We start from the raw sequence: 542,673 nt of genomic DNA, 5'->3' as shown, positions 1-542,673 counted from the left end.
CTGTACTACATGGGAACCCTTTTCTCCTGTCTGGGCTGTGGCCCACAGAAATCTGCTATATGTGTCAATTGTGACGTGCACATACTTAAGGAGTCCAAACTGTGGCACATGTGTGACATCCATCTGCCATACTTCACAAGGGCCCAAACCCTGAGGGTTCACCCCGATTCCCAGCCCTGGTCCATGATGGCTACAGCTGGGGCAGGCCCTGACAATGCCTCTCGCTTCCTCCATTGTAATCTTAAATTGACAGAATAGTCCCTTAGCATTCTGGTGAAAAGTGTTGTGGGCCTCCCCGGCCTTTACGAAGTCACTCAGGGGTGCAGCAATGGAAACTAACTGATCTGCTCTATCATTGCCTTCCCCCAACCCCTGTGACCGTTTATGACTCCGTATGTGGATGATGGCGTAAGCACACTCCCGCTGATGAATGGCTGCCTGCAGCTGACGCAGCAGGTCAAACAACCACCGGTTTCGACACTCTCTGAGCCGAGCATCCTCAATGCACTGAACCACACCTGTGACGTACATAGAATCAGAGATTACATTTATTTCTGTGTGATGCCAGTTCAAAAAGGTCCAGACGACCGCCGCTAGCTCTAAAGTCTGCAGTGCGTCCTCTGCTTCCACGGCCAATATCTGCTGGTGCCATGTCTCATCCTGCATCCAGGTCGCCGCAGCACGCCGAGACTTCTTTCCAGCATCTGTAAAAACCGTTACTGCACTAAAAGCTGCACTTGCTCTAGACTTTCCTTTTTCAGCGGCCACTGCTTGACCCACACCGAAGTGTTAGTAGTCCATGTGAGCTGGATCAGGAAAGTCCATTGTGCAGCTACCACTCCTAAAAATGCTGGTTAGTCAGCACCAGTCCCAGCTGGTCTAGCACATCTCGGCCGATTAGGGCATCCACCCCAGTGGGCAACGGCATAATGGTTTCATAGATAGAAGCAACCTGACCATCGACGGCCACCTGTATTAAACCACAGCTGCATTGCACAGAAGCAGTGCCACCAACGCCTTCAACCCCGCCAAGGGTGGGGTGGCACAGCCACCAGTGTGGCCACTTGTCAGTGTTTATTATGGTGATATCGGCTCCAGTGTCCAGTAATGCTGGTAAATTTAGATGCTGGTTCCCTCGAGACCATGTGGAGTCCACTACGAGTCTGGTGGTCATTGGGACAGTTAGCATAACAAGGCCTCCCGTGAAGCCAAATCCTTGGGACCCACGCTTGGCCAATGAACCAGTATCTTGCATTGCAGCAGTTAATTGTGGCAAGGGGACTAGCTGGGCAATCTTGCTCCCTACAGGGATATGAATCGGAGTAAATGATGTTTGAGCTACAATGCAAATTTCTCCAGTAAAGTCTGCATCAATCAGTCCAGGTAATATAAACAGACCCTTCAGTCCACTGGAGGATCGCCCAAGCAGCAATGCTCCATGGGCTTGTCCATTTATCATTAGTGGTCCCCGGACTGCTGTGGGGATCTTACACGGCCATTGATCAATGAGGGTCGCATCTACTGCGGTTGCCAGGTCCAGGACGAGGCTCCCTCTAGTGGCGGGCTGCAGGTCGGCTGCGGGCCGCAGCTCCCGGCTGATGGTGTCGCACTTGGTGCTGGCCACTGGGCGGCAGCTGATGGTGTCGCACTTGGCGCTGGCCACTGGGTGGTGGCCTGAGCAGGGGCCGCAATTGTTATCTGCGCGCGGCGGCCATTCGCGCTCATCTGTCCGTTTCCCGAACAGCTGCAGGCTTCTGTGCTATGGCTGTTTCGGTGACAATTAGAACACCAAACAGTCCTTCTGCAGTTTCGTTTCAAATGTCTTCCGCCACATCTGAAACAACGAAGCTGAGGCTTGCATTCACGTCTTGGTTGTGCCGGCACTACGTTGTTGGACTGTAGAGCACCCAGTGCTGCAAAAGCCTGTACCTGAGCCTGCGCTGCCTCCCTCTGTGCCTGAGCTATCTCTTTTCCCATTTCTCTAGCAGTTTCTACAAGTAGTGCCTGAGCTCCTACTGGCACCCTGCTCATGCGTCCTAGCATAAGTTCTGTGGTGGCATCTGCGGGTAGGGTGACTAAAATACCTTTTGTATAGGTGTTGCTATTTTCCATGACACACTGGCGCAGCAGCGGACCCCTCATATAATCTGGAGTATCCGCTAAACTGATGGCTGTGGTTAGTCTATCCACAAAATCAGCAAATGTTTCATCTTTCCCCTGTTTAATGGACATGTACGAGGGGGTGGGGGGCGCCGTGCGCACTCTCTGCATGGCTTCCCGGGCAGTACGCATGGATTCCAGACAGACGTCTGGCCCCATTTGCACTTGAATGTCTGCACTAGCAAATCGCCCAGTTCCCATCAATTGTTCTGTTGTAACACCAAACAGCGGGTCGTTTTGGCCTCTGGGCAGGTTTGATGATCTATCACAGAGCTGTTGCCAATGCGCCTGCCACAATAGCTGCTGCGCTTGTGTCATGATCATTCTAATTATTCCCTTAATATCTTCAGGGCATAAAACTGTACCGCTCCAAATATAACCTAACATCTGTTTAGTGGGCTCACCGTGCAATCCTGATTCGTTCACCGTACTTCGTAACTGAGTTAAAAATTTCCAATCTAGGTCATAATGGGTTCCCTGTGTTCCTCCCAGTCCATCTGGTTCGTACCGGACTGGGAAGGCTCGCAGGTCTAGATCTCCCGCTAGGGCGTAGTCTCTATTTTCTACTGCGTGTTTCAAAATGGCGCCCCAATAAATCCGGCGCCGAGGCACCGCCCTCTTTCTTTCGGATTCCTCGACATTTATCATGCGTATGGCTTCTAACACACTCTCTCTAACCTTTTCAAAGTCCCTACTGTCGGAATCCCTCTGCTTTTCAGAACTCGACTGGGGTGGTGGGGGAGCAGGGAGTTGCGCATCCTCCGCTGCACCTTCTGATGAGGAGGGAGGGGGAGAAAGGGAGGGGGAAAAACCCTGCGCTCTGAGCACAGGGAGCGCCCCGCAAGTTGGGGGAAGTTGGGAGTTATAATCTTCCCCCGGCCTTAACCGACCGGGGACGTCTGTTCCTAGATTCTCTGTTGCTACAGCAGCGATTTTCTTTTCTGCCTTGTATTTTTTTTATGCAATTTATTACTTCTCTCCAAGGCTTACCAAATTTCCTTGCCGTTTTATGATCATCAAGCATCGAGTCAAATAACTCATCACCAAACTTTCGCCACTCACTCTCCTCAAATACTATATTAGGATCTACAAAAAATCCCTTAGCCTCCCCTACAGCCACTAGACCGGCTAGATGCTTTAGAGTTTCAGGCTTAATTCCCCGCTTTTCTAAAAAGCGCTGTAATAAGTCCAGGGCTACCTCTCGGTCCATTTTCATGGCGGCCTTTTCTGGATCGTCTTCTTCTGGATCGTCCTGTAACCTCGGTCTCCAGATTGGCCTCCTGACGCAGCAGTGTCTGGTTCGCCCCAGCGGCGGACTCCTTTCGGTTAGTCCAAGCACCCAGGTCCGTCACGCCACTGCAGCAGCATTGCCCGCGCTCCCCGGCCGTTCCGGGTCCTCGCTAACCGGGGCCCTGTAGTCCATGGTCCCTGTTCGGGCGCCATTTGTAAGCGGCGAGGAGAAGCAAGACGCCAACCCAATATGGGTGATAAGCAAACTTGTACTTTATTTGTGATGCAGTTCACTTATATAGGCGTGGTATTGATACAGAGGGTTGACCAATGTACAGGGGGGTAGTACAGGAATATTGTACAAGGGAGTTGTACAGGGGGGGTTGTACAAGGGGGTTAGAGGAATTTGCTTGCTTAAACAAAAGTATTGTCTGTTGTAAATGCCTGCTAAGCAGAACAAAGGCACCTGGTCCTATTGATAAGCAAAAGCAGACACCTGGTCCTATTGGTAAGCAGCTATTGATAAGGAAAAGAAGACACTTGGTCCTATTGATAAGCAGCTATTGATAAGGAAAAGCAGACACTTGGTCCTTTTGATAAGCAGCTATTGATAAGGAAAAGCAGACGCCTGAATCTACTAACAAGGGGGAGAAGCAGATGGTTTACGGCTGGGATACCGGCCAAACCCTAAGGCCATATGTGAAGACTGAAAGGTGAAAAGTGCAAGGAGAGGAAGACTCATTTACTTCATCTTGAAGACCCCTACCCACAGGAGGAAGACTCAGTTACTTCATCTTGAGACCCCTGCCCATGACCAGAGGGGGTGATGCGCAGGCGCAGAGGACCTTCTGGCTCATTATAATACGAAGCAGGGATAGGCCATGAATATGTATAGGCGTGTTGTGCAACCTTATGAATATATATAACTTTAGAGGATAAATGTAGAGGGAAACAACACTGAGGTACGCATGACTTTGAGGAATTATCCCTATGCGTCTCAGCGCTGAATAAAAGCATACCTACTTTACAACTTTTAACGAGTTGTGGAGTTTATCCGCGCATCAGTATTTAGCCATGCCTCCTAGGCACAACAGTATTGGTTAGATCCACACAGCTTCCTCCACATTCTCCTCCCACATCCGGTATCTGGTTACCTGTGAGGCCTACCCCTTGCCTTGCTCGCACAAGGCCTCTAAGGCTCCATGGCCTTGCTCTTAGAGCCATTCTGCAACAATGATTCTATGATTCTAAAAGGATCTAGCAGGTAGAAATAAAAACATCAACTTGAGCTACCATTTCCTTAGCTGGAACATGATACCTAGTGCTTGAACCTAGACTACAGTTACAACACTTGGGTTTTAATACTATGGCAGCAAGATGCGTAGCAGTTATAGCTGCATAATTCCTGCTATTGCTTTTTAGCTCAGAGTGCCAGGAGACTTGATTACTGTCTTAATAGTACATGTATCCATAGACAATCAGGAATGTTTTGCAAAGGCCTGCCCCTGCTGAAACTGACAACAAGCCTTCCAGTGAGAAGAGAGGAGCCAAGATTTCACACACCTTTTCAGCCAGTGTAGTCTATACTTTGTCCCATGCTATGTCATGGCTGTAGATTCAACTGGACAGGGTGCTGGGTCATCTAGTCTAGATCATGCTTTATCAAGAAAGGTTGGACCAGATTATCCTTGAGGTCCCTTCCAAGCTGGGATTCTACAATATGCAACCAACTAAGACATACTTACTCTATATGAAGGAAAAAAAAACCAAAACAACCCAACAAACATACCCCACAAAAACCCCACAAAAAAAATCTACACAGCATACTGATCCCTATCAATACAAGTTTTTAGTCTATTTCTTTCCTAATGTTAGCTTGCAAATTCACGTGTACTTCTGCCCTACTCATTACACTGAGAATAAACTTATATCTACAGTTGAATGAAACCTTTTCTCCCCTTCTTTTGCAAAGCCATGTTCTTCTTAAACTTTTGACTGGACTGGGTATTACTTTATAAAAAGTTACTATTACACAATATAATAGAAATTGAAATCTGAAATCATTAAAAGAATGAAATTCAGTGAAGAAACATGCTTTTCCTGAAGCAGGCACAAATTAGACCTGGACGTGTTTCCACCTACAAAACTTAAAATTCTTAAGCAGTTAACTGCAAATTAGGTTGGATGATACATTAAAATTGGGCTTGTTAAAATATTTGTGTAGAAGGCTTTTGCCCTAGCCATGCTAGTATACTCATTAAATTTTGTCCTAGAGCAAGACCTGAAAAAACTTGCTCACAGATGCTGCTGCATCAGCTCTGAGAATTTACTTCTACTCTGCAAGAATTACATACCTTACAATTCCTACAAGTTCTCTCCTAATACTTAATTGATCAACTCTCCAGCCTCCATAGGACAACAGGCCACATCACTGATCTGCCTCCAGAACCGTGGCTGCAGTTTCAAGAACTGAAAAACAACTATATTACATACATTACATAAAATACATAATTATAATTTAGGTATTTTCAACCCTATTGTGAAAGTTCACAGAGCATGTGTAGAGTTTCAAAGAGGCATTTAGAAATCTTGTACACTACAATACTGAGTAAGCTTCAGCACCTTCAGCCACAGTAATATGGGTGCCCTGACAAAGAACTTATTACCTTGTGATGCAAGCCATTTCTGACTGGATGCTGGGTCTGGACTGGGATCAGAAAGTCAGAAGGAATCATGTGAGTTCCTGTAAGAAAAGGCACATTAATAGCCCTGCAACAAGAACACCTTAGAGAAAACTTCAACTCTCAACTCTTCCAGCTACTGGAAGATTCAGCCACTTAAAAAAAAAACTTTTAAATAAAAAAATAATAATAAAAGCTTTTTATTAAAAGCAGGGGGAAGTGACAATACAGGTCAGTAGTTTCAGCTTTAGTTGACCCTCCTTATTGTAAGGTTAAAACCTGCCTCTTGTACCCTTTAAAAGCCACTAAAATTGATAGCACCATAGCAATGTGATGCTAGGCAAGCTAAGAGTCCAACCTTTAAACCAGTGTCAAATCTGCAGACACTCTTACAGCTTTGTAGCCATTCAGAATTGAATTCCAAACTAAAGTACTGAATAGTTTCATTTTACCTTGATGAATGAGCTGGTAAAAAGCATGCTGCCCATCGGTGCCAGGCTTACCCCACACAATAGGGCCAGTACTGTAGCCCACTCGAGAGCCTTTCTTGGTAATGTATTTGCCATTAGATTCCATATCACCCTAAAAGGAAAGAAGGGATGTATCACTGTCCTTGCAGATCCACACAGTATCAGTACAAGTTTCCATATATAATTCAACTATCACGAGTGTTACCTATTGGTAGAGGCTTCATAAAAATCGGGGATACACCTGCTTAATTTACAGACATAGAGATAATGGAGGTCTGAGGGGGGGGGAATCTAACTTAACTGAGCAAATAAGTAGATATACATCATGGCACCAGTCTCTTTAGGCCCTTGATAACGTAAGTAACTGCAATTTTAACCTAGAAACATGCATTCAGGTTCTAGAACCAGGATGGAAGCTTATCTACATACTTGCTTCTATGAAACCTTTACTCTGAGGCTTACCTGCTGGAAGTAGGTAGCAAAGCGGTGCATGTGTTGGTCATAGGGCAGAAGGGCATGGGTTTCACATCCATAGCAGTTTATATACCAGACCCCCAGCACGGCCAAAAGAACAGGCATGTTCTTCTCCAGTGGGGCAGTGTGGAAGTGATTATCCTATGTGACACAAAGGAAAACACTTCTGATACAGCAGAAGTCATTCCTCCCAGCTCCCAATAATTGTTTTTATTGTTGTTTTGATCCAGAGAGCTTCCCAAGCACAGCTGTTTTAGAAGCACTGATAGGACATAAGATGCTGAACTTCAGGGACCAACCTGCCTTCAGTTATCTTACTAACAGCTCTTAAGAGGAACATCCAAAATAAGCATCCAATTACCATCCAGTGGGCTCCTGCAAGCAGGCTCTCAAAGTTGTCAAACCCTAAATGGAAAAAGTCATTTTGAAGTTATTACAACTCAAACTTTATTTTCCTTGTAGAGACAACTGTAAACCAGTTAAAATTACTTGTATGGCACAAGGCTCCCAACTGGTAATGGAGTTTAAAGTTGCACTTTGACTTCTCCCAAAATTTGCATCCCATAATTCCATAATAGAGGCTTGGACTTTAGAGAAAGTCCAACTTCATGAAGCATACAAAAACCACACACACCCCACACACCCCAGGGCAAGGCTAGTATAGCAGGCATTTGTGTTTGTCTGAGGAGAAACAACTGTAGTATGGTTTTCTCAAAAAAGGTTCCCCTTCATAATTTGTGTATTTTAATTGCTATTCATTTCCACTAATGAGTAGTTTAACACCATCCCATCCTGCAAAGCCAGGTATTCCAATTTTTATATGGAAAAATTGAGTTGAAGTGTTTCACAATTAGAGCAGCAGCTCTACCTATGGTCAAAAGCCAGCTTCAGGAGGTGAAGGATTTAAGAGCTAGAAGCCCTGATAGACTGGCATGTCAGCAGTCAGATCTGACAGCAGAGATGAACAGTTAATTACAGACAAAACAGCAAGTGCCTGAATAAAGTTTGCTGTTCACATAGGTTTTTCTACACATGAAAACTCCTATTCATATCATTCCAAAATCACCAATGTTTTTCTTCTAGCCTCAGTTTAAGGGAATTCTAGCTTCAGACTTTAAATACCTGAAAGAAGCCATGAGGGAACAAATGCAAGGCTGCTGAACAGCCTGCTTACCAGGAAACAGCAGTTCTTTGAGCTCGTTCACATTAACTGTACTCTCCACCTGTATTTGAGATCTGCAAAAGAAATGCCCATGCTACAGTAACAAGTAGGTGAGAATTTGCTTCAAGGGTCTAATGTTTGTTCTACAGTCAACTGCAGATAGAAGCAGCATTCCTGTATCATCAAGCCCTATACCCTAGAAAAATAAGTACTGGGGACAAAAAGTAGTAATAAGAAGAGACCATTAACAACACTAAATGGAGCTCACATGCAGAACTGGAGACATAGAGTTTTGATGTTTAGCATGTATATACTCACAGAAGACACTCAAATAGTTAAGGAATATCAATTTCAAGGTCCAATTTTCAACGCTGACATAGCTTTATATAACAGGCACTTTTGGCAAGTGACTCGAGATTAAATTTGACTATTTCTACTTAAGTATGGGTAATCTCCAAAACTGTATTTACAGTACTAAAAACCTCAACACTACCATTGTGTTAGATTTTTTTTTTTTAGCACAGCCAACCACTCAGTAGGTTGGGTCAAATATTTCCCCCCAAACACACTATCATTGATGCATTCCATAGTTACATTCCTGAAGCAAACAGACATCATATGTAAGCGGCGAGGAGAAGCAGACAGGCCAACCCAATACAGGTGATAAGCAAACTTCTACTTTATTTGTGACGCAGTTCACACATATATAGGAGTGGTATTCAGCCACTCCTCCTTGGCACAACAGTATTGGTTAGCCCCACACAGCTTCCTGCACATTCTCCTCCCATGTCCGGTTTCCGGTTACCTGTGGGGGCCACCCCCTGCCTTGCTCGCACAGTCCTCCAGGGCTCTATGGTCCTGCTCTTAGAGTCATTCTGCAACAATTCCCCCTTTTCCTTTGTGCGAGCAAGGCATTGTGGGTTATTCTGTTCACCTGTTTTATCACACAACTATAAGCAAGTCTAATAGCTACGATGATTAACCTAACAATGATACATAAGTGCAATACTTTAAACAGCAGTGTTTGACTCAACCTGTAATGCCCCGTGAAGACAACCATCTAGTTATTCTTAGGATATTGCTCATTTACTATTGCTGGGTAAGCTGAGCCAGGGTTCTCAGCTGTGCATGCATCGAATTAGCATAATCAGAGAGACTCATACAAGACATTCCAACAAACTCCTCAGATCCATGTCCCTGTTCCAACAACAAAAGGTTCTGCAGTGTTGCATGTCTTACAGAGTCAACATGAAAACAAATCAGAAATCGCCTTCGATGTAGTATTGTCTGCTTAGCAACTCAGCAACCAAGTCTGCTTAGTTGAGCCAAGGCCCTGGCTGAAGCACTTACAGTGATTTGGCATATTATGATTGGATACATGTTTTGAAGACCCTTAGTGACTAACATATAATTGGTTAAACACAGGTGTGAGAACTCAACCTTGAAAGCTTGCCAACAGTTCACAGTTCTCATTAACTTGGTGAATTCCAGCCTCTTATCTTGCTTGCTTAAGCTTCTTCAGGCCTCTCATGGCCTTGCTGTATCCTTCAGGACTATTCAAAGTTTATGTACCAATTATGCATTCTCCTGTGAGAACACTGTCTCCAAATCTTCCCCCTTTATGTTTTATATATGGTTTGGGTGACCCTACTTGAGCAGGGGATCTGGGCTAGATTATATCTCCAACATATGCCAACTAGAGGCTGCCTGGGCCTGCCCCTTTTTTCTGCTGTATGGCTCTCTGATAACAGGCTGTATAGCTCTCTGATCCTTCACATCAAGGTCTGGCAATGTCGTGTGTCCCCACCTCTCCACGCCTGCTGGGTTGCAGCCAACAGCGGAGCTAAAGGTCCTTCTTGGTGGCTGTCCTGGGTTCAGCAGTAGCAGTCATGTTTTTTCCTTTGTGTTAACTGGTGCAGTGCTGTGTTTTGACTTCTAGTTTGAGAACGGTGTTGGTGAAGCCGATGTTTTCGGCTGTTGCTAAGTGATGTTTACCCTGACCAAGGACTCTGTGAGGCTCATGCTCTGCCAGGGAGGAGGGGAAGCTGTGAGGAGGCAGAGACGGGGCGCCTGACCCGGGCTGGCCGGGGAGGTATTCCATACCACAGCACGTCATGCCCGGGGTGGGGGGTAACTGGGAGTGACCCGGAAGGACAGGGGCTACCGGGTGGAACTCGCTTTCTTGGCCGGTGGTATCGTATTCTCTTCTCTTGTTATTTTCCCTTATCATTGTTTTAGCTGATAGTAGCGGTGGTGATTTGTTGCTGGACTGTTCTTGTCTCAACCCGTAGGAGTTGCACTCTCTCGATCCTCCTCCCCGTTCCTCCGGGAGCGGGGAAGGGGAGAGCCCCGGTGCGGGGGGGGGGGGGGGGGGGAGACGGACACGGACCTCGATTGTTGTCAGCTCAGCACCACTCACTGGGAGTGAGTGAACAAGTTACCTGACTGGGTTCAAACCACGACAGTTCTTTTTGGCGCCCAACGTGGGGCACGAGGGGTTGAGATAAGAACAGATCTGACTGGATTGATAGTCACTCGTCACAATGCTGATTTATTGGCTCTCAAGGTTTTTCCTCATGATCTCACAGTTTCAGTATACCATATCTTACGTCCATCCGGTATTTGCTGTATTAGTGTTTTTCAAGTGTGGGGCTTGGGCTAAGGTTTTTATCCCATTGTACTTTATGGTAATGACTTGTAATACAATAGAATCATTGATCATGAAACTGATCTGGCTTATGTTCCCAGTGTGGTCACCACCTTTATACTTTGGGAGGTATATGATGGAGGTGCTTAGCAATTACACATCTTTTTTCTCCTTCTCAGGTGCTCAACCTGTGAAGGAGACATCCTTTTACCCTCCTAGTCGTCCCCCCAGACCATTTACATTTGAGAGTTTTGAATTTTTTGAATGGCCTTTTAATGCTGTTGAGACTTGTTTGCTGATGGTGATGGGAATCACCATGCTAACACGCATACAGAGTGTGTTTTGCCCACTACTGATTTCAAGAGTTAAGCAGATTCAGGTTTGGGTCTTGTCTGGGGTCAAACGACGATGTAGGAGGACCGAGAGATTTTCCCTGAGGCTGGACAGCCATGAGTGGCAGGGTGTGTGGGATAGTATGGGCAAGTATCTAGGTCAGTGGGCCCCTCCAGTACTTTGGAATTTCACTACCGAACAACTGCAAAATCCAGAAGAATTAGTAAAACACTTAAATGAGGTGTGTGGTCATTCTGGCCATAGCAGAGATGGACAAATCACGGCAACGTGCTGGGGCTTGGCCTATGCTTACAGGGCCTTGTTCAACACTATCCAGCACCTTCAAAAGGAAAAGAATGTCGGCGGATTTGAGGGCAAAGTGACAGTCGCTACTCAAACTTTGGCTGCAATGAACTGCGCAGCTACCCCAGTGGCAAGTACAGCAGCTGCTCAAACTTCAACTGCAACAGACAGCGCGGTTACCCCAGCTCCAAGCACGGTAGCTACACCACCCCCAGCAACAAGTACAGTCGCTAATCAAACCACAGTGATAATCACTGCAGCCAAACCAGAGGACCAATTCGTACCAATATCGGTTGCCCCTGTACGCAAGAGAACAAGCAAAAAGGAGGCAAAAAGGGTGAAGCGAGATGAAGAACCAATGAATTCACCACCCGGCCCAGAATCTGATCAGGAGTCATCATCACATGACGAAGAAGAAGAAGAAGAGGTAACTTCTCGACCTCGTACCTCAACCGAGCTGCGGAATATGCGAAAAGATTTTACCCGTCAACCAGGGGAGCACATCATCACCTGGTTACTCCGATGCTGGGACAATGGGGCCGATGGTCACGAACTAGAAGGTACAGAAGCCAAGCAGCTGGGATCACTTGCTAGAGAAGGGGGAATTGACAAAGCAATTGCAAGAGAGAAAAAGTCCCTCAGCCTTTGGAGGAGGCTCTTGGCAGCTGTGAAAGAAAGGTTTCCGTACAAGGACGATGTTACAAGTCGTTCGGCCAAGTGGACTACTATAGACAAAGGCATCCAGTCTCTGAGGGAATCGGCCATCGTAGAGATGATCTATCACATCAAGCCGAATAACGGGGATACACCTATAGATCCAGATGAAGTTGAATGTACACGACCCATGTGGCGAAAACTTACACGGAATGCACTGTCATCATATGCCCATTCATTGGCAACAGTGACCTGGAATGACATAGTACCACTAACAGTGGATGAAATTGTTCATAAACTCCGAGAGTTCGAAGACAATCTCACTCCTTCCATCATCTCAGCTGTGAAAAAACTGTCCCAGGACCTCGACAAATTGAGGGACGATGTATCTGATTTATCCAGCTCCTCACGTGTACCAACACACGTCTCAGCTATTAACAAAAGGCGTCCTGTTGTTCAAGAGAGGAGATACAGAAGGTATACGCCACGGGGTACCCTATGGTTTTACCTGCTGGATCCCGGAGAAGACATGACAAAGTGGGATGGAAAACCTACTTCAGCTTTGGAGGAACGGGTGAGTGAACTGAAGAGGGGAGCAAGGGCCAAGACTGATCGTCCCATGAGAGCTACGGCTTCAGTCTCTGGTGAGCAGTTTCCCAGATGGAGTGGAAGAGCTGATTTTACTCCAGCTCCTGTGATAATGAAGAATAATCCCTTTCAACACGACTTAAGTGTCCAATGCTGTGACGACCATTAGAGGGGCCCTGCCTCCAGCCAGGTGGAGGTAGGGGACAATCGGATTTACTGGACTGTGTGGATCAGATGGCCTGGCACATCAGTCCCACAGAAGTATAAGGCTCTAGTAGATACCGGTGCACAGTGTACCCTGATGCCATCAAGCTGTCAAGGGGTGGAACCCATCTATATTTCTGGAGTAACAGGAGGATCCCAAGAGTTGACTGTGATGGAGGCTGAAATCAGCCTGACTGGGAGGGAATGGCAAAAGCACCTCATTGTGACTGGTCCAGAGGCTCCATGCATCCTCGGCATAGACTACCTCAAGAGAGGGTACTTCAAAGACCCAAAAGGGTACCGGTGGGCTTTTGGTATTGCTGCTTTGGAGACTGAGGAAATTGAGCAGCTGTCCACCTTGCCTGGTCTCTCAGAAGATCCCTCTGCTGTGGGGTTGCTGAAAGTTGAAGAACAACAAGTGCCAATTGCGACCACAACAGTGCACCGGCGGCAATATCGCACCAACCGAGACTCCCTGATTCCCATCCATCAGCTGATCCGTAGACTGGAGAGTCAGGGGGTGATCAGCAGGACCCGCTCACCCTTCGATAGCCCCATATGGCCAGTGCGAAAGTCTAATGGAGAATGGAGACTAACAGTAGACTATCGTGGCCTGAATGAAGTCACACCACCATTGAGTGCTGCCGTACCGGACATGCTAGAACTTCAGTATGAACTAGAGTCAAAGGCAGCCAAGTGGTATGCCACGATTGATATTGCCAATGCATTTTTCTCAATTCCTTTGGCAGCAGAGTGCAGGCCACAGTTTGCTTTTACTTGGAGGGGTGTCCAGTTCACTTGGAACCGACTGCCCCAGGGGTGGAAACACAGCCCTACCATTTGCCATGGACTGATCCAGACTGCACTGGAACAGGGGCAAGCTCCAGAACACCTGCAATACATTGATGACATTATTGTGTGGGGCGATACAGCGGAAGAAGTCTTTGAGAAAGGGAGGAAAATAATCCAAATCCTGCTGAAAGCCGGTTTTGCCATAAAACGGAGTAAGGTCAAGGGACCTGCACAGGAGATTCAATTTTTGGGAATAAAATGGCAAGATGGACGTAGACAGATCCCCACAGATGTGATCAACAAGATAACAGCAATGTCTCCACCAACTAATAAGAAAGAAACGCAAGCTTTCTTGGGTGCAGTGGCGTTCTGGAGAATGCACATCCCAAATTACAGTTCGATTGTAAGCCCTCTCTATCATGTGACCCGGAAGAAGAATGATTTTAAATGGGGCCCTGAGCAGCAACAAGCCTTTGAGCAAATTAAACGCGAGATAGTTCATGCAGTAGCCCTTGGACCAGTCCGGACCGGGCCAGATGTAAAAAATATGCTGTACACTGCAGCTGGGGAGAACGGTCCTACCTGGAGCCTCTGGCAGAAAGGTCCAGGGGAGACTCGAGGTTGACCCCTCGGCTTTTGGAGTTGGGGATACAAAGGATCTGAGGCCAGCTATACCCCAACTGAGAAAGAGATACTGGCAGCCTATGAAGGGGTTCGAGCTGCTTCGGAAGTGATTGGCACTGAAGCACAGCTACTCCTGGCACCCCGGCTGCCCGTGCTGGGCTGGATTTTCAAAGGCAGGGTCTCCTCTACACATCATGCAACTGATGCTACATGGAGTAAATGGGCTGCACTAATTACACAACGAACTCGAATAGGAAATCCCAGTCGTCCAGGCATTCTAGAAGTCATCATGGACTGGCCAGAGGGCAAAGATTTCGGAATGTCACCAGAGGAGGAGGTGGTGCGTGCTGAGGAGGCTCCACCATATAATAAACTGTCAGAAAGTGAAAAGCAGTATGCCTTGTTTACTGATGGCTCTTGCCGTATTGTGGGAAAGCATCGGAGATGGAAGGCAGCTGTATGGAGTCCTGGACGACAAGTTGCAGAAACTGCTGAAGGAGAGGGTGAATCGAGTCAATTTGCCGAGGTGAAAGCCATCCAGCTGGCCCTGGACATTGCTGAACGAGAAAAGTGGCCAGTACTTTATCTCTATACTGACTCATGGATGGTGGCAAATGCCCTGTGGGGGTGGTTGAAGCAATGGAAGCAGAGCAACTGGCAACGCAGAGGTAAACCCATCTGGGCTGCTGCACTGTGGAAAGATATTGCTGCCAGGGTGCAGAACCTGGTGGTGAAGGTACGTCATGTAGATGCCCATGTCCCCAAGAGTCGGGCCACTGAGGAACACCAGAACAACCAACAAGTGGATAAAGCGGCTAAGATTGAAGTGGCTCAGATGGACTTAGATTGGCAACATAAAGGTGAATTATTTTTGGCCCGGTGGGCCCATGACACTTCAGGCCATCAGGGCAGAGATGCAACATATAGATGGGCCCGTGACCGAGGGGTGGACTTAACAATGGACACTATTGCCCAGGTTATTCATGAGTGTGAAACATGTGCTGCAATTAAACAAGCCAAGCGGTTAAAGCCTCTTTGGTATGGAGGACGATGGTTGAAGTATAAATATGGGGAGGCCTGGCAGATTGACTATATCACACTGCCACCAACCCGCCAAGGCAAGCGCCATGTGCTTACCATGGTGGAAGCAACCACCGGGTGGCTGGAAACATACGCTGTGCCCCATGCCACTGCCCGGAACACCATCCTGGGCCTTGAGAAACAGATTTTGTGGCGACACGGCACCCCAGAGAGAATTGAGTCAGACAATGGGACTCATTTCCGGAATAACCTTATAGATATTTGGGCCAAAGAGCATGGCATTGAGTGGGTATATCACATCCCCTACCATGCACCAGCCTCTGGGAAAATCGAACGGTACAATGGGCTGTTAAAAACTACACTGAGAGCGATGGGTGGGGGAACTTTCAAGCATTGGGATACACATTTACCAAAGGCCACCTGGTTGGTCAACACCAGAGGATCTGCCAACAGGGCTGGCCCAGCCCAGTCAGAACTTTTACATATTGTAGAGGGGGACAAAGTTCCCGTGGTGCATATGAAGAATTTGCTGGGGAAGACAGTCTGGGTTATTCCTGCTTCAGGTAAAGGCAAACCCACTCGTGGGATTGCTTTTGCTCAGGGACCTGGATATACTTGGTGGGTAATGCGGGAAGATGGGGAAGTCCGATGTATACCTCAAGGGGATTTGATTTTAGGGGAAAACAGCCAGTGAACTCAATTGTATGCTGTTGCCTGCTGTGTAATGCTTTTATAGCCCATCAACTAGATGTCTCCAGGTCACCAGGGACTGGCCCTGACTTCCCTCCAGCCATCATCCCAACAGAGAATGAACTTGGAACATCATGGACCGAATGGACTCGGCAGCATTATAGGGATTGGTCCATGCACTAAGAAAATGATTTTTTCGTCTTGGTCTGTATGTATATGGATGTATATATGTGGGAGAGCGATGGTGTATTGAAAATGTGGGATGTGAGCACGACGTGAATGGTATGGAATAAGGGGTGGATAATGTCGTGGGTTCAGCAGTGGCAGTCATGTTTTTTCCTTTGTGTTAACTGGTGCAGTGCTGTGTTTTGACTTCTAGTTTGAGAACGGTGTTGGTGAAGCCGATGTTTTCGGTTGTTGCTAAGTGATGTTTACCCTGACCAAGGACTCTGTGAGGCTCATGCTCTGCCAGGGAGGAGGGGAAGCTGTGAGGAGGCAGAGACGGGGCGCCTGACCCGGGCTGGCCGGGGAGGTATTCCATACCACAGCACGTCATGCCCGGGGTGGGGGGTAACTGGGAGTGACCCGGAAGGACAGGGGCTTCCGGGTGGAACTCGCTTTCTTGGCCGGTGGTATCGTATTCTCTTCTCTTGTTATTTTCCCTTATCGTTGTTTTAGCTGATAGTAGCGGTGGTGATTTGTTGCTGGACTGTTCTTGTCTCAACCCGTAGGAGTTGCACTCTCTCGATCCTCCTCCCCGTTCCTCCGGGAGCGGGGAAGGGGAGAGCCCCGGTGCGGGGGGGGGGGGGGGGGGGGGACGGACACGGACCTCGATTGTTGTCAGCTCGGCACCACTCACTGGGAGTGAGTGAACAAGTTACCTGACTGGGTTTAAACCACGACAGTGGCAAACACAGAAGCCAACCCAGTCTTGTGGTAGCAGGCATTTGTTCAGCCTCAGTCCTTGCACCTTATTGTCAATGCACAGTTTTACCTGCTTCATCCAGTAACAAGTCGCTACTACAGCAAGGCACACACAAATTTACATTAGCAGAGTAACTATTACAGGGTGAAGCAGCATGTTGAAGATGCTGATGGCAGTGAGGGACAAGCCAAAGAAATTTCTTACCAGTGGAATTCTCCCACCCTCTTAATTTGTTCTATCACCTGCTTTATAAGACTACCATTGCATTAAAATCTTTCTAGCTTTTGATTTAGCATTTTCTAGCAGCTGCTGCAAATTTCCATACTCTAACATCTCTTTTACAAGTGACAAATCTATACAATACAAGGTGCAGTTTCTTATTAGAAACTAGCTAGTAAATACAGGTGGTTTTATACACAAAATCACAACCTCTAATAATAGCTACTATACAAGCACACATATTCAGGATGTTACTTTTCAGTTGTCCCCAAGTGATGTTTTGCAGTTAATCGTTCTTTCTCTTCCTCTATCTCATTCTGCTTGGGATATTCACGATCAGCTCCTGTAGCTGAGGCATTAGATTTATCCATTTGTCTGTCCAGCTCATGGCAAGGCTTCACAAACTTTGCAGGCAGTTGCCATGGACCTGTAGGCAGGAGGACACAAATATACCCCCTCCCCCAGGTTATCAGTTCTTGAGAAGTAGACAGGTTAAATGTAACATCATTACTCTCTTCCCCCCCCCCCTTTTTTTTTTTTTTTTTTTAGTTCCTGCAAAAGCCATCCTGCTGGGCAGCAACTATAGCGGCCTGCCTGCTTCAGCAGCAACCATAACCGGCAACCGCACCTTTACGTTAACCCTTTCATGCCCGAAATGTTAAACAGCTACCCGTTGAAAGTTTTTACATGAACTCAACAACAAGAAAAATACACAGAACACCGTCTGCCCTCAGCACACACATACAAACACACGCATATGGGATCCCACAAGCACACGCCACACAACTACAATATTTGAAGCACAAAATCCAGACAATCATTACTCCCACTACAGTCCCACGTACAGAATGTGGCATAAGGACCCTGTGGAGACTAACAGCAAACCAGCTCCGAGAAGCATCATTGCAGTGCGAGGTGGCAGGCTCATCCTTAGCGGGTGTCCCCGCAGAGGCTCTGCCTCCCCCACATCGTATGAGGCTTGGGCTTTTATACTGACCAAAATGCACACTCATTCTGACACAGGTGTCCAGCCTGTGCTGGAAGAAGTGGCCAGCAGTATCTACAAAGGTCTCCAAGGGTTGATAGAAACCTGGACATACTTATATTTACCAACTTCTAGTACATGAGTATCACAGAGAAACTGTATGGGCTCCCCCTGTCAATTGCAAGAAAAAATCATCACATATACAGCTTGAGTATAAGAGGATTTTAACCCATACGTGGTCACTGTTTGTCAGGCCTCCTTAACTATTTTGAGATCAAGAGCTTCCCACTCTTTAGCCCCCTGCTGTGTAGTAAACACAGGATATGCAGAGATGCCCATTGCAGAAAATTCCCCGGTAATGATCGCATCCTTGGTTACCCCTTGTTACAGCTGAGCGTCTCCAGGGCCAGTGAGTCTGAGCAGACCGACCCGGGAGACGAAGAGTCAGAGTCTGGAAGCAGGGGATAGAAATCTGGCTCAGATTCAGGGGATTCGGGGGCTGATCCTGGGCTGAACTCAGGGTCTCCGTTGCTCGCATCTGTGTCTTTCTTATCGGATGTCTCTCGTTCGGTATGTAGCCATCTGCAGACCTGGCTCCTCCGTAACTGAGTTAAAAATTTTTTTCACTCTAGGGGATAGTGGGTTGGAGAGGCTCGCAGTTCCTTTAAATCTCCAGCTAGCGCATGATCTCTATTTTCTACTGCGTGCTTCACAGTGGCGCCGCAATCGATCCGGCGCCGAGGCACCGTCCTCTTTCTTTTGGATTCCTCGACATTTATCATGCGGATACCTTCTAATATACTTTCTCTGTCCTTTTTAAAGTCCCTACTTTCAGAACTGGGGTGGTGGGGGAGCAGGGGGTTACACCTCCTCCGCGGCACCTTCTGATGGAGGGGGAGAAAAGGAAGGGGGGGGGAAACCCTGTGCTCCCTCGAGTTGGGGGAAACGAGTTGTAATCTTCCCCCGGTTTCAACCGACCGGGGACGTCTGTTCCTAGTTTCTCCGTTGCTACTGTGGCAGTTTTCTTTTCCGCCTTGCAACTTTTTATACAGTTTATTACTTCTCTCCATGGTTTATCGAGTTTCTTTGCCGTTTTATCATCATTAAGCATTGAGTCAAATAGTTCTTCACCAAGCTTTCACCACTCACTCTCGTCAAAAACTGTATTAGGATCTACAAAAAATCCCTTAGCCTTCCGTACAGCCACTAGACCTGCTAGCTGCTTTAGAGTCTCAGGCTCAATTCCCCGCTTTTATAAAAAGCACTGTAATAAGTTCAGGGCTCAATTCCCCGCTTTTATAAGAAGCACTGTAATAAGTCCAGGGCTACCTCTCGGTCCATTTTCATGGCAGCTTTTTCCCGATCGTTTTCTCCTGGATCCTCCTGTAACCTCGGTCTCCGGATCGGCCTTCCGACGCAGCAGTGTCTGGTTCGCCCCAGCGGCGGACTCCTTTCGGTTAGTCCAAGCACCCGGGTCCATCACGCCACCGCAGCAGCACCCAGGCCGCTGCCGCCGGCGCCGCTCACTCTCCGTTCCGGGTCCCCGTTAACCAGGGCCCTGTAATCCGGGTCCCCGCTAGTCGGGGCCCTGTATTCCGGGTCCCCGTTAACTGGGGCCCTGTAATCCGGGTCCCCGTTAACCGGGGCCCTGTAATCCGGGTCCCCTCTAGTCGGGGCCCTGTAATCCGGGTCCCCGCTAGTCGGGGCCCTGTAATCCGGGTCTCCGTTAACCGGGGCCCTGTAATCCGGGTCCCCTCTAGTCGGGGCCCTGTATTCCGGGTCTCCGCTAGTCAGGGCCCTGTAATCTGGGTCCCCTCTAGTCGGGGCCCTGTAATCCGGGTCCCCGCTAGTCAGGGCCCTGTAATCCGGGTCCCCGTTAACCGGGGCCCTGTAATCCGGGTCCCCTCTAGTCGGGGCCCTGTATTCCGGGTCTCCGCTAGTCAGGGCCCTGTAATCCGGGTCCCTGTTAACCGGGGCCCTGTAATCCGGGTCCCCTCTAGTCGGGGCCCTGTATTCTGGGTCCCCGCTAGTCGGGGCCCTGTAGTCCGCGTCCCTGTTCGGGCGCCATTTGTAAGCAGCGAGGAGAAGCAGACAGGCCAACCCAATATGGGTGATAAGCAAACTTCTACTTTATTTGTGACGCAGTTCACATATATATAGGAGTGGTATTCAGCCACTCCTCCTTGGCACAACAGTATTGGGTAGCCCCACACAGCTTCTTCCACATTCTCCTCCCATGTCCGGTTTCCGGTTACCTGTGGGGGCCACCCCCTGCCTTGCTCGCACAGTCCTCCAGGGCTCTATGGTCCTGCTCTTAGAGTCATTCTGCAACAATCATAAGAATACCTACCAATATGCAGGGCAATGGAGAGACCAAGAGCAGACCACAGAGAATAGTGGCCACCAACCCACTGAAAAGAAGAGACCAGTTTAGACAGAAGTGCAAGGCTTTTAAATCTACACTTATTCAAACTCTAAGGAAATAGCACCATGTGCTTAGACTATTTTCAGCAAACCCAATATTGTTTCTGATGATAATTCACTGTGTATTATAAGGCATGGTCAAGGGAACCTGCACCTTACAGCAGCTCCCTCATGATTCCTTAACTATGCATTTTTTGACACTTCAAAGTTAACCTACTCATCCAATTTATGTCACATCTATAGAAGATCTCCTGATGATTCCAATTCATTTCCTAATACTAAAATTGCACCTTGTATTAACTGCTTTCCTAATGTCACTCCTCTAAATAAAGTCTGCTTCAGCAAGATTATGACACTAGCTAGGGAAGGATAAGTCTCTACATACATTTCTAAACAGCAGCTTTAAAAATCTAGTTTGTAAAAGCACATAGTCAATGAAGCATAAAACAAGCTGTTTCTAGTTAAGTATAAGGGCCAAGACAAAGGCAATATATTTAAAATATGCAACTCCTACAAAATACCAAATTCTCTCCCATTTCTGACACTTGACCTTTACAAGCCTAGATTATACACAGTAGACCCCCAGTCAAATGCCACAGCTTAGAGTAACTACTTACACAGAGGAATAAGCTAAGGCTTACCTCCTGTTACCCAACAGCTGATTAGACAGCCAAAAATACAGAAAACTCCTCTTTAGGCCTTTGACTGCAGGATTTTAATGGAATGACCAAGAGAAGAGTGTTTCACTTGCTAATGCATTCTCAATTTCATAATGTTTTCAGATATTTCAGTACAGAATACAACTACTATAATTTCAGTAGTTTTGGCAGTTTCCTGACATCTAGTTAGCATTTTCTAAAGCAAGTTAGATTATTCTAACAGTTAACATCTACCACACATTGGACATTTACTTACATCCCAAAACTCAAACATGTTCTCTGGGTCAACTCCAAAGTCTTTAAATTTAGGCTAGAATGAAAAAAAATATATATTTACATATATATATAAATAAAAAGTAAGGACACCATAAGTAAAACCAGCAATCTTTAAAAGCTTTGACTAGCAAATAAAACACACAAATTGGATACCTATTAGGGTTAGGGTTTTAAAATGAGGCCATCCTAAAGGTACATAGGAAAAAAAAAATATTTGTTATACTTACAGCATTGGTAGACAAGGCAACAAAATGCTTGGCCACATCTGAAGGCTTAATAAAAGCAAACAGTGTTTGTTCTAGAATGCCAATTATTGAGTTCTGTTCATAAAGCTGATCTGCTACCATTTAAACAAACTACTGATCACTATCCAGTTATTTTTGCATTATCAACTTGAAATTACTTAATTCACATTAAGTGTGGGACTCAGAAGCATATCAGCCTGAAGATAGCATTCCATAGCCCTATGGAAGCAGTTGCTACTTAGAACAGCACACCATTTCCTTAAGAGCGTTACTGGTTCGGAACATCACTACTACCACTTTGGAGCAGATGGAGTTTGTTGTACATGTACTACCCTTCCAGCTATGGTCAAAAGAACAAGACAACTGGTATTACTGATAAATCCCAAGCTCCATATTTAGACTTCGGTCTTTCAGCAAGTGTTCTGGTGGACAAAGATGAGGTGTCTGCAACAGTAGTGTAATAAGCAATTTCAAAGCCCAGCTTTCAAAGTACAGCTACCCTGACTGGAACATGTTAAAGACCATCTTAATAACCTGAGCAGACAGTATCTGCTTTTTATTCCTCTTAAAGGTTAAAAATGAGAGAATGAACAAAATACAGGGTTTCTATTCATAGCACATCCATCTGCCATGGAATCGTCAGTATATCACTTCAACCATAACTTCTACTTTTTAAATATTTGCCAATTGGAAGGTAATGCCACATAGACACCATATTCTTGGCTTTTTATATCAGTTGCTCCACTAAATTACTAGCCAGCTGTCCTGGGTTCAGCAGTAGCAGTCATTTTTCTCCTTCTTGGTAGCTGGTGCAGTGCTGTGTTTTGACTTTTGGCTTGGGAACAGAGCTGATAACAATGTTATGGTTTGGCCAAGGACTTTGTGAGCCTCATGCTCTGCCAGGGAGGAGGGGAAGCTGAGAGGAAGCAGAGACAGGACACCTGACCCAAACTGACCAAAGAGGTATTCCATACCACAGCACGTCATGCCCAGGAGGTAACTGAGAGTTACTCGGAAGGGCTAGGACTGTGGGGTTGGAGGAGGTATCGGTCGGTGCTTGGTTGGGCTGGGGGGGAGTTATCGGTCGGCTGGTGGTGAGATGTTGTATTGTCTTCCCTTGTTATTTTCTTTATCATTATTATTATTGGTGGCAGCAGTAGTGATTTGTGCTATACCTTAGTTACTAAACTGTTCTTATCTCAACGCGTGGGAGTTGCATTCTTTTTGATTCTCCTCTCTGTCCCTCCAGGAGTAGGGAGAGGACAAGAAGGGGGGGAGTGAGTGAACGAGTTGTCTGGCTGGGTTTAAACCACAACACTAATATAACACTATTACTTAACAGGCAGGATTTTGGGGAACAATGCATTACAATCATTTATATTGAAAAAATAATGTCTTCACTTTGATCAGACATAAGAACCTGTCTAACCATGAAGCACTGAAGTGATATACATACAGCATCTGCTGAGCTATACATCTTATGTCTGGGCAGCTATTGACTGTTCCAAAGCACACAAAATGACCAGGGAAATGCTACACAAAAAGGCTGCTGCATTCTATAACACAACATAAACATATTAGACTTACATCATAAGCAGCATGCAAGAACCACTCTTAGGCCATCTCTGCATTGGTGATAGTTTCTTGGGTAGTGAAAGTCTGCACATCAGAAAACAAGGAAGTATGTAAAAGTGTACTTAAAATTAAAAACAGTTCAGGCTGCTAAAATATCTTACGTCCCAAAGTAATCAGAGCAGAGGAACTGTAGGTATTCATAAGACAGCTTCTGCCAGATTTCACAAAAAAAAAACCACAAAAAATCCTTATCAATCCAATGGATTAGTGCTGTGATCATATATGAAATTGGAATATTTACTCCCAGTTACTTCCTTCTCCCAAATTTTAATGCAAAACCTTGAGACTAAGTTTCCTACCATAGTCTTTCACTAAAAGTTTTACCATTCACCTAAAAAGGAACTAATAGAGCATCAAAATAGGGTAACCTAGTGTCCTGGGTTCAGCAGTAGCAGTCATTTTTCTCCTTCTTAGATCATGAATCATTGATCATAAAACTGATCTGGATTTCGTTCCCAGTGTGGTCACCACCTCTACACTTTGAGAGGTATATAATAGAAGTGTTTAGCAATTACACATCTTTTTTCCCCTCCTCAAGTGGTCAACCTGTGAAAGAGACATTCCCTTACCTTCCCAGACCCCTCACCAGACCATTTACAGCAGCATTTGAGAGTTCTGAAGGTTTGGATGGCCTTTGAGTACCCTTGAGACCTGCCTGCTGATTGTGATGGAGATTACCATGTTGGCACACATACAGAGTGTGTTTTACCCACAATCATTTCATCTGATCTCGAAAGTTAAGCAGAGTCAGGTTTGGGCCTTGACTACAGTTAGATGATGATATAGGAGGACCAAGAGATTTTCCCCGAGGCTGGACAGTCATGAGTGGCAAGGTTTGCAGGATAGTATGGGCAAGTATCTAGGCCAGTGGGCCCCTCCAGTGCTTTGGAACTTAACCACTGAACAAGTGCAAAACCCAGAAAAATTAGTAAAACATTTAAATGAGGTGTGTGGTCATTCTGGTCATACCAGAGAGAGACAAATCATGGCAAAGTGCTGGGGCTTGGCCTTTGCTTACAGAAGCCTGTTCAACACTATCCAGCACCTTCAAAGGGAAAAAAATGTCTCTGGATCTGATGGCAAAGCAACTGACAATGCAGCTACTCTATTCCAAACACAGCATCTACACCAACCCTAGTGACAAGTACAGCAGCTACTCAAACTCCAACTGCAACAGATAACACAGCTACTCCAAGTACAGCAGATACACCAGCCCCAGTGACAAGTACAGCAGTTACCCAAACCCCGAGAACAGATACTGCAGCCACTCCAACCACAGTGATAATCATTGTAGGTAAACCAGAGGACCAATTCGTGCCAGTATCAGTTGCCCCTGTATGCAAGGGGAAAAGCAAAAAAAGAGGCAAGAAAGATGAAGCAAGATGAAGAAACAATGTACTCGCCACCTGGGATAGCATCTGACCAGAAGTTATTATTATGTGAATCAGAGAAAGAAGAAAAAGAAGTGACTTCTCGACCCCAGACCTCAACCAAGCTATGGAAAATGCAGAAGATTTTACCCGTCAACTAGGGGAGCACATCATCACCTGGCTGCTCTGATGCTGGGACAATGGGGCTGACGGTCATGAAGGTAGAGAAGCCAAACAGCTGGGATCTCTTGCTAGAGAAGGGGGAATTGACAAAAGAATTGCAAAAGAGAAATGATCCCTCAGGCTTTGGAGGCGGCTCTTGGCAGCTGTGAAAGAAATATTTCCAAACAAGGACGATGTTATGAGTCATTTGGCCAAGTGGACTACTCTAGAGAAAGGCATCCACACTCTGAGGGAATCAGCCATTGTAGAGATGATCTACCATAAACAGGATGCCTGGAAAGGACCCATAGATCCAGATTAAATCAAATGTACACAACCCATATAGCGGAAATTTACATGGAATGCACCATCATCATATCCCCACACATTGGCAGCAGTAACCTGGAATGATATACCACCACCAACAGTGCATGAAATAATTCATCAACTCCAAGAGTTTGAAAACAATCTCACCCTTTCCATCATTTCAGCTGTGAAAAACAGTCTCAGGAGTTCAAAAAATTGAGAGATGATCTATCCGATTTATCCAGTCCCCCCGTGCAACAACCCACATCTCAGCCATCAACAAGAGGCATCCTACTGCTCGAGAGAGAAGATATAGGAGGTATATGTCATGCGGGATACCTGCGGGATCATGGAGAAAACATGAGGAAGTGGGATGTAAAACCTACCTCAGTGAAGAGAAGAACAAAGGTCAAGGATGATCATCCCATTAAAGCTGTGGCTTCAGTTTCTGGTGAGCAGGTTCCCACATGGAGTAGAAGAGCTGATTTTACTCCAGCTCCTGTGATAAAGACTATCCACAGCCAGGTGGAGACAGGGGACAATCAGATTTACTGGACTGTGTGGATCAGATGGCCTGGCAAATCAGTCCCACAGAAGTATAAGGCTCTAGTAGATAACAGTGCACAGGGTACTCTGATACAATCAAACTGTCAAGGGGTGGAACCCAATTATATATTTCTGGAGTGACAGGAGGATCCCAAGAGTTGACTGCACTGGAGGCTGAAATCAGCCTGACTGAGAGGAAGTGGCAAAAGCACTCCATTGTGACTGGTCCAGAAACTCCATGCATCCTTGGCATACATTACCTCAGAAGAGGGTACTTCAAAGACCCAAAAGGGTAACAATGAACTTTTAGTGTTGCTGCTTTGGAAACTGAGGAAATTGAGCAGCTGTCCCCCTTCCCTGGTCTCTCAGAGGATTCTTCTCTTGTGGGGTTGCTGAAGGTCGAAGAACGAGAAGTTCCAATCACAACAACAGTGCACCAGCAGCAATATCGCACCATCCGAGACTCCCTGATTCCCAACCATACGCTGACCTGCTGTAGACTGGAGTGTGGAGGACTGATCAGCAAAACCCACTCACCCTTTAATAGCCCCATATGGCCAGTGCAAAAGTCTATCAGAGATCGGAGACTAACAGCAGACTATCGTGGCCTTAATGAAGTCACACCACCATTGAGTGCTGCTGTACAGGACATGCTAGAACTTCAATATGAACTGAAGTCAAATGCAGCCAACTGGTATGCCACAAATGATATTGCCAATGCATTTTTCTCAATTCCTTCAGCAGCAGAGGGCAGGCCACAGTTTGTTTTTACTTGGAGGTGTATCCAGTACACTTGGAACCTATTGCCCAGGGGTGGAAACACAGCCCTACCATCTGCCATGGACTGATCCAGACTGCCCTGGAACAGGGGCAAGCTCCAGAACACCTTCAGGACATTGATGACATTATCATGTGAGGTGATACAGTGGAAGAAATCTTTGAGAAAGGGAGGAAAATAATCCAAATCCTGCTGAAAGCCAGTTTTGCCATGAAACAGAGTAAGGTCAACGAACCTGCACAGGAAATTCAATTTTGGGGATTAAAATGGCAAGATGGACATCGCCAGATCCCCACAGATGTGATCAACAAGATAACTGCAATGTCTCCAACAACTAGTAAGAAACAAAAGCGTTCTTGGGTGTTGTGGGGTTCTGGAGAATGCACATCCCAAATTACAGTTTGATTGCAAGCCTTCACTCTCATGTGATCGGGAAGACGAATGATATTAAATGGGGCCCTGAGCAACAACAAGCCTTTGACCAAATCAAATGAGAGATAGTTCATGCAGTAGCCCTTGGACCAGTCCAGACTGGGCCAGATGTGAAAACTTTGCTTTATACAGCAGCTGGGGAGAATGATCATACCTGGAGCCTCTGGCAGAAAGCTCCAGGGGAGACTCAAGGTTGACCCCTTGGCTTTTGGAGGCAGGGATACAGAGGATCTGAGGACAGCTATACCCCAACTGAAAAAGACATACTGGAAGCCTATGACGGGGTCTGAGCTGCTTCAGAAGTGATTGTCACTGAAGCATAGCTCCTCCTGGCACCCCGGCTGCCTGTGCTGGGCTGGATGTTTAAAGGCAGGGTCTCCTTTACACATCATGCTACTGATGCTACATGGAATAAGTAGGCTGCACTAATTACAAAATGAGCTGAATTGGAAAACCCAGTCATCCAGGAATTCTAGAAGTCATCATGGTCTGGCCAGAGGGCAAAGATTTTGGAATGTCACCAGAGGAGGAGGTGATGCATGCTGAAGAGGGCCCACCATACAATAAACTGTCAGAAAGTGAAAAGCAATATGCCTTGTTTACTGATGGGTCTTGCCGTATTGTGGGAAAGCATCGGAGATGGAAGGCAGCTGCATGGAGACCGCAACAATAAGTTTCAGAAACAGCTGAAGGAGAGGGTGGATTGAGTCAGTTTGCCAACGTGAAAGCCATCCAGCTGGCCTTGGACATTGCTGAATGAGAAAAGCAGCCAGTACTTTATCTCTATACTGAGTCATGGATGGTGGCAAATGCCTTGTGGGGGTGGTTGCAGCAATGGAAGCAGAGCAACTGGCAATGCAGAGGGAAACCCATCTGGGCTGCTGCAATGTGGCAAGATATTGCTACCCAGGTGCAGAACCTGGGGGTGAAAGTACACCATGTAGATGCTCATGAACCCAAGACTTCTCCCCCTGAGGAACATCAGAACAACCAACAGGTGGATAAAGCGGCTAAGATTGAAGTGGCTCAGATGGACTTAGATTGGCAACATAAGGGTGAACTATTTTTGGCCCTGTGGTCCCATGACACCTCAGTCCATCAAGGCAGAGATGCAACATACAGATGGGCTCGTGATCGAGGAGTGGACTTAAAAATGGACACTACTGACCAGGTTATTCGTGACTGTGAAACATGTGCTGCAATTAAGAAATTTAAACAGTTAAAGCCTCTTTGGTATGGAGGACAATGGCTGAAGTACAAATATGGGGAGGACTGGGAGATTGATTATATCATATTCCCACCAACCCACCAAGGCAAGCGCCACGTGCTTACTATGGTGGAGGCAACCACCAGATGGCTGGAAACATATGCTGTGCCTCACGCCACTGCCCAGAACACTCTCCTGGGCCTTGAGAAACAGATTTTGTGGCAACATGGCACCCCAGAAACAACTGAGTCAGACAATGGGACACATTTCTAGAACAAGCTTATAGACACTTTTGCCAAAGAGCATGGCATTAAGTGGGTATATCACATTCCCTACAATGCACCAGCCTCTGGGAAACTGTACAGTGGCCTATTAAAAACTACACTGAGAGCAATGGGTGGGGGAACTTTCAAACATTGGGATACACACTTACCAAAGGCCACCTGGTTGATCAAAACCAGAAGGTCTGCCAACAGGGCTGGCCCAGACCAGTCAGAAATTGTACGTACTGTAGAGGGGGATAAAGTTCCCGTGGTGCACATAAAGATATTGCTGGGGAAGACAGTCTGGGCTATTCCTGTTTCATGTAAAAGCAAACCCACTCGTTGGATTCATTTTGCTCAGGGGCCCTCACATACATGGTAGGTAATGCGGGAAAATGGGGAAGTCTGATGTATACCTCAAGGGGATTTGATTTTAGGGGAAAGCAGCAAATGAACTTAATTGTATGCTGTTGCCTGCTATGTAGCACTTCTATAGCCTACCAACTGGATGTCTTCAGATGACCAACGACTGGCCCTGACTTCCCTCCAACCATCATCCCAACAAAGAATGAACTTTGATGAAACCAAATGAGTTCTGCAGTATCATTAGCAGTGAACGACCTAACACTGCACACCTGCACACAGCCTCTCCTGCTTTGAAAGACTGTTACAAGAGTTGGAGCCCAACATCATGGACCAGATAAACTCAGCAGCTCTATATGTACTGGTCAATGCACTAAGGCATGATATGCACCTGTGTGATAACACCCATGTTGTTAGTTGCTGATAAGTATTGTTTACTCTAACCAAGGACTTTGTGAGCCTCTTGCTCTCCCATGGAGGAGGGGAAGCCGGGAGCAAGCAGAGACAGGACATCTGACCCAAACTAGCCAAAGAGGTATTCCATACCACAGCATGTTATGCCCAGTACATAAACTGGAGGCAGTTAGCCAAAAGGGGTAGATCACTGCTTGGGTTGGGCTGGGTATCAGTCGGCAGGTGGTGAGCAGTTGTATTCTAGTCCCTTGTTATTTCCCTTATCATTATTATTGGTGGTAGCAGCAGTGGTTTCTGTTATACCTTAGTTACTGAACTGTTCCTATCTCAGACCATGGGAGTTACATTCTTTCAATTCTCCTCCCCATCCCTCCAGGAGCAGGGGGAGGAAGTGGGGGAGTGAGCAAGCAGCTACTTGGTTCTGGAGTGCCAGCTGTATTAGTTTGTGAAGTTTATTATTCCATAAGTTCTTGCTTGGCTGCAGTATAGCAAAAAAGATAATGAGCACCAACATTACACACACATTCATTTGTTGCAGTTTTCCTTCAACAGAAGAAAACAACAAAAAACCCAAACCACCACCCCCCCAACTATATTCTGTAAACAAAAGACAAGACTTAAAGGCAGCTATTAAGTCTGCATTCAGAAATAAGTGGCATCTCCACCACTTTAAGAAAGCTTAGTATTTGTAGTGCTCAACTAACTCATTTAAGTTTTTTAGGTGAAAACACTGTTACTACCCTAAAAGAGAACGAAGATTCCCAAACTACATGCAATTAATGCAGATGCAAAATATTGTTAACAAGTAACACTACTTTTAAAGGACCAGAAGTACCCTCAAATAAAAGTAAGGAACGAAATAATAATATCAAGAACTTAACATCTACATAGGATCTGATGCTAAACCAATTTGGTTTAGGTTAAGTGATTTTCAGCACTTTACTTTGTCCTGGGTTTAGCAGTAGCAGTCAATTTTTCTCCTTCTTGGTAGCTGGTGCAGCGCTGTTTTGACATCATGGACCCAATGGACTCGGCAGCATTATAGGGATTGGTCCATGCACTAAGAAAATGATCTCTTTCTCTTGGTCTGTGTGTGTATATGGATGTATACATGTGGGAGAGCGATGGTATATTGAAAATGTGGGATCTGAGCATGACATGAATGGTATGGAATAAGGGGTGGATACTGTCCTGGGTTTAGCAGTAGCAGTCAAATTTTCTCTTTCCTGGTAGCTGGTGCAGCACTGTGTTTTGTCTTCAGGCTGGGAAAAGTGCTGACAATACCGATATTTTCAGTTGTTGCTAAGTAATGTTTACCCTAACCAAGGACTTTGTGAGGCTCATGCTCTGCCAGGGAGGAGGGGAAGCCAGGAGGAAGCAGAGACAGGACACCTGACCCAAGCTAGTCAAAGAGGTACTCCATACCACAGCACGTCATGCCCGGGGTGGGCGGTAACTGGGAGTTACCCGGAAGGACACAGGCTTCGGGGTCGAACTCGTTTCTCTGCGGGTGGTATTGTATTCTCTTCCCTTGTTATTTTCTCTTATCATTGTTGTCATTGGTAGTAGCAGTGGTGATTTGTGTTGTACATTGGTTGCTGGATTGTTCTTGTCTCAACCTGTGAGAGTTGCACTTCTTCGATTCTCCTCCCCTGCTTCCAGCCCGGCACCACTCACTGGGAGTGAGGGAACAAGCTGTACAGCTAGGGTTTAAACTACGACAGTTCTTTTTGGCACCCAATGTGGGGCCCAAAGGGTTGAAATAACGACAGATCTGTCCGGATTAATAGTTAGTCATCACAATGCTGATTTATTGGCTCTCAAGGTTGTTGTTCCTGATCTCACAATTTCAGTATATCATACCTTACTTCTATCCGGTATTTGCTGTGTTAGTGTTTATCACTAACTTGGGCTAAGGTTTTTGTCGCATTGTACTTTATGGCAATGACTTGTAATACAATAGAATCATTGATCATGAAACTGATCTGGCTTATGTTCCCAGTGTGATCACCACCTTTATACTTTGGGAGGTATATAACAGAAGTGCTTAGCAATTACAAATCTTTTTTCTCCTTCTCGGGTGCTCAACCTGTGAAGGAGACATTCTTTTACCCTCCCAGTCCTCCCCCAGACCATTTACAGCATCATTTGAGAGTTTTGAAGTTTTTGAATGGCCTTTTAATGCTGTTGAGACTTGTTTGCTGATCGTGACGGGAATCACCATGCTAGCACGCATACAGAGTGTGTTTTGCCCACTACTGATTTCAAGAGTTAAGCAGAGTCAGGTTTGGGTCTTGTCTGGGGTCAAACGACAATGTAGGAGGACCAAGGGATTTTCCCTGAGGCTGGACAGTCATGAGTGGCAGGGTGTGTGGGATAGTATGGGCAAGTATCTAGGTCAGTGGGCCCCTCCAGTACTTTGGAATTTCACCACCGAACAACTGCAAAATCCAGAAGAATTAGTAAAACACTTAAATGAGGTGTGTGGTCATTCTGGCCATACCAGAGACGGACAAATCATGGCAATGTGCTGGGGCTTGGCCTATGCTTACAGGGCCTTGTTCAACACTATCCAGCACCTTCAAAAGCAAAAAAACATCGGTGGATCTGAGGGCCAAGCAACAGTCAGCACAGCTACTCCAGCTCCAAGCACAGCAGTTCACCACCCCCAGTGACAAGTACAGTCACTACTCAAACTCTGGCTGCAATGAACAGCGCAGCTACCCCAGTGGCAAGTACAGCAGCTACTCAAACTTTGACTGCAACAGACAGCGTGGCTACCCCAGCTCCAAGCACAGCAGCTACACCACCCCAGCAACAAGTACAGTTGCTACTCAAACCACAGTGATAATCACTGCAGCCAAACCATAGGATCAATTCGTACCAATATCGGTTGCCCCTGTACGCAAGAGAACAAGCAAAAAAGAGGCAAGAAGGGTGAAGCAAGATGAAGAAACAATGTATTCACCACCTGGTCTAGCATCTGATCAGGAGTCATCATCACATGACGAAGAAGAGGAAGAGGTAACTTCGACCTCGGACCTCAACCGAGCTACGGAATATGCGAAAAGATTTTACCCGTCAACCAGGGGAGCACATCATCACCTGGTTACTTCGATGCTGGGACAATCGGGCTGATGGTCAGGAACTAGAAGGTCCAGAAGCCAAGCAGCTGGGATCACTTCCTAGAGAAGGGGGAATTGACAAAGCAATTGCAAGAGAGAAAAAGTCCCTCAGTCTTTGGAGGCGGCTCTTGGCAGCTGTGAAAAAAAGGTTTCCATACAAGGACAATGTTATGAGTCGTTCGGCCAAGTGGACCACTATAGACAAAAGGCATCCAGTCTTTGCGGGAATCAGCCATCATAGAAATGATCTATCACATCAAGCCGAATAATGGGGATATACCCATAGATCCAGATGAAGTTGAATGTACACGACTCATGTGGCGAAAACTTACACGGAATGCACTGTCATCATATGCCCATTCATTGGCAACAGTAACCTGGAATGACATAGCACTCTTTTGATTTTCCTCCCCATCCCTTCAAGAGTGGGGAAGGGGAAAGCCCCTGGGGGGGGGGGGGGGGGGGGGGGGGACGACGACACTCTATTGCTTCCAGCCCGGCACCACTCACTGGGAGTGAGTGAACAAGCTGTACAGCTAGGGTTTAAACTATGACAGACTTCTGAATCCCCCAGTACTTCAGCAGCAACACAAGCTTATGCTGCAAGTTTGTGATTAATCACACCAGGAATTGTAGAGAGCTTAACAACAGAATGGCTAAGTAACAGAGGTCATGATACTGTGCAGCTGGTGGAAATATAGGCCTCAAGGCTACGGTAATCTTGTGGTTAATGTTCACCCTGAGTTGCTCAAGAAACAGGATGTACATCTTGCTGAAGATGGCGCCACGGTATCTTGCTGAGATAGCGCCGCGGTATCTTGCTGAGATAGCGCAACGGTAATGCTTGGGCAAGCTGGGACAAGCCGGGACATGTCGAGGCATGTTGAAGCAGGAGGCGGTCACGGTTGCTTGGGAGGCCCCTGCGTCAGCACGGGCTGACCAATGATTTTGCTGTATCCTAGCAGGAAATGTATCTAACACTGCAGGCTATAAAAGGGGTTGTATCTTGCTAAATAAACGAGACTTGCTGACCATGAGAGCATGAGGCTTGTCTCCCGCGACTCCAACAAGGAATGTTTAGTAGTCATCCCTGATTCAGATCTTCCTGTGGACAGGTCTCCATTCTGACTGAATCGTTTACAGTTAAAGTCACACTCCAGTGGTTGTAGTAGACATACCTTAGATGCAATGATGAAGAGCATAGCATCCGGTTTAAGGTCAGCCAGGGTTTTGGCTATATGAGTACCATCATGAAGAAAGTTTTGTTATACCACAAGTAATCAATATTAAAACAATTATTATTAATATTCCTGCAACCAGTTGCCTTAACCAGGAGAGATCAGGTAACCATGAAGGTAACTTTTTCTACATTGCTTCAAACCCCCAGGAGGTATCATCCTTGGCCATTTCATGAAATATTTTAGTTCGTTTCCAGATTTCCTCCAGATCTGTTTCAGGAGCAGCAATTTCCATTGATTCTTGTTCCACTTGGATTATATCAATGGTTTTACTTTCTATTTCCTCTATGGTTGCTGAGATACTCCCAAAGATGGAATTAGCCATCTCACAAAATTATGAAATGCAGTATTCTGTTCAGCAATAGGGTTAAACCCTCGCTTAACCAATACCATCCTTTCCTTTCAGGAACAGGCCACCACTGAACCACAATACCATCTATATTTTAATAGTGTGAGTACAATTTGAATAGTGACCTACACCTGTGGCATTTAAACAAACATAGTATCCTATTCTGGTTAACTATTCCAAACCTTAAAATTGTAGTGTTAGAAACTGGAACACAAATTAATGGAAGGCCTTGATCTTCTCCTGATTCAGGCAACTGTGCACACACCCAACAGTCACTACAATTAACAACTTAAGTCATTCTGCATTAATTTCAGGTATTAGTCCCAAGCTGGTATGTAGGTTATCACATAAATCCAAATTACAACTGATATAATTTCATATGCGAGGGTCCTGAAGGTTCGATCCGCCATGTCTTCTCTGGTTCTGGTGCTTTCTTTATTCTTGAACAATGTATCAAGCAGGTTGTTTCTTTATCTTCACTGCTGTAAAGGTGGTCAATATTATCTGATACAGTCCGCTCCACTTCTCCTGTAGAGGATCTCCTGAAAAATTCTTAACATAAACCCAGTCTCTGGATCTAAAAGGGCGAGTTGGATAATCCCTTCTATTCAACTGAGGTTTAGTTTGAATTCTTAAAAGAGCCAGTGGTAAGGCTTGGTACTAATATCTTGACATACTTTACTAATCTGTTGTTTGATTTTTTTTTTCCTACTTGCCCACTGGCCTGAGGCCTGTACAGAAAATATAGTTGCCAATCAGTTTCTAATTTTTGCTAATTTCTTGTAGCCATTTTGCAATAAAGGGTGAGCCTCAGTCGGAAGAAATTGTCTCTGGTACTCTAAAACAACGTATTACACTGTTTAACAATGTTCCAATTACTTGTCTTGTATTATTTATTCTACAAGGAATGCTTCTGGCCACCCTGAAAAAATATTCATTAACACCAACAAATATTGGTAACCTCCTGTTCTCAGTAATTGAGAAAAATTTATTTGCCAGTGGTGTTCCGGATAACTTCCTCCCTGGTTGTACCAATTTGATTTCTATTTTCAATTTTAGGATTATTCTTGAGACAGAGCTGATTGTCAGTAATAGAACTATGGTATATAGGTTCCTTCCTGCAATTTGTTCATCTAAGTATTTATACAAAGACTTGCTACCCCAATGAGTTTTATTATGTTCCTCCTGAACTAGCTTCCAGAGTTGGTTATAGGGGATTACAATTTGCCCATCAGGTATCTGAACCCATCCTCTTTGTTTTCCCCTCCTTTGAGATCTCCAATCAATTTTCTATCCTCCTTTGAATATCTAGGTTTAGATTTCTCAATTGTTAGTTTGCCATCAGGAATTAAGGGAATGAGTACTTCCAATTTCAGAGTCACCTTGTTGATGCCCTCAACAATACATAATAGCTACTTCCTCAGGTAGCTGAAGAGCTTTCAGTAGTCATAGAATTTCTGGAGTATGTTTAATCTGTTTCTCCTGGGTGTTCAAAGGTCCTCGTTCTTTCCAGATGGCACCATGTGCACGGACCACACCGAATGCATATTTAGAATCAGTCCAAATATTTATCCTTTTGTCTTTAGCCAATTCCAGGGCACGTTCCAGGTTTCTTTCAAATCTGGTTGACTTGAATATACAGTTTCATGTAGTGGCCAAGCAGTCGTGTGTTAATAGCTCTGTTGGTTGTTCCTGCAAAAGGATGCTGGATTCACAACATTAGTGACCACAATTTCTCTATCATCGTGTTGCACAAGGGTGGCCTGCTATTTTAAAAAACATTAAGGAGATAACCAGTGGGCTTCTTTCTGTTCCAGGAATGCTGATACAACATGGGACGTTAGTACAGTTATCTTTTGTCCCAAGGTAAATATGCGAGCCTCTTCAATATTCATGACAACTGCTGCCACAGCTCTTAGGCATCCAGGCCATCCTTTGCTCGCTTCATTCAGCTGTTTTGAAAAATACACCACTGCCCTCTTACAGGGTCCTAGTTTCTGAGTAAGGACCACCAAAGCTATTCCCTGTTCTTCATAGGAATATAGCCAAGAGGATTTAGTCACATCCAGAAGTCGAAGCTGCAGCTCTCATTAGCTCTACTTTTAAATTTCTAAAGCCCTCCTCTGCTGAATCAGTCCATTCCAAAGAGAGAGGGGTTTCTTTTAACCGTTCATATAGGGGTCTTACCAGAACAACATAACCATGCATCCCAAAGTCTGCATCATCCAGTCATTCCCAGGAACGTCTGGAGCTCCTTGATGGTCGACAGTCATGGAGTTTGACAAATGGCTTCTTTTCTAGCAGTTCCAAGTTCTCTCTGTCCTGTTATTTCATGTCCTAAGTAGGAGTCTTGGGCTTGGATTAGATGGGCCTTTTGTCTGGTTACCCAATAACCATTCAGTCCCAGAAAATTCAATAATCCCACCATTCACTGGACACATGCTTCCTTTGTTTCTGTGGCAATTAATAGGTCATCCACATATTGTAACAGAGTCCCCATCTGAGTGGGTGGTTTCCATGATCCTAGTTCCAGTGTTAACTGATTTCCAAAAATCATTGGACTGTTTTAAACCCTTTAGGTAATACTGTCCAAGTTAATTGGGTTTTCCTTACTGTGTCAGGATGTTCCCATTCAAAAGCAAATAAATTCTGGTTTTCTTTGGCCAATGGTAAGCAAAAGAAAGAGTCCTTTAAATCCAAGATGGCAAACCATTTCTGATTCAATTTAGTCAATAAGGTATACGAATTAGCTACTACTGAATATCCTCTACAAATTTGTTGATTCCCGAGATCTTGAATCAATCTGCAACTTTTCTTTACTGGCAAGATAGGAGTATTATATTCCAATTCACATTCAATTAAGAATTGTTTTTTTTTTTTCCTTTTCCTTGGTGGCCAGTAGCTCCCACATCTGTAACAAATTCTTTTCCCTCTAATTCAACACTGAATAAGTTGCTCCTGTATCCACTAAAATTCCACTTTATTTTCTCTAGTCCATAGATTTAATTTAACCAGTGGATCTGCTAGGGTAGATAACCTAGGTCCCTTGTCAGTCTAGTTCCAATTTAGCCACCGGAGCCACCCCATGGCACTCCCCCCCAGGGCAGTCTCACTTCCAACATCCAAAACTCCCCACAGCACACAAACACCAATCCCATCCCATGGGAGAAGAATCCACTTACCCCACCTTGGCCCGACATTCCTCCTCCACCAGTTTCTAAGCAACCACCACAGCCGTGGCTATAGCACGACCTAGTTCACTCCTGTCCACATTTATTCAACAAGCCCTCAGTCCCGTATGTTCCCACTGGTTTGCCTGCCCCAGCACTCATCCCATGCTCAAACACAGGAGCCGAGCAAGCTCCCCTCCTTTCCCCCTTGGTTTTCCTTTTTTTTTTTTTCTCTCACAGCTGCTCACCCTGCTCTGCAGGGGTTACAGATGCCTGTCTGTGCAACAGCACTTCTGGTTTAATGTGAATGTGCTGCTTGTTGCCAGTGACAGCAGTCTCCTCCTCCTTATCAATATCTGATAAGACAGATATAGAGGGTGCTCCTCTCAGAGGTACCTGTGATATATAATTTTCCTATTTATTTCATTACCCCAATATCACAGGCTGAACAACATCTCTCCAGCTTAGCTTTCTGTTTTTCCCTGTCCTTTTCCAAAGCCCAAATTAGGGATCTGGCAGAGCTATATTAATTTCACATTATGTCTGCCACTCCAGGTGGTTTCTGAAAGTGAATCCATATATCTTAGTTCATCCCATTTTCCTGGCCACCTCAAAACCAACATTAATTGTAACAATGTATTATAATTCAGAGTTCCATTTTTAGGCCATTTCTCCTGATCACAGAATTGTAGAATTAACCAGGTTGGAAAAGACCTTTAAGATCATCAAGTCCAACCATTACCCCAGGACTGCCAAAACCACCACTAAGCCATGTCATTAAAGGCCTCATCTCAATGTTTTTTGAACACTTCCAGGGACACTGATTCCATCACTTCCCTGGGCCGCCTGGTCCAATGCCTGATCACCTTTTGGTGAAGAAATTTTTCCTAATACCCAGACTAAACCTCCCCATGCCCAGCTTGAGACATGTCATTATGAGATTAAGATGTGTTTTTTTTAATCTCCTCCTACAATTCAACCATTTTCATTGCTTTATATAATTAAATTCACTAAGAATTACCAGACAATGGGAGCTGTAGCCCCATTTTCTGATCTGACAAATTTAAAATAAATAAATTATACATGTACACACTGCCATAAAGGATCCTCTGTCTTAGGCATCAAACATCCTTAAAGAACTGCTATCAAACCCTGACACATGACAAACAGAAGGGGGAATCCAAGCAAGGGAAAATTCCATATCAAATTGGAAAAATGCTTAGCAGTCTCCAGAGCAATCCAAGTCTGGCAAGGCAAATCAAACACATTTAATTAATATCACTGTTTCTTTATAGATGAAATGGAAGTTCAAGTATTGACCATGGGAAAGAGCTATTTCATTGACACACTGTTCTCTTTCCATATCATTCCTGAATGTATGATCATATAATAAATAGGGGGCTAATACCTGTCCTCTGCTACTTAACTTCAGAGACTTCACACCAAAATCCCAATTAAAACTTTCCCCAATCTAATAAACAATCACAAGCTTGGCAATTAACTTTTCAAATGCAAGCTTTTTACACTCACAATGTTTTTACAGATACAATTCATACACAGATAGGAACATCACAGACTTTATAAAAAGATACACCTGCACACAGGACCTGATATTCCATACGTACGCATCAAGTACTCAACTTTATCCAGAGAAGTTTCATATCAAATTTTAAAAATTAAAAATAACAGGGGTGTACATCATGCAAAATTACAGGAGTGGAGAATTGTAACTTTTAAGTTAGCAACAGTCTAACTAAAAACAGACATTGGTTACAATATTTTATCAATGTTTTCTTGTTTACTGAGCCCCCAGAAGACCCTCCCAGTTCTTTCCAATGTGCCAAAATGTAACCCAATGGGCTTTTCTTCAGAATTCCCTTGTTTTGACCAGCTCCCATTTGAAACAATCTTTTGCAAATCTCTATAGCTTCTCTTTCCCAGTGCTCTGCAAATGCACTTCAAAATATGAGAGCACCTACACACAAGTTTTATGATATTCTCAGGGGGTTCAGTAAAATAGTATCTCTGGGTTCTGCAGATCAACTCCCCTGTTGTTAGATCATAGTTTCGGTTCCAGCAAAATTTACACTGTCCTAATATCCACAGCAGGTTCCACTGTTCAAAAGTTATTATGCACCCATATGTGAGGCTACAAGCCTCTGGTGCTGAGTGTAAAGTCCAGGTCTCAAGAGTAGGACTACAGATATTAGAGGTTATACTTCTCTTATACAGCCACCAGGGCGCAGAGAGGGAACTCTTCTTAACCCCCCCATTAGCCACAGTTTACTTTTGTCTACTCCTCCCCCACCGCTTAAACACCATAATCTTTAACACTAAAGACAGACACAACACAAAACAAAGCCGCTCTCCTCGTAGAGAACATGGAACCGCAGATCAGGACTCCACACTCGCTTCACAGCTATGCTATGTCTCAGCCACACAGAAACACAAACACTTACACATGGGATCCCACACACTCACACTATGGTTCCGCCTTACCCTTCTCCTGCTTCTTATGGTAGCAGGTCCATCCTGGTTCCCAGAGTTTGAGATGCAGTGGAGACCTGGTGGGTTTGCCTACCCTAAATTTCAAGCATACCGGCACAGGTTGTTGTCTGTCCTCACAGTGAGCGGATGAGGAGCAGAGCTCCTCCAGGCAAGCGGCCTGGGGCGCCTAGGATGTCCACCCCTCAGCCGATCCAGCAGCCCAACAGAGATCTCCTGGCTGGCTCGCCAAACTGATACGCGGATTGACTCAACAATTCGTTAAAGTTGTAAAGTAGGTATACTTTTTATTCAGTGCTGAGACGCACAGGGATAATTCCTCAAAGTCATGTGTACCTCAGTGTTGTTTCCCTCTACATTTATTAAGGTTGCACAATACGCCTATACATATTCATGTCCTATCCCTGCTACGTATTATAATGAGCTAGAGGGTCCTTTGCGCCTGCACAGTGCCCCTCTGGTCAGGGGCAGGGGTCTCAAGATGAAGTAAATGAGTCTTCCTCCTGTGAGTAGGGGTCTTCAAGATTAAATAAATGAGTCTTCCTTTTCTTGAACTTTTCACCTTTTAGTCTTCATGTACAGCTTTAGGGTTTGGTCAGTGTCCCAGCCATAAACCATCTGCTTCTCCCCCTTCAGGCATCTGCTTTTCCTTATCAATAGCTGCTTATCAGTAGAATCAGGCATCTGCTTTTCCTTGTCAATAGAACCAGGTGTCTGCTTTTCCTTATCAATAGTTAGTGCCTTTGTTCTGCTTAGTAGGCGTGATAGGTACAGACAATACTTTAATTTAAGCAAGTGAATTCCTCTAACCCCCTTGTACAACCCCCCTTGTACATTGGTTAACCCTGTATCAAGGACCTGCCTTGGAATATGGTTTCAGAGCTTCAGTTACTGTCAGAGGGTCCTGTATAGAAGCAACAAAATTTTATCTTCATTGCAAGCATATATACACACAAAAAGATGTGGAAGATATATAGAAGTCAGCTTACCAAGTCAGAGCCACCAATACCAATATTGACCACATCAGTGATTGCCTTTCCAGGGTAGCCTTTCCATTCACTGCTACGGACTCGCTGTAAGAATATTGCCATGACTATTTTATACTTAAGTTAATGATTCTAACACTGGAAATGCTGTATTTTCAGGTACTGTTATAGTAAGTCTCTGAAGAGACCTTTCAAGCTTCCAGACTTTAAAGCCTACACGCAAAGCTACCTTCTTAGCTCAGTTATATCCAAGATAACCCTTTATTAAGGGTTAGAAGTCTAATGCACATATTTAAAAATACTGCAGTATCTAACTGTGTGAACTGCTATAGCATTCACAACAGTGTTAGCAAAGGCAAAAGAAATCAGACTAAAAAAATGAATAAAATATTGGGCACTGAGCTATTTGTAACAAATATCAGAACCTGAGGGGGTTAAGTGTCTTTAATTAGAAAGAAAAAACCTTCGCTAACTGGAAGACATTAAAATATGAATAAAGCAATGGAGATAGAGATTTATTGGCAAACCAAACATTCAAAAGGCTTCTCTTGTGCATATATGCTTGCATTAAGGTGTATTTCTGGGCAGGTTTCTGCTCTATTCTTGTAACTTTAACAGTCACTGAGAGTTTTAACAAACAAAATTACAATCATTAAATAATATCAAAACACTGCATTGGATTTTGCCCATCAGGTAACACCCTATGCATTAAATTTGTCCAATCCAAATTAATCTTTCTAGTATCATGCACTCTTCATAACTTCCCCAATTCTAAATTGATTCTTCAACAAATCACCTGGTTACACTGATGCTGCTCTCCTTCTCCACAGATGTTTAAGTTAAATCTTACAGAGAATGCACTCTTAGTATATACCATTTCTGTAACCTGAAGATGTTTTAAAATACCACCTGCTTACGCAAGTTGACCGAAACAAGCATCTTCATTAATCTTTCCAAGCAAACTGCTTAATGTGACTTATTTTGCAGAGAAGATACAGCTGCATGGGAAGTGATAATCACAGGCTCTGATAACTGAAACTATCTAGCAACAAATGAGGGTGGCACCAGTGAAAACTTGGTTTGCACTATCAAAAAAACCTTAATCAGTTAAAAGCTCTACAGTGGAAAACACACCACTGAATTAGTGGCCAATTCAGTTCTAGCATTACCTGAAGAAACTACCAAATTCAAACTAATTGGCATCAGTTATTGTTGTTTTGGCATTTATCCATTAGGAACTGGACATAGTACAGGCTCATTTTGTATAGGTTAACAAATATGAGTTAGCAGTGATATAGGCCATTACCACCAGGATAACAATCAACTTCACACCTCAGAGCCATGTTTAATGCACCAAAACTATTATTTGGTGAACTTTTACTGATTAGTTTTATGACACAAATTTGACTTTGGTACAGTACTAAGTTCTTCAGAGCATTTCCTCCATTGATTTGACAATATACCTACATTTTAAAGATATACAGAATCAAAAAAACTCCCAAAATAATGAATGATATTTGACAATAATGCTCAACTGCTGTATTTAACTAGGAAACAACAAAAATTTTACACCACTAAAGCTGCAAAGAATAGACTCATAAAGGAATTTTGCAAAAAAATAGAGTTTCTACTTGATAGAGGCAAGTAATTGAAAAATTAGCAAGAAATAAAGCAATATTTGAATGGTACTTAATGCTTTACAAAACTTCTGAACTAAGTGCAAGATTACTGTGAAAAGAACAAAATCTGGAGAGCACAACAATAAAAAACAAAAAACAAAAATCACACAAAACACCCACAAAAATACATAAAGGAGTAAATCATACCAAAACCAGCTCCAATCCCATTTTTGAGCCAGACCTATTATTAACGTCAAACAAGAGCACAATTCATGTGACCTAGCCCACAATCGGTGCTTCACAATACACATAAGAACTTGGCTGGGTATAGTATAATTACATTAAAAAAAAAAACAAACCCAACAGAACATGGCAGTACTTTATACCTGGCAGAAGCGCTTCATTTTGTCCAACACTTTGTTTACTTCTGGAACAACATCCTTCCCATCTACAACTATTGGCACATTGGAACGATTTCCCAGAGTAACATGAAGCACAGCTCAGTTCTGAAGAAAGGGGAAAAAAATTATGAATTTACTCCCAAATTAGACCCAGAAGCCTCAGATGTCTGACCGAGGAGATAGTATGATCTTCAAGTCTTTGAAATTCTTTAATTAACTGGAATTGGTAGACCAGTAGTTTGTGAGTATATGGGTATAACACACACTCATCACTAGCATCATGGTTTAAGCCCAGCCAGCAACCCAGAACCACACAGCCGTTCACTCACTTCCCCCCACCTTCCTCCCCCAACTCCCAGAGGGATGGGGAAGAGAATCAAAAATAACGTAACTCCCACGGATTGAGATAAGAACAGTCTAGTAACTAAGGTATAACACAAAACTACTACTGCTACCACCAATAATAATAATAAGGGAAATAACAAGGGAAGACAATACAATTGCTTATCATCCACCAACCAATACCCTGCCTGAACCAAGCAATGATCTAGCCCTTCTGGATACCTGCCCCCAGTTCATATACTGGGCATGACATGCTGTGGTATGGAATACCTCTTTGGTTATTTTGGGTCAGGTGTCCTGTCTCTGCTTCTTCCCAGCTTCCCCTTGTGAAAAACTAGGGACTATGGTATTGTTTATTAAGATTTATGCTAAGCCTGATGTAAAGATTAGACAACAAAAGAAAAGATAACCGTGGTCGCTTGTGCAGATTAAACCAGACACCGCTTGCGCAAGTTTTGAGGAAACATCTGCAAGTTTTGAGGAAATATCTGCAAGTTTTGAGGAAATATCTGCAAGATGTTCTAAAAAACTGGCAGACATATGGGTGGGGGCAACTATTGCTTTGCTTAAGTGCTTTACTTGCATAAATTGACACCAAAATTACTTACAAACCGCAAGACGCTTACTAAGGGCTTTTGCAAAATAATTCTAAAAATTATTGCACAGCAAGTTGAAGACCATATATGGAAAAGGATATCTAAAGGTAACCGAGGAGGACTTCAAGCCTTCAGCCTCAAGCAACTGGGGCATGCGCAGAGTACTCCGTTGAAGATACGAATGCGGAACTGGAGGACTGATAAAAAGGGACTGTTAGAACTGTTCAGCACGGCAGTTGTCGGAGCACAGACTCCCCTGTCGTCCAGCGCTGTCTTTGCTCATATTCTACTTGCTATAATTAATAAAATTCAATTGGATTATGATCCGTTGTGGTCCCAATTTATAACAATTACTTGGTGCCGTGACTCGGATAAGGAACGGTGGGCTTTGGTCCTCCGGGGAGGCGCCCCGCGACATTTCGCGGCCCCGCGACCAACAGCTCACCCCAACCTTACCGACGAACCTAAATTCTAGAATAATGAGCAAAGGAGAAACCGGTAAAATCCCATAAAATTCTGTGCACAGGAGTCCGGACGAAGACGCAGGACGCGTAAGTATATTGCGAAATTTTTCGTGGGTTTGCCGTTCGGGCGGGATTGGGTTTCCTGGAATATAACAAATGAGAGGTTCGATATACTGAACCAAGCGAGTGTGGACCCTTAAGTACTGCGTTTTCCATCTCCCGCGAGGGACTGGGCCAGGAACAAGGGGAGTGACTGAGTGTGTGTTTGTGGATATTCCAGAAGATGGGGGCGAAGGGCAGCAAGCCTTCGGCTCCCATGGGAAGGGTACCTACTGTACCTAAGAATACCCCTCTGGCGTATATCTTAGATAATTGGAAATATTTCCCTGGAACCCAAGGGAAAGATAAGCAGAAGATGATAGAATATTGTACTAAGATATGGGGAGGGAAGAAGATTTTTAAAAATGTCTTTTGGCCAGTCTATGGGTCAGAAGAAGATTGGGTAAGACAGCTATTAAACCTCTGGGTTAATAGTAAAAAAACCCTTAACCCAGAGGAGAGTCAATATGCAGAAGTCTGGCTGGAAAAACCAGGAACTAGACTTTATCCATTGAATGAACTGAAAACTAAATTAAAGAAAAAGAAGGAAGAATTGGATGAAACCCTTCTGACCCCCCCTCCTTATATTCCTCCTCCTGCTCCCACAGCCCCTCCAGAGGCCCCCAGAGCATCCACTCCCCCACCAGAGTCGGAACAAGAGTCTCCCCCTCTTCCTAGACGCGTAACTAGAAGTCAAAAAGGGGCAGCTCAGATGTACCCTCTAAGGGAAATACCCATGGGGGGACCTCAACCTGTGATCGGATATATTTCCGTACCTTTAAATTCGGCTGACCTACGAGATTTTAAAAGAACCGAGATGGGAAACTTAATTGAGGACCCACTCGGAGTGGCAGAAAGATTAGATCAATTTTTGGGACCAAACCTTTATACTTGGGATGAGATGCAATCTATCCTTGGTCAATTATTTACTACTGAGGAAAGAGATATGATCAGACGAGCAGGAATGAGACTGTGGGATGCTCAACATGTCCAGGGACCCCAAGCAGATATTAAATGGCCACTCCAAAGACCTAATTGGGATAATCAAGATCCGGTACACAGAACTCATATGCAGGATCTGAGAACTATAGTAATTCAGGGAATTAGAGAAGCAGTACCCCGTGGCCAGAATATCAATAAAGCATTTAATGAAATGCAAAAGAAAGATGAAAGCCCTACTGAGTGGCTAGAACGACTGAGGAAAGCCCTTCAGCTGTACTCTGGGGTAAATCCAGACGACCCTTTAGGGCAAGCGCTCCTCAAAACTCAGTTTGTGGCAAAATCATGGGAAGATATCAGAAAGAAGATTGAAAAGTTAGAAGACTGGCAGAATAGAGGGCTGGATGAATTACTGAGAGAAGCTCAGAAAGTTTATGTAAGGCGGGAAGAAGAGAGCAGCAAGCGACAAGTAAAAATGATGGTAGCAGTGGTCAGAGAGGATCGCAAAGGGCGAACTGGTGAACACAGATCTGCTGGAACGAAACAAGGGAATGTAGTAGTAGAGAAGGAACAGAGATATTGTTTTTACTGTGGAAAGAAGGGACATATAAAGAAGAATTGCAGACAAAGGATCAGGGATGAGGAAATGTTGAAAACAGAATAGGGGAGTCAGGGGCTCTATATCTTAGGGGACCGGAGTCATCATGAGCCCTTGATAAAATTAAGAATAGGTCCCCATAAACAAGAGTTCACCTTTTTAGTAGACACTGGGGCTGAAAAATCAACTATTAAGCAAATACCTGAGGGATGTAAAGTTTCCCCTGAAAAAGTACAAGTAATTGGGGCAAAAGGAGAACCCTTTAAAGTAAGCAAAATCAAAAATGTAGTATTCGAAACTGAAAATAAATTTGGAATAGGTGAACTCTTGCTCGTCCCTGAAGCAGAATTTAATCTGTTAGGACGAGATTTAATTGTTGAATTGCAATTAGAAATTAAAGTAAAAAATAATGAACTAACAGTGTCTACTTATCCTTTGACCGTGGATGATCAAAAACAAATTAACCCCGATGTCTGGTACTCTCCGGATACAATAAGTAGACTGGAAATCCCACCAATTAAGATCCAGATTTCCGAACCCCACATACCTGTGAGGGTGAAACAATATCCCATCTCCCTAGAAGGACGGAGAGGATTAAAACCAGAAATCGATCGATTGTTGGCAAAAGGAGTCTTAGAGCCTTGTATGTCACCCTTTAATACTCCCATTCTGCCTGTAAAGAAACCAAATGGGAAGTATCGGCTCGTACATGATTTAAGAGAAATAAACAAAAGAACTATTACCCGGTTCCCTGTAGTAGCAAACCCATACACATTGTTAAGTAAACTAGGACCCCATAATTCCTGGTATAGTGTAATTGATTTAAAGGATGCTTTTTGGGCCTGTCCACTGGCAGAGGAATGTCGTGATTATTTTGCTTTTGAATGGGAGGACATAGAGACAGGCCGTAGACAACAATTGAGATGGACCGTGCTTCCTCAAGGGTTTACGGAGTCCCCTAATTTGTTTGGACAAGCCCTGGAAGAGCTCTTAAAGGAATACCAGGTCCAAATGGGAAACGTGTTGTTACAATATGTAGATGATCTACTCATAGCAGGGAATAATAAGGAGGATGTAAGAAAAGAAAGCATTCGACTCCTAAACTTTCTTGCACAAAAAGGACTACAGGTATCACAGGAAAAGTTACAATTTGTGGAGGAAAAGGTGAAGTATTTGGGACATTATTTGTTTAATGGCAAGAAGATATTGGATCCAGAACGCATTAAAGGAATTCTGGAATTACCTATGCCTGTCACTAAGAGGCAAATTAGGCAGGCATTAGGGCTATTTGGGTATTGTAGGCAGTGGATAGAGAACTACAGCTTTAAAGTTAAATTCTTATATGAACAACTGTCTAAAGACAAATTACCCAAATGGACCCCACAAGATCAAGAGCAGTTTGCCAATCTCAAAAGGGAACTAAGCCAAGCACCGGTTTTAAGCTTACCAGATTTAAAGCGGCCATTCCATTTATTTGTTAACATACATGAAGGTACGGCATTCGGAGTATTAACTCAGGAATGGGCCGGACAAAAGAAACCGGTGGCATATCTATCAAAGCTGTTGGATCCTGTGAGCAGGGGTTGGCCAAGTTGTTTACAAATCATTGTGGCCGCTGCCTTATTACTTGAGGAAACAAATCGCATTACCTTTAATGGAGAGGTTGTCTTATATGCGCCTCATAACATCCGGGGAGTGTTACAACAAAAAGCAGAAAAATGGCTTACAGATAGCCGATTATTAAAATATGAGGGAATACTTATAGAGTCCCCTAAACTATCTTTGAAAACTATTGGAGCAGTTAACCCCGCTGAATTTTTGTACCCAGGAGAAGGTAATGAATTATTGCACAATTGTTTTCAAACAATTGAACAACAGACACGCATTAGGCCAGATTTAGAAGAAGAAGAACTACAATGTGGAGAAGTATTATTTATAGACGGGTCATCACGAATAGTGACAGGTAAACGATTATCTGGATATGCCATTGTTAAGTTGGAAAAAGGGGAATTTAGGACAATAGAATCAGGCCCCCTGAGTGCTAGCTGGTCGGCTCAAGCCTGTGAGCTGTATGCATTGTGGAAAGCATTAGTGTCACTAAAAGGAAAGGATGGAACTATATATACAGACTCACGCTATGCGTTCGGAGTAGTGCACACTTTTGGAAAAATATGGGAGGAAAGAGGTTTTGTTAACTCACAGGGAAAAGAACTAATACACCCGAAATTAATTCGGAGAGTTCTGGGGGCATTGAAAATGCCAAATAAAATAGCAGTTGTACATATAAAGGGACACCAGCGAGGTACAAGTTATCAAGTTAGGGGAAATAATGCAGCTGATACAGAAGCAAAACGAGTGGCAGGCAATTATAGTATGATTTTGACTATGCAACAAGTACCTGTTAATAAGAATTTGAGTTTTGAGTCTGCAGAAAAGGAAAAACTAGAACAAATGGGAGCTAAGGAACAAGATGGGAAGTACATATTGCCAGATGGGAGAGAAGTCTTGCCGAAAGGCATAGCACTCGAAATATTTTCAAAAATACACAGTAAAACACACTGGGGAACACAGGCGTTAGTTGATCATTTCAATCAACAGTTTGCCTGTATAGGCGTATATAATATAGCAAAGACAGTTATGGCAGCCTGCGAGACCTGTCAAAAGGTTAATCGAAACAACATGAGACAAAGACCTCTTGGAGGACGTTCCCCAGCATACAGACCTTTCTCACACATACAAGTAGATTTTACTGAACTACCTAGGGCAGGGCGTTATAAATATTTATTAGTTATGGTGGATCATTTAACACATTATGTTGAGGCTTTTCCTACCTCCAGGGCTACTGCTAACCAAGTTACTAAAGTGTTACTTGAACACATTATACCTCGATATGGAGTACCTGAAGTAATCGACTCGGACAGAGGAACACACTTTGTGTCAAAAATTGTTAGAGATCTAACAGAAAGCTTGGGTATTAAGTGGGAATACCATACACCATGGCATCCACAGAGTTCGGGAAAAGTTGAAAGGATGAATGGGGAAATCAAAACTATCCTAACTAAATTAATGATAGAAACCAAATTATCATGGATTAAGTGCCTACCCATGGCTCTATTGATTCTCAGAACTCGACCCCGAGCAGATGTGGGAATATCAGCATTTGAAATGGTGTATGGAATGCCCTATAGAATTGAAAGCCCACAGACAAATATTTTAATTCGAGACCGTGCGATTAATGACTATATTTTACAATTAGCAGAACACCGTAATAAGCTTTGGGAACGGGGACTGATTGTACAACGACCGCCGTTGGACTTAAAAATTCACAATCTTGAACCTGGAGATTGGGTATTGGTTAAAACGTGGAAAGAAGAAACCCTAAAACCTAACTGGGAGGGACCCTATCTTGTTTTACTTACAACAGAAACAGCTGTCCGGACTGCTGAGCGCGGATGGACTCATGCCAGTCGCATTAAAGGCCCAGTGACGAAACCCCACTGGAAAGTAATCAGTGCACCAGGTGATACCAAGATAATATTAAGAAGATAAAGTTATGATAGAGACTTGGTTTGATTATTTTAAAGCTTTACCCTTTGGAGTTAAGTGTGTGATTTGTTTTGCAATTGCTGTTATAATGTCTTTAATAGTGTATTACCTGTGGAAACATACCAAGTGCGGTCGTAAGAATTGTTAAATACCCATGCAACCTGATATAGACTATAGAGACCCCACGGGAATAAGGAACAATTATATACAAAACCTACGATTAAGGTGTAGCAACCCACAGTGTGATTGTTATCCATTTGTATGTTTTAAATGCAAGGTATGCCAGGACAAATGGTGGGTGCACTGTTATGAGGGGTACCCTCCGAACGGAGTCTGTGAACAGTGCTATAAATTTGAAAGATCATTAACCGATTGGAAATTAAAACAATTTGAACAAAGACGAGAAATTGTAAAAGGATCCCCCCAATGGTGGGATATTTTTGCTAAGGGAATACACCCCCAATATTATTGTTACCACTCAAATCAACCAGTCCCTTTTGTGACTGAAATCGTGGCTGTCCAGTGCCGGAGGGAAGTACTAACCGTGTCTTGCTTGGCCCCATTAATTAAGGCTGTAAAGTGGGAAGCCTATGTAAGCAGGCAAAAAGCCCGAAACAGCTATTCTCCTGAAGAATTCCCTTGCTGCCGAGAAGATGGTACACCCCGTGGCTCGAAGCAACCGAGTCGACGGGCGAGGCAGAAGAGAAACAAACCGTGGAGAAAAGAGCCAGAAAAATGGGATGCAGAAGCAGCCATGGCCGAACTTCCCCAGGACTGGTAAGAATATATTTAAATTGGCAAAATTGACAAACACCCTTTTTCCTGGTATACCATTAGTCTTGATATTGATAATAACCCAGGCAAAAGGGGAAAACCCACATGAACCATTTAAGTGGGAACTAGTATCTTGGGAAGGAACGAGAACAATAGCCACTTTTAGCGACCCAGGGCCACCTGAATTCATAGTGGAACTTTGTGAATTAATACCAATACCTTGTGAAAAGGGGCCTCCATTTTATATATGCCCGGCCTCTGGACCAACTTACTGTAATTATCCCGGACATTACTATTGTGGGTATTGGGGATGTGAGACAATAGCCTCAGGCTGGTCAGTAAATACTCCTGATAAATATCTAAAAGCAACCTGGACTCCTAACGGATGTGTACCTGAAGGCATAGGTGTAGATCTTACAGGTCTACGTGACGAATATGTATCTTCACGTGACAGGGAAATCTGTACCTACATCAAATTTCAAGTATTAAATCCCCAAGATGACAAGTGGTTAATAGGACGAACATGGGGAATACGTATCTATGCAGGAATTCCCAAAGACAGGGGAGGGCACTTTCTCATAAGAAAAGTTAAAATACCACATGATCCACTCCCTGTTGGGCCGAATAAAGTATTGAATCCACCCACTTTTCCTAAGGAAAAGTTTGTCTCCACAAGTGTTAACTCCCTATCAGTAACAGACGCGGTGACTGAGTCTTCTGTAGTTAGGGATTCAGGAAAGTCAAAATTCAAAGACCCTTTATGGGATTTAATGCAAGCCTCTTATCGTGCCCTTAATGAAAGCAAACCAGATCTAACTAAGGAATGCTGGTTATGTTACAATGTTGGACCACCATATTTTGAGGCAATTGGGAAAGTAGGGAAGATTCAATGGTCTAGTGGTTCAAACCCACAAGAATGCCCATGGGATGACCAGAGAAACCATACGCAAGGCATTACTATTCAATTAGTAACAGGCCAAGGAAAATGTATAGGTACAGTGCCCAAAAAGTATCAGCCTTTGTGCAACCAAACAGTCACTATAGAAAAACACACTATAGAGAAACACAAGAATAAAAATGACAAATGGGCTATCCCGACACCAGGAGCTAAATGGGTTTGTTCAGACATCGGAGTAACGCCTTGCCTATCCCTAAAGGTGTTTGATAAATCTCAGTTTTGCGTACAGGTGATTATTGTTCCTCGTCTGATCTATCACACCTCTGAGGAGGTGTTACACCATTTTGAAGGAGACCTGAATAGACAAAAACGAGAGCCAATTACAGTGGTAACCTTAGCTACACTGCTGATAGCGGGCGGAGTTGGAGCAGGCACAGGCATAGCCTCCCTAGTAAAAGGTAAGGAATTACAAAGTTTACAGATGGCTGTAGATGAGGATTTAGCAAAAATAGAACAATCTATCCAAAATTTAGCCACTTCAGTAAAGTCTTTATCAGAAGTAGTACTGCAAAATAGAAGAGGATTAGATCTGTTGTTCTTAAAGGAGGGAGGGTTATGTGTAGCTCTCAATGAAGAATGTTGTTCTTTTGCTGACCATACGGGAGTAGTCCAGGACACCATGTCTGAACTCCGGAAAAGGTTAGATCAACGTAAAAAAGATCGTGAGACGGGCAGGTCATGGTATGAGAACTGGTTTAATGTTTCACCCTGGCTAACCACTTTGTTATCTACTTTAGCAGGACCGCTTATTATGCTAATCTTAGGACTTGTATTTGGACCTTGTATATTGCGTTATATTTTACATTTTATTAAGGAAAGGCTTGACATAGCCAAATTGCTTATTCTAACTACAAAATTCGAAACAAAGTATAAGAAGGTATCTATCAATGAAGAGGAAGAATACTGTGAATGTACTATGCCACGAAAATGCTATGAATGTAACTGCGAGGTATTACCTTGTGAATGTTATGATAAGTGTTGGGAGTGTGGGAACAAATTAGCTTACAGTACTGAGAATGAAAATGAAAGTAACATCTAATAAACAATAATAGGATAAAAAGAAAAAGGGGGGATTGTGAAAAACTAGGGACTATGGTATTGTTTATTAAGATTTATGCTAAGCCTGATGTAAAGATTAGACAACAAAAGAAAAGATAACCGTGGTCGCTTGTGCAGATTAAACCAGACACCGCTTGCGCAAGTTTTGAGGAAACATCTGCAAGTTTTGAGGAAATATCTGCAAGTTTTGAGGAAATATCTGCAAGATGTTCTAAAAAACTGGCAGACATATGGGTGGGGGCAACTATTGCTTTGCTTAAGTGCTTTACTTGCATAAATTGACACCAAAATTACTTACAAACCGCAAGACGCTTACTAAGGGCTTTTGCAAAATAATTCTAAAAATTATTGCACAGCAAGTTGAAGACCATATATGGAAAAGGATATCTAAAGGTAACCGAGGAGGACTTCAAGCCTTCAGCCTCAAGCAACTGGGGCATGCGCAGAGTACTCCGTTGAAGATACGAATGCGGAACTGGAGGACTGATAAAAAGGGACTGTTAGAACTGTTCAGCACGGCAGTTGTCGGAGCACAGACTCCCCTGTCGTCCAGCGCTGTCTTTGCTCATATTCTACTTGCTATAATTAATAAAATTCAATTGGATTATGATCCGTTGTGGTCCCAATTTATAACACCCTCCTCCCTGGCAGAGCATGAGACTCACAAAGTCCTTGGTCAGAGTAAACATTACTGAGCAGCAACCAAAAACATGGGTGTTATCAGCCTTGTTCCCAGACTGAAAAAATCAAAAGCACAGCACTGCACCAGCTACTAAGAAGGAGAAAAATGACTGCTACTACTGAACCCAGGACAACCAGCTATCTAAAAAACACACTCTCGCTTCACAGTCACTGCAGAGGGCTTACCAAAGCACAATATGCAAAGTAAACAAATAGCTTATTTGTTTACACTGATAATAAAGCTCAAAATGCCTTGGAAAGCATTTAACAACTGAGGGTTAAAATTATTAATTATTCTATGATTCATATATTAAAAATAATTATTATTTATTAATGTATTGATTATTTTAGCATGCTTGCTTAATTATTTTGGCAAGCTTCAGGTATACAAGGATAAAGTTTCCCCATTAATGACAATACTGGAAATCAATTATAACAAGCAGCCAAAGTTATTTTCTCTGGCATTTTCTCAATTATCCCAAGTAGTCTATTGCATATGGGAAGAGACAAATACATTCTTACGGATTTGACAAAACAGAATACAATAGCTATATTATTCTATCCACTGCTCTCAATTAAATGTTCCCTGAATACTAACTGCCGTGGTTTAAACCCAGTCAGCCATAAATTACACAGTCGCTCGCTCGCTCACTCCCCCCTCCTTTCTTGCCCTCCCCCTGCTCCCTGGAGGGATGGGGAGGAGAATCAAAAGAATGCAACTCCCACAGGTTAAGAACAGTTTAGTAACTAAGGTATGACACAAATCACTACTGCTACCACCAATAATAATGATAAAGGAAATAAGGGAAAAGAATACAACACCCCACCACCTGCCAACCAATAACTTGCCCCCACCCAACCAAGCACCAACCAATACCTAGTCCAACCCCGCAGTGAACTAGCCCTTCCGGGTAACTCTGTTACATCCTGGGCATGATGTGCTGTGGTACAGAATACTTCTTTGGTCAGTTTGGGGCAGGTGTCCTGTCTCTGCTTCCTCTCAGCTGCCCCTCCGCCCTGGCAGAGCATGAGACTCAGAAAGTCCTTGGCCAGACTAAACATTTGAGCAGTAACCAAAAACATCGGTGTTATCAGCACTGTTCCCAGCCCGTAAGTCAAAAACACAGCACTTTACCAGCTACTAAGGAGAAAAAGAAATGACTGCTACTGCTAAACCCAGGACACTGACACATCAAATATATAGGCAGTAGTTGTGCTGAGAAAAAAGTTGTTAGCATGCACCACATTATATTAATTCTCCAGTTACACACAAATCAAAGCAATGAAATCTGGCCTGTTCAAGAGCTGAACAGCTTGAATCTAGAATGAAGGAGCTAGTCAATACTAACAAATAAAAAATTTGTCTGTTCTACCCCAGTGTTCCCTGCTATAATGAGATGCATTGAGAGACAGACAAGTTATGATTTAAATACCAAATGCTAATTCAAAAGTCACTGAGTCTGTAGTTACCAACTTAGAATATGAAAAAGCTTTCAGTTGCTAATTAGCAACGCATACCCACTTAAACTTGGGGTGAACCAAGACAGTTCTGCAACTCAGCCATGGAATGGTATTTGACAAATACTGCTCACTATCCAGCTTGAAGGAAGCTTTGTCTTGGTGAAGAGAAGCAGTCATAGTTGACCTGATGTCTACTGTTAAATGGAAATATTTTCTATAAATCAGGTGGACTAAGAAGACTGTCCCCATGATGAGTGGTCAGATATTAGTTACTTTGTAATGCACTGCATCTTTGTGCCTTATCAAGCTACAAGTTAACTCATCTGAGACAAAAACCTGGCAATGACACACTTGGATGCACTATAAAGAATTTCCACATAACCGCACACCATGCAGCCAATGCCTGCAGCATCAAATACAGTCGAATCAAATATTTGAGAGAAATAGCTAAAAACATTCTAAACCAGAATAGTAGACAAGTCAGCTCTTGCCATTAAGAGGCTCCCTTCTGTCTTATTGCTTTAAGTTTATTTAGTCATGCTGCTTGACAACATCCTGTTTTTAAGGTCTCATGACAATTTTACATTCTCCACATGCTCTTATTCAGGAGTCAAGCCAATTTGATTTGACATTCTAGACAAAAAAATTTAAGCAAAGCAAATCCAATTCTAAGTCAACTTCTGACTGTAAATAAGAAACAGCCCGATAATGAAAAAGATACTTCTGAACTCCTCACACAGGTAATTGCTACATGAAATTGCCATATCAAGATAGTAGCAAAGCAGGGAGTTAGCAGAAGCCAAATACATAATTTAATATCGTGTTTAAGTGGTTTCTGTGCAAATTACATCCTTCTGAGAAAACTTCAACTACTGCTACATTTGCTCTCATGTAGACAATGAAGTATAACTCCATAATATATGGACAGTGATGGGCTAGCCCTGTAACAATGTTACATGAGGCTAGCAAGAGGCAGTACCCAAGGAGGCAATCCTCTAGGTAGGTTTAAGACATCACCTTCTCCACTTTCATTTTTCACTAAGCTAGAATTGCATGTGAATTGAAGGCATTAATACAGAACCATCTCTCCTGTAAAGCTTTCTGTCCATGCATTTTTACAGACATGTAGCATTCACAAATAATACGGTGTCCAACCGCTGAGTTATCTTAAGCAAACAGCTTGTGCAACCAGCTACATCAGTCAATAACCAAATCAAAGGAAACACTGATTTATGTGAATTTACCTCAAACATACTAAATAGCCTTAATTTTTAAGATAGATAGACTAACAAATCACACTAAAGACTATCTAGTTTATCTATTTTCATTTCAGAGAAAAAGTACATTTAGTTTTCTGTATGTTTTGGTGAAGATTTAACCTTAATTACAACCTTCATATCTACATGAGGATATTCCATCCTCCTACTGAAATAGGTGGCTATTGTCCCCAAAACTGTTTAGTAGTCTCCACAGTTAAACACAGCCAAAGATAAGTGGCATTGACAGCCCAAAGCAGAAAGCCTTCCACAATCCTCACTAAAACTCTACAGGCAATTCACTAAGGTTTATGATCACCAACATCAGGCAAAAGCATGTAAGGGATACCTGGAAAGCAATATTCTGCTCCATGCACTTTGAAAGATCTAACCCATCCTCCTCTCTACAAGAGAGAAGAGAAAGGAAAAAAATACCACTAAAAATGTCTAAAAAAAATAAAATAAATTAAGATGCACGTGGAAGGGATGATGGAATAGTTTTAGTCATACACATTTTCTTCTGTCTTGGTTAGAGCTGTGAAAATCTCATAAGTAGTGCAGCAAATACTACTATCATTAAGCATTTCAAAGTACCAATTAGTAAGTTGTTTTCAAGACTTCTTACATAGATGCATGAACACCTATAACACATAAGTGTAACTGAAGGTAAAGACCCATGGACAGAAATAGCCTTACCTCAGTGAAGTTGATCTTCACTGCACTGAACATATGATCTCTGGCACTTTCCACACCCCTTGACTTTGTCTGAAAAATGTAAAAATAAAATCCTCTTAAAAACAGCAGGAAGTCAACATGCACTACAGAGGTCCAGCTGCATCAATGAGCATGAACATTTACCATAAGACAGTGAAACAAATTATGGTATTGAAGACCCATCTGATTCTACCTTAAAAATCCTCATATTTTAAAGCAAGTATTATGCAGGCTGCTTATTCCCTTGAGAGGTTACACAATAACATGTGCTGAATGACAAAGATACAGTAAATCTATCTTACTCAGTTTCATGCTGTCATACTGGTATAGGATTAATCAGTGATCCCTTGTACTAGCTTAAGGTGGTGGGTTTTTTGTGATTTTTTTTTCCTGTTTGTTTTGTTTGGTGGGTTGTTTGTTTGTTGTTTTTTTTTTGTTTGAGTGAAGAGTAGGAAAAGTAACTTTGCTATGGCTATTTTTGATAAGACAAATATTTAAAACAGGAAGCACTACCTGATCTAAGCCTTCAGCTGAACCAGTAGCCAGGGAAGGATTGTAAATACAGGCACTACACTAAACAGTAGTTCAACGGTTTAAAGAGAGTTACCAGTTCCATCAGCATTGTCATCACTTCTTCTGTAACAAGGTTCTTTGAATAATCCAGTAAGATATCCCCATGATCAGTATTCAGAGTCAAGCTGTCAAAACAAAGCAGGTTGTTTAATTACAAATTCCTGGAGAACTGTTTTAAGCAAGACAATGCTAACTCCTCCATAGACTACAAAATACTTGGAAATCTAATTATACCAAGTTCTCAAAGATGACCCAAGAAAGTGATTTCCCCACAAGTCTCATAAAATGACTTACTAGAGTAGTGCTTTAATTGAAGACCATGGCTTTCAACAAGCTAAATTATAGCGTCCACTTTCTGCTTGTGGAAGTCCAAACACAATAAAGTACATTTAATGCATAACTGGACATTCCCATTCTATTTTCACTAAGCCACTAGCATTCTCTAACAATAATTAGCTTTTACCCAATAGATCTTAGGTAAAAAGCTTACCACATTCTCTTACTGCTAAAAAATTAAACTGCCTTCCTACAGGTCCTTTCAACACATAATCATTATTTAAATGGAAACTTGAGCAAGCACAACTTAAAAATCTATACAACTTCATGTACAGAAACACCATGTCAACTACTATGAACAATTAAACTCCTACTGAGTCAGCAAAACTACACCATGCACAAATGGAAGTCTCCAAATTATTTTACTAATTATCTGAAAACTATAGCCTAACATTTCAAAAAGACAAGTATTTTTGGGTTTACAGCTGAAATGAAACTTGGAAATGGCAGTCCAATAAAGCAAGCCCATTTGTATTTTTATTAGCTTTGTATTTATGTGAGAACCTACAAGTCCTTTACAGCAGTTTCCTACCCATTTCTTCTTTTCACTAATTGACAGCAAAAATAAACATTCACTCTAAACTGGACAACTTAAGTTCCTGAAATAACTCAGTAGGCCTCCTATACAATCACAGGCAGCCTTCTATATCTTATTCTTTTGCTCCACTTGCACAAGCCACAAGAAATCCCATGCTTCTAAGTTTTCCATGCTTCTACATTCCACTACCTCCCCTGCTTTCTCCTTCTCAATACCAAAAACAAAGTACATTTCTGTGATTTTAGTGACCATGAATACCAGAGACTTCACAGGGACAAAACATGGTGTAATTGCTATTCCAAACAGATATGACAAAGCAGACAGAATTCTGCCAAAGAAGAACAAAGCTGAACTTCTAATAACAGCAATAATCAAAGCCAAATAAATTGGGTGGCTTCACTAACTTGAATAAAAATCACAGTAACACACCCTTTTTCAAGTCCTAAAAAAAAAAAGACAAAATAAGGAAAGGAAGATGTCTTGAATCACAATCTCTGAAGAATGTTTCTTTTATAGGCAAGAACACAAGGCGAGGAAGGAAAAATAGTATCATAGCTGCTAATCACCATTCTCTTCACTGGGCTGCAAGCACTAATCCTGAAACCCTGACCATCCAGCACAAAGGTACCTGGAATACAGCTAGCTAAGATAAGGACTGCCATCTCTCACCAGCCAAATTAGCTATTTATTGCTACAGTACAGAAAAAAAAATCCGAGAACAAGAAATCCAGCAAGTCGACAACTGGAAAAAGGGAAATATAACTCCCATATTCAAGAAGGGGAAAAAGGATGACCCGGGGAATTACAGACCAGTCTCACCTCTGTGCCTGGCAAAATCTTGGAGCAGATTCTCCTAGAAGGCTTGCTAAGGTACATGAAAAACAAGAGGGTGCTTGGTGACAGCCAGCATGGCTTCACTAAGGGGAAATCCTGTCTGACCAACTTGGTGGCCTTCTATGATGGGGCTACAGAACTGATGGACAGGGGTAGAGCAGTTGATGTCATCTACCTGGACTTGTGCAAAGCGTTCGACACTGTCCCACATGACATCCTTGTCTCTAAATTGGAGAGACATCAATTTGATGGATGGACCACTCGGTGGATAAAGAACTGGCTGGATGGCCGCACACAAAGAGCTGTGGTAAATGGCTCAATGTCCAGCTGGAGACGAGTAACGAGTGGTGTTCCTCAGGGATTGGTGTTGGGACCAGTCTTGTTTAACATCTTCATCCCTGACATGGACGGGGGATTGAGTGCACCCTCAGCAAGTTTGCCGATGACACCAAGCTGTGGGATTCAGTTGATATGCTGGAGGGAAGAAATGCCATCCAGAGGGACCTCGACACGCTTGTTAGGTGGGCTGATGCTACCTCATGAAGTTTAATCATGCCAAGTGCAAGGTCCTATACCTGGGTTGGAGCAATCCCAGGCACAGCTACAAGTTGGGCAAAGAAGAGATTCAGAGCAGCCCTGCAGAGAAGGACTTGGGGGTGCTGGTTGATGAGAAAATGAACATGGGCCAGCAGTGTGCGCTTGCAGCCCAGAAAGCCAACCTTATCCTGGGCTGCATCAAGAGGAGCGTGACCAGCCGGTTGAAGGAGGTGATCCTGCCCCCCTCTACTCTGCTCCTGTGAGACCTCACCCGGAGTACTGTGTGCAGTTCTGGTGTGCTCAACATAAAAAGGACATGGAACTGTTGGAACAAGTCCAGAGAAGGGCCACGAGGATGGTCAGGGGACTGGAGCACCTCCTGTATGAAGACAGGCTGAGGAAGTTGGGGCTGTTCAGCCTGGAGAAGAGAAGGCTGTGTGGAGACCTCATAGCAGCCTTCCAGTATCTGAAGGGGGCCTATAGGGATGCTGGGGAGGGACTCTTCACTAGGGACTGTAGTGATAGGACAAGGGGTAACGGGTTAAAATTTAAACAGGGGAAGTTTAGATTGGATATAAGGAGGAAATTCTTTCCTGTTAGGGTGGTGAGGCACTGGAATAGGCTGCCCAGGGAGGTTGTGAATGCTCCATCCCTGGCAGTGTTCAAGACCAGGTTGGACAAGGCCTTGAGTGATATGGTTTTGTGTGAGGTGTCCCTGCCCATGGCAGGGGGGTTGGAACTTGATGATCTTAAGGTCCTTTCCAACCCTAACTATTCTATGATTCTATATGTCTGATACAATTGCTTTACAGAAAGGTCTCAGATTTGAACACATTTCACTAATGATACATTGAGGCCATTAGTATAGTAATACTACTTCAGTTTAAAGTAGATATATTAAAATTATTATAGTTTAATATAGAAAGATACTCTTTCCCAGTCTTCTACTCCATGAACATGAATCCTCATAGTCTTATCTTTATATTCACCTGATATACACCTTACTTTTACAATCCATTGTTATTTTACTTGTATGAATAAAAATCAATTCCACTAGACCTAGAAGACTAAGTATCCCATGAAGCTCTGTCTGGATTCAAATCAGTGCTCATTTGAAGAAACTTCAGAAAGATGGCATACCAAGACATTTCACACACACAAAAAAAAAACAACAAACAAGCAGTGGTTATCAGATCTAACTTCTCACACAGTGGAACATGCAGCATTCAACATAATCTCATCTTAAACCTTTACACAAGGGGACTTACCCTTTGTTTAAATAGAAGCTCCAAACCCTGCAGCTCAGCTGCATTCTGCAATGCAGCAGCTAATGGTGGCACTACACAGGTAGAACAAGAGCTTTGTCACATAATCCACATTTAAGTGATGCAGCCCTTAGTTGAAAGATCACCTGCAGCATCTCTATGATTTTCTCTCTCAGCTAAACACAAAGTAAAGAAACAGTATGCGACCCCTAAATGTATTATTACACATGGATTCCCTGGCAGTATATATTTACCATTTAGATTAGAGGCTCCTTCTAATCCTTCATAATGGACAAGCCAGCTAGCAGGAGTGCTTTATATCCTGCACTACCTATTTGCATTGAGTACCTTAATCATCATCCAGGTATCTATTATCTGCCAAGTTCTACAATAGCTACATCAGATCAGTTCTAACCCCTTTGAAATAGTGGGATTTTTCATGTTGTTAAGACCCACTGTTCCTACCAGACCTTATATTTGGGTGGCAAAAAGAGCCAAAGGTATACCTCATAGGGTTGACTACACTCCTCATTAGGAAAACAGGAGATACAAATTCTGAGACACTCATTTCTCAGATTTGCAAGTTACCCATACCAGTCAAGTTTCTCTAGAATCAGTATCAGGAAGTACTTTTACATAGGTGGGTATAAGTTCCTCTTTTCCTTCTAAAGGAAGATAGTTATTTTATGACAAAACCTAGCAGAAGGAACTGAAACATATTAACAAAGATTAATTTCACATGGAGAGCTGCAAACTACAGAGGACCCTGTGGCCAGCCCTCCAGACTGCTTAGGCTTTCAACACATGTTAATCACCATCGTCCTGCTGATCTGGCTCAAAGTTGCAATCAGTGACATTTATACAAGCAGATCTGTCAAACTAACCCAGGCTGTCAGTTCTGCAATTGTATTTTGCACCATTTCATGGTTAAGGTGGCAGCCAGTTAGATTAAAATGCATTGCTATCCCCAATAGGAATATTTAAGCCATTTAGGAAGGAACCGTGTAAGAAACCTCTTGATTGATTTAGGTAGCTTGCTTGTTACAAGAATGTTACCAAATTCAGTCTCTTCAAATATGGTAGAGAAGGAAATCTTGCAACCAGTACTAGCTCCATTAGAGAAAAGCTAGTAGATATGTATAAGATAATATCAATAAAGTTCTTTAACAGGATAGAAAATACTCTTAGAAGAGCCAGACAAAGTCAATGCTCCAAAAATTTAGCATACCTTTTCCATCAATAAAAGTGGCATTCTAAGTCTTGTCTACTAATGTGCAGGACTTCATATGCAATGTTTAACTACAATTTAAGTACCTAATGATCTCAAAAAGAAAAGTCACTTTATCTAGGGCAGTAACAAAAAGCTTGATACCGCTGTAACCTTAAATCTTAAGCTCACAATAGTGTGTGTGCCTTTAACACAGTAGAAGAAACCAAACTGTTCTAACTTACTAAGACATAGAGAGAAAGAAATGTTTGGCTGATGGGGGAAGGAACATCATGGAACTGATAACAACTAGAAAGACAGTAAGTAAGACCAAGGATGCTAGCCTTCAAGACAGAGTGGCACTCAGCATGGAGCGAGACTGGAACAGAACAGAAACAAGGACACACCAACTGCTAACTCAGCACTAGGACCTTACAAGCATACACAAGCACTGAGGTCATTCAGTAAACACAGTGAGGAAGACTACTGACAACCACCAAAGACCCCCACTCAGCAAGAAAGCACATACATAATTAGGATGTGCATATTATAATTAATTCAAGGAAAACTATTAATATGCATGAGTATGCTAAATATATAGCCACTGTCAGAAAGTATCAAGCACATTCACCTTCGTGAAATGATTTGTGTGTGTGCCCAGCACTTCACTAAAGAATGCCTACTTCCTGAAACCCCAAATTGAGCCTTAGAGAGCTTCTCCAAGCAACTTTTATGGTAACACCACAAGTCTTATCTGAAAGCTTGAGAACATAAACTCACTGTATCTGTATTACTCAGGCTCACTTTAAAACTAAGTCAGGGACACATATGCATACTATTACTTTCAAGATTGCTAGTATACTCAAACAGCGAAGCCACACACAACTGAGCACAGTCTGGTGCACATGATGGAACCGCTTTCACTTCTTACTCCCTCCTCTGGCTAAGGAGTGTTGCAATGCATTTATGGCAACGTGGATAGCATGAAGCAAAGGAGGACTAAGCCTACTAAACATTTCCTATTTCCCCATCTCAGGGCAGTGGCAAATACCGTCGCACTCCTGACAGGTAGAGACACATGGACGGATGGCTCCGCATGATTTTATCGCGGATCTCATCATGGCTACGCACACGGGTGCAAGAGACTAAGAAACGGAGGATCCACAATGCCACTATGTGAGTTGTAGCCCACCGCTGTGCTTCCCAGCACGTACCCTACTGCAAGGATAAGTCAAGGACAAGTGGGCTCTGCCGCCCTCCTCGAGGGATGCCAGGGATCGCATCCCCGTCCGCAACCATTCGGCTGCCCACGTAGCGCTCCTGGCAGGGCGCTGCAGGCCCCGGGCGCATGTGCCCAGCCTGTAATGAGCCTGCAGCCAGCCCGGCTTCAGTCACCATCACGCGGCCCCTCCGTACGCTGGCGGGAGCAGCAGCTAGCAGAGCGGCTGCGTGTGCATGCGGCGATTCCTCCCTTCTCCCATCCCAGGACCGCATGGGCAAGAGAGAGCGAAGTGGAGCTCCACTCAGCCCCTGAAGAACTGAATCGAGAGGGCGCATTCCGCCCCCGGGGAATGTCCCGGCTCCCCAGCAGCGTCTGAGACAGCGCTACGCAGCAACAGACCTCGTACACTGAAGTAATCAGTGTGCCGGCAGCCTGAGGGGTGGGCGGGGCGCGGTGCAAGGGAATTAGGACGGCTACTGCCCCACTGAGCCGCAGAGAATGACTGGCACGGTCTACCTAGCCTCACTTGAACTTCTGGAAGCGATTCTTGTCAGCTTCGAACAGCTACCGCAGGACAAGCTTGGAAGAATTTGCCTTGTGCCATTGCACTAGCTTCTTGAAAGTGGGGTCACCTAAAAAAAACATACTAGGAACCAAATAGAACTACACCAAACAACAGTTAACACACAACCCCAAGCCTCCGCCTTTATAGCGGCGAGCTCGGCTTCCTGCCGTCGGCCCCGCCCCTTTACGGCTACCCCGCCAGGCCAAGCCGTGGGATGTCCTCAGTTCATCTGCGCGGTTTTGTGAGTGTGCGCGTTTGCTATGTGGCTTCCGGCCGTCGTGGACAGGTCGCTAGGTCTCGGGGCTGATATAAGGAAAGCAAGTGCCTGGAAAACATAGGGTTAAAATACTTTTAGCCTAACTCAGGTTTAAAATAGAGAACAATGTTTGTGTTGTAAGTCTATGGTGAGGTAACAGAATTTAGTGGCCTTACTAATATGAGTGAATTATTTCACCCCGTCCTTCTACTTATCAGTTAGTTTAGAGACAGTGTCTCCCGAACATCTGCTAGCTTCGGATACTCCTTGTGATAAACACATAAATGTATTGGCTTTTGCAAATAGGTGTTGCTATGTGGATATAACTGTATGAGTTCGCAATAACAGAAACAAAGCTCGCTAAAGACACAAGATCAGACAACAAGTTGAAAATGGCCAGAACTCTTGAGCAAAATGGAGTCACATAGCAAAATAACTTGTATAGGTAAAATAAAAGGGGGGGGGGGGGGCTTGATATGAGAAAAGCTAGTGCCTAGAAAACCTAGGGTTAAAGTACTTTTAGCTTAACTTAGGTCAAAGATAAAGAAGAATGTTTGTATCACAGTATCACAGTATGCTAGAGATTGGAAGGGACCTCGAAAGATCGTCTAGTCCAATCCCCCTGCCGGAGCAGGAACACCTAGATAATGTTACACAGGAATGTGTCCAGGAAGGGTTTTGAATGTCTCCAGGGAAGGAGACTCCACAACCTCCCTGGGCAGCCTGTTCCAGTGTTCTGTCACCCTCACTGAGAAGAAGTTTCTTCTCAAGTTTAAGTGGAACCTCTTGTGTTCCAGTTTGTACCCATTACCCCTTGTCCTATCATTGTTTGCCACTGAGTAGAGACTGGCTCCATCCTCGTGACACTCCCCCTTTATATATTTATAGACACTTATAACGTCACCCCTCAGTCTCCTCTTCTCTAAACTATAGAGACCCAGCTCCCTCAGTCTTTCCTCATAAGGGAGATGCTCCACTCCCCTAATCATCTTTGTTGCCCTTCGCTGGACTCTCTCCAGCAGGTCCCTGTCCTTCTTGAACTGAGGGGCCCAGAACTGGACACAATATTCCAGATGGGGTCTCACCAGGGCAGAGTAGAGGGGAAGGAGGACCTCTCTCGGTAGGGGGACCTACTCGGTTAGTAGGGACCTACTAACCACCCCCCTTCTAATACACCCCAGGATGCCATTGGCCTTCTTGGCCACAAGGGCACAGTGTTGGCTCATGGTCATCCTGTCGTCCACTAGGACCCCCAGGTCCCTCTCCCCTACACTGCTCTCTAACAGGTCGTTTCCCAACTTATACTGGAACCTGGGGTTGTTCCTGCCCAGATGCAGGACTCTACACTTTCCCTTGTTATATTTCATCAAGTTATTCCCTGCCCAACTCTCCAGCCTGTCCAGGTCTCGCTGGATGGCAGCACAGCCTTCTGGCGTGTCAGCCACTCCTCCCAGCTTAGTGTCATCAGCAAACTTGCTGATAGTACACTCAATTCCCTCATCTAAATCGTTGATGAATATATTAAATAATACCGGTCCCAGTACTGACCCTTGAGGCACTCCACTAGTTACAGGCCTCCAACTAGACTCAGCCCCATAGACTACAACTCTCTGGCTTCTCTCCTTCAGCCAGTTCACAGTCCACCTCACTACCTGATCATCCAGTCCACACTTCCTCAATTTAGCTGTGAGGATGCTGTGGGAGACTGTGTCAAATGCTTTGCTGAAGTCAAGGTAGACCACATCCACCGCTCTGCCATCATCCATCCACCGTATTATTTCCTCATAAAAGGCTAAGAGATTGGTCAAACATGATTTCCCCCTGGTGAAGCCATGTTGACTGCCCCTCATAACCCTCTTATCCTTGATATGCCTTAAGATGGCACCAAGGATAAGGTGTTCCATCACTTTCCCAGGGATGGAAGTGAGGCTGACTGGTCTATAGTTACCCGGGTCCTCCTTCTTGCCCTTTTTGAAGGCTGGAGTGACATTTGCTTTCCTCCAGTCCTCAGGCACCTCTCCCGTTTCCCAAGACTTGGTAAAGATGATGGAGAGCGGTCTAGCAATGACTTCCGCCAGTTCCCTCAGCACCCACGGGTGCATCCCATCTGGACCCATGGATTTATGGATGTCCAGATTGCTCAACTGGTCTCTAACCCATTCCTCATCGACTAAGGCAAACCGCTCTGTCGACCTGACTTCATCTAAGGTCTCAGGGGTACAGGGCTCTTCAGGACTGCCTGCAGAGGGTAGGCAGAGAAAAAGAAGGCATTCAGTAACTCTGCCATCTCTGTATCTTCTGTCACCAGGGCACCCATCCCGTTCATCAGTGGGCCTACATTGCCTCTGGTGTTAGTTTTGTCTGCCATGTATTTGAAAAAGCTCTTTTTGCTGTCCTTGACCCTTCTTGCCAGGTTTAATTCTAAGGAGGCCTTAGTCCTCCTAGCTGTCTTCCTACATCCTCTAGCAGCAGCCTTATATTCCTCCCAAGTGGCCAGCCCCTCCTTCCATGACCTGTAAACTCTCCTCTTCCACCTGAGCATACCCAGCAATTCCCTATTTAGCCACGCAGGTCACTTGGCCCTCTTCCTTGACTTCCTACGTGTCGGGATGCTCCGATCTTGAGCACGGAAAAAGCAGTCCTTGAATGTCAACCAACTATCTTGGGCCCCTTTACCTTCAAGCAGCCTTGCCCATGGGATTTCCCCTAGCAATTGCTTGAAAAGGCCAAAGTTTGCCCTGCTAAAGTCCAGGGTTGCAATTCTACTTGCTATTCTACTAGTCCTACCACACAAGATCCTGAACTCCACCATCTCGTGGTCGCTGCAACCAAGGCAGCCCTCAACCCTTACTGCTTCAACCAGACCCTCCTTGTTAGTGAGGATGAGATCCAGCAGCGCTCCTCTCCTGGTTGGCTCATCCACCATTTGCAGGAGGAAGTTATCATCCATACACTGGAGGAACCTCCTGGACTGTGGCTGGGTTGCTGAGTGGTCCTTCCAGCAAACGTCAGGGAAGTTAAAATCCCCCACGACGACCACAGCCTGTGACTGTGAGGCCGCTCTCAGCTGTCTGTAGAAGGCCTCGTCAACCCTGATCAGGTGGTCTGTAACAGACACCCACAACAGTATCCCCCCTGCCAGCCTGCCCCTTAATTCTCACCCACAGACTCTCAACTCGCTCATCATCTGTCCCTGGACAGAACTCGGTGCATTGTAGTTGCTCCCGTACATAAAGAGCAACCCCACCACCCCTCCTGGCTGGCCTGTCTTTCCTGAAAAGGACATAGCCCTCCATGACTATATTCCAGTCATGTGAGCTGTCCCACCACGTCTCTGTAATTGCCACCAGATCATAGTCTCCTGACTTAACACAGGTTTCCAACTCCTCCTGCTTATTTCCCATGCTGCGCGCATTGGTGTACAGACATTTCAGGGAGAGAGCTGAGCACACCGATTTCACCCTAGGATTATAGGGGGCCTCCCAGTCTTCATTAATTCTGGAGCGCTGCCCCACTGGGGCAAGCCCAGCTACAACCCCATCCCCCTTCGAATCTAGTTTAAAGCTCTCCAAATGAGCCCTGCTAATTCGTGCCCCAGCATCCTTTTGCCTCTGTGAGACAAACCTTTTTCACTTGTCATTGTCCAGACTGGTGCCCTATAAAACCAGCTGTTATCAAAGAATCCAAAGCCCTGCCTGTAGCACCAGTCTCAAAGGCAATTGTTCATGAACTGAATCTTCCCATTCCTTCCCACATCATCAGTGGAAGATGGAAGGAGTGAGGAGAAGATCACTTGAGCCCCAGACTCTTTCACCATCCACCCCAAGGCCCTGTAGTCTTTCTTCATCCCCCTCAGACTGCGGGAAGCAGCTTCCTCCCCACCTGTCTGGAAGACCAGCAGTCTGTCGGGTGCACCAGGTTGGGGAGCTCCCTGTTGATATCCCTGATCCGGGCTCCAGGCAGACTACACACTTCCCTATGATGAGGGTCAACTCTGCATATCGGGCCCTCTGTTCCTCTCAGAAGGGAATCCCCTACTACAATGACCCTTCTTTCTTTCTTAACAGAGGCAGTCTTGAGGTGCAAAGTTGAGCCCCTTTTCCTATGTGGCCTTGTCCCACATTCTCACCTACCTCTCCTTCAAGATCCAGGGCCTCGAACCTATTACAGAGGGACACCTGGGGAAACAGGGCAGGAAGGGGGGAGGGTTTCCCTCGACATCGAACTGGAACTCGGTTCCAACCCTCGTCATCTTTTTGGTCCCCTACCTCTGCGCAACAGCTACAGGGCAGGGGCTGTCTCGGGCCATCCCCCTCTGTGTGAGAAGGCAGGGGGTCCTTCCCCTTTTGGGGGGTATCTCCCTGGCATGCCAGGGAGTTACTCCACCAGTCGATGGCCCTTTCACACTCCCTGATAGTCCTCAGTGTCTCAACCTCCTCCTTAAGTCTTGCCACCAGGCTAAGCAGATCTTCTACCTGCTCACACCTCATGCAGGTGGAATGATGTCCTCCCTCCCCCGGCAGCAGCAGGCTCTGGCACTCCCTGCACCCAGAGACCTGAACAGCCACGGTCTGGGACAGGGTCTCTGTCTGAGTTGCTGTAGTCACCTTACTGCAAACTCTCTTTTTGGAGACAACCATATTGGTCCGGAGCCTGGGACACCAGCAACACGACCTGCTCGTTTCTCCCAGGGCCTGGTAGGCAGCGACTGGTCGCTGCCCTCTCTGAGGCTTTTTCAAGGCAAGCAGCAGGGGAGTGGTCACCGTCACCGTGGGAACGCCCCCCGCCACGTCAGCCTCTCTCTCGCAAGGGCTGCTGGGGCTTCGGGGATCGGGAGATGTCGGGAATCGCGATGTCTCTGCGCAATCCCCTTTGATTTTCCTAATCTCCGTTGACCCTCGCAGGCCAAAGTTTGCGCTGCTAAAGTCCAGGGTTGCAATTCTACTTGATATTCTACTAGTCCTACCACACAAGATCCTGAACTCCACCATCTCGTGGTCGCTGCAACCAAGGCAGCCCTCAACCCTTACTGCTTCAACCAGACCCTCCTTGTTAGTGAGGATGAGATCCAGCAGCGCTCCTCTCCTGGTTGGCTCATCCACCATTTGCAGGAGGAAGTTATCATCCATACACTGGAGGAACTCAGAACTCAGGGACACTGTGCCAGTCTAAATCCATCTGTTGCCAGTCTAAATCCATCTGAGCCACTTCAATCTTAGCAGCTTTATGCACCTCTTCTGGTGTTTCTCAGTGGCCTGACTCTTGGGTACATGGGCATCTACATGACGTACCTACACCACCAGGTTCTGCACTCGGGCAGTGATATCTTTCCACAGTGCAGCAGCCCAGATGGGTTTACCTCTGCGTTGCCAGTTGCTCTGCTTCCATTGCTGCAACCACCCCCACAGGGCATTCGCCACCATCCATGGGTCAGTATAAAATAGTGGTCATTTTTCTTGTTCAGCAATGTTCAAGGCCAGCTGGATGGCTTTCACCTTGGCAAACTGACTCGATTCACCCTCTCCTTCAGCTGTTTCTGCAACTTGTCATTAGGGACTCCATGCAGCTGCCTTCCATCTCTGATGCTTTCCCACAATAGGGCAGGACCCATCAGTAAACAAGGCATACTGCTTTTCACTTTCTGACAGTTTATTATATGGTGGGACCTCTTCAGCACGCATCACCTCCTCCTCTAGTGACATTCAAAAACCTTTGCCCTCTGGCCAGACCATGATGACTTCTAGAATTCCTGGATGACTGGGATTTCCAATTCAGCTCATTTTGTAATTAGTGAGGCCCACTTATTCCATGTAGCATCGGTTGCATGATGTGTAGAGGATCTATGCTTCAGTGCCAATCACTTCTGAAGCAGCTTGAACTCCCTCATAGGCTGCCAGTGTTTCTTTTTGTCCTGGGTTCAGCAGTAGCAGTCATGTTTTTCCTTTGTGTTAACTGGTGCAGTGCTGTGTTTTGACTTCTAGCTTGAGAACAGTGTTGGTGAAGCTGATGTTTTCGGTTGTTGCTTAGTGATGTTTACCCTGACCAAGGACTCTGTGAGGCTCATGCTCTGCCAGGGAGGAGGGGAAGCTGTGAGGAAGTAGAGACGGGGCGCCTGACCCGGGCTAGCCGGGGAGGTATTCCATACCACAGCACGTCATGCCCGGGGTGGGGGGTAACTAGGAGTTACCTGGAAGGACAGGGGCTTCCGGGTGGAACTCGCTTTCTTGGCCGGTGGTATCGTATTCTCTTCCCTTGTTATTTTCCCTTATCATTGTTTTAGCTGATAGTAGCGGTGGTGATTTGTTGCTGGACTGTTCTTGTCTCAACCCGTAGGAGTTGCACTCTCTCGATCCTCCTCCCCGTTCCTCCGGGAGCGGGGAAGGGGAGAGCCCCGGTGCGGGGGGGGGGGGGGGGGGGAGATGGACACGGACCTCGATTGTTGTCAGCTCAGCACCACTCACTGGGAGTGAGTGAACAAGTTACCTGACTGGGTTTAAACCACGACAGTTCTTTTTGGCGCCCAACATGGGGCTCGAGGGGTTGAGATAAGAACAGATCTGACTGGATTGATAGTCACTCGTCACAATGCTGATTTATTGGCTCTCAAGGTTGTTCCTCTTGATCTCACAGTTTCAGTATATCATATCTTACGTCCATCCGGTATTTGCTGTATTAGTGTTTTTCAAGTGTGGGGCTTGGGCTAAGGTTTTTGTCCCATTGTACTTTATGGTAATGACTTGTAATACAATAGAATCATTGATCATGAAACTGATCTGGCTTATGTTCCCAGTGTGGTCACCACCTTTATACTTTGGGAGGTATATGATGGAGGTGCTTAGCAATTACACATCTTTTTTCTCCTTCTCAGGTGCTCAACTTGTGAAGGAGACATTCTTTTACCCTCCCAGTCGTCCCCCCAGACCATTTACATTTGAGAGTTTTGAATTTTTTGAATGGCATTTTAATGCTGTTGAGACTTGTTTGCTGATGCTGATGGGAATCACCATGCTAACACGCATACAGAGTGTGTTTTGCCCACTACTGATTTCAAGAGTTAAGCAGAGTCAGGTTTGGGTCTTGTCTGGGGTGAAACGACAATGTAGGAGGACCGAGAGATTTTCCCTGAGGCTGGACAGCCATGAGTGGCAGGGTGTGTGGGATAGTATGGGCAAGTATCTAGGTCAGTGGGCCCCTCCAGTACTTTGGAATTTCACTACCGAACAACTGCAAAATCCAGAAGAATTAGTAAAACACTTAAATGAGGTGTGTGGTCATTCTGGCCATATCAGAGATGGACAAATCACGGCAACGTGCTGGGGCTTGGCCTATGCTTACAGGGCCTTGTTCAACACTATCCAGCACCTTCAAAAGGAAAAGAATGTCGGCGGATCTGAGGGCAAAGCGACAGTCGCTACTCAAACTTTGGCTGCAATGAACAGCACAGCTACCCCAGCGGAAAGTACAGCAGCTACTCAAACTTCAACTGCAACAGACAGCGCTGTTACCCCAGCTCCAAGCACAGCAGCTGCACCAACCCCAGCGACAAGCACAGTCGCTACTCAAACTTTGGCACCAATGAACTGTGCAGCTACCCCAGTGGCAAGTACAGCAGCTGCTCAAACTTCAACTGCAACAGACAGCACGGTTACCCCAGCTCCAAGCACAGTAGCTACACCACCCCCAGCAACAAGTACAGTTGATACTCAAACCACAGTGATAATCACTGCAGCCAAACCAGAGGACCAATTCGTACCAATATCGGTTGCCCCTGTACGCAAGAGAACAAGCAAAAAGGAGGCAAAAAGGGTGAAGGGAGATGAAGAACCAATGAATTCACCACCCGGCCCAGAATCTGATCAGGAGTCATCATCACATGACAAAGAAGAAGAAGAAGAGGTAACTTCTCGACCTCGGACCTCAACCGAGCTGCGGAATATGCGAAAAGATTTTACCCGTCAACCAGGGGAGCACATCATCACCTGGTTACTCCGATGCTGGGACAATGGGGCCGATGGTCACGAATTAGAAGGTCCAGAAGCCAAGCAGCTGGGATCACTTGCTAGAGAAGGGGGAATTGACAAAGCAATTGCAAGAGAGAAAATGTCCCTCAGTCTTTGGAGGAGGCTCTTGGCAGCTGTGAAAAAAAGGTTTCCGTACAAGGACGATGTTACGAGTCGTTCGGCCAAGTGGACTACTATAGACAAAGGCATCCAGTCTCTGAGGGAATCAACCATTGTAGAGATGATCTATCACATCAAGCCGAATAACGGGGATACACCTATAGATCCAGATGAAGTTGAATGTACACGACCCATGTGGCGAAAACTTACATGGAATGCACCGTCATCATATGCCCATTCATTGGCAACAGTGACCTGGAATGACATAGTACCACTAACAGTGGATGAAATGGTTCATAAACTCCGAGAGTTCGAAGACAATCTCACCCCTTCCATCGTCTCAGCTGTGAAAAAACTGTCCCAGGACCTCGAAAAATTGAGGGACAATCTATCTGATTTATCCAGTTCCTCACGTGTACCAACACACGTCTCAGCTATTAACAAAAGGCGTCCTATTGTTCGAGAGAGTAGATACAGGAGGTATACGCCATGGGCTGCCCTATGGTTTTACCTGCTGGATCACGGAGAAGACATGACAAAGTGGGATGGAAAACCTACTTCAGCTTTGGAGGAACGGGTGAGTGAACTGAAGAGGGGAGCAAGGGCCAAGACTGATCATCCCATGAGAGCTACGGCTTCAGTCTCTGGTGATCAGTTTCCCAGATGGGGTGGAAGAGCTGATTTTACTCCAGCTCCTGTGATAATGAAGAATAATCCCTTTCAACACGACTTAAGTGTCCAATGCTGTGACGACCATTAGAGGGGCTCTGCCTCCAGCCAGGTGGAGGTAGGGGACAATCGGATTTACTGGACTGTGTGGATCAGATGGCCTGGCACATCAGTCCCACAGAAGTATAAGGCTCTAGTAGATACCGGTGCACAGTGTACCCTGATGCCATCAAGCTGTCAAGGGGTGGAACCCATCTATATTTCTGGAGTAACAGGAGGATCCCAAGAGTTGACTGTGCTGGAGGCTGAAATCAGCCTGACTGGGAGGGAATGGCAAAAGCACCCTATTGTGACTGGTCCAGAGGCTCCATGCATTCTCGGCATAGACTACCTCAAGAGAGGGTACTTCAAAGACCCAAAAGGGTACCGGTGGGCTTTTGGTATTGCTGCTTTGGAGAGTGAGGAAATTGAGCAGCTGTCCACCTTGCCTGGTCTCTCAGAAGATCCCTCTGCTGTGGGGTTGCTGAAAGTTGAAGAACAACAAGTGCCAATTGCGACCACAACAGTGCACCGGCGGCAATATCGCACCAACCGAGACTCCCTGATTCCCATCCATCAGTTGATCCGTAGACTGGAGTGTCAGGGGGTGATCAGCAGGACCCGCTCACCCTTCAATAGCCCCATATGGCCAGTGCGAAAGTCTAATGGACAATGGAGACTAACAGTAGACTATCGTGGCCTGAATGAAGTCACACCACCATTGAGTGCTGCCGTACCGGACATGCTAGAACTTCAGTATGAACTAGAGTCAAAGGCAGCCAAGTGGTATGCCACGATTGATATTGCCAATGCATTTTTCTCAATTCCTTTGGCAGCAGAGTGCAGGCCACAATTTGCTTTTACTTGGAGGGGTGTTCAGTTCACTTGGAACCGACTGCCCCAGGGGTGGAAACACAGCCCTACCATTTGCCATGGACTGATCCAGACTGCACTGGAACAGGGGCAAGCTCCAGAACACCTGCAATACATTGATGACATTATATATGTGGGAGAGCGATGGTGTATTGAAAATGTGGGATCTGAGCACGACGTGAATGGTATGGAATAAGGGGTGGATAATGTCCTGGGTTCAGCAGTAGCAGTCATGTTTTTCCTTTGTGTTAACTGGTGCAGTGCTGTGTTTTGACTTCTAGCTTGAGAACAGTGTTGGTGAAGCTGATGTTTTCGGTTGTTGCTAAGTGATGTTTACCCTGACCAAGGACTCTGTGAGGCTCATGCTCTGCCAGGGAGGAGGGGAAGCTGTGAGGAAGTAGAGACGGGGCGCCTGACCCGGGCTAGCCGGGGAGGTATTCCATACCACAGCACGTCATGCCCGGGGTGGGGGGTAACTGGGAGTTACCCGGAAGGACAGGGGCTTCCGGGTGGAACTCTCTTTCTTGGCCGGTGGTATCGTATTCTCTTCCCTTGTTATTTTCCCTTATCATTGTTTTAGCTGATAGTAGCGGTGGTGATTTGTTGCTGGACTGTTCTTGTCTCAACCCGTAGGAGTTGCACTCTCTCGATCCTCCTCCCCGTTCCTCCGGGAGCGGGGAAGGGGAGAGCCCCAGTGCGGGGGGGGGGGGGAGACGGACATGGACCTCGATTGTTGTCAGCTCGGCACCACTCACTGGGAGTGAGTGAACAAGTTACCTGACTGGGTTTAAACCACGGCAGTTTTTCAGTTGAGGTATAGCTGGCCTCGTATCCTCTGTATCCACACCTCCAAAAGCAGAGGGGTCGACCTCGAGTCTCCCCTGGAGCTTTCTGCCAGAGGCTCCAGGTAAGACCATTCTCCCCGACTACAGTATAAAGTATATTGTTTACATCTTGCCCAGTCTGGATGCGTCCAAGGGCTACCGCATGAACTATCTCTCATTTGATTTGCTCAAAGGCTTGCTGTTGCTCAGGGCCCCATTCAAAATCATTCTTCTTCTGGGTCACATGATAGAGAGGGCTTACAATCACACTGTAATTTGGGATGTGCATTCTCCAGAACCCCACAAAACTTAAGAAAGCTTGTGTTTCTTTGTTATTATTGGTGGAGACATTGCTGTTATCTTGCTTATCACATATATGGGTTCAAGGCCAGGTTGGACAAAGCCTTGAGTGACATGGTTTAGTGTGAGTTGTCCCGGCCCATACCAGGGGGGTTGGAACTACATGATCTTAAGGTCATTTCCAACCCTAACTATTCTATAATTCTATGATCTGGCAACGTCTATCTTGCCATTTTTTTCCCCAAAATTTAATCTCCTTTGGACGCCCTTGGCCTTACTCTGTTTTATGGGAAAAACGGCCTTCAAAAAGATTTGGATTGTTTTCCTCCCGTTCTCAAAAACTTCTTCTGCTGTATCGCCACACATGATAATGTCATCAATGCAATGCAGGTGTTCTAGAGCTTGCCCCTGTTCCAGTGCAGTCTGGATCACTCCCTGGCAGATGGTGGGGCTGTTTCTCCACCCCTGGGAAAGTCGGTTAGAAGTGTACTGGACGCCCATCCAAGTAAAAGCGAACTGTGGCCTGCACTCTGCTGCCAAAGGAATTGAGAAAAATGCATTGGCAATATCATTTGTGGCATATCATTTGGCTGCCTTTGACTCCTGTTCATACTAAAGTTCTAACATATTTGGTACAGCATCACTCAGGGGTGGTGTGACTTCAGTCAGGCCACAAGAGTCTACTGTTAGACTCCACTCCCTGATAGAGTTTTGCACTGACAATATGGGGCTATTAAAAGGTGAGTGGGACTTGCTGATCACTCCTTGGCACTCCAGTCTACGGATCAGCTTATGAATGGGAATCAGAGAGTCTCGGTTCCTGCAATATTGCTGCCGGTGCACTGTTGTTGTGATTGGCACTTGTTGTTCTTCAACATTCAGCAACCCCACAAGAGAAGGATGATCTGTGAGAACAGGCAAGGTGGACAGATGCTTAATTTCCTCTGTCTCCAAAGCAGCAACACCAAAAGTCCACTGCTACCCTTTTTGGTATCTGCAGTACCATCTCCCGAGTCTATGCCAAGGATGAATGTAACCTCTAAACCAGTCACAGTGGGGTGCTTTTGCCACTTCCTCCCAGTCAGGCTGATTTCAGCCTCCAGTGTAGTCAACTCTTGGGATAATAGAATCATAGAATAGTTAGGGTTGGAAAGGACCTTAAGATCATCTAGTTCCAACCCCCCTGCCATGGGCAGGGACACTAAACCATGCCACCCAAACCTCTGTCCAACCTGGCCTTGAACACCACCAGGGATGGAGCATTCACAACTTCCCTGTGCAACCCATTCCATTGCCTTACCACCCTAACAGGAAAGAACTTCCTCCTTATATCCAATCTAAACTTCCCCAGTTTAAGTTTTAACCCATTACCCCTTGTCCTATCACTACAGTCCCTAGTGAAGAGTCCTTCTCCAGCATCCCTGTAGGCCCCCTTCAGATACTGGAAGGCTGCTATGAGGTCTCCACACAGCCTTCTCTTCTCCAGGCCAACTTTCTCAGCCTATCTTCATACAGGAGGGGCTCCAATCCCTTGATCATACTTGTGGCCCTCCTCTGGACTTGTTCCAACAGTTCCATGTCCTTTTTATGTTGAGGACACCAGAACTGCACACAATACTCTAAGTGAGGTCTCACAAGAGCAGAGGGGCAGGATCACCTCCTTTGACCTGCTGGTCACGCTCCTCTTGATGCAGGCCAGGATACGGTTGGCTTTCTGGGCTGCAAGTGCACACCCAACACCCCCAAGTCCTTCTCCACAGGGCTGCTCTGAGTTTCTTCTCTGCCCAACCTGTAGCTGTGCCTGGGATTGCTCTGACCCAGGTGTAGGACCTTGCACTTGTCATGGTTAAACTTCATGAGGTTAGCATCAGCCCGCCTCACAAGCGTGTCGAGATCCCTCTGGATGGCATTCCTTCCCTCCAGCGTATCAACCGAAACACACAGCTTGGTGTCATCAGCAATCTTGCTGAGTGCACACTCAATCTCACTGTTCATGTTGCTGACAAAGATGTTGAACAAGACCGGTCCCAACACCGATCCCTGAGGGACACCACTCGTTACTCATCTCCAGCTGGACACTGAGCTGTTGCAGAATGACTCTAAGAGCAGAACCATAGAGTTCTGGAGGACTGTGCAAGCAAGGCAGGGGGTGGCCCCCACAGGTGGCCGGAGACCGGACCTGGGAGGAGAATGTGGAGGAAGCTGTGGGGGCTAATCAATACTGTTATGCCAAGAAGGAGTGGCTGAATACCACTCCTATATATGTGTGAACTGCGTCACAAATAAGGTAGAAGTTGCTTATCACCCATATTGGGTTGGCCTGTCTGCTTCTCCTCGCCGCTTACAAATGGCGCCCGAACAGGGACGCGGACTACAGGGCCCCGGTCGCTGGGGACCCGGATTACAGGGCCCCGGTCGCTGGGGACCCGGATTACAGGGCCCCGACTAGCGGGGACCCGGGATACAGGGCCCCGACTAGTGGGGACCCGGGATAAAGGGCCCCGGTCGACGGGGACCCGGATTACAGGGCCCCGACTAGCGGGGACCCGGGATACAGGGCCCCGGTCGACGGGGACCCGGATTACAGGGCCCCGACTAGCGGGGACCCGGATTACAGGGCCCCGGCCGACGGGGACCCGGGATACAGGGCCCCGACTAGCGGGGACCCGGATACAGGGCCCCGGCCGACGGGGACTCGGGATACAGGGCCCCGGCCGACGGGGACCCGGGATACAGGGCCCCGACTAGCGGGGACCCGGATACAGGGCCCCGGCCGACGGGGACCCGGAATACAGGGCCCCGGTTTAACGGGGACCCGGATACAGGGCCCCGGTCGATGGGGACCCGGGATACAGGGCCCCGGTCGACGGGGACCCGGATACAGGGCCCCGACTAGCGGGGACCCGGGATACAGGGCCCCGGTCGACGGGGACCCGGAACGGCGAGTGAGCGGCGCCGGCGGCAGCGGCCGGGAAGCGCGGGCAATGCTGCTGCGGTGGCGTGACGGACCCGGGTGCTTCGACTAACCGAAAGAATCCGCCGCTGGGGCTAACCAGACACTGCTGCGTCGGGAGGCCGATCCGGAGACCGAGGGTTACAGGACGATCCAGGAGAAGACGATCCGGAAAAGGCTGGCCATGAAAATGGACCGAGAGGTAGCCCTGGACTTATTACAGTGCTTCTTATAAAAGCGGGGAACTGAGCCCTGAACTTTTTACAGTGCTTTTTATAAAAGCGGGGAATTGAGCCTGAGACTCTAAAGCAGCTAGCAGGTCTAGTGGCTAGGGAAGGCTAAGAGATTTTTTTTGCAGATCCTAATACAACATTTGAGGAGAGTGAGTGGCGAAAGTTTGGTGGTGAACTATTTGACTCAGTGCTTAATGATTATAAAAAGGCAAAGAAACTCGGTAAACCACGGAGGGAAGTAATGAACTGTATAAAAAGATACAAGGCAGAAAAGAAAACTGCCGCGGTAGCAACGGAGAAACTAGGAACAGACGTCCCCGGTCGGTTGAAACCGGGGGAAGATTACAACTCGTTTCCCCCAACTCGCGGGAGCACAAGGTTTCCCCCCACCCCCGCACCCCCACCCCCCCCCCCCTTCCTTTTCTCCCCCCCATCAGAAGGTGCCGCGGAGGAGGTGTAACCCCCTGCTCCCCCACCACCCCAGTTCCGAAAGTAGGGACTTTGAAAAGGACAGAGAAAGTATATTAGAAGGTATATGCATGATAAATGTCGAGAAATCCGAAAGAAAGAGGGCGGGTGCCTCGGCGCCGGATCGATTGCGGCGCCACTGTGAAGCACGCAGTAGGAAATAGGGATCATGCGCGAGCGGGAGATTTAAAGGAACCGCGAGCCTTTCCAACCCACTATGCCCTAGAGTGAAAAAAAAATTTTAACTCAGTCACGGAGGAGCCAGGTCTGCAGATGGCTACATACCGAACGAGATACACCTGATAAGAAAGACACAGCTGCGAGCAACGGAGACCCCGAGTTCGGCTCAGGATCAGCCCCCGAATCCTCTGAATCCGAGCCAGATTTGTATCGTCTGCTTCCAGACCCCTGACTCTTTGTCTCCCGGGTCGGTCTGCTCAGACTTACTGGCCCTGGAGACGCTCAGTTGTAACCAATGGGTAACCAAATATGTGATCATTATTGGGGAATTTTCTGCAATGGGCATCTTTGCATATCCTGTGTTTACTACACAGCAGGGGGCTAAAGAGTGGGAAGCTCTTGATCTCAAAATAGTCAAGGAGGCCTGACAAACAGTGACCACGTATGGGTTAAAAATCCTCTTATACTCAAGCTGTATATGTGATGATTTTTTCTTGCAATTGACAGGGGGAGCCCATACAATTTCTCTGTGATACTCGTGTATTAGAAGTTGGTAAAAATAAGTATGTCCAGGTTTCTATCAACCCTTGGAGACCTCTGTAGATACTGCTGGCCACTTCTTCCAGCACAGGCTGGCCACCTGTGTCGGAATGAGTGTGCATTTTGGTCAGTATAAAAGCCCAAGCCTCATGCGATGTGGGGGAGGCAGAGCCTCTGCGGGGATGCCCGCTAAGGTTGAGACTGCCACCTCGCACTGCAATGATGCTTCTCGGAGCTGGTTTGCTGTTAGTCTCCACAGGGTCCTTCTGCCACGTTCTGTACATGGGACTGTAGGGGGAGAAATGATGGCTTTTGCAGGGACTTAAAAAAAAAAAAAAAAGGGGGGGGGGGAAGAGAGAGTAATGATGTTAAATTTAACCTGTCTAGTTCTCAAGAACTGATAACCTGGGGGAGGGGGTATATTTGTGTCCTCCTTCCTACAGGTCCATGGTGACTGTCTGCAAAGTTTGTGAAGCCCTGCCATGAGCTGGACAGACGAATGGATAAACCTGATGCCTCAGCTACAGGAGCTGACCGTGATTACCCCAAGCAGAATGAGATAGAGGAAGAGAAAGAACAAATAACTGCAAAACATCACTTGGGGACAACTGAAAAGTAACATCCTGAATATGTGTGCTTGTAAAGTAGCTATTATTAGAGGTTGTGATTTTGTGTATAAAACCACCTGTATTTACTAGCTAGTTTCTAATAAGAAACTGCACCTTGTATTGTATAGATTTGTCACTTGTAAAAGAGATGTTAGAGTATGGAAATTTGCAGTAGCTGCTAGAAAATGCTAAGGCAAAAGCTAGAAAAATTTTAATACAATGGTAGTGTTATAAAGCAGGTGATGGAACAAATTAAGAGGGGGGAGAATTCCACTGGTAAGAAATTTCTTTGGCTAGTCCTTCACTGCCATCAGCATCTTCAACATGCTGCTGCACTCTGTAATAGTTACTCTGCTAATGTAAATGTGTGTGTGCCTTGCTGTAGTAGTGACTTGTTACTGGATAAAACAAAAGGGGGAAGGTGTGGAGACAGTGTTCTCACAGGAGAATGCATAATTGGTACATAAAGTTTGAATAGTCCTGAAGGATACAGCAAGGCTATGAGAGGCCTGAAGAAGCTTAAGCAAGCAAGATAAGAGGCTGGAATTCACCAAGTTAATGAGAACTGTGGACTGTTGGCAAGCTTTCAAGGTTGAGTTCTCACACCTGTGTTTAACCAATTATATTTTAGTCACTAAGGGTCTTCAAGGCATGTATCCAATCATAATATGCCAAATCCCTGTAAGTGCTTCAGCTGGGGCCTTGGCTCAACTAAGCAGACTGGGTTGCTGAGTTGCTAAGCAGACAATTCTACATCGAAGGCAATTCCTGATTTGTTTTAATGTTGACTCTGTAAGACATGCAACACTGCAGAACCTTTTGTTGTTGGAACAGGGACATGGATGTGAAGAGTTTGATGGAATGTGTTGTATGAGTCTCTCTGATAATGCTAATTCGATGCACGCACAGCTGAGAACCCTGGCTCAGCTTACCCAGCAATAGTAAATGAGCAATATCCTAATAACTAGATGGTTGTCTTCATGGGGCATTACAGGTTGAGTCAAACACTGTTGTTTGAAGTATTGCACTTATGTATCATTGTTAGATTAATCATCGTAGCTATTAGACTTGTTTATAGTTGTGTGATAAAACAGGTGAACAGAATAACCCATAATGCCTTGCTTGCACAAAGAAAAAGGGGGGAATTGTTGCAGAATGACTCCAAGAGCAGAACCATAGAGTTCTGGAGGACTGTGCAAGCAAGGCAGGGGGTGGCCCCCACAGGTGGCCGGAGACCGGACCTGGGAGGAGAATGTGGAGGAAGCTGTGGGGGCTAACCAATACTCTTATGCCAAGAAGGAGTGGCTGAATACCACTCCTATATATGTGTGAACTGCGTCACAAATAAGGTAGAAGTTGCTTATCACCCATATTGGGTTGGCTTGTCTGCTTCTCCTCGCCGCTTACACTGAGCCATTGACCACAACTCTGTGTGTGGCCATCCAGCCAGTTCTTTATCCACCGAGTGGTCCACCTATCAAATTGATGTCTCACCGATTTAGAGACAAGGAAGTCGTGTGGGTCAGTGTCTGTGGAAGCAGTGTTCTCACAGGGGAATGGATAATTGGTACATAAACTCTGAATAATTTTGAAAAATACAGCAAGGCCATGAGAGGCCCGAGGAAGGTTAAGCAAGCAAGATAAGAAGCTGGAATTCACTGAGTTATGAGAACTGTGGACTGTTGGCAAGCTTTTGAGGTCAAGTTCTCACACCTGTGCTTAACCAATTATATGTTAGTCATTAAGGGTCTTCAAGACATGTATCCTATCATAATATGCCAAATCACTGTAACTGCATGTAAGAAATAGTATATAAGGAGTTGAGGCTTTGCAATAAATTTGGCAATCGCTTGATCACATTGATCGTCTCTGCGTTGTCCGTGACTCCCGAGCCAACAAGTGTCGAACGCTTTGCACAAGTCCAGGTAGATGACCTCAACTGCTCTACCCCTGTCCATCAGTTCTGTAGCCCCATCATAGAAGGCCACCAAATTGGTCAGGCAGGATTTCCCCTTAGTGAAGCCATGCTGGCTGTCACCATTCACCCTCTTGTTTTTCATGTGCCTTAGCATGCCTTCCAGGAGAATCTGCTCCAAGATTTTGCCAGGGATAGAGGTGAGACTGACTGGTCTGTAATTCCCCGGGACATCCATTTTCCCCTTCTTGAAAATGGGTGTTATATTACCCTTTTTCCAGTCATCGGGAACTTCACCTGACTGCCATGATTTTTCAAATATGATGAACAGTAGGTTAGCAACTTCATTTGCCAGCTAAATTCTGTCTCTCCAGAAATATAAATGGGTTCCACCCTTTGATAGGTTGATGGCATCAGGGTACACTGTGCACCAGTATCTACTAGAGCCTTGTACATCTTTTGGAGTGATGTGCCAGGCCTTCTGATCCACATAGTCCAGTAAACTCTATTGTTCCTCTCCTCCACCTGGCTGGAGGCAGGTCCCCTCTAATAGCGATCATATGATTCTCCACTTATGACTTGTACAAAGGGATTAGTATTCCTTATCATGGGAGATGGAGTAAAATCAGCTCTTCCACTCCATCTGGTAAACTGCTCACCAGACTGGAGCAGCAACTTTCATGGGAGGATCATCCTTGACCGTTGCTCTCCAATTCATGCACCCATTCCTCCAGAACTGAGGTTGGTTTTCCATCCCACTTTCTCATGTTTTCACCATGATCCTGCAGGTAAAACCATAGTGTGGCCCGTGGCATATACCTCTTTTATGTTCTCTCTCAAGTAGCAGGGTGCCTTCTGTTAATAGCTGAGACAGGGGTTGGTGGAGCTGGATAGATCGAATAAATCATCTCTCAACTGTTTGAGTTCCTGGGACAGTTTTCCCACAGCTGAAATGATGGAAGGGGTGAGATTGTCTTCAAACTCTCGGAGTTGACGAATCACTTCATCTACTGTTGGTGGCGCTGCCCCACTCCAGCTCATTTATGCCGACAAGTGGGCATATTAGGATGGTGCAGTCTATGTGAGTTTCTGCCATATGGGTCGTGTACATTCGACTTCATCTGGATCTATGGAAGCATTCCCAGCATCTGGCCTACAACAGATAATGTCTACAATGGCTGATTCCCTCAGAGACTTGATGCCTCTCTCTATCATGGTCCAGTTGTCTGAGTGACTTATAACATCATCCTTGTATGGAAACCTTTCCTTCACAGCTGCCAAGAGCTGCCTCCACAGGCTGAGGGACGGTTTCTCTTTTGCAAATGCTTTGTCAATTTGCCCTTCCCTAGCAAGTGATCCCAGCTGCTTGGCTTTCCCTACCTTCTAAGCTCGTGACCTTCAGCCCCATTGTCCCAGCATTGGAGCAACCAGGTGACAATGTGCTCCCCTGGATGATGGGTGAAACCTTTTTGCCTATTCCGCAGCTTGGTCGAGGTCCGGGGTTGAGAAGTTACCTCTTCTTCTTCTTCATCTGATTCATGTAATAATAACTCCTGTTCAGATGCTGTCCCCTGTAGTAAGTGCACTGGGTCTTTTTCTTCACTGCACGGGTTGCTCTTTGTGGCTCACGTTTGATTTTTCCCTTGCTTATAGTGGCAAATGATATTGGCAAGGACTGCTCCTTTGGTTTAGCTGCAGTGACTTTCACTGGGGTTGGAGTGGCTGCAGTATCTGTTATCAGGCTTGGTGCAGCTGCTGTGCTTGGGGGTTGAGTAGCACCAGCAGCTGCATTGTCTGTTGCTGTCCGGGTTTGAGTAGCTGCTGTACTTGTCACTGAGGTTGGTGTATCTGCTGTGCCTTTGTCTGTTGTTTTGCCATCAGATCCAGAGACATCTTCTTCCCTTTGAAGGTGCTTGTGTCAGTGACAATAGATAACGGTCTGTGGTGAAACACAAAAAAATAAATGTACTGTTTGGCACGGGTTGTGGAAATGTAGCCTTGAAAATAGGGAAGTTAACACCACTGTTAGGAATAGGGAGTCTGTCCTGGGTTCAGCAGTAGCAGTCATTATACGGGTAAACAAGTGTTCACACGCTGGCCATGTGTGCACTGATGTTGCAACTGGTAATTTTCCACTCCAGCCTGAGGGGAGATATAAGTACCTGTGCAGGGATGGACGGGTGAGAAGGCCAGATGTGCATCTTGATTCAGGGGGACGCCCTGACAACTCTCTGACCAGGCAACATGTTCCTTCTTCTCCTGCTCGGTGGTAACCCATTCAACTAGGGTTTGGTATATATGTAACCTGCTTTGCATTAATATATATATATATATATTTGCTTTGCATTAATACTTTGATAAATAGACTAGAATATTTAATTATTTACATTGTCTTTGGTGTCCAGTCTTTGTGCATGGGAATCCTATGAACCTGGAACAGTGCTGAGTAGTGTTGAGCAGAGCTCTGTAGGCGTAGGCCAAGCTCCAGCATGTTGCCATGATTTGTCCCTCTCTGGTATTAGCAAGATAACAACTGATTCGGAGAAAACTCCAGGAACAAACTTGCCAACAAAGTTTTCAAGCTGACAAGCAGGTATTCTTTATTGCAGCGCTGGGAGACATGGGGGATAGCTCCTCCCAACTTGTGTCTCCCCATTGCCACACAAGCCGTCCTTTTATAGCCACTGGGCATATATACATATTCATGAGGCTACGTATGGATTACAACATTTTCCAGAAAGTTCCCCACATGTGTACAAAATTGTGGTGGTGGTCTCTGAGGGTCATTTACTTCTTCCAACAATCTTCATCACTTCTGGCAGCCTTTGAAGCATGCGCAGTAGATGCTCATACCAGTTTAATTGGTTCGTTAGCACCAGAGACATAATAATCCTCCTATCCTCCTACTTATCAGTTAGTTTAACTGTAGCCCATCCTGGACACCTGCGGTTCCCAGATACTACTTATCCCTGTGTCCTGTTCTTCTAGACTGTTTTTCTTAGACTATATCACAACTATAACAATTTATCTTGTGAGAATTCTCAGTATGTTCTCTAGCTGTACTCTATTTTTTTTTTCTCTATGTATCATGCACCTCACTAATTTTCCATTGCTACTGTTACAAAGCCATCAAACTTAACATTACTGTCCTGGGTTCAGCAGTAGCAGTCATGTTTCTCCTTCTTGGTAGCTGGTGCGGTGCAGTGCAGTGTTTTGACTTTTGGCTTGGGAACAGAGCTGATAGAGATGTTTTGGTTTGGTCAAGGACTTTGTGAGCCTCATGCTCTGCCAGGGAGGAGGGGAAGCCAGGAGGAAGCAGAGACAGGACACCTGACCCAAGCTAGCCAAAGAGGTATTCCATACCACAGCACGTCATGCCCAGAATGTAACTGGGAGTTAGCCAGAAGGGCTGGTAGACTGCGGGATTGGAGGAGGCATCGGTCAGAGCTTGGTCGGGCTGGGGGGGGTGAGTTATCGCTCAGCTGGTGGTGAAATGTTTTATTCTCTTCCCATGTTATTTCCTTTATCATTGTTATTATTGGTGGTAGCAGTAGTGATTTGTGTTATACCTTAGTTACTAAACTGTTCTTATCTCAACCCGTGGGAGTTGCATTCTTTTCGATTCTCCTCTCCGTCCCTCCGGGAGTAGGGGGAGAGAAAGAAGGGGGGGAGTGAGTGAACGAGTTACCCGACTGGGTTTAAACCACGACAGTTCTTTTCGGCGCCCAATATGGGGCACGAGGGGTTGAGATAATGACAGATCTGACTGGATTAATAGTCATTCGTCACAATGCTGATTTATTGGCTCTCAGAGTTGTTCTTGTTGATCTCACAGTTTCAGAATGTTGTAACTTACTTAGACCCGGTATTTGCTGTGTTAGTGTTTATCAAGTGTGGGGCTTGGGCTAAGGTTCTTGTTTACTGCACTTTATGGCAATGACTTGTAATACGGGCGGGCTCCAGCAGCACGGCGGGCGGGACGGACGTGGCCGTGGACTTGTACCTGGCCGTCCGGCTGCTCTTCACCGTCCTGGCCCTCGTCCTCGCCTCCGTCTTCGTAAGGCTGCTGGGAGCCGAGGGGCAGCGGCCCCTGGAGCCGCCGGCTGCTGAAGCGGCCCAGGAGAGCGACCCCGGGGACCAAGCAGCGGCGGGAGCGGGGCCGGAGGCCGCGAGGGGACGGCTGCCTGCAGAGGAGGTCGGGGCGGTCGAGGAGAGGAAGGAGGCGGCTGCCGAGCAAAAGGAGAAGGCGGCGGAGGAGCCGAGCCCCGCAGAGGAGCCGAGCCCAGCCCAGCCCTGCGACGGCCGAGAGCATTCCCCGGAAGCCGCCTGCCGAGCCCCAGGAGGATGCAGGAGACCACGCAGCATTTCCCAGCAAGGCAGAGGAGGAAGAGCTGGACTCAGGAAAAGAGAAGCTGGTGGTGGGAGAGCCGGCAAGCACAGCAGCTACACCAGCCCCAGTGACAAGTACAGCAGCATCGTTAGAGAGTTCTGAAGGTTTTGAATGGCCTTTGGGTATCCTTGGGACCTGCCTGCTGATTGTGATGGGGATCACCATGTTGGCACACATACAGAGTGTGTTTTACCCACAACCATTTTGTCTTATCTCAAAAGTTAAGCAGAGTCGGTTTTGGGTCTTGTCTGGGGTTAGACGAAGATATAGGGGGACCAAGAGGTTTTCTCCAAGGCTGGAGAGTCATGAGTGGCAGGGTGTGTGGGACAGTATGGGCAAGTATCTAGTCCACTGGGCCCCTCCAGTGCTTTGGAAGCATCAGAGATGGAAGGCAGCTGTATGGAGTCCCCAGCAACAAGCTGCAGAAACTGCTCAAGGGGACAGTGAATTATTTTGAGCTTGGTGGGCCCATGGCACTGCAGGCCATCAGGGCAGAAATGCAACATAGAGATGGACTCATGATTGAGGGGTGGACTTAGCAATGGACATTATTGCCCAGGTTATTCATGAGTGTGAACACTGGACACAGTCTCTCCTACTCTGGAACACTGTTACAAGAGATGGAGCCTGACATCATGGACCAGATGAACACAGCAGCTTTATAGCTACTGGTCCATGCACTTAGATAAGAGTGATGGTATATTCAAAATGTGGGATCTGAGCATGACGTGAATGGTATGGAATAAGGGGTGGATAATGTCCTGGGTTCAGCAGTAGCAGTCATGTTTCTCCTTCTTGGTAGCTGGCGCAGTGCAGTGTTTTGACTTTTGGCTTGGGAACAGAGCTGATAGAGATGTTTTGGTTTGGCCAAGGACTTTGTGAGCCTCATGCTCTGCCAGGGAGGAGGGGAAGCCAGGAGGAAGCAGAGACAGGACACCTGACCCAAGCTAGCCAAAGAGGTATTCCATACCACAGCACGTCATGCCCAGAATGTAACTGGGAGTTAGCTGGAAGGGCTGGTAGACTGCAGGGTTGGAGGAGGCATCGGTCAGAGCTTGGTCGGGTTGGGGGAGGCGAGTTATCGCTCAGCTGGTGGCGAGATGTTTTATTCTCTTCCCTTGTTATTTCCTTTATCATTGTTATTACTGGTGGTAGCAGTAGTGATTTGTGTTATACCTTAGTTACTAAACTGTTCTTATCTCAACCTGTGGGAGTTGCATTCTTTTCGATTCTCCTCTCCTTCCCTCAGGAGTAGGGGGAGGGAAAGAAGGGGGGGAGTGAGTGAATGAGTTACCTGACTGGGTTTAAATCACAACAATTACTTAAAACTAAGTCTAAAGGTTTCTATATTCCATTTTGTGATTTTGTGCCCCCTTGTTTCACAACACACCTCATTTAAGTGTTTTACTAGTTTTTCCAGATTTTGCACTTATTCAGTGGTGAAGTTCCAAAGCACTGGAGGGGCCCACTGGCCAAAATACTATCCCACACACCCTGCCACTCATGACTGTCCAGACAGAAAATCTGTTGGTGGTCCTCCTATATCATCATCTAACCCTAGACCAGACCCAAATCCGACACTGCTTAACTTTCAAGATCAGCCAAAACAGGGCGTTCTCAGGGAGTGATGTCTGTGGGTAAAACACACTTTGTATGTGTGCCAACATGGTGATCCCCATCACAATCAGCAGGCAGGTCTCAAGGGTATTCAAAGGCCATCCAAAATCTTCAGAACTCTCAAATGCTGCTGTAAATAGTCTGGTGTGCGAGCAAGGGGTGTAAGGGAATGTCTCCTTCATAGGTTGACAACCTGAGGAGGAAAAAAAAGCTGTCTATTTGCTAAACACTTCCATTATACATCTCCCAAAGTATAGAGGTGATGACCACACTGGGAACACAAGCCAGACCAGTTTCGTGATCAATGAGTCTATTGTATTACAAGTCATTACCATAAAGTACAGTGAAACAAGAACCTTAGCTCAGGCCCCCAGGCCAATAAACACTAAAACAGCAAATACTGGCTCTAAGTAAGGTATGATATGCTGAAACTCTGAGATCAAACACAATAACTCTGAGAGCAAATAAACCAACATTGCAATGAGTGACTATTAAACCAAAACAATGAATGCTTATCACAAACATGATTAGACACACTCTGGTCAGATCTGTCATTATCTCAACCCTTCGTGCCCCACAATGGGCACCACAGAAGACTGTCGTAGTTTATGCCCAGCCGGTAACTCAGAACCATGCACCTGCTCACTCCCCCCCTTCTTCCTCCCCCTGATCCCAGAGGGACTGGGAGGAGAATCGAAAGAATGTAACTCCCACGTGTTGAGGTAAAAACAGTACAGTAACTAAAGTATAATACAAAACTACTTCTGCTACCACCAATAATAATAAGGGAAATAACAAGGGAAGAGAATACAACCGCTCACCACCCACTGACTGACACCCAGCCCAACTGAGCAGTGATCTAGCCCTTCCGGGTAACTCCCCCCACTTTATATACTGGGCATTATGTGCTGTGGTATGGAATGCCCTTTGGTTAGTTTGGGTCAGGTGTCCCGTCTCTGCTTCCTCCAGGCTTCCCCTCCTCCCTGGCAGAGCATGAGACTCAGAAAGTCCTTGGTCAGAGTAAAAATTACTTAGCAACAACTGAAAACATCAGTGTTATAAGCATTGTTCCCAGGCTGAAAGTCAAAAACACAGCACTGCACCAGCTACTAAGGAGAAAAATGACTGCTATAGCTGAATCCAGGATAAAGGGATACTATTTTTCTATCCCTGTTTATTTTCTAGAATTAATTCTAAATTTTGTTTAACTTCTTAGTGTTTAGATGCTATTATATTAGAAGCCCTAAATACCCTATTAATATGTTGGGTCAATTATACAGAATTATGTTTTAGTCACAACCTTACAATGGAATTGTAAACCTTAAATGCCATATTCATTTCTAAGAGAGAAAAAAAAAAAACAAAACAGAACAAAACCAACAGAAACCAGCCTGGTTCCCATTTACACATTTTCAGCATATCTGTTTTATAACAATCTTCTCAGATCTAGTATTACAAAATGTCAACAACAGTTCTTTGTGTCTCAAATATTCTCTCAACACCTCCATGTGTGCTGCATACTTGAACAGTTTTAAGCCAACAACTAATAATGAATTCATAATCATTTGCTACTCATCTGTCATGGTTTAAACCCAGCCAGACAGCTCGTTCATTCACTCCCCCCCTTTCCTCCCTCTTTCTTTCCTTCCCTCCCCCCTTTTCCCGCTCCCAGAGGGATGGGGAGGAGAATCGAAAGAATGTTAACTCCCATGGGTTGAGATAAGAACAGTCCAGTAACTAATGTATAACACAAATCGCTACTGCTATCACCAATGATAATAACGATAAGAGAAAATAACAAGGGAAGAGAATATGATACCACCCACCAAAACGAGCCCGACCCAGAAGCCCCCATGCCCTTCAGGGTAACTCCCATTTACCTCCCCGGTCATGACGTGCTGTGGTATGGAATACCTCTTTGGCTAGCCTGAGTCAGGTGTCCTGTCTCTGCTTCTTCCTTGTTTCCCCTCCTCCCTGACAGAGCATGAGACTCACAAAATCCTTGGTCAGAGTAAATGTTACAGAGCATCAACTAAAAACATCGGTGTTATCAGCACTGTTCCCAGGCTGAAAGTCAAAACACAACGCTGCACCAGCTACCGAGAAGGAGAAAAACTGACTGCTACTGCTAAACCCAGGACATCATCTGACTATTTCTAGCTTGTGGCTAGAATGTGTCCAATAAACTGTCAATTTCACCTCTTCCCACAGAATTTTCTGATTAGCAGAACTGAAACTGGTGGAAATTAGTGTTATTTTCACTCTATTAGTATCATATCTAAGTGGATAAGGGAGGAGGAGAAGCTGGGAGGAAGCAGAGACAAGACACCTGACCCAAACTAGCCAAAGGGGTATTCCATACCACAGCACATCATGCCCAGTATATAAACTGGGGGGAGTTACTCAGAAGGCCCAGATTGCTGATGGGGTAGGGCTGAGTATCTGTCAGCAGGTGGTGAGCAATTGTATTCTCTCCCCTTGTTATTTCCCTTATTATTATTATTGGTGGTAGCAGTAGTAGTTTTGTGTTATACTTTAGTTACTGGACTGTTCTTATCTCAACCCATAAGAGTTACATTCTTTTGATTCTCCTCCCCATCCCTATGGGAATGGGGGGAGGAAGGGGGTGGGGGAAGTGAGAGAGCAGCTACAAGGTTCTGAGTTACTGGCTGGGCTTAAACCACGACACCTGCTATTACACATTACTTTATTTTCTGACTTCTACCAGATGTTTCTGTTATTAAATGCTTGTTCCATTTAAAACATGAGATTATATTGCAGCCTTGGAAATAAAAAATAATCACTTTCTCCTAAGAAAAACAATATTAACAGAAGTCTATTTCAATAGAAATATAACTTGAAAAAACATCCTATTGTGCAGCAAACTTAGAATAATTTAGGCATAAAATAAGTTTGAGAAATAATAACAAACCACTGTAAACTCACACAACAAAGCCATCATAGACTAGGCCTGTTTCTGAAGAATTCCCAAAGCTGGTAGCACCATGACAATCATGTCCAAGGAATCAATCTGAGATAATTGTTGTGCATTTTACCCAGTTCTCACATAAATCCATTTAACAACAGTGTTGAATTCTGCAGTTTCTCCAGCCACTGATTTTAAGCAGATATAAAATATTCACTGATTATTCCCCCCCCCCGCTTGGCCGTCCCTCACCCTCGCTCCCCTACGCCCTTCACAGCCGGGGCCCATTGCGGGCGGTTCCCGTCATTCCCTCAACGGGGCAACACCACCAGCCACCTCCCCTTCCTTCATCCTCTCATGCCACTAATGTCCCCAGCGGCCCACCCCAGGGGCCTGGTGACCCTGGTACCCCCGTTTCTTCTCCCTCCGCCCCCAGTCCTTCCCTCATCCCTACGCATGCAGCTGCTCGCTCTCTCCCGCCTTCTCTTTCCTGCTGTCATTCGCGGTTCTGTCTGCTCCCTCGTCCGGCCCCTCCCTAGCGGAGGAGCCGCTGTTTCCGGAGTACACAGAGCGAGGCTGGCTGTCTGATGGGGGCTGTCGTGGGTAGGTGAGCGAGCGCTGTCGGCTAGCCTCCACCCGGCCCCGTGGACAGGGCTTGTTTTCAGCCGTAGTCCAGCCGGCAGGGCCTTGGCAGTGTGAGGCACCGGGCTGACATGGATGGGGTTACCGGCACTCCATCCTCCTCGGGTGTCAAGGGGGACGGTGCGCGAAGGAGAGCAGCCAGCACCCCCTGAGTCGCCGCGGGGGGCACTGGCAGGGGCTGGGTGGAGTTCGCCGGAGGCGCCTGCGAAGAGCCTCGGCTGGGGGAAGGGCGGCGGCAGTATCCCAGGGCGCGGCCTGGTGGTTCTCGCTGCGCTCCCTCAGCGGTGCCGGGGCGGCCCTGTGGCGGAGGGAACAAATGCAGAGCGGACGTGCAGCGCCGGAAGGGTGGTGAGGCTGCAGCCGTCCCCATCCTCCTTCCCGCTGTGACCCGAGTATGGACAGGCCGGGGAGAGTGACTGGGACTGCACCTGCGGAAATTCTTGCGCACCTTCCTACTAGATAGTAACCCGCGGCTGTCCGAAGCACCACCAGACCTCGGCCAGCTGCGACAAACCCCGCCGCGGGGGCCTGAGCCCGCGCGGTGAGACAGCCTCGCTGTCCGTGCGGGCTTTCGGGGTGTTGTCGGCGGGATCTGCTACTCGGGAGGGCTGTAACGTCGGCCTCCCGAAAGCACAGCTTGTCACAGCGCCCGCGGTGGGGTTTCTTCGCGCCTCCCCGCCCGAAGGCCTGTGAGCAGGAGTGCCTCCTTGGCGGCCACTGCAGTGGGCTGTGTTTGTACGGGTGTTTCACCTGATCTTGATTGGAACTGTTGTTTGTTGTTATTTAGTCTTATGTTTATTATGTTGTATCCTTATGGTAACTGCAAGCAGAAGAGGATAGTTCAATTTGGGCTGTAGCTGAAAGCTTTACTAATGTGCCTTCTTTTCTATCTGCTTGAGGGATTTTATTGTTTGAGTGGTGCAGGTACGTATTTGTCAGGTGGATGTTGGCTTGGAAACTTGAAAGGAGTTGAAAGATCCTGTTTGTTTGTTTTATGTGAGAGTCTAAACTTTGTTGCAGGTATAAATTGGCCACTGTTATTATTGGTTTTAGAGATGAACAGATGTATGCTGCTGTTCAAGACACCCAGACATCAGGTGTGTGTAGTTGCAGTTCACTGTTTGGCTTTTCAGAGTCCCTCAGCCTGTGGTGCTGGAGGCAAATGCAGCTGTCAAAAAGTTGAGGCTTGGTTCCCAAAATGATACTGCATCATGTAACTGCTAGTGTGGCTGTTGGATAATCTCAAATTGAGAGGCTGGAGAAAAGGTTGCTGTGGGTTTTAAGGTTTGATGTTTCTGTTTTCTCAGCCTAGTGCTGTCTTGCAAAGGGGCAGTGGGTCCTCTTGAGGAACTTTTGTTTTCTGTGGGTGATGGGTGGCTGAAGCTCCTGCAGAATGCTTCCCCTCCCTCACCTCTCTAAGGTGAGATTTCTGGCCACATTAAGGTTTTGGTATGAAGCACACGGGATCAGAAGTGTTGGCCAGTCTTGGTATGTTCACAGGTGCTATTTTTTTATTATGGGTATTGACACAATTTTGTGCTTGGCTGGAGTCTTCTAGGAAACACTTCTACATAAGATAAGATGGTCCCTTCTTTTGGAAAGCATTGCTGTTTTTCCAAGTTCAACATTTCTACAAGGTTTTGTTTTCTTCCTTTATTTTCTTTTCTGTACTTTACCTCCTAGAAGGAAATACTTTCTAAGTATTTAATCTATGGTCATGAAGGTGTGTTTCAGGTCAACATATGTGTTTCTGGAGCTTTGTGGAACCTTTGGGGTTTGAGGAACTGTTTTAGGAAACTAGAAATTATGTATACAGGGAATATTTCTCTAGTCAAAAGTCTCTTCTTGTTACCATAAAAGACTCTCAGAAATAAATAGTTGCTACAGATGTTTAAAAGACAAGTCTAGGTTTCTTCCACTTCTTGAGCATCAACTTCCTCACTTCTTTTTATTTATTACTTTTCAACACCTCTTCCCCAGCATAAAAATGATGGCCAGTTTTATTTTGCAGCAAAACGGCTGTATTTTTGCTGTGCTATAAGGTATAAGTAAGCTTCCCTTTATATCCTGAATTAACTATAGGTTTAAGTGCTGCCACTTGTTTCTTTTTACTAAAAATGGATTGTGTCAAGAGAAATTGTGCTGCTGCTTTTCTTTATATAGTAGTACTGTAATGGGAAAAGACTTAGTTCCTGTAACAATGAATGCTGATACAGGAGAAATCCTGCTAATGATAGTGATTAATGGGTGCTGCTCAAAATAGCCATCACTGCTGATATGACTAATTGTGCTTTATGAAAAGAGCTCCTTTATTCTCAGTAATCTCAAGGTGTTGCTACAGTTTTGGAGAAATGCCTCATCTGTGCAGACAGATAAATGCACAGTGAAATGTGGAACTTGCAGTGAAGTATGGCAGTTCAAGGACTTGCTGCTGTGCTGCAGAACCACTTGGGGCTGAAAATGAAGAAAACCATCTTGTGGTTACTGTAGGTAGATAGAATATTATTACTGGAATTGGATGTTAGCCAGAGCAACACCCTATGTGTTGTAAACAATGCCAGGGTATTGTTAGTAGCTACAGAAGGGGTTTTATATCATACATGAAAGGTGACATTTTGAGCAGCATCAGAACAGATTGTGCTGGGGCTGTCTCAACTAGCTCTGCTAGGCTCAATTAAAATCTACATTATTATCACGCTGGTCCTCTTAGAGTTTGGTGATATGTCTGGATTAGCGTTTCTTAACCTTTGTTGGCCTTTGGGTAGCAACAATTTATTAATAACATGCCATAGGCAGTCTTGTTCTGCCTAGGCAATTTTGTATTCTGGGTTCTGTTTAGATTTTGTATGTACTGTGGCTGAAAGTAACACTAGAAGCTTATATGGGAACTGCAGATTTAAGCCATAGGAGGTGCTGTTTCTTGATATCTGTAAAGATCTGAAGTTCTGCCTGGTAGAATGAAAAAATATTTTTAAAGTTAAGCAGAATTTGTTAAAGATGGGTTCAAAACTCACTGAGAAGGAGCTAGTAGTTCTGTTTTGTTGTGCCTTTGGCTTTGCCATGAGTTTCTTCTTTTCTGCTGTTTGTGTACCTCAAGATAATTTTATGGCAGGAGGGGTGTAAATGTTCATCCCTTCTGCTCCCAAATAGACTATTCAGGGGTGTGTGTGGGGAGTAGGAGGCATTCCTTTCACAAATACTGTTTTGCAGGTTAATTGCTGATTTGGTCTGATAGGATCCCAGTCTCCTAGTGTTCTGTGAATAAATGATTTTGGTTCAGTCCTCAAATTTTGCCAAAATAGTAATAATAAAAAAAAAAAACCTATGAAACTTCAAAAAAAAAATATGTTAACGAGGTATGTGATAAGACAAATTATTTCAAGAACTGTGGTTTTGAAATAACAGTCTTTTTACTCTGCTGTAATTAATGAAGATTAGTGTGTTATAAGATAAATTTGGAGGATTCTGTGTGGTTCTGTTAAGGTCATAAACTTTGCATCAGATCCAGGGACCTGGGTTGGAGTAGCTTTGGAGTACAAGAGAAAGGGGGGGGGGTGTGGGAAACAGCAGAATAGAGGGTCTAGAAATGCTGGTGAACTTTGAATAATGAAGGAAAACAGATGAAAAAGGAAATGTGAAGTACTCCAGGTGTGGCTGGGGGAATCCTGAGATGTCTATGAGTGAAGGTCAATAGGGGTGTGTCTGAGGTGGGAGTAACTGTGGCTCTGGGAGGCTTTTGGGCATGTTCAAGAGCCTTTATAGCAAGTCAGACATTTTTCCAGCTGTTGTATTGCATACCATTGGTGGTACATTGGCTTCAATCTAATAATAACATATGGCAGCTTATCAGGGCAAGAACCTACTACAACTTATTAAAACCAAGTTTGATGTGGGATGTTCCAGGGCTTTGTTTTGAAGAACTGCTTTCAAAGGAAATAAATATTCTCCCTTTTAAGGAAAGCTCTCATAGGAGAACATGGTAGCACTATGTCCTGGGTTCAGCAGTAGCAGTCATGTTTCTCCTTTGTGGTAGCTGGTGCAGTGCTGTGTTTTGACTTCCAGCCTGGGAACAGTGCTGGTGATACCGATGTTTTCGGTTGTTGCTAAGTGATGTTTACCCTGACCAAGGACTTTGTGAGGCTCATGCTGTGCCAGGGAGGAGGGGAAGCCGTGAGGAAGCAGAGATGGGGCGCCTGATCTAGGCTAGCCAAAGAGGTATTCCATACCACAGCACGTCATGCCCGGGGTGGGGGGTAACTGGGAGTTACTGGGAAGGACACGGGCTTCCGGGTGGGACTTGTTTCTTGGCCGGTGGTATTGTATTCTCTTCCCTTGTTATTTTCTCTTATCATTGTTGTCCTTGGTGGTAGCGGTGGTGATTTGTGTTGTACATTGGTTGCTGGACTGTTCTTGTCTCAACCCGTGGGAGTTGCACTCTTTCGATCCTCCTCCCTGTTCCTCTGGGAGCGGGGAAGGGGAGAGCCCCGGGGGGGCTCGATTGGTCTCAGCCCGGCACCACTCACTGGGAGTGAGTGAACAAGCTATCTGGTTAGGGTTTAAACCACGACAGTTCTTGTGGCGCCCAACGTGGGGCAGATTGTTGGCTCTTTTGGGACTAGGATGAGTAACATCGAAAGGGGAAAAGACTCTGTCATGGTGCAGGAAGAACAGAGCCTCTATCAAGCTAGAGACAAGTAAGAAGTAACAGCAAACCTGGATCCATCCTGTCCAGCATTCTGTCTTATGTCAAGGTAATAAAAGATTCTGTTTACAGAAAGCATGCTAACTTGGACACTTCAGAGGTCCATTCCCCTCACACACCTCGCAGCAGCCACAGCTGTTGTACTAGGGATATTAGAGGGGACATCCCTGTCTAGACCATTTAGTATCCATTGCTAGGCTTTTTTTTTTTGTGTTTTGTCTAATCCCCTCGACTCTGACAATTCTGTCTGATTCACAGCCTCCTGTGGCAGTCAGTTGCAGAAGTTCACTCCCCGTGGTATAAAAAAGTACTTTCTTTAATCTGTTAAAAGCAATCCCCTACTAGTTTAAGCAAATGCCCTCTGGTTTCAGTACTGTGGTACTTGCTGAACAGCAGCTGAACCTGTGCTTGCCCCGTGCCTTCTTCATTTTGTAAAGCTTGATGCTGTCCTACTTCTCCAGCTTTTCCCTCTCTTAGCTCAAGTCATGTCTTCTCCTAAGACATCTTCTTCATCCCTAACCACCCTATATGCTCTTCTGTGAATTTCCTCTAGTTCCACAAATATCACAGTGGACTGAATTTTGCCCATAATTCCTGTGGAGGAGTGTGATCTATCAGCTTTGTTCCAGCATTGCTTGAGATCAACCATATGAGAGCTTTTACATATGTGTAGGGGAAGGAGACCTCTTGATGAAATACCAGGCTGCCTCTCCCTGGCTGCAGCACTGCTCTATTCCTAATGAAATCCCATTGCACTGGTCACCAGCCCAGTTCAGTGGATCATGAAATGCATCCCCAGTTTTGTTTTTGAAAACAAGAGCCACAAGGACAGTCAGATCCCTTCCTCACCTTGAACTCTGTATCTCATAGATTTATCCAGGGACAATACTGGAGTCCAAATGATCCTGATTCTGGACTAGTGTCCTAAATCACAGCTTCATCTGTCCATTCTAAAAACCAGAAAAATGAGAAGTTGTACATTTCAGGAAAAGAGTGATGAGTTTTTGTTACTTAGCAACTGTCGCTCCCACATATCTTGGAAGAATCAGAGAACATCCTGCACCTCAGAGAAATCCACCAACTTAGGTGAGGAGGAAGGGAACTGACAGCAGATCCCTAAAATTTGAGCTGGGAAGATCTCTTGGGGCTCATGGAAGCAAAAAGTGCTTTATGTCTGCATGCTCCTCAGCTTGTCTCCTCAACGTGACTCTCTGCATCAGTTGCTGGGCTCTTCATGGTGAAATAATCTGTTCTGCCATTTCTGTCTCGCAGTAGCATTTCACAGCTATCTGAATGTGCTCTAATCCACTGGCCAAACTTTGGTTGCAATGAACAGCGCAGCTACCCCAGTGGCAAGTACAGCAGCTGCTCAAACTCCGACTGCAACAGACAGCGCAGTTACCCCAGCTCCAAGCACAGCAGCTACACCACCCGCAGCAACAAGTACAGTCGCTACTCAAACCACAGTGATAATTACTGCAGTCAAACCAGAGGACCAATTCATACCAATATCGGTTGCCCCTGTACGCAAGAGAACAAGCAAAAAAGAGGCAAGAAAAAGCAAGATGAAGAAACAATGTATTCACCACCCGGTCTAGCATCTGATCAGGAGTCATGATCACATGACGAAGAAGAAGAAGAAGAGGTAACTTCTCGACCTCGGACCTCAACCGAGCTGTGGAATATGCGAAAAGATTTTACCCGTCAACCAGGGGAGCACATCATCACCTGGTTACTCCGATACTGGGACAACGGGGCCGATGGTCACGAACTAGAAGGTCCAGAAGCCAAGCAGCTGGGATCACTTGCTAGAGAAGGGGGAATTGACAAAGCAATTGCAAGAGAGAAAAAGTCCCTCAGTCTTTGGAGGCGGCTCATGGCAGCTGTGAAAAAAAGGTTTCCATATAAGGACGATGTTACGAGTCGTTCGGCCAAGTGGACTACTATAGACAAAGGCATCCAGTCTCTGAGGGAATCAGCCATCGTAGAGATGATCTATCACATCAAGCCGAATAATGGGGATACACCTATAGATCCAGATGAAGTTGAATGTACACGACCCATGTGGCGAAAACTTACATGGAATGCACTGTCATCATATGCCCATTCATTGGCGACAGTAACCTGGAATGACATAGTACCACTAACAGTGGATGAAATGGTTCATAAACTCCGACAGTTCGAAGACAATCTCACCCCTTCCATCATCTCAGCTGTGGAAAAACTGTCCCAGGACCTCTAACAATTGAGGGACGATCTATCTGATTTATCCAGCTCCTCACGTGTACCAACACAAGTCTCAGCTATTAACAAAAGGCGTCCTATTGTTCGAGAGAGTAGATACAGGAGGTATACGCCATGGGCTGCCCTATGGTTTTACCTGCGGGATCCCGGAGAAGACATGACCAAGTGGGATGGAAAACCTACTTCAGCTTTGGAGGAACGGGTGAGTGAACTGAAAAGGGGAGCAAGGGCCAAGACTGATCATCCCATGAGAGCTATGGCTTCAGTCTCTGGTGATCAGTTTCCCAGATGGGGTGGAAGAGCTGATTTTACTCCAGCTCCTGTGATAATGAAGAATAATCCCTTTCACGACGACTTAAGTGTCCAGCGCTGTGATGACCATTAGAGGGGCCCTGCCTCCAGCCAGGTGGAGGTAGGGGACAATTGGATTTACTGGACTGTGTGGATCAGATGGCCTGGCACATCCTTCCCACAGAAGTATAAGGCTCTAGTAGATACCGGTGCACAGTGTACCCTGATGCCATCAAGCTGTCAAGGGGTGGAACCCATCTGTATTTCTGGAGAGACAGGAGGATCCCAAGAGTTGACTGTGCTGGAGGCTGAAATCAGCCTGACTGGGAGGGAATGGCAAAAGCACCTCATTGTGACTGGTCCAGAGGCTCCATGCATCTTCGGCATAGACTACCTCAAGAGAGGGTATTTCAAAGTGCCAGTTGTGACCACAACAGTGCACCGGTGGCAATATCGCACCAACCGAGACTTCCTGTTTCCCATCCATCAGCTGATCCGTATACTGGTGAATCAGGGGGTGATCAGCAGGACCCGTTCGCCCTTTAATAACCCCATATGGCCAGTGCGGAAGTCTAATGGAGAATGGAGACTAACAGTAGACTATCGTGGCCTGAATGAAGTCACACCACCATTGAGTGCTGCTGTACCGGACATGCTTGAACTTCAGTATGAACTGGAGTCAAAGGCAGCCAAGTGGTATGCCACTATTGATATTGCCAATGCATTTTTCTCAATTCCTTCAGCAGCAGAATGCAGGCCACAGTTTGCTTTTACTTGGAGGGGTGTCCAGTTCACTTGGAACCGACTGCCCCAGGGGTGGAAACACAGCCCTACCAGTTGCCATGGACTGATCCAGACTGCACTGGAACAGGGGCAAGCACCAGAACACCTGCAATACATTGATGACATTATTGTGTGGGGCGATACAGCGGAAGAAGCCTTTGAGAAAGGGAGGATAATAATCCAAATCCTACTGAAAGCTGGTTTTGCCATAAAACGGAGTAAGGTCAAGGGACCTGCGCAGCAGTTTCAATTATTGGGAATAAAATGGCAAGATGGATGTAGACAGATCCCCACAGATGTGATCAACAAGATAACTGCAATGTCTCCACCAACTAATAAGAAAGAAACGCAAGCTTTCTTGGGTGCAGTGGGGTTCTGGAGAATGCACATCCCAAATTACAGTTTGATTGTAAGCCCTCTCTATCATGTGACCCAGAAGAAGAATGATTTTAAATGGGCCCCTGAGCAACAACAAGCCTTTGAGCAAATTAAACCTGAGATAGTTCATGCAGTAGCCCTTGGACCAGTCTGGACCGGGCCAGATGTAAAAAATGTACTGTACACTGCAGCTGGGGAGAACGGTCCTACCTGGAGCCTCTGGCAGAAAGCTCCAGGGGAGACTCGAGGTTGACCCCTCGGCTTTTGGAGTTGGGGATACAAAGGATGTGATGCCAGCTATACCCCAACTGAGAAAGAGATACTGGCAGCCTATGAAGGGGTTCAAGCTGCTTCGGAAGTGATTGGCATTGAAGCACAGCTCCTCCTGGCACCCTGGTTGCCCGTGCTGGGTTGGATGTTCAAAGGCAGGGTCTTCTCTACACATCATGCAAATGATACTACATGGAGTAAGTGGGCTGCACTAATTATACAAGCTCAAATAGTAAATCCCAGTTGTCCAGGCATTCTAGAAGTCATCATGGGCTGGCCAGAGGGCAAATATTTTGGAATGTCACCAGAGGAGGAGGTGATGTATGCTCTTAAGGCCCCACCATATAATAAACTGTCAGAAAGTGAAAAGCAGTATGCCTTGTTTACTGATGGGTCCTGCCCTATTGTGGGAAAGCATTGGAGATGGAAGGCAGCTGTATGGAGTCCTCGATGACAAGTTGCAGAAGCTGCTGAAGGAGAGGGTGAATCGAGTCAGTCTGCCAAGGTGAAAGCCATCCAGCTGGCCCTGGACATTGCTGAACGAGAAAAGTGGCCAGTAGTTGATACTGACTCATGGATGGTGGCAAATGCCCTGTGGGGGTGGTTGAAGCAATGGAAGCAGAGCAACTGGCAAAGCAGAGGTAAACCCATCTAGGCTGTTGCACTGTGGAAAGATATCGCTGCCTGGGTGCAGAACCTGCTGGTGAAGTTATGTCATGTAGATGCCCATGTACCCAAGAGTCGGGCTACTGAGGAGTACCAGAAGAACCAACAAGTGGATAAAGCGGCTAAGATTGAAGTGGCTCAGATGGACTTAGATTGGCAACATAAAGGTGAATTATTTTTGGCCCGTTGGGCCCATGACACTTCAGGCCATCAGGGCAGAGATGCAACATATAGATGGGCTTGTGTCGTGGTTTAAACCCAGTCAGGTAACTCGTTCACTCACTCCCCCCCTTCTTTCCCTCCCCCTGCTCCCAGAGGGATGGAGAGGAGAATCGAAAAGAATGCAACTCCCACGGGTTGAGATAAGAACAGTTTAGTAACTAAGGTATAACACAGATCACTACTGCTACCACCAATGATAATAATGATAAAGGAAATAACAAGGGAAGAGAATACAAGACCTCAGCACCAGCAGACCGATAACTTGCCCCCCCTCAGCCCGACCAAGCACCAACCGATACCTCCTCCAACCCTGCAGTCTCCCAGCCCTTCCGGCTAACTCCCAGTTACATCCTGGGCATGACGTGCTGTGGTATGGAATACCTCTTTGGTCAGTTTGGGTCAGGTGTCCTGTCTCTGCTTCCTCCTGGTTTCCCCTCCCCCCGGCAGAGCATGAGGCTCACAAAGTCCTTGGCCAAACCAAAACATCTCTATCAGCTCTGTTCCCGAGCCGAAAGTCAAAACACTGCACTGCACCAGCTACCAAGGAGGAGAAACATGACTGCTACTGCTGAACCCAGGACAGCTTGTGATCGAGGGGTGGACTTAACAATGGACACTATATCCCAGGTTTTTCATGAGTGTGAAACATGTGCTGCATTTAAACAAGCCAAGCGGTTAAAGCCTCTTTGGTATGGAGGACGATGGTTGAAGTATAAATATGGGGAGGCATGGTAGATTGACTATATCGAACTGCTGACAACCTGCCAAGGCAAGCGCCATGTGCTTACGATGGTGGAAGCAACCACCGAGTGGCTGGAAACATACGCTGTGCCCCATGCCACTGCCCAGAACACTCTCCTGGGCTTTGAGAAACAGATTTTGTGGTGACACGGCACCCCAGAGAGAATTGAGTCAGACAATGGGACTCATTTCCAGAATAACCTTACAGATATTTGGGCCAAAGAGCATGGCATTGAGTGGGTATATCACATCCCCTACCATGCACCAGCCTCTGGGAAAATCGAACGGTACAATGGGCTGTTAAAAACTACACTGAGAGCAGTGGGTGGGGGAACTTTCAAGCATTGGGATACACACTTCCCAAAGGCCACCTGATTGGTCAACACCAGAGGATCTGCCAACAGGGCTGGCCCAGCCCAGTCAGAACTTTTACATATTGTAGAGGGGGACAAAGTTCCCGTGGTGCATATGAAGAATTTGCTGGGGAAGACAGTCTGGGTTATTCCTGCTTCAGGTAAAGGCAAACCCACTCGTGGGATTGCTTTTGCTGAGGGACCTGGATATACTTGGTGGGTAATGCAGGAAGATTGGTGTAAGCGGCGAGGAGAAGCAAGACACGCCAACCCAGTATGGGTGATAAGCAAACTTCTACTTTATTTCTGGCGCACTTCGCTTCTATCCGCGTGGTGTTTAGCCATGCCTACTATTCAGAACAGTATTGGTTAGTTCTACACAGCTTCCTTCACATTCTCCTCCCACATCCGGTATCCGGTTACCTGTGCGAGCAAAGCAAGGTATAGGCCTCACAAGGCCTCTAAGGATCCATGGCCTTGCTCTTGGAACCATTCTGTATCACAGAGAAACTGTATGGGATCCCCCTGTCAATTGCAAGAAAAAATCATCACATATACAGCTTGAGTGTAAGAGGTTTTTAACCCATTCGTGGTCACTGCTTGTCAGGCCTCCTTAACGATTTTGAGATCAAGAGCTTCCCACTCTTTAGCCCCCTGCTGTGTAGTAAACCCAGGATATGCAGAGATGCCCATTGCAGAAAATTCACCAGTAATGATCACATCTTTGGTGAGCTGAGCGTTTCCAGGGCCAGTGAGGCTGATCAGACCGACCTGGGAGACGAAGAGTCAGGGTCTGGAAGCAGACGATACAAATCTGGTTCGGATTCAGGGGATTCGGGGTCTCATCCTGGGCCAAACTCAGGGTCTCCGTTGCTCGCAGCTATGTCTTTCTTGTCAGATGTTTCTCGTTCGGTGTGTGGCCATCTGCTGACCTGGCTCCTCTGTAACTGAGTTAAAAATTTCCACTCTAGGGCATAATGGGTTGGAAAGGCTCGCGGTTCCTTTAAATCTCCCTCTAGAGCATGATCTCTATTTTCTACTGCGTGCTTCAAAATGGCGCCCCAATCGATCTGTTGCCGAGGCACAACCCTCTTCCTTTCAGCTTCCTCGACATTCATCATGCGTATCCCTTCTAATATACTTTCTCTGTCCTTTTCAAAGTCCCTACTTTCGGAACTGGGGTGGTGGGGGAGCAGGGGGTTACACCTCCTCCGCGGCACCTTCTGATGAAAAAGGAGGGGGAGAAAAGGAAGGGGGGGGGGAACCCTGTGCTCCCGTGAGTTGGGGGAAACGAGTTGTAATCTTTCCCCAGCTTCAACTGACCGGGGACGTCTGTTCCTAGTTTCTCCGTTGCTACCGCAGCAGTTTTCTTTACTGCCTTGTATCTTTTTATACAGTTTATTACTTCTCTCCATGGTTTACTGAGTTTCTTTGCCGTTTTATCATCATTAAGCATTGAGTCAAATAGTTCATCACCATACTTTCGCCACTCACTCTCGTCAAAAACTGTATTAGGATCTACAAAAAATCCCTTAGTCTTCCGTACAGCCACTAGACCTGCTAGCTGCTTTAGAGTCTCAGGCTCAATTCCCCGCTTTTATAAAAAGCACTGTAATAAGTCCAGGGCTACCTCTCGGTCCATTTTCATGGCCAGCCTTTTCCGGATCGTCTTCTTCTGGATCGTCCTGTAACCTCGGTCTCCGGATTGGCCTCCCGACGCAGCAGTGTCTGGTTCGCCCCAGCGGCGGATTCTTTCACTTAGTCCAAGCACCCGGGTCCGTCACGCCACCGCAGCAGCATTGCCCGTGCTCTCTGGCCGCTGCCGCCGGCACCGCTCACTCGCCGTTCCGGGTCCCCGTCATCTGGGGCCCTGTATTGCGGGTCCCCGTCAACCGGGGCCCTGTAATCCGGGTCCCCGTCAACCGGGGCCCTGTAATCCGGGTCCCCAGTTGCCGGGGCCCTGTATTCTGGGTCCCCGCTTACCAGAGCCCTGTATTCCGGGTCCCCGTTAACCGGGGCCCTGTAATCTGGGTCCCCGGTAGCTGGGGCCCTGTAGTCCATGGTCCCTGTTTGGGTGCCATTTGTAAGCGGCGAGGAGAAGCAAGACAAGCCAACCCAGTATGGGTGATAAGCAAACTTCTACTTTATTTGTGGCGCACTTCACTTATATCCACGTGGTGTTTAGCCACGCCTACTAGTCAGAACAGTATTGGTTAGTTCTACACAGCTTCCTTCACATTCTCCTCCCACATCTGGTATCCGGTTACCTGTAATGCCTACACCTTGCTTTGCTCGCACAAGGCCTCTAAGGATCCATGGCCTTGCTCTTGAAGCCATTCTGCAACAGATGGGGAAGTCTGATGTATACCTCAAGGGGATTTGATTTTAGGGGAAAACAGCCAGTGAACTTAATTGTATGCTCTTGCCTGCTGTGTAATACTTTTATAGCCCATCAACTAGATGTCTCCAGATCACCCGTGACTAGCCCTGACTTCCCTCCAACCATCATCCTAACAGAGAATGTACTTTGATAGAACCAGATGAGTTTCGCAGTAAAGGAACGACTAGCATCAGCAGGCAATGATCCAATACTCCACACAGCCTTTCCTGCCCTGAAAGATTGTTACAAGAGATGGAACCTGACGTCATGGACCGAATGGACTCTGCAGCATTATAGGGATTGGTCCATGCACTAAGAAAATGATTTTTTTTCTCTTGGTCTGTGTGTATATGGATGTATATATGTAGGAGAGCGATGGTGTATTGAAAATGTGATATCTGAGTGTCCTGGGTTCAGCAGTAGCAGTCATGTTTCTCCTCCTTGGTAGCTGGTGCAGTGCAGTGTTTTGACTTTCGGCTCGGGAACAGAGCTGATAGAGATGTTTTGGTTTGGCTAAGGACTTTGTGAGCCTCATGCTCTGCCAGGGGGGAGGGGAAGCTGGGAGGAAGCAGAGACAGGACACCTGACCCAAACTGACCAAAGAGCTATTCCATACCACAGCACGTCATGCCCAGGATGTAACTGGGAGTTAGCCGGAAGGGCTGGGAGACTGCAGGGTTGGAGGAGGTATTGGTCGGAGCTTGGTCGGGCTTGGGGGGCGAGTTATCGGTCAGCGGGTGGTGAGGTGTTGTATTCTGTTCCCTTGTTATTTCCTTTATCATTATTATCATTGGTGGTAGCAGTAGTGATTTGTGTTATACCTTAGTTACTAAACTGTTCTTATCTCAACCCGTGGGAGTTGCATTCTTTTGATTCTCCTCTCCGTCCCTCCGAGAGCAGGGGGAGGGCAAGAAAGGGGGGGAAGTGAGCGAACGAATTACCTGACTGGGTTTAAACCACGACACTGAGCACGATGTGAATGGTATGGAATAAGGGGTGGATAATGTCCTGGGTTCAGCAGTAGCAGTCATGTTTCTCCGTGGTAGCTGGTGTAGTGCTGTGTTTTGATTTCCAGCCTGGGAACAATGTTGGTGAAACCGATGTTTTCGGTTGTTGCTAAGTGATGTTTACCCTGACCAAGGACTTTGTGAGGCTCATGCTCTGCCAGGGAGGAGGGGAAGCTGTGAGGAAGCAGAGATGGGGTGCCTGACCCAGGCTAGCCAAAGAGGTATTCCATACCACAGCACGTCATGCGGGGGGTGGGGGATAACTGGGAGTTACCTGGAAGGGTAGAATCATAGAATAGTTAGGGTGGGAAAGGACCTTAAGATCATCTATTTCCAACCCCCCTGCATGGGCAGGGACGCCTCACACAAAATCGCATCACCCAAGGCCTCTTCCAACCTGGTCTTGAACACTGCCAGGGATGGAGCATTCACAACCTCTCTGGGCAACCTATTCCAGTGCCTCACCACCCTCACAGGAAAGAACTTCCTCCTTATATCCAATCTAAACTTCCCCCAATTAAGTTTTAACCCGTTACCCCTTGTCCTATCACTACAGTCTCTAATGAAAAGGGAAATATAAACCCCATTTTCAGGAAGGGGAAAATGGGTGACCCAGGGAATTAAAGACAAGTCAGCCTCACCTCTGTGCCTGGCAAAATCTTGGAGCAGATTCTCCTGGAAGGCTTGCTAAGGCACATGAAAAACAACAAGGTGGTTGGTGACAGCCAGCATGGCTTCACTAAGGGGAAATCCTGCCTGACCAATTTGGTGGCCTTCTATGATGGGGCTACAGAACTGATGAACAGGGGTAGAGCAGTTGATGTCTTCTACCTGGACTTGTGCAAAGCGTTCGACACTGTCCCACACGACTTCCTTGTCTCTTAATTGGAGAGACATCAATTTAATAGGTGGACCACTCGGTGGATAGAGAACTGGCTAGATGGCTGCATGCAAAGAGTTGTGACCACAATGATGTCCAGCTGGAGCCCCGTAATGAGTGGTGTCCCTCAGGGATTGGTGTTGGGACCTGTCTTGTTCAACATCTTTGTTGCTGACATGGACAGTGGGATTGAGTGTGCCTGCAGCAAGTTTGCCAATGACACCAAGCTGTGGGATTCAGTTGATATGCTGGAGGGAAGGAATGCCATCCAGAGGGACCTTGACATGCTTCTAAGTTGTGGCAGTGCCAGTCTCATGAACTTCAACCAAGCCAAGTGCAAGTGTCTACACCTGGGTTGGAGCAATGCCAGGCACAGCTACAGGTTTGGCAAAGAAGAGATTCAGAGCAGCCCTGTGGAGAAGGATTTAGGGGTGTTGGTTGTTGAGACAATGAACATGAGCAGGTAGTGTACGCTTGCAGCCCAGAAAGCCAACCTTATCCTGGGCTGCATCAAGAGGAGCGTGACCAGCAGGTCCCAGGAGGTGATTCTGCCCCTTTACTCTGCTCTCATGAGACGTCCCTTAGAGTATTGCGTACAGTTCTGGTGTCCTCAACATAAAATGGACATGGAACTGTTGGAACAAGTCCAGAGGTGGGCCACGAGGATGATCAGGGGACTGGAGCACCTCCTGTATGAAGATAGGCTGAGAAAGGTGGGGCTCTTCAGCCTGGAGAAGAGGAGGCTGTGTGGAGACCTCATAGCAGTCTTCCAGTATCTGAAGGGGGCCTATAGGGATGCCTGGGAGGGACTCTTCATTAGGGACTGTAGTGACAGGACAAGGGGTAACGGGTTAAACCTTAAACAGGGGAAGTTTAGATTGGATATAAGGAAGAAACCCTTTCCTGTTAGGGTGGTGAGGCACTGGAATGGGTTGTCCAAGAAAGTTGTGAATGCTTCATCCCTGGCGGTGTTCAAGGCCAAGTTGGGCAGAGCCTTGGGTGGCATGGTTTAGTGTGTGGTGTCCTTGTCCATGGCAGGGGGTTGGACCTAGAAGATCTTAAGGTCCTTTCCAACCCTAACTTTTCTATGAATGTTGAGCTTTCTGCTCTTCTGTACAGATTACAGAACTTGGCTCATTGTGCCTTAGAAGCTGATGGTATTTGCTAGAACTGCTTGTGCAGATGAGCTGTATTTATTGTAAAACATGTTCATAAGATATACATAAATTCAACAAAACATATTCTAACACTGTCGTGGTTTAAGCCCAGCTGGTAACTCAGAACCACAGAGCTGCTTGCTCACTCCCCTCTTCCCCCCCTTCTTCCCCCCTGCTCCTGGAGGGATGGGGAGGAGAATCAAAATAATATAACTCCCATGGGTTGAGATAAGAAGAGTCCAATAACTAAAGTATAATACAAAACCACTACTAATACCAGTAATAATAATGATGATAAGGGAAATAAGGGGAGAAAATGTAAAACTTAAAGGAGAAAGGAAAATGCAATAAACACAATCCAATTGCTCACCACCTGCTGTCCAATACCCAGCCCGATGCTAGCAGTGATCTAGGCCTTCTGGGTAACTCCCCCCAGTTTATATATTGGGCATGATGGGCTGTGGTATGGAATACCCCTTTGGCTAGTTTGGGCCAGGTGTCCTCTCTCTACTTCCTCCCGGCTTCCTGTGCCCCTCCTCACTGGCAGAGCATGAGACTGAGAAAGTCCTTGATCCAGGTAAGCATTACTTAGCAACAACTAAAACATTGGTGTGTTATTGGCATTGTTCTTAGACTAAAGTTGAAAAATGCAACACTGCACCAGCTACTAAGAAGGAGAAAAATAACTGTTGTAGCTGAACCCAAGGCACACTTAATGTCTTAGTTCAAGGATTGTTCCTCCTTTCCTAATTTTGCTGGTGGGGTCCAATTGATTATATCCAAAATGTAGTTCAGAAAGTAATTTTGTGAAGTACTAGTGGCCATTTCTTTGATGTTAGCATCCTAGCCTGGCTAATTTTCTGAATAATCAACAGAAAGTCATATCATATTATTTTTTTATAAACGTTGTAAGTGAACGCATTCACTAATACACAGTGACCAAATCAGTTTCTCTCTGCAGGGTAAGCACACAGCTAGTGAACAGTGACAGATGTTCCTCCACCCTCTGTGGGGATTGAAATAGCTTATTTTGGGGTAGGCAGATGAGTGTGGCTGATGACACGGCAGACATGTGCTTGTAACTCTGCGCAGCTCTGGCTGTCTGGCTGCAACCTCCAGGCTTGGAACACAACCTGGAAACTTCTCGTTTTTCAGCATTTTGGAGACAGAATTTTTTTTTTTTTTTCATTCTTCAGGAGCTGTTCTGTATCAAAGTGCTTTTGTGGGAGAATTTGTGCACAGAGGAATGTTTTGCTGTAGCAATTGTACAAATTAGATATAATTGATAAAAATATGAAAGAAGGCTATGGATAGTGCTAATTAATGAAAAGTATAAATTTTGTCATTGTGGCCTAGATGGACATTTGAGTAGGCCACTTCTATTTTAATTTGTTTTGTGTAAGAAACATTACAGAAACAACGGCAAAGAAACAACATATTTTGTTGTTGCAAAAAAAAACAAAACCCAACAAAACCCTAACAAACCAACAAGTTTAAGCAAAGTCCTTCTCATAAATAGGTGGTTTCAGATGAGAAGACTTCTTTTGTAGTAACCTCGTGTAATCTGTAAGACTTTGGCCTAATGTCCACAGATGTTCTCAAGGTATCAATAATCACTAGAAGTTAATACTTTGCTTTTCAAACTGCCCTGAAGTACAGATCTGTTGTAAAATGTCAGAACATTGTTGTAAAATGGGACAGAACAGAACAAGGTTACTTCAAGGTTTGGAGCCTGGTTGAGGGATGGGGAGAAGAGAAGAAATCCAACAAGTGGCTAAAAATGGTGCCTGGGAGGGTTTGTAGTAATATATCAAGTAGAAATTGCCAAGCATAGCCTTGATCCTTAGTGTTGTGTATTGTAGCCTTACCCTTACCATCACTTGCTGGTGCCAGATTAGTCATAGGCAGTGCTTGTACCAGTGGGGTGGTCCTGGCTGTCAGCATGCCCTCTGCACAAACAGTCCTGGTGGCAAAAAGTTCACTTTTTCTAAATCTAATACTTAGGAAATATATTTGAGGGGGGTCTGGCCAGGTCTGTAATAGATGCATCAGCTGGTACTGAAACATTGCTTAAATGTATTTGGCATCTTTGCAGTGTCTTACTGCTGGCAGAACTTCACTGTGTCACAATTTCTGCAGCAGAAAGCCCTTTGTCAACATAAGTTACTGGGAAGGAATGTCAGCATGGCTTAAATCACCTAAGTGTCATTTAATGTAAGCTGTCTTTCATGTTGATAATAATTTTTAAGAGTAATTGACACATCAGAAGATAACACTTAAAATTTTAAATGTTTCTTTCTAGTCTTCATTTGTGAACAAAATTCAGCTCTGTTAATGAATATTGAGAGATACCATTTCATAAGCTTAATTAGGTATGAAGTTAGGATCTTCCACAGATGCATGTGTGCACATGGACTGTTGGTACTAGGTGCTTTGGAGGGGAACACACATAAGTTTTCAGAAAGATCTAGCAAATAATAAAAGTTTAAACTTAAGTCTTCAGGTTTGCTTATCGATGTTTGATTTCTACTGAATAGCTCAATCACATCATGTTAATTTTTTTAATGGATTAAAACATTACATCTGTTTATCTTTCAAGATGTATTTTACCAGCATAAATATCCCATTGTATCCTTTGCAAATTTCTTGCACAACTCGGTGACCTGGTGACAAATCATGCTTATGACTGGGGGCTTAGTTGTTTACATAAAACTATAAGTACTTCTACTTTCAGGATGTGGTAAGGTGGTCTGACTGTGCTTTGTATGTTGTAAATTAGGATTGATAATTATTTAACAATTAATAATTTTATTGGGAAATATTTTGAGAGGTTTTGGTGAAAATTTTTTAACCAAAGAGCAATGCACTTTTTAAAAAGGAAAAGTCACATTACACCCGTCAAATCACATCAGTATTTATCTGAATGTCAGTTTGATTCTTGTATGCCTTTCCATGCCTTCTACGTAATGTAGCAGCTTAAAGCTGGAAGCTAGAAAAGCTGTGTGTGTTGCTGAGACATGCTGGCAGAATTCAATCTATGCATTTGTTAGCAAGTAGCTCTTCTGTGAAGTTATTTATATTCCTTGGTAGCATCTACACTAGATATAAAAATTATTTTCTGAGTGTGTAAATCTATTTGTATTGAAAGAAATTGAATTTCATTATTAAGAATGTTAAGTCTGTTTTTTAAGCAAGCAGGAAAACAATAGTCTAAAATATGAAAGTCTTTGGTTTTCTTAATAAAAGGAAAATAATCAAGCTAGCTTTCCTAGGAAGAACGTTTAAAATGCAAAACCCAAGTAACTAATTGACTTTTAAACCCAGAAATTTCTTAGAGCTGTGTTTAGTGTTAAGGAGTGGATGGAGAAGACCTAGAATTGCTCTGGTGTTCTTCAGCCTTCAGCTTTTTGATTTTAAGTTGACCTGTGGCCTATTTTGACATTTACATTGTGTGGATAAAAGGCAACAAATTATTCCGTTGACTGAAATAGAAAGCAGGATTACTGAAGCAGCTAATAAAGGTACTAGATATTGGAGTCTCAAAGATGCAAGTTGTTGCCATTGTGGTGAAGGTGGGGTGACACTTGCTGGCACATAGGGGCTTGCTGAAGTAGGGTAAGAGGAAAATCCTTTTGTCTCTGGTACTTGTGTTTACAGCAGTTGTTAATAGTATTTGCAGAAGACTGAGTAACTTGGGGAAGGATTTTTTTTTTTTTAGCTGTCTCCTGTGTAAAGCAGGCAGAACAACTAAAGTGCTAAGCTCCAAGGGGGAAATGTTAACAGTTGTTGATATTGGGCTATATTTGGGGGTTGGAACTAGGTGATCTTTAGGGTCTTTTCTGACCCAAGCTATTATAACTTTTTCCCCTTTTGATTTATATTAGAGATTTATAAATTGGAAGGGTGCTACATTTGATCTTATAACTAATCATGTCATGACCCCAACTATACAGGATGAGTTAGTACTGTTTTAAAAATCTCATCTTTCTTTAAGACTTATAAGTTCTGGTCATAATGAGGAGTGGAACACTGTGCTCAAGGCACGCAAACGGCTTTTTTGATTTGAAAAAAATGAGGAAAGGTAATCAAGTATACATGCTACTGTATCTACTTTTTTAATCTTTATGATCTAAAATTAATTGTCACCACTGTTCATCAGCTACAGAAATTACTTCTAACAAATCTGTTTTCTAATAGATTAGAAATGAAATGTTTTGACAGTTCCAAGAGTCTCCTGTTGCAAAGATTGACTTCAAGAATGATTTTTAGAATTAAATTTAAAACTATTCAGCTACTATTATTTATGAAAATGTTATTTACAATAGTATTATATGATGCTTTTGGAGTATTATGTGCACGCTAATTTTTGGTTTTGTTTTGTTATAGGAAGGAGAGTGTTATTCACGCTAGATTGCTCTGGTTTGTTCATATCCTGTGACAGTGAATCAGATATTGTTGCTATATGCAGCCTGAATTGCCAGCCAACTTTGGTCCCAAATATGGTAGACATAATTCCATTCATTTGCTGTAAAAATACATTCTCCTTAGTTTAACATTTTCATGATTACAGTTTTCTGATAATTCCATAGTTTTTAACATGGGAGGGATATGAAAGTCCTAATCATCATGTCCCTCTTCAGATTAGAATATAGTTTTTCCTTGGCAAAATTCCAGCTGTTCAGTGCTGTTCAAATACAGTAAGCCCATAAACCATTTGGAAAGTCTGTTTTCAGAATGCAGGAATTGTGGTACAAGGACATGAATCTCTATTACCTAGATGACAAAAAAGCTCATGACTGTACTGTCATGAGAGAGTAAGTGTATGTGCTGATGTCAGTTTTCCTGACAGGTACTCCTTTTTTCCTATTTTTTGAAATGAAATTTGTGTGATTTCAGAATACTTAATACTTTTCAAGTAGGAGATTTTCAGTGAATGAGTTGGGGGGGAAGGCAAACATTAAGATAGCCAAAGCTTTTACCATATACTCAAGAGAATAAACATTACTAAGTGCTGGATTAGGTTTTAACTTCAGTCCCAAAGAAATAGTATGGTAATATACTTGTAAATAACTCACTTTTTTGTATTTAAATGTCGAAATACATGCTAATAGTAGAGACTTCATTTATATGAGTGGGTTAGGACTAGTATATTTAATGCAATGAAGACATATTTGCAGGGCTTGCTCTTTTTTTTTTTGTTGTTGTTTTTTTGTGGTTTTTTGTTTGTTTGTTTGCTTTTTGTTTGTTTTGTGTGTGTAGTCTAATATCAAGCACGTGGCTGGCTTTCAGTGTTTCAGTGTGAGCAGGCGGCTCTTCCCAAGCAGTCTGTCAGGTAATGGCCACAGTCAAAGAATTCTGTAGGTGATCTGTTCTGAGGGGCAGAGCTATGCATTTACTGCAGAAAGTTTGTGCTGTTCATGCTCACTCTTGCTGTGGTCCCATGAGCCTTTTATTCATCTTAGCATGCTTTACAGCTTGGATGAGCATAAATGAGTGTGCTAGTGGCTGATGTTAAGTGTACCTTTTTGGGAGATGAGATATGGAGTCTTGGGTGCCCTCTGGCTGACAGTCACGTTGCATGGGAATTCCTAAAGCTGCATGCAAATGCTTTGTTAAGCTACTGTATCAAAAGAGTAGACGTTTATTTTCTTTTCCTTCAGCTCCCTTTCAAAAGGGCACTGGCCCTGCTTTCACAATAGATAACATAAGCACCTATTCCCTGGGGGAGGATTGAAACAGTGATCCTGATCTGACACAGGCATATGGTTTTGACGTTCAGGGAGGCACGCAAGTCTGAAAGAAGGTCTGGTTTAATGCATTTCTTTCACCAGCTTTTCCTTTTGCTGTCATGTCTTACTGCTGAGACTTGAGTTAGTGCTATTCGGTGTGTTGCATGTTTTACTTCAAACAAGATATAAGAAGACTCCTGATGCACTGTAGGCTCTGCCATGGAAAAATCCAGCTCAGTACACTGACAACTGAATCTGATTCAGAGATACTTAGCTTCCATGTGTGCTTTAGAGGGAGTGTAGTTAGACAGTTCAGGACTGTGGACTCTTCACAAGTGTTAAGGGTTGGAAGTGAGGTAGTGTAGTGCTGAGCAGCCAAGACTCAGTCCTTACCTAGCTTCAGAAATTTGGTGTTCTTCAGCCTTTTCCAATTCTCTGTTTCAAATTGGTTTTCACAACAGAGTCTTTGGCGATTTGTTTTTTTGGGGCAGGGCATGCTTGTCACTTAGGGCATCTAGCCTAGGTGTGTCTCAAGTATTTGTGCAAAAGACACAAATTGGCACAAATAAATTTTAAGGCAGGTCACTTTGAAGGGAAGGAAACTGTAGACAAAGGCATAATAAATTAGTTAAGAGACTGTCTTAGGTAAATGTCATCAATGAAATTGGTCTTTGAGTTAAAAAAGAACCAAAGTTGTCGAAGCCTTCCACTTAGGTTTAACAAATTTCCGTGCTTCTGTTTATAATTTCTTCACTGGTGAATGAGATCAGTTTCTATATTAATAAGTTGGTCTGTTTAGAATCAAAAGAATGTAAATCCCATGGATTGAGGTAAAAAGAGTCCAATAACTAAAGTATAATACAAAACCACTACTAATACCGCTAATAATAATAGTGATAAGGGAAATAACAAGGGGAGAGAATATAAAACTAAAACAGGAAGGGGAAAAAAAACCCACCACAGTAATAAACACAAGTGATGCACAATACGATTGTTCACCACCCACCAACTGATACCAAGCCTGACATGAGCAGTGATCTGGGCTTTCTGGGTAACTCCCCCCAGTTTATATATTGGGCATGACATGCTGTGGTGTGGAATGCCACTTTGGCTAGTTTGGGTCAGGTGTCTTGTCTCTGCTTCCTTCTGTCTTCTCCTGCCCCTCCTCACTGGCAGAGCATGAGACTGAGAAAGTCCTTGATCCAGATAAGCATTACTTAGCAACAACTAAAACATTGGTGTGTTATTGCCGTTGTTCTTAGACTAAAGTTGAAAAAACCAGCACTGCATCAGCTACTAAGAAGGAGAAAAATAACTGTTACAGCTGAACCTAGTTAAACTATGTGAGCTACATAGTCTCTGTAGAGGATGTGCTATGAGCTGTGGTCTCCAACTAGTGGGGGGAAAGACACTGAATCAGTTTTAACGCTGTGACTATTGACATGCACTTAATGCTGTGTGCCCCTCACACCCTCTGCTCCCTCACCAGGCTATTTACAATAGAAGTAGATTCTGAAAATGTTAAAGATCTTCAGTATCCTTTCAATGCCATTGAAAGCAACCTATGCCTTTTGCTGGGAACCAGCTTGTTGCTGAATATGCTCTCTGTGTTTTGCCTATGGTATGACCACCCTGAGAATGACTGGTGTTGTCAGATCTTGGAAGCTAAGCAGGGTCCAGCTTGGGTCTTGTCTGTTATATGACTATTTAAGAATGCTACCAAGAGATTCTCCCTGAGGCTGGACAGTCATGAGTGGCAGGATATGTGGGATGGTATGAGCAGGCACTTAAGCCAGTTGGCCCCTCCTGGCAATACCAGAGAAGGACAACTTGCTGCAACATGCTGGGGCTTGGCCTATGCCTGTAGAGCCTTGTTCTGTAAGGAGCAGGAAAAAGATGTCCCTGGATCTGATAGCAAAGCAACAGACAACGCAGCTACTCAAACCCCAAGCACAGCAGCTCCCTCAGCTCCAGCAACAAGCACAGCAGCTACTCAAACCCCGACAGCAGCAGACAACGCAGCTACTCACACCCCAAGCACAGCAGCTCCCTCAGCTCCAGTGACAAGCACGGCAGCTACTCAAACCCCGAAAACAGACACTGCAGCCACTCCAGCTCCAGTGATGGACACTGCAGCAACTCCAGTTCCAATGAAAGACACTGCAGCTGAACCAAAGGATCAGTCCATGTCAGTATCAGTTGTCACTGATACTTGCAAGAAGAAAAGCAAACGAAAGGCACAAATAGTTTGTGCAGTGAGTGAAGATTAAGACTCAGAGTGCGAACTAGAGGGGGTGCCATCTGAACGAGAGGAATTACTACAGGAATCTGAGGATGTACATGATGCATGTGGTGGAAGTTTACACGGAGCGTGCCATCATCATATTCCCAGTTATTGGCATCAATGACATTGAGTGAGGAAGCACCACCAACAGTGGATGAAGTGAATCATCGGCTCTGGGAGTTTGAAAACAGTCTCACCCCTTCCATCATTTGAGCTGTGGAAAAAATCCTGACCCAGGAGTTCAAGCAATTGAGAGGCGATCTGTCCAGCTCCCCACAGGTACCAATCCACATCTCCACTGTTAACAGAAGGCGCCCTACTGCTTGAGAGAGAAGATAGAGGAGGTACATGCCACAGGGGCATCCTATGGTTTTCTCTGCGGGATCACGGAAAAGACATGAGAAAATGGGAATAAAAACTGACCTCACTTCTGGGTGAATGTGTGCATGAATTGAAAAGGAAAACAACTGTCAATGATGATTCTTCCAAGAAAACTGCTGCTTCAGTCTTGAGTGAGCAGCTTCTCAGATGGAGTGGAAGAGCTGATTTCACTCCCACTCCTGTGATAAGGAATACTAATCTCTTTATACAATAAGTAAATAGAGAATCTTATGATCACTAGTAGAGGGGCCCTGCCTTCAGCCAGGTGGAGGAGAGGGACAATTGGGTTTACTGGAGTGTGGATCAGATGGCCTGGCACATCGGTCCCACAGGAGTATAAGGATCTAGTAGATACCGGTGCACAGTGTACCCTGATGCCATCAAACTATTGAGGGGTAGAACCCATTTCTATTTCTGGAGAGACAGGAGGATCCCAAGAGTTGACTGTACTGGAGGCTGAAATCGGCCTAATAGGGAAGGAATGGCAAAAGCACCCCATTGTGACTGGTCCAGAGACTCCAGTCATCCTTGGCATAGATTATCTCAGGAGATGGTACTTCAAAGACCAAAAAGGGTACCAGTGGACTTTTGGTATAGCTGCCTTGGAGATGGAGGAAATTAAATAGCTGTCCACCTTGCCTGGTCTCTCAGAGGATCCTTCTGTTGTGGGGTTGCTGAAGGTTAAAGAAAAACAAGTGCCAATCACAACCACAACAGTGCACCGGCAGCAATATCGCACCAACTGAGACTCCCTGATTCCCATTCATAAGCTGATCCGTAGACTTGAGAGCCCAGGAGTGATCAGCAGGACTTGCTCACCCTTTAATAGCCCCATATGGCCAGTGTGAAAGTCTAATGGAGAGTGGAGACTAACTGTAGGCTCTTGTGGCCTGAATGAAGTCACACCACCATTGAGTGCTGCCATACCAGGTATGCTAGAACTTCAATATGAACAGGAGGTAAAGGCAGCCAAGTGGTATGCCACAATTGATATTGCCAATGCATTTTTCTCAATTCCTTTGGCAGCAGAGTGCAGGCCATAGTTTGCTTTTATTTGGAGGGGTGTCCAGTACACTTAAGAACCGACTGCCCCAGGGGTGGAAGCACAGCCCTACCATCTGCCATGGAGTGATCCAGACTGCCCTGGAACAGGGGCAAGCTCCAGAACACCTGCAGTGTATTGATGACACTATTGTGTGGGAAGATACAGCAAGAGAAAGTTTTGAGAAACAGAGGAACATAAACCAAATCCTTCTGAAGGCCTTTTTTGCCATAAAACAGAGGAAGTTGGAAGGACCTGCACAGGCGATTCAATTTTTGGGAATAAAATGACAAGATGGATGTCACCAGATCCCCGCAGATGTGATCAACATGATAACAGCAGTGTCTCTACCAACTAATAAGAAAGAAACACAATCTTTCTTAGGTGTTGTAGGGTTCTGCAGAATGCACATCCCAAATTAGTCTGATTGTCAGCCTTCTCTATTGTGTGACCTGGAAGAAGAATGATTTCAAATGGTGCCTGGAGTGACAAGCCTTTAAACAAATTAAAAGAGAGATAGTTCAGTTCAGTAGCACTTGGGCCAGTCAGGACTGAGCAAGATGTGAACCATGTGCTGTGGAGAATAGTTATTCCTGGAGCCTGTGGCAGAAAGGTCCAGGGGAGACTTGACATCAGCACTTCAGGTTTTGGAGTTGGGGATATAGAGGATCCGAGGTTGGCTATACCCCAACTGAAAAAGAGATGCTGTCAGCCTCTGAAGGGGTTTGAGCTGCTTCGGAAGTGATTGGCACTGAAGCACAGCTCCTCCTGGCACCCCGGTTGCCTGTGCTGGGCTGGATGTTCAAAGGCAGGGTCTCCTCTACACATCTTGCAACCAATGCTACATGGAGTAAGTGAGCTGCACTAATTACACATTGAGCTTGAATAGGAAATCCCAATTGTCCAGGAATTCTAGAAGTCAGAGCCAGAGGGCAAAGGTTGTGTAACCATGGAATCATAGAATAGTTAGGGTTGGGAAGGATCTTAAGATCATTTAGTGTGAGGGACACCTAACACTAAACCGTGTCACCCAAGGCTCTGTCAACTCTGGGACACTCTGGGCTGGGCAAACATGTGTGTCTGGGCACTCATGTGCTGTCATGATCATCAGAGAATGAAGTCCTGGGGAAAGCCAGCAGCATCAGTGGCAGTCTTCACTACTGTCTTCACATCACCATTGACTGACCCTGACTTCCCTTCCATCATCCCCCCAACAATGGATGAGCTTTGATGAAACCAGGTGAGTTCAGCGGAGTTGTCAGTAGGCAACAATCCAACACTGCACACTGTCTCTGAGAGACTGTTAGAAGAGATGGAGTCTGACATCATGGACTGAATAATTCATCGGACTGAATAATTCATCAGACTTCATAGGGATGGTCCATGGATTGAGGAATCATATCTGTGTGTGTGTGTCTGCGTGTGTGTTTATATATGAGACAAAAAGAGATGATATATTGAAAGATGTAGGATTTGAGCATGACATGAATGGTATTTAATAAGGGGTGGGTACTGTCCTGGCCTTGGCTCTAACAGTTGTTTTTCTCCTTCTTAGTGGCTGGTGCAGTGCTGTTTTTTTCAGCTTTAGTCTAAGAACAATGGCAATAACACACCAATGTTTTAGTTGTTGCTAAGTAATGCTTATCTGGATCAAGGACTTTCTCAGTCTCCTGCTCTGCCAATGAGGAGGGGCATGGGAAACTGGGAGGAAGTTGATATAGGACACCTGACCCAAACTAGCCAAAGGGGCATTCCATACCACAACATGTCATGCCCAATATGTAAACTGGGGGGAATTACCCGGAAGGCCCAGACTGCTGCTCAGGTCAGGCTTGGTATCGGTCAGTTGGTGGTGAGCAATTATATTTTCTCCTTTTGTTATTTCCCTCATCATTACTAATGGTAGTAGTAGTGGTTTTGTGTTATACTTTAGTTATTGACTGTTCTTATCTCAACCCGTGGGATTTGATTTCTTTCGATTTTCTTCCCCATCCCTCCATGGTTGAGGGGGTAGTGAGCAAGTGGCTGCGTGGTTTTTAGTGACTGGCTGGGCTTTAACCATGACAACTTGGACTATCCAGGATAACAGGCTAGAGCATGTGGAGAGTTGGTGTTCAGAAGGAGAGACCCTGGCAGGAGGATGTTTCCAACAGGGACTTCATAGCTTCAGGAAGGTTTGGCTTGCCTACTTGTTGTTTTCTTTCTTTCCTCTAGCATTTAAGGTAGGCGGTCAAAAAGGAATCCCAAGAAGCAATTCATGAGCTGAAAAGAACTAAAATGGTATTGGTATAAAAGGCTATTTCTGTCTCTCTTTTCTCCCCGTCCTCCATTAATAGGAGCTTTTATGGCTTGGAGGACTAAAAACCAAATCACACACACGCACACACACACACATAAACACCAACCCCCCAAAACTGTACAGGAGATACCCAAGTCTTCTAGTGGCTGCAGCCTATCCTAGAGTCATAGAATAGTTATGATTGGAAAGGACCTTAAGATCATCTAGTTCCAACCCCCCTGCCATGGGCAGGGACACCACACATGAAACCATGTCACACAAGGCTCTGTCCAGCCTGGCCTTGAACACTGCCAGGGATGGAGCATTCACAACTTCCCTGGGCAACCCATTCCAGTGCCTCACCACACTTACAATAAAGAACTTCTTCCTTATATCCAATCTAAACTTCCCCTGTTTAAGTTTTAACCTGTTATCCCTTGTCCTGTCACTACAGTCCCTAATGAAGAGTCCCTCCTGAGTATCCTTATAGGCCCCCTTCAGATACTGGAAGGCTGCTATGATGTCTCCAGGCAGCCTTCTCTTCTCCAGGCTGAACAGCCCCACCTTTCTCAGCCTATCTTCATATGGTAGGTGTTCCAGCCCCCTGATCATCCTTGTGGCCCTCCTCTGGACTTGTTCCAACAGTTCCATGTTCTTTTTATGCTGAGGACACCAGAACTGCGCACAGTACTCCAGGTGAGGTCTCACCAGAGCAGAGTAGAGGGGCAGGATCACCTCCTTCAACCTGCTGGTCACGCTACTTTTGATGCAGCCCAGGATAACAGTTGGCTTTCTGGGCTGCAAGCGCACACTGCTAACTCATGTTCATTTTCTCATCAGTCCTTCTCTGCAGGGCTGCTCTGAATCTCATCTTTGCCCAACCTCTAGCTGTGCCTGGAATTGCTCCAACCCAGGTGTAGGACCTTGACCTTGTCATGGTTAAACATCATAAGGTTGGCATCAGCCCACCTCACAAGCGTGTCAAGGTCCCTCTGAATGGCATTCCTTCCCTCCAGCATATCAACCGAACCACACAGCTTGGTGTCATTGGCAAACTTGCTGAGGGCACACTGAGACAAGGGGGGGGGGGCACAAAATTACAAAATGGAATATATAAAGCTTTAGAATCAGTTTTAAGTAATGTTAAGTCTCATGGCTTTGTAACAGTAGCAATGGAAAATTAGTGAGGTGCATGATACATAGAGAAAAAAAAAATAGAGTACAGCTAGAGAACATACTGAGAATTCTTGTACAAGATAAATCGTTACAATTGACATAGTTTTAAGAAAAACAGTCTAGAAGAACAGGACACAGGGATAAGGAGTATCTGGGAATTGCAGGTGTCCAGGATGGGCTACAGTTAAACTAACTGATAAGTAGGAGGACAGGAGGATTATTATGTCTCTGGTGCTAACGAACCAGTTAAGCTGGTATAAGCATCTACTGCGCATGCTCCAAAGGCAGAAGTGATGAAGATTGTTAGAAGAAGTAAATGACCCTCAGAAACCACCACCACAATTTTGTACACATGTGGGGAACTTTCTGGAAAATGATGTAATCCATACGTAGCCTCATGAATATGTATGTATGCCCAGTAACTATATAAGGATGACTTGTGTAGCAATTGGGGGACACACGTTAGGAGGAGCTATGCCCCGTGTCTCCTGGCGCCGCAATAAAGAATACCTGCTTGTCATCTTGAAAACCTTGTTGGCAAGTTTGTTCCTGGAGTTTTCTCCTAATCAACACTCAATCCCACTGTCCACGTTGCTGACAAAGATGTTGAACAAGACCGGTCCCAACACCGATCCTTGAGGGACACCACTCGTTACTCATCTCCAGCTGGACATCATTGTGGTCACAACTCTTTGCGTGCAGCCATCCAGCCAGTTCTTTATCCACCGAGTGGTCCACCTATCAAATTGATGTCTCTCCAATTAGGGACAAGGATGTTGTGTGGGACAGTGTCAAATCCTTTGCACAAGTCCAGGTAGATGACGTCAATTGCTCTACCCCTGTTCATCAGTTCTGTCACCCCATCATAGAAGGCCACCAAACTGGTCAGGCAGGATTTCCCCTTAGTGAAGCCATGCTGGCTGTCACCAAGCACCCTCTTGTTTTTCATGTGCCTTAGCATGCCTTCCAGGAGAATCTGCTCCAAGATTTTGCCAGGCACAGAGGTGAGACTGACTGGTCTATAGTTCCCTGGATCATCCATTTTCCCCTTCTTGAAAATGGGGGTTATATTTCCCTTTTTCCAGTCATCGGGAACTTTGCCTGACTGCCATAATTTTTTAAATATGATGAACAGCTGAGGCTGGCTATACCCCAACTGAAAAAGAGATACTGTCAGCTTTTGAAGGGGTTTGAGCTGCTTTGGAAGTGATTGGCACTGATGCACAGCTCCTGGCACCCCGGTTGCCTGTGCTGGATGCTCAAAGGCAGGGTCTCCTCTACGTATCATGCATCCGATTTTCAAATACGATGGACATGTCCCTCAAGAGTCCATCCAAGTTGGCCTTGAACACTGTCAGGGATCGGGCATTCACTACTTCTTTGGAAAGTTAGAAAGGCTATGAGTCTTGAAAAACAAGGCTAGTTTTCTTTTCTTGCTCTGGGGCTGACTACAGTCACCTGACCAAAAGCCATTGGGGTTTAGGGTGTTGTCTGCCAATTGGTTGAGTTCCCAGGATTTGTGTCCTTTCCTTCCCGGTGCTTATGGACTGACAGAGTTTTTGCTGTGTGCCTGCATCCTGGTAGCTGTGTGCAGTGATCCCTGGGAAACCGTAAACCTTGTTTGCCCTGATCGTGAAGGTAATGATATTTGTCAACTCCTATAAAAGCATTTCCATGCTTTACGTGTTTCTCGTGTTGGTAAGAAATTACAGGTAGAAAATAACTTAGTTGATGTCAGAGATTAATGTATGTTTTCTGCCAGTCAGGGTTACTTGAGATGGTAGTTCTTGTCGACTAAGAAGTTTAATTTTTCAGAATATAATTTTGGCTCTTGTATTATTCTGAAGAGTTTTATGTCGAAGATAAAAATGAAACCATATTTTAAAAGACCTCACACTTTATTTTATGCATTTTCTCTTTATGGATGGATTTGAATATGTTATCCAGTTATCATTCTCACAGCAATTTTAATAGATGTGGTATATTAATTGAGAGTGCTGGAGATATAGTGGAAGTCAGAATTTAATTTCTCAGGTTGAGATTTGTTACTGAAATTCTAGTAGTCTTTATATTGAATCTCTGGTATGTGGAGTCCAATTTTTAGTGTTTTTGAATGGATATGTTTTGTAAATGCTAAACATACTCTAGTGTTGTAGGTATAATCCATCTTTGGTTTGGGATATTGTAAAATGAATCAATTCCCAGTTAAAAGTCCATAGACTACTATATTGATGCCTGTCTTAAAATGCCCTTCAAAAAGTAGTTGGGACTACTTGAATATTTTTTCTTAACCTGTTTGTTTATGGGGATCCCAAAAAGTTTATTTGGGGGAGTTTCCCCCATCTTCTTAGTTCACTTACATTTTTACCTACCATTAGTAGCCTAGAGGATAAGCAAGAAATAACCTCTTATACCACACAGCCTGTGGCTCTTCCCTCCAGATGAAGATATTTTTTTGTTTTAATGACTCATTGGTGCCCTGAGCACACTGGAGCAGTCTATAAGGCCCCTATCTGGGATGAACTTTCATTTTTTCCTGTTTACTTACTGTGTGCTTTCATGTAGACTGTTGGTTTGAAACCTCTTTATAATTGGGCCTCTCAGTACTGCCTTCTCTGCAGTCCCTTGCTGTTGTCTCTTCTGTCCTTGCTATCATCATCTTGCCTCCGCTCTTGCCAGTGTGAGGCTCAAGGTGAGCACAACAGCAGAGCCTGTCGTGATAAACTGCAAGCTCAGCTTTGGGGCTGAGCTGGATAGTCTAGAATCCTAGAATGGTTAGGGTTGGAAAAGACCTTAAGATCATCTGGTTCCAACCCCCCTGCCATAGGCAGGGATGCCTCACCCTAGACCATGTCACCCAAGGCTTTATCCAACATGGCCTTGAACACTGCCAGGGATGGAACATTTACCACTTCTTTGGGCAACTTATTCCAGTGCCTCACCACCCTCACAGTAAAGAACTTCTTCCTTATATCTAACCTGAACTTCCCCTGTTTTAGTTTGAACCCATTACCCCTTGTCCTATTGCTACAGTCCATAATGAAGAGTCCTTCTCCAACATCCTTGTAGCCTCCCTTCAGATATTGGAAGGCTGCTATCAGGTCTCTATGCAGCCTTCTTTTCTTCAGGCTGAACAGCCCAAACTTTCTCAGCCTATCTTCATATGGGAGGTGCTCCAGTCCCCTTATCGTCCTTGTGGCACTCCTCTAGACTTGGTCCAACAGTTCCATGTCCTTCTTACGTGGAGGACACCAGAACTGCACAGAGTACTCCATGTGGGGTCTCACAAGAGGAGAGTAGAGGGGCAGGATCACCACTGTTCGCAGCCAGGGGTCCCTGCTTTAGGCTGCTGGGTTTCTTTGGCCAGGACATTGGTAATTGCATTGTGAGTTGACGATACAGACATTGGTAGTTGCATTGGGAGTTGATGATGCAGAAATTGATGTTGCTTGGCTGGTAACTATTTTTTTTAGTTCTGAGCCAGCTTGTGGTGTGGACAATAGGTGACTGGTCTTCAGGAAACACTGTATGGGCTTCCCCATCTGTTCTGCTCCCAGTTTCTATTCAGATGCCATGGACCATTAGGGGTGATTTTGTTTTTTTAAGGTATCCATGTTTGTACTTTGGCTGGCCTGGCCAGATGATGGATGCAATTTTGTGACAGCAGAACTTGAAGGTGGAATGATGCCTTTCATAGTGGAGTAACTTTTGGATTTGCACAAGATCTGTGTAACTATTGAATTGGTGTGTTCTTCACAGGAGGTCCTTGACTCTAGCAGCCTGCTGGCCTTTTGGCCTTGCAGTAGGCTTTCTTTGTTCAGGTTTTTCCCTGGTAAGCAATCTGGTTGTTCTGGGTTGTTTCTTTTGGATTTACTTTTTTTTGGATATTAATTGAATTTAGTTGCTTTCATAGAATCATAGAATAGTTAGGGTTGGAAAGGACCTTAAGATCATCTAGTTCCAAACCCCCTGCCATGGGCAGGGACACCTCACACTAAACCATGTCACCCAAGGCTCTGTGCAACCTGGCCTTGAACACCACCAGGGATGAAGCATTCACAACTTCCCTGGCAGCCTATTCCAGTGCCTCACCACCCTTACAGTAAACAACTTCCTCCTTATATCCAATCTAAACTTCCCCTGTTTAAGTTTTAACCCGTTACCCCTTTCCTATGTTTGATTGTTTTACACAAATGGTGCTTGCAGTGCTAAGTTCATCCTGAGATTTGAAATCTGTATCTCATAAATCTTTTGGAAGTAATCCAGATATTGTATGTTGGTTTTGATTTTATCTCGGGTATTTTGGATCATCTTGCTCATTTGTATTATATTGCATATTCACTGAAAAGAGAACAGAATACACAAAGGACACCTTTGCAAGCAGTTTTTTAAATTGGGAATTGGGATCAGAATCATTTTTAAAGCATGAGATATATACATTTTATATATATATTTTTTTTTAATCAAAACTATTTTAGCTGATATGGCCTGTAAAGCATTCATGTAGATGATAAATGAAGTTGGCTGAAAGGAAGTTGACAGGTATGGGTAACTGTGTAACTAAACTAACTAGTGATAGACATACATTTTACTTACTACTTCCTCTGCTCAGTTTCCTGTGTTCATTCAGGGTAAAAAGTTGTCTCCTCTGCTACCAGAGTAATCCCAAATGGGACAGATGGGGATTAGACCCCTTTTTGCTGGTCCAAAACAGAAACTGGGAGGTGCCAAATTCCATTTGTCTGAAAGTCTTCCCTGTTAATTTATGTCTCTTGCAATCAGTGAAGTTGGAGAAAATGTTTTTGATTTTCTGGGAAGTTTCCAAGGAAAAAATTTTGGATGTTACATTTAAAAACCAGTAGCGAACTTTATTTGCATATGTACTCATTTTTGTGCAATTTCTGTTTCCTCTATGCAAATGTAGCCATTTTTAGAGCAACTCATTTAGAGCCTTCTTGATCCTCTGGAAGTTCAAATAATTCAAACTAGTAGCAGTTCTTTAACTATAGCACTAACTCCTTAAAGCAAGAACATAATCAATGTGGTGAGCTTTTTCCAGTTTTACAGCTTTCAACAGGATGGTGTTCAGTGTGAAGTTTGTTTTTATACTATATATTCTATTTATAACATTTAATAGTACATGAACAAGGCTGCTTTGGTCTTGATTACATAAAGGAATAAAATTGTTAGTGGCATGCTAACTTTTTTTATACTTTCTACACTTGATTTCTGTGAATATTTCTGTTTTCTGCAAGTAAGTACAAGCTTAAGGTTTACATTTTGGACTGATGCCATGCTCTTGTATCACTAGAATGAAGCTTTTTTTTTTCCTAATATGATGAGTTACGTTAGCATGAAGTTCATGTAGTTACAAAAAAAAAAAAAAAAGGAGTTCCTGCTTTAAATCCGTGCACCATGAGCAGCAGGGGAACCGTAGCACTGGGGAAGGGAGGGGAAAGCATGGGAGCATTCTCTGTCACTGTGAGGAAATGATGCAAAAGGAAGAATATTTATTTTGTACATAGCATGTTGGAGATCTCATTATAGAAAGTTTAAGACATGTAGCATTACCCACATGCCTAGTGTTGAGAACTGTAGCTTTTCTTTCTCTAAACAAGTATCTCAAGAATTGAATCAATACCTTCAGGTTTGACTATGAAATTGTCTAGAAGTAAAGTACAATGATTTATCACATTTGTTTTTAGCTGTAGAAAATACAAAGCCACCATTTCTTTTCTATTCATTGCATTCATTTTCTTCTAGGATGTAGCAGTTCTGTGTATTGCCTAAATACCAGACCATTTCAGATGATCAGTGTCTTAGTTTGATCTTGAAAGGCTTAGTATGTAATAAGAAGCACCAAATTGTAGTGTATCTCTAATATGCTTGTCTAATTCAGTGCTGTGTAACTTGAAAACCCCTTCTTAGCTTTTTCTACTTTTGTCACTAATTAACATTTAGGTGTTTTGTGATAATTTCTCAAGTTCTTCTGCAATATGAAGTTCATGTCTACTTAGAGAAAATAATCGCCAATTTACTTATACAGTGCATATAAATTAACCAACTCTTTTGTTCTGTCTATACTTATATGCAGTCAAGAAACCAATTTATTCATGTTTTTCCCTGTAAGGCACCATAGCTTGTAAGCAAGGAGAAAAATATTTTCAGCTGTGCATATGATATCAAGACCTCCAAGAAAATTCTGTTTTTAATAGGGTTATTGCATTTTGACACATACAGTGTGAAACTGAGAGAAGTATAAAGTAGTTTAGATGCAAAGTTATCAGCTTAGAGTACTTTAATAAGGGATGCTGAAACATGTATGGAAATTTCTGCTGGGGTTTGTATGTTTATCATGTTTTAAAAAGTGGGAATAATAAAGAATATTTGTTCTAGATCTCAGAAGCAGAACCATCTGCAGCAATGACTTCCTGAAAAACTTGTCTTTTGTTTTAGTGGGTGTGAGACCATGATCTCTATAGAATCATAGAATGGTTAGGGTTGCAAAGGACCTTAAGATCATCTAATTCCAACCCCCCTGCCATGGGCAGGGATGCCTCACCCTAGACCATGTCTATATGTTGTTTTGTCCTGCTGTGTCTTGCCTGCTTCTTTATCTGTGGAATTTTTGTGTTATACGTATGTGTCAAAACACATTATGAGAATGAATTGATATCTTGTTTGTTCAGACAGATGGAAATAATAAATTTTGTCAGAAAATATTTATTCCCCTAATATTTTGACAATATAAATACAGGTTTTGTATCTAAAATATAATAGCTAAATTAACATTTTTTTGGTTGAATTAAAGGGCTCCTTCCTGTTATATCTAGTTTCTTTTAAGTGTTATGGGGGAAAAAATGTTATGAATTACTGTTTGATATTAGCCTTGTGTGTTGCAGTTGCTGCAGTAAGGAGAAGATGTCCTTATTTGATCAGATCAAGTTATGTGTATGTGTAGGAGAAGGAGAGAGTGGTCTAATGTGTGACTTGCAGCTAGGACTAGATACACTGATTGAACAAATTGTGTTTCTTTACATTATACTTCTGGTAAATCCTGACATTGTTAATCAGTGTCTTTTGCAGTCTGAAGAAATAGAATGTTCCTCAAAGCAAGTAATGCTGTAGGAAGCTACTTGTTCAGGACACTAGTATGGGGTTTCCCACCCAAACCTAGCTGATGGGTTAAGAGGTAACGAGGTCAATGCAGTTCTAAGTCTGTCACAGAAGAAAGGAAGATGATGGTGATGGGATTGAATAACAAGGTATATATTCGTAGTACATTTAAAAAAAGAAGTCACATGTCTTTATATAAACACACACATATATTTATACACGTGTAGATAAGCCCCTAGGATAACTGTGACCACTGTATGGATATCTGTCTTCAACCTGTAAAGATGATTATGAGATGTCAAGCCCTGTCCAGTTAAGAGCTGTTTTTGGCAAAGGGGAAGGGCTTAAACATATTTATGCCCTTTTCTAGAAGCTCCAGTTCTCCAGCCTGGCCCTGAATGTCTTCTGCTGCAAACTGACCCTTTCTCACTGCTAAGGCTCTGTTCGCCTTCCTACAAATGCCTTCAGGAAAGCACTGTTGGCTCTTAAGCTGCACCTTCGGTTTGCTAGTAGGAGCAGGGCAGTATTTCCTTCCTACTTTTATGTCTGAGTGAGAGTGTTATTTAGACCAATCTGTTAGGCAGGTCTGCCTCATGTAATACCTTGCATATATGATAGATGCAAAAAAAATTGAGGATCTGTCTCTGTTGATTTATTAAATTATTTAAATGGATGCAAGCATTGGATTTATGTGGTAAATTATGGTGCATGAAAAAGGTTTAATTGACTTTATTCTTAAATTATTTAAAAAGGATGAGTTTAGAAAATGTGATTAGCTCCCTCTGCGCTCTGCATTAATAGCCTTCCACTGTTCTGAACTGTATAAGGGTTGCAATGGGGCTTAGCGTCAAGTTTGACAGTCTAGAATGGGAAGATTAATAAAATATTCAGCAGGTTGAGTTTAATAGGATGACACTAACTTGTAACTGCCTTTTCGACTGTCAGCACAGCTCTCCCTCCCTTTTGGTCTTGTGTGTTGTTGACATTGTATTCCTTGAAGTATACCAGGAAACCACAGGAGTTAGTCTTAAACCTTCTCATTGTTCCATAACATCTTAAACTCCCCCCCCCCCCCCCCCCCGGAAATGACCTAGAGGCCTTACAAATACATTTGTGCATTTTTGTTCTGAATTCCCAATTTGAGGGCAAATGCAGTCTGGAAGCACCACTTCTTAATGTTACAATGGAAACAACTACCTCAACAAACAAGGATAGGGGAAGAAGGCTTGCAATAATACTCTTAATTTTTAATAGGTTACACTTGCAAAGTCTTCTGTAAAGAGTCCAGATATTTTTTTTTTTTCCCCTCCAGTATTAAGAAGAGACACTACAACTAATTTGGCAGACTGGATCTGTCAAGACATTTGAAGATATTTGATCTGCTGACATAAGGATTTGCTTTTTCAAGGAAGGAGCCTCTGCACTTCTTTTAGAATTGTTGTTGATCGGTGGTTTGCTCCACTTTTCCTGATATTACTAATGGGAAAATTGTATTAAGTTATTGCTTCTGAAACTATTATTTACATTGACAAAAATAACTTTGTAGACTTAACAGCAAGTGATGACAATATGAAGAAATTGTAGGTGGTGACTTCTCTGCTCCAACATCACTTTTCTGTGCACAGAATGGAATACTAAACAAGAGACAGTGCATTATTAAGATACTTTGGCTTGCTTTTTGACTACAGTTTATAACTGCAACAGGGCTGCACTGAACATTGAAAATATGAAGTCAGCAAATCTGCTGCCTTTCTCACTGCTGATAGAGATTATACAGATGCTTGCCTTTTTGAAATGCCTTTTGTGAAACTGATGTACACAGCCCTCCACTGTTACTGTACATAACTATATAGTTGAGGAAGGAATTTGACAAGTGGTTGTTAATTTAAGAAATTTTTGGACAAGCACTCACTTATGTATTGCTGTAGTACACAAGAAAGCAAAATGGACTATAAGCGGCGCTTCTTGCTTGTCGGGTCCAAGCAAAAAGTACAGCAACAGCAGCAGTATCAAATGCCTGAGCTAGGCAGGACCCTGAGTGCACCACTGGCATCTACATCCCCAGCATCCCCTTTGGTGTCCTCAGCTGCTGCAGGCAGCTGCAGCCACACTGTGTCCCATATGACTCCGATTGCAGACATCCAGCAGGGAATCTCCAAATATCTGGATGCACTCAATGTGTTTTGCCACACAAGCACTTTCCTCACAGACCTTTTCAGCAGTGTATTTAAGAACTCACAGTATTCTAAGGCAGCTATGAAACTGAAAGATGTGCAGGAACATGTCATGGAAGCAGCGAGTCAACTCACGGCAACAATAAAACCAGAAATAGCAAAAATGCTGATGGAACTGAGTGCAGGAGCTGCAAACTTTAAAGATCAGAAAGAGTTCAGCCTACAGGACATTGAGGTAAGTTACCTTGGGGGATACTGTTTTGCATGTGAATTTGTATCATTCCTTCTTAGTTGGACATCTCTTTGAAATCACTTCTACACCAAAAGTTCCTTCTGCTTTGCTTTGTATTTGTGGACTTTGCTGGTAAAAAGAGAAGCTCTACTACTTTCAAGAAAACATAAGAAATTAAAGTCATTTGCAGTGCCTGACTTCTGGCTATGCTGAATTAAGTATTTAATAGGTATTTCTGTATAAGAACTTGTACTCAAAGATTTCATGAAATAAGAAAGATGAGGTACAATTAGATTGTGCCATCTATAAAATTCTAAATGGTAATCTTCTATATTATTTAAACTTAAAACCAGCAATGCAACAACCTCTTTCTTCTTGGGAAAAACCATGCTTAGTTTAAAAATAATAATGCAAAACAAGAATAATAAACCCCAAACAACTAACCCAGCACCCTGCCCCTCCAAACCAGCTAGATAGAAGTTTTAAACAGTTTTCTGTTTTGTTAGCTAATATTTCTAACTATTAAGCCATCATATTCTAAATTAATCTATATATTCTTATAGTATTATCCGTTCTGAGAGGAAACCTGAACACTGGGGAGTGGCGTATTGTCATCAGTGTTTGTGTAAAACCACGTATTACTTAATGATTGAAATTGGTGTGAAATAATATTTTATCCCTCTTTGAAGCATTTTTGTCTTTGAGCTGTTGTGCTTAAAAGGGAAATACCATGCTAGACTGAGAAATTTGTATTGTAAAAATTTGTTGTGACTTTGCTATAATTTCCATATGCTGGCAGCGAGTGCCCAACAGCCAGAATTCAGAGGGTTTGAAGTTAAAAGAGAATCTCATTATGCTTGGCTGGGTATTTCTCCTGTAGTAAATGTCTTAATTATGTAATAAGCAATGTTAAATAACAGCCACAGATGAATCCCTGGTGTTTTCAGTAGTTCTTTGTGTTTTGAGGTATTTCTTTACAGCAGTCTTTGCAGAGTTATTCCTACAGAAATTCATCCTGGGTGGAAAACTGATTTTTGAGTTCTCTTATTTTTGATGTAGACTTCAGGTAACTTCGTAAGGATAAATGTTATACACACAGCATATATCTGCTTTCTATAACTGCATAACTTATAGATGAAGTAGTGTCATGGTTTAAGCCCAGCCGGTAACTCAAAACCATGCAGCTGCTCACTCCCCCCCCCCCCCCCCCCTTTTCCTCCCCCCCACTCCTGGAGGGATGGGGAGGAGAATCAAAAGAATGTAACTCCCATGGGTTGAGATAAGAACAGTCCAGTAACTAAGGTATAATACAAAACCACTACTACTACCACCAATAATAATAATGATAAGGTAAATAACAAGGGGAGAGAATACAATTGCCAGCCCAACCCGAGCAGTGATCTGGGCCTTCCAGGTAACTGCCCCCAGTTTAAATACTGGTCATGACGTGCTGTGGTGTGGAATATCCCTTTGGCTAGTTTGGGTCAGGTGTCCTGTCTCTGCTTCCTCCTGTCTTCCCATGCCCCTCCTCACTGGCAGAGCATGAGACTGAAAAGTCCTTGATCAGTGTAAACATTACTTAGCAACAACTAAAAACATCGGTGTGTTATCCACATTGTTCTTGGACTATAGTTGAAAACACAGCACTGCACCAGCTACCAAGAAGGCAGAAAATTACTGTTACAGCTGAACCCAGGACAAGTAGTTAACTAGAATGCCATTTGTAGTACATAATTGTAGTGAGAAATATGACTGACAGTTTAAAGTGTTGTATACTTAGCCAGTCTTAATTCACTCTATACTATACATTTGTTATAAATGTCTTCTGCAGACTGGTATTTTTGAAGACAATCTAAGAACATCACTATGTTTAGCTATACTATGTATGTACTGCTTTTCTAACAGTCAAGCAATTCTAGGTGTTAATTCAGACCCTGCCCCACACGCTGTGTGGAGAGAGTGCTTCTTCAGCAGGGAGTGGAGTTCACCAGCAAAAGCAAAGCATTTGTCGTGGTTTAAACCCAGTCAGGCAACTTGTTCACTCACTCCCAGTGAGTGGTGCTGGGCTGACAACAATCGCGGGCCCCCCCCCCCCCCCCCCCACCGGGGTTCTCCCCTTCCCCGCTTCCGGAGGAACAGGGAGGAGGATCAAAAGGGTGCAACTCCTACAGGTTGAGACAAGAACAGTCCAGCAACCAATGTACAACACAAATCACCACCGCTACTACCAACGACAACAATGATAAGAGAAAATAACAAGGGAAGAGAATACGATACCACCGGCCAAGAAACGAGTCCCACCCGGAAGCCCGTGTCCTTCCGGGTAACTCACAGTTACCCCCCACCCCGGGCATGACGTGCTGTGGTATGGAATACCTCCTTGGCTAGCCTGGGTCAGGCGCCCTGTCTCTGCTTCCTCACAGCTTCCCCTCCTCCCTGGCAGAGCATGAGCCTCACAAAGTCCTTGGTCAGGGTAAACATCACATAGCAACAACCGAAAACATCGGTTTCACCAACATTGTTCCCAGGCTGGAAGTCAAAACACAGCACTGCGTCAGCTACTACAAAGGAGAAACATGACTGCTACTGCTGAACCCAGGTTGCGTGTCCTCCCAGCTTAAAGCAAAGGTGGAGAAATTTGTTTTGGTCTCTGCTTTGCCTGTATAGATCCAACCCATGTTCCTGAGCTCCATGTGTGTCTGATATGCTCTCCTCAACAGGTGGCTCTGTGGTAGGAACAGATGTAAAAAGAATACAGGCAAAACCATCTAGATTCCTTGGTTTTGGTTTTAGGCATATCTTGTGGAAATTGATCATTTGTCATTGTACTTTTACCATGGAATCACAGAGTGATTTGGGTTGGAAGGGACCTTAAAGCTCATCTAATTCCAATCCCCTGCTACAGGCGGGACACCTTCCACTAGACCAGGTTGCTCAAAGCCCTGTCCAAGCTGGCCTTGAACACTGCCAGGGATGGGGCAGACACAGCTTCTCTGGGCAACCTGTGCCAGTGTCTCACCACCCGCACAGGAAAGAACTTCCTGATATCTAATGTAAATCTCCCCTCTGTCAGCTTAAAGCCACTGCCCCTTGAACTATCCCTATGTGCCCTTGTTAAAAAGTTCCTCTCCAGCATTCTTGTAAGCCTCCTTTAGGTATTGGAGAGCTCTGCATCTTGCATATAGCTTTTTTTTTAGAAAAAAAAGTTAATATTTATGGGAACTTTTGTGTAATGAGACAAACATTGTGTTCTGCTTTTGCTTGAGAACCAGCAAAATTTAAGGTTTTGATACTTACTCAAATGTTTGTTTTGTAAATCATCCAGGGAGAATGGTTTTGATGACTTAAGTATATGGGCAAGCTAGTTGGTTGATTGTGCCTAGGAAGCAGTTATCACTTGCTCACTGTCAAAATGGACCTTGGCAGGTCAGTATAGAGAATATATTTAAGTTTGTAGGTGACATGGAAAGTATATGATACAAGTATGCTGGAAGATCTGCTGAATTAAAAATTATCTTGAATTGAATAAACAAGTTTTTTGTTTGGGATAGAACTCAGAGGGGAAAACATAATGTTACAATGTTTAAATAGACATTTTCAGCCTCAGAAGTGGAGCTTGCTGGGCAACAGATCTGAAGAACTGTTCTATGGCTTATGGTAGTCATATGTTGAGTAGGAGTCAGTGTTGTATGATTGCAAATAATAAATCAGTGTTGTTGTGTTGTGGTTTAAGCCCAGTCAGCCATGCAGCCACTCGCTCACTCCCCTTCCTACCCCCCGCTTCCGGAAGGTTGGGGAGGAGAATTGAAAGAATGTAACTCCCATGGGTTGAGATAAGAACAGTCCAGTAACTAAGGTATAACACAATACCACTACTGCTACCACCAATAATAATAATAATGATAAGGGAGAAAACAAGGGAAGAGAATACAACCACTCACCACCTGCAACTGATACCCAGCCCGACCCGAGCAGTGATCTAACCCTTCCGGGTAACTGTCCCCAGTTTATATACTGGTGTCGTGGTTTAAACCCTAGCCAGACAGCTTGTTCACTCACTCCCAGTGAGTGGTGCTGGGCTGAGAGCAATTGAGGCACACCCTGGTGGTGTTCAAGGCCAGGTTGCACAGAGCCTTGGGTGACATGGTTTAGTGTGAGGTGTCCCTGCCCATAGCAGGAGGTTGGAACTAGATGATCTTAAGGTCCTTTCCAACCCTAACTATTCTATGATTCTATGTCCACGTAAGGTGGAGCAAGAAGTAAGGAATTTAAATTTCCGAAGGCAAGATTAATATTAGATGCAGTAGAAATATTTGTAGTGTTAGTGAAGTGCTGATGTGGATTGGTACAAAGGGTAGGGAGCCTACATAGTGCAGAACTTACAGAACAGGTTAAACCTGCATCTAGCAAAACTAGCCCAGATGAAATTGCTCCTTGCTTGGGACAGTAGGGTGACCTTTGAGAGGCTCTCCTACTTTGCATTTCTGTGATTTGAAGACTGAGCTATTCATGCTGAAATTCTTAATAAAGGCACAGTTGTTTTTTGTTGTTTTTTTTTTTCCATATCTATAGAAAAGTTAACATTTCTTAAAACTGTCACCAGGATTAAAAAATTCACAGTGGAAACAGGAAAAATATGAAGGGCTTCCATGACTTTATCAGAGATCACTGACCAGGGAAACCGAGGGGAAAAGAGTGTGAGAAGCAGTGTAATTGTCCCCTTATAAAATATATGGGGAAAATACAGTAGCTTTGGTAGTGATGACTGAAAGAACTTATAACTCTGAGAAAGAATTGAGTGAGGGCTGAATGTCTGAGTGGCAGCTCACCATTATCCTATGAAGAGGTGTGGTTTAAAACCAGTCAGGCAGCTCGTTCATTCACTCCCCCCCTTCTTGTCCTCCCCCTACTCCCAGAGGGGAGAATCAAAAAGAATGCAACTCCCACACGTTGAGATAAGAACAGTTTAGTAACTAAGGTATAGCACAAATCACTACTGCTGCCACCAATAATAATAATGATCAAGGAAATAACAAGGGAAGAAAATACAACATCTCACCACCCGCCGACTGATAACTCACCCCTCCCAGCCCGACCAAGCACTGACCGATACCTCATCCAACCATGCAGTCCTAGCTCTTCCGGGTAACTCTCCGTTACATCCTGGGCATGCCGTGTTGTGGTATGGAATATCTCTTTGGTCAGTTTGGGTCAGGTGTCCTGTCTCTGCTTCCTCTCAGCTTCCCCTCCTCCCTGGCAGAGCATGAGGCTCAGAAAGTCCTTGGCCAGACCAAATATTTGAGCAGTAACTAAAAACATCGGTGCTATCAGCACTGTTCCCAGGCTGAAAGTCAAAAACACAGTGCTGCACCAGCTGCCAAGAAGGAGAAAAAATGACTGCTACTGCTGAACCCAGGACAAGAGGTACTCCAGAGCCTCTTGTTTGAGGGGTAGACTCTGGTATTACAGAAACATTGAGAAGTAAGTTGTACTTCATGGTGGGGTGGGAGGACAGAACCCGAAATTCATGAGGACGTGAGAACGAGGCTTTTTCTATGCATGAGCCCAGCTAAGGAAGACACGCTTTTCTTAAGCCTACCTCAACAAAGGCTGTATGTCTTGAGGAAGAACGAGAAATATAAGCAAAGCAGGTTTGGTTTTAGAAATTTAGCAGAGAGCTTTTCTTAAGTGCCACACGTTTTTATCTAGTGTAGTAGTCTCTAGCCACCAGGGCAGGCAGTATTAAGAAAATGTCAAGTTTTGATGAACGGAGACTGACTTAGATTTGGACTAAAAGAACGTGGTGCAACCTGGACTGTAGCCACAGTGGGTGAGGGTTTTAATTCATTGACTGTTTTCTAGCAGAACAAAGCTTGCTAGTTCCGAGCTGTCTGCCAGGATGTGTAAGAAGGTGACTTCTGATCAAAATGGTGGTGACAGATTGAGTTTCCCAAGATTTTTTATTTTCAGAAATGCAAATGCTGATTTTTGTTTTCTGCCTTTCATTTTCCCCTTTCAAAAAAACTTTGAATTCTCAGGTGTTTTGTGCCCGTATGGGTGAGAAACAGTTTGCAACTCAAGGGGAACAAGAGTGTGTTTTGTGTTAAGTTTTCCAGATCTGTTGTAAGCTGGAAGACTGCAGTAAAACTGTACTTCTATTAATAAAAGTGTTAAAGGAAATCGGGGGGGGGGGGGGGGGGGAATTAAAACTGGAAAAAAGTTTTTGTATTTTCTCATCTGTGAAGGTTTGTAGCAGCCTCAGTACTGCAAATTGTGAACAATGAGTCTTGGTTTAGGTACATGGTGTTTGTGTATTGTCTTAAAAGTGGTAGTAATGACAGAGATTGTACGTGTTGCCTTCCTAAACAAAAGGGAAACATGAATGGGCACAGGATATTTACATGGACATTTGGTTTTGCACTAAATGGAGACATTTTTTTGGTTTTGATCTGTATAAAGTAAACTAAGATTTTTGATAAAGAAGCTTGTGGGACAAAAATGTCTGAGTAAACATAAAATGTAGACTATCCTTAACAAACATTTTAAAGCCTAATTTTAAATATATTTTTGAAAATTATTATCTTTCCTGTGATGTACAGGGTTTGGATTCAGACTTTTCCAAGTTGAAGAACTGTCAGTAGCAAAAAGCTGATTAAAATCAGTAGAAAATGCGATGGCTTGCTGGGATGCCATTGTATTCATCTTGGTCTAAAGTCTCATGGTCTGCTCTCAGATCTGCTAGCATTGTTTTTAGAAATACTTTGTATTACATTTTAATTGCCTTTTTTAATGTTTAATACTTAAATACTTTTTTTGCTAAATCATAGTTAGCATTTTAATAGCTGTCAATATCAAATTATGACTACTAGTTGACTGTTAACAGAAATAAGTCTGTCAGGTTACCCATGTCTTCTAATAATGTAGCTGAAATTCTGCTGGAATCTAGTTGGTCTTTTAGGTAATACTTCTTCAATGAGCAGGATTGTGTCTTCCCTTGGAGGTGTTTTGGTCATGAGATTGTAAGCTTAAATTTTAAACTAACAATAGTGTGTGTGCCTTTAACATAGTAGAATAAACCAAACTGTTCTAATTTCTAATGCATAGAGAGAAAGGAATGTTCAGCTGATGGGGGAAGGAATGTCACAGGATTTATAACAACTAAGGAGACAGTAAATAAGACCAAGGATGTCAGCCTTCAAGATAACAGAGTGGTGCCCAACATGCAGCGAGACTGGAACAGAAGCAAGGACATATCAATTGCTAACTAAGTACTAGGACCTTGTGAGTGTGCACAAACACTGAGGTTATTCAGTAAACACAGTGAGGAGGACTATCAATGACCACCAGGGACCCCCACTTAGCAAGGAAGCACATGAGTAATTAGGATGCCGATACTATAATTAGTTCCTGGAAATGCTGTGCATATGCATGAGTATGCTAAATATATAGCTGCTGCCAGCAAGTAATGGGTGCGCTCACCTTTGCAGAATGATTTGCGTGTGCGCCCAGCACTGAAATAAAGAATGCCTGCTTTCTATAACTCTGAATTGAGTCAGAGAGTTTCTCTGACTGACTTTTATGGTAACCAAGATCATTCTTTCAAACTGCAGGGCACTGCTGCATAGTAAAAATGAATAATATTCTGCCTACTTTGAGTAATATGTGGGAAAGAGTGCTATCTCATCATCTGGTACACCAGTTTGAGTCATGCCTCATTGTTAGCTTCATTATATTACTATATTAAGCTGATTCTTCGGTGGGTAGATGGGTTGTACACAGGACTTACTGTTACGAAATCCATTAAGAACTCTGCTCAGGGAAAAGGGGGTAGTAGGAAACCACTGAAAAGTGTGTTGTGATGTTTTGTTTTGTTGAGTATTCTGTTTGCTTAGGGAAATAGCAAAAAAAAAGTCTACTACGGAAAATTGAAATTGGAACTGCAGGTCAGTGTTTGTATCAAGTGTGGAAGACTGACACTGGTTGTTTGCTAACTTTATTAGTGGTAGTGTTCTTTTTTAAAGAATCTGTTGTGTAAGATTTGTTTGCCAGGGAATTTGCATGGTATCACTGTTCAGAAATGAAATCTGTCAATTTTATGTGTGTGCTTTGCCCAGCAAAATATTCCAAAGTTGACTGTGTACCTCCATTAGGAGGATGATATGGACAGATTAACCTAACACTGCATCTTTACCCGATGTTCCTGTCTGTAAGTAACTGGTTTGATTAAACTCATCACCTGTTTCAGAGACAAGGAATTCTGAAGTGAGACCTCCTGTCCTGGGTTCAGCAGTAGCAGTCATGTTTCTCGTTCTTGGTAGCTGGTGCAGTGCAGTGTTTTGACTTTTGGCTCGGGAACAGAGCTGATAACAAGGATGTTTTGGTTTGGCCAAGGACTTTGTGAGCCTCATGCTCTGCCAAGGAGGAGGGGAAGCCGAGAGGAAGCAGAGACAGGACACCTGACCCAAGCCTAGCCATTCCATACCACAGCATGTCATGCCCAGGATGTAACTGGGAGTTAGCTGGAAGGGCTGGGAGACTGCAGGGTTGGAGGAGGTATGGGTCGGTGCTTGGTCAGGTCTGGGGGGTGAGTTATCGGTTGGCTGGTGGTGAGGTGTTGTATTTTCTTCCCTTGTTATTTCCTTTATCATTATTATCATTGGTGGTAGCAGTAGTGATTTGTGTTATACCTTAGTTACTAAACTGTTCTTATCTCAACCCATGGGAGTTGCATTCTTTTTGACTCTCCTCTCCGTCTCTCCGGGAGCAGGGGGCGGGCAGAAAGGGGGGGAAGTGAGTGAACGAATTGCCTGACTGGGTTTAAACCACAACACCTCCCAAAACAGTATCATTGCCTCTAACTGCCTAAACAGGAAGACAGATTCCTTTAGGTAAGGTTATTCCCTGCTGAGATAGATAGCTGTCCTACATGGTAACATATTAAGGAAGTCGAGGTGCTAGAGCTGTATTTCTTGGGACAAAAAGCTTGCAAGCTGGAGACCTCATTCTATATGCAATAAAATTATTCTAAGAAATGGTTTAAGAAAACACATCACTACCAAGAAAAAGTTAATAGTTGACACCTGTGATGATTCCACTTTGTCTTTGATTACTACATGGTCTCTAGATTTTAGGCTGTTCTTAGTATAGTGTCCTGGGTTCAGCAGTAGCAGTATTTTCTCATTCTTAGTAGCTGGGTGCAGTGCTGTGTTTTCTACTTGAGTCTGGGAACAGTGCTGATATCACACCAATGCTTTTAGATGTTGCTAAGTAATGTTTACTCTGATCAAGGACTTTTTCAGTCGTGTGAATGTCTGTCGTGGTATAAACCCAGTCAGCCACGCAATCTCTCTCACCACCCCCTTCTTGCCTCCCCCCTCTCCCAGAGGGATGGGGAGGAGAATCGAAAGAATGTAACTCCCACGGGTTGAGATAAGAACAGTCCAGTAACTAAGGTATAACACAAATCACTACTGCTACCACCAGGAATAATAATGATAAGGGAAATCGCAAGGGAAGAGAATATGATACCACCTGCTGACAGAGCCCGACCAAGCAGCGAGTGCCCTTCCAGGTAACTCCCAGTTATATCCCGGGCATGACATACTGTGGTATGGAATACCTCTTTGGCTAGTTTGGGTCAGGTGTCCTATCTCTGCTTCCTCTCGGCTTCCCCTCCTCCCTGGCAGACTCACAAAGTCCTTGGTCAGACTAAACATTTGAGCAGTAACTAAAAACATCAGTGTTATCAGCGCTCTTCCCAGGCCGAAAGTCAAAAACACAACGCTGCACCAATTACTAAGAAGGAGAAAAAATGCTACTGCTAAACCCATGACAATGTGGGAAAGCGTTGGAGATGGAAGGCAGCTGCATGGAGTCCCCAACGACAAGTTGCAGAAACTGCTGAAGGAGAAGGTGAATCGAGTAAGTTTGCCAAGGTAAAAGCCATCCAGTTGGCCTTGGACATTGCTGAACAAGACAAATGGCCACTAATTTATACTGACTCATGGATGTTGGCAAATGCCTTGTGGGGGTGGTTGCAGCAATGGAAGCAGAGCAACTGGCAACATAGAGGTAAACTCATCTGGGCTGCTGCACTGTGGCAGGATATCGCTGCCTGGGTACAGAACCTACTGGTGAAGGTATGCCACTTGGATGCTTGTGTACCAAGGAGTTGGGCCACTGAGGAACATAAGAACAACCAACAGGTAGATAAAGCTGCCAAGGTTGAAGTGGCTTAGATGGATTTCTATGGCAACATAAGAGTGTATTTTTAGCCTGGTGGGCCCATGACACCTGAGGCCGTCAGGGCAGAGATGCAACATATAAATGGGCTTGTGATCGAGGGGTGGACTTAACAATGGACACTATTGCCCAGGTTATTCACAAATGTGAAACGTGCTGCAATTAAGAAGGCCAAGCGGTTAAAGCCTCTTTGGTATGGAGGACGTACGCTGTGCCTTGCCGCTGTTCGGAACACTATCCTGGGCCTTGAGAAACAAGTCTTGTGGCCACACGGCACCCCAGAAATAATTGAGTCAGACAATGGGACTCATTTCCAGAACAATGTTCTGGACACTTGGGCCATCAAGTGGGTATATCACTTCCCCTATCATGCACCAGCCTCTGGGAAAAACTGAACAGTACAATGGGCTGTTAAAAACTACATTGAGAGCAAGGGGTAGTGGGACTTTCAAGCATTGGGATACACAAAGGCCACCTGGTTGGTCAACACTAAGGGATCTGCCAACAGGGCTGGCCCAGCCCAATCATAACTTTTACCTACTGTAGAATGGGATAAATTTCCTGTGGTGCACATAAAGAATTTGCTGGCGAAGACAGTCTGGGTTATTCCTGCTTCAGGTAAAGGCAAACACACTTGTGGGATTGCTTTTGCTCAGGGGCCTGGATATACTTGGTCATGCTGGACATGCCCCGTATCTATATTGGGGGGAGTTACCTGGAAGGCCCGGATCATTGCTCACGTCTGGCTGGGTGTCAGTTGGCAGGTGGTGAGTAATTGTATTCTTTCCCCTTGTTATTTCCCTTATTACTGGTGGTACTAGTAGTGGTTTTGTATTATACCTTTGTTACTGCACTGTTCTTATCTCAGCCCGTGGGAGTTACATTCTTTTGATTCTCCTCCTCATCTCTCCTAGAGCGGGGGGGAGGAAGAAGAGGGGGAGTGAATGAGTGGCTGTATGTTTCTGAGTTACTAGCTGGGCTTAAACCTTGAAATATGGTCTAAAGTAGGAGAGCCAAACAGTTCTGCTTGGGAAAGTAGGAAAAAACAAGCTTGCAAAAAGAGATGATGGTGTGTCTATACATGGAATAAAATGCATCCATATGCTAATATTGTTCTGCAGACTTGGCCACAGAGATTTAGTATATTGCTTTATACACTTTGGTACCTGCGGGCCAACCCTGCCTGTATTTGTTAAACTGTGGTGGTCATACTTCTTTCTCACAGTTAAGGCAGTTTCACCTCTTTGGAAGAAAATCTTCAGTTAGTAAACTTTAAAGCAAAGTGAGTTTGACATCTGCCGTGAGCATTTGACAGTGCAAAAATCCTCCACCACTTGAATTTTATTTAAGCAGTTAAAGCCATCCTTAGCCATTTCTGAGGAAGACTGAAATAGATTATTTTTTGAACAAAATAGGAGTTCTTACTGTTTAACATTATTAATTATGCTAGGAATGTTGTGTGCCGCTACTTAAAAAAACCCTAAATCATTTGTTTATTTTGAGCATTATTCCCAGGCAGGGGAAACTTCAGTGTCTGTACCCTAAATATTCTTTGAAACTTAATTGGCTTGAAATTCCTCATGAGTCTTAATTTCTTCTTCCCGTAAGAATTGCATTCTTCATACACAGAAATATTCAGATCACCATTTTTTTTAGAAATCTTTCTAATCTTGTAGCCAGGAAAGTTGGAGGTTTTTTCATTTTATCAAACTCCACTTTCAGAGGTCAGTCAAAGTACCAAAAATAATTAATTTCATGCCTTGTACAAAGAAAGGAAGTGATTGAACCAGAATGGAATGTCAAAAGGAGTTTCGGATGCAATGGAAAAAAGCACTGCTACCACTGTTTTTTCTGAAGTAGATAGTTAATGCATATAACTGTTCGTGTGACTACTGAATCTTATCAGGAAGATCATTGTGTTTGAATGTTTTTATTCCAGAAGAATGTAGCTGAAAATAAGCCTGATGATTTATTTACCTCAAGGCATAATGGCTTTGTACATCTATGTATTTTATGATTTATTTCTAAAATGGAATTCAAGTCTTTTTTTAATAAATCAAAGTCAAATATACATTTTAAACCACTTTGTGTGAAAAACGCCATAAAAGCAACAAAACACTCTGAATAGTTTTTAAGTACTTTCTCCAGTAATTTGGAAAATACTTGCTGCTTTGCTGTGTTGTAACTGTGCTTTGTGGTAAGCTTTCATCTGCTTAGGAGAGTGTGGCCCTGAAGGTAGACAGAGCGTTCCTGTTTGTGCTGCATTGCTCTTCAGCTTGTCCTGAATGCTTGTACTCCTGTCTGTTCTTCCGTGTGTTGTGGCTGTGCCTAAATACTCAAGTTGTGTGATCTGTTTGTAGTAAATGAGGCATATGCCTGTCTTAATTCATAATTCTCATTAGCACTAGTATGACAGAGGGGGATGGAAACGTGCAAGGGGTGGAGGTGGGGCCCCCTTCCCCAGCATGATGCTGGCGCTGCCTTCAGCTTAGCGAGTACAGGGAGGCACAAGCAGCCCTTCGCTTCCCTGCCTTTCCTCGGGCTTTCCAAATGAATGTTCAGTGACCTGTTTCAGTGCAATATTCTGAAGAGGTGATTTGTGACAGTGTTAGCAGTTCCTGTCAGACAATGCAAATGACAGGGCTGCAACTTTGTGCATGCATTCTGCAGTCACTGTTATTTTCTAAAAATGTCATTGTGTGTCTACTGCATTATGTGGCAAAATGGTTTTCATGCTTATTGCTGATTATTGCTCTGCTTAGAAGATAAACTGCTGGATTAAACTTTTCTGATTTTAATTATAATGTTTTAAAATTATTCAGATTTTTGTTTTGGGCTTTTTAGCATAAATTCAGCAAGGTCTGTGTTCAAGTGGGTTTTGCTATTGACTTTGTCCTTGTGATAATATGCTACTCCCATTTTTTTATTGTTTCATGTGCTCAGTATTCCTAAGTAACTGAACAAGCTTTGCATTCTTCAAATAACCATAACTTGAGTGCAGAAGTAAAAAATACATGGGATCAGTATGATCTCCCTTTAATTTGTAGAAAATAATGTTTGCTCACTGTTTGCCTTATTCTAAGTAAATGGCTAAATATCAAATGTTGCTTAGAATCATAGGGTTGGAAAGGACCTTAAGATCATCTAGTTCCAACCTCCTGCCATGGGCAGGGACACCTCACACTAAACCATGTCACCCAAGGCTCTGTGCAACCTGGCCTTGAACACCACCAGGGGTGGAGCACTCACAGCCTCCCTGGGCAACCCATTCCAGTGCCTCACCACCCTTACAGTAAAGAATTTCTTCCTTATATCCAATCTAAACTTCCCCTGTTTAAGTTTTAACCCGTTACCCCTTGTCCTATCTCTACAGTCCCTAATGATCTGAAGTGTTATTTTAATAGAAAAAGAATCTGAGTACCCCAAACACTGAACAAAGGAAAAAGAGAAACTTCCATGAAATCCTCTATTTGCTTGAAATGGGTTTGTTCCTTCTCCTGCAGGTACTTGGGCGATGTTTCTTGACGGTGATGCAGGTCCACTTTCAATTCCTGTCACAAGCTGTGCAGAAAGTCCAGCCAGTGGCACACTCTTGCTTTGCTGAAGCTGTAGCCCAGGAGAAAAAGAATGTTAGTGGAGCCAGAACCTCAAGTTTAAGCCCCACAAATGAGCTAGAAGATGCAATAAGATCATGGAGAGGAGCAGCAGAGGTACGGAGGTCTTGCTGTAGTTATGTTTAGTGAAATGGCAGTTATGTTTAGTGAAATCTAAATTCAGGCTGGATGCCCTAATAAAGGAAGGAAATCTCTGATTTTTCAAGAAATGTTACATTTCAAGTGGGGATCATGGTGCAGTTAGTTTCAGATGCTAAAACTAGTTTTACCTATATGCTGATTATACCATCTCTGTGCTGTGTAAAGTTTTCTTTGTGATATGATTGTATATAAGGAGTACACAAACAGTGGAAACAGCTTTTTGTTAGTGATGAATTAACAGCATTCAAATGTAGTTTGGCAAAAGTGGAATTTAGAATAAAATATGAAAGTTGTCTTTGCAAAAACAGCAAAAAATCTTGTTGAAAAATAATTTAGATAATTTTTTCTCTAATTTTGAGCACAAATTATATTTTATACTTAAATCTTTACATTCACTTTTAACACTTTCGTCTTATGCTGCTAAGCTTGCTGTTGCTTGCTCCATCAGTTGTTGGAATGTGAATTGTATCACTTACATGTACCACTCTCTGGACTTCTATTTTCATAAACACTTGTCATCTGTGCAATCCTTTCTTTTACTGCTGAAAAAAAGAAAATCAGTTTTAGGAGCTTTTCTGCTTTCCCTTGTACTATTGAAGTCCGCAGGCTTATAGATCGAAATGACTTCAGACACTGCATGCACAGTTTCCTTAAATTCAAGTAACTTGGAGCATGTGCTTTTGAAGTCCAATTTGGCAGCACACACAAGCTTGTTTATCATCTTGACTGGAAATCTTGTCAAGGTTTCCATTTATCAACCTGGGATGTGAAAGGTATACGAAAGCAAGCAAGTTTCCTTTAGAACTATGAATGCAGAAGAATTGTTTGTAATTTTTACTGCAGCATAAGTTTATTTCACTGGATAAAATAAGGATTTGGGAGTGCTTTACGTGTATTACAGATAATTGTAACAGGTCTAATCCTGGTATAGCTGTACTCCTTTTGCATTAAAAATAGTTAATTTTACATTTAATACACTTAGTTCCTTAAAACTGTTACAATTTCTAGAAAGGCCCTGCATTGCAATCTAGTTTATTTAAAATGTGGTTAAAATTAAACTTGGGTTTGCAGAATCTGGGACCTTAACTTTCTTTATACCTCCTTAACAGCCCACCTAAGCTATTTCTGTTATTAGAACCTGTATTTTGAAATAGAGTTTAATACAAATATTACACTAATCATATCCTTCATTAAACATGCATGGGGAGGAGACCAGAAAAATATAGGTTCTTCCTAGTTCCAGAATAAAAATAGAAGAAACTTCTCAGTTTTTATGATTGACTAAAATTACTCTGAAGTATTTGTGTGGGATTTTAGGATAGCATAAGAAAAAATCTGTGCTCTCTAGATAAATAAAATCTCTCAAAATTTAGATAGACTAATATGCAAGTCATTTTGATAGAAGGGAGATTTGAAATACTGAAATCTTTCAAAATTTTGACTTTGTGGAGGAAGGCAATCCATTATTTCCATATAAACCCAGCCTCCTTGACAGAGAATACACTGCTATTTCAGAATAAAGTTTAAGGCAATATTTTGTCAGTAACTCAAAACTATTTTCCCTTTTTTTTTTTCCACTTGGAATATGCTGTAGTTTTGTATATGTCAATGAGGTAAGTAATGACCATTGCCTGTAGTACCAAAAATCCCCAATTTCAACATCCTGCTTTAGAGCAAGACTCCTTTCTAGACTGAAAAATAAGCTCTTTCCAAGACCTTAAATGCAGTTGAGAGCAGGTTTTTTATTTGTTTTACCCTGCTCAGTCATGTAATTTTTTACAGTTAAAACTAGATATGTGGCTTTTCATATTTCTTATTTTTCTAAATCATATTACATAAAGCTATTCTCTTGCTGTGCTAAGTTGATCTTAGTCTTGTGTGGGTCTTCTAAAATTGCACCATGGTAATCAACCTTAATTTTATAAAATATATCTTGTATACAAAGGAGTGTTTGTCCAAGTGATTAAATGTATTTTTTTTTGTGGCAAGTAATATCCTTTATGTTGAAGTTGTAAGACCCTCCTCTGGGAATGAGAGTCATCATGTGGCCTGTGTAACAGGATCCTTAGTCCTGAGAGGGAGATGAAATAGTAACAGCAAACAATGTTGAATTAAGTTGCTAGCCAACACCTATATGCCATACAAATTACGTGAGATTTGTACTTGCAAAGTAGCAGTAGAGATTTAATAAATTATAACAAATAAGCTCCTCCAGATCCTTCCCGCCAGGTGCTGCTTTTAATCTCCTTTATAATGTTTTAAACTCCGTGGGGTGTTTTTGGCTGCTCTTTAAAATGTAATTAATCTTGAACTGGTTTAATGTTAAAACTCTTTACCCTGGATTTTTATTTTGCATTACAGGCAACATCTCAATTACGAGAAAGAGGCTGTGATGGATGTTTGGCAGGAATTGAAGTTCAGCAACTTTTCTGCTCACAGAGTGTGGCAGTCCCTGAACATCAGCTCAAATTGCTAAACATGAAAATTGACAGTGCTTTGCAGGTAAGTTTTAAAGTCTACTTTCATGTGCATGTATGTCCTGGGTTCAGCTGTAACAGTTATATTTCTCCTTCCTAGTAGCTGGTGCAGTGCTGTGTTTTTTTATTTTAGTCTAATAACAATGCTGATAACACACCAATGTTCTTAGTTGTTGCTAAGTAATGTTTACCCCGATGATGGACTCTTCAGTCTCATGCTCTGCCAGCGAGGAGGGGCAGGAGAAGACAGAAGGAAGCAGAAAGGACACGTGACCCAAACTAACCAAAGGGGCGTTCCATACCACAGCACATCATGCTTGGTATATAAACTGGGGGGGATTACCTGGAAGTCCCAGATCACTGCTCGGGTCAGGCTGAGTATCAGTCACTGGGTGGTGAGTAATTGTATTCTCTCCCCTTGTTATTTCCCTTATCCTAGTTACTGGACTGTTCTTAACCTGTGGGATTTACGTTATTTCAATTCTTCTTCCCATCCCTCTGGGAGCACGGGGGGAGGGAGGAAGGGGGGAGCGATCAAGAGGCTGTGTGGTTCTGAGTTACTGGATGAGCTTAAACCACGACAGTTCTTTGTGGCACCCAGCGTGAGGCACATAGGGTTGAGATAACGGCAGATCTGACCAGAGTGTCAATTTGTATTTGTGTCTAATTGTATTTGTCTAATTGTACAAATTGTGTAAGTGTCTAATTGTATTTGTGATAAGCATGCATTGTTTCAGATTAATAGTCGCTTGTCACAATGTTGATTTATTTGCTCTCAGAGTTGTTGCACTTGGTCTTGGAGTTTCAGCGTGTCATACCTTACTTGCAGCCAGTATTTGCTGTTTTAGTGTTTATCAGCTTTGAGGCCTGGGCTAAGTTTCTTGTTTCGCTGTACTTTACAGTAATGACTTGTGGTACAATAGTCATTGATCATGAAACTGGTCTGGCTTGCACTCTCAGTGTGGCCATCATCTCTATACTATGGGAGGCATGTAATGGGAATTTTTAGGAACTACACATCGTTTTTTTCATCTTTGGGTGGTAAACCTATGAAGGGGCTGTTCCCTCACACCCTCTGCTCCCCCATTAGACAATTTACAGCAGCATTTGAGAATTCTAAAGTTTTTTGATGGCCTTTGGATACCCTTGAAACCAGCCTGCTGCTTTTCCTGGGAATCAGCATATTGCCACAAATACAGCATGTGTTTTACCCACAGTAATCCCACCTTGAGAATGCTTGATTTTGTTTGATCTCGAAAGCTAAGCAGGGTCTGGCTCAGTGATAGGCACTATAGCTAAACAAAAGGACCAATCCATGCCAATATCAGTTGCCCCTATAAGCAAGGGGAAAAGCAAACGAGAGGCACAAAGAGCAACCCGTGCAGTGAAGAAAGATGAAGACCCAAAGCGTGTACTAGAGGGGACAGCATCTGAATGAGAGTTATTGATTTAGGAATCAGAGAAAGAGATAACTTCTCGATCCCATACCTCAACCGAGCTGCGGAATATATGAAAAGTTTTCAGCCATCTTCCGGGTGAGCATATCGTCACCTGGTTGCTCCAATGCTGGGACAATGGAGCTGAGAGTCACGAACTAGAAGGTAGGGAAGCCAAGCAGCTGGGATGAGTTGCTAGGGAAGGGGGAATTGACAAAGCAATTGCAAAAGAGAAATGAGCCCTCAGCCTTTGGAGGCGGCTCTTGGCAGCTGTGAAGGAAAGGTATACTAGCAAGGACAATGTTATGTATCACTCAGCCAAGTGGACCACGATAGAGAGGCTTCCAGTACCTGAGGGAATCAGCCATTCTAGAGATCTGTCATAGGCTGGATGCCAGGAATGCACCGATCAATCCAGATGAAGTCGAATGTACGCAACCCATGTGACGGTAACTTACACAGAGTGCACCATCATCATACGCCCACTCATTGGCATCAATGACCTGGCATGACATAGCACCAACAGTGGATGAAGTGACTCATCAACTCCAAGAGTTCAAAGACAATCTCACCCATTCCATCATTTCAGCAGTGGAAAAACTCCTGACCCAGGTGTTCAAACAATTGAGAGACGATCTATCCAGCTCTCCACGTGTACCAACCCACATCTCAGCTATTAACAGAAGGCACCCTACTGCTTGAGAGAGAAGATATAGGAGGTACGCACCATGGGGCACCCTATGGTTTTACCTGTGGGATCACAGAGAAGACGTGAAAAAGTGGGATGGAAAATCTACCTCAGTTCTGGAGCAACGGGTGTGTGAATTGGGTAACAACTGTCAAGGATGATCCTCCCATGAAAGTTGCTGCTCCAGTCTTGGGTGAACAGCTTCCTAGATGGACTGGAAGAGCTGCTTCTACTCAAACACCTGTGATAAGGAATACTAATCCCCTTGTACAAGATATAAGTGGAGAATCTTATGATCACTAGTAGAGGGGCCCTGCCTCCAGCCACATGGAGGAGAGGGACAATCAGGTTTACTGGACAGTGTGTATCAGATGGCCGGGCACATCAGTCCCACAGAACTAATAAGGTGTTAGGACATAGCGGTACACAATGTACCTTGATGCCATCAAGCTATGAAGGGGTGGAGCACATTTCTATTTCTGGAGTGACAGGAGGATCCCAAGAGTTGACTGTACTGGAGGCTGAAATGGGCCTAAATGGGAAGGAATGGCAAAAGCACCCCATTGTGACTGGTCCAGAGACTCCAGTCATCCTTGGCATAGACTACCTCAGGAGAGGGTACTTCAAAGACCCAAAAGGGTACCGATGGGCTTTTGGTGTTGCTTCATTGGAGATGGAGGAAATGAAAAAGCTGTCCACCTTGCCTGGTCTCTCAGAGGATCCTTCTGTTCTGGGGTTGCTGAAGGTCGAAGAACGAGTGCCAATCGCGACCACAACAGTGCACCGGCAGCAATATTGCACCAACCGAGACTCCCTGATTCCCATCCATAAGCTGATCTGTAGACTGGAGAGCCAAGGAGTGATCAGCAGGACCTGCTCACCCTTTAATAGGCCCATATGGCCAGTGCGAAAGTCTAACAGACAGCGGAGACTAACAGTAGACTTTCATGGCCTGACTGAAGGCATACCACCCTTGAGTGCTGAGGTACCAGACATGCTAGGACTTCAATATGAACAGGAGGCAAAGGCAGCCAAGTGGTAGGCCACAATTGATATTGCCAATACATTCTTCTCAATTCCTTTGGCAGCAGAGTGCAGGCCATAGTTTGCTTTTATTTGGAGGGGTGTCCAGTACACTTAAGAACCGACTGCCCCAGGGGTGGAAGCACAGCCCTACCATCTGCCATGGAGTGATCCAGACTGCACTGGAACAGGGGCAAGCTCCAGAACACCTGCAGTGTATTGATGACATTATTGTGTGGGGCAATACAGTCGGAGAACTTTTTGAGAAAGGGAGGAAAATAATCAAAATCCCGCTGAAAGCAATAAAAACGGAGTAAGGTCAAGGATCCTGCACAGGAGATTCAGTTTTTGGGAATAAAATGGCAAGATGGACATCGCCAGATGTGATCAACAATATAACGGCAGTGTTTCCACCAAGTAATAAGAAAGAAATACAAGCTTTCTTAGGCGTTGTGGGGTTCTGGGGATTGCACATCCTCAGTTACAGTAAGATTGTAAGCCCTCTCTATCACGTGATTCTGAAAAAGAATGATTTTAAATGGGGCCCTGAAAACCAGCAAGGCTTTGAATAAATTAAAAGAGAGATAGTTCAATGCAGTATCACTCGGGCCAGTCAGGACAGGGCAAGATGTGAACCATGTGCTTTATACTGTAGCTGGGGAGAATGGTCCTACCAGGAGCCTCTGTCAGAGAGCTCCAAGGGAAATTCAAGGTCAAATCCTCACCTTTTGGAGTCGGGGATACAGAGGATCTGAGGCCAGCTATACCCCAAGTGAAAAACAGATACTGGCAGCCTCTGAAGGGGTTTGAGCTGCTTCAGAAGTGATGATTGGCACTGAAGCACAGCTCCTCTTGGCACCCAGGTTGTCCGTGCTGGGCTGGATGTTCACAGGCAGAGTCTCCTCTACACATCATGCAACCAATGCTACATGGAGTAAGTGGGCTGCACTAATTACACAACAAGCTTGAGTAGGACATTCCAGTCATCAAGGAATTTTTGTAGTCATCATGGACTGCCCAGAGGGCAAAGATTTTGGAATGTCACCAGAGGAGGAGGTGATGCGTGCTGAAGAGGGCCCACCATACAATAAACTGTCAGAAAGAGAAAAGCAATATGCCTTGTTTACTGATGGGTCCTGCTGTATTGTGGAAAAGCATCAGAGATGGGAGGCAGCTGTATGGAGTCCTTGACGACAAGTTGCAGAAACACTGGTGAAGGAGAGGGTGAATCAAGTCAGTTTGCAGAGGTGAAAGCCATCCAGCTGGCCCTGGACATTGCTGAACGAGAAAAGTGGCTAGTACTTTATCTCTATACTGACTCATGGATGGTGGCAAATGCCCTGTGAGGGTGATTGCAGCAGTGGAAGCAGAGCAACTGGAAAGGCAGAGGGAAACCCATGTGGGCTGCTGCCCTGGGGCAAGATATCACTGCCTGGGTGCAGAACCTGGTGGTGAAGGTACGCCACTTGGATGGTTGTGTACCAAGGAGTTGGGCCTCTGCGGGACACTAGAACAACCAACAGGTAGATAAAGCTGCTAATATTGAAGTGCCTCAGATGGATTTTTATGGCAACAGAAGGGTGTATTATTTTTAGCCCATTACACCTGATGCCATCAGGGCAGAGATGCAACATATAAATGGGCTCGAGATCGAGGGGTGGACTTAACAATGGACACTATTGCCCAGGTTATGCACGAATGTGAAACATGTGCTGCAGTTAAGAAAGCCAAGCAGTTAGTCTCTCTGGTATGGAGGACAATGGCTGAAGTACAAATACAGGGAAGCCTGGCAGGCTGACTACATCACAGTCCCACCAACCTTCCAAGGCAAGTGCCATGTGCTTACCATGGTGGAAGCAACCCCCTGGTGGCTGGAAACATACACTGTGCCTCGCTGCTGCCCAGAACACTATCCTCGGCCTTGAGAAACAAGTCTTGTGGCCACACGGCACCCCAGAAATAACTGAGTCAGACAATGGGACTCATTTCTGTAACAACCTTATAGACACTTGTGCCAAAGAGCATGGCACTGAGTGGGTATATCACATCCCCTACCATTCACCAGCCTCTGGGAAAATCAAGTGGTACACTGGGCTGTAAAAAGCTACACTGAGAGCAATGGGTGGTGAAACTTTCAAACATTGGGATACACGTTTCCCAAAAGCCACCTGATTAGTCAGTTGTCGTGGTTTAAACCCAGTCAGGTAACTTGTTCACTCACTCCCAGTGAGTGGTGCCGAGCTGACAACAATCGAGGTCCGTCCCCCCCCCCCCCCCACCGGGGCTCTCCCCTTCCCCACTCCCGGAGGAACGGGGAGGAGGATCGAAAGAGTGCAACTCCTACAGGTTGAGACAAGAACAGTCCAGCAACCAATGTACAACACAAATCACCACCGCTACTATCAACTACAACAATGATAAGGGAAAATAACAAGGGAAGAGAATACGATACCACCGGCCAAGAAAACGAGTCCCCACCCGGAAGCCCATGTCCTTCCGGGTAACTCCCAGTTACCTCCTGGGCATGACATGCTGTGGTATGGAGTACCTCTTTGGTCAGTTTGGGTCAGGTGTCCTGTCTCTGCTTCCTCCTGGCTTCCCCTCCTCCCTGTCAGAGCATGAGGCTCACGAAGTCCTTGGCCAAACCAAAACATCGCTATCAGCTCTGTTCACAGGCCGAAAGTCAAAACACAGCACTGCACCAGCTACCAAGAAGGAGAAAAATGACTGCTACTGCTGAACCCAGGACATCAGTACTGGGGGTCTGCCAACAGGGCTGGCCCCATCTATTCATAACTTTTATGTACTGTAGAGGCAGATAAATTTCCTGTGGTGCACATAAAAAAATTTGCTGGGAAGACAGTCTGGGTTATTCCTTCTTCAGGTAAAGGCAAACCCATTTGTGGGATTGCTTTCACTCACAGACCTGGATTTGCTTTGTGGGTAATGTGGGAAGATAGTTAGGTCAGGTGTGTATCTCAAGGGGATTTAATTTTGGGGGAAACAGCCAATGAACTCAATTGTATGCTATTGCCTGCTATATAACGCTTCAAAACCCATCAGCTAGATGGCCATCTCCACCTCTCCTGGTTTTGAAAAGAATATATATGCTGTCATGATAATCAGCAGAGAAGCATAGAATTTTAGATCATTTAGGGTTGGAAAGGACCTTAAGATCATCTAGTTCCAACCCCTCTGCAAGTCACAGGAACAGCCAGCAGCAGAACTGTCTTGAGGTCACTGTCGACTGACCTGGACTTCCCTCCGGTCATCAACTCAAGAAAGAATTAACTTTTTTGAAGCCAGATGAGCTCAGCAGTTACTAGACGTGTTTGGCGGTGTCGTCAGCAGGCAACAATGCAGCACTACACACTGTCTCTCCTGCCCTGAAAGACTGTTACAAGAGATGGAGCATGACTTAATGGACTGGATGTGTTCAGCAGCTTTACAGGGATTGGTCCATGCACTAGGGAATGATGTTTCTGTGTGTGTGTGTGTGTATATATATGTGTATATATATATATGTGAGACAAAAAACATGAGCATGACGTGAATGGTGTGTAATAAGGGGTGGATACTGTCCTTGGTTCAGCTGTAAGTTTTTCTCCTTAGTAACTGGTGCAGTGCTGTGTTTTTGACTTCAGTCTGAGAACACTACTGGTAACACACCGATATTTTTAGTTGTTGCTAAGTAATGCTTACCCCATCAAGGACTTTTCAGTCTCATGCTCTGCCAATGAGGATGGGCATAGGAAGCCAGGAGGAAATAAAGACAGGACGCCTGACCCAAACTATCCAAAGGGGTATACTGTACCACAGTACATCATGCCCACTATATAAACTGGGGGGAGTTTCCCCGAAGGCCCAGATCACTGCTCAGGTGGGGCTGGGTATCGGTCAGTTGGTGGTGAATAATTGCATTGTGCATCACTTGTGTTTTTTGTTGTCTTTTCCTTGTCCCCTTTTAGTTTCATATTCTCTCCTCATATTGTTTCCCTTATCATTATTATTATGGTGGTAATAGTAGTAGTAGTTTTGTATGGTACCTAAGTTATTGGTCTGTTCTTATCTTTTCCTGTGGGATTTACATTCTTCCGATTATCCTCCCCATCCCTCCAGGAGCAGGGTGGAAGAAGAGGAGGAGTGAGTGAGCGGCTGCATGGTTTTGAGTTACCGGCTGAATTTAAACCATGACAATGTAGTACAGTCAGTGGGCAAAGGAATGAAATAGGGAAGGAGTATATTACTGTAGAAATATGTACCACAGGCAGCCATGAGGTATTTGAGAATTATAGTATTGGAATCTTATATGACAAATGTGTATGCTGTAGAACTGAGTAGGGTAAATCCATGTAGCAATTCTTATATATGTATCCAAACATGGTGACTGCTTGCTTACTTGCTGATATGCCTCTGCTATCTCAAGTTTTTTGTTTAATATCAGGCTTACAAAGTGGCTTTGGAGAGTTTAGGCCATTGTGAATATGCGCTGAAGGCTGGCTTCCACTTGAACCCAAAAGCTATTGAAGCAAGCCTTCAGGTAGGATCTGCTATACTTTTTCTCTCTTTCATCCATCCTCACCTTGAAAATAACTTGTTAAAACAAATAAATTGGACTCATATTAGGATATTATAATTTCTTCATTTCTTATAATGGATCTGTGTTATGTCCCAGGGTTGTTGCAGTGAAGCTGAAGCCCAGCAAACAGGAAGGAGACAGACGACTCCTCAGCCCATTCAGTCTGAACTGCCCACTGTTCCTGTTCAAATAGGATCACATTTTCTGAAAGGAATATCCTTTAATGAGTCTGCAGCAGAAAACCTAAAGCTGAAAATGGTAATAACCTGTATCTAACCACAGGAGTGAACTGTAAAAAAAACGACACAAACAAAAACCCAAACTTGAATTCCTTAAAATCCAGAGAACAACTGCAGTAGAATTTCAGTGCCAAACTTGTATTTAAAAGTGCATAGTTTTAGCCTGACTTCCTGTGGAAGCAAGATCTTGATAACATTGTAGGTTCACACCTGCTTCTGATAATGTTTTAACCACCTGGGCAAGTTCAGTTCTATATGACAGATGCATAGAAATCTAGAAGTGGAGGGGAAGGTGAGCCCTTGCTAATGGTCGTCAGATGGTGCCAAAATAAGTCTGGCCCAGCCTAGTGCTGGGAGGTGGGAGGTATGTTTAAAAAAAAAAAAAATTGTAACAAAGCTCTTGTTGATGTCTTTTTGCAAATTTTAATCAATTGTTAAAAATTGCGGAGAAAACTGTATTTTCAGTATGAAGGAATGGAAAATATGTCCATGCATTCAGAAGTGATTTGGGCAATTTGAATCATCATCTTCATTTTATTTATTTATTTATTTATTTAATTTACAAGCCCAATTCCTTGTTCCTGGAAGAGTTGAAACAATCCACAGCTCAAAATGCTTCTGTTCTGCTGTCTTTGCAGTGCTTTTTGTAGTTTTGATTAAACTGTTCTGCAAGTTAAGCAAAAATACTGTTTTATGACTTTGGAGGAGTATTGTGTTCCAAATAGCAGAGATGTTCTTCTATATTTCTGTTCTGCAGTTGAGCTATTCTAGTTATACAAGACTGTTCAGAGGTAACAGATGCTGCAGTTGTCAGAAAAGCATGTAGAACAATGCTAAATACGTGTGGAAGCACTGGTGTTAAAATTTCTGAATTGTGTGTTTAATATGACAAAGTGTTTATATTTTCAGCACACGATGCTGCAGTTGATTAAGGAAGCCGGATGCCATAATGGACTTACACCATGGGATGATTCTCCTGTTACTGAAGTACTAAATCAGGTTTGCCCTTCCACTTGGCGAGGAGCCTGCAAAACTGCTGTACAATTGTTGTTTGGCCAAGCTGGACTGGTAAGTGACTATGAACTAGATTTGTTGGGGGAGAGGGGCACTGATCCATTCCAAAACTACCAGTTAGATGCCAGCACCTGTAATGAATGCTCAGAGAGATGCAGAGCTATGTCAGCCACTCTCGTCAATGAGACAGCTTTATTTGGAGCTCTGCTCAGATGCCTCTGTACAAATGCCCATCGTGTGGAGAATAAACAAGAGGAATTAGAGATGTTTGCGCATCTACGGGGTTATGACGTTGTTGGAATCACAGAAACATGGTGGGATGGCTCCTATGACTGAGTGTTGGATTGGAAAAGTTATAGGCTCTTGAGGAAAGACAGACCAGGCAGATGGCAAGGGGAGTAGGTATTTATGGCAATGATAGCCTGGAGAGTATGGAACTCAGTATGGGGACAGGTGATGAGTAAAGAGAGAGCTTGTGGGTCAGGGTCAAAGGCAAAACTGCAATGGGGGACGTGACTGTGGGGATCTGCTACAGGCCACCTGATCAAGAGGACTCTGTGGATGAAGCTCTCTATAGGCAGATAGGAGCAGCCTCCCATTCGCAGGCCCTTGTCCTCATGGGGGACTTCAACCACCCTGATATCGGTTGGAGGAATGGTACTGCCTGGCACAAGCAACCCAGGAAGTTACTTGATTGCATGGAAGACAACTTTCTCTTGCAAGTAATAGAGGAGCTGACAAGGAGAAGTGCCATGCTCAACCTTGTGCTCACCAAAAGGGAGAGGCTGGTGGGGAATGTGATGCTCAGAGGCATCACTGGTTGCAGTGATCACGGGACGGTGGAGTTTGGGATCCTCAGGGCACTGAGAAGAGCAGGGATCAATCTCACTGTCCTGGACTTGAAGGGAGCAGACTTTGTCCTCTTCAGGAGCCTGCTTAGTAAGGTTCTATGAGATAAAGCTCTAGAGGGCGGGGGGGGCTAGAATATTGGTTCATATTCAGTGATCACCTGCTTCAAGCATAGAAGTGTTGTGTCCCAACAAGAAGGAAATGGGGCAAGAAGCCCAGGAGACCTCCTTGGATGGATAAGGAGCTGCTGAGGAAATTTCGAGGGGAAAAAAAGAAGCTTGTGGACGGTGGAAATGACAACAGGTGGCCTGGGAAGAAAACAGGGAAGCTAGGGATCAGCTAAGAAAAGCTAAGGCCCAGATAGAACTGAGTCTGGCCAGGGGTGTCAGAGATAAGAGGAAAGGCTTCTATAGTGTCATGGTTTAAGTCCAGCCAGTAACTCAAAACCATGCAGCTGCTTGCTCATTCCCTCCTTCTTTCGCTCTGCTACCTGAGGGATGGGGAGAAGAATCAAAAGACTGTAAATCTCACAGGTTCAGATAAGAACAGTCCAGTAACTAAGGTATAATACAAAATCACTACTGCTACCACCAATAATAATAATGATGATGAGGGAAATAACAAGGGGAGAGAATCCGGTTGTTCACCACCATCCAGCAGATACCCAGCCAGATCTGAGCAGTGATCTGTGCCTTCTGGGTAACTGCCTCCAGTTTATATACTGAGCATGATTTGCTGTGGTATGGAATACCCCTTTGGCTAGTTTAGGTCAGGTGTCCTGTCTCTGCTTCCTCCCAGCTTCCCGTGCCCCTCCTCAGTAGCACAGCATGTGAGACTGAGAAGTCCATCATTGGGGTAAGCATTGCTTAGTAATAACTAAAAACATTGGTGTGTTATCAGTGTTGTTTCTAGACTGAAGTCGAAAACACAGCACTGCACCAGCTACTAGGAAGGAGGAAAAAAGCCTGCTACTGCTGAACCCAGGACATACAGATATGTTTCTAACAAAAGACAGACTGGGGATAATGTTAGCTCTGTCTGGAAGGAAATCAAAGAACTGGCTTCCCTGGATTTGGAAAAGGCTGAGGTTCTCAATTACTTCTTGCCTTAATCTTCACCAGCAAGTGCTCTGACCATGCTGCCCAAGTCTTGTAAGGGAGATGCAGGGACTGTGAGAATGAAGACCTTGGGCCCACTGTAGGAGAGGATCAGGTCTGAGATCATCTTAAGGACCATGGGACCTGACGAAATCCATCCGCGCGTCCTGAAGGACCTGGCGAATGAAGTTGCTAAGCCACTGTCTGTCATATTTGAAAAATCATGGCAGTCTGATATATGTAATATTACTTGTGTTGAATCATGAATGTCTCCAAAGCTTTTTGCATGAACCTCAGGTTCTGAAAGTAGCAGGATTCCATCTTCAAAGACACAGTGATGAACTATCCACATGACAAAATACTTGCCAGCCTTCTTCCCTTCGTTCATTCTCACTTTCATTTGTTGCATTCTGGAAGGGTGTGACGGTTGAGTTTTTTCTTTATTAACTATGTGCCATAATTTTTTACGAGATTCAATTATGCTTCTACGTAGCCTCATGCAACGATGAGAAATTGTAATTTGCTTCTTTAAAGTATTTTTTGGGTGGAAATTAGAGAGGAAGCACTTATAAAACAAGAATGATAGATGTCTGATGCACAGGAACCTATCCTCTAAGCACCCACCAGGCAGGGAGAGAGAATGTGTGTATTTTATTTTGTGTATAACTCAGATAAATGAATCATGGGACAGTGTTATGTAGCATTTGCTTTACAGCTTTTAGAAACTAAGCTGTATTAGTTCAGAATTGTGTGTAAATTTGTCATTCAAATGCCCAATTTAAAAAAGAACATGACTTGACAGTCTTGCTATCTTTAGCCTATCTTGTGCGCCTTTTAAGAACAAACTCATTAAGAGTGGAAATCACAATGAGATGACTTAGTTTGCTTGGTTATTTTAGGCCCCTGTTTTTTTTTTTAACATAAGAAATATTTTTTGAAGCGCAGGTTTTCAGTTTTTACTTTAGAGCATACATATATATATATATATATTAAGAACTGTGTTTTCATATTTGGGTCAGCTGAAGAAATCTCCATGTTTGAATAAGCAATGTATATTAAAATAGTTGAATTCAGAGGATGAGTACAACTAAAACTTTGAATTGGCGTCATGAAGAGAAGGTTTAATTGAGTCTCTAGCCATGCTTTTTTGTGCTAGTAGATCTTTCTGTGTAAAAAACATGCATTGCAAAGCCCTGAATCTTGTAGTAATGTTTATATCCAGATGTCATAACTGACCAAATGTTGAGAGATGTTGAAAATGTTTTTAAGACAGAGAAAGGAAGGGGGGGGGGGGGAAGATAGAGATGGGATGGGACAGATGATGACAACCCCAGCAAAGCCCAGACCATGAGCACTGCCATGCACCAGAAGCTGCTGTACATCTGCACAAATCAGAATTTTAGTTCTGATTTGCATGTCTGAGATGCAGACAGGATTTTTTTTTTTCTTGGGAGCTAAGAACAATCATTCCTAAGATAATATCTCCTTACCCCAATTATAATTGCAATACATCTGAATTGCAGATTACCAAATTACCTAAAATTAAAATGGTACAAATACAAGGAAAAAGAGTAATGGAGTTGCCCTGTGTTCTGGGTTCAGCTGTAATAGTTATTTTTCTCTTTCTTAGTAGCTGATGCAGTGCTGTGTTTTTGACTTTAGTCTGAGAACACCACTGGTAACACACCGATGTTTTTAGTTGTTGCTAAGTAATGCTTACTCCGATCAAGGACTTTTCAGTCTCATGCTCTGCCAGTGAGGAGGGGCAGGAGAAGACAGAAGGAAGCAGAGAAAGGACACCTGGCCCAAACTAGCCAAAGGGGTATTCCATACCACAGCAAATCATGCCCAGTTTATAAACTGGGGGAGTCACCTGGAAGGCCCAGATCGCTGCTCAGGTCAGGCTGGTTATTGGTCGGTGGGTGGTGAGCAGTTACATTGTGCATCACTTGTGTTTATTGTTTTCTTTTCCTTTCCCCTTTTAGTTTTATATTCTCTCCCCTTGTTATTTCCCTTGTCATGTTTATTATTATTGGTGGTGGTACTAGTGGTTTTGTATTATACCTTAGTTACTGGACTGTTCTTATCTGAACCCATGGGATTTACATTCTTTCGATTCTCCTCCCCATCCCTCTGGGAGCAGGGGGGAAGAAGGGGTGGAGTGAGCGAGCAGCTACATGGTTCTGAGTTACCAGCTGGGCTTAAACCATGACACCCCGTTATTAAGTATTTTCATGAGTGGATAATAGCATGATGCTTTGTTGGCATGTTTAGACATATTTTACAAGTTTGAATAAACTTACATAAATGCTTAGAGTCAACTGGAGGAAAACTAAGGCTTTATGGTAAAATACCTAAAAGGTAGGAAGTAATTATGTTTGAGTGTCATTGGATGGTTTTGTTAAAGCAAGAGAGAGAAAAGACTCTCGGCATTATTAATATTTCATATATCTTCATAACCAGCAGTAGACAACCAGTTAGAAGTAGAACCCGTGTAGGATGATCAGAAAAGACCCAGTAATATCCCTTGAGACTTATTTATACCAGAGAACTTTAGCCATTTCAAGAATAAATGGTACAGCTAATCTGCTAGTCACTGAAGCAAGAACTGCTGACAGCTGCCAAAAAGCTCCTGGTTCAGCATGACCAAAATAGGAGATTATGGAAGCGATCAGAAAGGCTGACCTGTGCAGACTGGGCAACAACAGAAAGCATGAAACAAATATGGAACTGGTATTAAAGTTTAAATGAAGCTGAAGTGAACCCATTCCTCCGCCATTCCATAAAAAGAAAGACTGATTTTTCAAGACTTTTATCTTCCATGTATCTTCATGTTGTCTTACAGAAGGCTCAGAATTCCACAAATTGAACAGTCACTTTTATATAATAGGGAAATAATATTGTTCTGTTAGATAGAATAGATAAATTGTTGGTGTGGGATTTTATAACCTTAAAAGGAAAGGGGGGCTGTTAAGAATTGTGAGCAATGTGAAGAGTTTCAGAGTCTATACTATTTGTCTATATCATACCATGCACTGCAGTTAAATTATTTAAAATATTTTGATAAATAGGTGTTTGGGAGCTATTAATGTAGTAATAGTGCCCAACCTCTCAAATGTAGGGGCTGTCACATGAAGCCACTGATGACTACCAGATATTTAGGTAAAGCAGTTGGTAACTATGTTGTGATGCATAACTATAGTATGTAATTGAGAATAATTAAGTCTTTGAAATATAAGTTACTGTATCAAGCTAATTTTTTTTAATTTACTTTTTAAAATATGAATAAGCTTACAATGACTTTGTGAGTTGATTTGGTTTTATCTGGTTATGTTTTATACCTGTGGCGTGGCAGGTAGGTGAGGCTATTGCATCTTGACAACAGTGGTGATAATATAACTTGAACTGATTCTTAAAATCATTTGTTTTATTTTCATTTTCTTTGTTAGGTGGTTGTGGACACAGCACAGATTGAAAATAAAGAAACTTATGCTCCTCAGATAAGTTTAGAAGGATCCAGAATTGTGGTGCAAGTTCCATCAACTTGGTAAATAAAAATACTGTATTGCAGATTATACTATTAATGATGACTGAAATATATAGGGGAAAATATTGCAGTACAAGTGGAAGAGAGAATACTAGACAATTAGGGCATATCTTAAGTTATTTTATCTGGAATTGAGTACAGTTCCTGACAGACTGACAGTTGTGCTTTAGCAGCTGTCTCTGTACTTGTGCTGCCTCTGGAGGCAGCACAAGAGGGGCAGTGATGGGGCACTTAAGACGTACTTATAAAGAAAAAGCTTGATGATGAAAGAGAAGGTTTAAAAAATAAAAAATAATAATCCAATAATGTTCCTGTTATGCTTCTTCCCAGCAGGTCCTCACAGTTCTTGCCTCAGGAAGGCCAGGAATTAGATGAGTTTAATGAGAGCTTTAGCTCTCTTCACTGAGCTGTTCCTTAAGCATTGTCATGAACCTCAGAACTCTATGGTCCGAGAGACTCTGTCCCTGTCAGTTTAGTTGACTGCCTAGGGAAGAACGGTAGAATTAATCTGCAGTTTAGGTGCGGCTTTGTTCCCTTCTGAAACAATTATTTGGAATTAGAACACTTCCTTTCTCTTACTTCAGAGTACCCAGTGTTAGGAATTTCATTACAACACAGTGCATTTATTTGAATCCTTGGTGAGAGCCTGTTACAAGTGGTACCAGTGGTATGCCCAGAAGTGCGAGTCAACTGATAGTCTCTTTACACAAATACATCTTTAATTCTTCTATAGAGTATAAACTGGCACTTCTTTGTTCTCTTCTTGTAAATTGCTGTATTATGAAAGAACTAAAATCATGTGGAGTGCTTGAGCCAGGTGTTATGCACTCTGGAAGAGCTCTGCCTGCTGACACACAGTGAGAGTGGCTCTTCACCCCTCTCTGCCCAAATTATGCCTACTCAGCTAAAGAGCTAATCATTAATCGTGATTTTTAAAATGAATATACAGCTAATCTAACTGTAAGAGTTATAGAATTTAACAATAGAAAGAAACTGAGGCTGAAGACATAGTCTTTAGGAACCCTCCGTCATCCATACATTATGCTGCCTTTACTAGTTGCACCTCTTTAGGAGCAGTAGTACTGCAGCCTTTTATTAACTGAATAGTATGGTAAAATTGTCTAATGTAAAAAACCAAACCAAACCAACCAACCAACCAACCGAACAAAACAACCAAACACACAAACCAAAACACAGCAAGAAAATTTTTATTTTTAAGTTAAACTTAATGATTACAGGTGTCTGAAAGAAGATCCAGCAACAATGTCTCTGCTACAGAGGAGTCTGGATCCAGAGAAGACTTTGGGGCTAGTAGATGTGCTCTACACTGCTGTGTTCGACATACACAGGTGGAAGGAAGGAAGGTACATCTCCTTCTGAACCTTATGCTCTCATGTTCTGGTGTCCTAGTTTAAACAAAGTCATCATTGTTGAAAGATTTATACTGAAGAATTTCATAGTACCGATTCATCAGGAGGGGAAAACAGGGCAGGAAATTGGTATTCTACATAGGTACCTTGTGGGTATGTACAGAGATACAGCAGTCTTCTTGAAACCAAACCAGCATCTTATCAAAATGTACAAAAATATTTGTTTCTCTCTTACAAAAATACTTGATTTTTATTTAATTAGTTACCATTTAAATCTTAAAGCACAATTAAAATGTCTTAATTATTGTAGTTAATGCTATTGCAAATGCTAGTAATAATTTGCATTGTTACCATAAGAAGTAATTGATAAACTCAGCAATTTTTGGTTTTGTTTCTTCCAGTAGCTACTACCCAAATCCACATTTTCCTCTGAAGTACAAGCTCAGATATGTATTAGGTGGTTTGATATACGTATTTTTGTTGATGCAGGGAGCAAGCTTTGCCTTGTATTCAGATCCAGTTACAGCGTGAAATCTTAGGCTTTGGGAATCAAGTTGACACGCCTTCTGGAAATGGAAGCAAATCTTCAGGTGGTCTGCAAAAGACGTTCTCAAAACTGACTTCACGGTTTACAAAAAAAACTTCCTGCACCAGTACAAGTAATACTGGAAGTTACTCAATCCCCAGTACACCTTCCAAAAATGTCTTCATAAGTTTCAACATGGAGGAGAAAGCTAAAATGCTCACTAACATAGACGCACGGTTACAAAGCATCTTGAATATTGGTAATTTCCCTAGGACTGCAGATCCACTGCAGTCAGTTCAGAACACAAATAACCAGCTAGTGAATGGGTGTCTAGTTCAAAGACAGGACAACTTCTTCAAACTGGATAACAGCAAGGATGACAAAGTTATGAATTTACCAACTGACCAAGAAATGCAGGATGTTATAGATTTCTTGTCTGGTTTTAACATGGGCAAATCCCAGCAGACTTCTCCAATGGTGAAAAGAAGGAACTCTGCATCCTCTACAGCAACAGAACAAAAATCAGGAACAGTACAACAGCAACCGCAGTCTGTTTCTCACGCACCACTGCATCCTTCCCAGCAAGGCTTGTCACAGCAACAACAATCACAAAAGCAGCAGCAGCAAATGCAGTATTACCAACACTTGCTTCAACCTATTGGACCACAGCAACATGTACCTGCCAAATGGCTAACTAATTCCTTGCAGCAGCCAGCCCAAGCTGTTGGAGCTGGACTGCCTCATATACACCAGTGGAACAATCCTGGTTTTTCAGATTTAAGCTCTGATTTGTACAGCTTGGGTCTTGTGAGCAGCTATATGGACAATATGATGTCAGAGATGTTAGGACAGAAACCACAAGGACCTAGAAATAACACATGGCCAAATCGTGACCAAACTGATGGAGTGTTTGGGATGTTGGGAGAAATCCTGCCTTTTGACACTGCAGGTGTGTTCCTTTTCCTTCATTGTGATTTTTTTTTATTTTTTTTTCTGGGGGCAGGGGGGAAATGTGTTGATTTTGTTTGGTGGGGGTTGTTTTGGTTGTTTTTGTGGTGGTGGTGTGTTCTTTTTTTTCTGTTGTTTTTTTTTTTAATAAGTCTCTGTCATGGTTTAATCCCAGCTGCTAACTCAGAACCACAGAACCACACCTCCAAGCAGGATGGGGAGGAGAATCAAAAGAATGTAAACCCCACAGATTGAGATAAGAACAGTCCAGTAACTAAATTATAATACAAAACGTAGTACTACTATTACCACTAATAATAATAATGATAAGGGAAATAACAAGGGGAGAGAATATAAAACTAAAAGGGGGAAAAGAAACCAGTAAACCCAAGTGATTCACAATGCAGTTGCTCACTACCCACCAATGGATACTCAGCCCGACCTGAGCAGTGATCTGGGCCTTCCGGGTGACTCCCCCCAGTTGATATACTGGGCATGATGTACTGTGGTATGGAATACCCCTTTGGCTAGTTTGGGTCAAGTGTCCTGTCTCTCCTTCCTCCTATCTTCTTGTGCCCTTCCTCACTGGCTAAATTGACTGTAGAGCCTAAGAGGAGGATATTAGTGAATTCTTCTGATAGTAGTACTAAGAACAACTTACAAATCCACTGTCTTGTAAATGTAATTTCTGTTGACCAGGAACATTGCTACAGAAACTTTGTAGCATGCATGTAGGAAAATTGCCTGGAGGGAGTCAGTGCTCACACCAACAGGAAAACCTGTTATCAAGCCAGAGTCAGCTTCCCACACTCTTTTGTATGTGCATGTGTGTGAGGACTGTGGAGGCATCTCGGAAACCAGCTCATTTGACTCAATTTTGATAATTATTTAGTCAACTTAGTGGAGTTTTTAAAGCAAAAATAGGCAGTGTAGTTATGTTATCAAAAGCTTCTTAACAATTTTGTGTCTGAATTAGTGTCATCTTATTTAAATGTACTTATGCTATATACTTAAGGAGGATCACAACCTTTAAGGGTAAAATTATTTTCACTGAGCGCCAAATACATGTATGTGTAGGGAAAAAAAATACATGTATAGAGAGGACTGGCATTTTTAGCATTTTGAATTTCTGTAGGATTTTCCTTTTGATATTCATAAAACTACTTGTTCCATTGGTTATGTATGATGAATACCAAGGACTTTGAAAGTGATAATTTGAAGAGGTGACTTACTCAAGTTGATAAATAGTGCTGTCGATTAAGACATATGTTTCTACAGTACAAGTGATAAGTAGACAGTGTTTTCCACAGGGTTTAAAAAAACCCCAAAACCCTAACTTCCAATCAAGTAGATTCTTCCATTGGAAAGATAACTTTTCATCATGTAACCTGCCAGGTTGAGCTGTGATGTAGGAGTTTTCAATTTAAGCTCTAGTTAGTGTAGCACAGAAAGCTTTAAAACACAAAACACTTGTTCATTTCCAGACTTTCTTGGGACTTTATACATTTGTCATTTGAAATAAATGGCAATACTTTATTGATAAATATTTTAGAGCCTGAAAATGATGTCTCTTTTCAGATGAAAATCTGCTAATTAAGAATTTAAAAAATTGATGGCTTTTCATTTTGAAGGCTTAACTAATGACCAAAAATGTGTTTTGCAGTACTTTTATCATCTGTAAGAACTTGAGGAAGGAATGTTACAGTGAGAACTAGTAGAAGGAATGTTGAATTACTTTCACAGATGTGAAAGAATGAAGGCAAAAACCTCTTATAAAAAGCTGTTTACCTGATATGTTTTTATCAAGGTAAAAATTAACACAAGTTACTATTCTGAATATAAAAGTAATTTAAGACTTAATGCTATCCAGAGGAAAAAAATGTGGACACCATTCAGAATCTGTCTAGAATCTATCCTCAGATCTGAGGATCTGTCTATTTTCCAGTCTCATTTTAAACTGACATAAAGATATTTCTCAAAGAGAACAAGTATTAGTGGGAATATTTTGTTTCCGACAGCTGTCAGATAGCTCTGTCCCTTGCTTACATAATAAAGAATGTATAGAAACAAATTATTTTCTTTATTGTCATTTGAATTTGCAGCCAACAAAACACTGTGGAGCTGTTTTCTGAATGTGCCAAATGAAAATGAGGAAACTTTTCTTCTGAATGCTGAATTGAGTGTAGGGAAGCCATCACATGAAAAACTGGTTTCTGCTTTGAGCTGTGCATGCTTGTTGGATGTTCTTCAGTCTCCACTCTTAATTTAAAACTGAGACCAGCAAGCCAACAGCTCTGTACTTCCTGCTGCAATTACTAGGGTGGTGAGGCACTGGAATGGGTTGCCCAGGGAGGCTGTGAGTGCTCCACCCCTGGTGGTGTTCAAGGCCAGGTTGGACAAAGCCTTGGGTGGCATGGTTTAGTGTGAGGTGTCCTTGCCCATGGCAGGGGGGTTGGAACTAGATGGATGATCTTAATGTCCTTTCCAACCCTAACTATTCTATGATTCTATGCATGTAGTCTAGACATTTTCCATAAATCCAGTCAGATTGCAAAGTTTTCCTTCAGGGGAGGAGAGGGGGGACAGGCAAAATGAAAAAGAAGCTATGGAAACTCAATTACACTGACTCACAGCAGCATTCTTTTTAATACAGGAATTACTGGCTCTGATCAGTTGAGCATTTAAACCAATTTGGGATTATTAAGGCTTTTGCTGTCTGTTCAAGATCATTCTTATCACTTATCAGATGCTTGGGACACATCAAGCCCTTTAAGTATGGAAAGATTTTTAAGAATTGCTGGGTTTGGGTTTTTTTTTCCCTGTATATATCAATCTTACTCTGAAATATTTTTCAGTTCAGGATCAGAATAGTTTTCAAATTGCTGTCTAGTCCTTTTAGGAAGTAAGGCAGTTTCTGGTCTATATGTTCTAATATGTTCAATCCGAGATTCTAATTTCTCAGAGTAAGCAGGATCACAGCATAGCGGGAAATCATGTTGCAGTCTGGAATCAACTACAATAATTAGTATGTTCCTTCTCTCTGAACTTAAATAAATGTACAGGCTTTAATTACATCAGCATCTGCTGATGGGATGTTGGACTTTTCAGTGTATGGACATGATCATAGTGACAAATACTATTTCCCGGATGGAAGGCAAGGGGCAGGTGTACTTCCATGTGAGATTATTCACTATGTATGGATGTGCTCTTCACTGTTTCATAAAGAGTTATCAACAGTTGTATGGCATTTATTATCTGTGAGGGAATTACTTTCTGTTGGTGGGGTATGGTCAAGCCTAAAGGATTAAAAGAGGGAGATAACTGCAGTAGAAATAGCTTAATGTCAGCAACTGACTTTTTGGTTTCTTTTGTTCAGTTGGCTCTGACCCAGAATTTGCCAGCTATGTTGCTGGGGTCAACCAGGCTATGCAACAGAAAAGGCAAGCACAGCATGCCCATCGCCCAAGCAACACACATAACAACTGGCCTTTCCTTGATGATCCTCATAAAACCTGCCCCTTTCCAGAGCATTTCACAGAAGGGTAAGATTTGGAAGACTGCACATTTTTATTGTATGTGAGTCTGCTTTACTCACAAACTTGACAGAATGTGGGAATATTGAGTGTTTTTTCCAATTGCTAATGCATCTGTGGAAGCTGTATTTCATTATGTTGAGTGAGAATTCTGAGCCCTTCCTGCTTTGCTGATACTGAGGCACTGACATTTGTTTGATGTCTCCTTTACAATAGAATGTATATTGACTTCAACTTGAACAGAGGAAATAAGGAATTTATAGCACAGATTTATTCAGAATTGGTTTTTTTCCAGCAATTTGAAAACCTTTAAGACCTAGTTTTGATGAAAAGTGTTGCTACTGAAGTTGCAGTACCTGACTGAATTCAGCTTTCCAGATTTTAGCTACTCAGTCTTGCTATACTATAAGGCAGGTACTTTACAACAAGTACATTAGTAATTCTTAATCTCTTCCAAATCATAACTATTTATCACAAAAGAAGTGTTTCAAGATCCTCTGTTCATTTGTCCATGACGTAAAGCTGTGACTCTCAAGCTAGATTAAAATCAGTAGGACCAAGTATGTGTTCCAGCTCAGTTCTGCAATGAAAAAGTCAAGTGCTTAGCGATTCCGAAACCAAACATCACTTGTTTCTCCTTCCTGACCAAGAGAGGCACTTTAAATTTTTATAATTATTTTAGTAAAATATACATAAAGTGACTGTAACAGACAAAGCAGTTGATGCTCTCATTTCTAAGTGATCACTTTTTGTATTACAAATTTAAGTTCACAAATTTTACATTTTACAAAGTATCGAAATGTCTTTGTGCTGTGAGGTATCACCAGTGACTAAGATTCAGCATAACTTCCTAGGGCATACAGTCTAGACCAGGCACTAAAAATATAACAGCAAATACAACTCTTTGTCTTACAGTGATGTGACAAATAGCTGGTCTGGTACTCAAGGAGACTCTGCCAGCTCAAGCGATGAGGCCTCCTCAGCTAATGGAGACAGTTTATTCTCCATGTTCTCAGGACCAGACCTTGTTGCTGCTGTGAAGCAGAGAAGGTAAGCAAAATGCATTGCTCCATAAGAATTCTTTTTTTGATAATTTAATTTCAGTAGCCACACAAAGGGAATCCCTGCTAATTAGATGAAGTTATAAAAATGTCTGTGTGTACTACACTGATGATATGGATCACTGTACAGTGTATCTGACTTTAATGCTCCCAAATTGCATTATATTAGTAGCTGTCTCCTTATACAAACTAGCACTTGTACAAGTAACCAGTTGTTAGCTGAAATTCAGCATGTTTAGAAAAGATCTGACGCTTTCCCTTTTCCAAGAGAATCTACTTCAGATGGATGCCACTTCTTTCTAAACTACTGAGGTGTTACAGATCATCTTTGAACTGGCTATCTAAACTGAGTACAGTTTATAACAACAAACGTACACACACACCCCAACACAAAACAACCAAAAGCCAAAACAGAGAAAAAAAAACCTTCCAGAATGCACATGTCAAGGACTTCTATTTGATATTAGGTCAGAAATTTAAACCAAAGGTAGAACATTTTTCCTCAGTAAATTCACTGAGCTTCAACAGATGTTTCACTTCCTCAATTGCTTCTGTTGTCTTGTGTCCTGGGTTCAGCAGTAGCAGTCATTTCTCCTTAGTAGCTGGTGCAGTGCTGTGTTTCTGACTTTCAGCGTGGGAACAACGCTGATAACACCAGTGTTTTTACTTGTTGCTAAGTAATGTTTATTCTGACCAAGGACTTTCTGAGTCTCATGCTCTGCCAGGGAGGAGGGGAAGCCGGGAGGAAGCAGAGACAGGACACATGACACAAACTAACCAAAGGGGTATTCCATACCACAGCACATCATGCCCACTATATAAACTGGGGGCAGTTACCCAGAAGGGCTTGATCACTGCTCGGGTCGGGCTGGGTATCAGTCGGTGGGTGGTAAGGGGTTGTGTTCTCTTCCCTTATCATTATTGTTATTGGTGGTAGCAGTAGTGGTTATGCATTATACTTAGTTAATGGAATGTACTTATCTCAACCCGTGGGAGTTACATTCTTTTGATTCTCCTCCCCGTCCCTCTGGGAGTGGGGGAAGGAAGGGGGGTTAGTTAGCGAGCAGCTGCATGGTACTGAGTTACCGGCTGGGCTTAAACCAGAACAGTTCTTTGTGGCACCCAACATGGGGAACGAAAGATTGAGATAACGACAGATCTGACCAGTGTGTCTGATTGTATTTGTGATAAGCATTAATTGTTTTGGATTAATAGTCACTCATCACAATGCTGATTTATTGGCTCTCAAAGTTGCTGCTCTTGATCTCAGAGTGTCAGCATGTCATACCTTACTTACAGCCGGTATTTGCTGTTTTAGTGTTTATTGGCTAGGGTGCTTGGGTAAGGTTCTTATTTTGCTGTATTTTATGGTAATGACTTGTAATACAATAGAATCATTGATCATGGAACTGATCTGGCTTGTGTTCCCAGTGTGGTCATCACCTCTATACTTTGGGAGGTATATAATAGAAGTGTTTAGCAATTACATGTCTTTTGTTTCCTCCTCGGGTGGTCAACCTTTGAAAGAGACATTCCCTTACCTTCCCAGCCCCCTCACAAGACTGTTTACAGCAGCATTTGAGAGTTCTGAAGGTTTTGGATGGCCTTTGGGTACCCTTGAGACCTGCCTGCTGATTGTGATGGGGATCAGCATGTTGGCACGTATACAGAGTGTGTTTTACCCACGACCATTTTGTCTGACCTCCAAAGTTAAGCAGGGTCGGGTTTGGGTCCTGTCTAGGGTTGGACAACGATATAGGAGGACCAAGAGATTTTCCCCGAGGCTGGACAGTCATGAGTGCAGGGTGTGTGGGATAGTATGGACAAGTATCCAGGCCAGTGGGCCCCTCCAGTGCTTTGGAACTTCACCACTGAACAAGTGCAAAATCTGGAAAAATTACTAAAACACTCAAATGAGGTGTGTTGTCATTCTGGTTATACCAGAGAGGGACAAATCATGGCAACGTGCTGGGGCTTGGCCTATGCTTACAGAGCCCTGTTCAACAATATCCAGCACTTTCAAAGGGAAAAAATGGTCTCTGGATCTGATGTCATAGGAACAGACAACGCAGGTACTCCAAATACAGCAACTACACCAACCCCAAGTGACAAGTACAGCAGCTACTCAAACTCTGACTACAACACATAATGCAGCTACTCCAACTCCAAGTACAGTAACTACAACAACCCCAGCGACAAGTACAACAGCTGCCCAAGCCCCAACAGCAAAAGACAGCTCAGCTGCTGGTGCTACTCAAACCCCAAGCACAGTGGCTGCACCAACCCCTACAACAGATACTGCAACCACTCCAACCACAGTGATAATCACTTCAGCTAAACCAGAGGACTCGTGCCAGTATTAGTTGCTCCTGTACACAAGGGAAAAAGCAAACATGAGGCACAAAAAGCAACCCGTACAGTGGAGAAACATGAAGAGCCAGTGCACTTACTACACGGGACAGCATCTGAACCACATGAATCTCAACCAGTGGGATTTACGTTATTTCTCCTTCCTAGTAGCTGGTGCAGTGCTGTGTTTTTTTATTTTAGTCTAATAACAATGCTGATAACACACCAATGTTCTTAGTTGTTGCTAAGTAATGTTTACCCCGATGATGGACTCTTCAGTCTCATGCTCTGCCAGCGAGGAGGGGCAGGAGAAGACAGAAGGAAGCAGAAAGGACACGTGACCCAAACTAACCAAAGGGGCGTTCCATACCACAGCACATCATGCTTGGTATATAAACTGGGGGGGATTACCTGGAAGTCCCAGATCACTGCTCGGGTCAGGCTGAGTATCAGTCACTGGGTGGTGAGTAATTGTATTCTCTCCCCTTGTTATTTCCCTTATCCTAGTTACTGGACTGTTCTTAACCTGTGGGATTTACGTTATTTCAATTCTTCTTCCCATCCCTCTGGGAGCACGGGGGGAGGGAGGAAGGGGGGAGCGATCAAGAGGCTGTGTGGTTCTGAGTTACTGGATGAGCTTAAACCACGACAGTTCTTTGTGGCGCCCAGCATGAGGCACATAGGGTTGAGATAACGGCAGATCTGACCAGAGTGTCAATTTGTATTTGTGTCTAATTGTATTTGTCTAATTGTACAAATTGTGTAAGTGTCTAATTGTATTTGTGATAAGCATGCATTGTTTCAGATTAATAGTCGCTTGTCACAATGTTGATTTATTTGCTCTCAGAGTTGTTGCACTTGGTCTTGGAGTTTCAGCATGTCATACCTTACTTGCAGCCAGTATTTGCTGTTTTAGTGTTTATCAGCTTTGAGGCCTGGGCTAAGTTTCTTGTTTCGCTGTACTTTACAGTAATGACTTGTGGTACAATAGTCATTGATCATGAAACTGGTCTGGCTTGCATTCTCAGTGTGGCCATCATCTCTATACTATGGGAGGCATGTAATGGGAATTTTTAGGAACTACACATCGTTTTTTTCATCTTTGGGTGGTAAACCTATGAAGGGGCTGTTCCCTCACACCCTCTGCTCCCCCATTAGACAATTTACAGCAGCATTTGAGAATTCTAAAGTTTTTTGATGGCCTTTGGATACCCTTGAAACCAGCCTGCTGCTTTTCCTGGGAATCAGCATATTGCCACAAATACAGCATGTGTTTTACCCACAGTAATCCCACCTTGAGAATGCTTGATTTTGTTTGATCTCGAAAGCTAAGCAGGGTCTGGCTCAGTGATAGGCACTATAGCTAAACAAAAGGACCAATCCATGCCAATATCAGTTGCCCCTATAAGCAAGGGGAAAAGCAAACGAGAGGCACAAAGAGCAACCCGTGCAGTGAAGAAAGATGAAGACCCAAAGCGTGTACTAGAGGGGACAGCATCTGAATGAGAGTTATTGATTTAGGAATCAGAGAAAGAGATAACTTCTCGATCCCATACCTCAACCGAGCTGCGGAATATATGAAAAGTTTTCAGCCATCTTCCGGGTGAGCATATCGTCACCTGGTTGCTCCAATGCTGGGACAATGGAGCTGAGAGTCACGAACTAGAAGGTAGGGAAGCCAAGCAGCTGGGATGAGTTGCTAGGGAAGGGGGAATTGACAAAGCAATTGCAAAAGAGAAATGAGCCCTCAGCCTTTGGAGGCGGCTCTTGGCAGCTGTGAAGGAAAGGTATACTAGCAAGGACAATGTTATGTATCACTCAGCCAAGTGGACCACGATAGAGAGGCTTCCAGTACCTGAGGGAATCAGCCATTCTAGAGATCTGTCATAGGCTGGATGCCAGGAATGCACCGATCAATCCAGATGAAGTCGAATGTACGCAACCCATGTGACGGTAACTTACACAGAGTGCACCATCATCATACGCCCACTCATTGGCATCAATGACCTGGCATGACATAGCACCAACAGTGGATGAAGTGACTCATCAACTCCAAGAGTTCAAAGACAATCTCACCCATTCCATCATTTCAGCAGTGGAAAAACTCCTGACCCAGGTGTTCAAACAATTGAGAGACGATCTATCCAGCTCTCCACGTGTACCAACCCACATCTCAGCTATTAACAGAAGGCACCCTACTGCTTGAGAGAGAAGATATAGGAGGTACGCACCATGGGGCACCCTATGGTTTTACCTGTGGGATCACAGAGAAGACGTGAAAAAGTGGGATGGAAAATCTACCTCAGTTCTGGAGCAACGGGTGTGTGAATTGGGTAACAACTGTCAAGGATGATCCTCCCATGAAAGTTGCTGCTCCAGTCTTGGGTGAACAGCTTCCTAGATGGACTGGAAGAGCTGCTTCTACTCAAACACCTGTGATAAGGAATACTAATCCCCTTGTACAAGATATAAGTGGAGAATCTTATGATCACTAGTAGAGGGGCCCTGCCTCCAGCCACATGGAGGAGAGGGACAATCAGGTTTACTGGACAGTGTGTATCAGATGGCCGGGCACATCAGTCCCACAGAACTAATAAGGTGTTAGGACATAGCGGTACACAATGTACCTTGATGCCATCAAGCTATGAAGGGGTGGAGCACATTTCTATTTCTGGAGTGACAGGAGGATCCCAAGAGTTGACTGTACTGGAGGCTGAAATGGGCCTAAATGGGAAGGAATGGCAAAAGCACCCCATTGTGACTGGTCCAGAGACTCCAGTCATCCTTGGCATAGACTACCTCAGGAGAGGGTACTTCAAAGACCCAAAAGGGTACCGATGGGCTTTTGGTGTTGCTTCATTGGAGATGGAGGAAATGAAAAAGCTGTCCACCTTGCCTGGTCTCTCAGAGGATCCTTCTGTTCTGGGGTTGCTGAAGGTCGAAGAACGAGTGCCAATCGCGACCACAACAGTGCACCGGCAGCAATATTGCACCAACCGAGACTCCCTGATTCCCATCCATAAGCTGATCTGTAGACTGGAGAGCCAAGGAGTGATCAGCAGGACCTGCTCACCCTTTAATAGGCCCATATGGCCAGTGCGAAAGTCTAACAGACAGCGGAGACTAACAGTAGACTTTCATGGCCTGACTGAAGGCATACCACCCTTGAGTGCTGAGGTACCAGACATGCTAGGACTTCAATATGAACAGGAGGCAAAGGCAGCCAAGTGGTAGGCCACAATTGATATTGCCAATACATTCTTCTCAATTCCTTTGGCAGCAGAGTGCAGGCCATAGTTTGCTTTTATTTGGAGGGGTGTCCAGTACACTTAAGAACCGACTGCCCCAGGGGTGGAAGCACAGCCCTACCATCTGCCATGGAGTGATCCAGACTGCACTGGAACAGGGGCAAGCTCCAGAACACCTGCAGTGTATTGATGACATTATTGTGTGGGGCAATACAGTCGGAGAACTTTTTGAGAAAGGGAGGAAAATAATCAAAATCCCGCTGAAAGCAATAAAAACGGAGTAAGGTCAAGGATCCTGCACAGGAGATTCAGTTTTTGGGAATAAAATGGCAAGATGGACATCGCCAGATGTGATCAACAATATAACGGCAGTGTTTCCACCAAGTAATAAGAAAGAAATACAAGCTTTCTTAGGCGTTGTGGGGTTCTGGGGATTGCACATCCTCAGTTACAGTAAGATTGTAAGCCCTCTCTATCACGTGATTCTGAAAAAGAATGATTTTAAATGGGGCCCTGAAAACCAGCAAGGCTTTGAATAAATTAAAAGAGAGATAGTTCAATGCAGTATCACTCGGGCCAGTCAGGACAGGGCAAGATGTGAACCATGTGCTTTATACTGTAGCTGGGGAGAATGGTCCTACCAGGAGCCTCTGTCAGAGAGCTCCAAGGGAAATTCAAGGTCAAATCCTCACCTTTTGGAGTCGGGGATACAGAGGATCTGAGGCCAGCTATACCCCAAGTGAAAAACAGATACTGGCAGCCTCTGAAGGGGTTTGAGCTGCTTCAGAAGTGATGATTGGCACTGAAGCACAGCTCCTCTTGGCACCCAGGTTGTCCGTGCTGGGCTGGATGTTCACAGGCAGAGTCTCCTCTACACATCATGCAACCAATGCTACATGGAGTAAGTGGGCTGCACTAATTACACAACAAGCTTGAGTAGGACATTCCAGTCATCAAGGAATTTTTGTAGTCATCATGGACTGCCCAGAGGGCAAAGATTTTGGAATGTCACCAGAGGAGGAGGTGATGCGTGCTGAAGAGGGCCCACCATACAATAAACTGTCAGAAAGAGAAAAGCAATATGCCTTGTTTACTGATGGGTCCTGCTGTATTGTGGAAAAGCATCAGAGATGGGAGGCAGCTGTATGGAGTCCTTGACGACAAGTTGCAGAAACACTGGTGAAGGAGAGGGTGAATCAAGTCAGTTTGCAGAGGTGAAAGCCATCCAGCTGGCCCTGGACATTGCTGAACGAGAAAAGTGGCTAGTACTTTATCTCTATACTGACTCATGGATGGTGGCAAATGCCCTGTGAGGGTGATTGCAGCAGTGGAAGCAGAGCAACTGGAAAGGCAGAGGGAAACCCATGTGGGCTGCTGCCCTGGGGCAAGATATCACTGCCTGGGTGCAGAACCTGGTGGTGAAGGTACGCCACTTGGATGGTTGTGTACCAAGGAGTTGGGCCTCTGCGGGACACTAGAACAACCAACAGGTAGATAAAGCTGCTAATATTGAAGTGCCTCAGATGGATTTTTATGGCAACAGAAGGGTGTATTATTTTTAGCCCATTACACCTGATGCCATCAGGGCAGAGATGCAACATATAAATGGGCTCGAGATCGAGGGGTGGACTTAACAATGGACACTATTGCCCAGGTTATGCACGAATGTGAAACATGTGCTGCAGTTAAGAAAGCCAAGCAGTTAGTCTCTCTGGTATGGAGGACAATGGCTGAAGTACAAATACAGGGAAGCCTGGCAGGCTGACTACATCACAGTCCCACCAACCTTCCAAGGCAAGTGCCATGTGCTTACCATGGTGGAAGCAACCCCCTGGTGGCTGGAAACATACACTGTGCCTCGCTGCTGCCCAGAACACTATCCTCGGCCTTGAGAAACAAGTCTTGTGGCCACACGGCACCCCAGAAATAACTGAGTCAGACAATGGGACTCATTTCTGTAACAACCTTATAGACACTTGTGCCAAAGAGCATGGCACTGAGTGGGTATATCACATCCCCTACCATTCACCAGCCTCTGGGAAAATCAAGTGGTACACTGGGCTGTAAAAAGCTACACTGAGAGCAATGGGTGGTGAAACTTTCAAACATTGGGATACACGTTTCCCAAAAGCCACCTGATTAGTCAGTTGTCGTGGTTTAAACCCAGTCAGGTAACTTGTTCACTCACTCCCAGTGAGTGGTGCCGAGCTGACAACAATCGAGGTCCGTCCCCCCCCCCCCCCCACCGGGGCTCTCCCCTTCCCCACTCCCGGAGGAACGGGGAGGAGGATCGAAAGAGTGCAACTCCTACAGGTTGAGACAAGAACAGTCCAGCAACCAATGTACAACACAAATCACCACCGCTACTATCAACTACAACAATGATAAGGGAAAATAACAAGGGAAGAGAATACGATACCACCGGCCAAGAAAACGAGTCCCCACCCGGAAGCCCATGTCCTTCCGGGTAACTCCCAGTTACCTCCTGGGCATGACATGCTGTGGTATGGAGTACCTCTTTGGTCAGTTTGGGTCAGGTGTCCTGTCTCTGCTTCCTCCTGGCTTCCCCTCCTCCCTGTCAGAGCATGAGGCTCACGAAGTCCTTGGCCAAACCAAAACATCGCTATCAGCTCTGTTCACAGGCCGAAAGTCAAAACACAGCACTGCACCAGCTACCAAGAAGGAGAAAAATGACTGCTACTGCTGAACCCAGGACATCAGTACTGGGGGTCTGCCAACAGGGCTGGCCCCATCTATTCATAACTTTTATGTACTGTAGAGGCAGATAAATTTCCTGTGGTGCACATAAAAAAATTTGCTGGGAAGACAGTCTGGGTTATTCCTTCTTCAGGTAAAGGCAAACCCATTTGTGGGATTGCTTTCACTCACAGACCTGGATTTGCTTTGTGGGTAATGTGGGAAGATAGTTAGGTCAGGTGTGTATCTCAAGGGGATTTAATTTTGGGGGAAACAGCCAATGAACTCAATTGTATGCTATTGCCTGCTATATAACGCTTCAAAACCCATCAGCTAGATGGCCATCTCCACCTCTCCTGGTTTTGAAAAGAATATATATGCTGTCATGATAATCAGCAGAGAAGCATAGAATTTTAGATCATTTAGGGTTGGAAAGGACCTTAAGATCATCTAGTTCCAACCCCTCTGCAAGTCACAGGAACAGCCAGCAGCAGAACTGTCTTGAGGTCACTGTCGACTGACCTGGACTTCCCTCCGGTCATCAACTCAAGAAAGAATTAACTTTTTTGAAGCCAGATGAGCTCAGCAGTTACTAGACGTGTTTGGCGGTGTCGTCAGCAGGCAACAATGCAGCACTACACACTGTCTCTCCTGCCCTGAAAGACTGTTACAAGAGATGGAGCATGACTTAATGGACTGATGGGTCCTGCTGTATTGTGGAAAAGCATCAGAGATGGGAGGCAGCTGTATGGAGTCCTTGACGACAAGTTGCAGAAACACTGGTGAAGGAGAGGGTGAATCAAGTCAGTTTGCAGAGGTGAAAGCCATCCAGCTGGCCCTGGACATTGCTGAACGAGAAAAGTGGCTAGTACTTTATCTCTATACTGACTCATGGATGGTGGCAAATGCCCTGTGAGGGTGATTGCAGCAATAGAAGCAGAGCAACTGGAAAGGCAGAGGGAAACCCATGTGGGCTGCTGCCCTGGAGCAAGATATCACTGCCTGGGTGCAGAACCTGGTGGTGAAGGTATTCCATGTAGATGCTCATGTACGCAAGAGTGGGGTCACCTAAGAACACTAGAACAACCAACAGTTGGATAAAGCTGCTAAGACTGAAGTCGCTCAGATGGACTTAGATTAGCAACATAAGAGTGCATGGCATTGAGTGAATATATCACATTGTACCAGCCTCTGGTACAGTGGGCTGTTCAAAACTACACTGAGAGCAATGGGTGTTGGGACTTTCAAACATTGGGATACACATTTACCAAAAGACTCCTGATTGGTCAATGCCAGAGAATGTGCCAACAGGGCTGACCCAGCCCAGTCAGAACTTCTACATACTGTAGAAGGAGATAAATTTCCTGTGGTGCACATAAAGAATTTGCTGGGAAGACAGTCTGGGTTATTCCTGCTTCAGGTAAAGGCAAACCTGCTTGTGGGATTGCTTTTGCTCAGTGACCTAGATATACTTAGTGGGTAATGCGGGAAGATGGGGAAGTCCGGTTTGTACCTCAAGGGGGTTCGATTTTAAGGGAAAACAGCCAATGAACTCAGTTGTATACTGTTGCCTGCTATGTAGTCCTTTTATAGTCCACCAACTAGATGTCTTCAGGTCACCAGCAACTGGCCCTGACTTCCCTCTGACCATCATCCCAACAAAAAAAATGCACTTTGACGAAAGCAGACAAGCTCAGCAGTGACCAGATGAGTTCCACAGAGTCATCAGCAGGCAACAATCCAACACTGCACACCACCTCTCCTGCTCTGAAAGACTGTTACAAGAGATGGAGCCTGACATCATGGACTGGATGAACTCAGCAGCTTTATAGGGATTGGGACATGCACTAAGGAATGATCTCTCTCTTTGTGTCTGTGTGTATGTGTATGTATATGTGTATATATATATATATATATATATAAAAGGTTCAGCAGTAGCAATCATTTTTCTCCTTCTTAGTAGCTGGTGCAGTGCTGTGATTTTGACTTTCAGCATGGGAACAATGCTGATAACACCAATGTTTTTACTTGTTGCTAGGTAATGTTTACTCTTACCAAGGACTTTCTGAGTCTCATGCTCTGCCAGGGAGAAGGGGAAGCCAGAAGGAAGCAGAGACAGGACACCTGACCCAAACTAACCAAAGGGGTATTCCATACCACATCATGTCATGCCCACTATATAAACTGGGGGCAGTTACCTGGAAGGGCTAGATTGCTGCTTGGGTTGGGCTGGGTGTCGGTCGGTGAGTGGTGAGCAGTTGTATTCTCTTCCCTTGTTATTTCCCTTATCCTTATTATTGGTGGTAGCAGTAGTGGTTACGTGTTATACCTTAGTTATTGGACTGTTCTTATCTCAGCCTGTGGGAGTTACATTTTTTTGATTCTCCTCCCCATCCCTCCCGGACCAGGGGGAAGAAGGTGGGGGGGGAGTGAGTGATCAGCTGCCTGGTTCTGAGTTACCAGCTGGGCTTAAATCAGGACGTTTTGTCTGTAAAGTTATTTCAGAAAAGATACTTAAAAATCCCAAAACAAAACAAAAAAAAACCACAAAAGATCCAACAAGACAAATAACCCAAACACACAAGAAATGAGAGTACATAGAAAAAAGGCAATTTATTTCTTTCTGTTAAATTTCTTCAAAGTGGGCAAAAGCCTAGCCCATCTTCCTTTCACCTCTTTAAATGTGTGTGTGTTGCTGAAGCTGTAGCTTGAAGTACTGCATCTGTCCAGCCTCTGACAGTATTCAGTAATGAATTTCTTTCTGCTTTGCTTCGCCTACCTGTACTGAGCAGATATGAAACAAGACTAAATATCATTACACATACTAGGCTGTGAAGTATGACAGAATGAAGCTGCAGAATGGTATGTGCCAGTGGCAGATTAATGGGTTTACTCATTTAAAAAAATAAATAATATAATTAATGTTACTGTCTTTCTGGGCAGAAAACACAGTAGTGGCGAGCAGGTACCTAGTGCACTACCATCACCAACTCTTCTTTCTGCAGCAGATGACCGTAATGAGGTAAGCTAAGAATGGGTTTGCTTAGTCATTTTTCCTATTTGCATTTTGGGGTGGTTTACACTAGCAGGACAACTAGAGTAGCATCTGTATCTCCAGATAGCTTAGCTAAAACCTAAACCACCAGCAGACAAGTAGTACTAGATGCTTTTATCAAAGTTAACAGGTTTAAATATTAAAATTCAAGTTAAGCTAAGAGGCAACAGTCAATTTTAATTGTTTCTGCAGAGAAAACTGAAATACCAGTAGATTTATTACATGTCTTGTTAGAAATCTTGACTTTGAACAGGGCTACTATGTGTCAAATAAGTAAAAAGTTTTTTCATTAGGCAGGTATTTTAAGAATTTGTAGTGCTATATCTATGTATCAATTCTGCTTTCAAACATAAATTTATCTTCTAAAAATGTCTTAAGGAGGGAATAGGGTGATGTGTTAAGTATTGTCACAAAGAAGAAGTGTTTTATTATTGGAACAAACAAACAAACCCCAAACCAAAACCCCACGAATCTCAAGCATAACATGTTTTCTCAGGATAAGAAGACCAAGACCTGGCCTCCCAAGGCACCCTGGCAACATCCATCCTCTGTCATGAGCACCCTACCCAGTCAGAATACACCTTTGTATCCCATGAGCAGCCCTATCAGCCAGTGGAGCGATACCATGCAGATCCTGCAGTCACCCATGTGGGCAGCAGCCAATGACTGTGCTCCAGCAGCAGGGCTTTCCTCTAACTTTGCTTATGTGCCGAAGCAATCACAGCAGGCTTCCCAGCAAAAACAGATGAATAAGGACTTTAAAACTTTCCCAGGGAAGCATGAATGCAGACCATCTTACCTGCATCAGTACTGACTACTTCTCATGTTGGGAAATGGGGCCAAAAACATAAATTACCTGTACTTTGTTTCACAATTGTGTATTGGTTATATCCTGTTTATCTCATTAAATATGGAACTGAGGGGGTTTGGGTGAGATATGCAAAGTCTTGAATTCTGATTTACAGTGCTGAGCAAATATGACCAATATGTTTGTTTGGTATACAGGAAGCAGCCCAAAACTGTAATGTAGAAATGCTTTTAAAAACATGTATATTGCCTTTACTTTCAAAAGTTGGTGGTTTGTTTGTTTGTTTGTTTGGTTGGTTGGTTTTGTTTGTTTGGTTTTTTTGTTTGTTTGGGGGTTTTTGTTTGTTTTGTTTTTTTAAGAAGTGCTGAAGGACTACCGTACAGGAAAGACTATATTTTATAACTATTTTTCATATAGATTTATAATTAAACATCTTACTGAAACACATTGAATATGTTGAAGCAAATATATAATGGTATCTTTGCTCAACACTGTTTAAATTTATAATGGCCAAGCTGTAAAGCCTTTGTATTCTCCATAAATGGTTGTGGGCAGCTCTTTTTAAATGAAGTGCAGCAGCAGCTTTCTGTGTGCCACACAAGCGTGTCCATGGTAAGCCTGCTGCAGAAAGAGTTGCAAAATTGAGTTTTGTGGTAGTTTCCTTACTCTAAGTAAAGATCAGCAACAGAACCACTCAGCTTGTGTCACAAATGTTACCTGAGCTTAAAGCAGATAGCATCTGTGTGGATAATAAGACACTGGTTTTCGAACAAATACAGTTTCTTACTGCTTTGTTTGGCCAAAGGCATATCCACACAGTGCTTGTTAAGTGTGTGAAAGTATAGCCAAAAAGACTACCTGCATATGTTTAAAGTCTTATTTCAGGTGCTATAGTCGATTAAAAATTGTGAGCTGGCTCAGATTAAGTACTGAAATGTGGGGTAGCAGTTAGTTAAAAGAAATTTTTTTTTTTAATTTTTTTTAATTTTTTTTTAAGAATAAAGCAATTATTTGCAGTCAGTGTGTGCCATTAAGTGAATCTGTGGAATTAGGAATAATCTTCCAACCAAAATGGATCTGGAAGAGTGGTACTTAAAAATTGAAGGACAATGGTAAATGTATGTATAGCTATCCCACTGTATATTAATTGAGATTACAGAAGACTTTATATAGTTAGATCTTATTTAAATTTTCAAATTTCATTTTTGAAAGAGTCTAAAACCCACACTATTTTCTGGTATAAGAGTTTTGACAGTATTAATCTTATTTTTGTATTTTTCTGAAGTCATATTCTAATATGTTAACTACCAGTACAATAGGTTATTAGTTCTAACAACATAATTTTTCAACGAACATAAAGAACATTTGTTGGTTTTGGTTTTACAAACTAAGTACATCTATATCTAAAGATACCAAAAATCTAAATACATTTTATATATATATATATATGTGTAAAAAGCGTACACAACACTAAGGCTAGTAAACAAACGTGGGTATTTAAAACCCATCCATCTTTTTTGTTTGTTTGGTGACGGGCTGTATTTGCAGGCCCAGATTGTTACCTTTTGTGCTGTTTGAGGATGCCAATGTTGCCTGTATTTATACTGTCACCATGTTTTCTGAAACTTCATACTTACTATGTTTAAAAAGATTCATTTGCTGTACATAGACTTTTTACTGCAATGTGCTTGCACAATCAGTGTGGCTTCTGTCTGTAAATTGTTTATGGTCTGTACTACTATGATTTTGAAAACCCTGCTGAAAATGTTAGTGGTTATTTAACTTGATGAATGGTTTTGAGTTTCCTAAACTTTGTCATTTACAGCTAATATTAAAGCCTAAATTTGGTTGTACTTACTGGTTATTCATACTAAGATCAAAATGGAAATTAATAAAAACACTTAATTTTGAACTTTTCTAACAAGTGCCAAAATTATTGCTATATTTTTTGCAGTTTGTTCATAATGACAAATGCTGGCAAGTTTCCAGACCTACAGAAGCAAATTGTGAAAAAAGAGCAAGTCTGCCTGCAGTTTGACCACGTTGGTTCTACTCTGTCCTTTGCTTCCATCATTCTGAACACTGGTAATTTTAAGAATTGTTGCACTTGGCAAATTATTTTTGCCATTAAACTTCATTTACACTGCCAAGTGCAAGGGTTTGGTGCTCAGTTAACTTACCCTTATTGCAGTACTTCTTGTGAATAGCTAATGCTTCTGAACTAAGACTGTGCATTTTGTATTTTAAGGCTTCTGTAAAAGCAAACTATTTGCTTTAATAAAGATATACATTTAATAGGTCATACTGTTTAAAATATGCACCTTGCTGAAAATGAACCTTAAAGTATAACTTTGGTTTGTAAACACAGATCTTATTTCATTAACATGGGATTATTTAACAGTTTGAAAATTGTCAACTGCGTACTTACTGACTCATTGTATAAAGCTGAACTTTATGCACTGTACAATTTAAAGCATCTTTAAGGCTACTTTTCCAAGTAGAATGCACTGAAGAACATGATACAGAAAATACCTTAGCAGCGTCTCTGAACATGCAGTGCTGATGAACATTAGCATACCAACTTGAATTTTTTAGGAATCAATGTAAATAACTGATGGTAGTGAGCAAATTGTAAACTTCCCCCAACTCCTAATAAGGCTATATCAATCATGCCACTGAAATACAGTATCTGAGGTGTGTAGGCTGTGCTCTTTCTGGGTCAGAGTACCCAAGTGTACAGCAGACTGTAATTGCTGACAAACACCCAGGAAGTGTATGAGTCTACTGCAAGAGTTTACTTGTTTACAGAGTCTGCAGTACAGAGCATTTCAAGCAAAAAGGAAAAGTCGTGACACAAGTAGGGCAAACACACAGCCTTCTCTCACTGGAATAAAAGCTCTGTTTCTCCTTTGTGCCTGATTGCCACATTATGCAGCAGTCTCACCCTTCCTAGAGATGTTAACATTTCTGCTTCACAAAAACACTGAGTTGCTCCTTTTTTAATGTGTTACATGAATCCAGAATATATTATAATTTACAAAGAACATCTTTAATTTATTAAGTTCCTATGATACAAGGTACAAAACAGTCTTCTGCTTCCATCTATGGCAACAATTGACTGACTTTGTTGTGTTGGAGGTAAAAGTTACCCAGCTAAATGCTTCCCTACTATTGTACAGTCTTAGTCATGAAAGTCTGCTTCATGAGACTGCACAGGGCCTCCAAACGCACCTTTGGTAGCACTGTCCTGACCACCAGGCTATGTTCAGAATTACACTACATGGGAGTTTTTCGGGGGGGGGGGGGGGGGGGGGGGAAGGGGGACTATGATAATATCACCCTTAAGTTCTGCTTACAGCAAGAGGAAAGAAGCTAGCCTAATATTACATGAAAAGTTACATTCACATTTTCAACATAAACGCATAGATGACTTTTTACCTGTCTGTCAAAACCACACCTCAGCTCACAAAGCAAGACTCTTAAGTAGTTCTAGAGATGGTTAAAGCATTGCTGCTCGTGTCCAGGTATGTGCAGTCAGTCTATGGTCTTCTGATGGGTGGTGCTGCATCAGCAATTGTAGCTAAGTAAATGAGGTTTCTGTGCAGGATATGCTGGTACCTATGAGAGGAAGAAACAGAGTACATGGGAAATGAAATAATGTATTCTTTTCTAGCAAACTAGTCACTTTTGTAACCTGATCAATAGTTGCTGTTAGGGAAAAAAATAGCAAACTATGAAAATAACAATAATAAATCAGAGCAAATGCCTCTCTATCCAGTTCTTGTTCTAGAGCACAGAATGCTGCACTGAACTGCACTCTGTAACCAGGTATGTGCTACAAACCGACTGACAGCAAACACATTAAGCTCTTTCTCTGGTCAGTACGAAAAAGATGCAGAGCTTCAGGGAGCAGCCCAGAGGTAGGAGATAACACAGCTCCACTGCTGGGCTGGCCTAAGGGTGCAGCCAGCACGAACGCAGGCTCGGGGGCTGCTGCCAAACTGCCTGTCGTGCAGGTCCCTTGCAAGTTCAGCAAGAGCCGAGCTGCTGCAGAGACACAAGTTGACACTCGCTCTCTGCAAATACCACCGTTTTACACACACACCGGGGGCAGGGAGAAGCTTGACCAACAGCATTGGTTTTCATGCTAACACAGAACAAAAACCTTAGCAGAAAGGCGCGGGCATCAGATTCAGTCTATGCAGTGGTATTTTCGCTTTACAGATTCGTGAAAGTAATTTTTGGGAAGCCTTTTAAGCAGCGCAACCGCACTTTCTTTTTAACGTAGGAAAGCTCTAGAGAGCAGGAACCGCCTTTCACTCTCATCAAGAATGTGGGGCTCAGGAAGCTCTCGGGGCTCGGGCTGGCCCGAAGGAGGCAGGAGGCCGGGGGCGGGGGGATCAGCGCCTGCTCGGCGCCCGCGGGGTCTCGACCCACTGCACGCATTCGGTGGCCCGGCCCTTGCTCTGGTACTCCACGATGCACCGGATCAGCTGGTCGTTCTCCTCCAGCAGCTAGGGCACAGAAATGCGCTGTCACCGCCCGCCGCGACCAGCTATCGCTCCACAGCCAGGGCCAGCTCTACCTCAGACAAACTGGGAGGGGCCGTGCCGCCACCAGTGCCACTACTGCCGCGGCCCCTACGGCCAGCGCTCACCCACTGCAACGTCTGCTGGTTCACCTCCACCTTCCCGCGCAGACGCTCCGGCACGAACGCCACCGACATGTCTCTGCCGCCACCGCCCCGCGCAAGGGCTGACGGGAACCGACGACCCGGTCCCAGGCTGGGAACCACCCCGAGCCGGGGCTTCAGCGAACTCTTTATTCGGGTTTTACATAAAATAAAAACAAAAGAACAAAAGAAAGAAGGCCTCAGTGCAGCGGCGCAGGGCAGCTGCAGGCAATCCCGCCGGAAGGGCTAGATTCTCCTCCCCCCCCTCCCAGGGCCGAGCGCCTGTATTTACAACACATGGTGTTTAAATAAGTCCGGGCCATGTCTTACAGCATACAATTATTGCTGCACTGGCTCTGCCGTCCAGCACCCCCCACGGCTGTTCCCATTCATGATCTGTGGATCGCAAAAGCCAGTGCTGTTAACATGCAAAAAACATTACTAAACACTATTATCTAACTTCTACTTGACCTTACTAAGGAAGCCAATTACAAAATACTTCCCTATAGTGGTATACAAAAGTTATAAAATTAAGATTCTATCACCATTTTTAAATATTCCAATTTTCCAACAGTGCAGTTTTCTACATTTTATCACCACTGAGCATTTTGGGGAAAAAAAAATAAATCAGCAAATTAGTTTTAATCTTTGTATCCCTTTATTCCTGTAGGCTTCATACACATAGACACAAATGACCAGGTTTCTATTCCAGTGCATCAAAACATCATAACTAGTCATTCATAATTGGCAGAGTCCATCTTACATCAGCTGTGACTTCAGTCTTAGAATTATAAACTTAGAGTCATAATGTCTCCAAGCTATGGCCTAGCAGAAAGCAAACAACTTCAAACACTAAGAATTCTTTAAACTGCTTATGTCTACAGGTATTACAACAAAGTTAAGGGCTCACTGTTGACAAATGGAGACATACTTCAGTCCCAGCCACTCCAGAAGAATCACAAACTCATGTGCCTGGTCCATCATTAAAAAAGTTAATATTTATCACTGAGTAAAAGTAACTGCAAATTTGACATATGAAAATTTCTGTTCTCCTTATTTCAAAATATTTCCTTTAATTTGGTCAAATCCTGCAACATGCCAGAAACTACAAAATCAAATCTTTACAAGAGAAGCTGGATACACTCTTCCCTTCATGTGATAGAAGAACATTTTCACATCTTTATTAGAGTCCAAACATAAAAATCAAAACACTGAAGCCTGAAAAGCTGCTAACAAACCAAGCAAAAAGAAGCCACAAAACAAACAAAAAAACCCACCCACAAAAACCAACCAATGGATTCAGTGTTCTTCAGCATATCAACTTTTGCAATAACACAGTAGTAGGTTTGCCAACTTAATATTTATTCTTTAAAAATTAGTTGCTTTTTATGAAGCTATACAAAGGTTGTGATGGCAATGGGATATAATGGTATTTTACAACTATATAAAAATGTTCCTTTGCCTAAGAAACAGTATTTACTTTGTGTACATATTTGACTGACAAAGCAAGTTTTCTACTGTTCAGCCCCTAGTTGATAAAAGTACAACTACCTCAAAAGGGATATTACAGGATTTCCAAAAAACAACCTTCAGTGGGCCAAAACACTCACAGTATCAACGGCCTTCTGCATACAACTGTCCTTACAACTTGATAATTGCTTCAGATACAGTTTAGTAATAAGAAAAATCCTTTTAAGGATGAAAAAATAAACCCCATCAAAGTACTGCTTTATAAGATAAGAAATTACTCATCCTTTTGTCTCAAATATATTTAATGCTCACTGTTTTCAAAGATGGCCATTTTTCAAAAGTAACTGCATTATACCCCTTTGAAATTAAATAGTTAAATCCCAGTGCTGGTGACAAGTATACAGCAAGTTAACTCCATTCTTTGTGGAGACTGAAGCTAATTCTCTGGATCAAGAAGATCTAGACGTTCACCCAGTTTCAGCTTTTGTGTAGATTATGCAGCAACTTTGTTGTCTTTCTAGAGGGAACAACAGTAGAAGGTTAATCTTAAATTTGGGGAAAAAAAATTAAAAAAATAAATAAAAAAAAAAATCACAAAATAATCCGGACAACAGCATTAGGCCAAGATGCAACTGTGATGGCTCCTTCTCGTCTTCCGCAATGGAAAAGGAGACCTCCCTGTGCAACCAGGTTAGCATCTGGTCTATGCTCCCTCGCCTGGCATATGCTGAAGCAGCTTGTGACTTGGACTAAACCATGTGGCACAAATCCTTGGTCTTTACACCACCTCCCACTTGTCTGGAAGGCTGTGAAATCCTTTCATGCAGAAATTCAGATCTTTGATCTTCCACCCTTCACTTCAATTCATGCTCAGCTACCAAAAATGTCTTTGAATCACAGGACTAATTGTTGCAAACTAACAAAGGAATAACTGAGGGAGAGTCAGAAATCTTCAGCCATGAAAAAAAGGCTCCCCCTTTTTTGTTTTTGTTAAAAATATTTAAATCTTCAGACATAAATTAACTGCTCATGCAGTAAACTACCAGAGAAATTTCTTCTACCCCAGTCAGAGTTGTAAAAATCTACATTTCCTTGCACCAATATGGTTAATTACATTTGCTATCAATTCTGAACAGGGTGCCAGTATTACTGCTGTTGCTTCACAAGCCAATGTTCCAGTTGAACATATGCACTTGATGCCAAGAAAAATGGCTTGCACTGAAATTGTTAAACAATTTTGGCTTTCCAAGCAACTGAGCTCTGCTGACTGAGATCATATGTATGATCCATGAGCTTTTGTATAGAGAAGAATTTACGTTGTTTCCAATATAAACTGGAAAAATTACTTGCAAGATACTATTCAAGAAATTCTAGTTCAATATAAAATTTAAGAGCAGGAGTTTGTTTGTTTTGTTGTTTTTTTTTTTTGTTTTACTACCAGTTTCCAAGAACAGTGGATTAGGTCATAGTAACATTAAATGTATTTTACCCTATATTCAAAGTCAGCAAACTCCCTGCCTCCACGACCTCCTCTGAATCCACCACGGAATCCTCGAGGGGCAGTGAAGCCACCTCTTCCACCTCCTCGTCCTCTTCCACCTCGGAAGCCAATCCCCCCTCTGCTTCTGTACCCTCCACGGCCACGATTGGGACGTAGTGGTATCCCAAAAGTCTCTGCATTTAGCCTTCTTTCCTCAACCCAGGTGGGTTGCCGTTCTCTGCCACACAAAAGGAACAAGGATCATTTTAAAACACACTTCAGAAGGAGGACTGCCTGGCTTAGAATCACCAGAAAGCCCATGACATAAAAAATGATACATCAATCCCACTGTAAATCTTCATTATTCCCTTCTGCAAGAATCTAGGTATCTGCTGAAATTAATTTCATTCAATGAAAAGGGATGTTACAGTACCACTATTTATATATTAATCATGCTGTAAGTTTCCCATATAGAAGGACACAATCTGTATCCTCTGCATACATCATCATATAATTAAATTTTAAAAATCTGCCTGCAATTTAAAAGAAGAAACAGAAAATAAGAGTTTGAAGTTACAGATGTTATTTTATCTAAATGTCAGCACAACACCCCCCACCCCATAATTCACAACAGGTCAACAATCCACATCATCTTGTCTAATAATAAGGAAGACAACAGCAAAAGATAATCTTTAATTTTCCTGAAATGCTATCTTCCCATTCAAACACCACAACTGGCCAAGACAGTTGTGTGATCTACTTAGAAACCATTACCAAAGCAGAGTCATAACTGATTTAACTAAAGTGGTAATTTAGTAGCAAAATAAAACACAACACCTATTTCAGCAAATCTGTAAAGAAGATTCTAGAGCATGGGCACTAAGTTCCAGAAGCATGGCTCTAAAACAACATGCCCTGGGTTCAGCAGTAGCAGTCATTTTTCTCCTTCTTAGTAGCTGCTGCAGTGCTGTGTTTTGACTTTCAGCCTGAGAACAGCGCTGATAACACCTATGTTTTCAGTTGTTGCTCAGTAATGTTTACTCTGACCAAGGACTTTCTGAGTCTCATGCTTTGACAGGGAGGAGGGGAAGCCAGGAGGAAGCAGAGACAGGACACCTGACTCAAACTTGCCAAAGAGGTATTCCATACCACAGCACGTCATGCCCAGGATGTAAAACTGGGGGCAGTTACCCAGAAGGGCTAGATCACTGCTCAGTCAGGCTGGGTATCGGTCAACGGGTGGCGAGCGGTTGTATTCTCTTCCCTTGTTATAGCCCTTATCATTATTATTATTATTACTGGTGGCAGCAGCAGTGGTTTGTGTTATACCTTAGTTACTGGACTGTTCTTATCTCAACCCGTGGGAGTTACATTCTTTCGATTCTCTTCCCCATCCCTCCAGGAGCGAGGGGTGTGTGTGTGTGTGTGTGTGTGTGTGTGTATGTAGAGAGAGCAAGCTTTGTGGCTAGGCTTAAACCATGACAAATATTTTTCTATTTTTTAAATATTTTTTCCTATATTTTAAAATATTTTCCTATTATTGCACTGCACTTGGCTACAAAGAAATTTTGTGCTTGGTATTCCTATTTCAGTTTTTGCCCACTGCATGTGGAAATAGGTTTTACTCACTTTCGAATCAGAGCCGATTGTAACAAGTAGTGCTGACACTACCTTGCAACATAAACATGCATTAAGTAGACTAACAAGCTTCCCCTTACCTATTAATAGGCCATACCTATTGTCATCACAGGAGATGTTATCAAAGAAGGATTTGGTTTTGTCATAGTAGCAGTTGGGGCCAAGTGGATCTTCCTCATCTGCATTCCCTTCACTCTTTTGGTTATTAACACCTGAGTCACCTTTGTCTTCTCCATTTACAGGCTTCTCTGGTTTCTCAAGTTTATCTTCTGGAAAATTCAAGTAAACAGAAGCTTTCCAGACCATCATACTAAACAAAACAGCACTAATTTATTCACAGACAGACAGAAACTATACTGAACGCTCAAAACTACAAAACCCCCTCCAAAATTTAATGGGAAAGTCATAATTTGACACAAATTAGGATTTTTGCTGCTGCTGTCTGGAGGTTTGATACCCTCTATATTTGATGCGGGTTTAATTAAAACAAACCAAACAAGAACAGTCAAACAAAAACCAAACACAAAAAAAAAAAAAAAAGCAAACAACCAGAAAACACAAAAAAACCCAAACAAAAACCAGCAACAAAACACACACACCTCCCCCAAAACCACCAACAACAAAAAAATACCCTGTGGTAGAATGGATTTGATAGCCATCTATTTTCTATCATCCCAGCTACCTCCTTTCCAGATTTAAAAGCCTCAGTCATTCCTCATAAAAGCCATTAATGTTTTTGCTCATCCCTGTTGCCCTTCTCTTTTGTTTTCTGCCTTTACCATTACCTCATTTGAGACACAGGGCAAGCATTCAAGCTATGCCATAAACTGACTTTATGATATATTTGTTTCCTAATAATGTCTGAAGTTCAGCTTACTGTTTTGACTGGCACTGAAAAGGAAGATGGTGGTTCAGCAGAACTAGCTATTGCAATCTTAAAGTCTCATTCCTAAATGCTTACAAATTTACACCTCATAATGCTATGCATAAAATTCAGATAGCCATCTTAACCTTTCCACAACACGCACACACACAATTACCACTCTGCCTCATAAAATATTTCAATAGCTCTTTATGGTTTGCTTTCCCTTTCCTCTTTATTATTCTGCATAAGAAAAAAATATATAGTACCGACAGCAAACTGTCAACTTTTCAAAATGATCCAGAAAGAAGCAAGCACCAGAGAACAAATCCTAGGGACTCCACTGGTGTTTTTTTTCTATACTGAAATCTGACCATTTATTCCTACCTTTTGTTTACTTTTTTTTAGAAGTCATTTACTGAAACAGGGAATTCCCTATTTTAACCTATAAGAATTTTGTCCAAAAATAGTAACAGCAGTGTAACAAACAGGTGGCTGGTTACAAGAGAATGAAGTAATTAAAACAGAAGCCCACTAGGAAAAATAAAGACAAACATGCTGGTAAGTATGTTTCTCAAACTATTCCTGTTTCTCCTTAGAAAAGGGTAAACGCAAAATAAATGGTAGAAACTTCCTTACATTGAAACTCTTGTGCATCCTCCAGCAAAGTTTTGATCCCAAACTCATGTTTTTGTGACTGCTTTTGGTCTATTAATAATTGAAAACATAAACACAAGTTTTCTTTTATTGCATCTTTTTCAGAACTCAAAAGTAAACACTGCTGGGACTTCGGCTCCAGTAATCTGAATTTTTAACCAACAGACTTGTTAGAACATGATGTATATTTGCTAGTTACAATTCCCTCAAAACCCAAATATTGATGCAAATATTTAATTAAACAGATGATCCCGGTTTACTTTTTTTTTGTTGTTGTTGTTAAGAACTGCATAGAAGACTTAATAGGATATGTCTTTTACAAGTTGTTCTTCAAGATAGGATTAAAACAGCAAGACAGTTTTTCCATGGTCAAATATAAAGCAAAAATTGGTTTACCTTTTAGTTTAAGTTTATTATGAAATTCTCTATCAATTTCCTCCTTGTTGAATTGTGCATTTGCACTTTCGAAGTCAAAGTCCTTCTCAAACTTCATTAGACCATCCCTCCTAATACCAAATCTTCCTCGACCCCCTCTGTGACCTCCACGGCCTCTCCGTGCTGCAAGTCCACCTGGAACTGAAAAGAGGGAAACTGTTTAGTTTTTGTGGATTGGTTTTTCTTTGAGGGTGGTGGGGGTGGTTGTTTTCTTTGGTTTGCTTTTTAAATTCCTGGGGTAACAGGCTGGGACTTCATGCATCCTTTCCTGCACTTCTGTTGTTAAAAGTCCTGCTGAAGCAGCTTGTAATTTGCAAATTCACTTACAGTAATTATGGCAGTAACACACAAAGCATAATGGTACTAAAGTTGGGTACTAAAAGACTTTCTAGAAATCATAAAGCTTTTGAAGAAGAGTTAAAATGTTAGTGGTTTTTCTGTCCAGTATTTTTGTAGAAAAGTTACAGGTTTTATTTCATGCTATTGTGTTTATAAATCCATGAATACTGCTTGGTTTTGCATTTTTATTCAAATTGCTTAATATGGAGCAATCAGAAGAGATTTTTCTCTTTAATGTTGACTTTTTGTGCTTGTAAGATTCTGACTCAATGCAAAGTTACTGTCACCTGCTAGAAACAATTATGTGAAATAATTCTAAATACATGAATTCTTTACTACTGTAATCCGAACTGCAAGTTCTCTAGCTGTTAGAAACAAAGTCCTAACACTTGGCAAACTACACAGTGATGTATGTTAGCAGACTTTTACAAAACTTAATGAAGTCTGGAAACAATGATTTCTATTTCTCAAAACAAGATTTACCAATTTGTCATTTGTTTTCATTTCTGAGTTCACTTTCTGATACTGAAACCTTGTGTGCTTCAGCTAAAGCTGGAAATAAAAATATTATTTGTTTATCCAATTCGGTATTTCTGACCATACTTTTGTATATAGGTATATAGTTCAGATTTAAAAAAAAAAAAAAAAAAAATCAAACCTATAGAAAGTAAAAATACAAGTTTAACTTGCAAGAAAAAAAAATATTTAGAATATATGCTTGACTTCAGAAAGAAAAATATATAATTCAGGTCTCTGCCTGCCAGTCAACCAGTAATGGACAGCAAGAAAATTCCTACACATTACCCTTAAAAAGAGCACTTCATACGCATATGTTAAAAAATAAGCCAAATTATTCAAAGCTACCTCGTCTGTGCTCCTGATTCTCTAATGATTTTTGGCTAACAGACATCAAAGGCCTGGCTGGTACAGGACTCCTCCTCCCAGCTGGCGCTGGAGTAGGCAAGTGGGCTGAAGCTGTTTGTACTGCTTGTTCCATGGTGGGGCTCCTTCTCAAATGATCTATCTGAGGGCTTGAATGACCTGGGACAAAGACAAAACAAAACCAAAACCCAAAGAGTTATTTCTCATCTACAAATTTGAGGACACCAGAACTGCACACAATACTCCAGGTGAGGTCTCACAGGAGCAGAGTAGAGGGGCAGGATCACCTCCTTCAACCTGCTGGTCATGCTCCTTTTGATGCAGCCCAGGATAACGTTGGCTTTCTGGGCTGCAAGCGCACACTGCCAGCCCATGTTCATTTTCTCATCAACCAGCACCCCCAAGTCCTTCTCCACAGGGCTGCCCTGAATCTCTTCTCTGCCCAACCTTAGCTGTGCCTGGGATTGCTCCGACCCAGGTGTAGGACCTTGCACTTGGCATGGTTAAACTTCATGAGGTTGGCATCAGCCCACCTCACAAGCGTGTCAAGGTCCCTCTGGATAGCATTCCTTCCCTCCAGGGTATCAACCAAACCACACAGCTTGGTGTCATCAGCAAACTTGCTGAGGGCGCACTCAATCCCCCTGTCCATGTTAGCGACGAAGATGTTAAACAAGACCGGTCCCAACACCTATCCCTGAGGGACGCCACTCATTACTGGTCTCCAGCCGGACACTGAGCCATTGACCACAACTCTTTGTGTGCGGCCATCCAGCCAGTTCTTTATCCACCGAGTGGTCCATCCATCAAATTGATGTCGCTCCAATTTAGAGACAAGGAAGGTGCTCAACATTTAGTTTCTTTTTTCTTTGCCCCTCAAAAAGCATAAAGAATTTCCTTTCTGTTTCTACTTTCTTTTTCCAGTATTACACAAACTACCCATACATTCTATTACTATTAAGCTGACTTAACTACCATGTCACTTTCTCTACGGACAATCAGGTCTGTTGTTAATATTTATATAAATATACATTAATAAAGAATTTAAAATTGTAGGCTGAAGGACTTCACAATTCAGTCAGCATGAAGTATCTTGACTTTTGTCATGTCAGCAATAAAACCAGATATTGAATTTCCATATGCACTTATTTGGTAACAGTATTCAATGGAACTAAGTCCTACTCTTCAATATAGATGCTTTAAGAAGAAAATCAAATGTGTTGCTAAGTTTCCTATATAGCACACCAAGATGGGAAAACACTTTTAAAGAGGAAGTGCAAAGCCTCTCAGTGCTTTCTGATTTCAATATCAGGTGTTTCATAACAGGCTTTAACTGTTTAGTTAGCATTTCTGGCAACCACCTAAGTCACAGGAACACAATTGGTCAAAAATGATCAAAGAGTTATTAAAAAAGATTTACCTTGAGACATTTGTGGTTTTAGTGATCTTACATCTGTTGTAAATGCAGAACCAACTGCAGTGCTTTGGGACATGCTACTGCTGGCTGAAGAATCTGTTCCAAAAGATGTTAAAGAATCTCCTGCTTTGAAAGAAATAATATAGTTGTAAAACTTGGTTTAGACTTTTTTTCTGGGGTTTTGTTTGCTTTTTCTTTTAATAAGCACTAAATGATTAGCAGTTATTATAGAATATCATATTAGGCAGTTATTATAGAATACACATAAAATCTGCCCTTCCCATACAATTTAAGAATAACGTGATATATGTATTCATAGAAAGTTGGTAAGACTAATATTTTGATACTTTAAAAAAAACAAACAACAAAACCTGCACCACACACACACAAAACACCAAAAAAACCACCAAACAAACAAACAAAAACAACACACAAAAAAAAACACTGCTAACTTTTATGTCACAAGTATTAACATAGCATAATCATGATAGCATCTTGCAGAGTAATAAATAAACAGTATTGGTATATATTTCCATTTAATGTATTTTAAACAGAAATATGACTGTCACATCTTGTTAACTGATATCAAGTTATGGCCAGTTCTACAGCCTTCCTTTCACCTGGCTAACATTTTCAGTACTAGGAGTAATGCTGATGCCACAAGAATTACAGGAATGTAAGTTTCCATGAAAGACACTCTATTTTTGAGCTAAGTTGTGGGACTGATACAGACTGAAGACTTTTGATCTGCCTTTAGGGCAAGACAGATGAAATTGTAACAGTGATTACTGTCTATGCACACACATGAAACTTGACTTATAGTAAAACACCAAATAATAAAAAGCAACATACCAACTCCAACAGCACTGAACTGCTGCCCCACCAGCGGGCTTGGACTAAACTGACTGTAAGCAGGCATTCTCCCAAAAGAACCATAGGATCCCACATTCTGGAATGAAGATGCAGTCGAAGATCCTAATGAAGACTAAAGACAAAACACTTGCAGAAATTCATGTTTACAGAAAAAGTAAGAAATAATTCTGCAGGGCAAGAAATGCAGAAATTAACACTTATTTAAATTTACCCTACCACTGTGGCTAATACGTGTACAAGACCTCAACATTCATAAAGTTGCTTCTTTAAATATCAAGAACATAGCCACTTTAACACAAGTGAAAATAGAACAAAAAAAAAATTTGAATTACACACATTACTCTGTATGAAAACTTGTAACAGACAACAGTTAGCAGAAAGCATTTTCACAAGCATTACACAGTTTAGAAAGTACTTTTACCTTTCCAAGATCACAAACTTGTGAAAACAGTACCATAAAATTCTGCAATTTTTTCCCTAAAACCTCAGATACTAACTCTTTTGTCAGACACGTATAAGCTTTTGTCAGCAAATTTGGAAAATGCCTTATCTTTTTCCTTGAAGTTTCAAATATCACATGAATAACAAAAGACCCAAGCATACTGGAGAAAGTCAGGGTTATTACTGTTATTGGGGTTAGCAGTAATGCTATTTCACAGCTCTTAACCCCCACTGACAGAAGAAGTTGCATCACATTTAGCAAAAGTCCTCGGAGGACTGCAAGGGTACTCTGTAAGGAAGTACCAAGAATTTTATCTTATGGAATAGTTGAACATTAGAAATGTAAGCACTTAAACAGAATTACCAAGTTGCATTTAAACCAAAAACTTCCATCTTGCTCTCGGGTGATTTTTAAGAGACCCCACAAACAATCAATAAGCCAACAAATTTCAGTAATCAAAAATAACTAGCCCTGTCAGTCCATTTACTACAAAATAACAGATTAACCTTGAAGGCTTCAAGTTGCAAGTCGCTTTCTCTTCAAGCAACCAAGTATTCCTTTTTCAGGTAACTGCCCTTTAGTATGAAGCCTTTTTAAAAACACATAGCAAGATGAAACACTTTTTAGAGTCACAATCACCAAAAACAGACAAACAAAAAAAATCACTAATGATTTGGAGAGGTCTCAGCTTTTATTCCATTTGACTTATACCAAGCCTGATCTTTCCACCAAATCTCACACACATGTCCTCCTAAGCCCAGTATCTTTTAGAAAAGGCATCAGGGTCTACCAAAAGTCATTAGCTGTTTTAGAAAAACTGACAGCTTTGGTATCCAGTGCTTTGTGCTATAATTAGATTTCAATCTTAATTTTCATAGTTAAAAGAAATGATTCAAAAGAACAAAGTCTTTCCACAGTTCTTTACATTGAGTCGTGAACTTCACCGCAACAAACATTTTATTTTTTAAACACTCAGCTAGAGAGCACTTAAAGCTACCAAGTTATAACAGCAAAAAACATCTAAAAATATGCTTTTACTTACCTGAACAATAGCAGGGTCCTGTGGCAAAGAACACTGGGGCTTTGGTGGCTCACAGACAGTCAGATCTTTAATGTCACTGCCACGGAATATAATATACTCAAAGACTTCATCACGAGGTGGTATAGGTCTATCAGTTGGTCTATCCTCTGTACCAAAGGAGCGAACTGCAAAATTGGGAAGGCAGAAAAAAAAAATAAAAAAAAATCCTACATTCAACAAAAAAGGCTTCAAATATACTTCAGAGACCAACAGCTTTAAATGAAAAATAAAATTTTGTGCAACCATAAAAAAAACAACAAAAAACCCCACCACAAAAAACAAAAGAAAAAAAAAAAAACAACAAACCAAACGCAAATAGGCAGCATATCCTCTGTTATTATCAACTGCTCAGACATAAACAAGTCATTTCATCTTAGAAATGCCAGTTGAAAAAAATCATGCAGAAAGACACCTATTTCTCACCGAGACATCACTTACACATTGATTATTTTGACTGTTTTGTGGTAAGGGGAAGCAACAAAGCAGATTTTGTGCAAACACTTTCTGGAGATTATAGCAATATGAACACCAACAAAGTCTGGTCCATAATTCCTGTGAATCAAGGACTACATGAGTTTCATAGAATCAATTAGGTTGGAAAAGACCTTTAAGATCATCAAGTCCAACCATTACCCTAGGACTGCCAAGACCACCACTAAACCTTATTACTGAGGGCCTTATCTACACCCTTTCTGAACACCTCCAGGTACAGTGACTCTACTACTTCCCTGGGCAGCCTGTTCCAATGCCTGATCACCCTCTCTGTGAAAAAATTATTCCTAATATCCAATCTAAACCTCCCCTGGCACAGCTTGAGGCCGTTATCTCTTATCCTATCACTAATTACTTGGGACAAGAGATGGACCCTCACCTCACTACAACCTCATTTAAGGTAGTTGTAGAGAACAATAAGGTACACCCTGGGCCTTCTCCAGATTCAACACCACCACTTACCTCAACCTTTCCTCATCAAATTTGTGCTTTAGACCCTTCACCAGCTTTGTTGCCCTTCTCTGGACCCACTCCAGCACCTCAATGTCTCTCTTTTAGTGAGGGGCCCGGAACTGAACACAGGATTCAAGGTGCAGCCTCATCAGTGCAGTACAGGGGGATGATTGCTGATACAGGCTAGGATGCTGCTAACCTTCTTGGCTGCCTGGACACAACCTAGCTCACGCTCAGCTTCATCAATCAGCACCCCCAAGTTCTTTTCCATGATCAGCTTTCTAGCCACTCTTCCCCAAGCCTGTGCTGTTGCATGAGGTTCTTGTGGCCCAAGTTCAAGACCTGGCACTTTGCCTTAGAATCATAGAATAGTTAGGGTTGGAAAGGACCTTAAGATCATCATGTTCAGGCTGAGAGAAAGCAGGACTTCTTGCAGGCCCAAAACTGTGCAGGGGCCTCAAGCGCACATTGTAGCTCATGCAGGAAAGAAGGAGGTCATTAACTCAGGAAGCTGGGAACTAGTAAAAACAACAAAACAAAAAAAAAAAAAAGAAAAAAGAGGAGGAAGAGAACAATTAAAAGCAAGGGGCTTCCTCCTAAATCTGATGTCCCCACCCAGAAATGCTTTGCAGTTCTGCAGGGGGCTAACAAGGAAACACACCTCACCACATGAACAACCAGCTGATGCACCAGTAAAGAGGATCACTACTGGTGCCACCAAGAAAAAGCAGCAGGTCATAATAATAGGGAACTCTACTTTGAAAGGGACAGAGGCACCCATCTGTCACCCTGACCCACTCTCAAGGGACGTGTGTTGCCTATCAGGGGCTCAGATCAGGGATGTTGCTGAGAGGCTGCCTGGTCTAGTGAGTCTCAATGAGTATTACCCACTTCTAGTCACCCACATGGGTGCTAATGATATAAATAGCAGCAGCCCAGAAAACATTCTGAAGGACTACAGAGCCCTGGGAGAGGTGGTTAGGGGCTCTGGAGTTCAGATAGTCTTCTCATCAATTCTCCAGTATAAAAGGGAGGACCTTAAAAAGGCTAGGCGGATGTGGCAGGTTAATAAATGGTTAGAAGACTGGTACCATAGTCAAGGGTTTGGATATTTAGAACATGGGACTCAATTTGAGAGACCAGGTCCACTGGTGGTTGGGAGAGCTAATCTGACAATGAAGGGGAAGGGCTGCCTTGGTAGTATGCTTTAAACTCGACATGCTGGGGGAGGTGAGTATCATTCCATCTTAACACACACAGTCAGTTGCTAGCACCTATAATAAATGCTCAGAGCAATGTAGTATGAAGGGCAAACAAGAGAAATTAGAGATATGTGCACATCTATGGGGATATGGTATCATCAGTATTACAGAAACATGGTGGGACAGCTCCTATGACTGGAGAGTTGGAATGGAAGGTTATAGGCTCTTTAGAAAAGACAGGACCTGCAGGCAGGGAGGGGGAATTGCCCTTTATGTCAGGGATAGGCTGGAGAGCATGGAACTGGGCATGACCTGATGTGGTATGGAATACGTCTTTGGTTAGTTTGGGTCAGGTGTCCTGTCTCTGCTTCGCCTGACTTCCCCTCCTCCCTGGCAGAGCATGAGACTCAAAAAGTCCTTGGTCAGAGTAAACATTACTCAGCAACAACTAAACGCAGCTGTGTTATCAGCCTTGTTCCCAGGCTGAAAGTCAAACGGACAGAACTGGACCAACTACTAAAAAGGAGAAAAACAACTGCTATGGCAGAACCCAAGACAGTATCCACCCCTTATTCCATACCATTCATGCCAGGCTCAGAGTCCACATTTTTCAATATACCATCAATCTTGTCTCACATATATATACACACACAAATGCATCCACACAAACACAAAGAGAGAGATCATTCCTTAGTGCAAGGAACAGTCCCTATAAAGCTGCTGAGCTCATCCGGTCCAAGACGTCAGGCTCCATCTCATGTGATGGTCTTTCAGAGCAGGAGAGACAGTGTGCAGTGTTGGAGTGTTGTCTGCTGATGACATCGTGGAAGTCGTCTGGTTTCCACAAAGTTCATTCTTCGTTGGGATGATGGCCAGAGGGAAGTCAGGGCCAGTCGCTGGTGACCTGAAGACAACTAGTTGAGGGGCTATAAAAGTGCTACATAGCAGACAATAGCATACAATTGAGTTCATTGGCTGTTTCCCCCTTAAATCACCTTGAGGTAGACATTGGACTTCCCCAGCTTCTGGCATTACCCACCAAGTATATCCAGGTCCCTAATGAAGTTAATACCACAAGTGAGTTTGCCTTTCCCTGAAGCAGGAATAACCCAGACTGTCTTCCCGAGCAAATTCCTTATGTGCACCACAGGAATTTTATCCCCTTCTACAATATATAAAAGTTCTGACTGGGCTGGGCCATCCCTGTTGGCAGATCCTCTGGTGTTGACCAACCAGGTGGCCTTCAGTAAATGTGTATCCCAATATTTTAAAGTCCCACCACCCATGGCTCTCAGTGTAGTTTTTAAATAGCCCATTGTACAGTTCAATTTTCCCAGAAGCTGGTGCATGGTAGGGGATGTGATAGATCCAATCAATGCCATGCTCTTTGGCCCAAGTGTCTAGAATGTTGCTCCAGGAATGAGTCCCATTATCTAACTCTATTCTCCCTGGGGTGCCGTGTCGCCACAAAAAAATCTGTTTCCCAAGGCCCAGGACAGTGTTCTGGGCAGTGGAGTGGGGCACAGCATATGTTTCCAGCCATCCGGTAGTTGGTTCTAACATGGTAACCACATGGTACTTGCCTTGGCAGGTTGGTGGGAGTGTGATATAATCAATCTGGAGGCCTCCCCATATTTGTACTTCTGCCATCGTCCTCCATACCAAAGAGGCTTTAACCGCTTGGCTTGCTTAATTGTAGCAATTGCAGTTTATAATGTGGTGGGGCCTCTTCAGCATGCATCACCTCCTCCTCTGGTGACATTCCAAAATCTTTGCCCTCTGGGCAGTCCATGATGACTTCCAGAACTCCTGGATGAGTGAGATTTCTTATTTGAGCTTTTTGTGTAATTAGTGCAGCCCATTACTCCATGTAGCATCGGTTGCATTATGTGTAGAAGAGACCCTGCCTTTGAACATCCAAGCCCAGCATGGGCAACCTGCCAGAGGCTCCAGGAAGGACCATTCTCCCCAGATGCAGTGTAGAGTATATTTTTCACATCTGGCCCAGGGGCTACTGCATGCACTATCTCTCATTTAATTTGTTCAAAGGCTTGTTGCTGCTCAGGGCCCCATTTGAAATCATTCTTCTTCCAGGTCACATGATAGAAAGGGCTTACAGTCAAACTGTAATTCAGGATGTGCATTCTCCAGAACCCCACAACACCCAAGAAAGCTTGTGTTTCTTATTAGTTGGTGGAAACATTGCTGTTATCTTGTTGATCACACCTGTGGGGATCTAGCAACATGCATCTTGCCATTTTATTCCCAAAAATTGAATGGTCCTTGTACAGAAACCTTTCTTTCACAACTGCCAAGAGCCACCACCAAAGACTGAATGATTGTTTCTCTTTTGCAATTTCGTTTATTTCCTCCTTCCCTAGCAAGTGATCCCAGCTGCTTGGCTTCCCATCCTTCTAGTTCATGACCATAGGCCTCATTACCCCAGTATCAAAGCAACCAGGTTATGATGTGCTCCCATGGTCGACAGGGAAAACCTACTTGCATAATCTGCAGCTCAGTTGAGGTCTGGGATTGAGAACTCGCCTCTTCTTCCTCTGATTAATGTAACAATAACTCCTGACCAAATGCTGTTCCTGGTAATAATTGTTTCTTTATATTGCTTCTTCATCCTTTTGTCTTTTACTTGCTTTTCCCTTTACATACAGGGGCAACCAATATTTGCACAAACCGATCCTGTGGTTTAGCTGAAGTGATTACCACTGCGGCTGGAGTGCCTGCAGTACCTGTTGTTGCGGTTAGGGTAGTTGCTGTACTTGTCACTGGTGTTGGTGTAGCTGCTGTGCTTGGAGCTGGAACAGCAGCATTGACTGTTGCGTTTCTGGTTTGAGTAGTGGCAGTACTTGTCACTGGGGTTGGTGTAGCTGCTGTACTTGGCAGAGGGGTTGGCGGAGCTGCTGTATTTGGCACTGCAGGTGGTACAGCTGCTGTATTTGGAGTTAGAGTAGCTACTTTGCCTGTTGCTTTGCCATCAGATCCCAAGACATTTTTTTCCCTTTGAAGGTGATGGATAGTGTAGAACAAGACTCTGTAAGTATAGACCAAGGCCCAGCACACTGCCATGACTTCTCCCTCTCCAGTATGACCGGGATGACAAAAAAATGCATTTACATGCTTTACTAAAATTTCCAGATTTTGCACTTGTTCGGTGGTGAAGTTCCAAAACACTGGAGGGGCTCACTGGCCTAGGTACTTACCCATACTAGCTCACACAACCTGCCACTCATGATTGTCCAGCCTCAGGGAAAATCTCTTGGTCCTCCTATATCATCATTTAACCCTAGACAAGACCCAAAGGAGACCCTGCTTAACTTTGGAGGTCAGACTGGGAACACAAGCCAGATCAGTTTCATAATCAATGAGTCTATTGAATTATAAGTCATTACCATAAAGTACAGTGAAACAAGAACATTAGCCCAGGCCCCCCAGCTGATAAACACTAAAACAGCAAATACTGGCTGTTAGTAAGGTACAACATGCTGAAACTCCAAGGTAAAGAGCAACAACTTTGAGAGCCAATAAATCAGCACTGTGATGAGTGACTCTCTCCTTCAGCAGGACTCCATACAGCTGTCTTCCATCTCCAACGCTTTCCCACAATATGGCAGGACCCATCAGTAAACAAGGCATACTGCTTTTCACTTTCTGACAGTTTATTATATGGTAAGGCCTCTTTAGCCCGCATTAACTCCTCCTCTGGTGACGTTCCAAAATCTTTGCCCTCTGGCCAGTCCATGATGACTACTAGAATTCCTGGACGACTGGGATTTCCTATTTGAGCTCATTGTGTAATTAGTGCAGCCCACTTTCTCCATGTAGCATCGGTTGCATGATGTGTAGAGGAAACCCTGCCTTTGAGCATCCAGCCCAGCATGGGCAACCGGCCTACCAGGAGGAGCTGTGCTTCAGCACCAATCACTTCAGAAGCAGCTTGAACCCCCTCATAGGCTGCCAGTATCTCTTTCTCAGTTGGGGTATAGCTGGCATCAGATCCTTTGTATCCTTGACTCCAAAAGCCAAGGGGTCAATCTCAATTTAAAAGCGGTTTAAACTCGCTACTAGCATTTAGTCAGCTGATCGGAGCTAGCCTAGCTAGAGCCACAGCCGGCACGCTTCAGCGACCGCGAGGATCAACGGGGATTAAGAAAATCAGAGGGAATAGCGCAGAGACATCGCAATTCCCGACATCTCCCGATCCCCAAAGCCCCAGCAGGCCTTGCGAGAGAGCGGCTGACGTGGCGAGGGGCGTTCCCACAGTGACGGTGACCACTCCCCTGCCGCTTGCCTTGAAAGAGCCTTTGAGAGGGAAGGGACCGGTCGCTGCCTACCAGGCGCAGGGAGGAACAAGCAGGTCGTGTTGCTGACCCTGTTGATGGTGTCCGACTGCGGACCAATATGGTCGCCTCCAGAAAGAGAGTTTGCAGTAAGAAGACTGCAGCAACACAGACAGAGACCCCGTCCCAAACCGTGGCTGTTCAGGTCTCTGGATGCAGGGAGTGCCAGAGCCTGCTGCTGCCGGGGGAGGGAGGACAGCATTCCACCTGTGTGAGGTGTGAGCAGGTAGAAGATCTACTTAGCCTGGTGGCAAGACTTAAGGAGGAGGTTGAGACGCTGAGAACCATCAGGGAATATGAAAGGGAGATCTATTGGTGGAGTAACTCCCTGGCTTGCCAGTCGGAATGGTTCCAGGGAGATACCCCCTAAAAGGCAAAGGACCCCCTGCCCTCTCAGACAGAGGGGGATGGCCCGAGACAGCCCCTGCCCTGTAGCTGTTGCGCAGAGGTAGGGGACCAAAAAGATGACGAGGGTTGGAAGCAAGTTCCAGTTGGGCCTCGTGGGACCCCCCCCCCCCCCTTCCTGCCCTGCTTCCCCAGGTGTCCCTCTGTAATAGGTTCGAGGCCCTGGATCTTGAAGGAGAGGTAGGTGAGAATGTGGGGCCAGGCGAGCCTACAAGGCCACATAGGAAAAGGGAGTCGACTTTGCACCTCAAGACTGCCTCTGATAAGAAAGAAAGAAGGGTCACTGTAGTAGGCTATTCCCTTCTGAGAGGGACAGAGGGCCTGATATGCAGAGTTGACCCTCATCATAGGGAAGTGTATAGTCTGCCTGGAGCCCAGATCAGGGATATCACCAGGGAGCTCCCCAACCTGGTGCACCCAACAGAATACTACCTGCTGCTGGTCTTCCAGACAGGTGGGGGGGAAGCTGCTTCCCACAGTCTGAGGGGGATGAAGAAAGACTACAGGGCTTTGGGGCGGATGGTTGAAAGAGTCTGGGGCTCAAGGGATCTTCTCCTCACTCCTTCCATCTTCCACTGATGATGTGGGATGGAATGGGAAAATTCAGTCCATAAACGATTGGCTTTGAGACTGGTGCTGCAGGCATGGATTTGGATTCTTTGATAACAGCTGGTTTTATAGGGCACCAGTCTGGACAATGGCATGTGGGAAACGTTTATCTCACAGAGGCAAAAGGATGCTGGGGCACAAATTAGCAGGGCTCATTTGGAGAGCTTTAAACTAGATTCGAAGGGGGATGGGGTTGTAGCTGGGCTTGCCCCAGTGGGGCAGCACTCCAGAATTGATGAAGACTGGGAGGCCTCCTATAATCCTAGGGTGAAATCGGTGTGCTCAGCTCCCTCCCTGAAATGCTTTTTCTGAGCTCAAGATCAGAGCAACCCGACACGTAGGAAATCAAGGAAGAGGGCCAGGAGACCTGCGTGGCTAAATAGGGAATTGCTGGGTATGCTCAAGTGGAAGAGGAGAGTTTACAGGTCATGGAAGGAGGGGCTGGCCACTTGGGAGGAATATAAGGCTGCTGCTAGAGGATGTAGGAAGGCAGCTAGGATGACTAAGGCCTCCTTAGAATTAAACCTGGCGAGAAGGGTCAAGGACAGCAGAAAGAGCTTTTTCAAATACATGGCAGATAAAACTAACACCAGAGGCAATGTAGGCCCACTGATGAACGGGATGGGTGCCCTGGTGACAGAAGATACAGAGATGGCAGTTACTGTATGCCTTTTTTTTTTCTCTGCCTACCCTCTGCAGGCAGTCCTGAAGAGCCCTGTACCCCTGAGACCTTAGATGAAGTCAGGTCAACGGAGCGGTTTGCCTTAGTCAATGAGGAATGGGTTAGAGATCAGTTGAGCAATCTGGACATCCATAAATCCATGGGTCCAGATGGGATGCACCCGCGGGTGCTGAGGGAACTGGCGGAAGTCATTGCTAGACCACTCTCCATCATATTTACCAAGTCTTGGGAAATGGGAGAGGTGCCTGAGGACTGGAGGAAAGCAAATGTCACTCCAGTCTTCAAAAAGGGCAAGAAGAAGGAGGACCCAGGTAACTATAGACTGGTCAGCCTCACCTCCATCCCTGGGAAAGTGATGGAACACCTTATCCTTGCTGCCATCTTAAGGCATATCAAGTCTAAGAGGGTTATGAGGGGCAGTCAACATGGCTTCACCAAGGGGAAATCATGCTTGACTAATCTCTTAGCCTTTTATGAGGAAATAACACAGTGGATGGATGATGGCAGAGTGCTGGATGTGGTCTACCTTGACTTCAGCAAAGCATGACACAGTCTCCCACAGCATCCTCACAGATAAATTGAGGAAGTGTGGTCTGGATGATCAGGTAGTGAGGTGGACTGTGAACTGGCTGAAGGAGAGAAGCCAAAGAGTTGTAGTCTATGGGGTGGAGTCTAGTTGGAGGCCTGTAACTAGTGGAGTGCCTCAAGGGTCAGTACTGGGACCAGTATTATTTAATATGTTCATCAATGATTTAGATGAGAAAACTGATTGTACTATCAGCAAGTTTGCTGATGACACTAAGCTGGGAGGAGTGGCTGACATGCCAGAAGGCTGTGCTGCCATCCAGCGAGACCTGGACAGGCTGGAGAGTTGGGCAGGGAATAACTTGATGAAATATAACAAGGGAAAGTGTAGAGTCTTGCATCTGGGCAGGAACAACCCCAGGTTCCAGTATAGGTTGGGGAACGACCTGTTAGAGAGCAGTGTAGGGGAGAGGGACCTGGGGGTCCTAGTGGATGACAGGATGACCATGAGCCAACACTGTGCCCTTGTGGCCAAGAAGCCAATGGCATCCTGGGGTGTATTAGAAGGGGGGTGGTTAGTAGGTCGAGAGAGGTCCTCCTTCCCCTCTACTCTGCCCTGGTGAGACTGCATCTGGAATATTGTGTCCAGTTCTGGGCCCTTCAGTTCAAGAAGGACAGGGACCTGCTGGAGAGAGTCCAGCGCAGGGCAACGAAGATGATTAAGGGAGTGGAGCATCTCCCTTATGAGGAAAGACTGAGGGAGCTGGGTCTCTATAGTTTGGAGGAGACTGAGGGGTGACCTTATTAGTGTCTATAAATATATAAAGGGGGAGTGTCACGAGGATGGAGCCTGGCTCTACTCAGTGGCAAACAATGATAGGACAAGGGGTAATGGGTACAAACCGCAACACAAGAGGTTCCACTTAAACTTGAGAAGAAACTTCTTCTCAGTGAGGGTGACAGAACACTGGAACAGGCTGCCCAGGGAGGTTGTGGAGTCTCCTTCTCTGGAGACATTCCTGTGTAACATTATCTAGGTGTTCCTGCTCCAGCAGGGGGATTGGACTAGATGATCTTTTGAGGTCCCTTCCAATCTCTAGCATACTGTGATAATGTGATATATAGTGTAACAGTGAAGAGAGGAAATTAAAATAAGCATGTGAAAGATATAGTCTTGTAACACTTACCAGAACTATGATAAACACATTTAATCTTACCTTGTCAATTTAAGTGTGGTGGGTTTTTGTTGGTTGGTTTGTTGTTTTTTGTTTTGTTTTTTTTTTTGTTTGTTTTTGTTTTTTTTTTTCCTGTGTGTGCATTTTCTTTGTGCGCTTTGAGGGTGGGGTTGGTTTGTTTGGGGGATTGGTTGGTTGGTTTTAAATGAGCTAAACTGGCTTAGGGACTTACAAACAAAACACATGTTAAAAGCCAACTCATTAACTTACTTTTTTGTCAGTTTAGATACACACAATTAAGTGCCTACCTAGACAGAAACTAACACCTATGAGCCTAACAGGATTCACATACGTGACATTATGCCTAAGTAGAATCATAGAATCAGCTAGGTTGGAAAAGACCTTTAAGATCATCAAGTCCAGCCCCAGGACAGCCAAGACCACCACTAAACCATATTATCTAGGGCCTCATCTACACAGTTTGTGAACACTTCCAGGTACAGTGACACCACCACTGCCCTGGGCAGCCTGTTCCAATACCTGATCACTTTCTGTGAAGAAATTTTTCCTAATATCCAATCTAAACCTGTTAACCATCCCTTCTTCCCAAGGTGATAAATTTAATCCTTCCCCTTCCTGCTCCCACCCCTGAACTATAAGAAACACTTCAAGTCTCTACAAGAATTTAGCTTTCTTTGCCTACATTTCCAAGCCCTTTAGCCAATTAATTTTGCATAAAAGTCTAAAAGAAAGGGAAGTTTTCTCTCATGTGTCCTTTAAACTATGGAAAACACTATCATGGATGGTTAAAAATGCCAGAAATTTAACTACTAAAGTTACTGAAAGTGATTTCGTTAATATCTATTATTAACGACAATGGTTCCAAATGTAAGTCTCAATGGTGGTAAGTGAAAACTGATGCATTATACCAAAGAGACAGGAAATAATTTTGTTTCTTATACCCACATGCCTACAGATTCCCTGCTGGTGTCAGAGAACAAAGCCTTTTCTGACCCAATACACCAATAAAATATAAAAACCTCAAATACTTGTGTAACTTGCTTAACATTTGTAATCTGATAGAGATAGGAGTTCTCCCTGTTATTTAAGTAACACACTTTAACACTTTGTGAAAGACTGTGCTGCTTTCCCTTATCAGACTCCAGCTTAGGACAAAAATGCTGTTATTTAAACAGTTGCTGTCTTCCTCTAATTTGCAAGAGAGGCCATAACTTCTGCTAGTAAAAGGATCACAGCTTCATAAATAAAATGCTGATTAGAGAACTATAGGAGATTGCCCCTCAGTAGGCAAAGACTACAATCAGTACCCTGTTAGCAACCAAAAAAATATTTTTGTCTAAAACCCCTGAAGATTTAAGCTAAATGAAGCAATTCCATATGTACAACTTTGAGATTAAACTCAGACTTCAGTTTAGCCCACACAAGTCCTATTGTTAGGCAAATCTGTAGTTATTCAAGAACAGATTCTACCTCTACTTTTGAACTTTACGTCAAAAAATTTAAGTTAGGAAATAAATAATGATAAAACACCCTGCACTCAAGCCAGCTACCTAGCAGAGCAAATGAAAAAGCCGAGTCATCTTTTGGGGCTTTTTCTTGTCTCTTTCTGGCAGTTTGACATTTGTGGTAAAAATCCATGGTAAACAGTTCTGGTATGACTTCTGGACTCACCACAGGAAGAGATAACTTATCTCATCAATATATTCACAGCTACAGACAGTTCAAAAGGAAGATCTGTTTTTTTCACATAAGGACCTGACCATAATGAACCACACTTGCCATCTTACATATAAGCTATCATACTACACTCATGTGATCTAAACCTTCATTTATTCAGAACCTTCAATACCCTAGTGTTGAGCATTTTGTTCATGAGCACAGTGAACTGTTTTACAGTCTGATCTGGTCGTTATCAGCTTCCAGATTAATCTCAATATTTTTGGTTCCAGGTGACCCAGAAATACTGGTTCATTCTCTTCTGGATCATGACACTATATTACAAAACTTTCTTCAGCTAACTCAGCCAAGTTTTATTAAAGCAGATTTAATGGTTAAGACTTACATTTCTGATGAGAGCTATAGGAAGAGAGATGATCAGATTTGGAACTGCAGTTTGATCTATCTTACATATGTACACTTCAGTAGATATGCCATAATATGACTTAACCACTCTTGAGAAGTCATGCAAAATCAGCTTGGTCAGCAGAAAAACTGTCCAATTTAAGGCAAGGCTATTGCAAGTTCCTTGAGGATGAGATTCTTCTAAGTGCTTTTGTAAAAAGCTTCACAATCACAGGATTCAACTGGAATTTCTAACAGTGCTCTGTTTTTTTTCTCATATAAATACTAGCTGTGGTTTTTAAACAGATAATACCAGCAAGATAATTTAACCAAAAGGCAACTTTAGAAGTAAGAAACATATCACAAAAGCTAAATGTCCCACAAATTAACTATGCAAGCCTAGGACCAAGCCAACTATAAGGTGTTTCAGAGCATTTTGAATGTAAGAATTTACAGACCAAAGCAATTGATTTCTTAAATAATACTTGTTGGTAGGGAGAAGGGGAAAAAGAGAGCCTTACGGTGACAAGGCACACAAACAAGAACTACCACAAAGGCCAAAGCAAGATGAAAGCTAACAAACTGCCTGACAGTATCAACTCCACAGCCCAACTATTATAAACACCTATTATGTAAAATACATTATCATTATGGTGAACTGCTAAATTTATCATACCAAACAGGAACTGAGGTTCAGAATACTCTCAGTCCCAAATATTTAGTATACACAATGAGCAATTTTCCCCTTTTCCTAATGGCTAGATAAACTCTCTGCTTACATATATGCATTTAGATTACTTAGAGAGACTTTACAGAGTCAAGTGTAAAGTAAAATACCATTGAGTTATGCAAAATCTATTATTAAAGTTATTAAAAGTTCTGACTTAATTTTTTACTTCAATATTACACAATCACTGCCATGGCTAATACACTTGCACTGAGTGCACATTATCATGCACAAGAAACAGCAAAGTTCTTCAATGCCCTGTTTCAAAGATCCTCTTCTCTTTTCTTACTTGCCAGTCTGAATCTCTTTTCTGTAGACATATCTTCCTAACTTTCTTATACATACTGTCCTGGGTCCAACTGTAGCAGTTATTTTCCTCCTTCCTAGTAACTGGTGCAGTGCTGAGTTTTTTACTTCAGTCTGGTAACAGTGCTGATAGCACACCGATGTTTTTAGTTGTTGCCAAGTAATGTTTACTCCGATCAAGGACTTTTTCAATCTCATGCTCTGCCAGGAAGGAAGGGAAGCTGAGAGGAAGCAGACAGGACAACTGACCCAAACTAGCCAAAGGGGTATTCCATACCACAGCACGTCATGCCCAGTACATAAACTAGGGGGAGCCACCCAGAAGGCCCAGATCGCTGCTCGGGTAGGGCTGAGTATCGGTTGGCAGGTGGTGAGCAATTTTATTGGGCATCACTTGTGTTTGTTTCTTTTCCTTTTCCCCTTTTACTTTTATATTCTCTCCCCTTGTTGTTTCCCTTATTATTATTATTGGTGGTAGTAGCAGTACTTTTGTATTACACCTTAGTTACTGAGCTGTTCTTACCTCAACCTATGGGAGTTAGATTATTTCTCCTCCCCATCCCTCCAGGAGTGGGGGGAGGAAGAGGGGGGGAGTGAGCGAGCAGCTTACACACACATATTCTCTGGACAATACATTCTCATGCCAGCATCTGTACCCAACTTCGATTTATACAATGCCATACAGCTACCTCCGAAATTAAGAGCTCACAATCAGCCTTCTTTGTTGATACCCTAGCACTTACAGGAACCCCTTTAGACCCCAGTTATCTCCTAGCCCAGGATGCATGAGTTCAGTCATATGCGGCCCCGTATCCTGCAGGTCTAAAACTCTTACGATACAAATGACTCCTATTTCCAGCTTCCCCCTACTCCCGCTCACACACTAACTCTGGACCACTTCCACCGCGAAGGGCATCATTCTTACTCTACGCAAACATCCTATGAGCAGCCCCTAACTAGGTAATGCTCTTGGCTCCCTTTCGCGACTGTACCACGGCGGCCACTCTAAGCCTTTTATACCACACACGCACCCCACCCCCAAAACCAGGGGAGCAGCCCGCGCCGCAGGAGTATGGGCCTCCGCAGCACTGTCTCGCCACCACTCCTAACCCTTCACTCACTTCCACCTCTGCCGGGAAGCGTGGCAGGTCGCCTCAACCCCACGGCAGACACTCCTTCGGGGAAAGATGGCGGGAAGACGCGCCTCCGGCTGAAAGTACGTGGGCTCTTACCAAAGATCTGCCAAGACTCGCAGCTATTGGTAGGCCCTCGCAACCTACAGGACCCCCATGAGCACAACACCACGGACTACTTCACCGCAATTTCAAGTTCTTGCTCGATCTCCGACGGGCCCCCAGCGGTCCCACTTCCCTCCCTGAGACATTGCTGGTCCGCCAGGTCCTTACCCTTAGCCAACGCCACAGTGGAGTTTTCGGTGTCGATAGTGTACAAGATCCCTTCGTAGCGGATCTCAGCCTTAGAAATAAGGCTTATTTTGCTCCCGATGTAGGGCGCCCCCCCGCTCATGGTACTGGCTTCTCGGTTAGGAACAGGATCTCTTCCTTTTGAAACCCAGCACAAACAACTAAGCAAGCCCGCCTCAGAATCGTAGTAGGCGTTCTACTCCTCCCGCTTAGAATCCAACCTTCCTTCCGCCGAACTCCCAGCGACGACTTTCTCTGCGCAGACTCCTTCAACATACCTCGCAACGAAAGTACCCTAAAATCCCAACATGGCAACCACTCTCATGTTCTTTCAAAGCCACCCCCTCCACTCCAGCCGTGAAATGGATGCCGGGAGCGGAAATGATCTCGCGAGAGCAGCCGGCCGGGGCGGGGCCACGCCGCGCCACGGCACGGCACTGAGGGGAAGGCGTGGTCATTTGGGCTTCACAGTCGTGAGTTTCTGGCGTGTTTTCTTTCTGCGTTTAGGGTATGATTTTCATGGTGATTGGGTTTGGCTGTGCTTTATCGTGTTTTATATGCCTGGTTGGTGACTGGTGTATTGGACTAGGGCCGTGTCCCTGCGGCTCTTTCTCCCCGGGCCGGTGTGTCAGGTATTATAGCTCGCACCTTGGAAACCTCACCCTGGTCCGTAATCTGTGAGCACCCGGGGATGTGGAAGTAGGTTGGGAGACTTGGCTTTTTTTTTTTCTTTTTTTTTCACAGAGGCCTAAGCCGCCTATCTAAGGCCCAGTTAGAATTAAACTTAGCTAGAGGTATTAAAGATAACAGGAAGGGATTCTACAAGTACATAGCAAATAAAAAACAGACTAGGGAGAATGTAGGCACCCTCAGGAAGCTCTCAGGAGAACTGGCTACACAGGATTTGGAGAAGGCTGAGGTTCTGAATGAATTCTTTGCCTTGGTCTTCAATGGCAAAGGCTCTGACCAAACTACCCAAGTCCTGGAAGGCAGACGCAGGGACTGTGAGAATGAAGACCTTGCGCCCCCTGTAGGAGAGGAACTGGTTCAAGACCATCTTAAAAATCTGAACGTGCACAAGTCCGTGGGTCCTGAAGGAGCTGGCGAATGAAGTTGTGAAGCCGTTGGCCATCATATTCGAGCGATCATGGCAGTCAGGTGAAGTTCCCGATGACTGGAAAAAGGGAAATATAACCCCCATTTTCAAGAAGGGGAAAATGGATGACCCGGGGAATTACAGACCAGTCAGTCTCACCTCTGTACCTGGCAAAATCCTGGAGCAGATTCTCCTGGAACGCATGCTAAGGCACATGAAAAACAACAAGGTTCTTGGTGACAGCCAGCATGGCTTCACTAAGGGGAAATCCTACCTGACCAATTTGGTGGCCTTCTATGATGGGGCTACAGAACTGATGGACAGGGGTAGAGCAGTTGATGTCATCTACCTGGACTTGTGTAAAGCATTCGACACTGTCCCACACGACATCCTTGTCTCTAAATTGGAGCGACATCAATTTGATGGATGGACCACTCGGTGGATAAAGAACTGGCTGGATGGCTGCACACAAAGATTTCTGGTCAATGGCTCAATGTCCTGCTGGAGATCAGTAATGAGTGGTGTCCCTCAGGGATTGGTGTTGGGACCAGTCTTGTTTAACATCTTCATCGCTAACATGGACAGGGGGATTGAGTGTGCCCTCAGCAAGTTTGCTGATGACACCAAGCTGTGTGGTTCGGTTGATACCCTGGGGGGAAGGAATGCCATCCAGAGGGACCTCGACACACTTGTGAGGTGGGCTGATGCAAACCTCATGAAGTTTAACCGTAACAAGTGCAAGGTCATACACCTGGGTCGGAGCAATCCCAGGCACAGCTACAGGTTGGGCAGAGAAGAGATTCAGGGCAGCCCTGTGGAGAAGGACTTGGGGGTGTTGGTTGATGAGAAAATGAACATGGGCCAGCAGTGTGCGCTTGCAGCCCAGAAAGCCAACCTTATCCTGGGCTGCATCAAAAGGAGTGTGACCAGTAGGTCGAAGGAGGTGATCCTGCCCCTCTACTCTGCTCTTGTGAGACCTCACCTGGAGTATTGTGTGCAGTTCTGGTGTCCTCAACATAAAAAGGACATGGAACTGTTGGAACAAGTCCAGAGAAGGGCCATGAGGATGGTCAGGGGACTGGAGCACCTCCTGTATGAAGACAGGCTGAGGAAGTTGGGGTTGTTCAGCCTGGAGAAGAGAAGGCTGCGTGGAGACCTCATAGCAGCCTTCCAGTATCTGAAGGGGGCCTATAGGGATGCTGGGGAGGGACTCTTCATTAGAGACTGTAGTGATAGGACAAGGGGTAACAGTTTAAAACTTAAACAGGGGAAGTTTAGATTGGATATAAGGAGGAAATTCTTTCCTGTTAGGGTTGTGAGGCACTGGAATGGGTTGGCCAGGGAGGTTGTGAATGCTCCATCCCTGGCAGTGTTCAAGGCCAGGTTGGACGAGGCCTTGGGTGATATGATTTAGTGTAATTTGTCCCTGCCCATGGCAGGGGGGTTGGAACTAGATGATCTTAAGGTTCTTTCCAACCCTAACTATTCTATGATTCTATGAATGCTATATTCTTCTGATCATTGATAAGCCATTTAGAATCCAGTTATGTGAAGAGATGCAAAAGTTTTGATGTCGGTAACTATTTAGTTTGCATTTCAGGGGGGATTCTGTTTTACTTGGTTGGCAGTTTTGAGATAGTGGGATCTTGCCAAGCAGCACTAAGCAATGCAACTGTTGATGGAATCTTGACTAAAGTGTGGAATTAATCCTGAAAAAATATTGTTTTAGTACAAGTAAACACACAGAAAATAATGATTTTGAGATTATTTTTAGGTCATTCACCTTAAATAAAAATCACAAATGGGGCCTCCTGTTGGAGGCTTTGCCTGTTAAAGCGTACTGCCTTGGGTGCCCTTTGTATATTTACAGCCTAGAAAATTGCATGCAACAAGCTTAACTTCTGGAAAAGGGCACTTAATAGTTTTTGTTACAGCAACTGGGCACTCATGTTGCAAAGATTCAGCAAGTATTTTGCTCAGAATAGGGCTTTGAAGCACAATAACAAGCCAGATTTTTCTGGAAGAGCCTGCAGGTTTCTAAATAGGAGCTGTATTAGATTTACAGAGACTTTATGCCCAAGATCAACTGACTGTAAAGTCATGGAGAAATTGTGTACTCGGGGAGCTTTGCTGTGATGTGCTTCTAGCATGTCCTGGACGAACTGAAAGATTTTTTGAACAAAGTTGTGCAGTTAATTACTGGATATACATGACCATGTCAAGTCTGTGGGAGTCCACTGTTGAAAATCAATATTTGTAACTCAGCAGAAAATAAAGCTTTACATCAAGTCCTGTCTAGGTGAGTGCAGTCAAATATTTGCAATGATGATTAACTTCAAAACAAAAGCTCCTAAATTTCTATAAGATATGTATATATATATATAAAAGTTACTTGCAACTGAAGTACATGAAACTAAATTTAGACACGTTTCTAGAATACCCTTTGGATACTTTAGCCTTCTTGGTGCTCTCCAGTTTGTGGAACTTACGGTTTTTAATTCATGCTTAAAATCAGCAGTTGAAAGAATATTTTTATAGCATAAAGTGAATTTCAATTTTATATGTAAAGACTTCCTTGAATTCATTTTAAGAAGTTACCTCAAAGCCTTATCTAAACCTGGTAGGTACCATTTTAATATTAAATGTAAACTTAAGTGTCCTGGGTTCAGCAGTTGCAGTCATTTTTCTCCTTCTTGGTAGCTGGTGCAGTGCTGTGCTTTTGACTTTCAGCCAGGGAACAGCACTGATAACACCCATGTTTTTAGTTGCTGCTCAGTAATGTTTACTCTGACCAAGGACTTTCTGAGTCTCATGCTCTGCCAGGGAGGAGGGGAAGCCAGGAGGAAGCAGAGACAGGACACCTGACCCAAACTAGCCAAAGAGGTATTCCATACCACAGCACATCATGCCTGGTATATAAACTGGGGGCAGTTACCCGGAAGGGTGAGATCACTGCTTGGGTCTGGTTGGGTATCTGTTGGCGGGTGATGAGCATTTGTATTCTCTTCCCTTGTTATTTCCCTTATCATTATTATTATTGGTGGTAGCAGTAGTGGTTTTGTGTTATACCTTAGTTACTGGACTGTTCTTATCTCAACCCGTGGTAGTTACATTCTTTCTATTCTCCTCCCCGTCCCTCTGGGGGAGGGAGGGAGTGAGCGAGCGAGCGGTTGCGTGGTTCTGGGTTGCCGGCTGGACTTAAACCATGACATTAAGATACTTAAATTGTATATTTGAAGCCACTGAAAGTGTGTATTTGAAAGAAACCCATGTAGTTTAACTAGGCAAATAATGCTCCTTCTTAAGTTCTTTCACTCCTTTAGAGGTGTCCTGTTTTTTTCTGGGATAGAGTTAATGTTTTTCACAGGAGCTGGTATGGGGCTGTGTTTTGGATTTGGTGAAATGGCATTGGTAATACAGAGATGTTTTAGTTACTGCTGAGCAACTTACACAGAGTCAAGGTCTTTTCTGCTCCCCACCCCACCAGTGAGCAGGCTGGGTGTGAATAAGGAGTTGGGAGGGGATGCAGCTGGGACAGTTGACTGCAACTGACCCAAGGGATATTCTATGCCATGTGATGTCATGCTCAGTATATAAAGCTGGGGGAAAAAGAAGGAAGGGGGTGTGTATGTCAGTGTCAGTCATTTGCAGTGATGGTATTTTGTTTTTCTCAGTAACCCTTAACATGTGATGGAGCCCTGCTTTCCTGGAGATGGATGAACACTTGCCTGCAGATGGGAAATGCTGAATGAATTCCTTGCTTCACTTTGTTTACATGTTCAGCTTTTGCTTTACCTATTAAACTGTCTTTATCTCAACCCATCAGTTTTCTCACTTCTACCCTACCAATCCTCTCCCCCATCCTACTGGGGGGTGGGAGGGTGAGTGAGTGGCTATGTGGTGCTTAGTGCTTAGTTGCCAGGTGGGATTACACCATGACAGTCCTTTTTTGGTGCCCAACATAATGCACGAAGGGTTTGAGATAATGACAGATATGATGGGGATGTGCTAGATGGAATTTATAGCTGTGTTTGTTGTTTAGCTGTTAATTGACAGGGTGCTGTGTTTGCCATGGGGCTTGCTTGCCTTACTGTATATTAGTGTCATGCTCATTAGTTACTGGTTTTTGCTTTCACTGCTTGCTGTCCTGCTTATCATCTGACTGCTGTGCCTGGGAGCATTTTGATAACAGCAGTGGCAGTACCCTGGGCTGGCAGATGGCCAGGGCATTGCTGCTGTTTCTGTGCTGCTGTACTACTGGACAGGCTGGAACTCCAGTGTGAACTCTAGTCAAAGGGACTGCATGACCTATGGATGAGTCCACATGGGAGCAGGATACCCTGAAACACCTGTGGCTGTAGATGAGTCCATGCCAGAGCAAGTACACATCTCAAAGCATCTATGGCCATTGTTATGTCTGAGCTGCAGCAGGTATACCTCTGAAGGGATGTGGCTCAAGGATGGAGTCCATGCTGGAGAAGGTACACCTTGAAGCATCAGTAGCTCTGCATGAGGTCATGCTGGAGCACCACTTGGAGCAGGTGCACACCTAGGGGCAAGGGGAGGAATTCATTGCAGTGTTAAACCATATGGAGACCAGGTGTGGAGATTGTAATGGACATACCTTTAAACTTTTGTAAGCCATGATTTGAGTTACATGTTATAGGAATTACTATGAGCATGTAAATATTTAAAAATATTTTTATAATAAAGGAATGGATACAAAAGTTCATCAAGATTCTATACTAAAAGTCTCATTCCCTACACAGAAGCACAAGCCCAAAGCCAGCTTCAGCAACAAGTTTACATACATTATGTATGTCATAATTTCTTGACTTAGAGTCCAATGTGAATCAGTATAAATGTTTTATTAAATTATTCTATTATACTTCATTATTCTGTGTGTTTATATACACAAAATGGCTCAATTAAGAGGAGGTGAGTGGGAAGAAATATGAATTAATGTTTTAGAAATGACCCACCCACAAGTATAATTTAAAACTAATTAAAGTAGGTAATTTTTTTAGGTTTTGCAATATGTTGTAGAAATTGTGACTTCCCATTTTCTCCCTCTGGTGGGAAAATTACTTTTTATCTTCTAAAGTCACATAGCAATAAAATTTCCTTCTGTGTGTGTGTGTTTTTTTTTTTTTGGGGGGGGTGTGTTGCTTTTTGTTTTTGTTTTTTTTTGTTTATTGGGGTTTTATCCCCTTCTTTTTTTAGTTTTGTATTATCTTTACTTGTTATTTCCCTTAGCAGCGCTTGTCATGGTTTAAGCCCAGCTGGTAACTCGGAACCATACACCCGCTTGCTCACTCACCCCTTCTTCCTCCCCCCACTCCCAGAGGGATGGGGAGGAGAACCGAAAGAATGTAACTCCCACAGGTTGAAATCAGAACACTCCAGTAACTAAGGTATAATACAAAACCAGTACTGCTACCACCAATAATAATAATGATAAGGGAAATAACAACGGAAGAGAATACAATTGCTTACCACCCACCAATCGATACTCAGCCTGACCCAAGCAGCAGTCTCCACCTTCTGGGTAACTCCCCCCAGTTTATATACCAGGCATGATGTGCTGTGGTATGGAATACCCCTTTGGCTAGTTTGGGTCAGGTGTCCCATCTCTGCTTCCTCCTGGCTTCCCCTCCTCCCTGGCAGAGCATGAGACTTAAAAAGTCCTTGGTCAGAGTAAACATTACTTAGCAACAACTAAAAACATTGGTGTGTTATTAGCATTGTTCTCAGACTAAAGCTTAAAACACAGCACTGCACCAGTTACTAAGGAGAAAAGCGACTGCTACTGCTGAACCCAGGAGAGTAGTAGTAGTTTTGTATTACTGTAACAGGATTGATATGTAAAATGGGTATTTGTCTCAATCATTTTGTCCTAACAAAGAAACTGATTCGTCATTAGTCAAAGTAATTATGATTTAGTACCACCATCTTTCTCTCAAATGGTTTTTCTGAACGCATGAGGCAAACTGATGGGAAAAGGGTATATAGGAGTGCAGTAGCAAAAGTGCTAGTATCAAAATTACCTCAAATTTCTTGTGGGGATGCTGAGGGAATACAGTAGACCAGAACAACTGCTGTGATGATGTAAAGAATCTTTTTTTTTGGTTTACAAGTCTTCTGTTAATAGCATCTGCATTAGAAATTGTATGCAACCATTCTTGTCTAGGTGAAATTAGCATTGAACGTACTCTGTGTGCTCTTAAGGATTTCAAACAGCTTCAACAGCCCATGCAGTTACCGCTTTTGAAGGAGCTTGTTTCAGGCACCTGAGCCCCTACAGCTGACTACATGCATGCTTTTAGTTCTTCCTAAGCGTGAAGAAAATTATCCTTGCTGCAACCATCCTCACAAGGTATGAAGTGAAGGCAAAGAACATAATTATGACAGCTTCTCTACCAAAAGATTATACGAGTGCGTGACATTTCAATTTCTAACGTACAAACTCACACCCCTCTCCACCAGGGCGGCAGGTCTCCTCCAAGCCTCAAACCTTCCTGCCAGAAGTTCCTACAGATACACACCACCCATCCGCGTCGCTGAGGCACTTGCCCAGACATACTGTCGCTTCCCACAGCGACCAAGGTAAAGCCGACTATACTTTCGCTGACGCCCATCGGCTCTTTTCCTCCCATAGCCACTCCTTAGGAAATATACAGATTTCATCGTGCCGCGAAAAGGGGAGAGAGGAGGGGCGGGAAGAAGAGGAAGCTGCCTCCCCCCAGTATGCCTCGCGTGCGGTAGAGGTTAGTGCGCTTGCGTGGTGTGTGGCCGGTTTTCAGCTCTACGCAAGATGGCGACGGGCTCCTCGGATCCCCTGGAAGAGATGCTGCTCTTCACTGAGGAGGTGGATGAGAAGGTGGTCAGTGATCTGGTGGGCTCTTTAGAATCGCAGCTGATAGGAGGAAAAAATTCCGTCGAGGCGCCCCAGCCCAGGACCTTCGCCCCGTCCCAACAGCAGCAGCACCAGGGGAGCCTAGTAGGGAGCAGCAGCCCCGTTCAGCAGCAGCAAGGACATCCCGTGCCTCCTTCCACTCCCGGAGCGGAGGAGGAGGAGGAGGAGGAGGCGGCGGTGGGATGCCCCGGAGTCGCGGAGAGCCGAGCCCCTGTTCAGGGACAGCTCCCATTCCCCCCGGCGGCGGCAGTGGCGGTGGCAGGGAGGGGAGCGAGTGTAAACAGTAGTAGTGTGCAGCAATCACATGGAGCGACTCTCGGCAGCGGCGGCGACAACCCCGGCGCGCTCGCCGCCCTTGCACCGCCACAGCCCGCTGCTCCCCCGCCTGCCAGCGTCCCTGCTCAGTCTGTGAACAACCACGTGGCTGTTGGCGCTGCTGCCCGGGACACGGGGAGCCCCAGCGGCAATCCGCCCGGCGCCAACAGCGCGGTACTGCCCCTGCAGCGCAATGAGGCCGCGGAGGGTAGCGGGACCTCGGCAGAGGGCGGCGGGCCGGAGGGAGCTGCGGAGAATGCTTCTGCCGCCGCCACCACGTCACTCCCCGTCAAGGCGGCGCTCAACGGGGAGGGCGCCTGGGGCCAGCTGGCGGCAGTCCCATTAGCCAGCATTCACGGCAGAGCCGATGCCGCTACGGCACAGACCAAGCCTGCGCACGGCCCGCTCTCCGCTGTAAACGCACTCGGTACCTCCGCTAGCCCTGCGCCTGCCACCCCACCGGGGCAGGGCTCGACTGCCAACTGCACCCCGCCGGGCCCCGCCGCTCCCAAGCTAGCGGTTAGCGCTGCCAAGGTGAGCGCTGCCCCTTCAACCGCCCCCCAGGCCCTATCACCCCGTCTGGCGCTGGGCGCTGCCTCCAGGATCGTGGCCCCGCAGCTGATCGTGAGGTCGCCACAGCAGACCACCATCCAGCTGCCCCCCGGTTTCACCATACCGCCCGGTAAGTGAATCGCATCGGGAATCGGGATAATCTTTTCTCTTTCTCTCTCTCTTTTTTTTTTTTTTTCCCGAGGTTGATTTTACGTTTTTATCCCCCAGAGTTGTTTGCTCGACGCGATGGAAACAAAAGAAGAGGCACCTGTTTGAGGCACTATGTGTGACAAACAGGCTGCCGTTAATGAGGGTGTAATTGGTAGGGGACGGGCGGTTGCTAATGCAATGTAATTGCGACTGTTGTGTGGCGAGTTACTTGTTCTGTCCTAGGGTGAGAGCAGCAGCCACGGTAAGTTATTTTGGCTGGCTTCGTGGAGAGGGAGGCAAAAGAAAGCATCCTTCAAATCTAGAACGGTAAACCAAGTTAGCTCTGGTGTTAAGCATGTTAGCAAAGTCTATGGACTTGCTACTATAGGATAAAGGTCCTCGGTTATTTTGTTAACAGCCCGTAAATCCTGTACCACCCGGTATGACCCATCAGGTTTACAAACAGGTAAAATAGGGGTGTTAAAATCGGATTGGCACTCTTTTAGCAGTCCTAGCTGTAGGAAATTTTCAATTATTGGGCAAGTTCCTTCCCTATCTTCCTTTTTCAGGGGGTATTGTTTAATCCTGACTGGCTGTTTTCCCTCCTTGAGCTTAATCTGTATTGGGGGTGCATTTTTGGCTTTTCCAGGTACATTTGTGGCCCATACTCCTGGGAATACCTGATCCAGTATATCTTCCTGGACTTCTTCCTCAACGTGATTAGTGATCAAAACTAAATGTCTCTATGTACTGTTGGTCATTTACTTCTAAAGCGATCTTGCCTCCTTGGAAAGTAATAGTTGCTCCCAAATGTTCCAGTAAGTCTCTCCCTAGGAGAGCTTTTGAGGAGTTAGGCATACATAAGAATTTATGAATGCCCCATTGCTTTTCCAATTGATATTTCAATGGTTTACAAAAATAAGCCTTTTCATTTTGGCCAGTCACCCCTTTTACCATAATATAATCATCCCCCAAAGGCATTAAAGCTTTGTTTAAAACTGAATACGTTGTGCCCGTATCAACTAAAAATTTCACTTCCTTTTCTTTGTCCCCTAGCTTCATTATAACCAGTGGATCTGCTAGGGAAGATTCCCCTGGTCCCTGTCAGTCTAGTTCCAGTTCAGTCACTGGAGCCACCCCATGGCACTCCCCCCCAGGGCAGTCTCACTTCCAGTGTCCAAACTCCCCATAGCATGCACACTGATCTGGTGCCACAGAAGAGCCCACTCCCCCACCTCTGCCTGACATTCTTCCTTCCACCAGTTTCAAAGCAACCACCGTAGTCGTGGCTATAGCATGGCCCAGCTTTTTCTTTGCTACCTGTCCCCGATTCCTATATGCTCTCCATGCTTCCTCCTTCACTCCAATCCACATTTATTCAATGACACCTCGGTCCCATCTGTCAACACAGAATCATAGAATAGTTAGGGTTGGAAAGGACCTTAAGATCATCTAGTTCCAACCCCCCTGCCATGGGCAGGGACACCTCACACTAAACCATATCACCCAAGGCCTTGTCCAACCTGGTCTTGAACACTGCCAGGGATGGAGCATTCACAACCTCCCTGGGCAACCCATTCCAGTGCTTCACCACCCTAACAGGAAAGAATTTCCTCCTTATATCCAATCTAAACTTCCCCTGTTTAAGTTTTAACCCGTTACCCCTTGTCCTGTCACTACAGTCCCTAATGAAAAGTCCTTCCCCAGGATCCCTGTAGGCCCCCTTCAGATACTGGAAGGCTGCTATGAGGTCTCCACACAGCCTTCTCTTCTCCAGGCTGAACAGCCCCAACTTCCTCAGCCTGTCTTCATATGGGAGGTGCTCCAGTCCCCTGACCATCCTTGTGGCTCTTCTCTGGACTTGTTCCAACAGTTCCATGTTCTTTTTATGTTGAGGACACCAGAACTGCACACAATACTCCAGGTGAGGTCTCACAAGAGCAGAGTAGAGGGGCAGGATCACCTCCTTCGACCTGCTGGCCACACTCCTTTTGATGCAGCCCAAGATAACGTTGGCTTTCTGGGCTGCAAGTGCACACTGCTGGCCCATGTTCATTTTCTCATCAACCAGCACCCCCAAGTCCTTCTCTGCAGGGCTGCCCTGAATCTCTTCTTTGCCCAACCTGTAGCTGTGCCTGGGATTGCTCCGACCCAGGTGTATGACCTTGCACTTGTTACGGTTAAACTTCATGAGGTTTGCATCAGCCCACCTCACAAGTGTGTCGAGGTCCCTCTGGATGGCATTCCTTCCCCCCAGGGTATCAACCGAACCACACAGCTTGGTGTCATCAGCAAACTTGCTGAGGGCACACTCAATCCCCCTGTCCATGTCAGCGATGAAGATGTTAAACAAGACCGGTCCCAACACCAATCCCTGAGGGACACCGCTCATTACTGGTCTCCAGCCGGACACTGAGCCATTGACCAGAACTCTTTGTGTGCAGCCATCCAGCCATTTCTTTATCCACCGAGTGGTCCATCCATCAAATTGATGTCGCTCCAATTTAGAGACAAGGATGTCGTGTGGGACAGTGTCGAATGCTTTACACAAGTCCAGGTAGATGACATCAACTGCTCTACCCCTGTCCATCAGTTCTGTAACCCCGTCATAGAAGGCCACCAAATTGGTCAGGCAGGATTTCCCCTTAGTGAAGCCATGCTGGCTGTCACCAAGAACCTTGTTGTTTTTCATGTGCCTTAGCATGCCTTCCAGGGGTATCTGCTCCAAGATTTTGCCAGGCACAGAGGTGAGACTGACTGGTCTGTAATTCCCCGGGTCATCCATTTTCCCCTTCTTGAAAATGGGGGTTATATTTCCCTTTTTCCAGTCATCGGGAACTTCACCTGACTGCCATGATTTCTCAACTATTATGGCCAGCGGCTTCACAACTGCATTTGCCAGCTCCTTCAGGACCCGCTGATGGATTTCATCAGGTCCCATGGACTTGTGCACATTCAGATTTTTAAGATGGTCTCGAACCAGATCTTCTCCTACAGTGGGCTCAAGGTCTTCATTCTCACAGTCCCTGCGTCTGCCTTCCAGGACTTGGGTGGTGTGGTCAGAGCATTTGCCTGTGAAGACAGAGGCAAAGACTTCATTCAGAACCTCAGCCTTTTCCAAATCCTGTGTAGCCAGTTCTCCTGAGAGCTTCCTGAGGGTGCCTACATTCTCCCTAGTCTGTTTTTTATTTGCTATGTACCTGTAGAATCCCTTCCTGTTATCCTTAATACCCCTAGCCAAGTTCAATTCTAACTGGGCCTTAGCTTTCCTAACCTGGTCCCTGGCTTCTCGGACAACATCCCTGTACTCTTCCCGTGCCACCTGTCCTTGCTTCCACTTATTATAAGCCTCTTTTTTCAAATGAATTTTCCTCAGGAGCTCCTTATCCATCCAAGGAGGTCTCCTGGCCCTCCTGCTGAATTTCTTTCTAGTTTGGATGCAACACTCCTGAGCTTGCAGCAGGTGATCCTTGAATATCAACCATGAGGCTTGGGCCCCCCTGCCCTCTAGGGTTATGTCCCATGGAACCTTCCTAAGCAGGTTCCTGAAGAGGCCAAAGTCTGCTCTTTTGAAGTCCAGGGCAGTGAGCTTGCTGCACGCTCTTCTCTGTCCTGAGGATCTCAAATTTGACCATCTCGTGATGTCTGCATCCAAGGCTGCCCTAGAGCGTCACATTTCCAACTAGCCCTTCCCTGTTGGTGAGCAAGAGGTCAATCATGGCACCTCTCCTTGTCAGCTCCTCTATTACTTGCAGAAGGAAGTTGTCTTCCACACAATCGAGGAACTTCCTGGATTGCTTGTGCCGGGCTGTACCATCCTTCCAACAGATGTCAGGGTGGTTGAACTCCCCCATGAGAACAAGGGCCTGTGAGTGTGAGGCTTTTCCTGTCTATAGAATGCTTCCCACTTGTTTGCCTGCCCCAGCACCCATCCCATGCTCAAACACAGGAGTTGAGTAAGCTCCCCTCCTTTCCCCCTTCTTTTTCCTTTTTTTTTTCTCTCTCACAGCTGCTCACCCTGCTCTGCAGGGGCTGCAGATGCCTGCCTCTGCAGCAGCACTTCTGGTTTAACCCTTTCTTAACTCTGTGAGTCTGCTGCTTGTTGCCAGTGACAGCAATCTACTTCTTATCAGCATCTGATAAGACAGATATAGGGTGTGCTCCTCTCGGAGGTAATTGTGATACATGATTTTCCTACCCATCTTCCTGATTACTGTTTGTTTTGTTGTTTGTTTTTTTTTTTTTTAACTTTAAATATCATTCTCCATCTTAACTTTCAGTTTTTCCCTGTCCTTTTCCAAAGCCAAAATTAAGGGATCTGGTGGAGCTATATTAATTTTACATTCAGTCTGTCACTCTGGGTGGTTTCTTAAAGTGAAAAACGTATCTGCATACATTATTTCATCCCATTTTCCTTGCTGCCTCAAAACAACATGAATTGTAACAATGTGTTATAGTTCAGAGTTCCATTTTTAGGCCTTCTCTTATACAGCCACTGGGGCGCAGAGAGGGAAGTCTTCTTAACCCCCCAGTTAGCCACAGTTTACTTTCGTCTACTCCTCCCCCACCGCTTAAACACTGTAATCTTTAACACTAAGGAGAGACATATACAGAAAAACAAATAGATACAATACAAGACAAATACGCTTTGTAGCTATGCCACGTCTTGGTCTCACAAAACACTTAGACGAAACGTATTTGTTTTGTGTTGTGTTTGTCTCCAGCCACTCTTGTCGCAGAGAACACGGAACCGCGGATCAGGACTCCACACTCACTTCATAGCTATGCCATGTCTCAGCCACACAAAACACTTTCACCTCCACATGGGATCCCACAGACACACTCCACACAGTGGTTCCGCTTACCCTTCTCCTGCTTCTTACACAGTCATTAGCAGGTCCATCCTGGCTCCCAAAACCTGGAATGCAGCAGAAACCCTGGACTTGCTTGGTCTATGGCCGCTCTATTGGCCGACGGGTCCTTGGACTTACCTGATCCACCCTCAGGATCGCTAGCGGGTGCTCTATCGGTCGACGAGTCCCCAACCTACTGCTTGCAAGCCCTACCTGCCAAGGGGAACTATGCTGTGCACCAGACATCTCTGCGTGGCTTACCAGCAGCCCCAGCCAAGTGTATGACTTATAGGCCCCTCTAAATTACAAGCATACCTTTTCCGCAGCCAGCACAGGTTGTTGTCTGCCCCCGCAGTGAGCGGACGAGAAGTAGAGGTCCTCCAGGCATACAGCCTGGGGCGCCCAGGATGTCCACCCCCCAGCTGATCCTGCAGCCGAACAGACATCTTCTGGATGGCTTGCCAAATTGATACATGGATAGACTCTACAACTAGTTAAAGTTGTAAAGTAGGTATGTTTTATTCAGCGCTGAGGTGCATGGGGGATTGCTCCTGCAAAGGCATGCGCACCTCAACGTTGTTCTCCTTCATATTTATCCTCTAAACTATTACATATTCATGAGGTTATGTAACACACCCATATCACAGTATCACAGTATGCTAGAGATTGGAAGGGACCTCAAAAGATCATCTAGTCCAATCCCCCTGCCGGAGCAGGAACACCTAGATAATGTTACACAGGAATGTCTCCAGAGAAGGAGACTCCACAACCTCCCTGGGCAGCCTGTTCCAGTGTTCTGTCACCCTCACTGAGAAGAAGTTTCTTCTCAAGTTTAAGTGGAACCTCTTGTGTTGCAGTCTGTATCCATTACCCCTTGTCCTATCATTGTTTGCCACTGAGTAGAGCCTGGCTCCATCCTCGTGACACTCCCCCTTTATATATTTATATACACTAATAAGGTCACCCCTCAGTCTCCTCTTCTCCAAACTATAGAGACCCAGCTCCCTCAGTCTTTCCTCATAAGGGAGATGCTCCACTCCCCTAATCATCTTCGTTGCCCTGCGCTGGACTCTCTCCAGCAGCTCCCTGTCCTTCTTGAACTGAGGGGCCCAGAACTGGACACAATATTCCAGATGCAGTCTCACCAGGGCAGAGTAGAGGGGAAGGTGGACCTCTCTCGACCTACTAACCACCCCCCTTCTAATACACCCCAGGATGCCATTGGCCTTCTTGGCCACAAGGGCACAGTGTTGGCTCATGGTCATCCTGTCATCCACTAGGACCCCCAGGTCCCTCTCCCCTACACTGCTCTCTAACAGGTCGTTTCCCAACCTATACTGGAACCTGGGGTTGTTCCTGCCCAGATGCAGGACTCTACACTTTCCCTTGTTATATTTCATCAAGTTATTCCCTGCCCAACTCTCCAGCCTGTCCAGGTCTCGCTGGATGGCAGCACAGCCTTCTGGCGTGTCAGCCACTCCTCCCAGCTTAGTGTCATCAGCAAACTTGCTGATAGTACACTCAGTTCCCTCATCTAAATCATTGATGAATATATTAAATAATACTGGTCCCAGTACTGACCCTTGAGGCACTCCTAGTTACAGGCCTCCAACTAGACTCCGCCCCATAGACTACAACTCTCTGGCTTCTCTCCTTCAGCCAGTTCACAGTCCACCTCACTACCTGATCATCCAGACCACACTTCCTCAATTTATCTGTGAGGATGCTGTGGGAGACTGTGTCATGCTTTGCTGAAGTCAAGGTAGACCACATCCACCGCTCTGCCATCATCCATCCACCGTGTTATTTCCTCATAAAAGGCCAAGAGATTGGTCAAACATGATTTCCCCTTGGTGAAGCCATGTTGACTGCCCCTCATAACCCTCTTAGACTTGATATGCCTTAAGATGGCAGCAAGGATAAGGTGTTCCAACAGTTTCCCAGGGATGGAGGTGAGGCTGACCGGTCTATAGTTACCTGGGTCCTCCTTCTTCTTGCCCTTTTTGAAGACTGGAGTGACATTTGCTTTCCTCCAGTCCTCAGGCACCTCTCCCATTTCCCAAGACTTGGTAAATATGATGGAGAGTGGTCTAGCAATGACTTCCGCCAGTTCCCTCAGCACCCGCGGGTGCATCCCATCTGGACCCATGGATTTATGGATGTCCAGATTGCTCAACTGATCTCTAACCCATTCCTCATTGACTAAGGCAAACCGCTCCGTTGACCTGACTTCATCTAAGGTCTCAGGGGTACAGGGCTCTTCAGGACTGCCTGCAGAGGGTAGGCAGAGAAAAAAAAAAGGCATACAGTAACTGCCATCTCTGTATCTTCTGTCACCAGGGCACCCATCCCGTTCATCAGTGGGCTTTCTTCATCCCCCTCAGACTGTGGGAAGCAGCTTCCCCCTCACCTGTCTGGAAGACCAGCAGCAGGTAGTAGTCTGTTGGGTGCACCCGGTTGGGGAGCGTCTTGGTGATATCCCTGATCTGGGCTCCAGGCGGACTACACACTTCCCTATGATGAGGGTCAACTCTGCATATCAGGCCCTCTGTTCCTCTCAGAAGGGAATCGCCTACTACAGTGACCCTTCTTTCTTTCTTATCAGAGGCAGTCTTGAGGTGCAAAGTCGACTGCCTTTTCCTATGTGGCCTTGTAGGCTGGCCTTGCACCACATCCTCACCTACCTCTCCTTCAAGATCCAGGGACTCAAACCTATTACGGAGGGACACCTGGGGAAGCAGGGCAAGAAGGGAGGAGGTTTTCCCACGACACCGAACCAGAACTCGGTTCCAACCCTCGTCATCTTTTTGGTCCCCTACCTCTGCGCAACAGCTACAGGGCAGGGGCTGTCTCGGGCCATCCCCCTCTGTCTGAGAGGGCAGGGGGTCCATCCCCTTTTGGGGGGTATCTCCCTGGAACCATTCCGACTGGCAAGCCAGGGAGTTACTCCACCAGTCGATCTCCCTTTCACACTCCCTGATGGTCCTCAGCGTCTCAACCTCCTCCTTAAGTTTTGCCACCAAGGTAAGCAGATCTTTTACCTGCTCACACTTCATGCAGGTGGAATGCTGTCCTCCCTCCCCCGGCAGCAGCAGGCTCTGGCACTCCCTGCATCCAGAGACCTGAACAGCCACGGTTTGGGATGGGGTCTCTGTCCGAGTTGCTGCAGTCTTCTTACTGCAAGCTCTCTTTCTGGAGGCGACCATATTGGTCAGCAGTCTGGGACAACAGGGTCAGCAACAAGACCTGCTTGTTTCTCCCTGCACCTGGTAGGCAGCGACATGTCGCTGATCCTTTCAGAGGCTCTTTCAAGGCAAGAGGCAGGGCGGTGGTCGCCGTCACTGTGGGAACGCCCCTCGCCACATCAGCCGCTCTCTCGCATGGGCTGTTTGCGCTTTGGGGATCGGGAGATGTCGGGATTCGCGATGTCTCTGCGCTATTCCCTCTGATTTTCCTAATCTCTGTTGAACCTCGAGGTCGCTGAAGCGTGCTTACTGCGGCTGTAGCTGGGCTAGTTCCGATCAGTTGACTGAATATCCTTCCACTCTGTTCCGGCTAGCATGATAAGTGTTGAGCACGCATTTGTTGAGTAAGCATGAGTAAGTAGTAAGCAGCCGGCTTAACCCTAACCCTCCTGTGCATCGGTTAACCCTTCCCATCAGTAGTGAGCAGTCGTGATCCAGACAAAAATCTGGGGTGTTAGCAAAGAGTAACTTTATATGTGCCTTGTAGGATTCTATTTCCTGCTCTACTTCTGATAGACTTGAAAAGCTTTTCTTCTTCAGAGAGTGTCTTTTGTTATGAATCAGGTGGCAAGATATAGGCTGATGTGTATAATTTAATCTAAAACTTTTAATTTTTAAAGTTTTTAACTTTGCTGAAGCTACAGGCTGGGCAGAGAAAAGATTCAGAGCAGCCCTGTGGAGAAGGACTTGGGGGTGTTGGTCGATGAGAAAATGAACGTGAGCCAGCAGTGTGTGCTCGCAGCCCAGAAAGCCAGCCGTATCCTGGGCTGCATCAAAAGGAGTGTGGCCAGCAGGTCGAAGGAGGTGATCCTGCCCCTCTGCTCTCATGAGACCTCACTTGGAGTACTGTGTACAATTCTGGTGTCCTCAACATAAAAAGGGCATGGAACTGTTGGAACAAGTCCAGAGAAGGGCCACGAGGACAGTCAGGGGACTGGAGCACCTCCCATATGAAGACAGTCTGAGAAAGTTGGGGCTGTTCAGCCTGGAGAAGAGAAGGCTGTGTGGAGACCTCATAGCAGCCTTCCAGTATCTGAAGGGGGCCTACAGGGATCTTGGGGAGGGACTTTTCATTAGGGACTGTAGTGATAGGACAAGGGGTAACGGGTTAAAACTTAAACAGGGGAAGTTTAGATTGGATATAAGGAGGAAATTCTTTCCTGTTAGGGTGGTGAAGCACTGGAATGGGTTGCCCAAAGAAGTTGTGAATGCTCCATCCCTGGCAGTGTTCAAGGCCAGGTTGGACAGAGCCTTGGGTGACATAGTTTAGTGTGAGGTGTCCCTGCCCATGGCAGGGGGGTTGGAACTAGATGATCTTAAGGTTCTTTCCAACCCTAACTATTCTATGATTCTAAGTGTGATGGTGTCATTCTCTGCTGCATCTGGGCAGTCTTTACATCACTAATTATATTTTTATATTTATATTATATTTTTATATTTATTTCCAATTCTGAAGTAACAGTTGCATCCTGTTTATTCTTCTCTTAATATCTTAACTTTTATTACTAAAAATGTAAGTTCAGAAAGGTTGTTAACTAACCAAAACAGCATCCCTTCATCCTGGTAATTCCTGATTATGTATTATTTCAGCTGAAATTCTGAAGGGTTCTGTGGCCCTGTACTAAATTTTCATGTTTCAAAAATCTGGTAACTTTCTGCCTTCTTGATTTAGGAGATGATTTAACATTTGAACTGGTTTTGGTATATTTTTGCTATTAATATGAATAGCATGATAATATGTGGAACCATTGATGTAGTCTGAAACACCTTCTTCCATCATGTTTCTTAAAATATTTGATATTTATTAGTGAAGTGTAGCAAAAACGTGATGGTGTAGAAGCTAACTTCTAAGCAAAGTACATTTGGCCATAGTTTCTGGAAGTCCTGCTCCAGATTCTAATGCTCCAAACGTAAAAAGCTCAGTGGTTTCAAAGAGATAAGAGGTTGCTATTCAGACTACGTTAATGCCTTTGATTTCCCATTGTTAATCTGTTTATCATAATTGCATATGATAATGTGTATCATAACTTTGCATACAGTTGTGGCAGTTTCTTGTGTTGATACTTTGTTCTGCTACTTAATTTTCAAACAGAAGAGAGACAGTAGGCCTTGAAAGCCATCTGGTCCAAGATTTAAATGTTATGGAAATAATACTGTTAAAAGTTATAATTTGAATTTGATTCTATTACAAGTCAGCTTGAAATCAATTATATTTTTTGTAAACATTAAGATAGTATGTTCTAAAATGAAGTTATTCAGAAAATACAATGTTATTTTTGAGTTTTCACTCTTAAAATTGGTGGATCATTTATAATTAATTATGGAACTCCCACAATGTAAACTTCTATCTAAAGCAGAAATTTAGAATCACCTTTTGACAATAAGTTATTTTAGCATATAATAATCATAAGTTGTGTGTCTTGTCTTTATGTGGCTGACAGGAAAAAATAATCTCATAATTTAAGTGGATTCTAATTTGCGTGTATTGCTCAGTAAAAGAAATTTCAAGTCCTCCAAACTAAATTAAAACATAACATTAATACATGAATATTTATGCATCTATAGTAGTAATTATGTCTACAACTTTTATTGAAACTGTGGCATGTGTTGCAATTAATTTGTCCTTTCCATTAATTTTTGTTTTAGAAAATTGGAAGATAAATTAACACGCTTGTGAATCTGTGTAATGGAAATAGAACGTGTAGTTTTTAATGTGGGGTAGGCATTATCCTATGAGGATTTCTATATAAGTTTTACAATGTAATGAGAGGAGGGATATCTGTTTGGCCAGTTGTCAGTGTACTGGTATTTTTGTGTCTGGATGGTTTAGGAATGGCATATACCAAGTATATCATCTGCTTACAGAGTTTTTCTGCAAATATAAAAGATGAGGTTTGGTGCTTAAATGGCTAATGGACCTTAAAAGTTATATTTTAAAAGATGTTTTATGGGTTTCTTTCAACTTTTCTTTTAAAAGTTGCTCTCTGAGCTTAGAGAGTTATGAACATGGCTTTTGGATGTGGTCCTTCCTGTAGCACTCTATGCCTTTAACCTTAAAGCTTGGTTTCCAAAATTCTTTAGTTTGTAGTGGCAGAAATTTGCCTCCTGTTTGTGTTTTTAGTAGGGAGGGTTGCCTGGGAGCACCTAAGACTATGCGAGTGAGGGCTTTTATTGGTGCTGCAGTTCACTCGTGTGTTCATCCCATGATTTGTATTTGTATTTCTATGTTAGAGACTGAAAGACTTGGTATAGGGTACATTTGAGGTTTTTTTTCTTGTTATGATAGTGTCGGATTTCTTTATCCTGGTGGTATGTTGCAAGCCATGTCTCTTTACTGAGGTGTGGTGGTGGTGGTTTTTTTTTTTGTGGGGTGTTTTGTGGTGGTGGTTGTTTTTTGTTGTTTGTTTGTTTTTTGTTTTTTCTTTGCAATGTTAATTAGAAGTGAATGTATACTTTTACCTTTTTTCCCTTGAAAACTTAAAAAATATATATGAAGCATTTTGCACATGGAGATAAGTTGTAGAAGCAGTGTCTACTGATTGTTACCAGCAGAATAAATGTGACTTCTTACACTCTTATATTTTTTGTTCTCCTGTAGTTGCAGGCAAGATGTTTTCCTGTTTATAGACCTGTTGTACCATATCTAGGTTAAATTATTAAAGTGTGTTCTGGAATGAACTTGGAAATTCTTTTTAAATAATCTGTCTGGGGAATTGTTTCTTAATAAGGGACATGCTTTGCAGTGATCTTGAGTAAGTGTGAAGCTCCAGGTAATCTAGGGACCAAGTTAGCTATTGTCTTCCTTTTTTCTGGAAAGCTTAAGACAAAACTTGATGGCACTGGCTGTGTTGTGTAAAAGGCCTCTATTTGTGAAATGTGTTACCAGAAAATAATATGAAAAAAAAATATCATTTACTTCCAAAAAGTGTTAGAAAACACTTGCCAAGTACTCTGCTAATTTTAAACAATTTCTTTGGTGTTTTCCTAAAATACCTGCACTTGTATCATTTTGTGCTGAGGAGTGGCAGTGTTGGTTCTCTGAGTTTGGTGATATTTTTTTCTTGATGTCTAAACCACAGGTAGTGCCTCCCAATATGTTGATGATGGGTACTACAAAAATTCATCTGTTAATGCTCAACGATTAACTAGATCTCAAATACTGTATGCTCAGAAATGTGGTTGGCCTGATGTTTCTGTGTACACATCCTCTAAAGCTGTTGTTTTAGTAAAGCTGTTGTGTCACTGTCCCTGGTATGTTCATACTAAATTTTATTCTTGGCTACTGGATTGTCGCTATAGTTTACTTCTAATGAATATTCCTTTTCAATTTTATTCTGCTGACCCTGAGTAGACTGCTAAAAGTATGCCTATACACTCAAGTGACCTTTTTTTAGTCACTGTTATCCATAAACTACAGTTATTTGAATTCCAAACTGAATTATTATTTTGTCTGCTGGTGGGGGCTACTTTTCTTCCTTGAAATAACACCTCATGCTACACCAGAATAAAAAAAGAATATACAGTATAAATAAAAATGTACAGTGCTATATATAAGCTTTATATTCTGTAGTTATAGTTCTTTATATATTATTCTTTATTGTATAGTTATTGTTACTTTGTTCTCATTAGATATGGTCTTGGTGCGCATGGATGTTGGACAGCTTGTAATGATGCCTCAGCAGGCTCTAGCACAGGCTCAAATGCAGGCTCAAGTACACATGCAGGGACAGGGTCCTGTCAGCATGTCTCAGAGACTTTCTGTGCCCACAACTGGCCCTGTTTTTCGCCTATCAACAACTCAGGTATGTCTGGCTTAATTTCACTTTACTCTTGTGCATTGTGTTTTCCTCCGTCTTACATATTGTTAGTTCATGTGTGTTTGCAAATGTGCTTTCCTCACCTTTTTTTTGTTGTGAAAACACTAAATACTTATTCAAATGCAGTTTCTTTTCCGAGGCCTAATTTTTTTTTCATATTTCAGAAAAAAAAAAAAAAATTAAAAAAAAACCCTACTTTATAAAGTCTCTCAAGACCTTGTTCAGACTATAAGATCATTGGAGGCTAGAAGGCTCATTCTTAGCCTGAACTTAATTTGGACTCTGTACCACTGGTTCAGTAAGTGCTTCTTGTTCCTCTGAATCAGAAGCACTGTGATCCCAACATGCTGAATGGATGCACGGGATAGCTAGATTCTAATAGAAAAGAAAAAGCCAACCACATTCAATACAAGGATTTTCAAGAATTAACTTTTCAGATACACTTTATTAAAAAAAAAAACAACCAAAGGTTTGATTCCTTTGCTTCACCTCTAAGTGTAATAGGTCTACACTTAGTTTTGTCTGTGTCATGACTACATTTCCTTTTTTATTTGGATTGACAGAGTAGTGTACTTCCCTACCCCAAAATCTTCAGTGGAGTGGGCTTATTTCAAATCAGAAGTGATGTATATTCAAGGATGAAGGGGTATTGTTTTTTAGATTACTTGGTAGGCTGCATTGGTTTAAAATTGCTTAGGGAGGCTGTTCAGCTTCAGGCCATTAGGGGTTAGAGCTGAACTATCTTACTAAAATGTAGAGGCAAGTATCTTTGGATGTTAGTGCAGGGCAGCTGTGCCATAATAATAGGCAGAATTTAAAGTAGTTTTTCCTACAGTCTGTGTTTGCAGAAGTGGTAAATAATTCTGAATGGAAAGAGATGAAGAGATGCCTTTATATTTTTTAACTGATGGTTGCGTAGGTTGCTTGAAATAACTTCGATGTGTGTTTCCCGATGTTTAACGTTTGATTACTGTTGTGGTTTAAGCCAAGGTGGTAACTCAGAACCACACAGCTGCTTGCTCGTTCCCCTGCACCCCTTCCTTCCCCTGCTCCCAGAGGAATAGGGAGGAGAATCAAAAGAATGTAACTCCCACGGTCTGAGATAAGAACAGTCCAGTAACTAAGGTATAACACAAAACCACTACTGCTACCACCAATAATAATAATAATGATAAGGGAAATAATAAGGGAAGAGAATACAACTGCTCACCACTTGCTGACCGACACCCAGCCCGACCCAAGCAGCGATCTAGCCATTCTGGGTAAATGCCCCCAGTTTATCTACTGGGCATAACTTGTTGTGGTATGGAATACCCCTTTGGCTAGTTTGGGTCAGGTGTCCTGTCTCTGCTTCCTTCTGGCTTCCCCTCCTCCCTGGCAGAGCATGAGACTCAAAGTCCTTGGTCAGAGTAAATATTACTTAGCAACAACTCAAAACATCGGTCTGATCAGCATTGTTCCCAGGCTGAAAGTCAAAAGCACAGCACTGCATCAGCTACTAAGAAGGAGAAAAATGACTGCTACTGCTGAACCCAAGACAGTATCCACCCCTTATTCCATACCATTCACATCATGCTCAGATCCGTTATTTTTCAATATCTCATTATTCTTATCTCATACATATATATATTTATATATACATACACACGCACAAAGAGAGAGATATCATTCCTTAGTGCATGGACCAGTCCGTATAAAGCTGCTGAGTTCATCCAGTCCATGATGTCGGGCTCCATCTCTTGTAACAGTCTTTCAGAGCAGGAGAGGTGGTGTGCAGTGTTGGATTGTTGCCTGCTGATGACTGTGGAACTCGTCTGGTCACTGCTGAGATTGTCTGTTTTCGTCAAAGTGCATTTTTTTTGTTGGGATGATGGTCAGAGGGAAGTCAGGGCCAGTCGCTGGTGACCTAAAGACATCTAGTTGTTGGGCTATAAAAGTGCTCCATAGCAGGCAACAGCATATACCTGAGTTCATTGGATGATTGAGGTTCACATAGAACTGCGTAAAGGTTCTGACTGGCCTGGGCCAGTCCTGTTGGCAGATACTCTGGTGTTGAACAACCAGGTGGCCTTTGGTAATTGTGTATCCCAATGTTTGAAAGTCCCACCACCCATTGCTCTCAGTGTAGTTTTTAACAGCCCATTGTACCATTCGATTTTCCCAGAGGCTGGTGCATGGTAGGGGATGTGATATACCCACTCAGTGCCATGCTCTTTGGCCCAAGTGTCTAGAAGGTTGTTCCAGAAATGAGTACCATTATCTGACTCATTTCTCTCTGGGGTGCCGTGTCGCCACAAAATTTATTTCTCAAGGCCCAGGATAGTTTTCCGGGCAGTGGCGTCGGGCACAGCATATGTTTCCAGCCATCTGGTGGTTGCTTCCACCATGGTAAGCACATGGCGCTTGCCTTGGTGGGTTGGTGGGAGTGTGATATAGTCAATCTGCCAGGCCTCCCCATATTTATGCTTCAGCTATCGTCCTCCATACCAAAGAGGCTTTAACTGTTTGGCTTGTTTAATTGCAGCACATATTTCACACTCATGAATAACCTGGGCAATAGTGTCCATTGTTAAGTCCACCCCTTGATCACGGGCCCATCTATATGTTGCATCTCTGCCCTGATGGCCTGAAGTGTCATGGGCCCACCGGGCCAAAAATAATTCACCTTTATGTTGCCAATCTAAGTCCATCTGAGCCACTTCAATCTTATCAGCTTTATCTACCAGGTTGTTCTGGTGTTCCTCAGTGGCCCGACTCTTGGGTACGTGTGCATCTACATGATGTACCTTCACCACCAGGTTCAGCACCCGGGCAGTGATATCTTTCCACAGTGCAGCAGCCCAGATGGGTTTCCTTCTGCTTTGCCAGTTGCTCTGCTTCCATTGCTGCAACCACCCTCACAGGACATTTGCCGCCATCCATGAGTTGGTATAGAGATAAAGTACTGGCCATTTTTCTCGTTCAGCAATGTCCAGGGCCAGCTGGATGGCTTTCACCTCGGCAAACTGACTAAATTCGCCTTCTCCTTCAGCAGTTTCTGCAACTTTTCATTGGGGACTCTGTGCAGCTGCCTCCCCTCTCCAATGCTTTCCCACAATATAGGAGGACCCCTCAGTAAACAAGGCATACTGCTTTTCACTTTCTGACAATTTATTATATGGTGGGGCCTCTTCAGCATGCATCACTTCCTCCTCTGGTGACATTCCAAAATCTTTGCCCTCTGGCCAGTCCATGATGACTTCTAGAATGCCTGGAGGACTGGGGTTTCCTATTCGAGCTCATTGTATAATTAGTGCAGCCCACTTATTCCATGTAGCATCAGTTGCATGATGTGTAGAGTAAACCCTGCCTTTGAACATCCATCCCAGCACGGGCAACCAGCCTGCCCAGGAGGACCTGTGCTTCAGTGCCAGTCACTTCTGAAGCAGCTTGAACCCCTTCATAGACTGCCTGTACCTCTTTTTCAGTTGGGGTATAGCTGGCCTCAGATCCTTTGTATCCCCGAGTCCAAAAGCCGAGGGGTCTATCTCAAATCTCTCCTGGAGCTCTCTGCCAGAGCAGAGGCTCCAGGTAGAACCATTCTCCCTGGCTGCGGTGTAGAGTACGTTTTTCACATCTGGCCCAGTCTGGACTGGTCCAAGGGCTACTGCGTGAACTGTCTCTCATTTGATTTGCTCAAAGGCTTGTTGTTGCTCAGGGCCCCATTTGAAATCATTCTTCTTCCAGGTCACATGATAGAGAGGGCTTACAATCAAGCTAATTTGGGATGTGCATTCTTCAGAACCCCACTGCACCCAAGAAAGCTTATATTTCTTTCTTATGAGATGGTGGAGACTTTGCTGTTATCTTGTTGATCACGTCTATGGGCATCCTGCGATGCCTCTCTTTCCATTTTATTCCCAAACATTGAATCTCCTGTGCAGGTCCCTTGACATCACTCCGTTTTATGGCAAAACTGGCTTTCAGCAGGATTTGGATTATTTTCCTCCCTTTCTCAAAAACTTCTTCCCCTGTATCACCCCACCCAATAATGTCATCAACGTATTGCAAGTGTTCTGGAGCTTGCCCCTGTTCCAGTGCAGTCTGGATCACTCCATGGCAGATGGTAGGGCTGTTTCCACCCCGGGCCAATCAGTTCCAAGTGCACTGGATGCCCCTCTAAGTAAAAGCAAACTGTTGCTTCACTCTGCTGCCAAAGGAATTGAGAGAAATACATTTGCAATGTCAGCTGTAGCATACCGCTTGGCTGCCTTTGACTCCAGTCCTTATTGAAGTTCTATCATGTCTGGTATGGCAGCACTCAATGGTGGTGTGACTTCATTCAGGCCACAATAGTCTACTGTTAGTCTCCACTCTCTGTTAGACTTTTACACTGGTCATATGGGGCCAATAAAGGGTGAGAGGGTCGTAATGATCACTCCTTCGCTCTCCAGTCTATGGATCAGCTTATGGATGGGAATCAGGGAGTGTCAGTTGGTATAATATTGCTGCTGGTGCACTGTTGTGGTCACGATTGGCACTTGTTGTTCTTCGACCTTCAGCAACCCCAGAACAGAAGGATCCTCTGAGAGACCAGGCAAGGTGGACAGCTGCTCAATTTCCTCTGTCTCCAAAGCAGCTTTTGGGTCTTTGAAGTAACTTCTCCTGTGGTGGTGTATGCTAAGGATGCATGGAGCCTCTGGACCAGTCACAGTGGGGTGCTTTTGCCACTTCCTCCCAGTCAGGCTGATTGAAGCCTCCAGTACAGTCAACTCTTGGGATCCTCCTTTCACTCCAGAAATATAAATGGGTTCCACCCCTTGACAGCTTGATGGCATCAGGGTACACTGTGCACCGGTATCTACTAGAGCCTTATACTTCTGTGGGACTGATATGCCAGGCCATCTGTTCCACACAGTCCAGTAAATCCAATTGTCCCTCTCTTCCACCTGGCTGGAGGTAGGGCCTCTCTAATAATATCACAAAATTGTTCTCTTATATCTTGTAGAAAGGCATTAGTCGTCTTTATGACAAGAGCTGTAGTGAAATCAGCTCTTCCACTCCATCCTTGGAACTGCTTACCAGAAACTTGAGCCACAGCTTTCATGGGATTATCATCCTTGGCCTTTGTTCTCCAATTCATGCACCCATTCCTCCAGAGCTGAGGTAGGTTTCTCTCAGTTGTAGGTAGGATTGTTTCTCAGTTGTTTGAGTTCCTGGGACAGTTTTTCCACAGCTGAAGTGATGGAAGGGGTGAGATTGTTTTTGAACTCTCAGAGCTGACAAATCACTTCATTCACTGTTGGTGGTGCTATGTCATGTCAGGTTATTCCTGCCAATGAGTGTACAGTGCATTCCGTGTAAATTTCTGCCACATGTCGTGTACTTTTGACTTCATCTGGATCTACAGATATGTCCCTGGCACCCACCTTGCTATAGATCATCTCTACAATGGCTCATTCCCTCAGAGACTGGATGTCTTTCTCTAGCGTGGTCCATTTCGCTGAACGACTCATAACATCACCCTTGTAGGGTGTTATGATGTTATGTTCTTCACAGCTGCCAAGAACCGTCTCCAAAGGCTGAGGGACTGTTTCTCTTTTGCAATTGCTTTGTCAGTTCCCCCTTCTCTAGCAAGTGATCCCAGCTACTTGGGTTCCCTACCTCCTAGTTCATGACTGTCAGCCCCGTTGTCCCAGCATCGGAGCAACTAGGTGATGATGTGCTCTCCTGGTTGACGGGTAAAATCTTTCTGCATATTCCATAGCTCAGTTGAGGCCCAGGGTCAAGAAGTCACCTCTTCTTCTTCCTCTTCCTCTGATTCTCATAATAATATCTCTTTTTCAGATGCTGTCCTGTGTTGTAATTACATTGTTAATTCATCTTTCTTCATTGTGTGTGTTTCTCTTTGTTCCTCTTTTTTGCTTTTTCCTTGTGTATGGGGACAACTGATATTGGCACAAATTGGTCCTCTAGTTTAGCTGCAGTGATTATTTCTGTGGTTTGAGTGGCTGCAGTATCAGTTGTTGGGATTGGTGCAGGCACTGTGCTTGGGGTTTGAGTAGCACCAGGAGCTCGTCATTACCATAAAGTACAGTGAAAGAAGAACCTTAGCACAGGCCCCCCAGCCAATAAACACTAAACCAGCAAATACCGTCTGTAAGTATGGTATGACATGCTGAAGCTCTGAGATCAAGAGCAGGAACTTTGAGAGCCAGTAAATCAGCATTGTGAGGAGTGACTATTAATTCAGAACAATGAATGCTTATCACAAATACAGTTGGACGCTCTGCGGTCAGATCTGCCGTTATCTCAAGCCTTCGTGCCCCATGTTGGTCGCCAGAGAGAACTGTCATGGTTTTAGCCCAGCCGGCAACCCAGAACCACGGACCTGTTCGCTCAGTCCCCTCCTTTCCTCTCCCCTCTCCTGGAGGAATGGGGAGGAGAATATAACTAATTTAACTCTCACAGGTTGAGATAAGAACAGTCCAGTAACTAAGGTATAACACAAAACCACTACTGCTAACACCAATAGTAATAATGATAAGGGAAATAACAAGGAAAGAGAATACAACTGCTTACCACCTGTGACCGATACCCAGCCTGACCCAAGCAGAGATGTAGCCCTTCCGGGTAACTGCCCCCAGTTTATATACTGGGCATGATGTGCTGTGTTATGGAATACCTCTTTGGTTAGTTTGGGTCAGGTGTCCTGTCTCTGCTTCCTCCTGGCTTCCCCTCCTCCCTGGCAGAGCATGAGCCTCAGAAAGTCCTTGGTCAGACTAAACATCACTGAGCACCAACTAAAAACATTGGTGTTATCAGCGCTGTTCCCAGACTGAAAGTCAAAAACATGGCACTGCACCAGCTACCAAGAAGGAGAAAAATGACTGCTACTGCTGAACCCAGGACAGTGTTCAGTCATTATTAGAAGACTGTAGTTTGGATCCCAAAGTCAACCTTAAGATGTGTGCACAGCAAATACTGGGAGTTGATTATCTTGGCCTCAGGCAGTTATGCAAAGCAGCTGAAGTTGCAGGAAGAATATAATCTAACTTGCTGTATTTATATAATACTACATCTGTGAGGATACTGTGCATTCATGTGTTTGTAGAGATACCTAAAATCTGAAGGAGTTCATGTATTATAAAGATGCAATTGTTTTTGTGTGGGGTTCTGCCTCCATAGATACCCCACTGCATTACAGATACTGCTTTACATTTGTTAGTGCTAATAAGGTGGTTGAGAATAGAGGAAACCTGCAAGATCTCATGAATGATAAATGTCTTACAGGATGCGAAAGTTTGATTATTTCAGTGTAGTGTGATTAGAATCATGGTATTTCAGCTTGTCAGGATTCATTTCCTTTGACATATCTTTGTAGTAGCTGCCCAGACTGTACTGTATCATTTCTTTCTTTGTTGTTATTACCAAGGATAAGAAATAATTTTGTCCTTCAAAAATTTGCATTGAACTTCCATGGCTCTGCATGTGATCTGCAGACTCTCTTTCATTTTGACAGTGCTTATGTTTTATAAATGTTTGACCTTACTGAAGCACGTAATCAGACTCTACAACTCAGAGAGAGTTATAAAGCATCTATGTTTTTACAGGCCTAGGTGCAAGGGGGATCGCTCCTCCTAACTTGCACACCGAGGGGTTAAGCAAGCAGATATTTATTACACACAAACATGCATATTCATTAGGTTCCTGAGAGAGCGGTGGGGATATTACAGTTAGTTTAGGTACTTATTATCATAAGTTTCCTCCCTTTTGGCGCTTGCGCACTGCCCTCCGATGGTCGTAGCCAGAGGTCTTCAAGAGGAAGTAAGTAGTCTTCCTCATGTGGGCAGGGTTCTTCAAGATGAAGTATGCAGTCTTCCTCACAGTGCACTTTTCACCTTTGGCACAGTTGGATGCTCCAGTAATCACAAAGCTAGCTGAAACCAGCTGTATCTGCAGGTTTCTGATAGCTGGCAAAGATTTAGAACAGTGTGACCTTCATACAAAATTTATTGCAAGCAGAACAGGCTGGGCAGACAATGAATATCCAAAGCTATGTTCGGGAGTCGCTGTCTCCAAACTAACTGGTAAGTAGAAGGATGGTAAGAAATAATTCACTCATTAGAAGGATGGAAAGAAATAATTCACTCTTGTTAGTAAGACTGCTAAATTATGTTATCACACCACAGACTTACAACACAAACATTGTTCTCTATCTTAGACCTAAGTTAAAAGTATCTTAATCCTATGTTTTCCAGGCACTTGCTTTCCTTATATCAAATATCTTAACCCTATGTTTTCTAGGCAGTTGCTTTCTTTATATCATTACAGTGCTCTTTAATAATGATGGTTGATGGTCTTTTAAAACCAGGTTGTAAAGTTTTCAAGTCTAAAGGTTTATCATATCAGAATTAGACACTAGACTGATTAGGCGGATGGTTTATAACTAGAGACTATTCCTTGGTTTTCTGGAGGAAATGTCCAATGACAATTATTATGCTAAGTTTTTAGAAGTGTCAGTTATTTGAGTAGTCATGATTAATCAAGAAAAGTGTTCAAGTTCTAAAACACAGGCAATCATATGTCCTGAAAAGTAAGCTTTTTCAGTAAGTTTATAATTAAGCTTTTTTCTTTCAGAATCAAATTTTGATGTATCAGCTAAATTCTGTGAATTATTTTTTCAGTAGGAATTTAGTATGTATTGAAAATAGTGTCTTACAGTTTTATGTCCTTGAAGTATAATATTCAGGAATCCTAGTCTCCACTGTGACTGAGACAGAAAAATTGTGTGTACCATTAAGTCAAGACAGGCAGAATATAAACATTACTTCTGCGAGTCCTGCAAAATATTTTGCAAGATTGAGGAACATTGCAGGCTATGCAGTTTTTAACCTCTAGAACATCAAATGCCTGTTTCTTCAGTATGTTAGTGGGATGACTGTTATTTTACTGTGCAGAGTTCAGATTTACTATTATGTTTTTATTCAGTTATTTTAAGGTAGTTTTATTTGAATTAAATTGGAGGGTGCTTTAAATGTGTAAAATTTAGTAATATACTTCAGTCACTGACTTTATGTTTTACTCTTTTACTTATGTAGAAAGTCTACGCAGGTGGAAATTTACAGTCTGCTGTGAGTATTGTAGGAAATAGTATCTTACTATGAAGAACATATCAGAAAAAGTCATAGGTTTCATGCTTCATAGGTAGTATGGTTGCTTTTTCTCACCTTGTCTTAATTCCTAGCCACTGTCAGAAGTTACTCAGCTAAGTGATTGCTTTCAGTGTTAATTTTATAGGCACTTTAAATAATTATTGTGTTTTAAAATGTGTGTTATGAGCTATGTAGTTAGATGTAAACCCCAGGTTATTAAATAACATGCTAAAGAAATTGCAAAAGCTCGGCTAATTTGGCAACTCATTAAGAAGTGTTTAGAGTGATAACTGGAGAATATAAAATGAATTATGAATTACTTTCTTTAAAAAATATAAGAAAGATTGTCTGAAAAGTTATCAAATTTGACAGCTCTATAAATTGCTCCTCTTGACAACTAATTCCTCCTTCACTTGCAAAAACAGAGGAGGGGAAAATAAGGCAATGTTTAAATGCTCTTGAATGAGATTGACTTGGTTGATATGTGCAGAGCTGTCCAGGTTCTAAACTGCTTCTGCAGCCTGGTAATACAGGTTTTTCTTCACATATCCCAGGGCCATCATTTGCCAGATCTTCTCCCAGCTGTTTGGGAGGAAAAGGAATTGGGTTTCTCATGAAAATTCCTCTAGTTTCATCAGCTAGGCCTGTATTCAGGACAGAATGTGAGGAAGGAGCCACCTTTCTCTAGGAACAGCGGAAGCTCCTGAAATAGAGGTGTAGTCTGCTTTCCCTTAGGATTTTAGTATATGGGCTTAGGATAATACTTAGGATATAGTATACTTTACTATATCCTTTACTATATAGTATATAGATATACTTGAGTATATGGGTTTAGGATAAAGTCAGTGGTTTTATCCTTATATGTTGCATTGCTGAAGGTTCAGAATTCATACCTCTATACAGTAGTACTTACCTTTGTAGGGAATTGATACAGCCATCCTCTTCCCAAGTTTAAGAAAAGATACTTTGATTGCAGTGCCAAACACAGAAGTTCAGAAAGATTAAGATATATAACTTCCCATTCATCCTACACTAATCTCATCTGTACATATGCAGTGAATTCCTTGCAGTCTGTGTGTGATAAATGCACAAAGATAAAAGCTTCAGCTATGTAATCAAGGCACACAGAAGGCAATTATAAACTCAAATATTGAGGAGTACTGACAAGTAAATGTTATAACCGAACTAATGAATCAAATGTAATATCAGTTTTTTTCAAAGTCACATTGTGTTTTTCCTGATCTTTTCCAAATAACTGTATGGCAAATAGCTTTTAGGAGAAATATTGCTAACATATCATTGAACATAAGAAAGCTCATTTTTGTATTATTTGTGAATATATATTTGAGAACATATTAATGGTTTGGTTTTGTTTTTTTCAGCATTAATAATGATTACTCATGTAATTGCTATTATTAAAAAGTCTTGGAGATCAAGTTACTAAGGAGGAATATAAATAAAATGCTTATTTTTCCTTTATTAGCAACCAACTTCTGTAGCCACATCTACTGTTCACCTGGGATTTCCAGTGCAAGCCAAATTTGTTCAATCAGCTGTTACACCTGTCAGTGGTACATCTGCTGAGACTCTGCCAGGAGGCTCTATTCTCTCCCATACCACAGTAAGTAATAACAATATAAAAAACAAAAGATGTGTGAAGAAAAGGATGTTTGTAATTACATGTTTTTTCAGAAGTGAATTTTAATGTTATGTTCGTGTAGGACATGCAGCAAGAGGACAAGGGGGAATGGGTTTAAGCTGGAAGAGGGGATATTTAGATTAGGTATTGGGAAGAGATTCTTCCCTGTGAGGGTGGCGAGGCACTATCACAGCTTGCCCAGAGAAGCTGTGTCTGCCCTGTCCCTGGCAGTGTTCAAGGCTGGGTTGGATGGGGCTTTGAGCAACCTGGTCTAGCGGAAGGTGTTCCTGCCCATGACAGGGGATTGGAACTAGATGAGCTTTAAAGTCCCTTCCAACCCAAACCATTATATGATTCTATGTTTGCTTTTATCAGGAATATAATCCCAGAAATTGATAATAAATGTATAGTCACGCTGTTACACAGGTGTTGAGCGATTGTGGTGTCTGTAAAGAAAGAGGCTAAACATACACACACACAAACACGCTGCTTTCACAACTAGTTCTACTTTATTTACTCAAGCGTGGTAATATATAGTATACAGATATGGGTCTGAGCCATGAAACCAAACAGCAACTACATCTTTCCCAGTAACTGTTTTCAGTCGCTATAAATTCCATTCTATGAACAGTCACTCCCCAGGCTGTTTCCCAGCTCAACCTTGCACCCAAATTCTCCTTGGCTTACTCAAGACCCAGGTGCACTATCAGTAATTCTTCTTCTTCTTCTTTAATTATCCATGTAGTGGGAACAGGATGGCTTTGCAGTTCCTACATCTCCCCCTTTTTTGTTTTGCATGATACTTTGACTTCAATTCTTCACAAGTTGGCAACAAATCTCTAGGTGCTATCTCTGGCAGTGTTCAAGGACAGTTTGGACAGAGCCCTGGGGGACATGGTCTAGTGTGAGGTGTCCCTGCCCATGGCAGGGGGGTTGGAACTAGATAATCTTAAGGTCCTTTCCGACCCTAACCATTCTATGATTCTATGACAGGGAGGAAAAGCAAAGCAAAGCGGTGATGTCCAGGCTCCAAAGACAAGATCTCACCGATTTGTTGGCCAAATGGACTGGGAGTCTTGGGAACCTGGAGAATAGACGCTGTTACTTCCAAAAGCACAGTCCTTGGCTTTCCTTATCCCCTTCCTTGCTTGAGGAGTCTTAAATCACACAAGATCAGTTTCTTGACATTAGCATTTAAAGATGGAAAGTTCAAATACAATAGTTACTTATTATATTATTATTACTTATAATAGTTATTTATGCTAACTTTTGCTTTCTTACTGTGAGAATGATGAAACCTACTTTAGGTGACTCTGCTTGAGCAGGGGATTTGGACTAAATCATCTCTCATGCCAACCGCAGGCTACCTGGCCTGCCCTTCCCTCCTGGATGGCCCTCTTATAACAGAGGAGGCCATCCCTTACATCAAGGTTTGGCATGGCATGTGTTCCCACTGCTCAATGCCTGCTGGGTTGTAGCCAACAGCGGAGCTAAAGGTTCTTCTTGGTGGCAAACAGAGGCCAACCCAGTCTTGCCCTTAAATATGGTGGGAGGCATTCGGCCAACCTTAGCCCTTGCACCTCGTTGTCAGTGCAGTTTCACCTGCCTCATCCAGTAGCAACTCGCTACTATGGCAAAGCACACACAGATTTACATTAGCAGTATAACTACTCCAGGGTACAGCAGTGCTTTGAAGATGCTTGTGGCAGTGAAGGACCAGCCAAAGAAGTTTCCAACCAGTGGTGTTCTCCCACCCTCTTAATTTGTTCCATTACCTGTTTTATAACACTATCATTGTGATGTACAGTTACTAGGATTTTTCTAGCTTCTGCCTTAGCATTTTCTAGCAGCTGCTGTAAATTTGCATGCTCTAACATCTCTTCTACAAGTGACAAATCCAAATGCCACAAGGTGTAGTTTCTTATTAGCAACTGGCTAGTAAATACAGGTGGTTTATGCACAAAATCACAGCCTCTAATAATAGCTATGTTGCAAGCACACATATTTGAATTGTTAACCACAGTCTGGTTACAGAGACTTTTCAATTGCCCCCAAGTGATGTTTTACAAATCATGCCTTTTTCTCTTCCTCTCTCTCATTCTGCTTGGGGTCTTCAAGGTCAGCTCCTGCATCTGAGGCACTGGGTTCTTTAACTTGTCTGTTCAGCTCATGGTACGGCTTGGCAAACTTTGCAGGCAGCTGCTGCGGACCTGTAGGTAGGAGGACACAAGCATACCCCCTCCCCCAGGTTATCAGTTCCACTGGCCCTTCCCATTTCTGCAGGCCCAAAGGATCACGGTACCACACTTTAGCACGTTCTGAAGGTGGACTATCAGAGCCAAAATGTCATTACAGTGCAGTGACAGGAGTATTCATGGAATATTGAGTGCAATTTAAAAAATTCAATGTATAGATGGCATTGTCTAATTGTTCTTGAGGGACTATATTCCCCCTTTTTTGTTTTTGTAGCATGGATTTCAGAACAGAGTGAGTTCATTCCATAATCCCCTGGCTTGTAGGGGAGTGGGGAATACCAGTGACATGTGTGACACCCCACTGCTGTAAAAATTGTGATAAAGCTAATGAATTATATGCAGGGCCATTATCTGTTTTCAATTGGGAAGGAACTCCTAAGGTACAAAGGCATGCGTTAAATGTTGGATAACATCACGAGCCTTCTTTCTTTTATGGGCAGAGGCTGAAATCATATGTGAAAATGTGTCAACGGATACATGAACATATTTTAAGGCACCCAAGGAAGAAATGTGTGTAACATCTTTTTGCCAAATCTCATTCGCCTTTAAGCCACGAAGATCTACACCCATGGCAAATGAGGATTGAGCTGTTGACTGACAGTCAGGGCAAGACCTGACAACTTGCTTTGCTTGAAAAGAAGACAGGTTAAAATGTTTCTTTAAAGCAGAAGCATTCTGATGAAAAAAGGAATGTGAAGCAGCTGCAGAAGTAAACTGCACAGTGTTAACAGTCAAGGAGTCTGCTATGTCATTACCCGCAGTTAAAGGGCCAGGCAGGTTGGAATGCGATCTAATATGACCAATAACAACAGAATAATTCCTGGTTTCCAAACAATGTTTTAGCTTCAGCAAAATGTCAAAAAGTGCATGGTTATTGATTTCTTTTAACACACTAAAAGAGAGGTGTGGTAACAATCAAACAACATATTCTGAGTCACAAACAATATTTAAGGATTCTGCAGGGAACAACTGTAGCCCATGTAAGACTGCAGCAATTTCAACAAGCTGCATAGAGCCGTCCACATGTATAACAGAGGATTGCCAGGAATCATTTTCAAACCAGACCACAGCAGCTTTACCAGTTTTCCAGAACCATCAACAAAAATGGTTTTAGTATCCTGAATGGGTTGTGTTTAAATTACAAATCGCTCCTGTAGGTCAAAATCTGAAAAAGCTTTTAGCAATTTATGTTTCAGAGTACCATAACTTTTTTTTCCTGTGAAGTCTGCTAACACTATTTGGAAAGAAACAGACTGAGCAAAAAGGAACTAAAAGTCTGTTACAGTTAATGGTAGATACAATTCTGCAGGGTTGTTGCCTGTTAAATGTTGAACCCTCGTAGGGCCTTTGACGATTAAGTCAACAATCATATCACAGTATCACAGTATCACAGTATGCTAGAGATTGGAAGGGACCTCAAAAGATCATCTAGTCCAATCCCCCTGCTGGAGCAGGAACACCTAGATAATGTTACACAGGAAAGTGCCCAGGTGGGTTTTGAATGTCTCCAGGGAAGGAGACTCCACAACCTCCCTGGGCAGCCTGTTCCAGTGTTCCGTCAACTTCACTGAGAAGAAGTTTCTTCTCAAGTTTAAGTGGAACCTCTTGTGTTCCAGTTTGTACCCATTACCCCTTGTCCTATCATTGTTTGCCACTGAGTAGAGCCTGGCTCCATCCTCGTGACACTCCCCCTTTATATATTTATATACACTAATAAGGTCACCCCTCAGTCTCCTCTTCTCCAAACTATAGAGACCCAGCTCCCTTAGTCTTTCCTCGTAAGGGAGATGCTCTTCTGGCGTGTCAGCCACTCCTCCCAGCTTAGTGTCATCAGCAAACTTGCTGATAGTACACTTAATTCCCTCATCTAAATCATTGATGAATATATTATCACTTGGATGTGTCTGCAGTCTTGGAAGCTTGACTACCCTACGTTCTCCTACAACTGGACCTTGAGCTTGTTTGGAGGTCATGGCAGGGGAGTGCAGCTACCGTATACCCGTGACCGATGAATGGTACTGCCTGTATCGGGGAAGGTCGTCCTCTTCGACCGAGCGCAAAGCTTCGGGAGGGACGCGCGTGGAGTGGTGAGGGAGGAAGGGGACACCCGCCTAGCCGGCCAGATCAGCCTAATCAACCCTGGCGATCAATGGGGTGACAGATTGTCGCAGCCAGATCGCCCTCACATCCTAATGGCCTTTGTTGCATATTAACAATGAGCAGAGAAATCGCCAAGTGTAAACGCACTCTATCTGCCTCTAGCCTCTCAATTTTTTGAGTCACTATATTCAAAGCCTGAATAGCTTTAGGGGCAAGCTAATGAGGAGAATTCAAGTCTGAGTCCCCTCATAATAAATCAAAGAGTGATTCAAGGTCGGCATAAGTAATACGCAGCATAGGATGTGCCCAATTAATAGTATCTAAGAGCTTCTGTAAATCATTCAAATTTGTGATTTTGTTTGCCAATTTTAGCTTCTGAGGCTTTACTTTTCTTTCAGTTAGCACCCACCCCAAATATTTCCAGGGTGGCATTCTTTGTATTTTTTCATTGGCAATTTGTATTCAAAAACAACAGAAATTTTCTGTTAAATGATTAACAGTAGTTTCTAAATATTGTTCCATTTCTGCACAGACCAAAATGTCATCCATATAATGATAAGTTATCGATTCAGGAAATGCACTCCTAGTTGGTGATATAGTTGTGGAAACTACTAGCTGACAGACTGCTGGACTGTTCATCATTCCTTGTGGCAAAACAGTCCATTGATATCTTTGCATAGGAGCAGCACAGTTGTCCTGGGTTCAGCAGTAGCAGTCATTTTTCTCCTTCTTGGTAGCTGGTGCAGTGCTGTGTTTTGACTTTTGGCCTGATGTTTTGGTTTGGCCAAGGACTTTGTGAGCCTCATGCTCTGCCAGGGAGGAGAGGAAGCCGAGACAGGGCACCTGACCTAAACTGACCAAAGAGGTATTCCATACCACAGCACATCATGCCCAGGATGTAACTGGGAGTTACCCAGAAGGGCTGGGAGGAGGTATCGGTCAGTGTGTGCTAGGTCTGGTGGGGTGGGGCTGGTGGTGAGATGTTGTATTCTCTTCCCTTGTTATTTCCTTTATCGTTGTTATTATTGGTGGTAGCAGTAGTGATTTGTGTTATACCTTAGTTACTAAACTGTTCTTAACCCATGGGAGTTGCATTCTTTTCGATTCTCCTCTCCATCCCTCTGGGAGTAGGGGGAGGAAAAGAAGGGGGGGGGGGGGGAAGTGAGTGAATGAGTTGCCTGACTGGGTTTAGACCATGACAACAGTTGACAGTGGTTGTTGCCAAATCCAACCCAGCGCTGCCTGTTGTGGCAGCTGCAAGGTCGGAGATGGAGTGTTTGTTGCAAAAACCCTGTTGTTTTGAGGGGCACTGGGTTTCGCCGTGCTCCCCCTGGAGTTTCCCAACAAAGAATTTCCATCCTTATCAAATTTAGATTTACACTGTTTGCTCTAGTGATATCCTTTCTTGCATCTGGGACAGAGTTGAGATGGTGTTTTTTCTTTCTGCTTTTATTTCTTTTTGGGACACATTTTACTAATATATCCTTCCTGTCCACAGTTAAAACATTTTTGCTGACTCATATTAAGTTTCAGTAATGCAGCAGCCAGTACAGAAGCCTTATGAGTCTCTATAATGATATCCTGACATGTTTTAATAAACTCAGCAGTGCCTGTAAATTTTTCCCTGACTGGGGCTAAAGCAGCTTTGCAGTCTCCATTTGCATTTTCATATGCTTGCTGAAATAAAAGTGCATGAGCAGCCTCAGGATTATCAATCTGCCTTTGTATAGCATTGCTTAATTGGTCTATAAAAGACACATAGGGTTCCTGAGACCCTTGGCAAACAGTTGCAAAATAAGTAGTTTTCTTCCCTGATTCAGGTACTCGCCTCCAGGCTTGTACAGCCATATGGGTGGCTTGCTGGAATACCAGAGGCTTTAAATTAATTTGATCATAAGGTTGCAACCATCGCCCAGAGCCTGTTAACGTGTCAGCATATACTGGTATTCCTCTTTGAACATTATCTAATACCTGTAAATCCGCTAAGTTATTATATTCCAGTCTCCACACCGAGTATTGAGCAGGTGTCAAAATCGTTCGCATTAAAGTGTTCCAGTCCCATGGCACCATAGATCCTGAACTAGCCATCATTTCTAGCAGACCTAAAGTATAAGGACTTTGAATTCCTTTTTCCATCACTGATTTTTTCAATTCCTTAAATACTGCATACGGAATATTTTCATGTACCGGTTTTTGTTGTCCCTGCCCATCTGTTCAATAAAATAAAGGAAAAGCAAAAGCCATGTCTCCAGTAAAATCACCATCCTCTATCACTTTCCCCATACATTTTTGTATGCCTTCTGGTTAACTAACAGCTGGTCAAATTGTTCTTTATCGAGATCAGTCAAGGGAGGTGCGTTAGGTTGAGGAGCATGAGGAATATTTGATGTGAATGCCTTTAATGGCGTCAAAGATAGGTATAAATTTTTCTTTTCTGAATCTACAGAGCCAGGATCAAAGGGGTCATCAGGATTCTCAGAAAAGATATTTTCATTGTTCTGTCTTTGCTCTTTCAAATTGTCAGTATTTTGATCATTTGTTTTATCATGTTTCTGAATTATATCCTCAGGAGGTTGTAAATTAGGTAACGCAGAATAGACTATTAAATCAACAGGAACCTCCATACCAAGGTGACTTTGAGTCTGTAAATGTTCTCCCACTCTCTCCCATATCCGAGTATGAAATGACCCTGTTGCTGGAAACCAGTTGCAATTAATTTTTACCCATAACAAAAGATTCATTACTTGCTTCTCAGACAAATTATATTCAGAGGATATTAAAATTTGCTGTAAAACTTTCAAAGAAAATTTCAGCTGATTCTACTTGTCCCATTTTTCTAACGAAATCCAGTAATTCCCCATTCAACGAATATTACTGACCTTTCACAGGTGAATGTCGGTACCAGAAATTCCCTGTCGGATTGTGCAGGCATCACAATGTTGAGCAGTTTAGTTACCACACACGGAGGGCACCATTTGTCGCATCTGTAAAGAAAAAGGCTAAACACACACAAACACAAACACTGCTTTCACAACTAGTTCTACTTTATTCAGTCAAGCATGGCAATGTATAGCATACAGATACGGGTCTGAGCCATGAAACCAAACAGCAACTACATCATTCCCAGTGACTGTTTTCATTCACTATAAATTCCATTCTATGAACAGTCACTCCCCAGGCTGTTACCCAGCTCGACCTTGCACCCAAATTCTCCTGGTTTACTCAAGACCCAGGTGCACTATTAGCAATTCTTCTTCTTTAATTATCCATGTAGTGGGGACAGGACAGCTTGCAGTTCCCACAAGTGATAACTTAAATTTTATTTTCTACTGTTTCCTAAAATAGTGGGTAGTACAGATTCAGTTTTAAGCTTCTTTTAAAAGAAAAAACTTAAATCAGCTGGACTCAAATACTGTTTCAGTAGTGGGCATGCTGCACTGTGTTTGCCTCTGTTGAGAGTGGTGGTATCTGCTGTGTGGCCACTGGTACTGCAGGATCCATGGCATCACCTGTGGCATCACAGTGCAGGTGAATGAGTTAGCTTGTAACTGTGTACAGTGACAGCTCAGATCCAGATGACACAACATTGTGGTATAGATAATTGTAAACCTGATGACATGACCACAGACCTTTGGGAATTGACTTGTTTGTATTAAGATACAAATTTACAGAAAGTTGTATTACAGAAGTCACATCATCATGGTGATCTTAAAGGGCTGGGTAATAGCAACTCATTTTTAGTGGTATATTCATTTCTGTAATAAAAAGAACTTTAAATGAAGACTTTCACTGTTCACTAAAGGGTGATAAAATTAGATTTAAAAGCAAGTAAAGTCAATGGTTTAATTTTGTCAGTAAGGCTGTATTTGAAAAGAAACAAGTTTTTCTTGTCAGGCTTTCAAGAACTTTATGGTTGAGTAAAAGAATTAAAGGAAGATAATTACCTGGGTGTGTGGTTTGTTTGGTTTTGTTTATTTTTATTTTTTAAATATAAAATATTAACAGGTATCAGTAGCTACATCAAGTGCTCAGAATTTATTCAAGACAACAGTAGCAATTGGAACATCAGCTTCTCAACAACTTGCAGTAATCGCTGCTGGACAAACTAAAGCTTCAGCACAAACACAGTGTCAGCCTCAGCTGTCACTTCAACCTCATACAACAGCACAAGTACCAGCACAGCCCCAGGTCATACCAAGCGCTCCTGTACCTGGAATTACAGTTGTATCACAGGTAAGTTATAACATATTAGAAGCTTAGTTTTCTTAGTACTTTATAATCTTCTCAGGTCTATTCAGAAGCAGGAAGAACTTTTCTTCATGCAAGCACACTTTCTGTGATGGAACAAATATTTTACAAACAAGAAACCTTTCCCTTCATTTCAGCTAAATGGGATATGTATTCTGAGATGAACACTTGTGGTCAGCTTTCCCCATCCTACCATGTATGTGTCAGTAAGAACTATTCTCTTTCTGCTGACAGACCAATTAGGCCTTCAGTCTATGAACTTATTATCATGTTGCTGGGCCTCAAAACTGTGGTTGCGCTGAACTGTAACGTCTCTGTTTCTAGGAGTAATTAATTTTTTCAAGCCTTTATTTTTATGTGGTGTAAAGCATCTCTTTTCCTACTGATGAAGAAAAGATTAGATATTTTAAGACTATTTCTAATTTGATTTTACTGCTGTAGCTGCATTATATAGAAACATACTGAATCAATATAACAAATTAAGATAGCTTGGGGAATATTGTACATTGTGTTTTGGGCATCTCAAAGGAGAATGCATCTCCAACAGATTGTTGTGTTACTTCTCATATTTAAGGTTATTTTTATCAAAACAGACTGAAAAATATTAAATATATTTCTCTGATTTTTTCTTTGTTGTTTGTTTGTTGTTAATATTTGTGAGGTATGATGTTCCATTACATAAAAATTGAAGAAAATGTCAGGTAACTAGCAGCAATAGTAAAATAGCTGCAGATGTATTTCAGTGTCCTGCCTCAATTAGAACAATTTCATCATTTTTCATATTTATAGTGATCAGAGCATGCATTGATCCTGATTGCAAAATATCATAGATATGATATTTCTTTTCTTTGGCTTTTGCAGGAAATGGAAGAGAATGTGAAAAAATGCAAAAACTTCTTAGCTACCCTTATAAAACTTGCTTCTCATAATTCACCATCTCCAGAAACATCCCGTAATGTGAAAGCTCTGGTTCAAGATTTGTTGGTAAATAATTTGGTTCTTTCATTTTGTCATTTATCTATTAAGCTTCCTATTTACATATGCTATGGACTATTGCTTTGATCTAATTTTTTTTTTTTATGTAATGGAAGCTAAGGGAGTTGGGCTACATCAAAATGCAATTATTCTGTATGTTACATATCTTCAAAAATCTTTTAAAGGTAGGCTGTCTCTTCAATTTCTGAAAGGGGAAATGCAACAAAGCAGTTTGTATGCATTTGTCAAGAACACTCTTGTTTTGATGGATAATATTGTGGTTGTTTATTCAGAAAAAGATAGTAAAATACAGGATTTTTCCTTGAGGACTCACTAAGTTTCTTTTCCTCCAAACCATAGTCTTTTCTTAAACACTAAGAAGCTATTTAATATTTTAACCACAGATTGAATGTAGATGCATGCCTCCACAATGTGATTTAGAGTTTCTAGGGCTGAAGGAAAAGTGTTTTCCTAAGCTGTTGTGTCCAGGCAGTTCTGCAGACAGGTGCCCCTGCATGGAGCCTTAACTGTAAGTAGATTTCAAGAGGCAAAGTTGTGTTTCAGCTAGAGAGAGTCCTTGGGCCCAGAAAAAATCTGACTTACAGTAGTCTCCAGTGCAGTATGTGGATCAGTGAATTGTATAAATGAGTTGCACACAGATGTTACTGTAGAGTGGAACAAAATGGTCAAGCTTCTTAAAAAGATTAAATATAGTCTATGAAGAACTTAGATTTAAAAGCAGTTGATACATATTTCTTTGAATTGATTGACAAAGAAACCTGTGTATTTAGACAAGCCTAAGACTTTTTTCAAGTTGGTGCCACATTACAGTATCACACAGTATCACAGTATGCTAGAGATTGGAAGGGATCTCGAAAGATCATCTAGTCCAATCCCCCTGCCGGAGCAGGAACACCTAGATAATGTTACACAGGAATGTGTCCAGGCGGGTTTTGAATGTCTCCAGGGAAGGAGACTCCACAACCTCCCTGGGCAGCCTGTTCCAGTGTTCCGTCACCCTCACTGAGAAGAAGTTTCTTCTCAAGTTTAAGTGGAACCTCTTGTGTTCCAGTTTGTACCCATTATCCCTTGTCCTATCATTGTTTGCCACTGAGTAGAGCCTGGCTCCATCCTCGTGACACTCCCCCTTTATATATTTATAGACACTTATAAGGTCACCCCTCAGTCTCCTCTTCTCCAAACTATAGAGACCCAGCTCCCTCAGTCTTTCATCATAAGGGAGATGCTCCACTCCCTTAATCATCTTCGTTGCCCTTCGCTGGACTCTCTCCAGCAGCTCCCTGTCCTTCTTGAACTGAGGGGCCCAGAACTGGACACAATATTCCAGATGCAGTCTCACCAGGGCAGAGTAGAGGGGAAGGAGGACCTCTCTCGACCTACTAACCACTGCCCTTCTAATACACCCCAGGATGCCATTGGCCTTGGGGCAGATGGTGAAAGAGTCTGGGGCTCAAGTGATCTTCTCCTCTCTCCTTCCATCTTCCACTGATGTGGGAAGGAATGGGAAGATTCAGTTCATGAACAATTGGCTTCGAGACTGGTGCTACAGGCAGGGCTTTGGATTCTTTGATAACGGCTGGTTTTATAGGGCACCAGTCTGGACAATGACAAGTGAGAAAGGTTTGTCTCACAGAGGCAAAAGGATGCTGGGGCACGAATTAGCAGGGCTCATTTGGAGAGCTTTAAACTAGATTCGAAGGGGTATGGGGTTGTAGCTGGACTTGCCCTAGTGGGGCAGCGCTCCAGAATTAATGAAGACTGGGAGGCCTCCTATAATCCTAGGGTGAAATCGGTGTGGTCAGCTCGCTCCCTGAAATGCCTGTACACCAATGCGCGCAGCATGGGAAATAAGCAGGAGGAGTTGGAAACCTGTGTTAAGTCAGGAGACTATGATCTGGTGGCAATTACAGAGACGTGGTGGGACAGCTCACATGACTGGAATATAGTCATGGAGGGCTATGTCCTTTTCAGGAAAGACAGGCCAGCCAGGAGGGGTGGTGGGGTTGCTCTTTATGTGCGGGAGGAACTACAATGCACCGAGTTCTGTCCAGGGACAGATGATGAGCGAGTTGAGAGTCTGTGGGTGAGAATTAAGGGGCAGGCTGGCAGGGGAGATACTGTTGTGGGTGTCTGTTACAGACCACCAGATCAGGGTGAGGAAGTTGACGAGGCCTTCTACAGGCAGCTGAGAGGGGCCTCACAATCACAGGCTGTGGTCGTTGTGGGGGATTTTAACTTCCCTGATGTTTGCTGGAAGGACCACTCAGCAACCCAGCCACAGTCCAGGAGGTTCCTCCAGTGTATGGATGATAACTTCCTCCTGCAAATGGTGGATGAGCCGACCAGGAGAGGAGCGCTGCTGGATCTCATCCTCACTAACAAGGAGGATCTGGTCGAAGCAGTAAGGGTTGAGGGCTGCCTTGGTTGCAGCGACCACGAGATGGTGGAGTTCAGGATCTTGTGTGGTAGGACTAGTAGAATACCAAGTAGAATTGCAACCCTGGACTTTAGCAGGGCAAACTTTGGCCTTTTCAAGCAATTGCTAGGGGAAATCCCATGGGCAAGGCTGCTTGAAGGTAAAGGGGCCCAAGATAGTTGGTTGACATTCAAGGACTGCTTTTTCCGTGCTCAAGATCGGAGCATCCCGATACGTAGGAAGTCAAGGAAGAGGGCCAAGAGACCTGCGTGGCTAAATAGGGAATTGCTGGGTATGCTCAGGTGGAAGAGGAGAGTTTACAGGTCATGGAAGGAGGGGCTGGCCACTTGGGAGGAATATAAGGCTGCTGCTAGAGGATGTAGGAAGGCAGCTAGGAGGACTAAGGCCTCCTTAGAATTAAATCTGGTGAGAGGGGTCAAGGACAGCAGAAAGAGCTTTTTCAAATACATGGCAGACAAAACTAACACCAGAGGCAATGTAGGCCCACTGATGAACAGGATGGGTGCCCTGGTGACAGAAGATACAGAGATGGCAGAGTTACTGAATGCCTTCTTTGTCTCTGTCTACTCTGCTGCAGGCAGTCCTGAAGAGCCCTGTACCCCTGAGACCTTAGATGAAGTCAGGTTGACGGAGCGGTTTGCCTTAGTCGATGAGGAATCGGTTAGAGACCAGTTGAGCAATCTGGACATCCATAAATCCATGGGTCCAGATGGGATGCACCCGTGGGTGCTGAGGGAACTGGTGGAAGTCATTGCTAGACCACTCTCCATCATCTTTACCAAGTCTTGGGAAACGGGAGAGGTGCCTGAGGACTGGAGGAAAGCAAATGTCACTCCAGTCTTCAAAAAGGGCAAGAAGTAGGACCCGGGTAACTATAGACCGGTCAGCCTCACCTCCATCCCTGGGAAAGTGATGGAACACCTTATCCTTGGTACCATCTTAAGGCATATCAAGGATAAGAAGCTTATGAGGGGCAGTCAACATGGCTTCACCAGGGGGAAATCATGTTTGACCAATCTCTTAGCCTTTTATGAGGAAATAACACGGTGGATGGATGATGGCAGAGCGGTGGATGTAGTCTACCTTGACTTCAGCAAAGCATTTGACACAGTCTCCCACAGCATCCTCACGGCTAAAATGAGGAAGTGTGGACTGGATGATCGGGTAGTGAGGTGGACTGTGAACTGGCTGAAGGAGAGAAGCCAGAGAGTTGTAGTCTATGGGGCTGAGTCTAGTTGGAGGCCTGTAACTAGTGGAGTGCCTCAAGGGTCAGTACTGGGACCGGTATTATTTAATATATTCATCAATGATTTAGATAAGGGAATTGAGTGTACTATCAGCAAGTTTGCTGATGACACTAAGCTGGGAGGAGTGGCTGACACGCCAGAAGGCTGTGCTGCCATCCAGCGAGACCTGGACAGGCTGGAGAGTTGGGCAGGGAATAACTTGATGAAATATAACAAGGGAAAGTGTAGAGTCCTGCATCTGGGCAGGAACAACCCCAGGTTCCAGTATAGGTTGGGAAACGACCTGTTAGAGAGCAGTGTAGGGGAGAGGGACCTGGGGGTCCTAGTGGACGACAGGATGACCATGAGCCAACACTGTGCCCTTGTGGCTAAGAAGGCCAATGGCATCCTGGGGTGTATTAGAAGGGGGGTGGTTAGTAGGTCGAGAGAGGTCCTCCTTCCCCTCTACTCTGCCCTGGTGAGACCCCATCTGGAATATTGTGTCCAGTTCTGGGCCCCTCAGTTCAAGAAGGACAGGGACCTGCTGGAGAGAGTCCAGCGCAGGGCAACAAAGATGATTAAGGGAGTGGAACATCTCCCTTATGAGGAAAGACTGAGGGAGCTGGGTCTCTATAGTTTGGAGAAGAGGAGACTGAGGGGTGACCTTATTAGTGTATATAAATATATAAAGGGGGAGTGTCACGAGGATGGAGCCAGGCTCTACTCAGTGGCAAACAATGATAGGACAAGGGGTAATGGGTACAAACTGGAACACAAGAGGTTCCACTTAAACTTGAGAAGAAACTTCTTCTCAGTGAGGGTGACAGAACACTGGAACAGGCTGCCCAGGGAGGTTGCGGAGTCTCCTTCCCTGGAGACATTCAAAACCCGCCTGGACACATTCCTGTGTAACATTATCTAGGTGTTCCTGCTCCGGCAGGGGGATTGGACTAGATGATCTTTCGAGGTCCCTTCCAATCTCTAGCATACTGTGATACTGTGATATATATGCATACATTTATGCAGGTGTAAATTATATATACTTATATGTATACTTTTATATATGCATATGCTTTACATATATAGCTTTATGTATATGTATACACATATTCTACTAAGTTAAACTGAACCTTCAAAATTGGTTTTGGAATTAAGTAAAGATAATTTTTGTATTACAAGGTCTGTTGAATTTTATAATGGATTGTAAGCTTACTTCAACAGCCTTTTTTTTAATCAATTTTTTAATTTTTTAAAAAGAAAGCACTATGTAAATGTTAGCATGAGAATGGAATCCTGAAAAAAGACTTAAGTGTGTGTGGGATCTCATTGTGTCTTGAATTGTGCATGCCTGAGGGAACTCCCTGAATTCTGAGGGGCTTCTTACATGTACATATTAGCTCTTGACAGAAGGATTTTATAGATACAGAGGAGTTGAGGGACTTCAGCTTTGAAAGTTTTTCTTGATATGGTAGCCTATTTAGCTAGAGATATATACATATACATTATCTAGAAAAAAAACCAACAAAACAACTCATCTGAGTTGTTGATGCTTTTTCTTCTTCCCCCTGAAGGATGCAAAGATTGATCCAGAAGAATTTACAGGCCGCCTTCAATCAGAACTCAGGTCATCTCCTCAGCCGTATCTCGTACCTTTCCTTAAGGTAATGCAAATATTGCTTATATAAATGTATTTCAATGCAAATGTCAATGCATTAAGTTTTAGAATATACTTTTAAAAATATGTTTAAAATAATTGATTAGCTGATCCTGCTTGTAATCTGGAACTAATCTAATATAGAAATTCTGATGTAATACCAAATGGATTTATTGTTGGGTCCTAAATTAGTATATGTGGGGGTAAATTTAACTTTTAATTGGTTCTTGTACATAAGCTACAATAGCATCCGTATGCAAGATTATATGCAAACATACAGAGTGTGTTTAATTATGCCCCAACAAAACCACAACTGTAATTCTAAAAGCATTTTTCTTCTAGTCCAAAACTTCTCAATTTGGGGCAGATGTCCTCTCTTCTCTCCCTGCAGCTTTTCTTCAGAACTCTCTCCCCCTGCTTCTGTTTTTTTATGTTATCATTAACCCTTATTTGTGCCTTTTCCTGCTCTTATGCTGCAGTCACTTACAGAATCATGATAAGTTTTAACTTGTTTCCTTTCTTTCAAGTCCTTTCTTGGCAACAGGCATTAAGTTTTTAAATAAATATTAGAAGTTTAGAAAGAACTGTAGCTTGGCTTAAATGCACTTGCATTCTACAGCTGCCTGGGGAGAGCAATTCGAAAGAACTCTACTACCACTTAAAATAGTAAAAAGTTTGTGAAGGTACAGTATAGCCTTTTAGAACTGTTTTTTTGTTGAACTAGTCTGAACATGAAACATACAATAGTACATTTTTTCTAATCCAGTCAGAATACATTAGATCAGTAAAAATGCAGTAAACAGCTATTGCTGTAAGGCACCAGCAGTTGAATCATCTTGTTCTAGGTACTGGAGGCATGTCAGAAGTAAATTGGTGCAGCTTACTACTTCCAGCATGCAATGGGAATAGAGCTGTTCTATGGTTCTGCCTTTTCTATTTTCAGTTGTTACCCTTCCAAAGACCTAAGCTACAAGCTCTAGATAGTTTTGAGGAGGGGAGTGTTCTATTTTATGGCTATGGTGGAGTTAGGCCACATCAAAATCTACAGGGTTGCTAAATCCAAATTGAAAGCTTATTAAAAAATAAATGGATTCTTGCCTCTTACAAAATATGTTCAATCTTATTTCTTTTTATTGAATAGGCTGATAGAAAAATGGGAAAGCAAGCTGCATTCTTTTAATTATGTTTACAGCAAATTTAAAAGTGTTTTTTTGTCAACCTGCTAAATTTTGTTATTACATAAACTTTCTTCTGTTTTTAGAAAAGTCTACCTGCATTGAGACAATCTTTACTGAATAGTCAACATTCAGTTTTGCAAGGACAGCCATCTCAGCAGTCACTTCAACAAACCAGGATATCACAAGTTATACCTCAGTCTGCCTCTGGAAGCATTTCCTCTGTTGTCACCAAACAGACAATAGGAATAAGGCAATCAAACAACATTTGCACAGTCTCTGTATCAAATACAGTGCAGCCTCCTCAGGTTAAGTTGGTACAATCCAATCAGAGTTCTCAACTGGTAGGTACTGTAGTATAAAAGAATTTCTTAAACTGAATAGCAGTTTTCAATGTTATTGCAGCTTGTTTGGGAAAATACTTTTTTGTTTGTGTCATATTGTCGTGGCTTAAGCCCAGCTGGTAACTCAGAACCATGCAGCTGCTTGCTCACTCCCCCCACTTCTTCCTTCCCTTGCTCCTGGAGGGATGGGGAGGAGAACTGAAAGAATGTATCTCCCATGGGTTGAGATAAGAACAGTCCCATAACTAAGGTATAATACAAAACTACTACTACTACCATCAGTAATAATAAAGGTAAGGGAAATAACAAAGGGAGAGAATACTCACCACCTGCTGACCAATACTCAGCCTGACCCAAGCAGCGATCTGTGCTTTCTGGGTAACTCCCCCCAGTTTATATACTGGGCATGATGTGCTGTGGTATGGAAGACCCCTTTGGCTAGTTTGGGTCAGGTGTCCTGTCTGCTTCCTCCCAGCTTCCTGTGCCTTTTCTCCCTGGCAGAGCATGAGACTGAAAAAGTCCTTGATTGGGGTAAGAATTACTTAGCAACAACTAAAAGCATCGGTGTGTTATCAGCACTGTTCCCACACTAAAGTCAAAAACACAGCACTGCCCCAGCTACTAAGAAGGAGAAAATGTCTGCTACTGCTGAACCCAGGACACATATTCTGTGACATATAGTAGTACCTCATTTTATGGCAGTTAACATGTATGTTCAACCATTAGTTTAGGCAACATTATTGACATAGCTTAAATTTAAGAAACTACACTCTTGGCCTTTTTGACTGGAATACAGTGATTGTTATGAGCACAGTGGAATGTGAGTTAATTACAAATGTAGAACAGAAAGCTTTTCAATATTTAGACAAGGGTATAATTTTTAGTATATCATTAGATATGCTGTTTTGCTCAGATTCATCTGTATAAAAATTAGTTCTTATTTTAAACTCTTCTACATATATTTAGAAAATCTTGTAGAAGAATAGTTGTACTGTACCAGCATGTTTTGTTTGGAAAAAGTGCCATACTTTGTTATTTACTGAAATATCATTGCTGTGTATACTGGAGAATTATGCACTTAGACTCCTTAATTTCAAAGGCACTATCAATAAGTCAACTTTACAGCCAGTTACTCATTGAGTAATACACACAGACATTTGGATATTTTGCACCTTAACTTGGCTGCTTTCTGTTCAGCCACTTGCAGTCTTTCTTTTCCTAAGGTGGGTTCTCCCCATTCCTTCTGGACTGTTGCATTAATTAGAATAGTGTTCCTCAGGTTTTCTATGGCTTGTTTTTGATTTATCTATGTTAGTTTGTGTTCATGTCTTATCTATGTAAGACTGAATTGACTTTGGTAATAACTTTGGTTCTTCAAGATAGGGAGCAGGAAATGGTTGCAATTACAGGCAGCAAGTGTAAAAATTACTTCATTTCCTGGGGAAGGCAAATTTCTGACAGCTGCTGACAGGTCTCTTAAAAGTATAAATGTTCATGGCCAATAAGTGTAGCCTTATCTCATGCAACAGTCTTGGGACTAACCTACTTCCAGGTAGCACAGCTTTTTCCAGTGTTCTGCAACCCACTTGAAACACTCCTCTGCCTACTAGCCAGCTAGCACCCCACCTTTCGACAAACACTGACGTATAATAAAAATGTCTTAGTAAGTCTGCAAGAATTCTTATTCTTATGATTATAGTTTTTGTGGAATATTTTCTGAATGGGATAAAGCCAAATTTTTGGGGGAGAGAATTTTGGTGTCTGTCTCTCTCACATGTTGGTGCTTACTCAAAGCAAGCAATTATGATGTTAACCTCAGTAGAGATTAGCAATATCAAGAGTTGCTCTGTAATTTTGACATACCTGTGTGTCATGGTTTAAGCCCAGCTGGTAACTCAGAACTACACAGCTGCTCACTCACTCCCCCCTTTTCCCCCCACCCACTCTGGGGAGGAGAATCGAAAGAATATAAATCCCATGGGTTAAGACGAGAACAGTCCAATAACTAAAGTATAATATAAAACTACTGCTACTAATAATAATAATGGAAGTAACAAGGCAAGAGAATATAAAACTAAAAGGGAAGGGAAAAAATACCCAATAAACACAAGTGATGCATAATACAACTGCTCACCACCTGCTGACTGATACCCAGCCCGACCCAAGCAGTGATCTGCCCTTCTGGGTAACTCCCTCTAGTTTATATACTGGGCATGATGTGGTGTGGTATGGAAAACCCCTATAGCTAGTTTGGGTCAGGTGTCCGGTCTCTGCTTCCTCCTGTCTTCTTGTGCCCCTCCTCACTGGCAGAGCGTGAAAGACTGAAAAGTCCTTGATTAGAGTAAGCATTACTTGCAAACAACTAAGCGTTGTTCTCAGACTAAAGCTGAAACACAGCACTGCACCAGCTACTAAGAAGGAGGAAAATAACTGTTACAGCTGAACCCAGGTCAGTATCCACCCCTTATTCCATACCATACATGTCATGCTCATATCCCACATTTTACAATATACCATCACTTTTTGGCTTTTTGTCTCTTGGTACATATATATATACACACACATATATGCAAACACACATAGAGACAGATATCGCTCCTTAATTCACGGGGCAGGAGAGGCTGTGTGTAGTGTTGGATTGTTGCCTGCTCATGACACTACTGAACTCATCTGGTCACTGCTGAGCTTGTTTGATTTCATCAAAGTTCACTCTTTGTTGGGGTAATGATTGGAAGGAACTCAGGGTCAGTTGATGGTGGCCTGAGGACAGTTCTAGGAGAATCCTGCTGCTGCTGCTGGCTTTTCCCATGACTGTTCTCTAGTGATGATCATGATGTCACATATAGAAGTGTTATATAGCAGGCAACAGCGTATAATTGAGTTCATTGGCTGTTTTCCTCTAAAATCAAATCCCCTTGAGGTCCACAAAAGACTTTCCCATCTTTCCACATTACCCACCAAGTATGTCCAGGTCACTGAGCAAAAGGAATCATACAAGTGGGTTTGACTTTACCTGAAGCAGGAATAACCCAGACTGTCTTCCCCAGAAGATTATTTATGTTCACCACAGGAACTTTATCCCCCTCTACTGTACATAGAAGTACATTGGGCTGGGTCAACCCTGTTGGCAGATCCCCTAGTGTTGACCAAACAGGTGGCTTTTGGTAAATGCGTATCCCAATGTTTTAAAGTCCCACCACCCATTGCTCTCAGTGTAGTTTTGAACAGCCCATTGTACTGTTCGATTTTCCCAGAGGCTGGTGCATGATAGGGGATGTGATATACCCACTCAATGCCATGCTCTTTGACCCAGGTGTCTATGAGGTTATTCTGGAAGTGAGTCCCATTGCCTGACTCAGTTCTTTCTGGGGTGCCATGACGCCACAAGACTTGTTTCTTAAGGCCCAGGATAGTGTTCTGAGCAGTGACGTGGGGCACAGCCTATGTTTCCAGCCATCCGGTGGTTGCTTCCACCATGGTAAGCACATGGCGCTTGCCTTGGCAGGTTGGTGGGAATGTGATATAGTTAATCTGCCAGGCCTCCCCATATTTGTACTTCAGCCATCGTCCTCCCTACCAGAGAAGCTTTAACTGCTTGGCTTGCTTAATTGCAGCACATGTTTCACATTCATGAATAACCTGGACAATAGTGTCCATTGTTAAGTCCACCCCTCGATCATGAGCCCATCTATATGTTGCATCTCTGTCCTGATGTCCTGAGGTATCATGGGCCATTGGGCATTTGCCAGCATCCATGAGTCAGTGTAAAGTACTGGCCTTTTTTCTTGTTTAGCATTGTCCAAGGACAGCTGGATGGCTTTCACCTCTGAAAACTGACTCAATTCACCCTCTCCTTCATAAGTTTCTGAAACTTGGACCGCAGCTACTTGGAGTCCCCTAAATCTCCGATGCATTGCTACAATACGACAGGATCCATCAGTAAACAAGACATATTGCTTCTCACTTTCTGGCAGCTCATTTTATGGTGGGGACTCTTCAGCAGGCATCAGCTCCTCCTCTGGTGACATTCCAAAATCTTTGGCCTCTGGCCAGTCCATGATAACTCCTAGAATTCCTGGATGACAGGGATTTCCTATTCGATCTCATTGTGTAATTAGTGCAGCCCACTCCATGTAGCATCAGTTGCATGATGTGTAGAGGAGACAGTGCCTTTGAACACCCAGCCCAGCCCAGGCAACCAGGGTGCCAGGAGGTGCTGTGCTTCAGTGCCAATCACTTCTGTAGCAGCTCGAACCCCTTCATAGGCTTCCACTGTCTCTTTTCAGTTGGCGTATAGTTGGCCTTGGATCCTCTGTATCCCCAACTCCAAAAGATGGGGGGTTGACTTTGAGTCTCCCCTGGAGCTTTCTGCCAGAGGCTCCATGTAGGACCCGTCTCCCTGGCTGCTGTTTAAAGCACATGGCTCACATCTTGCTGGGTTTGGTCTGGCCTGAGGGCTTACTCCATGAACTCTCTCGTTTAATTTGTTCCAAGGCTTGTTGCTTCAGGGCCACATTTGAAATCGTTCTTCTTACAGAAGGCTTACAGTTAGACTGTAATTTGGGGTGTGCATTTTCCAGAACCCCACGACACCTAAGAAAGCTTGTGTTTATTATTAGTTGTTCTTTGACCTTCAGCAACCCCACAACGGAAGGATCCTCTGAGAGACCAGGCAGGGTGGACAGCTGTTTCATTTTCTCCAGTATCCTTTTGGGTCTTTGAAGTCCTCTCTCCTGATACAGTATGCCAAGGATGTATGGAGCCTCTGGACCAGTCATGATGGGATGCTTTTGCCACTCATTCCAAATTAGGCTGATTTCAGCCTCCAGTACAATTAACTTGGGATCCTCCTGTCACTCCACAAATAGAAATGGGTTCTACCTCTTGACAGCTTGATGGCATCAGGGTACACTGTGTATTGGTGTCTACTAGAGCCTTATAGTCCTGTGGGAGTGATGTGCCAGGCCATCTGATCCACACAGTCCAATAAACGCAATTGTCCCTCTCCTCCACCTGGCTGGAGGCAGGGCTCCTCTAATAGCAGTCATAAGATTCTCCATTTACTTCTTGTAGAAAGAAATTAGCATTCCTATTCATAGGAGTTGTAGTGAAATCAGCTCTTCCACTCCATCTGGGAAAGTGCTCACCAGAGACTGGCACAGCAACTTTCTTGGGAAGATCCCCAGTGACCAATTCAATCCAGGCACCCATTCCTCCAGAAATGAGGTAGGTTTTCCATCCCACTTTCTCATGTCTTCTCCATGATCCCGCTGGTAAAACCATAGGGTGACCTGTTGTGTGTACCTCCTATATCTTCTCCTTCTGGCAATTGGGTACTTTCTGATAATAGCTGAGATGCGGGTCTGTACATGTGTGGAGCTGGATAGATCGTCTCTCAACTGCTTGAACTTCTGGGACAGGAGTTTTTCCACAGCTGAAATGATGGAAGGGGTGAGATTGTCTTCGAACTCTTGGAGTTGACGATTCACTTTATCAACTGTTTGTGCCACTGCCTCACTCCAGGTCAGTGTTGCCAATGAGTTGGCATATGATGATGGCACGCTGCATGTAAATTTACGTCACATGGATTGTGTACTTTCGATTTCATCTGATTCTGTGGGTTCATCAGATCCAGGGACATCTTTTTTCACTTGAGGGTACTGGATAGTGTTGAGCAGGGCTCTGTAGGCCAAGCCCCAGGACACTGGTGAGTTGTTCCTCTCTGGTATTGCCAGGATGGCAGCACACCTTGTCTAAGGGTTTTACTGTTTTTTCTGAATTTTGAGCTGGTTCAGGGGTGAAGTTCCAAAGCACTGGAGGGGCCCATTGGCCTAGGGACTTGCCCATACGATCCCATGCACCCTGCCACTCATGTCTGTCCAGCCTTAGGGAAGATCTCTTGGTGGTCCTCTTAGATAGTAGTTTAACTTTAGACAAGATCTGAGCCTGACCCTGCTTAGCTTGAGATTAGATGAGATTGGGCATCTTTGAAGTGCCCTTTCCTGAGATAGTCTATGCCAACGATGCCTGGAGCCTCTGGATCAGTCATGATGGGATGCTTTGCCACTCCTTCGCAGGTAGGCTATTTTCAGCTTCCAGTACAGTCAACTCTTGGGATTCTCCTGTCACTCCAGAAATAGAAATGGGTTCTACCTCTTGACAGCTTGACGGCATCAGGGTACACCTTGCACTCGTGTCTACTACAGTCACATACTACTGTGGGACTTATGAGCCAGGCCATCTGATCCACACAGTCAAGTAAACCTGATTGTCTCACACTAAAACAGCAAATACTGGCTGCAATAGTGTGACAAAAAAAAAAGCTTCTATTTCCTATCCTTTTGGGTTTTTTGCTGTATTTGATGTGCTTAAGTTTTTGGATCAAGTGTTTTTTTTTTCAGGGTGTGATTTGTTGAGTTAGCCTGATATTGCAGCCCTTGTTAAGTAAGGGGAAACATATCGTTGGGGCCCCATGCATCTGCATTGGTAAAGGAGCATCTAGATTCTTGAAGGCTTGCAAAAGACTTCTCCTCAAAAACTTTATTAGTGAGTTCTAATGTATTTGTCCTAAAGAATTTTTATTTTCAGTGGTTTGTAGGTAGTAGCTTTCATTTTCAATTGGTATCTCCTGTTTGCATAAAAGAAAGAGAACAGAAGTTATCAGTCTTTCTGCTTTTATACATTTTCTGTGCTTTGGCTGAATTCTTTCTTAGCCTGAATTTGTTCGTCATTTGTGCTGTTAATTAGTGGTCTGTGTTCTTTTTGTTGTAATAGCACATATGGTAGAAGATTCACACTTGTCATAGTGTGATCATCACCTTTTGGCTTGAGACTCTGACCAGAAAGCACTGTTACTTTGTTGTCATATGGTTATTGAATCCTTTTTCAAGAAGGGCCTTAAGAAAAATGAGTATTTCAGCTGTCACCTCTTTGTTTTTCTGGTTATCAGTAACGTGACTATTAAATACCCTTTTTAAATGCCCTTTTTAAATCTTTGTAAGTCTGCTTGATTTGTGGAAACAGCCTTGTATAAACAACCTTTACCAGATGTGCAAATAAAGTTAACTTTAGCAGTGGGCAGTTTGAAGCATTCAGAAAGTTAGAAAAGGAACTTGCTTCAGTGTGTTCCTTGAAGAGCTCCGAAGTGTAGCAGTCTAGGAGATGATTCTTCACCTTTTGATTGGTAAATTAAGAAGAATGAAAGGAAGAAGTATATGACGGTACTTGCTGTCTCACCACTGTTGATCACTGTTGATCCTGTTGCTGTCTCAACACTGTGTATGATCATATGTTGATCTGACTCAGCACTTTTATAAGATCATTGATAATATGGTTATGGATGTAGTGGTAAAAGGCTGGAAAGGACTTCTGGAGGTGTCTGGTCAAACCTCCTCCTTACAGGTTAGCATGTTGCCCAGCACCTTGACCAGCCATGTTTTGAACATCTTCAATATGAGATTACACAACTTCTCTGGGCAACCTGTTCCAGTGCTTGCCCACCCTTGTGGTAAATTTTCTTTTCCTTACATTAAACTGAAATTTCCTATATTCCAACTTGTGCCCATTGTGTCACATCCTTCTGGTCTGCACCTCTGAGAGAGTCTGGCTCTATCTTCTCTGCATCTTCCCATGAGGTGGTTGCAAACAGCAATAAGATTTCCCCTTTTCTGAAGGCTCAAGTTATGTCTCTCATAACCTCAGCATACTAAAACATCTACTTCTGAATCTTCTAGATCAGTCTGGGTTAGTAAATTGGTTCTTATGAACAGATCATTTGGGATTCAGCATTGGTTCAGCATATGAATAGATAGCATTAGATGGGGTACACTCATTGTGTGTGTTTTTAGGCTGTGAGAAATATGAACTAATTTAATCATATCCCAGAATAGCTTGCTAGTACCTTGTTGATTGTCTACACTTTTCATGCTGAGTTAAGGACATAATAATATTGTGTTTGCTGTTAGGAAAATAGGCAAGAGGGTTAGAACAGTTTGAATTATTTTAATGCACAGTCAAGTAACTTTGATTCATCAGTTTTTACTATGTTCCTTGTTTGCTGCCAGAGGTTACACATTCTGTTTCAGAAACAAATTGCTAACGTTCATTCCTTAATCACTTCTTGTTCTGAAGGTTATGTCTGTGTTGAAAGGTATCTTAAAACTGTATAGAAACTGGAATTTAAGTTACTGTAAAATATTGCTCTGAGTTCAGGTGCATTTGTTCCTTTTAGAGAGTACGTGCTTGTTGATGATTGGTTTCTATATGGAATTTAAGGTGATGATTTTGATCTGTGCCCCTTTATTTCTCTAGTTTTCTTCTCTTTCAGCACTTCTCCATATGTTGAAGTCCTTGTACAGTAATTATTAAAGGACATTTTTTGAATGTATTTGATAGCAAAGAAAACATTGCCGTTGTTTATGTAACCATAAATGGTTAAATACTATTGTACCTTTTATGGTGTTAGTGGTTAATATTTTAGGGCATTCACGTGGAAATATTAAACAGGTGAAACAGAACTTGACTCCGAACTGTAGAAGCTGCTTGCTTCACAGAGGAAAAAAAATGGAATTGCAGATGATTACTGTAATACCAGGCAGTAATTCTATCCACCGGTCACACACATCTCCTTTTTGGCCTGGCTTCTGGCCAGTTAAGGTATGGCTGCTTTTCTTCACTATTCTCTAAAAATTTATCAAATAAATTATTGTAAAAGTGGTAGCATTCTCCTTGTTTTCCCATACCAATGCAGTCTCTCCTCCCTTTCCCTCTCCTTTCCCACCCTTCCCCTATAGGCTATTCCATCTCCTTACTTATTAAAAGATACTTGTACATGTTTCCTGTGCATCAAAATGCAGTCAAATTCCACTTCCCCCCCCCCCTCATTTTCACTTACCACCTATATTTCTTTCCTGTTTTAAGCATGGTAGCTACTTTATTCTTTCCCCTCAGTGTCACTATTTGCTCACTGCTTGACTTGACCAAGTAAATTTATGTTCATTTGTTCAATTTTTGTGCTTAGTACATTTTCCTTTATTGTCCGTAGTTGAAGCTGAATCCTTAATCTTTTTTATCCCGTTTCTCTTTCTGCAAGGTAGCTATTGCTAATACTTACACATCCACAGGTTTATTATGGCTTTTAAACTTACAGTATTTTACGATATACAGAATGCAATCTTGTAACTTCAAAATGGCCCTGTTTCTTTTGGGTTGGTTGTTTGTTGGTGTTTTTTTTTTCTCCAGACTACATCACAGGTCATATTCCCTCATTACTCTTTTCTTCTTTGTAGTTTTCGCCTCTTCCTTACGGAAGCCCTGGCTCCTGCTGATTTTTACATATCATTTGAAAATAGAATCATAGAATCATTAGAGTTGGAATACTGTTTCTCTTTTCCTTTCTCCAAAGCATCCTTGGAAGTCAGAGATGTGGCCATTCATTATTCAGCTAAATCATAGAATCATAGAATCATATATAGTTACAGTTGGAAAGGACCTTAAGATCATCTAGTTCCAACCCTCCTGCCATGAGCAGGGACACCTCACACTAAACCATGTCACCCAAGGCCTCGTCAAACCTGGCCTTGAACACTGCCAGGGATGGAGCATTCACAACCTCCCTGGGCAACCCATTCCAGTGCCTCACCACCCTTACAGTCAAGAACTTCTTCCAATCTAAACTTCCCCTGTTTAACCCATTACCCCTTGACCTATCAGTACAGTCCCTAATGAAGAGTCCCTCTCCAGCATCCTTATAGGCCAACTTCAGAAATTAGAAGGCTGCTATGAGGTCTCCACACAGCCTTCTCTTCTCCAGGCTGAAGAGCCCCACCTTTCAAAGCCTGTCTTCATACGGGAGGTGCTCCAGTCCCCTGATCATCCTCGTGGCCCTCCTCTGGACTTGTTCCAACAGCTCCATGTCCTTTTTATGTTGAGGACACCAGAACTGCACACAATACTCCAGGTGAGGTCTCACAAGAGCAGAGTAGAGGGGCAGGATCACCTCCTTTGACCTGCTGGTCATGCTCTTTTGGATGCAGCACAGGATACGGTTGGCTTTCTGAGCTGCAAGCGCATACTGCCTGCTCATGTTCAGTTTCTCATCAACCAACACCCCCAAGTCCTTCTACTCTACAGGTCTTCTCTGAATCTCATCTCTGCCCAATCTGTAGCTGTGCCTGGGGTTGTTCAGACCCAGGTGTAGGACCTTGTACTTGTCATGGTTAAACTTCATAAGGTTGGCATCAGCCCACCTGACAAGCATGTCAGGGTCCGTTTGTATGTCATTCCTTCCCTCCAGGGTATCAACTGAACCACACAGCTTGGTGTCATCAGCAAACTTGCTGAGGGTGCACTCAATCCCCCTGTCCATGTCACTGACAAAGATGTTGAACAATACCGAACCCAGCACCGATACCTGAGGGACACCACTTGTTACTGGTTTCCAGCCGGACATTGAGCCATTGACCACAACTCTTTGCATGCAGCCATCCAGCCAGTGAGTTATCTGCAAAATGGTCCACCTATCAAATTGATATCTCTCTTATTTATAGACAAGGATGTCATGTGGGATAGTGTCAAACACTTTGCACAAGTCCAGGTAGGTGACCTCAACTGCTCTACCCCTGTCCATCAGTTCCGTATCCCCGTCATAGAAGACCACCAAATTGGTCAGGCAGGATTTCCCCTCGGTGAAGCCATGCTGGCTGTCACCAAGCACCTTGTTTTTCATGTGCCTTAGCATGCCTTCCAGGAGAATCTGCTCCAAGATTTTGCCAGGCACAGAGGTGAGACTGGTCTGTAATTCCCCGGGTCATCCATTTTCCCCTTCTTGAAAATGGGGGTTATATTTCCCTTTTTCCAGTCATAGGGAACTTCACCTGACTGCCATGATCTTTCAAATATGATGGACAGTGGCTTAGCAACTTCATTTGCCAGCTCCTTCAGAACCTGCGGATGGATTTCATCAGGTCCCATGTACTTGTGCTTTTTCAAGTTCTTAAGATGCTCTCGACCCAGGTAGTCTCCTGCAGTGGGCCTAAGGTCTTCATTCTCAGAGTCCCTGCATCTGCTTTCCAAGACTTGGGTGGTGTGGTCAGAGTATTTGCCAATTTAGACCGAGGCAAATAAGTCATTAAGAACCTCAGCCTTCTTTGAATCCTGTGTAGTCAGTTCTCCTGATAGCTTCCAGAGAGGGTCTATGTTTTCCCTTGTCTGTCTTTTATTCGCTACATACCTATAGAATTCCTTCCTGTTATCCTTAACATCCCTCACCAAGTTTAATTCTAACTGGGCCTTAGCTTTTCTAACCTGGTCCCTAGCTTCCCAGAGAACATTCCTGTATTCTTCCCTTGCCTCCTGTCCTTGCTTCCACCTTTTTTAAGCCTCTTTTTTCCTTCAAAGTTTCCTCAACAGCTCCTTATCCATCCAAGGAGGTTTCCTTGCCCTCCTGCTGCACTTCCTTCTAGTTGGGATGCAACACTCCTGAGCTTGTAGCAGGTGATCCTTGAATATCAACCATGAGGCTTGGGCCCTCATCGACTAAGGCAAACCGCTCCGTTGACCTGACTTCATCTAAGGTCTCAGGGGTACAGGGCTCTTCAGGACTGCCTGCAGCAGAGTAGACAGAGACAAAGAAGGCATTCAGTAACTCTGCCATCTCTGTATCTTCTGTCACCAGGGCACCCATCCCGTTCATCAGTGGGCCTACATTGCCTCTGGTGTTAGTTTTATCTGCCATGTATTTGAAAAAGCTCTTTCTGCTGTCCTTGACCCTTCTCGCCAGGTTTAATTCTAAGGAGGCCTTAGTCATCCTAGCTGCCTTCCTACATCCTCTAGCAGCAGCCTTATATTCCTCCCAAGTGGCCAGCCCCTCCTTCCATGACCTGTAAACTCTCCTCTTCCACTTGAGCATACCCAGCAATTCCCTATTTAGCCACGCAGGTCTCCTGGCCCTCTTCCTTGACTGTGTCGGGATGCTCCGATCTTGAGCTCAGAAAAAGCAATCCTTGAATGCCAACCAACTATCTTGAGCCCCTTTACCTTCAAACAGCCTTGCCCATGGGATTTCCCCTAGCAATTGCTTGAAAAGGCCAAAGTTTGCCCTGCTAAAGTCCAGGGTTGCAATTCTACTTGCTATTCTACTGGTCCTACCACACAAGATCCTGAATTCCACCATCTCGTGGTTGCTGCAACCAAGGCAGCCCTCAACCCTTACTGCTTCGACTAGACCCTCCTTGTTAGTGAGGATGAGATCCAGCAGCGCTCCTCTCCTGGTCGGCTCATCCACCATTTGCAGGAGGAAGTTATCATCCATACACTGGAGGAACCTCCTGGACTGTGGCTGGGTTGCTGAGTGGTCCTTCCAGCAAACATCAGGGAAGTTAAAATCCCCCACGACGACCATGGCCTGTGACTGTGAGGCCCCTCTCAGCTGCCTGTAGAAGGCCTCGTCAACTTCCTCACCCTGATCAGGTGGTCTGTAACAGACACCCACAACAGTATCGCCCCTGCCAGCCTGCCCCTTAATTCTCACCCACAGACTCTCAACTCGCTTGTCATCTGTCCCTGGACAGAACTCGGTGCATTGTAGTTGCTCCCGTACATAAAGAGCAACCCCACCACCCCTCCTGGCTGGCCTGTCTTTCCTGAAAAAGACATAGCCCTCCATGACTATATTCCAGTCATGTGAGCTGTCCCACCACGTCTCTGTAATTGCCACCAGATCATAGTCTCCTGACTTAACACAGGTTTCCAACTCCTCCTGCTTATTTCCCATGCTGCGCGCATTGGTGTACAGACATTCCAGGGAGAGAGCTGAGCACACCAATTTCACCATAGGATTATAGGAGGCCTCCCAGTCTTCATCAGTTCTGGAGTGCTGCCCCACTGGGGCAAGTCCAGCTACAACCCCATCCCCCTTCGAATCTAGTTTAAAGCTCTCCAAATGAGCCCTGCTAATTTGTGCCCCAGCATCCTTTTGCCTCTGTGACATAAGCCTTTCCCACTTGTCATTGTCCGGAATGGTGCCCTATAAAACCAGCTGTTATCAAAGAATCCAAAGCCCTGCCTGTAGCACCAGTCTCGAAGCCAGTCGTTTATGAACTGAATCTTCCCATTCCTTCCCACATCATCAGTGGAAGATGGAAGGAGTGAGGAGAAGATCCCTTGAGCCCCAGACTCTTTCACCATCCACCCCAGGGTCCTGTAGTCTTTCTTCATCCCCCTCAGACTGCGGGAAGCAGCTTCCCCCTCACCTGTCTGGAAGACCAGCAGCGGGTAGTAGTCTGTTGGGTGCACCCGGTTGGGGAGCGCCCTAGTGATATCCCTGATCCGGGCTCCAGGCAGACTACACACTTCCCTATGATGAGGGTCAACTCTGCATATCAGGCCCTCTGTTCCTCTCAGAAGGGGCTCTCCAGTCATAGGAGCCATCCCACCATGTTTCTGTGATGCCTATTATATTATATCCCTGTAGACGTGCACACATCTCTAATTCCTCTTGTTTGTTCCTCATACTACTGGCTTTTATATAGAGGCATCTGTGCCAAGCTCCGAATGAAGCCAGCTCATTGGTTGGAGCTGCTGAAATATCTCTACATTGCTCTGAGCATTTATTATAGGTGCTGGCAACTGGGAGTGCTGGGATGGAATGATGCCCCCCTCCCCCAGCACATCTAGTTTAAAGCTTTCTTGACCAGCATGGCAGTCTTCCTTCCAAAACCACAGTTTTAGTACAGTTTTAGATGCACTTTGTAAGAATAATGCTAACTGGTACTGAACAAAGTTGCAGTGGTTCCCGTTTGCTTCAAGTAGCTGCGTAGCGTGGCATGTTGCCCTCTAGGAGGGAATACTGCATCCTGTGGGTGTGAGATCGATATGTATAATTTGGGAACAGCAGACACATTATGCAATGGGAATACGGTAGTTGTGACTGTGAAGAGCACAAGGCTTCTGAAGTTGTAATGCCAGAGCTGTGGTTGTAATCTTATTTGCAGCTGTTTGCTTGTGTTTTGTTTTCAAAGTTTATTTACGGACTTCGTTCCAGCTGTGCAGCATCCACACATCTTTTACTCTTCTGTTCATTACGTCTGTGCCTACCTTGTCCTTGATTTCATGAGTATGCATTTTGCTGTTGATTACACGTGACCCTTGCAGTTTTTTGCTTTCTGATTTAATTTGCCTATGGATCAAATTCTAAGTTTCTAACCCAGTTTCAGTTTTGGGTAACGACTTCAGAAATTAGCTTAGTAGTAGAGTGAAACCATGAGAATATCCAGTTAACAGTTAAAAGATGAATAGTATATGATTGCTACAAAACATTGTTTTCTATCTTGTGTATATCTGACTTTAGAACCTGTAATATTTTAGAATTTACTTCAAGTATTTTTTAATTTTTTTTTAAAGCATAGCTATATAGTGAAAGGCCTCATGGTTGTAGGTGGATACCACTGAAGTTATTTGTCCTGGGTTCAGCAGTAGCAGTCATTTTTCTCCTTCTGGGAACAGCGCTGATAACACTGATGATTTTAGTTGCTGCTCAATAATGTTTACTCTGACCAAGGACTTTCTGAGTCTCATGCTCTGCCAGGGAGGAGGGGAAGCTGGGAGGAAGCAGAGACAGGACACCTGACCCAAACTAGCCAAAAAGGTATTCCATACCACAGCACGTCATGCCCATTATATAAACTGGGGGGCAGTTACCTGGCTCCTTGGGTCGGGCTGGGTATCTGTTGGCAGGTGGTGTGCTGTTGTATTCTCTTCCCTTGTTATTTCCCTTATCATTATTATTATCGGTCGCTATGTACAGGCGGGATTCTGACTTAGAGGCATTCAGTCATAAGCCCACAGATGGTACCCTCATGCCAGTGGCTCTTCGGCCGAGCACATGCACCAGGGGTCTGAACATGTGGTTCCTCTCCTACTGAGCAGGATTATTATTGCAACAAAACATCATCAGTCGGGTAAAACTAGCCTGTGTCAAGACATTACAACTGGATTTGCCTATCCCACATTTCCCTTTCAGTCCTCATCACGCTTGTAGTAATTGTGGGTAAAGCCCTGCCCAAATCTTTGTTCGCGTAGCCAAGCCATCAATCAATTATTATTGGTGGTAGCAGTAGTGGTTTGTGTTATACCTTAGTTACTGGACTGTTCTTATCTCAGCCCGTGGGAGTTACATTCTTTCAATTTTCCTCCTCATCTCTCTGGGACTGGGGGGAGGAATGGGGGGGGGGGGTTGAGCGAACGGCTGCATGGTTCTAGATTACTGGCTGGGCTTAAGCCACAGTTCTTTGTGGCACCCAAGGTGGGGCACGAAGGGTTGAGATAACAACAGATCTGACCGCAGAGTGTCTAATCATATTTGTGTTAAGCAGTCATTGTTTAGGACTAATAGTCACTCCTCACAATGCTGATTTATTTGCCCTCAAAGTTGTTGCTCTTGATCTTGCAGTTTTAGCATGTCGTACCTTATTTACAGCCGGTATTTGCTGTCTTAGTGTTTATTGGTTGGGGGCCTTGGGCTAAGGTTGTTGTTTCATTATACTTTATGGTTATGACTGGTAATACAATAGAATCATTGATCATGAAACCGATCTGGCTTGCGTTCCCAGTGTGGTTACCACCTCTGTACTTTGGAAGGTATATAACAGAAGTGTTTAGAAAATGCACATCTTTTTTCCCCTCCTCAGGTGGTCAAACTGTGAAGGAGACATTCCCTTACCTTCCCATCCCCCTCATGAGACCATTTACAGCATCATTTGAGAGTTCTGAAGGTTTTGATTGGCCTTTGGGTACCCTTGAGACCTGCCTGCTGATTGTGATGGGGATCACCCTCTTGGCATGCTTACAGAGTGCATTTTGTCCACGACCATTTTGTCTGATTTTGAAAGTTAAGCAGAGTCGGGTTTGGATCTTGTCTTGGATTAGACGACAATATAGGAGGACCAAGAGATTTTCCCTGGGGCTGGACAGTCATGAGTGGCAAGGTTTGTGGGATAGTATGGGAAGTATCCAGGCCAGTGGGCCCCTCCAGTGCTTTGGAACTTCACCACTGCACAAGTGCAAAATCCAGAAAAATTAGTAAAACATTTAAATGAGGTTTTTTGTCATCCTGGTCAAATCAGAGAGGGACAAATCATGGCAACATGCTGGGGCTTGGCCTATGCTTACAGTGCCCTGTTCAACACTATCCAGCAATTTCAAAGGGAAATAAATGTCTCTGGATCTCAAGGGAAAGCAACCGACAATGAAGCTACTCTAACACCAAATACAGCAGCTACTCCAACTCCAAATACAGCAGCTACACCAGCCTCAGTGAAAAGTACACAGCTACTCAAAGTCTGACTGCAACAGACAGCACAGCTACTCCAGCTCCAAGCACAGTAGCTACACCAACCCCAGCAACAACTAGAGCATCTACTCAAACTCTGACTGCAACAGACAGTGCAGCTACTCCAGCTTCAAGTGCAGCAGATATACCAGGCCCAGTGACAAGCACAGCAGCTACCCAAACTTCATTAACAGATACTGCAGCCACTCCAACCACAGTGTTAATCACTGCAGCTAAACTAGAGTAAGTGGGCTGCACTAATTACACAACGAGTTCTAACAGGAAATCCCAGTCATCCAGGAATTCTGAAAATCATCATGGACTGGCCAGAGGGCAAAGATTTTGAAATGTCACCAGAGGAGGAGGTGATGCATGCTGAGGAGACCCTACCATAAAATAAAGTGTCGGAAAGTGAAAAGCAATATGCCTTGTTTACTGATAGATCCTGCCATATTGTGGGAAAGCATCGGAGATGGAAGGCAGGTGCATGGCGTCTCTGACGACAAGTTGCAGAAAGTGCTGAAGGACAGGGTGAATCAAGTCAGTTTGCAGAGGTGAAAGCCATCCAGCTGGCCTTGGACATTGTTGAACTAGAAAAGTGGTCGGTACTTTATACATTGTCCTGGGTTTAGCAGTAGCAGTCATTTTTCTCCTTAGTAGCTGGTGCAGCACTGTGTTTTGACTTCCGGCCTGGGAACAGAGCTGATAACACTGATGTTTTAGTCTGACCAAGGACTTTGTGAGCCTCATGCTCTGCCAGGGAGGAGGGGAAGCTGGGAGGAAGCAGAGACAGGACACCTGACCCAAACTGACCAAAGAAGTATTCCATACCACAGCACGTCATGCCCAGGATGTAACTGAGAGTTGCCCGGAAGGGCTAGGACTGCGCGGTTGGAAGAGGTATCGGTTGCTGCTTGGTCAGGCTGGGGGGGGGGTGAGTTATCGGTTGGCTGGTGGTGAGGTGTTGTAGTCTCTTCCATTGTTATTTCCTTTTTTCATTATTATTTTTGGTCGCAGCAGTAATGATTTGTGTTATACCTTAGTTACTAAACTGTTCTCATCTCATCCCATGGGAGTTGCATTCTTTTCAATTCTCCTCTCTGTCCCTCTGGGAGTAGGGGCAAGAAGGGGGGGAGTGAGTGAACGAGCTGCCTGACTGGTTTTAAACCACGACAGTTCTTTTAGGTGCCCAACGTGGGGCACAAAGGGTTGAGATAACAGATCTGACCGGATTAATAGTCACTCCTCACAATGCTGATTTATTGACTCTCAGAGTTGTGTTTTCTTGATTTCACGGTTTCAGAATGTTGTAACTTACTTAGAGCCAGTGTTTGCTGTGTTAGTGTTTATCATGTGTGGGGCTTGGGCTAAGGTTCTTGTCTCGCTGTACTTCATGGCAATGACTTGTAATACGGGCGGGCTCCAGCAAGCAGGGCGGGATGGACGTGGCTGTGGACTTGTACCTGGCCGTCCCGCTGCTCTTCACCATCCTGGCCCTCGTCCTCGCCTCTGTCTTTGGGAGGCCGTGGGGAGCTTAGGGGGAGCGGCCCCTGGAGCCGGCAGCTGCTGAAGCGGCCCAGGAGAGCGGCCCCTGGGACCAAGCGGCGGCAGGAGCGGTGCCGGAGGCCAGCAAGGAGCGGCTGCCTGTGGAGGAGGTCAGGGCAGTCGAGGAGTGGAAGGAGGAGGCTGCTGAGCAGAGGGAGAAGGGGGCGGAGTAGCCGAGCCCCGTGGAGGAGCTGAGACCTGCGGCTGATCCCAGCCCCGCGACGGCCAAGAGCAATCCCCAGAAGCCGCCTGCCGAGCCCCAGGAGGATGCAGGAGACCAGGCAGCATTTCCCAGCAAGGCAGAGGAGGAAGATCTGGACTCAGAAAAAGGGAAGCTGGTGGTGGGAGAGCTGGCAAGTACAGGAGATACACCAGCCCCAGTGACAAGTACAGCAGCATCGTTTGAGAGTTCTGAAGGTTTTGAATGGCCTTTGGGTATCCTTGGGACCTGCCTGCTGATTGTGATGGGGATCACCATGCTGGCGCAAGCACAGAATGAGTTTTACCCACAACCATTTTGTCTGATCTCAAAAGTTAAGCAGAGTCGGGTTTGGGTCTTGTCTTGGATTAGACGACAATATAGGAGGACCAAGAGATATTCCCTGGGGCTGGACAGTCATGAGTGGCAAGGTTTGTGGGATAGTATGGGAAGTATCCAGGCCAGTGGGCCCCTCCAGTGCTTTGGAAGCATCAGAGATGGAAGGCAGCTCTATGGAGTCCCCAGCAACAAGCTCCAGAAACTGCTGGAGGGGACAGTGAGTTATTTTGAGCCTGGTGGGCCCATGGCACTTCAGGCCAACAGAGCAGAGATGCAACATAGAGATGGACTCATGATCGAGGGGTGGACTTAGCAATGGACACTATTGCCTAGATTATTCAGGAGTGTGAACACTGCACACAGCTTCTCCTGCTCTGGAAGACTGTTACAAGAGATGGAGCCTGACATCATGGACCAGATGGACTCAGCAGCTTTATAGGGACTGGTCCATGCACTAAGATGAGAGTGCACTGAGATCAGAGTGATGGTATATTGAAAATGTGGGATCTGAGCATGACATGAATGGTATGGAATAAGGGGTGGATAATGTCCTGGGTTCAGCAGTAGCAGTCATTTTTCTCCTTCTTAGTAGCTGGTGCAGTGCTGTGTTTCGACTTTCAGCCTGGGAACAGTGCTGATAACAATGATGTTTTAGTCTGACCAAGGACTTTGTGAGCCTCATGCTCTGCCAGGGAGGAGGGGAAGCCAGGAAGAAGCAGAGACAGGACACCTGACCCAAGCTAGCCAAAGAGGTATTCCATACCATAGCACATCATGCCCAGGATGTTACTGAGAGTTGTCTGGAAGGTCTAGGACTTGTGGGGTTGGACTAGGTATCCGTCGGTGCTTGGTCTGGCTTGGGGAGGGTGAGTTATCAGTTGGCTGGTGGTGAGATGCTGTATTCTCTTCCCTTGTTATTTCCTTTTTTCATTATTATTATTATTTGTGGCAGCAGTAGTGATTTTTGTTATACTGTAGTTACTAAACTGTTCTTATCTCAACCCGTGGGAGTTGCATTCTTTTCAATTCTCCTCTGTCTCTCCGGGTGTAGGAAGAGGGCAAGAAGGGGGGGAGTGAGTGAACGTGCTCCCTGACTGGTTTTAAACCACGACATACCTTCTCATAGATGGTGGCAAGTGCCCTGTGGGGGTGGCTGCAGCAATGAAGCAGAGCAACTGGCAGTGCAGAGGTAAACCCATGTGGGCTGCTGCACTGTGGAAAGATATCGCTGCCAGGGTGCAGAACCTGGTGGTGAAGGTACACCATGTAGATTGTCATGTACGCAAGAGTTGGGCCTCTGAGGAATACCAGAGCAACCAACAAATGGATAAAGCTGCTAAGATTGAAGTGACTCAGATGGACTTAGATTGGCAGCATGGGGGTGAATTATTTTTGGCCCCGTGGCATGTGACACTTCAGGCCATCAGGGCAGAGATGCAACATATAGATGGGCTCGTGATCGAGGGGTGGACTTAACAATGGACACTATTGCCCAGGTTATTCACGAGTGTGAAACATGCTGCAATTACGCAAGCTAAATGGTAAAGCCTCTTTGGTATGGAGGACGATGGCTGAAGTAATTTATGGGGAGGCCTGGCAGATTGATCACACTGCCACCGACCCGCCAAGGCAAGCGCCATGTGCTTACCATGGTGGAGGCAACCACCAGATGACTGGAAACATATGCTGTTCCCCACACCACTGCCCGGAACACTATCCAGGCCCTTGAGAAACAGATTTTGTGTTGACAAGGCACCCCAGAGAGAACTGAGTCAGACAGTGGGACAGCTTTATAAACACTTGGGCCAAAGAGCATGGCATTGAACGGGTATATCACATCCCCTACCATGCTCCAGCCTCTGGGAAAATCATACGCTACAATGGGCTGTTAAAAACTACGCTGAGAGCAATGGGTGGTGGGAGTTACAAACATTGGGATACACGTTTACCAAAAGCCACCTGGTTGGTCAACACCAGAGGATCTGCCAACAGGGATGGCCCAGTCCAGTCAGAACTAGAAGGGGACACCATTCCTGTGGTGCACCTAAAGAATTTGCTGGGGATGACAGTCTGAGTTATTTCCTGCTTCAGGTGAAGGCAAACTCACTCGTGGGATTGCTTTTGCTCAGGAACCCAGATGTACTTGGTGGGTAATGCGGGAAGATGGGGAAGTCCAGTGTGTACCTCAAGGGGATTTGATTTTAGGGGAAAACAGCCAATGAACTCAATTGTATACTGTTGTCTGCTACGTAGCACTTTTATAGCTCACCAACTAGATATCTTCAGGTCACCAGCGAGTGTCCCTGACTTCCCTCTGACCATCATCCCAACAAAGAATGAACTTTGATTAAACCAGAGGAGTTCTGTGGTATCATCATCAGGCAATGATCCAACACTGCACACTATCTCTCCTGCTCTTAGTGACTGTTAGATGAGATGGAGCCTGACATCATGGGCTGGATGGACTCAGCAGCTTTATAGGGACTGGTCCATGCACTAAGGAATGATATCTCTGTGTGTGTGTATGTGTATATATATATATATGTATGAGATAAGAGTGATGGTATATTGAAAATGTGGGATCATAGCATGATGTGAATGGTATGGAATAAGGGGTGGATACTGTCCTGGATTCAGCAGTAGCAGTCATTTTTCTCCTTCTTAGTAGGTGGTGCAGTGCTGTGTTTTTGACTTTCAGCCTGGGAACAACGCTGATAACACCTATGTTTTTAGTTGTTGCTCCGTAATGTTTAGTCTGACCAAGTACTTTCTGAGTCTCATGCTCTGCCAGGGAGGAGGGGAAACCAGGTGGAAGCAGAGACAGGACACCTGACCCAAACTAGCCAAAGGGGTATTCCATACCATAGCACGTCATGCTTAGTATATAAACTGTGGGGCAATTACCCCGAAGGGCTGGATCGCTGCTGGGGTCAGGCTGGGTATCAGTCGGTGGGTGGTAAGCGGTTGTATTCTCTTCCCTTGTTATTTCCCTTATCATTATTATCGGTGGCAGCAGTAGTGGTTTTGTGTTATACCTTAGTTACTGGACTGTTCTTATCTCAACCTGCGGGAGTTACATTCTTTAGATTCTCCTCCCCGTCCCTCAGGGTGTGGGGGGAGGAAGAGGGGTGGTGTGCGAACGTCTGCGTGATTCTTTTTGCTGGGTGGGCTTAAACCATGACATTATTGCAGCATTTTCTTCTTCAAAAATGCTTTTCTTCCTAGAAAAATTTCCGAAGACAGAAGTCTGTACTTAAATGCTAACCTTAGTACTTTGAAATAGATTTTTGATGAAGGTTGTGACATAACATTTGTGTCAAATATGGGTTTTTGTTGGTTTTTTTAATGCATAATGACAAAATAGGTATGTACACACTCACAGAACAATATGCATTACATGAATATGACTTTTTTCAGTAGCTGGTTGTGCTTTTGGAGTTCTAGATTCTTATATTAGTAATTACAGGTATTAGTATGTTTATGTTGTGTTTGTTTATAAAGAATATAATATACTTTTTTTTAATAATAGCATATTATCCAGTCAACATCTGCTCAAACTGTGAAACGAACCCCTGCTTGCCAGACTACCCAGATTAGGATGCCAGTGGTAGTAACTCAGACCATTAGACCACAAGGTACGGGTTTAAATGTTTTAGTGAGATTGTTGCCTTTGTATGAATTTCATTGTAATTTCAAGCTAGTTGCATGGGAAAAACTTACAGTGTTGACATTGGAAAGCTTGACATTTATTTTCTACTTCATAATGTCTGTGGAATGCATGTTTTTACTATGTCGTTGCAAGGTATTTCAGACCAATACAGCAAAGTGTTTCGGAACTCACTTGCTTAGCTCCTTACTCAGCAGTTTTTCATGGAAGCTTCTGATACAAGTCAGAATCTTGACTCTTGCTGTCCTACACTCTTAAGTCTGGGCCAAAAAAGCCTAGAGGATGCCTCAGTGTGATCACCCTACTTCTAACTCTTACTGCTGAAGCAGAACATGATAGTCACTGTCTCTGCAACTACAGAGGTCAAGGTAGGAACCCTAAGGAAATTTCTTAAACCCCAACTGCAGCAAGCTGACATGCCATGATTAGCTAGGGGAGCAAGAAGTGTGGTTTGAACACAACTTCCTCATCTCTCTTTGCACAGTTGGATTGATGCCTGGCTGATACATCCTACTTTCTAAGAGGGTTCTTGAAGCATTCTTACTTTCTAATACACATTTGTTTCTTTCCACCACTAGACCTGTTAGGCTTCTTTTTTATTTTTTGTGATTATGTGTGAGTATCTTTTTGGATTTGGGCATTTAGATGCTTGAGGGTTTGTAATGGAATACAGAGCTTGTCATCTTTAGGTATTTAATCAGAAAACTAACTAGTTTAAATGCGCATAAAATCATTCCTGCCTATTTGATCTTTTGGTCCTACTGCTTGGTATTTTCTGTCCTCCTTGGGAAAAGACAGCATCAAAACCAGTTAACAGCAGTTGATGTTCTGCTGGCTCTGTTCTCTTCAGAGAATCCAAAGGTTGAATGGACATGGAGACCAAGCTGTCATTGTCTTCCTGTAGGCTGTTTTTCCAAGGTAGGGGAAGAAATGCCATAAAAGGTATGTATTTGATAGCACTGATACATCCTGAGTTTATTAACAAGGAAGGTATTCAACATCTTACGGAATGAACTTCCACTTCTGACTAATGTTTCTCAGAATGAAGGCTGATTTAATTTCTTTGTTCAGTCTCATAAGTTGTGAAAGTCAACAGCGTGCCGAGAATTTGCATGATACTGGCATGTGCTTTTTAAACACTGGTTTCACAATACAAATTTATTAATGATAACCATTGATCAGCCAATGAAATGCAACTTAACTGGCAGTTTGGCTTAAGGAAGACTGTGGTTCATAAAGGTAAATTCATGCAAAGCCCTGCTTTCAGGTGTGCTTATTCCTAATTACAAGCTTGTTTAAGCCCACCACTGTATTCTTATAATTACACAGAAATTTACAAAACATCCCATTGTAAAACTGCTCATCCTGCACCCCATGTCTGGCAAAATGTCTGCCTTTGTGCTTGCAGCTTTAAGAAATGGCACTATGGCATACTCTCAGATACCAGATTATTTTGATCTTGATGTATTGTTCAAACTTTCTATGGTAAACACCAGTATAATGATATTTTATAGTGGCCTAGGTATTCCTCTAGAAGGTAGTAAAATGCTGTAATAGGATGTGGTCTGTATAGAAAACTGAAGTAGTGTAATTTGGTGGAGTTTGGGGTGGTTTTTTGTTGGGTGTTCTGGTTGTGGTTTTTGTTTTGTTTTGTTTTTTATTTTTGGTTTTTTTTTAAGACTAGGTACATCAGAACTCAGCTAACTTCCACTGAGCGATGCATTTTCCTTCTCAAATTGGAGTGAATCTGCTAGTGTATTGTATATTAATGCATCCATGTGAACAGACTATAATGCTTTTTAAAACAGTACTATAGATAAAGTAGGCAGGATTTAAGGACTTTGATATTAATAAAATTATTTCCACACCAGGGAAAGTAACACTATAGTGATGGCATAAAAAATTCACACTCCTTTATCAAACTACTTTTCAGTATAATAATTAGGTGAATTGCATCTTATGGATGGGGGAATTAAGCCATATTCATTGCAGCTATTTAACCTGCGCAGAAATACAACTAAGCTCCTAAATTTGGGCTTATTTCTCTGGATCATGCTACTTAAAGTTTGAAACAAGGACGCAGTGGTGAAAGACTCTGTATGTCATTACCAATCACATGAAATATCTAAGCCCACAGGTGATTTGTGATTTAAACCGGAAAACTTCTATGTCATCCTAAAACTTATATTTACTTTGCCAGATCCATTTGAGTAGAATTACATATACATGGGGTGAAAGAAAGTGGGACTTTTATTTTTCCATATCCAGTGTAGACATACTCTTTTTCTGAGACCAAGAATGGAATTTATCTGTTGTGGAACTTTTTGGCACTTTTTAGCAAAATTTATCATATCATCTGTAGAAAACAAACTGTTGATACTAGTTCTAAAGGAATATAATATTAATTCTGGAGGAGTGCCACTGTTACCTTAATCTTCTAGATGTTAACTGTGGAAAGCAGAGATTTGCTAATTTTTAATATTCTGTTGATTCTTTCCTTCCAGTTCACTTAGTACTTTTCACATGCCTTTCAATTAGTTCATCTTAGTAGATAAATGAACTGTCTGGTCTGTGAACTAATGTTATCTGTGACATCTCATGGACCCTGAATATTTTGATGACAAAATATTTTTGTTCCCCAGGCTTGGAGCCTGAAAGTCCTAAATTGGGTTTTGTATTTGCTCATGTTGAGAGTCCACGCAACAGTTAATTTATCCAGATTGAAGAACTGAACAAACACTTAAATCAGTTTTGCTTTATGATCATATGTTAAAGTTGATGAAGACTTCAAAATAAAAAAAGTAATGCTGGATTCATTCAAAGCTAACATTTTTGTTTTAGCAAAGAAGTGTTTTCACAAGGATTTGTTTGGATAATTACATTCCAGGGTTTTATAATTCATGAAAGAAAAATAATGTAATTACTAAGGTTCATAAAATGTCATTTATATGCAGTTGAGTCACAGATGTGTAGGAATAACCTCATGCTTCTCAAAGTCTTAAGCACTATGTGTATGTAAGCTCAATAAAATTGAGTGAAAAGGAGATTTTTTAAGTCAAGTAAACATTAATTAATTATTTTCACATGCCAAATCACAGGTGGGATTAAAGAAAACACAAAATATAACCCAAGTAAACATGTGTTGAAGCAGTAAAGGAGAGCTTACTCCAGAAGTTTCATTTGTTAGTGCTTTTTCAGTTGTATACTGATGAAATATTTTTAATAGTAATAATGCAGGTCTGTTAATTTTTCTAATTAGCAACATAAATTTGCAATTATTTTTGTTAGGTATTGCCAAATGTCAGAGGAGGAATTAATATATATTTTTTAATTTACTGTCACAAGGAGCTGAATGGTCCACCACACTGGCTCATTTAGAAAGCCCAGTTTTACTTCTACACATAGACCTGTAAAGTCTGGATAGAGATATGAACAACTTTAAAATCATTGTTTTCAAAATAAGAAAGTAAAAGATGACCTTTATGATGGGGATTATGTCAAATTTTACAATAGTGTTTTTTCTTTTGCATACAATATAAAGCACTAAAATATTTACAATAATGTTTTCAGCTCTGAAAATACATTTTTTTCACTGCAACAAAGAACAATGACTGTATAAAAAATATAAAAGACATAGTTAATACCCTGAGTGACTGTGACTTAGTGTCTGTATCAAGACCATTTCAAATTTTGTTTCTTCATTCTGTGCAGATTATCTAGAAAAGTGGTTTACTGGCAATTGCAAACACACTTGTAGCCATTATGTGTGTTATAACCAGTTATTGCAAATAGTTTTCAGTTTTGGAATCTTCAGTATCCTGTAAATATTGAACAAAATTTTGTATTTTTAATTGTTCTTCTTCAGCAGTGTAATCTTTAAAAATAATAACTTCCTTTGTTTGCAATTTACAGTTAAATTTAGTTTCTGGACTGGAGGTTCTTTGATGTAAACTGTCTAAGACTTCTCATAATAACATTGCTTGGTGTTTTTCAGGAACACTAGGGAAGGCACCAACAATACAAGCCAGCAAAAGTCCTGGAGGCTTTGGTATTCAGGTCTGTGCAAATCAGACAAACAAGCTGAATGACCCTGGAGGTGGTTCTTTCAGGTAAAAAAAAAAAGAAAAAAAAAGAAGAAAAAAACATGCAGGGGGGTGCTTGGGGGGTGGGTGGGTGGGTATTTTAAATACAAAATAGAATTTAGAATTGTCTTAACACCAGAGCGCAATGTTTGACAATAATTCCTACCTTATCTTATGGTGATTGGGTGACAATTTTCTTTCTTAGTTCTATTTTAAAAATAGGGAGGAGTGGGTCATGACATGTCTGGAGGATTTTTCCCTAAATATACTTTTAAATGTTTAGTAAAGCCTTCAATTCTGTGGGTTATAATAAAACTTCTGGTAAATGGAATCATGTGTATGAAGTTTTTAAAAATACATGGTTGGTTTCATGTTATCAGATTCTAACATTCATGTGGATCGTATCTTGCTGAGAAGGTACTGAGTGTGATGAGAAGGCATCCTGTCGATAGGCTTCTTCAGCTAAGCTGCAGCATCAGCATAGAGAAAATGCTGTATGGTTTTGGTAATGGGTTTTGGGGTTGGTTTTTTGTGTGTGTTTGTCTGTATATAGGATTGTTCTTGGTTTTAAAGAGAAGACATCTCTGTATATATTTTTCGCATGCTTATCCTTTAGTAGCAGAGATTGGAGCATTCTGTGGGTCCCTGTACTAACTAGCTGATGCAAAGGTTCAACACAGTAGCATTGATGCTACACCAGTTCTTTTGTACTTCAAACATTTTTTTTAATATGTATTTTGGTATTTTTAATTTTTGTAGTGAAAAACGAATCTTGTTTACTGCATTTTGCTTACACTACCATAATTTTAATTTTTTTTCCATTGATGAAAGTACATTTTATTTGTGTTTAAAAGTTTTTGCCTTTGTTAAATGACAAAATATTCCTAGATTTTCATATTCCGGATGTCTTATATTGCTCCGAAATCATCAAACTAGTAATTAAGTTTCAGGCTTATGCTTTTGCAGGTAAAGTAGAAGAGAATTTGGAGCTCTTTGGAATATCTCTGCTTTGAGACATGTCAGTATTGCAACTAATAGTGGTAGTACTTAGTATTAATCTAGACGCAAAATCATTATTTTTTTTTATTTTCCAATGCTTTTGCCTTCCAGTGAGTATTTAAATGATTTAAAATGTCTGTTGGGTTCAGTTGTACTGTCTTAATAAGTATTTTTTATGTTTGTAAGCAACATGAACATTTATTCTTTGTTAGTATAGCTTTCAAATTTACATACACCAAAAGGGACAGCATTTTTTTAACTGGATGTTGTAAACTGTGCCAGGACTGATTCTTGCATTCACTTAATTTATACATAGAATATATTAGGTTAGCTGGAATTGCTAATTTTCCCTTGGGGAGAAGCAAATGCTTAAGGCACTGATTCATAAATCAATAAATCTTTAGTGAGTTGGGTAAATAAGCTGTCAAGGGTGTATGTCATTTTTCCTCTAGAGAACAAATTTTAGTCAGAATGAATGTTCTTGTTTCCTTTCATCATTTTCTCCTTCAAAATAGTAAGACACAAAGCTGAATTTAAATAAGTCCATAAAATTACAAGGATTTATTAAAAAACAGCAAAGATAAAGCTTTTCCTTGTTTTCCTAACAAAGAATTCAGTTGTTTGCGTATTTACATTTCAACCCCTAACCTCTCCCGAGGACAAATAGATGTCTGAGGGCACAGAGCTGGAAATCTGTATTAATCCTCTGAATGCTGACTAATTTTCCTCAACATTCCCAGTGTGTGTGAAGAATGTGTTTTTTAGCCAGAAGGCAAACTGGCATCTGAGGCAAAGCAAGATTTTTGAAAAATAGTTACGTATAAATTTTTTTGCCCCTAGTGTTTTATTATTTGTTTCATTATTTTATATTCTGCTTTTTTAAAAATAGCTTACTTGTGCTTTTCATTTTTGTGAGTAAAATGTTGGTCACTAGAAATGGAAATGTAAACTTGATTTCCAGTTTCCTCTGTTCTGGACTGTGGAAAATAGAAGAAATAATTAAATAAAAGATGTAGCAATGAGGAATTTTGCAAATTACAGCTTAGTCTTTAATGTCAGCATTTATTAATGAACTCTTATATGGATATTATAGTAGCTATTCTATAATTCAAAGTTTTCAACTCGGAACTTCTGTAAGAAAGTTGTATTGATGAAATTTTGTTACCTTTTCAGTATTAAACTTTATTGCTGCTAATTTTTTCAGAGAGCTACAGACAACTCCATCTAGTTGACTTTTCAACTGTGTTAATACCTAAGGATAGAAATTTGAATTCTGTTTTTTATAATTGTTTGTTTTACAGTAGACATCCAGACTTGCACTTTCACCATAATAGTCAGCTAGAGATTTCTGTAGTCAAGAGAGATGAACATACTAACATAATCTACCATTGATGACAGTGAAAGTATCAAACTGTCAAAGTACTTATTAGCCATAGTTCAGACTGTGGCAAATATAAAGAACTAGTGGAAACATTTGTTCCCCTTGATACTGAGTCAAAATAATTTCATCTGGAAGGGACCTTGGGAGGTCAACAAGATGAACTTCTGACTCAGAGCAGGTTTGGTTAGATCAGGGACTGGTCCAATCTACATATCTCCAAGGATGGAGATACATGTTTGCACTCCTGTATTATCCTACTACTTCCTAACTGTATTGAGTAAGGCTCAGTGGCATTGCATGTACAAGGCAAGAAGTGGACAGAACAATTCTTAATGTGTTATGGACAACTGTGCAAATACTTTGATTTTTCTTTCTTATTTTCAGATAAGATTATTTTTTGTAATTGCACAAATCTTTTTAATGAAGAAGAGAGGGGAGGTGTTACAAGAGGTTGAATGTAGGAGAGAGCTAAACTCTTAGACTATTTTAAGATGTAGCTTGCATTTCGAAAGAATTTGAGAAACCATGCTATCTTCTTAAAAATAGCATGTATGTTGGAATGTTAGATTTATCCCATAAGACTTGGAATTTAATCCAGTAAAAAACAGAAATAATTACTGAAACAATATAATTAATATGAGAACAGTAATATACACCAAGAAATATGAAATAGTTAAATACTGTTCTGGGATGAAAAAGGAAAGATAGACAGTGATTATCAATCTAGATGACCACTGGATGGCCTCTTTGTTCCACAGAATGAATTCTGAAAACTCACTCTGGACTTAAAAGTTGACTTTCCTAGGAAATAATAGTTTTGTGAGAATGCCAGCCCTCTTAATATGTAAATGTGTGTGTTTCAGTATCCAAATCCAAGCTTTAATTCATGAAGTTCCTCAAGGTCAAAAAAACCTATTTTGATAGTTTTCCCCTTTAGACTGAAAAAAATTGTAGTCCCAACTATGATTAAGATATCTTATATCTATCTTCCATGTAACATTTAAAACAAAAACAGAAGAAGATGTACTCACATTAGATTGTTAATGTAAGATGGAAGAAAATTATTCTCTCCAGAAATTAGTGATGATCATTATAGGTGCAGTTGCATTGATTTTGGTAATTTCATTGGAATCCTGGTTTGTGCCCAAATCAATTGTGTGGTCTTATTTAAAACAATATTTGTTTATTTATAATGTGGTCTCAGATCTGTACTCTGAATTAAAATTGTAATAGCTAAAATGCTAAGCAAAAGGAAGGTACAAGATAGATCGTACTTCTCAGCTATTAAGTAAAAGTAGAGATCAGTATAAACTTCTCTTAAAAATTGTTTTCTTGAAGTCAAGAATGCTATCTTGGTTTTTGTATGGATCTTTGCTTGAAGAAGATGAAGTTCTGGGCTCAAATCTGGTTTCCAGTAGCTTTTACTATCTTACATAGTTTTGAGTTTGTGTTATGAGAACTTCCTTTTAACTGAATTTGATTTTGCCATTGTTTAAAAGACCTGATGGATTTAGGCCTTGTGAGTCCTGGGTAGATTACCTTGGGTGATGTTCATTCTGTTTCAAGTGCTGAGGTTTTTAAGCCCCCAAAATCTTAGTTTCCCCCATTTTTTCAGCTTTAGTTCCTGTTTTTCAAATTTTAGTTAGAATCTTTTGAATTTGTCACTGAAATATTTAAGTCATTGTTAACTGTTATATGGCCAAGTACATTTATCAGCTGTGATATTTGGGGGCAGTATCACAGCTGGTTGGACAAGGCCAAAGACTACTTTGGTCATCCATGCACTGAATGCATAGGAGGCCAGTTTCTTCATGGCAGGTCTTGTGGCCCTCCTATGAGTATCACATACATACCATGTGAAATGTGAAAATTAAAATCCTTTAGACTCAGCATGAAAACTATCAAGGTGGGAGATCAGTTTTGTGACATTGTCCTCAGGAATTTCATTCTTAGAGATCAAGTGCTTAGCACTCATGGGAAATAATAAAAGCTCATTTGTGTAGCATTTTTCTGATGATCATTGTAAAATTTTACATTTTCTGCCTCAAGTGTTCAGCACATTTATCTAGGTTTATACCAGCAAAAATCCCTTCTTGAAAAAAAGCAGTATCTAACAAACCATAGAAGTCTTCCACCAAAATTGGCTGTTGTAGTGCAGATATCAAGGAGAGTATAGGAGGATAGGGAGGACTTAGATAATGAATTTCTAGATTTATCTCCTTTTGTCCTCAGACCTTACTTGTAGCTTTTGTTTTTTACTGTAGGCATTAAACTTGTTACAAGTGACAAAAAGTATTTTAGGATGACATCTATGTAATTTTTTTTTTCTTAAATCTTTCAAATTAAGCTTTTATTTGCTTGCTTCATGCAGTAGTTGGAGTCTGGACTTGGATGTACGTGAATCTTTTCCATATATATATCTCAAAAGTTGTGTAATGACTCCTAGAATATGCTGAAATACAGTGTTCTTGTCAGTAACAGCTCCTAAACAGAATGTACCAAAAACAGATAGTTTTTTCCACAGTTATGACTCATACCTCATAGATGTAAAAGATGCTTGGGAGATACAGGTGTGGTAACTCAGATTTGTTAGTCAGTACTTCCTCAAGCTGTTAGGAATGGTATTGAAGAGCAAATAAGTGAAGTGCTGCTATCATCTTATCATAGAATAGTTAGGGTTGGAAAGGACCTTAAGATCTTCTCAAATGCAGCTCATTTTTCTAAAACTACTTGACATATTCAGCTGATTTTTGTATGTTGCCATAGAAAAATACCCGTGCATATTCAAACCACACTTGGAACCTAAACTTACCTATGACTTACATGGTCAAAGAATCTTTCCTGACAATTGCTGAAAATACTTTGGTGCCCATTTTGATAGGAACTTGTGAAACAGTGCAGGATTCCAAATTCATGTTTTTGCTTTTAATGTCTATGGTCTTTTTATTTATTTTATAATTTTACTCCTAGTTTTCAGCATAAAGAGAATAGCCAAATGCTCTCTGTCTTTAGTGGTGATCATTGCCTGACCATCCCGGTTTCATTAATATCATTGACTCTCAGATGAAGAAAGGACACCTCTGTCACACCTTCTGGTACAGACAAATTGTCCTGCTTCTAAAGTTTTCCTAATGTGTTCAAAGAAATATTTAGTTATTTCTGAATTTAGAATATATTCTATGAAAATTGTGAACTTGGTGGTTGTGCCTCAAGTTGGCCCAGCCACCGGGTATGTTGCAATGACGATGACTTCTTGAGAAGCAGATAATATACAAAATGAATATACCACATGCAGAATTATTGTTTTGCTTTTGTTATTATAGAGATGATGATGATGTCAATGATGTTGTCTCTGTGGCTGGTGTTAATGAAGAAAGTGCCTGCATTATGGCTACCAACTCTGACTTGGTTGGAACCCAGATACAGTCCTGTAAAGATGAACCCTTTCTTGCTGCTGTACCTCTACATAAACGCATACTTGAAATGGGTGAGAACCATGTCCTTTCCTTTTGATAGTGTTTCCTTTGGAGTAACAGATTATGCTTAGCACTTAAGATTGTTTTTTAAGCATTTTATTACATGATCTTGTATTACTAAATTTTCAAGGTTTTTGTGATAAAAGTCACTTAGTCTGGTTACGTCCCTCACATCTTCTGTATTCCCACAGTTTAGTTATATCAAGTTGCAAAAAAATAGTATACTGGTGCTTTTAAACTTCATGCTTTCCCTGTGTTTTTTGTGTCCAAGGATCTCAAAGCTCTTTGCAAACATTATTTCTCACAATCCTACTTCATGTTTTACACATGAGAAGATTGAAAGAGAGAGGTAAAGTAAGTAGTATAGGTCACAGAGTGACCTGTGAATAGCATTTAACAGAATGTTGAATTTATCTGTCAAGATTTGCTTTTCCCATGCAAACCAGTTACTCAGTTCCTAACACCTGCATCTATTTAAGTTCATAGTGATTTTCTCATAGCATTTTTTCCAAAATGGTGTATTTATTTGTCCTGGTGATAAAGTATATTTATTTATTCTGCCATTTGAAAACAGAAGTTTAAAACTTTAGCGGAAAAATAACTCATCAGTATTAGTGATGTTTTAGGGTTTGTAAGTATCCTCAGAATGTATTTTATGACATTCTTAATATTCTATATATGTTCTAGTACCTAAATGTATCTTTTTCAACATAATTTTGGTAATATTTTCAGAACTATCAGTGTCTTAAGATATTAAACTCAAATTATTTAGGGGTGTGAATCATGTTCTTTTAGAACTATACTTATATCACTAGTGAAATCTGTCAAATTTTTAGGGATCTAGTTCTGTAATTTTAGAGATTGAACAAAAATCCTGTTACAAATTGGTACAGTTGGGTTTTTAAGTCATGTGGTTACTTCTGAAATGTTATTTGTGTTCATTGAACTAATGGAAGCCTTTTTTATATTGCAGTTGCAGGTAAAGTTCTTCATTGACTTATTGTCAAGCTTCACTCTTGTATTTTAACTAGTGCCCTTTTAAGCTCTCAGTCAGAGAAATGAATTATTTTGCATGCTGTAGTTCTCACATTGTGATGATGGCATTATGTGATGCTGTCTAGGAAAGCATATGTGCAGCATTTTGTGAGATGGTTCACCACCACCTGAGATAGGAAGCCAGCAAGGTTTCAGTTAAATCTGAGTAACTGTTGTGGGGAATGTTCACACAATAGATAATGCAAGTGTAAGGAAACATAAAAGGAAGCACACATGAAACTGTTAAAAAGAACAGGAAATCAGTAAAAAAATTGCCATATAAGCCTTAATGAACAACCTGGGTGTAACAATTGCTGTACAACATGAAGTTCTAATTACAAGTGCAGGATTTACAGGAACCTTTAAGAGCCACAGAACCCATCATAGAATCATAGAATAGTTAGGGTTGGAAAGGACCTTAAGATCACAGTATCACAGTATGCTAGAGATCGGAAGGGACCTCGAAAGATCATCTAGTACAATCCCCCTGCCGGAGCAGGAACACCTACATAATGTTACACAGGAAAGTGCCCAGGCGGGTTTTGAATGTCTCCAGGGAAGGAGACTCCACAACCTCCCTGGGCAGCCTGTTCCAGTATTCCATCACCCTCACTGAGAAGAAGTTTCAAGTTTAAGTGGAACCTCTTGTGTTCCAGTTTGTACCCATTATCCCTTGTCCTATCATTGTTTGCCACTGAGTAGAGCCTGGCTCCATCCTCGTGACACTCCCCCTTTATATATTTATAGACACTTATAAGGTCACCCCTCAGTCTCCTCTTCTCCAAACTATAGAGACCCAGCTCCCTCAGTCTTTCCTCATAAGGGAGATGCTCCACTCCCTTAATCATCTTCGTTGCCCTTCGCTGGACTCTCTCCAGCAGCTCCCTGTCCTTCTTGAACTGAGGGGCCCAGAACTGGACACAATATTCCAGATGCAGTCTCACCAGGGCAGAGTAGAGGGGAAGGTGGACCTCTCTCGACCTACTAACCACCACCCTTCTAATACACCCCAGGATGCCATTGGCCTTCTTGGCCACAAGGGCACAGTGTTAGCTCATGGTCATCCTGTCGTCCACTAGGACCCCCAGGTCCCTCTCCCCTACACTGCTCTCTAACAGGTCGTTCCCCAACCTATACTGGAACCTGGGGTTGTTCCTGCCCAGATGCAGGACTCTACAATTTCCCTTGTTATATTTCATCAAGTTATTCCCTGCCCAACTCTCCAGCCTGTCCAGGTCTCGCTGGATAGCAGCACAGCCTTCTGGCGTGTCAGCCACTCCTCCCAGCTTAGTGTCATCAGCAAACTTGCTGATAGTACACTCAATTCCCTCATCTAAATCGTTGATGAATATATTAAATAATACCGGTCCCAGTACTGACCCTTGAGGCACTCCACTAGTTACAGGCCTCCAACTAGACTCTGCCCCATAGACTACAACTCTCTGGCTTCTCTCCTTCAGCCAGTTCACAGTACACCTCACTACCCGATCATCCAGACCACACTTCCTCAATTTATCTGTGAGGATGCTGTGGGAGACTGTGTCAAATGCTTTGCTGAAGTTAAGGTAGACCACATCCACCACTCTGCCATCATCCATCCACCGTGTTATTTCCTCATAAAAGGCTAAGAGATTGGTCAAACATGATTTCCCCTTGGTGAAGCCATGTTGACTGCCCCTCATAACCCTCTTATCCTTGATATGCCTTAAGATGGCACCAAGGATAAGGTGTTCCATCACTTTCCCAGGGATGGAGGTGAGGCTGACCGGTCTATAGTTACCTGGGTCCTCCTTCTTCTTGCCCTTTTTGAAGACTGGAGTGACATTTGCTTTCCTCCAGTCCTCAGGCACCTCTCCCGTTTCCCAAGACTTGGTAAAGATGATGGAGAGCGGTCTAGCAATGACTTCCGCCAGTTCCCTCAGCACCCGCGGGTGCATCCCATCTGGACCCATGGATTTATGGATGTCCAGATTGCTCAACTGGTCTCTAACCCATTCCTCATCGACTAAGGCAAACCGCTCCGTTGACCTGACTTCATCTAAGGTCTTAGGGGTACAGGGCTCTTCAGGACTGCCTGCAGCAGAGCAGACAGAGACAAAGAAGGCTTCAGTAACTCTGCCATCTCTGTATCTTCTGTCACCAGGGCACCCATCCCGTTCATCAGTGGGCCTACATTGCCTCTGGTGTTAGTTTTATCTGCCATGTATTTGAAAAAGTTCTTTTTGCTGTCCTTGACCCTTCTCGCCAGGTTTAATTCTAAGGAGGCCTTAGTCATCCTAGCTGCCTTCCTACATCCTCTAGCAGCAGCCTTATATTCCTCCCAAGTGGCCAGCCCCTCCTTCCATGACCTCTAAACTCTCCTCTTCCACTTGAGCATACCCAGCAGTTCCCTATTTAGCCACGCAGGTCTCCTGGCCCTCTTCCTTGACTGTGTCGGGATGCTCCGATCTTGAGCTCGGAAAAAGCAATCCTTGAATGCCAACCAACTATCTTGGGCCCCTTTACCTTCAAACAGCCTTGCCCATGGGATTTCCCCTAGCAATTGCTTGAAAAGGCCAAAGTTTGCCCTGCTAAAGTCCAGGGTTGCAATTCTACTTGCTATTCTACTAGTCCTACCACACCTGAACTCCACCATCTCGTGGTTGCTGCAACCAAGGCAGCCCTCAACCCTTACTGCTTCGACCAGACCCTCCTTGTTAGTGAGGATGAGATCCAGCAGCACTCCTCTCCTGGTCGGCTCATCCACCATTTGCAGGAGGAAGTTATCATCCATACACTGGAGGAACCTCCTGGACTGTGGCTGGGTTGCTGAGTGGTCCTTCCACCAAACATCAGGGAAGTTAAAATCCCCCACGACGACCACGGCCTGTGACTGTGAGGCCGCTCTCAGCTGCCTGTAGAAGGCCTTGTCAACTTCCTCACCCTGATCTGGTGGTCTGTAACAGACACCCACAACAGTATCCCCCCTGCCAGCCTGCCCCTTAATTCTCACCCACAGACTCTCAACTCGCTCGTCATCTGTCCCTGGACAGAACTCGGTGCATTGTAGTTGCTCCCGTACATAAAGAGCAACCCCACCACCCCTCCTGGCTGGCCTGTCTTTCCTGAAAAGGACATAGCCCTCCATGACTATATTCCAGTCATGTGAGCTCTCCCACCACGTCTCTGTAATTGCCACTAGAACCTCTCAGAGGCTCTTTCAAGGCAAGCGGCAGGGGAGTGGTCACCGTCACCGTGGGAACGCCCCCCGCCACGTCAGCCGCTCTCTCGCAAGGGCTTCTGGGATCGGGAGATGTCGGGAATCGTGATGTCTCTGCACTATCCCCTCTGATTTTCCTAATTTCCCTTGATCCTCGCGGTCGCTGAAGCGTGCCGGCTGTGGCTCTAGCTAGGCTAGCTCTGATCAGCTGACTGAATGCTAGTAGCGAGTTTAAGCCGCTTTTAAATTGAGATTGACCCCTTGGCTTTTGGAGTCAAGGATACAAAGGATCTGATGCCAGCTATACCCCAACTGAGAAAGAGATACTGGCAGCCTATGAGGGGGTTCAAGCTGCTTCTGAAGTGATTGGTGCTGAAGCACAGCTCCTCCTGGTAGGCCGGTTGCCCATGCTGGGCTGGATGCTCAAAGGCAGGGTTTCCTCTACACATCATGCAACCGATGCTACATGGAGAAAGTGGGCTGCACTAATTACACAATGAGCTCAAATAGGAAATCCCAGTCGTCCAGGAATTCTAGTAGTCATCATGGACTGGCCAGAGGGCAAAGATTTTGGAACGTCACCAGAGGAGGAGTTAATGCGGGCTAAAGAGGCCTTACCATATAATAAGCTGTCAGAAAGTGAAAAGCAGTATGCCTTGTTTACTGATGGGTCCTGCCATATTGTGGGAAAGCGTTGGAGATGGAAGACAGCTGTATGGAGTCCTGCTGAAGGAGAGAGTCACTCATCACAGTGCTGATTTATTGGCTCTCAAAGTTGTTGCTCTTTACCTTGGAGTTTCAGCATGTTGTACCTTACTAACAGCCAGTATTTGCTGTTTTAGTGTTTATCAGCTGGGGGGCCTGGGCTAATGTTCTTGTTTCACTGTACTTTATGGTAATGACTTATAATTCAATAGACTCATTGATTATGAAACTGATCTGGCTTGTGTTCCCAGTCTGACCTCCAAAGTTAAGCAGGGTCTCCTTTGGGTCTTGTCTAGGGTTAAATGATGATATAGGAGGACCAAGAGATGTTCCCTGAGGCTGGACAATCATGAGTGGCAGGTTGTGTGAGCTAGTATGGGTAAGTACCTAGGCCAGTGAGCCCCTCCAGTGTTTTGGAACTTCACCACCGAACAAGTGCAAAATCTGGAAATTTTAGTAAAGCATGTAAATGCATTTTTTTGTCATCCCGGTCATACTGGAGAGGGAGAAGTCATGGCAGTGTGCTGGGCCTTGGTCTATACTTACAGAGTCTTGTTCTACACTATCCATCACCTTCAAAGGGAAAAAAATGTCTTGGGATCTGATGGCAAAGCAACAGGCAAAGTAGCTACTCTAACTCCAAATACAGCAGCTGTACCACCTGCAGTGCCAAATACAGCAGCTCCGCCAACCCCTCTGCCAAGTACAGCAGCTACACCAACCCCAGTGACAAGTACTGCCACTACTCAAACCAGAAACGCAACAGTCAATGCTGCTGTTCCAGCTCCAAGCACAGCAGCTACACCAACACCAGTGACAAGTACAGCAACTACCCTAACCGCAACAACAGGTACTGCAGGCACTCCAGCCGCAGTGGTAATCACTTCAGCTAAACCACAGGATCGGTTTGTGCAAATATTGGTTGCCCCTGTATGTAAAGGGAAAAGCAAGTAAAAGACAAAAGGATGAAGAAGCAATATAAAGAAACAATTATTACCAGGAACAGCATTTGGTCAGGAGTTATTGTTACATTAATCAGAGGAAGAAGAGGCGAGTTCTCAATCCCAGACCTCAACTGAGCTGCAGATTATGCAAGTAGGTTTTCCCCGTCGACCATGGGAGCACATCATAACCTGGTTGCTTTGATACTGGGGTAATGAGGCCTATGGTCATGAACTAGAAGGATGGGAAGCCAAGCAGCTGGGATCACTTGCTAGGGAAGGAGGAAATAAACGAAATTGCAAAAGAGAAACAATCATTCAGTCTTTGGTGGTGGCTCTTGGCAGTTGTGAAAGAAAGGTTTCTGTACAAGGACCATTCAATTTTTGGGAATAAAATGGCAAGATGCATGTTGCTAGATCCCCACAGGTGTGATCAACAAGATAACAGCAATGTTTCCACCAACTAATAAGAAACACAAGCTTTCTTGGGTGTTGTGGGGTTCTGGAGAATGCACATCCTGAATTACAGTTTGACTGTAAGCCCTTTCTATCATGTGACCTGGAAGAAGAATGATTTCAAATGGGGCCCTGAGCAGCAACAAGCCTTTGAACAAATTAAATGAGAGATAGTGCATGCAGTAGCCCCTGGGCCAGATGTGAAAAATATACTCTACACTGCATCTGGGGAGAATGGTCCTTCCTGGAGCCTCTGGCAGGTTGCCCATGCTGGGCTTGGATGTTCAAAGGCAGGGTCTCTTCTACACATAATGCAACCGATGCTACATGGAGTAATGGGCTGCACTAATTACACAAAAAGCTCAAATAAGAAATCTCACTCATCCAGGAGTTCTGGAAGTCATCATGGACTGCCCAGAGGGCAAAGATTTTGGAATGTCACCAGAGGAGGAGGTGATGCATGCTGAAGAGGCCCCACCACGTTATAAACTGCAATTGCTACAATTAAGCAAGCCAAGCGGTTAAAGCCTCTTTGGTATGGAGGACGATGGCAGAAGTACAAATATGGGGAGGCCTCCAGATTGATTATATCACACTCCCACCAACCTGCCAAGGCAAGTACCATGTGGTTACCATGTTAGAACCAACTACCGGATGGCTGGAAACATATGCTGTGCCCCACTCCACTGCCCAGAACACTGTCCTGGGCCTTGGGAAACAGATTTTTTTGTGGTGACACGGCACCCCAGGGAGAATAGAGTTAGATAATGGGACTCATTCCTGGAGCAACATTCTAGACACTTGGGCCAAAGAGCATGGCATTGATTGGATCTATCACATCCCCTACCATGCACCAGCTTCTGGGAAAATTGAACTGTACAATGGGCTATTTAAAAACTACACTGAGAGCCATGGGTGGTGGGACTTTAAAATATTGGGATACACATTTACTGAAGGCCACCTGGTTGGTCAACACCAGAGGATCTGCCAACAGGGATGGCCCAGCCCAGTCAGAACTTTTATATATTGTAGAAGGGGATAAAATTCCTGTGGTGCACATAAGGAATTTGCTCGGGAAGACAGTCTGGGTTATTCCTGCTTCAGGGAAAGGCAAACTCACTTGTGGTATTAACTTCATTAGGGACCTGGATATACTTGGTGGGTAATGCCAGAAGATGCTGTCCTCCCTCCCCCAGCAGCAGCAGGCTCTGGCACTCCCTGCATCCAGAGACCTGAACAGCCACGGTTTGGGACGGGGTCTCTGTCTGAGTTGCTGCAGTCTTCTTACTGCAAACTCTCTTTCTGGAGGCGACCATATTGGTCCGCAGTCGGACACCAGCAACAGGGTCAGCAACACGACCTGCTTGTTCCTCCCTGCGCCTGGTAGGCAGCGACCGGTCCCTTCCCTCTCAAAGGCTCTTTCAAGGCAAGCGGCAGGGGAGTGGTCACCGTCATCGTGGGAACGCCCCCCGCCACGTCAGCCGCTCTCTCGCAAGGGCTGCTGGGGTTTCGGGGATCGGGAGATGTCGGGAATCGCGATGTCTCTGCGCTATTCCCTCTGATTTTCCTAATCTCCGTTGATCCTCGCGGTCGCTGAAGCGTGCCGGTTGTGGCTCTAGCTAGGCTAGCTCCGATCAGCTGACTGTTCATCTATTTCCAACCCCCCTGCCATGGGCAGGGACACCTTACACTAAATCATATCACCCAAGGCCTCGTCCAACCTGGTCTTGAACGCTGCCAGGGATGGAGCATTCACAACCTCCCTGGGCAACCTGTTCCAGTGCCTCACCACCCTAACAGGAAAGAATTTCCTTCTTATATCCTTTTGGGGTTTGCTCCTCTGAGGAACAAATCCCTATGGCTGATTTTGAAGCTTTGTTGGTTTTGATAATTGAAATGAAACTTTCAAAGCTTTTAAAAGCAACTGTAGGGATTTATTTCTCAAAAGCAGTGAATCCAGAAGAGCAGCCACTCCTAGTGATCTCCTGCAGCCACTTTTACAGCTTTATTTTGTCTTTACATGAAGCCTTTTATAGTTTTGAAAGTGGTTGTGGGGTCCACTAGTGGCTACTGTCTGGGATCTGTGGCTCTTGAGGAGAGAATTCCCTCAGCTGATTTTGAAGTTTTAGAAGCTTGGTTTTCACTGTGTGTGGCCAGATTTGTTGTTTGCATAGGTCCACACACAAATTTAGTCATTTGTGCTACTGGGCACTTAAAATAATGACATTGTAAGTTCATGACAAAACTCAGTCTTACCATATGTTGCTGTGCCTAGACACACCCGAACTAAGCAAAGGAGGCTGTGACCTTCTCAAGCACATTAGGAAAAAGAATGTTATGTGAGTCCTCATTCTTCTCTTTTTGTTATGCCTGTTGACAAATGAGATAAAATGCATTATTTCTTCTTACTTTTACCTGAACAGGACTTAAACAGACCTTATTTTCTACCTTTAGGTCTATTCATATTTAATCACTTTAGTTTTAGGGCATGCTTTTAATGTTTTAGCAAAAGAGAGATTTGTAGTATGTACAGTATTAGGAAACTGCTCTTCTTTCCTTTCTCAGAAGCTAGGTCTTTCGAGTTTTCTGTAATATTAATCTCCTTCTCTCTTTTCTGAGTAAGAGTTCTGTCAAGCAACTCAGTAGTGTTCCCCAAAGGCTGTTTCAGAAATTGTGCTTCCATTCACCAGTCAGAATATAAACTGCTAAAGTAAGAGCAGATGCTATTCAGTCAGATGCCTCAAAGTTATAGCGAAAGAGGTTTCTTAATATTTTGTACATTCTTATCTCTACTGTAACTTGGCAGTGTTATTATCCAAACTTTATTTTAAATCTAAATTACTAATATTATTACTGATCCTTTTATATGTGAGAAGTAACTGAATGTTAATTCATTACAAAGATATTGATCCACTTCCCACTTGCTTCCTTATCCAATTCTGTATCTTGTCATCTTTAGCTGGTTATCGTTGTCACTTGTTCATGTAGGAAGACAGGGCTGTGACTGTTTCAAATGCTTTTGATGCAAAATCAAGAGTGGCTATTTCTTAGCATTTAATGTATTTCTTTCGCTATTCCATTCAGGATCGTAAAACTTTAAACCCTGATATTTCTACATGACAGCACAGCACAATGAAATGTATGCAAAGAGTTGTAAGTCTTCTATTTTTGGGAAGCTGGGAGACAGGTTGATGTTCTTCATGCATGTGCATGCTGATGTGCATACAAACTCTTAAAACTTTCAAGGTCTTTAACCCTGTTAGTAAAATGGGTAGTATTTCTTTAAAGGGCAAGATAAGCCAATTAGACCCTCACAAATAATGCTGAAAAATCCTAGCTTTTTCATGTGGTTTTATGGGAAAGAAAAAAGAAAAATAACCTCCGTGATTGTTTCACCTTCATTCATAAGGTTTTTTTTTGTGGGTAAGAATGCTGTATTAGTGAGGTTTTAGAAGCTGGTTTGTGACATGCTACATTTCCACTGTTTACCAAAAGGGGTGACACTTTAATGAATAAAACAATATGACTTACCAGGTTATTTTAAGCATAATAGTTTTCTCTGGTTTGTAACCATCTTGTGAAAATAGAAACTGTTTGGCTTGGGAATTACTTTGTTACAGCATTGTTTCTGAGAGCGGATAAGAATTAGGATGCACTGTATTTTATATTTAGTATTTAATATTAGTGAAAGATAGCAGGACATAGTGAAGGATGGGATAAAAGCTGATTGTTTTTATATTGCCTGCTAACTAAATCCATGGGAAAGGGAACAGCTATGTTGTGTGCTTTCCTGAGAAGTCTTTTGACTGGGAGTGGGTGGTCTCTAGAACATCTAGTTGTTCTAAAAAGTTTGCTTTATATTTTGTGGTCAACCAAGCATGATATCCTCACAAGCTCAGAATCTGCAGCAGTTTATTAATTCCCACAGCTTTTGTTTTAATTCTGATTTCTTCTGCAGCCAGGTGATGCCATTTTATTTTTATTGGCTATCCCTAAAATGTCACAACTTGTGGAGAATCTTAACCGTAAATTAATTGTCTTAATGCAATAACACTGAAACTCAAGTTAGGCATACTGTATTCTTTGACTTACATTGTTTCTTTCACTTTCAGTGTTCTTCACCCTATTTTTCTACTTCATTTGTTATTGTTACAGAGCACTGGCTAAATGGAATATTTACAAATGTGAAATTCTAAGGAATGTGAGACTGGTTTGGCCATACTGAGTACATTTTAATTGCCCATCTTGTATTTTCCAAATTATCTTTACTTAAATATGTATAAAAGATGTATTTGAGGATCATCATATATATTTTTCTTTTACATTCATTTGGAATTATTTTTACACCTGCACTAAGAAATATTTTTTTCTGTTGCATGATTTTATAAAATACTGTATTTGTGTCTGTTTTCTAGTCTTCTTATAAATTTCCTTTGGAAAAAGGTTATTGCATTGACACCACAGCATACACCTACAACATTGCCTATCACAAAATTAGTACTGGATTCTCTTGCTTCATCCAAATAAAGGTAGGCTAGAACATGCATAGTGGTGCAGGCCAGTTATTATGAAGCTTGAAAATGTGCTGATGAATCCAAATTCCACTAGTCCAGTAGTTAAAAGGCCTGCAGTCTTTCTTAAAACAGCTTCAGAGAAGCTTGGCTTGATAGAATTAAGCCATTGTCTCTGTTAATGCAACAGTTGTAGGGTTAAGCTCAACATAATTTACAGCTTTACCTTTTTGTTATTTTACATGTGATATATTCTTTTAATCCTGTCTGATTGAGATTTGAGACCTCACTTGGAGTATTGTGTGCAGTTCTGGTGTCCTCAACATAAAAAGGACATGGAGCTGTTGGAACAAGTCCAGAGGAGGGCCACGAGGATGATCAGGCGACCGGAGCACCTCCCGTATGAAGATAGGCTGAGAAAGTTGGGGCTGTTCAGCCTGGAGAAGAGAAGGCAGCGTGGAAACCTCATAGCAGCCTTCCAGTATCTGAAGGGGGCATGCAAGGATGCTGGGGAGGGACTCTTCACTAGGGACTGTAGTGATAGGAGAAGGGGTAATGGGTTAAAACTTAAACAGATGAAGTTTAGATTGGATATAAGGAAGAAGTTCTTGACTGTAAGGGTGGTGAGGCACTGGAATGGGTTGCCCAGGGAGGTTGTGAATGCTCCATCCCTGGTGGTGTTCAAGGCCAGGTTGGGCAGAGACTTGGGTGACATGGTTTAGTGTGAGGTGACTCTGCCCATGGCAGGGGGGTTGGAACTAGATGATCTTAAGGTCCTTCCCAACCCTAGTCTATGATTCTATTCTATGATTCTATGATTTATAATTGTTCTGCCTTGATTCTTTCTTTGTTCAGTCACACTCAAATTGCATGTCTGCTGTAAAAATGCATGTTAAAACATAAGGAAATAGCTTATATGTTTTTTTCTGTGTTCTGGAGTGTATTAAATCTACTCTGTATGTTGCATCACAGTGGTAGCCCAGTTGTATGCATATGTATGTATTTTAAATTTGGATACTCTAAATGACATTTTATGTTGCTAAATCATCTAAAAATTGATTGGGATATCCTTCATGAAACCAGGCCAGTAGATTTCAGAGCCTCTATTTAAAGCATTTGTTACTAGTTTAATAAGAGAGTCATTCTGTCATCCTCTTTCATCTGTTTGTCAACAGTTGTGCTCATGTTTGAATGAGATAAACTGTACTACTGATGATTGCTCTTTCATATACAGAGCAGTTCTAACATAAAAGTACACTTATTTCTCTAGTTGGTTTACTTTTGAGGGGTTTTATAGCTGCTTAGATTACAGTTGTGGGTTCTGAAATTCTGAGCTATTGGATTGACTGTGAATGTAATTTTTTGTTTTCTCTGCACTTTTTGTTGATGTGACTTGGTTGTTTTCATTGTTAACTTTTAACTTTTTACCCATGAGTTGATTTGTCTTCAAACTGAAATATTCTTTTTAATATCAGTTTTTCTACCAGCATCTTTCTATCAGGGTGACCTCATTAAATACTTCTGGACATAACTTTTGATTGTGTTTGGAAATAGTTCTAACATGTACTTGTTGTTAAGCATAGCATTTTGAAGTCGTGCATTGTCCTAATGACATGTTTAGGTCCACTTGAAATGTACCTAGAGGGGTGTTTACTGTGATTCTAGTTGCTTTTTCTCAGGAAAAAAAGCTGTTGGGTATTGTATAGTCCAAATCACAAGTTATTGAGCATGCCAAATACATTGACTTTCTCTAGTTCCTATAAACTTCAGTATGTCACCTGCAGAGATGTGGCAGGTGAGGAGATGTATTTACATTATGACATCTGGAATACTTCTGTAACGTAGTGTAGAGTTAGGGTTGGATTGTGGGTTTTTTCATTAGTAAAATTTCTAACAAATTGCATTGTTTATATTTAGATTAGGTGTGAACTGCTCCCAGTCTTCTTATCGATGTCTATAGTTGTAATAATTTAGTTTCTTATGTTGAGATTGGAGCTTACTGTACATGTTCATTAGAGAATCTGGTTTTATATACCAACTTAATTGATTGCTAATGTTACAACATTATAAGACAGTTACATTATAACTTATAATGGGAGGGGGCTGGAGCACCTCCCATATGAAGACAGGCTGAGAAAGTTGGGGCTGTTCAGCCTGGAGAAGAGAAGGCTAAGTGGTGACCTCATATCAGCCTTCCAATATCTGAAGGGGGCCTACAAGAATGTCGGAGAGGGACTCTTCATCAGGGACTGTAATGATAGGACAAGGGGTAAGGGGTTCAGACTTAAGCAGGGGATGTTCAGGTTAGATATAAGGAAGAAGTTTTTTACTGTGAGGGTGGAGAGGCACTGGAACAGGTTGCCCAAAGAAGTAGTAAATGCTCCATCTCTGGCGGTATTCAAGGACAGTTTGGACAGAGCCTTGGGTGACATGGTCTAGTGTGATGTGTTGTCATGGTTTAAGTCCAGTCAGTAATTCAGAAAAACTACGTAGCTGTTTGCTCACTCCCCTCCCATTCCTCTCCCCTGTTCCCGGAGGGATGGGGAGGAGAATCGAAAGAAAGTAACTCCCACGGGTTGAGATAAGAACAGTCCAGTAACTAAGGTATAACACAAAACCACTACTGCTGCTACCAATAATAATGATAAGGGAAATAACAAGGGAAGAGAATACAACTGCTCAACACCCACCGACTGATACCCAGCCCGACCCCAGCAGTGATCTGACCCTTCCGGGTAAATGCTCCCAGTTCTACATCGTGGGCATGATGTGCTGTGGTATGGAGTACCCCTTTGGTTAGGAAGAAAAGCATTTTTGTAGAAGAAAATGCTGCAATAATGTCATGGTTTAAGCCCAGCCGGCAAAAAGAATCACACAGACGTTCGCACACCACCCCTCTTCCTCCCCCCACACCCTGAGGGATGGGGAGGAGAATCTAAAGAATGTAACTCCCACGGGTTGAGATAAGAACAGTCCAGTAACTAAGGTATAACACAAAACCACTACTGCTGCCACCGATAATAATGATAAGGGAAATAACAAGGGAAGAGAATACAACCGCTTACCACCCACCGACTGATACCCAGCCTGACCCCAGCAGCGATCCAGCCCTTCGGGGTAATTGCCCCACAGTTTATATACTAAGCATGACGTGCTATGGTATGGAATACCCCTTTGGCTAGTTTGGGTCAGGTGTCCTGTCTCTGCTTCCACCTGGTTTCCCCTCCTCCCTGGCAGAGCACGAGACTCAGAAAGTCCTTGGTCAGACTAAACATTACGGAGCAACAACTAAAAACATAGGTGTTATCAGCGTTGTTCCCAGGCTGAAAGTCAAAAACACAGCACTGCACCAGGTACTAAGAAGGAGAAAAATGACTGCTACTGCTGAATCCAGGACAGTATCCACCCCTTATTCCATACCATTCACATCATGCTATGATCCCACATTTTCAATATACCATCACTCTTATCTCATACATATATATATATATACACATACACACACACAGAGATATCATTCCTTAGTGCATGGACCAGTCCCTATAAAGCTGCTGAGTCCATCCAGCCCATGATGTCAGGCTCCATCTCATATAACAGTCACTAAGAGAAAGAGAGATGGTGTGCAGTGTTGGATCGTTGCCTGATGATGATACCACAGAACTCCTCTGGTTTAATCAAAGTTCATTCTTTGTTGGGATGATGGTCAGAGGGAAGTCAGGGACACTCGCTGGTGACCTGAAGATATCTAGTTGGTGAGCTATAAAAGTGCTACGTAGCAGACAACAGCATACAATTGAGTTCATTGGCTGTTTTCCCCTAAAATCAAATCCCCTTGAGGTACACACTGGACTTCCCCATCTTCCCGCATTACCCACCAAGTACATCTGGGTTCCTGAGCAAAAGCAATCCCATGAGTGGGTTTGCTTTTACCTGAAGCAGGAATAACTCAGACTGTCATCCCCAGCAAATTCTTTAGGTGCACCACAGGAATGGTGTCCCCTTCTAGTTCTGACTGGACTGGGCCATCCCTGTTGGCAGATCCTCTGGTGTTGACCAACCAGGTGGCTTTTGGTAAACGTGTATCCCAATGTTTGAAACTCCCACCACCTATTGCTCTCAGTGTACTACATGATCTTAAGGTCCTTTCCAACCTTAACCATTCTATGATTCTATGTTTCTCATGTAGGATAGTGTGACTCAAATGAATGCTTTAGATGCATTTGATGCCGCTGACAATGTGTTGAAACTCAGTCATTCCACAAAGAATTGTAGTGTTCATGCAATCAGTCATTAATTCTTGATGATCTTGTACAGCTCTGGTGTAGTAGAGTTCTGGCAAGAACATATGAATGAAGAATGTGACCTTAGTTGTCTTTAAAAATATGAAAACTCAAATTCAAGTGGAGAGAGTGGTTAAAATTATAACTTGGAGCATTGCTTTGCTCTGGATCCATTTCTGTTGTTATCCTTGATGATGTTTTTATCATAGCTCTAGGAAAATTTCAGAATTGCATTGCTAAAGTAATTTTAAAGACTTGAAGCATATACTTGTTATCAAAAATGTCTAAATTTAATAAATTTATTATTTAAAAGCAAGCAACCTTTTTCAAATTACACATATCTTTGTGTTTTACTTTCAAGGGTATGTCTCCTTACTGCTTTAAATGCAGAATTTCGGTTATAAAACTACAAATTAAGGCAGCCACGTTATTGAACTTTAAGAACACATTAAGTTGATCACCTAAAAGTCAGAAACAAGTTAAACTTTTTTTAACTAAAGATAGATTATAGCAGTCTGTTGATAGAACTAAGGTGGTTTTGGTTTGGTTTTTTTGGTTGGTTGGTTGGTTTTTTGGAGTTTTTTTGGGGGTGGGGTTGTTTGTTTGTTTGTTTAATCCTAATTTTCTCTTTGGTTTTTATGTTTCTGTATGTATGTAAGTGTATATATTATGACTGACTATTGCAGTGTTCAAATGGTGCAGTTAAGACTGGAATCCAGAATGCTAGGACCTAAATAAAAATACCTGTAGATGAACCACTGACCTGGTTAGAATGATGAATAATATATTGGGGGTATTTGTGGTTTGTGATACAATTAAGTATATGTAGTATTATATAGGTGTATACACACATTCCTGAAAACTATAATTTATATTTCTTTTTATCATCATCAGTCTAGGGAAACTTGCAAAGGGAAGAGAAGCCTCTCTTCCATCTCTCTTGATGATATTAAAACTGTTAAAAGTAATTATGCAGACTAGAAAAATATCTCAGGAATTTCTTATTTAGAGGTCATCATTATTTTCCTTTGATGTAAGACAGAATTCCAGTATGCTTTTTATAAATGAGAGTGGATAAAACTCAGGAGGAAAGGTAGCAGCTTAGACAAAGAAACAAACAACCTAAGACTCCAATACAGAAACATGAAAAATAGCAGTTACAGCCCTTTGCAGAGATTCAGTTTCTACTTGGCATTTTCTCTGTGTCGTGGAAAGCAAAAGGTGATGATCTCTAAATGATGGTATGAGAACTTTTCTTAGGTCAGCAGATCAATAAAAGGGGTATGCATGACTGTTTATGAAAATATAACTAGGCCAGCCTTTCCAAGTGTAGATGAGATTGGTAATTTTCCCATCCTTGCCCCAAATACAATACAACAATTTAAGTAGTGTGCCAAATCATCATGTAGTATACAGCTTTGGAATGCACCTTGCTTCTGATACTCAGGGAGCAGGGAAGACATGCTGATGCTTCCACATGTAATGAATGTTGTGCATGACAACTTGACTTTTAAAAAATTTATCTTTTTGTATTTTTGTAGTCTGGTTTCTTGACACTATTTCATTTTTGGGGAAAATTTGTTTTGAATTCTTTCTTCCTTAGCCTGTTTTCCAAAGAAAGATAGCCTTAAGTGATTGATCAGTCTATTTGTCTGCCTTCTCTCTCCCTTTAGGTAACTTTTGAATCCATTGATAAATCAGCAGGTGAGGGGGAAATCAACCTTAATCTTTGCTTTTCTGTCTGGTTGGCTGCCAATCAGCACTCTTGTACAGACTAGCCAGGGTGTCCTCAGGCTGAACAGACTATGCCCAACTAGCAAGCTATGGACTAGGAGACATGCCAGGGGGTGATCCTAGATGTATGAGGGAACTAAGGGTATTGTTCAATAAGGAACATGGGAGGAAGTTGGAGCTATGCAGGAGGACAGGGATCATTGAATCACTCAGGTTGGAAGAGAACTTGATTGGTCATTTAGCCCAACCTTTTGTTCAAAGCTGGGTCAACATTAAATTCAACCAAGGTTGTTTAGGGTGTTGTTTGGCTGAGTCTTAAAAGCCTGGAAGGTGGGATAGTCTTTTTTGTGCAATGTGTACCAGTACTTAATTATCTTCACAATGAGGAATTCTTTTCTATATGCAGTTAGAACCTCTGCTTTTTTAGTTTATGAATTTATTTCTCATTCTTCTTCCAAGCATCCTCAATAAAGAGTCTGGCTCAGTTGCCTCAATAACCTCTCCCTTAAGCCTTCTCTAGGCTAAAGAACCCTCAGGTTGTCCTCATATAGGTTATATGCTCTAACCCCATGGAATCATAGCTCCATAACTGTCTTGGTGACTTTTCCCATGACTCAAGTGTTTCCAAGTCTTGTACCAGGTGACCCAAAACTGATTGCAATATTCTAGATGCGGGATGATTGAAAAGGAATAATTTCTGCCCTTGATGTATTGATTACTGTTGATCTACCATTTTGCTGTTGATAAAACCACTATGCTGTTAGTCTTCATTGTTGCCAGGATGAACTGCTGAATCCTGATTAGCTTCCTGACCACCAGAGTCTCATGTGCTTTCCATCAGTGCTACTGCCCCGGTAGGCAGTTGTCGTGGTTCAAGCCCAGCCGATAACTCAGGACCATGCAGCCACTTGCTCACTCCTCCCTCTTTTTCCTCCCCCCCCACTCTCAGAGGGATGGGGAGGAGAATCAAAAGAATGTAACTCCCATGGGTTGAGATAAGAACAGTCCAGTAACTAAGGTATAACACAAAACCACTGCTGCTACCACCAATAATAATAACAATATGGGAAATAACAAGGGAAGAGAATACAACTGCTCACCACCTACTGACCGATACCCAGCCCGACCCCAGCAGTGATCTAGCCTTTCTGGGTAACTGCCTCCAGTTTATATACTGGGCATGACGTGCTGTGTTATGGAATACCTCTTTGGTCAGTTTGGGTCAGGTGTCCTGTCTCTGCTCTGTGATGGAAAAGTCCCATCACAGATTCCTGAGGGACTACATTTATAACTGGCCTCCAGCTAGTTTTCTGAACTTTAAAATACTGTGTTGAGGGATTTCAGGAATAGAATGTTACTGGGATATTGCAGAGGCTGATGGTGAGGATATAGGACAAGAATCTTTAGGAACCAAGTGTCTCAGGGAATAGTTCTTTGATTATTGAATTTCTGATGAGCTGAATAGATGACAAACCCCATAATGGTTGAATTTACTTAGAACAAAAGTCTTTAAAATTAGGAAAACCTTTATTGTGGAAAAACCAAGATGGTGATAGTTCTTTATTATGAAAGGATTGTGTGTGTTCCAGGAAGTTGGGTAGCTGTAGTTACACTGCTGAAATTCAAAGAATTATTATTTTACCAGTTATTCATTCATACCCTTACCTGGAATACTCAGCAGAATATTCCATCTCACACCTCTTTTCTGGACACTAGTTAATTAAATTTCCTTTCTTACTTACATTTTACCTTTCATACTAGAGTTTTTTGTTTGATAGCTTTGCTTGCACATTTGCATAATAAAATGGTGCATGCTCAAGTAGGTCTTGATATTGCAAGTCTGACTTGCACAAATAGCTCGTACCAATATGAATAGTCCTTCTGACTTGAAGGACTTAATTTGCATGAGTAACAGTTGCAGCATGGGGATCTGAATACGTATGTCTGCTTTCCATTACATGCGTTCAGCTCTCAGCAACCCCAGCAGAGTTCCTTCTCTATTACAGGAGGCAAATTGGGCACCAAGAAAGATGTAACTTCTTTCTGCAATAAAGCAGAAATCAGTTTAAAAAAAAAAAAGCATACGTGCATATTGCTAAAATCCCTGAGGTAACGCATGCAGTGTGGAGTCGGTGGTGGCTTAAGTTAGCTGAAGAGATAACAACTTCAAAGAGTCATTAAAAATATATATATGGCATAGGGAATTGGGCGCTGGGAAGTGCCGGAATGGTGTGCTGTAGTGATGCAATAAAACAGACATTGAAATGGACACTGCGGATCAGAAGATGGAGACGGGCGACCGAGGGCTGCGGTAGCCATGGCCGTGCAGCGTGTCGGCCTTACCTCAGTGGAGCTGCCGCAGGGCACCCTGTCAGCGGCGTTGGTGTCCGCCGCCCTGCCCTGTTGATGGAGCAGTGCTGACCCAAGGCCGGAGTTATGGTGAACGCTGCCAGCTCGCCTCAGATCGTATCATGGAAATAACACACATGTACATTCCCCTAAGACCTCTGCTCACTTGTTCGTCCTCATTTTTTAGACGTGTGATGGTTTCTTGCTCTTGAATTTGGCCAGGTAAAGCTAGGAATGCCTCACAAAACAAATACTTGTAATTAAGCCTCTCATGTTGTATCTGCTTGGGGACCCCTCCCACACATGAAGATTACTTTTGTAATTAGCCATTCAGGAAGCACTTTCCACTATATTCTCAAACAAATTTCCTGTGCTGTTTTGTGTATGCATTAACATATCAGAAACATATTCACAAACGTTTTTAAAAGTCTTGTGTTCATTGTGTGGAAAACTGATAGTGTCATCAGAGTATTAACTCTTCTGTGGTGGGTCCGTCCAATAATCCATACAAAATGCAACTGCTGATTTTTTATATGTAAAAAATATATATATATTTGTGTGTGGACGCACAGAGTTTTCTATCCAGAAAGCTGTCCCACTGGCACTACTCATATATGTGTCTTTGTAGGATTATAGCTTAGATGAATATCTACAAATTTATATCCAGTATTCAGGAATTATTATGAATTTAGGAATTTTTAAGTGTTACCTATATTCTTGTTTCTGTAGCTCAGGTGTTTTTTTTAATATATTAATACATTAGACTGTAGAGAGTTTGCTTTTCATATAATCTTAACACAAAGTACCAAATGTCCAAATAACTACAAATATGTATTTTAGCAGTGTTTGGGGGACAACTGGTGTTTCTAAATAACTGTTGTTAATATGACAGTATTTCTTTAATAGTTTTTTTCCCTAAACAATTTATATTATCACTAGTATGCCAATAGTGTAGGCTAAAGTATGCAAGCAACAGTATCTTTTGGGCTGCAGCCTCATCTCATTGATACCAAAATTAACCTTCACTAGTTCTTCTGAAAATAAAGGAATTGCTTTTTCTTGTGTAGGTCAACTGAGAATTCAAATTGTTTATACTTTGTTTTAATATACGAGGATAAATTTCAATAAAATTTCTTAAATGCTTAAATTTCTAAGTGATAAAAAAAGCTCTGATAGCTTTTTCAAACTTTTTGAAATGTAATCGCACGTCTTTTCAGGGGGTCGTGAATGTATCACCAAAGCCATATAAATACACTGCTGCAGATTTTTCTGTTCGAGAATATGAAGTTCTGACTTCATGTTCTTTAGAGGGTGTCAGGTTTGTTTGTTTGTTTGCTTGTGTTTGGGGGGTAAGCTAATTCTATTTCATTTTGTTTTTTGATTTAGCTAAAAAAATAGGAATTACTGATGTGCCAGCTGAGGTGGTTACTTTTATTTCCCATGCAACACAAAACAGATTAAGAACAATGATAGAAAAATTAAGAGTGATAACCCAGCACCGCATGGAATCATACAAAGTAAGTGCGCAAAGGAAGGTATTTTGTTACCATGTTATAATTACAGAATGATGCAGTGTGATGCTGTTTTTGCATAGCACACAGTAGGTGTTCTGTGTCATTCTCTGTGCAAAGCATGCCTAAGCAAATAGATGGTGGTAGGGTGATAGTACTGCTTGCCGGATCTGTCTTCCTTCTCTATGATAGAGTTGTTTTCATCCTTCTCTGCTAAAGTGTCTAGCATGGAGCATCTGTTTAGCTATTTCTGCTCATCAATTGTGACTAAGACCGTTGATTCTTGATCTCCTTTTTCAACCAAGACATCCACCGATTGGATCAAAATTGTTTCAATATAAAGGAATCTATGGTAAAATTACATGTTGTTGTCTGTGACAAATATTAATATTTTACAAAAGCTACCAATTTGTTTTAAACCAGCAAATAAAGAATTCAGCTGCAAATTCTTCACTGTAATTAAACATTTATGTTCTCTTTAAAAAGAACATTTCAAGATAAAATGCTACTCTGATTCTATTGTTAGTGATTGAATTATTGAGGAAAATTAGAACTATTTAGATATCATAAATCAGGGAGGAACTTTAAATAAGAATCTGCAAATCAGTTTGAAATTCAAATAAAGCAAACATCTTTATTGATAAATTTGAAATAATCTACGATGCTAACAGCTGTTAAACTGGTGTAAAAGCAAGATGATATTGACCATTTCTCATGGTTTAAGTCCAGCTGGTAATTCAGAAACACGCAGCTGCTCGCTAACTCCCCCCTCCCTTCCTACCCCTGCTCCCAGAGGGACGGAGAGGAGAATAGAAAGAATATAACCCCACGGATTTAGGTAAGAACAGTTCAGTAGCTAAGGTATAACACAAACCCACTACTGCTGCCACCAATAATAATGATGATAAGGGAAGTAACAAGGTGTCCTAGGTTCAGCAGTAGCAGTCATTTTTTCTCCTTCTTACTAGCTGGTACAGCGCTGTGGCTTTGATTTTTGGCCTGGTAAAAGCGCTGATAACAACAATGTTTTTAGTTGGTGCTCACTAATGTTTAGTCTGACCAAGGACTTTCTGAGTCTCACTCTCTGCCAGGAAGGAGGGGAAGCCAGGAGGAAGCAGAGACAGGACACCTGACCCAAACTAACCAAAGAGGTATTCCATACCACAGCACGTCATGCCCATGATATAAAATGGGGGGCAGTTACCCGAAAGGCACACATCACTGCTTGGGTCGGGCTGGGTATCAGTCAGTGGGTGGTGAGCGGTTGCATTCTCTTCCCTTGTTATTTCCCTTATCATTATTATTATTGGTGATAGCAGTAGTGATTTTGTGTTATACCTTAATTACTGGATTGTTCTTATCTCAACCCGTGGGAGTTACGTTATTTCGATTCTGCTCCACATCCCTCCAGGAGCTGGGGGAGGAAGAGGGGGGGAGTGAGAGAGAAACTGCGTGGTACTGAATTACTGACTAGGCTTAAACCACGACAGTTCTTTTTGGCCCCCAACGTGGGGCATGAAAGCTTGAGATAACAACAGATCTGACAGGAGTGTGTCTAATCGTATTTGTGATAAGCATTTTTTGTTTTGGGTTAATAGTCACTTGTCACAATGCTGATTTATTGGTCCTCAAAGTTGTTGCTCTTGATCTCAGAGTTTCAGCATGCCGTACCTTACTTACAGCCGGTATTTTTTGTCTCAGTGTTTATTGGCTGGGGGTCTTGGGCTAAGGTTCTTGTTCCTTGTACTTTATGGTAAAGACTTGTAATACAATAGAATCACTGATCGTGAAACTGATCTGGTTTGCGTTCCCAGTGTTGTCACCACATCTATACTTTAGAAGGTATATAATAGAAGTGTTTAGCAATTACACATTTATTTTCCCCTCCTTGAGTGGTCAGCCTATGAGGGAAACATTCCCACACACCCCAGTGACAAGTACAGCAGCTACACCAACTCCAAGCACAGCAGCTACACCAACCCCAGTGACAAGTACAGCAGTGTCATTTGAGAGTTCTGAAAGTTTTCAATGGCCTTTGGGTACCCTTGAGACCTGCCTGCTGACTGTGATGGGGATCAGCATGTTGGCACAAAGAGTGTGTATTCTCCATGGCCATTTTGTCTGATCTCAAAAGTTAAGCGGAGTCGGGTTTGGGTCTTGTCTAGGGTTAGACGACAATATAGGGGGTCCAAGAGATTTCCCCAAGGCTAGACAGTCATGAGTGGCAAGGGTGTGTGGGACATTATGGGCAAGTGCCTAATCCACTGGGCCCCTCCAGTGCTTTGGAATGGCAGCTGTATGGAGTCCCTAAGGACAAATTTCAGAAACTGCTGAAGGGGAGGATGAATTATTTTGAGCCTGGTGGGCCCATGACACTTCAGGCCATCAGGACAGAGATGCAACATAGAGATGGACTCATGATCGAGGGGTGGACTTAGCAATGGACACTATTACCCAGGTTATTCAAGAGCATGAGCACTGCACACAGCCTCTCCTGCTCTGAAAGACTGTTACAAGAGATGGAGCCTGACATCATGGACCAGATGGACTCAGCAGCGTCATAGGGATTGGTCCATGTACTAAGGAATGATCCCTCTCTCTCCTGCTCTTTGCGTTGATGTATATATATAAGAGTGGTAGTATACTGAAAATGTGGGATGTGAGCATGTCGTGGGTGGTATGGAATAAGGGGTGGATACTGTCCTGGGTTCAGCATTAGCAGTCATTTTTCTCCTTCTTGGTAGCTGGTGCAGTGCCATGTTTTTGACTTTCAGTCTGGGAACAGCGCTGATAACACCAATGTTTTTAGTTGGTGCTCAGTGATGTTTAGTCTGACCAAGGACTTTCTGAGTCTCATGCTCTGCCAGGAAGGAGGGGAAGCCAGGAGGAAGCAGAGACAGGACACCTGACCCAAACTAACCAAAGAGGTATTCCATACCACAGCACGTCATGCCCATGATATAAAATGGGGGGCAGTTACCCGGAAGGGCTAAATCACTGCTGGGGTCAGGCTGGGTATCAGTGGGCAGGGGGTGAGCAGTTGTATTCTCTTCCCTTGTTATTTCCCTTATCATCATTATTATTGGTGGTAGCAGTAGTGGTTTTGTGTTATACCTTAGTTACTGGACCGTTCTTATCTCGACCCGTGGGAGTTACGTTCTTTCATTTCTCTTCCCCATCTCTCTGACAGCGGGGGGGGGGGGAGGAAGAGGGGGGGAGTGAGAGAGAGACTGTGTGGTACTTAATTACTGGATGGGCTTAAAACATGACACAAGGGAAGAGAATTTTAACTGCTCACCACCTGCTGCCCTATACCCAGCCCAACCCGAGCAAGGATCTGGCCATTTTGGGGAACTGCCCCCAGTTTATATACTGGGAATGATGTGCTGTGGTATGGAATACGTCTTTGGCTTGTTTGGGCCAAGTTTACACCCGACTTCCCCTCCTCTCTGGCAGAGCATGAGACTCGGGAAGTCTGGTCAGAGTAAACATTGCTTAGCAACAAGAACATCAGTGTTATCAGCGTTGATCCCAGACTGAAAGTCAAAAACACAGCACTGCACCAGGTACTAAGAAGGAGAAAAATGACTGCTACAGCTGAACCCAGGACAGTATCCACCCCTTATTCCATACCATTCAAATCATGCTCAGATCCCACATTTTTCAGTATACCATCACTCTTCTATCATAGAATCATAGAATCGTTAGGGTTGGAAAGGACCTTAAGATCATCTAGTTCCAACCCCCTGCCGTCATATATATATATGTATTAACACACACACAAAGAGAGAGAGATCATTTCTTACTGCATGGACCGATCCCTATAAAGCTCCTGAGTTCATCCGGTCCGTAATGTCAGGCTCCATCTCTTGTAACTGTCTTTCAGAGCAGGAGAGACTGCAGTGCTGGATTGTTGCCTGCTGATGACACTGTGGAACTTTCTGGTCAGTACTGACGTCGTCAGAATCATCTACATGGTGTACCTTCACCACCAAGTTCTGCACCCAAGCAGCGATATCTTTCCATAGTGCAGCAGCCCAGATGGTTGCAACCTCTGTGTTGCCAGTTGCTCTGCTTCAGTTGCTGCAACCACCCCCACAGGGCATTTACCACCATCCATGAGTCAGTATAAAGTCCTGGCCACTCTTCTTGTTCAGCAATGTCCAAGGCCAGCTGGATGGCTTTCACCTCTGCAAACTGTCTCAATTCACCCTCTCCTTCAGTAGTTTCTGCAACTTGTCATTGGGGACTCCATGCAGCTGCCTTCCATCTCCGATGCTTTCCCACCATATGGCAGGACCCATCAGTAAACAAGGTATATTGCTTTTCACTTTCTGACAGTTCATTATACGGTGATCTTGTTCTTCTTCCTGGTGCCCTTGTCCTGAGCTGTGACATGGAGGATTCTGTTCACATTTGTTTCAATGGTATTTTCAATCTGGAGGACACCACGAAGGGCAGGAGGGATTCCAGTGAGATCAGAAGTTCCCAAACGATTATCCTTTACCTTTGTTCTCTTCAATTCACGCATCCCCTCCTCCAGAGCTGAGTTAGCTTTTCCATCCCACTTTCTCATGTGTTTTCCTTGATCCCACAGGTAAAACCATAGGGTGGCCCGTGGTGTATACCTTCTATGTGTTCTCTCTTAAGCAGTAGAACACCTTTCGTTAATAGCTGAGACACGGATTGGTACACATTGGGAGCTGGATAGATCATTTCTCAATTGTTTGAACTCCTGGGGCATTTTTTCCACAGCTGAAATAATGGAAGGGGTGAGATTGTCTTCGAACTGTCAGAGCTGACGAATCGTTTCATCCAGTGTTGGTGGTACTATGTCATTCCAGGTTATTGCTGCCAGTGAGTGGGCATATGATGATGGTGCACTCCTTGTTAATTTCCACCACATGGGTTGTGTACATTCAACTTCATCTGGATCTATTGATGCATTCCCGGCATCTGGCCTGTGATAGATTGTCTCTACAGTGGCTGATTTTTTCAGAGACTGCATGCCTTTCTCTGTCATGGTCCAGTTGGCCAAACAACTCATAACATCGTCCTTGTATAGAAGCCTTTCTTTCACAGGTGCCAAGAGCTGCCTCCAAAGGCTGAGGTACCATTTCTCTTTCACAATTACTTTGTCAGTTCCCCCTCCCCTATCAAGTGGTCCCAGCTGCTTAGCTTCCCTACCTTCTAGTTCATGACCATTGGCCCCATTGGCCCAGCATTGGAGCAACTAGGTGATGATGTGCTCTCCTGGTTGATGGGTAAAATCTTTCTGCATATTCCGTAGCTCAGTTGAGGTCCAAGGTCAAGAAGTCACCTCTTCTTCTTCCTCTTCCTCTGATTCTCATAATAATAACTCTTTTTCAGTTGCTGTCCTGTGTAGTAAGTGCATTATTAATTCATCTTTCTTCACTGTGCGGCTTCCTCTTTGTGCCTCTTTTGCTTTTCCCCTTGCGTACAGGGGCAACCAATATTGGCACAAATTAGTCCTCTGGTTTAGCTGCAGTGATTATCACTGTGGTTGGAGTCGCTGCAGTATCAGTTGTTGGGATTGGTGCAGGCACTGTGCTTGGGTTTGAGTAGCACCAGAATCTGCACTGTCTGTTGGTGGCAGGGTTTGGATTTCTGCTGTACTTGTCACAGGGATTTGTGTAGTTGCTGTGCTTGGAATTGGATTAGCTGCATACTGTGTTGCATTCGGAGTTTGAGTAGCTGCTATACTTGTCCCTGGGGTTGGTGTAGTTGCTGTATTTGAGTTGTAGAAGCTGTGTTGTCTGTTGCTTTGACATCAGATCCAGAGACATTTTTTTCCCCTTTGATGTTGCTGGATAGTGTTCATCAGGGCTCTGTAAGCATAGGACAAGCCCCAGCATGTTGCCATGATTTGTCCCTCTCTGATTTGACCAGGATAACAAAACACCTCATTAAAGCGTTTTACTATTTTTTCTGTATTTTGTACTTGTTCAGTGGTGAAGTTCCGAAGCACTGGAGGGGCCCACTGGCCTAGATTCTTGCCCTTACTATCCCACACACCCTGCCACTCATGACTGTCCAGCCTCGGGGAAAATCTCTTGGTCCTCCTATATCATTGTCTAACCCTAGAGCAGACCCAAATTCAAACCTTCTTAACTTTCAAGACCAGACAAAATGGTTGTGAAAGCACACACACTCTGTATGCGTGCCAACATGCTGATCCCATCACAATCAGCAGGCAGGTCTCAAGGGTACCCAAAGGCCATTCAAAACCTTCAGAACTCTCAAATGATGCTGTAAATAGTCTTGTGAGGGGGCTGGGAAGGTAAGGGAATGTCTCCTTCACAGGTTGACCACCCGAGGAGGGGAAAAAAGATGTGCATTTTCTAAACACTTCTATTATATACCTCCCAAAGTACAGAGGTGGTGACCACACTGGGAACGCAAGCCAGATCAGTTTCATGATCAGTGAGTCTATTGTATTACAAGTCTTTACCATAAAGTACAATGAAACAAGAAGTTTAGCCCAGGCCCCCCAGCCGATAAACACTGAGACAGCAAATACCAGCTGTAAGTAAGGTATGACATGCTGAAACTCTGAGATCAAGAGCAAAAACTTTGAAAGCCAGTAAATCAGCATTGTGAAGAGTGACTATTAATCCAAAACAATGAATGCTTATCACAAATATGATTAGACACACTCCAGTCAGATCTGTCATTATGTCAACCCTTTGTGCATCACATTGGGTGCCAGAAAGAACTGTTGTGGTTTAAGCCCAGCCGGTAATTCAGAACCATGTGGCTGCTTGCTCACTGCCACCCCCCCCCCCCCTTCCTCCCCCAGCTCCTGGAGGGATGGGGAGGAGAATCAAAAGAATATAACTCCCACAGGTTGTGATAAGAACAGTCCAGTAACTAAGGTATAACACAAACCCACTACTGCTACCACCAATAATAATAATGATAAGGGAAATAACAATGGAAGAGAATACAACTGCTTACCACCCGCCAATCGATACCCAGCCTGACCCGAGCAGCGATCTAGCCCTTCCGGATAACTGCCCCCATTTTATATCGTGGGCATGACGTGCTGTGGTATGGAATACCCCTTTGGTTAGTTTGGGTCAGATTTCCTCCCGTCTTCCCATCTTTCCTGGCAGAGTATGAGACTCACAAAGTCCTTGGTCAGCATAAACATTACTGAGCAAGAACTGAAAACATCGGTGTTATCAACGTTGTTCTCAGACTGAAAGTCAAAAACACAGCACTGCAGCAGCTACTAAGAAGGAGAAAAATGACTGCTACTGCTGAACCCAGGACGCCATTGGTGTGTGTTGTGTCTAAACTGTGTTTAGATTTCTTTATTGTATATATGCATTGAGTAGCTCTGGTTTGGTGTTCTTATGCTTGTTTTGGGCTTTGTTTGTTTTCCCCCTTGAATGAAAGCCTGGGCAAACAGCTTTGGACTGTACCTTTGCCCACCTCTTTCCCTAACCTGAGTCAAAGTTGAACTGATTATATCTGGCATTTTCAAGAAAAAATAACTGGGATATGTGACTAGTATCAGCATTGATGTGTTAGAAAAATAGATTTAAAAGAAAAAATGCACTATGCCTGTGCGCTGCCTACACTTACATCTTTCCTTGCAATCGATAGATATATTCTGCTATGTTAGATAAAAAGTAAATCTGTTTGTTTCTTTCCAAAATTCTTCATCAGCTTCAACAGTGATAAAACCCTCCTTCCTTCACTCTAGGATGGCATCTGAGAATATAACACTTTACTTAGTCCATGCTAAGCTAAAGATGCATTTAAAATAAAGTTTTAACAGGTTCTTCGAAAAAAACAGTGCTGTCTCGGATTGAACTGTAGCATTTTTATTTTCTTTTGTAAATTTCTTGGCTAATGGTTTTATTTGATTTCATAGCATTGCAGCCAGAAAGGAAAATATTAAGCAGATAAATTAGATGGAAGTAATATGAATAACTTATTGTTCTGACTGACATTCTGAGTGTTCCCCCTGTTACTTGTGTCATAAGTTCTTTTTATTGGGTACTAGGAAAGCTTGCATGCTCTTAGTTGTCATAAAGTTCCTCTATTTTAATAGTAATTAAAGGCTTGTATTCAACCCAATTTTTAGCTTTAATTCTTTTATCTTTTAATGCTGCATCTTGACTATGTCTGTTAATAGTTCAAGATGAGTAGAAATACAGGTATTGCAGTTTATAACCAAGCTTATATGCTGTGTCTAGGATTGTTCAGTAATAAAGTTAAGCATCTTAGGGATTTTTAACCATTAAGTGTGTTTGCTTTGTTTTTAACTCCTTGATGTCTCTGGTGCTGATAAATCAATCTTTGTCTTTTCACTTATCTTAGATATTAAATTTAGCTACATTATTAACCATAGACTGGTTGCATTCCCCTGAGCTTAAAAAAAAATTCTATTTTTTTTTTTACTGTTAGTACAATGGAAAGATATTAAGGTATAGTCTTTAAATGTGTAGTCTTGATGAAAATGTATTGTAAGACGCTGTTGTTGTTTTACAGGATGATGAGTGGTATGAACAAGCTACAGATGTCCGATCACAGTTAAAGTTTTTTGAACAGTTGGAGCGTTTAGAAAAGCAAAGGAAAGATGAACAAGAGAGGGAAATCTTGCTGAAGGCTGCCAAGGTATCTGTTTTGCTCTATTTTTTTTAAACTATTTAACACTTCATAATCTTAAAACAGTTATTTAATTTCATGAAATCTGTTTCATAAATAGATTTTTTTTTTAATAACAAAAAGATACTGTTGTTGTGACTTCAAAACTGAAATTCATTAAGTCATACTATCTTATCTGTGATGACTTCAGACCTACCTGACTGGAACGGTCCTGCATTTTCAAGATACAGATCTGAATGTGATGAATTCTTGGTTGTATAGGAGACAATGGTTAACATAGTCAAAATAACTTCCTGAAATAATTTTCACAATTGCCTTTAAAATTTAATAGATGCCAGGGTTTCCATGCCATTTGAAAATCCTAGGCTGCACTTCCAGTATTTAAACACAATTCAGTAAATTCTTATGATGGTTTTTTTTTGAGGCTTTATAGTTACTGAGTTTCTAGACTTCTCTTTTTTTCCTTTAAAATTTTGTTCATTTTTTTTAGTTTAAATAGTGTGTGTCACTCTTGCTGTTCCTCCTCTATATAACTGCATTATTTTATTGATCCATGTCTGTGTTTAATTCCAAAGACTGAAATTTCATACATGTCATAGAACAAACTAAGATAATATTCTTTCAAGAGTATTTCAATGGTCAGGAGTCTTGTATCTTCTTCCTCCTAGCTCCTTGTTCCCCTCCTTCTGGCAGAGCATGAGAGACTGAAAAGTCTTTGATCAGAGTAAGCATTATGTCGCAACAACTAAAACACTGGTGTTTTATCAGCATTGTTTTCAGACTGAAGTTGAAAACACAGCACTCCAACAGCTACTAAGAAGGAGACAAACAGCTGTTACAGCTGAAACCAGGACAGTATCCACCCCTTATTCGATACCATTGAGATCATGCTCATGTCCCAAATTTTTCAATATATCATCCCTTTTTCTCTCTTTATATATTTATACACAGACACACATAGACAGATATCATTCTTTAGTCCATGGATCATCCCTATAAAGTTCGCTGAGTTCATTCAGTCCACGTCATGTTTCACCTGTCCTAACAGTCTTTCAGGACAGCAGAAAAAGAGACAGTGCGTAGTGTTGGACTGTTGCCTGCTGACGGCACCACTGAACTCATCTGGTCACTGCTGAGCTCATCTGGTTTCATTAAAGTTCATTCTTTCTTGGGGTGACAATTGGAAGGAAGTCCGGTTCAGTCGATGGTGACGTGAGGACAGTTCTAGGAGACTCCTGCTGCTGCTCCCGGCTTTTCCCGGGATTATTTTCCTCCCTTTCTTAAAAACTTCTTCCCCTCTATCACCCCACCCGATAATGTCATTAGTGTATTGCAGGTGTTCCGGATCTTGCCTCTGTTCCAGTGCAGTCTGGATTAGTCCATGGCAGATAGTAGGGCTTTGTTTCCACCCCTGGGGCAGTCAATCCCAAGTGTACTGGATGCCCCTCTGCCGCAGAAAATATATGGACTCAGTCAGAGATTAATATGATCAGACAAAAGCCATTTATTACAAAGCCTTAACCCCTTAAAGACTGTTTTTTACATGCAGTTACAGTGATTTGGCATATTATGATTGGATACATGTCTTGAAGACCCTTTACAACTAGCATATAATTGGTTAAGCACAGGTGTGGGAACTTGACCTCGAAAGCTTGCCAACAGTCCACAGTTCTCATTAACTCGGTGAAATCCAACTTGTTCTTGTCTTGATTGTTTAGGCTTCCTCAGGCCTCTCATGGCCTTGCTGTATCTTTCAGGATTTTCAGAGTTTATGTACCAATTATCTATTCCCCTGTGAGAACACTGCCTCCACACCCCTCCAAGTAAAAGTGAAATGTGGCCTGCACTCTGCTGCCAAAGGAATTGAGAAGAATGCATTGGCAATATCATTTGTGGCATTCCACTTGGCTGCCTTTGACTCCAGTTCATACTGAAGTTCTAGCATGTCCAGTACGGCAGCACTCAATGGTGGTGTGACTTCATTCAGGCCACAATAGTCTACTGTTAGTTTCCCCTCTCCGTTAGAGTTTCACACTAGGCATATGGGTCTATTAAAGGGTGAGCGGTTCCTGCTGATCAGTCCTTGGCTCTCCTGTCTGCACATCAGCTGATGGATGGGAATGAGGGAGTCTCGGTTGGCACGGTATTGCCGCCGGTGCGCTGCTGTGGTTGCGATTGATGCTTACTGTTCTTCAAACTTCAGCAACCCCACAACAGAAGGATCCTCTGCAGCTCTGCATCAGTCACAACAGGGTGCATTTGCCACGCCTTCCCAGTTAGGCTGATTTCAGCCTCCAGTACAATTAACTTTTGGGATCCTCCTGTCACTCCAGAAATACAAACGGGTTCCACCCCTTGGTAACTTGATGGCATCAGGGTACACTGTGCACCAGTGTCTACTAGAGCCTTATACTTCTGTGGGACTGATGTGCCAGGCCATGTGGTCCACACAGTCCATTAAACCTGATTGTCCCTCTCCTCCACCTGGCTGGAGGCAGGGCTCCTCTAATAGCAACCATAAGGCTCTCCTTTTACTTCTTTTACAAAGAGATTATCATTCCTTCTCATAGGAATTGGGGTAAAATTACGTCTTTTACTCCATCTGGGAAACTACTCACTGGAGACTGGAGCAGCAACTTTCTTGGTAGGATCATCCTTGACTTGTTCTCTAATTCAGCACCCATTCATCCAGAAGTGAGGTAGGTTTTCCACCCCACTTTCTCATGTCTTTTCTGTGATCCCAAAGATAAAACCATAGGGTGGCCCATGGCGTGTCCTTCCTATATCTTCCTTCTTGGGCAATAGGGTGCCTTCTGGTAATAGCTGAGATGCAGGTCTGTACACATGGGGAGCTGGATAGATCATTTCTCAATTGTTTGTCCTTCTGGGACAGTTTTTCCACCGTTGAAATGATGGAAGGGGTGACATTGTCTTTGAACTCTCGGAGTTGACGAGTCGCTTCATCCACTGTTGGTGGTGCTGCCTCACTCCAGGTGTCATGGTTTAAACCCAGTCAGGTAACTTGTTCACTCACTCCCAGTGAGTGGTGCCGAGCTGACAACAATCGAGGTCCCTGTCCCCCCCCCCCCCCCCCCTGGGGTTCTCCCCCACTCCCGGAGGAACGGGGAGGAGGATCGAAAAAATGCAACTCCCACGGGTTGAGACAAGAACAGTCCAGCAACCAATGTACACAAATCACCACCGTTACTATCAACTATAACAATGATAAGGGAAAATAACAAGGGAAGAGAATACGATACCACCGGCCAAGAAAACGAGTTCCACCCGGAAGCCCGTGTCCTTCCGGGTAACTCCCAGTCACCCCCCACCCCGGCCATGACGTGCTGTGGTATGGAATACCTCCCTGGCTAGCCCGGGTCAGGCGCCCCGTCTCTGCTTCCTCCCGGCTTCCCCTCCTCCCTGGCAGAGCATGAGCCTCACAAAGTCCTTGGTCAGGGTAAACATCACTTAGCAACAACTGAAAACATCGACTTCACCAACACTGTTCTCAGGCTGGAAGTCAAAACACAGCACTGTACCAGCTACCACAAAGGAAAAAACATGACTGCTACTGCTGAACCCAGGACACCACGTCAATGTTGCCAATGAGTTGGCATACGATGATGGCACGCTGCATGTAAATTTCCATGACATGGGTTGTGTACATTGGATTTCATCTGTATCTGTGGGTTCATTCCCGGCATCTGGCCTATGATAGATCATCTCTAGAATGGCTAATTCCCTCAGGTACTGGAGGCCTTGCTCTGTCATGGTCCACTTGCCTGGGCGACATATAACATCATCCTTGTAGGGATACCTTTCCTTCACAGCTGCCAAAAGCCACCTCAAGAGTTTGAGGACTCATTTCTCTTTCGCAATCCCTTTGTCAGTTTCCCCTGCCCTAGAAAGTGATCCCAGCTGCTTGGCTTCCTTACCCTCTAGTTCATGTCTGTCGGCCCCACTGTCCCAGCATCAGAGCATCCAGGTGACGATGTGCTCATTTGGAATGCGGCTGAAATCTTTTGGCATATTCCACATCTCAGTCAAGGTATGGGATAGTGAAGTTACCTCTTGTTCTGCCTCTTCCTCTGTTTGTTGTGCTGTGTCCTCTCGTTATTCCTGTTCAGATGTCACACCTCTAGTTCTGGCATTGAGTCTTCATCTTCCTTCTCTGCACGAGTTGCTTTTTGTGCTTTTTGTTTGCTTTCCCCCTTGCTTGTATGGGCAAGTAATATTTGCACAGATTGGTCCTTTGGTACTGTTGCAGTGCCTGCAACTGGGCTTGGAGTGGCTGCCGTGTCTGTCACTGGGGTTGGAGTGGCTGCAGTGCCTGTTGTTGGAGATGGAGTAGCTGTTGTGGTTGTCACTGGGGCTGGGGTAGGTGCTGTGCTTGTTGCTTGGGATGGAGCAGCTGTGTCATCTGTTGTTTTGCCATCAGATTGAGAGAGATCTTTTTACCCTTGAGGGCACCGGATAGTGTTGAGCAGGGCTCTGTAGGCCAAGCCCCAGAACGCTGTGGTGAGTTGTTCCTCTCTGGTATTGCCAGGTTGACAGCACACCTTGTCTAAGGGGTTTACTAGTTTTTCCAAATTTTGCACTAGTTCAGGGGTGAAGTTCCAAAGCACTGGAGGGGCTCACTGGCCCAGGTGCTTGCCTATACGATCCCATGCACCCTGCCACTCATGACTGTCCAGCCTCAGGGAAGATCTCTTAGTGGTCCTCCTATGTCGTCATCCACCCCCAGACAACCCTGCTTAAGTTACGAGATCAGGTGAGATTGGGCATTCTCAGGGTGGTATGGCCATGGGAGAGCACATGCAGCATATTCAGCAACGTGCTGGCTCCCAGCAAAAGGAGCAGGCTGGTTTCAGGGGCTTTGAAAGGATATTCAAAACCTTTAAAATTCTCAAATGCTTCTGTAAATAGCCTGGTGGGGGAGCAGAGGGTGTGAGGGCATGCACCTTCATAGGTTGACCCTCCGAGGTGGGGGAAAAAGAATTGTAATTGTTAGAAATTCCCATTACATGCCTCCCAAAGTATAGAGGTGATGGCCGTGCTGAGAATGCATGCTAGACCAAGTTTCATGATCAAGGATTCTATTGTGTCACAAGTCATTACCGTAAAGTACAGCGAAATGAGAACCTTACCCTAGGCCCCAAAGCCGATAAACATTAAGGCAGCAAATACTGGCTGCAAGTAAGACCTGACATAAGGAAACTCTGAGATCAAGCGCAACAGCTCTGAGAGCAAATAAATGAACATTGCAACGAGTGACTATTTATCTGAAACAATGAATGCTCATCACAAATATGATTTGACACACTCTGCTCAGATCTGTCGCTATCTCAAGCCTTTGTGCCCCACATTGGGCACCAGAAAGAACTGTCATTGTTTAAGCCTAGCCAGCAACCCATAACCACGCAGTTTCTCGCTCACTCCCCCCCTCTTCCTCCTCCCGCTCCCAGAGGTGTGGGGAGGAGAATTCAAAGAATGTAACTCCCATGGGTTGAGATAAGAACAGTCCAGTAACTAAGGTATAACACCAAACCACTAATGCTACCACCAATAATAATAATGAAAAGGGAAATAACAAAGGGAGAGAATACAACTGCTCATGACCTGCCGACCGATACCCAGCCCGACTCGAACAGCGATCTAGCCCTTCTGGGTAACTGCCCCCACGGTTTATATACTAAGCATGATGTGCTGTGGTATGGAATACCTCTTTGGCTAGTTTAGGTCAGGTGTCCTGTCTCTGCTTCCTCCCGGCTTCCCCTCCTCCCTGGCAGAGCATGAGACTCAGAAAGTCCTTGGTCAGAGTAAACATTACTGAGCAGCAACTAAAAACATTAGCGTTATCAGCGCTGTTCCCAGGCTGAAAGTCAAAAACACAGCACTGCACCAGCTACTAAGAAGAAGGAGAAAAATGACTGCTATAGCTGAACCCAGGACATAAGAACAGTCCAGTAACTAAGGTAGAATACAAAACTGCTACTGCTACCACTAATAATAGTAATGATGATAAGGGAAATAACAAGGGGAGAGAGTATCAAACCAAAAAGGGAAGGGAAAAAAAAAACACAATAAACCCACCTGATGCACAATACAATTGCTTGCCACCTGTCAACCGATACCCAGCCCGACACGAGCAGCTATCTGCCCTTTTTGGGTGACTCCCCCCTGTAAGCGGCGAGGAGAAGCAGACAGGCCAACCCAATATGGGTGATAAGCAACTTCTACTTTATTTGTGACGCAGTTCACACATATATAGGAGTGGTATTCAGCCACTCCTTCTTGGCATAACAGTATTGGTTAGCCCCCACAGCTTCCTCCACATTCTCCTCCCAGGTCCGGTCTCCAGCCACCTGTGGGGGCCACCCCCTGCCTTGCTTGCACAGTCCTCCAGAACTCTATGGTTCTGCTCTTGGAGTCATTCTGCAACAATTCCCCCCTTTTTCTTTGTGCAAGCAAGGCATTATGGGTTATTCTGTTCACCTGTTTTATCACACAACTATAAACAAGTCTAATAGCTACGATGATTAATCTAACAATGATACATAAGTGCAATACTTCAAACAACAGTGTTTGACTCAACCTGTAATGCCCCATGAAGACAACCATCTAGTTATTAGGATATTGCTCATTTACTATTGCTGGGTAAGCTGAGCCAGGGTTCTCAGCTGTGCGTGCATCGAATTAGCATTATCAGAGAGACTCATACAACACATTCCATCAAACTCTTCACATCCATGTCCCTGTTCCAACAACAAAAGGTTCTGCAGTGTTGCATGTCTTACAGAGTCAACATTAAAACAAATCAGGAATTGCCTTCGATGTAGAATTGTCTGCTTAGCAACTCAGCAACCCAGTCTGCTTAGTTGAGCCAAGGCCCCAGCTGAAGCACTTACAGTGATTTGGCATATTATGATTGGATACATGTTTTGAAGACCCTTAGTGACTAACATATAATTGGTTAAACACAGGTGTGAGAACTCAACCTTGAAAGCTTGCCAACAGTCCACAGTTCTCATTAACTTGGTGAATTCCAGCCTCTTATCTTGCTTGCTTAAGCTTCTTCAGGCCTCTCATGGCCTTGCTGTATCTTTCAGGACTATTCAAAGTTTATGTACCAATTATGCATTCTCCTGTGAGAACACTGTCTCCACACCTTCCCCCTTTTGTTTTATCCAGTAACAAGTCACTACTACAGCAAGGCACACACACATTTACATTAGCAGAGTAACTATTACAGGGTGCAGCAGCATGTTGAAGATGCTGATGGCAGTGAAGGACTAGCCAAAGAAATTTCTTACCAGTGGAATTCTCCCCCCTCTTAATTTGTTCCATCACCTGCTTTATAACACTACCATTGTATTAAAATTTTTCTAGCTTTTGCCTTAGCATTTTCTAGCAGCTACTGCAAATTTCCATACTCTAACATCTCTTTTACAAGTGACAAATCTATACAATACAAGGTGCAGTTTCTTATTAGCAACTAGCTAGTAAATACAGGTGGTTTTATACACAAAATCACAACCTCTAATAATAGCTACTTTACAAGCACACATATTCAGGATGTTACTTTTCAGTTGTCCCCAAGTGATGTTTTGCAGTTATTTGTTCTTTCTCTTCCTCTATCTCATTCTGCTTGGGGTAATCACGGTCAGCTCCTGTAGCTGAGGCATCAGGTTTATCCATTTGTCTGTCCAGCTCATGGCAGGGCTTCACAAACTTTGCAGACAGTCACCATGGACCTGTAGGCAGGAGGACACAAATATACCCCCTCCCCCAGGTTATCAGTTCTTGAGAAGTAGACAGGTTAAAGTTAAATGTAACATCATTACTCTCTCTCTCCCCCCCCCCCCCCCTTTTTTTTTTTTTTTTTAGTCCCTGCAAAAGCCATCATTTCTCCCCCTACAGTCCCATGTACAGAACGTGGCAGAAGGACCCTGTGGAGACTAACAGCAAACCAGCTCCGAGAAGCATCATTGCAGTGCGAGGTGGCAGTCTCAACCTTAGCGGGCATCCCCGCAGAGGCTCTGCCTCCCCCACATCGCATGAGGCTTGGGCTTTTATACTGACCAAAATGCACACTCATTCCGACACAGGTGGCCAGCCTGTGCTGGAAGAAGTGGCCAGCAGTATCTACAGAGGTCTCCAAGGGTTGATAGAAACCTGGACATACTTATTTTTACCAACTTCTAATACACGAGTATCACAGAGAAACTGTATGGGCTCCCCCTGTCAATTGCAAGAAAAAATCATAACATATACAGCTTGAGTATAAGAGGATTTTAACCCATACGTGGTCACTGTTTGTCAGGCCTCCTTGACTATTTTGAGATCAAGAGCTTCCCACTCTTTAGCCCCCTGCTGTGTAGTAAACACAGGATATGCAAAGATGCCCATTGCAGAAAATTCCCCAATAATGATCACATATTTGGTTACCCATTGTTACAACTGAGCGTCTCCAGGGCCAGTAAATCTGAGCAGACCGACCCGGGAGACAAAGAGTCAGGGTCTGGAAGCAGACGATACAAATCTGGCTCGGATTCAGGGAATTCGGGGGCTGATCCTGCGCCGAACTCGGGACTCGGGGTCTCCGTTGCTCGCAGCTGTGTCTTTCTTATCAGGTGTATCTCGTTCGGTATGTAGCCATCTGCAGACCTGGCTCCTCCGTGACTGAGTTAAAATTTTTTTTTTCACTCTAGGGCATAGTGGGTTGGAAAGGCTCGCAGTTCCTTTAAATCTCCCGCTCGCGCATGATCCCTATTTTCTACTGCGTGCTTCACAGTGGCGCCGCAATCGATCCGGCGCCGAGGCACCGCCCTCTTTCTTTCGGATTTCTCGACATTTATCATGCATATACCTTCTAATATACTTTCTCTGTCCTTTTCAAAGTCCCTACTTTCGGAACTGGGGTGGTGGGGGAGCAGGGGGTTACACCTCCTCCGCGGCACCTTCTGATGAAGGAGGGGGAGAAAAGGAAGGGGGGGGTGCGGGGTAAACCTTGTGCTCCCGCGAGTTGGGGGAAACGAGTTGTAATCTTCCCCCGGTTTCAACCGACCGGGGACGTCTGTTCCTAGTTTCTCCGTTGCTACCGCGGCAGTTTTCTTTTCTGCCTTGTATCTTTTTATACAGTTCATTACTTCCCTCCGTGGTTTACCGAGTTTCTTTGCCTTTTTATAATCATTAAGCACTGAGTCAAATAGTTCACCACCAAACTTTCGCCACTCACTCTCCTCAAATATTGTATTAGGATCTGCAAAAAAATCTCTTAGCCTTCCCTAGCCACTAGACCTGCTAGCTGCTTTAGAGTCTCAGGTTCAATTCCCCGCTTTTATAAAAAGCACTGTAAAAAGTTCAGGGCTCAGTTCCCCGCTTTTATAAGAAGCACTGTAATAAGTCCAGGGCTACCTCTCGGTCCATTTTCATGGCCAGCCTTTTCCGGATCGTCTTCTTCTGGGTCGTCCTGTAACCTCGGTCTCCGGATCGGCCTCCCGACGCAGCAGCGTCTGGTTCGCCCCAGCGGCGGATTCTTTCGGTTAGCCGAAGCACCCGGGTCCGTCACGCCACCGCAGCAGCATTGCCCGCGCTTCGCGGCCGCTGCCGCCGGCGCCGCTCACTCGCCGTTCCGGGTCCCCGTCGACCGGGGCCCTGTATCCGGGTCCCCGTTAAACCGGGGCCCTGTATTCCGGGTCCCCGTCGGCCGGGGCCCTGTATCCGGGTCCCCGCTAACCGGGGCCCCGTCGGCCGGGGCCCTGTAATCCGGGTCCCCGTCGACCGGGGCCCTGTATCCCGGGTCCCCGCTAGTCGGGGTCCTGTAATCCGGGTCCCCGTCGACCGGGGCCCTGTATCCCGGGTCCCCACTAGTCGGAGCACTGTATCCCGGGTCCCCGCTAGTCGGGGCCCTGTAATCCGGGTCCCCAGCGACCGGGGCCCTGTAATCCGGGTCCCCAGCGACCGGGGCCCTGTAATCCGGGTCCCCAGCGACCAGGGCCCTGTAGTCCGGTCCCTGTTCGGGCGCCACTTGTAAGCGGCGAGGAGAAGCAGACAGGCCAACCCAATATGGGTGATAAGCAACTTCTACTTTATTTGTGACGCAGTTCACACATATATAGGAGTGGTATTCAGCCACTCCTTCTTGGCATAACAGTATTGGTTAGCCCCCACAGCTTCCTCCACATTCTCCTCCCAGGTCCGGTCTCCGGCCACCTGTGGGGGCCACCCCCTGCCTTGCTTGCACAGTCCTCCAGAACTCTATGGTTCTGCTCTTAGAGTCATTCTGCAACACCCCCCAGTTTATATACTGGGCGTGATGTGCTGTGGTATGGAATACCCCTTTGGCTAGTTTGGGTCAAGTGTCCTGTCTCTGCTTCTTCCCGGCTTCCTGTGCCCCTCCTCACTGGCAGAGCATGAGAGACGGTAAAATCTTTGACTGGGATAAGCATTACTTAGCAACAACTAAACCACTGGTGTGTTATCAGCATTGTTCTCAGAATAAAGCTGACACACAGCACTGCACCAGCTACTAAGAAGGAGAAAAACAATTTACAGCTGAACCCAGGACAGTATCTGAATTTCTGTTGCATTTTCATTCTTTATTGGTATTCTGAAGAGTTTATACTCAGCAAGTTAATGCTCAGTGGTAACATTTAGCATCCTGATTTTGTGCCATTGATGCTCAGAAATTGAGATTATTTTTTTTTTAATAAAAATAACCAAAAAACTACCCTTGTTTATCTCAGAAATTTGTTTCTCAATTTGGCTGCTTTAATCTGTTCCTTTTTCACTCTTAATTTATAAATGTTCACATTTTTAAATATTCCACAAGCTTCCACATAATGTATATACTCTTTAAGTGTTTAGATGAAAAGAGATGAGCAATGCTTTTTTTTTTTTTTTCACCCCGTTTCCTTCATTCAATGAATACATCTTGTTGAATCATGTTTTCTTTTCAGTGTATCCTGCTGCTTGTTTGTTATTTTGGTTGTTTTTTTTTTAATGGACACTGAAGAAAATGCAGTAGCTTGTAGTCCTTCCTTCAAAACAGTTTCCCTGACTTCAAAAAGCCTTACACAGGCTGATCTGAGATTGGGTTAGATGACCTCTCCTGTTGTCCCTTCCAACCTGAATGACTTCATGATTTGATAATCTTTGTGGGTTTTTTTTGTTTCTTGTAGTCTTGAATACTATAAACTCCTGTGAAGTCAAAATTTAGGAAATAAATACATGATCAACATGTTTGATTCCTAGAGATGACAGAAAGAGCAAATTAAAGAATTCTACAAGAAAAATATAAAAATGTCCTCTACTTGATTTGAGGAAATTATATTAATGAACTCATAAATCATCTTCATAACCAGAAAGTGTTAGGAGACAGCTTGACGTAACTACATGGCATACTAGAAAAATATCTGAAGGTATTAAATAACCAAAACCAAACTACAAAGCATCCATGGAAGAGCAATGCTAATTGATCGGTATGACTGTTTAGAAAGAGAAGTTGAAGACATCGTGAACCTTTTCGGAGGTGCTTCTGCAATGTTGTGATATAAGTGAAAATGCTGATTTGGAACTGAACTTACATTGATAGCATCTTTTCTTTATGGAGTGTTCAGCTGGCTCTCAGCCATTCTGTTCTGAAGTATTGACAACCTATTGCAGGACTTGCATAGTAGGGCATAGTTTGGCAAAATATGGTCAGGTTACAACTTTTTATTCAAAATAATAGATTTTTCATTATTTCCGTAGAATTTAGGTTGCTGCTCAAATGCAAGACCACCTGTACAATAATATCAGTAACTGTTGAGATCTTTATTCTGAATTTCTACATACTAATTCCTTACTCAGGACTTAGGTTCTTCTGTCTTTTATGAACTTGCCTTGTGGTCTAAGGAGATCGAAGTCTTTGTGGAAACAATGCAGTAATTGTGATGACAGTTATCAAACATACACAGTTAAAATCTGCCCCATCTGCCCTGATAAGTCATGATAAAGATCAGTAACCATTTCATGTCTGTTTGTAGCCTGGTGGTTGATATTTGTGTCTGCAAAGGGGGTAATGATTAAACTGGCTCTGGGGACTGAAATACCCACTATGCAAAGATGTTTTTTCCCTGGTCATGGCACCTTTCTCATCTTGACAGTGTTGTGTGTTTAAACGTTAGAAAACTTTGGATTTTAAAATGAAATTTCTGTTTTGGATTTTTTTTTTTCTATAGATGCTTAAATCTAAAAGTCAGATTTTTTTTTTTCAATTTATAACTGTAAATTCTTAATGTGCCTTTTAGATGAACAGAGTGATCTTTTCTCTTGTACACATTTTGATAAGTTATTTTGCAACATGTTTCTAAAGTTACTCAGGAGAATAATTTTAGGAAAAGTTTCAAAATTGCCTGCTAGTGGTACCTCATCTATTGTCTAGTATGGAAAAGCATAAACAGGTTTAACTTGCACAGTGAAAATTCTGTTTTAATTATTTACACTTTGGAGCCTTGTTAACAGACAAAGTCCAGGTTTTGACAAAGAATAAGACAATGAAGGAAATATTTTGGCCATTGGAGTGGATGGTATTAAATAATCAAACTTAACAAAATCATCAACTGAAAAGATACAGAATAGATTGAAATGAACGGGGAATTGGCATGAGTCTTTGGGAAGCCTTGAAACCAATTTGGTAATTTTGCATTGGAATTCAGCAAGGGGTAAGAAAGCATTGGGTTTGCAGTTTTTTGTTGTTGTTTTGGGTAGTGGATTGGTTTCTTTAAGAGGAGAAAAGGAAATTTGACACTAGTCTTCTGACTGATCTTCGACCATAATTTCAGCTGTTATAGTAGGATGCGATTGCAGAATTTGTAAGCACCCAGATGGGGTTGGTTTTGCTTCAGAAAATGTTTTTGGGAGAGTGAGAGATAAATTTGGATGGGAGATGGCAGAGCATGAGAGACTGAAAAGCATTACTTAGCAACAACTAAACCATTGGTGTGTTATCAGCATTGTTCTCAGACTAAAGCCAAAACCATAGCACTGCACCAGCTACTGGGAAGGAGAGGAAAAAACCCAAACAGTTACAGCTGAAACCAGGGCATAATTACCTTACCCAGAAGGTAAGGTCTTTTTGTTATTTTACCTGCTGTAAATTGTAGTACCAAACGTTTTTCCCAGTTTCCTTTGTCTGTCATGCCCCTGTCCTGCCCCCCATTCCCTCCATCTCAAAAGAACAGTATCTAAACTCTGCTTCTGTTAAGTCTTGACTGTTTCAAAGAACCTCTTTGTAGGGGGTAATTAAATATTTCTGGGAGCTTCTTTTACATTGACTGATGTGAGACACAGAGTAAACAGTTTGGAATAATTAGACAAGCTCCTCTCTTTTGAAAATGTGAAGTTATATGTATGAGCTTTATTAAATGGATCCTTAAATATATCTTGCCACCACTATGCATCATGCTACAGTTGGATGTTGGCTTGCAAAACTTTGTTGATAAGAAAAGGAGTGGTTCTTGAATTAAATATAAAAAAAAAAAAAAGCCTGTCATAACAAGTTCATTCAGGACTTGCTGTCTTATTATGTGTAGTAAAAAAAAATCCCTTCATTTTAAGTAGTTCAAATTGAAGTAAAGCTCAGTGTGTAATAAAGATTAATGAAGACAGGCCCTTCATGGTTTCCTTTTACCATACACGAATCTTCCAAGATTGTACTGTGAGTTTGAATGCTTTCAATTCGGGAATATTTCATGTATGCATATTATGTGTTTATGTGCACAAATTTTAGAGCCAGGTCCCTTCTACAGTTTTCTTAAGTGATGTCATTATGAAATGACAAAATATCAGCAGTTTGGGGTGCAAGCAAATTTATTGTGATGAACTTTGCTGTTCATTGAATATGATGGCTTTTTAGTCCCTATAATCTAGTCTGTATTGTAAGAGTATTTTGAGCAAACATTTGTTAAATTTGGAAATTAAACTTCTTCCGCATATGTTGACCAGTCTTCTACTGTCCAGTCCTCTTCAGAATTTGGCTGAAATTTGCCAATGATAAAATTAAAAATTGTGGCTCAAATATATTGAAACTTTGAGCTGAAAGTAGCCTTTCACCTTTGTTAAGAACTGTTTACAAGTTTACATGAACAGTGTGTATTGTGCATCCTTTCTTTGTAAGACAGATAGTAAAATGGGTCCTGTTTGGCCGCATTCACGAGAAGTTAAGGGTTTGAGCTCCAGACCTGCAGGGACATGTGCACATGCTTAACTTTAGCACAGCGGTTAGTTTGTTTGAAGTTAGTAACGTGCCTTGCGTAGAACATTAATTGCATGCAATAAGCTTTTGTTGGATCACTGTTTGTCAGTGTTCCTGTCAATCTCCTTGTGTTTCCTGCTGCATGAACTTGGGTTTACTAATCCCTAACTGATTCTGATGTAGGAAGGACTTTATTTCTCTTTTGGTTTTTTTTCAGTGGTAAAGACAGGTGTTTCTTTCTAGAAATTGGCATATTCATGCTTTTGAAAAGTCTTACGTTATTTGACCACAAGTCTTTGGGACTATCAGTGTGTGTTAAATGCAGGTTTATGAAGTTTTCCAATGTGTCTTGGATATTACGGGCTCTATTTTGCTTTCAAAGAAATAATATAGTAAAAATGTCTGATAGTGGTGTCTTTGTCTCGATGTTCCTTTTGTTACATACTCTGTTCTAGTGAGTGACTAGGAAAAAAGGGGATTTTGGTTTTGTTTTGCCTGGAGTCAAACAGGAGCATGCTGGTTAAAGGGATTCTGGGGGGGAGTTGGGCTGGAGAAGGCCTGAGGGAACTTGGAGAGCCATCTACCACCAGCAGCTTGTCTGTGCTAGCTAATTGTAGATAGGGTACTGTTTACTTTAGTGGTATACTCCTTATTTATTAGCTACTTAGTTACTGCTTGTCTTCAAGTTACAGGCTTGCAGGCAGTTCCTGCAGGGGAGGTGCAATAGGAACAGCAGGCCATCATGCAGGACTGCAAATCGTAGCTAGTTTTGCTAACTGGTTAGTTTTGTATTGTCGCTTTTCCAATCATGAGTGTATCCACACACATATTTCACATAGTTGACTAAAATTAATTTAAACTATTAGAAAGACTGTGTATGGAAACTGGCTACCCTGGATTTGGAGAAGGCTGAGGTTCTTAATGACTTTGTTTCAGTCTTCACTGGCAAATGCTCTGACCACAACACCCAGGTCTTGGAAGGCAGATTCAGGGATTGTGAGAATGAAAACCTTAGGCCCACTGTAGGAGAGGATCCGGTATGAGACCATTTTAAGAACCTGAACGTGCACATGTCCATGGGACCTGATGAAATCCATCCGCGAGTGGATTCCTTAAAATAAGCAAGGGGAAAAAGCTGAGGTTTGGAGCACTAGGGAGTTTGGTAACATGTAAACAGACCCCCATATTTCTAATGTGTTTTGAATACACACGTTTAACATACGTTGCTTTTCATACTTTGAAAGTCTAATATTTCCATAGACCTAATGTGATCTATGCAGCTTTCAGGTAAGTAAGATAACAAGTTCTCTAACAGAAAGCACTTTCATTCTTCACGATTAATATATCAGGCTGTCTGGTCTAATAAAAATAGCTTGTGCTTGGAAGAAATTTTAACAAACCTGGTTTGGTCAATAATTTCTTAGTAGGAGACAGCATTTAATATATTTAAACGTATGTTATCTGGTCAGGATCAGTCCTAGGTTTCTCTAAAATGACAGTGGGAAGCTAGCTTGCTTCTAAAGGTGTTTATTCATCAACATGAATATATATTACACAAACCCAGCTTTATTTAGAGATCTAGACATGAAGAATAGAGAGGGGAAATGAAAGGAGTTGTGATAAAGTCCTTGAACCTATTTGAGTTGGGGGGATTTAGTAACTGGTGCGTGTTTCCAAAGCTTTAGAGGAAGGAAGCGCTGGTGTACTGAAAGATTTTGGAAAAATATATTTCACAAAGCAGGTGAGTTGCAGCATGGTAAGTTGTGGATGTTAGAGGGAAAGGAGAAAACAAGACAAACCCAAAAATACTAGACGACATTGAAGAAAAATTTTAAACTGGAATTAGAAGAAAATGAATGATTAGTCAGTAGCTTGTTGGAAGTAAGTGTAAGATATTAACATAATTGGCGAGTGAAAATGGTGACACAAAAACGAGCACTTCAAGAGCCGAGGGGCAGCAAAATTGTTCAGTTTTCTCAGAGGAAGGGAAAGATGCTCGTATGTGGAATGGAGCGTAAAGAGAAGCCAGTGACATTTTTAAAGCTTATCTAGGCACTTCTGTTAAGCTTGATATTTTTGTTTGCTTATATTTGCTTTAATCTGTGTTGCATTGGTATTAACGAAGCCTTTTATAATTTACATTAGATCGTAAAGAATTAGTAAAGTAGTCTTTGCTTATACTTTACACATTTTGGGTTCCATATGTTGATGATTTTATTTCTGAACCTTACTGCTTTGCAAACTGACATGCTAGTCAGTAGGAAGGTATTTTAGTCTTAGTCTGTTTTAAAAAAAAACTATTAAAATTTATCTGAACACAAAAAGAACCAGAAAATGACAGTTAAATTCCTTTTTTTTTTTTTAGTGTTACTTATACCAGTAATGACTCATCCGTTGTAAAGCTGTATTTCTACTTGTTTGAAACAGCTCTTTGAAAAGGCCATTTGGTGTGGATTCAAGCAATAACTAGAAACCCATTGCATTATTCTGAATGTAAAAGTAGCTCTACCTTCACCTTCAATCTGGCTTTGTATATCTAAGCATCACCTGGTATTTTAAATCTTCATTACTGAAAATTTCCTGTATTTAATATCAGTCAGGTGCTGAGGACCTGTTTTCACCTCGGCAATAATTTTGATTATTTATTTATTATGAATGAACTGGAGGTTACACAGAGTAGATCGTATGGGTTTTTTGGTCTGCTTTTGGGTTCTGTTTTTCCAGATTATTTTGAATTCCAGATTTACTTTTATTGGGTCAGTTTCGGGGGGGGGGGGGGGGAGAAGCCCAACTTTTAAATGTGTTATAATCTGTAGCACTTTCAGAATTGTTCCTTCACTTATGGAGTCCAGGAAACTGCAATGTTACTTTCATCTATTGCTTTAATTTTTCCTACAGTGTTGTCCTGGGTTCAGCAGTAGCAGTCATTTTTCTCCTTCTTGGTAGCTGGTACAGTGCTGTGTTTTGACTTTCGGCTCGGGAACAGAGCTGATAGCGATGTTTTGGTTTGACCAAGGACTTTGTGAGCCTCATGCTCTGCCAGGGAGGAGGGGAAGCCAGGAGGAAGCAGAGCCTCTACAATGAGATGGGACGAATTTTATGCTGCTGTTGACTTAGCTTTTATATTACAAAGTAACAGAACAAATCTCTAATGAAGAGCTGCAGATACTGTTTCTACCCTTGTTATCAGCTATGCAGGTAGTCAAAGTAATAATAATTGCCAGTGATGTTAGGGAAAAAAATTCAAGATTCTAAGTACTCTTTTCATTTCATAATATACTTTAAATAACTTAGAACCAATATGGAAGGGCTTCCAGAACAAGAAAATTAAAATGGAATGTAGGTTTGCTGTTTGAAGAAATTATAAATAAAAATTGCATCTTTTGAAATACTTGACATTACACTCTCATTTCTTGACTGAGAGTCTAGAAGAAGAATTATTTACTTCAGGAAGTACTTTGAGTCTGAATCTTCAATTTGTTTCTTCTTAGTACTGCAAAATGTTCATTTGTTTGATCTGTAATGGGACATGTTCTGTGGCTTTTCTCGGTTAAAAGGCAAAAAGAATTACAACAGGTGATCTCATTCCATCTCAGATCATAATTTTCAGGTTTGAGCATTTGTCAGTGTCCAAATCACTCAGATGATAATACATTATTTTAGAAAACTCTTAATGAAGAACATCCAGAGTAAAGTCTTAAAGGGACAGGCCAGACTCAGCTCTGGTTTGTTGACTCTGTTTTCTACATAATCACATCTATGGACTGTGTACATGATGCATTTCAGTTCAACATCTGATCAGTTTGCAACAATTAATGAAAATTAAGAATGCTTAATGAACATTTTAATGTTTTTTAGTTGACATTCTCGATATGTGCTGGAGACTTCAATGTTCCAAGTTTTAGTTTCTCATTACTTTACTCCATCCTGTCAAGCTGCTTTTTATGCTAACAGGCACAAAATCATTAGTAGGTGGTGGTGGAAGATGAAACTAATGTGCGTAGTTGAAGAGTCAAGCACATCTAAAAATCTCATTATTAATTTGGGTATGTTTTATCATCACCGTGTTTTATATGAGTGGTTGTCCTGGGTTCAGCAGTAGCAGTCATTTTTCTCCTTCTTGGTAGCTGGTGCAGTGCAGTGTTTTGACTTTTGGCTTGGGAACAGAGCTGATAGTGATGTTTTGGTTTGACCAAGGACTTTGTGAGCCTCATGCTCTGCCAGGGAGGAGGGGAAGCCAGGAGGAAGCAGAGACAGGACACCTGACCCAAACTGACAAAAGAGGTATTCCATACCACAGCACGTCATGCCCGGGATGTAACTGGGAGTTAGCCGGAAGGGCTGGGAGACTGCCGGGTTGGAGGAGGTATGGGTCGGTGCTTGGTCGGGCTTGGGGGGCTAATTATCGGTCGGCTGGTGCTGAGATGTTGTATTCTCTTCCCTTGTTATTTCCTTTATCATTGTTATCATTGGTGGTAGCAGTAGTGATTTGTGTTATACCTTAGTTACTAAACTGTTCTTATCTCAACCCATGGGAGTTTTATTCTTTTTGACTCTCCTCTCTGTCCCTCCGGGAGTAGGGGGAGGGCAAGAAGGAGGGGGGGGAAGTGAGTGAACGAGTTGTCTGGTTTGGTTTAAACCACAACAGTGGTATATTAGCTGAAAAAATAATCCCAGTTTAAGAAAACCCCAAACAAACAAGCAAAGATGATAGAGAATTCAGTGTCATTGGTGTCCTGTTTGGCCTATCATAGTCTAGGCTCTCTCCAGATATATCAATAATATTATACGTCTTCTTACCCTTAAAACCTGTCTCCCTTTGATTTTCTTCACGGATTTTTTTAGCTTCTGATCAGAATATATTATGAAAAAACTAAACAGCAGGAAAAAAGTTTACAAGCTAATATTCTTTCAAGTTTCCAATTTGTCTTCAGCTTAGAAAGAGGCAGAGAAAGATAGATAGGAAAGGGCATAGAGATTCTTATTCCTTTAGGAGTTGTGTCAATGATCACTTTAAATCCTAAAGAAATACCAAAACAAAGCAATTACATGTTTCAGGTATTGGGAGCAACAGTTTTCCATAGATGTCACAAGTTTCACTGTGTCGCCTTACAAGTTTTCATGCAACCTTTTCTGAATACTGACCAATCATGCCATTGAAAAGTATAATGAATATATTATCTACATCTTGAGCTTTGAATTCCATCTATTTGAGTATTCCTAGTGAGCATAAATAAGAATTTAATAGTTTTAACATATGGTTGTAAAGCAGTCTGTATCCCAGGATATGTCCTGTTAATGATTGTTCTTATAATTAAGTAGTTATTCTGAATGGCATTTTAGAGCTATTGTTCTTGGTTTTGAAGGAAAATATTAAAGTTGCCATTTGATAATATTTCTTCAATTTAAAAAATTATAACATTAATATCATTAGTAGTGCATGAATGAGTTTAAGCGTATTTGTATGCTGTACTCAAAGTAAGCTCATATGGATAGTAACATCTTTAATATGAGTTTTTAATGACTTATATTAAGGGTGACTTTACAACTGTTCTCTCCACATTCTCTACCAACAGCTGAATAAAAGCTTAGTTGAAAACAGTAGATCATTTTAAAATAAGTGACTGTAAGGAGTTTAAATTAAAAAGTTCAGATAATGGAAAGGGTGTCACTTCTGCTCTTGAATTTGTTTGTATTAAATTATTGAAATCTAAACCTGTATGGAAACTTTAGCATTGACAAAAACATATTGCTTTTTTGGTGTTTGCTTGGGTTTTCTGTTTTGTTTTTCTTTAATTTAAATCTAGGGTAGTGTTGTGGTTTAAACCCAGTCAGGTAACTTGTTCACTCACTCCCAGTGAGTGGTGCCGAGCTGACAACAATTGAGGTCCGTGTCCCCCCCCCCACCGGGGCTCTCCCCTTCCCTGCTCCCGGAGGAACGGGGAGGAGGATCGAGAGAGTGCAACTCCTACGGGTTGAGACAAGAACAGTCCAGCAACCAATGTACAACACAAATCACCACCGCTACTATCAACTACAACAATGATAAGGGAAAATCTAAGTCCATCTGAGCCACTTCAATCTTAGCCGCTTTATCCACTTGTTGGTTGCCATTTTATTCCCAATAATTGAATCTCCTGTGCAGGTCCCTTGACCTCACTCTGTTTTATGGCAAAACCAGCTTTCAGCAGGATTTGGATTATTTTCCTCCCTTTCTCAAAGACTTCTTCCGTTGTATCGTCCAACACAATAATGTCATCAATGTATTGCAGGTGTTCTGGTGCTTGCCCCTGTTCCAGTGCAGTCTGGATCAGTCCATGGCAAATGGTAGGGCTGTGTTTCCACCGCTGGGGCAGTCAGTTCCAAGTGAACTGGACACCCCTCCAAGTAAAAGCAAACTGTGGCCTGCACTCTGCTGCCAGAGGAATTGAGAAAAATGCATTGGCAATATCAGTTGTGTCATACCACTTGGCTGCCTTTGACTCCAGTTCATACTGAAGTTCTAGCATGTCCGGTACGGCAGCACTCAATGGTGGTGTGACTTCATTCAGGCCACGATAGTCTACTGTTAGTCTCCATTCTCCATTAGACTTTTGCACTGGCCATATGGGGCTATTAAAGGGTGAGCGGGTCCTGCTGATCACCCCCTGACTCTCCAGTCTACGGATCAACTGATGGATGGGAATCAGGGAGTCTCGGTTGGTGCGATATTGCCGCCGGTGCACTGTTGTGGTCGCAATTGGCACTTGTTGTTCTTCAACTTTCAGCAACCCCACAGCAGAGGGATCTTCTGAGAGACCAGGCAAAGTGGACAGCTGCTCAATTTCCTCAGTCTCCAAAGCGGCAATACCAAAAGCCCACCGGTACTGTTTTGGGTCTTTGAAGTACCCTCTCTTGAGGTAGTCTATGCCGAGGATGCATGGAGCCTCTGGACCAGTCACAATAGGGTGCTTTTGCCATTTCCTCCCAGTCAGGCTGATTTCAGCCTCCAGCACAGTCAACTCTTGGGATCCTCCTGTTACTCCAGAAATATAGATGGGTTCCACCCCTTGACAGCTTGATGGCATCAGGGTACACTGTGCACCGGTATCTACTAGAGCCTTATACTTCTGTGGGACTGATGTGCCAGGCCATCTGATCCACACAGTCCAGTAAATCTGATTGTCCCCTACTGTTGTGGTTTAAACCCAGTCAGGTAATTCGTTCGCTCACTTCCCCCCCCCCCGCTCTTGGAGGGATGGAGAGGAGAATTGAAAAGAATGCAACTCCCACGGGTTGAGATAAGAACAGTTTAGTAACTAAGGTATAACACAAATCACTACTGCTACCACCAATGATAATAATGATAAAGGAAATAACAAGGGAAGAGAATACAACACCTCAGCACCAGCTGACCGATAACTCGGCCCCCAAGCCCGACCAAGCTCCGACCGATACCTCCTCCAACCCTGCAGTCTCCCAGCCCTTCCGGCTAACTCCCAGTTACCTCCCGGGCATGACGTGCTGTGGTATGGAATACCTCTTTGGTCCGTTTGGGTCAGGTGTCCTGTCTCTGCTTCCTCCTGGCTTCCCCTCCCCCCTGGCAGAGCATGAGGCTCACAAAGTCCTTGGCCAAACGAAAACATCCTTGTTACCAGCTCTGTTCCCGAGCTGAAATTCAAAACACTGCACTACACCAGCTACCAAGAAGGGGAAAAATGACTGCTACTGCTGAACCCAGGACATTATCCACCCCTTATTCCATACCATTCACGTCATGCTCAGATCCCACATTTTCAATATACCATCACTCTTATCTCAGTGCACTCTTATCTTAGTGCATGGACCAGTCCCTATAAAGCTGCTGAGTCCATCTGGTCCATGATGTCAGGCTCCACCTCTTGTAACAGTCTTCCAGAGCAGGAGACACTGTGTGCAGTGTTCACACTTGTGAATAACCTGGGCAATAGTGTCCATTGCTAAGTCCACCCCTCGATCATGAGTCCATCTCTTTTGCATCTCTGCTCTGATGGCCTGAAGTGCCATGGGCCCACCAGGCTTAAAATAATTCACTGTCCCCTTAAGCAGTTTCTGCAGCTTGTTGCTGGGGACTCCATACAGCTGCCTTCCATCTCCGATGCTTCCAAAGCACTGGAGGGTCCCAGTGGACTAGATACTTGCCCATACTGTCCCACACACCCTGCCACTCATGACTCTCCAGCCTTGGGGAAAACCTCTTGGTCCCCCTATATTGTCGTCTAACCCCAGACAAGACCCAAACCTGACTCTGCTTAACTTTTGAGATCAGACAAAATGGTTGTGGGTAAAACACAGTCTGTATGTGTGCCAATATGCTGATCCCCATCACAATCAGCAGGCAGGTCCCAAGGATACCCAAAGGCCATTCAAAACCTTCAGAACTCTCAGTTGATGCTGCTGTACTTGTCACTGGGGCTGGTGTAGCTGCTGTGCTTGCCGGCTCTCCCACCACCAGCTTCTCTGAGTCCAGCTCTTCCTCCTCTGCCTTGCTGGGAAATGCTGCGTGGTCTCCTGCATCCTCCTGGGGCTCGGCAGGCGGCTTCCGGGGGATGCTCTCGGCCGTCGCGGGGCTGGGCTCGGCCGCGGGTCTCAGCTCCCCCGCGGGGCTCGGCTCCTCCGCCGCCTTCTCCCGCTGCTCGGCAGCCGCCTCCTTCCTCTCCTCGACCGCCCCGACCTCCTCCACCGGCAGCCGTCCCCTCGCGGCCTCCGGCCCCGCTCCCGCCGCCGCTCGGTCCCCGGGGCCGCTCTCCCGGGCCGGTTCGGCTGCCGCCGGCTCCCGGGTCCGCTCCCCCTCGGCTCCCCGCAGCCTCACGAAGATGGAGAGTAGGGTGAGGCCAGGCCGGTGAAGAGCAGCCGGACGGCCAGGTACAAGTCCACGGCCACGTCCGTCCCACCCTGCTGCTGGAGCCCACCCGTATTACAAGCCATTGCCATAAAGCACAGTGAGACAAGAACCTTAGCCCAAGCCCCACACTTGATAAACACTAACACAGCAAATACTGGCTCTACGTAAGTTACAACATTCTGAAGCTGTGAGATCAAGAGAAACAACTCTGAGAGCCAATAAATCGTCATTGTGATGAGTGACTATTAATCTGGTCAGATCTGTCGTTATCTCAACCCTTCGTGCCCCACGTTGGGCGCCAAAAAGAACTGTTGTGGTTTAAACCCAGTCAGGTAATTCGTTCGCTCACTTCCCCCCCCCCCTGCTCTTGGAGGGATGGAGAGGAGAATTGAAAAGAATGCAACTCCCACGGGTTGAGATAAGAACAGTTTAGTAACTAAGGTATAACACAAATCACTACTGCTACCACCAATGATAATAATGATAAAGGAAATAACAAGGGAAGAGAATACAACACCTCAGCACCAGCTGACCGATAACTCGGCCCCCAAGCCCGACCAAGCTCCGACCGATACCTCCTCCAACCCTGCAGTCTCCCAGCCCTTCCGGCTAACTCCCAGTTACCTCCCGGGCATGACGTGCTGTGGTATGGAATACCTCTTTGGTCAGTTTGGGTCAGGTGTCCTGTCTCTGCTTCCTCCTGGCTTCCCCTCCCCCCTGGCAGAGCATGAGGCTCACAAAGTCCTTGGCCAAACGAAAACATCCTTGTTACCAGCTCTGTTCCCGAGCTGAAATTCAAAACACTGCACTACGCCAGCTACCAAGAAGGGGAAAAATGACTGCTACTGCTGAACCCAGGACACCTACCTCCACCTGGCTGGAGGCAGGGCCCCTCTAATGGTCGTCACAGCATTGGACACTTAAGTCGTGGTGAAAGGGATTATTCTTCATTATCACAGGAGCTGGACTGAAATCAGCTCTTCCATTCCATGTGGGAAACTGCTCACCAGAGAATGAAGCCGTAGCTCTCATGGGACGATCAGTCTTGGCCCTTGCTCCCCTCTTCAGTTCACTCACCTTTTCCTCCAAAGCTGAAGTAGATTTTCCATCCCACTTTGTCATGTCTTCTCCATGATCCAGCAGGTAAAACCATAGGGTACCCCGTGGCGTATACCTCCTGTATCTCCTCTCTTGAACAATAGGACGCCTTTTGTTAATAGCTGAGACGTGTGTTGGTACACGTGAGGAGCTGGATAAATCAGATAGATCGTCCCTCAATTTGTCGAGGTCCTGGGACAGTTTTTTCACAGCTGAGATGATGGAAGGGGTGAGATTGTCTTCGAACTCTCGGAGTTTATGAACCATTTCATCCACTGTTAGTGGTACTATGTCATTCCAGGTTACTGTTGCCAATGAATGGGCATATGATGACGGTGCATTCCGTGTAAGTTTTCGCCACATGGGTCGTGTACATTCAACTTCATCTGGATCTATAGGTGTATCCCCGTTATTCGGCTTGATGTGATAGATCATCTCTACGATGGCCGATTCCCTCAGAGACTGGATGCCTTTGTCTATAGTAGTCCACTTGGCCGAATGACTTGTAACATCGTCCTTGTACGGAACCCTTTCTTTCACAGCTGCCAAGAGCCGCCTCCAAAGGCTGAGGGACTTTTTCTCTCTTGCAATTGCTTTGTCAATTCCCCCTTCTCTAGGAAGTGATCCCAGCTGCTTAGCTTCTGTACCTTCTAGCTCGTGACCATCGGCCCCATTGTCCCAGCATCAGAGTAACCAGGTGATGATGTGCTCCCCTGGTTGACGGGTAAAATCTTTTCGCATATTCTGCAGCTCGGTTGAGGTCCGAGGTCGAGAAGTCACCTCTTCTTCTTCTTCTTCGTCATGTGATGATGACTCCTGATCAGATTCTGGACCGGGTGGTGAATTCATTGGTTCTTCATCTCACTTCACCCTTTTTGCCTCCTTTTTGCTTGTTCTCTTGCGTACAGGGGCAACCGATATTGGTACGAATTGGTCCTCTGGTGTGGCTGCAGTGATTATCACTGTGGTTTGAGTAGCAACTGTACTTGTTGCTGGGGGTGGTGTAGCTGCTGTGCTTGGAGCTGGGGTAACCACGCTGTCTGTTGCAGTTGAAGTTTGAGCAGCTGCTGTACTTGCCACTGGGGTAGCTGCTCTGTTCATTGAGGCCAAAGTTTGGGTAGCGACTGTACTTGTCGCTGGGGTTGGTGCAGCTGCTGTGCTTGGAGCTGGGGTAACTGCGCTGTCTGTTGCAGTTGAATTTTGAGCAGCTGCTGTACTTGCCGCTGGGGTAGCTGTGCTGTTCATTGCAGCCAAAGTTTGAGTAGCGACTGTTGCTTTGCCCTCAGATCCGCCGACATTCTTTTCCTTTTGAAGGTGCTGGATAGTGTTGAACAAGGCCCTGTAAGCATAGGCCAAGCCCCAGCACGTTGCCATGATTTGTCCATCTCTGGTATGGCCAGAATGACCACACACCTCATTTAAGTGTTTTACTAATTCTTCTGGATTTTGCAGTTGTTCGGTAGTGAAATTCCAAAGTACTGGAGGGGCCCACTGACCTAGATACTTGCCCATACTATCCCACACACCCTGCCACTCATGGCTGTCCAGCCTCAGGGAAAATCTCTTGGTCCTCCTACATCGTCGTTTGACCCCAGACAAGACCCAAACCTGACTCTGCTTAACTCTTGAAATCAGTAGTGGGCAAAACACACTCTGTATGCTTGTTAGCGTGGTGATTCCCATCGCCATCAGCAAACAAGTCTCAACAGCATTAAAAGGCCATTCAAAAAATTCAAAACTCTCAAATGTAAATGGTCTGGGGGGACGACTAGGAGGGTAAAAGGATGTCTCCTTCACAGGTTGAGCACCTGAGAAGGAGAAAAAAGATGTGTAATTGCTAAGCACCTCCATCATATACCTCCCAAAGTATAAAGGTGGTGACCACACTGGGAACATAAGCCAGATCAGTTTCATGATCAATGATTCTATTGTATTACAAGTCATTACCATAAAGTACAATGGGACAAAAACCTTAGCCCAAGCCTCACACTTGAGAACCACTAATACAGCAAATACCGGATGGACGTAAGATACGATATACTGAAACTGTGAGATCAAGAGGAACAACCTTGAGAGCCAATAAATCAGCATTGTGACGAGTGACTATCAATCCAGTCAGATCTGTTCTTATCTCAACCCCTCGTGCCCCACGTTGGGCGCCAAAAAGAACTGTCGTGGTTTAAACCCAGTCAGGTAACTTGTTCACTCACTCCCAGTGAGTGGTGCCGAGCTGACAACAGTCGAGGTCCGTGTCCATCCCCCACGGGGTCTCTCCCCTTCCCTGCTCCCGGAGGAACAGGGAGGAGGATCGAGAGAGTGCAACTCCTACGGGTTGAGACAAGAACAGTCCAGCAACCAATGTACAACACAAATCACCACCGCTACTATCAACTACAACAATGATAAGGGAAAATAACAAGGGAAGAGAATACGATACCACCGGCCAAGAAAACGAGTTCCACCCGGAAGCCTGTGTCCTTCCGGGTAACTCCCAGTTACCCCTCACCCCGGGCATGACGTGCTGTGGTATGGAATACCTCCTTGGCTAGCCCGGGTCAGGCGCCCTGTCCCTGCTTCCTCACAGCTTCCCCTCCTCCCTGGCAGAGCATGAGCCTCACAAAGTCCTTGGTCAGGGTAAACATCACTTAGCAACAACTGAAAACATCGGCTTCACCAACACTGTTCTCAGGCTGGAAGTCAAAACACAGCACTGCACCAGCTACCACAAAGGAAAAAACATGACTGCTACTGCTGAACCCAGGACAGGTTGATCTTATTTGCAACTGAATATTTAACAGTCTTTAGGTTAATTCCTACAGGTTTGAAATTGCACTTCTATGAGTTTAAGCATCCCATCTTTGATACCTTGTATCCTGTACCCCTTTCTTTGCTATGTTTTAACTTACTGCAACAGAGGAAGGGTTCTTAAACTATCTCTTAATGTTTTTTCCCCATTTTTTAAAACATGTAGAGTCGCTCAAGGCAAGAAGACCCAGAGCAAGCCAGACTGAAACAGAAAGCAAAGGAGGTAAGCAGAGCTAGAGATCATTACACTTGATATTTCAAGGCTTAAACATATTAATTTTTTATTCCTTGCTACTTGTATATTGCTAATAAAAGTCTGACTAAAAAACTTTTTAGGATGTATTTATTCCTTTGACTTTGATCTTCATGTTTGCAAACTAATACATTAATACATGTGAAGCCTAAGGAGATTTTTTTAAGAGAATATTTCCATACATTATATTTACATTTCCATTTTAGGTAGATGTAGCTTTTGTTGGGTTGTTGATGACAGCAACACTAGGTTTTGGTGGAAAAATATATGTCTTTGTCTTTTTGTAAAATGTCACTTTCTTAGAAATGTGCTACTTAACAATTTTGTTCTGTTAATAGTCTTTCAAGTAATATAATCACCAGATATTTTCTCTACAGTGTGATTCACTGGACTATTTACTCATCGGTCTAAATTACAATAATCTAAAAATTATCAAATAATTTCAGATGTAGTTTCAATATGTTATTTTAAGAATAACAGTTTGTGAACTACTGAGTACCTTAATTTGCTGTAGATGAGAGTGATTGTCCTTTGCTTATGGCATCTCATGTTTTAGGATTGGGTTGTAACTTAAATCAATTAGAGTAAAATATCTATCAGTTGAAAGCCATTCCTATTTTAAAAAGAAATTGCAGCATCATTTGAAGCAAACTAATGATTTATTTTTAGCCAACTTCTTTAGATATATGCACTAGGACGTAATAATCATACATTAGAAGGTAATATATACAGAAAAATGCATATAACGAGTTCTTTTGTATTCACCTGTTCTTCTTGTCTTGTTTCCCTGTTGGCAGTATTCTACAGTTCCGTTAGCTATACAGATCTTATATCTATATCAGTCAAAAAAAATTCGAAGTACATGGTGAGATTTGCCTTTTTTTTTTTCATTATGCAATTATTTAGTAAGATTTGCTGAAATGAGTTCTTGTAAAATTAGACCATACCTTAGTGTTTACAGAGTTGGGTTTGTCAAGCAAGTATTCAAATGAAATAAATTCTTTGGCAGGAAAAGACAAAGTGTTTTTAATACTACTTGAGTTTAGCATGTAGCCACTGTATGCAAAGGAAGAATCAGATTTGTGAAAATAATTGTTGGCAGGCAAAACTTGCTGTTGAGTTGAGAACTAAAGCTACCACGCTGCTTGGAAGTGAAAGCAAGGTAAAAATTAATGCATTTCTTGCTGCCACAATATTTGCATTTATGGTAGTTCCTTTTCAGCCATTGGAAACTTGAGGAAATCAAATTAAACAATAGGGCTACTAAACCCACATTTTCTAGTCAGAGTAGTTCTCTTTGTAGCTGTGATGGAAGTCTGTCACTCCAGCCAGTGTAGTTGATTTTGGTGTAGCTGCAGGAGTGCTTCTCCCTTGTATGAAAATTCAGATTGTCCATATGAGCTATGTTTCTTGCACACTAGAGGGAGTGACGGTGTGCTGACGTGAATGAAAGAAAGCGTATGAAGTGTATTCTGAGTAATGGTAATAGTGGTATTAGTGAAGAGGTAGAAAATATTTTGGTGGTAACCTAATTAAAAATGCTTAGATCAAACAGGGGTTATTTTAAAGTAGCAGTTTTCCTGGGTATGATAACATGTTTGAGTAAATGCAGAATGAATACAAGGTTTTCTGTGTGAGTGCTGCACCCCATTGTTTTATATAGTAGCCCTACCTTTTTCCCACCCTTCTAATAAAAGTGTATAATTTGCTAGCACCATGCCTCTCTCTGAAGTTGAAATTCATTCTACCTGTTTGAAACCATAAGAAATATAAGCATGTCTCTGGTTTTAGTAATTAGTGTTCTAAAGCTATTTTTTCAACTAGTTTAAAGACTTTCACATGAAATATTCAAATATATTTAATAAAAACATTATTTTGCATTAACTTTTGCAAAGGGGAGTGGGGATGTGGGACTGGCAAGATTTTCATTTAATATTTTTAATACTTTTTTCTGTATTTGAATAATAATGTTGTGGTTTAAGCCCAGCCGGCAACCCAGAGCCATGCAGCCGCTCGCTTACTCCCCCCCTTCCTCCCCCTGCTCCCAGTGTCCTGTCTCTTCTTCCTCCTGGCTTCCCCTCCTTCTTGGCAGAGCATGAGACTCAGAAAGTCCTTGGTCAGAGTAAACATTACTGAGCAGCAACTAAAAACATCAGTGTTATCAGCGTTGTTCCCAGGCTGAAAGTCAAAACCACAGCACTGCACCAGCTACTAAGACTGAGAAAAATGGCTGCTACAGCTGAACCCAGGACAAATGATTATATGCTGATGTCTCAAATTGTACTGGCACTGCCAAAATAAAAAATAAATTTAAAATAAAAACAAACACACAAACCAAAGGAAAAAAAAAAACAACACCCCAGCTTTATAATATAAAAGTCAATTGGAGTGTCTTTGTCATGGCTTTTTTATTTAAAATTCAAAGTTTTAAATCAACTCCTACAAAAATGTAAAAATTTCAAAACTTCACTGCCAGCTGGGCTATTCTTAAATGTGCATATGACCCATAGCTCAGAAACGGGGCTTCTTCCAAGTTTTGTTTAAGCTGATGAATGTAACACTGTCAGATTTGATAATGAGCTGGATTTGAAGGTGTGTTTCTGTGATTTCTGTTTCTTGAAGGTTTGAAGACCTTTGTTGCTCAGATATTCTTCTGGCCCATATTAAAGTGGCTATTAGGGAGTATTTTAAAAAGCCTGAAGAGGGAGGCATCCAAAAAACCTGCAGGTTTTAGCTTTTGTTACTTGTTTAATGATATGATTCTCAGATAGGGTTTTTTTTTTCATATCAGTAAAGCAGTTGATAATTTCATTATTACAATTATTTCATTACTACATTCTGACAGTAAATAATGTTTCAGACTTTGCAGCATGCCTGTGTTTGAACAGCGACACTACTGCATTCCTTCTGCTAACCAAGCAGCCTGTAAACGTCCTCTTCAAAACTGGTTCTGTGCCAGGTAGAAATGGATGAACATCTATGTTGTGGTTAAACAGATGTAACCAGTCTGATAAGGAGAATATAGTCCAGGATACTTAATGAAAAAGAAAGTCAGAGGGAGAAAGTGAAATACCAAAATAAGTAATTTAAAATAGTTAAGAAAGTCTTTTAAATATTTAAGAAAAAAAACTTGTCACAACATTGAAAGAACTCTAGAAAGCATTGTCTTAGAATGCAAAATAAAGGAATTAGTACAAGTATGAAGAGGAAAGAAAGACTAGCTTTGTTCCAAAACATTCTCCTTTATGGATATTTTGGGGTCTTCCATTCTGTAGCACTTTGGTTTTCTTCCTAATTTATAAAAAAAAAAGGTTAAAATTCTGTCACAGAACTTACACCATTAAGAAGTGCCCTTCTTGCTTATTGGTGTGATCAAGAAAATGTAAAGGGAGATTACTGTGTCCTTTGAACATATTTAAATATTAATTTGGTAAGATGAATATTATTTTATGTTTTGTTCTGTAACTTAATTTTACTTCATTTATTAGCCAGTCTTCCAACCACTCTGCATACTGTTTAAACCAAACTGCCATAAATCCACTTTAAATTGTGTTTAAATACTTCCGAAAACAACATTTGGGCAATAATGATTCCTCAGAACCGAGTTATTCCATAGATAGTTTTCCTCATCAGGTTACCAAAGCTATAACTGTGATGCAGAAGGAATGAAAGCATTTTTGTCAATGCATGTAGAAGGTTAGATAACAGAGTCACTTTGTTTTCACTCTCCCTTTACCGCAGGTCTGTTGTTTGTACCCAGAAAAATACTTCAGAAAAGTGCTTAGACTGTTCTGGTACTGTCTAAAGCCCATGCAACACTGACATGGATTTGGTTTTAGAGTACAAGTTTTTCCTGAAGTTATGAAGTTGTTGCAGTGACTTCAAATGCCAGCATTAAACTTGCATTTCAGAGAGAAGTGGTCCTGTCTGTTATCAGTCAGAATACTTTCATGGAAATCCTGCTGATGGCAGTTGTTTGGCTGAAGATGAAGTTGTGGTGTTACCCTTGCAGTAGAGGGAGTCAGAAAACCGGGTAATTGATGGGAAAATGCCATGGGATCAAAGGAATGGCCATAATATTTTCCAACTAAGTCAAATTGGTTTATTCCTGCTTGGGTGAAATGTATATTAATTAGAGTTGAGTCAATGGCTAGATTTTGGTTTTGGTCTTTTCTCTAACCCAAGCTTAACCCAAAATTACTTCATTAGTCTAGGAGAAATCTAAATTAAATCCAATCCTGTCCAACGTAATAATTTCCTTCTGCAAAATCATGTTCAAAGAGCAATACCTGTTACAAATTCTGCTCTACTTAATGGATTTTTATTTTTAAAGATTACAAGGGATTAGGGGAGGATAAATCCATCCCTGTGGTTTACATTGAATTCCATGATACTCATGATAGAGTCCTGCCTAATAAAAGATCGTTCTAACAAGTATTCTCTCATTATAAAGCAACAGGACTAAAATATGAATTTCCAGAACTTGGGTTTAGAACGGTATAAGCTCTTTGTAAAGAATTTCTGAAGCTGAAGGTGACTTCGCTTTTCTGAATCTCACCAAAATACTCCAGCAGGAACTTTCTGTTGTAAAATGAATTCTCTGAAAGTGGTATCTTGACTTCCACTGCAGGAAAGTGTCATGGTTTAAGCCATTCAGATCTCCTGTATTTTTCCTTCCATGTCTGTAGGAATAAGCAGTGCTACTGCTTTTGGATTTTGATGCGCTGCCAAACAAGTGGAGAGTGGCAGCCCTCTTTTTCTAATTGCTTTTAGGTGCCCAGACAACAGAGCTCAGTGAAGAGATAAAGGAAGTGTTTTCTTCTACCTTTGTGGTGTGAGATTTGTGATAAGGATGGTTTGGCTTTGCTTCTCCTAAGTACTGACAAATGTATCCAGAGGTTCCAGGAGAGGCAGTGAGAAATGCATGCAATGGTACTTCCTTTTTTAAAAATTTCTTTTTATGTATCTAAATATATACATATATATAATACATATATATACATATGTATGTGTATATATATCAGATCAATTTGCGCAAGGAAGATGTCAAGACTGAATTCCCAGTTCCTCTTCTGCCTCAGTGGTATGTTGTCTAAATATCTGTGTTCCTTAGGTAGAAACAACCTTGTGCTTAGTTTGTCATGTTGGCACAGCCAGAAAAGAGGAAAGGGTGAGGGAGGAAAGGAAAGGGGAAGGTGTGTGCCAGAGAAGAGATATTTTCATTTGGAGCAAGCTGTAAATGTGGAAAAATCACATAACTCTTGTATCTGAACACTGCAACAGATTTCCTTTGCTGCTGATCTGGCAAAATAATAGTGCTTTAGAAATCAGAATATGATTGCCTATTTAATAAGTAGAGGGCAGCAAATGTCAGCTGTATCAGCTTGTCAGAAATGGAGGAGGTTGCTTGGACAACATTCTAAATTATTATTTAGCAGTTTTGTCCCTTAGTCAAGCCTGCTCTACTCTATAGAAGCTTGCAAGGAAAGGTCAAGGTGTACTTAGGTTTCAGCCTGCAGGGCAAATTTTCCGCCATCCTCTGTATGCACATTGGTTTCTTACCCTGTCCTGGGTTCAGCAGTAGCAGTCATTTTTCTCCTTCTTAGTAGCTGGAGCAGTGCTGCATTTTTTACTTTAGTCTGGGAACAGTGCTGATAACACTGATGTTTTTAGTTGTTGCCAAGTAATGTTTACTTCGATCAAGGACTTTCTCAGTCTCGTGCTCTGCCAGGGAGGAGAGGAAGCCGGGAGGAAGCAGAGACAGGACACCTGACCCAAACTAGCCAAAGGGGTATTCCATACCACAGCACATAATGCCCAGTATGTAAAATGGGGGGATTCAATGGGAAGGCCCAGATCACTGCTTGGGTTGGGCTGGGTACTGGTCAGCGAGTGGTGAGCAATTGTATTCTCTCCCTTTGTTATTTCCCTTATCATTATTATTAGTGGTAGTTGTAGTAGTTTTGTATTCTACCTTAGTTACTGGACTGTTCTTATCTCAACCCATGGGAGTTACATTCTTTTGATTCTCTTTCCCATTCCTCTGGGAACAGGGGGAGGAAGAAGGGGGGGGAGGGGAGTGAGCGAGCAGCTGTGTGGTTCTGAGTTACCTTCTGGGCTTAAACCATGACATACCCCAAAATAAACCTGAATGAGGGCTTTAATTCTGCCACTGAGCTAACATGTTTGTAATCACTGTTTGGCAGCCTTGGAGCACTCCAGGCAGCACACAGCTGCCAGCTTTCATCTGCCCCCAGTTCCTCCAGGTGCTCCTGTCACATGAGATAACCTTAGGGGATCAAGACGCACCTACTAAATCTTGTCTTCCTCTGCCCGCTCAGTCTGGGTGCTGCCCATTGCACCAGCAGCAGGCAGCTGGCCATCAGCAATCAGCTGCATACTTCCTGCTGACAAATCTTCAGTGTCTTCTTTGTGCAAGCTCCACATACAAAGGTCTACCTGTTGTCCCCACATCTACTTCCTGGCTGTAGTCTGGAAGGGTATTTGCATGTTCTGTCATCTTACAGTGGCAGGATCTTGTTTGAAATGTATATGTTTTGTAGAACACACTGCATTTCATAAAATCTGTGATCTGTTTATGGCCTGTTAGTAGAAGATGAAAGATTTCATGGGAGCAGAGTTAAAGCTGAAGTTGGAGCCATAGTAGTAAAATTTTAAAGACAGTAATTTAAAACTTCCTTGCCAGCACATATTTGAGATAGTTGAAATACATGCATGCATACTTCTGTGTATCTCGAAGTAACTTTGAAGATACACAAGATATCAGTTCTCACAGATCTCTTCAAGAGTATTTTATTGAACTGATTGTAAAATCAAATACAAAGAAATAATCTAATTCTGTAAATATGCTTTGTAAAAGTCTCATGATTTTTGTACAAGACTCGTCAGCATTTCCTGTCTGTGCTGGGACGTGAGGATTTATGTTTATGTACTTGCATATGTATTTATTGTGGAGTAATGGGAGCATTAGCTGTGTTATCATTTTCAGGTAGTTTATTGTGGTATAGTTTTAAGGAATATTTAATACAGTCAACAGTGGAGTAAAAAGTATTAGTTTTGACATAGTAAATGCTAAACATTTCTGTCTGTAACTTGGTTACCTGCATACTCTTCTCCTAAACTACAAGCCTAGTGGCTAGTCAGTAATGTGTAGAGGTCATGACAGCTGTGTTAGCATCTATTTCCTAATTTTAGTTTAGTTCTGTCATTAAAAAATGTCTTTCTGTCAACCTGTGAGTCTCCCAATCACCTTAGATGTAACATACTGCTCAACATACCCTGAAAAAGTAGTTTCCCCTTAGTAATAGTATTTTGTTAAATAAAATGTATTCTTGCCTTTCACAATGTAAACAGGATAGGTTTTCCCTCAAGTATGTATTACTAAAGGTGGATACAACTATCTCTAAAATGTACATTTGAAAAATATGTTTAACCTTATTCGGCAGATGTGTAATGATTTGTAAGGCTTTTATTTTCATTTAGTGTTGAAATTTTTTGCTGAATTGGTGGTTAACTTCTAGTTTTTCATAGAAATGGTTAGAAGGATGTGAATGGTATTTTCTGGAACGGGAAAGTACGTTGCATATTTGTGATGACATGTGTCTGTACACTGAGGTGTTACAGCTTCCTTAAAACTGATATCTCACTGTAGGTCTGAAGGGAAGGGAATTGAAAACCAGTATGATGCAATTAGAGTTCATGGGTTTATTGACTCTGCACAACCATAGGGAAACCTAAATAACCCATCTGAGTAGGCTTCCTTACACTTCTGTGTCCTTTCACTTTGCAACTAGTAAATCTATTTATATTCAGAACAGGCATTTATATTCTTTAAAAAGAACACCATGTAGATTTCTGAATCATAGAATCATAGAATAGTTAGGGTTGGAAAGGACCTTAAAATCATCTAGTTCCAACCCCCCTGCCATGGGCAGGGACACCTCACACTAAACCATGTCACCCAAGGCTCTATCCAACCTGGCCTTCAACACTGCCAGGGATGGAGCATTCACAACTTCCTTGGGCAACCCATTCCAGTTCCTCACCACCCTTACAGTTCTCTTAATCTTGTGTTTTTTTTGACATACTATCAGGTTTTTAAAGTGATTTTCACCCTCTATGGCCAAAAGCCATATTCACATGTTAAGGTGTATGAAAATTTATACATTTCCTCAAAAGTAAGCATAATTAAAAAAAAAAATCTGTCCTGGCAGAAGTGCTCATACCTGGCAAGCATGTCAGACAAGTCAAGTAAGTTTTAGGAAGGTGTCACATATACAAAATGGGAAATTAGAAACATGAAAACTTAACTCAGGTATTAATTGTGTACAGGAAGACAGGAGAGAGGGAGAATATTCACTTCACTACAAATATAATAGAAGTGAGATTGATGAGAACAGAGAACATTTTAATGAGAAATAGTGTCATTTTATCTACTTATTTTCAAAATCTATGTTTAAATTTTGGAGAAGTTTATGTTTTCATAAGGAGCCCATAGCTTTAAGGCAGCCCAGCACTTTGTGGCTCTAATGGGCATTTGCCAGTTCTGGAGAAGTAAGATGGGCTCCTATAGGGTACCTGTAGAATACATAGGAGTATCTGCTGTTTTTTACTATGACAGGTAATAATTAAGAAGGTTATTCAATATACATTATTACTTTACTGTATATGCTGCTATTTAATTAAGTAAAACATTTTCTACTTCCCATTTTGAGTCAGAATAAATTCAATATTCAACAAAATTGTTCACTATTTTAATCATGGTCTGTCATTAGCAGCTGCCAGTTTTTCCTTCTTAGGCAATATGTTGAGGGAATCCACTGTTTACTATGGTGTGTCAGAAAACATAAATATAGGATAATTTAAAAAAAAAAAAATAAAAAAAATATTCTATATATTTTACCATTTTAGCAATCTAGGTGACTGCAAGATAAAGACCTCCAGCTTAGAGATGTCACTTCTCAGAGGAGAAAGGTAACTTGAGGTCACGAGAGACTGACATAGTTTTCAGAGAACAGTTGTTAATCCCAGTTTTGTCAAGGTTTAATCTCAGTAATTTATAACAAGATAAAATACACTTCACGTGTTGCATGCAGTCATGGTGCTCAGTAAAAGGTGCTGGGTTTCAGTAATGTGTGACAGCATTCTGCTCTGTTTTTTTGATGTTCTGGATACGGAGTGATTATAACGCATCTTTAAATATCTTGTACATTGTTATGCTATCTAAAATGCCTATATCTCTTCAATTTGTCAACTGATTCTTCTGTGAACGTTGCAGTATGTGATGATTTCTGTGATCTGCTCAGCTATAAAAAACAAAAAATATCATAAATGTACATTTCATGAATATCTATGAGCTGTTGACCACAACTCTTTGCGTGTTGCCATCCAGCCAGTTCTTTATCCACTGAGTGGTCCACCTATCAAATCGATGTCTCTCCAATTTAGAGACAAGGATGTCATGTGGGACAGTGTCGAATGCTTTGCACAAGCCCAGGTAGATGACGTCAACTGCTCTACCCCTGTCCATCAGTTCTGTAGCCCCATCGTAGAAGGCCACCAAATTGGTCGGGCAGGATTTCCCTTTAGTGAGGGCATGTTGCCTGTCACCAACCACCTCGTTGTTTTTCATTAAAAGTAATTACTGAGTAAAACACGCTTATCTGGCCATCTGTGTATGTGGAGACATTATTTGTTGTTAAGTACTGAAATTTGAAAAATAACCCCCCTAAATCTGATGGAGAAGGAAATGTCTGCCTGAACAGGCATGCCAACATCAAGAATGCTAAGAACTTGTGGTAGACTATGTGGCAAATATGAGAATAATCTAACTGTTCTGTCTCGGGGATTTTTATTTTTGCCCTGTTTGCTTTGTCATGCATTTTTGCTCCTGTCACTTTTTAAAATGTGAGATCCTCATATTTAAAATATTGGAAATTGATTTCTTCTCTGTCACAGCATTGTGACTCTGGTACAACTCTATTGACATCAGTTGCAGTATTCAAAACAAACAGAAATTGTCTGACTGGTATTAGATACAATCGCATATCAAAGCATCTCTTGCAGACAATTATGATTTCTTCTTATCAGCTGCATTTAACATTTTTCCTTAAATGCAAACTATTTTTATAATTATATAAAATAATTGTGTTTATGTATGCCATTTAATTGGAAATCAACTTAAAATTTTGTGATTTTGCATTGAATTTATTTTTTTTGCATATTTAGCATCTATTTCCAAACTCCTTGCTTTAACTTTGTTATTTAAGATGCAAAGAAGAATGTAAAGCTTTCTAATGCACTGAATCTGTTTTCTCTTTGTAGTAGTTTTGCATTTAATTACAATTGTCTTTGATAATAAATTGTGTTCCAGAGTTTGTAGTATATTTTATAAAGTGAAGTCCTTTGGTGAGTTGGTTACTGAAACAGTAAGTGTTTGTGACAGGTTGGTTGCTGAATACTTCCTTTGCGCATATGGCAGACCATAGTTCAGTTGTTAGCAGATTATCCATTGTGCCTTCATGTTAAAACAGGATACTTATCAACCTGTGTTTAAAGCTCTTCTGCACTGTCCTAAGAATGGTTATGTTAGTGGGATCTGAGAGAAGATGGGGGAGGCTCACATGCTAAGAAGGGAAAAGAAAACATAGCAAATACCTTGTAGTGATTTTAGATTTCTGTCCATGATCTCTAATGCTATATATTGTGAGTATTCCCACTGAATTTAAAACAGCTTTGAAACAGTTAGTTCTATTATAGAACCTTATTATATATTCTTCAAATTTATACACTCCCCCTCCCCCAAAAGAAAAAAAAAAGAACCTTTAAAGGCATGTCGAACCATTATTACTTAGGGGCCAGTATTTTAGTCCCATGGTTTTAAAACTGCACTGGTCAGAAAAGTGAAGGTTATTTAGACAGCAGTATTTTGAAAATCAATTATGGAATGTAAGGAAATTTTACCCAATCCAGTTAGAAGAGGAAAGTCAGAAATATTTCTTTTCAAGATTGTGAGGAAGAGGAACCTGTAATGAGGGAATAGTCTGTAGCCTTCTTCACTTATTCTAATGTGCCAAGGAATAGAGAGTGAAGAATATAGTGGAATTTTTGTGTGAAGAATTATATTCTGCTGTTGGTGATACACATTTTAGACTTGTAATAAGTTGAAGGACTGTTAAGATCTAAATCAAAGGTTCAATTTGCAATAAATGGAAAATGAATTAAACCCCCGTGTGTTTTCTCCCATGGAGAGAATATTTTAGGGAGAAGCAGAAGGAAAACTGGAAGATTTAAAATATTTTACTTGATAGATGAATGTAAAGAGGTACATTTTAGATCATCTCATTTCCTTTTTAATGCAAATTTGATTCTTTGATTTTTCACTCTTATTATTTATCTATCCTTTTACAAAAGTTAGAAAATTTTGTATCTTTATAATGCAATAATAAAAGTGTAACTATTGCACTCTTGTTGGTGAAAAAGGATTTCAAGAAAAAATAATTCTGAATGGAATTAAGGGATTCTGAAAGTGCTAAGCTTAATGTAACTGCAGTTCTTTAAAGCAGAAAATGGGAGAAAGCAAATAATACCCCTTAAGCAGATGCTTATTCATGTGTGATAACTGCTCTTTGGTTTTGGAAAGGTGGTGTGACTTGCAGTTGGAAACCTTGATATATCGTGTCAGTATTTATGTTTGCAATAAGTGAGGAATAAAGAAGTGGTAAATGCTCCATCCCTGGCTCAAGGCCAGGTTAGACAGAGCATTGGGTGACATGGTCTAGGGTGAGGCGTCTCTGCTCATGTCAGGGGGGTTTGGAACTAGATGATCTTAAGGTCCTTTCCAACCCTAACCATTTTGTGATTCTATGAAAAGAGTAATTAAGTATTATGCTAGTTCTCTTTTTGTATTTTATTTACGTGAAAGGTTTTTTTTAATGCTGTGCCTTTTGTTGACCATATCTGTATGCCACGTCTGTCTGCTTGTTTCCATTGGCTTGTCATGTTCACTAATTAGGGAACTGCTGCAAGATTCACCTTGTTAATTAGAGGGAATTGCACACAAAGGCCCTACAGGCAGTGTGCAAGAAGAGCCTAGCACTAGTGCCCTGAGAAAGCTGCAGCCTGTGAAGTAATTCTTCTCATCTACCTTGTACTTTTTATTTGAAATGAATAAATCAGTGAGATTTTCCTTGTGGAGTGAGAATGCAATAATTCGCATCTTTATAAGATGTAAATCGTATGTGATCAATAGAAGGGGATGACTACTGTATTGTACTCACAATATTCCCTAATTTACTGCTTGTCAGGTTATGAAAACTTGCTTGAAATATTTTGGTATGTTGTTTCCTTGATCCGCAGGAGAAATGAGCAGTAGTGGTTTTGCTATAGTTAAATGTAAAATAGAAAAGATGTAGATTATTTAAATTTCAAGGGTGTTTTGTATCCCCAGTGGAACTTCCATTTTGCAAGTGAACCCCCAGTCCTATCCCCATTACTTTTAAAGGGGAGAAGAAGGTGAGCATCTGGCTATTTTTGTTTGGGATATTGCTTTGCCTCAAATCTCCCTTTGAAAAAGAGTAGCATACTTGCTATACTATGCATTATCTACTTGAATATTGTTTCAGAATAAATTAAAATTGGTTTTGTCATGTCATTTGATCAAGCCACAATCCAGACTGCCAAAAAGGATATTGTGTTAAAAGTGCTACTACACATTTCCTATATTTTAATGACACTTCAGAAATTAACTTCAATGTCATTCTCTTTATTTGATTAAAATTACTTATTACAGCCAAATGATTTTTAGTAGGTTGCTACATTTGCCTCACTTCCTCAAATGAGGCTGGCAATTTCAAGATGCATATTTCCCATGAGAGAGGACTGGTATTGAAATCTGAGCATTTTCTTTTGAAATAATCTAGTTAATAAAGCCTCTTACCAGAATTTCTGATTAACTAGTATTTTAAATGCACTTAAAATTTCTGCTGTTCTGAAGTTTGTGGTAATGGCATATAGGCAGAGAAATTTTAACAAAAGATCAAATTTTTTAATTTTTCTTTTAATGGGCAAAGCACTTCAGGCTGACTTGAGATTTTATGGTATGATGTACTGTCACTCTTCACTTCCACAAAGCTGAGATCTTCCTACATACCTTGGTCTTCAGTTGATAACCAAGAACATACTTTCCCTATGTTTTTGGTACAGTTCTGTTGTACTGGTTCTTAATTATTTCAGTTTTCAAGTGTGTGCCAGAGATGAAATAGAATTAAAAGTAACAAAAGGCCATGCTATGCTATTGAAACTTGTGATGCATGGAGAAGACATGCAGATAAAATTCTTGATTGGAGTCTCATAGTACTAATGCAAAGTTGTAGTGGCCATGGAGATTTTTCAGTATCCAAGAGCTGTTATATTACTCAGATACAATGAAAGATTCTTTAAAGGGTATTTTCAGAAATGTTTGTTTTGGGGACACTTTGCCATCTGAATACTAGAGCCATTGATTCATGTTCTAGTGCAACCTTTAACACCGTGTTACAGTTGGCAGCATAGCCTCTGGGAGTTACTGCACACACTCCAGCTGCAGGTGTGGGGAGCTGATGGAAAGCTTGGTTGAGGTTCATCTGACTCCTGTGTTTTCCAGTGCATGATTTTAAAAAAGCAAAGTGTATTTCCTAATTTTTCTTAGTTGAGTTAGCTCCTGTTATCCCAGTGTTTCTGTCAGACCTCCCTAACTAAAGCTACAGCTCAACAAGTTTGCTGCTCTTTGTAACTCTAATCTGTAACTCTAGACATGACCCTCATTCATACAGGTTTTCACTGTATTTTATATTCCCAAATCTTCATTAAAATATCTATTTTGGAGCTCTCACACAGTGTCTCACTTCAGGTGGAAATGAGAACATCCTAGAAATCTTGGGAGGACAGTAAACTCCCACTTAGATTAACAAAGGACCTGGGAAAAGATCTCAACCAGTCTTTCTCACCATTGCCCCAGAAGTAAGAATATTCTTCTGTTGCTTGCACTTGAATTAAGGAGCCTGTAAGTAAGGCATCAAGCTTTTTGACAGCTATTCTTACTAGTCTTATTTATATTGTACGAGCATGTCTTGTTTCCTTTGAAGGACAGTTTGCGAAGGTTTTTAATTGTCTGTTCTTGCATTGCTTTGAAATAAAATTAAGACCAATAACAAAAAATAAAATAACAGATCTTCAGGAATGTTTTTCAGAACTTTTTCTGATTTACTACAAGTAAGTTACTGGCATCTCAAAAAGTTGCCAGCTCTACTAATGCTGATCCTGCCAGTTGTCTGTGCCTCAGAAACCCTTGGCTCAAATGATCTGTATCTGCTTAGTATAGAAGAGCCTGGAAGTAGTGCTACTGGAGATAAGTTGTTTGAGGAATAGTATAACCAAGAACAAACAACAGATTTTGAGGAATGAAGAAATGTAATTATTAAGGTTGCTATTAAGACAAAAAAAAAACCCACATAGTTCTAGAACTCTTTCAGAGGAATCTGAGGGTTATCTTTGTTAAAAAAAGTATTGTAACTTGTATTACTTTAGATGGGAATATGTAGCTTAAGAGATGGTTGGACAGCTGCAGAAATAAATGGTTTTAAGTTAAACTAAAACAGTGTATTGTATTTGGAAAATCAAAAAGGCAACCAACCAAGAATATACAGAATTAACCAAAAGAGGTACATAGATACCTTTAAAGAGCATTAGTTGATTAACGGGACTAGTGGAGTAGCAACTTCAAAATATTTGGGGAATAAAATAGTACTAGAGATTAAGTATGTTAAAAAATTACAAGACTTTTAAAAATCACTCTCAAAATTCTTCATGCTTTTGATTTTTTGTAAGATGCAAGTAAGTTTTTAAGGAGACTTCCAAGAAAATTAAACCTAAAAATATGAATATATATATGAATCATTTCAGACAGTATGTGATCTGAGTAGTAAGGAGATAAAATTGTAGTTTTACTGATAATTATTTTTAAATGTTGCATTTATTTAGGTAATGTACATGACTGGAGAAAATTACAATTAAGGCTGCTTTTTTTCAGGGGGAAAAAAAAGTCAGGATGCACCTGGCAGTTTTCCGCATCAGAAGTTGGACATATATAGTGTTCAAAGTAATAGGGCAAATGTTAATGAAAAATTTGGGTAAACTTCTACACCATAATGAAATTAGATGTCATAATCATAGATGTCTATTGTAGGAAAGTTTCCTGGGTTCGGCTGTTGAGTTCGGCTGTAACAGTTATTTTTCTCCTTAGTAGCTGGTGCAGTGCTGTGTTTTTTACTTAGACTATAGTCTAAGAACAGTGCTGATAACACACCAATGTTTTTAGTTGTTGCTAAGTAATGCTTACCCTGATCAAGGACTTTTCAGTCTCGCATGCTCCGTCAGTGAGGAGGGTCACAGGAAGCTGGGAGGAAGCAGAGACAGGACACCTAACCCAAACTAGCCAAAGGGGTATTCTATACCACGGCACATCATGCCCATTATATATAAATGGGGGGGGAGTTACTCAGAAGGCCCATATCACTGCTCTGGTTTGACACTTGTCGTGGTTTAAACCCAGTCAGGTAACTTGTTCACTCACTCCCAGTGAGTGGTGCCCAGCTGACAACAATCAAGGTCCGTGTCCGTCTCCCCCCTCCCTGCACCGGGGCTCTCCCCTTCCCCGCTCCCGGAGGAACGGGGAGGAGGATTGAGAGAGTGCAACTCCTACGGGTTGAGACAAGAACAGTCCAGCAACAAATCACCACCGCTACTATCAGCTAAAACAATGATAAGGGAAAATAACAAGGGAAGAGAATACGATACCACCGGCCAAGAAAACGAGTTCCACCCGGAAGCTCCTGTCCTTCCGGGTAACTCCCAGTTACCCCCCACCCCGGGCATGACGTGCTGTGGTATGGAATACCTCCCCGGCTAGCCCGGGTCAGGCGCCCCGTCTCTGCTTCCTCACAGCTTCCCCTCCTCCCTGGCAGAGCATGAGCCTCACAGAGTCCTTGGTCAGGGTAAACATCACTTAGCAACAACCGACAACATCGGCTTCACCAACACTGTTCTCAAACTAGAAGTCAAAACACAGCACTGCACCAGTTAACACAAAGCTTGGCCCTCATCTCAGTCTGCTTTTAATTCTCTCAAGTTTTTTAACATTTTAACATCTGGCCCCAGATAAAGATCGGCATACTGACCCCATCCCTTTTCATCCCCCGGAACCATCGACTCATCAGTGGGGGGCCCTCCATTGGTAAGTATACTGTCCCTTTGAGGCTTGAAGGGGGGAGCAGAAGGTCAAATTGCTTCATACATCATGTCATCAACTTTGTCTGAGCTTGAATTGTTTACCCTTTTCACAGATTTATGCAACCCACATTGATTGCACAATCTCCACATTTCATTGGTAGGAATCCTGTCAATCTTACCTCAGGCCACCCCATCTTCCAGCAAGGCAGGAAACATCTCTCTGAGAGAGTCGGTTCTCTTTCATCTTGCCCCTCTGGTTATCACCCTTCATGTTTTGTATGGGGCCCCATTCCCCAAAATCTTCTAACTGCTGGATTTTTTCTATGATTTGTCCTATGGGGTTTCCAGTTTCATTTATCAATAAAGTCGTCATAATGCCTTTATATGCCTGTGGTGCAGTCCTAATAATCCTGTTCTGAATTGGAACTGATAGTGGAGCCTTCAGCATAGCATCTGCATCTCCGACAAAACCAGCAGTCTTCATTCCCTCCTCCTCAACACGCTGAACACAGTCCTGTAAAGTATACCAAGGTCAATCTGCACTGGGCCATTCCCCTTCAGTGGGTTATTTTCTGTTACAACCTTCCGCCACCACTGCTAATAAATTGGTCTCATCCTTGGTGCCTCGGAAGGTGTCCTGAATTAATGAGTTGGATCTTAACATTACAATTTTTTTAGCATCATCTGGATCCAATTTAACTCCCGAAGCCCCTAAATCATGCAACGTGATGGCCCAAGAAAGCAAAGATTCCCCAGGCTTTTGTTTGAACCTGTCCATAATATCATTCATTTCGTGCTGAGTGAAATCTTCTACCACATCCTGCCTAACCAGATGACCTAGAGGTTCGTGTTCCGATTTTCTTTGTAATATCGGCTTTACTTCAACACACACCTCACTCTCTGAAATGCTATCCAAATCGGTTAAATCCTACACATCTCTGTCTCATTTGTCAAGGTCCCAATTTCTTCCTGCCTCTGTGCTCACTGCATGTACCTTTTTCTGGTTTACTCAACCCCTTAGCTTTTGAAATTTATATTGGGCAACCTGAACAGCTGCTTTTTCTGCTACCATTTGATAAGTACAATTTATCCGTTAATAAATGATTTTGGCATTGTAACATAATTATTTTTCCCTGCAATTCATGAACTTGTTTTTCCATATCTATCTTTCTCTTCTGCAATTGATCTCCCTGCTGATACTGCTCTTGGTATGCAGACAGCAGGACCCACCCCTGTCTCCCCAGAGCAATTAATTCCTCTCCTTTTCCTACTTAAACTTCTTGCAAACATTTAACTACATCAGGAGGTTCTCCCTCATTTAAACAAGGAGTCCTAATTCTCGCACAAACCATAACACAGCCATTCAACAGCTATGTTCCGACAAAGTAATTGTTCCCAGCCAGGGATATCCAGTTCCACTGTCTTAGGAACATTTTTCTTTCTCTTAAAAAAATGACATTTTGTTTCATATCCTGCTGACTTCGCCAAATTGTTCTGCTGACAGGCAAGGTACTCCACAAAGAGACCATGTGCTAGCTGTAGAATATGATCAGTATATTAATTAAGCACACTAAAGCCAATAAGCACGCTAAAGCAAACAACCACACTAATGTGAGTCAGGTAAATATCTATATATAATAAATAAGTACATGTCCTGGGTTTAGCAGTAGCAGTCAATTTTTCTCCTTTTTGGTAGCTGGCGCAGCGCTGTGTTTTGACTTCCAGACTAGGAACAGTGCTGATAATACCGATGTTTTCAGTTGTTGCTAAGTAATGTTTACCCTGAGGTAAGCCCCTCGGTTTTTGGAGTTGGGGATGCAGAGGATCTGAGGCCAGCTATACCCCAACTGAGAAAGAGATACCGGCATCCTGTGAAGTGGTTCAAGCTGCTTTGGAAGGGATTGGCAATGAAGCAAAACTCCTCCTCACGCCCTGGTTGTCTGTGCTGAGCTGAGTGTTCAAAGGTAAGGTCTCCTCTACACATCATGCAACCGATGCTACATGGAGTAAGTGGGCTGCACTAATTACACAGCGAACTTGAATAGGAAATCTCAGTTGTCCAGGCATTCTAGAATTCATCATGGACTGGACAGAGGGCAAAGACTTTGAAATGTCACCAGAGGAGGAGGTGATGCATGCTGAAGAGGCCCCACCATATAATGAACTGTCAGAAAGTGAAAAGCAATATGCCTTTTTTACTGATGGGTCCTGCCATCTTGTGGGAAATCATCGGAGATGGAAGGTAGGTGCATGGCGTCTCTGACAACAAGTTGCAGAAACTGCTGAAGGAGAGGGTGAATCGAGTCAGTTTGCTGAGGTGAAAGCCATCCAGCTGGCCCTGGACATTGCTGAATAGAAAAGCGGCCAGGACTTTATACTGACTCATGGATGGTGTCAAATGCCCTGTGGGGGTGATTGCAGCAATGGAAACAGAGCATCTGGCAAGGCAGAGGAAAACTCATGTCGGCTGCTGCGCTGTGGCAAGATATTGCTGCCTGGGTGCAGAACCTGGTGGTGAAGTTACACCATGTAGATGCCCATGTACGCAAGAGTCAGGCCACTGAGGAGCACCAGAACAACCAACAAGAGGATAAAGCTGCTAAGATTTAAGTGGCTCAGATGGACTTAGACTTCAGGCCATCAGGGCAGAGATGCAACATACAGATAGGCTCATGATCGAGGGGTGGACTTAACAATGGACACTATTGCCCAGGTTATTCACGAGTGTGAAACATGTGCTGCAATTAAGCAAGCTAAACGGTTAAAGCCTCTTTGGTATGGAGGACGATGGCTGAAGTACAAATATGGGGAGGCCTGGCAGATTGATTATACCACACTCCCACCAACCCGCCAAGGCAAGCACCATGTGCTTCTGATGGTGGAGGCAACCCCTGGATGGGTGGAAACTTATGCTGTGCCCAATAGAACACTATTCTGGGCCTTGAGAAACAAATTTTGTGGCGACACGGCACCCCAAAGAGAATTGAGTCAAACAATTGGACTCATTTCTGGAACAAACTTATTGACGCTTCGGCCAAAGAGCATGGCATTGAGTGGCTATATCACATCCCCTACCGTGCACCAGCTTCTGGGAAAATCGAACGGTACAATGGGCTGTTAAAAACTACACTGAGAGCAATGGGTGGTGGGACTTTCAAACATTGGGATACACATTTACTGAAAGCCACCTGGTTGGTCAACACCAGAGGATCTGCCAACAGGGCTGGCCCAGTCCAGTCAGAACTTTTTCATACTCTAGGAGGGGACACTGTTCCTGTGGTGCACATAAAGAATTTGATGGGGAAGACTGTCTGGGTTATTCCTGCTTCAGGTAAAGTCAAGCCCACTCGTGGGATTGCTTTTGCTCAGGGACCTGGATATACTTGGTGGGTAATGTGGGAAGATGGGGAAGTCAGATGTGTACCTCAAGGGGATTTAATTTAGGGGAAAACAGCCAATGAACTCAATTGTTTGCTGTTGCCTGCTGTGTAATACTTTTATAGCCCACCCACTAGATGTCTTCAGGTCACCAGCAACCGGCCCTGACTTCCCTCTGACCATCGTCCCAACAAAGAATGAACTTTGATGAAACCAGACGAGTTCTGCGGTATCATCAGCAGGCAACAATCCAACACTGCACACACCCTCTCCTGCTCTGAAAGACTGTTACAAGAGATGGAGCCTGATGTCATGGACCGGATGAACTCAGCAGCTTTATAAGGATTGGTCCATGCACTAAGGAATGATCTCTCTCTCTTTGTGTGTGTGTGGATGTGTGTATATATAGATATGAGACAAGAGTGATGGTATATTGAAAAATGTGAGATCTGAGCCTGGCATGAATGGTATTGAATAAGGGGTGGATACTGTTCTGGGTTCAGCAGTAGCAGTCATTTTTCTCCTTGTTAGCAGCTGGTGCAGTGCTGTGTTTTTGACTTTCAGCCTGGGAACAATGCTGATAACACCAGTGTTTTCAGTTGTTGCTCCATAATGTTTAGTATGACCAAGCACTTTCCGAGTCTCATGCTGTGCCATGGACGAGGGGAAGCCAGGAGGGAGCAGACACAGGACACTTGACCCAAACTAACCAAAGGGGTATTCCATACCACAGTATGTCATGCTCAGTATGGAAACTGGGGTCAGTTACCCGAAAAAGGTGGTTCACTGCTCAGTTCAGGCTGGGTATCGGTTGGCAGGTGATGAGCGGTTGTATTCTCTTCCCTTGTTATTTCCCTTTTCATCATTATTATTGTTGGGAGCTGTAGTGGTTTTGTGTTATACCTTAGTTACTGGACTGTTCTTTTCTCCCGTGGGAGTTACATTCTTTTGTTTTTCCTCCCCATCCCTCCAGGTGTGTGGGGAGGAAGAGGGGGGAGTGAGTGAGCGGCTGTGTGTTTCTGGGTTGCCAGCTGGACTTAAACCACAACAGGTATTATGGGGGAAGAGCCTCCATTGGTCAGAGTCATGCATTTGGCATCTGGTGGTGCAAGTGGTACATCTTAAAAGTAATCTCTGTTGACACCAAAGCACATTTATTAAATCTATGTTATTTATAGTACTCCCACAGAACTGCTTGGCTACTCCTAAACTTTTTGCAATTATCCTGTAATAACCATATCAGGTTTAATGACTATTAAAAATAGCTGCTATCTCCATGGCATTAATTTTTAAAAGCTTCTGTTGAATCAGACGTTAGCAGCCTCGTTGCATGTGTGAATGTTTCTATGAAGCGAGTAGTGTCCCCTTCTTTTCGCCAGAGCTGAGATACTGCTTTTATTTAATTATTTATTTTTTAATCAAAGATTACAATTGGGGTAATATTTTTTATGAAGTGTCAGGTGATGAGTAGGAAAGAGACTAGTACAGGTAATCTCATGTAGGGTATTGTCCTGGGTTCAGCAGTACTTTTTCTCCTTCTGAATAGCTGGTGAAGTGCTGTGGTTTTTGACTTTCAGCCTGGGAATAATGATGATAACACACAGATGTTTTTAGTTGTTGCTAAGTAATGCTTACTCTGACCAAGGACTTTCTGAGTCATGTTTCTTCCTGTTTCTGAGTTACTGGGTGGGCTTAAACCACGACAGCTCTAAATAAACAGAAGCATGTGAGTTAGAGATGGAAATAAGGGAGAGTTGGAATAAGGGCATGAGGAAGCCAACAATGGTGGTTATTCTGATCCAGGATGTTAAATAACATCCAGGAATCTTGTCAAGTGTCTCACTAGTATGTATCTATACACTTCATAGATATTTTATTATAAGCTAGTTAATAGTTAATAGTTAGTGTGCAAAGATGTTCCCTTAAGCCAGCTGGAGTACAGTAATCACTGCAAGATGAAGGCCTCTGTTGGTAAACAGTGTCAGGCTCCTAATTCTTTTGATTATTTTTAAATGTAATTTTATCATCCACTTCCTTCAGACGAGCTCGGGGGGGTGGGGGTGGGAATCACCAGCAATAAAGATTTTTAAAAAGATTGATGAGAATTTGTGTACTATAATGTTTATCAAGTATTTCACTACTTCAGCCCTATTATATAAAACACCAGGCTACTGTAGTCATACTGATGATGCAAAATATATTTTATATTGGTGTATTTGATTATTTTTTTTTTACTAACATTCCTTAAAGTTTACATAAGACAGTTGTTCTTTTCTACTGTAGTATACCAAAGTGTGTCCTGTAAAACCAATGTCAGAAACTGCATTGTGTTTTTGTCTGGAGTTTTTGTACCTGGAAGCATATTCATTATTTGTATTTGTGTTTATTAGTCCCACTGGGGCTAGATTTTAAGTAAGGCACATTAAGGAGGATCCATGTCTTGAGGGCTTTTGGCCTAAATAATAGAGAAGCTGTGTGAAGCAGGGTGAGAGGCACAGGGAAGTGTATTGAAGGGTCTTGGTGGTATTCACCCAGTGTCAGTAGAAAAGAGCCCAGCTTCTTTGGCTCCATTGGCTGACTCATATTTCCTGTTATGTATTAAATGAAAGTGGTGACTTTGGATAAGATAGTCATATATCAACTACATGATAACAGTTATGTCAGACTTTATTTTTGACCTGCACTTTCCAGGAAACAAATACTTCCTCCAATGCAGAATTTCTTTTTCTGTGAAGCCATCCACTTTACAACTTTGTCTGAGAACACTCCAAGCCAGTTGGCCCTCACTTAAATATTCATCAGACTTCTGATAATTGTGATAACCCTTATAGGCTGGCAAGCATGTCATATTAGGAAAAAGATGATTGATCTTTTTTTATATGAAGTTTTATCTTCAACCTTTCCTGTATATATGTTATACTATAGTAATAATTTCTTCTTTAAGGTATTTGCTAGTATCTGGATTTGAACATCTATTTACAGTTGCCTTGAAGCCTTATAATTACAGTACAGCTGAAATGTCCATTTTCTCTCCCTGACTACAAATAGGAATCTATTGAATTTTAAATGATTACTTATGGGCTAGCTTCCAATCATGACCTTTGTAAAACATTAGAGCTCGCCACTGTTGCTGTATATCTTGAAAGGGTAAGCGGGCAGGTCTGTCTAACTGGCATTTAATCTGTAAGAGAGCCAAAGATATTTGAGCTAAAAACCTAATATGAGATGGCAAAAGGAAGTATGTATAGACCTTTGCACTATTATTTAAGTATTTTTCCGCATTTCTTTTTGGTATTTAGGAAATTCTTTTGTCCTGTAGATGAAATGTGTATTTGTAGATAATGTTGAATTTATGATAACTGAAGATGCAAAATATATAGCATAAAAATGTGAAAAATGGGGTTTCAAACTCTAAATGTACTGAATTTGCTTTTTCTGAATGATGTGAAAATATGTTGCATTGCTAAGTGAATAAAACTAAAAAATGCACTAAATAGTATGCATGAAATGGACCTGCTTTTTCTAGGCAGAAGTGACTGGAGAAAAGATACCATACATTGGTACTTTTTTGTTTAAACTTCCTGTCCTTTTAACATTGGCCAAGATAGTTCAGGCCCTGCTTGTGTATATTCAGTTCACGTGTAAGTAATGGCTGAGACACTTCCATCTACACTTTATTTTAATGAAGAATTGTGTTTGTATCATGCAATGTTTTTATTACCACTGCTGAATTTCTTGAGGTACTGTTCTGTGTGTTTCTGTTGAAGTGGGAACAAGTATATCAATGGGATTAGAAAACAAACACCTCTGAATTTACTGAAGGATCATGCAAACCCAAAGTTTTGAAATTACTAAAAATTATTACTAAGGGCTATGGAGCTATGAATGCTGTTATCTAATTAAAATAATATGCTGCATTACCTAATCGGTTATTCTTGTGTAGTATTGCTGATCAAAATATTTATTAAAGTAAGATTGTTCATGGGAATATGTCTGTTATAATTAACTCTCTGAAAGGATTATACTTACAATGAATATGCAGTCCTACCTCTTCAGCACTGGGTGGTCAGGGTATTTAATCTTATTTTCTGTAGCTTGGTATATTGTTGCATAATGCGCTGGCAGGTTGTTTTCTTAGCTTCAGTCTAGTAAAATGTGTTGTTACGTAAAGCCTAATCCCAGAAACCAGATGTAAATTCAGTTTGTAGGGGTTTTGTGTCAGCATTAATTTCTTCTAACATTTAGATAGAAGTGTTTTATTAATTTAAATATAATGGGGATTTTTTAAGCAAGTATGGAGTATATTTGAAATATGCAAGATAAATCTGAGATGAAATAATGTTTGAAATATTTTTGAGGATTTGAATTGGTATTTACATTCTTCATGGCATATGGAGATGTGAGGTTGCTATGTAGTACTTACTGGCTATCACAGTTTTCAATAATAAGGATGGAGTTTTCCAAAAAAAGTTCAGTTATTGGAAGCAGAAATCCTGAGGAAAGTTAAAAGAACTTCTGTGTCTTTATTATTACTGTACTGCAAGGCTGCATGCTTGAGCTGCTCGAATGATATTTCTAGGAACAGCAAAGTACTCTTAGAGATTGCTCCTGTGTCACTTTTACCTCATAATAAAAACTAACCAGAGGTTTTTCCTCTCTCTAATAGATGCAGCAACAAGAACTTGCGCAGATGAGGTACAGGGATGCCAATCTCACTGCATTGGCAGCTATCGGTCCTCGGAAGAAAAGGAAGCTTGATTCGCCTGGACTGGTTACCATAGGAGGAGAGGTACATGTCTATGCACAGAATAAGAGAAATTATTGTTTCAGAACCTGGTAGGAATAACTAGAGATGCTACCTGACAATATTTTCACTGAACTGTGTAACTTGGACAAGGTGATGCAAATTCCTAAATTAGAAGGTCTGAGTCCAGTTTATTTTGCCACAGTTAAAATGACATCTTATTTGCATTTTCAAGTGTTAACTTTCAACAGATAATGAAAGAATACTTTTAGAAAAAATAACTTAAATGCAAAGTATAGGTCTCTCCCTTAAACTGTTCACTGCCTTTATACTGTTTTTCTCCTCTGCATAATCCAAAGGAAAACAGGAAAAAGAGTAGGGCATGAAGAAATATCTTGAAAAACATAACTGTAGCCTTGATTAAAGTTTGGACCAAGAGCTTGTAGTAATACCATTAAGTGTGGCTTGGTGACAAATATGTGTCTAAACTTTTTAAAGAATGGCTGGTTGTCCCCGCAACTGCAGAGATGTGTTTGTAATCATGCTAAATTGTATGCAGTTTTAATAAGAATATTGTGTTCTAGAAGTAGAATCTGATTCATTAGCATGATTCTTCTGTTACCTTAAATGGAGAAGTAGCTGCATTACATAATAGAATGCAAAATCATCATAAGGGTGATATATATCAGCCAAGGTAGAGAACTAAGGTAATATGCTTAATTTATTTTGGATAACTCAGTAATAGTACTGTGGTTTTTAGTACAGATATAGTTAGACTGATTTTGTTTCTGCTAAATATGACTACAAATAAGAGTCAAAGTAATTATCCCTATTATATGACTGTTCTGAGGAAAATGCAAACATTTTGTTTTGAACAATTAACAGTTTTGGCTCAGACATTTGTCTAAATACCAGGTGTTTCCAAAGGCCTTTTTGTTTCCTATTTTGGATAGCTTTTATCTGACTTCTCTCTTTTCATGTGATAAGATTAATGCTAAGGAATTAGCAGAGCTAGGAACAGAAATGGATCTTGTTTATATTCTGAAGTTGACTTACTACTTCAGATATGTAAGAGGTGTTCCCGTTTTCTGATTGAATTAGTTTCAGACTGAGGGAGCTTCCTGGAGTTTTTGCTGTCTTTTTACATTGCCTTCCTTTCAGTCTCCCTCCTTGTCTTACATTCAGTAAAGAATTCTGTTCTCTCCATGCACCTGTAAGAAATCCTGCAGCAACAGGCCAAAAGAAGCTTTCATTAGAAGCTCAACTGTGATAGCTTTGGCTTTCACACAAGATTAATTTTAAAATAATTTGAACCTTCTAAATAATACATGGATCCCTTCAGATTCATGATGTACAAATGTACATTCCCTGCTTATCTTTAATTGACCAAAGGAGTATTTTCTCAAAAATATAAGAATTTAATTTTTATTGTCTATTTTTCCCTTTAAATATATGTATAAATATATATATATAATTTTTTAAGCTTTTATAGTTTGGTGAATGGGTTATGGTGAACAGCTTCCCTCTATCTAGAAGCTAGCTCCTTACTTTCCTCATACAGTGCTTCAAGGAAAGATAAAGGTTTGTGGCAAATTCCAAAGGCTTCTGGATATTTTTGCTTCCTTTTGTTGCTCCCCTAGTCCAAATTTTGCTGAGCTTCTGTGTCAATTGACAAATTATACTTGAAGCTTTTGCCAGTACATGGAGTCATGAACTGTGTGGCTCTTCTGCCAGTTCAGATTGAACTGCTCCCATCCTTCTCCTCCTAGCTTCTAACTGTCCTGACCGACTCACGTTGGTGCCTAGTTGCAAGCTGATTTCAAGGACTTGGATACTGTATCTGGATTATTCAGAGTGTTTTTTGGGGTATAGAATCTAAAGTACTGTAGAAGCTGTCATGTAAGTAAGCTGCTAGAAACTACCTCTTTCTCTTATTCTGAGCTATGTACTAGGGCTGCTATGCAGAAATAAACCCAGCTCCTCAAAAATGTTTCACTCAAAAAAGGTTCTGGAAATCTGTATTGTTTGTCTAAGACTATCTGATTTCTATTCTTTGATTTCTGGAGATTATAAACAACATAGAAAATTATTATAAAACTATGTCCTGTCTAGACATCCTCTTAGCCCAATTCCACCTTCAGATGTCTGACTTCCACTATGGTCTGTGACCCTCTGATTTCTCCAAGCAATTTAATTTCTAAGCTGCTACTGCAAGGTAGCAAGGTCTGACATGGCAAGAGCTTGCTTTTTTTTTTTTTTGTCAAAACATCCAGCTTTTGTCACTGAAGTTGCTGGTCTCCTCATTAATGTTTTTTGACACACGTCTGCTTTTGTTGCAGCTGGGACACTGTGCATTTACTGATCCAAAGAGATACCATTTACAGTTATCCCACCCTGCATGTGACATTTTTTCGATTTCTGAACTCGTTTGTTGTCTTGTTTTACTTGGTGTTGGATTTCAGTCCAATTTCCTGGTTCAATGGAAATACTAGCTCACAATTTCTCTTGGGAAATTGGATCTTTTTAAAAATACCCTTTTGATCTGAGCAGGAGGTCAATTTGGGAAGTAGTGATGGTTATTTTGCTTAAGAGAAAAAGTTGATGGAAGAGTACTGTTTGTTGTATACAGAGGAACAGATCTTATAAATGTGAGCAAGTTTGTACTCATAATTGCAAATATTTTTTCCACCAGCACTTTGTTCAAGAGTATTTTCTTTAAACTCTGTCTTACATTGTGTTGTGCTTTAAGCCCAGCCAGTAACTCAGAACCACACAGCCGCTCGCTCACTCCCCACCCTTCTTCCTCCCTCTCCTCCTGGAGGGATGGGGACAAGAATCAAAAGAATGTAACTCCTATGGGTTGAGATAAGAACAGTCCAGTAACTAAGGTAGAATACAAAACCACTACTACTACCACCAATAATAGTAATGATAAGGGAAATAGAAAGGGGAGAGAATGCAGTTGCTCACCACCCACCGACCGATACCCAGCCCGACCCAAGCAGCGATCTGGGCCTTCCAGGTAACTCCTCCTAGTTTATATACTGGGCATGATGTGCTGTGGTATGGAATACCCCTTTGTCTAGTTTGGGTCAGGTGTCCTGTCTTTGCTTTCTCCCAGCTTCTTGTGCTCCTCCTCACTGGCAGAGCATAAGACTCAGAAAGTCCTTGATCAGAGTAAACATTACTTAGCAACAACTAAAAACATCAGTGTGTTATCAGCGTTGTTCTCAGACTAAAGTCAAAAACACAGCACTTCACCAGCAACTAAGAAGGAGAAAAATGACTGCTACAGCTGAACCCAGGACACATTGCCAGGGCTCATTTGGACTTCTTTGCTTGTTTTCCAGCCATAGATAAATTGACTTCTTTTTTCAGATGGCAGGAGTAGCTTAATTTATCAAGGCCAAGCCCATCATTTGCCTCTTCTGTACTAGTACGGCTGGGGTTTTGACCACTTTTACTTGGGGAGATGGGAAAATAGAAGTTTTGGATAGAGATTAATTTTATATCATATGTGTTCTTTGTTTTTCTTCTCCATGCAGCCATATAATAAATTCCTTTCCAAAAAATGGGAAAAAAAGACTTTATAGAAAAGTGCATGAGCAGGGGCTAGATATCTTCAAATAACACTGCCACCAAATGTGTAACTAGTTTCAGACTGTGATTACACAGTAGCCTGAGCTTAATCTGTCTGTGATCACTATCCAAATAACTAGTAGTACATTTCTGCCCCTTTCCTTTCATTGGCTCTGGCTCTTGTAGTACCCTGTGCTAACCCATTCCCATTTGATAAATTGGCAGAAAACTAACCAACAGCAATAAAAAGTGAATAGTTTCAGCTTATCGTATTTAAGTAGTTTGGCCTAGAGCCCACTGAGCACTGGAGGAGGAACTTATAACAAGGCAGAGGAAGAAAACTTGGTATCACCTGCTCTTCATTTGCTTGCTTTTTAGTACCTTTCTTGTATTCTCATATTTTAGATAATCTGCTAGAAACACAGCTTCCTCTGTAGTAGCCAGCAGCTCATCAGTAATTCAGCCTCTTTATTATTATAATGTGGCTTAGATCAAGAGTGAAAGAAATGAGGTATCTTTAGAAGAATTAAGCTTCTCTGCCTTGCAGAGTTGAAAATACTGCATTTGCAGGTATTTGTTTTTTTCTTTTTCATGTACTTAATACTAGACAAACTTATTGGCAGATATCTTTAAATGTTACTGCTTTTTGGAATTTAAAACATGATTATCAAGTTAGGCATCTAATAATCCTGAACTGTATTATACATTTAGCAACCGTACTGTGTGATTCTTATTTGCTGTGTGGGTCCTGTTGATGCTTGTGTTGGTACACAGCAGTGGATGGCAAGGGATGACATATACAGGAATGGGAGGAGAGCAACCACTTTAGCTATTTAGTTAGCATCCTTAAGCACCTCTAATGTCAGATTAAAACCCATAAATTTTGAATGGCTTTTGTTTACCTTATGGAATTTGAATCTATTCAGTTCACATTTTCGAGATTTTTTCTTGAATTGTAAGGCTTTCAGGATTAAAAGGATTAAGATTAAAAAGATTTTTAAGATAAAAATTTATTTATGTTTATAAAATAGATATTTTCATGTAATTGTAAGAGCTAAAGCTTTAAGAAAAGCATTAGCCATCACAAGGCTAGATCAGGTAGCTTTACAAGTTAAATACTTAAGTAGCGCTAAAGTGGCATGTATGCAGAAGTTGTATATTTCAAAGTCCCTCATTTTTTACTATGGAATTAAAGTGTAGAGGTTAAATACAAGTAGTTTTCTGTTTTTAATAATAATAATAATTAAATAATTTAGCTTTTTATCAAGACTAGTATTCCAAAATACACAAATATAGAGTATATGTTTGAAATACCTGAGGGTATAGTTTGTTTAAATATCAAGGGAAAGCCCTCTCCTGGTACTTGCTGGCACAGATTGTATTTGAATACTGAGCTTTCAAAGGCAGCTTCAGGGCTAGTTCAGTGAATCACTGCTTATTGAAGACAGTCATTTTAGGGGTAAGAAAAACCCTTCTTTCTCACATAGTGGAAGGGCAGTTGTGTTAATAATATTCAGCAAATTATACCAAGCACCCTCTTTCAGAATTTGCAGGACCATATGTTGGGCCAGCGCTCAAGGGAGATCTGATACTTTGAGTCTTTTCTCATCCAGTATATTCCAACCATTAAAACAGTCAAGGACGATAATGTTCTTGAAGACCTGGAAAGTCCCAAAACAACTACAGTTAAAACTGATGTTTTGTGTAATGTGTCAGGGACAAGAGATAATGGTCTGTGGTGAAACACACAAAGGTAGAAAAGTACTGTTTGTCCGCCTTGGCTCCTCCCCGGAAGGTCCCGCTTTGTCTCCTCCCTGGAGAGTCCTGCTTTGGCTGCTCACCGGAAAGTCCAGCTTTAGTTCCTCTCCGGAAAGTTCTGCTTTAGACCTCCCCTGGAAAATCCTGACCCTTGGAGACCTTTCTAGATATTTCTGGCCACTTCTTCTGACGTAGGCTGCCCCCCTGCGTCAGAATGAATGTGCATTTTTGTTAGTATAAAAGCTTGAGCCTCATGTGATGCGGGGAGGCAGAACCTCATGCACACACAGGTCAACGTTGCCTTTGCGGGGACGCCCACTAAAGTTGAGCCTGCCACCTCACACTGCGATGATGATTCTTGGAGCTGGTTTCCTGATCATCATTACATGGTCCTTGGGGTTGGTAAGATAGATAACCAAACATCACAAATATCCTTTACTGTATCTGTTAGTATCTCTATATTTTCCTATATTAATAAACTAGTTGTGAGTTCTCTATTTGTGTCTCGTTTCTCTCACCCAGAATCCTCAAACTCTAGAACATATAGAGAAAAGCTAATTGCTAAAGTAATTTTGAAATGTATTTTGGTTATGAGGCATGGCATTTTTCTAATTAAATTAATCTTTCAGACGGTATAATTTGAGCATTTTAACACTGTTTTTATGTTAAGGTTTTGTATAAAACATAATTTAAAATTCTGGTGTGAGACTTGGAAATCTGTGTTATACCAGAGACTTCCAAATGCAGATTGTGACGAGTGACTACTAATCCGAAGCAATGAATGCTTATCACAAATACGATTGGACACACTCCAGTCAGATGTGTCGTTATCTCAATGCTTCGTGCCCCACGTTGGGCACTAAAAAGAACTGTCGTAGTTTATGTGCAGTCAGTAACCCACACAGCCCGCTCGCTCACTTCCCCCCCCCTTTCTCTCCCCCGCCCCATCCCTCCTGGAGGGATGGGGAGGAGAATCGAAAGAATGTAACCCCAATGGGTTGAGATAAGAACAGCCCAGTAACTAAGATATAGCACAAACCCACTACTGCTACCACCAATAATAATAATGATAAGAGAAATAACAAGGGAAGAGAATACAATACCACCTGGCAATACACAGTCTGACTAAGCAGTGAACTAGCCCTTCTGGGTAAATCTCAGTTACATCCTGGGCATGACGTGCTATGGTCTGGAATACCTCTTTGGCTAGTTTGGGTCAGGTGTCCTGTCTCTGCTTCCTCCCGGCTTCCCCTCCTCCCTGGCAGAGCATGGGACTCAGAAAGTCTTTGGTCAGACTAAACATTTGAGCAGTAACTAAAAACATCAGTGTTATCAGAGCTGTTCCCAGACTGAAAGTCAAAAACACAGCGCTGCACCAGCTACTAAGAAGGAGAAAAAAATGACTGCTACTGCTGAATCCAGGACACTCCTCACAATGCTGATTTATTGTCTCTGAAAGATGTTGCTCTTGATCTCAAAGTTTCATGATGTTGTGCCATACTTACAGCCGGTATTTGCTGTGTTAGTGTTTATCAGCTGGGGGCCTTGGGCTGAGGTTCTTGTTTTATTGTACTTTATGGTACTGAGTTGTAATACAATAGAATCATTGATCATGAAACTGATCTGGCTTGTGTTCCTAGTGTGGTCACAACCTCTATACTTTGGAAGGTATATAATAGAAGCGTTTAGCAATTACACATCTTTTTTTCCCTCCTCAGGTGGACGACCCGTGAAAGAGACATTCCCTTACGTTCCCAGCCCCCCCCCCCAGATTGTTTACAGCATCATTTGAGAATTATGATGGTTTTGAATGGCCTTTAGGTACCCTTGAGACCTGCCTGCTGATTGTGATGGGGATCACCATGTTGGCACACATACAGAGTGTGTTTTACCGACGACCATTTCATCTGATCTCAAGTTAAGCAGAGTCAGGTTTGGGTCTTGTCTAGGGTTAGACGACAATATAGAAGGACCAAGAGATTTTCCCCAAGGCTGGACAGTCATGAGTGGCAGGGTGTGTGGGATAGTATGGGCAAGTATCGAGGCCAGTGGGCCCCTCCAGTGCTTTGGAACTTCACCAATGAACAAGTGCAAAATCCAGAAAAATTAGTAAAACACTTAAATGAGGTATGTTGTCATTCTGGTTATATCAGAGAGGGACAAATCATGGCAATGTGCTGGGGCTTGGCCTATGCTTACAGAGTCCTGTTCAACATTGTCCAGCACATTCAAAGGGAAAAAAATGTTCCTGGATCTGATGGCAAAGAAACAGACAGCACAGCTACTCCAGCTCCAAGCACAGCAGGTACACCAGCCCCAGTGACAAGTACAGCAGCTACTCAAACTTCTAACGCAACAGACAGTGCAGCTACTCCAGCTCCAAGCACAGCAGCTACACCAACCCCAGCGACAAGTACAGCAGCTACACCAACCCCAGCGACAAGTACAGCAGCTACCCAAACCCCGACAACAGATACTGCAGCCACTCCAAACACAGTGATAATCACTGCAGCTAAACCAGAGGACAAATTTGTGCCAATATCAGTTGCCCCTGTATGCAAGGGGAAAAGCAAAAAAAAAAAAAGACAAGAAAGATGAAGAAACAAGAAGAAGCAGCAATGGCAATGCACTTACTACTGGGGACAGCATCTGATCAGTAGTCATCATCACATGAATCAGAGGAAGAAGAAGAAAAAGAAGAAGAAAAAGGAGAAGAAGAAGAAGAAAAAGGAGAAGAAGAAAAAGAAGAAGAAGAAAAAGAAGGAGAAGAAGAAGAAGAAAAAGAAGGAGAAGAAGAAGAAAAAGAAGGAGAAGAAGAAGAAGAAAAAGGAGAAGAAGAAGAAAAAGAAGAAAAAGAAGAAGAAAAAGGAGAAGAAAAAGAAGAAGAAGAAGAAGAAGAAAAAGAAGAAGAAGAAAAAGGAGAAGAAGAAAAAGAAAAAGGAGAAGAAGAAAAAGAAAAAGGAGAAGAAAAAGAAAAACGAAGAAAAAGGAGAAGAAGAAGAAGAAAAAGGAGAAGAAGAAGAAAAAGGAGAAGAAGAAGAAGAAGAAAAAGAAAAAGGAGAAGAAGAAAAAGAAAAAGGAGAAGAAGAAAAAGAAAAAGGAGAAGAAAAAGAAAAAAGAAGAAAAAGAAGGAGAAGAAGAAAAAGAAGAAGAAATAGATAAAAGACGAAAAAGAAGGAGAAGAAGAAAAAGGAGAAGAAGAAAAAGAAGGAGAAGAAGAAAAAGAAGAAGGAGAAGAAGAAAAAGAAGAAGAAGAAGAAGAAAAAGGAGAAGAAGAAAAAGAAGAAGAAGAAAAAGAAAAAGGAGAAGAAGAAAAAGAAAAAGGAGAAGAAGAAAAAGAAAAAAGAAGAAAAAGAAGAAGAAGAAAAAGAAGAAGAAATAGATAAAAGAAGAAAAAGAAGGAGAAGAAGAAAAAGAAGGAGAAGAAGAAAAAGGAGAAGAAGAAAAGAAAGAAGAAGAAGAGATGACTTCTCGACCTGGGACCTCAACCAAGCTATGGAATATGTGAAAAGATTTTACCCATCAACCAGGGGAGAACATCATCACCTGGTTACTCTGATGCTGGGACAATGGGGCCAACGGTCACGAACTGCAAGGTACAGAAGCCAAGCAGCTGGGATCACTTGCTAGAGAGGGGGGAACTGACAAAGCAATTGCAAGAGAGAAAAAGTCCCTCAGCCTTTGGAGGCGGCTCTTGGAAGCTGTGAAAGAAAGGTTTCCATACATGGGCTAAGTTATGAGTCGTTCGGCCAAGTGGACTACTCTAGAGAAAGGTGTCCAGTCTCTGAGGGAATCAGCCATTGTAGAGATGATCTATCACATCAAGCCGAATGCCAGGGATGCACCCATAGATCCAGATGAAGTCGAATGTAAACGACCCATGTGGCGGAAATTTACACGGAACGCACTGACATCATATGCCCATTCATTGGCAACAGTAACCTGGAATGACATAGTACCACTAACAGTGGATGAAATGGTTCATAAATTCCAAGAGTTCGAAGCCAATGTCACACCTTCCATCATCTCAGCTGTGGAAAAACTGTCCCAGGATCTCAAACAATTGAGGGATGATCTACCTGATTTATCCGGCTCCTCATGTGTACCAACACACGTCTCAGCTATTAACAAAAGGGGTCCTGCTGCTCGAGAGAGAAGATATAGAAGGTGTATGCCATGGGCTACCCTATGGTTTTACCTGCTGCATTACAGAGAAGACATGATGAAGTGGGATGGAAAACCTACTTCAGCTTTGGAGGAACAGGTGCGTGAATTGAAGAGGATAACAAAGGTCAAGGCTTCAGTCTCTGGTGAGCAGTTTCCAGATGGAGTGGAAGAGCTGATTTTACTCCAGATCCTGTGATAACAAAGACTAATCCCTTTCTACAAGACTTAAGTGTCCAAAATTGCAATCACTATTAGAGGGGCCCTGCCTCCATCCAGGTGGAGGTAGGGGACAATTGGATTTAGTGGACTGTGTGTATCAGATGGCCTGGTACATCAGTCCCACAGAAGTATGAGGCTCTAGAAGATACCAGTGCACAGTGTACCCTGATGTCATCAAGCTGTCAAAGGGTGGAACACATTTATATTTCTGGAGTGACAGGAGGATCCCAAGAGTTGACTGTACTGGAGGCTGAAATCAGCCTAATTGGGAGGGAATGGCAAAAGCATCCCACTGTGACTGGTCCAGAGGCTCCATGCATCCTTGATATAGACTGCCTCAGGAGAGGGTTCTTCAAAGACCCAAAAGGGTACCGATGGGCTTTTGGTATTGCTGCTTTGGAGACTGAGGAAATTGAGCAGCTGTCCACCTTGCCTGGTCTCTCAGAGGATCCTTCTGTTGTGGGGTTGCTGAATGTCGAAGAACAAGTGCCAATTGCGACCACAACAGTGAACCGGCAGCAATATCTCGCCAACCGGGACTCCCTGATTCCTTTCCATAAGGTGATGCGCAGACAGGAGAGCCAAGGACTGATCAACAGCTCCCATTCACCCTTTAATAGCTCCATATGGCTAGTTCGAAAGTCTAATGGAGAATGGAGACTAACAGTAGACTTTCGTGGCCTGAATGAAGCCACACCACCATTGAGTGCTGCCGTACCGGACATGCTAGAACTTCAGTATGAACTAGAGTCAAAGGCAGCTAAGTGGTATGACACGATTGATATTGCCAATGCATTTTTCTCAATTCTTTTGGCAGCAGAGTGCAGGCCACAGTTTGCTTTTACTTGGAGGGGTGTCCAGTACACTTGTAATCGACTGCCCCAGGGGTGGAAACACAGCCCTACCATCTGCCACGTACTAATCCAGACTGCACTTTAACAGGGGCAAGCTCCAGAACACCTGCAATACATTGATGACATTGTCATGTGGGATGATAAAAGGGGAAGATTTTTTTAAGACACGGAGGAAAATAATCCAAATCCTGCTGAAAGCCAGTTTTGCTATAAAACGGAGTAAGGTCAAGGGACCTGCACAGGAGATTCAATTTTTGGGAATAAAATGGCAAGATGGACGTAGAGAGATCCCCACAGATGTGATCAACAAGGTAACAGCAATATCTCCACCAACTAATAAGAAAGAAACACAAGCTTTCTTGGGTGTTGTGGGGTTCTTGAGAATGCACATCCCAAATTACAGTTTGACTGTAAGCCCTCTCTATCATGTGACCCGGAAGAAGAATGATTTTAAATGGGGTCCTGAGCAAGAACAAGGCTTTGAGCAAATTAAATGAGAGATAGTTCATGCAGTAGCCCTTGGACCAGTCCATACCAGGCCAGATGTAAAAAATGTACTCTACATTGCAGCCAGGCAGAATTGTCTTACCTGGCGCCTCTTTCAGAAAGCTCCAGGGGAGCCTCGAGGTTGACCCCTTGGGTTTTGGAGTCGGGGATACAAAGGATCTGAGGCCAGCTATACCCCAACTGAAAAAGAGATGCTGGCAGCCTATGATGGGGTTCAAGCTGCTTTGGAAATGGTTGGCAATGAAGCATGACGCCTCCTGGCACCCCAGTTGCCCATGCTGAGCTGGATGTTGAAAGGCAGGGTCTCCTCTACACATCATGCAACCGATGCTACATGGAGTAAGTGGCCTGCACTTATTACACAGCGAGCTTGAATAGGAAATCCCAGTCATACAGGAATTCTGGAAGTCATCATGGACTGGACAGAGGGCAAGGATTTTGGAATGTCACCAGAGGAAGAGGTGATGTATGCTGAAGAGGCCCCACCATATAATGAACTGTCAGAAAGTGAAAAGCAGTATGCCTTGTTTACTGATGGGTCCTGCCATATTGTGGGAAAGCGTTGGAGATGGAAGGCAGCTGTATGGAGTCTCCGATGACAAGTTGCAGAAACTGCTGAAGGAGAGGGTGAATCGAGTCAGTTTGCCGAGGTGAAAGCCATCCAGCTGGCCTTGGACATTGCTGAACGGGAGAAGTTGCCAGGACTTTATACTGACTCATGGATGGTGTCAAATGCCCTGTGGGGGTGATTGCAGCAATGGAAGCAGAGCATCTGGCAAGGCAGAGGAAAACTCATGTCGGCTGCTGCACTGTGGCGAGATATTGCTGCCTGGGTGCAGAACCTGGTGGTGAAAGTTCTGTGAAACATGTGCTGCAATTAAGCAAGCTAAACGGTTAAAGCCTCTTTGGTATGGAGGACAATGGCTGAAGAACAAATATGGGGAGGCCTGGCAGATTGATCATATCACACCCCCACCAACCCGCCAAGGCAAGCGCCATGTGCTTACCATGATGGAAGCAACCACCGGATGTCTGGAAACGTACACTGTGCCCCACAGATTTTGTGGTGGCACTGCACCCCAGAGAGAATTGAGTCAGATAATGGGACTCATTTCCGGAACAGCCTTACAGACATTTGTGCCAAAGAACATGGCATTGAGTGGCTATATCACATCCCCTACGATGCACCAGCCTCTGGGAAAATCAAACGCTACAATGGGCTGTTAAAACTACACTGAGAACAATGGGTGGGGGAACTTTCAAGCACTGGGATACACACTTCCCAAAGCCACCTGGTTGGTCAACACCAGAGGATCTGCCAACAGGGCTGGCACAGCCCAGTCAAAACTTTATCATAATCTAGAAGGGGTCACTATTCCTGTGATCACATAAAGAATTTGCTGGGGAAGACAGTCTGGGTTATTCCTGCTTCAGGTAAAGGCAAACCCACTTGTATGATTCCTTTTGCTCAGGGACCCGGATAGTCTTGGTGGGTACTGTGGGTAGACAGGGATGTCTGATGTGTACCTCAAGGGGACTTAATTTAGGGGAAAACAGCCTGATGCAAGGAATTGTAACGAACTAAATAAAGAGCTAAGAGTTTTCTTCAAACTATGCATTGTCTTACCTTAGAATAGGGAACAGGTATGTTCTTGTTCTCGCCAGTTAAACTATAACCCAGAATAGAATAGGTAGCCGAAACACATTATTTAAAATCAGAGACCCTTTTCCCTCAAGAAGATGAATGTCTGACAGGAATTTGTTTCAACTAGTTTCTATAAGACTTGAGGTTGCCAGCTGGGGAAACTGTGCCAAGGGTGAAAAGTGCACCATGAGGAAGACTGCTTACTTCATCTTGAAGACCCCTGCCCACGACCATCAGAGGGCAGTGCACAAGCGCCAAAAGGGAGGAGATGTATGATAATAAGTACCTAAACTAATTGTAATATCCCCACCAAACTTTTGGGAACCTAATGAATATGTATGTTTGTGTATAAGAAACATCTAGCTTGTTGAGTTATCGGTGTGCGAGTTAGGAGGAGTGATCCCCCTCGCACCCAGCGCCACAATAAACATACCTGCTTTATAAGTCTGTGAATTATGAAGTTCCGTTCCATAAATCAAGCCAATGAACTCATTTGAATGCTGTTGCCTGCTTTGCATCACTTTTATAGCCCACCAACTAGATGTCTTCAGGTCACCAGCGACTGGCCCTGACTTCCCTCCGACCATCATCCCACTGAAGAATGAACTTTGATGAAACAAGACGAATTCTGCGGTATCATCAGCAGGCAATGATCCAACACTGCACACAGCCTCTCCTGCTCTGAAAGACTGTTACAAGAGATGGAGCCCAACATCATGGACCAGATAGACTCAGCAACTTTATAGGGATTGGTCCATGCACTAAGGAATGATCTCTGTGTGTGTGTGTGTATGTATAGGCATATGTATATATATGAGACAAGAATGATGGTATATTGAAAAAATGTGAGATCTGAGCATGATGTGAATGGTATGGAATAAGGGGTGGATACTGTCCTGGGTTCAGCAGTAGCAATCATTTTTTCTCCTTAGTAGCTGATGCAGTGCTGTGATTTTGACTCTCAGCCTGGGAACAACGCTGATATAGACATTTCAGCCACCACTGCAATTATTCCTCAAATGTTTGGTTAACGTTGTAACAATATGTTGTGGTTTAAGCCCAGCCGGAAACTCAGAACCACGCAGCTGCTTGCTCACTCCCCCTCTTCTTCCTACCCCGATCCTGAAAGGATGGGGAGGGGAATCAAAAGAATGTAAATCCCACAGGTTGATATAAGAACAGTCCAGTAACTAAGGTATAATACATAACTAGTGCTACTACCACAAATAATAATAATGATAATGGAAAAACTAAGGAAGAGAATATAAAACTAAAAGGGGAAAAGGAAAACAAAACAATAAGCACAGGTGGTGCACAATATAATTGCTCACCACCAGCCGACCAATAACCAGCCCAACCCGGGTAGCGGCCTGGGCCTTTCAGGTAACTTCCCCCTGTTTATATACTGGCCATGATGTACTGTGGTATGGAATACCCCTTTGGCTAGTTTGGGTCAGGTGTCCTGTCTCTGTTTCCTCCCAGCTTCCCATGCCCCTCCTCACTAACAGACCATGAGACTGAAAAGTCCTTGATAAGTGTAAGCATTACTTATCAACAACTGAAAACATAGGTGTGTTATCAGCACTGTTCCCAGACTAAAGTTGAAAACGCATCACTGCACCAGATACTTAAAAGGAGAAAAGTGACTGCTATAGGTGAACCCAAGACAGTGTCCACCCCCTGTGACATACCATTTACGTCATGCTCAGATCCCATTTTTTTTCAATATACTATTGCTTCTTGTCTCATATATATATACACACACACACAAAGATTGAGATACCATTCCTTAGTCCATGGACCATCCCTATAAACTTGCTGAATTCATCCAGTCCATTATGTCAGGCTCCATCTCTTGTAACAGTCTTTCAGACCATGAGAGACAGTGTGTAGTGTTGGATTTTTGCCTGCTGACAACACTGTAGAACTCATCTGGTCACTGCTGAGCTCGTTTGGTTTCATCAAAGTTCATTCTTTGTTGGGATGATGATCAGAGGGAAGTCAGGGTCAGTCGATAGTGACCTGAGGACAGTTCCTCTGCTTCTGGCTTTTCCATGACTTTATTCTCTGCTGATGAATATGGCAGCACCTATCTTCTTTTCAAGTCCCAGAATGTTGGAGTTGGGCATCTAGCTGATGGGCTATAGAAGTGTTCTGTAGCAGGAAACAGGATATAATTGAGTTCATTGGCTGTTTTCACGTAAATTAAATCCCCTTAAGGTACACACCACACTTCCCCATCTTCCCGCATAACCGATCAACTATATCCGGATCCCTGAGCAAAAGTAGTCCCATGACTGGGTTTGCCTTTACCTGAAGCAGGAATAACCCAGACTGTGTTCCCCAGCAAATTCTTTATGTGCACCAAAGGAACTTTATCCCCTTCTACAGCATGTAAAAGTTCTGACTGGGCTGGGCCAGCCCTGTTGGCAGATCCTCTGGTGTTGACCAACCAGGTGGCCTTTGGGAAGTGTGTATCCCAATGCTTTAAGGTCCCACAAGCCATTGCCATTGTTCTCAGTGTAGTTTTTAACAGCCCACTGTACCATTCGATTTTCTCAGAACATGATGCATGATAGGTGTCCTGGGTTCAGCAGTAGAAGTCATATTTCTCCTTAGTAGTTGGTGCAGTGCTGTGTTTTTGACTTTCAGCCTGGGAACAACACTGATAACAGCGATGTTTTCAGTTGTTGCTAAGTAATGCTTACTCTGACCAAGGACTTTCTGAGTCTCATGCTCTGCCGGGGAGGAGGGGAAGCCGGGAGGAAGCAGAGACAGGACACCTGACCCAAACTAGCCAAAGAGGTATCCCATACCACAGCACTTCATGCCTGCTATATAAACTGGTTGCAGTTACCCAGAAGGGCTAGATCGCTGCTTGGGTCGGGGTGGGTATTGGTCGGTGGGTGGTGTGCTGTTGTATTCTCTTCCCTTGTTATTTCCCTTATCATTATTATTATTGGTTGTAGCAGTAGTGGTTTTATATTATACTTTTTTATATTATACTTTTTTTTTTTATGTGGGAATTACATTCTTTCAGTTCTCCTCCCCATACCTCCAAGAGCAAGAGGAGGAAGAAGGGGGTAGTGAGTGAGTGGCTGTGTGGTTCTGAGTTACCAGCAGGGCTCAAACCATGACAGTCCTTTGTGACGCCCAACGTGGGGCTCAGAGGTTTGAGATAGCGACAGTTCTGACCAGAGTGTGTCTAATCGTATTTGTGATAAGCATTGGATTTATAGTCACTCATTACAGTGTTGATTTATTTGCTCTCGGAGTTGTTGCTCTTGATCTCAGAGTGTCAGCCTGTCATGACATACTTGCAGCCAGTATTTGCTGTTTTAACGTTTATCAGCTTTGGGACCTGGGCTAAGGTTCTCGTTTCACTGTACTTCATGGTAATGACTTGTAATACAATAGGCTCATTGATCATGAAACTGGGTTGTTATGCGTCTCCAGTGTGGTCATCACCTTTTTGCTATGGCAGGCATATAAGGGGAATTTTTAACACGTCTTTCCTCAGGGGGTAAACATACGAAGGAGATATTCCCTCTCACCCTCAGCTCCCCCATCAGGCCATTTACAGTAGATTCCAGAAAAGTTAAAGATCTTGAGTATCCTTTCAATGCACTTGAAAGCAGCCTGCTCCTTTTGCTGTGAACCAGCTTGCTGCTGCATATGTTCTCTAAGTTTTGCCTATGGCGTGACCACTCTGAGAATGACCGATTTGTCCGATCTCAAAGCTAAGCAGGATCCAGCTCGGTTCTTGTGTAAGATTAAATGACTATTTAAGAATATTACCAAGAGATCTTCCAGCAAGGCTGGAAAGTCATGAGTGGCATGTGTAGGATTGTATGGGCAAGCACTTAAGACAGTTGGCCTCTGCAGTGCTCTGGAATTTCACTCCTGAACAAATGCGGAATCTGGAAAAATTAGCAGTACAATTAGAGGAGGTGTGCCATTGTCCTGGCAATATGAGAGAGGGACAACTCGATGCAACATCCTGGGGCTTGGCCTATGCCCATAGGGCCCTGTTCTGTAAGGAGCAGGAAAGAAATGTCCCTGGATCGTGTGGCAAAGCAGCAGACAACACTGCTACCGGTGATACTCAACCCCCAAGCAAAGCAGCTGCACTAAACCCGAAAACAGATAAACCCAGCCCAGTATGGGAAACTGGGGTGCCAGGAGGAGCTGTGCTTCAGTGCCAGTCACTTCCGAAGCAGCTCAAACACCTTCATAGGCTTCCAGTATCTCTTTTTCAGTTGGAGTATGAACTCTCTCTCGTTTAATTTTTTCAAAGGCTTGTTGTTGCTCAGGGCCCCATTTGAAATCACTCTTCTTCCAGGTCACGTGATGCAGAGGGCTTACAATCAGAATGTTATTTGGGATGTGCATTCTTCAGAACCCCACAACACCCAAGAAAGCTTGTGTTTCTTTCTTATTAGTTGGTGGAGATATTGCTGTTATCTTGTTGATCACATCTGTGGGGATCTAGCGACCTCCATTTTGACATTGTATTCCCAAATACCGAATCTCCTATGCAGGCCCCTTGACCTCACTCCGTTTTATGGCAAAACTGGCTTTCAGCAGGATTTGGATTATTTTCCTCCCTTTCTTAAAAACTTCTTCCCCTGTATCACCCCACACGATAATGTCATCAGTGTATTGCAGGTGTTCTGGATCTTGCCTCTGTTCCAGTGCAGTCTGGATCAGTCCATGGAAGATGGTAGGGCTGTGTTTCCACCCCTGGGGCAGTCAATTCCAAGTGTACTGGACACCCCTCCAAGTAAAAGCAAACTGTGGCCTGCACTCTGCTGCCAAAGGAATTGAGAAGAATGCATTAGCAATATCATTTGTGGCATTCCACTTGGCTGCTTTTGACTCTAGTTCATACTGAAGTTCTAGCATGTCCGGTACGGCAGCACTCAATGTTGGTGTGACTTCATTCACGTCACAATAGTCTACTGTTAGTTTCTCATCACATCTGAATGTGATGAATTCTTGGTTGTATAGGAGACAATGGTTAACATAGTCAAAATAACTTCCTGAAATAATTTTCACAATTGCCTTTAAAATTTAATAGATGCCAGGGTTTCCATGCCATTTGAAAATCCTAGGCTGCACTTCCAGTATTTAAACACAATTCAGTAAATTCTTATGTTGTTTTTTTTTTGAGGCTTTATAGTTACTGAGTTTCTAGACTTCTCTTTTTTTCCTTTAAAATTTTGTTCATTTTTTTTAGTTTAAATAGTGTGTGTCACTCTTGCTGTTCCTCCTCTATATAACTGCATTATTTTATTGATCCATGTCTGTGTTTAATTCCAAAGACTGAAATTTCATACATGTCATAGAACAAACTAAGATAATATTCTTTCAAGAGTATTTCAATGGTCAGGAGTCTTGTATCTTCTTCCTCCTAGCTCCTTGTTCCCCTCCTTCTGGCAGAGCATGAGAGACTGAAAAGTCTTTGATCAGAGTAAGCATTATGTCGCAACAACTAAAACACTGGTGTTTTATCAGCATTGTTTTCAGACTGAAGTTGAAAACACAGCACTCCAACAGCTACTAAGAAGGAGACAAACAGCTGTTACAGCTGAAACCAGGACAGTATCCACCCCTTATTCGATACCATTGAGATCATGCTCATGTCCCAAATTTTTCAATATATCATCCCTTTTTCTCTCTTTATATATTTATACACAGACACACATAGACAGATATCATTCTTTAGTCCATGGATCATCCCTATAAAGTTCGCTGAGTTCATTCAGTCCACGTCATGTTTCACCTGTCCTAACAGTCTTTCAGGACAGCAGAAAAAGAGACAGTGCGTAGTGTTGGACTGTTGCCTGCTGACGGCACCACTGAACTCATCTGGTCACTGCTGAGCTCATCTGGTTTCATTAAAGTTCATTCTTTCTTGGGGTGACAATTGGAAGGAAGTCCGGTTCAGTCGATGGTGACGTGAGGACAGTTCTAGGAGACTCCTGCTGCTGCTCCCGGCTTTTCCCGGGATTATTTTCCTCCCTTTCTTAAAAACTTCTTCCCCTCTATCGCCCCACCCGATAATGTCATTAGTGTATTGCAGGTGTTCCGGATCTTGCCTCTGTTCCAGTGCAGTCTGGATTAGTCCATGGCAGATAGTAGGGCTTTGTTTCCACCCCTGGGGCAGTCAATCCCAAGTGTACTGGATGCCCCTCTGCCGCAGAAAATATATGGACTCAGTCAGAGATTAATATGATCAGACAAAAGCCATTTATTACAAAGCCTTAACCCCTTAAAGACTGTTTTTTACATGCAGTTACAGTGATTTGGCATATTATGATTGGATACATGTCTTGAAGACCCTTTACAACTAGCATATAATTGGTTAAGCACAGGTGTGGGAACTTGACCTCGAAAGCTTGCCAACAGTCCACAGTTCTCATTAACTCGGTGAAATCCAGCTTGTTCTTGTCTTGATTGTTTAGGCTTCCTCAGGCCTCTCATGGCCTTGCTGTATCTTTCAGGATTTTCAGAGTTTATGTACCAATTATCTATTCCCCTGTGAGAACACTGCCTCCACACCCCTCCAAGTAAAAGTGAAATGTGGCCTGCACTCTGCTGCCAAAGGAATTGAGAAGAATGCATTGGCAATATCATTTGTGGCATTCCACTTGGCTGCCTTTGACTCCAGTTCATACTGAAGTTCTAGCATGTCCAGTACGGCAGCACTCAATGGTGGTGTGACTTCATTCAGGCCACAATAGTCTACTGTTAGTTTCCCCTCTCCGTTAGAGTTTCACACTAGGCATATGGGTCTATTAAAGGGTGAGCGGTTCCTGCTGATCAGTCCTTGGCTCTCCTGTCTGCACATCAGCTGATGGATGGGAATGAGGGAGTCTTGGTTGGCATGGTATTGCCGCCGGTGCGCTGCTGTGGTTGCGATTGATGCTTACTGTTCTTCAAACTTCAGCAACCCCACAACAGAAGGATCCTCTGCAGCTCTGCATCAGTCACAACAGGGTGCATTTGCCACGCCTTCCCAGTTAGGCTGATTTCAGCCTCCAGTACAATTAACTTTTGGGATCCTCCTGTCACTCCAGAAATACAAACGGGTTCCACCCCTTGGTAACTTGATGGCATCAGGGTACACTGTGCACCAGTGTCTACTAGAGCCTTATACTTCTGTGGGACTGATGTGCCAGGCCATGTGGTCCACACAGTCCATTAAACCTGATTGTCCCTCTCCTCCACCTGGCTGGAGGCAGGGCTCCTCTAATAGCAACCATAAGGCTCTCCTTTTACTTCTTTTACAAAGAGATTATCATTCCTTCTCATAGGAATTGGGGTAAAATTACGTCTTTTACTCCATCTGGGAAACTACTCACTGGAGACTGGAGCAGCAACTTTCTTGGTAGGATCATCCTTGACTTGTTCTCTAATTCAGCACCCATTCATCCAGAAGTGAGGTAGGTTTTCCACCCCACTTTCTCATGTCTTTTCTGTGATCCCAAAGATAAAACCATAGGGTGGCCCATGGCGTGTCCTTCCTATATCTTCCTTCTTGGGCAATAGGGTGCCTTCTGGTAATAGCTGAGATGCAGGTCTGTACACATGGGGAGCTGGATAGATCATTTCTCAATTGTTTGTCCTTCTGGGACAGTTTTTCCACCGTTGAAATGATGGAAGGGGTGACATTGTCTTTGAACTCTCGGAGTTGACGAGTCGCTTCATCCACTGTTGGTGGTGCTGCCTCACTCCAGGTGTCATGGTTTAAACCCAGTCAGGTAACTTGTTCACTCACTCCCAGTGAGTGGTGCCGAGCTGACAACAATCGAGGTCCCTGTCCCCCCCCCCCCCCCCCCCGGGGTTCTCCCCCACTCCCGGAGGAACGGGGAGGAGGATCGAAAAAATGCAACTCCCACGGGTTGAGACAAGAACAGTCCAGCAACCAATGTACACAAATCACCACCGTTACTATCAACTATAACAATGATAAGGGAAAATAACAAGGGAAGAGAATACGATACCACCGGCCAAGAAAACGAGTTCCACCCGGAAGCCCGTGTCCTTCCGGGTAACTCCCAGTCACCCCCCACCCCGGCCATGACGTGCTGTGGTATGGAATACCTCCCTGGCTAGCCCGGGTCAGGCGCCCCGTCTCTGCTTCCTCCCGGCTTCCCCTCCTCCCTGGCAGAGCATGAGCCTCACAAAGTCCTTGGTCAGGGTAAACATCACTTAGCAACAACTGAAAACATCGACTTCACCAACACTGTTCTCAGGCTGGAAGTCAAAACACAGCACTGTACCAGCTACCACAAAGGAAAAAACATGACTGCTACTGCTGAACCCAGGACACCACGTCAATGTTGCCAATGAGTTGGCATACGATGATGGCACGCTGCATGTAAATTTCCATGACATGGGTTGTGTACATTGGATTTCATCTGTATCTGTGGGTTCATTCCCGGCATCTGGCCTACGATAGATCATCTCTAGAATGGCTAATTCCCTCAGGTACTGGAGGCCTTGCTCTGTCATGGTCCACTTGCCTGGGCGACATATAACATCATCCTTGTAGGGATACCTTTCCTTCACAGCTGCCAAAAGCCACCTCAAGAGTTTGAGGACTCATTTCTCTTTCGCAATCCCTTTGTCAGTTTCCCCTGCCCTAGAAAGTGATCCCAGCTGCTTGGCTTCCTTACCCTCTAGTTCATGTCTGTCGGCCCCACTGTCCCAGCATCAGAGCATCCAGGTGACGATGTGCTCATTTGGAATGCGGCTGAAATCTTTTGGCATATTCCACATCTCAGTCAAGGTATGGGATAGTGAAGTTACCTCTTGTTCTGCCTCTTCCTCTGTTTGTTGTGCTGTGTCCTCTCGTTATTCCTGTTCAGATGTCACACCTCTAGTTCTGGCATTGAGTCTTCATCTTCCTTCTCTGCACGAGTTGCTTTTTGTGCTTTTTGTTTGCTTTCCCCCTTGCTTGTATGGGCAAGTAATATTTGCACAGATTGGTCCTTTGGTACTGTTGCAGTGCCTGCAACTGGGCTTGGAGTGGCTGCCGTGTCTGTCACTGGGGTTGGAGTGGCTGCAGTGCCTGTTGTTGGAGATGGAGTAGCTGTTGTGGTTGTCACTGGGGCTGGGGTAGGTGCTGTGCTTGTTGCTTGGGATGGAGCAGCTGTGTCATCTGTTGTTTTGCCATCAGATTGAGAGAGATCTTTTTACCCTTGAGGGCACCGGATAGTGTTGAGCAGGGCTCTGTAGGCCAAGCCCCAGAACGCTGTGGTGAGTTGTTCCTCTCTGGTATTGCCAGGTTGACAGCACACCTTGTCTAAGGGGTTTACTAGTTTTTCCAAATTTTGCACTAGTTCAGGGGTGAAGTTCCAAAGCACTGGAGGGGCTCACTGGCCCAGGTGCTTGCCTATACGATCCCATGCACCCTGCCACTCATGACTGTCCAGCCTCAGGGAAGATCTCTTAGTGGTCCTCCTATGTCGTCATCCACCCCCAGACAACCCTGCTTAAGTTACGAGATCAGGTGAGATTGGGCATTCTCAGGGTGGTATGGCCATGGGAGAGCACATGCAGCATATTCAGCAACGTGCTGGCTCCCAGCAAAAGGAGCAGGCTGGTTTCAGGGGCTTTGAAAGGATATTCAAAACCTTTAAAATTCTCAAATGCTTCTGTAAATAGCCTGGTGGGGGAGCAGAGGGTGTGAGGGCATGCACCTTCATAGGTTGACCCTCCGAGGTGGGGGAAAAAGAATTGTAATTGTTAGAAATTCCCATTACATGCCTCCCAAAGTATAGAGGTGATGGCCGTGCTGAGAATGCATGCTAGACCAAGTTTCATGATCAAGGATTCTATTGTGTCACAAGTCATTACCGTAAAGTACAGCGAAATGAGAACCTTACCCTAGGCCCCAAAGCCGATAAACATTAAGGCAGCAAATACTGGCTGCAAGTAAGACCTGACATAAGGAAACTCTGAGATCAAGCGCAACAGCTCTGAGAGCAAATAAATGAACATTGCAACGAGTGACTATTTATCTGAAACAATGAATGCTCATCACAAATATGATTTGACACACTCTGCTCAGATCTGTCGCTATCTCAAGCCTTTGTGCCCCACATTGGGCACCAGAAAGAACTGTCATTGTTTAAGCCTAGCCAGCAACCCATAACCACGCAGTTTCTCGCTCACTCCCCCCCTCTTCCTCCTCCCGCTCCCAGAGGTGTGGGGAGGAGAATTCAAAGAATGTAACTCCCATGGGTTGAGATAAGAACAGTCCAGTAACTAAGGTATAACACCAAACCACTAATGCTACCACCAATAATAATAATGAAAAGGGAAATAACAAAGGGAGAGAATACAACTGCTCATGACCTGCCGACCGATACCCAGCCCGACTCGAACAGCGATCTAGCCCTTCTGGGTAACTGCCCCCACGGTTTATATACTAAGCATGATGTGCTGTGGTATGGAATACCTCTTTGGCTAGTTTAGGTCAGGTGTCCTGTCTCTGCTTCCTCCCGGCTTCCCCTCCTCCCTGGCAGAGCATGAGACTCAGAAAGTCCTTGGTCAGAGTAAACATTACTGAGCAGCAACTAAAAACATTAGCGTTATCAGCGCTGTTCCCAGGCTGAAAGTCAAAAACACAGCACTGCACCAGCTACTAAGAAGAAGAAGAAAAATGACTGCTATAGCTGAACCCAGGACATAAGAACAGTTCCGTAACTAAGGTAGAATACAAAACTGCTACTGCTACCACTAATAATAGTAATGATGATAAGGGAAATAACAAGGGGAGAGAGTATCAAACCAAAAAGGGAAGGGAAAAAAAAACACAATAAACCCACGTGATGCACAATACAATTGCTTGCCACCTGTCAATCGATACCCAGCCCGACACGAGCAGCTATCTGCCCTTTTTGGGTGACTCCCCCCAGTTTATATACTGGGCGTGATGTGCTGTGGTATGGAATACCCCTTTGGCTAGTTTGGGTCAAGTGTCCTGTCTCTGCTTCTTCCCGGCTTCCTGTGCCCCTCCTCACTGGCAGAGCATGAGAGACGGTAAAATCTTTGACTGGGATAAGCATTACTTAGCAACAACTAAACCACTGGTGTGTTATCAGCATTGTTCTCAGAATAAAGCTGACACACAGCACTGCACCAGCTACTAAGAAGGAGAAAAACAATTTACAGCTGAACCCAGGACAGTATCTGAATTTCTGTTGCATTTTCATTCTTTATTGGTATTCTGAAGAGTTTATACTCAGCAAGTTAATGCTCAGTGGTAACATTTAGCATCCTGATTTTGTGCCATTGACGCTCAGAAATTGAGATTATTTTTTTTTAATAAAAATAACCAAAAAACTACCCTTGTTTATCTCAGAAATTTGTTTCTCAATTTGGCTGCTTTAATCTGTTCCTTTTTCACTCTTAATTTATAAATGTTCACATTTTTAAATATTCCACAAGCTTCCACATAATGTATATACTCTTTAAGTGTTTAGATGAAAAGAGATGAGCAATGCTTTTTTTTTTTTTTTCACCCCGTTTCCTTCATTCAATGAATACATCTTGTTGAATCATGTTTTCTTTTCAGTGTATCCTGCTGCTTGTTTGTTATTTTGGTTGTTTTTTTTTTAATGGACACTGAAGAAAATGCAGTAGCTTGTAGTCCTTCCTTCAAAACAGTTTCCCTGACTTCAAAAAGCCTTACACAGGCTGATCTGATATTGGGTTAGATGACCTCTCCTGTTGTCCCTTCCAACCTGAATGACTTCATGATTTGATAATCTTTGTGGGGTTTTTTGTTTCTTGTAGTCTTGAATACTATAAACTCCTGTGAAGTCAAAATTTAGGAAATAAATACATGATCAACATGTTTGATTCCTAGAGATGACAGAAAGAGCAAATTAAAGAATTCTACAAGAAAAATATAAAAATGTCCTCTACTTGATTTGAGGAAATTATATTAATGAACTCATAAATCATCTTCATAACCAGAAAGTGTTAGGAGACAGCTTGACGTAACTACATGGCATACTAGAAAAATATCTGAAGGTATTAAATAACCAAAACCAAACTACAAAGCATCCATGGAAGAGCAATGCTAATTGATCGGTATGACTGTTTAGAAAGAGAAGTTGAAGACATCGTGAACCTTTTCGGAGGTGCTTCTGCAATGTTGTGATATAAGTGAAAATGCTGATTTGGAACTGAACTTACATTGATAGCATCTTTTCTTTATGGAGTGTTCAGCTGGCTCTCAGCCATTCTGTTCTGAAGTATTGACAACCTATTGCAGGACTTGCATAGTAGGGCATAGTTTGGCAAAATATGGTCAGGTTACAACTTTTTATTCAAAATAATAGATTTTTCATTATTTCCGTAGAATTTAGGTTGCTGCTCAAATGCAAGACCACCTGTACAATAATATCAGTAACTGTTGAGATCTTTATTCTGAATTTCTACATACTAATTCCTTACTCAGGACTTAGGTTCTTCTGTCTTTTATGAACTTGCCTTGTGGTCTAAGGAGATCGAAGTCTTTGTGGAAACAATGCAGTAATTGTGATGACAGTTATCAAACATACACAGTTAAAATCTGCCCCATCTGCCCTGATAAGTCATGATAAAGATCAGTAACCATTTCATGTCTGTTTGTAGCCTGGTGGTTGATATTTGTGTCTGCAAAGGGGGTAATGATTAAACTGGCTCTGGGGACTGAAATACCCACTATGCAAAGATGTTTTTTCCCTGGTCATGGCACCTTTCTCATCTTGACAGTGTTGTGTGTTTAAACGTTAGAAAACTTTGGATTTTAAAATGAAATTTCTGTTTTGGATTTTTTTTTTTCTATAGATGCTTAAATCTAAAAGTCAGATTTTTTTTTTTCAATTTATAACTGTAAATTCTTAATGTGCCTTTTAGATGAACAGAGTGATCTTTTCTCTTGTACACATTTTGATAAGTTATTTTGCAACATGTTTCTAAAGTTACTCAGGAGAATAATTTTAGGAAAAGTTTCAAAATTGCCTGCTAGTGGTACCTCATCTATTGTCTAGTATGGAAAAGCATAAACAGGTTTAACTTGCACAGTGAAAATTCTGTTTTAATTATTTACACTTTGGAGCCTTGTTAACAGACAAAGTCCAGGTTTTGACAAAGAATAAGACAATGAAGGAAATATTTTGGCCATTGGAGTGGATGGTATTAAATAATCAAACTTAACAAAATCATCAACTGAAAAGATACAGAATAGATTGAAATGAACGGGGAATTGGCATGAGTCTTTGGGAAGCCTTGAAACCAATTTGGTAATTTTGCATTGGAATTCAGCAAGGGGTAAGAAAGCATTGGGTTTGCAGTTTTTTGTTGTTGTTTTGGGTAGTGGATTGGTTTCTTTAAGAGGAGAAAAGGAAATTTGACACTAGTCTTCTGACTGATCTTCGACCATAATTTCAGTTGTTATAGTAGGATGCGATTGCAGAATTTGTAAGCACCCAGATGGGGTTGGTTTTGCTTCAGAAAATGTTTTTGGGAGAGTGAGAGATAAATTTGGATGGGAGATGGCAGAGCATGAGAGACTGAAAAGCATTACTTAGCAACAACTAAACCATTGGTGTGTTATCAGCATTGTTCTCAGACTAAAGCCAAAACCATAGCACTGCACCAGCTACTGGGAAGGAGAGGAAAAAACCCAAACAGTTACAGCTGAAACCAGGGCATAATTACCTTACCCAGAAGGTAAGGTCTTTTTGTTATTTTACCTGCTGTAAATTGTAGTACCAAACGTTTTTCCCAGTTTCCTTTGTCTGTCATGCCCCTGTCCTGCCCCCCATTCCCTCCATCTCAAAAGAACAGTATCTAAACTCTGCTTCTGTTAAGTCTTGACTGTTTCAAAGAACCTCTTTGTAGGGGGTAATTAAATATTTCTGGGAGCTTCTTTTACATTGACTGATGTGAGACACAGAGTAAACAGTTTGGAATAATTAGACAAGCTCCTCTCTTTTGAAAATGTGAAGTTATATGTATGAGCTTTATTAAATGGATCCTTAAATATATCTTGCCACCACTATGCATCATGCTACAGTTGGATGTTGGCTTGCAAAACTTTGTTGATAAGAAAAGGAGTGGTTCTTGAATTAAATATAAAAAAAAAAAAAAGCCTGTCATAACAAGTTCATTCAGGACTTGCTGTCTTATTATGTGTAGTAAAAAAAAATCCCTTCATTTTAAGTAGTTCAAATTGAAGTAAAGCTCAGTGTGTAATAAAGATTAATGAAGACAGGCCCTTCATGGTTTCCTTTTACCATACACGAATCTTCCAAGATTGTACTGTGAGTTTGAATGCTTTCAATTCGGGAATATTTCATGTATGCATATTATGTGTTTATGTGCACAAATTTTAGAGCCAGGTCCCTTCTACAGTTTTCTTAAGTGATGTCATTATGAAATGACAAAATATCAGCAGTTTGGGGTGCAAGCAAATTTATTGTGATGAACTTTGCTGTTCATTGAATATGATGGCTTTTTAGTCCCTATAATCTAGTCTGTATTGTAAGAGTATTTTGAGCAAACATTTGTTAAATTTGGAAATTAAACTTCTTCCGCATATGTTGACCAGTCTTCTACTGTCCAGTCCTCTTCAGAATTTGGCTGAAATTTGCCAATGATAAAATTAAAAATTGTGGCTCAAATATATTGAAACTTTGAGCTGAAAGTAGCCTTTCACCTTTGTTAAGAACTGTTTACAAGTTTACATGAACAGTGTGTATTGTGCATCCTTTCTTTGTAAGACAGATAGTAAAATGGGTCCTGTTTGGCCGCATTCACGAGAAGTTAAGGGTTTGAGCTCCAGACCTGCAGGGACATGTGCACATGCTTAACTTTAGCACAGCGGTTAGTTTGTTTGAAGTTAGTAACGTGCCTTGCGTAGAACATTAATTGCATGCAATAAGCTTTTGTTGGATCACTGTTTGTCAGTGTTCCTGTCAATCTCCTTGTGTTTCCTGCTGCATGAACTTGGGTTTACTAATCCCTAACTGATTCTGATGTAGGAAGGACTTTATTTCTCTTTTGGTTTTTTTTCAGTGGTAAAGACAGGTGTTTCTTTCTAGAAATTGGCATATTCATGCTTTTGAAAAGTCTTACGTTATTTGACCACAAGTCTTTGGGACTATCAGTGTGTGTTAAATGCAGGTTTATGAAGTTTTCCAATGTGTCTTGGATATTACGGGCTCTATTTTGCTTTCAAAGAAATAATATAGTAAAAATGTCTGATAGTGGTGTCTTTGTCTCGATGTTCCTTTTGTTACATACTCTGTTCTAGTGAGTGACTAGGAAAAAAGGGGATTTTGGTTTTGTTTTGCCTGGAGTCAAACAGGAGCATGCTGGTTAAAGGGATTCTGGGGGGGAGTTGGGCTGGAGAAGGCCTGAGGGAACTTGGAGAGCCATCTACCACCAGCAGCTTGTCTGTGCTAGCTAATTGTAGATAGGGTACTGTTTACTTTAGTGGTATACTCCTTATTTATTAGCTACTTAGTTACTGCTTGTCTTCAAGTTACAGGCTTGCAGGCAGTTCCTGCAGGGGAGGTGCAATAGGAACAGCAGGCCATCATGCAGGACTGCAAATCGTAGCTAGTTTTGCTAACTGGTTAGTTTTGTATTGTCGCTTTTCCAATCATGAGTGTATCCACACACATATTTCACATAGTTGACTAAAATTAATTTAAACTATTAGAAAGACTGTGTATGGAAACTGGCTACCCTGGATTTGGAGAAGGCTGAGGTTCTTAATGACTTTGTTTCAGTCTTCACTGGCAAATGCTCTGACCACAACACCCAGGTCTTGGAAGGCAGATTCAGGGATTGTGAGAATGAAAACCTTAGGCCCACTGTAGGAGAGGATCCGGTATGAGACCATTTTAAGAACCTGAACGTGCACATGTCCATGGGACCTGATGAAATCCATCCGCGAGTGGATTCCTTAAAATAAGCAAGGGGAAAAAGCTGAGGTTTGGAGCACTAGGGAGTTTGGTAACATGTAAACAGACCCCCATATTTCTAATGTGTTTTGAATACACACGTTTAACATACGTTGCTTTTCATACTTTGAAAGTCTAATATTTCCATAGACCTAATGTGATCTATGCAGCTTTCAGGTAAGTAAGATAACAAGTTCTCTAACAGAAAGCACTTTCATTCTTCACGATTAATATATCAGGCTGTCTGGTCTAATAAAAATAGCTTGTGCTTGGAAGAAATTTTAACAAACCTGGTTTGGTCAATAATTTCTTAGTAGGAGACAGCATTTAATATATTTAAACGTATGTTATCTGGTCAGGATCAGTCCTAGGTTTCTCTAAAATGACAGTGGGAAGCTAGCTTGCTTCTAAAGGTGTTTATTCATCAACATGAATATATATTACACAAACCCAGCTTTATTTAGAGATCTAGACATGAAGAATAGAGAGGGGAAATGAAAGGAGTTGTGATAAAGTCCTTGAACCTATTTGAGTTGGGGGGATTTAGTAACTGGTGCGTGTTTCCAAAGCTTTAGAGGAAGGAAGCGCTGGTGTACTGAAAGATTTTGGAAAAATATATTTCACAAAGCAGGTGAGTTGCAGCATGGTAAGTTGTGGATGTTAGAGGGAAAGGAGAAAACAAGACAAACCCAAAAATACTAGACGACATTGAAGAAAAATTTTAAACTGGAATTAGAAGAAAATGAATGATTAGTCAGTAGCTTGTTGGAAGTAAGTGTAAGATATTAACATAATTGGCGAGTGAAAATGGTGACACAAAAACGAGCACTTCAAGAGCCGAGGGGCAGCAAAATTGTTCAGTTTTCTCAGAGGAAGGGAAAGATGCTCGTATGTGGAATGGAGCGTAAAGAGAAGCCAGTGACATTTTTAAAGCTTATCTAGGCACTTCTGTTAAGCTTGATATTTTTGTTTGCTTATATTTGCTTTAATCTGTGTTGCATTGGTATTAACGAAGCCTTTTATAATTTACATTAGATCGTAAAGAATTAGTAAAGTAGTCTTTGCTTATACTTTACACATTTTGGGTTCCATATGTTGATGATTTTATTTCTGAACCTTACTGCTTTGCAAACTGACATGCTAGTCAGTAGGAAGGTATTTTAGTCTTAGTCTGTTTTAAAAAAAAACTATTAAAATTTATCTGAACACAAAAAGAACCAGAAAATGACAGTTAAATTCCTTTTTTTTTTTTTAGTGTTACTTATACCAGTAATGACTCATCCGTTGTAAAGCTGTATTTCTACTTGTTTGAAACAGCTCTTTGAAAAGGCCATTTGGTGTGGATTCAAGCAATAACTAGAAACCCATTGCATTATTCTGAATGTAAAAGTAGCTCTACCTTCACCTTCAATCTGGCTTTGTATATCTAAGCATCACCTGGTATTTTAAATCTTCATTACTGAAAATTTCCTGTATTTAATATCAGTCAGGTGCTGAGGACCTGTTTTCACCTCGGCAATAATTTTGATTATTTATTTATTATGAATGAACTGGAGGTTACACAGAGTAGATCGTATGGGTTTTTTGGTCTGCTTTTGGGTTCTGTTTTTCCAGATTATTTTGAATTCCAGATTTACTTTTATTGGGTCAGTTTCGGGGGGGGGGGGGGGGGAGAAGCCCAACTTTTAAATGTGTTATAATCTGTAGCACTTTCAGAGTTGTTCCTTCACTTATGGAGTCCAGGAAACTGCAATGTTACTTTGCATCTATTGCTTTAATTTTTCCTACAGTGTTGTCCTGGGTTCAGCAGTAGCAGTCATTTTTCTCCTTCTTGGTAGCTGGTGCAGTGCTGTGTTTTGACTTTCGGCTCGGGAACAGAGCTGATAGCGATGTTTTGGTTTGGCCAAGGACTTTGTGAGCCTCATGCTCTGCCAGGGAGGAGGGGAAGCCAGGAGGAGGCAGAGACAGGACACCTGACCCAAACTGACCAAAGAGGTATTCCATACCACAGCACGTCATGCCCAGGATATAACTGGGAGTGAGCCGGAAGGGCTGGGTCTCTGCAGGGTTGGGGGAGGTATCGGTCAGTGCTTGGTCGGGCTGGGGGGGGCGAGTTATCGGTCGGCTGGTGCTGAGGTGTTGTATTCTCTTCCCTTGTTATTTCCTTTATCATTATTATTATTGGTGGTAGCAGTAGTGATTTGTGTTATACCTTTGTTACTAAACTGTTCTTATCTCAACCCGTGGGAGTTGCATTCTTTTCAATTCTCCTCTCCGTCCCTCCGGGAGTAGGGGGAGGGAAAGAAGGGGGGGAGTGAGTGAACAAGTTACCTGACTGGGATTAAACCACGACAAGTGTCCCCAAACACAATGTGTATAATCTGGTGTGTTTTCTAGGATTGCATCGCTTCCTTGTAGAAAGTTAGTAAAAATATTAGAATTCTCAGTTTGATTCTCCCAGGACACCCTGCTTTCTCCTTAAGATGAAGTGCTTTTAACTTGTACTTTGCATTTGGCAAATGATTTGGCTTCATACAGTAGTATAACAGCACTTTATTTCTGTACTGCTTTCACTGTGGGACTCGGAAGGCAATGGAAGTTCATTGTAAATTTTTAAATTTATCATCAAACCCCATGAAAGGGCTAAATATGATTTTCCACACATCGTACTGGAGAATCTGAGGCACACAACAATTGAATTGTCATCGCAAAATGACAGAGCAAGGACCAAATTCAGCTCATTTTATAAATACTTACCTGTCTCCTGGAGAAGGAACTCATGGAATGTTTTTTTTTTGTTTGGCTGGTTATAACCTAATAGGTATAATCAAGCTCTTAGTAATTGGTAGATCCACAGTGATCTGGCAGTAATCTGGCAGATCCACATATTTCATGAAATGCCTTTTTGTTCTTTAAATGTTATTTAGATCAGATTATTATTGACTTGGGGTCGTTGGTCAAACAGAAACTGAACATGAGCCATCAGTGTGCGCTCGCAGCCCAGAAAGCCAACCGTATCCTGGGCTGCATCAAAAGAAGCCTGACCAGCTGGTCAAAGGAGGTGATCCTGCCCCTCTCCTCTTCTCTTGTGAGACCCCACTTGGAGTACTGTGTGCAGTTCTGGTGTTCTCAACATAAGAAGGACATGGAGCTGTTGGAGCAAGTCCAGAGGAGGGCCACGAGGATGATCGGGGGCTGGAGCACCTCCCGTATGAAGACAGGCTGAGGAAGTTGAGGCTGTTCAGCCTGGAGAAGAGAAGGCTGTGTGGTGACCTCATAGCAGCCTTCTAATACCCGAAGGGGGCCTACAAGGATGCCGGAGAGGGCCTCTTCATCAGGGACTGTAATGATAGTACATGGGATAATGGGTTAAAACTTAAATATGGGATTTTCAGGAAGCCTGGAGCTTTTCTCCGAAGACAAAATAAATTTTCTCATGTATGTAAGTAATTCTTTATGAATAACATAAAACACATTTCAGTATGTTGTTTCCCCTTCCCTTCTTTAACTGAGGTTCAAATTACAGTTTTCTCAATCATCTTCACCCCTCCCCCAGATAACATTGACAGCTATAAGTCTGTTGCCTTTTACTAAAACTTATGTTCCCAGAAAATTCTTGTATCAACTTATCCTCAGCTGTAACTACAATGAGATGGGACGAATTTTATGCTGCTGTTGACTTAGCTTTTATATTACAAAGTAACAGAACAAATCTCTAATGAAGAGCTGCAGATACTGTTCCTACCCTTGTTATCAGCTATGCAGGTAGTCAAAGTAATAATAATTGCCAGTGATGTTAGGGAAAAAAATTCAAGATTCTAAGTACTCTTTTCATTTCATAATATACTTTAAATAACTTAGAACCAATATGGAAGGGCTTCCAGAACAAGAAAATTAAAATGGAATGTAGGTTTGCTGTTTGAAGAAATTATAAATAAAAATTGCATCTTTTGAAATACTTGACATTACACTCTCATTTCTTGACTGAGAGTCTAGAAGAAGAATTATTTACTTCAGGAAGTACTTTGAGTCTGAATCTTCAATTTGTTTCTTCTTAGTACTGCAAAATGTTCATTTGTTTGATCTGTAATGGGACATGTTCTGTGGCTTTTCTCGGTTAAAAGGCAAAAAGAATTACAACAGGTGATCTCATTCCATCTCAGATCATAATTTTCAGGTTTGAGCATTTGTCAGTGTCCAAATCACTCAGATGATAATACATTATTTTAGAAAACTCTTAATGAAGAACATCCAGAGTAAAGTCTTAAAGGGACAGGCCAGACTCAGCTCTGGTTTGTTGACTCTGTTTTCTACATAATCACATCTATGGACTGTATACATGATGCATTTCAGTTCAACATCTGATCAGTTTGCAACAATTAATGAAAATTAAGAATGCTTAATGAACATTTTAATGTTTTTAAGTTGACATTCTTGATATGTGCTGGAGACTTCAATGTTCCAAGTATCTTTAGAAGTCTCTACCTAGATCAAGTTTGTGGCCCATTAGTTGATGTTATTCAAAACACGTATTTTAGCTATAGTGATTAGTAAGTCAGTTTGACCTATGGGGTTTTCTTTTCTACACTGCCATATATTAAAAAATGCAATGTAATCCATAATTCAGTTTTTTCAGCCTATATCGAGCAGTAAATCCTGGTTGGTCTGAAGTCAATGTGTTTTTGCAGTAGCTCTACTGAGATACAAGGTTTTCTGGACTGCAGTCAGACAACTTTTAAAAGGTTATATATTGTCATTTAAACCATTTATCCTGGTGGTGATGAAGACCAATTCCTTTTGACATAATTTTCTATATTTCTGCCCTTACTATATATGTATTTCATATGGAAGAGAATACAACACCTCAGCACCAGCTGACCGATAACTTGCCCCCCTCAGCCCGACCAAGCTCCGACCGATACCTCCTCCAACCCTGCAGTCTCCCAGCCCTTCCGGCTAACTCCCAGTTACATCCTGGGCATGATGTGCTGTGGTATGGAATACCTCTTTGGTCAGTTTGGGTCAGGTGCCCTGTCTCTGCTTCCTCCTGGCTTCCCCTCCTCCCTGGCAGAGCATGAGGCTCACAAAGTCCTTGGCCAAAGCAAAACATTACCATCAGCTCTGTTCCCAGGCCGAAAGTCAAAACACTGCACTGCACCAGCTACCAAGAAGGGGAAAATGACTGCTACTGCTGAACCCAGGACATTATCCACCCCTTATTCCATACCATTCACGTCATGCTCAGATCCCACATTTTCAATATACCATCACTCTTATCTAAGTGCATGGACCAGTAGCTATAAACCTGCTGAGTCCATCTGGTCCATGATGTCAGGCTCCATCTCTTGTAACAGTCTTCCAGAGCAGGAGAGACTGTGTGCAGTGTTCACACTCATGAATAATCTGGGCAATAGTGTCCATTGCTAAGTCCCCCCCTCGATCATGAGTCCATCTTTGTGCTGCATCTCTGCTCTGATGGCCTGAAAGTGCCATGGGCCCACCAGGCTTAAAATAATTCACTGTCCCCTTCAGCAGTTTCTGCAGCTTCTTGCTGGGGACTCCATACAGCTGCCTTCCATCTCCGATGCTTCCAAAGCACTGGAGGGGCCCAGTGGACTAGATACTTGCCCATACTGTCCCACACACCCTGCCACTCATGACTGTCCAGCCTTGGGGAAAACCTCTTGGTCCCCCTGAATCGTCGTCTAACCCCAGACAAGACCCAAACCTGACTCTGCTTAACTTTTGAGATCAGACAAAATGGTCGTGGGTAGAACACAGTCTGTGTGTGTGCCAACATGCTGATCCCCATCACAATCAGCAGGCAGGTCCCAAGGATACCCAAAGGCCATTCAAAACCTTCAGAACTCTCAGTTGATGCTGCTGTATTTGTCACTGGGGCTGGTGTAGCTGCTGTGCTTGCCGGCTCTCCCACCACCGGCTTCTCTTTTCCTGAGTCCAGCTCTTCCTCCTCTGCCTTGCTGGGAAATGCTGCCTGGTCTCCTGCATCCTCCTGGGGCTCGGCGGGCGGCTTCCGGGGAATGCTCTCGACCGTCGCGGGGCTCGGCTCTGCCGCGGGGCTCGGCTCCTCCGCCGCCTTATCCCGCTGCTCGGCAGCCCCTTCCTTCTGCTCCTCGACCGCCCCGACCTCCTCCACCGGCAGCCGTCCCCTCGCGGCCTCCGGCCCCGCTCCCGCCGCCGCTCGGTCCCCGGGGCCGCTCTCCCGGGCCGGTTCGGCTGCCGCCGGCTCCCGGGGCCGCTCCCCCTCGACTCCCCGCAGCCTCACGAAGATGGAGAGTAGGGTGAGGGCCAGGACGGTGAAGAGCAGCCGGACGGCCAGGTACAAGTCCACGGCCACGTCCGTCCCGCCCTGCTGCTGGAGCTCACCCGTGTTACAAGCCATTGCCATAAAGCACAGTGAGACAAGAACCTTAGCCCAAGCCCCACACTTGATAAACACTAACACAGCAAATACCGGCTCTAAGTAAATTACAACGGTCTTAAGCTGTGAGATCAACAAGAACAACTCTGAGAGCCAATAAATCAGCATTGTGACAAGTGACTATTAATCCGGTCAGATCTTTTGTTATCTCAACCCTTCGTGCCCCACGTTGGGCGCCAAAAAGAACTGTCGTGGTTTAAACCCAGTCAGGTAATTCGTTCGCTCACTTCCCCCCCTTTCTTGCCCTCCCCCTGCTCCCAGAGGGACAGAGAGGAGAATCGAAAAGAATGTAACTCCCACGGGTTGAGATAAGAACAGTTTAGTAACTAAGGTATAACACAAATCACTACTGCTACCACCAATGATAATAATGATAAAGGAAATAACAAAGGAAGAGAATACAACACCTCAGCACCAGCCGACCGATAACTTGCCCCCCTCAGCCCGACCAAGCACCGACCGATACCTCCTCCAACCCTGCAGTCTCCCAGCCCTTCCTGCTAACTCCCAGTTACATCCTGGGCATGACGTGCTGTGGTATGGAATACCTCTTTGGTCAGTTTGGGTCAGGTGTCCTGTCTCTGCCTCCTCCTGGCTTCCCCTCCTCCCTGGCAGAGCATGAGGCTCACAAAGTCCTTGGCCAAACCAAAACATTACTATCAGCTCTGTTCCCAGGCCGAAAGTCAAAACACTGCACTGCACCAGCTACCAAAAAGGGGAAAAATGACTGCTACTGCTGAACCCAGGACACAAAGGTATATTTTTATCTACAGCATTCAACTGGTACATCTGAAGAATTCTGGTTTGTACTGAATTTCTGAAACATTTTTCCTCTAGAAGAACAAAACAAACCCAAACCAATAGCAACTCATTAATAGCTTTTCTCCTCTCTCTGCTCTCTTGCTCTCAAGACTTATGTCTGGTTAGAATGAGCATTGCATAAAACAGACAAATCATGCTGTGTCAGATTAATCCTCCTTAAGTGGCTTATACTCCAGTTGCATAGAAAGACACCATAACATGGAGTTGTTCAGAATTGGCACCCGACTAAAGATTGCATATCAAAGAAAATGCTTTACCTACCTATTCTGTAGTCTAATCTTTAGTGTGAATCGTTCTTCTAGATCTGGTAATGGAACACTTCTGGCTGGCTGTGCAATGTCATCTTGACATTTGAAATACAGATAAATGAGAAGCATGTCATGTTAACAGAACACTACAATAGTCATACTTTGTCTCAATTGATGGGGGAATTGCAGCATACAGAGTAATTCATGTTGACAGTAAGAACTTGCAGATAGGCAGCCTTAAATGGTGAAATCATTATATAAATTTATTTAACTGGTTGAATGGCTGTAGCAGATTGGTTGAGCCAGCCAAAGCAGAGAGACGTTGACAGAGATATTGTGCCTACTGCAATTATTAAGATTAATTTGTGGCTGGCTTATATACCTTTGGAATACATATATTTTTATCATTCAATACCTATACTAATATTAAACTGTCATGGTTTAAACCCAGTTAATAATAATTGATAAAATATTAAGTACATCTTTTAACTTCTGTTGTTCAGACATATGAAGGTATTCTTTTTAAGGTTAAATTTTGGGGAAAACCACTGAAAAGAAGGCAACCATATAATTGAAAATAAACCCATTGAATTTTTATTTATATTTCCTTCTCCTTAGAAAAATGTGTTAACCATTTACTGAGTAATATAGTTTCACAACTTGTTTTAATTAATTCACAAAATTATTTCCAACTGATTCTTACTCTGTGTTTCTAAATATCTTATCCATGACAAAAATCAGAGTTTTGTCTACAGAAATTGGATAGATAATTTACAGGAGGAGCTGCCTTAAATACTTTAAACAATAATATTTAATAAAGAGCCTCTTTTTAAGTTTTATTTCCTCTTTGGGGGAGATGTGATGCTCCAGGGCAGCCTTGGTTGTAGCGATCATGAGATGGTAGATTTTGAGATCACCAAGACAGTGAGAAGAGCGTGCAGCAAGCTCACTGCCCTGGACTTCAAGAGAGCAAACTTTGGCCTCTTCAGGAACCTACAAAGTAACATTCCATGGGATATAGCCCTAGAGGGCAGGGGGGCCCATGACTGCTGGTTGATATTCAAGGATCACCTGCTACAAGCTCAGGAGTGCTGCATCCCAACTAGGAGGAAGTGCAGCAGGAGGGCAAGGAAACCTCCTTGGATGGAAAAAGAGCTGCTGAGGAAGCTTAGAGGGGAAAAAGAGACTTATAAAAGGTGGAAGCAAGGACAGGCAACCTGGGAAGAACACAGGAATGTTGTCTGGGAAGCTAGGGACCAGGTTAGGAAAGCTAAGGCCCAGTTAGAATTAAACTTGGCTAGGGGTATTAAGGATAACAGGAAGGGATTCTATAGGTACATAGAAAATTAAAGACAGACTAGGGACAGCGTGGGCCCTCTCCAGAAGCTATCAGGAGAACTGGCTACCCTGGATTTGGAGAAGGCTGAGGTTCTTAATGACTTCTTTGCTTCAGTCTTCACTGGCAAATGCTCTGACCACAACACCCAGGTCTTGGAAGGCAGATGCAGGGACTGTGAGAATGAAAACCTTAGGCCCACTGTAGGAGAGGATCCGGTATGAGACCATCTTAAGAACCTGAACATGCACAAGTCCATGGGACCTGATGAAATCCATCCACGGGTCCTGAAGGAGCTGGCAAATGAAGTTGCTAAGCCACTGTCGATCATATTTGAAAAATCATGGCATTCAGGTGAAGTTCCCGATGACTGGAAAGAGGGTAATATAACCCTCATTTTCAAGAAGGGGAAAATGGATAACCCAGGGAACTACAGACCAGTCAGTCTGTCGTGGTTTAAGGCCAGACGGTAACTCAGAAACATGCAGCCACACGCTCGCTCCCCCCCTTCCTCCCCCCGATCCCGGAGGGATGGGGAGGAGAATTGACAGAATGTAACTCCCACGGGTTGAGATAAGAACAGTCCAGTAACTAAGGTATAACACAAACCCACTACTGCTACCACCAATAATAATAATGAAAAAGGAAATAACAAGGGAAGAGAATACAACTGCTCACCACACACCGACCAATATCCATCCTGACCTGACCCTAGCAGCGATCTCCCTTCTGGGTAACTGCCCCCAGTTTATATATTGGGCATGACATGCTGTGGTATGGAATGCCCTTTTGGCTATTTTGGGTCAGATATCCCTTTTCTGCTTCCTCCTGACTTCCCCTCCTCCCTGGCAGAGCATGAGACTCAGAAAGTCCTTGGACAGTGTAAACATTACTTAGCAACGACTAAAAACATCGGTGTTATCAGCGTTGTTATCAGGCTAAAAGTCAAAACCACAGCACTGCAGCAGCTACTAAGAAGGAGAAAAATGAATGCTACTGTTGAAAGAAGGACAGTATCCACCCCTTATTCCATACCATTCACGTCATACACAGAGTCCACATTTTTCAGCATACCATCAATCTTGTCTCATATTTACATATATCCATATACTTACACACACACACAGAGAGATATAATTCCTTAGTGCATGTCCCAATCCCTATAAAGTCGATGAGTTCATCCAGTCCATGATGTCGTGATCCATATCTTGTAATAGTCTTTCAGAGCAGGAGAGATGGTGCGCAGTGTTGGATTTTTCCCTGCTGATGATACTGTGGAACTCTTCTGTACATGCTGAGCGTGTCTGGTTTCTTCAAAGTTTATTCTTTGTTGAGATGAAGATTGGAGGGAAGTCAAGGCCATTTACTGGTGACCTGAAGAAATCTACAAAAATGCTACGTAGCAAGCAACAGAATATAATTGAGTTCATTGGCTGTTTTTCCCTAAAATCAAACCCCCTTGAGGTACACATCAGGCTTCCTTTTCTTCCCGCATTACCCACCAAGTATATCCAGGTCCCTGAGCAAAAGCAATCCCACGAGTGGGTTTGCCTTTACCTGAAGCAGGAATAACCCAGACTGTCTTCCCCAGCAAATTCCTTATGTGCACCACAGGAACTTTATCCCCTTCTACAGTATGTAAAAGTTCTGACTGGGCTGGGTCAGTCCTGTTGGCAGATCCTCTGGTGTTGACCAACCAGGTGGCCTTTGGTAAGTGTGTATCCCAATGCTTGAAAGTTCCCACACCCATTGCTCTCAGTGTAGTTTTTAACAGCCCATTGTACCATTCGACTTTCCCAGAGGCTGGTGAATGGTAGGGGATGTGATATACCCACTCACTGCCATGCTCTTTGGCCCAAGTGTCTCTGAGGTTGTTCTGGAAATGAGTCCCACTGTCTGACTCAATTTTCTTTAGGGTGCCTTGTCAGCACAAAATCTGTTTCCCAAGGCCCAGGACAGTGTTCCGCTCAGTGGCGTGGGGCACAGCGTACATTTCCAGCCATTCGGTGGTTGCTTTCGCCATGGTAAGCACATGGCGCTTACCTTGGTGAGTTGGTGAGAGTGTGATATAAACATTCTGACAGGCCTTCCCATATTTGATCTTAAGACATCGTCCTCCATGCCAAAGAGGCTTTAACCATTTGGCTTGCTTAATTGCAGCGCATGTTTCACAGTTGTGAATAACCTGGGCAATAGTGTCCATTGTTAAGTCTACCCCTCGATCACAAGCCCTTCTGCATGTTGCATCTCTGCCCTGATGGCCTGAAGTATCATGGGCCCACCGGGACAAAAACAATTCACCCTTATGTTGCCAATGTAAACCCATCTGAGCCACTTCAGTCTTAGCACTTGTTGGTTGTTCTGGTGTTCCTCAGTGGCCTGACTCTTGGGTACATGAGCATCTACATGGTGTACCTTCACCACCAGGTTCTGCACCTGGGCAGCGATATCACCCCCAGAGGGCATTTGCCAACATCAGTTGGCAAACTGATCAAACTATAGTTGGCAAACTATCATCAGTCAGTAGAGAGATAAAGTACTGGCCTCTTTTCTCATTCAGCAATGTCCAAAGCCAACTGGATGGCTTTCACCTCAGCAAAGGAACTCGATTCACCCTCTCCTTCAGCAGTTTCTGCATCTTGTCATCTGGGGCTCCATACAGCTGCCTTCCATCTCCGATGCTTTCCCACAGCACGGCAGGGCCCATCAGCAAACAAGGCATGTTGCTTTTCACTTTCTGACAGTTCTTCATATGGTGGGGAATCTTCAGGGCACATAATGTCCTCCTCTGGTGACATTCCAAAATCCTTGCCCTCTAGCCAGTCCATGATGACTTCTAGAATTCCTGGATGACTGGGATTTCCTATTTGAGCTCATTGTGTAATAAGTGTCACCCACTTACTCCATGTAGCATCAGTTGCATGATGTGTAGAGGAGATCCTGCCTTTGAACATCCAGCCCAGCATGGGCAACCAGGGTGCCAGGAGGAGTTTGTGCTTCAGTGCCAATCACTTCTGAAGCAGCTCGAACCCCTTCATAGCTTGAACACCCTTGGATCCTCTGCATCTGTGATTCCAAAAGCAGAGGGGTTGACCACCACTTATTGAGTGGTGTCCTTCAGGGATCTATGTTGGGACTGGTCTTGTTCACCACCTTTGTCGGTGACATGGACAGTGGTATTGAGTGTGCCCTCAGCAAGTTTGCCGATGACACTAAGATGTGTGTTTATGTTGATACGCTGGAGGGAAGGAATGCCATCCAGATGGACTTTGACATGCTTGTGAGGTGGGCTGATGCCAACCTTATGAAGTTCAACCATGCCAAGTGCAAGGTCCTACACCTGGGTCGGAGCAATCCCAGGCACAGCTACAGTTTAGGCAGAGAAGAGATTCAGAGCAGTCATGTGGAGAAGGAATTGGTGGTGTTGGTTGATAAAAAACTGAACATGAGCCAGCAGTGTGCGCTGGAAGCCCAGAAAGCCAACTATACCTTGGGCTACATCAAAAGGAGCGTGACCAGCAGGTCAGTGAAGGTGATCTTGCCCCTCTGCTCTTGTGAGACCTTACTTGGAGTATTGTGTACATTTCTGGTGTCCTCAGCTTAGAAAGTACATGGAGCTGTTGGAACAAGTCCAGAGGAGGGCCACAAGGATGATCAGGGGAGTGGAGCACCTCCCATATGAAGACAGGCTGAGAAAGTTGGGGCTGTTCAGCCTGGAGAAGGGAAGGTTGCATGGAGATCTCATAGCAGCCTTCCAGGGTCTGAAGGTGGTCTATAAGGATGCTGGGGAGGGACTCTTCATTAGGGACTGTAGTGATAGGACAAGGGGTAACAGGTTAAAACTTAAACAGGGGAAGTTTAGATTGGATATAAGGAGAAAGTTCTTTACTGTGAGGGTGGTGAGGCACTGGAATGGGTTGCCCAAGGAAGTTGTGAATGCTCCATCCCTGGCGGTGTTCAAGGCTAGGTTGGGCAGAGACTTAGGTGACATGGCTTAGTGTGAGGTGTCCCTGCCCATGGCAGGGGGGTTGGAACTAGGTGATCTTTAGGTCCTTTCCAACCCTAACTATTCTATGATTCTATAATATTTTTCTTTGCAAACTGGTACTATAGTTTTCCTAGTTACAGTTTAAAAGTGTAATATCTTTTGATGTAAAGTGTAAATTCTTTTAGCTGCGGCATTATTTTACATAGTTGAAAGAGTAATGTGGTTACCTGGGTCTACCAGTCTAATAATGTAGTGGAATCCCTAGCTGAAGAACAAGAGGGATGATATTTTGTCACTGCATTTTGTTTGCAGGTAGAGCCAGATCCTTTTGCCTAAGTGCGACTGCATAACGATCTTCCTGCCATTTTTGTTCATAGAGGACAGTGCTGATTTCAAATAAGAGAGGGAAGCCTATTGGTCTGGCAATACTTTTTCATTTTATGGCAATATGTTGTATTACTTTTTTTCTCCCAACTACCTAATTCCACAGTGTCGTGGTTCAAACCCAGCCAGACAGCTTGTTCACTCACTCCCCCCCCCCCTTCTTGGCCTCCCCCTACTCCCAGAGGAACGGAGAGGAAAATCGAAAAGAATACAACTCTCACGGGTTGAGATAAGAACTGTTTAGTAACTAAGGTATAACACAAATCACTACTGCTACCACCAATAATAATAATGATAAAAGAAATAACAAGGGAAGAGAATACAACACCTCACCACCAGCCGACTGATAAATCGCCCCCCCCCCCCCAACCCAACCAAGCACTGACCGATATCTCCTCCAACCCTGCAGACTCCCTGCCCTTCCCAGTTACATCCTGGGCATGACGTGCTGTGGTATGGAATACCTCTTTGGCTAGCTTGGGTCAGGTGTCCTTTCTCTGCTTCCTCCCGGCTTCCCCTCCTCCCTGGCAGAGCATGAGGCTCACAAAGTCCTTGGCCAAACCAAAACATCATTGTTATCAGCTCTGTTCCCAAGTCGAAAGTCAAAACACAGCGCTGCTCTCATGGCCTTGCTGTATCTTTCAGGATTATTCAGAGTTTACGTACCAATTATCCATTCTCCTGTGAGAACACTGTCTCCACATCTCCCCCTTTTTGTTTTATATATGTTTTGGGTGACCCTACTTGAGCAGGGAATTTGGGCTAGATTATATCTCCAACATATGGCAACTACAGGCTGCTGGGCCTGCCCCTTTTTTCTGCTGTATGGCTCTCTGGTAACAGGGGAGGCCATCCTTCACATCAAGGTCTGGCATGGCATGTGTCCCCACCGCTCCACGCCTGCTGGGTTGCAGCCAACAGCAGAGCTAAAGGTTCTTCTTGGTAGCAAACACAGAGGCCAACCCAGTCTTGCCCTTGACTGTGGTAGCAGGCATTTTGTCAGCCTCAGTCCTTGCACCTTGTTGTCAATGCAGAGTTTCACCTGCTTCATCCAGTAACAAGTCGCTACTACAGCAAGGCACACACAAATTTACATTAGCAGAGTAACTATTACAGGGTGCAGCAGCATGTTGAAGATGCTGATGGCAGCGAGGGACTAGCCAAAGAAATTTCTTACCAGTGGAATTCTCCCACCCTCTTAATTTGTTCCATCACCTGCTTTATAAGACTACCATTGTATTAGAATCTTTCCAACTTTTGCCTTAGCATTTTCTAGCAGCTACTGCAAATTTCCATACTCTAACATCTGTTTTACAAGTGACAAATCTATACAAGGTGTAGTTTCTTATTAGCTACTGGCTAGTAAATACAGGTGGTTTTATACACAAAATCACAGCCTCTAATAATAGCTACTTTACAAGCACACATATTCAGGATGTTACTTTTCAGTTGCTCCCAAGTGATGTTTTGCAATCATTGGTTTTTCTCTTCCTCTATCTCATTCTGCTTGGGGTATTCACGATCAGCTCCTGTAGCTGAGGCATCAGGTTCCTCCATTCGTCTGTCCAGCTCATGGCAAGGCTTGACAAACTTTGCAGGCAGTCGCCATGGACCTGTAGGCAGGAGGACACAAATGTAGCCCCTCCTCCAGGTTATCAGTTCTTGAGAAGCAGACAGGTTAAACTGCACATTGTTAACAGTGGAGGAGTTTGCTGCATCATTGCCTCTTCTTTTTTTTTTTTTTCTGTCACCCTGATGCTGCTTATGTGACGGCTCATAAAGCCTGTGGTTGCACTACCCCTCTCGCTTTTTTAGTTAGCAGTTCTTATTTCAACTGATCTATCTATTCCTCCAAGTCTTGGATTCACCCCCAGGTTACCTTAAACATACTAAGCAAGGCTCCTACCATGCACTCACTGTGTTTCGGGTGCTCTTTAGGCTTTGTCTGTGGTGTCTCTACAAACTGCCTCAATACCTCAATAGATTGAGAGGTTGGGTTTTGTTTTGTTTGTTTTTTTTGTTGGTTTGTTTGTTGTGTTTGTTTGTTTGTTTGTTTGTTTTTCTCTTCACTCCTTGGCTCTGGCTCCATCCTGGCCGTTCCACCAGTGGAGCACCGGGAGCTGAATCGGAGGTCAGGTTTTTTTGGTTTTTTTTTTTGGGTTTTTTTTGGTTGGTGTTTTTTTGTTTGGTTTTTTTTTTTTTCCAAGAAGTCGCTCACTCTGCTTTGCACAGCTACAAACGCTGGCCTGCTCGGCAGCAGCTATAAAAGCCTGTCTGCTCAGCAGCAGCTACAGCTGCCTGCCTGCTTCAGCAGCAACCATAAATACCTGCCTGCAACCGCACTTTTTCATTAACCCTCTCTTGCCCGAAATGTTAAACTGCTACCGGTTAAAAAACTTTTACATGAACTCAACAACAAAAAATGCACAGAACACCGTCTGCCCTCAACACACACACACACACACACACATATGGGATCCCACAAGCACACTCCACACAACTACAATATTTGAAGCACAAAATCCAGACAATCATTACTCCCACTACAGTCCCACGTACAGAACGTGGCACAAGAACCCTGTGGAGACTAACAGGAAACCAGCTCCGAGAAGCATCATTGCAGTGTGAGGTGGCAGGCTCATCCTTAGAGGGCATCCCCGCAGAGGCTCTGCCTCCCCCACATCGTATGAGTCTTGGGCTTTTATACTGACCAAAATGCACACTCATTCCGACACAGGTGGCCAGCCTATGTTGAAAGAAGTGGCCAGCAATAGCTTTAAAGGTCTCCAAAGGTCGACAGAAATGTGGACATACTTATATTTACCAACTTCTAGTAAATGAGTATCACAGAGAGACTGTATCAAATGAGTTGTATAAGGGATCTTTGATTAACCCGTGCCAACAGTGTGCAGGATTTGTGCCCCCTGATACCTCTCCCACCCCCTCCCCTGGTTGCCTTCTTTAAGGAAGGAGTTTTACAGAGGATAAGGTGGTGGCACCGATGGAGATGTCTCAATCTGAGTCTCGAGGGCTTCAAGCTTTTTCATCAATTGTTGCAGCTGAGCGTCTCCAAGGCCAGTAAGTAGTTGCTGATGAGCCGAGCAGACTGACCTGGGAGACGAACAGTCAGAGTCTGGAAGCAGAGGATATAAATCTGGCTCGGATTCAGGGGACTCGGAGTCTGATCCTGGGTCGAACTCAGGGTCTCCGTTGTTCGCAGCTATGTCTTTCTTGTCAGGTGTCTCTCGTTCGGTATGTGGCCATCTGCAGACCTGGCTCTTGCTTTCATCGGCTCGGGGATTTGATCGTTTTGGCACCGTTCCAGGTACCACAGGAGGTGCAAAAGTCATAGCCGCAGCACTATGATGGGGGTTAGGGGAGACAGCCCCTTCTGGAGCTGTGGCGGCAAATACAGAAGCTACCGCCGCCCTTTCCAATTTCATCTCTTTCAAAGTCTCTAACACCAATCTCCAAAGTGTAGAGTGTTTCTGTGCATCTTTGGTCCCTTTACTAACCTCACGATCACAGGACCACTTTAACAGCCTCTGTAAGGCAGCATTATTATATTGCAGTCCTCTCTTAGAGAGAATGTGTTGGAGGAGCTTCACCACCTCCTGTTCCTCTTTGGATAGCAAGTGCCCCATCTCCTCCCCGGCCGCTCACCTGATCAGGGCGAGATTCCCGAAGTTTTGCAGACGTATGACTTCTCAGCGCTGGGGCAGTGCTGAATTTCGGCCGGCTCTTGGCCCCCTCCTTTTTGTCGGACCTTCAAACTCGTCTTCGTCGAGTTACCAATCGGAGTGTCCTTGTTCGGGCACCACTTGTTGATGTGGGAGTCACGGACAACGCAGAGACGATCAATGTGATCAAGAGATTGCCAAATTTATTACAAAGCCTTAACTCCTTATGTATTATTTCTTACATGCAGTTACAGTGATTTGGCATATTATGATTGGATACATATCTTGAAGACCCTTAGTGACTAACATATAATTGGTTAAGCACAGGTGTGAGAACTTGACCTTGAAAGCTTGCCAACACTCCACAGTTCTCATTAACTCAGTGAATTCCAGCTTCTTCTTATCTTGCTTGCTTAAGCTTCCTTGGGCCTCTCATGGCCTTGCTGTATCTTTCAGGATTATTCAGAGTTTATGTACTAATTATGCATTCTCCCATGAGAACACTGTCTCCACATACCTCCTATATCTTCTCTCCTGGGCAACAGAGTGTCTTCTGTTAATAGCTGAGATGTGGATTGGTACACATTGGGAGCTGGATAGATAGTCTTTCAATTGTTTGACCTCCTGGGATAGTTTTTCCACAGATGAAGTGGTGGAAGGGGTGGGATTGTCTTCAAACTCTCAGAACTGATGACTCATTTCATCCACTCTTGGTGGTGCTGCCTCACTTCAGCTCATTGATGCCAATGAGAGGGCATATGATGATGGCACACTCCATTAAAGTTTCCGCCACGAGTTGTGCACGTTTGACTTCATCTGTATCCATGATTGCGTTCCCGGCATCCGGCCTGTGATAGATCATCTCTAGAATGGCTGATCCCCTCAGAGACTGGATGCCTCTCTTTATTGTGGTCCACTTGGCTGAGTGACACGTAACATTATCCTTGTAGGGATACCTTTCCTTCACAGCTGCCAAGAGCTGCCTCCAAAGGCTGAGGGACCATTTCTCTTTTGCAATCGCTCTGTCAATTCCTCCTTCCCTAGCAAGTGATGCCAGCTGCTTGGCTTCCCTACCTTCTAGTTTGTGACCGTCAGCCCCTTTGTCCCAGCATTGGAGCAACCAGATGACAATGTGGTGCCCTGGAAGATGGCTGAAATCTGTTCGTATATTCTGCAGATCCGCTGAGGTCCAAGTTCAGGAAGTTACCTCTTCTTCTCTCTTCCTCTGATTCCTGTAGTACTAACTCTTGTTCAGATGCTGCCCCCTGTAGCAAGTGCATTGGTTCTTCATTTTTCTTCACTGTACAGGTTGCTTTGTGCCTCTCATTTTCTTTTCCCCTTGCTTACAGGGGCAACTGATATTGTCACAGATTGGTCCTTTGGTTTAGCTGCAGTGGCTATCACTGTGGTTGGAGTGGCTGTCGTGTCTGTCACTAGTGTTGGAATGGCTGTAGTGTCTGTTGTCAGGGTTGGTGTAGCTGCTATGTTTGGGGGTTGAGTAGCTGTGTTGCCTGTTGCTTTGCCATCAGATCCCAAGACATTTTTTTCCTGCTCCTTACAGAGCATGTCTCTGTAGGCCTTGGCCAAGCCCCAGCATGTTGCTGTAATTTGTCCCTCTCTGGCATTGCCGGGACAACAGCACACCTCATTTAAGTGTTTTACTAGGTTTTCTATATTTTGAACTTTTTCAGGGGTAAGGTTCCAAAGTACTGGAGGGGCCCACTGGCCTAGATACTTGCCCATACTGTCCAGCCTTGGGGAAATTCTCATGGTGGTCTTCTTAGATCATTGTTTAACCTTAGACAAGACCCAAGCCCGACCCTGCTTGACTTTCGAGATCAGATGAAATAGGGCATTCTCAGGGTGGTATGGCTGTGGGTAAAGCACATACAGTATTTGTGGTAATATGCTGATTCCTAGCAAAAGCTGCAGGCAGGTTTCAAAGGTATTTAAAGGCCATCCAAAACCTTTAGGATTCTCAAATGCTGCTGTAGGGGTAGCTTGGTAGGGGAGCAGAGGGTGTGAGGCCATGTCCCCTTCATAGGTTGACTGATGAGGAAAAATAAAGATGTGTATTTGCTACAAATTCCCATTATATGCCTTCCAAAGCATAGAGTTGATGACCATGTTGAGAAGGCATACCAGACCAGTTTCATGATCAATGAGTCTATTGTATTACAAGTCATTACCATAAAGTACAGTGAAACAAGAGCCTTAGCCCAGGCCTTCCAGCCAATAAACACTAAAACAGCAAATACTGCAAATACTGGCTGTAAGTAAGTTATGACATGCTGAAACTCTGAGATCAAGTGCAACAACTCTGAGAGCCAATAAATCAGCATTGTGATGAGTGACTATTAATCCACAACAATGAATGCTTATCACAAATACAATTAGACACACTCTGGTCAGACCTGTCGTTATCTCAGCCCTTTGTGCCCAATGTTAGGTGCCACAAAGAATTGTCGTGGTTTAAGCTCAGCTGGTAGCCCAGAACCACGCAGCCTCTTGCTCACTCCCCCCCTTCTTCCTCCCCCTGCTCTTGGAAGGATGGGGAGGAGAATCGAAAGAATGTAAACCCCACAGGCTGAGATAAGAACAGTCCAATAACTAAGGTATAGTGCAAAACCACTAGTACTACCACCAATGCTAATAAGGGAAATAACAAGGGGAGAGAATATAAAACTAACAGGGTAAAAAAAAAATCAATAACCACAAGTTATGCACGATACAGTTGCTCACCACTGGCTGACCAATACCCAGCCTGACAAGAGCAGTGATCTGGGCCAGGTTTTAGGAATTGCTTTATTTGATTAGCTGATTTTTTAAATGCTATTTATTTATATTACTGGGGGAGATGGTATTTTAGCAGTGACTGTTTCCTAGGGCACAGTGCAAGCAACTACACTAGTTGCCATCCGTATGACTTCTTATCAGATGTCACCACCATGAAGCTTTGATGGTGGAACAGTTCGTGCAAGTGCATTCACTTTAGACAAAATCAGCTGGATTATTCTAAATAATGTCAATAGGTGATATGGGTTCGATGGGCTGATATTGCCTGGAATGAATTAGGGAGCACTCATACAAGCTAGTGTGCTTGCAGATCTTCAGGGTAATAAATTCAGCAGGGGGCAGTGAGGACCAGCTTGGGGGCATAAAGCCTTTGATCAGCACAGCTGGATCCAAAGCTAACTAACATCTGTCTATAGTCTTAGACTTGACACTTTTGTTAATACTGTGAGCTTTATTTGCATTTGTTAGATTATTTTGGTAACAGTATTTTCCTGTCTCTAGTGTTCCATTTCTTTCCATAATCCCCTTTCACAGCACAATCTGTATTGGCAATTCAGGAGAAATAGAACAATTATAATCATATAACCCTTTAACAATTTTTAACTTTCCTATACTTTTCTAGCAATGGTTATATGTGTAAGTCTTAGTAAAGAGCAGATGTGAAATTAAAATACAGGAATTTTAGAAAGAAGCTGTTTAGTTGTGCTGCAATTGCCATCAAAGAGTGTGTATATGTACTCAGTCTTTCTCACAGCTGATGAGGGAGAGTCCATGTGCCCATATACTCAGGGTATTTCAGGTTCCTACAGTCATGAGGCTTGTCTGTGCCTTGAGGAAGTGAATGGCTGATGGGAGAACAGAAGATTTGAATTTACAGTCCAATGCACGCTTGACCATAACTGAGTTGATTATAAAAATCTTTATAATAATTTAATGTCAATTTGAGGAACACAGGGAGGAGAAGCTTAGATTAAAAAAGGGTGTTGTGGAGCAGCAGTCTTGGTATCTATTCAGCTTCCCTGAATACACTTAATCACATCTTCTCTATATGTTTCAGAGAAAAAAAATCCTGTAAACATTTGCTGATTTTTGGCATGGAATAATAAAGCAGACAAGTGTCATATGAATGATTGTGACACTTGTACAAATATCTGTGAGCTGAAACAGGACAGGCAAATTATGTTTTGACCCATTAACTATACCTGTCTTAGAAAAAAAATGCCAATCTATCTAAATACTTCAAGCAATCACTTCAGACTTAAAAATTCTGCAGAATCATACCTTCAAGGATTAATAATTTGTCTGCATATTAAAAGCATGTTAAGATGAATCGTTCCATCCTCAGTTTGCTGAAAAAATACAGCTTTGTGTGGATGACGGGAAGGAAAATCTAGCTGAGTGGTTTGATTCCTTTTCATACAGATACAGACCACCTTTTTGCCATTCCTACTGTTTATCCATTTAACTGCAGTACTGTGGAATAGATAATGCTGAATAAAGGCTTTGGATATGTCATTCTTTGGTGTTAACAACTTCTCAAATTTCCTTTCAACTTCTCATAGTGTTGTGTTGTTTCTGGGATGATAGTAAGAAGTTTTCTAGGACATAGTAAATTTGTTATCTCTCCATAAATGAACATGGGATAGCCTGGTTGTGGGGCTCAGATGTGATGCTGCAAATACTTAATTTTATGACTTATTACTCATGTTGGAAAATTTTTAATTTGAAAGACTTTTTAAAAAAAAAAAAATATTGTAAATTCTGCCATGTCTCAAAATAATTCAAATTTATCGTTATTTCCTGTTTAGTGTAGGTGTTTATGTAGTTACATTACTGTGTTGGAGTCTGATGCCATATGAATTTTTCCACCCAAATCCCAGTAGTCTTATTCTAGAAGGATCGTTCTATACTTGTGTGTTGCTGTAACTCAAGATCCCCATCTTTTGCCTTTGTTTTCTGTCTTCTTCCTTACATGTTCCTTACCTGAGCTTTCCTTACCTGTTCTCCTTTTTCTTCAAGTAAGGAAAAAAAAAATAAATCAAGGCAAATTTTTTTAATGCTGGAGTTGAGACCTCACTAAGAAGCATTTTCTGAAAGATGTGTTAATTTTAATTAATTCTCCATTGCTTGTTTTTTATTATATGGTTGATAATATGAAAATACAGCTCAAGAATTTAGGACAAAGGATAAAAGTTTTAAGTATTCATGTACTCCTAAATTGAGCATTCTAATGGGTCCTCAAAGTGTAGCCTTTTATTAATGAGAGTATTTTGGAAGAAATACTGTCTGTAGCAGGTAATAAACAGGCTGAATGTACATTTGTATAGACCTCTTTAATATGAACGAGGAAATGATATTTGATCTGCTTAGGGAGGAGATAAAAAGCCCATCTAAGTAAAAAGGCATAATAGGAGTAAAAAAGTGAGGCACAGTTTTAGAATGAAATGAGAGTGAAGACTTGGCAGATTAGGTTTGCCTTAAGTCTATGATAGTTAAAATAACCCTGTTTAAAATTTTGAGACTAATTTACATATTCCTTTACTATTATTCAGATTAATACTAAAACAGCAGAAGTCATCCAAGGAATTTATGCATTAATTTTCTTCCCTTTCAGTACTCTGCAGATTTGTTTAAAAATATTTTTCTAGCACCTTGAATTTTGTTATTTTTTGGTTTGACAAGTATAAACTTTTCTTTCTGAATGTCTATTAATGCTGCTGAGAAATAAAGATGCTTTTACAAAATGCTTTCAAGCACAAAAGGAGATGGTTTTCAAGAGATTATTTTACATATTTACATATTTTACCTTAAGCATTTTGTAGTCACTGCCTACTGGTGAATGTATCAGATTTTTACACACACTTTAAAAATGAACCAGTTTTGCTTCTAAGCCATTGCAAAGGAAGGAAATGAACTCTTAACGTTTCTCACTTCATTTTCACATCCTCACATTTCCTTATTTCACATGGTTGAAAACAAAATGCCTCTAGCATTATTTTTCCTTTCCGAGGAGCAAAGTGAATGTGACTTTTCTAAGGGGGTAACAGGATGCCTCTGAGGCCTGTGGGTGTTACTGGACTGATGCCTGCTTTCAGCTTAACTGAAAGGCTTGTCATAGTTTTCATCTCCTAAGAAATTAGCTCTAGGTGCTGGCCAGAAGCAGAAGGCAGCATTATGAGTCCCACGCTGGTTATTTCCCACTGACATCAAATCCTGAGTTTTTTTTAATTCATCCTACACAAAGGCAACCCTTCATTTTGGTGCCAGTTTGAAATTAGACTGCAACAAAGACCTTTTAAAGATGTCTACTTGTTAAGATAACCCCCGTTGAAACTTGAAGGTAGCCATTGCACATGGTGTTAATAAGACCTTACTGATGCTTTAGCAGATTTTGTAAAGGTGACTGGAAGTCGTGGCCAGTGCCTTGACCTGTGCTGCCAACAGGAATGAATCTAATAGCCCACTGAGCCTTCCTTGCCTTGTATCTCCCTAAATCCTGGTTCCAGAAGCAAACAAAAGGTCTTTATAAAGTTCTAGTGGGAAGATTAGTTACAAACTAGTAATAGAAGACTTGCACAAAAGGGGGCTCACTTGGCCACCAACAAAAGTTAATACTCGGCTCCAAGTGTGAATTAAAAGCATACCTTCTAATGCTTTAACACTGGCTGGTAACGGGAAGAACTAGGAAAATGGAGTATTAACAGCAACTGTTAATATAAACAAGTAAAGCGAAGTGATTAAATATATGCTACCCTCAAGTGTTACTACATCTGAAGTGAAAACTGGATCAGTAGAAAATGGGAAACATAGAATAGATCTGCGTAACAGACAGGAGATTTTTGGCTATTGGTCCTCAATTAAGATTACTTGCCTAATTATTCCTGCCTTTTCACCTTAGGGTTTTGCATTATAAGCCTGTATGAATTTACCATGTGCAAAATTGTCTTTCATTACTAGTAATAAATAGGTATGAAGTTGGAGATGATATCTCTTTATAGTCAAAATAGGTGTGAGTAAGCAAAGAGAAGACACTATATATCTATGAATTTCTTTTTCGTACCCATTACCCTTAGCAATTGTTTTTCTACATTTAAATTATGAAAAATGCTATCATCATACTGTATTTCTGTTAAAATGATACCTACATCATTTTTTAAATGTAAAATTTTACTATGCTAAATTTTTCAGGGCTTTTAAATTTTGCAGTGCTTAAAGGCAGCTACAACTGCATAGAGTATAACTTTGATTGCTGAGACAAATTTGATTATGATTTTAACTATACGTAATATATGAAAATTTCAGCTGTTTAACCAGCATCAGTAGCATGTTTTCCTTTAAAAACTGTAGTAGGTCCTATAGAATGAGCACTTTTCAGCTGTTACAGTACTCTACCTTTGACTACAGTTATTTCAGTTCTATTCATCAAAAATAGAAACTATGCATTAAACACTTCATTATTTAATTGTGCACTACACCATCTGCTGCCATAATGGACACAACTCTTCCTTGTTTTAAGAAATATACTGTGAAATCTGTTTGAATGTGTAGATTTTGAAAATGTGCAATATACAGATGTGCAAGAATTACTCTTTTAACCCTTAGCATTCTTAAAGATTTCAAGAGCAGCTTTACAGCATTTCACAAATTGAAGGATTATCATAGAATCATAGAACAGTTAGGGTTGGAAAGGACCTTAAGATCATCTCGTTCCAACTCCCCTGCCATAGGCAGGGACACCATGCACTAAACCATGTCATCCAAGACTCCATCCAACCTGGCCTTGAACACTGCCAGGGATGGAGCATTCACAACTTCCTTGGGCAACCCATTCCAGTGCCTCACCACCCTCACAGTAAAGAACTTCTTCCTTATGTCTAACCTAAATTTCCCCTGTTTAACAAAATACTGGCATAAGAAAAATGCTGTTTATATCTTGTATTTCCCTTTTGGCTTTTAAAATAGTGGGATTACTTGCTTTATTAGTTTAAGGAAGTAGTAGAAAAATTGTCTCTCATTTTGTTATCATTTGTCTTCTTTAATACATTTCACCTAGTTTACAAGTATGGATCAGAAACTCACAAGGAAAACTGATGCCCTTTCCTGCAATTAAATGAACAGGAATCACGTGGAAAACAATCTGAGCCTTGTATGAAAATGGGAGTCATTAAAATTAGCCCTAAGTTCTGGACTGCACCCAATATCACTAGTACTGCACTCACTGCAGATGTGGAGGCTGGCTCCCAGGCAAACTGAGCTGTGTTGTATAGCTACAATTAAAATCAACTCCTCTGCCAAAAAATAAAAGGGAGGAGAATATCAAAGACAGATTGAAACTTGTAGTTAGTAATAAGAGTGGTCTCCTCTTGAACCAAGCCCTGCAGCGATTCATGGCTCCCTCGTTAATGAGAAATTTTGACCTCTGGTTTGTAAATTAAATTTGTAATCCCAGCTAATGAAGTAAATCAATCCCAACTTCAGTCTGTTGTTCCCATTTTTCTTTCCACAGTGTGTCTGGGAGTTAGTATCCAGGTCTACAAATATGATTTAGGGAAAAAAAAATATTCTGCTTCTATGTAACTTCTCCTGTTTTGCAGATTCACTTAAACATATATAAAGCAGACAGATTATTTTAACTTGTCTGTGGGCTTGTAAAATGTCCCATTAGTTTGGGTGGTTTAGAGACATTTAAATAATAGGCCTGAGTTAACATTTTAAAAGGAAATCTGTATTTGTAATTATCAAAAAATATTAATCTCAAACAGATTTATGCTTTAGATATGTAGATCTGTTTGAAATTATTTGAGGAGCCTTAATTTAGTTCTTGCTATGTATTTAAGGGGATACTGATGAGAGTTTTGTGTCAGAAAAATGGTCTCCCACTTCCATCTCAATTCTGAGAGAAAAAAGATTTTCTAGCAATAAAATGAATGCAAATCTAAGATGCTAATTCTAACAATGGGTGGATCATCCTTTGAAATCCATATTTCTGTGTCTGGTAAGCCACTGAGTGACAATAAACCCAGGCCAAAAGCCCTGGTAAAGCCTCTGAGCTGATTCCATGTCATACCATGTTATTAAAGAATCTGTAAAAGATCAGCAAATGGTATAAAAGGAGGTGAAGTCTTTGTGGCAAAAACAAGGAGATGCCAGGTTCATAGTGATCCCTTAAAAGAAAACATAACCAGCTAGAGAGAGAAAAAAAAACATGCTTGCTTGTAGCTGCTTCGCTTTCCTTCGGCATTAGTAACTGGTATCACTGTGAACCCTTCTAAATGATACAAGCCCTCTTTTGTTCTAATATGTTCCTGTCCAAAGAAAGTTTTTACATTATTTTATTGCTATTTAGTGCTGCAGACACTGTGTTACAGGGGCAGAAGATTCCTAATACAGCATGATTTTCTAAATTAAGGGGTTCACAAGCCCCCTCTCTAACTGCAGACAACTTGCTGCATCTTCGCATGCATCTCTGCTCTCCCTGGCAGCTGTGGCACAGAACAGAGCAGAGTTGTGGTTGTCAAACTTTTGGCTCTTGATACTAGGTTTTTGTAGCCATATTCCTGCAATTTGCTCAACAGACCTTACAGCATGCTACTATCTTTTGTAGGCATCACACACTTATATTTCTGTCATGAATAGGAAACAAATGACCAAGTGCTGCTGTATTTTATACAATTTTATTATAGAAAAGTTTTTTACATGGCTGAAGTAGGAGTCTCTAGGAATTGACACAGTTCAGAAGTTGTTGTTAATGCAATGACCCCGGAGGTGCTGTATTTTTATTACCTGTGGGACTGAGACTGGTCTGTTCTTTCCAGAAGTAGAAGCCATATTATTTTTATGCCTTTAAAAGAAAGGAAACTCCTGACATGTGGAGACAGTGTTCTCACAGGAGAATGGATAATTGGTACATAAACTCTGAATAATCCTGAAAGATACAGCAAGGCCATGAGAGGCCCGAAGAAGCTTAAGCAAGCAAGATAAGAAGAAGCTGGAATTCACTGAGTTAATGAGAACTGTGGACTGTTGGCAAGCTTTCGAGGTCAAGTTCTCACACCTGTGCTTAACCAATTATATGTTAGTCACTAAGGGTCTTCAAGACATGTATCCAATCATAATATGCCAAATCACTGTAACTGCATGTAAGAAATAGTATATCAGGAGTTAAGGCTTTGTAATAAATTTGGCAACCGCTTGATCACATTGATCGTCTCTGCGTTGTCCGTGACTCCCGCGTCAACACTGACTGGTTTTGATTACTTGCTGTCAGAAAGATGATGGTAATTTCCTCAGGGCAGGCAATTGTCAGAAGGCTGTTGGTGCACCCAGAAGGGATGCATTCCCCTGGGGTGGGGACACAGGCTCCTGCCAGCTTAAGTGAATGACCTGTGATTTCAGGTGACACTTGGTCCTTGTCCACTGCTCTCTTAACTGATGGAGACTGGGGAGCACTAAGGATGGTGAAATTCAACCAGATTTGGAGAAGAGGTGTCTTTGTAACTAACCAAAGGCTGTTCTGAAGCTCAGGCTTGCAGGGATGTACCCTGAGTAGTTTCTTTCAGCCTTCCTGAGAAAAGTAAAGCACCTGAATTGATGGGTCTGGAAAAAGAGGTTGATGAACAGTAGCTTTTGCACAGGACCTGCAAGCTGTGGAGGGTGAGATGCAAGAGACCCTCCCAAGGACAGGGAGGAAGAACTTGTCCTGGGTTCAGCTGTAACAGTTATTTTTCCCCTTCCCAGTAGCTGGTGCAGTGCTGTGTTTCGGCTTTAGTCTGAGAACAATGCTGATAACACACCAGTGATCATTACATATGATCTTCAAAGTATAGATGAAGGGTTAGATTAAACTGTATGCTATTTTTGTTGGTGAGAATACTGTAAAATCATTAACTTCAGCTGTATTATTCTTTGGAGATGCTCACAGTCTTCATAATGATTTGAAACTGTCTGCTTTAGACTGCTGCAAATCATTAATACATTATAAGCAAGAGTTTATGTCCTGGGTTCAGCAGTAGCAGTCATTTTTCTCCCTCTTGGTAGTTGGTGCAGCACTGTGTTTTGACTTTCGACTTGGGAACAGAGCTGATAACAATGATGTTTTGGTTTGGCCAAGGACTTTGTGAGCCTCATGCTCTGCCAGGGAGGAGGGGAAGCCAGGAGGAAGCAGAGACAGGACACCTGACCCAAACTGACCAAAGAGGTATTCCATACCACAGCACGTCATGCCCAGGATGTAACTGGGAAGGGCAGGGAGTCTGAAGGGTTGGAGGAGGTATCGGTCAGTGCTTGGTTGGGTTGGGGGGAGGGGGGCGAGTTATCAGTCGGCTGGTGGTGAGGTGTTGTATTCTCTTCCCTTGTTATTTCTTTTATGTCCTGGGTTCAGCAGTAGCAGTCATGTTTCTCCTCCTTGGTAGCTGGTGCAGTGCAGTGTTTTGACTTTCGGCTCGGGAACAGAGCTGATAGAGATGTTTTGGTTTGGCCAAGGACTTTGTGAGCCTCATGCTCTGCCAGGGAGGAGGGGAAGCTGGGAGGAAGCAGAGACAGGACACCTGACCCAAACTGACCAAAGAGCTATTCCATACCACAGCACGTCATGCCCAGGATGTAACTGAGAGTTAGCCGGAAGGGCTGGGAGACTGCAGGGTTGGAGGAGGTATCGGTCAGAGCTTGGTCGGGCTGGGGGGGGGGCGAGTTATCGGTCGGCTGGTGGTGAGATGATGTATTCTGTTCCCTTGTTATTTCCTTTATCATTATTATTATTGGTGGTAGCAGTAGTGATTTGTGTTATACCTTAGTTACTAAACAGTTCTTATCTCAACCCGTGAGAGTTGCATTCTTTTTGATTCTCCTCTCCGTCCCTCTGGGAGTAGGGGGAGGGCAAGAAGGGGGGGGGAGTGAGTGAACGAATTACCTGACTGGGTTTAAACCACGACAGTAATTTGGTGCCCAACGTGGGGCACGAGGGGTTGAGATAACAACAGATCTGACCAGATTAACAGTCACTCGTCACAATGCTGATTTACTGGCTCTCAGAGTTGTTTCTTTTCACCTCACACTTTCAGAATGTCGTACATTACTTAGACGCAGTATTTGCTGTGTTAGTGTTTATCAGGTGTGGGGCTTGGGTTAAGGTTCTTGTCTCACTGAACTTTATGGCAATGATTTGTAATACGGGCGGGCTCCAGCAGCAGGGCGGGACGGACGTGGCCGTGGACTTGTACCTGGCCGTCCCTCTGCTCTTCACCGTCCTGGCCCTCGTCCTCGCCTCCGTCTTCGTGAGGCTGCTGGGAGCCGAGGGGGAGCCGCCCCGGGAGCCGCCGGCTGTTGAAGCGGCCCGGGAGAGAGGCCCCGGGGACCAAGCGGCGGCGGGAGCGGGGCCGGAGGCCGCGAGGGGACGGCTGGCGGTGGAGGGGGTCGGGGAGGTCGAGGAGCCGAAGGAGGCGGCTGCCGATCAGCGGGAGAAGGCGGCGGAGGAGCCGAGCCTCGTGGAGGAGCCGAGCCCCGCGGCGGCCGAGAGCATTCCCTGGAAGCCGCCCCCCGAGCCCCAGGAGGATGCAGGAGACCAGGCAGCATTTCCCAGCAAGGCAGAGGAGGAAGAGCTGGACTCAGAAAAAGAGAAGCTGGTGGTGGGAGAGCCGGCAAGCACAGCAGCTACAACAGCCCCAGTGACAAGTACAGCAGCATCGTTTGAGAGTTTTGAAGGTTTTGAATGAATGGCCTTTGGGTATCCTTGGGACCTGCCTGCTGATTGTGATGGGGATCAGAATATTGGCACACATACAGACTGTGTTTTACCCACGACCATTTTGTCTGATCTCAAAAGTTCAGCAGAGTCGGGTTTGGGTCTTGTCTGGAGTTAGACGATGATATAGGGGGACCAGGAGATTTTCCCCAAAGCTGGACAGTCATGAGTGGCAGGGTGTGTGGGACAGTATGGGCAAGTATCTAGTCCACTGGGCCCCTCCAGTGCTTTGGAAGCATCGGAGATGGAAGGCAGCTCTATGGAGTCCCCATCAACAAGCTGCAGAAACTGCTGGAGGGGACAGTGAATTATTTTGAGCTGGGTGGGCCCATGACATTCAGGCCATCAGGGCAGAAATGCAACATAGAGATAGACTCATGATCAAGGGGTGGACTTAGCAATGGATGCTATTGCCCAGATTATTCACGAGTGTGAACACTGGACACAGCCTCTCCTGCTCTGAAAGATTGTTACAAGAGATGGAGCCTGCCATCATGGACCAGATAGACTCAGCAGCTTTATAGGGACTGGTCCATGCACTAAGATAAGAGTGATGGTATATTGAAAATGTGGGATCTGAGCATGACGTGAATGGTATGGAATAAGGGGTGGATAATGTCCTGGGTTCAGCAGTAGCAGTCATGTTTCTCCTTCTTGGTAGTTGGTGCAGCGCTGTGTTTTTGTCTTTCGACTTGGGAACAGAGCTGATAACAATGATGTTTTGGTTTGGCCAAGGACTTTGTGAGCCTCATGCTCTGCCAGGGAGGAGGGGAAGCCGGGAGGAAGCACAGACAGGACACCTGACCCAAGCTAGCTAAAGAGGTATTCCATACCACAGCACGTCATGCCCAGGATGTAACTGGGAAGGACAGGGAGTCTGCAGGGTTGGAGGAGGTATCGGTCGGTGCTTGGTTGGGTTGGGGGGGGGGGGGGGCGAGTTATCAGTTGGCTGGTGGTGAGGTGTTGTATTCTCTTCCCTCTTTGTTTCTTTTATCATTATTATTATTGGTGGTAGCAGTAGTGATTTGTGTTATACCTCAGTTACTAAACTGTTGTCGTGGTTTAAACCCAGTCAGGTAATTCGTTCGCTCACTTCCCCCCCCCTTTCTTGCCCTCCCCCTGCTCTCGGAGGGATGGAGAGGAAAATTGAAAAGAATGCAACTCCCACGGGTTGAGATAAGAACAGTTTAGTAACTAAGGTATAACACAAATCACTACTGCTACCACCAATGATAATAATGATAAAGGAAATAACAAGGGAATACAACACCTCACCACCAGCCGACCGATAACTCGCCCCCCCCAGCCCGACCAAGCTCTGACCGATACCTCCTCCAACCCTGCCGTCTCCCAGACCTTCCGGCTAACTCCCAGTTACATCCTGGGCATGACGTGCTGTGGTATGGAATACCTCTTTGGTCCATTTGGGTCAGGTGTCCTGTCTCTGCTTCCTCCTGGCTTCCCCTCATCCCTGGCAGAGCATGAGGCTCACAAAGTCCTTGGCCAAACCAAAACATCGCTATCAGCTCTGTTCCCAGGCCGAAAGTCAAAACACTGCACTGCACCAGCTACCAAGAAGGAGAAAAATGACTGCTACTGCTGAACCCAGGACATTATCCACCCCTTATTCCATACCATTCACGTCATGCTCAGATCCCACATTTTCAATATACCATCACTCTTATCTCAGTGCACTCTTATCTTAGTGCATGGACCAGTCCCTATAAAGCTGCTGAGTCCATCTGGTCCATGATGTCAGGCTCCATCTCTTGTAACAGTCTTCCAGAGCAGGAGAGACTGTGTGCAGTGTTCACACTTGTGAATAACCTGGGCAATAGTGTCCATTGCTAAGTCCACCCCTCAATCATGAGTCCATCTGTATGTTGCATCTCTGCTCTGATGGCCTGAAGTGCCATGGGCCCACCAGGCTTAAAATAATTCAATGTCCCCTCCAGCAGTTTCTGCAGCTTGTTGCTGGGGACTCCATACAGCTGCCTTCCATCTCCGATGCTTCCAAAGCACTGGAGGGGCCCAGTGGACTAGATACTTGCCCATACCGTCCCACACACCCTGCCACTCATCACTGTCCAGCCTTGGAGAAAACCTTTTGGTCCCCCTATATCCTCGTCTAACCCCAGACAAGACGCAAACCTGACTCTGCTTAACTTTTGAGGTCGGACAAAATGGTTGTGGGTAGAACACAGCCTGTGTGTGTGCCAACATGCTGATCCCCATCACAATCAGCAGGCAGGTCCCAAGGATACCCAAAGGCCATTCAAAACCTTCAGAACTCTCAGTTGATGCTGCTGTACTTGTCACTGGGGCTGGTGTAGCTTCTGTGCTTGCCGGCTCTCCCACCGCCAGCTTCTCTTTTCCTGAGTCCAGCTCTTCCTCCTCTGCCTTGCTGGGAAATGCTGCGTGGTCTCCTGCATCCTCCTGGGGCTCGGCGGGCTGCTTCCGGGGGATGCTCTCGGCCGTCGAGGGGCTCGGCTCTGCCGCGGGGCTCGGCTCCTCCGCGGGGCTCGGCTCTTCCGCGGGGCTCGGCTCGGCCGCGGGGCTCGGCTCCTCCGCCGCCTTCTCCCGCTGCTCGGCAGCCGCCTCCTTCCTCTCCTCGACCGCCCCGACCTCCTCCACCGGCAGCCGTCCCCTCGCGGCCTCCGGCCCCGCTCCCGCCGCCGCTCGGTCCCCGGGGCCGCTCTCCCGGGCCGGTTCGGCTGCCGCCGGCTCTCGGGGCCGCTCCCCCTCGGCTCCCCGCAGCCTCACGAAGATGGAGAGTTGGGCGAGGGCCAGGACGGTGAAGAGCAGCCGGACGGCCAGGTACAAGTCCACGGCCACGTCCGTCCCGCCCTGCTGCTGGAGCCCGCCCGTATTACAAGCCATTGCCATAAAGCACAGCGAGACAAGAACCTTAGCCCAAGCCCCACACTTGATAAACACTAACACAGCAAATACCGGCTCTACATAAGTTACAACATTCTGAAGCTGTGAGATCAAGAGAAACAACTCTGAGAGCCAATAAATCGTCATTGTGATGAGTGACTATTAATCTGGTCAGATCTGTCGTTATCTCAACCCTTCGTGCCCCATGTTGGGAGCCAAAAAGAACTGTCGTGGTTTAAACCCAGTCAGGTAATTCGTTCGCTCACTTCCCCCCCCCTTTCTTGCCCTCCCCCTGCTCTCGGAGGGATGGAGAGGAAAGTTGAAAAGAATGCAACTCCCACGGGTTGAGATAAGAACACTTTAGTAACTAAGGTATAACACAAATCACTACTGCTACCACCAATAATAATAATGATAAAGGAAATAACAAGGGAATACAACACCTCACCACCAGCCGACCGATAACTCGCCCCCCCCAGCCCGACCAAGCTCCGACCGATACCTCCTCCAACCCTGCCGTCTCCCAGACCTTCCGGCTAACTCCCAGTTACATCCTGGGCATGACGTGCTGTGGTATGGAATACCTCTTTGGTCAGTTTGGGTCAGGTGTCCTGTCTCTGCTTCCTCCTGGCTTCCCCTCCTCCCTGGCAGAGCATGAGGCTCACAAAGTCCTTGGCCAAACCAAAACATCGCTATGAGCTCTGTTCCCAGGCCGAAAGTCAAAACACTGCACTGCACCAGCTACCAAGAAGGAGAAAAATGACTGCTACTGCTGAACCCAGGACAACTGTTCTTATCTCAACCCGTGGGAATTGCATTCTTTTCGATTCTCCTCTCCGTCCCTCCGGGAGTAGGGGGAGGACAAAAGGGGGGGGAGTGAGTGAACGAGCCCTCTGCCTGGTTTTAAACCTCGACAGTTTATAATAACCTACTTTTTGTCTCGCTAAATTTAGAAGTTTTGTTGATTCTAACAAGTGGAGAATCACAGCAGTGAATCTGTTCTCAAGTGATATACCTTAGTATATGGAGGATCCTGTTGTGAAGAACTTTGAAAATAATCATGGTTTATTAGCCACACAGTCTTTTCCCCTTTGTTTCTTTTAATTTAAAGTGAAACAACTCAGCATGCAAAACTAAAATTGTCTGAAAAAAAAGGTGTAAGTGAATAAACAGGCAAGTCCATTAGAGTCAATGGGTTATTGGATCCCTCAGATGGTGGCCTATTAAAAGTAGTAATGTCTGCCTCCAGAATGGCCTTAAGGCAAGAAAGAAGGCTAAGACAGGCATATTTCACATACATCAGACACAAGAATTAAATAGACCCGTGTTCCCTAAAAGACTGAAGTACATCTCTTTCTGACATCCATTTCGGGCAAAAAAGCATTGATCTCAGTATGTCCCTTGGCAATTATATAATATTAAATCCAAGTCACACTTTTCTAGGCTTATTTTTTTCTTTATTCACAGATTTCTATTTGATCAATTTTAATAAGTTAGGAATAGCATCTAGTGATAAAATAAAAAGTGCAGAGTGAAAAAGTTTGTTCATTTGACAGTCTTATATTTCAGTATTTAGTCTTTAGACCTGCCTCTCATTTTATTGTATTTTAAATAGATTTGCAGACTAAATAGATTAAAATAATATTTATTTATACACACAACCCCCCCCTCCACTCTCTCCTTTGAATTAGAAGCTTCTTTTTAAATCTGGATGCTTATATGTGGCCATGATATTGCAGTGAAATCTGTATTTTAAAGCTAAATCTGTGTAGTTAATCACCATTGTTTTTCCTAGTGTCAGACAGTAATTATTTCTGCTTCATGTTTCTCTTATGCCAGACTGGAAAATAATATTGGTGGAACCTTATTTCTAAATGATTACTTACATGAGCAGTTGTTTTGTTTTGTTTTAACCAAAAATTGTATTTGTTTGCGTAAATACCAGACAAGTAGCAAAATGAAAAATAACCTGTCAGAATCTGAATCTCTTTTAACATAAATGTGGAGATTGTCACATACAGTACAGCAGAAATAATGACTTTGCTGGTGGTCTTTGCTGATGAGAGACTAATCTGGGGGAAATCTTTCCCATACAGGCAGTCTACCTGTTGTGTTAGCTTGTTCCCTTCCTGCTTAGCGTTCTCATCTGGCTGGCACACTTACGTTCTTTTTCTTAAATAAGCTCATTCAGTCGCCAACAGCTATAAACAATCTTGGCTGAAAAGATGTCAAGAAGAATGCTCAGAGACTTGGTTAGCTTTCAAAAAATTGCAATTTTGATTATTTACTATAAGCAAAATTACTGCACAAAGAAGAGAAGGCTAACCAGTAGGTCTTAAATTTTCAGAATAGTTAAGATTAGGATTGTATGTTACATTTTTGGAAACAAGATCCCATTGCCATGTTACTACATGTTTATAAACAGCTTAATTTTATTTTTCTTTTTTTTAGTAAGAAAAGGTATTGTAAGTATTAGATAGAAAAAAAAACAAACCCCAAGGAGTATGGCTGCTACTGTAGCTCCATGAGCACCATTGGAGAGAAATCAGCTCACCTAGGGTGACCACTTAAAAACATGGACAGATTGGATGTATATTTTTGTAATTTCTCAACAGAATTTTTAACCCGGAAAACATTTACATTGACTGTCCTGGGTTCAGCAGTAGCAGTCATTTTTTCTCCTTCTTAGTAGCTGGTGCAGTGCTGTGTTTTTGACTTTCAGCCTGGGACCAGCGCTGATAACGCTGAAATGATTGGTCTAGCCAAGGACTTTTCTGAGCCTCATGCTCTGCCAGGGAGGAGGGGAAGCCAGGAGGAAGCAGAGACAGGACACCTGACATAAACAGACCAAAGAAGTATTCCATACCACAGCACACCATGCCCAGGATGTAACTGAGAGTTACCTGGAAGCGCTAGTGGACTGTGGGGTTGGAAGAGGTATCGGTTGGTGCTTGGTCGGGCTGGGGGGGCGAGTTATCGGTCGGCTGGTGGTGAGGTGTTGTATTCTCTTAGAATCATAGAATCGTTAGGGTTGGAAAGGACCTCAGGATCATCTAGTTCCAACCCCCCTGCCGTGGGCAGGGACACCTAACCCTAAATCATATCACCCAAGGCCTCGTCCAACCTGGCCTTGAACACTGCCAGGGATGGAGCATTCACAACCTCCCTGGGCAACCGAATCCAGTGCCTCACCACGCTAACAGTAAAGAATTTCCTTCTTATATCCAACCTAAACTTCCCCTGTTTAAGTTTTAACCCTTTACCCCTTGTCCTGTCACTACAGTCTCTAATGAAGAGTCCCTCTCCAGCATCCCTATAGGCCCCCTTCAGATACTGGAAGGCTGCTATGAGGTCTCCATGCAGCCTTCTCTTCTCCAGGCTGAACAGCCCCAACTTCCTCAGCCTGTCTTCATACGGGAGGTGCTCCAGTCCCCTGATCGTACTCGTGGCCCTTCTCTGGGCTTATTCCAACAGTTCCATGTCCTTTTTATGTTGAGAACACCAGAACTGCACACAATACTCCAGGTGAGGTCTCACAAGAGCAGAGGGGCAGGATCACCTCCTTCGACCTGCTGGTCACACTCCTTTTGATGCAGCCCAGGATACGGTTGGCTTTCTGGGCTGCAAGCACACACTGCCGGCTCATGTTCATTTTCTCATCGACCAACACCCCCAAGTCCTTCTCCTCAGGGCTGCTCTGAATCTCTTCTCTGCCCAACCTGTAGCTGTGCCTGGGATTGCTCCAACCCAGGTGTAGGACCTTGCACTTGGCATGGTTAAACCTCATGAGGTTGGCATCAGCCCACCTCACAAGTGTGTCGAGGTCCCTCTGGATGGCATTCCTTCCCTCCAGCATATCAACCGAACCACACAGCTTGGTGTCATCAGCAAACTTGATGAGGGCGCACTCAATCCCACTGTCCATGTCAGTGATGAAGATGTTAAACAAGACCGGTCCCAACACCGATCCCTGAGGGACGCCACTCGTTACTGGTCCCCAGCCGGACATTGAGCCATTGACCACAACTCTTTGCGTGCAGCCATCCAGCCAGTTCTTAATCCACCAAGTGGTCCATCCATCAAATTCATGTCTCTCCAATTTAGAGACAAGGATGGCGTGTGGGACAGCGTCTAATGCTTCGCACAAGTCCAGGTAGATGACATCAACTGCTCTACCCCATCCATCAGTTCTGTAGCCCCATCATAGAAGGCCACCAAATTGGTCAGGCAGGATTTCCCCTTAGTGAAGCCATGCTGGCTGTCACCAAGCACCTTGTTGATTTTCATGTGCCTTAGCATGGCACCCAGCAGAATCTGTTCAAAGATTTTGCCAGGCACAGAGGTGACACTGACCAGTCTGTAATTCCCCAGATCATCCATTTTCCCCTTCTTGAAAATGGGGGTTATATTTCCCTTTTTCCAGTCATCGGGAGCTTCATCTGACTGCCTTGATTTCTCAAATATGATGGCCAGCGGCTTCGCAACTTCATTTGCCAGCTCCACCAGGACCCGTGGATGGATCTCCTCAGGACCCATGGACTTGTGCACATTCAGATTTTTAAGATGGTCTCGAACCAGTTCCTCTCCTACAGTGGGTGCAAGGTCTTCATTCTCACAGTCCCTGCATCTGCCTTCCAAGATGGGTGGTGTGGTCAGAGCCTTTGCCAGTGAAGACCAAGGCAAAGAAGTCATTCAGAACCTCAGCTTTCTCCAAATCCTGTGTAGCCAGTTCTCCCGAGAGCTTCCTGAGGGGCCTACATTCTCCCTAGTCTGTTTTTTATTTGCTATGTACCTGTAGAATCCCTTCCTGTTATCTTTAATACCTCTAGCTAAGTTTCATTCTAACTGAGCCTTAGCTTTCCTAACCTGGTCCCTAGCTTCTCGGACAACATCCCTGTATTCTCCCCGTGCCACCTGTCCTTGCTTCCACTTATTATAAGCCTCTTTTTTCAAATGAATTTTCCTCAGGAGCTCCTTATCCTTCCAAGGAGGCCTCCTGGCCCTCCTGCTGCACTTCCTTCTGGTTGGGATGCAACACTCCTGAGCTTGCAGCAGGTGATCCTTGAATATCAACCAACAGTCTTGGGCCCCTCTGCCCTCTAGGGCTGTATCCCATGGAACCTTCCTAAGCAGGTTCCTGAAGAGGCCAAAGTCTGCTCTTTTGAAGTCCAGGGCAGTGAGCTTGCTGCACACTCTTCTCACTGTCCTGAGGATCTCAAATTCAAGCATCTCATGATCACTGCATCCAAGGCTGCCCTGGAGAGTCACATTTCCAACAAGCCCTTCCCTGTTAGTGAGCATGAGGTCAAGCATGGCACCTCTCCTTGTCAGCTCCTCTATTACTTGCAGAAGGAAGTTGTCTTCTACACAATCGAGGAACTTCCTGGATTGCTTGTGCCGGGCTGTACCGTCCTTCCAACAGATGTCAGGGTGGTTGAAGTCACCCATGAGAACAAGGGCCTGCGAGTGTGAGGCTTTTCCTATCTGTCTATGGAGTGCTTCATCCGCAGGTTCTCCTTGATCAGGCGGTATGTAGCAGACCCCCCAGAGTAATGTCTCCCATAGCTATATTCCCTTTAACCCTGACCCACAAACTCTCTGTGGACTGCTCACCTATCCCCAGGCAGAGTTCCATACTCTCCAGCTTATCCCTAACATAAAAGGGCAACTCCCCCTCCCCGCCTGCCAGGCCTGTCTTTCCTAAAGAGCCTGTAACCTTCCATTCCAACACTCCAGTCATAGGAGCCATCCCACCATGTTTCTGTGATGCCTATTATATCATACCCCTGTAGATGTGCCCACATCTCTAATTCCTCTTATTTGTTCCCCATGCTACAGGCATTTGTATAGAGGCATCTGAGCCGGCTTATTGGCTGGAGCAGCTGGGATATCTCTACATTGCTCCAAGCATTTATTATAGGTTCTGGCAACTGACTGGGTGTGTTGGAATGGAATGATGCCCCCCCTCGGCAAACAAAACTAGCTTAAAGCCTCCTTGACCAGTCTGGCAAGCAGTCCTGGGTTCAGCAGTAGCAGTCATTTTTCTTCTTCTTGGTAGCTGGTGCAGTGCAGTGTTTTGACTTTCAGCTTGGGAACAGAGCTGATAACAATGATGTTTTGGTTTGGCCAAGGACTTTGTGAGCCTCATGCTCTGCCAGGGAGGAGGGGAAGCCAGGAGGAAGCAGAGACAGGACACCTGACCCAAACTGACCAAAGAGGTATTCCATACCACAGCACATCATGCCCAGGATGTAACTGGGAGTGAGCCGGAAGGGCTGGGGGACTGCAGGGTTGGAGGAGGTATCGGTCAGAGCTTGGTCGGGCTTGGGGGGCGAGTTATCGGTCAGCTGGTGCTGAGGTGTTGTATTCTCTTCCCTTGTTATTTCCTTTATCATTATTATCATTGCTGGTAGCAGTAGTGATCTGTGTTATACCTTAGTTACTAAACTGTTCTTATCTCAACCCGTGGGAGTTGCATTCTTTTCGATTCTCCTCTCCGTCCCTCCGGGAGTAGGGGGAGGGAAAGAAGGGGGGGGGGGGTGAGTGAACGAATGACCTGTCTGGGTTTAAAACCACGACAGTTCTTTTTGGTGCCCAACGTGGGGCACGAAGGGTTGAGATAACGACAGATTTGACTGGATTAATAGTCAGTCATCACAATGCTGATTTATTGGCTCTCAGAGTTGTTCTTGTTGATCTCACAGCTTCAGAATGTTGTAACTTATGTAGAGCCGGTATTTGCTGTGTTAGTGTTTATCAAGTGTGGGGCTTGGGCTAAGGTTCTTGTCTCACTGTGCTTTATGGCAATGGCTTGTAATACGGGCGGGCTCCAGCAGCAGGGCGGGACGGACGTGGCCGTGGACTTGTACCTGGCCGTCCGGCTGCTCTTCACCGTCCTGGCCCTCGCCCTACTCTCCATCTTCGTGAGGCTGCGGGGAGCCGAGGGGGAGCGGCCCCGGGAGCCGGCGGCAGCCGAACCGGCCCGGGAGAGCGGCCCCGGGGACCAAGCGGCGGCGGGAGCGGGGCCGGAGGCCGCGAGGGGACGGCTGCCGGTGGAGGAGGTCGGGGAGGTCGAGGAGCGGAAGGAGGCGGCTGCCGAGCAGAGGGAGAAGGCGGCGGAGGAGCCGAGCCCCGCGGCCGAGCCGAGCCCGGGGGCCGAGCCCAGCCCCGCGGAGGAGCCGAGCCCCGCGGCCGAGCCGAGCCCCGCGACGGCCGAGAGCATTCCCCGGCAGCCGCCCCCCGAGCCCCGGGAGGATGCAGAAGACCACGCAGCATTTCCCAGCAAGGCAGAGGAGGAAGAGCTGGACTCAGGAAAAGAGAAGCTGGTGGTGGGAGAGCCGGCAAGCACAGCAGCTACACCAGCCCCAGTGACAAGTACAGCAGCATCAACTGAGAGTTCTGAAGGTTTTGAATGGCCTTTGGGTATCCTTGGGACCTGCCTGCTGATTGTGGTGGGGATCAGCATGTTGGCACACACACAGACTGTGTTCTACCCACAACCATTTTGTCCGACCTCAAAAGTTAAGCAGAGTCAGGTTTGCGTCTTGTCTGGGGTTAGACGAGGATATAGGGGGACCAAAAGGTTTTCTCCAAGGCTGGACAGTGATGAGTGGCAGGGTGTGTGGGACGGTATGGGCAAGTATCTAGTCCACTGGGCCCCTCCAGTGCTTTGGAAGCATCGGAGATGGAAGGCAGCTGTATGGAGTCCCCAGCAACAAGCTGCAGAAACTGCTGAAGGGGACAGTGAATTATTTTGAGCCTGGAAGGGCCCATGAGATTGAGGCCATCAGGGCAGAGATGCAACATAGAGACGGACTCATGATTGAGGGGTGGACGTAGTAATGGAAGCTATTGCCCAGGTTATTCACGAGTGTGAACACTGCACACAGTCTCTCCTGCTCTGGAAGACTGTTACAAGAGATGGAGCCTGACATCATGGACCAGATGGACTCAGCAGCTTTATAGGGACTGGTCCATGCACTAAGATAAGAGTGCACTTAGGTAAGAGTGATGGTATATTGAAAATGTGGGATCTGAGCATGACATGAATGGTATGGAATAAGGGGTGGATAATGTCCTGGGTTCAGCAGTAGCAGTCATTTTTCTCCTTCTTGGTAGCTGGTGCAGTGCAGTGTTTTGACTTTCAGCTTGGAAACAGAGCTGATAACAATGATGTTTTGTTTGGCCAAGGACTTTGTGAGCCTCATGCTCTGCCAGGGAGGAGGGGAAGCCAGGAGGAGGCAGAGACAGTACACCTGACCCAAACTGACCAAAGAGGTATTCCATACCACAGCACGTCATGCCCAGGATGTAACTGGGAGTTAGCCGGAAGGGCTGGGGGACTGCAGGGTTGGAGGAGGTATCGGTCGGAGCTTGGTCGGGCTTGGGGGGCGAGTTATCGGTCAGCTGGTGCTGAGGTGTTGTATTCTCTTCTCTTGTTATTTCCTTTATCATTATTATCATTGGTGGCAGCAGTAGTGATCTGTGTTATACCTTAGTTACTAAACTGTTCTTATCTCAACCCGTGGGAGTTGCATTCTTTTCGATTCTCCTCTCCGTCCCTCTGGGAGTAGGGGGAGGGAAAGAAGGGGGAGGGGGGTGAGTGAACGAATTACCTGTCTGGGTTTAAACCACGACACAAGCCTCCTACCAAAACTGCTCTTTCCCTTCTTTATCATCAGACCAGCTCCACCAGCCCCCACTGGACATGGCCTACAAGCTTGGGTCCTGTGTTCAAGACACCCAAACCCCTGACTATGACACCACCCTTTTAACCATTTATTAACCTGGCTAATCCTCCTAGGTTTTTTTAGGTCCTCCCCCGTACCCTGGAGAATTGATGAAAAGACCACCTGAGCTCCAGAGCCCCTAACCACCTCCCCCATGTCTCTGTAGTCCTTCTTTATGTTCCCCAGGCTACTACTACCTATATCCCTAGCACCCACATGTATCACCAGGAGTGGGTAATAGTCCGTGGGACTTACTAGAGCAGGCAGCCTCTCTGCCACATCCCTGATCCGTGCCCCCGGTAGGCAACACACCTCCCTTGAGATGGGGTCTGGCCGGCAGACAAGTGCTTCTGTCCCTTTCAGCTTAGAATCCCCTACTACTACAACCCGCCGCTTTTTCCTAGCAGCACCAATAGAGATCTTCTTTAGCCGTGCATCAACCGGCTGTTTCTGGCTCGAGTGCGCTTCCTCATTAGCCCCCTGCAGGACAGCAAAGCGGTTCTGCGTGGGGACAGGGGATTTAGGGGGAAGCCCCTTGCTTTTGGTTGTCCTTTTCCTCCTTTTATTTGTTGTTTTGGTTTTGTTTTGTTTTTTTTTTTTTGTCACTAAACTCCCAGCTTCCCAGGTTAACGGCCTCCTTCTTTCTTTCATGAGGTAGAGGTGAAGCTCGAGACCCCAGCACAGTTTGGGCCGGGAGCAAGCATTCCTGCTTCCTCTCTGCTTCCCTGACATCCCGCAGCTCAGCCAGATGCTGCAGGAGCACCTCCACCAGGGAGCACCGAGTGCAGCCCTGCCCATTGCGCACCCTCCCTTCAGGAGACCAGTGCAGGCACTCTCTACACTCAGAGCTCTGCACTGCAGCCTCCCCTCTCATCGGCTCTGTCTGGGCGCCTACGCTGGCCACCGCCGGGGTAGCCAGAGCAGAGCTCCCAGACCAGGCCCTGATCATACGAGGGGTGCTCACCATCCCGCGCGAACTGCCTCGACCCGCTCTGTTCGCCTGCCCGCGCGAACTGCCTCGACCCGCTCTGTTCGCCTGCCCACTCCTAGTCGCTCGCGCTCCCTGGGGCACGTTTTTAACCAGTCAGGGCTGGTGCCACTGCTTCAGGCTCCGCCCCGTGTGAGTCAGCTGAGCTGCCGGCTCGTGGGCAGGTCCTGTCGAGGACTTGAGGCTCCCTCGGTGGCTCTTGTCGCTCTGAGTTGAGGCTCCTGGACGCTGATCATCTTCCCCCCCCCCCCCCCCCCCCGCTCCGGTGTTGAAGGCGTCCCCTCTCGAGCTACTCACCTCAGCAATTGACCAGCTACGGTTGGTGATGCCCCGTTTAAATCTGCCGCCGTTCCTCCTGGTTCCGCCCCCTGTGAGTCAGCTGCTCGCGTTAGCTGAGCTGTCGGCTCCTGGGCAGGTCTTGTCGAGGACTTGAAGCTCCCTCGGTGGCTCTTGTCGCTCTGAGTTGAGGCTCCTGAACGCTGATCTCCCCCCCGCTCCGCTGAGCTACTCACCTCAGCAATTCAATATCAATATCATTGTAAACTGTTTCAAACATGGTTGAGACTAATCTCAATGAAATTAGAGCAGTTGTGTTCTGTGTTTGATGATTGTAAATTTACAGGTTAAATTTGATCTTTCCAAGTTTCAGCATATTACATATATTCTCTGTAATGGTGGTTTTGTTGAACTGCCAGCACACATTTATGACCAGCCAAAATTTGATTTCCATTTCTTACCTAATGGACTGACACATAATATATTATTTATTAAAGCCATGATTCTAATTGATGCTTTGTCTAAGTAAACATTAGTACATTGGATTCCAACGATACTCTGTTCACAATATTGTTTCCTTTATTGAGTCCTTGCTGCCATCAACCATACACTTTTAATCTCATGCTATTTATTTCATCTGCCCTGAGCATTACTCTCACCTGTTTGTCTTTGAATTTATAAATTGCAGAACAGGGTTTGCTTTCAAAATCCACTTAAAATGCTGTATTTCAGCAAAATGAGACAAAGTAAGATGATTTTAAGTATTCCAGTTATGAATGCTTCCATGACTTCACGTTATATGAAAAACTGACCATCACCAGCTAGCAGTTTTATTTTATAAAATAAATGGCAAAAATAAATATAACCATTCTTATTTTTTTTAAATTCTTTAAACATAAATTAATGATAGTTTAATCAGTTTTCTGGCTGTTTGCATGTTTTTTTCCTAGCCCGTTCTGCATCATGATATCCTTATACATTATATTATGATGCTGTGATACAAAAGTAAAATTAATAGCCGTAAAAAATGACAACATTGTGCTGTAAGGATGTGAAATATTGTTTATTAAAATGATCCTGTTTAAAGAACATTTTACTCAACTTCATTTTTCTTGAACTGCATACTAATTTTAAAGGTCAGTGTGGTTAGTTACCATAGTAGTGACCTAAAAATAACCTTTCTATTGTACCTGCATATTTCTTATCTGTAGTGTTAGCATTCAGAAATGTTCTTTCCCTTAGAGTTTCAGGAGCTAAATAAGTTGTAACCCCTTCAGCTATACTCATAAAAATTTGTTTCCAGACAATATGGTCTGTTTATTGTGTAATAATTGAAATGGCACTAAATTGCAATGATTGCTGAACACTTAGGAATTGCATTAACCACTTAACTGCTAAACTTTCATTTTCTTCCTCTCTGTGAAGTACTATATTGATTTTCCTCTTTCTTAGAGCTGCTTAACTCAACCTCTGAGATGAACAGAATATTTTAGTAGCCTCATATACTGTCATACTTTTAGTCATCAATAGTGACCTTGGCTAAGAATTTTCTAGAGGTTTTTAAAACAGCTATCAAGCAAAATAGCTTGCAGTGCATTGCCTTGAATCTTTACAGAAAACAGAGGAAAACACAAAACATCTCTAAGTGAGTTTAGAAAAATATAGGGAGGATTAAATCTTTCTCTTTCCTTCTATATTAGGTGTGTTATTTCCTATTACTTCTGAAAAGACAAAACAGTTAATAGTTTGAGGCCTTATCCAGGGACTTAATAATAGCCTGTAATGTGGTGCTAAGAATGTAATTAAAAATCTAAATACACTGATAGGATTTTAGTAGTGCCATTGTTTTCTATGGGATTGTTGATTATGATTTTTTGTTGTCTACCTATTTGTTGTTAACTGAGGTAAACCAGACAAACATTTGAGCAATATCAAACTTCAAAGCTCCATGACTGCTAGCTAAACTAGTTTTGTTTCCAAATATTTTAGTTTAAAACGGATTTCTGTTTTCTCTCAAAGATTTATAAATTCTGGTCCTATTTTTTTTCTAAGAAAACTTGTCAGAAAAAGCAGAAGGGTTTTGGTTTGTGGTTTTGTGTGGTTTTTTTTCTTTTTTCTTTTTTTGTTTTTTTTTTTTAAGCAAAACCCTTCTGAAATGTTGCTGCAAAAAGGGGGGGGGAAAGGCTGATACAGGTAAGGAAGAGTTAAATGGAAATTGAGCGGGGATGCTGGGGAACATTGTAGTGTTTGTGCAAAGGCAAGTCATTTCCCCAAACACTGCAGACATATGGCCTGAGGCTGTCTAAAACCTTTGGAGACCAAAATGGCTCCCAGGAGTTAGAAGTAATAAGGTGTTTTTCCCTTCTTTCTCCTTCACTGAAATTCTGTAGGGTTGCTATGCATTACCAAGGAACAATGTCACTATTTCTGTTCTTTGTATGGGTATTAAGATCCATTACAATTTGACATTTTTAAGATTGGTTATCCTGTAGTTTGGTGTTAAATTGAAGTTGTTTGTTTTGAATTTAATTCTTTCATTTTTCAAAGGAAAAAAAGGCAGCACTGTTGTGCTGATTGATATCTTACTGAAGTATGCCAGGATTCAATGTTTGAATTGAATGTTTGCTATCCCAAAATATAGTTAAAATTATCTGTAAAATATGTCTGGGGTTTTATTTTTTTTAATCTTTTTAAGTCTGAAAGATGCTTTCTGGCTAGCTTTTCACACTCAGATTGTAGAACATATTGCACATGTAATATCTTTAAGGCATGCTGTTTCTGGGATTATTTTTTAAGACTATGTATGTTATGCATCTATGTATGTTATGCATCCATGATGTATTGTGCTTAATTCAACCTGTTTATGATTATTATAACCCTGTATGTTTGCAGCAGCTAAATAAACTCCACATCACATAAATTACTGGAGCAATGTTATTATGCCAGCAGCAATGTTAAGAACATCTGTTAACTATTTTTCAAATGCCCTGTCCTTACTCATTTATTCCAAACATTTCTATTGTTAATTACTACTTAAATACCTGAAGCAGTCATTCAGACATAGCTGTGAAGACCAGCTGAGGAGGATGAGGCAGGTTTTGGTCCTATCTTTGGCTCTGAATGCCACAGTCAGAGGGGACCTGTAACGTAAATTTTTAGAGTAAACATAGGTAAGCCAGGACAGAGCAATGGATAATAGACATATATTCCCATTACTTAATTACAGTAATAGTCATTGCTTTAGCCAGGGAGACCTCCTCTCTATATCAGCAAGGCACAGTCCAAGCAACTTTCTCCATTTAGGCCCTAAAAGTCTGACTTCTTGTTATTAGAGCTGGTGAAAAAAATTTGCAATGAAACTTTCTCTGTCAAAATATAGTTTTGTCAAAGATAAAATGTTTAGCAAAAATACATCTGTTTAAAAAACATATTTGTCAAGAAGGTTTCTCAGCACCACGACAACATTTCTAGTGAGAAAGTGAGTCTATTGCCACATGGTTCCAGCCTGGATCTGGGAAATGAAAGATGAATAGTGCCTTAGGCACTGTGTTGACAAGTCTCTCTACCACTCATGTTTGTTATAACACAGAATAAAAAACATAGTTGAGAATTGAAATGTTTTCTATCTTAGTCATTATTGTGTAGTAAAACGTTACAAGTTAGAAACCAATTCATAGTTCTTTTAAAAATTATTTCTTTCAACTTGAAATTTATGGCACCAAGTCACCCAGGTCTCCTCTTCATTTGTAATTTAGTGAATTGCAGATACTTGATCATGAAAACAAACAGGATGCTATTTTTCAAAGGTTAGATGGAACTTAAGAGCAAACAAGCAATAATAAAAGGTCCTTCAAAAATTCTCTACAGACAGTGTCTAAAAGGTTTCTCTTTCTGTTGGGAAGTTTGTCAGGATATTGTGAACGTATGTAGCTTTCCATCAGCCTCGTAGGAAAAATAGATGCAAAGTAAGGAATACTCAATAAGAGTGTTTCAGTTTTGTCATCTGAGCAATGTCTGATTTTCAAATTACAGTCTTGCCTCTTGATGCAATTGAAGCAAACCTGTAGTATATATTTACAGTATTGCCAAATCAGGTATTTTCTCTTGCTCAGTACTACTGCAATTCAGTTAATTCAAAGTGCATGTGGCTCATTGCAGTGTGTGAAGCTGTGGAAGATCACAGCATGAGTAGAAACCTCCATTAAATGATTCACCTGCAGAAAGTGAGTGACCAAAGACAGACTAACTTCCTGCAAATGTACAAGTTCCAGGTTGCAAGGCAAGTTCCTGTCCTTTGCCTTCCTTCTCCTTGGCAAGGCCAAGGCACCCAAGCGGAGCACTTGACCCCTGGTTGCAAAGCCCAGCAGCTGCCACCAGCCCTGACCAGTGTTTCTCCCATAGTGAGATTTCCACGTATGCTCCCCAGAGTCTGTCAGATAAGATCATGGGCTGGCCAACTTTTATTTATGGGCCAATGAATTATGCAGCAGGGGCAACTGGATGTTTTTGTTTTGTGAATCAGGATTAGTTCCTGGGGTGCCAACCTAGGAAAGTCTGTGAAACTGCAAATAAGTCATTTTTATGCAGAGGTGGAAATATTTGAATGCAAAAGAGAAGGGGGGGGGGGCAGAGCCAATGTCCTCATATATTTGTAGTGGAAAAGTGAAGTGTAAACTCTAGTTATCTATTAAAGCTTTTATTTCTCTTGCATTGTATAGGGAAGGAAGAGGCTGGTTTAGCATAAATTTGAAAGGAAAAGAAGGACTTTTCTCTTCCCGCAAGTAGAGCTATAAAATATAGATGCTTTTGTGTAGTTGGAAAATATATATGGAATTATAAATGTATATTCAGGGACTCTGTACAGTCACTGTATGCTATTTGTGTAATAGGACCCTGATTACAATTAAATTCAGTATAGTTTCCATGATATCCTTCAGATGCATATTTTTAAAGACATTTCAGGTAGCAGCTAGTTTGGGTCAGGTGTCCTGTCTCTGCTTCCTCTCAGCTTCCCCTCCTCCCTGGCAGGGAATGAGACTCAGAAAGTCCTTGATCAGAGTAAACATTACTTAGCAACAACTTAAAACATTGGTGTTATCAGCATTGTTCCCAAGCTGAAAGTCAAAAACAGGGCACTGCACCAGCTACTAAGCAGGAGAAAAATGACTGCTACTGCTGAACCCTTGATAACGCCCGCACACAAAGAGTTGTGGTCAACAGCTCAATGCCCAGTTGGAGACCAGTAATGAGTGGCGTCCCTCAGGTATCTGTCCAGGAAGCTAGGAACCAGGTTAGGAAAGCTAAGGCCCAGTTAGAATTAAACTTAGCTAGGAATGTTAAAGATAACAGGAGGGGATTTTATAGGTATGTAGCAAATAAAAGACAGACTAGGGACAATGTGGACCCTCTCCAGAAGCTACCAAGAGAACTGGCTACCCTGGATTTGGAGAAGGCTGAGGTTCTGAATGACTTCTTTGCCTCAGTCTTCACTGGCAAAGGCTCTGACCACACCACTCATGTCTTGGAAGGCAGATGCAGGGACTGTGAGAAGGAAGACCTTGGGCCAACTGTAGGAGAGGATCTAGTTCGAGACCATCTTAAGAACCTGAATGTGCACAGGTCCGTGGGACCTGATGAAATCCATCCGCGGGTCCTGGTGGAGCTGGAAAATGAAGTTGCTAAGCCACTGGCCATCATATTTGAAAAATCATGTCAGTCAGGTGAAGTTCCCGATGACTGGAACAAGGGAAATATAACCCCCATTTTCAAGAAGGGGAAAATGGATAACCCAGGGAACTACAAACCAGTCAGTCTCACCTCTGTGCCTGGCAAAATTTTGGAGCAGATTCTCCTGGAAGGCATGCTAAGGCACATGAAAAACAACAAGGTGGTTGGTGGCAGCCAGCATGGCTTCACTAAGGGGAAATCCTGATGGGACGGGGTAGAGCAGTTGATGTCATCTACCTGGACTTGTGCAAAGCATTCGACACTGTCCCCCATGACATCCTTGTCTCTAAATTGGAGAGACATAAATTTGTTAGGTGGACCACTCACTGGATAAAGAACTGGCTGGATGGCCGAATGGAAAGAGTTGTCAATGATTCAATGTCCCGCTGCAGACCAGTAACAAGTGGTATCCCTCAAGGATCTGTGTTGGGACCAGTCTTGTTCAACATCTTTGTTGGTGACATGGACAGTTGGATTGAGTGCACCCTCAGCAAGTTTGCCGATGACACTGAGATGTGTGTTTATGTTGATACGCTGGAGGGAAGGAATGCCATCCAGAGGGACCTTGACACACTTGTGAGGTGGGCTGATGCCAACCTCATGAGGTTTAACCATGCCAAGTGCAAGGTCCTACACCTGGGTTGGAGCAATCCCAGGCACAGCTACAGGTTGGGCAGAGAAGAGATTCAGGGCAGCCCTGCGGAGAAGGACTTGGGGGTGTTGGTCGATGAGAAAATGGACATGAGCCGGCAGTGTGAGCTCGCAGCCCAGAAAGCCAACCGTATCCTGGGCTGCATTCAAAAGGATCGTGACCAGCAGGTCAAAGGAGGTGATCCTGCCCTTCTACTCTGCTCTTGTGAGACCTCACCTGGAGTATTGTGTGCAGTTCTGGTGTCCTCAACATAAAAAGGACATGGAACTGTTGGAACAAGTCCAGAGGAGGGCCACAAGGATGATCAGGGGGCTGGAGCACCTCCTGTATGAAGACAGGATGAGAAAGTTGGGGCTGTTCAGCCTGGAGAAGAGAAGGCTGCATGGAGACCTCATAGCAGCCTTCCAGTATCTGAAGGGGACCTATAGGGATGCTGGAGAGGGACTATTCATTAGGGATGGTAGTGATATGACAAGGAGTAACAGGTTAAAACTTAAACAAGGGAAGTTAAGATTGGATATAAGGAAGAAATTCTTTCCTGTGAGGGTGGTGAGGCACTGGAATGGGTTGCCAGGGACGTTGTGAATACTCCATCCCTGGCAGTTTTCAAGGCCAGGTTGGGCAAAGACTTGGGTGACATGGTTTAGTGTGATGTGACTCTGCCCATGGCAGGGGTGTTGGAACTAGATGATATTAAGGTCCTTTCCAACCCTAACTATTCTATGATTCTATGATCTTTGAAAGGTTAAAAGTCTCCACAGAGTGCAGAGCTGTCTCTGTGCAGGAAAAACTGGAGGCTTTCTTTCTCGTATTAACACAGTGATTACTCAGAGATGTGCATGATTAAGAAGTTCAAATTAATTGCACTCTTTTTTCTTCCTGGGAATGACCTGTTGAGGATTTGGTGGTTGAACACTCACCTTCCTTGAGCAGGTAAATGTCATAGCTCATAGCTGCCTTACAGCTCATCTGCATTATTTATCTGTGTTGGGGCAGACTTCTTCCCAAATAGTTTCTCACTGCAGTGCTGTCCAGCCTGCTGTTTGGCCCTCCTCTCATGCAGTCTGTGGGGGAAACACTCTTCTAGAGGAAGGAAGGAATAGGTGGTCCGGTTGGGAAGAGATGCACAGTTCTCTCAACTGGAAGTTTTTGGTGTGATGCTGTTTTACAGAGCAGGTTTTCAATTGTAATAGTGCTTGCGTATGTGACTTAGCTTAACATAATAAAGTCAAAGAGCAGGTACATATAAAACATACTTGTTGTAATGGCAGTCCATTTCTTTAGCTTGAAACAGCATCATGTAACTATAAACTAAAGCAATCACATCTAAAGAAAAAAATTCACTGTATACATGTCTTAGTATGATTTACCTTCCTCTTATTATTTCTGAATATAAAATTTACTGCATGCTGTCTTTGAAATGTTGCAATTGTGTTAGTATTTGAAGTACTTGTAAATGCTTGTGCAAATCAGTTTTCATAATGTTTGTCTGCAGGGTGAGGTGTGTGTTTATGTGCTCAGGGGATATGAGATGCATTGGCATCCAAGAAGGTGTAGCAAGTGAACACCTGCCAAGACGGAGTCTGTAGGAACAGTCGCACTAAGATAGTACAGGATAAAAATGTTTGGAAATGAAAATAACTAGTTTCCAAAGAAATAATAGTATCTAATCCTCCCTGTTAGCGTTGCTGATCTGAAGGCCTGAATGCCAACTTTTGGTGATGAATCCTTCTGAAGACACTTGTAAAGCCACCATATTACCCATATGAAGATGCACCATCTTTTTGTAGATATAATTTATTTCATACAGTATTATTATTCTTTGAGGTCCTGACATTTATTACTTACTTTTCTGTACTTCAGGGGAATACTGATTTAAGGATGTTTCGGTTCTCATTTAAATCAGTGAAATCATTACTATTAGCCTCAGCAGGGGCTGTATTAAACCCTGAATTATGTGGGACAGTGTCATGGTTTAAGCCCAGCCGGCAACCCAGAACCACGCAGCCACTTGCTCACTCCCCCCCCCCCCTTCCTCCCCCCGCTCCCAGAGGGATGGGGAGGAGAATCAAAAGAATGTAACTCCCACGGGCTGAGATAAGAACAGTCCAGTAACGAAGGTATAACACAAAACCACTGCTGCTACCACCAATAATAATAATGATAAGGGAAATAACAAGGGAAGAGAATACAACTGCTCACTACCCACCGACCGACACCCAGCTCGACCTGAGCAATGATCTGGCCCTTCCGGGTAACTGCCTCCAGTGGCATGACATGCTGTGGTATGGAATGCCTCTTTGGCTAGTTTGGGTCAGTTGTCCTGTCTCTGCTTCCTCCTGTCTTCCCCTCCTCCCCAGCAGAGCATGAGACTCAGAAAGTCCTTGGTCAGAGTAAGCATTACTTAGCAACAACTAAAAACATTGGTGGTATCAGCGTTGTTCCCAGGCTGAAAGTGAGAAACACAGCACTGCACCAGCTACTAAGAAGGAGAAAAAAATGACTGCTACTGCTGAAGCCTTGACAGACAGCTAATCACACATAATATTATACCTGGTTTTCATGTATAAAGTGCCTTTCAGCCAAAGATCTAATGGCATTTTGTGCAAGTAAACATCATTGGTGCAGAATATCTCCACAATATCTCTTATGATCCAAGACCTCTTATTCATAAGAGCAGACTAATATATACCTTATCTTCCCACTCCTCTTCAGTGCATGGAGGTTGGAGAGACAAAATTCCTGGTATTTTTTCACTCCATAGATAGCTTGTCTTTGAATTGCTACCATTCGATTCCCACATTCAGACTTGGGCTTGAAGTGCAAGTCTGCTTCAAGGATGTGCCATGTAGCCTGGGAAGAAACCAGCAGATCTTTTATCATTATTGCCTTTTCTTACTGGGTCACAGAGAAGCAATAGCCACAGATCAAGACTCTACTCTGCTCTCGTGAGACTCCACTTGGAGTACTATATGCAGTTCTGGTGTCCTCAACAGTACATGGAGCTGTTGGACCAAGTCCAGAGGAGGGCTATGAGGATGATAAGGGGGCTAGAGCACCTTCTGTATGAAGACAGGCTGAGAAAGTTGATGCTGTTCAGCCTGGAGAAGAGAAGGCTGTTTGGTGACCTCATAGTAGCCTTCTAATATCTGAAGGGGGGCTACAAGGATGCTGGAGAGGAGCTCTTCATCAGGGACTGTAGTGATAGAACAAGGGGTAATTGGTTAAAACTAAAACAGGAGAAGTTCAGTTTAGATATAAGGAAGAAGTTCTTTACTGTGAGGGTGGTGAGGCACTGGAACTGTTTGCCCAAAGAACTGGTAAATGCTCCATCCCTGGCAGTGTTCAAGACCAGGTTGGACAGAGTCTTGGGTGACATGGTCTAGTGTGAGGCATCCCTTCCCATAGCAGGGGGTTGGAACTAGATGATCTTAAGGTCCTTTCCAACCCTAACTATTCTATGATTCTGTGTTCAAAGGAGATATGTCAGGACTGAATTGTTTTCTGGTTAAGGAAGGATGGATAAAATATTAAATGCAATCCTCTATTTGCTCTTATCTTTGTGCTTCCTGACAAGAATATCATGCTGTATTTCCACGGTTCTATAATTCAAAGCTGAAGGTATGCAGTGAAAAAAAATTATATGTATTCAACAGTAGAAATCATTATTATAAAAATAAGTACAGATTTTTTTGTATTACATGTGCTTTCTTATGTGAAAGCACTTCTATCTCAAGAAAGGAATGGCACACTTTGGAAAGTTACTTGGTTTAATTTTCATACACCTGCTGCTGTGATTATTGTAATTTAATGAACAAAGACATTTTTACTTTCTGAGCAGTTTGTCTATGAAAATTTCAGAAGAGGTGTGTCTGTTTCAATCCTCTTTCCCAGTTAAACCTTTTGGTGTGGTGGTGGGGACCAGCAGAAGGGGGACAGAGGTAGGAAGGAGCTCTAGATTTTAAGTCCCTGCAACTTCCATGTGAACTGTTGTCTTGGATACAGGAAGGAGAAACATGCCAGTCTCACCAGTGAGGAAGAGGCTACGGTATGAGCTCAGCAAGCTTTGTGGTACTTTTGGCTTCAGGGCCACATGTCTGCTGGGAGGCTGATGAGCACATGCGGCCTGGTGGGTCACCCACCCCATGGGACAATGCTCGCCTAGCTGGTGAGGATGGGAGAGGAACCAACCATGCAGTAGTTCCAAGAATGTTTTAATAAAGATGAAGATTTGGGAGGAAGGGGGGAGTTTGTGATAGGTGGAGGGTAGTACCAGTGGACCGAGAGTATTTCTGAAGGAGGCAAGAGGCAATACTCTGTAGAGGAGATGATTTTATTGTGGTAAGTAGTACCAGAGCAATGTGACACCATCTGTCAGATATGAGGCTTCATTAATTTCTCTGCAAAGGACTATTTGTTTTAATTCCTACCTTATCACTGTGAGAGCATGTTTCTTTGGCAGATATAAGGAGGAAATTTTTTCCTGTTAGGGTGGTGAGGCACTGGAATGGGTTGCCCAGGGAGGTTGTGAATGCTCCATCCCTGGCAGTGTTCAAGGCCAGGTTGGACGAAGCCTTGGGTGGTATGGTTTAGTGTGAGGTGTCCCTGCCCATGGCAGGGGGGTTGGAACTAGATGATCTTAAGGTCCTTTCTAATACTAACTGTTCTATGATTGTTGGTCAGTATTTTATAGTAAATTCCTGCATTTGATTTTCCTTGAAGTTATTTTGTCTTCAGTCACAGCTGGGAGCAGGAGGGTGGCGGGGGGAATCTCAGAAAAGCCCTGTTGTAGCCCTGCGAGGGACACATGGAGCACAAAATAATTTGTTTGCTCTCTGTGTCTTCCTTGCTGTCCTGTCGGATTCGCAGCTGCCAAGTTCAAGGCTGTCACCAGTCACTTTGGTGTGTTACCAAGAGAGTAGGATTGAAGTGGCAAGGGAGGAGGCAGTGGGGAAAAGGAGAGGATGAGATGGGAGAGGATGAGATAGAAGGGGATGAGAAGTTGCTATGCCTCATGGATGTAAGCAATCTCATAATGAAGAAGAGAAAGAATTCATATATAAGTTAAATTCTTTTTTTCTGGTCTAGAACAGCTTAAATTTCCCTTGAATTTTAGCTGGAAGTTCACTGATACCAAAGCTGGTACTGATGTATATTTGAGTGGGTGTGATTTGGGAATAGCTTAGCAGTGGCAGGCCAGGAAATAAAGGATGTAAACATCTCAAAACCATTTTTTTTATTCTAGCTTTTGTCTTTGTATCTCTTATTAGTTGCCATTGATACAGAAAAAAAGGGCTTGTTGGGGTTAATGAAAAGTCTGTCATGCTGACAAAAGATGTCATTTTTCTGGAGAAATATCCACATTACTTCACAGTATCACAGTATCACAGTATGTTAGAGATTGGAAGGGACCTCGAAAGATCATCTAGTCCAATCCCCCTGCCGGAGCAGGAACACCTAGATAATGTTACACAGGAATGCGTCCAGGCGGGTTTTGAATGTCTCCAGGGAAGGAGACTCCACAACCTCCCTGGGCAGCCTGTTCCAGTGTTCCGTCACCCTCACTGAGAAGAAGTTTCTTCTCAAGTTTAAGTGGAACCTCTTGTGTTCCAGTTTGTACCCATTACCCCTTGTCCTATCATTGTTTGCCACTGAGTAGAGCCTGGCTCCGTCCTCGTGACACTCCCCCTTTATATATTTATAGACACTGATAAGGTCACCCCTCAGTCTCCTCTTCTCCAAACTATAGAGACCCAGCTCCCTCAGTCTTTCCTCATAAGGGAGATGCTCCACTCCCTTAATCATCTTAGTTGCCCTGCGCTGGACTCTCTCCAGCAGCTCCCTGTCCTTCTTGAACTGAGGGGCCCAGAACTGGACACAATACTCCAGATGCGGTCTCACCAGGGCAGAGTAGAGGGGAAGGAGGACCTCTCTCGACCTACTAACCACCCCCCTTCTAATACACCCCAGGATGCCATTGGCCTTCTTAGCCACAAGGGCACAGTGTTGGCTCATGGTCATCCTGTCGTCCACTAGGACCCCCAGGTCCCTCTCCCCTACACTGCTCTCTAACAGGTCATTCCCCAACCTATACTGGAACCTGGGGTTGTTCCTGCCCAGATGCAGGACTCTACACTTTCCCTTGTTATATTTCATCAAGTTACTCCCTGCCCAACTCTCCAGCCTATCCAGGTCTCGCTGGATGGCAGCACAGCCTTCTGGCGTGTCAGCCACTCCTCCCAGCTTAGTGTCATCAGCAAACTTGCTGATAGTACACTCAATTCCCTCATCTAAATCATTGATGAATATATTAAATAATACCGGTCCCAGTACTGACCCTTGAGGCACTCCACTAGTTACAGGCCTCCAACTAGACTCAGCCCCATAGACTACAACTCTCTGGCTTCTCTCCTTCAGCCAGTTCGCAGTCCACCTCACTACCTGATCATCCAGTCCACACTTCCTCATTTTAGCCGTGAGGATGCTGTGGGAGACTGTGTTCAATTCCACTATTCTTGGCAATTAATTTTAACTCTGGTTGCTTTCACGTATATAATTAAAAAATCATGGCATTTAGTATTCTGCATTTCTTATATGGCATCTACAGAATAATTTTGAGTACAACGCAGTACCAAACTAATTGGTCTTTAAATTAGAAATCATATTGGCAGATCTAAATCCCTGTTCTGTTAATTTAGATGTGCTTCTGTACTTCCTAAAATCTTGCAATTTTTTTATCCACCTTGCAGAACAATTACAGAACATTATCAGGTAACTGACTGGCTTACCAGTGCGGTTATGAAGGTACACAACTTCATGTCATGATATTGCATGAAGTATATGCTCTTCCTATGTGAAAGTTCAGTATCTCAAGTGATAAATGCAATGAATATTGAATCCTAGAATGGTTTGGGTTGGAAGGGACCTTAAAGCTCATCCAGTTCCAACCCCCTGCCACAGGCAGGGAAACCTTCCACTAGACCAGGTTGCTCCAAGCCCTGTCCAACCTGGCCTTGAACACTGCCAGGGATGGGGCAGCCACAGCTTCTCTGGGCAACCTGTGCCAGTGTCTCACCACTCTCATATCTTAATTCCAGCTACTCTGTCCAAATAGAAAGCAGTTATATGCTGTACATATACCTCAATTAATTCAAGAAATGGGTTTATGTGAAGAAAACATAAATTAAGTAGCTTTTCTATTACTATTTGGTAAGTGTGTGCAGGATGGTTCCAGTCCAGTATGCTATGGACAGTATTTTTTAATAAGTGGCCACATTTCTTACAAGTGTGTTTGTCACTGTTCAGGAACTGTAGTCAGGATGAATCTGAAGTAAGTATTACTTAGGGCAGGAGGGAGAGATACACCATGTGGGGAACAGAAAAGAAAGAAAACTATTTTTGAGTCACCTTGACTTAAAGATCTATTTGGTGGTTACTTGGAGAGTTGGAAACAGTGGCAACAGCCCTGGTAAAGCAAATGCATGATCAGAATGCAAGTGAGAGGCAACTTAAGGTAAGGGCTTATTCCAGACCTGTGGAAGATGAAGAGTAGGAGTTTAAATGATGCTATTTTTTTTTTTAGGAATGCAGTGTTTTGGCATAAAGGCTGAATTCAGAGCACTGCTAAATAAATGGATTGTGTGTAAGGGATGTATACGGCTTCAGCATGGATGAACAGCCCTTGCAGCTGCAGCACATGCTTTTCCTGGGAGCAGTGAGGTTAGGTAGCAAAATCAATTAATCTGTTAACAAAAGCTATTCCATACTGGAGAAAAGAATGACTCAGATCAAATGATCATGGTGCTCAAAGGTTGTGGGCTTCACCCTCTCTTGCTTGCAAGCTTAGCCACATTCATTTCACTACATTAAGCCTTTTGTATTTCTGGTTACAAGAGAATAGGATTTGCCCCACTACTGTAATTTAATAATCAAGTATAGGAGAAATACCTTGAATGGCACAGCTCTGCAAGGATTCTGACTTGGTACGCTGGGAGAAAAGCAACAAACAGAGCCATGTCTTACTTGCAATGTACCACTGTTGTGGTTTAAGCCCAGCCAGTAAATCAGAACCACGCAGACACTTGCTCACTCCCCCCCTTCTTCTCCCCCCTGCTCCCAGAGGGATGGGAAGGAGAATCGAAAGAATGTAAATCCCACAGGTTGAGATAAGAACAGTCCAATAACTAAGGTACAATACAAAACCACCACTACTACCACTAATAATAATAATGATAAGGGAAATAACAAGGGGAGAGAATATAAAACTAAAAAGGGAAGGGAAAAAAAACAATAATAAACACAAGTGATGCACAATACAATTGCTCACCACCTGCCGACAGATACCCAGCCCAACCCGAGCAGCAATCTGGGCCTTCTGGGTGACTCCCTGCAGGTTATATTTGGGCTGTTCAGTGTGGAGAAGAGAAGGCTGCGTGGAGACCTCACAGCAGCCTTCCAGTATCTGAAGGGGGCCTATAGGGATGCTGGGAGGGACTCTTCATTAGGGACTGTAGTGACAGGACAAGGGGTAATGGGTTAAAACTTAAACAGGAGAAGTTCAGTTTAGATATAAGGAAGAAGTTCTTTACTGTGAGGGTGGTGAGGCACTGGAATGGGTTGCCCAGGGAAGTTGTGAATGCTCCATGCCTGGCAGTGTTCAAGTCCAGGTTGGACTAAGCCTTGGGTGGTATGGTTTAGTGTGAGGTGTCCCTGCCCATGGAAGGGGGGTTAGAACTAGATGATCTTAAGGTCCTTTCCAACCCTATTCTATGATTCTATGATTCTATATACTAGGCATGATGTGCTGTGGTATGAAATACCCCTTTGGCTAGTTTGGGTCAGGTGTCCTGTCTCTGCTTCCTCCCAGCTTCTCAGACCCTCCTCACTAGCAGAGCATGAGAGACTGAAAAGTCCTTGATCAGAGTAAGCAATACTTAGCAACAACTAAAATCATTGGTGCATTATCAGCATTGTTCTCAGACTAAAGTCGAAACACAGCACTGTACCAGCTGCTAAGAAGGAGAAAAATAACTGTTACAGCTGAACCCAGGACAACCATACATGTTTCCCTACAATCTTTCAGTAATAGAATTATAATGAACTGTATTTTTAATGGCTAGAATCAAGATCCTAGAATAAGTATTTCCTGGGGAAAGGTAGGTTATTAAGAGCAGCAGTATGTAAATTTGGGATTTCAAAAGTATTGAAAACTTTTCCAGATGTCTTAAAAGGTTTGAAAAATAATTTAAACTTTTAACTTAGAAATATAGGTTTTAATCTCTGAAATGATCTATTTTGCCAGAAATCAATTGAAATGAATAAAACCAGTGGTCTCCTAAGGATGATAATGGTTGAATGTGTGTATGTATCACATTTCAGTTTTAAACTCAACAGGACTGCAAAGTCTGTAATTTTGTCCTTTCAGTTTCTAAATAGTCAGAGCACAGTGCTCTCAGGCCCAGTTTGTGTATTTTCTCTCTATATATAGAAAGCCAGGATAAGGTATGCTGTAATTCAGTACCCTTGAACCAATTTAAACAACAAAAATAAAAATTATTTAGCATATCCTTAGAAAATAGTATGTTGATATTTGACTTTATCATCACACAATATCCTTGTGATTTTTCTGTTTAATTTTTCCGCCTCTCAGCTGAGCATTGGTTGTGTACTGGGGCAAGGTTGCTCACTCTTTCCCCACAATGAGCCTTTCTCTTCAGTAGATTCAGAGGAGAGAATCAGGGCTCCCATGGGTCTCACAGCTGCAGAGGTTATTGCAGTAGCAGCATCCTGATACACCACTCACCTTTTTCCAGTCCTAGACTCAGGATTTGGAGTAGGATGCTGCACACATTTGATGTACTGAAGATGGCTTTATTTGCTGCAAATAGTTTTGTCCTAAATAGGTTCCTGAAATTAAACTGGTCAGATAAGTCTATGGTTAACATGAGTATAGCAGGAAAATTAGTCAGACATACTTGTCCCCAGTTGTAAATGAACTGAGGTCTAGCCTCATGTGTTTTCAATTGAGTTTCTTTACTCAGGATACCTTGGTAAGACTCAGAAGAATAGAAAAAAAAAAAAAGAAAATCTCATGTAATACTTTCAGAATTAAACTCATAATAATACATTTAAGATGTTTCAAATGATCCAGCAATCAGTAGTTGTAAACCTGAGAGTACAAGGAAACTCTCTGCCATTTCAGGGCTTTTGACTTTGCTGTGTTCTCTTTGCAGGGTCTTGGTATGTCTGGTGGAGGTCAGGCTGGCTTGGGCACTCCTTCATCCTGGCAGTATGCACGACAGAAAATAACTCGCGTAAACCTCAGGGACTTCATCTTCTACATGGAACAGGAAAGAGAAACGAGCCATTCTCTCCTGCTCTATCGAGCTCTGCTTAAATAAAGCCAAGAATTGTACTGAATTCTCCATACAGAAGCTCAACTTGCATTGAAAAGCTGTCATTTTAATGTGCCTTCTATTTTTTTCAGAAGTCAATGTTCCAGTAATTTTGTTTTGTAAAATTGCCAGACACATGCAATAATTCCCTTTATGTTAAAAAAAAAATATATAAAACACACACAAAAAGGTGTGCAAAAGGTTTTAAAATGTTAAATACAGAGACACAACCAACATCAAAGTCTTGCTCCATTTGGCCACTTCAGCTACAGTGGATGACGTTGACTGACAAGGCTGCTATGATGACTCACCACAACTATTTGCGTAAGGAGCACTGGGACAGGTTCACAGGATTAGGACCTAACCGTGGTGTTAACCTGTATGTTCATGGATGGTACTAGGTTTGTTTACTTTTTAGTTTCAGTAGCACTGTTTCTGCTAACCATAGTGATACCTATTGTTATTTTAGATTAGTTATAATTGCAAATTTTGCACAGCTAAGAGAATAGCCACTGTACACTCTCACAAATTTTATCTAGTTAAGATTTCTGCTTTTACTGCACAGCTCATTTCTTCTGAGCCATTTGCTGAACCAAATCCTAAGTGTATGAAATCTGTGTGTGTGGGTCTTAGCTGAGTTACCTTGACTAGCTTCCAGTTGTTTTCTAAAATCTTCTCAACCTTTTGTGCATTTGTAGCAATTGGTTAGTAACACGAATCAAAGTTGGGTTTTATTTTCTACAAAAAAAAAAATTATTTATTGCAAAGTGTATGATTTAATGGTGGTTTTAAAAGAGAATATCATTCAGTGAAGATTATAGAGTATTCTGTATGGACTTTAAAGTCACTGTAAAGGAAGTTTTGGGGCCCAGTTCCACTAGTGGAGGATCAGGCAAGCTCCAGTGCCGCAGTGCCAAGGGCCTGGCCATGCCCTGGCCTTGGACAATTGGACCTGAGGACTACAGTCAAGAGAGGCTTATGAACAAGCGCATGACTTGAAGCATAATGAGTAGATGTAAGTACTTAAAGGTGGGATGAATGCTTTTTAAATGCTTTGCTGAATTGGGATTTAAGAGGCCCACACCAAAGCCAAGTGACATTAATGTGAGCCTTTTAAATGGGTATTGGCTAAGAGTATTGAGCAGGCACACGGGCACAAGTTGTACTTCAAACATAACAGTATTAGCAGAAACCATGGAAGGGAGAAATTTGCTTTTTTATCTTGCCAATTTTTTGAGGTTTTTTTTGTTTTTTTTTTTGATAGGGAAACCATAGCAAAAGCACAAATAAAACTATTTGTCCAATAGTTTTAAAAACAAAAGTTTTATCTTTTTTTAAGGTTTATGGAAAGCAGAAGAAAATTTATACTGCTGCTGCTTAGCCAAAAGATTATTCATAAGGTATTAAGGCCATGAAGTGTAAAATTATGTTTTAAATGTATTGGTAATTTGTACATACTGTTTATAAAGGCCTTGTGTTTATTAGAATTACATTATTCTGATGATTTATGTACATACTCGTAAATACCCCTAATTTGTGTGAAAACATACTCTTATTTGTATTTATTTTGTAAATAAATAAAAATTTACTAAAGTAACACATTGAGTGACATACAGTATTAATTTATCAAACAGGAATTTCATAGTCTTGTCATTCTTGAATATTGTTCAGAAACATTTAGTATTAAAATATTAACAGAATGCCCACAAAGAAATAAACCCAAATACTTCAATGTTTTGTTGTGCTAATCCTTATCCTTTGTCAAACATCTAATAAAATTGTCATCAAACATTGATGCCGTTAATACAGTGAATGAAATGCACTCAGCAGTTGCTTTCTCAAAAGCCATCAGTCCAAGAAGCACAACAGAACATTTTCCCTCTCTCTTTCCTTCTGAGGCTCAAGAGCACAGCAGTGGGAAATGTACGGGAAGTCTCAGTGAAGACTTGAGTTCTTCCAGCCACAGGTTCAGTGCTTTTTGGCTTTTTTTTTTTTTTAGCCTTCACTGGGCTTGTTGGGGTGTTCTAAAATCCATCCTAGTGATTCTGAGCAATGTTCTTAATTAAGTTATGCTGCTATGGTTTAAGGCCAGAAGTAAGAATTCAAATCAGTTTTTGCTGCCATTGCTGCCTAAACATATAGGGAAATAAGTAAAAAAGATATAAATGAAACTGTAATAAACTTTAAATAAGTGACCTGAAGTTACTAACTAAAAAAACATGTCTTAGCTTAACTTTTTTTTAAAGGCATATTTCTTCTAACCAAGTGATTGTTTCTACATCTTCCTTGCCTTAGTGCTATTTTGCAGTCAACGCTGTGATGCCACGGCTCACACTTTCCATCTGAAGTTCACATTTAACTTGGCTGGCACAGCCTGGAACCCTTTCCAATGCCACCTTAACAAGCTGCCCGAAGCACTGGAGCTGCTTTATTGAACTCTAAAAGAACATACAGTAAAAAACGGTAATCTGAAGAAAAAACAACCAACCACAAACCTTCCTGTCCAGGAGGGCAGGACATAAGCGTATGTAGGATTAAAACAAGAAGCTAAATGGCTTACTTAAGGATACTTTGAACGAAAAGTGAACTCAGTGTATGAAAGTAATAAATAAAACACTTTTTTTTCCTCTTTGTAAGACATGGCTACATCGAGCTGAATGGAGCAAAAAGCCAGAGGAGATGCAATCGAAAACTCTCGTGTCTATCAAGCAACATGGGAGATACAGTGAGTGTTCCACCCTACTTGCTTATTTTTGATCATTTACTTTACAGAAATGTTTATGGCATGAAGTATAAGAAATGTGCATACACAAATACATGACAATTATATGTTAAGTTCTTTACAATATTAAATGTATAATATACAGATATCTTACAAAGGTGAATGGTGTGCCATACATTCAAATATGGCAATGCCTAGCAACTTTAGAATGTCATACAAGTATAAAACCACAAAATAAAATAACTTTACAACTCTTTTGAAGTAGACAGATGTGCTCAACTGTTCTACTAAGTTAGCAGGCCAACACTGACCAGCTACGAGATTGCTGAGTTGGGTAACCAAGGTGAGGAAACCTGCAGAGGTCTGATTTTCCATGGACAGGTATCCAGCCCTCTTAAAAAAATTAGACCCCTACCTAGATTGTCCCTTGGGCAGTCAGTACAGCTCATTGCTTTTGAAAATATTAGTTAAAAACATGATTTTTTAACTTTGCCTCATTGTAATCAATTGGCATTAGGGAATTGTTGACCACTTCATACTCTGTCCCTTGTTTATGCCATATTTATGCATATAAAAAGAATTTCATTAAAATTCAGCATCTACAACAATATTCTATAAATTAATGTGGGAGAAACTAAACTGTGATTAACACAAGAATTAGCTACTGACAACCCAATCACGCCAAGCAGCAATCAACAGGATTTAGCAGAATGCTATTTATAACCTTACACCTGAAAACCCAGTGCCGTCTCCTGAGTTAGGAAGCACTGTGAGTTAGAGTCGATACCGATGCATGGAAGGAGCAGTCAGTCACCTCCTGCAGACACCCTGCTTCAATAGACAAAATTACAGGTAGAGGGCAGCTACCAAACTGTATTTTAATAATAGTTTAAAATAATAGAGGGAAACCAATCTAAACAAGCATGTCCAACTTTCATCAGACACTGGCAGTATAGAGGGTTTTAACATCGTTTTGCAAAATTTCAGACTCATAAAGAGTAGGCTTGTCCAAAATTCTTAATGTTTCCTCCTAAATGTGGGCTTACAACATGGTTAGTAAATGATTAACAAGGGGTGTCAGAGCTTGCTTGGCAGAACCATGCTGCTTAACAGTTTCTGAGTCAAAACAAGATTGGCTTTAAGAGAACTACAGCTCCATGTTGGGTATGTGACCCTCATGGGATGGCAGCTGGCATTTTATTTTGTGATTCCAGATCCCTACTTTTGCAAACACTGCCATAACTGGCCTTGTCAATTTTGTTGTCACATTGTTGTTTTGTGTGGGTTTTTTTAGTACAGAGCACCAGTTGACTATAAATTGGTCCTTTTCAGATTCTGGAGTCTGTCCACAGGGAGATGTTTCCATTGGAAATATAGTATAAAAATAAGCCATTTGCTAGTACAAGCAAGTACAATCACGGAAGTGTCACATCATGTATGGAGGTGTAAACCACATTTGATATGAAGGAAGTGCAGCAGACAGAGAAGATACTCAGTGCATTTTTTAGGGAACCATCTTCCTCTCAGAGGCTCCTGCTTCCATGCATCACAGCATCGGAGTACGTCTGGAAAGGCTGTCAGAACTGCTTCTTCTGCTGATCTATTCAAATTGCTTTAACTGCTCTTTCAGAAGTCCAACCTATGGTCAGGGGTTGATGAAGCTTTGTCTTTTCCACCGCCACAGCTGTTCAGCTCAAAGTACGCTCCCAGCAGGCCTGGTATGCTGAGTATGCTCAGGAATTCCATCATGAAAAATGGACAACTGATTTTTCAAATGCATGTCATGGCTGGCTATGTGACAGGTGGTTTCAGAATACCACTAATTGGCAACTTAAAGTCAAAATCTGTTTGCTAATACTGTTTTGCAAATCCTTAGTGTTTCACATAAGGGACTATTAAACACATCTATGGTTACAAAGAAGTAGGGGTAAGGTCTAGTCCAGGGGCTCCTGTTTTATTCTGATTGTTGGGGTTGGTTGTGGTCGTCTGTCCTCACGACACAGCACGTATTCACTGAACTGAGAGGAATCCACCCCACCACCGCATGAAGCTGCCACATTAAATCCCTTCTGAAATAATCTTTCAAGCACCTGCAATGGGGGGGGGGGGGGGGAGGGAATCAGATTAATATTTAGCAAATTTTAGTGATAAAAGCATTCAGGAAGACCAGATCTAAATGATGGATTTAGTCTTCTGAGTTAACATTGAATGAATATTATTCACCTATAATTCTGTAAGTTATTGTTAAATGACTTATTGTTAAATGTGATTAAAGTCTCACTCTCAGCAAGCATCTGCAGAAAACAAAAATTAATCAAACAAGCACTCTGCAGAACAGTTTAGTACATTATATAGTAAAATACTGGACTGTGGTGATATTGATACTCTCTCTTACTGCTTAAAGAAAGCAACATTGGATTTAGGTCATAATAAAAAGCATCCATTATTCATTAGTAATATGAACAGGCTTACAGAAAGGGGCTGAAAACATTTCTCAGCTCTTCCTTGGCAGATGACAATGCCTTAGGATGCTGAGTGACACTTCCACCAGATCTCCACAAACATCATAGTAGTGATTTTCCCTCGCCAGAAGGGAGTGCTGCTGTGTGTGCATGCAGAGCATGGCTGGGACAGGATGCAGAGCCAAGACATGGACAACCAGGAAACGTTCCAGCCCAAGAAAGCAGTTAATTTGTAATGCCCAAATACATATTTTCTCTTTCTCCTTCTGAAGAAAAGTTGGTGCAATTTAGATGCATGAATCTAAGGAACCCAGAAGCAACTTTAATTTCTGAGGCTGTCACACAGCACATTACCCTAGGATATAGTGATCTTGGCAACATGATCAGGGCTGTGTTTTCACTTGCATGAGCATGTTAATATATGGCTTCCCAGCAGTGCAGGACACACACAGACTTTTCTCAGAGCAGATGCCAGGTCCACCTTCAGCAGATCCACAATGCCAGATCTACCGGAGGAGATGCCATGCAGCCTCCCACCCAGAATTGGCTCTCCTGGGTCCAGGGCAGGAGCCTGGAAAAATGGTTCCTCTACTGGTAAATGCCATCAAGGGGGGCAGCCTGTACTGGTCTCGCCCAAGGCACCACTTCTATTGCTATAGCACACAGGCCACTGTGCTGGGAACTGAACTTGATGATTGATTAAACCTGATGAACTTGGTAATATCAGCATCCCCGTGTGACAGCTGTCTGCTGCCCACAGTGACATACTAGGGACAGAAAAGGGATTAAACCACTTAAAAACTTGATTATGGAATCACAGACTAGTTTAGGTTGGAAGGGACCTTAAAGCTCGTCTAGTTCCAACCCTCTGCCATGGGCAGGGACACCTTCCACTAGACCAGGTTACTCAAAGGCCTGTCCAACCTGGTCTTGAACAGTCAGGGATGGGGCAGCCACTGCTTCTCTGGATCACTCAACCTAGAGAAGCGTCTAAGCAATAGACCCACCTTCAGACAGAGGCAACACATATGCTTTCACAGGTTTACGTTATAATAAAACTTTATTTCTTTTTTGGTTTTACTAGCCCTGTGAGCACTGCAGCAGTTACACCTACTGCTGTAGTACTGAAAAGTTTTACGTTTCAAGGCCCAAGCTGACTTAAAGATCTGCACACCACACTGCTGCCCTGACAGAGACCCATGCGAGGCCATGGTGCATTTCTTAGTGCACCCTTTCCTTGGCCTGTGCATTGGCTTTGCTTCCTCCAGAAACATCAGTTTGGAGCCTTTATTAAGGGTAACTGAGTTCCAAAGGACAACTATATCCAAAGTGGTACTGTGGTGCAATGCAAACCATGGCAGCAGTGTTTGCTGGTTTTAATCCATGGGAACCAAAAGATCAAAAAAGAACACCAGTGTATGGAAGAAAAGTGAACCTGAGGAGATTAAAAGAAGGGGTGGAAGGGTAGGTTATCAAAATACATTTAAGATGCTTACAACTCTCATATCTAGGCTGCATGCTGTCTGTAGGACAGAAATGGGGTGTGGACACTAACACCTTTTCCACTTCAAAGAGGAAAGCAGAAGCTTGAGAGGGAAGAAGAAGTAAGACATCATCAGACTGCTGTTCCACAGGCTGGAGAGTATTTTGACTGTATTACGTTCCTAGAGCTGGCAAAATGAAGATGAGAGGCAACCCAGCTACAGGAAAGGAGGCTGCTTCCATTTACCTGGATAGCAAACCAGAGGATTGAGGGGTAAGGTTTCAGAGAGAGACATGACTTCAAAATCCTTGATGAAAACTTTTTCAAATCAGTTTGCTTGTAAGACAAACCAAGCGCAGAGGTGCCCTTGGCTTGCCTCCATCCAAAGCTGTGGAAGGCTGCCTGTTAACATAGGACTCCCCTAAGCCAGCTCTCTGCAAACACACAGTCTAGGTACATTACACCTTAGAACACCACGCAGAACGTGATTTGGTTTTGTTACCTAAGTGCTCAAAGGACTAGACCGCAGGCTATCGTCTAGCCTTAAAAACCTTAGTACCATCCAGTTTCTCAGCAAGAAACAAACCAGGCCAAATCCCGTAAACAATGCAGAGAATGTTTAAATATTGTAGAGTTTTAAGTGTAACTTCGATGAGGTTGAACTCAGCTCTGTGGAGAAAGGCTCCTACAGGCTACTTCCATGTGTGCTGAGCACTGGTTTGTATGTGATGGTGCATGCACAAGACAACAGCATGTTGAACATGAACAGTTTGAAATGCCATTTACTGTATTTGGTTCTATGCACATTACTTTTTAAAAAGGTAAGATACAGACAGAGGGAAACTAGTGTCTCTGAATCAAATCGGAGCTTCTGTCCTGTAAACCTCCAGAGAAAGTATGTAAAAAGTGACCATTAGCTGTGATTCTCCTATGTATGGGGCACACACACATTACAAGAGGATTTGTGAGTGGTGAGGCACTTAATGCTTCTCATTTAAAATTTGCAGAATGCTAACAAATACATTCTTAATTATGAAGACTCAGTGTTCAACATAAACAAGCATCACAGCATTTTCTCTAAGGTAAGCTCATGTATCTCACCAGAACCAGGACTTGAAAAAACTGTCAGTCTTATGAAAACTCTATACCTGTAAGTAATAACAAATGGGCATTAAATTAAGATCTCCTGTTATGTTTTTGGCTACCGCTACCTACTCAGTGTTGACATTCTTTGCTTGATATGCACAGCTCTTCACACAAAACATTTAATGAAAATACCTTCCAAAGATAGGAAGAATTTAAAAATATTGCAATGTTGCCACAAAATATATTCAGCAGGGCACAGGGAGGCAAAAGTGCTGTACCTGAGCAAGCAGCAGGCAGACTTACTGTTTACTCTTTGAGCTTCTTTGGAAATTATTCTGCTCTTCCACCCACTTTCCCCTCCTAACCCATTTCCCTTAATCTGTGCGTCTGCTTCCCTGTACTTCCAATTTTATGGCTTAATACTCTTTTGCCAAAATACCCTGGGAAGGGAAGGGGCAAGCACCTCTGTGCTGACCAGAGTGAGTCCCATAGAGCCAATAATAATTAGCTGCTGATTTCATCAGCCTTTGGTCTCAGAAATGCATCATTTTGCAGAAAGTGTTTGAAAACACTATTAATTATAAAGTGATGTAATTTAGAATTATCATTTATACTGTAAGCTGACAGACATTTTTTTCACAACATGAACTTGTGAAGAGACTCTGATTCTGTCTGAATTTTGACTGAATTCAAAGCACATTCAAATATTAATAGTAATTAGCATTCAGCTTTTACTGCACATCACTTTGGCTAACCCAGACCCAAGTGCTCAGCCAGGTGAACTGAGGTATCAGTGTCAAATGCACATTGTTAAAACGACTGCATCCACCTTTACTTGTCTTTACAGTCTGTCCAGCCAGTCCCATGGGCCAGCTCTTCTGTGGGTATTTGACCACAGGGAAGTTTATCAAGGCCATTAAAGCATTTCCCACATCCCAGTTAACATCTGCAGCCACAGCCCATCTGCAAGGGACAGTAACTTCAGAAATATTCCCCACAGGTTGATTTCATTTCCACAGTATTTGCAGCATATTTTAAAGGCATACGTGCAAAAAACGATAGCTGTCTTGCCCTTGTTAAGTAAGGCACAAGTTAACAGTATCACCAACACCATTCCTTCTCTGCAGCCCAAGGACAACTACAACACCAAGGCCTTGGCCACAGTGGTGGTGATCCCTTGTGAAATGGCATTTCTTGTCCATAAGGCTGCTGCCTAAACACAAGGCACAGATTTATTTCTGCCACCATCTACCTATCTGTCCAGTTATCTATCTTCTTTTGTTTCATATGTTTAATTTTAAGCCTAATGGCAAAACTCTGAGTATAAAATGAAATATTTTTTTAAGTCCATCCCATAGGCACCATCATTTAATTATGAGTAAGATATAAATTATACATTTACACATTGTTGTATTTTCTATAAAATGGTGTGGAGATTTTTTTTTTTTTTTTAGTTTTTTGGAACTCTCTTTTTTCCTGAGGGGCACTTTGGAGAAAAAAAAAAAGAACAACCCTGCTGCAGGCTATACATTGATGAAAAAAAATAGCATTTATCAGTATAACACCATTATGAGACCAGTATGGCACTAACATACACAAAATCTAAATCTGTTTTTCTGCTTAAACTTAGGAAAATCTGAAAGGCTGTGATCTCACCAGGCAGAAAATATCTCCTTGCAGTATAAGCACTGAAGGTAAGTGGGCAGAAGTAAATAATTTGCACATAATTGAACAAGAAATACTAAAAAAAACCCTCAACAAATAGATGAGCCAGCACTGAAAGGCCATTACATTACCTGCACTGAGTTCAACCGGCAATATCCATTCAAAGGAAACCTAATAACGTGGGTAGGGTCCTGGTTCCAGCCAGCATTCACAGAGTTGCACATGACATCCCCAGTCTCCGGGAAGATCTCTTCTATTAAAGCTTTCTCCCCACTCAATGCAATTCTCTCCCCCAAATCTGGAGTCACTCTTACAACCAAGCACTCATAAGGCTGGAAATGTTTCCTTTGTTCTTTCTCTTGTTTCCATCGCTCAAGTTCCTTAATCATTGACTGCAGCTGGTAATACTTTGCTTCTTCGTATAAAAGATTAAAGTCCTGGGGGGGGGAAGAGAGAGAGGAAGAGAGAGAAATTAGAAATGCTTATATAGGTCTCTTAGCAATGAGTATTGTTCCTGTTTGATCTAATTAGGCTTATGTATTGTCAGCAAGAGTGCAAAGACAAGTACCCACATACTTCATCTTTGTCTTCACCTACACAGAAAACCACACTGTGTTAGTGGTGAATCTGTTAGAACTGACTGTGAAGTTCCCACTGCACTGAATTATTTGTTCATTTGTCATCCCACAAGCTCAATGCCAGAAGGCTTTACTTTTTGGATTAAGAAATCAAAATAAATGATTGCACTAAGCAAAACCTGCTGATGTAAGAGATGTCCCAAGACCTAATCTTCATTCTTAGCCTCAGATAGTCACTTCTGATCTTATAACAGAAGATCTCAGACTTTGCTGTCACCTCTCGCACACATTAGGAGACAGAGATGTCAGTTCAGCTTCACTTCTCACCTGTCTTTGCTGAGTCTGAAATTCAGCTACAGCATCTACTCCCTGTGTTTCATGATTATTCATGTACTGAAAGCCTACTTTGGATCCTAGAAAATTATACAGAGGTAGTGACCACCCCACTCCAACAACTTAAAAGAAACAGCTCTTCCCAGCCATTTGTCCATGACCTCATTTGGGCTTTGGGCAAATTCCTAATTTTATCCAATTCCAAGTTCACCGAATGAGATGTCTTCTGCACATCCTCATTAACAACTTTGCATCAGATCTCCAACAGATCTTTCCACCTCAGCTGTTGAGTATGATGAGGCAAGGGGTGTCAGCACCCCACCAGACCAAGCCAGAGAAGAAAGAGAGGGGTGAACACTGGGCGGACAGTTTGCTTACACTAGCCCCACCGCCTCCTGAAGGGAAGAGAAGCAACAAGAGCACAGCACCAGCTCCTCTCTGCAAAGACCTGTCATTTGCTTTCCTGGCTCTTATGCCTGTCTACAGATGGAAATGCTGCACCACAGGTATGCTATGTGACTTTTGTGGAGCATGCTGTAGGTCAAACCTGGACATAAAGACTGCAATGCAATGAAATGAAATGAAAAATCACAAGAGTAAAATGACTGGAATCATTTGGACTGGGAAGAATGGCATGGCAAGAAGGAATCAAGAAATGGGCACCAAAATTACATGAAAAATAACAGCAGTGTTGCTGCTCCAGGACTTGGGAAAGTGGGGAAATCAAAGGCCAATTAACATGCAGCACAAAAAGGTGTGACTCTTCATAGTGGCTGGGAATTAACCTGTAAAATCTGCTGCTGCAGGATACTATTGAATCAAAGCAGTTAGCTCTGTTCAAATTTGGCACACAGACCCACCATTGGTAGTGGAGAGATGCTCTTTCTCCCGAGGGCTGCCTACAGCCTGGAGATGTATAAATATTCACTGACACTGGTAAGGTTATCGCGTTTCAAAAGGGACATCCAATCCTTTACATCTCTCTGATGTCTGTTAAGGCTGGGACAATAGGCACACCACTAAGGGAGAAAAAAGGAGCAGAGAAGGCACAGAGAGGGAAGAGGGATAAGAGGCAAGTGGGAAGAAATGAAGGCAACAAACACACAGGAAGTACCTGGGCGATGAAAAACATCAGGAAGATTAAAGAAGAAATCCTATAGAAAGCATGCTGCAAACAACCAGAGCTGGGAACAGGCCAGATGAAGAGGCATGGAGACTGGCTGCATCACCTGGTCTCAGGTAAGACAGCATCAGCCCTAAATCTTTGTCCCTTGATGGATGGTATTTTTTCCCCTCCCCAAAATCAGAACTCTCTGCTGAACCATTACTACTTTTCTGTGTCCGTCAGTGAATCTCCCTGGTTACCAAGCATGGGATTGGTTTAAACCTACACAGATTAGCGGCCTACATTCAAAACAGTCCCTTCCCTAAACTTTCCAAAGTCTTTGTGAGGGACACTGGAGCAACACAGCCCACCACCTAACTGTGTTCATTACAGAGCTGTGTGCAGGGGCCTATCAAACATTCACTGGGCATCTGCTGGTCCCATGTATCTTTTTGAGCAGAGGAAAACATACAATGCTAAGGAAAAATGTAACTCTGGAGAGTGAACAGGAGCATCCTGTGCTTCCTGAAGGCAATGGACAGTCTTGCTGTTTTCAGTAGGTCCTGAAAAACTAGTTTTAGCCTGACTAGTTTTAACCAGGGTCACACCACCTCTAAATCCCCCCAGCCAGCTGTTAGCCCACCGCATCAGATGCAGCTCTTAGTAACTCCTGCTAGCCATCATTTATCCTAAAATAAATAAGATAAATTTTATATTCTGATATAATTTTGTAATAAGATGACCAGTTTTCAAATGAAACAGCTCTTCCACTACTGTTCCCAGAGGATACAGCCATGCTTCAGATGGCTGTGTGGAAATCGTGGCTGTGATGGAGCATCATGTGTTCTGCAGGATGAGGTGTGCACCTGGTTGCAACTGCCTGGGTTAAGCCAAGGTGTTTGGGTTAATTTAAGAAGCAAGACTCTCATCTCTGTGTCCATTCCACACTTGGGTTGAGCACAGAAGGGGTTTGCAGCAGAAGCTGGGAATCTGAGGCGTGCTGGTAAGGAGAAGCAACATACATGTGCAGCATTAGGGAGTCTGGGCACCTATTATCAGGCAGTGGCAATGAAGGGAATTTGTTGTACTGTAACAAAGAGAGGGGATGAAAAAGTGTCTTCTGTTAGGCAAGAGAAAATTCACCTTCCATGACCCCCCCTTCCATGTACCACACGCTGCCCAACCCAGCCACCACCAACCCACCCTGCCCCACCGCCCCGACCCGCTCTGGCTTTGTGCTGGACTGCTAGTGTTTCTGCACTGAGTCACTTGGTCACTGATCAGGCATTTGACCACATATTTAGGGAGGGAGGAGGACTTCACCAAACCAGGAACAAAGAATGAGTGGCTCACACTGTAAGGGTCCAGTTCTCTGAAGCCTGTGCTTGGGCAAGGTAATGTACTCAACACACTGCTAACTACACAATCTTCTCATTCAGGTTTTATACACCACTCAGAGTACTGTGCATCTGAGACTGAACTGGAAGCAATGCCCAACTCTGGATTGTCTGCCTACACAGGATACTCAGGATGCCCAGGTAATACTGACTTGGCTATTTCCACCCTTGCACTGTATATTAAATTATGCACTGATGATTTGCAAGTTTAACATGAAATGTGAAGTAGAATTCAACCCACAAGGGACCTTGCCATGAAGGTGCCACAGAAGCTGCAAGAAAACATTTCCATGTTGCTAGTTTTGATAAGCTACCAAAGGCAGATGCAGACAAGAATCTTCGTAGACTTATCCAGAAGAGGCAAATGAGTAGCTACAGGGCATTAACTGCCTAGCACAGTGGCAAAGTGCACACAGTCTCATTGAAACTCAGCCTCAGAGCAGCCTGGTACAGCTTCTGTCCCAGGTGTACACTGATAGATGCACACAGATATTGCACACTCTAACAGCGGCTGCAGTCCTGGTGTCAGTGCAGTGCTGCTGAGCTCAGACAGCATCCCACAGCAGATTTTGTACAGTATCCAGGAGTTCCTTGTCCTGCAGGACTAATGATGCATCTCCCATTTCTTCTAAGGATTATTTCCCTACCTTCCCAGCTTCTTAATAGCACTGCACTTGTGGCAGCGCAGCCCAGAGTCAAGCACCGTGTATGGTAGCTAATGGACCTGTTTGTGTTTAGCCAAGGAAAATCACTTTACTCCGAAGGTGATTCCCATCAGACAAGGTCCCTGCTCATGAGAAGGTAGCTCCTTGCTAGACTGAAAGGGGAGATGGACAGACCAGCCTGCGGCTTTGTTGTAACATACTACAAAAATTGGATGCCCCATCCCTGGCAACATTCAAGGCCAGGTTGGACAGGGCTTGGAGACCTGGTCTAGGGGAAGGTGTCCCTGCACATGGCAGGGGGTTGGAACTAGATGAGCTTTAAGGTCCCTTCCAACTCAAACAAGTCTGTGATTCTATGATCCTATGAAAAATTCTTCATGAGCTACCATAAGCCTTCAACTTGTTGTGGCTGTTGTAGGAACTAGTGAGGAAGTTGTATCAGATCACCTGGAAAAGGAAGCAGACAACCAGGTGGAATGCACACAGCCTTTCTCTATCCACAACTTCTGGACATTTAGATCTCATAGGAAAGGTAAACATCTTTCAAAGACACAGCTTTTTGCCTTTCACAAAATAATTTTCTGCTCATGATTCAGTAGAAAAGCTTTTTTCTGGTGGATTCTACAGTCACCTCTAACAAGGGTGACATCCTGCTGGGGAGGTGATGAGAAGTATGACTGAAAGGCCAGTTGTGCTGCTGTTTCCACATCAGTGCCAGCGGGTCAGCAAAGATCTGCTAACTACAGGCAAAGACAGCCAACAGAAATGGTAAAATGGTGTCTCCTGTGAAGCCGATGCTGTTCTCTCAGTACTAAAGAGGTACTTTGGTTCTGTACCTGTCCTGGGTTTAGCAGTAGCAGTCAATTTTTCTCCTTCTTAGTAGCTGGTGCAGCACTGTGTTTTGACTTTCAGCCTGGGAACAGAGCTGATAACACTGATGTTTTTAGTTGTTGCTAAGTAATGTTTACTCTGACCAAGGACTTTCTGAGTCTCATGCTCTGCCAGGGAGGAGGGGAAGCCGGGAGGAAGCAGAGACAGGACACCTGACCCAAGCTAGCCAAAGAGGTATTCCATACCACTGGACGTCATGCCCAGGGAGGTAACTGGGAGTTACCCAGAAGGGCACTCACTCTTCTCGGTTGGGCTCTTTCCAGCGAGTGGTATCGTATTCTCTTCCCTTGTTATTTCCCTTATCATTATTATTATTGGTGGTAGCAGTAATGATTTGTGTTATACCTTATTTACTGGACTGTTCTTATCTCAACCACGACAGTTCCTTGGCGCACAACGTGGGGCATGAGGGGTTGAGATAACAACAGATCTGACCAGAGTGTGTCTAATCGTATTTGTGATAAGCATTCATTGTTTTAGATTAATAGTCACTCATCACAATGCTGATTTATTGGCCCTCACAGTTGTTGCTCTTGATCTCACAGTTTCAGTATATCGTACTTTACTTAGAGCCGGTATTTGCTGGTAATCCATGCTTTTCAAGTGTGGGGCTTGGGCTAAGGATCTTGTCTCATTGTACTTGTAATGACTTGTAATGCAATAGAATCATTGATCATAAAACTGATCTGGCTTATGTTCCCAGTGCGGTCACCACCTTTATACTTTGGGAGGTATATAACAGAAGTGCTTAGCAATTACACATCTTTTTTCTCCTTCTCAGGTGGTCAACCTGTGAAGGAGACATTCTTTTACCCTCCCAGTCTTCCCCCCTCAGACTGTTTATAGAATCATTTGAGAGTTTTGAAGTTTTTGAATGGCCTTTTAATGCAGTTGAGACATGTTTGCTGACTGTGATGGGGATCACCATGTTGGCACGCATACAGAGTGTGTTTTGCCTGCGAACATTTCGTCTGATTTCAAGAGTTAAGCAGAGTCAGGTTTGGGTCTTGTCTGGGGTTAGACGATGATGTAGGAGGACCAAGATATTTTCCCTGAGGCTGGACAGCCATAAGTGGCAGGGTGTGTGAGATAGTATGGGCAAGTATCTAGGTCAGTGAGCCACTCCAGTACTTTGGAATTTCACCACCGAACAACTGGAAAATCCAGAAAAATTAGTAAAACACTTAAATGAGATGTGTGGTCATTCTGGCCATACCAGAGACAGACAAATCATGGCAACGTGCTGGGGCTTGGCCTATGCTCACAGGGCCTTGTTCAACACTATCCAGCACCTTCAAAAGGAAAAGAATGTCGGCGGATCTGAGGGCAAAGCAACAGACAGTGCAGCTACTCCAGCTCCAAGCACAGCAGCTTCACCGCCCCCAGCGACAAGTACAGTCGCTACCCAAACCTTGGCTGCAGTGGACAGTGCAGCTACCCCAGCAACAAGAACAGCAGCTACTCAAACTTCGAATGCAACAGACAGCACGGCTACCCCATCTCCAAGCACAGCAGCTACACCACCCCCAGCAACAAGTGCAGTCGCTACTCAAACCACAGTGATAATCACTGCAGCTAAACGAGAGGACCAATTCGTACCAATATCGGTTGCCCCTGTACGCAAGAGAAAAAGCAAAAAAGAGGCAAGAAGGGTGAAGCAAGATGAAGAAACAATGTATTCACCACCCGGTCTAGCATCTGATCAGGAGTCATCATCACATGACGAAGAAGAAGAAGAAGAGGTGACTTCTCAACCTCAGACCTCAACCGAGCTACGGAATATGCGAAAAGATTTTACCCATGAACCAGGGGAGCACATAATCACCTGGTTGCTCTGATGCTGGGACAATGGGGCTGATGGTCACAAACTAGAAGGTACAGAAGCCAAGCAGCTGGGATCACTTGCTAGAGAAGGGGGAATTGACAAAGCAATTGCAAGAGAGAAAAAGTCCCTCAGTCTTTCAACGCGGCTCTTGGCAGCTGTGAAAGAAAGGTTTCCATACAAGGATGATGTTATCAGTCATTCGGCCAAGTGGACTACTTTAGACAAAGGCATCCAGTCTCTGAGGGAATCAGCCATCATAGAGATGACATCAAGCTGAATAACAGGGATATACCCATAGATCCAGATGAAGTTGAATGTTCACGACCCATGTGGCAAAAACTCACACGGAATGCACCGTCATCATATGCCCATTCATTGGCAACAGTAACCTGGAATGACATAGTACCACTAACAGTGGATGAAATGATTCATAAATTCTGAGAGTTCGAAGACAATCTCACCCCTTCCATCATCTCAGCTGTGGAAAAACTGTCCCAGGATCTCAAACAATTGAGGGACGATCTACCTGATTTATCTGGCTCCTCACGTGTACCAACACAAGTCTCAGCTATTAACAAAAGGTGTCCTATTGTTCGAGAAAGGAGATACAGGAGGTATACGCCACGGGCTACCCTATGGTTTTACCTGCGGGATCACGGAGAAGACATAACAAAGTGGGATGGCAAACCTAGTTCAGCTTTGGAGGAACGGGTGAGTGAACTGAAGAGGGGAGCAAGGGCCAAGACTGATCGTCCCATGAGAGCTACGGCTTCAGTCTCTGGTGAGCAGTTTCCAGATGGAGTGGAAGAGCTGATTTTACTCCAGATCCTGTGATAACAAAGAATAATCCCTTTCAATATGACTTAAGTGTCCAATGTTGTGATGATCATTAGAGGGGCCCTGCCTCCAGCCAGGTGGAGGTAGGGGACAATCGGATTTACTGGACTGTGTGGATCAGATGGCCTGGTACATCAGTCCCACAGAAGTATAAGGCTCTAGTAGATACCGGTGCACAGTGTACCCTGATGCCATCAAGCTGTCAAGGGGTGGAACCCATCTATATTTCTGGAGTGACAGGAGGGTCCCAAGAGTTGACTCTACTGGAGGCTGAAATCAGCCTGACTGGGAGGGAATGGCAAAAGCACCCTATTGTGACTGGTCCAGAGGCTCCATGCATCCTCGGCATAGACTACCTCAAGAGAGGGTTCTTCAAAGACCCAAAAGGGTACCGATGGGCTTTTGGCATTGCTGCTTTGGAGACTGAGGAAATTGATCATCTGTTCACCTTGCCTGGTCTCTCAGTGGATCCTTCTGTTGTGGGGTTGCTGAAAACTGAGAAACAACAAGTGCCAATCGCGACCACAACAGTGCACTGGAGGTAATATTGCACCAACCGAGACTCCCTGATTCCCATCCATAAGCTGATCCGTAGACTGGAGAGTAAGGGAGTGATCAGCAGGACCTGCTTGCCCTTTAATAGCCCCATGTGGCTAGTTCGAAAGTCTAATGGAGAGTGGAGACTAACAGTAGACTATCGTGGCCTGAATGAAGCCACACCACCATTGAGTGCTGCCGTACCGGACATGCTAGAACTTCAGTATGAACTAGAGTCAAAGGCAGCTAAGTGGTATGACACAACTGATATTGCCAATGCATTTTTCTCAATTCCTTTGGCAGCAGAGTGCAGGCCACAGTTTGCTTTTACTTGGAGGGGTGTCCAGTTCACTTGGAACTGACTGCCCCAGCGGTGGAAATACAGCCCTACCATCTGATATGGACTGATCCAGACTGCAATGGAAGAAGGGCAAGCTCCAGAACACCTGCAATACATTGATGTCATTATTGTGTGGGGCGATACAGCGGAAGAAGTCTTTGAGAAAGGGAGGAAAATAATCCAAATCCTGCTGAAAGCCGGTTTTGACATAAAACGGAGTGAGGTCAAGGGACCTGCACAGGAGATACAATTTTTGGGAATAAAATGGCAAGATGGATGTAGAGAGATTCCCACAGATGTGATCAACAAGATAACATCAACGTCTCCACCAACTAATAAGAAACGCAAGCTTTCTTGGGTGTTTTGGGGTTCTGGAGAATGCACATCCCAAATCACAGTTCAATTCTAAGACCTGTCTGTCATGTGACCCGGAAGAAGAATGATTTTAAATGGGGCCCTGAGCAACAACAAGCCTTTGAGCAAATTAAACGTGAGAAAGTTCACACAGTAGCCCTTGGACCAGTCCAGAGTGGGCCAGATGTAAAAAATATACTGTACACTGCATCTGGGGAGAATGGTCCTACCTGGAGCCTCTGGCATAAAGCTCCAGGAGAGCTTCGATGTCGACCCCTCAGGTTTTGGAGTCAGGGATAAAAAGGATCTGAGGCAAGCTATACCCCAACTGAGAAAGAGATACTGGCAGCCTATGAAGGGGTTCGAGCTGCTGCGGAAGTGATTGGCACTTAAGCACAGCTCCTCCTGGCACCCCGGTTGCCCGTGCTGGGCTGGATGTTAAAAGGCAGGGTCTCCTCTACACATCATGCAACTGATGCTACATGGAGTAAATGGGCTGCACTAATTACACAACGAGCTCTAATAGGAAATCCCAGTCGTCCAGGAACTCTGGAAGTCATCATGGACTGGCCAGAGGGCAAAGATTTCGGAATGTCACCAGAGGAGGAGGGGATGCTTGCTGAAGAGGCCCCACCATATAATAAACTGTCAGAAAGTGAAAAGCAGTATGCCTTGTTTACTGATGGGTCCTTCCATATTGTGGGAAAGCATGGAGATGGAAGGCAGCTGTATGGAGTCTTCGATGACAAGTTGCAGAAACTGCTGAAGGAGAGGGTGAATCGAGTCAATTTGCTGAGGTGAAAGCCATCCAGCTGTCCCTGGACATTGGTGAATAAGTGGCCAGTACTTTATCTCTGTACTGACTCATAGATGGTGGCAAATGCCCTGTAGGGGTGGTTTCAGCAATAGAAGCAGAACAATTGGCAAGGCAGTGGGAAACCCATCTGTGCTGCTGCGCTGTGGAAAGATATTGCTGCCCGGGTGCAGAACCTGGTGGTGAAGGTACGCCATGTAGATGCCCATGTACCCAAGAGTTGGGCCACTGACCAACACCAGAAAAACCAACAAGGGGATAGAGATGCTAAGATTGAAGTGGCTCGGATGGAATTAGACTGGGCCCGTGATTGAGGGGTGGACTTAACAATGGACACTATTGCCCAGGTTATTCACAACTGTGAAACATGTGCTGCAATTAAGCAAGCCAAATGGTTAAAGCCTCTTTAGTATGGAGGACAATGGCTGAAGTAAAAATATAGGGAGTCCTGAAATTGATTATATCACACTCCTACCAACCCACCAAGGCAAGCGCCGTGTGCTTACCATGGTGGAAGCAACCACCAGATTGCTGGAAACATACGCTGTGCCCCATGCCACTGCCCAGAACACTATCCTGGGCCTTTAGAAAGAGATTTTGTGGCGACACAGCACCCCAGAGAGAATTGAGTCTGACAATGGGACTCATTTCCGGAAGAACCTCATAGACACTTGGGCCAAAGAGCATGGCAGTGAGTGGGTATATCACATCCCCTACCATGCCCCAGCCTCTGGGAAAACTGAAAGGTATAATGGGCTGTTAAAAACTACACTGAGAGCAATGGGTGGGGAAACTTTCAAGCATTGGGATACACACTTACCAAAGGCCACCTGGTTGGTCAACACCAGAGGATCTACCAACAGGGCTGGCCCAGCCCAGTCAGAACTTTTACATATTGTAGAGGGGGACGAAGTTACTGTGGTGCACATGAAGAACTTGCTGAGGAAGACAGTCTGGGTTATTCCTGCTTCGGGTAAAGGCAAACCCACTTGTGGGATTGCTTTTGCTCAGGGACCTGGATATACTTGGTGGGTAATGCGGGAAGATGGGGAAGTCCGATGTATACCTCAAGGGGATTTGATTTTAGGGGAAAGCAGCCAATGAACTTAATTGTATGCTGTTGCCTGCTGTGTAATACTTTTATAGCCCATCAACTAGTTGTCTTCAGGTCACCAGCGACTGGCCCTGACTTCCCTCCAACCATCATCCCAACAGAGAATGAACTTTGATAGAACCAGATGAGTTCCTCAGTAAAGGAACGATCATCAGCAGCAGGCAACGATCCAATACTGCATACAGCCTCTCCTGCCCTGAAAGATTGTTACAATACATGGAACCTGACATCATGGACCAAATGGACTCAACAGCATTATAGGGATTGGTCCATGAAAATAAATGATCTTTTTCTCTTGGTCTCTGTGTGTATATATGGATGTATATATGTGGGAGAGTGATGGTATATTGAAAATGTGGGATCTGAGCATGACGTGAATGGTATGGAATAATGTCCTCGGTTTCACAGTCGCAGTCAATTTTTCTCCTTAGTAGCCAGTGCAGCACTGTGTTTTGACTTTCAGCTTGGGAACAGAGCTGATAACACTGATGTTTTCAGTTGTTGCTAAGTAATGTTTACTCTGACCAAGGACTTTCTGAGTCTCATGCTCTGCCAGGGAGGAGGGGAAGTTGGCATGAAGCAGAGACAGGATACCTAACCCAAGCTAGCCAAAGAGGTATTCCATACCACTGGACGTCATGCCCAGGGAGGTAACTGGGAGTTGCCCAGAAGGGCACTCTCTCTTCTCGGTCGGGCTCGTTTTGGCGAGTGGTATCGTATTCTCTTCCCTTGTAATTTCCCTTATCATTATTATTATTGGTGGTAGCAGTAGTGATTTGTGTTATGCCTTAGTTACTGGACTGTTCTTATCTCAGCCCATGGGAGTTAGGTTCTTTTGATTCTCCTCCCCATCCCTTGGGGGGGGGGGGGAAGGAAAGAAAGAGGGGGGAGTGTGGCTGACTGGGTTTAAACCACAACAGTACCTAATGTTGACTCCTGAACAGGCTGAAATGGGTCGTTCTGCTCATTTTCCACTTGTTATTCTTTGCTAATGAAGCAACAAACTGTCATCCAAACTCAATGTTTCTTTTATATTTTAGTGCTGTGAAGATCTGACTCCTGGCTGCGAGAGAAGGTTGCTCACTTCTATGATGACAACTGTACCATTTGCTAAGGTCATTTTGAGAGCACTTAAAATTAGATGCAAACACTGATTTTAGAATTATAATTAATTAGCATGTTGGCCTTGTGGTTCCGGTGCTACAGGTGACCCCTATAATCCATTCAAAAATCATATGTCCTGTGTATTTGTGCTTCTCCCCTCCTTAAGATGGAGTAATAATGTACACATTGCCTATGTCTGGTTTTGTTTGATGATGTCTAAGGTAGGTGTGAGTCTCATGTTAGTAGGTGTGATGAGTTTTGGTTTTGTGTGAAGTTATGTACTGGCAGTGAAGGGGACAGATGTTGCTCAGAATATACTGGGGAAACACTTCTGATGGTGGAGGAAGACCAAGGCACAAAGGCCAGGTTGGATGGGGCTTTGACCAGCCTGGTCTAGTGGAAGGTGTCACTGCCTGTGGCAGGGGGTTGGAACTGGATGAGCTTTAAGGTCCCTTCCAGCCCAAACTCTGGGCTGCAGAGGGGCAGCTCCTGGGCCAGCCACCCCTTAACCCAAGAGCATGGCAGACCAGAGGGTACTGGCTCCACACTCTGCTCCAGGACATTTGTTGCTCAAGATGTCATAGTCCCACATGCAGGTCTCTGAACCTGCGCAGGAGGAGGGAGCTGTGAGCAGCTCCAGGCTGCTCACCATTGCCTGGCTCAACACAGGCTAGCTGAGAAGGAGAACTGAGCCAAACAATTCACAGTAATTTCTCAGCATACTTCATGTGGCTTAAAATCCCCCAAACCAAGGAAAATTATATGAACTATTAGTGTTGCTTTCAGCAGGGGGACCTATCAGATACTAAACACTTTCAAGTTCTGGCTTATTAGTAGTTGGAAGTGTAACTAATATTCACTGTAAACACACCAATCAGACTTGATGATAAAGAATCACTAGCCTTGGAACACATACCCCACTTTCTCTGCATTTCAGTGTTAACTTAGTCTGAAAACAACACTTAAATAGCAAACACAATAACTCTGGTGCAGTACTAACATTCCAAACTTTCCAAAATAACCATCTGAGCAGCAATTCAAGTTGCAAAGCAATTTGGCTAAACCTTGAGGCTAATAAACTGCTTGATTAAATTAAGGAGTAAAAACTAATAAATATTCAAAACACTTGATTATGCTTTGTTTTACATAAAGAACATTTAATGCGAGTCTCACTGGAAAACCTGTCAGTTTTTATACCTTAAATAGAGTTTTGCATTTAGAAACACCAAGTGATTCCATTTGCTGCCTTTGATTATTGTCTTCTGTCACTTTAATCATGCTGGTAAAATTACACAATTTCTTTGAAGTCAAATCTGTTTACAATGCAGTTTTAATATAGCTTTGCAGCACATACTTCTATGCATTTTTATTTAGTTACTCCTTACCTAGCAATACTTTGCTTTGTTCTTGAGCCCTCATTAGCCTGGGGTTTGCTCTAAAGCTCTCCCAGGGAGGAACTAAATAAAATGCAGTTAACCCTTATCAAAGAGATGGTCTGGAACAATGGACTGAGCCTGGGCACAGTGACAGCTCTCCCGAGTCTCTCCCAGCCCTGCCAGTGGCTCACTGCACAGACACGTCCTTGGCACCCACCAGCACTCTTACCTCCAAGCTCTTACCGAATCCTGCTGGTTTTGTTTCACAATACCTCTGAAATCTGGATGCCAGTTGAGGCCACGATCAGCTCGAACTACATCTCTTCTACCCTCTTTTCTCACACTTCCTTGTCCTGCTAGATCGTCCAAAATGCTGCCACCAAAGCATCCCTCTGGCCTTTCACCTGTACCACTTTTCCATCCACGCCCCTTAACTTAATCCATTTTACAATCCACAGGATTGGTCTGGTCTTTAGCTTCACTCCTACCTGTGTGTTTTCTCTCATTTCTCTGTAAAGAACTTTTCTTGCATCTGCTCCTCAGTGCTCTGGCTCTACCCTGCCTTGTGGTACCCCAACCCATAGGCCCCTCTCCCCAACCTGCCTGCCACTTTCCAGAAAGAACAGTGCCAGGACAGCCCTTCTGAGCTGGAGCTCCAAAACCACCCATAATTGCCAAAACTTCTCACTGCCTTGGGATTAGATGTGTTCTCCCATGGCACAGCATGTCTGCTCAACTTTAACTGTAAACACTCCCATGCCGGGGTCAAATACAATTGTACTCGTAACTTAGGCAAGAATGGCTGAGGAGAGGTTTGCAGCATGAATATCAGCTGTACTCCAAAGCTAAAGCCACCAGAGCAACCACAAATCTGGACTGACTCAATCATGACTGGCCAAATTATCTTGCCTACCTAGGCCAACATGCAAAGTGAATTCTCGCTGCACAGCACAAGAACTTTCCTTTCCAGCAACCCTCCATATCTTGTAACTGAGCAGATCCCCATTGCCATCCTAATTTATTAATCATTTCATCCTGGAGTTAGTGCTTTTCTTGAATTTGACAGTCTGGACACTTTTGTCTTCTAATTTTCATACATAAGGATGACAATGTTGCAAGTTTCGTAAGTGCAAAGCCAAGTGCTCTCCAGAGGAGAGCTTTTAGAAACAATCAGGATTTGCAAAGTGACAAACAGCACCATTATTTCATAGAGAACACATAATGCTCCTGAAAAAGCCCTCAGTAAATTCCATCTCCCGAGAATATTTTTACATTCATAAATTGTGTAAAAGTTTACTTCATGAAATCAAAGTATCTGCATCTAACACAAATCCTTATGGGTTTGTTAAAGTGTATTTATTTTTTTATACCAACAAGAAAAAGAATTATACAATTTAAGTCCTCTAAGTATCAAATTTAAAATATTTCTTTCAGATCTTGAGCATTAAACCCTGGTAAGTGCTAGTTGCTGATGTTGCTTCTTAATTGTTGTTATACCCTGATAAGTAAGCTAAAAATGTGAGAAAATACAATTAGTTTAGAAAAACTGATTTAGCCATAAGCTGCCTCTTTTAACTTTTTACGGTATCCATGACAACCGCTGGTCCATTTATTAAATAATAATACTGGTGTAATACACAAGTACTAGAAGTGCTAACAATAAACAGCAACATTTAGTTAAGTGTGTTTAGGTCAAGCACACAATTCAACCTGTACTAAAACAAACAGGAGGAAAAATTAGGCTGCAGACTATAGCTTTCCTTACCTTAAAGTCATCTGGGAGCAGTAACTTGGATGTCCTTAGGAAGCTTAATATATATCTGAAAATTTCACCATCTCGATCAATGAAATAATGTTGTTTTAAACTGTCCAAGACAATAGGCTCCATGCCATTAAACAGGTGACTTATTCTGAAAAAAGAAAAGAAAAAGAAATGGGCAAAAGAGACAAAATTTCATTATACTCTCAGGGCTTAAGAACATCCAGCCAATTTAGTTGCATCAATTCAGTGTGCATGAAGTAATATCTTAATCTGGTGACAAACAAGTGCACAAAGACAGATGCCTTAGACACATGTGTGCACCCACATGCTCAAACACATGAAGCATGTGTGCACATGCAGACACAGGCACATACCAGTAGCAAGTGCCTTGAGCTCATGCTGCCCCAAATCAGGGCTGCAAATTAGAACCGTGATCCCAACAAGGAAAGTGCCTACAAAACCCTTTCCCCATGGCTGGCAGAGTAATTTTGGTGAGAACATTTGTCACAAATATACTGATAGGGGGCCTGAATTAATAGCCAAATGTTAAACCTATGTTATTCTTCTGATTATCTTCAATCTCTTCAGTTAACAATAAGTATTTGTCTAAAAGTGCAGCTGGTGTTTAATGTAAACTTGTGTAAGAAAGGAAAGAACATCAGATAAGGGGAACTGGTGGTCAAAGTTTGCACTTGCAACACCATACATCTGGTTAAGACCCGGCTGAGACTGGAACTGCGGTTTGAGCCGAAGCCAGAGGACTAGTGAGCATGCGTGAAAGACAGAGGTGAAAAGTTCATGAGTGAGGAAGACTCGTTTACTTCATCTCAAGACCCCTGCCCACGACCACCAGGAGGCACTGCGCAGGCGTGAAGGAAGCTTTAGCTCAATATAATATGAAGCGGGAAAAGGATATGAATATGTATAGGCCTGTTGTATAACCTATTGCATATGTAACACTTTAGAGAATAAATGTAGAGGGAAAACGACGCTGGGGTGTGCATGCCTTTGGAGGAATTATCCCCCATGCGCCTCAGCTGAATAAAGCATACCTACTTTACAACTTTAACGAGTTGTGTAGTCAATATGCGTATCAATACAATCCTGTCCACATATCCTACTAACGAAGAACCGAATGGTTAGTTGGAGATGGGTTCCTGGCTGTGAGCTTTTCTTCTAGTTTGGCTGTCATTTTTATCAACCACCATCAAAACCTTTCCATGCTAGAGGAGAGGCTGCCCATCCATGGAGATAAGCTCTATGGATCCCTCAGTGCTGATAAGTGACCATCCAACACTAAATGTTTTAGCAAACCAGCAATCAAATCAAATGCAGTATCTGTAGCATAGCCTGTGGGACCATAGTCCCACTGCTAGCAGTCCTGGGGATAAGAGTCTGGCAGAAGAAAAGCAATGTGGCACACCTTTTATGAGCAAAGAAAAGGAAGTGAGACCTATGAGACCTGGGGATCAGCTGGTCACAGGACCAAAATCAGCTATATCACTCCATGTCCTGAGGAACATGCTCTGCAGAAAGCAAACCGGGCATCTGCCTGGTTGCCATTCCTCCTGCCTCCAAATGCCTGGCTTCTCTCAGAAGACTTAGTCTTTCCATGAGAAATAATACAGCTGAATATATATTCCTGTTGTGGTTTAAGCCCAGCCGGTAACTCGGTACCATGCAGCCATTCGCTCATTCCCCCCTCTTCCTCCCCCCATTCCCGGAGGGATGGGGAGGAGAATCAAAAGAATGTAACTCCCCCAGGTTGAGATAAGAACAGTCCAGTAACTAAGGTATAACACAAACCACTGCTGCTACCACCAATAATAATAATGATAAGGGAAATATCAAGGGAAGAGAATACAACTGCTCACCACCTACTGACCGATACCCAGCCCGACCCGAGCAGCGATCTGTGCCTTCCAGGTAACTGCTCCCAGTTTATGTACTGTGCATGATATGCTCTGGTATGGAATACCCCTTTGGCTAGTTTGGGTCAGGTGTCCTGTCTCTGCTTCCTCCCGGCTTCTTGTGCTCCTTCTCACCAGCAGACTATGAGAGACTGAAAAGTCCTTGATGGGGGTAAGCATTACTTAGCAACTAAAACAATGGTGTGTTATAAGCATTCTCAGACTAAAGTCGAAAACACAGCACTGCCCCAGCTACTAAGAAGGAGAAAAATAACTGCTACATCTGAACCCAAGACACCAGCCAGCCCACAAGGACAAGAGTGCCAGTAAATTATTTTCTTAGTTTCTTGGGCAGGGGAGGAAGCTGCATGCAAGCACCCACTGACGCCTGCTGCTACCCACAGCCCTCACAGTGCTAGGACATATTTTCCATGCAAGGTCCTTGAAGCACCTGTCAAGATGGGAGCACAGAGGGGTCCTGTGGAGCAGGGACTCTAGCCCCCAGAGCAGAGCTCACCACACACCATCTCTTTCATAAATTCACCCAAATCCATCTTAGAAGCACTCAGAGCTTTTTGCATACCCAGCTTCCTCTGGAGCAACCTCAAATCTTCCCGACTGAGCACAGCCACAGCTCTGTAGATCACACAACACTGTCAGGGAGTTTAATGGCACTTTGAGATAGGAATGTTTTGGGGGTGGAGGGGGTTGCTTTCTGGTTTAAGGCCAGTTCAGCAATTTTCTTGACAGCTCATTTCTTTTCTTATTAAAAAAAGAACTTCTGTTTTCTGTTCAAAGGATTTAGAGGCTGAGAGACTTGAGCTTGTTCAGCCTGGAGAAGAGAAGGCACTGGGGAGACTGAGTCTTCCGATACCTAAAGGGGATGATGAAAAATCTAGAGAGGGACTTTTTACAAGGGCATGTAGTGACAGGACAAGGGGGGGATGGTTTTAAACTTAAAAAGGGTAGATTTACATTAGAAATTAGGAAGAAGTTCTTCCCTGTGAGGGTGGTGAGACACTGGAACAGGTTGCCCAGAGAAGCTGTGCCTGCCCCATCCCTGGCAGTGTTCAAGGCCAGGTTGGACAGGGCTTGGAGCAACCTGGTCTAGTGGAAGATCTGTGGGGATTGGTTACAGACTGCCTGATCAAGAGGACTCTGTGGATGAAGCGCTCTATAGACAGGAGCAGCCGCACGCTCACAGGCCCTTGTCCTCATGGGGGACTTCAACCATCCTTATATCTGCTGAAGACAGTACAGCCTGGCACAAGCAATCCAGGAGGTTCCTCAATTGTGTGGAAGACAACTTCCTTCTGCAAGCAATAGAGGAGCCAGGCTTGACCTCATGCTCACCAACAGGGGGGAGCTGGTTGGAAATGTGATGCTCCAGGGCAGCCTTGGTTGTAGCGATCATGAGATGCTTGAATTTGAGATCCTCAGGACAATGAGAAGAGCGTGCAGCAAGCTCACTGCCCTGGACTTCAAGAGAACAAACTTTGGCCTCTTCAGGAACCTGCTTAGTAAGGTTCCATGGGATAAAGCCCTAGAGGGCAGGGGGGCACAAGGTTGCTGGGTGATATTCAAGGATTACCTGCGACAAGGTCAGGAGTATTGCATCCTGACTAGAAGGAAGTGAGGCAGGAGGGCCAGGAGACCTCCATGGATGGATAAGGAGCTGCTGAGGAAACTCATAGATATAAGGAAGAAGTTCTTTACTGTGAGAGTGGTGAGGCACTGGAATGTGTTGCCCAGGGAAGTTGTTAATGCTCTATCCCTGGCTGTGTTTAAGGCCAGGTTGGACAGAGCCTTGGGTGACATGGTTTATTTCAAGGTTTCCCTGCCCACGGCATGGAGGTTGGAACTAGATGATCTTAAGGTCCTTCTCAACCCTAACTATTCTATGATTCTATGATTTTATGAAGGTATCCCTGCTCATGGCATGCGGTTGGAACTAGATGAGCTTTAAGGTCCCTTGCAACACAAACCATTCTGTGATTCTATGAATAAATCTGGTTCCAGAGGCTTTCAGAGGACCACCCAGTATCACAGGAACCTGTAGGACAACCAGCTGTTGGGCTGTAATAAGAACAAGGAGAGACCTCTGTTCCCAAGCCCCACCACTGAGGGAGCCACGATGGTTCTGTCCCATTGCACCCACTCAGCCAGCACAGCAACACCATTTGAGTAAAACACTATCACAGCACTGAACTAAAAGTACTAATGTAAGTAATTACATGATTAATATTTAACTGTTCAGTGATATTTTTGTCATTCATAATTTAGTTGTTTACATTTATTAAAAATCGATTCTGTAGACACTTTTCCTGCCCAATGTCAAATCAGCAGTGAGTGCACATTTCAGCAAACTGTCATAAAAATGTGTCTCTTTCCTAATTTTATGGGAGGAGAGAAGAAGAGAGAAATGCACCCTCCTTCTCCACTCAGCACATATGCGCAGTGAAGCCGACAAGAGCTCTGCAGCTCTCCCTGCCTTTTGTCCAGCGGCTGTCAGTCATACTTGGCTGTTGGGCTTTGCTGTGGAGCTGGAGGAAGAGGAAAAGGTTTTTTTAGAGCTGGGACACAGAGCATGACCTCAAACTGCCCCATGAGGCACATTAGTGAAGGGTCCCAGGTGTACAAGCAGAGTCATTGCTGCTGAGCACAAACAGTGCTGCTTATCTCTTAAATATTTGCTCAAGGTGGGTAGGATAGATACTGTTATCTGCTTGGAAATGAAAAAATGCTGTGAATTGGAGCAGAGTTGCTTGAGACCAGGGCGCCTTACACTGTGTCTGGCATAGCTGTGTCTGTTACAAGCCTGTATGTCCCATCACAAGGAAATAACTTCTGGGAAAGAACAGAAAAGCCACCACAGCAGTTGTGCCTACCCCAGTGCCTGCATGCCAGGAGCCAGCTCTCTGCTGGCACTGCTGCATCCCAGTCACAGCAGCACAGTCTGAGGTAGGCACAGGACAGTGCCGCCAGGGCTTCACAGTAGTGCTTTTCATATTTCTATTATTTTAACTGTAAAACTCCTGGGGTTTGTGCATAAGTTCCTAGCAAAGCAAACTAATGGAGAAAGCACCTGCAGCTGCTTTCCCCAGGGAGGTATGTTAAACACCCAATGCATTGGAAAAGCATGCAGGGCTGGCTGGAGAAAGACAGGGAGCAACTGAGCAGCAATCAGGTGTCTTCTGCTTTCTGGCCTGACAGTAGTAATGAGGGAGGGATGATGAAACATTGTCTCTGCTAGGATACATGCTCCCTCATGCCCTGTATAGGGAGGAATGTGGCTAAAGGTTGCATCTGGCTGCAGTAAGTTTTCTGATCTGCCTTAATTTAAAATTTCAGCTATAATTAGCACGAAAATCCATAAACAAAGCTCTGTTGTATGGTTATACCATACCTTCACACACTGCTGCCTGATCAGTGGTTTTAAACCCTTCTCTAATTATGGGAAACTAGCATGGAGAGGCACCATGTACAGCACAGGCCTTTGCACAGATGACAGGCTGCAGAAACTGTGTAGTCTTCAGCCTTACAGCTCTGCTACAGTTCCCATTTTAATACAAGATAACATCTTGACCACCTCAGATTGCTTCAGACACACACTTGACTTGGAGGGTGCTTCAGCTGGGAGAATTTTGGTTTAAGCATCTTCAAAATGTTTTATTTGTACAGTGATGGGAAAACGTGTGTGTGAGAGAGTATCAGTCTTAAATTGGGAGTATAAACTGCTGCTCTGCAAACTATAATTCCAAGCAACCACGTGTGCTTTGGGACCAGTTCATGTGCCTGAAGACATGGAGAGCTGCTCCAAAAGGGATTTCTGGCATAAACAAGCTCAAAGCAGGTACTTCTCCCACCACTCCTACAAGATCAGGGTGAGCACCCGCATTTCAGCAGGGCAGCCTCAAATGACAGAATCCTCCAGTCACTGCCTGGCCTCATACAGGCATCGCTCAGCCCCAGTCCCTTCAATCCTGATGGCACAAGTGAGCAACCACAGATATTTAAGTACAAAACTGACGTGTGGGAACCAAATGGAGATACTAAAGCCTGTAACCCCAAAGCCTCTCTCTCAATTTTGAACAAAAAAAGAGCATCAAATAGTAGGGTCTGATCTCAGCAGAGAGATGGAGGAGGTAACGCACAAGGTAACAGGTTTATCCATCTCCAGTTTCTATAACCTCCTGTTCCTGCCTTCCAGTACTGATCCTGGAATGCCACAGGAGGTTTTTTTGAGCCATATGCTCACTTTGCTGTGCTTTCAAAGGATATTACACTCATTATCTATTAAGCACGTGAAGGAACTATAGGATCTATAACCGAGATTTAATACTTCATGTTTTGCTGCTCAGGCTAGAATATCTATTTTTGCAATAGCTCAGAGCTAGCGTATATAGCATCAACATGTATTTTTAAAAGTCAATAATCCATAAAGAACATTATAATCTACCACATAGAATCAGTCTTAGGAAGTTCTGTAAGTTGTTTTTTTCTGTTCTTTATACCATCACTAAAAAGCAAAATTAGATATGTAATGTATTTTGTAGTTAAGACAAAGGCACAGACAAGTATGTTTTCAGTTCCCTGTTACTATCAAAGTCCACTGAAGCAAGAGGTAATAAAATCCACTAAAGTGGAAGTTACCTATCATTTTTGAAATATCACAATGTATTCATGGTAAAGATAAGAGATCTTAGAGTTCTTTCTTTTCCACCTGCTGTTAACAGCTTATCTCCATACTTAAGACAATTTGGTGGGTGACTGTTACATATAATTTCAGAGAATCATAGAATCATAGAATAGTTGAGGTTTGGAAAGGACCTTAAGATCATCTAGTTCCAACCTCCCTGCCATGGGCAGGGACACCTCACGCTAAGTCATATCACCCAAGGCCTCGTCCAACCTGGTCTTGAACACTGCCAGGGATGGAGCATTCACAACCTCCCTGGACAACCTACTCCAGTGCCGCACCACCCTCACAGGAAAGAATTTCCTCCTTATATCCAACCTAAACTTCCCCTGTTTAAGTTTTAACCCATTACCCCTTGTCCTATCACTACAGTTTCTAATGAAGAGTCCCTCCCCAGCATCCCTATAGGCCCCCTTCAGATACTGGAAGGCTGCTATGAGGTCTCCATGCAGCCTTCTCTTCTCCAGGCTGAACAGCCCCAACTTCCTTAGCCTGTCTTCATATGGGAGGTGCTCCAGCCCCCTGACCATCCTCGTGGCCCTTCTCTGGACTTGTTCCAACAGTTCTATGTCCTTTTTATGATGAGGACACCAGAACTGCACACAATACTCCAAGCGAGGTCTCACGAGAGCAGAGTAAAGGGGCAGGATCACTTCCTTCAACCTGCTGGTCACGCTCCTTTTGATGCAGACCAGGATACAGTTGGCTTTCTGGGCTGCAAGAGCACACTGCCGGCTCATGTTCATTTTCTCATCAACCATTTTGCCAGGCACAGAGGTGAGACTGACCAGTCTGTAATTCCCCAGATCATCCATTTTCCCCTTCTTGAAAATGGGGGTTATATTTCCCTTTTTTCCAGTCATCGGGAGCTTCAACTGACTGCCATGATTTCTCAAATATGATGGCCAGCGGCTTTGCAACTTCATTCGCCAGCTCCTTCAGGACCCACAGATGGATTTCATCAGGACCCATGGACTTGTGCACATTCAAGTTTTTAAGATGGTCTCGAACCAGTTCCTCTCCTACAGTGGGCGCAAGGTCTTCATTCTCACAGTCCCTGCGTCTGCCTTCCAAGGCTTGGGTGGTGCGGTCAGAGCCTTTGCCAGTGAAGACCAAGGCAAAGAAGCCATTCAGAATCTCAGCCTTCTCCAAATCCTGTGTAGCCAGTTCTCCCGAGAGCTTCCTGAGGGGGCCTACATTCTCCCTAGTCTGTTTTTTATTTGCTATGTACCTGTAGAATCCCTTCCTGTTATCTTTAATACCTCTAGTTAAGTTTAATTCTAACTGAGCCTTAGCTTTCCTAACCTGGTCCCTAGCTTCTCGGACAACATCCCTGTATTCTTCCCGTGCCACCTGTCCTTGCTTCCACTTATTATAAGCCTCTTTTTTCAACTGAATTTTCCTCAGGAGATCCTTATCCATCCAAGGAGGGCTCCTGGCCCTCCTGCTGCACTTCCTTCTAGTCAGGATGCTACACTCCTGAGCTTGTCGCAGGTGATCCTTGAATATCAACCAGCAACCTTGGGCCCCTCTGCCCTCTAGGGCTTTATCCCATGGAACCTTACTAAGCAGGTTCCTGAAGAGGCCAAAAATTGCTCTCTTGAAGTCCAGGGCAGTGAGCTTGCTGCACGCTCTTCTCATTGTCCTGAGGATCTCAAATTCAAGCATCTCATGATCGCTGCATCCAAGGCTGCCCTGGAGCGTCACATTTCCAACGAGCCCTTCCCTGTTGGTGAGCACGAGGTCAAGCATGGCACCTCTCCTTGTCAGCTCCTCTATTACTTGCAGAAGGAAGTTGTCTTCCATGTCAAGGTGGTTGAAGTCACCCATGAGAACAAGGGCCTGTGAGGGTGAGGCTTTTCCTATCTGTCTATGGAGTGCTTCATCTGCAGGTTCTCCTTGATCAGGCAGTCTGTAACAGATGCCCACAGTAATGTCTCCCATAGCTATATTCCCTTTAACCCTGACCCACAAACTCTCTGTTGACCGCTCACCTGTCTCCAGACAGAGTTCCATACTCTCCAGCCTATCCCTAACATAAAGGGCAACTCCCCCTCCCCACCTGCCAGGCCTGTCTTTTCTAAAAAGCCTGTAACCTTCCATTCCAACACTCCAGTCATAGGAGCCATCCCACCATGTTTCTGTGATGCCTATTATATCATACCCCCATAGACTTGCACACATCTCTAATTCCTCTTGTTTGTTCCCCATGCTACAGGCATTTATGTGTAATTTTAGATTTTAATACATGGTACTTATTTTTTAATTTGTAGAGACAGTATTGCTTATACATAAATTTGCAGTTAAGAAATTGGGAACACTAATGCCAGCTAGAGAAGCCAGTCTCTTTTCCTGCATTAAAAAATTGTCTTGGTAGTCAAGAGCCGCCCTGGTCCTGCATCCATGCGGCCAAGCATCCCATCAGGTCTTGAGGGAGGAGGAGGAGTGCTTAAATAACTACAAGGAGCAGACCAGCGACTAAGAAAATTGAGACTCACATGAGCTTTCCTTTCCAGGCTTTTCATTCCCACCAAATTTACAAGGATCTTAACCCTAAGCCCTTCACATCATTGGGATAGTGGGATTAGGCACATCAGAACTGGCAGCTCATCCCAAATTTATCAGCAGCACATTTGTCGCCAGGGCCCTGCTCCTACCACCCATCTCACAGGAAGTCAACAGCTCAGGAGCAAGTGCTGCTTAGACCTGAGTAACGGTGGCAGAATCCAGCTCTCCATCAGGCTAATGGTTTTATTCTGTGTTGTGGTTTAAACCCAGTCAGGTAACTCGTTAACTCACTCCCAGTGAGTGGTGCTGAGCTGACAACAATCGAGGTCCGTGTCCGTCCCCCCCCCCCGCACCGGGGCTCTCCCCTTCCCCGCTCACAGAGGAACGGGGAGGAGGATCGAGAGAGTGCAACTCCTACGGGTTGAGACAAGAACAGTCCAGCAACAAATCACCACCGCTACTATCAACTACAACAATGATAAGGGAAAATAACAAGGGAAGAGAATACGATACCACCGGCCAAGAAAACGAGTTCCACCCGGAAGCCCGTGTCCTTCCGGGTAACTCCCAGTTACCCCTCACCCCGGGCATGACGTGCTGTGGTATGGAATACCTCCCCGGCCAGCCCGGGTCAGGCGCCCCGTCCCTGCTTCCCCACAGCCTCCCCTCCTCCCTGGCAGAGCATGAGCCTCACAGAGTCCTTGGTCAGGGTAAACATCACTTAGCAACAACCGAAAACATCGGCTTCACCAACACTGTTCTCAAGCTGGAAGTCAAAACACAGCACTGCACCAGCTAACACAAAGGAAAAACATGACTGCTACTGCTGAACCCAGGACAATTCTGCCTTATGAAAATAGCATTTTTCTATTCCAGGGTGTTATTTTAACAGCTATAAAAAAACTTCACTGAAGAAACAGTTTCTAGTATGTTAATGCTGTATTATGAATTCTTTCATTGCATTTGTCCTATAACCACATTTATAGGCAGAGTAAGACACAAACAGAACAGCACTCATCATTACACACACCAGCATCCCACCACATTTATTTAAGTTATCAGTCCTGAAATGTCTTTGCTGTGCTTAACAGGAAAAACCTGTAACTTACAAATAAAGGTACAATTTGCACTTCTCCATTAAAAGTTCCCTATGTAACAGTTCATCATTTGTAATAGGGACAGTGACAGTGACAAACAGCCTCCCATCATTTTTTTATGCTTAATCATACCGTTTGCATTCATTTGGTCTGGCAAAGCTGCTCTTGAGTAACCATGAACAGAACAGAGGGTTTGGCCATGGATGGTGTGCACATCCAAGGCAGCACAACACAAGCAGTTACTGTAGTTCAGGACAGTCCAGTTCTGCCACCCCTATTCCTAAGTAGCAGTAACTGCTTGGGGAGATTAAGAAGGGCAGAGTCTGGCTGACTTGCATATTTCTAATAAAAGTAACCAAATAATATTACAATGTAATAGAAAACCTCAAAATACAGAAATTGTTAACAGTAGGAGATAAATATTAACTTTCCAGCAAAATATGCCAAAGTCCAGGTAACTGCACAGAAACTCATACATTCCTGGAAATACCTAGCTCTTTGGGAATTCCTCTCAATTTTAAATTATGGATTAAAATTTAAAGAAGCATGTTAGCTGGATTTCCAGTACTATCATTTTTCTCTGGTATAAAGTTCAGATTACTTTTAGTCTTCTTGTGTCTTTTCATAGAATCATAGAATAGTTATGGTTGGAAAGGACCTTAAGATCATCTAGTTACAATCCCCCTGCCATGGGCAGGGACACCTCACCCAAGGCTCTGTCCAAACAGGCCTTGAAGACCACAAGAGGTGGAGCATTCACAACTTCCCTGGGCAACCTATTCCAGCACCTCACCACCCTCACAGTAAAGAACTTCTTCCTTATATCCAATCTAAACTTCCCCTGTTTAAGTTTGAACCCATTACCCCTTGTCCTATCGCTACAGTCCCTAATGAACAGTCCCTCACCAGCATCCTTGTAGACCCGCTTCAGATACTGGAAGGATGCTATGAGGTCTCCACGCAGCCTTCTCTTCTCCAGGCTGAACAGCCCCAACTTCCTTAGCCTGTCTTCATACGGGAGGTGCTCCAGCCTCCTGATCATCTTCATGCCCCGCCTCTGGACTTGTCCCAACAGTTCCATGTCGTTTTATGGTGAGGACAAAAGAACTGTACACAATACTCCAAGTGAGGTCTCTCCAAGTGAGCATATGCTGTGCCCCACGCCACTGCCCGGAACACTATCCTGGGCCTTGAGAAACAGATTTCGTGGCAACACAGCACCCCAGAGAGAACTGAGTCTGACAATGGGACTCATTTCCGGAAGAACCTCACAGACACTTGGGCCAAAGAGCATGGCAGTGAGTGGGTATATCACATCCCCTACCATGTCCCAGCCTCTGGGAAAATCGAACGGTATAATGGGCTGCTAAAAATTACACTGAGAGCAATGGGTGGGGGAACTTTCAAGCATTGGGATACACACTTACCAAAGGCCACCTGGTTGGTCAACACCAGAGGATCTGCCAACAGGGCTGGCCCAGCCCAGTCAGAATTTTTACATACTGTAGAAGGGGATAAAGTTCCCATGGTGCATATGAAGAATTTGCTGGGGAAGACAGTCTGGGTTATTCCTGCTTCAGGTAAAGGCAAACCCACTCGTGGGATTGCTATTGCTCGGGGACCTGGATATACTTGGTGGGTAATGCGGGAATATGGGGAAGTCCGATGTATACCTCAAGGGGATTTGATTTTAGTGGAAAACAGCCAATGAACTTAATTGTATGTTGTTGCCTGCTGTGTAATACTTTTACAGCCCATCAACTAGTTGTCTTCAGGTCACCAGCGACTGGCCCTGACTTCCCTCCAACCATCATCCCAACAGAGAATGAACTTTGATAGAACCAGATGAGTTCCTCAGTAAAGGAACAACCAGCATCAGCAGGCAACGATCCAATACTGCATACAGCCTCTCCTGCCCTGAAAGATTGTTACAATACATGGAACCTGACATCATGGTGTGAATGGACTCAGCAGCATTACAGGGATTGGTCCATGCACTAAGAAAATTATCTCTTTCTCTTGGTCCCTGTGTGTATATGGATGTTTCTATGTGGGAGAGCGATGGTATATTGAAAATGTGGGATCTGAGCATGACGTGAATGGTATGGAATAAGGGGTGGATACTGTCCTGGGTTTAGCAGTCGAAATCAATTTTTCTCTTTCTTGGTAGCTGGTGCAGTGCTGTGTTTTGACTTTCACCCTGGGAACATTGCTGATAATACCGATGTTTTCAGTTGTTGCTAAGTAATGTTTACCCTGACCAAGGACTTTGTGAGTCTCATGCTCTGCCAGGGAGGAGGGGAAGCCAGGAGGAAGCAGAGACAGGACACCTGACCCAAGCTAGCCAAAGAGGTATTCCACTCCACAGCACGTCATGCCCTGGGGGGTAACTGGGAGTTAGCCGGAAGGACACATGATATTCTGGGTCAGACTTGTTTCTCGGCAGGTGCTACTGTATTCTCTTCCCTTGTTATTTTCTCTTATCATTGTTGTGGTTGGTGGTAGCGGTGGTGATTTCTGTTGTACGTTGGTTGCTGGACTGTTCTTGTCTCAACCCGTGGAAGTTGCACTCTCTGGATTCTCCTCCCCATCTCTCTGAGAGCAGGGAAGGGGAGAGCCCCTCGGGGGGGCCTCGACTGCTTCCAGCCCAGCACCACTCACTGTGAGTGAGTGAACAAGCTGTCTGGCTAGGTTTTAAACCACGACAGCTGCGAGTGCCCATTTCCAGCTCATGTAAAGTTCCTTATCAACCAAGACCCCCAAGTCCTTCTCCACAGGGCTGCTCTGAATCTCTTCTCTGCCCAACTTGTAGCTGTGCCTGGGATTGCCCTGAGCCAGGTGAAGGACCTTGCACTTAGCTTGAATCAACTTCATAAGGTTGGCATCAGCCCACCTCACAAGCATGTCAAGGTCCCTCTGGATGGCATCCCTTCCTTCCAAAAAAACCACACAGCTTGGTGTCATTGGCAAACTTGCTGAGGGCACACTCAATCCCACTGTCCATGTCACCAACAAAGGGGGTGAACAAGATCAGTTCCAACATTGATCCCTGAAGGACACCATTCATTACTGGTTTCAAACTGGACATTGAGCCACTGACCACAACTCTTTGCCAATTTAGAGACAAGGATGTCATGCGGGACAGTTTTGAATGCTTTGATGTCAACTGCTCTACCCCTGTCCATCAGTTCCATAGCCACATCATAGAAGACCACCAAATTGGTCAGGCAGGATTTCCCCTTAGTGAAGCCATGCTGGCTGTCACCAACCACCTTGTTATTTTTCATGTGCCTTAGCATGCCTTCCGGGAGAATCTGCTCCAAAATTTTGCCAGGCACAGAGGTGAGACTGACTGGTCTATAATTCCTTGGGTCATCCATTTTCCCCTTCTTGAAAATGGGGGTTATATTTCTCTTTTTCCAGTGTCGGGAACTTCACCTGACTGCCATGATTTTTCAAATATGATGGACAGTGGCTTAGCAACTTAATTCACCAGATTCCTGCAGGAACCGCAAATGTATTTCATCAGGTCCCATGGACTTGTTCATGTTCACGTTCCTAAAATGGTCTCAAACCTGATCCTCTCCTCCAGTGGGCCTAGGGTCTTCATTCGCACAGTCCTGCATCTGCCTTCCAAGACATGGGTGGTGTGGCCAGAGCATTTGCCAGTGAAGACTGAGGCAAAGAAGTCATTGAAAACCTCAGCCTTCTCCAAATCCAGGGTAGACAGTTCTCCCAATAGCTTCCAGAGTGGGCCCATGTTTTCACTAGTCTGTCTTTTATTTGCTATGTAACTATAGAATCCCTTCCTGTTATCTTTCAGATCCCTAGCCAAGTTTACTTCTAACTGGGCCTTAGCTTTCCTAACCTGGTGTTATGGTTTAAGTCAAGCCAGCAACCCAGAAACCACACAGCCATTCGCTCACTCCCCCCTCTTCGTCCCCCCTCTCCTGGAGGGATGGGGAGGAGAATCAAAAGAATGAACTCCCACGGGCTGAGATAAGAACAGTCCAGTAACAAAGGTATAACACAAACCACTGCTGCTGCCACCAATAATAATAATAAGAGAAATAACAAGGAAAGAGAATACAACCGCTCACCACCCACCGACCGATACCCAGCCTGACCCAAGCAGTGATCTAGCCCTTCCAGGCAACTGCCCCCCCCCAGTTTATATGCTGTGCACGATGTGGTGTGGTATGGAATGCTCCTTTGGCTAGTTTGGTTCAGGTGTCCTGTCTCTGCTTCCTCCGGACTTCCCCTCTTCCGTGGCAGAGCATGACACTCCCACATTTTCACTGCACCATCACTCACCTCATAAACATATATACACATCCACACACACACAAGGAAAGAGAGAGCATTCCTTAGTGCATGGACCAATCGTTATAAAGCTGCTGAGTCCATCCGGTCCATGATGTCAGGCTCCATCTCCTGTAAGAGTCTTTCAGAGAAGAGAGACTGCGCAGTGTTGCATCTTTGCCTGCTGATGATACCGCAGAACTCGTCTGGTTTCATCAAACTTCATTCTTTGATGTGATGATGGTTGGAGGGAAGTCAGGGCCAGTCGCTGGTGACCTGAAGACATCTAGTTTATGGGCTATAAAATTATTACACAGCAGGCAACAGCATGCAATTGAGTTCATTGGCTGTTTTCCACTAAAATCAAACCCCCTTGAGGTACACATCAGATTCCCCATATTCCCGCATTACCCACCAAGTATATACGGGTCCCTGAGCAAATGCAACCCCACAAGTGGGTTTGCCTTTACCTGAAGCAGGAATAACCCAGACAGTCTTCCCCAGCAAATTCTTTATGTGTATCACGGGAACTTTATCCCCTTCTACAGTATGTAAAAGTTCTGACTGGGCTGGGCCAGCCCTGTTGGCAGATCCTCTGGTGTTGACCAAACAGGTGGCCTTTGGTAAGTGTGTATCCCAATGCTTGAAAGTTCCCCCACCCATTGCTCTCATTGTAGTTTTTAACAGCCCATTATACTATTCGATTTTCCCAGAGGCTGGGGCATGGTAGGGGATGTGATATACCCACTCACTGCCATGATCTTTGGCCCAAGTGTCTATGAGGTTCTTCCGGAAATGAGTCCCATTGTCAGACTCAGTTCTCTCTGGGGTGTTGTGTTGCCACGAAATCTGTTTCTCAAGGCCCAGGATAGTGTTCCGGGCAGTGGCGTGGGGCACAGCGTATGTTTCCAGCAATCCGGTGGTTTCTTCCACCATGGTAAGCACATGGCGCTTGCCTTGGCGGGTTGGTGGCAGTGTGATATAGTCAATCTGCCAGGCCTCCCCATATTTATACTTCAACCATCGTCCTCCGTACTAAAGAGGCTTTAACCGTTTGGCTTGTTTAATTGCAGCACGTTTCACACTCATGAATAACCTGGGCAATAGTGTCCATTGTTAAGTCCACCCCTCGATCACGGGCCCATCTAAATGTTGCATCTCTGCCCTGATGGCCTGAAGTGTCATGGGGCCACCGGGCCAAAAATAATTCACCCTTATGTTGCCCATCTAAATTCATCTGAGCCACTTCAATCTTAGCAGCTTTATCCACTTGTTGGTTGTTCTGGTGTTCCTCAGTGGGTCACGTGATAGAGAGGGCTTACAATCAAACTGTAATTTGGGATGTGCATTCTCCAGAACCCCACAACACCCAAGAAAGCTTGTGTTTCTTATTAGTTGGTGGAGACACTGCTGTTATCTTGTTTATCACATCTGTGGGTATCTGTCTACATCCATCTTGATATTTTATTCCCAAAAATTGAATCTCCTGTGCAGGTCCCTTGACCTTACTCTGTTTTATGGGAAAACTGGCTGTCAGCAGGATTTGGATTATTTTCCTCCCTTTCTCAGGGAGGAAAGGGAGGACACCTGGTCCCTAGCTTCCCAGACAACATCCCTGTACTCTTCCCAGGCCACCTGTCCTTGCTTCCACCTTTTGTAAGCCTCTTTTTTCCCTCAAAGTTTCCTCAGCAGCTCCTTATTCATCCATGGAGGTCTCTTGGCCCTCCTGCTGCACTTCCTTCTAGTTGGGACACAACACTCCTGAGCTTGTCGCAGGTGATCCTTGAATATCAACCAAAAGTCTTGGGGGCCCCTGCCCTCTAGGGCTATATCCCATGGAACCTTACTAAGCAGGTTCCTGAAGAGGCCGAAGTCTGCTCTTTTGAAGTCCAGGGCAGTGAGCTTGCTGCACGCTCCTCTCATTGTCGTGAGGATCTCAAATTCGAGCATCTTGTGATCACTGCATCCAAGGCTGCCCTGGAGCATCACATTTCCAACGAGCCCTTCCCTGTTGGTGAGCATGAGGTCAAGCATGGCACCTCTCCTTGTCAGCTCCTCTATTACTTGCAGAAGGAAGTTGTCTTCTACACAATTGAGGAACCTCCTGGATTGCTTGTGCCTGGCCGTACCGTCCTTCCAAGAGTTATAAGGATGGTTAAAGACTCCCATGAGGACAAGGGCCTGCATGCATGAGGCTGTTCCTATGTGTCTATAGAGCACTTTATCCAGAGTCCTCTTGATCAGGTGGTCTGTAACAGTTCCCCACTTTAATGTCTCACATCACTGTTCTCTCTTTAACCCTGACCCACAAACTCTCTATTGACTGCTCACCTGTCCCCAGACAGAGTTCCACACTCTCCATGTCTTCTCTGGTTCTGCTGCTTTCTTTATTCTTGAATAACGTATCCAAGCAGGTTGTTCCTTTATCTTCACTGCTGTAAAGGTGGTCAATAATATCTGGTACGGTCTTCTCCATTTCTCCTGCAGAGGATCTCCTGAAAAATTCTTAACATAAACCCAGTCTCTGGATCTAAAAGGGTGAATTGGATAATCCACACATCTCTCTCTTGTCCCTAATATTCTTTTATTTCTTCTAATTGTTTTCCCAGGTTGACCAGAAACTCTCGGAGATAGCCTTGTCCCACTTCCTGAAGACTTTCTCCTTTAAACTGGGACTGATATGGTCTTCCATAGAAAATTTTTACATGGGATAACCTCTTCTTTCGAACAAGGTTTAATTCAAATTCTTAATAGAGCCAGTGGCAAAGCTTGGTACCAATATAAATTCTTTTCCTGACATATTTTACTGATCTGTTGTTTGATCCAATGGTTCATCTTTTCTACTTGCCCACTGGCCTGAGGCCTGTATGGAACATGCAGTTGCCAATCAGTTTCTAATTTTTTGCTAATTTCTTGTAAAGTGGGAGCCTGGGTGGGAAGAAATTGCCTCTGGTACTCCAAACCAAGGTTTTATATAGTTTAACAATGTTCCAATTACTTGTCTTGCATTATTTGTTCTATGCTTCTGGCCACCCTGAAAAAGTATTCGTTAACACCAACAAATACTGATAACCTCTGGTAACTCAGAAAAATTCATTTGCCAATGCTGTCCCGGATACCTTCCTCCCCAGTTGTACCAATTTGATTTCTATTTTCAATTTTACAATTATTCTTGAGACAGAAATGCCATTGTAAATAATTGAACTACAGTATATAGTTTCCTTCCTACAATTTGTTTAAGTATTTATACAAAGAAGCGCCCCCATGAGTTTTGTTATGTTCTTCTTGTATCAGCTTCCATAATTGATTATAGGGGATCACTACTCACCCATCAGGTATTTTTATCCAACCCTTTTCATTTTCCTGTTCTTCCAAGTCTTCAATTAGTTTCATACCTTCTTTAGAGTACCTAGGTTTATTTTGCTCAATTACCAGTTTACCGTCATGAATTAAGGACATCACCTCAACTCTTTCTGTTTCTGCTGCCCATTTAGCCTCACAATCAGCCAAATTATTTCCAGTCTCTTGATCAGAGTTACCTCTTTGATGTCCTTTACAATGTATGATAGCCACTTCACTGGGTAATTGTACAGCTTCTAACAATAGTAGCATTTCCGTTGCATGTTTAATTTGTCTTCCCTGGGTATTTAAAAGTCCTTGTTCTTTCCATACTGCTCCATGTGCATGAACTACACCAAAGGCATATTTGGAATCAGTCCATATGTTTATCTGCTTGTTCTTTGCCAACTCAAGACCCCTACTCACAAGAGGAAAACTGCTCCAGGAACTTATTATCATAAGTCTCCTCCTCTTGGCATCTGTGCACTGCTCTCCGGTGACTGTGGGCAGGGGTCTTGAGGATGAAGTAAGCAGTCTTCTTCTTGTGAGTAGGGGCCTTGAGGATGAAGTAAGCAGTCTTCCTCACAGTGTACTTTTCACCTTTGGCACAGTTGGATGCCCCAGTAATCACACAACTAGCTGAAACCAGCCATATCTGTAATTCTTCTGATAACTACCAAAGATTTAGAACAGTGTGACCTTCCTGCAAAATTTATTGCAGGATGGGCAGACAAGGAGTATCCCAAGCTAGCAGATGTTTGGGATCTAAACTAACTGATAAGTAGAAGGACGGTGTGAAATAACTCATTTTTGTTTAGTGGGGCCACTAAATCCTGTTATCTCACCACAGACTTACAACACAAACATTTTTCTTTAAAACTAAAGATACTTTAGAAGACTAGTGTGAAACAATTAACTCATGTTTAGTGGGGCCACTACATTCCACAGACTTACAACATAAACATTGTTCTCTTTCTACAACCTAAATTAAGCTAAAAAGTGCTTTAACTCTATGTTTTCCAGGCACTAGCTTTCCTTATATCAAGTCTCCCCCTTCTTTCTTTTACCTTTACAAATTCTTTTGCTATGTGACTCCGCTTTGATCAAGAGATCTGAACCTTTTAAACTTGTCTAATCCTGAGTCTTTAGCAAGCTTTGTTTCTGTTATTGTAAACTCGTACAGTTATATCCACATAACCACACCTATGATTTGTGAAAGCCAATACATTTATGTGTTTATCACATGTAGTGTTCTGTGTTACAGCCACAGTAGCACGGTTTGGACAGCACACTCAGCACACACATGCTTCCTCTCACCCTACTCACCACAGCTGATCCCCTGTGGCTCTCGGGGGTCCTGCCAGGGCCTCAGCCCCACAGGCCCCTCTGCAGCCAGATGCCCACCCCGCTGGGCCCTCCATGGTGGCAGACCCCCACCCTTGAGGGTCCCCCATGGTGCCAAGCCCTCAGCCCAACAGCTCCACAGCGCCTGGCCCCCAGCTCCCCCGCAGTGCTATGACTGGACCGCAACCCTGCAGGGACGCCCCTCAATTGGTCAGGCTCCATCCTCGAGCATCCGGGGCGCCGCTTGCCTGTCAGGACCCACAGCCACCCCTGGAGCAGCAGCCGGTTTCCACGGCAACGGCGAGTGGCGGGAAGGCCGTGTGGAGAGCTAAGGCACGGGCGAGGCGCCGCGGGAGGCCGCGGGCGTCTTTCTCTGGCCCCAGAGAGCAGCCTTCCCGCCCGGCCCGGTGCCGCGAGAGTTTACACCCACACACAGGGAGAAGGGGCCTGCGGTTGTCGCGGGGCCATCTCGGCCGGCCGACGTGGGGGCACCCGGCCCTCTGGTTGCCTGATGGTGTCCTGCACAAAACCCTTCCTGCCATACAAACGGGGAGACACAGCTTTTGTCCTGCATTATTCATGCTCTCAGCACTGGAAATGAAAATATGCATAGTTTATAACTATTTTTCAGATCGCTTCAAAATTCTAATGAATTAAGATTTTAATTAAAAATTAAATAAAAAATAAAAAGCTCCAAAAGTGATTTTTATTTCACTTACATCTTTAATGTCAAAGTAACTCCAGTGGGCTTGATATTTTTAGTTTCATATAGCATAATAGAAGAGATGGGCATTTGCTGTTCTACTGTGGCAGAGCTGCAAAGCAGGTGGACATTGTAGGCAGGAGTCTTCATGTGGGCAAATGAAAGGCAAAATATGCGTACTGGGCCAAAGAGGGGACAAAGGAAGAACACTGTGCTTAAGATGTCCCCTAAGAGTGGCCTCTAGTCCTTCTCCTTCCCCCTAAACCAGGCTAATTTCCTAACGGTTCTACCAAGTGGAGAGAGACAAGGGGAGAGGAAAAGAGAGTAACTTCCCAGCCTCTGCCCTTGCTGATCCTGATGCCACTGCAACAGTAACCCACCCTGTTTTATAATTCCCCAGATGAATGAAAGAAGAACCTTTAATCCTCTTGGAAGAACTGCCCTTTCACAATCAAAATGTCCACACACCCCCTTGCCATTCTGGGAATATGAATGTAGATGCTTGTGAAAAGCAAGTAAATATCTTGTCCACAGCAAGGAAAATCTGTATTTGAATTTCAGACCTGTGACTGAAGAGTGAAACTCTGAAAAGCAGCAAATTCAGAAGAAATGTGGGATCCTTACACAGACCCAAGTGTAATTCTTACAACCCTTATTTAATTGTCTCACTAGAGCTGATGACATGACTCTTATAAGCAATCATGTGCTGAGCAGTGGCACCCAGGTGAGAAACGGATTCCCAGTGTGTTGGGCCACATAAAAGCATTGACGTTCCTAAAATTCCCAGTATCTTCTGAAATAAGACACAAGAACTGAACAGAAAAGCAGTGAAAGGAAGGGACTAGAGAGTCAGAGTGATGTAGATGGGATTACATGGCCTTGGGACACCTTCATGTTGACTGAAGCTCATTTCAACCTGTTCAGTTAATTTAACATTTTACTATCAAATCATCAGTTCCTCAGAGGAAAGGTGGTTGCTAGCCACCAGGTCCCTTGGTTATGTCATAACTCAGGAATATAGTGTGAGGGTCTAGAAAACTCAATCCAAGATGAGGTTCTACAAGGACAGTCACTTCTGAACAAGCAGATGAGCAGCCGAGGCTGATTTCCTGTGATAAAGATAACGCAGCACATTCAGAAATAAGGGATTAATGTGAAATTGTTTGATGCTTGGACTTTCCGCAAAGCTTTCTTCAACAAAGAATATCACATCTGAAAATTTACCTGCACTTTTTTTCCAAGAGGATGTCTTGACAATGGAAAGCTTAGCGCTCCTTTCCTTGGGATCAGCAATGGTGGAGGCTGGAAAGCTACTCTCTTTTCCTCTCCCCTTGTCTCTCTCCATTTGGTAGAACCGTTAGGAAATTGGCCTGGTTTAGGGGAAGGAGAAGGACTAGAGGCCACTCTTAGAGGACATATCAGGCACAGAGAGCATTCCTTAGTGCATGGACCAATCGTTATAAAGCTGCTGAGTCCATCTGCTGAATACCCCTTTGGCTAGTTTGGGTCAGGTGTCCTGTCTCTTATTCCTCCCGGCTTCCACTCCTCCTTGGCAAAGCATGAGACTGAGAAAGTCCTTAGTCAGAGTAAGGGTTACTTAGCAACAACTAAAAACATCGGTGTTATCAGCAGGGACTCATCTCAGAGACTCTAAGTGACATTTCTCCTGACCACTGCCAGTCTTCACGGAGATGCCTGTTCCCTTCAATTATCTGAGTCAAGCAAGCTAGTATCTGAATAGGAATGTGCAATTTTCTCAGATTCAGATTTTTTGAAAAGCCTGTGCTAGGCATAGCACCATACCCATAACTTTATTTCTGTAAGTCAAACAAATGTTGATTTGCTATCTTCTCCATGACTAGCTTGGTTTGCCCCTTCCTAGATACCATAATACCCATTTATGCCTAGATCTCCACACAACCCAGGCTGTACGTGTGTATGGAGAAGCAATACCTTCCCAAATTGGGTTCATGAGAGACTATCTAGGCAGTATTTTCTTGTACCTTTCATCATATATTCAAAGTAAAAACACAACTAAGTTGGATATTGACAGGGCCTGATCTCGGCACCCAACTACAGTAAGATTTGTACTCCCAAAGGGTAAACTCTGCTTTCTTCTCCAGAGCCTGTGGGCAGTCCCTGGGCAGTGCTGTGCTGGGCAAGGCGATCGTGAAGAAGTTCAGTGAGTAGCAAACGCCTTTATCGCAGCAGACAGCTCAGCTCTCATGTGGCTCCCTACATGCCAGCTAGTATGAGATCCTGGAGAGGTGGACACAGGCATGTCTGAAGAATCAGTTTCCATATAAACTCCTTCCTTCCCATCTCCCGAAGTCACTTGAGTGAAGGGTTAGGGTTACAGGGACTATTCTACTTTACCACCAAAGCCACCACTCCAGCTGTGCAACAACAGCCCTGGGTAACTTGGGGAAATCTGCTATTTATGGAAGCTTCACGGGCTCTACCAGACCCTGAATCCAGGAGTTTTTCCCATTAGTGAAAGCTAGAAACAGGGTACCTAAAAATACTCATTCCCAGCTGTAATTACATCCCCATTGCAAATTATTTTTATTTTCTATACAGGCCAAGCCATTTGCACCTCTTCTAGCACAGGTCATGCCCTGGTACTCACATACCTGGGACCAGTGTGACTCCTGCCATAGTGGCTCTGGCCAAACTGCAAGAGGAAACGGTTCCTCACCTCTACCCACTGCGCTCCTTTCCTTGGGATCAGCAATGGTGGAGGCTGGAAAGCTACTCTCTTTTCCTCTCCCCTTGTCTCTCTCCATTTGGTAGAACCGTTAGGAAATTGGCCTGGTTTAGGGGAAGGAGAAGGACTAGAGGCCACTCTTAGAGGACATATCAGGCACAGTGTTCTTCCTTTGTCCCCACTTTGGCCCAGTATGCATATTTTACCTTTCATTTCCCCAAATGAAGACCCCTGCCCACACTGTCCTCCTGCTTGGCAGCTCTGCCACAGTAGAATAGCAAATGCCCATCTAAGAACAGTCCAGTAACTAAGGTATAATACAAAACTACTACTGCTACCACCAATAATGATAAGGGAAATAACAAGGGAAGAGAATACAACCACTCACCAACCACTGAATGATACCCAGCCCGACCCTAGCAGCGATCTGGGCCTTCTGGGTAACTCCCCCCAATTTATATACTGGGCATGACATGCCATGGTATGGAATACCCCTTTGGCTAGTTTGGGTCAGGTGTCCTGTCTCTTATTCCTCCCGGCTTCCACTCCTCCTTGGCAAAGCATGAGACTGAGAAAGTCCTTAGTCAGAGTAAGGGTTACTTAGCAACAACTAAAAACATCGGTGTTATCAGCATTGTTCTGAGGATGAAAGTCAAAAACACAGCACTGCACCAGTTACTAAGGAGAGAAATAACTTCTACTGCTGAACCCAGGACAATAAGTCTTATGTGGAATGGCTGAGGGAACTGGGGCTGTTTATCCTGGTGAAGAGAAGGCTCAGGATGGGGGATCTTATTGCTCTTTACAACTACCTGAAAGGAGGTTGTAGTGAGGTGGGGGCTGGTCTCTTCTCCCAAGTAACAAGCAACAGGACCAGAGGTAACGGCCTCAAGCTGCGCCAGGGAGGTTTAGACTGGGTATTAGGAAACATTTCTTCACAGAGAGGATATTCAGGTATTGGAACAGGCTGCCCAGTGAAGTGGTGGCATCACCATCCCTGGAAGCGTTCAAAAACCACGTAAATGAGGCCCTCGGTGATATGGTTTAGTGGTGGTCTTGGCAGTCTTGGGGTAATGGTTAGACTTGATGATCTTAAAGGTCTTTTCCAGCATAGTTGATTCTATGATTCGGTTAACTTCACATACTTGAACAATGCCTGAGGTGATACCATGGATATTAAAATTTTTACAGTTAGGATACTGAAATTTTACTCTCAAAGAATACTGGTCTCTGATATTTCAACCAAATGCACTGTTTAAATAAAGAAGTATATCCCCCTGTGTCTGGATGCCAGGCAGGGAAAATAAAACGCTCCAAATAGCTGTGCAGGAGGAGTTTGAACTTGGTCAGAGTATGCTGAGGGACCTTAATTCTTTGGGGAATTAACTTTGAGCCAGATTATGTAATTTTAGCTATGTGGTTAACTAACCTCAAGCAAGAAAAGTAGAGCAAAAGAAGCGGAACAAAAGGGGATGAAAACGAGAAGTAGAAGAAGGAACTGAGAAGTTCGAGAGGTCAAAAGGATGGTGTCGAAAAAGCAGACTAATCAATTATAATTTTAGATTATGCGCGCAGACAGCAGCAACTAACCAATTGTATTGTAGCGTTAAGCATGTGGATATGATCAAAAACATATATAAACCATGTAATCTAAAGTAAAAAGGTCTTTGACCAGCAATCGGAGTCAATGCCTTAAATCCCCTCAAATGGTGACCCTGACGTGATCGCGGAACGAAAGGCGCAACTTGCAGAAGAGGGCTGTGTACTCCAGAGGGGACTGTCTCAGCCGAAGGATCGTCATGCCGGCTGGACCAAGCAGACCAGAAATCCCAGGTAGCTTCACACACCTCAGAGAAAAACTCAGGTGAGCAGCCAAGAGACAGGAGGGAAAGAGAGAGGATGGGTTTGAATATCTCAAGTGAAGAAAGGATGATAGTTAGGATGATGCAACAAATGTTAAAGAGACGAGGAGTAAAATATGAAAGAAACAATTTGGAACTATTGCTAGCATGGTTAAAAAGTAAAGACTTGCCTGCGGAAACACTGCGTGTATTGACTGTGAAATTTGGAGAAAAGCTGGTAATCTTCTCTTTGACCATGCTACAAGGGGTGACTCAAATGCCATACGTATACAATTGACATGGCATTTGGTATATGAGACGCTAAAACAAATGCATCATGAAAAAACTGTGACAGAGGAAATCAGTGGAGTATTAGTGACTGGAGATCCGAATGAGGAATCTGCTCACAGTGGAGAGTCAGCAAAACAGGAAACAGCAGTTCAGACGGACGAGAGTGAAGCAGAGCAGAAGGAAAGTGAGTCAGGAAGCTTGGATGAGGAGGGGACTGTGGTCTCACAAAAGGTAACATCGCTGCCACATACGCGACCTGTGGCCTCATGTAAAAAGGGTTCAGGCAGAACGATGATGGCTGCGAGCTGCGGGGAGAAAAAAGAGGAAGAGGAAGGGAGTAAAATAAGAGAAGGGTGGAGAAAAGTGCATTTAGATGGAATCAAGGAAGGGGAAAAGTTGCAATTAACCCCTCACTTGACATTTCCGGTCAGGGTCCAGCCCAATCAGCCCAGGATCCATCAGGCTTTCATTTGGGAACTGGTAAAGGAGGTTCGAAAAGCTGTGATGCAAAATGGGCTACAGTCACCATTTACCCAAACATTATTGGAAAATGTTTTGGGTGGACAGCTTGTGACCCCATTTGATTGTCATCAATTAGTCGCATTGATTTTAACACCAACCCAAAAGTTGTGGAAGGACAGATGGGCGGAGCTTTTTGAGGTGCAGGCTTCAGAGAATTTAAATCGTCAACTGGGCAATCCACGCCTGGGAGTGGGGGTAGATCATCTAATGGGAACAGGTGCATTTGCTACTCCTGAGACTCAGGCTTGATTGGTGCCAGACATTTTAAGAGACTCAACACGCTTAGCATTAAGAGCATTTGCTACTATTATGGAAATAGGAAGGAAACCGGTCTCTTTCACCGCGATAAGACAGGGAAAGGATGAGCCCTATATGCAATTTCTAGATCTCTTGCAAGAAGCCGTAGATAGGCAGTTTGATCATCCAGAAGCAAAAGAGTCTTTGTTACTAAAACTGGCCATTGAGAATGCGAATGTGGACTGTAGAAAGGTTTTGCTGTCCCTGCCAAAATCTGCATCATTAATAGAGATGATAGAGGCTGCGGAACACGTAGGCTCTTTAGAACAGCAACAGACAATGTTAGCCGGTGTGTCTGCTACGGCCATGCAACCCCTAGGAACCACAAATAAAAGATGTTATGTTTGTGACAAACTAGGTCACCTTAGCTTCCAATGCCCGAAAGGCAAAGCAGCCAAATCCAAGGGCCAATCAGACAGGGTCCCATGATTGTGCCCTCGATGTCAAAAGGGTCGTCATTATGCTAACCCGTGTCGGTCCAAATATGATCGGGAGGGCAAACCCCTTGATCAGGGTTCGGGAAACTAGAAGCACAGCATGGAGCAGGGCCGTGCCATGACACAAATGCCCCTGAATGTGGTGAGTGGACCCCCATCGTTAAACAACAACCTTCAGGGTGTTTGGACCAACTCACCACAAAAACTTGTGGAAGTGCCAGAGTGGATGTTGTGACGACAGAAGAAGTCACATCAAAAATACATACTGTCCGCACAGTGGCGCTTAATGCGCATGGACCTTTAGGCCACTGCCTTAGTGCCCTGATTATTAGGAAGTTCTAGTGTAACGCTACAGGGTATCTTTGTTCTGCCTGGTGTAATTGATGCGGACTATATGGGACAGATTAAGGCAATGGTATGGACTCCAAGCCCTCCAGTACATATCCCTAAGAACACATGTATAGCACAACTTATTCCATTTTTAAATTAGGCACCCAGAGCTGGGTCAAATAAAAGGGGAACTGGAGGCTTCGCCTCCACAGGACAAGAAACAAATATTATGTGGACATTAGAGATTCAGCAAACAAAACCTCAGATTCAAATAACGATGAGCTGGGGAAATCGATCAGTGCAGCTTCATATGCTAGCAGACACCGGAGCGGATGTGACAGTAATTGCTGAGAAAAATTGGCCCCAAGACTGGCCATTAATTAATCCCCAGGGAACTTAAGTAGGCATAGGAGGAAACACCACAACTAAGCAAAGTGCTCATTTAGTGACCTTTCAAACATCAGATGGATCTCAGGGTTTCACCAGACCATACGTGACTTTAATTCCCATGAATCTGTTGGGAAGGGACTTGCTAGGACAAATGGGATGTACCCTGTCGTCAAAAAATTTTTAGGATGGGCCACTGACGGGCAACCTGTACTCAAACTGAAATGGAAAACTGAAAAACCAGTTTGGGTAGATCAGTGGCCATTAACCACAGAAAAGGTTGCCATTCTGTGACAGCTCGTCCAAGAGCAGCTACAAGCTGGACACATTCAGCCATCAGCAAGCCCATGGAACACCCTGGTATTTGTCATCCTAAAGAAATAGGGGAAGTGGAGACTGTTACATGATCTGTGTTGGATAAATGAGGTGATATGGGACCTCTACAGCCAGGGTTACCTTCACCCACAATGATTTATCGAGATCAGAACATTTTAGTTATTGATTTAAAGGACTGTTTTGTCACAATACCTATTGATCCTAGAGACAGTGAGAAATTTGCCTTTTCAGTCCCTGTAACAAACAAGGACCTATGCAGCGTTATCAGTGGGTGGTATTGACACAAGGCATGAAAAATTCACCAACAATATGTCAAGGTTATGTTGATGTAGCATTGCGTCCATTTCAGGAGAGGCACCCACAATTATTAGTGTATCATTATATGGATGATATACTGGTAGCTGGGGAAAATAACCAAGAACCTGTTAAACAAGAATTGTGTTCAGTGTTGACACAACATAAATTGCAAATTGCCCCTGAAAAGGTTCAGGATACTGCACCATGGAAATACTTGGGTTGGAGAATCTTCGATCATACCACTGAACCTCAGAAATTAACCATCAAGGTCAATATCCATACACTTAATGATGTGCAAGTCTTGTTAGGAAATATCAATTGGATTCGAACATAATTGGGAACTGACAACAAAACTTTAGAACCATTGTTTGAGTTGTTGAAGGGTGACACAGACTTAAATGCACCCAGACAATTAACACCAGCAAAACAAGCAATAGCGATGGCAGAAGCAGCATTAAATGAGAGACAGGCACATCGTGTGGTGAATGGAATTCCTATTGAGTTTTTGATTGTCAATAATGATTTTCAGCCAGTAGGATTAATCATGCAATGGGTTGAATCTGATAAGGAGAAATTGAAAATTCTCAAGTGACAATTTTTGTCACATCAACTGTCAAAAATCCTTGTAACCAGACCTGAAATGTTTCCTCATTTAATTATAAAATGAAGGGATCGCATCATAGACCTATCTGGTAAAGAACCCCAAACCATAATTATTCCCATGACAGAACAATATTTGCAATGGTGTATGCAGAATAATTTAGCACTGCAGATAGCTCTAGCAGGATTTGATGGAGCAATCAGGGTCCATCATCATAGCCATTGAATATTGACTTTTATTCAGCAGGAATGTATAGAGGAAAACCCGAAGTGCAGTCTCCAACCTGTGAATGGTATCACAGTCTTTACAGATGGGAGTGGAAAATCAGGCAAAGCAGCTATTACCTGGCAAGAACAGGGCAGTGGAAATCACATATAGTTTTTTCTGAGGGATCAACCCAGATAGTAGAACTGAAAGCAGTGATTGAGGTGTTTAAACAATGGAACACATGTCCAATCAAGATGATTTCAGACTCAGCATATGTAGTAGGAGTTGTGCAACGATTAGAAAGGGCTTATTTGAAACATGTTGCAGTTGAAACCTTGTTTAACAATATGAAACAGTGATGGTTGTTGTTAAAACAAAGAACTGAAGTGTACTACATATGTCACCATCGTAGTCATACAAACTTGCCAGGATTCTGTGCAGAAGGAAATGCTAGAGCGGACCATTTAACACAGCCTGTCAATGTATCACCTGTGCCAAACATGTGGCAACAAGCTTGCATTTCTCATTAATTTTTTCACCTATCAGCAATGGTCCTAAAATGGAAGTTTCACTTGTCAATGGCAGATGCAAAAGCTATCATACAAGCCTGTCCTGATAGTCAACAACTGTCGTGGTTTAAACCCAGTCAGGTAATTCGTTCGCTCACTTCCCCCACTTTCTTTCCCTCCCCCTGCTCCCGGAGGGACAGAGAGGAGAATCGAAAAGAATGCAACTCCCACGGGTTGAGATAAGAACAGTTTAGTAACTAAGGTATAACACAAATCACTACTGCTACCACCAGTAATAATAATGATAAAGGAAATAACAAGGGAAGAGAATACAACACCTCAGCACCAGCTGACCAATAACTCGCCCCCCAGGCCCGACCAAGCTCCGACCGATACCTCCTCCAACCCTGCAGTCTCCCAGCCCTTCCGGCTCACTCCCAGTTACATCCTGGGCATGATGTGCTGTGGTATGGAATACCTCTTTGGTCAGTTTGGGTCAGGTGTCCTGTCTCTGCTTCCTCCTGGCTTCCCCTCCCCCCTGGCAGAGCATGAGGCTCACAAAGTCCTTGGCCAAACCAAAACATCACTATCAGCTCTGTTCCCGAGCTGAAAGTCAAAACACAGCACTGCACCAGCTACCAAGAAGGAGAAAAATGACTGCTACTGCTGAACCCAGGACATTATCCACCCCTTATTCCATACCATTCACGTCATGCTCAGATCCCACATTTTCAATATACCATCACTCTTATCTCAGTGCACTCTTATCTTAGTGCATGGACCAGTCCCTATAAAGCTGCTGAGTCCATCTGGTCCATGATGTCAGGCTCCATCTCTTGTAACAGTCTTCCAGAGCAGGAGAGACTGTGTGCAGTGTTCACACTTGTGAATAACCTGGGGAATAGTGTCCATTGCTAAGTCCACCCCTCGATCATGAGTCCATCTCTGTGTTGCATCTCTGCTCTGATGGCCTGAAGTGCCATGGGCCCACCAGGCTCAAAATAATTCACTGTCCCCTTAAGAAGTTTCTGCAGCTTGTTGCTGGGGACTCCATACAGCTGCCTTCCAACTCCGATGCTTCCAAAGCACTGGAGGGGCCCAGTGGACTAGATACTTGCCCATACTGTCCCACACACCCTGCCACTCATGACTGTTCAGCCTTGGGGAAAACCTCTTGGTCCCCCTATATTGTCGTCTAACCCCAGACAAGACCCAAACCTGACTCTGCTTAACTTTTGAGATCAGACAAAATGGTTGTGGGTAAAACACAGTCTGTGTGTGTGCCAACATGCTGATCCCCATCACAATCAGCAGGCAGGTCCCAAGGATACCCAAAGGCCATTCAAAACCTTCAAAACTCTCAGTTGATGCTGCTGCAGTTGTCACTGGGGCTGGTGTAGCTGCTGTGCTTGCCGGCTCTCCCACCGCCAGCTTCTCTTTTCCTGAGTCCAGCTCTTCCTCCTCTGCCTTGCTGGGAAATGCTGCGTGGTCTCCTGCATCCTCCTGGGGCTCGGCGGGCGGCTTCCGGGAAACGCTCTCGGCCGTCGCGGGGCTGGGCTCCTCCGCGGGGCTGGGCTCCTCCGCGGGGCTCGGCTCGGCCGCGGGGCTCGGCTCCTCCGCCGCCTTCTCCCGCTGCTCGGCAGCCGCTTCCTTCTGCTCCTCGACCGCCCCGGCCTCCTCCACCGGCAGCCGTCCCCTCGCGGCCTCCGGCCCCGCTCCCGCCGCTGAACCCAGGACAACAACTCACTAAGGGTCCTACATTGTCAGTTAACCCCAGAGGTATTCAGTCACTTCAAATATGGCAAACAGATGTCACACATATCCCTGAATTTGGCAAACTAATATACGTTCATGTTTTTGTGGACACCTTTTCTCTGGCAGTTTGTATGACCGCTTTGGGAGGAGAAACTTCTAGACATGTGCAAACTCATTTTCGTCATGCCTTTGCTACTTTAAAAGTCCCACGACAAAAACATACAATTGTCCAAAATTGGGGAATCCAGCATGTCACTGGTATTCCCCACTCACCCACAGGACAAGCCACTGTCGAGCACACCCATCAAACAATCAAAACATATTTGCAAAAACAAAAAAGGGGGAGTCAGGAGAACAGCCAGGAAGCAGATTGGCAAAGGTCCAACATGTCATGAATTTTTTGCGCCAACCTGGTTGTAGAGACAGTGTTCTCACAGAAGAATGGATAATTGGTACATAAACTATGAATAATCCTGAAAGATACAGCAAGGCCATGAGAGGCCCAAGGAAGCTTAAGCAAGCAAGATAAGAAGAAGCTGGAATTCACCATGTTGATGAGAACTGTGGACTGTTGGCAAGCTTTCGAGGTCAAGTTCTCACACCTGTGCTTAACCAATTATATGTTAGTCACTAAGGGTCTTCAAGACATGTATCCAATCATAATATGCCAAATCACTGTAAGTGCAGGTAAGAAATAGTATATAAGGAGTTAAGGCTTTGTGATAAATGGCTTTGGTCTGATCATATTGATCTCTGACTGAGTCCATATATTTTCTGCGGCAATTGGCACCCAACGTGGGGCACCCCCCTATTTTTCATATTGAAACTGAAGGAATTAAAGCGTGTGGCACTGAAGGAAGTGGAAAACTCGGAGTCGCAGGGACGTCGGCTGGGTTCGATCTGGCAGGACCAGGATCGGGAGGTAGTCGCCTCGGAACGGAGCCTTGTGAGCCTGGAAGACACTGCGCAGTGCAAGCAAGGTAACAGCCAACAGGTCTGGAAGAGGGTTAGGATGGGGAATCAATTAAGTAAAGAAGAAACGGCCATCCTTAAGCTCTTCCAGCATATCCTCTCAGTGAGAGGGATAGAATATGACGATAATCTGTTAAAAAGACTATTGCTCTGGAGTAAAGAAAAAGAGCTGATCCAGGGGGTTAATGAAGCTTTTGATCTCGGGACTTGGGAAAAAATTGGGGCACACCTGTGGGATCAAGTTACTTGTGGGTCTAAGGAGGAGAAGTCTCTTGCTGCCCCCTGGCGACTACTGAGAGAGACTCTAGCCACAATGAAGGCTGAGAAAGAGGCGAAAAAATCTGCTTTTACAGCTCTCTCTGACTCGCCTTCACAACAGCAGGGGTCAGCACCCACATTCGATTCAGCACCCGGTGCTACAACCATGGTAGTGTCGTCTGTTTCAGGCATAAAACATCCTGGCCAAAAACCGGCGCGCAGTAAGGTACGAATGTTTGAGGACCCTGCTCTTTTCCCCTATCCTGTGTCGACAGCACCTTTATCGGCGGTAGCTCCAGCTGATACTCAGAAGCCAGTAGCGGCTACTGAGCAACCGAAACAAACTGGTGCCAACCCTTTTCGTGCTGCTACTGCCCCTAAACTTAATCTCCAAGATTTTTTGCTAGGGTGGGAGTCTTCTAAGGAGGAGGGTGTAACTCTGAATAAATACCCACCTCTGCCACATACACCACCGCTTGCATCGCTCCCACCAGAGCCGCAAAATGAGTGGGACTGGGAACAATGGACAAAATCCTTAGATAAACAATTTGCAGGACTTGCGAGACCGTCTGGACAAATTGGGGGAGGAGAGGGAGCAAGCCCCAGAAAAAAAAAACAGAAAAAAACAAATAAGATCAACCCTTGTGATGTGCCATTACCACCGACTCCTACATCTAATAAAATTAATCCGAGTGCCATGAGATGGCGAGGCTGCATTCAGGATGCAGTCATAGACGGTACTATTTTACCGATAGATGTTCCTGCTGCGTTTCCTGTTATTATAAATCCTCAGGGACAGTCTGTCTGGACTCCTATGGACTGGAAAGCTATGAAAGAAATTAAGGGAGCAATTACTCAGTATGGGTTGTCTTCCCCATATACACAGCAAATGTTATCTGCTTTCTTTTCTAGTTCTGTTCTAACTCCAAATGATTGTCTCAGAGTGGCTGCAATTTTATTAACTCCTTCACAGCTCCCACATTTTAAAAGTGGGTTTGAGGAGCTTGCTGCAAGAGCTGCAGATGAGAATTCACAGTGTATTCCTGTCCTGGGTTCAGCAGTAGCAGTCATGTTTTTCCTTTGTGTTAGCTGGTGCAGTGCTGTGTTTTGACTTCTAGTTTGAGAACAGTGTTGGTGAAGCTGATGTTTTCGGTTGTTGCTAAGTGATGTTTACCCTGACCAAGGACTCTGTGAGGCTCATGCTCTGCCAGGGAGGAGGGGAGGCTGTGAGGAAGCAGAGACAGGGCGCCTGACCCGGGCTAGCCGGGGAGGTATTCCATACCACAGCACGTCATGCCCGGGGTGGGGGGTAACTGGGAGTTACCCGGAAGGACACGGGCTTCCGGGTGGAACTCGTTTTCTTGGCCGGTGGTATCGTATTCTCTTCCCTTGTTATTTTCCCTTATCATTGTTTTAGCTGATAGTAGCGGTGGTGATTTGTTGCTGGACTGTTCTTGTCTCAACCCGTAGGAGTTGCACTCTCTCGATCCTCCTCCCCGTTCCTCCGGGAGCGGGGAAGCGGAGAGCCCCGGTGCTGGGGGGGGGGGGGAGACGGACACGGACCTTGATTGTTGTCAGCTCAGCACCACTCACTGGGAGTGAGTGAACAAGTTACCTGACTGGGTTTAAACCACGACAATTCCCCATCACCCTTTGCACGGTGTTTCATCTGAAATATTACTGGGAAAGGAACAATTTCACCCTGATGGAGTACAAGCTCGTATGAAAATTGAAGTTTTACAGCAAGCACAGCAATTGGCTTTAGCTGCTCTGAAAGCTGTGCCGGAAGCGGGAAAACCTAATCCTTCATATACATCAGTAAAGCAGGGACCTACTGAGCCCTATATGCAATTTATTGACAGATTGACAGAGGCTATCGAAAAGAATATTGATCTGGCATCTAATGCTAAAGAATCCATGCTTATGTCTCTGGCTATGGAAAACGCTAACCCCACTTGTAAGCGTATTTTGCAGGTTTTGCCAAAATCTGCTGGTCTTCAGAAAATGATGGATGCATGTTCTAAAGTGGGCACAGCAGAGGAAAAGGCTGGATACATGGCTACTGCCTTCGCCGCTGATGTTAAACCATGCCCATGACCTGCACCTCTGAGCATCTGTAACATGCAGGTAAAACACTTGTTCCCACCTCTTCAAATGTTTTGCTTTAAAGTCTGTGTACAGTTTAATTTCACAATACCTATTAAAATTAACGAGCTTTACACTGCAGCTCACATGTAGGTACATTTTGTAGCACTTTGGCTGAATGTGAGCTTCTGTCTCTGACTCAGGAACTCTTTTTGGGTAATATACAACAATTCAGAGCCTGGTGGCACCCCACAAGCAGGGTGGTCAACAGCTGACCTTAGTGGGAAGAGTGTTACCTTATGAAGGGTGAAAAGTGCCACGGCAGCATGTTTGCATATGTCCTTCACCATTCTTAAATCAGAGTCATTTAGCAGGTGTGCAGGGGTGAGAGAGAGACTCAAGAGGAACAAGACACCATACAGATGTTGGGTGGGTGAGCAGTGTGGAATGGCAGTGGCATGGGAGACACCTAAATTGGGATGAACGCTACTAATCAGTACCAATCACAGTAGTACAGGACTGCTGTGGCACTGGGCTGGCAGGAGACTGTGCTGGCCCAGGAGAGCTGACACCCGCTTCTGCTCCAGACCAAGATCCTGCCCTTGAACATACCGTGCTTTCACAGCCACCAATAATCTCTGGTTATGAACTAATCTGGTTTTCACTTAATCCATCTGGAATCCAGGCCTTTTTCAGGACTGACTGACACCCAAACTGCACGTTAGGAGTTTGGACTTTTGGTGTGGGTTTTTTTAATGTAAGAATTATCTCACTCCCTTGGATAAATTCACTTTGCAACTCACTCCAAAGATGTGCTAGAGGTTTTGCAGCCTTCACAACCTGCCATATAAATCTGTGTTCAAGTGTCAGTGTGTGAGGGGGCTACTTTAGAGGTCCTCTGGGTGAAAACATGAATGGAATTTCTAGAGGAAATGCTCTCAAAGATTAAAAATTTGTCTACTTATCCAGTTACTTCAGAAATAAGATGCTGATGGTAAGAGTCACTAAACTGAATCCAACAGGGTTGGGTTTTTTTTCTACCTGTAACTCACAACTACCAGAATTATGAGTTTTGTTGGGAGAACTTGCTATGTCAAACTATAGAAATTGGGCCTCAGATCCAGGTAAGACAATATCAGCCTCCATATGCCTCCAAAGCTTGTTAACTTTAATGGCAATTTTGGGTATGCACAAAAAGCAGCCTCAAGTAGCTAAAGTGGGATTAATAATATCATTTCTGAGGTAATTTCTGTGACCACCATTGTTATGCTGTTGTTGATCACAATTTCTTTTGTTTTTCATTTTCCTTGCTTTTCACCCTCTTTCTTGTATGGTGTTTCATTCAAAAAGCCAACTGGAGAGGTGTGTAAGAGTAGTGCATAAGGTAAGCATGAGTGGTTTAGAAACCATCTTTGATAGTGGATCTCTAACCCTCTTCTCCTTTGTCACACCAGTTGTGCGCTGCTCAAGTTTTCTCCGTCTTAGATGAGAGAATTTATGTAGCCTGTAAAAACTTACTGGAAAGAGGGTGTCTGCCCCTGTTAATGCCTAATGTGGCACCCTTTACTTATGAAAATTTAATCAATGGATAAATGCTTTTCTCACAGCAGCTATGCTAATACAAACAACATCAAAGACTGTTGAAGTTGCTCTGAAACAATTCTTAGATCACTGAAATGCAAGAACTGGCCTCCAACTTTACATCTCCAGCCATTCATTCATGCAAGTAAGACTTCCAGAACTGGATCCAAATTAGAGCCAACCACCTAACTTGGGAACAGCCAGGCAGAGCCAGCTGAGTGGGCTGAGCAGTGAATCCTAACAAATTATAATAAGAAATGTACCACGCTGCCTGCTGTCAGGTGTAATTTATATCATAACAGAGGGGTGACTGGAGAGCAGGAACTGGTTATACCTATACTTGCTCCTGCTGGGCCTGATCTGGCAAACTGCTGGGATCTTTTCCTTCCCACTGAAGTAAAAGTGAACTGAGTTTGTTCAGGACCTTACAGGATTGGACCTCCTCAAAGTACTATGGAGCATAAACATGATTTGATGATTTATTTTCTTGTTTTCCATTAGCATGTGATGTCTCTGTGCATGCACACCCTGAGTGTATTTATATGCGTGCTCACAATCTGTATGTATCCTTTTAAACGTTCATATACAGTATATACTACAAGCTAAAAGCCTACTTAGGATTTTGGAGCACTGAGAGAGATGGTAACACAAACAGGAAGCATATTCCCAAAGCTTTCAATTTTAGTGAGCACAAACTATTTTATGACACTGGGGCTATAATTTAGCAAAGCATTTCAGCATATGCTTACATCTTTTGCTGAAATACAATTTACAAATCTAATTTCTTAGATTTGAAGCTTTTAAACTCACACTCAAATTAAGAGTTTAATATGCTGCACAAAGTAATCTAGAAAGCTCTGTGTGTAGATGATTACGGTTATGCCTCTATATATGGCCATGCATGCTATTGCTGAGCATAAGCTCTGGCATTATTTCCAGATGTCTTGCTCAGTAAAGCTATCTCTTTCTTCCTGCACCTGTGAGAGACCTGGGATTCCTCTGTCCCAGCAAGATCACTGTGAAGACAAGTCTGTACCTTATGGAAGATACACAGCAGGGCAGCAAAGCACCATCAGGAGTTCCAACCATCCCCACTGAAATAACTGCAAGTACTTTGAATTAACCAAGAATGAGAGCAGGCCAGACTCAATGGGGGGTAATCAACCAAGTCTACTATCAGCACTCCAAAGAAACAGGTTAAAAAAAATAAAGGGGCTAGGGACCAGGTTAGGAAAGCTAAGGCCCAGTTAGAATTAAACTTGGCTAGGGATCTGAAAGATAACAGGAAGGGATTCTATAGGTACGCAGCGAATAAAAGACAGACTAGGGAAAACGTAGGCCTCCGCTGGAAGCTATCAGGAGAACTGACTACTCTGGATTTGGAGAAGGCTGAGGTTCTTAATGACTTCTTTGCCTCAGTCTTCACTGGCAAATGCTCTGACCACACCACCCAGGTCTTGGAAGGCAGATGCAGGACTGTGAGAATGAAGACCCTAGGCCCACTGTAGGAGAGGATCTGGTTCAAGACCACCTTAAGAACCTGAACATACACAAGTCCATGGGACCTGATGAAATCCATTTGCAGGTCCTGAAGGAGCTGGCAAATTAAGTTGCTAAGCCACTGTCCATCATATTTGAAAAATCATGGCAGTCAGGTGAAGTTCCTGACGACTGGAAAAAGAGTAACATAAGCCCCATTTTCAAGAAGGGGAAAATGGATGACCCAAGGAATTATAGACCGGTCAGTCTCACCTCTGTGCCTGACAAAATTTTGGAGCAGATTCTCCTGGAAAGCATGCTAAGGCACATGAAAAACAACAAGGTGGTTGGTGACAGCCAGCATGGCTTCACTAAGGGGAAATCCTGCCTGACCAATTTGGTGGCCTTCTATGATGGGGCTATGGAATTGATTGCCCGTCATTGGGGTGGCAACTCATTGCATAAATATTTAGACAAACAAATTGTAGGAAGGAATCTATACACCACAGTTCAATTAGTGGCAAAACAATGTCAGTTATGTTTTAAGAATAATCCTAAAACTGAAAATAGAAATCAAATTGGGACAATTGGGAGAGGAAGTTATCCGGGACAGCAGTGGCAAATAGACTTTTCTGAATTACCAAGAAAAGGGGGTTATCGATATTTGTTGGTGCTACCGGATACTTTTTCAAGCTGGCCAGAAGCATTCCCTTGTAGGAGAAACAATGCAAGGGAGGTGATTAAAACATTATTAAATGAAATAATACCTCGTTTTGTCGTACCAGCAGCAATTTCTTCTGACTGGGGTTCACACTTTATTGCAAAATTTTTACAAGAAATTAGCAAAAAATTAGAAATTGATTGGCAATTACATGTTCCTTACAGGCCTCAGGCCAGTGGGCAAGTAGAAAAGATGAACCATCTGATTAAACAACAGATTTAGTAAAATATGTCAGGAAACGAAATTATATTGGTACCAGGCATTACCACTGGATCTATTGAGAATTTGAACTAAACCCCGGTCGAAAGAAGAGGTCAGTCCATTTGAAATTTTGTATGGAAGACCATATCAGTCCCAGTTTAAAGGAGAAAGTCTTCAGGAAGTGGGAGAAGGCTATCTCTGACAGTTTCTGATCAATCTGGGAAAACAATTGGAGGAGATAAATGAGAAAATAATAGGGACAAGAGCAAGAGGTTCGGATTATCCGATTCACCCTTTCAGATCTGGAGACTGGGTTTATGTTAAGAATTTTTCAGGACATCCTCTACAGGAGAAGTGGAGCGGACCGTACCAGATATTACTGACCACCTTCACAGCAGTGAAGATAAAGGAACAACCTGCTTGGATACGTTATTCAAGAATTAAGAAAGCACCAGAGCCTGAGAAGACATGGCGGATCGAACCTTCAGGACCCTTACGTAGGAAATTGCATCGGCCATAATCTGGACTCATATGATAACTGGCGCACAAACTTGGGACCAGAACTTATACCTGAAATTAGTGCAGAATGTTACTAATGTTTTTAATCGTAGTGACTGTTGTGTGTGTGCACAGTTGCCTAAATCAGGAGAAAGTCTGGATCTCCCATTAATTGGAGTTCCAATTCTTAACACTGTCTCATGGACAAATTTGTGGGTGAATGTCATTCAAAGTTTAAAAAAGATGGGACCCCGTTGGGAAACTTGAATGCGCAACGACACAAAATCAGGGTGTCTGGACTGCATCCCCTCCGCCACTGCAGGGAGTACCAGAGTGGACGTGGCAACAGCAATAGATTTTACCATAACTGAAGCTTCTGTTCATTGCATTCCATCTAAATTAAATGGGCCCCTTGGTCATGGGTTATGTGCTTTGCTACTAGGGCGATCATCAACATCAAGGAAAGGAATCTTTGTATTACCCGGTGTAATTGATGCTGACTATACTGGAAATATTGGGATCATGGTGCAAGCGCATGCTCCTCCGGTCAACATCCCTGAAAATTCGAAAATAGCTCAATTAATCCCATTTGAGGCAAAAGTCCCTCAGATGGGGCAGAAAATTAGAGGAAATCAGGCCTGAGGTTCCACGGGAATACCACAAATTTTATTTGCTTTAGACATAGCAAAGCACAAACCTGAGGACCAAGTCTCTATAAGAGGTTGTGATAATCAAACAATTAAGCTGTCTATGTTAATTGATACAGGAGCTGATGAATAGGGGGAATGCAATCAACTCAAATCAGTAAAGAACTGGTGGATGTGTTTATGTCTGATGGAAGTCATACCCAAATTAGACCATATGTTATGTCTTCCCCTATTGCATTGCTTGGACGAGATGCTCTCAGTCAAATGGGAATGAAACCGACCACAAGAAATTTTTAGTGGCAGCCATTGAAGGACGGCCAACCTATAAATTGCAATGGTTTACTGAAACACCTGTATGGATTGATCAATGGCCGCTGACAAAAGAAAAGCTGTACCATATTCACCAACTGATCAATGAACAGTTAGAAGCAGGCCATATTGTGCCATCCACTAGTTCGTGAAATACTCCAATATTTACCATTCCTAAGAAAAATGGAAAATGGAGACTGCTACATGATCTCAGAGCTATCAACGCAGTTATGAAAGACATGGGAGCTTTGCAACCTGGCTTGCCTAGCCCTTCAATGATACCTCAGGGTTGGGATTTAATAATTGATTTAAAAGACTGTTTTTTCACAGTTCCTCTACATCCAAGCGATTGTGAAAAATTTGCTTTCTCTGTCCCAGCAATTAACAAAGGAGACCCTGCTAAGAGATATGCACGGGTTGTTTTACCTCAAGGTATGAAAACTTCTCCTGTTACTTGTCAACTGTATGTTGCCTGGGCATTGCAACCAATCCGACAAAAACTGCAAAAATGTGTTATCTATCACTATATGGATGATATCCTAATTGCAGGCAAAGATTTAAACAAGGACCATCTGCTCTGCCTGCTACAATCAGAATTAGCGAAAGCAGGACTGGTAATTGCACCAGACAAGGTGCAACATGAAGCCCCTTGGAAATATCGGGGGTGGATCATTTCAGGAACTGAAATTAGGCCTCAAAAAGTTAAAATTACCACACAGATAAAAACCTTGTCTGACGTGCAGAAATTGATGGGTGATATCCAATGGGTCTGTCCTTTGTGTGGAATCACAAATGATGATCTGACCGATCTCATGCCCCTTTTAAAGGGTGAGTCAAAGGCAGAACAAAAAAGAGTTCTAAGTGTGCCTGTGCCCAAAGATCCTAAAAGCAGTAAATGATTTGATGGAAAAGGGTCATTATGGATCTTTTCTTCATTCTCTCTATTCTGTGAAGTGGTACCTTTGCAGCTTAACATATTCCAGACCTTTGCTGGCAGAAGCAAAGCATATAACCTCCCTTAGAAGTGTGTTCAGTTGGGAGCTACCTGGCTAGACAGGATTTTATTCAGCTAAGTCAGAGATCCATATGCAGAAACCAAGTGCTCAGGGGCACCATGTGGATTTGTGACATTCTTCAGAGTAATTTGTGTCTCTAATAAACAAATGAATGGATTGCACTCAGCCATAAAGATACTTTTTCCTCTCCATGACAAATATAATATGGACAAAATTTATTTAATAAGAAGCGAAAACCTAATGCCATGCCCATTACTTAAACAGGTTAAAAATACTTCTCTCTATTGTAACTGCTTAAGGAGAGGAGTGAGAGCACACAACAAAATGGCTATGTATAAAACTGAGAAACACTGAGCTGAATGCTAACATGGGACACTTTGATTAAGTAAATTTCCTTTTGGAAACTATTTTTGGCTTATAAGAATTGGAAGCAGAAGAGACAGGCAGACATTTCCTATACCGTATTTCCCAACAAGCTATCTCATCTTGGCATTCCAGTGGAGATTATTTCTTTGTTGTCATGAGGTAGTCACTGGATAATGGATAGTTTTAAAAACAGTCCATCTGTATTTAATCAATAAAGTAATGGTTTGTAAACTCACACAGCAGCAAGCAGTTTCTTGAAAAGAATAGAAGAGCATTCAAGGGAAAAAAGTGACAAGACTTGGTGATTTCCTAATGATCAGATTCAGTTCACTGCATGTGTCGTGGATTAAGCCCAGCTAGTAACTACCTGTAAATATCTCAGCAACCATAGAGGAAATGGAAAGTAAAAACATTGATATAATTCAGGCAGAACAGCAAGAGCTGGTATGAGCATCTACTGCGCGTGCTTCAAAGGCTGCCAGAAGTGATGAAGATTGTTGGAGGAAGTAAACGACCCTCAGAGACCACCACCACAATTCTGTACGCATGCAAGGAACTCTCTGGAAAACGATGTAATCCATCCGTACCCTCATGAATATGTATGTATGCCCAGTGGCTATAAAAGAACGGCTTGTGTGGCAATTGGGGTGATACACGCTAGGTGGAGCTATCCCCCGTGTCTCCCGGCGCCGCAATAAAGAATACCTGCTTGTCAGCTTTGTTGGCAAGTTTGTTCCTGGAGTTTTCTCCGTATCAATGGACGGGGTAGAGCAGTTGACATCATCTACCTGGACTTGTGCAAAGCGTTCGACACTGTCCCACATGACATCTTTGTCTCTAAATTGGAGAGACATCAAATTGATAGGTGGACCACTTGGTGGATAAAGAACTATCTGGATGGCTGCACACAAAGAGTTGTCGTCAATGGCTAAATGTCCAGCTGGAGACCTGTAACAAGTGGTGTCCCTCAGGGATCAGTGCTGGGACCAGTCTTGTTCAACATCTTTGTCAGTGACATGGGAAGAGGGATTGAGCGTGCCCTCAGCAAGTTTGCCGATAACACCAAGCTGTGTGGTTAGGTTAATATGCTGGAGGGAATGAATTCCATCCAGAGTGACCTTGACACGCTTGTAACATGGGTTGATGGCAACCTTATGAAGTTTAACCATGACAAGTGTAAGGTCTTACACCTGGGTTGGAGCAATCCCAGGCACACCTACAAGTTGGGCAGAGAAGAGATTCAGAGCAGCTCTGCAGAGAAGGACTTGGGGGTGTTGGTCGATGAGAAAATGAACATGAGCCGGCAGTGTGCACTCGCAGCCCAGAAAGCCAACTGTATCCTGGCCTGCATCAAGAGGAGCGTGACCAGCAGGTTGAAGGAGGTGATCCTGCCCCTTTACTCTGCTCTTGTGAGACCTCACTTAGAGTATTGTGTGCAGTTCTGGTGTCCTCAACATAAAAAGGACATGGAACTGTTGGAACAAGTCCAGAGGAGGGCCACGAGGATGATCAAGGGACTGGAGCACCTCCCTTATGAAGATAGGCTGAGAAAGGTGGGGCTGTTCAGCCTGGAGAAGAGAAGGCTGCGTGGAGACCTCATAGCAGCTGTCCTGGGTTCAGCAGTAGCAGTCATGTTTCTCCTCCTTGGTAGCTGGTGCAGTGCAGTGTTTTGACTTTTGGCTCGGGAACAGAGCTGATAGAGATGTTTTGGTTTGGCCAAGGACTTTGTGAGCCTCACGCTCTGCCAGGGGGGAGGGGAAGCCAGGAGGAAGCAGAGACAGGACACCTGACCAAAACTGACCAAAGAGCTATTCCATACCATAGCACGTCATGCCCAGGATGTAACTGGGAGTTAGCCGGAAGGGCTGGGAGACTGCAGGGTTGGAGGAGGTATTGGTCGGAGCTTGGTCGGGCTTGGGGGGCGAGTTATCGGTCAGTGGGTGGTGAGGTGTTGTATTCTGTTCCCTTGTTATTTCCTTTATCATTATTATTATTGGTGGTAGCAGTAGTGATTTGTGTTATACCTTAGTTACTAAACGGTTCTTATCTCAACCTGTGGGAGTTGCATTCTTTTGATTCTCCTCTCCGTCCCTCCGAGAGCAGGGGGAGGGCAAGAAAGGGGGGGAAGTGAGCGAACGAATTACCTGACTGGGTTTAAACCACGACAGCAGCCTTCCAGTATCTGAAGGGGGCCTGCAAGGATGCTGGAGAGGGACTCTTCACTTGGGACTGTAGTGATAGGACAAGAGGTAATGGGTTCAAACTTAAACAGGGGAAGTTTAGATTGGATATAAGGAAGAAGTTCTTTACTGTAAGGGTGGTGAGGCACTGGAATGGGTTGCCCAGGGAAATTGTGAATGCTCCATCTCTCGTGGTGTTCAAGGCCAGTTTGGACAGAGCCTTGAGTGGCATATTTTAGTGGGAGGTGCCCCTGCCCACGGCAGGGGGTTGGAACTAGATGATCTTAAGGTCCTTTCCAACCCTAACTATTCTATGATTCTATCTTAAGGTCCTTTCCAATCCTAACTATTCTATGATTCTATAAGGGGAAAAATAATAGATTAAGGTGTATAATAACTTCATAATAACTTCATAATATACCTAGCAATAATCCTACTTGGGAAACTGGTAAAGGTTTATCTTTTGCTATAAAAATGTCATCTACAGGTCTTGTCCTGCAAGCTTTTACTCCAGTGAGAACCGATGTTTGAGCAGCTGAAAAAGCATTCAAGCCTTATGAGATAACACAGGAATACAAATGAAAGAAGGAACACAGGAAATTACCTGAGCTCTGGTCATAGTTTCATACTTTCAGTTTAAACAAAGTATCAAATCTGAAAAAATACTCTTTTGTTACTTATCAAAGGGAAGATTTTAGATTAATACTCTATTCTCTTTAAATAAAATCTGTGAATTTATGTATAATCTCCCAAAACGTCCATAACTGAAATTTTCAATAAGTCTTACATAGACATATTTTAAAAATAGTGTCAGCAGTGATATTTTAAAAATGTGGAAACAGATGTGCTACCCTATTACAAGTACTGATGAATCTTCCCTGTATTTTTTTTATACTATAAAACATTTGTCTGCTTCTATTATAAATCTCTCCCCACTGAACAGATTTCTTCTCTGTGATTAAAGTAGTACCACACAGACATCATAAAACCAGCACTGTCCAGAAAATTCATATTGTTTTGGCCTGTCCATAAAATATAGGTATCTTAGAAGTTGTTGCTTTTCCATAGAGAATTTCAGCAGCTCCCTTTCCTTACAATGAAATCACAGCCACATGCTTTATAACATCAGAGGCATTTCAAGGTGTCTCCATAAATGTAATTTATTGCTTGGGAACCCCAAACCTCTCCTTCATGAGAATACTGGGCATGCAGGTAGGAAAACCTCTGGCAGCAAAAGCTCCTGCTCTGGTTTGTTTTGGAGTCCTTTAACCAGTCTGCTGAGCACCCTGATACTGCACATCCACAGTCTCTTGGTGTTACGTATGAGGCACTTGCCTTTCTGAAAAATAAGCAGTCTAAATGATGAAAAGCTGAACTGGTTTAGTGATCATAACTGTAAATCAAAATCAGTTAGGTCTTAATATACTGCTCAAATTAATTTGCTTTAGCCCTTAATGCAGCAGTCCCTTCCACATTACCAGCATGGGGCTGATGCTGTCCAGGATCCTGCGGGACTCAATGTTACACACACAAATATGCTCTCATGCCACATCTATTCATAATAGGGCATATATGGAGTCTAATCTGAGATAATGCTGGCCAGATGTGTCACCAACCTGTCCAGCACAAATCAGCTACCTTTGAGCATGAAAAGATTCAATCTAGCCTGCAGCTATGAGCAGACAGAGCAAGTTGGCTGGGTGGCCACTGCCCAAAGGAAATGACCACTGAGGCACACAGCTACCACTGGGGTTAGGATTTTGGCTGGCCAACAGAAGCATCCATGAGTCCCAGTATAACAAAGCCACAGTTTTCTTAAGGAAGGAAAAAACTATTTCCTTTTGTTTTCCCCCTAAATCTGAAAGAAATAAGTTGCTTGGTACAGCTGGAAATAATCTAGAGCAGCACGCCAACAGATGCTTCAAACGCATCAACAGAGCACAGAAGACATTGAGAGAGAAAATGAAGACTCTTTAAATAATACATACATTTTACAGGCTTTTTTTTTTTTTTCCCTGTAGGACCCCAGTGAAGTTACTGTATAAATCAGAAACTGAATTATTCATAAGTGGTGAATATATAATAAATTTTATTTCACATTGAAATATTCCTCACAGGTACATGCCTCTCTCTATGCAATGAACAGAAATGGGTAACGAGCCTGAAAACACCAAGGTCTTACCTGGAGTCTGGGTACTTTGTCAAGGTAGCTAGGCTGCTGGTATACATGTGTCCTCCTACATCGATGTGCACAGGAGCGTTCGACTTGGTGAGCTGCGCTGGGAGAGGAATTCCTTGAGCAGCCAGAGGAGAAACTGGGGACCGTGTTAGAGACAGACGGGACATGCTTCTTCCCTCCTGTAAAAGGAAGACAAAAAAGAACAGTTTCTCTTAAATCTATCAGTGTTACCTTTCTTTCCAGTGTGATCACAGATCTAATCAGATCATTTTTGCATCTGCCTGACCACATATTCAGTTAACAAATTATTGCCACCACTGTAATTATGTGTATTTGCATCATTTTCTTCAAAGTACCAGAGGGGAAGAGAAAGATGCTTATTAGCAATAAGAAATCAAGAAAAAAAAAATGTTCAAGGTGTCAGCCTCAAGGAGCATAAAACAAACTGCAAAAATCTAATTAAAGGTCGTGGGCTTATGTGTTAGATGTGAAATATCCCCTGACAAACAAAAAACCAATTTGTGAATCGGGATTCAGGGGGTTTTGCAAGTTTGTCTCAGTAACAAGACACCTCTAAATTAGTGAATTCCTCAGTACCTAAGGCATTTAGTTCATACATGTAGTAAATTTCACATCAAACTAAGATCAATTTTCTGGTTTATTTTCAATAATTGTGAAATAAATGGATAATTTTCAGTTAAGCCTTAATATTGGACATAAAGAACTAATAAGCTTTCAAACTGAAAGCAATTAATACATGGAAGTAGCAAAAAAAGAAAAATAAATAAACTGACCCATGCTTTCATGGCAAGAAAGCACTGTACAATCTGGCATGTGAAATTACAAATTCAACAATCCACTTAATGTTTACTGCCCTGAAAATACCTGAAAAAAATCAGTGAAATTTCTGAATTGAGTCAAAAAATCTTCATCGGATGTACAAAGCAAAGAAAAAACAACAAACCTGAAATGTCTTAAAAATGAACAGGATAACCATAGCAAAAGAAAATTCCTCAGTTCTCTTCTGGAAGAAAAGCACAGCTTATCCTGCATGAAACAAGTGTCTCAAAGCGATCTCAGTTAAATTGGTACAGAGGGCATACATGTCAAACAGAAAAGGAAAAGAAACCTTTTATAAAAGTTTAAGAAAATATCCATCCATTCTCCCCCTTATGGGTAAAACAACATATGCAAAACATTATAGTTGAGGACATTTTTTAATATAATCTAATTTTCTTGGTATTTTGTTCTGCAAGCATGCTACCAAGCATCCAGGCTCTTCCTTGCATCTGACAAGCATTTTACATGCAGCATGGCAAAGTGAATTCCCATTTCTCCCCCATTACTTTGACAATTGGCCTTAAAATTTAAAGCTGGTCTCGCCTTTCTCTTAGCAGTATTTTGTATTTGCACAAGACGTCAAGATGCCCATGCCACTAGATGAACAGACAATTAGCAACATTCTTTGTAAAAAAAAATAAATCTGAACTGTATATAAAGGGATTGAGAAATGTTAATACATCTGGAAAGCTTCACAAAGTCACTGCAACATCTCCATTTACTGTATTTCAACTTGATTAGCTCCTAAGCTAACCAAGCACAGAAATACATCACCTCATTATGAATTCACATCATTTCCTCTTCGGAAGCTGGACAGACATCTGCACTGAACATGAAGCAAATACCAACTCTGCCTTAGGACTTCTGTGTCAGACGATGCAAAATTGGGCATTAACATTTTTACTATAGCATCACCTTTGAGGAAAGTGATTGAATCATTTCATGACTGAAGACACTGCTTTCTTGTTTCCCACAAGAGACTGTTGTGGGCAATCTTCAAGTAAATATGTCATATAGCATAAATAACAGAACTAACTTTTAAAAAGAAATTAGTATGTATGTACCTACAAGTATTTTAGTGATGTGCTTAATAATCTGTGGGTTTTTGGTAGGGTTTTTTTTTCCTTACCAAAGAACACTGTAAACCCATATTCACTCTCTACTCCTTCACTTAAACGAAAGGGTCAGAAGATCCAGAATGAATATCAACCCTGTCTTTGTTCGGACCCCAACCATTATCACTAATGATAAAGGTGCAGACCTTGCATGGTACAGAGCTGCCTTAGAAATAAATCTCACACAGTTTCACAAAACAAGTGCCTAATTAGGGCTTATCTGCACCCCTTGTTACAATTTCCAAATTAAATCAAGGGACTTCCAGTCCTCTGTAAATGCATCTTACATTTAACCTTCTACCTTGAAATACATACTTCTACCTTGAAATACATACTTCAGTTTTAAGACATGCACAGATAGCTAAAGATCAAGTGATCAGAAACTATTTGTGCATATTTAAGCGCTGCTGCTATCTCAGGATTGTGTTTAATGTTAGTATACCAGTAAATTCCTTGATCTGTAGAGAGTCTGAGATTCTCAGTGAGGCCATACTCACAGTAGATATTTAATTTATACTATTCACTGGAGTGACCTTTTGAACAATCCTCTGCTTTTGGCATCTCTCAGCTAGAACATGTGTCGAAAAAAACTTAAATTATAGAAAAATCACTGGAAAGCTAAAATAGTTCTCAAACTTTTATGGCTTTTTGTACTTACTGAGGGTGCCACTGGCTTTCTGGGGGAGGGGAGGAGAAGGGGAATAAAAGCACAAGCTTTTCCCCTGGTTGGAAAGGATTCATATTGTGATAAACATAAATGCATTGGCTTTCACAAATCATAGGTGTGGTTATGTGGATATAACTGTACGAGTTTGCAAAGCTCGCTAAAGACACAAGATTAGACAACAAGTTGAAAATGGCCAGAACTCTTGAGCAAAATGGAGTCACAGAGCAAAAGAATTTGTAAAGGGGGGGGGGAAGGGGCTTGGTATAAGAAACTCTAGTGCCTGGAAAACATAGGGTTAAAGAACTTTTAGCCTAACTTAGGTCGAAGATAAAGAACAATGTTTCCATTGCAAGTCTGTGGAATTTAGTGGCCCCACTATACATGAATGAATGATTTCACATCATCCTTTTACTTATCAGTTTAGAGACAGTGCCTCCCAAACATCTGCTAGCTTGGGATACTGCTTGTCTGCCCATCCTGTTTTGCTTGCAATAAATTTTGCACAAAGATCACACTGTTCTAAATCTTTGGTAGTTATCAGAAGAATTACTGAAGGCAAAATCAAGAGCCTGATTCCCAAATTATGTGAATATTTATTTTTTACAACATTACACACAAAGATCTTTCAGAGACAGCTTATTTGTTTTTGCCTGTGAAATACAAACTCACTCCTCTAAACAAGAAAATAAGGTTTTATTGAGGGACAAAGTCAATAAAGCAAAGGCAACAGCGCTGGCCGCATGACCGTAGCCAGAGGAGCAACTGATTAGTATTTGTTACAGGTTTATATACTTTCACTATTGCATTAGTAATGTACATATTCATAATTCCTGCGTATAGGCGGGGAATATTATAACTAGCTTCAGGAACTTATTATCATAAGTCCCCTCCTCTTGGCGTCTGCGCACTGCTCTCCAGTGATTGCAGGCAGGGGTCTTGAGGATGAAGTAAGCAGTCTTCTTCACAGTGTACTTTTCACCTTTGGCACAGTTAGATGCCCCAGTAATCACACAACTAGCTGAAACCAGCCATATCTGTAATTCTTCTGATAACTACCAAAGATTTAGAACAGTGTGACCTTCCTGCAAAATTTATTGCAGGATGGGCAGGAGGAGTACAAGGAGTATCCCAAGCTAGCAGATGTTTGGGAGGCTCCGTCTCTAAACTAACTGATAAGTAGAAGGATGGTGTGAAATAACTCATTTTTGTTTAGTGGGGCCACTAAATCCTGTTATCTCACCACAGACTTACAACACAAACATTTTTCTTTAAAACTAAAGATACTTTAGAAGACTAGTGTGAAACAATTAACTCATGTTTAGTGGGGCCACAAAATTCCACAGACTTACAACATAAATATTGTTCTCTTTCTACAACCTAAATTAAGCTAAAAAGTGCTTTATGTTTTCCAGGCACTAGCTTTCCTTATATCAAGTCTCCCCCTTCTTTCTTTTACCTTTACAAATTCTTTTACTATGTGACTCCACTTTGATCAAGAGTTCTGGCCCTTTTTAACTTGTTGTCTGATCTTGTGTCTTTAGCGAGCTTTGTTTCTGTTTTCGTAAACTCAGTTATAATACAGTTATAAATACAGTTATATCCACATAACCACACCTATGATTTGCGAAAGCCAATACATTTATGTGTTTATCACATGCCTTTCTAAGCTAACTGCATAAGTACTACTTGTAAAAGCTATTTGCCCATGCAAAGTGAAATAATCACAATGCCATGCTCATTTACACACAAAATGATTTTGTGTCCCATTGTGCTCACAGTTGTTCAGCTCTCTAGGGGTGATTAAACTAGCTATGCTGCTACAGCTTGAGATGATTTCACTGAATCATTTCACCGCGAAGTTGCTTCTTTGCTAAGCTGTTATTTTAACCATAAAATGTAAACAGAAGGGAGCCGTAAGAGCTCCATTCAGCTCCGTGCCCAGGGCTATAACAGTAGGGCAGAAAATGCTGAAATACTGCAGAATTTTCCAGGGTGTTGCCTTTCTTGCTCTAAAGCCTTCAGGAATACTGTTCATTTAATACACACTCTAGATGATACATTTCAGATCCTACTAAAAGAAAGGCTTCAAAAGTGTAAGAACTTTTGGGCGGAGAAAGCTTTCCCACCTCTGCACACAGCTCGGGGCCATGGTAACCAATAGTGCTCTTGATGTTGGGAAAATACAGCAGGAATAAACCGCACAGAGCAGACATATAGGGAGACAAGGGAGGTGAAAGGTTGCAGAGAAGAAATCAGCAACAGACTGGAAGGGGCAGTGAAAAAAAGGGAGAATGAAAAAGGAGGCGGCTTGGAAGGAGGAACAAAGTTAAATCTAGGAGCAGGCACTTAAAAGACTACAGATGGGAAGCAAGACGAATTAAGGATGTAAAAATGCTTTTTTTTTCTTAATTGTTGCCAGGATAAAAATCAACTGAAGTTAATGCTATTATTCACTCATGCTGTTTGATTCTTTCGCACATTTAGGACATGAGCTAAGAATGGCAGGTTTAAGGACCTGCCATGAGGCATCTTGTTCCTAATATAAGGAAAGTGAGTGCCTGGAAAACATAGGGTTAAGATACTTTTAACTTAGCTTAGGTCTAAGATAGAGAACAATGTTTGTGTTGTAAGTCTGTGGTGTAATAACAGAATTTAGTAGTCTTACTAACAAGAGTAAATTATTTCTTTCCATCCTTCTAATGAGTGACCATACTTCTAATTATCAGTTAGATTGGAGACAGTGACTCCCGAACATCTTCTAGCTTTGGATACTCCTTGTCTGCTCTATCCTGTTCTGCTTGCAATAAATTTTGTACAAAGCTCACACTGTTCTAAATCTTTGCCAGCTATCAGAAACTTGCAGATAGGGTTGGTTTCAGCTAATTTGTGATTACTAGAGCATTCAACTGTGCCAAAGGTGAAAAGTGCACCTTGAGGAAGACTGCTTACTTCATCTTGAAGACCCCTGCCCACATGAGGGAGACTATTCATCTTGAAGACCATCGGAGGGCAGTGCGCAAGCGCCAAAAGGGTGCTTATGATAATGAGTACCTAAACTAATTGTAATAACCCCGCCAAACTCTCGGGAACCTAATGAATATGAATGCTTGTGTGTAATAAATATCTGCTTGGTTAACCCCTCGGTGTGCAAGTTAGGAGGAGTGATTCCCCTTGCACCCAGCGCCGTAATAAACGTACCTGCTTTATAACTCCCTCTCAGTTGTAGAGTCTGATTCCGTGCTTCACTCCGGCTCACGCTCCCCGGGACTGTTCCCAGAACGGAGTCGGGAGGGGGGAAGGGGGGGAAGCCGTTCTCCCCCCTCTTCCCCCTCCCCCCGCAACCTCCATTCCCATGCCAGGAGGCCCAGGAGAGCTCTGGGGTAGGCTCCCCCAGCAGCCCAGCACCCTGGGGTGGTTACCGGCTGGAGTCACCCAGCATGAGAGCCGGCGCGACCGGAGGGACACGGCGGCTGCGAACCCGGCAATTACCTTTGTCTCTACACAGCCAGGGATGGCGACCGCTCGGGTCTGCCTCCGGAGACACCCAGAGACAACCGCTCACCCCGTGAACCGGGCCTACAAACAAAGCAGGGCGAAGGGGAGGTTGCAAACCGTGGACCTCCACGGCTCCAACGCTGAAAGTCCGTAAATATTTGTGCACGCACCTCCCCGCTGCTTCCCTCAACACCAGACCGAGTGACAGAGGAGATGGTGCCCAAAACTGTTACAGTGGAGGTGGGGGAGCTCCCTCGGGGAAAAAAAAAAAAAAAAAAGGCTTTACCTCCCCTTCCCAACCCGCCTATCTCCAGCCGATTTACTCCAAGTTTCACGTCACCCAAACGCTTTTCCAGGCGTGATGTCCGGGGAAATCACCAGCAAGCAACGCACTCAGTCATTCAACTTCTGCCTTTCTCTTTTAAAACACATTGTGTGCCCAAAGGTAAAATTCAAGAACAAAAAAAAAAAAAACAAAACAAAAAACAAAACGGAAACAAATCCCACAACATGGCGTCATTTACTTATTCCCACATAACAAGACAGATGTCTTAGATGAATGCAAGAAAAAAAAAAAAAGGAAAAAGAAAAACAAAACAAAAAAGCCAGCCCCGAATCCCCTCTCCTTCACATTTTCCGCGCAGCCACTGGTGGTGAGCATTAGCCAGGCTAATATATTAATTTTGCAGAAGTGTGCCACATCGCATGCAGGAGCAGAAATGCAAACTATAGCCTAGAGTGGTTTGAAGTCTACCCCAAAACAAGCCTTCCACTCTTACTGGCGCCAGTTTCTTTCACAGCCCGCCCGTATTTTCCATACGCGCCGCTCCCCATTGTCGCCTGCCTTCCCTTTGTGCCGAGCCTCCACGCCGCCAGCCCCCGCGCCCCACTTTGCGCTGCCCCGCGCACCGCCCGCCCGACCCCCGCGGCTCCGCTGTACCATGCAAGAGCGCGGAGAGAGCCGCACTACCTCCGCCGCGCTGGAGCTTGGATGTTGTCTTCAGAGCCGGGGCGGCAACGTGGGCACTCCGGGCCGCGGGGCTCCGCAGACGCGGCCCATACTGGAGCGGAGAAAACCCAAACATACACACAGAGACAAGGCACTATCAAAGCTGGGCGGCTGCAAATGGGTCCTATAGTTTAAAAAAAAACACACAAAAAAAAAAAACACAAAAAAGCACAAACAACAAACCACCCCTCCGCCGCTTCTCCTCCAGAGCCAAGAGCCAAGTTAGTTTGAAGAGGCACTTTAAAAAAAAAAAAAAAAAAAAGGAGAAGGAAACGGGAGAAAGCGATAGCGCGGTACGATGCAATGCGATGCACGGCATGGCGGAGCCGCCGTCGTATTACTTACCTTGAGCACGGAAAATATGCGTGAGACCCCGTTTGGCTTTGAGCTCTGTTGAGTTTGCGTGTGATGGGCTCAGCTTTTTGCTTTTATTACTATCTTTGCTCCGCAGATAGTGCTATGATTCTTATTATTGTTTTTAAAGCTCCACTCTCTATCCCCCCCCCGCCGTTTCTGCTTTTTGATGCTTCCTTTTCTATTTATTTTGTGTGTGTGTCTGTGGATGTGTGTGTGAGAGGAAAATAAAAGCCTTAAAATGAAACTGCAGAGGCTGTTATGAGAAGAAAAACAATAATCCCGTCTCTAAATAACAGAGGGAAGGGAGGAGGAAAGAAAGCGAATTCTTGCTCAGGGCTTTGTAAATGCCTGCAGGGCAGAGGATTAGGCTACAATCAGCTCAGCCCTTTGCTTTCGCCCTAGCTAATTTTGCGATCAAAATTGGATATTTTCCCCCCCCCTTTGGTGGAGGGTCTCCAGATTTTTTCACTCTCTCTTCCCCCCCCCCCCCCCCCCCCCAAATAAAATAAAACACAACCCTTGAAAATGAGATTAAGCTCCTAGGCCCCGCCATCCGCAGAGCCCCTCCATAACAGCGCAGGGCGGTCGGGGCGGGAGTCCGGCGGGGCCCGACCCGACCCTGCCAGGGGATAATGGTTCGGTGTTGGGGAGGATCAGGCCACTGTCATATCCTTCAAGAGACTTACAGAAAAGAAAGAGGAAAAGGGGGGATAGGGAGGTGGAAGGGGGGGAAGTTGATATTAATCACTGTCATTGTCTGATGTAGTGTTTCCCCAGGCGTTTTCAACTAGGCATAAATTTTCAGCTTCCAAATAAGTAACACAGGGCACGTTACTCACATTTCTTGACTCCTCTTACAATTAAGGTAGCACCCACTCTGCACTTGTTGATAAAGTAGATCAAGTTAAAAAATAAATATTTTTTAAAATAGTCCCGACCCTCCTTTACTTAATCCTAGTCCATGTAATAAATATTACACCTGTGAACAAAGGTGCATTACACCAGGAACCAGGGTAGGAAATCTTCCTTAAATGCCACAGATGTAGGTCACCATTCAAATTGCAATCATACTATTAATATAGATGATATCGTAGTTCAGTGATGGCCCGTTCCTAAAGGGAAAGGATGGTATTGGTTATGTGGAAAAAATGCTTCTAAGACTCTACCCCCAACTGGAAGGGGGCATGCACCTTAGGTGCTGTAATACGCAATTTTAACCAGCCTGTCTAAAGCGGTATTACAAAACCGAATGGCTCTAGATATGTTATTGGCATCACAAGGAGGGGTTTGTACCATAACCAATGAAAGCTGTTGTTCCTATATAGACCACAAATTTCCTCCAGATCTGTTTCGATTCTGCCACTTCGGTCTATATAGGAACAACAGCTTTCATTGGTTATGGTACAAACCCCTCCTTGTGATGCCAATAACATATCTAGAGCCATTCGGTTTTGTAATACCGCTTTAGACAGGCTGGTTAAAATTGCGTATTACAGCACCTAAGGTGCATGCCCCCTTCCAGTTGGGGGTAGAGTCTTAGAAGCATTTTTTCCACATAACCAATACCATCCTTTCCCTTTAGGAACGGGCCATCACTGAACTACGATATCATCTATATTAATAGTATGATTGCAATTTGAATGGTGACCTACATCTGTGGCATTTAAGGAAGATTTCCTACCCTGGTTCCTGGTGTAATGCACCTTTGTTCACAGGTGTAATATTTATTACATGGACTAGGATTAAGTAAAGGAGGGTCGGGACTATTTTAAAAAATATTTATTTTTTAACTTGATCTACTTTATCAACAAGTGCAGAGTGGGTGCTACCTTAATTGTAAGAGGAGTCAAGAAATGTGAGTAACGTGCCCTGTGTTACTTATTTGGAAGCTGAAAATTTATGCCTAGTTGAAAACGCCTGGGGAAACACTACATCAGACAATGACAGTGATTAATATCAACTTCCCCCCCTTCCACCTCCCTATCCCCCCTTTTCCTCTTTCTTTTCTGTAAGTCTCTTGAAGGATATGACAGTGGCCTGATCCTCCCCAACACCGAACCATTATCCCCTGGCAGGGTCGGGTCGGGCCCCGCCGGACTCCCGCCCCGACCGCCCTGCGCTGTTATGGAGGGGCTCTGCGGATGGCGGGGCCTAGGAGCTTAATCTCATTTTCAAGGGTTGTGTTTTATTTTATTTGGGGGGGGGGGGGGGGGGGGAAGAGAGAGTGAAAAAATCTGGAGACCCTCCACCAAAGGGGGGGGGAAAATATCCAATTTTGATCGCAAAATTAGCTAGGGCGAAAGCAAAGGGCTGAGCTGATTGTAGCCTAATCCTCTGCCCTGCAGGCATTTACAAAGCCCTGAGCAAGAATTCGCTTTCTTTCCTCCTCCCTTCCCTCTGTTATTTAGAGACGGGATTATTGTTTTTCTTCTCATAACAGCCTCTGCAGTTTCATTTTAAGGCTTTTATTTTCCTCTCACACACACATCCACAGACACACACACAAAATAAATAGAAAAGGAAGCATCAAAAAGCAGAAACGGCGGGGGGGGGATAGAGAGTGGAGCTTTAAAAACAATAATAAGAATCATAGCACTATCTGCGGAGCAAAGATAGTAATAAAAGCAAAAAGCTGAGCCCATCACACGCAAACTCAACAGAGCTCAAAGCCAAACGGGGTCTCACGCATATTTTCCGTGCTCAAGGTAAGTAATACGACGGCGGCTCCGCCATGCCGTGCATCGCATTGCATCGTACCGCGCTATCGCTTTCTCCCGTTTCCTTCTCCTTTTTTTTTTTTTTTTTTTTAAAGTGCCTCTTCAAACTAACTTGGCTCTTGGCTCTGGAGGAGAAGCGGCGGAGGGGTGGTTTGTTGTTTGTGCTTTTTTGTGTTTTTTTTTTTTGTGTGTTTTTTTTTTAAACTATAGGACCCATTTGCAGCCGCCCAGCTTTGATAGTGCCTTGTCTCTGTGTGTATGTTTGGGTTTTCTCCGCTCCAGTATGGGCCGCGTCTGCGGAGCCCCGCGGCCCGGAGTGCCCACGTTGCCGCCCCGGCTCTGAAGACAACATCCAAGCTCCAGCGCGGCGGAGGTAGTGCGGCTCTCTCCGCGCTCTTGCATGGTACAGCGGAGCCGCGGGGGTCGGGCGGGCGGTGCGCGGGGCAGCGCAAAGTGGGGCGCGGGGGCTGGCGGCGTGGAGGCTCGGCACAAAGGGAAGGCAGGCGACAATGGGGAGCGGCGCGTATGGAAAATACGGGCGGGCTGTGAAAGAAACTGGCGCCAGTAAGAGTGGAAGGCTTGTTTTGGGGTAGACTTCAAACCACTCTAGGCTATAGTTTGCATTTCTGCTCCTGCATGCGATGTGGCACACTTCTGCAAAATTAATATATTAGCCTGGCTAATGCTCACCACCAGTGGCTGCGCGGAAAATGTGAAGGAGAGGGGATTCGGGGCTGGCTTTTTTGTTTTGTTTTTCTTTTTCCTTTTTTTTTTTTTCTTGCATTCATCTAAGACATCTGTCTTGTTATGTGGGAATAAGTAAATGACGCCATGTTGTGGGATTTGTTTCCGTTTTGTTTTTTGTTTTGTTTTTTTTTTTTTTGTTCTTGAATTTTACCTTTGGGCACACAATGTGTTTTAAAAGAGAAAGGCAGAAGTTGAATGACTGAGTGCGTTGCTTGCTGGTGATTTCCCCGGACATCACGCCTGGAAAAGCGTTTGGGTGACGTGAAACTTGGAGTAAATCGGCTGGAGATAGGCGGGTTGGGAAGGGGAGGTAAAGCCTTTTTTTTTTTTTTTTTTCCCCGAGGGAGCTCCCCCACCTCCACTGTAACAGTTTTGGGCACCATCTCCTCTGTCACTCGGTCTGGTGTTGAGGGAAGCAGCGGGGAGGTGCGTGCACAAATATTTACGGACTTTCAGCGTTGGAGCCGTGGAGGTCCACGGTTTGCAACCTCCCCTTCGCCCTGCTTTGTTTGTAGGCCCGGTTCACGGGGTGAGCGGTTGTCTCTGGGTGTCTCCGGAGGCAGACCCGAGCGGTCGCCATCCCTGGCTGTGTAGAGACAAAGGTAATTGCCGGGTTCGCAGCCGCCGTGTCCCTCCGGTCGCGCCGGCTCTCATGCTGGGTGACTCCAGCCGGTAACCACCCCAGGGTGCTGGGCTGCTGGGGGAGCCTACCCCAGAGCTCTCCTGGGCCTCCTGGCATGGGAATGGAGGTTGCGGGGGGAGGGGGAAGAGGGGGGAGAACGGCTTCCCCCCCTTCCCCCCTCCCGACTCCGTTCTGGGAACAGTCCCGGGGAGCGTGAGCCGGAGTGAAGCACGGAATCAGACTCTACAACTGAGAGGGAGTTATAAAGCCAGGTACGTTTATTACGGCGCTGGGTGCAAGGGGAATCACTCCTCCTAACTTGCACACCGAGGGGTTAACCAAGCAGATATTTATTACACACAAGCATTCATATTCATTAGGTTCCCGAGAGTTTGGCGGGGTTATTACAATTAGTTTAGGTACTCATTATCATAAGCACCCTTTTGGCGCTTGCGCACTGCCCTCCGATGGTCTTCAAGATGAATAGTCTCCCTCATGTGGGCAGGGGTCTTCAAGATGAAGTAAGCAGTCTTCCTCAAGGTGCACTTTTCACCTTTGGCACAGTTGAATGCTCTAGTAATCACAAATTAGCTGAAACCAACCCTATCTGCAAGTTTCTGATAGCTGGCAAAGATTTAGAACAGTGTGAGCTTTGTACAAAATTTATTGCAAGCAGAACAGGATAGAGCAGACAAGGAGTATCCAAAGCTAGAAGATGTTCGGGAGTCACTGTCTCCAATCTAACTGATAATTAGAAGTATGGTCACTCATTAGAAGGATGGAAAGAAATAATTTACTCTTGTTAGTAAGACTACTAAATTCTGTTATTACACCACAGACTTACAACACAAACATTGTTCTCTATCTTAGACCTAAGCTAAGTTAAAAGTATCTTAACCCTATGTTTTCCAGGCACTCACTTTCCTTATATTAGGAACAAGATGCCTCATGGCAGGTCCTTAAACCTGCCATTCTTAGCTCATGTCCTAAATGTGCGAAAGAATCAAACAGCATGAGTGAATAATAGCATTAACTTCAGTTGATTTTTATCCTGGCAACAATTAAGAAAAAAAAAGCATTTTTACATCCTTAATTCGTCTTGCTTCCCATCTGTAGTCTTTTAAGTGCCTGCTCCTAGATTTAACTTTGTTCCTCCTTCCAAGCCGCCTCCTTTTTCATTCTCCCTTTTTTTCACTGCCCCTTCCAGTCTGTTGCTGATTTCTTCTCTGCAACCTTTCACCTCCCTTGTCTCCCTATATGTCTGCTCTGTGCGGTTTATT

At 43.4% G+C, this 542,673-nt stretch overlaps 5 protein-coding genes, 2 long non-coding RNA genes and 1 pseudogene across 25 annotated transcripts; 2 read left to right on the top strand and 6 right to left on the bottom strand.

The window, feature by feature from the left end:
• Positions 1-5,928: 5,928 nt before the first annotated feature.
• Positions 5,929-24,102, bottom strand: LOC133279420 (glucose-6-phosphate isomerase-like; annotated as a pseudogene).
• A 16,408-nt stretch (positions 24,103-40,510) lies between these two features.
• LOC133279430 (uncharacterized) lies at positions 40,511-42,762 on the bottom strand. Its single transcript, XR_009746890.1, has 3 exons — positions 42,641-42,762; positions 40,639-40,722; positions 40,511-40,553 (listed from the first exon to the last, which is right to left on the bottom strand). It is a non-coding gene; the product is annotated as an uncharacterized LOC133279430 (long non-coding RNA).
• Positions 42,763-56,124: 13,362 nt separating this feature from the next.
• LOC133279429 (uncharacterized) lies at positions 56,125-63,294 on the bottom strand. Its single transcript, XR_009746889.1, has 3 exons — positions 63,181-63,294; positions 56,750-56,840; positions 56,125-56,193 (listed from the first exon to the last, which is right to left on the bottom strand). It is a non-coding gene; the product is annotated as an uncharacterized LOC133279429 (long non-coding RNA).
• A 27,262-nt stretch (positions 63,295-90,556) lies between these two features.
• Positions 90,557-431,522, top strand: LOC133279421 (granule associated Rac and RHOG effector protein 1-like). Of its 16 annotated transcripts, none has more exons than XM_061473115.1 (16): positions 90,557-90,726; positions 127,232-127,361; positions 128,165-129,261; positions 143,004-143,210; positions 145,617-145,757; positions 153,324-153,419; positions 153,555-153,716; positions 154,607-154,765; positions 156,359-156,415; positions 160,107-160,204; positions 161,443-161,568; positions 162,064-163,049; positions 166,425-166,590; positions 167,497-167,631; positions 178,880-178,958; positions 179,488-180,098. In XM_061473115.1, exons 3-16 carry the CDS (start codon positions 128,767-128,769, stop codon positions 179,803-179,805), a joined length of 3,225 nt encoding a protein of 1,074 aa, XP_061329099.1. In that variant the 5' UTR covers positions 90,557-90,726; positions 127,232-127,361; positions 128,165-128,766; the 3' UTR covers positions 179,806-180,098. The 16 variants fall into 16 exon arrangements, 12 of the variants coding, with proteins under 12 accessions (XP_061329099.1, XP_061329108.1, XP_061329101.1 ...); XM_061473114.1 differs by having other exon boundaries at positions 90,715-90,733; positions 127,223-127,361; XM_061473117.1 differs by lacking the exon at positions 127,232-127,361 and having other exon boundaries at positions 90,654-90,733.
• On the bottom strand, positions 183,140-184,559 carry LOC133279427 (SS18-like protein 2). The gene is made up of 3 exons (XM_061473136.1): positions 184,457-184,559; positions 184,237-184,313; positions 183,140-183,417 (listed from the first exon to the last, which is right to left on the bottom strand). The coding sequence occupies exons 1-3, from the start codon at positions 184,523-184,525 to the stop codon at positions 183,339-183,341; spliced, it is 225 nt and encodes a 74-aa protein (XP_061329120.1). The 5' UTR covers positions 184,526-184,559; the 3' UTR covers positions 183,140-183,338.
• Positions 185,109-210,824, bottom strand: LOC133279424 (protein LSM14 homolog A-like). Its single transcript, XM_061473131.1, has 9 exons — positions 210,464-210,824; positions 196,009-196,172; positions 194,504-194,636; positions 193,655-193,777; positions 192,217-192,393; positions 190,975-191,154; positions 189,157-189,328; positions 187,431-187,659; positions 185,109-186,458 (listed from the first exon to the last, which is right to left on the bottom strand). Exons 1-9 carry the CDS (start codon positions 210,582-210,584, stop codon positions 186,435-186,437), a joined length of 1,323 nt encoding a protein of 440 aa, XP_061329115.1. The 5' UTR covers positions 210,585-210,824; the 3' UTR covers positions 185,109-186,434.
• LOC133279422 (transcription initiation factor TFIID subunit 4-like) lies at positions 218,294-462,060 on the top strand. Its single transcript, XM_061473128.1, has 15 exons — positions 218,294-219,490; positions 232,238-232,410; positions 243,043-243,180; positions 251,559-251,786; positions 252,663-252,785; positions 258,032-258,121; positions 259,376-259,633; positions 281,573-281,678; positions 285,705-285,819; positions 291,496-291,659; positions 312,245-312,375; positions 320,893-321,018; positions 348,181-348,237; positions 372,599-372,721; positions 460,302-462,060. Exons 1-15 carry the CDS (start codon positions 218,392-218,394, stop codon positions 460,467-460,469), a joined length of 3,099 nt encoding a protein of 1,032 aa, XP_061329112.1. The 5' UTR covers positions 218,294-218,391; the 3' UTR covers positions 460,470-462,060.
• Positions 462,061-462,432: 372 nt separating this feature from the next.
• On the bottom strand, positions 462,433-537,437 carry LOC133279425 (BTB/POZ domain-containing protein kctd15-like). 4 transcript variants are annotated; one of them, XM_061473132.1, is made up of 6 exons: positions 537,296-537,437; positions 536,882-537,074; positions 529,828-530,003; positions 484,917-485,061; positions 470,013-470,318; positions 462,433-465,275 (listed from the first exon to the last, which is right to left on the bottom strand). In XM_061473132.1, the coding sequence occupies exons 2-6, from the start codon at positions 536,882-536,884 to the stop codon at positions 465,120-465,122; spliced, it is 786 nt and encodes a 261-aa protein (XP_061329116.1). In that variant the 5' UTR covers positions 536,885-537,074; positions 537,296-537,437; the 3' UTR covers positions 462,433-465,119. The 4 variants fall into 4 exon arrangements, with proteins under 4 accessions (XP_061329116.1, XP_061329117.1, XP_061329118.1 ...); XM_061473133.1 differs by having other exon boundaries at positions 536,912-537,074; XM_061473135.1 differs by lacking the exon at positions 462,433-465,275 and adding an exon at positions 466,734-467,082.
• Positions 537,438-542,673: the final 5,236 nt, after the last annotated feature.

The sequence above is a fragment of the Pezoporus flaviventris genome, unplaced genomic scaffold, assembly GCF_033815535.1.
Source record: "Pezoporus flaviventris isolate CSIRO_AGI_PZ_B2104156 unplaced genomic scaffold, CSIRO_AGI_Pfla_v1 ptg000077l, whole genome shotgun sequence".
In the NCBI taxonomy this organism is placed as follows: Eukaryota; Metazoa; Chordata; class Aves; order Psittaciformes; family Psittacidae; genus Pezoporus; species Pezoporus flaviventris.
Note: the sequence above shows the minus strand (reverse complement) of the source record. Positions and strands in the feature narration are given on the sequence as shown.

Bases quoted from the DNA above. Each gene is read 5' to 3' on its own strand.
- LOC133279425 (XM_061473132.1), bottom strand. The intron at 485,062-529,827 runs GTAAGACCTTGG...TTCTTTTTTCAG, and splicing joins ACAAAGTACCCAGACTCCAG to AATAAGTCACCTGTTTAATG. The intron at 470,319-484,916 runs GTAAGGAAAGCT...TCCCCCCCCCAG, and splicing joins TGCTCCCAGATGACTTTAAG to GACTTTAATCTTTTATACGA.
- LOC133279427 (XM_061473136.1), bottom strand. From the start codon at position 184,525: ATGTCGGTGGCGTTCGTGCCGGAGCGTCTGCGCGGGAAGGTGGAGGTG. The intron at 184,314-184,456 runs GTGAGCGCTGGC...TCTGTGCCCTAG, and splicing joins ACCAGCAGACGTTGCAGTGG to CTGCTGGAGGAGAACGACCA. The intron at 183,418-184,236 runs GTGGGTCGAGAC...TTCCTCTCATAG, and splicing joins CGGGCCACCGAATGCGTGCA to GTACCAGCATATCCTGCACA.
- LOC133279424 (XM_061473131.1), bottom strand. From the start codon at position 210,584: ATGAGCGGGGGGGCGCCCTACATCGGGAGCAAAATAAGCCTTATTTCT. The intron at 194,637-196,008 runs GTAAGTAAAAGC...TTTTGTCTTTAG, and splicing joins AGGACCCTGCTATTGTTCAG to TCTTCATTAGGATCTTCGAC. The intron at 193,778-194,503 runs GTATGTTGCTTT...TTTCTTTCAAAG, and splicing joins GTTCAGTGCTGTTGGAGTTG to CAGGAGATTCTTTAACATCT.
- LOC133279422 (XM_061473128.1), top strand. From the start codon at position 218,392: ATGGCGACGGGCTCCTCGGATCCCCTGGAAGAGATGCTGCTCTTCACT. The intron at 232,411-243,042 runs GTATGTCTGGCT...TTCCTTTATTAG, and splicing joins TTCGCCTATCAACAACTCAG to CAACCAACTTCTGTAGCCAC. The intron at 372,722-460,301 runs GTACATGTCTAT...TTCTCTTTGCAG, and splicing joins TGGTTACCATAGGAGGAGAG to GGTCTTGGTATGTCTGGTGG.
- LOC133279421 (XM_061473115.1), top strand. From the start codon at position 128,767: ATGTATTGCTGTAGTACACAAGAAAGCAAAATGGACTATAAGCGGCGC. The intron at 129,262-143,003 runs GTAAGTTACCTT...CTTCTCCTGCAG, and splicing joins TCAGCCTACAGGACATTGAG to GTACTTGGGCGATGTTTCTT. The intron at 153,420-153,554 runs GTAGGATCTGCT...GTTATGTCCCAG, and splicing joins CTATTGAAGCAAGCCTTCAG to GGTTGTTGCAGTGAAGCTGA.